This window comes from Eptesicus fuscus, chromosome 18 (assembly GCF_027574615.1).
Source record: "Eptesicus fuscus isolate TK198812 chromosome 18, DD_ASM_mEF_20220401, whole genome shotgun sequence".
Classification (NCBI taxonomy): Eukaryota; Metazoa; Chordata; class Mammalia; order Chiroptera; family Vespertilionidae; genus Eptesicus; species Eptesicus fuscus.
In genome coordinates, this window is record NC_072490.1 from 23,729,274 (window position 1) to 24,305,989 (window position 576,716).

At 44.6% G+C, this 576,716-nt stretch overlaps 6 protein-coding genes and 1 long non-coding RNA gene across 13 annotated transcripts; 4 read left to right on the forward strand and 3 right to left on the reverse strand.

Moving 5' to 3' along the window:
• The first annotated feature begins 130,867 nt into the window (after nt 1–130,867).
• On the forward strand, nt 130,868–149,368 carry DAZL (deleted in azoospermia like). The gene is made up of 11 exons (XM_008156733.2): nt 130,868–131,063; nt 139,730–139,876; nt 140,150–140,241; nt 140,792–140,843; nt 141,477–141,540; nt 141,633–141,772; nt 143,101–143,172; nt 143,871–143,921; nt 144,734–144,850; nt 145,973–146,071; nt 149,198–149,368. Exons 1-11 carry the CDS (start codon nt 131,061–131,063, stop codon nt 149,249–149,251), a joined length of 891 nt encoding a protein of 296 aa, XP_008154955.2. The 5' UTR covers nt 130,868–131,060; the 3' UTR covers nt 149,252–149,368.
• Nucleotides 149,369–194,563: 45,195 nt separating this feature from the next.
• On the forward strand, nt 194,564–368,649 carry RFTN1 (raftlin, lipid raft linker 1). The gene is made up of 10 exons (XM_008156721.3): nt 194,564–194,833; nt 208,951–209,103; nt 263,928–264,114; nt 284,982–285,090; nt 316,170–316,464; nt 324,720–324,923; nt 334,092–334,207; nt 355,999–356,102; nt 358,815–358,896; nt 368,214–368,649. Exons 2-10 carry the CDS (start codon nt 208,959–208,961, stop codon nt 368,604–368,606), a joined length of 1,635 nt encoding a protein of 544 aa, XP_008154943.2. The 5' UTR covers nt 194,564–194,833; nt 208,951–208,958; the 3' UTR covers nt 368,607–368,649.
• An 11,979-nt stretch (nt 368,650–380,628) lies between these two features.
• On the reverse strand, nt 380,629–422,618 carry OXNAD1 (oxidoreductase NAD binding domain containing 1). 4 transcript variants are annotated; one of them, XM_054729915.1, is made up of 9 exons: nt 422,264–422,618; nt 413,332–413,458; nt 412,976–413,039; nt 396,793–396,899; nt 389,846–389,987; nt 382,973–383,215; nt 381,852–381,960; nt 381,013–381,180; nt 380,629–380,928 (listed from the first exon to the last, which is right to left on the reverse strand). In XM_054729915.1, exons 2-8 carry the CDS (start codon nt 413,448–413,450, stop codon nt 381,026–381,028), a joined length of 939 nt encoding a protein of 312 aa, XP_054585890.1. In that variant the 5' UTR covers nt 413,451–413,458; nt 422,264–422,618; the 3' UTR covers nt 380,629–380,928; nt 381,013–381,025. The 4 variants fall into 4 exon arrangements, with proteins under 4 accessions (XP_054585890.1, XP_054585888.1, XP_054585891.1 ...); XM_054729913.1 differs by having other exon boundaries at nt 380,629–381,180; XM_054729916.1 differs by having other exon boundaries at nt 380,629–381,180; nt 413,332–413,474; nt 422,264–422,280.
• Nucleotides 422,619–422,841: 223 nt separating this feature from the next.
• Nucleotides 422,842–429,286, forward strand: DPH3 (diphthamide biosynthesis 3). Its single transcript, XM_008153384.3, has 3 exons — nt 422,842–423,068; nt 423,611–423,685; nt 426,765–429,286. Exons 1-3 carry the CDS (start codon nt 422,961–422,963, stop codon nt 426,828–426,830), a joined length of 249 nt encoding a protein of 82 aa, XP_008151606.1. The 5' UTR covers nt 422,842–422,960; the 3' UTR covers nt 426,831–429,286.
• A 523-nt stretch (nt 429,287–429,809) lies between these two features.
• On the forward strand, nt 429,810–433,692 carry LOC129152126 (uncharacterized). Its single transcript, XR_008558842.1, has 4 exons — nt 429,810–429,874; nt 432,664–432,764; nt 433,360–433,397; nt 433,541–433,692. It is a non-coding gene; the product is annotated as an uncharacterized LOC129152126 (long non-coding RNA).
• A 10,727-nt stretch (nt 433,693–444,419) lies between these two features.
• Nucleotides 444,420–481,390, reverse strand: GALNT15 (polypeptide N-acetylgalactosaminyltransferase 15). 3 transcript variants are annotated; one of them, XM_008153375.3, is made up of 10 exons: nt 480,233–481,390; nt 468,610–468,776; nt 466,564–466,768; nt 458,752–458,919; nt 455,589–455,706; nt 453,444–453,638; nt 450,865–450,996; nt 450,380–450,484; nt 448,174–448,317; nt 444,420–446,269 (listed from the first exon to the last, which is right to left on the reverse strand). In XM_008153375.3, the coding sequence occupies exons 1-10, from the start codon at nt 480,760–480,762 to the stop codon at nt 446,123–446,125; spliced, it is 1,911 nt and encodes a 636-aa protein (XP_008151597.2). In that variant the 5' UTR covers nt 480,763–481,390; the 3' UTR covers nt 444,420–446,122. The 3 variants fall into 3 exon arrangements, with proteins under 3 accessions (XP_008151597.2, XP_054585448.1, XP_054585447.1); XM_054729473.1 differs by lacking the exon at nt 480,233–481,390 and adding an exon at nt 474,664–474,708; XM_054729472.1 differs by lacking the exons at nt 466,564–466,768; nt 468,610–468,776.
• A 69,604-nt stretch (nt 481,391–550,994) lies between these two features.
• LOC103296731 (mitochondrial import inner membrane translocase subunit Tim8 A-like) lies at nt 550,995–552,053 on the reverse strand. 2 transcript variants are annotated; one of them, XM_054729828.1, is made up of 2 exons: nt 551,714–552,053; nt 550,995–551,588 (listed from the first exon to the last, which is right to left on the reverse strand). In XM_054729828.1, exon 2 carries the CDS (start codon nt 551,519–551,521, stop codon nt 551,234–551,236), a length of 288 nt encoding a protein of 95 aa, XP_054585803.1. In that variant the 5' UTR covers nt 551,522–551,588; nt 551,714–552,053; the 3' UTR covers nt 550,995–551,233. The 2 variants fall into 2 exon arrangements, with proteins under 2 accessions (XP_054585803.1, XP_054585804.1); XM_054729829.1 differs by having other exon boundaries at nt 550,995–551,623.
• Nucleotides 552,054–576,716: the final 24,663 nt, after the last annotated feature.

Sequence of the window (576,716 nt, forward strand, 5' to 3'; positions counted from 1 at the left end):
CTCCTGCGTTGAGCATCTGCCCCCTGGTGGTCAGTGAGCATCATAGTGACCAGTCGTTCTATAGTTTGGTCAATTTGCATATTAGGGTTTTATTATATAGGATGCTTTTAGGACATATCTTCCCAATGATAGTGAAAAAGAGAAAACTGTTTCTCTCAGTCTAGCCAAGGATATCTATTTCTGAGAAACATTTGTAAACAACTCTGGCCTGCTGTGATTGCTGCCTCCTCTGAAATTCAATGGAAATTTAATGTTGTTTTACTCATCTTGGTCCTTAATCTTGGCCTTTTGTGATTTTGTTGATTACTGTTTTGTGTTTTTCTTCCTTTTTTCTCTTTTTTATTTGAATGTATTAGGGTAACACTGGTTAGTAACATTATATAGGTTTCAGGTATATAATTTTATAATACATCATCTGTATAGTGTATTATGTGTTTATCACCCCAAGTAAAGTCTCCTTCCATCATCATTTATCCCCCCTTTACCCTCTTCTACTCCTCCCATTCCTCCTTCCCTCTGGTAATCAGCATACTATTATCTGTGTCCGTGAGTCTTTCTCTTTTTTCTTTGCATAGTCCCTTCACCCATCTCACTCAGCCCCCAACCCTCTCCCCTCTGACAGCTGTCAGTCTGTTCTCAGTATCCATGAATCTATCTCCATTTTGTTAGTGCATTTTGTTCATTAGATTCCATATATAAGAGAAATCATATGGTACTTGTCTTTCTCTGACTGGCTTATTTCACTTATTATAATAATCTCCAAGTCTATCCATGCTGTTGTAAAAGGTAATATTTCCTTCTTTTTTACAGATGAGTAATATTCTATTGTGTAAATGTACCACAATATAAAAAATGACCAGTCAGAAACAAAGAATACAATATATGACATCAAGAATACACTGGAAGGAATAAATAGTAGGTTGGATGAAGCAGAAGATAGAATCAGCAATTTGGAAGACAAGGTAAAAAACAAACAAAACACCACCCAATCAGTGCAGCAAAAAGAAAAAGGAATTTAAAAGAACGAGGATAGTTTAAGGGACCTTCCAGACAACATGAAGCATAACAACATCTGTATCATAGGGGTAATGGAAGGAAAAGAGAGTGCAGGAATTGAGAATCCCATTTGAAGAATTGATGACCAAAAACTTCCCTAATCTGGTGAAGGAAAAGACACACAAGTCCAGGAAGTGCAGAGATTCCCAAACAAGATGGACACAAAGAGGCCCACACCAAGACACATCATAATTAAAATTGAAAAGGTTAAAGACAGAGAGAATCTTAAAAGCCACAAGAGAAAGAGAATTAGTTAGCTACAAGGGAGCTTCCATAAGACTATTAACTGATTTCTCAACAGAAAAATTTCAGGCCAGAAAGGAATAACATGAAATATACAAAGTGATGAAAAGCAAGGACCTATAACCAAGACTACTTTAGCCAGCAAGACTATCATTTAATATTGAAGGAGATTTGTCTTTCTCTGACTGACTTATTTTGCTTAGCATAATACTCTCCATGCCCCTCCATGCTGTTATTTCCCCATCTATAAAATGCAGTATTTGGACCTAGATTTACCAAAGGGTAAGAGATCCTTCTTTTTTACTGCTGCATAGTATTCCATGGTATAAATTTACCACAGCTTTTTTATCCACTCATCTATTGATGGGCACATGGGCTTTTTCCAGATCTTAGCTACTGTAAATTATCCTGCTATGACACAGGGGCGCATATATTCTTTTTGATTGGTGTTACGGGTTTCTTAGGGTATATTCCTAGAAGTGGGATCACTGGGTCAAATGGAAATTCCATATTTAATTTTTTTTTTAGGAAACTCTATACTGTTTTCTATAGTGGCTGCATCAGTATGCATTCCCATGCACCAGCAGTGTACTAGGGTTCCCTCGTCAGCCCTTGTCATTTGTTGATGGCAACCATTCCGCCAGGTGTGAGGTGATACTACTGTTCTTCTTTTTAAAACCTCTCTCTCACCAGAACACAGGCCATCCTATTACAAGTCAAGTATTCCAAGTTAGGTGGTCCCTCCAGTTTCCAATCTAGCCCTTTTAAAGAAACATTATATTTCCTGAGAGGAATTTTAATGCTATGGGAATTTTATGACATGCTACTTATTTGAAAAGTGACAATTTGTGGATGAGGTGTATGTAAATTGTATTAACCAGGACTCCAGGCATCTCAGGTAAATCTAGGTCCAAACACTGCATTTTATAGATGGGGAAATAACAGCTAGAACACTCCACTCCCCTATCATTGATAATAATAAAGCGTCTTCAGTAAAAAATACTACTCCCAAATATTATCAATCTGGTAAACGGTATTTTACAAATAGGGAAAGGAAGAAATTAGGGTGGTAAAAAAGAAAAAAGAAAGGATGTTCCAGACAAAGATCTTGACCTGTTGATCAATCATTATTGTACCTTGACTCAAAACCCAAGTCATTCAGCAAATGGCCCTGCAACATCCACACACAAGAAAATGAAAAAAAAAAAAAATCAGTCACAATGGATCAAGGACATAAATACAAGAGCAAACCATTAGAATAAAACAAAACAAAAACATAGGAGTATATCTTTGTGACCTTGGATTTAGTAATATTTTCTTAGATCTGACACCAAAAGCACAAATGACACAAGAAAAGATAAATAGAACTTTATCAACATTTTTAACTTTTGTGCTTCAAACAACACCATCAAGAAAATGAAAACACAATCCAGGGAATAGGAGACCATGTTTGCAAATTATATATTCAATAAGGGACTTGAATCTAGAATACGTAAAATACTCTCACAACCCAACAATAAAAAGACAAATAACCCAATTTAAAAATGGGAAAAGGGTTTGAATAGACATTTCTCCAAAGAAGATGCTCAACATGATTATCCACTGGGGAAATGCAAATCAAAACCACAATAAGATACTGTATCACCCCCACCAAGATGACTAAAACAAAAAAAGATAGATAATAACAAAAATTGGTGAGGATGTGGAAAAATTGGAACCCTCATACATTGCTGGTGGGATTGCAACATGGCACAGCTGCTTTGGTAAATAGTTTGATAGTTTCTCAAAATGTTAATCATAGAGTTAACATATGACCCAGCAATTCCACTCCTATGTATATACCCATAGGACACTGAAAACATGTCTACTTAAAAATTTATACACAAATGTTTATGGCAGCATTATTTATAATAGCCAAAAAGTGGAAATCTCAAGTTTCCAACTGACAAATGGATAAGCAAAATGTAGTATGTCCATGCAATGGTATTGTTCAGCCATGAAAAGGAATGCAATACTGATACATGCTACAATATGGATGAACTTTGAAAACATTATGCCAAGTGAAAGAAGCAGTCACAAAGGGAAACATCTTGTATGATTCAATTTACATGAAATGTCCAGAATAGGAAAGTTGGTAGAGATAGAAAATAGATTAGTGGTTGTAGGGGCTGTGCAGAAAGGGAAGGGGGAGTGACTGATACTAAGTAGAAGGTTTGTTTGGTGTGATGAAAAGTTTCTGAAATTAGATAGTGGTGATGATTGTACAATTCTGTATATGTATTAAAAGCCGCTGTACATTTTAAAAGTGTGTAGTTCTAAAGTGTGAATTTTATATGTGAACTATAGCTCAATAAATCTATTATTTTAAAAATACCTAAGTCGGTGCATCTTGCTATTTTTGTTCTTGTGATGATGGTGGCTTTCCAATTATTAGACTTGTGTATGGAATGAGAATTCATACTCTTGGAAAACCACTGATGTTTCTCAAATTAAAATACAAAGAAAATAACATTTTCTTTCAAGAGATAAAGGATTAATTCTGGGTTTTTAAGGTAAAGAAATGAATTTTTCCTTTGACAATAAATAGTTTTATAATGTAGTGATACTATGTAACATAATTTGCAACATAAGGAATTTCAACCTTAATTTAATTTGCATATTGTCTTTCCTCTGCATCTTGTACTCCAAAATGACAGTCTAGTGTCAGGAAGAACTTACAGAATTACATCAGAAGATTCTATATGTTAGAGAGGAATCATATTTCTTTCACATTAGCTTAGGTTTAAAGCAATTGAACTGCCCTGCAGGATTCAATGCTCTACCAGATTTTTTTCACTGTGTCTCAACCTACTTTTCATTATTGCCCCTCCTAAGAAACCTTTTAGACACTTCTTTCCTAATTGCCCCTCTCCCTCATGAAATTTTAATACTACATGTATACTGTATATCTATGTATTTATTCCATGTACCATTTATCTATGCTGTATCCATAAAAAGATAAGATTTTTTCACCAATGAAACCAATTTTCACTCCCTTTAGAGTGATACAACCCCTGTTAAGAATGCCTGGTGTACCTTTAAAATTCATGAGTGTGTTTGCGTGTACATATTTTATTTTCCTTACTTTATATTGGTTTCAGAATGCTTTCAGTAACTCAAATTTAACATTTACAAATTTAGGTAAATAAAATTTAGGTAAATAAAATTTAATTTTTATAAATTTAGATAAAATATGCTCAATATGCTAAATTCAGATAAAATATGAGGCACTCTTCAAAGTTATTTTTTAAAAATATTCATTGACACTAGAATTTTCTTACGTTATTAACTAGGGGGAAATCAACATGTAAAAACTATATTAAGAATACTTTACAAGTTTTCCTTAAAAATACATACATATCTGAGGACAAATGACTGGAAAATATTCATTAAAATATTAGCAGTTATCTCTAGGTGCAAAGGTTGTAGGTGATTTTCAGTCTCAACTTTACACATGTCTGTAGTTTCCAAGTGTTCTATTATGAGTTTGCATTAGTATTACAATTGGAAAATAGTTACCAACACAATATTTGTTGAAATTAGCTCAAGTCAGGGAAAGTTATAATAACATATATTTTATAATACTAGATATAAAGTATTTATGTAGCCTTTTGGGAAAAGGTTTTGTTTTTCTTTACATGCCGTAGACAAAGCTACACTATTTCAGCCCTTTGTCTTGCCAGCATTTTCAATGCTTCTGCAGCAAAAGTATTAATCCTTAGCAAATGAGAAGTAGACTCTGACCCATGCTCCTAGCCACTATCCTTCTGAAGAACCAACTCTAATGTATTTCACAGCTACAGGGGAATCATCTAGCAAGCAAATGTTTGCTGATGAGCTTTTATAGAGAGTATATCCAGCAAACAACTAAAAGTCATTATGCACTTGATCTCAAAAGAGCCTATTTAAATAATGACTCCGATTTGAGCAGCTTTGGGGACTACTGAAGAAAAAATACCTTGAATATCATTTGATAACAGTTTGCACAGTGTTTTTATTAGATCCTTACAACAATCCTGCGTGTCACTTGATATTTTTCCTTTTATTTATGGGTAAACACGAGGCAAGTGAAAGAACTGGTACTCCAAAGTTTTTGACTCACGGTTTTGAGTTATTTTTCAGGGGGCCATCATTCAATGGTAAATGAATTGAGTATTTTAAGCATGAGTAAGTGAAGCAATGGAATACTACTCAGAAATAAAAAGAAGTAACATATCAATACCAAAACAATATGGATGACTCTCAAAACCATTATATGAATGACACAAAAGAGTATACACTGTATAATTCCATTTATATAAAGTTCTAAAACCTGCAAAACTTATCAATGGTGATAGAAATCAGAACAGTAGTAGCCTGGGGAGGGGATGAAGGGAAAATGTGGGAGGTGTGCTCGATGGCAAAAAGGCAGTATGGAACTATCCTGGGTTAAAAAAATATTCAGCATCATGATTGTGCAGTGATATGCAGGTGTATACATTTGTCAACATTCATCAAACAATATACTTTAAATCCATACATTTTATTGTAAGTTAATTAGGTCTCAAAATTTATTAATAACAAATTTTAAAAATACTTATGTGCTTTCCAAAAATAAAACCTGCATCACTCTATCACTCAGAAACAACAAGAATATTTGTTTTACAAAAGCAAGTTATTAAAGTCTGAGTCCTTCTGTCTGGGCACATATGAGGATGTAGAATTTCACCCAGTTAAGATGAAATCAAATCCCTTCTCTTAAGACTCTGGGATTTTATTAATTCATTCTTTTTTCCCTTTTTTATTAATTCAAAATCAATCTCTCTCTCTCTCTCTCTCTCTCTCTCTCTCTCTCTCTCTCTCTCTCACTCACTCTCACTCTCTCTCTCTCTCTCTCTCTCTCTCTCTCTCTCTCTACCTCTTCCCTTCTCTCTCTCTCTCTCTACCTCTTTCCTTCTCTCTCTCTCTCCCTCTTTCCCTCTCTCTCTCACTTTCTCTCTCTCCCCCTCTCTCCTGTTTGTGCCTCTCCCCTGTAACTGCCCAGTACAAGATCAATGTAAAGCACTATGATGGGTTAAAAAACTCAACTGCATAAGCACTATGGAGGGTCAGCTGTTCAAGTGAAAAAGTGCAGGTCATTGTTGCTTAAACTTTCAGAGCTCCTAGACCTAGGAGAAACCGCCAAAGACTAAAAAGGTGGCTTGGCTTCTATTTTAAGACATACTTACCTGGAAGTTCTGTTGTATGTGATTGTGAAAGAGCTGACATGATCCTGTGAAGCCAATAAGAGACACATGTGGAGAAGATGCTGCAAACAAAAGCCTATGGAAGGAAGAGGATAGGGGGATACAGTGGACAGACTGTGGAAGTAGAAGTCTGCCAGCAGGAAACCCAGTTAGCAGGCTGGATTGGTGCCCGGCCCTGGGACAGTAAGGATGTCAATTCCCCATAGCAACAGAAAGGAAGGGAAAAGATGAGAGGTGTTCCCAAAGAAGAACCTCAAGTTAGTGTCTTGGCATCCTCAGCCTGGGCCAAGTTTTATAAATCTGCAAAGTCATGAGAATCCTGTTGAAGTTATTCTGAAGGTTCCCCTGAACCTTCTCATGATAGCTCTTGCGTATTTAGAGCAGGCAGATGAAAATTAAATTACTCAAAAGGGGAAAAAGCATAGGAGCGTTTTTGATGATGCAGAGCTGAAGTCTAGTTCACATTCAGGCAGGACCAGCTTGCCAGCCTTGGCTGCTAGTCCACTTTCTTCATCCCTAAGATGGGACATTATGTGAGGCCCCAAATACTCTCCCCTGCAACTCTATGACTGAATACAGCTGTTCTGACAGAATGTTCTAAAACCAGACTCCATACATGAAGATGTGTGCATTGCCAACACGTTTGTTGAGCATCTACTCTGTGCAAGGTACGTTATTAGGTCTGTGTTCAGTCTAATGTGTGAGCAGGTGTCCAGCAGAGCCACAGTAGAAATGCAGTTGTCCCCTTTGACCCCTGCCAAATTTCCAGAGCACTGCCTGTTGCCTAGGTCAGTTCTCACATCTCCTCCTCAGATCCTAGGAGGGTTCTTTCTATCCCCAACTCTACTGTACACCCCAAAACCACCCTCTTTTACCTAGGGCAGCATTCTGACTCATCAGTGTGTGAGTGTGTGTGTGTGTGTGTGTGTGTTTTAGAAGCTAAAGAATAGTAAGCAACAAATTAAGACTATTAGACATGGCTTCCTAGAAAATTTGTGAGGGTGTTTATGGTACAGAAAGTGATTTCCTGAACTCTCTCTTTTTCTTGACCTTTTCTATCTCTTGCCTGAACAGGCTGTAAATAATGTGTTTTCTTAACAAACAAAAAAATGAAGGAAGAGAGAGAAGAGAAGGAATGGATGGATGGATGGGCTGGGGTGGGGAGAGAGAGAGAGAGAGAGAGAGAGAGAGAGAGAGAGAGAGAGAGAGATTTGAAACATGAAGAAACAGAATTTCCTTATTTCCCAAAGTGAGAAAAACCTTTTTTCCCCCCTTCTTTTTCTGAAAAATGCCTGACAGAAGAACTATGATTGCAAACATTACCCGGCACTAAACCAGATTAATTTTCCATTCAAGAAGAAAAGTAAGCAACTTGGACTAAAACAGCAAATTGCATAGCCCTATTCTTCAACGTGTTTGAAATGAAAGCCAATACTGCTCTTGAAGCTCTGGCTGGCTGATGAAGCTTTCTCTTCCTCTCTAATGCCCGCCCACAGGTTGCCTGGCAACCAAATTACATTGCTGAGAATACTCCCCAGCAATAACTGACCCTGAATTTTAATTTTCCTGCTGATGTTTAAGTGGGATGGATAAATAAATAAATAAATAAATAAATAAATAAATAAATGCAATCTCCCTGAAACAGTATTCATTCTGACTAATAATCAGCATGTGTAGCAGATTATAGGATGGCAAATAGAACCATGCAAAAAACTGATAAATTCTCTGTTTAAAAAAACAAAAACAAAAACAAAAAACAACAACAACAAAAAAACACACAACATGAAAAATATGGGTAAGCTTGGAAAAACTTTTAATTAAATGATTGTATGAATGTAAATTTGGGAGAGGAACTTAACCAAAAAAATTCTAACATCTATAATAATATAAAGAATAAAATGTTAACTTTTATAATCCCTTAATTGGAATAGCTTTTCAAAAATAAAAAATAACACAAAATGTGGTATGCATTAAAGGTTCTGGAACGGCCACACACAACCCTAGCATTACCCTCCCTTTTCACAATAATAATTTACATGCATAAAAAAGCGGGGGCAGGTTGAATTGGAGGTTTCACATTAATGTGTAGTTGCTGCTTTGTGTTTTGAATAAAAGAGTTTGAATTGAACATGTATAAATAACTCCTCACAGTCTTTATTGTCCTTTATTCACAACTTTTTAAAATCTGGCCTCATTGCTACTTTGGGGGCTAGGAATGATCATTTTCTTAAACGTTTTTAAATTAATTTCAGAGAGGAAGTGAGAGAGAGAGAGAGAGAGAGAGAGAGAGAGAGAGAGAGATCAATGATAAGAGAGAATCATTGATTGACTGCCTCTTGCACACCCCACACTGGAGATCAAGCTTGCAACCAGGGCATGTGCCCTGACCAGGAATCAAACTGTGACCTCCTGGTTCATAGGTGGACGCTCAACCACTGAGCCATGCTAGCTGGGTGCAATGATCATTTTTACCATTCTTTCTAGTTTTTCCTGAAAATGAAAGGGGAGTGCAATAAACCTCTTATCACTTTAACATGTGATAATATTTTGCTTTTTAAGTTATTTTTTATGCAATATCTGTAATTAACTCCCCCGCCCCCGATTTTAATGAGCTATAATTGGCATATACCACTGTATCAGTTTAAGGTGTATAGAGAGCATAATGGTTTGATTTAGATTGTGAAATGATTACCACAATCAGTTTAGCAGGAAACTTAACTTCTTCCTTGGAAACATTCTTTTAAGTACTCGCCAAAACAAACAAAGCAAGGACTTAGGGTTCAAATTCTGGCTCCCAGACTTATCAGCTGTGGGACCAAGTGGGACCTGTTCTTATTTCCTCATTGGTAAATAAAGACACCATTAATAACCATCTCTTTGGGCAATTGTGGGCTAAGTGGGATCTCCTAGCACAATGCTGTATTGTGGTAAATACTCAATTCCAGCCATTGTTGTTATTGGCCATTCAGTATAGCATTACCAGTGTAGTGAAGGTTGTGACGTGCTACTGATCCTCCTTTGGGAATGAAGGCGTTATTCTCCTGGTTTCTGGGAATGCTTTGCCAAGACACCCTCCAACTGTGAGCCCTCTTGGAGGACTGACTGCCTTGGCTAGGGAACACTGCCTGGCCTAAGACCATGCATCCTTCCAGGGGCAGCCTAAAACCAATCAGTGTTCCACCTGGGATATAAAGGTCCAGCCCCTTCACTCCAACCAATGACAGCTCAGGAGGGCCACCTACGTTCCAGAGTTCCCCACAGAGTTGGCTAAGGCTTTCACCAGGCCTATATCCAGCCCAACCTCTCCCTCTGTCTAGTCCTGCTTCCTTCTTTTCCTTTTTGCAGCTGTCGATCCCAAGGGCACACCCTTAATAAACATCCTGCATGTCAAGCTGCACCTCAGAGTCTGCTTCCTGGGGAGCCAACCTACAACAGTGAACCAACACAAATACATTTAAGAGGATTCTAAGTGATCATGGTATAACTGTATGTGAAAAGAGGGGGTTACCCAACTCAACATATGGGATGATCTCAACTATGGCAAATTATATTTATACTAGAGGCCCGGTGCATGAAATTCGTGCATGGAGAGGGGGCATGTCCCTCAGCCCAGCCTGCACCCTCTCCAATCTGGGACATCCCTCTCACAATCCAGGACTGCTGGCTCCCAACTGATCACCTGCCTGCCTTCCTGATTGCCCCTAACCGCTTCTGCCTGCCAGCCTGATCACCCCCTAACCACTCCACTGCCAGCCTGATTGATGCCTAACTGCTCCCCAGCCAGCCTGTTTGCAACCAACTTCCCTCCTCTGCCAGCCTGGTCACCCCTAAATGCCCTCCCCTGCAGGGTTGATCGCCTCCAACTGCCCTCCCTTGCAGGCCTGGTGCCTCCTAACTGCCCTCCCCTGCTGGCCATCTTGTGGTGGCCATCTTGTGTCCACATGGGGGCAGGATCTTTGACCACATGGGGGCAGCTATATTGTGTGTTGCAGTGATGGTCAATCTGCATACTACTCTTTTATTAGATAGGATAGAGGCCTGGTGCATGGGTGGGGGCTGACTGGTTTGCCCTGAAGGGTGGGGGTTCCCTTGGGGTGTGGGGCGGCCTAAGTGAGGGGCCTGTGGTGGTTTGCAGGCCGGCCATGCCTCCTGGCGACCCAAGAGGAGGCCCTGGTATCTGGAATTTATTTACCTTCTATAACTGAAACTTTGTAGCCTTGAGTGGAGGCTTAGGCCGGCAACAGGAGGCGCAGAAAGCTTGGCTTCTTTTGTTACCCGGGAAACCCAAGCCTCCCTCCTGCTCACTCTGCGGCCAGCAGCGATTTCTGTTGGAGTTAATTCACCTTCTATAATTGAAACTTTGTAGCCTTGAGTGGAGGCTTAGGCTGGCAACAGGATGGTTTCTTTTGTTACCGTGGAAACCCAAGCCTCCCTCCCACTCTCAGTGGCTGTAGCCATCTTGGTTGGGTTTATTTGCATATTTGCTCCTGATTGGCTGGTGGACGTGGCTTGGCTGGTGGGTGTGGCTTAGGCATAGCGAAGGTGCAGTCAATTTGCATATTACTCTATTATTAGGTAGGATGAGCATGTATAATTGGAAAACTGGAAAATTCACCAAGATTAACAATGTTTCTTTCTGGGTGGTAGGATTATTTTCTTTATACTCTTCTGTGCTTTCCAAGTTTCCTACAAGGAACAAATTACTTTTCTGTATGGGGTGATGGATCTCCAAGGTCTGAGCCCCATCTTCTACATTAGTTCCCCTAAATAGTTCAGCTTTCCAATAGTCATGAATGAGAAGTATTTAGAATACTCCTCACCACCATAACTAGTCGGCTCACCCTCATGTTTCCAATGATTGGGACCAGTAGTTTTCAAGTTTTAGCTAAGGAATTTTTTTCAAACACAAGTTTACTCAAGTACTCCATACAGAAAGCATCTAAAATTAGGACTTGTATGATAGAAGCCAAGACTGGGATTAGGTAGGGGGAGGAGGGAGAAGATGGAAGCCTCTGTCCCTGGGTCCAAGTCTTTAAGATGTCTCTTTGAAAGCCCTGAACCAGAAATGGGATTTCTAAACTCCCAGAGCCCATACCTTCAATCTTTTTTTTTTTTAGGTTCATCAAATAAAAGTTTTATCAATCATCTTAGTCATGAAATTCTAGAAACCATGTTGATGATTACATGTAAATGAATCATAAACAGAGGTTATTATTAACACGAAGCTTCAAAGGGAAAAATATTTGGCCATATGTTATTTCAAATGTTCTAAATATTGGTCAATTCTACAACCAATATGTTGAAAAGTAGATGTTTTTATAGCTTTATTGAGCTATAATTAACATATACAGTTCACACCTTTAAAGCATACACATCAATGATTTTTTGTATATTCACAAATATATGCAAAGACCACCACAGATTTACAATGTTTTCATCACTTCAAAAAGAAACCATCTATCATTTAACTATCACTTCTCTAGACCCCTAGGCCTCCCAAGCCCTAAGCAACTACCAATCTACTTTCTGTCTCTAGGATTTGCCTATTTTGGACATTTCATTTAAATGGAATTATGTAATATGTAGTATTTTGTGACTGGCTTCTTTCATTTAACATAGTATTTTCAGGGTTCATCAATGTTGTAGCATGTATCAATATTTCACTCATTTTTATGGCCAAATAACATCCCATTGTATGGATATGCCACACTGTTTACCCATTCCTCAGCTGGTGGAAATTTGGGTTCTTTCCACATTTTAGCTATTATAAGTAATGCTACTATAAACACTCTGTACAAGTCTTTGTTTCCCTTGAGAATATAGCTGAAGTCTATTGAGTCATATAAGGATTCAGATTTAACCGTTTGAAGAACTGCCAGAGTGTTTTCCAAAGTGGTCTCACCATTTTACATTCCCATCAGTAATGCAGGATAGTTCCAATTTTTCCATATCCTCAATTGTTAACACTTGTTATTACCTGATTTTTTTTTAATTTTAGCCATTCTAGAGGGGATGCAGTATCTCATTGTGGTTTTGATTTGCATTTTCCTGATGGCTAAAGATGACAAGCATCTTTTCTTGTGCTTACTGGCCATTTGTAGTATATATTCTTTGGACAACTGTGTATCCTTTGCCCATTTTTAAATAGGGTTATTTGTCTTACTATTATTGAGTTGTGCGAGTTTTTTGTATGTTGTGGATATGAGTCCCTTATCACATATATGATTTGCAGTTATTTTCGCCCATTCTGTGAGTTATCTTTTTCTTTCTTGATAGTGTCCTTGAAGCACAAAAGTTTTAAATTTTGATGAAGTCCAAATTATCTATTTTTTTTTGTCATTCATGCTTTTAGTATCATATCTAAGAAATCAATGCCAAATCTTGTATCATGAAGATTTATCTCTATGGTTTTTTCTCTAAGAGTTTTATAGTTTAAGCTCTTACATTTAGGTCTCTGATCCATTTTGAGTTCACTTTTTTTGTATGTTGTGAGGTATGAGCCCAACTTCATTTGTTTTACATGTGGCTATCAAATTGTCCCAATACCATCTGTTGACACAACTATTATTTCCCCATTGAATGGTCTTTGGACCCTTGCTGAAAATCAATTGACCATAGACACATGGGTTTATTTCTGGACTCTCAATTCTATTCATTTGATCTATATGTCTCTCCTTATGACATCACCACACTGGCTTGATTAATGTTACTTTGTAGTAAATTTTGAAATTGAGAAATGTGAATCCTTCCACTTGAATCTTTCTTTTTTTCAAGACTGTTTTGCATATTCTGAATTGCTTGACTTCTCGTACAAATTTTAAAATCAGCTTATCAATTCTATTCTTGATAGTATAATTAATTATATTCCAAATGTTTTTATTCATAAATTCTTATTTACATTTCCTCAAGAAAAAGTCTAGTAACTATCATTATTGGCCCAAAAGGGGTGAGTAAACATCACTGACATGCCCTTTAATACTACTTAACAATCAGGATAGCTTTGCTGATCTGAAACATAAGAGTTTACAGAAAGAAAAAAATAATAATTATAAAGGAATACTATGAACAGTACATTAGATGACATAGATGAAACTGACAAATACTATGCCAATACAGGATAACACAGATGAAATGGACAAATTCTTAGAAAGACACAAACTACCAAAACTGACTTAAAAATAAACAACCTGAATAGAACTATAGCAAGAGACTGAATTGGAAATCAAAAGCTTATCCACAGTGAAAGTCCAGGCTCAGATGGCTTCAATGCTGAATTCCACCAAACATCTAAAGAATTAATATCAATTTTTCACAAACTCTACCAAAAAATGGAAGAGGAGAGAACCCGTTCCAACTCCACGGGCAGTTGGCTGACAAGCTCCCCCCTCATCAGTATGAGGCCAGTGTTATCCTGATGTGAAAACGAGACAATCACTATAGACCAGTATCTTTTATGAATATGGATACAAAAGTCCTCAACAAAATACTAGCCATCTAGCAACATATATATTATAAAACAAACAAACAAAAAATGACACATAATGACAAAGTGGAATTTTTCCCATAAACGAAAGGTTGGATTAGTATCTAAAAATTAATTAATACACCATATAGACAGAATTAAAAAACTCACTATCATCTCAATAGACTCATTTGACAAAATCCAACATCCTTTCATGATAAAAACATCCAACAAACTAGGAATTGAAGGGAATCTTCTCAACCGGATAAAGGGCATCTATGAAAAGTCCACAGCTAAAATAATGTTTAATGGTGAAACACAGAAGGCTTTCCCTCCTAAGATCAGAAATAAGACAAGGATGCCTTTTATTCAAAATCATAAAATTATAATTGAGGAAACGGTGAAAGGATTAAACAAAAACAACAACTAACACCTCATAGACAACCAGTATGGTGATTACCAGAAGGAAAGGGGGCAGGGGAGATATAAGATAGTAAAGGGGGATAAATGGTGATGGAAGGAGACTTGACTTTGGGTGGTGAGTGCACAATACAGATGATGTATTATCGAATCATACACCTGAAACCTATATAATTTTATTAACCATACCTGCAATCTTAATGATGCAATTTGAAAGGCAAGACATAAACCCTGACTTCATTGTGCTTGGAGAAACACAAGTAAGAAACAAGAGACACTTAGACAGTGGTAAATCTTTTGTCATTGTAAATAAGTGCCGTAGGAGTCCAGAAAAAGGTGACATGCCTGTAAGCTAGAATAATAGTCAGAAAGGGCTTTATAGAGGAAATAGACTTTGGCTGTGTCTTGAAAAATGAGTAAAATTTAGCAAAGCAGAGGGCAAGAGTGAGGCCATACTGGATAAGGGCAGTGGTCAAAGCAGAGAAGGAAAGTGAGTATTGGATCTATCAGTCCAGTAAAGAGTGCACTTCTTCCTATTGGAGCTAAGGATACTTGGAAAATGAGAAAATATGGTTGAGTCAACACGGTGGATGAGATTTGGGGAGGGAAACCAGGCAGTGGAATTTAGACTTCCTGATCAGGTAAAAGGGGTTCTTGAGGGTTCTTGAGAAGCTGGAGGTGATCTATTAAGTAGCTTTGTCTGACCATGATACACAAGGTGAGGCACAAAAGGGAGAACTAGGATGAAGTCAGCCAGGGAAGAAGCTCTGGCCTTCACCTCAAGGTGCTATGCCCCAGTCTGAGTTGGGTTCTAGCAGTAGTTGACATGCTGAATTTAAGTGTGATGACACTTCTTTTCTCACACTTATGAAAATTAATCACATGACATACAAATATCTGTCATTCCTTTCTGGAAATTTTTCTTTAATATTGTTATCTGTCTTACTTTCCAATGCTCCACTGACAACTTTCAGATTGCCAAAGAGTAATAGAGGCAAAAACAAGTGAGGGTGAACCAGAGACCTAAGTGTGTGATTATCTCTGGGGCTGGGTTCTGCCTCCTTGGCTTCTGCCCCATTGAGTAAACAAGACATTTAACAATTCTGCCCAGAATGATCTGGAATAAACCTAGAATTTGCCTCATTTTACCGCACCTAGCAAATGAGTGAGTGGAAACATAGTGGGTGCCATAAAATTATGCAAGGGGTTTTCTAATCTCAGGAAGATTTGATCTGTTCATTAGATTAGAATCAAACGACATTTACTGACAATTTACTAATTGCTAGGTAGTTTGCATGCATTTCCTTTAATCCTTGGCACTCTATGAGGTAGGTGTTTGCACCACCATTTTGTAAACAACTGGCATTTTTGTTGCCATTCATTTCTATTCACCAAAATAAACCTTTCATCAGGATTTTTATTTTAAAACAAACAAGGAGGGTGGGGGTGGCAATGGTAAGATATGTACACATATAATACCTTAATAAAAAAAATTGAAAATAAAATAAAATAAAAATAAAACAAACAATCAATTTCTTCTTCTCTCTACCTCAGTAAATTTAAGGGGTACATTTAGACAACAGGCTTCACTCTACCAGTTCACTAAAAGGTCACTTTTTCCATAGATGTTATTAAACTTGGGGCTCTGTGGAAAAGCACAAAGTCTGAAGATGCAATCACTGACCCAAATTGCTTGCTTTGGAGTTTCTTCTACACTCAATGCATAGAAGAACATTAAATATCAGTTCAAGAAGGTGTGTGATAGGATCCAATGAAGTTACAGGAGCCATCTTCCAAATTCTAAATCAACAGGTATTCCCTAAATCCCAAACATCCAAAGCAGGTAAACCATCTTTGTCTACATTTCTGCCATCTCTCTTTCCTGCTCAATCAAAACCAATTAAGTTTTCCTTTTTATCACCTCTCTTTCCATTTCCCCTTTAATGACCTATTTCATGTCCTTCTCCTCTCTTGCCTGGATTTTCCCCACAACCTCTGGGCTGCTATCCCAGCAAAGATGGCTGCTTCCTCCAGACCAGCTATTTAACCCTGGCCAGACTGACCTACGCAAAATACTACCTGCATGATTGTGCTCTTCTGCTCACAACCCTTCTGTGGCTCCCATTGTCTTCAGAGTAAAATTTAATTATCTTAGGTTGGCATTTTCATCCTTCCAAAATCCAACCCCAGCACATTTTCAGTCTGACTGCCTACAAATATTTTTCTTTTCATCTCAAATACCTCTTGCCTGTTTTCCCAGTATGCTGTACCAATGTCTGTCTCCTTGACTCATTTCCACTTGTATCTCCTGTTGTGTCAACTGCCAGCATTGTGTTTTTTATCAAACCCACTCTGGTTTCACTGGGTTTTTCTCACACACCTCCTTGGACTGCTACTGGATGTTCTTCTGTGTACTCAGTATCTATCCAACTCAATGGCAAGCAATTTGGGATCAGTGACTGCATCTTCCAGACTTGGCTTTCTTCCTCAGAGCCCCTAGTTTACTGCTATAGAGAGAATAAGTACCTAGTTACTGAACAGCTGTTGAAAAAAAAGTAGAGTCAAACTTTATTGTCTAGTCCTAAACTTACCCTTTACATTTCCTAATTTTTGTATTAAATTCTGCAACATCCTCATTGCATGAGTTCTGGATTTTGTCATCTGTGGGTATCTCAATTACAACTGGCAACTCTTAAAGTAAAAAAAAAAAAATTTACACTTTAAGTCAGTGCTGTCCAATGAAATGCTCTATATCTATATCTGTGCTGTCCTATTTGTTAACCCCTAACCACATGTGCCTACTGACCACTTGAAATGGGTCTAGTGCAACTGAATTTTAATTTTATTTCATTTTCATTAATATAAATAAAACAGATACATGTAACTAGTGTAAACAGTACAGGCCTAAGAGAAAAGAAGATAGGTGGTATTAGCCCCAGAACTTTTCAATAACCCACTCTAAACTGTAAGTTTGAGCAATAATGGCATGAGCTTCCCGACCCCTTTCACCAGTACAGTACACAGTTTCAGCAAGATTTATACCTACTGGCTGTCTGCTGACCTAACAGTTCTGTTTTTATGGTCCACTGAAATTCCAGACACCCAGCTCAAGTGATCTCATAGGGAGACAGAATAAAATTCTCTCACATGATAACTCCTCATCAACTAAAAACCAGCTCATACCTAAAGGTCTCACTTAAAATATTCTGCCAAGACCCCCATTTATGTCATGATGCATGTTTTCCTATTTTAGTTTCAAGAAAAAAAATTTGTAAAAAGAAAACAAAAAACAATTACCTGTCATTATATATGTTAGTGAAGGGCAGGCATGGCAAAAATAAATAACATATACTCGTAAGCCCTACCTTAGACAAATCTGCCCATCCTCACTAAACTATATCGGTCAATATGTGGTCAAGTTGGCTAATAACAACTTCAGCTCTTAATAAAAATAACAGAAAATATTTATTGATTGTTTATAATTTCTGGAAGCATTTATATGTATTATGTAAGACTCACAACTCTTTGAAGCAGTCACTAGTGTAATCCCCATTTTACAGATGAGGAAGTTGAGGCACAGAGAGATCACAGGATATGCCCAGATTCATGCAGCGAGCCCATAGCAGAGCCAGGGCTTGCACCCAAGCATTCTAACTCCAGTGCCTGTGCTCTTAACCACTCTGCTATTCTCCTGCTGAGCCCAATTTGAGGTATTAATATTCATTCATTCATTCATTCACTCATTCATTCATTTCAAACTCAGTAAGTAATCAGACATTGTGCTATCTGTGGAGTGGAAAAGCCATGACCTCCCTCAGGAGCTATAGCCTAGGACTAAGAACTCTATCACAGTGACTTGTCATCTACCACCAGGTTTGCTCTGAGGACCTTATGACCTAAATGGGGGAAAAAATATTACTAAGTTAACAAGACCATTAAGCAGAGGGACACATATCAGGTGAGTATTAGGACTATGTTTCTGAGAATATCAGGTTTGGGGCTGAGTCTTAAAGAATGAATTAAGCCCCTAGTAGAATTAAAAAGCAGGCCCAACACCATTTCAAGGCTCCAACAAAACTTCAACTTCTCTCAAGATTCAACCCTCCCCACAGCTGACACACCCTCCCCACTGCTGACACCGCCCACCTGGGATGTTGCCTCTCATGGGAATATCCTTTCCCACTTCTCTACCTGGCTAGCTCATTCTTAGACATCACTTAGGATTTTGATACTCAAAATGTGGACCTTGGACCAGCAACATTGGCATCACCTGGGATCTTGTTAAAAATGCAGAATTGCAGGCTGCACTCCACACCCACTAAATAAAAACATGAATTTCAGCAAGGTCCTCAGGTGATTCTTATGCCCATGAAAGTCTGAGAAATGCCAAGTTAAAACACAGCTCAACAATGTCACGTCCTTAAGCCCCTGACTTGAATAAGATTCTTCTCCAGGGAGTGCCCACAATCCCCTGGATCTTGGTCTACCCCTGAGGTTTATTGAGTCCCAGCCTCCCCCCTGGATTCCTGGAGGGCAGCTATGGTGTCTTATTTCTCTTGGTTTCTCCAGTGTCTATAACAATACCGAGAAAACGAGAAAGGAGAAAGCATCTCAGTTGAACAAAAATAACTGAATGGCTCTGAAAAAATGTGAAGCCTCTCTCTGACAAGCTAGCATCTTGTTCCCTGGAGCCCATCTGGAACTGTGTCCTTAGCATTTCTCCCTCCCAGCTGTTCGGCCCTTGAATAGGAGATCCCCTTCTCTGAGCTCACCCAGCTTCAGCCTTCAGGCCTGAGGCAGGGCTCAGGGTTCTCTGAGCCCTCTGCTTGTAGCCACCTAGTCACAGGACCCACCAGGAAAGCCCCAGCAAACAAGGGTGGGCCCTCGGTTGCTAAGCACAGCCACCTCAATAAAAGCAGGTTGCTGCTTCCTGTGGGGCCCAACCCTCAGGGGGTTCCCCAGTGCTTAGGAAGCCAAGGCCTTTCCCCTGATGCTTGGGTTTCTGCAGAACCTCTCAGCGTCAACAAAGGCTGGGCCACCTCCAGGTTAACTCCGGATAGTCCTCAAAGATGCTGCAAAAGCTGAAAGGGGCTCTGAGCCGGCTTCTAGTTTCTTCTCAGAGAGAGACTGTCCCCTAATTAGCTTAATGAACGTGCTGACTTGGGGGAGTGTCTCTAGACTTAGAGAACAAGAAAAAAGGGCTTTACCCCTTAATAATGTCTTTCTTTTGTAAGTGGGTTTCTTTTTTTCTTTTTTTTAAACATTTTTGGTAGCTACTTGAAGTTGGGTAATGCCCAAGGCTTTGCCAACCTCATTGTGATATCTTTTTCACTTGTAACATATGTGACCACAGATGCTGCCGCAAGCATCACATGGCTCACTCCCCGGAGCTGGGAGGGAGACACACCTCTCCTTTCCCTCTGACCCCTGGGCTTCGCCTCTTCCTTTTCCTGCTTAAATTTCTGAGCTGTCAGAAGTAACGGGAGTGTAGAAAAGAAGAAATAATTGTCCACTGATTTTAAAAAGTAGTAAAAACAAATTGCTTTCTCATTGTTTAAACTGTTAGGAGCACTTTATTTTTTATGCAATACTTCTACATGCTTATTGTAGAAGAATTGCAAAATGCAGGGAATCATAAATTACCCATAATGCCGCAATACAGAGAAAATCATTCTTACTATTTGGGTAAATTTCTCACTATACATCCATAGCCCTGGTGTAATGTGTTTAGATGGAAAGAGACTAGGGATGTCATCCATCTCACAGTTCCCACTTTCACTTCAGGAATTTCACAACAACATAAACCTACATTTTATGCAGTGTAGAGTTTTGGTGCCATTATGGGTGGGCTTCTTGTGTTTAGATAGTTGAGCTAAAACTATATTCAATTTTATTATACTAATCATTATTTCATTTGCTTAAAAGGATACCAAGAGTATTCTCCCATGTTAATATTTTTTTCAATTTTCTAATTTGTCACATAGGTTTAAATGAGATGATACATTGTTAGAAATTAGGAGATTACTAATCTGTCATAATAAGGTTTAAGTGAGAAAATGCATATTCAAAGTTATTAGCCTAGCATACAGAAATCTTTTCATAAGTGGTAGGTGTGGCTACGAATTATTTCTAAAATCTCATTTTAATGACAGCATACTGTTTCATCCTAAATAGCATATTTAACTATCTTTTTATTATCCTGATCTGATTTCTAATTCTTCCCATTTAAAATTGTAGCACTGCAACAGATATCATTGAATATAATCTATAATAATAAAAGCATAATATGCTAATTAGACCAGACATCCTTCCAGACAACCTTTTGGACAAAGCTGGGGCTATGAGGGAGGCCCGGATCCTGGGTGCTTGCCAGCGGTCCTGGGTTGCCAGCAGCCAGGAGAAGGAAGGCCTACTCTTGCACAAATTTCATGCATTGGGCTTCTAGTTTAAATATATTAGTTCATTAAAATGAATAACTATATTGGATGATATAAACACCCTGAAGGCTTTTATTATATAGTAGAAACCTGGTGCACGAAATTCGTGCATGGGTAGGGTCCCATCTGTGGGGTGACCAGCAGGGTGATTGGGAGGCCCCCACTGGCACCTACCTTGGCTGGCCTGGTGCTGCCTGCTTGCTGGCCCCACCCCCCACCCCCCGCTGCCACCACCAGTCGCCTCCCTCTGCGGGGTGATCAGCAGGGCAATCGGGGTGGGGGGGCTCTGCTGGCACTCCCCTTGGCTGGCCTGGGGCCTGTGTGCTAGGGGCAGCTCCTGAATTGAGCATCTGCCCCCTGGTGGTCAGTGCACATCATAGCAACTGGTCGTTCCACCAATAGTTCTGCTGTTTGGCCAATTTGCATATTAGGCTTTTATTCTATAGGGCTAGAGCAGTGGTCGGCAAACCACAGCTCGCGAGCCCCATGCGGCTCTTTGGCCCCTTGAGCGTGGCTCTTCCACAAAATAGCACGTGTGGGCATGCACATACAGTGCAATTGAAACTTCGTGGCCCACGCACAGAAGTCGGTTTTCGGCCTGGGCGAGTCTATTTTGAAGAAGTGGCGTTAGAACATGCAAGGGGCGAAAGAGCCGCATGTGGATCACGAGCCTCGGTTTGCCCACCACTGGGCTAGAGGCCTGGTGCACCATCGGGCTGGGCCAGCCAGGGGGAAGGGGCCACGGGCAGTTGGCTGACAAGCTCCCCCCTCTGGTCAAACTCCCAGTAGAACTCCCGGTCTAGGGGACAATTTACAGATTAACCTTTTATTATATAGGATTGACAAATAACTTTCTAGTGATTGTACCAAATTTCCCACCAGACATGAGTGGGATTACCTGTCTTTCTATATCATCACTAGCAGTAAATTTTTTGTTTTAAAATTTGCCAATTTAATAGGTGAAAATTAGATGTCATTGTTCCTTCATTTTGCATTTTTTAAAATTACCAATGGAATTGAAATATTGTTCCATATGTAATAACCATTTGTATTGCCTCTTCTATGAGTTATCTCTTAAATATCCTTCTAGTAAAATATTAAATGATTTGGATTTTCCTTTTTGTATGAGGTGTTTCTCATATCAAAATTCATCAAAAACACAGTCATTTTTCACATAACTGGAAAGTTTAACAGTGACATAATTTGGGATTTTATTAGAGACTAGAGGCCCGGTGCATGAAATTCGTGCAAGGGGGGGTGTCCCTCAGCCCAGCCTGCACCCTCTCCAATCTCGAGGGATGTCCGACTGCCCATTTAGGCCTAATCCCACCGTCCTTGTCACCCTAACTATCCTCCCCTTCAGGCCTGATAGCCCACAACTGCCCTCCCCTGCCAGCCATCTTGTGGTGGCCATCTTGTGTCCACATGGGGGCAGCCATCTTTGACCACATGGGGGCGACCATCTTGTGTGTTGGAGTGATGGGTCAATTTGCATATTACCTCTTTATTATATAGGATGTATTTAAATTTAATCACATAACTAATAAATATCCGGCAAAGCCCACTGAATATACCCATACAGTAGAGTTTAACACAGATTCTACCCAAAATTAATTAGTGGGAGAGAAAGGGGTGGGCAACAGCCAGAGTCTAGGCAGTTAGATGCCATTGGCAGCCCATCTATATTCAGCCCCCACTGAGTGTCTGAGCCTATGCCAGACAAAGAGACACTCAGAACTCAGGTGACACACCTAGCTCCTCCAGCTGGCACCCTGAGATTTGGCTGATCCATAAGAGTGAGAGGTGACATGATGGAGCACATAGCATAGGCACAGGCTGCCACTCCACACCTCCATATATCACTGTCCCCATTTTATGAATAAGAAAGCCACAGCTTGAAGAAGGCCATGGAGTAAGTGGCAGAGCTAGAATTCAGTCTTGGGTCTAGTGAACCCCAATGTGGGTACTGTCCACCGCCAAACGACATAGCCTCCCTTAAACACGGGGTATCCAAACACAAGACTATCAAATGTTTATCTTCTGAGAGCCTCAAATAAAACCTTTTAGTTCCAAAAATACTTACTGATTTTTATCCTGCAAAGGAGCCCATTTCCCTGGAAACTTCCTGAGTCCATCAGCCACCTGGGTCCTTCACTTCCTATTGAGAAACTGACGTCAATCCCGGCTCCCAAGGAGGGGCTTATTTGCATTGGGACTCAGTTTCCTCTCCTAAGAAAGGAGAACCACTCCTTGGGTGGGGAAAATGACTACAGAATATCAGATACTGAGGACAGTTTCACAGATATTGAATAGCATCTGCCATTCATACAATGCCTGAACAATAATGGTCAAAATTATTGTGAAAGTCCTTTGCCAAAACACCACAGGATCTGCATAAGTCTCGCCAAGAGTTCATAATACCCATCCCAGCAGAGCTTTAGCCTCCAGAGCCACCAGCCTCAATACCTACAGTTCAGGAACATGAAATACAGTGTTACCGATAATCCACCAGTTAATGACAAGCTCCATTTCCCCCCAAAACATATATCTAACTTATTCATAGCCTGATTTCCTTTAGGGCTGACAATTTCTGAGGCATACTGATCCATGATGCCATGTTAATTCATATGATTGGTGTAATATATCTCTCCTTTTCGGCACTTGGAGAGTTATGAAAATAGTCGTCCCTCTGAGCTCCAGAAATCAGTTTTGTCATTTATGTTCTGTAAAAGTACTCAGTGCTACCTGTCATACATACGCTTCCATCTCTGAATCCTAAACAGGAGGGAAAGGCAAAAAGTGTGTTGTGGCAGGCCTCATGCGTTCAGAGAGTGCTATTTCTAATTTTCAACTTGCATCTACACGTAGGAACCAGTCGGACACCCCCAAGTGCCCAAAAACAGTTAACCAGGTTTGCTTCTGCAAAGCAAGCTGAAGTTAACTGCTTTTGCCTAAATTAAACAAACGCTGGCAGTGCTATCAGGACCTGGCATGGCCAGATGGCAGGCGCCACACCTTGCCAGTTACCAATCAGCATGCAACAGCTGGGCTTGACCAAACAAACAACTGCCCTTGACCCTGGTTTTTTACTATCTTTTGGCTATAAATAGAAACTGGGTATCAAGAAAAGAGAGCAAAGTACTTAACACCAGCAATTCAGGAAATCCATCTGAAAGCAACATAACCAGCTTAGTGTATTGAGCTAGTTTCTGGGAAAATATCATGTCAAATAATGGATCAAATTCCTGCAGCAAGAAGAGGTGGATTCTTTTATAACATGAAGACGAGGATATTCCCAAATACATGTGTAGTCATATTGAAAACATGATGTATCAGCGCTTGAAGTCCCCCTGGATTCAACAGTTATCAAATGATAGAGTTTGCTTAAGAAAGAGGAAAGCATATCTAAAATTCATTGTCATGCTTTTCCTCTACCAAATGATACACAGGCAAAAACAAAACAAAACAAAAAAAACACACAAAACAAAACAAAACAAAACAAAAAAACCCTGCAAGTTCACTATTCTGCTTCATGTCATGTATCTTAACCCATTTACCCAATTTCAGATTAGAGCTAAAGACTGAGAGATGAGTGTTTTATGGAATCAGATTTGGACTGAGTAATTCTCAAAAAAAAAAAAAAAAAGTATTGTGAAGAGAATCTCCATATGTTATGTGACTAAATATCCATTTTTTTCCATAGACAAAAGACAGAGATGGGGGAAAAAAAGCAGAAAATGACATTTTTAGAAACAAAAACTGAGATTACCTTAGATCTGCTGGATGAGATGGGAACCACACATTCTGAAGGAAATGAAAACACAGCTGAGCCAAAAGGAAAAAGCAGCAAAGTGGAATTAAAAAAAAAGAAAAAAGAAACTAGCTGAGTTTGAGCTCCAGAGAGATGTTCATTAAACTGTGTAATGGCTATGCCATTACATGGGGCTGTGCTTAAAGGCTGAGGCTCACAGGCGCCGCTCTGCGTCCCCTCTCACCCGGAGCAGCTGGGGATGTCTTTCACAGCTGACAACTGGGGCGGAGGAGTGTGTGGACACAACCAGCAACTGCGGGCTTGGCGGGACTCCATGAAGCGGAGGGCGGGCCGGCTGGGCAGAGGCTGGCATTAAAGAGTCTCTTTTCCCTCGTTCTGCCAAGGGCACAGGCCTGTGGAGACCAGAGCAGTGGGTCCAACCTTGGCGCTCAGAGGACCCTCTTTCAAAGTCAAAAACAGTGCTAAGGGGCCCGTGTGCACGTGGCTATACTCTGAGTGGTCAAAAGACTGAAAGCCATTAGGAATTCATAAGGCTTTTAAAAATAATGTGTTTTGTTCCTCATCATACAATCTATATAGATTTGGGGACGAGTCATATGAAATCTGTGAAAGAAATTATTTTTTTCAGTCTACAGATGGATTAGAAGTCCCCTGGCCTTTCTGAAGCTCAGACAGAACATTTGATCATGTGATCTGACTGACCACTGATTAAAAATGGCATTTTTGATGCCTCTCTGGGATTGTAGCATTGGAGGCCTGAAACCACTTTCTGCAGTGGCCCTTTCCCTAATTTTAGGTACACTGATCTCCTTTTTCGATATGTTGGTTGATTTTTGATCCATGGTTGGATTTAAAAAAGAATTCATTTATCAGTTTTCTTATTTGCTTTTCATTACTCAGTCAAACTCATCTCTATCCAAATTTGGAGGATCTCTTTCACTTTGCTCTCACATAGAACCTTCCAGAACATATGGGCCCCAGGTCTTAAGTTCCTGTTTGCTCATTAAGAATCTGAGAACCAGTGTTATCTCAGCAATGAAGGTATATTCTGTCACAATCTGTTGCTTGAAAAACAAATCGAGAAACTGTGATAAACAATAATTGGCAGAGTTTCGGTTTCAGAAGAATTCTCATAATTGTGCAAATGTCTCTCAGAAGGTAGACTTGTAAAGTGTCAGGAGGCTGCAGCAGCCCCCTCAAACCCCCCCCCACACACACACACACACACTGGGGTAGACCTCCTAATAAGGCTAGTTTTCCACAATTCAGATTATCTGAGGAAAGCCCTCCCAAACCCATGACCAAATTTTTTTTTTTTTTTTACTTTGGAGACCATTCTAATTCATAATGCAAATTGTTAGATTGTTAGGCTGATCAAAGAAAATCATAGAATGAAAAAAAAAAACAAAAAACAAAAAAACCTTGGGAAAGTCCACTCCTCAAATGTTATAAAACCAGGAAATGGGAACCTGAGTTTTTAAAACCCAGAACACATACTGACAATATCATTTCTCAGCTGTTCTCCGTGAAGGCCTTAACAGTAGATGAGCCAGGCACTATGTTTAATATCTAAAATGCAGAAACACTGGTTACCCAAAAGCAATTAACATGGGCCTTCTTGGGTATAATCCATACATTGTGCCACACATACTGTGCTTTGTTGATGGGGAGTAATGACTTTGCTGGTACTGCTATTCAAGGCCCCAGGCCTCTGGGTGGCTTATCAAACCATGACATGGCTCTGATTTTCACATTTTGAGCTCCATCCCCATTTTCTACACATCCCCAGAAACTTTGAAGCCACCTAAAATGGCAACTCTCAGCTCAAATTTTACTGTGGGCGGGATCACCAATGAGGCCCACCAAATTGCTTTGCTAATCCTGACTTCAATCTTATCTAACTCTGCAAGCTGCGAGCTGACAAAAATGAGTATGATTGAAACAGATTACTTCATAGGCATATAGGAGTGTGTATCAGTCAGAGTTAACCAGAGAATTAGAACCAGTAGGAGATAGATATTAAAAGGTGTATTGCAAGGAAGTGGCTTAGGCAATTGTGAGAGCTGGCTAGGCAAGTGTGAAATTTGCAGGGCAGGCTGTAGGAGGGGCTGGCATGAGCTGCATTTGCAATTCACAGGTGAAATTTCTTCTTCTACAGGGAAACCTCAGTTCTGCTTTTACACCCACCCAGGTTCTTAAAGATATCCTCTTTACTTAAAGCATCTGATTATGGACTTTAATCTACCAAATATCTTCATAGCAATACCTAGATTAATGTTTGATTGAACACTGGGACTATGGCTTGACTACGGTCAAGCTGACACAACACTGGCCGTCATCACAGAGGGGGTGCTATTCTGCATTCCCTACAAAATATTTCCATAATGAAGGACACTCACAGTGTCCCCAGTTGTGTCAGGCACAAAACTGACAACAAATATCTGTAGAATGAATTAATGACATCATGACAGAATATAGAGGTGTGGAGACCTAAGCCTATATTGGGGGCCGGGGGGGAATTAGTGGGGGTAGACAATAGGTCCAGGACCCAGGTGGAGCCCCAGAAGCATGTGTGATTATAGGGCTTAGGATTGAGGCACATCTCTCCAACAACTTTATATGAGCAGAAGATGTAAACATTGCACCAAGGACCTTATCGAAAGGGGAAAATTCATAAAGGGAGAATAAATATGCCTATGGAGAAGGCTAGGCACTCTTCTATGCAGGGAAAATCAGGGAAGAAGGAAGGCTATTAGGTTCTCCATGGCCTCCTTTGCCTAAGCTTTTCCTCTGCTGACCCATGTCCTCTCCCAGCCAGAAAAGTCAAAGCAATGGAACTAGTGGCTGTGAACCCTAATGTGAGGGGCAGGCTCTCCCACCCATTGGCTATCCGTAGGATTTGGGCAAAGGTATTTTCCTCCATGGTCCTTAGTTTCCTAGCTTGAGAAATGGTCTTAATAAAATCTAACTCTCTGAACCATGAGAGGACTATGACATGTGTTGAAGGTGGTGGTGGGTTTACCTTGAAGCTAATGAAGCATAAGCTTCAGGTATCTCACTTGCATGGGCCCCTCCAAGGCTCAGAGTATCCCCAAGGATGAGAGGAAATAGCAGCCCACTGCAGTGTGCCAGCGTATGGAGTGCTTCTGCAGCGTGTGGTTACCCTCTGTGTCCCAGTGATAGTCCTGGGGCAGCCAGCACCACCTCCATGTCCAACTGGCCCAGCAACCACTTGCCCCTTAGGAACTAATTGGGTGACTTTCTGTGTGGGGAGGGGAAGGCACACAAGTTTTCAAAAATGTTAGGTACTGTTATTATTAAACTAGTAGCCCCGCGCACGAATCCGTGCACCAGTAGATCTCTGCGGGGCCTGGCCGCTCTGCGCCCGCTGCCCAGAGGCTCTCCGCAGCCCAGAGGCCCATCCACAGCGGGGCACAGAACGCTTGCCTCATCGCAGCGATGAAGCAAGCATTCTGCCAGGCCGCTCATGCTGCCTGCTCTCAGCAGCCACCCCCCAGGACTGGGGGACTCCGGTGGGGCTGAGAGGACTGGGCGCCGCCATCTTGTGGCTATGGGCGCCGCCATCTTTGTGACAGAGTGATGGTTAATTTGCATATTACCCTTTTATTAGATAGGAAAGCCTTAACACAGTATTTGAGTCAGTACAAGGTAAATAGTAGATGCTAAGATTAATATTGAACTCTATAGATGCTCTCAGGAGCTGAATTCTGTCCTGCCTGGGTAGTCGTTTTCCTAGTAAAGGGAGCTATTTTTATTGCTCTTCAAAGTGAATTCTTTTAATTAGGATATAATAGGTAAAAGTAGTGGATTTGCTGGCTTAATGTTAAAAATAAAAATTGTCTTGATTACCCTGACCATCTTTCTTCCCATTTTATTTCTAGAACCCACAGACTAGTTTCTGGCTAGCAAGAAACTGAGAATGGAGCAGAGTGGGCAGAGTGAAGAGATGAAATGAACTAATCAAGCCAGGAACATTGAAAATGAAGCTCAGTCAGTGCTCATCTCTTCCAAACAGCTGCCAAACCCTTTTCCCAGCTGAATGAAGATTTCATATTTTGGCCTCCAGTTACTGGAAAAAATATGGGAGAAGGTCCAGCCCCATTTGTTAGAACTTGACTAGATTGGCTCCATTATTATCAGGAGGGTCTTTGGCCCAACTACTCTGAGCATCTTCCAGAAATGATGAAATGCGCCACTCTTCTTCCATCGTGATCCCAACTGCGATAGGAATATTGGAAAAAGCATAAACTGTCCCACTCTGTAAGGAGACATGGCAAGGAAAATTGAACTTGAGAGGCAATGGTCAATTCCCAACTGTCATTATCCAAAATAATCTAACACTGTGTTGTGTGTGGTGAAGCTCTGTACATACTTGTGGAATGGGGGAAAAACATAATAGGTTAGAGCAATAATACTTACTGATGCAGAAGATAAATCTTGTTGGCTTAACTCAGCACAGTTAAAGTCTTACATAGGCCAGATGGTCCTATTCCATCTGGAACCTGTGGTTCTTAAAGAGCATTTCAGCCCAAGAATAGAGTGATGGAAAATACATTCCAGCTATTAACTGCCTTGGTACATGTTATTTCTGCTCACTTTTCACTGGCCAACAATCGTCATATGGCCACAAGTAATTGCAAGGGAAGCTGGGAAATGTAGGGGAAGGCACAGATGTTAGGTGGTCACCTAATGTCTTTACTACCGATAAAAACCGCAAGATGATTGAAGACAACTTCTTATTCATTAATTCATTTTGAGGACCTACTTTGCATTGGACCCTCTTCTAGATACCAGGGATATAGCAGAGAACACAATGAAGATGGCTCTGACCTCCATGAAGTTCTCAGTCTAATGAGACAGACATCAAACACATGCTTACACAATTACTATCATGTGGATCTGGAAAGTGAAATTCAAAGCAAGCAGCTTTAGCACCCTGGGTGGTTGTCCACAATTTTTCCAGGCAATTTTGCCTAAATTGGTCTGTGCAGTTTTCACACTATGAGTCCAGTCCCTGTAACTGTGAGAGAGAAACTAAAGCACACTGTATAGTCCCTGTAACTGTGAGAGAGAAACTAAAGCATCCCACTTGGACCGCATCAATGGCATCTTCCCTGACCTCGCCACTTCCTTTGCACTATAACCCTTACAGTATGTTCATCACACAGCAGCTAGAATGATCTCTCTAAAATGGAATTCAGAGCATGTCATCTGTTCAAAACAACTCTTCATTTCACTCAGTAAAAAATCCCAAGTCCTCACCATGGTGGTCTCCAAGGCCTTACAGGATCTGGGCCCTGCCTGCTCCTTAGACCTTGTCCCTTTACTCCCCTACCTCTCATTCACTCTGCTTCCCTGACTTGGGCCTCCCTGCTGCTCTTCAGATGCATGGAGCAGACACCTGCCTTGGGGACTTTGAACTTGCTATTTCCGCTGCCTTGACTTTGTTTCTCCAGACACCCAAATGGTTCACACCTTCCCTTCCTGAAGGTCTCAGTTGAAGTGAATGTCACTCTATTAGAGAGGCCTTCAAGGGTGCATCCCTCCCCTATAAAATAGCCCTGTCTTCTCCGCCTTCTCACTTTTTTCTCCAAGCTGCCAGCACTTCCTGCAAAATTTGATGCTGGCATTTTCCGCTAACCCACCCTCCTTCTCTCCTTCCCTACCTCCCTCTCTCCCTTCCTTCCTCCATTTCCTACCTTCTCTCCTCCTCTCAGCCTTTCTTCCTTGCTTTTCTTTCTCTCTCTTTGTAACAGCTTCACCCATTTAAAATGCATAATTCCATGGGTTTTTAAAAATATATTCAGAGTTGTGCAACTATCACCACAACCAATTACAGGACATTTTCATGACCTCAAAAGGAAGCCCTGTTCCTTTTAGCTATTACTCTCAAATCCTCCCATCCACTCCACCTCTAAGCCCAGTCCTAAGCCACTACCAATCTACTTTATGTCTCTATATAATTCCTCATTCTGGACATTTTATATAAATGAAATCATATAATATGTGGTCTTCTGTTCCTGGCTTCATTTACTTAGCATAATGTTTTCAAGGCTCCTCCATGTTGTAGCATGCATCAATACTTCATTCTTTTTTTTAATACCTGAATAAATATTACACTCTATGGATAGTCTATATTTTATTTATCTAATTATCAATTGATGGACATTGGGTTGCTTCCATGATTTGACTATTATGAATAATACTGCTATGAACATATATATATAAGTTTTTGTGTGTACATGTTTTCATTTCTCTTGTATATACATCTTGGAGTGAAATTGAAAATCAAATGGCTAACCCTATGTTTAATCATTTGAGGACCTCCCAGACTGTTTTCCAAAAGTAGCTGCACCATTTATACTCCCACTCATAATATGCAAAGCTGCCAATTTTTTCACACCCTTATCTCACATTTTTATTATAACTATCCTGATGGGTGTGAAGGGGTAGATTTTTGTACTATTGATTTATATTTCCCTGATAGTTAATGATATTGTCCACTTATATAAATTTTTTGGAGAACTATATATTCATCCTTTGCCCATTTTTAATTGGGTTATTTGCCTTATTATTATTCAGCTGTAAAAGTTCTTTATATATTTTAGATATAAGTCCCTCATCAGATATATAATTTTAAAATATTTTCTTCCACTTTATGGATGTCTTTTCACTTTCTTAATGGTGTCCTTTGAAGCCCCCCAATTTTTTATTTTAATGAAGTAGAGTTTATTTTATTTTTATTTTGTGCTGTGTGTGTGTGTGTGTGTGTGTGTGTGTGTGTGTGTGTGTATACGCTTGATGTCATATCTAAGAACCCATTGCTAAATCCCAGGTCAAGAAGATTTAATGTTTTCTTTGAAGCATTTTATAGTTTTGGCTTTACATTTAAGTCTTTGATCTATTTTGAGTTAATTTTTCAATATGGTGGGAGGTAAATATTCAAATTCATTTTCTTGCATATATCTATCCAGTTGACTTGTAAGTTTATCCTTTGCTAGTACCACACTGTCTTGGATACTGTTTCTTTATAGTAAGTTTTGAAATTGGGAAGTGAGTCCTCCAACTTTCTTCTTTTTCAAGGTTATTTTGACAATTCAAGGCTCTTGCAATTGCATATGAATTTTAGGATTAGCTTGCAAATTTCTACAAAGAAGCCAATTGGGATTCTGGTAGGGATTGAACTGAGTCTGTAGATCAATTTGGGGAGTATTGCTATCTCAACAAAAGTAAACCTTTCAATCCATGAACATAGGGATGTCTTTCCATTTATTTAAATCTTCTTTAATTTCTTTTAACAATGTTTTGTAGTTTCCGGAGTATATGTTTTACAATTCTTTTTTGTTAAAATTTATTCCTAAGCATTTTATTCCATTTGATGTTATTATAAATGGAACTGTTTTCTTAATTTCTTTTTCAGACTGTTCATTGCACTTGTGTGGAAATACAACTTATTTTTTTGTATCTTGTATTCTGTAACCTTGCTAAACTCCTTTATTAGTTCTTATCATGCTTTAATAGATTCTTTAGGATTTTATATATACAAGACTATGCCATGTGCAAATAGAGATAGTTTTATTTATTTATTTTCAATATGATGCCTTTTATTTTACTTTCTTGCTCCTATTACTCTTGACTTTTCTTATTTCACTTTATTTTTTTATGGACCTTGCCATTACAATTGTATTGGATGCTTATCTGTTTATAAATGCCTTCACTAGTATTTAAGCTTCTGGGAGGCAGGTTCTTTCTCTATTCGGTTCACTGACTTCCCAGGTTTTCTGGAACAGAGCCTGGCACATAGTAGGTGCTCAATAAATATTTAGGTTCTCTGTTAGTTTTCAAGGTGAATATACCAAAGGGACATCTTCCTAATCTTAGCATGCTCTCAAGACCCAGCATTGCCTGCAGTTGAGGCCATACTTGAGTGGGAGCAGTTCAAAGCATCCAGGACCACTGTACCAGGACACACACACCTTTTCAGGAACCAGCAGAAGGCATTGCAAAAACAACAAACAATAAAATCACTTTCCAACTGTTAACTACTGACAGATAATCAACTTGCATCTCGGGCTCTAAGATGGGGGGTCTACAGGATCCCTTCCAGCTTCCATCTCCATAGTGACTGCGTCTTTTCCTACCACCTGACAACCTAGGGCAGAGGGACCTCTTGTGGTCTCAAAACAGTAGCCAGGAGCTAAGGGGTCTTTTGACTATTACACTGTGGTAAGTCCCCAGGATGAGGTCTCATTCAAGAGCTGCTACAGTCACTGCATTGGACAGATTCCACCTGAACCTGCAACCCCATCATTTCTCCTGCCAACAACATCTCCTGGCCATTGTTTTTGTTACTTTCACTTGAACCATCCTTTATCAGTATTGAAAAAAAATCATTAATCAGAGCAATGAGGAATGATAGGAGGAGGTTTCTGTAAGGCTAAATAGAGGAAGAGCTAATCTGGAACCAAGCGTGCATAATTTGGGCTCTATGACACAGGTTAAGATTTCTGAAATTCAGGCAGGCAGCAGCAGCTCCCCAGGGAGGTGGGATGTTGGTGAAACTGCCCCCCTCTTCTTCCACCCATCCAAGTCAGGGCAACTGTGGGAGAAGATGGTATAGGGATCCTTCCGACTCTACTTCATTTACTAAGAAAATGAGTCATTTCAGGTAACCCAATAAAGCAAAGTTAAGACTATGGGGAAACGTACAGGAGAGACTTTTAGATGTTAGAGTGGGCAAAAAACTGTTCTCTCCAAAGGCTGTCCTGGGTTCTGGCTTCATCTGACCCAGAGTACGTTCAGGAAAAGTAAATGCAATTTCCATACCAAATGTAAGGGAAAAGAAAGGGAAATCCAAAGTATTCCTAAGGAAATGGAAGAAAACAAGAATTGACTGGATATGTGTGAGGTTTTTCATAGTGTAGTTTTTCTATGTTGATGAGTTTTGTCTATTTTACTGATACTTTGACAATTGAGTTATAGTATAAAATGTTGGAATCTTAAAACATTGAAATTGAATATATCTTGAAGGCTATTATACTTAAAATGCCAGGTTCAAATTTTATGATTAAGAGAACTAAATTAATAAATAATACATGTAATGCTTAATATGTGACAGGTTCTGTTCATTCAGTTCTCCCAGCAGCCCTCAGAGGCAAGTACTGTCATGAATCCCATTTCCCAGATAAGGAAATTGAGGCAAGTGATGTTATGAGCACGTTGCCCAAGGCCTCGAAGTTAGTATGGCAGGGCTTCGATTTGAATTAAGATCATTTAATTGCAGAGCCTGGGTTACTGCAGCAATTTATTTTCTATGCCATTATAGTTTATGATAAGTACTCTGTCAACCTAAAAATTCTTAGCATTCAAACTGTATACATTTTCAGATAGAAAAGTGTCAACCAAAGTAATATCAGCTTATAGGCTGCTGAGAATTTACCCATAGGATATTCTTTTTTATTAATGTTTTTAAAATATTTTTGATTGGTTTTAAAGAGGAAGGGAGAGAGAGAGAAACATTAGTGTGAGAAAGAAACATCAGTCAGTTGCCTCCCCCAAAGGCCCTGACCAGGGATCGAACCTGCCACCTTTTTGGTGGAGGGGATGATGCTCCAACCAACTGAGCCACACCAACCGGAGTTACCAAGAAGATATTCTTATATGTATGCCAAAGACCAAGATATATGCACCAAATATGCTCATTATAGAATTTTTTTTCCTTTTGTTAATAGCCAAACTCTCAAGAGAACCTAAGCACCCATTTAAAAAATTGCTTAAGTAAATTGTGATCTATCCATAAAAATGTAATAATCTGTAGCCACTAAAAAGAACATGCAAGACTGGTCTATGATGATGCAGAAACTTTGGAAAATACGGAAAAACAAATTTGTCTAAATAATAAAGAATGTACATATAATTTTCTGAAAGGACGTAGAAAAATCTAACGGTTAATATTGAAGTTAAGGCAAGGGAAAAAAACATAGCAATGTAAATATACTTAACACTATTGAACTGTACACTTAAAAGTGATCAAGATGGTAAATGTTATGTTACATGTATTTTACTACCATAAAAAATAAGTAAGAGAGAAGAGACATATACTTCTCATTTCATATCTCTCCACTCTCTTTGATATTTGTACATACTACATTTATTTTCATAAATACTTCAATAAAAAATAAAGGAAGTGCATAAAAGAATGTTTGAGTGGTTAGTGGGGCTTAAAATCACTTACTAGAAGCCTCCAGCTGTATTTTCATTAGTGTCCCATGCGAAGAGCTCTAAGAGTCAACAATAGTTAAATTTATGTGCGATTTCAAGTGCCTATGCGGTCATCTGAAAGTTCCTAAATAAACTCCCTCTAAGCTTCACATCCCATTAAGAGAAGAGAGTTGTTGAATGTGGTCTGTGTAAAAACAACATTCGCCTCAGCACCCACCTGACATATTTCCCTAGAATTTATTTCAGATTATCTTGTTTTGAAGAACAGGTAGTTCCACTGTCACTTCAGACTGTCCTGAGAACACATTATCCTGGTGTCCTCCCTCTTCTTGACCTGCAATTTCTTCATAACCTTTTATGGCTTTTGTTTTGCCCCTGTTTATGACTTCAAACAGTGAACCAGAATATAAAAAAGTACAGGATCTAGGCCAAACATTGTAAATTGTTGAAACATAGGCAAGTATCTAACAGAGAACATTAACATTTATTAGTTTTACTTTGTCCCTATCTTGGTGTGAAAATATTGGCTGAGCTTGAGTCTCTAAGATTTCATCCCTGCCTCACAGGCTTCAGGATCTCATGAGTAAAGAAATCTCAACTTCTGGAAGAGACTATGGAGATCATCTGGTTTCCAGTTCCTGCAGGGGCCAGAAGGTAAATAAACAGAGACACTGGCCAGGTGGGGAATGAGGAAACTTAGGGAGCGAGTGCCCTGTCAAAAGAGTGCTGTCTCTAAACTCCAGCTCATGGTTATGCTATAGGACCCAGGGTGGCAAGAATGTCGCTTTTGATTCTTCCAGGAAAGCTGGAAATCTAGATTTGTATGCAAATGATTCCCATTTTTAAATATTGGCAATTAATTCGAAAGCACTGTGCGGGCCCAACAAAACATGTCTCTTGGCTGAACTGAAATGTTATCTCAAATGAAATCCAACTCTTCATTGTAGGGAAGAGGCTCAGAGGGAAGTGAAGTCACTGGCGTAGGATCCCGGAGGTGGTTTGGGGAAGGAACCGGCACCAGACCCAGTGTGCCTTCCAATCCCTCAGCCTTTCAGCCCATCTAATAAAGCTCAGACTAATTGTAGACAAGCACATGACAGGTCCTCCACGCTAACACTTGTCAGTAAGCCTTCAACTTGATGGGCTAGACCATAATCACAAAGAGAAGACCCATATGACAAGCTCCACCCACCGGCCACTTAATTCTGGCTGGAGTCTAGCTCTTGACCTTTTGGGGAAATATGGGGAAGAAAGGGCTGAAATTTTACCCCTAGACAAGTCCGTGGGAGGAATGGGAAAGTCTCACTTTCCTGTAGAAGTTTTTAAAAATCACTAATTATAAAGGTGGCACTGCTTGGGAAGATCTTTTACTCAGCTTCCCAGAAAGCAGATAGAGTCTCCATCCTTGTTCCATGGGAACTTTACAGTGTGGGGCTTTGCCAAGAACTTGTGTTTCCCATGTCATGAGAGAAAATGAACCTGTTGTCTTAAGAGCATGGTCTTTGGAGCCAGATGGCCTGGGTTCAAATCCACACCCTGGAAATTACCAGCTGTATGATCTTAGACAAAGCATGGGACTCTGCTATGCCTCTATCGCTTCATCTGTACTATGGGAACAATGTCTGCACCTCTATACCATGGTAGTAGCAAAGATTAGATGTGTTAATATGCATAAGGCATATAGCAAGCACCATGTATGTCAGCCACACCAGGGAAGCACCTGGAGAGCTTCCAAAAAATATTGATACTTAGGTCTCACCTCTCAAAGATTGTTTTAACTATTCTGAGATGCGTGTGGTCTGGCATAAGTGTTTATTAAATAAACTAGAGGCCCAGTGCATGATTGAATCATGCACGTGTAGGGTCCCCTACATGCTTTCGCTTTCGATCACGGGGGAGCTGGGTGCCTGTCCGCTGGTGCACCAGGCCTTTCAGAAGCCTCTGACCCGCCGGAGGCTTCTGAAAGGCCTGGTGCCTGAGCAGACAGGCACCCAGCTCCCCCGCTTTTGATGGTCCGCGGTGGGACGTGAGCTCGCTGCCCCAGAGGCCCCTTCTGTGCCGCAGCACAGCCATGGTGCAGACGCTGAGCTCGAGCCGCCGCTGGTGACACGAGCTCAGCGTCCTGCTAGCCCAATCGGCTACCCCGGCCACCCCGAGTCCCGCCCCCCCCCCCCCCCGCCGCGCCTCCTGGCCAATCGTGGGCATAGCAAAGGTGCGGTCAATTTGCATATATGTCTATTATTAGGTAGAATGATGGTCTCCTAAGTAATTGATTTGGGGGTAGGGGTAAAACTATATAAATTTATTGTCTCACAGTTCTGGAGGCTAGAAGTCCAAAATCAAGTGTCAGCAGAATCATGCTTCCTCTGAAACCCTGGGAAAGAACCCTGCCCTGGCTAACCTAGCTTATGATGGTGGCTGTCAAGCCTTATGGTTCCTTGCTTTGCAGCTGCATCTCTGAGTAATTGATTTTTAAAGAATCTAAAATGCTCTCTTCTTCATTTGAGCACATATTTTGCAGCCTCTCCATGAAGTTCTCCAGGTGATTGTATTTCAGTAGCTTTTAAGCATGGGGGGCCACAAGGTCTTGGGTAAGTTTGCAAAGAAGGTGAGACAGTTCTCAGAGCCTCCCTATGCCCTCTGCTCCCCTTCCATGCTTCTGCCCCAGCTCCAGGTATTCAGGCAGCCCTTGGAGGTTCTGACTCAGCTGGGCGGTGGAAGAACTGGCGAGAATTCTCTGAATAAGTATATGTGTTTAAAAGAGGGATCTGAAGTAAATCCAAATAATCTTTGATGAGTAGAGTAAGCCTGTGGAGGCATGGGGGTGTGGGGATGAGCACTGAAGGGTTGGGGGCATGTCTTCTCCACATCCTTGAACCTTGCCAATTCCAATGACCCAGGCCAATAGGGGAGCAGGGGCCTGAATATATCCCCCCCCGCCCCCAGCATCAAAAGATGGTACCTCTGGGTTTCGGGCACATCCCCAGTAGGGGGTGTGCAAGAGGCAGCTGATCGATGTTTCTCTCTCATCGATGTTTCTAGCTCTCTATCCCTCTCTCTTCCTCTCTGTAAAAAATCAGTAAAATATATTAAAAAAAAAAAGATGGTACCTCTGAGATACTGACTGATTGAGTCAGAAACATTGCTGATACAGGGAATTATTATCAATCCAGTGTGTTACATCCTAAAAATGCAACACAGTATGCTCTCAAATTAAAATGGAATGATTATGATTTCACTTTATCACAGGAGGCTTAACTGTGGGCTGGAGTTTGTAAGTTACTATCTCAACATCTTTAGTTTTGGTGGTGATCACAAACTCTAATGAAACTGGGTTGGGGGGATAGGAACAGAGAAGGGTAAGACTTGATGTGACAGAATGTCTGGCCTGAAATGGGAAATTTGGGGGGAAGGCTTTTAAACCAACTGAAACCTTGATGAGGGGGTGGCAGCATCTGTGGTTGGAAGCACAGAACAACCAAGTTCCTTTGTTAGTGCCTCTGGTAGTTTTTATAAGACTCCATGTTTCCCCTGAGCTTGGTATCTTATTAGTAAGCACTCTATTGAACACATTTGTCCTCATGGCAGGAATTTGAATACAAAGCCTTCCATGGTGATTCTGGAATTTGCCACTAGAAAAAGAGCAAGTTGGTTGACCAAAGGTGGATTCATTCTTTACACATCTCCAACTTGAAGCATCATTAACATCCCTGTAGTCCAGCCTATGGGGCTTGTCCTGAGAGGCCTAGACCATTCTCTTTCTGGGCTGTTAAGATTTCTGAAGTTGCAGGAAAATATGACAATTATATTAGCTAATTGCCTTCCCAGAGAGTACCTGGCTTGGTACAACAAAACCTTTATTATATGATGTGGTCGTGGAGGGACGCTTTCAAAAACCCACTTCTGCTTTATAAGCCCCTAACAAGTAGCACCGTTCTGCCACCTTCCTCTCAACTCTTTCATGAGCAAGAACATCTAAGCTGTTTCCTAGGAGGTCCCTCAGCTGCTCTCATCTCACCCTGACCTCTTCTACTCATAGTTCCTCTTTCTCTCAGGTTTCAGAGAACAAGGGTTCACCCCTCACAAGACAAACACCCCTGCTGTGCTTTAAATCACTCCTTGAAGCATTCCTCCTTGGAGTAGCAACATTTCTTAAAGTTCTATATACTCTGTTTCTCCCTCTCCTTCCCTGATGCCCACAAAAGCACAAGCATCTCAAAAACTCCAGGTACACAGCGCTGGCTCAGAGCCAGTTGTTTGGGTTTGAATCCTGGACCCGTGTCATCTTGGGCAAACAACTCAACCCAAGAGCCATCTATAAACTGTGGAAAACAAGACTAGCCATCCAATTGGATGGCTATGAAGACTAAAATCAATTAGACCAAGTGCTTAGGACAGGGCCAGGCACATGGTAAGTGATCTAAATGTGACTGTATTATTTTTTATCTCCTTTACTGGAGATACATTTTACTTGGCCCCACTGCTCTGGGAAGATACCTTCCCACTTCCTTCTTTGATCCCAGTGTCCAGGTAACTCTTCAAATCAAAATCCTCCAATGGCTCCCCATTGTCTACACAATAAGATAGCTTGGTATACAAGGCCTGCCCCTTCTTCTGTGTGAAATGCTTCTTCCCTCCTTCCCTGCCTGATCAACCCCTACCCATTCTTCAAGGCCCAGGTTCCATGATGCCTCCTACAGGAGACCTTCTAAGATCACTGCTAGGACCCTTGGTTTCTACCACTTTCCAGCGCTTCTCAAGTACATGGTAGATGTGCTTTCTCTCATCTACCATCCATTAAGTTTCTTCTCCCCCTATCATTACTTCCACAGCCAGATCACATTGAGTGTTCATAGGTGTTAACCCCTGAAGTGCATGCATTCTCTCAGCCAATCCCTACAAACAATAGTGGAAGTCATCCACATTTTATAGATGAAGCCTGGACAGCTTCGTAACTTACCCAAAGTCACTGAGCCAGCAAGTGACGGAGCCCAGACTTAAACCCAGACCACAGAGCTTGTTACTTTAACCCTCATACTCCATAGCTGCTTGACTGTCTTTGTATTTCTCCAACCTTAATATAAAAAAGTGTGGCTGCCTAGCACATCATCAGCTGCTTAGTAATAATAACAGCACTGATGATCATAACAGAACAACTAACTTGAGTGCTTCCTATGTGCCTGGCACCTTTCTAAACACCTTGCATTTATTCATCAATGCAATCCTCACAACAACCATTTGAAGTAGACATACTTATTTTATAGGTGAGGAAGCTGAGACACAAACCCAGGAAGTTTGGCCCCAAAGTCCATGCATTTAACTAATATGCTATCTCCTAGCACATCTATTTTGCACAAATGGATTTAAATGAGGAAAAAAATAAAGAAAAAGAAATATCATCAAAAAATAGAATTTCATAAACTTCCACTTTGTAGACATCCCCTAAACCAAATTACAGGAACTGAACTATCACATTCAGCCACACTTCCAAATCTGGAGACAGGCAGGTCAGAATTTAAGGACACGGTGCCAAGACCACAGAGAGCCTGGAAGAGAGCAAGAGGCCCAGGCATCACCTCCTGCCACAGCTCCCTGCTTCTTCCAGCCTCAAAGCCATGAACACTCATTTGGGTGGCCCTGGGCTCTTAGCTGATCTTATTTTATCTCCTCAGGGAAAAATCAAGAAGGGCCTGCTGGCTCCCACACCTGCTGGCCAGCTCAGGCTCTGTGCTGGGAACATGGTGCTGAGTGCCATGGTGAATTCTGCTAGCGTGAGCCAGTGTGTCCACATAGGCACGTTCCCATACAACCTCCACGCACCTGCCCAAGGTACATGGAGTCAAGGTCCCTTGACAAGGGTTAACTAAACACCTATCTCGGGCTTCATTCAGGAAGGGGGCAAAGGTGAAGATGGAGGGGGAGGGAGGTATAAACAGAGGTTCTTACTTTCCTATCCAAGTGCTTGTTCTGGACTCCTCAGCTGGGACAAATACTCTCAGTTCTAGTTAGCTCATTGGTATGCATGAAAACTGCTTGCTTTGCTCATGCTGAAACATCTTGTTCTTCCCTTATCACAGTACTTATTCCCCTTCACTGCAATTGCTCTTTTAACGGTCATTTACCAGCAAACAGTAAGTAAGCTCCATACAGGGAGGATTCTTGCCTGCTTGTTTATCTCTATATCCACAGGTTCACTATCCTACCCAGCAGGTATGCAAATACCTATTGAATAAATTCATGAGCCAGTAAATGAATACACAATCATGTCAACAGACCTGCTCACAAATATCCAGTGTTCCTCTCTGAAGTTCTTAGTTCCATAGTGGTTGGTGGGATCACCTGACTTGTTCTGGCCAATGAGTCGTGAATGGAAATGGCATGTCATTTCTGGTCTGGGGCTTCAATTGTTGGTATGAGACCCACAGAGTTCTCTTTCCCTTCACCCTGGTTATCGACAGTTTTCCAATGGTAGGTTTTCTCTCAACCTGGATCCTATGTTGGGCATGTAGTATGAGTGAGAAATAAACCTTTGCTGTTTGAAGCCATCAAGACTTGGGTTTGTTGTTGTTTTTTGTTACTATAGCAAAGCCTAGTCTATCCTGACTGATAGACATTAAGTCCATATAAGTTTGTCAGGGCCTACAGAACTAAAGAGACTCCCTAGGAAGCTACCTTCTAGAATAGCTCAATACAACTTTCTGCAATTATGGAAATGTTCTATATCTACTCTGTCCAATACAATAGCCACTAGGCATATGTGGTTATTAAGCACTTGAAATGTGGCTAGTGTGACTGATAATCGGAATTTTTAATTTTAATTTAAATATGGCTAGTGCTTATTGTATTAGATAGCATAGTTCTAGAATGTACCATAGTGGTAGATGCTGTAACACACTATGCCACAGCCCCTAATTCCATCTGATTTCAGGGCAACTGTGGTGGACATTCCATGCCGACAACCTGAGACCCACATCAAGGATACTTTATAATGCATCCCTCTGGTCGGCCTTTCTGGAGACTGTAAAAGGCATAGAGCCAAATGCAAAAGTACATAGATGTGATGGAGAGTTGGTGTCCCCAGAGGCAATCTTCAACAGTGGAGAAGTCAGTGATCAAATGCTCCCACCTCCCTGTTCTCTGGTGGGAAGATTCTGAGCACGCTTAACATGGGTTTGACACTGTTTCTTGGAGAGTCCCTAGCGAAAGACCTACAGAACATAACCCATTTATTCACATACCTTTTATTAGTCTTTTTCACTTTCCCTACTCCCTCGGTCTGCTCTCAGAATCACCTCCCAAATAAGCTACTTGCGCCCAAGTGCCCCTGGTGGCAAGATGCTTTAGAAGAAATCCAAACTAAGAGAAAATGGTTCTACTTTCCTAAGAACCCCATAATGAAGGCTGCTAATTCATTACTTTAAAAAATATATTTTAAACTTTGACTAACTATCCAATAATGATTTGTCTTTCCACATTATTTTTAGCCTGCCTCTGTGATAGGTGAAGGTGAGCTATCAAAGGAAGGACAAGAGCACTTACAGACTGCATGATCTACTTTTTGCTTTAAAATGCAAATGAGCCCTGGCCAGGTAGGTCAGTTGGGTAAAGCATCATCCAGATAAGCTAAGGATGTGGGTTAGGTCTCTGGTCAGGTCACAAACAAAAATCAACCAATGAATGCATAAATAAGTGGAACAACATCTCAGTGTTTCTCTCTCTCTCTCTAAAAATTAATAAATATTTAAAATATATATTAAAATGCAAATGAAAGACAGGTACTATACTTATTAAATGCCATCTGAAACACGAATCCCAGTTTTATCCGTTTTTTGGGGGGAAAAGAGACACTTTAATCCAAATATAACATTTAGAGACCGAGCTAAACATTTCAAGGCTCTAAATTCCATTCCACCCAGTCTGCATTTTGTAAAATTTCTTCTAATGATGATACATTCAGGCTGTGTCTCCCAGGCCCCTACAGGAGGCAATTGTCTCTTGAATCCCCTGAGCTAATTTGCCTTGTAAAAGTACAATCTCTCCCCAGTTGCTAGCCTTGACTCTGATGGAGAACAACTTGGTGAGAAGGAAGGCCTGCAGAAATGGCTGGCTTTATGGAAGAGCCCTGGTCAGGAAAAGCTTCTAAAAGTATAATTATTACCCACTTCATATGTGCTATTTAAGGACCCATGGCATTCTGGCTGCTGCTGGTATACACAAAGGCATATTCTTATGACAGGAAACTGTCAATTATTGAGAGCTAACAATGGCTGGACTCAGTACTAGGTTATATGTACAGGATTCCATTAATCCCGAGAGACAGGTATTATTGGAGCCATTTTGCAGCTAGGGAAATCTGAGGTCCAGAGACAATAAGGAATTGGGATTCAGACCCAACTCAACTTGATCCCAGATTTCATGTGTTCTGCTCTTTTATACAATGCTTAGGATATATGGCACTCCCATAGATCTTTGGGCAAGACAAGGAAAACAAAAGGATGGCAATAACTGGAGGGGCTTTTGTGGTAAGCAGAAAAGTTAAGGAAGAAGCAGAAGAAAGAGAATGAAAAATGAATTAGGAAACAGATATGGGTTCAAGTTCAGTATTTGCAGGACCTAAGGTAAATACCTTGTTCTCTCTGGATCTCAGTTTCTTCATCGTGGAATGGAATGGTTCAATGGAGTCATCTCTATGGTCTTAACCAGCTCAGTATTTTTGCTGGTCTGGTCATACAGCTCTAAAGGCTGCTAAGCTCAGCCTCCTTGGACAAATCACTCCAAGTTAGATTTTGTTTTGTTGTGGCTTCTCTTAAACTAATGAAGTTCAGGGTCGGTATTGGGTGATGCTATATTCACAACCTAAGTCAGATGAGAATTTTATTGCTTCATTGGGTAAATGGTCCAATTCAAATATTTGTCATTCACTTTTTCTTAACAAATTTTTAATTTCAGAATAGTTTAAGATTTAAGGGAAATTTGCAAGGACAGTTCAGAGCACGGCTGTACACCCTACACTAGAGTCCTTCACTATTAGAATCTTGTAATACTATGGTACATCTATCACAACTAATGAGCCAATAATGATTCAGTGTTATTAACCAAACACCATACTTTATTCATATTTCCTTCACATTTACCTATGCCCTTTTTCTGTCCCAGGATCTCATCCAGGAGACCACATTACATTTAGCATTCAGGATCTTTAGGCTACTCTAAACTATAACAGTTTTTCAGATTTTCTTGTTTTTGATGACCTTGACAGTTTTGAGGAGTACTGATCAGATATTTTGTAGAATGTCCCTCAATTTGGGTTTGTTTTGTGTTTTTTTCTCATGGATAGACCATACTTATTACTTCAGGGGAGGAAGTCCACAGAAATAAAGGGCCATTCTCATCGCATCATATCAAGGATGCTCACTATCAACATGACATCACTACTGATACAAACTTTGTCTCCTGGCTTAGGTAGTGTTTCCCAGAAACATCATTGCCCTTCTTTCCATACTGTGCTCTTCGGAAGTAAGCCTCTATGTACAACCCACATGTTAGAGAATATGCTCTATCTCCTTGATGGGGGAGCATGCATTTTTATAAAGTACAAATATGTAGGCAATTTCTGCTAGAGAACAGATTCCAACTCTAAACCTTATTGCCCCAAAACAACTAAGCCAAAATGTTGGTGAAATGTAATCACTGTATCCAGTCTTTGAAAGGGGCATTCTTTAACAATGAGGGCAAATTGCTCTAGACAAGTAGCACACATAAAGCATCCTACACAAAAGATGCTGCTGAGTAGAGGGCTTATTCTTATTTCTATTTACAGAAGACTTATTTACTGCTCACAACGTTTAGTCTCATTCTGACCTACAAATCCAATGCAGTTAAGTATTACCTACAGAGAGCTCTTAGAAATCAATAAGGAAAAAATTGCAATTTATCTTTTCAAATGAACAAAAGAGATAAACAATAAATTCACATAAAAAACACAAATGGACAATAAGTATATATATATAAGCCAAGGAGTCTAAAGTGGTTATCTATGAGATGGGCATGGTGATGGAGAAATTATGTTCTTACTTTCTACATTATGATTTCTGAATATTAAAGAACAAACTCTTTGCAACCATTTTTTTAAAAGCAGTAAAATAATTTTAATGCAAGAAAATTATATCCATTAAAATATATATAGGATGGCTTCTCATCCGATACTCGCTATGAAACCTGGAATTTGCTCTAGACTCTGTCTTTCGCTTAGCTGTTTCTTGCAGGGGAGAACCTGCAGGCTTTGAAAACAGATGGCTGGTATTGGGAAACATGATGTGACTATTTATTTGCATCTCTTAATTGGAAATTTAGCATGCAAGGTCACTCCACCTTCTATGTTTATAATAAGAAATTACAGATATTTTTCTTTACTAGGTTTTCAAGATTTGGTGATTAAGGCTATGATGAAAAACCACTGTTCACAAAGCAATTTTCACTCGACTTGCCATTAACTGGAAAAACATTAGTCATGTGCAGTTTCTGAGGAATATTATTTTTCTGCATACTCTTGCTTTGGTTATAATAAATAAATGTATACGTAGACATCCTTCTCAATGAAGATATTGTTAAACTGAGACCATTAAGATGATTCAAAAGAATTATAAAATCTGTCATCTCTATTTAACTTGTATCAAGAATGAGAACAATTAAAACTAACCAGGGGACATATGTAATATTTTCAACAATAAAGATTTAATTTAAAAAATTAAAAAATAGAAAAAGAATAACTGGATCCGAAGTTTAATTATAAATTTATATTCCTGCCAAGATGATCCTTAAATGAACACACTGATATTTTGGAGTGTTCAAATAGAGAAATGTAATGTGATATTAAAATTCAGCCATCGCTACTGAGTAATAAGCGTGTAATAAGGTGTGATCCTGCATGTGCTACTGAAATGTGGTAGGAGAAAGAAGGGTGTTCGAGTTGCTGGTCAGGCAAGGGGAACACTGGTTCTGCATTATCCCCAGAGAAAGAACCTAAGATAAACACAGATGGGGGCAGAAGAAATAAGTGCCCACTTATTTGAAGGTGTGATTGCCTGTGTAGAAAAGATGCTCATAGAAGCGCTATGCATTTGTTTCTCTGACAAAGGCTAGAGCCATGATCACAAGCCTTGACCTGCGAGGCATTGAATTAGCTTTGAGGTTATTGTTCTGGGCCTCTGAATACCTTCTGGTCTGCTTTTCACTGATTAGCTGAAGAAAATACGTTCAACACACATAATGAAACCTCTCCTATCATCAAGTTTTTATTTGACTGTCAGGGTTGAGCAGCCAAAATAACTTCAGAAGCTATTGAGAATGTGAGGCAAGTACATTTATTGGGGCTTAAGGGAGGCATGTGACTTAAGCCATCATGGATCTATCTAGACCTTCTGAAGCGGTCAGGATATCCTATTGGAAAATGGTTTGAGGTTTTTTGTTTTGTTTGCTTTTTGGATTTGGTGCTGACTTCATTTGGAACATTTAAACTTTTTGGATACTATTTTTGAACAAAAATTTTCTACAAATTTCACTCAGAAAGAGTTGAGATGAAAGAAAGGAGCCCTAAAATTATTTTCCCAATTCCAAACCTTCAGACAACATTGAAATATTTATATTGGAGATCCACAGGGCAACATTACCCAATTTGGTTATAATCTTTCCGCTACAGTGGACTGCCAGGCTGAAAAACAGCCAGAGTGGTGATGGGAAATTCTTTTTATTCTGGCAGAGACTAAATACAAATAAAATTCGGTAAAGTATCTAAATCAGACCCTCAGCATCTCGGAAGTTCTGATTCATCGTCAGAATCCAGCCTAAGACAAAAACATCTCTTTAATTGTTGGACAGTTTGTTTTAAAGAACAATTTCCTCAGATGTATACTCCATATAGCCAAATGTTCCAATGATTCATTTTCCAATTTCTTGTGCCAAATTCTGCCAGAAAATGGTTTTAATGCCTTACCAAACTGATATGGTGTCTGTCAATATACCTAATAATGTAGAAAATACTTTTGCTACTGGGGACCAAAAAAATCTCCCCCGGAAGATGGCTGCCAGCTGTCTCAGTTGTCTGATTTGCAGCAAACATGGAAAATTTGCAATCCCTTGGGTCAAGGACATTTTGATAAATAAGTATGTTCAATAGGCACCTGACATATTGAGCTCATATCAGGTCTTTTCCAAACCACAACCACCACTACCAACAAAACAAACTGTCCAAATCAGCATCTTCCATGTTTTGGTCAAACAAAGACATGAAAGTCACCAGAAGATACAATACTTCAATTGAAAAATGTTTCCCAAACTTTTTTGTATATCACCATGGAAAACGTTGCCATATTCTAGGACCACTGTACTACTAGGTAGAACCATATAAAGTTGCCAATAACTGGGCATGCACTACAAAATAAGAAATTTCATATGGTTTGGTCTACTATTATTTGCTTAATGTTTTTCTCCAGATTGACTACGTTTAAAATTTGATCTTGCATCCAGCAATTGTGCTCCTCAGGATTTATCCCATGGAGTTGAAAACTTATGTCTACACAAAAGCCTGCACACAGATGTTATAACAGCTCTATTCAGAATTGCCAAAACTTGGAAGCAATCAAGATGCCCTTCAGTAGGTGAAGGGATAAATAAACTGGGTGCATCCAGACAATGAGATATTAGTCACTGCTAAAAAGAAATGAGCTATTAAGCCATGAAAAGATATGGATCAAACTTAAATGGATATTACTAAGTGACAAAAGCCAGTCTGAAAAGGCTGCATACTGTTTAATTCCAACGATATGACATTTTGTAAAAGACAAAACTATCAAGACAGTAAGAAGATCAGTGATTGCCAGTGGTTGGGTGAGAAAGGGATGAACAAGCAGAAGACAGAGGAACGATAGAGCAGTGAAAATCCAATGATACTATCATGATGGATACATGTCATTATTCATTTGTCCAACCCATAGAATGTACAACAGTGATCCTAAGGTAAACTATGAACTTTGGGTGATTTTTTCATATCAATGTAGTTTTATCAAGTGTAACAAATGTACCCCTTTTCTGAGAGTTAATGATAATGAGGGAGGCTATGTATGCTTGGGGCAAGAGTTACTTGGAAAATCTCTCTACTTTCCTCTCAATTTTGCTATGAATATAAAATTGCTCTAAAAATAGGCTATTAGAAAAACTAAGAACAACAAAACCTTAAATTAGTGATAAGTATTCTGGTCCACAAGCATACTGTAGCAGAAAGTCTCCAAATATGACCGCCATTAATTTCTTCCCTCCCTGTACATTTATGGAGGGAAAGGATTGCTGGTTGCCAAACTGGGAGACTATTATTTCTTTTCTCGAATCTAGACTGGCCTTGTGACTTTCTTTGACCCATACAGTGTGGCATGGCAGGGTGAAGTGGTGACAGTTCTGAGGGTGGCCAGTAAGAGGCATAACAGCTTCTACCCTGCTCTCTGATGAAAAGCCAGCAATTATGTAAGATATATGACTACACTAAGACCACCACACTGTGAAGGAGCCTGGAAGTTAGTCACATGAGAGTCAGGAAGGGGGAAACTGAGGAGCTTGGCCGACAGTGAGAACTACACCACCAGATGAACCATCTCAGCCAGCTCTCAGCAATGAGTCATCCCTACAAGACCCTAGACATGGTGAAATACAGATAAGCAATCTTTCCTGTGACCTATCTGAATACATGGCCACAAAATCAATGAAAATAATAAAATGTTTGTTGCTTTAGTCATTACATTTGGAAATAAATAATTGAAACATGCTGTCTGAAGTGATTTGCCTGGTGGTTTTGACATGGATTCTGCTGCCAGACTGCTCCAGGTCTCAGCTAGACGACTCACCGGTGAGGTAAACTATGACTGTGGAAGATTGCTGCACCGATGGCCCCCAATGAACCACACTTCCCAATATTCACTGTCCTTGTGCAGTCCCTCCCACACTGACACTGGGCCTGGCTATAGGACTTGCTTTGGCCAATGGGACATTAGCAAGTATAATGTAAGCAGAGACTTGATAAGCACTTGCATAATGGGACCTGTCCTCCTGGAAAGCTTGCTCTCAGAGCCCTGAGCTACCAAGTGAAGAAGCCCAGCTACCTGGTGGAAGAGATTACCTAGAAGGTGAGAGAGATTACCAGCTAGTCACAGCTGTTCCAGCCATCCTAGCTCAGGGCCAGACATGTGAGTGAAGAAGAGCAAACTGACCTGCTGAGCCCGGCCCAGATCACAATCAAAAGATAGATAGATAGATAGATAGATAGATAGATAGATAAATAGATAAATAAATAAATAAATAAATAAATAAATAAATCATTGTTGTTTAAAGCCACTGGGTTTAGGGATGAATTGTTATGCAGCAATAAATAACTAAAATAGAAATTCTATCAATAAAATCATAAATGTGATTATTATTTTTCCTAGCACAATTTAAAATGTTTTAAAAGTCAATGTACCATGTTAAATTATCTTATGTATCACCAAACAATCCACCTACCAGATTTTGGGAAATGCAGTTTTAATCAGACAAAAACAATGACAATATGTATAATGGCAATTATTCATTGAATATCTGTACTTTTCTAGTTTCTGGGCTAAATGGTTTATATGCATTATCTCAACAACCCTATTAGGTAGGTGATATCATTTCTATTGTATAGACAAGGAAAATGAAACTCGAAAGGTTATTTGCCAAAGGTCACTTGAGGGTCACATTTTATGACCCTTACAACTTTTTTGTTGTTGAGTAGAAACTTTCCTTGATCTGGAAGCAAATGAATAAGATCTACTCTCTATATAAATACGTTTTCTACCTTTTGGTTACGAATTACTGATATCTTTGCTTATATCATATTCAGGGTCTACTTCAGGGATAGAGCTTCTCTTCTTGACCAGAAACTTAGAGTATAGACAGGCTTTTCACCCACCACCACCCTACCCATCTCCTACTCCTCTTGGGGATAGAGGGCCATCAGGACTAGTACATTGTTCTCACAAGAGCCATTCTGACTAATAACCAATAATATTTATTGGGCTATGTGCTGTTTTGTGCTGAATTCTGGGGTCCAGATGAATGGTTAAGAAGCGATTCAGTATAAGGGTAAAATATGACTTGAGCTCTCAAAGACAACTAGTTTACATACCCAAAATAGTCACTAGGCTAAGTAAAGCCATTTTATACAGACAAATATGTTACAGAAATTGGGAGGAAAAGGACAAACGAGGGAGACTGAATAGCAAAGGAAACTCTTGCATGCCTCAGAAGTTGAGCTAGGTTTTACAATATTGGCGCTGGGAGGAGAGGGCACAATAGGTAAAGAAAACACCCCAGGAAAAGATATGGTGGTGAGAATAATCATGGGACAGAGAGACAGGTTGGGAGTAGGAAGTAAGTTTGGATCCATAGACCAGAAGCACTGAACAGACAGAGACCAATTTGGATTCACCTCATGTTCCCAGCCCAGCACAAGGCCAGGCACATAGTAAGTACAGTACCTACGGAATAAGCATGAGTCACAGGGAGAGAGTGACCTGTGGAGTATTTGTGGATGGAGGGCCAGATTGGAGAGGAGAAGACTGGGAGGAGAGAAGTATACTTCCAAGCATTATTCAAGAAATTAAGTCAGAGGCCACACTCATGACCTTTCAGGAGGGATGCTGGGGGTGGGGCACAGAGCCCAGATGGATTCACATCCTGAGGAGAGAGCATCCTCTCTGCCAAGGGAACCCTACTGGCCCAGATTGAGGGCTTCCCTGCCCTGTCTGAAACAGAGGCTCACTACACCTACTGAGAGACATAGGAAACTCCATGGCATCACTCTTCATTGGCCTTGGACAGAGCTCCGTAACTGACTCTCTCTTCAGAGACTGACCTTGACTCCACAATGTACCATTTCTTCCCTCCAGAAATAACCACCTCACCCATGCCCTGTCTTCCTCCTGGGCCTGACCAGCAGCCACAGTTCCTATACCAGCCTGAAGAAGAAAGGAGGTCTCATACTCCCCCAAAGGGGAACTGAACACTCACTGTGCTTTGGAGGTCCCTAAGTCTCCATCAGCCGGTGGGGTCTATGTGTCTTCTTTAAAGTCTTTTGACCTGGCAAAGCCACATGCCATACCCAAGGCCCAACACAGTGAGACCCTTCTGGTGCAAAGTCAGCAAAACGCAAACAAGTGTCCTGACTTCCTGACCATCTAAGCGCTCCCAAGCTCGGACACAACGTTCTCACTCTCCCTTTGTTCTTCAGGGAACAGTGAGCTTTGGTTTGAGGTTACCTCAAAGGAAAGACAATCTGATGTGTGATAAGGAAGCCTCGTTGGCTGCTGGCAGAACAAGGAGGGCCTATCAGACTTGGTTCCAATTAAACAAAGCCAGGCTTTCTTAGGGGGTTAGGCTAAACCATAGCCCTAGTTTTGGGTTAAAAGAAACCAGCTGAAACTCCAGCCCAAGGCTGACACCTGGGAAACTTCTAGAATTATAAATAAGCAAAGGAAGTTGTGCTAGTGAATCTGCAGCACTAGAAAAGCAATTTCACAAGCCTATACATTTCAAACAGCACCTCTACCAAAAAAAAAAAAAAAAAAGGCTCAGTTTGAAATATTCATTTGCATCAGAATAGTCATGAATATTCAAAAGTCAGCCAGTGTTTCAAAACCATTGTCTATTCCTGGAGCTTTCATCTTCCCTTTGAAAAGCAGATCATGGGTTTTCAAGAAAGGTGGGCTGGGCTGGTCTGTGCACTGCCCTGCTTGGCAGGAAAGGGGATGATCATTTTTTTTGTTTCTTAATATTAAAAATAAAAAGAAGCCTCAGCTGGTTGGTGTTAAATCTTTGCTCTTTGTTCTGGTCAGGATATGAATCATGCCACCGACCTAGAATCTAGTTGAGGGGCTCATTTTTTAAACTACGAGGAGAGCTTTCGGTTCGGATCTTGGACATATTTTTTTCTATGTGCAGGTTTCCTAAGGAGAAAATCCCACCAGGGCCATGATCCAGGCCCCAGGAATGTATACAGCCCTAAGATTTGGGACATGCCTGTCATAGTGCTCAGACTTTGGCCAACCCACTTCTCTTCTGCACTTTAATATTTCCATTGGTCAAATACAGACTCCTATGTGTCCATTCTCCCTCTTCACTTTTCCCTGTGTTATACAAAGCTAACTAGGATGATACTGCTTAAGTGAAAGTGCTTTGAACTCCTTGGAGGAAAATCAAGAACAATGGCAGTTAGACAGACATGAGCAGAGCAAGGATGATAGGCCAGGTACAGAAACTCACCAGGGCAGAAAGCTCCGGATGTCCAGCAAGGAGCAAAACTGGGAAAACAAGAACCTCACCTCCAGGGTAACCTGTCCTCCCCTAGCATATCACTGGTCATGCATTTTGGCCCCCTGATCTTTCATATCGCTGGTCAGGCAGTTTAGAACCCTTGACCTTTTCCTCCCTAAAGATAACATCTAGGCCTCAGTTGTATTTCAGCTCCAAGCCCAGAAAAGCAGCAAACCCAGGCAAGTGACACTGTGTGGCTGCCTCAGGACCAGCTACATTGACTAATGACCTCCAGCCCTGGCACCCACCAATCAGTGGAGACCACAACCCTGAAAGAGCACACCTGGAAGGCTGATGAATATTCTAATAAGACCCTCCCCCCTGAGACCTCCCCTAAGACTTACACCTGCAAGAAAGAGATCAATATGCTCAGGACAAAGAACCCAGCCTGTGCTCTCCCCCTGAGGAGTATGCTAGCACCATTTCCTTCCCCCTTCTTCCCTCTAAGGGACCCCATGGTACTTGAAACCAGGGGAGCAATGGGCAGTGGGAGCTAGTCCTGGGCTAACCCCCTGCACCTGTTTCTTTGACTTCTCAGTAAGCCAAAGCAGCCCAACCTAGCTCTCCTGTTGCTTCTTCTATACCCTTCCTTATCCTACTGTCCTAAATATATTGCTGCCCTCAGGGACCTAATACCCTTTGGCTCAGTGCTGTGTAGCCCTTCCCTTTGTATATCCCCATCCACCATCCCATTTTCTTCAAATAAATTCAATTTTTCTTTATTCACCATCTGAGATTGCTATTTAGCCTGCCCGTGCATCACCGACTTTAACCTTTCAATGGCCAAGCCCATGGTTGCATATCAAAGCTTTCATTGCCAAAAAGCAATTCAATCTTATGATTCACAAGGGATTATCTTAAACAGTTTTAATGTTAAGAAAACAAGTGCCATTAAAAAGATAACAGAGACTCGCCAGTTTATCATTTGCTGAGATGCCTGGCAGCTACTTCTCTCTTATATACTAACATCTGACTTTCCCAACATGCCTTCCTTATACTCCGAACTGATAAATGGTTCAATAATAGGTTTAAAGTGGGTTCTGAGAGAAGGAGATGCAGGAAGATGGAATTGGCACACAGACTTAATTTTCTGGGGATTCATCCCTCTACCCCCACCACATTCCAGCTGAAGTTCATTCTATTGTCACCTAGGCACTGTCTAAATTGTTCGGGGTATGTGACAAAGTCTTGATGGTATCTTTTAAGGCTGTCAGAAGAGTCAATGCAATGCCAATTCAGAAGTGAAGTCATGGTTACAAAAGTGCCTTTAGTGAAAACTAAAAATGTGGGAAGTCATACCTGTTCTCCTGCAATTATTTCCGTATTCAATTTGCAAGATAAAGGATGAGTGCCTCTCCACCCACCTCATGCCTCTGGATCAGGCTGTGCTCTTTCTATTTATTCGTCAGCGCCCTCAGGGTTGGCATCAAATCACCAGGTAGAGTCCTTGAATGTTAGTGCTGGGGAGAAATGTGACAATTTTCTTGCCTACCTACAGAAGACAATCTGAATAACCAAATGATAGGATAGTTCAAAACAAATATTTTTATTAATCAGGCATTTTTAAAAATGCATTGCCATCAAGAGGCAAAAAGGATCTGAGTCAATGAAAAAAGTCTGGGGATGGGGTGAATCAGGACAGGAGGTTGACATACTGGTTTGATGGAGGATAACACCTCAGCTTCCATGCTCTTCAATGGGGCAACTTTAAGGTGGGTTCTGCACAGTCCCAAAAGCCCCTAGTGAAGCTAAACTCTTGCCTCTCACAACAGTAACTAGCTCATTAACACACCCTTTATTGTTATCCTCCCTTCCCGGACTCCCTTCCCAATCCCTCCTAATCCTTCCTGAGATGGCCTCCCAAAGCAACTACTCAGGTTACCAGAGAAAGCAGTGGGCCAGATTTCCCAGACATGAGTGGGAGTGAGTTTCTTGGGGTACTGCTGAAATAAGCATTTTCAGAACCCCCATGGGAGAATGAGAGGTGGTAAAAGACTATTTGTATGGAGTTACATTCTTGGGGTTCCAAAATCCCATGTCTCTTAAACCAGCCATGGAAAAGGTGCAGTTTGGGTTCCAGTAAAGCCAAAAGCAAGGCCAGTGTCCAGAGGAGGGGTCCTCAAACTTTTTAAACAGGGGGCCAGTTCACTGTCCCTCAGACCGTTGGAGGGCCAGACTATAGTTTAAAAAAAAAAACTATGAACAAATTCCTATGCACACTGCTAAGTCGGCTGCTAAGCAGGACAGGCAGCGGCGGCAAAAACACCCGGCGGGCCAGATAAATGTCCTCGGCGGGCCGCATATGGCCCGCAGGCCGTAGTTTGAGGACCCCTGGTCCAGAGTTTCTGTTCCATGTTGCAGCTGAGCCCAATTCAGCATCAGTTAATTAAAGGCCATTAGTCCATTGTGTGGAGTCCACATGGCAGTGTGGCACATGAGTGAATGCAGGGGAATGCACCCCCTGCAACAGGAGTCCCAAGAGAGCTCGAGGACCATGAGCCAAGAGAGCACATTCCTTTGTTCAGAAGTTTAAATATTCAGGTTTTGTGCCCTTGCAATGGCCACACCTATTTTGGCCAATTACCTGTTCCCAGGTGTGACTGACCGTCAAGCACCTTCCCACATCACTCACACCTTATTGGGCATGTGTCCAAACTGCCTTTGTCCGGTCCCTTCTCCCAACCCTCAGCAGCTGGGAACAGACTTGGAGAGTGTTAACTGCAGCTTCCTGGAAAAGCTGTATAAATGGCATGCTTATACGATCTAGTCTTCTCTTTACTCCTTTCCTGTTAAATAACAAGACCATTACAACGGCATCATTTGCACTCAATTTTTAAGGACTGTGTTTGACCACGTGGAAGTCCATACATTCAAAGGCACTCCCCTTAGAGGCCTGGTTCTCAACTGGGGCTAATTTTGCTCCCAGAGGGCATTTGGCAAAATGTGGATATATTTTGTTTTTCACAGCTGGGGGAGGGAATACTATTGGCAAGTAATGAGTAAAGGCCAGGAATGCTGCTAAATATCCTATGATGCATAAGAAAGGTCCCCATGAATCATCCTGGCCAAAACGTCAGTAGTGTCCATGGTGGAAGACCCTGCCTTAGAATACCTGTTCCACATGTCTCATACCATCAGCTCAATGCAAAATATGTAAGGGTTAAAACTGTACAAAGGTCCACTCCTGGAGGAACCATCCAGGCAATCTCAGCTCCCCTGCTGCTTGAAATAATAGAAGAGTTGTTTTCTGGGGTGATTTGTGGCTCCTGCAGCTACAAATGTGAAAGGGGGCAGGACTAGTGTTCAGTTAGGGTAGCATGGAGAATGATTGACAACTGCAGGGATACCATTGAGGTCCTACAGGCAAGGCACTCATTGTAATGATTCCTGGGTAAGTAACTTGTCTTTTAACCACTCAAGTGTAATTAACATATGCATGTTACATGCAGAAATCATTTGGGGTCTAATTGTGCTATTTTTGTTGTTGTTATTAATCCTCACCTGAGGATATTTATCCATTGACTTTTAGAGAGAGTGAAAGGGAGAGGGGGAAAGAGAGAGAAGTATCAATGTGAGAAAGAAACATTGATTGGTTGCCTCCCCCACAATGCCCTGACCGGGGCTGGGATCAAACCTATAACCCAGGTATGTGCCCTTGACCAGAAATCGATGTGCTATCTGCTGAGCCATGCCGGCCAGGGCTAATTGTGCTATTTTGAACTAAGTTTATATAACTTCCAAAAACAGTGTTAAATACCTAAATAGGTTCCAGACATTCTAGGTAAACATGATCTTCTACTGCAGCTCATTTTACAGATGAAGAAACGGAGGTTCTGATAGAGGAAACCGTTCCTCATCAGACAATTAGCTGGGTGCAGAATCAGGACTAAAACACAGATATCTGAACTCCCAGCCTATTAATTACTCCTTTGCCCAGGGGCATATATATGGGAGAGCCCAGTATTCTCTTGCTGGGTGGGTTATATAAGCCTAGAACATGGCTAACATTGAAGTTTTTCAAAATTCCCTAATTCTAAGAAACATCAATCTCATTGTGGTGAACTGTGCCCATCCTTCCTTGTACCTTCAAAGGATTATAACACAATAAAATAATAACACACACACACACACACCAAAAACAAACAAACAAACAAACAAACTCTATATTCCTTATCCTTAAAAACATATAGGCAATTCAGCTTTAAAAAACTTTTCAAATTCCAGGTGAAAATCAACATAGAAAGTGAAATCAGGTTTATGCTAAGAATACTGAAGAAGATGTCATAGGTAGCTAGAGAAAAACAGCAAATAACCAACAAGAATTCTTTAAAGAACCACACAATTTTACATCTGGGAGAAGATTCCAGATACTATCGCACAGATGGCCTTACTTGACAGATAAGGAAACTGGAGCACAGAGAAGGCAAGGAGCATATGCAAGTCTGCTAAGCAGAGGCTAGAAGAACATTCCCTGCCCATTACTAGAGAACACTCTTCTGAAGCCAATTTTCTAATATGGTTCTCATTAAAAAACTGATAGTCATCAAATATGAATATAGTTCTAAGCTAGAGTGTTTATGTGCAACCCAAGAGACAAAAAAATAAACGGAGGGAAATTTATTGCCTTACAAGATTTTCTGAATTATTTTCTTCTAGAGTCATCTATAATTTGAATCTTCTTTATGGTTTCATGAAGAAGTAAATTCCTACCAAGTTCTGGATTATAAATTAGAGAGAGTAGTTAACATTTGTTGGAAATGAAGTAAACATGTGGTCATACAGGAGACTGATGAGAACAACTTAATCTTTGCAACTCTATCACTTTAATTAGACAATCACCTCAAAGCAAATTTTTTCTTTAGATCATTGATATGTTTTTCTTTAATTTTGGAAAGATGATTAGCAAATTCATGTGTTGGGCTTTTGTTTAATTTTCTGTGCTAACTAGACTACACAGCACTTAAGGTTAGAAACAGATCACATTTGTCTTCCCGACACTTAGCACAATGCCTGGCATTTAGTAATTTCTCAACGTATTTGTGTGGAATAAATGAATGTCAGTGATTGCTTTTAGAAGGCATTCTGCCTCAGTAGGAATTATGAGTAAGTGCAAGTCTGCTTATTTTTCATAGTGCATTTGAATTCCCCTCTCCTTATATTTCTTATAACCCGAGTCAGTTTCAGAACATCCATCTTTTATATAATAATAATTCAAGGAAGGAACTATTGAAACAGAAGCCTGAATAGGAATGCAGATCATCATCTCAAAACTCATTCTTCCCTTCTTGAAGAAAGTAATCTTTAGATGGGAAATAAACACAGAAAGCAAGAGTTATAAAGCTTGTGTTATTTCCCTGTCTCTATCCTTTTTGAACTCAAGTTGGTTCATTTACAAGTGCCCATGGCAGTGCAGGAGTGTGGTCATGAGCAAGGACTTTGGAATCAGGCAGACACAAAGTCAAGGCTCAAACCTGACAGTTACCAATCATGTCACCTTGGGCAAGTTACATCACTTCTCTGTAACTTGGCTTCCCCAACTATATAGTAGTGCCTATCTCATGAAGCTGTTAGGAAGATTAAATGAATTATATAAGGTGTCTGGCATATATTAGATACCCCCTATATGTTAGAAAAATAAACTCTCCATATAGTTGTTACCTTGCTCCTCTATCATCAGAGTGCATTCAGTACCTTGATTATACCTTGCACTTGTCTATGGCAGCATAAAAACCTACTCCAAAACATAGTGGCTCAAAAGTACAAAACAATAAGAATGTACTTTTTTTTTTATGATTCTGGGGATTGAGTTGGTGGTTCTTCTGCTCATCTTACCTGGGCTCATTGATGTAAGTCAGCTGGGGACTAGACCCAATGGGAACAGCTAGGCTGCTGACCTCCCTCTCCATGTGGTCTTTTATCTGGGTTTCTTCATGACAGCGTGGCCACAGGACAGAGCTCCAAATGCACAAGGCAGGACCTGCAAGGCCTCCTGGGGTCTAGGCTCTGGAGTTGGCACATCACTTCTACTACATCCCACTACTAAGCAAGTCACGGGGCCAGCCCAGTTTTAAGAGGGTGTAGACTCCACCTGTGGATAGAGGAACAGTAAAGTCACATTACAAAGGCCCAGAATGGGATGGCTTTGTGCTCATATCACAATCTACCACAACATCCCTTCAACTTGACTCCTGTACCTCTTCTTAGTCTGTACTTCCCCAGTCCTCATGTCCACTTCACAAATCTTCCAGTCATTGCATGGAGTAAGGATAACTTTATCATGTAGCCAGTGTCTGCTGGAGAATCATGCTGTAAGTCCATGAACAAAGAGCTTATGCTCCAGAGTAAGGTAGGCACTCAAATCTAGGGACAAATTATAGAGCCATTATCCAAGGAAAAAAGCTAACAAGAACCCATCTACCATGATGGGAGCCATCTATTTTCCCTGGAATAATACAAATTTAGGACTTTGGAGGTTTTTACTTATGGAATCATGAACTTTTGCTAGTATGAAGAGTAACCAGGATAAAATGTAATTATTTTAAAAATCATCTATAAATTTAGGATTTTAATCTGGAAAAAAAAAAGTCTTTAGAAATAAAAAAGGAGTGATGAGGAGACAAGTAAGGCAGAAATTGCTTTCCCAGGCCTCCCTTTAAGCAAGGCCAGGGCCTGTGACTCGGGCTTCACCAATCAGAGGCTCCCATCACAGACTATAAGTTGAAAGCTGGTGATAAAAGGAAGGTAGAAGCCTTTTTGGTAGAGCCAGAGAGCTCCAGCTGTCAAAGCCTGCAGGGGTGGCCATTCCAGAAATCAGCAGTGTGGCCTGCAGTATCTGAGCCCAGGGGGGTTACACTGCTGAGGGGACCTTTAGAAACCGTTCATGCTGCACGCCCCCTGTGTTAGATTCTTTAGCCTTCCTAGGGGTTGTGTGAGCCACCTAATTCTTCTTGAATAAATCCAATTTCTAGTTAAAGAGGGCTCTGTAGTTTACAGTGAAAACCTCCCTGGTGCATTTGTATAACCAGGTAGTTTGGTCAGTAGAGTGGTATACTCAGGATAGTTACCAGAGTTCAGATGAAACCAGGTTATCTCCATCCTGGCATGTGGCAGCCACGGGAACATACTACCAGATCACCCCATGGAGAGAAGTTCAGAGATGAGAGGAATTAGCGAACAGCCTCCCCCTGCCACAAGCTTGGTATTCACCACAGTGTTCTCAGAGGCCATTCTCTCCTCAGGGTGCCTCCAGGCAGTGAGTGAGCATGGGGTGAGCACCAGAGTTGGGACACTGTGCTGGGATTCCCCATTGACCTGGGTGAGAGTCTCTCAGAGCTGCACTTTTTGTGTCTTGTTTAAGAAATCCTTTTCTGCCCTGGAGGTCAGAAAAATATTAACCTATATGTTCTACTAATGAGTTGGAAGTTTTGCTTTCATAATTAAAGGCTTTGTAATTCATCTGGAGTTGCTTTGGCATATGGTGTGAGGTAGGAGTCCAGTTTCATTTTTATCCATATGGATGAGCATATTTTTAGCTCCACTCATTATAGAGTCCTTCCTTCCCCCACTGCCAAGCTGCTCCTATCACACATCAAAGTTCCATGTGCACATGGGTCTGTTTGGAAGCTCTGTCTTATATTCCATCAGTCAATTTATTCACTGCAGTGCCAATACCACGCTGTCTTAATTACAAAAGCCTCAAAAGAAATTCCGTTATCTGTAAGGTAAGTCTCCCCTTCGTATCCTTCTTCTTCAGGAATGTCTTCACTACCCGTGGCCCATTACTCTGCCAGATGAATTTTAGAATCAGCCTGCTAATTCTATGAAAAACTCTGTTGAGGTTTTTGCATTGAGTGTAACTTGGGGAGATATGACTTTTTTTTTTTTTTTTTTTTTTGGTCTTGGGATTAAATGCCTGACTGCTTGCTATTTCGGCATCCAGATGTAGGGAAATCAATGACTCCTTTTCCAGACCCTCAATTAATTTCTGTTTTCAGCCTCCTTTCTCACTCCCAGCTCATCTGATTCTGAGTTTGAAAACTAAGATCTATTCCAAAGATCTATTCTCTTCTATGCTGTTCCTTAGAGGTAATTTTTAGTTTCTTATTTATATCTTTAGAATTTTTTACAGTGTATATGCATCATTGTTGTGATAAAACAAACCAAATAGCTATCTCATTCCCTTGGTGTCAAGTCCCAAGTCCAGCAGTCAACTTACTCAGTCACTTCAGCGCCAACAGGATCAGCATCCACATGGCGGGTCAATGGTGGACAGTGATAACAATCACAGCCATTGGCCTGATGCCCCTTATCAGCAGAATGAATCCCTCTCAACACAGCCGCACAGGCAGCCACTGCCAGCTTATCAAAGTTGTGAGAGCAAACCTGTTTGCCATCCCGGGATGTGATGAGGACTCACAACTCCTTCTAGATCTACAGTCTACGAATAACTCTGAAGGAGATGGTCCAGGGTGGTGAAAAGAGCACTGCACGTGGAGCCAGGGAAGTCAGTGTGCAGGTCCGGCCCTGCCACTGTCAATAGAGACGTTTTCCTTTTGAGACAGCCACTTTCCTCATCTTCCAATTTCCTCTTCTGTGAAATCAAGAGGTTGACCTCTGTGCTGGCAAAGGCCCCTGCCTGCACTAACACAATGTGATTCTAAGTTCTATTTCTCTCTAGACATGTGACACAGGAACGGAAAATGGCAACGATGACAGCAATGCCACATACTAAGGGCCTTCTCTGTACTAAGCATTGTGCAAGCATTTCACATGTATTATCGTCCATTGTATAGATGAAGAAACTGGGGATAAGAGAGGGGAAGGAACTTGTCTGAGGTCAGCCAGCAAGTCAATGGATACAGATTTGAACCCAAATCTGACTGGAGCAAATGCTGCTACGTCCTGCCCATATCCCCACAGCACTCATTGTTCTAATCATTCCACTACATGAATCAGTCACTCTTCACTTGAGGGCTTTCTCTTGCCCCGTGGGGCAGGTCAGAGGTTGCAGAAGTACATATAGGGCAATTAGTAGCCCTGGAAGCAGCTCTTATGTAATGACGCTGGGAGTTGGAGGATACATACCACAAGTCCCTCACCTCTTGGTTGGGATATTGGAGGCAAGTTCCTTCCCCACCCGTCTCCCCCTCCCCTCGCCCCCGCCCCACTTTCTTATCTCACTTTCTCTCTCCTCTATCTTTGCTTTCTGGGATCAACACCCGCTCCCCCAAGAAAACTTGCACTCAGAGTCTTGCCTCAGGGTTTGCTTCCTGGAACTTAAACCAAGACATCCTTGCATGATGCTCTACTGCCATAAAAACTGGACAGGATTTTTATAGAAAAATAGATTTCAAAATTGTTTTGCTGACCATACTGAGTTCCCTTTGAAATTTGAAGTATATATCTCAAGATCTGTAACTCTTGAGGGAGGTAAGTTAGGAGCACTTGGGGTTTGAAGAGCTGTGAAGGCCATGTGGTTTCATGAGGAGACCTCTGGGTTCTTGTTTTGTCTCCCGCCACTTCTGTGTCCTCAGACAAGGGTGGAGCCTCCAGAGGTCTGCTTCTTCATTTGTAAACAGGAAGTCCTATGATTCTGACTCTGAGATTTCAGATCTTGAATTCAAGGTAGCCTGGCACAGATTGGCCAGTCCATGGTTAATGCTGGAATGCATCACTTCACGCAGCTGACAACTATGCATAAAGGCAATAAAGGCCTGGGACACCAGCAGGCAGGAAACAGTGAAAGCACAATACCAAACGAGGAAACAAGATGGGCAGAGATAAAGGGCTGTGCAGTCAGCCCTGGGTGAAAAATGTTAATTCTGATGCAGCCTCTTGGAACAAGATGGAATATAAATTCCACAAACTACAATGTGCCCAGGGCTAAGTACACGGCCAGTATGATGATTTTTTCAAAGAAACATCATATTCAATCACAGCTCTGAGATGTTTCTTTTCATTGATAGGGCACTTTTACATATTTAATAACCTCTTTTTAGACTCAATCTCACTTTTTAGTGGCAGTGGCATTACTGAATGCCATGTCTTCCGGCCCTGCCTTGGTGGTGGTTGTTTGTAGGACCAGCTGAAATAGTTCTTGCTGTTTCATTTGAGGAATTTGTGAAGAGGGCAAGATTCCCAGTAGAACTTGAAAACAAAGCAAAGAAAGCATCCCATGTGACTTTTCTCCCCTGACGTTCTCCGTGACTCCTGGCCTGCCATCAAGCTTGGGCTGTGATGTTAATTTTTCCATCTGCTTTTGCTGCAGGTAATCTGGAGACACCGACGTCATCAGACCATCTGTTCAGTAAAACCACAGCAATGCTTTTCCCCGAGTTGTTTATGCCTTGACAGCTACTTTGGGTTATTTCCAATATATGCTGGGCAGAGAATAGATTGTGTTCCAAATAGTCCCTTGGCATTGCATCAAAGGGTAAGACTGAAGATTAATTCTGTTTGCAATTATTTAAAAAATGCAGGTGTAAATAGAGTTACTAAAACTCATGGCTAATCCCAAGACAAGGGAAAGCAGCGGGTTTGCATATGAGTGGTCATGCAACATGATTTATTTTTCTTCCTGGTGATTTTCTGACAGACTCAGTTTGTACAATCCGATCATTCCAGCTGTGCCCAGGGCCTTGCTGGTTATTGAAAAGCTGTTTTCAAAATGACATGCATTTCAATGCCGTGCATTTCTTTCCACTTTCCATAGTGATTTTGAATCTTCTGAATAATCTGATTCAAGTGACATTTATTGAGTACCTACTATATGTCAGCCAGTGAGCTGGATGTGAGTATGCGGAGAGCAGTAGCACAAAGGCTGTGGCCTTCAAGTGCTCACAGTCTGGAAGCAGAGATAGGTGCATAAACACAAAATTAGTTAATCTCCCTGAGACTCAGTTTTCTCATTATTAAATAGGAACAATTACAGTATCTGCCTCTTGAGTTGTTGTGAAGGTAGAATGTAAAGCAGAAACAAAGTGTGCTTAATATTTGCTGGCAAAACAAATAGATATGAAGCACGTAGGGTTATTATGAAGAAATTAAAGTATCACGTGAGCACTGGTAAGGGAGGAACTAACTAGGAGACGTCATGTGTAGCATGCACTGTACATCCCATCACTCCCATATCCCATTGGTCCACTCTGAGTCCATCTGAAGGTCCACCTGTGGACATTGTCTATGTATAGTGACAGCTTCCCTCCTCAAGCCCTGAGCCTCTCTGCTTCTATGCCTGAGGAAGAGTTTTCTATGGCAACAGTATGGGTCACTGTGTTTAGAGCAGCTTGGAAGTACTGGGGGTTTAACACCCCCACAAGCAACCCTCAACCAGTGAGGGCTAGAGTTGGCAGATAAATATCCAGTTTCCTATTCTACGGTGAGCTAATCCCAAGGCACATTCTATATGGTCCCTTAGAGGGCCCAGCAGCAGGAGCCCCAGCTGCCCACAGCAGTAACCACTGACTGATGCACGTGTCATTGGCCCTTCCCCATCTCCCTTTCTCCACTCCTTGACTTGTGCCAATAAACTATCTGTGCCCAAGTCCTTGTCACAGGTTTTGTTTTTGAGGACATGCAAACTTTAAGAAATTGGAGATGGGGAAGGAAGATGGGAGTAGGAAACTATGGAAAAGACGTGATGTTTGAGATAGGCATCGAAAGACAGAAGTCCAGCAGGTGGGGAGATGAAAAGGCCTTGATGGGGAACACCAAGAGGCAAAGGCGTGGAGTCCTGAGGGACCTCTGGAATGCGGAGATCTTATGAAACTCTGAAGATCCCAAAGTAACGGCCAATGCTCAATGATTCTGTTTCCAGATTATTCAAGTTCTGCTTTTCCACTCCTTTTAGTAGCTATTCATGGTTCTACTATCATTTCCAATGAGCAATAGGATTTGAAAATTATAAAAAGTACACCTATAGCTGAAACCGGTTTGGCTCAGTGGACAGAGCGTCGGCCTGCGGACTAAAAGGTCCCAGGTTCGATTCCGGTCAAGGGCATGTACCTTGGTTGCGGACACGTCCCCAGTGGGGGGTGTGCAGGAGGCAGCTGATCGATGATTCTCTCTCATCGATGTTTCTAGCTCTATCCCTCTACCTTCCTCTCTGTAAAAAATCAATAAAATATATTATTTTTTTAAAAGTACATCCATAGCAGCTGCCATCAATGCCCTGCTCACATACTCTTGGCCTTACCATTATAAGGGCTCACCTGCCTGACTTCTGACTGTGGAAGGGCTTAATTGGGTGGTTGGAGCCCCCACTGCCCAAAACCTAAGAGACCACAGAACTATTAACCTAGAACCCAAGATCCTGGAAATTATTGTTCATGCCCCTGCAGCAGTCCTCAGCCAACAACAAATAAAAGTGGAAGGATAAATACCCAGCTCCCTCTCCTTTCAGGTGGTACAACTCAGAGGTGCATGCTCTCCACTGGCTTTTATGGGGTCCCCAGGAGGAGTAAGCTCCGGTTGCCCAGAGTGATAACTGGCTTTATATTTACATTTCATCAGAACCTTCCCTTCCATGTCCCACTTTCCCACTCCCCTACCAATGTTGTCTGGGATCATCTCCCAAGTAAACTACTTGTACTCAATTCCTGGTGCCAGGGTCTCCTGGGGAACCCAACTTAGACAATATTCATCAGTCAGTCTTCCCATATTAGTGCCAGCTCTGACAATACTTTGTTTTGGGTGGGAGGATATTAGTTAGATTTTTTTTAAATCATTTCTATATTTTATTGATTATGTTTGAGTTTTCCCTTTTTCCCCAGTTCTACAAAAAGTCTAGAGAGTTACCTATGTACTAATAAGAACGTGCCAAATATGTGGAGTTGAGTGAGAAAGGCAGCATTATTGCAGGACTGATTGGGAAGAGAGCCCCCAAAGTGCATACTGGGAAAACAGATCTAGAATTAGAAATGGTTCACTGGGTAACCAAAAAATGGCAGGAAAAACGAAGGTGGCGGGCAGAGATAAATAAAGATGGGTTTTCATTGAGAAAAGAACATTGTCTCATTTTTTCCTTCTCTAGAAGTATGGCAGAAATATTAGTTACCTTTCCTTACTAACAAAACTTCATCTTTGTTAAAGTGGTAATGTGTTCAGCCAGAAGTGATGAATCTTTTTAAAACATCTGTACTAATAAAAGGGTAATATGCAAATTTGTCAGGACGCCCTCACAGTAACGACTGAACAGCAGGCTGTGTGGGGTGACAAGGCCAGCAGGGGGGTTAGTGAGGAACAACCAAACAACTGAACAGCAGGCTGTGTGGGGTGACCAGGCCGGCAGGGGGGTTAGTGAGGGATGACCAAACAACTGAACAGCAGGCTGCGTGGGGCGACCAGGCCGGCAAGAGGGTTAGTGAGGGGTGACCAAATGACTGAACAGCAGGTTACGTGGGGCAACCAGGCTGGCAGGGGGGGCCATGAGGGGCAACCAGGCCAGCAGGGGGGGCAGTTGGGATGACCAGGCCAGCAGGGGGGGCAGTTGGGGGCAACCAGGCTGGCAGCAGGGGGGCAGTGAGGGATGACCAGGCAGGCAGAAGGGGGCAGTGAGGGGTGACGAGGCTGGCAGAGGGGGGCAGTTGGGGGCAACCAGGCTGGTGGGTGGGGGCAGTTGGGGGTAACCAGGCTGGTAGGGGGGGAAGTTAGGGGCAACCAGGCTGGCAGAGGGGGGCAGTTGGGGGTGATCAGGCCAGCAGGCAGAGGTGATTAGGGATGATCAGGCTGGCAGGGGGGCAGTTGGGTGTGACCAGGCCAGTGGGGGGGGGGGGCAGTTGGGGGTAACCAGGCTGGTAGGGGGGGCAGTTAGGGGCAACCAGGCTGGCAGAGGGGGGCAGTTGGGGGTGATCCGGCCAGCAGGCAGAGGTGATTAGGGATGATCAGGCTGGCAGGGGGGCAGTTAGGGGCAATCAGGCAGGCAGGCAGGTGAGCAGTTAGGAGCCAGCAGTCCCAGATTGTGAGAGGGATGTCCCGGATTGGAGAGGGTGCAGGCTGGGCTGAGGGGACCCCCCATGCACGAATTTCGTGCACCAGGCCATATATATATATATATATATATATATAGATATAGAGAGAGAGAGAGAAAGAGAAATAGATTTTTTTAATTGTTTTCAGAGAGGAAGGAAGGAGAAAAAGAGAGAAACATCAATGATGACAGAGAATCATTAATTGTCTGCCTCCTGCAGGCCCCACACTGGGGATCGAGCCCAAAACCCAGGCATGTGCCCTGACCAGTAAATGAACTGTGACCTCCTGGTTCATAGGTAGACGCTCAACCACTGAGCCATGCCAGCTGGGCCAGAAGTGATGAATCTTGATTGATGTAAGTCAACCGTGACAATCCTGTTTCCTTACCACTCATACTTTGCAGCTAGAAGTTGTAATGTGACTAGTTCTAGCCAATGAGATGTGAAGGGAAAAGCGGGGTGGGAGAGGTAGGGGAGATAGGAAGTCTTTTGCTTTTCTGATAAACAGAGACAGAATAGGCTAACACTGTTCTACCTTCCTTTTCTGTGAGTTGCATATGCATATGTGATGCCTGGAACTGCAGCAGGCATCTTGCAATCAAGAAGAACCAAATCAACTTGCTAAGAATGAGGAGATAGAAACAAAAAATAGAAAGAGCCTGTCTGCATTAGCATTATCCTGCGCCACTGGTCTATGCAACATTTGTTACAGAGAAAAAGAAATCTCTATTTCTTTAAGCAACTTATAGTTGAGTGTTCTGCTACTTGTAGCCTAAAGCATTTCTAAATCCTAAAAATATTATCTGTCAAGTTCAGTCCCCAAGTCCATTAAAAACTACTAGTACATGAGATTTGGTGACAGTGACAACTAATCAGAACTATCATTAGATCAATAAAATCTTGGTTAATTCGAATTTAACTAAGTTTTGAGAAGACCACCTTCCCCCCAGATCAAAGTTCAGTTAAGCTACAGAAAGTACGCTAGTAGTTGACTCATTAATAAGAAAAAAAAAAACCTAATGGTTGAAGGACTGCTACTAGAAGTGGTCAGTAACCCAATTTGCAAATAGTCCATTTTCAGGGACTATTCAAAGATTACACTACATATACACATATATAAGCATGTACATTTTTCCTGGATAACAGAGTATTTTGCATCTTTTTATCATTAAGAATACATCTTGAACATTACCCCATATCAGTTCAGAGATTTTCCCCGTATTTTTTCTTCTATGGCTGCATGGTACGCCCTTGTGTGGCTATTTCATGGTCTATTCAATCACTCTCCTATAGATGGGTGTTATGAACTGAATTGTGTCTCCCCAAAATTCGTATGCTATGCCTTAACCCTCAGTAACTTAGGATGGATGTGACTGTGTTGGGAGACAGGGCTTTGAAAGAGATAATTAAATGAGGTCATAATCCAAAGGGACCGGTGTCCTTATAAGAAGAGGCAGAGATAAGAGAGATGTGAGCACTCAGAGAAAAGGTCATATGAGGACACAGCAATGATGTGAGGCTGGGAACTGGTCATTATTATGAAACCCCTCAAAATTTCAGAATCAAGAGGGTTTTGCCCTCCACTTTGGAAGCCTCACTCTCTCCCTAAGGAGCTCTTGTGACATCTGCAACTGACAGTGCTCCAGGTTTGGCCTAGGGATGAACCCAAGGCTGCCAGCTCTCCTGCAGTTCCATGGGTGGGTAAGAGGAGCATTTATGCATGTGATGGGGGAGAGAATGGGCACAGCTTTGCCACAGGCAGTCTTCCAACTAACAGTTCCTCCACAGTTTACTGTCCCACCTCCCACACTAAGGCTCTCTACCTGGTGACGCCAGGCTTCCAGCATTCCCGGGCTCCTAAGGGAGAGAAGCTCCAGGTTGAGCTGCAGTCTTCATTCTAGCAGTGGTGGGCTCCTCCATATGTTTACCTGTCAGTGTGTTCCCATTCTGCCGTCTGCCACCCAGACATTCATTAATAACTTGCATGGAATGATAAACCTGCTCCCACTCTCCACACTGTCGGGGGTTTATTTCCTCTGGAACTTCTGTGTCATGATTTCAATGGGATTTGGAGAGAAAATGGGGAGACAATTGCATGTGGTCCCCTTATCTTGACCTGGAAATCTGTATTATTATAACACTAGGGGCCCAGGGCACAAATTTGTGCACCTTGAAAGGAACTGTGGGCCACAAGGCTGCAGTGGGCACAGGGGCAGATCTCGGCCCATCCTCCGTGCCCCCACCTGGCCCCTCCTGCCGTGGCCCCCTCCCCCCGGTCCCCTCTCTGCCTGCAGCCCTGCTCTTACTGCAACCACTCCCACTCGCACTCACTGACGGCGCGGAGCGATTGGGGCCTGCACCATCCGGGGCCGGCACCGTCAGCGGGTGCAAGCAGCAGCTGCAAGCAGCAGCTGCGAGTGGCGGCTGCTGCCCTGAGGGGGAGGTGGAGAAGACCTCAGGGGCAATCAGGGCCAGCAGCCACTGCTCACACCCACTGACAGAGCAGAGCAATTGGGGATGGCACAGGGCGCCAGCAGGGGGTGCGAGTGCCGGGCAGGACCACAGCGCATGGGAGCAAAGAATTTTCAGTAACCACCACAGGCTCGCCCCGATGACAGTGACCAGCGCCCCTCCTTGGTCTGGCGCCCCCGCTCACCTGCTCCACCATCCCGCTGTGGCCGACGTCCGCTATGTTCCACGCGCGCGCCCCATGGTGGTCAGCGCACGTCATAGTGACCGGTTGTTTTGTTTTTCAGTTGTTCAGTTATTCCCCCATTTGGTCTATTTGCATATTAGGATCATAGATAGATAGATAGATAGATAGATAGATAGATAGATAGATAGATAGATAGATAGAGTGATGTCAAGGGCACTTGACTAGAGATTGGAAGCTAGAGTCCTTGTCCTAATTCCATCACCATCTATGTCACCATATTATTACTCCTTTTTCTCATTGGTCCCTTACAGCTCCAACAGTTGGAGACTCTTTAGAGAATATTTTAGCTGACACTCACCAGCTGACTCTGTGATCCTTATCCCTGACATTTCCTCCTGCTACACCAGTGCATCACAAATGGACATATGTGTCACCTTTCTTGTTCCCATTGTCCAAGACCCATCAACGAGTCAGAGATTTCAAACAGGAAAATAATCAGACACAAATTATTCAGTGAGAACTGAGGGCTAAGCTGTCTCAAAATAATGCAGAATCCTTTTGCCCTTTTCTGACTTTAAAATCCCCTGCCAACAACAGTATACTCTGCTCTTTCTTAAGGCCTATCCTTTCTAGGAATTAAAAGACACTTAAAGGGCTTAAGTGAAAAGATTAGGCAAGAGAAGGAGCCGAAGCAAAGCGAACTGGTTCTGCCAGGGTTGTGAGAATGTATCCATCCATCTAAAGAGATGCTATTGGGACCCAAGGACACTTAAAACACAGCCCTTGCCCTCCAGGAATCTAGTTTCTTCAATCAGATTTTCAATCATGGAGCCAAATTGGGAAGGAGCAGCCACGTGTTTGCTGCTCTAGATAAATGTGAGGCTGAGGGAGAATTCAATTGGTGGAGACTGTAGCCTACAGTGGTGCAGTGTGTTATTGCCAACAAAGTGCCAAAGATGAGAATGAAAGATGTAAATTTCATCAATAAGGATTCTTTGGAACATACAGCACATAGACGAGCCAGCTCATTGGGAAGAAAGTGAGCCAATATGGCACGCAAGGTGATGCAGGAAGAATGGATGTATAGGTAGTCAAAGCCAGCACTCAGCTCACCTTACTTTGCCCATCAAAAGAGGCTTGTGAGGTTAGGCAAGGCTGGCATAGACCTTATGCAGAATATTTATTTGGAGATGGTTACTGTTTATAACAATGAGTAAAAAGATTAGGTATAGTTTATTTAGATAGAGTTTGGCATTCCCCCTAGATCTTTAGCTGCATAACCAACTACCCCAAAATGTAACAGCTCAAGGAAGAGACCATTTCATTATCGTATCATATAATTTTGTGGGCCAGGAATTTGAATAAGACTCAGCTGGGTAATTCTCCTGTTCTTTCAGTGGTGGTATTCAGTTGGTACATGGGGTGGTCTGGAGGATCCAAGACAGCTGAGGCTGTTGACAGGAGTGTCCATATGTGAGCTCTCAAGGATGGTAGTCTCAGAGTAACTGGGCTTCTTACATGGTGACTCGGGGCTCCAAGATAATGCATAAGAGAATGGGAAGTGGAAGCTGCCAGGGTCTTAAGGCCTGAGCTTGGAAACTGGTACAATGGCACTTTCCCTGTATTCTATAAAGTCACTGAGTTGGGAATATAGACCTCACTGCTCGGTAGAAGGAGAGTGTCAAAGAATCAGTGTTGACATTAAAGAGGAGACTAGAGAACAGAAGGCTGCAGCATCCTACTTATAGAGTGACCAACCATCTGATTGTCCCAAAATGGAGGATTTCCTGGGACTTTTAGTACTAAAAGTGGAACCATCCCAGGAAAACACAATCGTTTTGGTCACCCTACCTCCTCAGCCTTATTCTTGACTCACCTTGACCTTGACACAGTAGGTTCTTTCCATTTTTGCATTCTAGTGTCTTCTTGTAGGAGATTTGTGTGCATGTGGGTTGTGGTTCAAGGGTATTAACTCAGGAAACAGGTCTTTCTGAAATTGAGATTAGAAAATAAAGGTATTTGCAAGTAAAGAGGGAAAATGCACAATGGTAGAAAATGGAGATTAAGAAAGAAATGGCCCATGTTATCTTTTCCACAAGTCAATGTCAGAGATCATTTTTATTATTCTAATTATATTTAGTCGTGGCTTACATTTTGTTTGCTCTTCCCCTAACCCTTCTTAGCCAGTGTCCAGGGCTGAATACAAAAGGAGCAGAAAACATAGGTTCAGTTCCTTCTTTGTCACACCTATCAGCAACATGACCTTGAGCACATTCCTAGACCTCTCTGAGTCCTGATTCCCTCATTTCAAAAGCATGAATAATGTTCCCTGATTTTCTGATGGTTTATGTATGCATCAAATGAAAACTTATATGTTTATTCAACATTTTAATCAATGACTTGGATGTGAGCCCTGATGGCATAACAGAATTTTAGGCCATATGCAGCTTTGGAAGGAGAGCTCATATACCAGATAATGCTCAATATCCAAAAATTATTTAATAGGCTGGAATTATAGGATAAATTTAATAAAATTAAGTTTAACAGAGAAATTAAAAACTTTGAACTTTGGCCTAAAAAGAAATCCAACTCAAGCTTAGAACAAGGAACAGGAATTAGTAGCAACGCATGTGACTTGACTTGGGAGTTTTAGTTGACTGTAGGCTGGGTATGAGTCAACAGTACTATGTGACTTCCTAAAATAAAAGCCAAAGAAGTCTTGGGCTTATTAATGTGAATCCAGAATGAGATGAAGAGGAATGCTCATCCTTTTCTAATCTAAATGGAGGAATCACATCTGGAGTATGTATTCATTTGAAAATCCCTGTGCTTTAAAGGGGTTAGGAAAACAACTAAAGCTCATTTAGAGAATATACAAGATGGAATATGAACCCCAAACTTTGAATGGTTAGTCTATAGGACCAAAAACTCCTGGAGTACTAAATAGATTCCTTAAATGCACTGGAAGTAATAGGCTGGTTCTGTGTTGCCTCAAGTACAGAGAATTAAGGCAAAAGTGTAAGAGTCCCAGGGACATAAATTTTATTTATGACAAAAAAATATTGACTCTACTACAGACCTATGTCCATGATGTTGTCCTTCCCTTGGGGCAGAGCATGGAAGGAGAGCCTTTGGGCACTAGAAGGATGTAGCAGGTTATAGTTTTCAAAAACAGCCATGCCATTAAACAGGATGTCCCCCAAAAATGTATATACACAATGTCTGTAGATTTTTAAAATTAAATGTTTTTTAATAAACACTGCCTTTATAATCATTCAAAGTGTGTATACATTTTGGGGGGACATCTGTATATCCTATCCCTCTTTTACAATGTGATGTTGCCACTCTTCCATCCAGGGGTTGGGGTGAGGGTCTATATTCTCCCCCTTGAATGTGAGCAGATCTTTGTAACTGTCTTGACCAGTAGAGAAAATGATCCTATGTGACCTCTGAGAATATGTCATAAAAAGTATCCATCTTATGCCTGGCTCTCTCTCTTTTTGTATTCTTGCCCTTGGAACCCAGTCACCATACTGTGATGAAGACAAGCCACATGTAGACATTCTAGCTACTGTTTAAGTCTCCCTAGCTTTAAGTCTTCTTAGTCAATAGCCAGCATAAACCACTACACATGTGAGTAGATGAAACTTAAGATGATCCCATCTCTCATCCTTCAAGACTTTTCAGATGATGCACCAGACATTATGGAGCAGAATTCAGCCAATTCTGTTATGCCCTGTTTGAATACCTGACCCAGAGAATCCATGAGCATGTAATAGTCTTTTTATGTACTATATTTTGAGACAATTTGTTATAGCAACCAGAGTAACTGTAACAAATGGGTCCTACCAAAGGATATTGTGGTCCCCCTATCCAGGTGATGGAAAAGAAAGACTAAATAATGGGTTGGAATGGAAGGATGGGGTCATGACGTGTCAAGAGATAGGCAAGGATGTTGGAATAATAACATAAAGAGCAAGGTATGAAACAGATGGGATCAGAGGATTCAAGAAATAAATATGAGAATAAAGGAATTCTGGGCATTCAGTGAGTAGACAATTACTTTACAAAGAACTTGGTTGGCCTTGCAGTAAAGAGTGGCTGGCTCCAGATCAGGGAGGTAGAGGAGGCTATTGTAGAAGGCAGTGGGTGGCCTTCAGCATGTGCTGCAGAAAGAATTTAAAATCATATGGGTGGCTGGACTACAAGATGACTTTTTTTTTTTCTGTTGTTTTTTTTTTAATATTTTTTTATTGAGGTATTATATGTGTACATATCTTACCATTAACCCCCCCACCCCACACCCACACATGCCCTCCCCCCCTACAAGATGACTTTTAATGCTCCTTTCAATCTATGAAGAAGTTCTTAGAAAAGTATAAAACACTATGCAGATAGCATGATTATTAATAATACATACTTTATTGGCCCAATAAAAGGAGGCTTAATAGAAATTGGTGGGTAGCTGACAGTCAAGGCAAGCAGTTAATTATTTTGGTAGGGTTAATGGAGGCACAACTGGATCCCCTTTGTGTTGGTGGCAAGATAAACTCCCACTACTCCGTCCATCCTGCTCTAACCTTTAATCATTCATTATACTCTGGGCCACAAGGATTAAGCTCCTAATAAAGATGAGAGGAAGTGAAGAAGAAGAAAGAAATCCATGTGGGAGCATTTAGCCATGGTGAAGAGGTAACCCCAACTCCTGGAGCCACATTTGTGAACATATTGTTAGAGAAGTAGCTCCTCATGCCCTATGTACCCAAATAATTCATAATATCTCTATTGAGCCAATTATTGCAATAGCTTTTTAATTATTTGTTCAGTTGGCCTGATTTTTAACTTCTGAAGGGCAGGAATAAAACCACTTCATGTCCCCAGTGATTAGCATAATACCTGAGAGAGAGAATAGGAACACAATCATTTTTTGATGAATGGGAAGAGAGAGAAAAATTCTGGCTGGCTGGCTGGCTGGCTGATTGGATGGATGGATGGATGGATGGATGGATGGATGGATGGATGGATGGATAATAATGCCTCTTGGATATTTGAAAGCTGACAATCCTACCACCCAAGTGTGGCCTGGCTATTCTGGTACTTAGAAACTTTGACCTAGAACCTTTTAAGATGGGTAGGCGAGGAGTAGAAAGAAATTGGACCTTTTATCAGTGGTCACTTCTGTATTATTTATCCTCACAAGAACTGTTCTATAAATTACTATGGAGTCCTAGGATGGGTCCTCCACTTAGTAATAATATTGTTCATTTATTCAACAAATAGTTATTGAGTAACCTAGCCCCTTTGCTAGGCACTGGAAATAAAGATCAATAAGTTGTGACCCTGACCTCTCATAATCAAATAATCAATAGCACATGATTTGATATGTGCAATGATGGTGGAAGAACAGAGAATCACAGGAACATGATAATAGCATAATTACCTTGGTCTAGGGAACAACAGAAAATGACATGGAACATAAAACCTTAAGTGGGAGTGGGAACCAGGCAAAATGAATGGAGATGAGTATTCCGGGCAGAAAGAAGAGCATATGTAAAAATCCAGAAACATGCTAGAGTAGTCTTAGAAACTGAGAGGCTAATAGCTTGAGTCATAAATAAGTGTGACTACTCTACAGAAGATCCCTTTTTATTAGACCTGAAAGAGGTCTATTAGCTGAAAGGCCTTTTTGCCCGTCCTGAAAGAACCAAATTGTAAACCCTTGGCCATCCATGACTGGACTGTGTCTTTCTCATCTTGGTGGCCACAGAGAAGGAACTCAGCACAAATTGCATATCTAAAACTTCCCTGGACACACGATCAAATTTCAGTTTCCTTCTGGAAGACCTTGTGCTCCAAGGGAACTTTCCTGTATTTTCTTAAGCCTTTGGCTATCTCCCAATGACTGTACGTCTCCATGGCTTTGTCTTCCTTGAGAGGAAGACCCTAAGACAGAGTTGGATCCTAGTGGCTTATTGCAGAGGTGAATCCAGGAAGCACTGTGGGAAAGGGAAAGTGAGACAGGCAAGGGAAGGAAGCCAAGAAGTAAAGGATGTGCTAATGAGTTTACTGCCATGGAAACCTGCAGTTCCATCCTATGTGAATCTCTGGGAACTAGTGTAGAAAACACTTGAGAGTTGGCTCACCCAAGACGTGGAGAAAGGCGGAGCTGGTATTTATACACCAATACTCAGCTCTCATGGATTCAAGGTACTCCTAAGAAATTTAACTCCAAGTATTTCTGGCTTACCCCACATGCACCCAAAGGAAGTACCTGCCTATGGCCAAAAATAGGACTTCCTGGGTACTGAGGACATGAACCATCCACCCATCAGCAAGAAGAGGGCTGAGGGGTTACAGGCAGGGCAATGAGCACATCTGCTACTGGTTCCCTCCCACTTAGGCCCTACACCTTGCTCTTGTGGCTCAGGGACAGAGGAGGTCAGGCCCCTGAGTTCCAAATCATCATCTGGTCTTGGACTGAAGGGGTGTCCTGATGGCAGGGAGGTTTGAGGTCAATCCTGTGTCATTCGCACTCTGTTTGGGATACTAAAGAACACAAGCTTTATACTTCCTAGCCATATTTATACTGTATTTACACCTCACTTAATTTTTCATCTTATGTATTTCTATACTTTTTGATTTTAATCAAAATGTTATTCATTAAAATCATTTCACTCTTGCAAGGTTCCTTGTCTCTGTCTCACTCTTCTACATGTCATGAAGTTGAAGAGACTCGGTAGGGTTCCATGGAGAAAGAGCAGGAACTAAAATAATTTGCACCAAGTCACCTAGTTAGATGCAAACAGAGCTATGACTAGAATTCAAGTCTCTAGGCTTCTAAACAGAAGTTGACAAACTTTATGCCTTGGGCCAAATCCAGCCCATTGCCTAGTTTTATAAATAAACTTTTACTAGGAGATATATATACACTGAGTGGCCAGATTATTATGATCTCTGAATGCATAATAATCTGGCCACTCAGTGTATATCCTATATAATAAAAGGCTAATATGCAAATTGTCCCCTCGACCAGGAGTTCTACCAGCAGGCAGGCTGGCCAACCACCCATGTCCCCTCCCCCTGGCCAGGCTGGCCAGACCCCACCAATACACGAATTCATGCACCAGGCCTCTAATATATATTATACACACACACACACACACACACACACACACACACACACACACACAGACACTGAGTGGCCAGATTATTATGCATTCAGAGATCATAATAATCTGGCCACTCAGGGTGTGTGTGTGTGTGTGTGTGTGTGTGTGTGTGTGTGTGTATTAGAGGCCCAGTGCACGAATTCGTGCATGGGTGGGGTCCCTTGGCCTGGCTGGCAATCAGAGCCTGCCGGCCGGGGGGAGAGACTGCGGGAGGTTGGCGGGCCACGGGAGGTTGGCTGTGGGAACGCACCTGACCACCAGGGGACAGCTCCTGCGTTAAGCGTCTGTCCCCTGGTGGTCAGTGCGCATCATAGCTACTGGCTAACTGTCGGGTCGTAACAGTCGCTTAGGCTTTTAGATAGATAGATAGATAGATAGATAGATAGATAGATAGATAGATAGATAGATAGATAGAGATAGAGATAGAGAGATAGAGAGATAGAGAGATATAGATATATAGATATAGATATAAATTTATTTCACACTATAGGCAGAGTTGAATAGCTTCCACTTAGATGGTATGTGGCCCACAAAGCCAATATGCCTGACAATCTGGCCCTTTCCAGAAAATGTTTTCCCTGTTCTAAGCCATTGCTTATTCCCTCGTCCCGCAATCCCTAATGCTAGCATTAACCACAGACATGTCATCTCACATATAGTCTCTCATTTAGACTTCACAGGAACCCAGAAAGTATGTTTTCCCATTTTATAGATGAGAAAATTAAGGCATGGAGAGATTAAGTGACTTGCCCAAGATCATGAAGTTGGTTAAGGGGCAGAGGCAAGACTCAACTCCACTTCTTCTGACTTTAACACTATGTGGTTTTTTTCCCCACTCAGCCTCTGCTCTCTTGGGCTCCATCTTGCCTCTCCTTTGTTTAACTCCTAAATACCCATAAATTCAGGCAAGAGCTTTCCTCAGTACATATGTGGCTTTATGTATGGCATGAGCATTCTTAGGTATAAATCTTCATGTTTTGTTGTTGTTGTTTTTGCCTACAGTACATAGCACCAGTACAAGATAAATTATAAGAGCCCAGGAACAGAGTCATACACTTTGATAATATAGGTGGTTGTTTTTTATAAACTGTAATTTATTGAGGTAGAAATGTAAGCCTTTCAAGTGCAGAGGACTAGGAAGATTTATCTGTAGCATACTCCACTAGAACCAGGTCTCACTGGTTAAAGAAATATTCCAGAAGGGTACAGCACACCCAGTTGTGGCCATTCGAAACAACAGCACTCTGTCTGAAATCATTCAATGGGGTCACATGGTGCAGAGAGTTGTCTGACAAATATATCAAGGGATAAAAAAAAAGAATCACAAAATGTGTACACTTGCTTCGTTGAATGTATGTATGTAGGTGACATATCAAGAATTATAATTACACTCAAAAATTTTGTTGTCCCATCATAATTCATCTGTAGCCAGTTCTAACCATTTAAGTAATAAATTTAAATTATGATGAACAGTATGATTCTAGATTTTTATAAACTTTGGGGTTAAAATGGACAAACTAAACTATCACACCACATATGACTCACTGCCTGAATTATACCCCGTACAATGAGACAAGCCAACTATTTCTTCTATCCTGCCTCTTCCTCTTTGGACTCATGTCCGTCTTTCATTTAACTCCTAATTACCCACCTGTTCAGCCTCATGGCTTTCTATATAGCTTGAGTGATCTTAAGTGTAAGTCTCCCATGTTTTCTTGTTGCTTCCAGCCCAAACAAGAGCTAGCTTTGGTACAAGATAAATGACAAGAATCCAGGACCACACTTGATGCTGCAGCAACATCAAATTCCTATCATCTTTTCTAAATGCTTTCTCTAAATCCCTGTTTATTTCGAATTGCAGACCAGTAACCAACAGTCCACAGGCCAGCACCAGTCCATACTTTGAAATGCACTCACAGACATCCCTCTCCTGTATTTCCCGATGTGTGCTCGTTTTCCTCGGTGCTGTGTCCCTCTCCCACCCTCTCAGTATTGTCCCTGATTGATTCCTTGTTTCTATGTGTGAGCTTCCATCACAGTATTGTTAAGGAGGCTTTCATTCCATGCTAAGCACTGCCTACCAAAAATACTGGCTCCCTACTTTGTCTACTCTCCCAGGAATGGGAGTACCATGCAAGATGCTCTCTCTTCTATTCTGAGAACTCCACCTACATTTGGGTGGCGTCTGCCACACAGCCAGGGCAAGGTGAGGAACTGTTTACACCAAATGACAGAAAGCATCCTTCCTCATTGGCATCCAAGCTGAAAACAGATTTCCCCACTGGGCAGAAATACTGTAGTCATGACACCACCTGTATCCTGTCATCACCTTGAAAACTTCTTCACCCCACCCCTCTCCTCTCCTCTGCCCCCACCTGAAGCCCCATTTGATTGAGTCATTCCTACTTGGTCATATCATACTGAACATTAAGTAACCAGAACAGTCATTGACTGACCTTGCCTAAAAGCCTAACTGTCCCCATCAATTACAAAACTCCCTTAAAGCTACTAACATTAGGTCCACAGGCATTTTCTTAACTAGAAGAGATAGGTTCATTTTTTTAAACTACACCAATCCCATCTGAAGTTTCAATTGCCAATATATCCTGTGAAGTAGCATTTTTAAATGGGTAAAATTTTAGCCTTTACTCCTGGTAAGTGTTTAGATTTTGATGACTGAATTTCTTTAGTGTTTAGACTTTGATGACTAAATTTCTTTAGAAGATAAATTATTTTGGGAACAGTTTAGGAATAGAACTGGCTTCTGTACAAATTAAAGTTTGTCACCATCATACATTTTACTTTCACACCCTTTCATCTACTAGTTTTAGCTCCACAACTTGTTAATTCTCCTATATTTCAAAGGTGAGAGGTGCCAATATTGAAGAGCAGTGAAGTGCTGGGGAAAGGGAAGGAGCCTCTGACCTTGGGGAAATACATAACAGGTAAATGTTATTTCAAATGTTGGAAAGAAATTTTCCATTTTTAGTTACAGGGAATTAAAGAAAAGATTTAAAATACTATACTTTTTAAAAGATGCAATACATACCTTATTTAATTAAAGTCTTGGGCAAATGCCCCCCAAAAATACTGTAGTGTGAGGAACCCGTGACAAATATGAAGATTCTGAATCCTCAATCCATCAAAGTCCCATATCCCAGGAAAACTGAGTCTAACAACTTTCAGAACAACTTAGATCCCTAAATCACGACAATCTATAAGCTTCTGGGGTATCCCCAAAATTCAGGATATCCTGACGGTCACTTTCCTGTTTTCCTGGCCTCCCTCCTTCTTGTTTATTCTAGCAGCTGATATTTAAAGATCAGGACAAGAAATAATACCATTTTCCTCCGCTGTTTTAAAAAAGAATTGAACTTCAGACGTGGCTGTCACTCACAGCCCCAATTTGTGACAGACACTTTTTAAAGTTATTTTTTCTTTCAAAGAAAGCATAACAATTCCTGCATTAAATAAATCCTCCATCAACTGGGAAACACAATCATAGAATATTTCGGCACGCTACTTTTAGGAGAGAGGGGCGAAAAGAGGGAAAACAAGCTAATGTTGAACACATTTGTTTAAAGCAACTTTCCAAGGTGTATCCCAGAGTCAAGCAAATTCTTGTTCTACATCTACGGTTTTGGGCAGTGCTAATCCATGGTCATAATGTTGACCCTGACCATCAAAGGAAGAGTATGGTTTGATTCACTGTCCTTACTAAGCCAATAAGTTAGACCAGAAATTTCCACTAGCAAGTTCATTCATTTATTTAGCAAAGACTTATTAAGTGCCTAATCTGTGCCATATGCTGTGTTAGGTGCTGAACATACAGACATGAACAAGACAAGGTCTCTGAACTCATGTGACTTATAGCTTAGTGGGAGAGAGATAAGATATAAAGCAAATAATTACATAAATACTTTATAACTGCAATTGTGGTAGGTGCTACAAAGAGGATGTTTAAGATGTTATGCTGAAGGATCATGGGGACAGAGAATCCTAATCTAGGATTCCTAAATCAGCAATAAGAACATGAGGTAGGATGGGCTCTGGTCCTATAGAGAAAATGAAAGTAGAAAAACAAGAGTTAAAGCAGTATAAATAAGTAACCAAGGATGAGGCCAAAGACGTAGCAGTAACTAGATCAGTCAGGACCTTGTTGATCATAACGATAAGTTTATCCAAAAAGCAATGAGAAACTGTGGCTGAGACACTTATTTTTCCCCCCAATATCTGTTCAACCCTTCTTTCTTTATCAATACAACTCCAGCAGCTAGCCAGGCACACAAATGCCCAAAACAAAAACTACATTTTTTAGGCTCCCATGTGATAGTTCTAGTCACTGAGGTGTAAGCAGAAGAGGTAGCAGCAACTTTCAGGAAGTATCTTTAAAGAAGAGGGTGTGTTCTTTCTTCTTCCCTCGGGTAGGAAAGCTGATATGATGGCAGGAGTTTGAGCAGTCATCTTGGACTATGAAGACAGAAGTCACATATTGAGGATAGTAATGCCACAAGGTGAAAGAAGCTTAAGTGCCTGTTAACATGAGAAGCCACACTAGTCCTGGATGGATATCTCTTGGGCTTCTACTACGTGAGAGAAAATTACACTGAATAAACATTTATTCAGGTCACTCTCATTTTAGACGTCCTGTCAGTCTCTGCTGAGCCTACTCTTAATTGATACAGAACTCTAGTCTTAAAAACAGAGTTTGAAGGAAGATCTTTCATGATGGGATTATGATCTCTTATTCCCACAAATCTCCATGACTTTTATGATATACCTGGATATCTAATATAAGAAACAAAACTGGAGCAAAACATTTGTTTCCTTATTCATTCATTTTTTTTACTCATTTACTTAATCATCTGACACCTGCTATGTACAAAGTACTTGTCTTAGGTGTTGTAGAGGACAAAAATCACAATCGGATGCCTAATCTAAAAGGACTTATAATATGGAAATACAGGAAGTAGTTACATAAGATGCAGATGACCAAAAAGACAGGAAAAGCAGACATTAGGGACATGGGCAATTCACAGAGACAATAAAACTATCATACATTGAGTCTAAGTGCACTTATAAAGCTACCATGTAGCCCAGCGATTTTCAACCTTTTTCCTCTCATGGCACACATAAATTAATTACTAAAATTCTGTGGTACACCAAAAAATGTTATTTATTTATTTATTTATTTATTTATTTATTTATTTTTGCTAATCTGACCAAAAAAAAAATAGGTATAATTTTGATTCATTCACACCAAAGGACTATTGTTGTGTTAGCTATTGTCGGTTTTTTGTTTGTTTGTTTTTTACAATCTAAGAGAAAAGAGGATGGTGCCCCTGACTAAATAGTCAGGTATTACATATTTTAAAAATTCTTGTGGCACACCAGTTGGAAATCGCTGATGTAGCCTAAGCTTGTAAAATGCCCTCATTCCAATTCAGAAACTATCTAAACCAATATTCTAAGACATAAAGTTTCAGGACAGCAGGAAACTTTAAAGGAAAGCCACTATTTGTCCAATTCAACAATTAATAGGATTATGCTGACCTGAGCAGATTGCTCAGGCAAAATAAATAGGCAAAGATCATCTCCTCCTTTAAATCCAGGGATTAACAAAGACAACTCAGCCAAATCCTGGACTTCAAATACCCGTGATGAAATATATTTTATCATTGTCATTGCAATAGCTAGTTCCAATCGTGGCTTTATCATAGTTACTGAGCTCTTACTTAAGAACTAAGGCTGCAGAGTTATACGAGAGAATCCTGATCCCATGTTTAGAAGTAGGTAGAGTTGAAGAGCCAAATGCCTCAGTCAACAGTCCTTTAAGACCATTTACCAGCACACACCAGCTAAGGAGGAAGCACATGGAAGAGAGTATGCTGTAGAATCTTGGGTGAGTAGGCATAGCAGGGAGAGAAGTATATTTGAGCACTTTTGTGCTAGTGATGGTCTAAGGCACATTATATAGGAGAACTTGTTTTATATTTATAGCAAATCTGTGAGATCAGAATATCTCCTTTTATGGGTAAAGAAACTGAGGCTGATAAGATTTACCCAAGTCCTGCAACCAGGACACAACTAGATTGCAGTTGAGATGTGCCCTGTCCATTAACTCAGGCTATACAAAGCTCTGTGGGAGACAGTGTCTGCAAATATAAATTGGAAGGGAGAGGTGTTAGCAGATGATCTCCAAGGGTACTTTCCTTGTAAAAGCCAAGCTATAGGTCTCCACCTAACAGCCAACAAGCCCATTTCTAGACTTTGGGTGCCTTCCAATCCCAGGAATAGTAAAGTCTTCCCTTTGCACTAAGTTGGTAAATTTAGCAAAATAAATCAACTGTCTCTATAGTTATTCTTCATGAGTCTTAAATATGCATAGCCTTTCATCCAGTATTTCCATTTCTAGACACTTACATCTCTTTCCTCTTGAATCTGGACTGGCCCTATGAATGGCTTTGACTAACAGAATGAAGCAGAAGTGACATATTGGGACATCTGAGCCTGGGTCCTAAGAGGCTTATGTGGTAGTTTCCATTTTCTCCCTTTTGGGAGCCAGCCACCCACCATACTATGGAATGATAAAGGGCCACGTGGATTGAGGCCATTGAGGAGGAGAGACTGTCTTTGGTGATGCAACCACAGCCAAGCTCTCAGCTGAATGCAACCACAAGTAACTTCAGCCATACCACGTGGGGCCAAGCTTCCCAGTAAACCCACAGAACAGTGGTAAATTAATTCTTGTTGTTTTAACCCACTAAGTTTGAGGTGGTTTGTAATGCAGCAACAGAACTAAAACTCTATCTTAAAGAAATAGATATCAACCAATATTTAAGTACATAATAGTAAAATATTAGAATTAATCTAAATGCCTGTGTTGGACTTCTGCTGTTTCTCTGGCTACTCAGCATCCATTCTTCCTTTATTTCATAACAGAATCCAGAATTTCCATTGTGAAAACCTTCCTCCTCATTTTCAGTCAATGTGGTTCCAATGAGGTTTCCCCCTACACCAGGAGTAGACTTATGACTCAGACCCGGCATCAGATCCCCTAGGATTGGCTCAGAGATGGACCATGATTCACACAATATGGTCATAATCAGAGTGAGTCCCAGACTTGTGCAGGAGCTACAGAAAGGAATTCTTTCTTTTGAGACTGTTAGTAGACAAGAAAGATTAAAGACAAGAGTTCCGAAAAGGCTGGGAATTCAATGAAAGTAAAGCTGAAAGATAGAGATACCCTGGTCTAGATGATATTTTTGAGTCCCAAGAACAAGATATGCCCTGGATTTTTTTAGTATAAGGGCCAATAAGACTCTTAGTATAAGAGTCCTTTTTTGGCTCAACCCAGTTGAGTTTTCTGTCTCTTGCAACCAAGATTTCTAAGTAATATAAGGCTTTTCTTAGGGAAAATGTATTTGCAAAGGACCAGACATCCACAGGAAAAAAAAATCCAGAAAAGAGAGGGCGTAAAGGGGAGAATCACATGGGTTTCATGAGAACTGGATTGTTACCAAACCGCAAACCTCTCCATTTCTCATAGCCTCTATTTTAATAGTGTCTACAACTTCTTCTGTTCCCTTCATGCAGAGTTAATCATAATAACCTCAATCCCCAGAGTTTACATTACCTTTAAACTCATTTCCACAAATCTAACTGGCACAGCCTCAGTATCCCAATGTCAAATTCCCAAAGGAAAGATCTAATGGGCTCAGCTTTGGCTGCATGCCTACCGGTAAGTCCAACCAGCCATGCCCAAAGGCAATGATCATGAGATCTCTAGGGGTTGCTTTTTCTGGGGTTGTGAGCTGGACAGCTTCTCTAAAGAAAGATGTGGGCAAAGAGTAAATTACATATATCATACACACACACACACACACACACACACACACACACACACACACACACATTAGAGACCCAGTGCACGAAATTCATGCACGGGGGGGGGGGGGGTCCCTCAGCCCAGCCTGCACCCTCTCCAATCTGGGACCCTTCGAGGGATGTCCAACTGCCCGTTTAGGCCCGATCCCACAGGGATCGGATCTAAACAGGCAGTCGGACATCCCTCTCACAATCCAGGACTGCTGGCTCCCAACCACTCACCTGCCTACCTTCCTGATTGCCCCTAACTGCTTCTGCCTGCCAGCCTGATCACCCCCTAACCACTCCCCTGCCAGCCTGATTGATGTCTAACTGCTCCCCTGCCAGCCTGTTTGCCCCCAACTTCCTTCCTCTGTCAGCCTGGTCACCCCTTAATTGCCCTCCCCTGCAGGCTTGATCACCCCCAACTGCCCTCCCTTGCAGGCCTGGTCCCTCCCAACTGCCCTCCTCTGCTGGCCTGATCACCCTCCCAACTGCCCTCCCCTGCTGGCCATCTTGTGACAGCCATCTTGTGTCCACATGGGGGCAGCCATCTTTGTGTTTTGGAGTGATGGTCAATTTGCATATTACTCTTATTAGATAGGATAGAGGCCTGGTGCATGAGTGGGGGCCAGCTGGTTTGCCCTGAAGGGTGTCCCAGATCAGGGTTCCCTTGGGGCGTGGGCGGCCTGGGTGAGGGGCCTGTGGTGGTTTGCAGGCTGGCCATGCCCACCGGCGACCCAAGTGGAGGCCCTGGTATCTGGAATTTATTTATCTTCTACAATTGAAACTTTGTAGCCTAGAGCAGAGCCAAGCCTTCTGTTCGCTCCGTGGCGGCAGCCATTTCTGTTGGGATTTATGTATCTTCTATAATTAAAACTTTGTAGCCTTAAGCAGAGGCCTGGGCTGGCCAGGGTGTGCAGAAAGCTTGACTTCCTCCATCACCGGGGAAACCAAAGCCTCCCTCCTGCTCTCTCTATGGCTGCAGCCATCTTGGTTGGGTTAAGTTGCATACTCGCTCCTGATTGGCTGGTGGGCGTGGCTGGTGGGTGTGGCTTGTGGTGTAGCAGAGTGATGGTTAATTTGCATATTACTCTTTTATTAGATAGGATATAGAACACCACAGGGTGAGAGAGGAACGAGTAACCAAATAACAATACACTATTGAATATTATTCAGCTACCAAAACCATGTTTTCAAGAAGTGCTTAATTTTCTTCAACAAATGGTGCTGGGACAACTGGATTTTCATATGCATAAGAATAAAGTTAGATCCTTACCTCCATACCATATACAAAAAGTAACTCAAAATTGATTTTAAAAGAAGAGCTCTGTAGTAGAGTTAAAACTATAAAACTCTTAGTACACATAGGTGTAAATCTCCATAATCGTGGACTTGGTAATGGTTTCTTAACTCTGACATGAAAAGCACAAGCAACAACAATAAAAAAAGAAAAATTGAACTTCATAAAAATTATAACCTTTTGTACATCAAAGGACACTATCAAGAGTGAAAAGATAAACCACAGAATGGGATAAAATATTTGTAAATTATATATCTGACTAGAGGCCCGGTTCACGAAATTCGTGCACGGGGGTCCCTCAGCCCAACCTGCACCCTCTACAATCCAGGAGCTCTCAGGGGATATCCTACTGATGGCTTAGGCCCACTCCCCATGGTTCTCTGCTCTCTGCAGGGCCTGGAGGTTTCCCTGCAGCCATGGAGATGAAGCCCCCATGCCCTGCTGTCGCTCTCTGCCTGCTGCCGCCATGTGCCATGTGAAGGAAGCCCCAATACCCTGCAGTGTGCTCTGTCTTCCGGGCCTGGGGGCTTCCCAGACATGGACACACTAAGGAAGCCCCCATGCCCTGTTGTCCAGGCTCTGTCTGCAGGGCCTGGGGGTGTTCCCACCACCACTGCCCACTAAGGAAGCCCCCAAGCCCTGCTGTCTGGGCTCTGACTGCCATGTCTGGGGACTTCCCTGCCACTGCCCCACTAAGGAAGCCGCCATGCCCGGCTTTGCAGGGCCTGGTGGCTTCCCGGCTGCCAAGATCAGGAAGCCGCCATGCCCTGCTCTGCTGGCACTGGAGTCTTCCCGATCGTCTTGGCAACCATCGGAAAGACGCCATGCCCTGCTCCTCCGCTGGCTCCATGTGCGCAGAGCCTGGCATCTTCCCGATCGCCATGGCGACAAGCCCTGCTTCTCCACCAGCTCCGTGTGTGCAGGGCCTGGTGTCTTCCTGATCACCGTGGCGACCATTGGGAAGACTCCATGCCCTGCTCCTCCGTCGGCTCCTTGTGTGCAGGGCCTGGCGTCTTCCCGATCACCACGGTGACCATCGGGAAGACGCCATGCCCTGCTCCTCCGCCAGCTCCATGTGTGCAGGGCCTGGCGGCTTCCCGCTGCCGCAGCACTAAGGAAGCAACCATGCCCTGCTCTCAGTGCTCTGTTTGCTGGTGGGACAGGCCAGACACTCCAGCAGCGGGGCTGAGGGGACTGGGTGCCACCATCTTGTGGGTATGGGGGCCGCCATTTTGTCACGGAGTGATGCCTAATTTGCATATTACTCTATTATTATATAGGATAGGATAAGGATTTACTATGTAGAATATATAACATACTTCTATAACTCAACAAAAAAGAAAACAACCCAATTTAAGAAAGGTCAAAGAAGTGAAATACACATTGCTTTAAAGAAGATATATAAATGACCAATAAATAGATGAAAAGATACTCAATGTCATTAGTTATTAGGGAAATGCAAATCAAAATCTCAATAAGATAGCACTTCATCTCCTTAAAACTCTTAGAATAAAACATAGGTGTAAGATTTTATGACCTTGCATTAGTTTATTGGACATGACACCAAAAATACAAGCAACAAAAGGAAAAACAAAATACATCATCAAGAAAGTGAAAAGAAAACCCAAAGAATAAGTGACAATATTGCACCGGTATACAGAATATATAAAGAACTCTTACAACTCAAAACTAGAGAGAAAGACAACCCAATTTTTAAAAGTGGCAAAGGATATGGATGGTTATTTCTCCAAAGAAGACATACAAATGGCAAAAGGTATGAAAAGATGTTCAACATCATTAATCATTACGGAAAAGAAAATCAAAACCACAAGGAGATACCACTACAGCACCAATAGAATGGCTAAAATAAAATAAAATAAGAAGACACATAATAACAAGTGTTGGCCAAGATATGGAGAAGTCATGACCTTACACATCGCTGGTGGGAATGTAAAATGATGGAGCCATTGTGGAAAACATTTTGGCAATTCCTCAAAAAGTTAAACATTGAGTTACCATATAACCCAGCAATTCCACTCCAAGGTATATATGCAAGAGAATTAAAAACATGTCTACACGAAAACTTGTACATAAATGTTCACAGCAGCATTAATCATAATTGCCAAAAATAGAATGAATCCAAATATACATCAACTGATGAATAGATAACAAATGTGCTACATCCATACAACTGCATATTAATCCTCATGTGGCCATACAGGGCCATGAAAAATTGTGGGGCTGCCTAAATCTTCTACTCCTATGCCTGGCTGTACTTTCCAGTGCAATAGCCAGTAACCAAATATGGTTATTTAAACCTAAAGTAATTAAAATTTTTTAAAATAAAAAATCTAGTTCCTCAGTCATACTAATCACTCATCTAGTGCTGAATAGCCACACATGGCTAGTGGCTACCATATTCAACAGCACAGATATAGAATATTCCATCACATTACAAACAAACAGGACTGTGTGCTGCTCATAGATCTTGTCATACCTTTGTAGGGTCACTTTAGACCCTACCTGCTTACACACATCATGCAGCACTTCTTCTCAGAGACCTGCCGCATCTCAGGATCTTGCCTCAGGCCAAGTTCCCATTAATGAGATCTCATAAACCCCAAATGAAGAGTCTGCTCGCTCCCTTTCCCCAGATCGTGGCTTAGGAGGAACCCAGGTCTCGGACCCATGGGGATGATTGTTCTTCTACCTTCTCCATCTCTCCTCACCCACTAGCCGCTAACCTGTGCAGTCCTATTCTGAAGGCCTTGCTGATCCTTATTGTGTATTCTTGCAAATCTATTGTCTTTGCCAGGCCCTTCCAGGCAATGCGAAACTTTTAAATCTCAAAAAATAGAAGACTCCTTTTCCTAAGAGGTCCACTCTCTCTCTCTGAGGCAGAAAGTATCCATTAATCGTTTCAAATGTTATCCCATCACATAATCACACGAAGACTATATATAATTACCAACTGAATCAGTGCCAAGCCAATGATTCGATGAGGAAAAAAATGATGAAGGAATCCGACCTAGTTTTGGTAAGGGGTTCAGAGAAGGCTGCTCTACCTTTGTGATACATTTGGAATCTACTCACTTTTCTGCACCCCCACCACCTCTGTGCCATTCACCATCATCTCTCACCTGGATGTGTCCTGTAGGCTCCCCACTGGCTCCCAGCTTCTACTGTTGTCTATTCTCCACACAAAAGTCAGGAGATCCTTCAAAGTCAAATCATGTTACTTGTCTGCTCAGACACCTGTAGTAGCTCCCCTTATCATTTAAAACATGTCTACACAAAAACTTGAACATAAATGTACATTAATCATAATTGCCAAAAGTAGAATGAATTCAAATAAGGGGAATTCAGAGTCCCTACCGTGGCCTACAGTCCGCCATGATCTGTAGGCATTTCCCATTACCTCAAAGACCTCATCTGCCTCACTGTCCTTACTGCTCACCGTGCTCCAGTCACATTAGCTTCCTTGCTGTTCCTTGAACAAGCCAAGAGCACTCCTACTTCCAGGGCTCTTGTGCCTGCTATTTATTCCCTCACTTCCTCCAATCTCTGTTCAAATGTCCCCTTAGCAGAGACACTCCCCATGTCCACCAGTCTCAAAGAACAATCCCATCCCCACCCTAGCTTCTCCTTACTTACTGTGCTTTATTTCTCTTCTTAGCTTATTTAGCCTTGTGACATATTGCACATTTTCACATTTGTTTATTTTGTGCCTTCCCCTACTAGAATATCAGCTCATGAGAGAAGGAACTTTTTCTCTTCATCCAGAAAAAGGAGGTGACGTCTGTGAATGAAGTGACCTTTGAGCTGAGAACTAAAGGGTGAGCAGGAAGAGAGAGTTGAAGTGGTGGCGGGGAGACAACTGTTTCAGGAAGAAGGCAACACTTGTGATAAATTAAGAGATCACTGTGGCTGGAGTACAGAATGATGAAGTTGTGCGCAGTGAAGGGGAGTAGGAGGCAGCAACTAGATCGTGAGGAATGGCCAGGATTAATGAGAGGCCAGCAAAAGATATTAAGGTGGGTGGGTGATATAATCAAATCTACTTGTTGAAGGCTCATTCTGGATTCGCTGGGGAAGGGTCAAGGGAGGGACAACAGAAGAACCAAGGAGGGATTCTGTAATATCTTGGGGAGAAAAGATGATGTCTGAGAACATGTGATTCTCATTACTAACATGTGGGTTAAGCACAACTTTCTAGGAAGACATCTATTTCATAAGAAACCTGCATTAAAAAACAGAAAATAAATGTCTACATAAGAATCGGATATGATAGTCATTTTTATGGCAGCGCATTTACGTTTTATGAATAAAAGCATGTCTAAGGGATTCAAATAATCTGCTAAGTAGGGCAAATAAAATGTTTCATGTGAGTATATACATATTCATAAAAATTGCTATACCTTTGGGCAACCTCTGCCTGGGGATGGATTTTCTTGATTTGGACCTTTGATCCTCCAGTTAAAATGTCCATTCATTCTGACTTCTGAAAGCTACTTGAAGATTATACATTCATTATCCACAAACAGAGACCTGACATTTCTATATAATTGTGCAGCACAGGACCAGATTATCTCTGAGACATCTGTCAATTAGATGACCATCAAACCACCTCCTTTGCCTTTTCAGTTGGGTAATTAACTTGAAAAGGGCATCTGTGTTTTAAGGGAATATATTGTATCTTTGGGTTATGGAGAGAAATTCTAAGACAATGTTTATGTTTAAAATTATTTTTCATGGCCAATAAATATATGAATATAAAAACATATAAAATTATTTTTCAAGAGTATAAATCATTGACTACTTCATACATAATATTTTTTATTTTAGAAAGAAGAGCTATAAATTACATTCAAAGAACACTCACCCCTCCTGTTTTAAGTTGGGCCCCTACATTCTTTAACCTGGCAGTAGTTTGCACACTTATTATTAGTTAATTACTTGTGTCTCTATCTTTCTCCACATTGGTCCCAGAGCCCCACCCAAGTCCTAGCATAGAGTAGGGCCACAATACAAACTTATGGATTGCCTGACTGGCCACCTCGTCAGTCCCTTCCTGTACCATTTCACTGGTAACATGCCAGTCATAGCTCACACTGACATTAACACACTTGCATACACACCCCTCACAGACATACTGCTTCTATTCTGCATACTTCTGGCAAATCCACCTCCACCTTGCTAAAATCCCATGTCCATTATTTTGTGATTCTGCTCAGAAATCTTTAATAGATCCTTATTGCTCACTGAAGGAACTTGAGTGCAGTGGTTAAGTGGGAGTTTTGGAATCAGAATGACTGAAGTCAATTCCTAGCTTCCAAGCTAATAGTCATATGACATTGGGCAAGTTGCTTGATAACCCTTTGTCTTATTTCTCTCACTGATAGAATAAGGGTAATATTACAATCTATGTTATAGAATTGCTGTGGATTTTTTTTTTAAAGATCTAATTGGCTTTGTTGAACGAGGCATGAATCGGGCAGCATACAGTAAATAGAGAGGCGCTCCGGAGTTGCTGTGAGATTTAATGAAATAAAACATAAAGCACTTATAAAAGTCTTTTGACTGAGGGTTCTCAGAACTTCTGGGAACCCTCTGAGGAATCATGTGAACACTTCTCAGAATTGTCCCACCAAGAAGTGGGGCAGCTGGGCTATTTATACACTACCTCCAGGTCCTTGTTGGTTGAGGCTGCCTCTAGGGAGACTCAATCACCAGCACTTCCAGTTTTCACTGCACCTAAATTGAGCATGCTCCCACAGTACCTAAGAGAACAGTCAGGCCAAGAGAGAGAGAGGTTCCCACACTAAGGTGGGAAGTTGTGTGATTCAAGGAACCAACCATCCACCAAGGTGCAGGTTAACTCACAGGTGGGCTGAGGGATGTGGGCGGGGCATCAGCAGGGTCTGCTACAATATCCTTCTTTTTTCTTTTTTTTAATCTGATTTGCAGGAGTTACCTGTGTTTTCTAAATATATCTTTGTCAGTTATCTACTTTGTCACCTCCAATCTATAGCCTGTCTGTTAACTTTGTTTATAGTATCAGAAATCTTAATTTTGGTGTCATTAATTCCATCAGTTATCTCCTTTATGGTTTTCACTTTTTGTCTTCTTAAGACATCCTTGCCCATCCCAATGTCACAAAAAATACTCTACTTTTTTTTTTTTCTAATAGCTGTATAGCTTTCTCTTTCACATTTGGCTCTTAACTCATCTAAAGTTTCTTTTTGTGTACAGAACAAGATAGAGATCTAATCCTAATTTTCCCTAGAGAGTGAACCATTTTTCTAGAGACTATTGATGAATAATCCATCTTCCTCCTACCGGGTCGTGATGCCACATACATACACCAAGCCCCCATGCAAATATGGTTTGGTTTCTAGATTCTATCCATTTGGCAGTCAATTAGCTTTTTAACCCATTTTTTTATCTGAGGAATTATATTCTTTATATCCAGAATCTTTGGTTGACTTTCCTTCAAAACTATCAATTCTTGCTTCATATTTGCAATGTCTTACTTAGGATTAAGATTCCTGTTCATGTCTGTCAATAGGTCTCTCCTCCTTCTACTGTAGATTGTTCTCTTTGTGGTTATTCTCTCACAGTATTGGTTTTCTTAAATTGCCCCATGATTTTTGTGTGTGGGCCTATCTTCAGTCCTTAGAGACCATTAACCACTTCTGTTTCTGAGGTCTAACTGGGAGAAGTAGCAAAAGCCATGGTCAGGTAGGAAGGGGAATGGGTGAGACACAGCTCACAGGTGAGTGCTCTTTCTCCTAATGGTCAAGCTTAATAACTCCCAGTTTTCTCCTGGGTGTCTCTTGGGGTACTGTGCCCACCCTCATCCCAAGTACCAGTATCACCCTGGGGCACCCACCCAATTGGGCCCATAGTGGTAGTCCCCATCCCAGCCAAACTCTCTCTAGGTGTTCATATGATAGCATTTGAACAGGTAAATATCAAGGTTGTAAAAATTCTTTGTTTCCTTTATTTAAACCAAGAAGTTTTTTAACAAATTACTTTGTTAAATTTCTAAGAGGAAATCATAAGATGTGAGAAAATTATTCTAGTGAGGGAGAATGAGATTATTATAATCAGAAAATGCACAGTGAGAAAAGACCCAAGAGGTATGGAGAGATTAAAACAAAAATATTAAGCAGTTTAATTAGGCACATGTATCATCATTAGCTACACCCAAGCCAGAGATATAAGAAAGAGACTAAGGAGAAGACATGGTGAAATGCAAAAAAAAAGGATGAAGAGTGTAAGTAGAGGAAAGGAAGATTCTGGAGTTTAGAAATTTAAGAAAGAATGAAATTCAGAAATGTGAAGCTCTGGAAAAAAAAAATTAGAAGCATTTATGACATCCCCCATTCATTTCTGAGGGCAGCTTTAAAACTGAAAGAATGGTTATCTTTTTAAGTGAATGAAATTCATAACATAAATTATTTGCTTATTGCTACCCAGCCTTTGCCCTTCAAAAAATAAAATAAAATAACCTTCTAAAAACTATGCAACAGAAACATTTACATATAAAACTGTTTAGATGAATGTCTGCAATTAAATCAGGGAGTGTGTTTTTGGCAGATAAAACCACCTGGTTTTCAAATTTAAGAATATTTCATTCTTAAGTATAGGAGAAGAGAAAAAGAAAATTTATATTAAGAAATAGAATTTCACTGTTAGCTAATTCATGCTAATCCCTCTTGGTGGATCCAAGTCTCAAAGTTGTGGGGGCTTATATGTGTTTGTGGAATGAATGAAGGCAAGAATGAATAAAGTGAAAAATAAGATGGAAAAAGGAAGGAAAGAGTATTGGTAGCACTATCAGAATTCAGGACTTCTGTGCCACGTGAATTCCTTCAGGAGTGTCTCTGCTGAATCGTGATGGTTAGAACCAAAGCACTTGTAGACTCTTTATCCTTATTTGATTCCTCTACTTTCTGGGGCTTATAAAAGGAGTTAGTCAATATTTGCAAATATAGCAAGATGATGATGATGATGATGATGATGATGATGACGACGACGACGACAAGATGACATCATATACCAACCCTTTCTCTATTCCTATGTCTATCAGAATTCCCTAAAAATATTATTTGAGCCCTAGGCTCAGTGGATGGAGTGTTGGCCCCCAGACTGAAGGGTCCAGGGTTCGATTCCAGTCAAGGGCACATACCCTAGTTGAGGGGTCAAACTCTGGCCCTGGTCAGGGCATGTGTGGGAGGCAACCAATTGATGTGTCTCTTTCACATCGATGTGTCTCTCTCTGTGTGTCTCCCCCTTCCTGCCACTCTCTAAAAATCAATGGAAAAATATCCTCAGGTGAGGATTAACAAAAAAAAACACAAAAAGTTATTTGATGTGTTCTCTCCTCCATTCACTATTGTGTCCACTCCACTTCCTCTCTCCCCTTTTCACATGAAGTCACTCTAACCGGGCATTTCCCCAACCATATCACCAGACTAGGGTATGCAGCAATCTCCACTTTGCTAAACCCAACCAGTGGCCACGTCTCAACCCTCATCTCTGATCTGTCAGCAGCAGTGACATCCAGCTGATCATCCAGAATCCTCCCTGGCTGCTCCTTCTGGGGCTCCATGAGTGCTCCAGGCTTCAAGCCTTACACTTCTTCTTGTATCAGTATTTGTTTCCATCTACAGGTTGACTCCCTAATTTCCACCTGACTGAAAGTCTTTAGAAAATGTTAAAAATGAAAACGATATGTGTGCTGTAATAGACAGAATAATGCATACACACACACACACACACACACACACACACACACACACTGCCTCCAATATAAGATGCCCATGTCCTATCTTTAGAAGCTATAATCCTACCTAATAATAGACAAATATGCAAATTGACCATACCTCCAACACACCCACAAGCCACGCCCACCATCCAATCAGAGCGAGTATGCAAATTAACCCAACCAAGATGGCTACAGCCACAGAGAGCAAGGTTTCCTAGGTAACAGAGGAAGCCAAGCTTTCCACCTGCCCTTGCCAGGCCTAAGCCTCCACTCAAGCTACAAAGTTTCAATTATAGAAGGTAAACAAATTCAAACAGAAATGGCGCAGAATGGAGCTTGAGAGAGCAGGCCAGGGTTGTCCCTGGCAACAGGGGAAGCAAAGCTTTCCGCACACCCTGGCTGGGCCCAGGCCTCCGCTTAAGGCTACAAAGTTTCAATTATAACCCCAACAGAAATGGCTGCTGGCTGCGGAGGGAGCCCCAGGTGTGGTTCCGCTCCAGGCTACAAAGTTTCAATTGTAGAAAGAAAATAAATTCCAGATACCAGGGCCTCCACTTGGGTTGCCAGGGGGCGTGGCTGGCCTGCAAACCACCACAGGCCCCTCGCTCAGGCCACCCCACACCCCAAGGGAACCCCACCCTGATCAGGGACACCCTTCAGGGCAAACCAGCTGGCCCCCACCCCTGTACCAGGCCTCTATCCTATCTAATAAAAGAGTAATATGCAGATTGATCATCACTGCAACACACAATATAGCTGCCCCCATGTGGTCAAAGATCCTGCCCCCATGTGGACACAAGATGGCCACCACAAGAAGGCTTGCAGGAGAGGGCAGTTGGGAGGCACCCTGCCTGCAAGGGAGGGCAGTTGGAGGTGATCAACCCTGCAGGAGAGGGCAGTTAGGGGTGACCAGGCGGGCAGAGGAGGGAAGTTGGGGGCAAACAGGATGGTAGCAGAGTGGTTAGGGGGTGATCAGGCTGGCAGGCAGAAGTGGTTAGGGGCAATCAGGAAGGCAGGCAGGCAGGCAAGCAGTTGGGAGCCAGCAGTCCTGGATTGTGAGAGGGCAGTCGGACATCCCTCGAGGGGTCCCAGATTGGATAGGGTACAGGCTGAGCTGAGGGACAACCCCCCTCCATGCACAAATTTCGTGCACCGGGCCCCTAGTCCTATATAATAAAAAGGTAATATGCAAATCAACCGAGCGCAGAACAACCGGTCACTATGATGTGCACTGACCACCAGGGGGCAAATGCTCAATGCAGGAGCTGCCCCCTGGTGATCAGTGCACTCCCACAGGGGGAACGCTGCTCAGCCAGAAGCTGGGCTGACAGTTGGTGAGCACAACGGTGGTCGCGGGGGCAACGGCAGCCCGCAGGGAACAGGCCTAATCCATCAGTGGGATATCCCCCAAGGGCTCCTGAACTGCAAAAGGGCACAGACCAGGCTGAGGGGCATACCCCTGCCTCCCCTGGAGTGCACTAATGTCATGCACTGGGCCTCTAGTAATATAACAATAGCTAACATTTCTTAGCACTTCTAATGTGCCAGACCCTCAGCCCAACACATACATGCTCCCTCATTCCCTACTACAGCCACCCTCGGGGCGGAGACTGCCAGTGCTCAGCTTCAGAGGAAGAAGGGAGGCTTGGAGATCAGGCAGCTGGTGGAGGTCACACAGCTGGGAAATAACAACCTGGGTTCGACTCCAGGCTTTGTCTGCCTCTAGAATCCAGGCTTCTACCCACACAGCACACTGGGGTAAAAGTAGCAGATGCACTTTAAAAATATGATTTAAAAATAAACTATTAGGGGCACAGAGAGAGCAAACGAGGTAAATCCATAAACTAACAGGACCTGGTTTTCCCAGCAGAAATCTCCCCTTGATTCCCCTGGAGAATGAAAGGCTCAAGCCACAGGGAAGCAAAAGCTGAAAGGGCCAGGCAGCCTGATTCGGAAACCTCACGGGGTGGAGATGCAGAGCTCTGAGCCTCCATGTTTTCCTTTCTTCAAATTCATGTCATCTTTCCTGAACCTATGTGGTCCTGTTGCTTTTCTCCCTGCTCCAAAAACCGTCCTCTGTCTTACTGGATGATTTTTTAAAAACTTTTTTTTAAATCTTCATTGTTGAAAGATGTCTCCTTTTCTTAGTGGATGATTTTTATTGACATCCTCTTCTCTTGGAGACTCCTGACTAATAGAATTGCCTATTAGGAATTTATAAACTTGCTCTCAAAGACACCACAGAAATAGTATACAATTTTTTACACATTGCTCTGTCCCATGCTAAGAAAAAAAATAAGCCCACAATGGGATATAGTGAGTTAAAGGAAAGGTCTTAAGTGATAGCAATTGATTTTCTGTGAAGTCTTTTCTTAGAATGCCTTTTACAGCAGCAGGAGGCCCCCAACACTTCCCAGGGGTTCTCAGAACCCCTCCTCCCTCTCATCTTGCAAGTGGTAGCTGCCAGAAGGTGTCAAGCCACACACAGGAGAGCTGTGGGGGCTCAGCCCCAACCTTTGTTTTCTGTTCAGGGAGGAAAGAGCTGCCTGAAACCAGCTTTTATGTCACACACCAGCAGCATTTAGTCAGACAATGTGGACATAATTACCACTTTTAGTCTGGTAGTGGGGAGAGGGAACTACCAATTCTAAAGACTTGTAATGTGGCTTCTGTATTAGGGCAGGTTTCAGAGCCTCCTGCTGCAGTGGGAAAGCCCCCTGGAGCACACAGCCCGAGTCACCAACGATTTCTGGACCCTCTTCTTCACAGTGGAACAAACAATGGGAAGAAACATTACAAACTACTTTCCTCCTAAGAGAAGCTATTTGTTTACAAAAATTTAAGCCTAAGAGATGTGTTTTGCACCAGCATTATCGACTAGAAATATAAGGCTGATCACATTTGTAATTTTAAAATTTCTAGCAATATTTAAAAAATAAAGAAGAAATCGGTAAATAATACATGATTTTAATAATGCATTGTCAATGTAAGACACGTCCAAACCAGTAAGAATGTTTATGAGTTGACATGAGCCAAAGGGCAATTGCCAGGAAGCAAAATCTGAACAGACTGAAAAAAAAAAATGCTCCAGAGAATAGCAGTTTTGCACTTTATTTTATACATTACAATCAAAGGAGGAGGAGTAAGGGGGTTAGATGAAATTTACTGGTGGTAGATTAGGGAGGTGGGAGAAAGCAAAGCAGCCAAATCTCTGGGCCTGGATAAAAAGTACAACAAATAGACCCAAACTTCCTTTACATACTTAGGTGGGTATAGGATAGTTAACAGTCAACAATTAGCATGATAGTAGTAGCAATCAGGGGATTTGTGTTCTTGCTCTGCTAGGGATCAACACTCCTCCTTTCCTACCTCAGGTACCAGATTGTCAGGGGGAGATGAGTAAGCATTCCTGTAACAAAAGTCAAAATGGTGCAGGGGGAGGTGCTTGACCTCAGAGGCCTGTCAGGCTAACATGGGAAAGGGATCAACTGCTAGGGGGTGGACCCATCAGAAGCCTGCAAAAGCTTGGGAAGTTGATTGGTTACTTTGAAAAAGTGGTTGCTCCTTCCCAAGCCTCAGATAATATAACCCCAGGGGAACACAGAAGAGCTCTCTCACCAGGGCACACACTCAGCCATGTGGGTCTAGCAGCCATGTGGGCTCACAGCAGACCAAGCAAGTTCTAAAGAACTAAGCTTTAATATGAAACAGAAGCTCTGGACACTGGCCTTTGCTTTGGCCTTGATGAAGACAAGACTGGACTTTTTCCATGGAGGGCCAGAGGGAGATGGGACACTGGGGACCCAGGAAGGGCAGCCTTCCATTTCTACCCGAATAAATCTTGCCACACCACAATCTCCCATGTGTGGGTCCGTGAAATGCTTTCCTCGTCATCCTGTGAAACAATTTCCACCAGCAACACAACTTCTCCACTTAAAAACATCTCACACTCAAAATGTCCAATACTGACCAATAAAGAAAAACTTGCTCCACCCACAGTCTTTTCCATCTCAGTTGATGGCAACTCTATCTTTGAAGTTAATCAGGCCACAAATTTTTGAGTCATCTTGATTCCCGTATTTCTGTCACACCGCACACCCAATCTGTCAACACATCACATTGGCTCTACCAAAATTTATCCAGAATCCATTACTTCTCACCAATTTTCTTACTGCCACTCTGGTCTAAGCCACCACCATCTCAACTCAGAATCCAGAAGACACTTTATAAAACCTAAATCAGATCAGTCTGACTTGCTTAAAAAACTGTCTGGTGAACAAATAAAAACCAAAGTACTTAACAATGCCCCTTGCATCTGTTCCTCCTCCCCTCTCAGACCTCATTCCAGTAACCACACAGGAATCTTATTTTCATTAATCTGCCCTTTTATTTTGATTTTTTTTTTCTTTGACTCAAACTGCCCTCACCTAGTGCCCTGACTCACCTCCCTCCCTCTCCCTTGCTTAATCATTAAGCCCTCAGGACAATGAGGTTCTGGTCAGCAGCCAGTAGTCTTAGAAACAAAGCTTTGGGTCTGTTGACCATAGAGAAAAAGTTTCAGTCAAACTAGAGATACCATCTAGGCCTCAGTTGTGTTTCACCTCCAGAATGACCCCATCGACTGTATCCTTGTGAAACCAGATGAATCAACGCCATGGTTGATATCAGCATCAGATGTAATGATGAACTACCCCCTACCCTAGCACTGACCAATCCGTAGAGATAACAACCCTGACCATGACCCTAACTCTCTTAGTAATCATGATTAATAATTTTCCCCCTATATAACCCTAGAAGCCATCAGGGAGCCAGGTCTTGGAGCATGAGCTACCTATGACTCCAGGCATGACACCATCCCTTTAATAAATCCTTACTTTCTTGGCTGAAAACTCCTGCTTGTGTCTTTTGGGCTTTGATGTGCACAGGCAAACAAACCCCCTCAGTTCAGTAACAACCCCTCAGTCTCTTTTGCTCCCTCTGCTCCAGTCACACTAGCCTTCTTGCTGCTCCTTGAATGTGCCAGGCATGCCCTTGCCTAAGGATCTGTGCCCTTGCAGGCACTCTTCCTCTAGGTAGCCACATGGCTCACTCCTTCATCTCCTTCAAGTCTTGCTCAAATCTTCCCTTTTAAGGGGCACCTTCTCTGAACAATCTATTTAATCCTACCTTCTCCCTCCAGTCTATGTCCCATCTCCACATTCCTGATCTACTTTTCCCCTCTGGGGGAACCCTCTTCCCCCAGATATTCATATGGCTTACTCACCTGGCACATGGTGCGTGAGAGGCACTCAGTAAATATTTGATGAATGTATAAATTTCTGTTATGCAAAATACAGTACATCATTAAAATTTTCAATAGCTTTAAAATATTTATTTTTCTCACACCCTCACCAGACAATTTATGGGCAATATTGCTCAGTGTTTAGTATTCTTATTACAGCAAAATGCTGGATTAGTCTTCACAAATTTATGAAATTAATAACATTTCTCTTCCTTCCCTTCCCACCTTGTCTTTCAACACTGTGCCCCCATCCCTTTTACTTTCTACCCTGTGTATACTGAATACCAATTTAAGCCCATGAGCATGAATAAACAGAATAGTGATGGAAATGTTCTGCATGTTCTCTGTCCAGAACGGTAGCCAGTAACATGTGGTTACTGAGCACTTGAAATGTGGCTAGCATAATTAAGGAACTGAATTTTTTATTTTATTTCATTTTGATGTATTTAAATTTAAATAGCCACACATGGCTAGTGGCTACCATATTGGAAAATACAGCTCCATCTTTAAGGAATATTTATAAGCTCATGGAGGAAAAGTATATCTTCTTACCAGAGTATTTTTACAAATATTTCATTCATCATGATATATATTAAGAAAACCAGTTAGTATTTCATCCTTATTTATAATTTGTGAAAGTATTGCAGAAAGAAGTGACTTATTAACAGTGAAATTTTAGAGCAAATTTAATCCACAAAGGCTAGGGCTCGGGGGAAAAGGAGATGGAATGAGGGACACAGATTCTATCTCTTTTCCATATTTCACTTCCAAGAATAGAGATTATAGCAATAACCTCCCTTCTGTAAGCAATATACCAGGCACTGTGCAAGCACTTGATTTTTTCTTAAATAACCTCATCAAGTTCTCATAATAATCCTGTAAGGCTGGTTAAACCAGTATCTTATCATACCCATTACACAGACAGAGAAACAGAACCTCAGAGAATACGACTTTTCCTCACAGCTGGCCTGGTGCACTAAGTCTGTCTGACTGATCCTGGAACCCCAGCAGTACCCTGCACGACCTCTCTCTTCTTCCAGCATGGAGACTTCAAATATCTTTAAAATAAATTGAGTAAATAAAGGTCATTCCTATCATCCTTGATACTTTTGTACAAAATACTAAGAGTTTTAATATCAGGAATAAAGCTGTTAGAAATTACTTATTAAATTCCTTTGCTTATTAAAAAACAACAGTGAGGGTGGGCAAATCAAATGAGACTAGACTTAGGTTCTACTCTTGCAATATGAACAGCCCTGCCCATGTGCTTTCCTCACATCATTATCTATATATTTAAAAGGCTAAAATGCTAAGTGTCCCTCCAACTGTCCAACTGGTCGCTATGATGTGCACTGACCACCAGGGGGCAGACGCTGAATGCACTGGCTATTTACAAATAAATGGCACCATGGACCTGGTGCCGACAAAGCAACACTCGGCTTCCCCAAGTGGGACACAGGCCCCGCCACCACCCCGGAGCAACAGCCCACCAAATTGCAGCCAATGCTACCAAGACCCCATGGCACAAAATGCGGCCCACAGCCCAGCCCAGCCCAGCAACGGTCGCTGTGGGTGCTGGGTAATGATGTCACCTAGCAACGCCCAGCTTCCTCTCCCTAGGGACTAGCCTTCTTGAAGTTTCTTCAGCCCAGGAACATGACTTGCTTTATAGCCAGGTGCAAACATTTTACACTTTAACCAAATATCTGTGAAACATTTTCCTGTGCCTCATCTCATTTGATCCCCACAGAAGTCCTATAGTAGGTAGATAGAAGACTCAGTACAATCCTATTTTCTTTTCATTAGCCGGAAAACAGAGATTTAGAAAGTTAAGAAATTTGACCTGACTGAAAAGAAGTAAGAAGTAGTGGAACTTGAAATGACTTCAGGTTTTCTCATTGCGCAGAATATAGTCAAACACTGCTGCAGTTAAATATTTTACCCTTTGTTCTCCCTATTTGATCTACAATAATAATCTGCTTCATCTTCACATTTACTGCTGTGTTGCTGACAATTACCTGAAAGAGAAGTTGGGGTGCTTCACTGGGCTGGAAAAAATTTAGCTAAATCAGAAAGCAAGTTTATTCTATATATATAAAAGGCTAAGTTGACTCGCGTAAGCGCGATACTTATAAAGTCTCGCTGGCACCAATCGCACGCGTGTGTTTCAATCTGTCATTGCCGATTGTGAATTTGGTTGACACTTCTATTATAGAGAAAGGGCGAATAGCAATATTAAAATATTTCTTCTAATTAATTTCCTTTCAATGTGCACGAATCTGTGCACCGGGCCACTAGAGCTTCTATAAGAGAATACAGATCTTATTAAGTCTTCATCTTTATTCATCTCTTCATAAAGATGTGAAAGTAATCATTCATCCATAGTTAACAACAGCAAAGGATGTCCCACCCTCAAGCATTTCCACCCCTGCTATGGGCTTTACTTCTCCACCCAGCAGAGGAGCCCCAACACTTTATCATTACACGTTAATGAAGAACAGAATCCTTCCTCATTTTATTTTGCATTTCATTTCCAGAGTAATTTGATGAGTGTGTGGAGAAGGGAGGGTGTGAGGACATGTAAGCAGTGCTCATTTGTTACGCTTTAATTTAGACCAGGTCTCCCCCTAATGCAATTCTGAGCAGCACAGTTTATACCAGTGAGCACTAAGCTCTAATAAAGATCAGCTGCAGGAAGAGGAGGGAAACGTTTCTGCTGGGTATGCCTGCTAGTGTAAAAAGCAAACAAAAGAACTTGAATACATTCACAATTTGCCACCTCATTTTGACCTAGATAGAGAAACCATGACAAAATGTTGGTTTTTAACTGTCTAGTTCTATGAGGTGTTTTCTTCCAACAACCTGGTGGACGACCTCACCTCAGACTCCCACCATGGCCATGTCCTTTTTTTGTTGTTGTTAATCCTCATCCGAGGATATTTTTTCTACTGATTTTTAGAAACAGTGAAAGGGGGGTAAGGAGGCAGGGGGAGAAGGAGAGAGGCAGGGAGAGAGAGAAACATCAATGTGAGAGAGACACATCAATTGGTTGCCTCCCACATGCACCCTGGGAATCGAACCTGCAACCCAGATACATGCCCTTGACCAGGAATCAAATCCACAACTCTTAAGTGCATGGCCTGATGCTCTAACCACTGAGCAACATTGGTCAAGGCCCATGGCCATATCCTTGACCTAAACTCAAGTTCACTATCTGAATTTCTAGATCCTTCCCTCCGGTATCCTATATCATTGTTCTATGCTGCTGTGTCAAACTACCATAAACAAAGTGGCTTAAACAGCACAAATTTATTATCATATAATTTTGTGTGTTAAAAATCTGACTTGGGTCTAACAAGGCTAAAATGAAGATATTAGCAGGACTGTGTTCCTTCCTGTGGGCTCTGGGTGGGATCCATTTCTTACGAACATAACTCTGGTTTTGGTTGTGATGATGACAGTGTCCCTAGCTCTAGGAGTTGTATTACAATGGTCTACGCCAGTTATGGTGATTCTAGAAACTCATGTTTTCAGTCACTTTGCACCGACAGGTGGCTATGATCTCCTACTAAACATGAGGAAGTCAGTTGGCGCACATCTGGGAAAGATCCTCCTCTCTGACAAAATGAGAGCTCTTGTCAACCTTTTCTTTCCTGCTTTGAATCTTCAAGTGTTTGAAGATATAATGTTTGGAGCTGTGGCAGCAATTTGTGATGATGACTTGATAAGCTTAAGGAAGCAGGCTTTCACCTTGAGGAGGGCAGAGCACAAAGACACAAAGAGCCTGAGTCTTTGATGATACTACTGAGCCTTTGGACCAAATCCTGGGATGACTTACTTTCCGACTTCCTGTTTCGTGAAACATTTAAATATCTTTTGGCTTAAGCCTCTGCTCATCAGGTGCTCTGTTCTTTTTAGCCAAAAGCATTCCTAATGGATTTAGGCCTAGGTGAATCTTCAGATGAATGGTGACATCAAGGGACACCGTGTGATGGAATGTATGCACATTCGCAGAGGTTCTCACACCTCAGGGTGCCTCAGAATCACCTGGCAAGCATGTCGCAGTGCAGGTTCTAGGGCTCCATCACCAGAGAGCCTGATGCAGGAGGTCCAGGGTGGATGGAGGAAACTGGCCGTGGCAGCCATAGAGAAGTCAGGTGCTCAATATCTCTCCAAAAAGAACTTGCTCAATATCCCGCTCAGCTGACATCTTCCAGTTGTTACACCTGCAGGATCTACCTTAGCTTTTGAGCCAGAGCCACACTCCTCTCCCAACCAGTGATGAAGTATGGCAGGGGTATTCAGGCATGGCTATTTCTGTCCAATGTGGGGCTCTAATGGGAGATCTTTGCTCTGAAACTCATCATTGGATTGGCTGAGACTTAGCCAGATCTGCCTCATGCTCTGAACACTCCCTACCGAATCCTGGTTCCTTCCCTCTTTCCTTTCTATCCCAGGTGTCAGATGAGCATTGTGGTGAAAGCCTTTCTGTACCCAACACTGCTTCTTCCCTTTTCTATATTCCACAGGCATTGTTACCCAACACACCCCTTGCTCTCCTAATTCCATCTTAGGCTTTGCTTCCCAGAGGACCCAATTAACACAATGACATTTTTTAAAAAGCACCGAGGGATGAGTCTGATGCAGTTGATCTGTGGTTAAACTTCGGGAAACTCTAGTATAGAATTTGGTTCTCTATTCCTTACCACAACTCCAGAGATGGAGAGAGATAATGTCTATCAGACTCTGCCTCTGTGTTCTAGCCTGTTTTCTCCTCTTTATTCGGATACTTTCTCTTTTTCCCACCAGGACATTTTGCATAAATATTTGACAAATGGGTCCAACCATAGTTCCTGTGAGGAAGCTCTGTGGTACAAACTATTTGCTGTTGAATTAGTTTACAGAACTGTACAAAGTGATACAAAAAGATTACGTGTACATGTCTACCTTTTTCGGGTATTATAGTAACTCTGTGGAGTATTTGACACCTTTGCTTTCACTTCTGTAGTCCAAAGGTCCATCAGAGGCTCTGATCCTTTTGGTTACAGTTTTCTTCTGGAAATCTTCTTTCAATCATTGAATGAGGGGAAATGGACACCCGTGGGAGCAAGCACGTGGCAGAGGTCCACCATGAAGAGGAGCCCTGAATATGTCAAATGCTACTTTACCATATTGCCTGGAACCAGCCCTCCCTGACGCTCACATTTCAGGTGTCCAACTTTCAAAACCAGGTTTTACTGAAGTCCATTTTGGACTAGTACTGGAAAACTACAACTCCCAGATATAGCCTAAACTAGATTCATCAAACACTCATTTGAATAGAACCAACCGAAAAACCAAAAACGACCAAAGAACAAGTGGCCACTGTTATTCTTGATATTATATCCATAATGTAGAGTGCCATTTTGTAAAGTGATTCAGCACTGAATTGGGGTGAATTAATGCTAATTCTTCCAATCCTCATGGTGTAGACATCCTATGAAGGCAGCAATGACATGAATATCACACATTCCTTTCTGTCATCACCAGACATAGGGTTGCTAAAACTAGGAGTCTTGCCCTGGCCAGTGTGGATCAGTGGTTATATTATAGTGTCAGGCCCTGCACCGAAGGGTCATGGGTTCGATTCCTGGTCAAGGGCACGTACCTGGGTTGCAGGTTCGACCCCCAGGGCGCATGCGGGAGACAACCAATTGATGTGTCTCTTTCACATTGATGTTTCTCTCTCTCTGTGTCCCACTCTCTCTCTCTCTCTCCCTCCCTCTGTCCACTCTATTTTCCTTGGGGGGGAGGGGGAATTCTCAGGTGAGGATTAAAAAACAAAATAACAAAAACACCAGGAGTCGTCCTCGATAGCTTCCTCTTATACATCTCTCACCTCGAAGTTAATGCCAAGTGGTATCCCACCTACTTTCTAATGATGTTTCTAACCCATGTACTAATAATACTTGGCACCACCTCCACTGCTATGATTCTTGCCGAGGCTTCTGTCATCTCTCTTCTGGACTCCTCTGACTGTCGCAATAGACTCCTCCCGTGCTTGCTTCTTTCTAACCCTTCTCACAAGGCTGCCAGAGGGATATTTTAAAATTATAAATCAGATTGTGCCACTTCTTGACTTCAAGCCTTTCAGTGACTCTGCCCTAACGAAAAAATAGCAAAGCTCTTTACTTGGCCTATAAGCCCTGGAGCAATCTGGTCCCTGCCCTCCTCTGCAGCCTCCTGTTCCTCCTCTCTCCTCTTTATCGACCTCACTCCAGCCACTCTGGCCTTCTTGCAGCTTTTTGAATGGGCCATGCATGCTTCTCATGGATCTGACGGTCCCTCTTCTAAGGCAGTTCTTGTCTCCGTTTGCAACTCTCTTTCATTTTCTTCTATCAGAGCTGTCACTCCCTCAGGAAAGCCATCACTCACCACCCCAGCCTTCTATATTTGGCCTCTCCTTAGGTGCCATACCGTTCCTTCTTAGAACTTGACCACATGATAGTTTGTGCAACGTGCGTTTTTCTGTAAGCTCCATGAGAGCAGAGATCTTGTCTGTCTGATTGAATGCCATGTACCCAACACCAGACACAGTATTCATCAAACTTATCTAAAAAATGAATAGAATTTATCTTATCGTAGCTCAATCTTACTCTCACCAATTTTTCAAGGTATTTCATCCCTCTAGCAGAAAACAAAGGCTTTTGATCCCAGCTGTTGATAATTTCTATTTACTATTGAAAACACTGGTTTCCTGAAACTAGGGAATAGGTGAACAGCAAGTTATTCTCATTGGTTCAAATAAACAATATACTCACACAATTTGAAAAAATATATAATAATATGTTAGAATGTTTTAAATAGCCCGTAACTACTCCCTCTAGGCTTAGATTCTCAACAAAGTAATAAAACCCCCAGTAGCCCTGAATCCCACTGAGACGCCTCAGCTTTCTCAGCTCAGCCAGCAACTTAAAAGCCCTGGCAGCACGAAGGTCAGAGTTTACATTTCCACGTGGCTGGCTGCATCTACTTTCTGGGCCAAGCCTGCTTCCTATGGATCTGAGGGTTCCTCTTCCAAGGCAGTGTTATCTCGCCAGGTTGAGGTTGGGGGTAGAGATAGGGGTAGAGCTGGTACAGGAGGTTATAAAGGGGTGAAGAAAAGGAGTAAAGTGGTCTGAGACTCAGGAAGATTCAATAAATTCTGAGGGGGATGTCAGTCAGGATCTGGTCAGAGAAGCTGAACCAGTAGGAGAGAGATACACAAAAAGGGATTTCTTTCGGGATTTGACCTTTCACATTTCTGAGATTTGGTTATGTAAGGCTCTGTGTCTGGTATGAGAGCCTGAAGTCTTCAGCCAGTAGTCAGGAAGGGGAGATGGCTATAAAGCAGCAGCACTCAATCAGGACTGATTTTGCCTCCACCAGCTCCACTGGAGACATTTTGAGTTGTCATAACTGCAGGGTGAGGTACTAGTATCCAAGGGTAGAGGCCAGGGATGCTGCTAAATATCCTATAATGCACAAGACTATTCCCCACAATAAAGGATTATCTGACCCAAAAGAAGTTATCTCTAATAATCGCTTATGGGCAAGGCCTGTAATTCAAATGTTCCTAAGTAGTTAAGTGCGAGGTAGGGGAGAAGTTTCTCTTGAGCCTGTGGCTGAAGTTGCCTTTAGCTCAAAACATCTGCATACCACAGAAGCATATCTTGGGGGTGACTCACTCTGTACCCCCACAACATTTAAAAGCAGCCACCTTAAATTGATAGTATGCCAGTAAACACAGGGAGCTGGAGTAAGGGTCCCTCCCTCTTGTCAGACCGTCTGTAGACCTTGAATTTGCTCTTTTACTAGAAGTTGAGTTGTTCACCAGACTTCTAAAAAAGATACTAGTTCTCCTATATGGAAATCTTCTTAAACCTTCCCTGGGATATTCCAGGAATGACCTACTAGAATGTTGTGTTACAGTAAAAAACAAATGGATCTTTTTTCTCTTTAGGAACAAAGTAAGATAGAAATAAAAATTTTAAGAGCCAATACTCTAAGTGTAATAAACTCTTCAAGATCATTTTTCCTCCTTTAAAACGTAACAACTGAGCACAAAATAATAAACCCTAAAATCTGAAACAGCAAGAATCTATAGGAGAAAAGAAAAGAGCAAGGGACAGCCTCTGCTTTTTCTCGAATTACCGCAGGTATTGTTGCATTCAACTGGAGGTAAAAAGCATTGGGAGGTCAAGTCTCCAGGAAAACAAAATCATTGCTTCCCTGCTTTTTATGAAGGAGAAAAATGAAATTCTTCTGAACTTCACTGGTCATCAAGAAAAACCACATTATATCTAAGAACTGTTTAAAATATCATATTAAATAGGCTAAATAGAAAACCAAAACCTCAATTTATATAACTTTACTTTCCCCATAATATGTATAATTTCTGAAGTTATTGTGCATCTTAAAACCTGATGGTCCTTTGACAACTCCTGAGTTAGCTAGTACTTATAAAGAAACTTCTGTGCTACCAGGGAAGAAATACTCTTAAATCCAATTTCTGTAAGAGCCAGGAAAGTGGAAAACACTAAGATCTCCATCTAAAGGGTGTCTGTCATAACAAGGACCCAATATAACAGATGAAAGTCCCGAATGAATTAGTTTCAAAATAATGTGAAATGTCTCTGCTTTTAGGACAAAAGTTCAAGATTTAGAGTCGAGAAACTCAGATTGAATTTCTGGTTTAGCCACTTATGAGCCACATAACCTTGAAACGGGGGAGGAGGAATGCTATGGATTAAATGGTACCCCTACCACCACCACCACATCCATATTCAGAAGCCCTACCCTGAAGTGTGATAGTATTTAGAGATGGGGTCTTTGTGGATAATTAGATTTAGATGAGGTCTTGAAGTTGGGGCCCTCAGAATGGGATTAGTGCCCTTCTAAGAAGAGACATCAGAGAGCTTACTCTAGCACACTGCCTCCCCTTTTCTTTCCCTCCCTACCCCTCTCCATCCTTCCTTCTTTTCCTATGTCTCTCTCTGCCATGTGAGAACAGCTATTGCAAGCCAGGAAGAGAGTCCTCACCAGAACCCAGCCATGCTGGCACTCTGATCTTGGACTTTCTGCCTCTAAAACTGTGAGAAAATTAATTTGTGTTGTTTAAGACTCAGTTTATGGAATTTTGTTATGACAGTCCAAGCTGACTAATACAGGGAGACATTAAACTTCTTCTCAGTGTCTCATTTGTAAAATTGACGTGATTATCCCTAAGCCATAGGGTTATGAAAGATTCAATGAAATAATATATTATGAGAACTTTTAATAAACTGCAAAGAATAATGCAAATGCCTGGTCTTGTTCCACCCAGCCATTATTCAATATTATAAACTAGAAGCCCGGTGCACGAAATTCGTGCACGGAGGGGGGTTGTCCCTCAGCCCAGCCTGTACCCTCTCCAATCTGGGACCCCTCGAGGGATGTCCGACTGCCTGTTAAATGGGCAGTCGGACATCCCTCTCACAATCCAGGACTGCTGGATCCCAACTGCTTGCCTGCCTGCCTTCCTGATTGCCCCTAACTGCTTCTGCCTGCCAGCCTGATCACCCCCTAACCACTCCACTGCCAGCCTGTTTGCCCCCAACTTCCCTCCTCTGCCGGCCTGGTCACCCCTAACTGCCCTCTCCTGCAGGGTTGATCACCTCCAACTGCCCTCCCTTGCAGGCCTGGTCCTTCTCAACTGCCCTCCCTTGCAGGCCGGGTGCCTCCCAACTGCCCTCTCCTTCTGGCCATCTTGTGTCCACATGGGGGCAGGATCTTTGACCACATGGGGGCAGCTATATTGTGTGTTGCAGTGATGATCAATCTGCATATTACTCTTTTATTAGATAGGATAGAGGCCTGGTACAGGGGTGGGGGCCAGCTGGTTTGCCCTGAAGGGTGTCCCTGATCAGGGTGGGGTTCCCTTGGGGCATGGGGCGGCCTGAGCGAGGGGCCTGTGGTGGTTTGCAGGCCGGCCACGCCCCCTGGCAAACCAAGTGGAGGCCCTGGTATCTGGAATTTATTTTCCTTCTACAATTGAAACTTTGTAGCCTGGAGCGGAGCCAAGCCAGGGGCTCCCTCTGAGGCCGGCAGCCATTTCTGTTGGGGTTATAATTGAAACTTTGTTTCCTTAAGCGGGTGGGCCCAGCCAGGGTGTGCGGAAAGCTTTGCTTCCCCTGTTGCCAGGGACAACCCTGGCCTGCTCTCTCAAGCTCCATTCTGCTGCCATTTTTGTTTGAATTTGTTTACCTTCTATAATTGAAACTTTGTAGCTTGAGTGGAGGCTTAGGCCTGCAACGGCTGGCAGAAAGCTTGTTTCCCTCTGTTGCCTGGGAAACCTTGCTCTCTGTGGCTGTAGCCATCTTGGTTGGGTTAATTTGCATGCTCGCTCTGATTGGATGGTGGGCGTGACTTGTGAGCATGGCTTGTGGGTGTGTCAGAGGTATGGTCAATTTGCATATTTGTCTATTATTAGGTAGGATAATTATGATGATAATTATAATAATAATAGTAGTAGCTGCCATTGAGTTCTTACCATGTGTCAGGCACTATGCTAAAGACTTTGCAAGAGTCGTATCTTTATAAGAGACCTATGAGATAGGTATTATTTTTACTCACATTTTACAGATGAAGAAACCGAGATCCAGAAAGCATAAGAAACTTGCTTAAGGCCAAATGACTATGAAACTGTAAGGGAAGAAAAATATTGTCTTCCTTCTACCCTTCCAGGTTCTCCACTAGGTCTCTGTAGTAAAAGACAGATGAACAAGAGAAAGGCATGCACATTTATTTAGTATAAGTTTTACATGACACAGGGAAATGAAGACTGGAAGAAGTGGTTAAATCTGAGGGTTTTAATGCTTCATTTGATGAAGAGTGGAAAGTTCAAGAAAACATGATAGGACCAATTGTAGTCAACGGGGGCAAGCAAGCCCTGTTCATTCAGTTTCCTCCCAGAGTCCCTCTGTCTTAGAGTTAAAGATGCTCCTGTCTTCCAGGTATAGGAAGGGTACCTCCCTACTTCAGGTAAAGGTCAAAGAGTTCTTACACTCATGGTTTCTCAAATTCCTTCTGCGTATAATATTCTACATACCAAGGTGCTAAATTTTGGGGTAGGGTATCCTGAATGCCATCAAAACCATGTGGTAAGTGCTATACTAAAGAGAGAAAAATAATTAGAGTGCTTTGAAAGCATAAGGGAGGTGGCAGTTATTTAGATCCTTAATAACCCTCAATGATTTTAGCCTGTCTTCTATTTAAGGAGGTCCTGACATATCCCCTACATAAGGTTGTCTGAGAATGATGGAGCAAGAATGAGAACTGGTCAACATGTATCACATGCTCAGCCAGCACCGGCCCACTCAATAGGTCTGTCTAGCATCTAGAGCCAGAAATAAACACCCAGCTGTAACTGAACAAAAGCACAGGTGGTTTTTGTGTGTTTTTTTTCAAGTGAACAGCCTCACTTCACCTCACCTGAACTCACATTACATATTTCATTTTGTCCTGCTTGCCAGAAATTGATCCAGGAATGTAGGAATTTACTGATAAGATTTCTCTGTTGGAAGGAAAACAGAACTGTACCCTCTTTTGTCCTCCTTTATCAAGGTAGGCCACTTCTCAAGGGGAAACTCAAACTGGGTATGAATTTGTGCCCAAAGAGGTAAGGACAATGTTGAAGGTTAGGGTTTCTGCATAAGGCTTCAAAAATCAGTATCCTAGCCCAGATTCTGGAGTCTAAATATTATTATTTAACTGGGAAGTTTTCGGTTCCTAATTTTCCACCTTCTTGACCTAAAGGGGCCCCCAACAGTTTACATGAGAGATTCTCATAAAAACACCCAATGTATGTTTTTATATGGATCTGAAGAGACTAGAAAATACCGTATATATTCAATGTATATATAATAAAAAACCATTATTAATATTTTCTAAATAAACCATTTTGCCCTGCATTAGTACTAGTAATGAATTATACTCACCTAATGACCTGGTTCTAAATCCTTTACTCTCAAGTTCACATGCCACAGTAAATAAACTCTGCTCATTAATCCTGCTGTCTTGTCTGAAAGAGGTTGAGAATAATTAGAGGAAGTAAAATTTGCCTTGTGAGTGAATTCAGAGCAGACAGGAAGACACTTCTGTGTCCATTGCTTGCTGCTCTAGAAATCGGAAGGAAAAAAGGTAACTAGCTGAAGCTTCCTTATCTAAACAACATGCCAGGTGGCAATTGGGGAATGTACAGACCCTGTGCCCAAGGCCCTTTCACACTGTTTCTCCATGCTAAAATCCATCCCAAGTGTAACCAAGGCCACCACAGTCTCTAGCCCCTGGGGGTGCAGGAGTGAGGTCTCACCCTCATGCTTTCTCATTCATCCTCAACCAGACTAGTTCACTGCCTGTGGAGTGAAAGCAGGAAGTTTTCATGCTCCTCCCCATTTACTGTTCAAATCATTGCTCTGGCCTCTGAAACACCCTGTGGCTCATTAATCCATTACGGACACTGGCCTTTTCCCCTTCCTTAAGGAGAAATGCATAGTGGGATTCCAGTGGTGATGCCAGAAGAGGGAATTCATCAGACTCTCCTTTTACGAGCACCACTGCCAACAAGGTCTTGATTTCAAATCCCTAAACAAAGGCAACTCTTTCCAAGTTCTCAGAAGCTGCCTGTGCCACTCGAGTTGGGTGTCTGGGAGACCCCCTTTTGCCAATGACTGCTCAGTAATGATGTGGAGTTTACATGGCCATTAGAGCAGGGCATAGTCATTCTATTCCTTGGAAAAAGTGACCCAAACAGGTTACTCTACAGGCTACTGTACAAAAGGCCAATTTTTCTCTAAAATGAAAAACAATACAAAACAGAACATCCAGTCCCTTGTCACAAAACAAAACATCTAGTCCCTTGTCATCCTAACTGGAATCTTAGAATTTGATATTTTAAAAGGCTCTTTCAATATTATCCCATCTAAGCATGCCTTCTTACAGGTGAGAGAACTGAGGCTCAGCAAGGCCATCTGTCTTACTTAAGGCCCTCCAGCTAATTCATATTCCCAGGAACTGGAACAGCAATCTCCAGGTCCTGGTCCAGGCCTTCTGGGGTTCTAGCCAATATACAGGCGAGAAGTACAGCTACAGGGTTAACACAGCCCATTTTCCCAGGGCAATTTTCATGCAATAATAACCTATTAAACATTTTTATACTCCAATATACATATGTTTTTTAGAAAGTAAAACAAGACTTTTCAAGGAAATTTCATGTTTGTGATAGTGTTTAGGGAGATGTTCCCAAGCCATAAACACTAGAGTTGCACTATCACTATGCTAGCCACTAACCATATGTGGCTATTGAGCACTTGAAATATGGCTGGTACAAACTGAAGTGTGCTATATAAGTGTAAAATACACATCTGATTTGAAGGACTTAATTTAAAAAAAAATTCCTCAATAATTTCTTATAATTACTTAATTTCACCTGCTTCTCTTTTACTTTTTTTAATGTTGCTACTAGTAAATTGGAATTATATGTGGGGCTTGCTTTAAACATCTATTGGACAGTGGCTGGACTAGTGGGTAGATATTAGGGCTGTTCAATAGTCAGGTGCTCTTCATTCCAGGCACAAGGTAGGATTGCAGGTTCCTACCCCCTTTCAAATGAGGTGTTGTTATATAGTTTGCTTTGGCCAATGAAATGTGAGTGGAAGAGATGCTTTCTTCTGGGCAGTGCATTTAATTGCCCATGCAAGACACTCCACTGCAGTGCCTTCCAAGGAAACGATGGAAGTGAATATGGAAACCGAACCACTGTCACGCTGTGAGTTGAGGCTCCTGTCGCTTCATCTTAGATATGAAATGCTAGCTCAGAATAAACTTCTTAAAATAAGCAAATAAAATTTTGGGATTGTTCATTCCTATAGCATAACCGAACATATCCTTAAGTATAGCTTTCTGGTGTAAAGGTGTGCAGAGAACTATGACATAACAGCAATTCCCAAACTTACTTAACTGCAGAACACTTTTGAAAGTGTAATGTTTTGACAGAATATTAATTATAGCTCATCCTATATAATAAAAGCCTAATATGCTAAGTATCTGGTGGAACGGTGACCAGTCGATTGTTCAACCAATCAAAGCATAATATGCTAATGATATGCTAAGGCCGCTCAACCACTTGCTATGACATGCACTGACCACCAAGGGGCAGACTGTCAACTGGTCAACCAGTCACTATGACGTGCACTGACCAGCAGATGCTCCGACCAGTAGGTTAGCTTGCTGGTGGGGTTCGGCAGATCGGGACTGAGCGGGATGGGCCAGACACGCCCTGGAGCCCTCCCATGGTCCCTCCCCTGCTGGCCAACCTCCTGCATCCCTCCCCATCCAGCCCCAATCAGCCCCAATTGGGACTGGGCAAGACAGGGCCGGGCATGCCCTGGAGCCCTCTCGAGATCACTCCCCAGCCCAATCGTACATCAGTGGGGTCCCTCGGCCTAGCCTGCACCCTCTCACAATTTGGGAACCCTCAGGGGATGTTGGAGAGCCAGTTTCAGCCCAATTCCTGCAGGCCACTCTCCTCAGGAGGGCGCCAGAGGCAGGGCTCATGGCTGGTGAGTGCTGCTACAGCAGCGAGAGCCTCTCCCATTCAGGACTGATTGGGCGAGAGCCCATGGCAGGTGCAGTGGGGCCGGGATGAGCGAGAGCAGCAGGTAGGAACTACAGGCAGCGTTGGACTGTGGGTTTCAGCCCAATCCCTACAGGCCACCCAGAGGGGCCCCACCTGTGCATGAATTCATGCACTGGGCCTCTAGTGAGATATAATATACATGCTTAGATTGTATCATTGGAGATAGCAAAAATAGATCACACAGATCAATTAAGCCAATAATCAAAATTTGATTTGCATGTCTTATTGTTAGAATAAAACCAAATATAAATCATTTTATATTAAGAATAAACCAATCAAGTTCATTTATTTTACTTTTTAAAATCAATTATGTTTCACACAAATTTTTCTGACAAATATTTTTGTGACTTCTTAAAAATCTTTATACCAGAAACAAGATTTCTGATCAAGGGCAGCATATAGTCTATTTCTAAATTTTGTCTTAACTGTATTATAATCTTTTAAAAATCACATTTTCCAGAGAAGGAAGAACAATAAGATCAGTGTACTTTGCAGTATATGGGGACTGATGAAGCAGGCTTCTCCAAAGTTAAATTGTTCCATGTTGAATAAGCTCATTTCCTTCTTTTTTTAGAAAGCAAAGTCTGTGCCCTGGCCAGTGTGGCTCAGTTGGTTGGACATACTCCCGTGCATGGAAAGATTGCATACTCGATCCCTGGTTGAGGGCATGCAGGAGGCAGCCGATGGATGTTTCACTCTCACATGGATGTTTCTCTCTCTCTTCTCTCGCTTCTTCTCTCTCTAAAAATTAGTTTAAAAATCTCAAAAAAAGTCTGTGACTTTTCATTTTCCCTTTGAAGCATTCACTTTTTGCTGGCTTTAGAGTGACACAGTATGTGAACTATTAAAACTGCTTTTTATTGAAAACTTTCTTCTTTCAATCTCAGAACCACAGAGAACAAGTTTGTGTAGTATAAATATTTTACATGCAATTAAAACTAAATATTATTACAAATTAATTTCTGATTGAGAAATATTGCTACGTTTTTAAAGTAGTTTTTAGTATATTCACAAGCCATGCAATTATCAATACTAATTTCAGAATATTTTTATCACCCCCCAAAAATCTCATTCCCATTAGCAGTCACTCCCCACTTTCCTCTTCCCCAGTTCCTGGCAACCACTAATCTACTTTCTGCCACTATGGGTTTACTTTTTCTGGGTATTTTTTATTAAATGGAATTTATATAATCTGTGGTCTTTTGTGTCTGGATCCTTTACTAAGTATGTTTTCAACGTTGCTGTAGCATGAATGAATATTTCATTACTTTACACGGCTGCATGATATTCCATTGTATGAAGGATATAACACATTTTGTTTATCCATTTATTAGTTGATGGGCATTTGGGTTGTTTCCACTTTGAGATATTCTGAAAAATAATGCTGTAAGTATTCATGTACAGGCTTTTATGTGAAAAATATGTCTTTAGTTGTCTTGGTCAAATTAAAAGTTTAAGACAAAAAAATAACTTTTAGGACATAACAGACTCAGGTAAATTCTGCCTTGTAGCAAAGTGCATATTAAATATCCTGAATCTGTACATCAGGCACTAGGTGGCTTCCTAGGGAACAGAGGCATGCTGGGACATTTTTAGCTGGCCTTTTTTGGTCCCAGTTAGGTCCAAGAAGGAGGTTTCTCCTTAAGCCCCCATCACCACCACCCTCTACAAGGTGTCCGCACCCCCCTCTGCATTCCAGGGGACTCCTGAGCATCCTGGATGTTATCCACTTATCAAAGGGGGTCCTTGAACAAAGTCTCAGAGCTCAGATGGCCATCACTCGTGCTGGATGATTGATGAACATTGTGCTGGCAACGTCTACCAGTGGTCCTCTCAGGACCACAACAAGAGGCCTGTAATTGATTGACCAGAGTGTCTTCTGGGACTGGGAACATACTGTGCTGATTATGGCAGGAGGTTATGGTCTCTAACTTGTATGCTGCATTCCTTTCAAATGGTTCCTCCCAATCCATCCCAATATATTTCTCCCAAACCCATGGGGATTTTTTGTTTTTGATTTTTAATCTATTCTGCCTTTACTACCCCTGCAATTGTCGCAATTGTCTACCTTTTACCAGTATAGTTTGAATTCAAGACTCAAATATACCACTTTTTTTTCCTTGTCTTTAGTGTCTCTGTCTACCCAGAGAAGAGGGTGGCTCATTCCTGGCTGCATGGGTTGGGGAAAGAAAGAGGGAAAAGGTCCAAGAAAAAGAATTTTATTTTAACATACCACTTTGGTGTAGAAGGAGGGAGGTAGAAGAGCACCAGTTGATCATTCTCAGTATTATACTGCAATAGCAGTGTTGTCAATAATGCCATACCATTTCTTAATGGTAAATTGTTCCATGAGACTAAGAATAACAATAGGTTTGATATTTTGTAGATACTGTGTAAGAAATTCACTAATATCAATTTTTCTCCCACTGAATTCTATCAATGCCTGACACAATCTTAGCCTTGTGTGGGGCCCGGTTTTGGAAATGAGGCACCCCAGAGCATAAAGCCACAAAGTATCTGTTTTGAGCTTAGTATCATTAAATGCCCTCAGTTAGTCTCAATTGAGGAATCCAGGATAGCTTGGCTACATTGCATACATAAATAACCCCAAACTTGAATTAGCCTATAGTAACAAAGTATTATTTCTTACATACCTATATGTGCATGTGAGTCAATGAGTTCTTCACTGAGATCATTTGGTTCCATGGCTGTACTCTAGGGTCCCATGAAGAGCAACCATTATCTGGAACATCACCAGCTAAAGGAAAGAGAAAGCACACACTGGTGAACCACACTGGCTCTCTGCCTTGCCCAGAAGTGACACACATTACTTCCTCCTACATTTCATGGGCCAAAGCAAATCACACAGCCATGCCCAAGTTCATAGGATGGAGATGTATACACCTCTCACATGGAGGGACACCACAGTGAGGGGCCCTGAATTTGAGTGAAGAATAAGTAAGTCAACTAGTCAACTACAGGACCTGTACCAGCTTTACAAATCGTTGGACCTTTGTGTAGGAACTAACTCACCAAGCCATACTTTCTCTTTCCCGTCAATGAGTTCTTCTTTGAGATCATTTGGTTCCATTCTCACTGGAACCACATCTCCTGGTAAAAAACTATCTCATTACACCCCATCATCTTTCTCTAACTTTGAATCTCGGAAAGTAGGGATTGGGGTCTCAGACTCGTCTGAGATGATCCTTGGCTCCGTGTGCAAACTGGCCTCCTTCCTCCTCTGCAATGGGTACAGATTCTGTTGACTGCCTGTTCTATTCCCTACTTAGAAGCAATGTCAATGGCAGGAGACCCATCCCAGCTATGGGCTAGTTAGCTCCCAGGCCAAGTCGTGGAGGACTCCAGACCCTCCCCCCAAAAGTAATTTAAATAACTAGGTATGTAAGGGAATATGGTGTTTTTCATGTAACATGATATTCTCAGTTAAACAGAGCTGGTACTAAAGCTCAGTGATGCTATCAGGCCCTTTCCCTTTTCCTACTCCTCTATCTTTAAGGTAATGATTTTCATGTCCATGTTTGTCAATTCGTGGTCCTCTGATGGTTGCTGCCCCTCCAAGCCTCACAGCCATGTCTAAGAAGGAAAAGAGCAAGAAACAATGGGCTTTCACTTCAGGAGGCTTTGCCTTTTTATTCATGAAGTGACATACGAGGGCTTCTACCTGTATCTTACTGACTTGAAGTGTGTCATTTGGCCCCCTAGCTGTCACAGCCTCTGTAGTTGAGACAGTTAACAAAGAAAGGGGTTTGGGGCCATTTAGGCCAGCCAGCCTACAGCACGTTTCAGGATCCTGCCTTTGTGTGGAAGAGCCAGCCTGGCCAGCCACCAATAGTGAGGGCCCAGCATGGATCAGAGGCCCTTCTTCCCCCTCCAACACGAGGCCTTATAAAATTTCCATCTATTGACCACTATTTTTGAGAGAAAATAGGAAGTAAACTTTAATCTGATCCTGGGACACTAAATGAATGAGTTCACCCCAAATGGGACTATTGACATCAGAAGAGACTGAAATATTATCAACAGGACAGAGTAGAGCTTGCCTCCCTCTCACTCACTCCCTACTCTGTTCTTCACATTTTGTGACCCTCATGGGGGCCTGTGAAAAGTTAAATGTAAAGAGCTACCTTTTCTTTGCACATCTAAATGTAGCATGGATGAATATTGGAGCCTGGTAGCCTTATAATATCAACAGCGATGAATTTATAAAGTTAAGAAATCTGTATCTGCTGCCCATCCTGAGATTGGATGGTGTGGTATTTATATAACATCATGTCTTGAAGCACTTTGCTAAAACAACAGTGTTTATTTACTTGGTACAAGAGTACAATTTTTTTGTGGCCCTAATGTGAATTCATAAGTGGCAATTGTTTCTTCTTGGAATCAAAACAAAAAAATGTACTCCCCTTATTGTTATTTTGGATACATCTGTGATCCAGTTGCAACATCTGGAACCTGTTGAATCTAGTTCTTTTTACAAACCAAAAGAATTCTAATATTAATTTTGTTTTCTAAAGGAATGGATATTTACTTAAACTTAGGCTATTTGATGTAAAATGTTCAGCGTGTTAGGGAAAAAACAGATTTGTCTAATTTGCGGCTTAAAACAAAAGCTTTTGTGATACTGGATTCTGGGGGAATTTTGTTTTTACTTGTCAGACTTTGCACAAATGCCCAATAAACATTTGAATGATCTGTTAACAAAGTAGCATTTCTTTTAAACAATGAGCAGAGATGTCAAGAAAACCCAAATGATTTTAAAACATGGCCAAGCAGTCTTTTGTTAATTTTTAAATCAAATAGGGATATTTTAAAGTTCTTTAAGGGAAAACTTACAATTTGGTATCATCTGCATTTAAAGTTGTGTTTAACTTTCTTCTGAATTAATGTTATTCTATGTTAAAAATAAATCCAAATCCAAATTTTATACTATGCAATTAAAGCCAAAGTTGATGTCTCTAATGTTAAAGTTTATTTGTAATCATATCCTTAGACAAAAGAAGGAAATTAAGAAACATGTAATAAATGGCCTAATATATATTTCTTCCTGATTACCTCTTTTCAAATTAACTTTTTTATTTTCAGAGTCTGAAAGTAATTCATGTCCTATGTGGAAATTTTGAAAGATTTAGATTACTATGATGAAATAAACCCACAGTACTATGTTTTAAAATTGGAATATATCTCTTTATTCTTTGTCAATTTTCTATATTTTTAAAGATTTAAAATTTATCAAATGAGCAATCTGGAATTGTATTTTGCTAATCTGATGGATTTTTATCTACTTCTGGAACAGTTAGAAATATTAACTAAAAAGTGTAGCAACCAACCAATCATTCATTCAACAAGTATTAAGGGAGCTCATGATACCGTGTGGTTAATACTAGTTTAGGAACTATGAGAAACAAAGTGCACAGTTGACTTCTGCCTTATAGAATGTATAGGCTATGTGTAAGATGAGACTAACATTCATGAAACCATTTAAAAACAAAATAGGATAGTAAATACTATAGTAGTTATTATTTTAGTGATTATTAATTGAGACCATTTAAGGGAGTCTCTGGCTTAATTAGAGCTCATTTGATTCAAGAAACAGAAACCCACTAAAAGGAGACTTTATTGGAAAGGTGCCAAGGTATATCAGTAGGCACTGGAATCAAGAACTACTGATTCTCAAGCTCTTACTTCAAAGTCTAATGGAATAAAACCTGATCAATTCAGCTTAGGTCAATGTTCATTCCCAGAAGAGGCCAGAAGAAAGAGGTCATGTAGCATCTTGAGTTGCCCAAAGAGCAGACATGGCTGACACCTTTGTTACAGCCATCCCCTCTTCTTCCTTGATAATAGAACCCACTTCTGTTTTCAGGCAAGAATGTGCCCAAGCCCAGAGGATGAATCAATTAATATAGATCCCTTTTGCCAGATAAACACTTACCCAGACTCTCTTTTTGCTGGAAGAGGATACATAACACAGTTCTGGCCAATAAGTATAAAAGGAAGTCTATTAGAAAAGATTTCCCTTACAAATAAAAGAGAGATATAAGGAGAGTCCCTTCCTTCTTTCCATATGCTTGACTCTGAGGCTAAGTCATGCTTTATGGTACTAACCAAAGAATCCCAGATATGCTAATTCAGGGCCCTAACATCTTTGAGCCTCAGCATCAATGCTGGAACTGCTTACATCTAGATTTCATATTAATCTAGTTGTGTGTGTGCTTTTTAAAATCTGTATTATTTGATCACTTTTAATCAGGCGTTCTGTTACCTCTATCCAAAACGGTAGTTATCTCTTATGGGGCTGTATAGGAGCAGGTTCTTTGGGAAGAGGTTAGGAGGACACGAAGAAAATTACTGGTATATCTGATGTAGTTTTTTTATGGTTCAGGCACAATATTAAGCACCATATACCTATCCTTCCACCTACTTTATCCTTCCACTGATCCTTTAAGGTACCCACTTTTTATGGAGGAGAAAGTGGAGCTCCAGAGAAGGTAAATGGCTGGCCCAATGTCATTAAATGCCAGAGGCAATATAAACCCAATGCAAATCCAAAGACTTGATATACTCCTTCCCAGTTTCACACGTGCTGTCATCCAAACTTGCACGTAACATACTTTAGGCACTGAAATGGCTATGAGAGAGGGAAGGAGAGGTGGAATAGACAGCAAATTTCACAGAGAAGGGAAAACTTGGCAAGACCTTCAAGAATAGGTAGAGTTAAGGGAGAAAAAGCTGAGCTGGAAAGGCATTCCAAATGAAAGGAATACAGAAGGCAGAATGAGAAAGAAATACTATTGGAGGACAGTCTGATTATTATTATTATTATTATGACTATGTAAAGTCATATTTGTTAAAGGGTTCTAAGAGCCAGGCTGACAGGATTAAATTTGATAGGATGAAACTGGAACTAGGAAACCCCGGACGGTTCATGAGCTGATCATAACAGCAATATACTGACAGGAGTGTTTGATGGAGATTTGGGTGGCATGGGTTTCAGTCATATAGCTTTTGGAATCATCAGGCACAGAATAAAGAGAACATGACCTGTTGTTATTGTGTTAACTAAGGGTATTTCCTATGGCAGGCGTCCTCAAACTACGGCCCGCGGGCCACATGCAGGTGTTTTTGCCGTTTTGTTTTTTTACTTCAAAATAAGGTATGTGCAGTGTGCATAGGAATTTGTTCATAGTTGTTTTTTTTTTAAACTATAGTCCGGCCCTCCAACGGTCTGAGGGACAGTGAACTGGCCCCCTGTTTAAAAAGTTTGAGGACCCCTGTCCTATGGTCTAAAAAAAGTGGTGTGAATAGAAAGGAAGAGCTATTAGAGAGCCAATTTAAAGAAAAACAAATGGAATTTGCTGACTAACCAGATATGGGAAATTACAAAAGAATGTTTTCCTCAACTTTTTTTTCTTTTCTTTTCTTTTAAAATATGTGTATTCTCTTCTTTTCTTTCTTCACTCTGTGATTTTCTTTCAAACTTGGGTTCTATTCTGTCTTTTCACTTCCTTTTCCTTGTCCAGGTTGGCTGAAACACTAGCTGCAGCTACACAAAACAAAGTGTTTGCCAAAAGGGAACTATAGACAGATTTTCCCCTAGGTCAATTCCACATAAGACAAAAGAAAAAAATGCTTAGAGGGGGAAAAGGAAATACCTGAGCTTCTCCTTTTCACAGTAATCAAAGATTAATTTATGTTTGTGTTAATCAAATTGTTTTCAGAGATTTTCCTGCTAAGCTCTAAATACTGGCCTTGTAAATGTTGTATTTATTCGCCTATCTCGCCCCTTTTCTCTACAACTATTCTCACTCTAAATTGTGGGGGCCAGCGACAAGATCAGAACTTCAAAAGTTTTGGACTTCAGCGCATTGTTGCCCTCAGCAGATTTCTCTGCAATTTTTTACTCTGCCTAAAAAAACACAGAAAAGTCTTTAGAAATCATGCCTCCTGATATTTTTCCATCTCTTTGACAATTCCTAAAAAAAAATGTTCTTTGAAAATGAAGGACTGACTGATTTAAATAAGAGCTCTTCTCTGATTTGTTAGGAAGATTTGATATTCAAAGGCATTGAAAGGTACAACATTTGGTGTTTACACCAGGGATTTCCTTTTCTCTCTTTTGTGGCTTACCTCTCTTCAGTTTAGGGAAAGAAATGCTAAGAAATGAATGTAACTCTGGTTCATAACACTGGACTGGGATTTAGAGGAGTTTCCAATATTGCTTTTCCCTCTGCCCATGGGTCTGAGGAGGGAAAAAAAGGAATAGGCCAGATTCCCACAAAACAATATAAAAAAGATAAGCAACCTCAAAGAAAAATGTCCAAAGGCTATAAACAGAGCATTCCCAGAAGAGGAATCTGAACAGCCAACAAACAATAGAAAGAGGCTCAACTCTATGAGCAATCAGGGAAATGAAAAGTAAAACAAAAATCAGATGCCATTTCTTACCCATCAAGTTTGCAAATTAAAGTATGATAATATCAATATTGGCAAATGAATAGACAAATGGGACTCTCACTCACAGCTATAAAGTAGTATGTATTGGCACAGCACTTTAAAGAGCAGTTTCATGCTATCTATTAAAATTTGAATTGTGCTTATCGCATGACCCAGCCATCATACTTCTTGATGTTCACTGCAGAAAATTACTCACGTGGTTCCCATTAGACGAGTTGATTGTATATTATTTGCAACAATAAAAAAGTAAAGAAAACCTAAATGTTCATTGACCAGGGAATGGCTAAATAACTATGGTATATCCATGTTATGTAAAATTATGCCACAGTTAAAAGGAATTAGGTAGATCAGTATACTGACATTAGAAGTCTCTGAGTCATATTATTAAAGGAAAAATATCAAGTTGCAAGATGCATACAGTATAATAACGTTTTTATTAAAACAAAATATTATATACTAGAGGCCCAGTGCATGAAATTCATGCACTGGGGGAGTGTGTGTGTGTGGGGGAGGTCCCTCAGCCCAGCCTGCACCCTCTCCAATCTGGGATCCCTCTCACAATCCGGGACTGCTGGCTCCCAACCGCTCGCCTGCCTGCCTGCCTGATTGCCCCTAACCACTTCTGCCTGCCAGCCTGATCACCCCCTAACCACTCCCCTGCCAGCCTGATCGACGCCTAACTGCTCTCCTGCTGGCCCAATTGCCCCCAACTGCCCTCCCCTGCAGGCCTGGTTGCCCCTAACTGCCCTCCCCTGCTGGCCTGGTTGCCCTTAACTGCCCTCCCCTGCCAGCCCGGTCATCCCTAAATGCCCTCCCCTGCCAGCCTGGTCACCCCTAACTGCCCTCCCCTGCAGGCCTGATCACCCACAACTTCCCTCCCCTGCCGGCCATCTTGTGGCAGCCATCTTGTGAAAACATGGGTGTGGCAATTTTGTGACCACATGGGGGTGGCCATCTTGTGCAAGGGTGTGATGGTCAATTTGCATATTACCTCTTTATTATATATGATTCTAAATGCATTTGTACTCTATAAGTACACATACTTATGCATCTTCTATAAGTACATTAAAAGGAGTACATATTTTCCATCAGTACAAGTACTTTCTGTAAGTATAAATACAAAATATTTTATACAGGGTGGGCAGGAAGTAGGTTAATAATAATAAGTAATATAATAATTAATTAATTAATTAATAATAATACAAGAAAAAACTGTTTTGTGTACTCACAACAGTGAACCTACTTTTGCCCAGCCCATATAAGTATACAAAAGGGAATGCCCAGAAAAAAGTCTGAAAGGATTTACACCAAACTAACAACAGTGGGGAGGGATCTGAGACACAGAGGAAAATCAGGGACTTAGACCTTACCTTTAATGCTTTTAATTTTTTTAAGGAAGGGAAACATATTAATGTATTCTCAAAAATGGATAAGGAAAAGAAAAAATTTAAACAAAGAAAGAATCGAACTATGGAAATGAAGTTGAGAATGACTAAGGATGAGGAAAGGAAGATGAATAAGTTCTACCAGCTTTTTCTCCCTGCTCCTCCACAAGTGTTAAACAGCTTCTGCTTCTCTGATTTGCAAAAGTCTGCTCAGTGAAGCCTCTTGACTCAGAAAAAGCCATTTCAAAAAGACTGAGAGGAATATATGTGTGTGAGTAGGGAGCCAGAAGTGTGGTCCAAGGCTGGAGATGATTAATATACTTATTAAAGCAAATATATCAGAAATGACTAAAAAACTTTCTAAAAAGAAATTAGAAAACACTCATAGCCTCCCTCTTTATTTGGCTACTCGCATGGAAACTAGGGATTTGATACAAAGCTTGTCCTATTATTGGTGGAAGTGGGGTTCTTGGGGTACTGTTGGAGTAAGAGTTTACGGAGGCCCCCATGGGAGGATGAGGTGTTATAGAAAGCTTTATTTCTGTGGAATTACAGCCCTGAATTTTTAAGGTCCCATTTCTCTTTGTCCTGCCAAGAGTGGCTTCAATAGGGCTAGAATCAAAGCCAGTGTCCAGAATTTCCATTCCATATTCGCACACTCCAGTCCAGCACCAGGCTAGCTTAGTTTGTCTTCCCAGTTATAATCCATCAATCCATTGCATGTGGGGTCTGTGGGGTCACAGGGGGAACACGGGCAAATACAAGAAAGCAGGAACAAGAAAGCCCCATGAGCTGAGAACAGGCTCTGTTGTTTGGGGGATTAGGTATCCTCACATTTTCGTGGGCTTGCATTGGCTCTACCTCTTCTAGCCAGATTTCTGTTCCTAGGTTTGATTGACAAGCACCTTCCCTAAGTCACCCTAACTTCACTGTGCATGTGTCCATCTTCTCTTTGTTGGACCCTTTCCCCGTGTTTTGCAGGGACTGGGTAGGTCTTCCCTGGGGAGTGCAAAGTTGCAGCCTCCTGGTAAAGCTGCCCAAATGATATGCCTATAATGTCTGGCCTTGCCTTTGCTCCTTTCCTATCTATAACAATAAAAGCATAATATGTTAATTAGACCAGATGTCCTTCTGGATGTCCTTCCATACGACCTTCTGGAGGAAGCCGGGACTGGGAGGGAAACCCGGGACCCGGGTGCCTGCCGGCAGCCGAGGGAAGCCGGGTCCCAGGTGCCAGAGGAAAGCCAGTGCTGGCAGCCTGGGGAAGGCCTACTCTTGCACAAATTTCATGCATTAGGCCTCTAGTTATTAATAACTAGCTAATTACAATAGTATCAGTCCCACTATATTAGCCCTTTCTTCCTCTACGTAGTTTGCTAATATAGCACAGTGGTTAAGAACTCAGACTCAGAAGCCTGACTGGGTTAAAACTGCCACTCTGCTACTTACCAATTGTGTAATCTTGGACAAGGTATTTGACCTCTCTGTCTCTGATCCCTTCTCTATAAAATGGGGATGATAATAATGGTACCTATTATTGTTACAAAGATTAAACTAATAGAAGTAGAATGACTAGAATAGTGCCTAGTAGATAGTAAACACCATTATCAATATCAGTGCTTATTATCATTATTGTTACTTTTAAGAAGTAAATCACTTTTCACAGTTATCTATTTAGGCAGGTCTTATTGAAGCCATTGTGAAGATTAATGGTCAGCTTGGTTCAGACCAACCCCCCAAATCAGTTAACTTGCTCAGGAAATCAAATGTTGAATGAGTAAACTATTGTGCAGGTCCTAGGGTTAAAGACACACAAGGAAGGCTTAAGTAGCATTGTTCAATGGACAGACAACTCTTCAAGTATGCACAAGTGCACTCAAGATGTGTGTTGCTATGCTGGGCATTGTGAATACAGGCCCAATAGAAGCTGAGGCACCATACCTTGAGATTTAAACAGAAGTGGCTTAAACTCTAGCCCACATACAGTGGGAATAGCATACGCCTCTTCCTATCTCTCTGGGAATTCTGAGAGTATGATTTATGCTTTTCCAGCTCACTTCATGCTCTGAGCTTCTGTTCCTGCTAAATTATTTCATCTGTGAATCATCTTGCTGCCCTGAATGCAGTCCTGTCTATAACACGTTGTTACAGAGGAAGGAAAACAGACCTTTTCCTTGACATCCCTCACAAAACACTATTGGCACAAAGCATGTTGTGGGGTCACAGAGCAAAAGCCATAAAAATTTTAGCTGTTAACCCTTGTCTTAAAAGTGCTTTGGTTGACCTCTCATCACCTATTTCATTCAAAGTTCTGTGTTGCAAGCAACAAGCACCTTAATTTTGGCTGATGTAAGCAGGAAAGGAATCTCAGAAAGGACTAAATAATCAGGCTGGGAGTCTGTATTTCCAGGAATGACACATGGAATCATGCTGCAAACCTGGTCCAGTGAAGAAACTTCAGCTGCCACCCCTGTGCACTGAATTGCATCACAGTTTGCACAACTGACAGAAGTGGATGTGGCTACTGTAATTGATGCCATGGCTGCTGCTGCTATTGCCACCCTTCTCCAGAATGTTTTCTCTGAAGTCACTGCTTTGTTGCATCATTAGTCCCATAATCAAAATTTAGGTGAGTATATCATTGGTGTTGTGTTAGGTCATATGCCCAACTCTAGCTGCAAGGGAGGCTGGGAAAGCAGGTTCTCTCTGTGAGGCAGGCATTCTCAAATCCAAAGATGCAAGTTGTTTATGTCAGTACTTCCTGAACTTTAATGTGCTTCTAAGCCAACGGGAGGTCTTGTTGAAATGCAGATTCTGATGCATTATGTCTAGAAGAGGGGTCTGAGATTCCATAGCACTCAGGTGATGCAAAGCTGCTGGTCTGGACCACACAGAGGAGCAAAGTTCTATAGCAAAGAGTTTTAAATTTGGTTGTGTATTGGAGTAATCTAAAAAGCATTAAACACACACACACACACACACACACACACACACACGCACACGCACACACACCAAAACACCAATGTCTGGGTTTCAGCTGATTTAATTAGTCTGGGAATACAAACTTTTAAAAGCCTCCAGATGATTCCAGATAGCATCTTTCAAAGCAGGCTGCAACTTCTTGTCACTTTGCAAAATTATTTATTTTCTCCAGATTCCCAGACTTCCACTTTTTGAGTCTTGCTTATTAGTTTCCCCCTTAAAATTCAATTACTCTCATTTATTATGCAGAAAACTTGACACTACACCTCCCTCATGCCTTGGACCTAACTTTGCATTTCCAAAGACCAGATAAAGAGTTCTACTAATCCAGAATTTTCCAAAAGTATGCTACCTGTTGCCCTGAGAGTGTGATCTAAAGAGAACCACAGGTAAGTATTATTTTAAATTTTAATAGTTATATATTTATTTTATTATGCATTGCTAAAAAATATAACCAACACAATAAATGTGATTTCATAAATATTAAGTAGAAAAACATTGAGTCAGTTTTTTAAAAATTAGGTAAATAATAATGTAGAGATTTTAAAGCAGATACAACAAAAATCATGAAAATGGTTTGCAATTAAATGAAGTTTGAGAGTGCTTTCCTGATTGTAAATTTTCTATCCAAAGTCCCAGGCTTTAGGAGTACAACAGAATTGGCAAAGGAGGTTAAAAAAAAAAAAAAAAGGCTATTTTTTTTCTACCTGTCCTATCAACCTCTAAAGCAGTGATTTTACCTTTTTCATATCAGGGCACACATGAACTAATTACTAAAATTTTGCAGTGCACCAAAAATATATATTTTGCCAATGTGACAAAAAAAAAATAGGTATAATTTTGGTTCATTCACACCAGACAGCTATTGTTGTATTGGCTGTAGTCACTTTTTAATTTTGACAATCTAAGGGAAAAGAGGTCAGTTCCCCTTACTAAATAGGTATTGCATGTTTTAAAAATTCTTGTGGCACATCAGCTAAAAATCGCTGTTCTAAAGGATGAGGAAGCATTATATGAGATTTATTTTTGAATTTATATGAGTGATGTTACCAACTCAACACACTGAAATGGTTACAGTCAATTAACACTTCTTTTTTCTCTATTAAATGAAGATTTCTCAAATTGCAAGAAAATACCACCAACCTTTGAAAAAGTCATGATCTAAACAAAAATGACTATAAGAATTGCTTATGGAATATGAAATATAAAAAGTAGGTTCAATTCCTTAACCAATTAATCTTTGACCAAAAAAAATGGGTCAAGTATTTTAAGTTATTGAAAGCTAACCAACAAATCCAGAGAGCCCAAAAACTCATAAGCAGGATAAATTTTTAAAACTCCACACCCAGTCACATTATTGTGAAATTTCAAAACACCAAAGAAACATAAATCATAACCAGCAATTAGATTGACAGCAGATTTCTTAGTATCAACAGAAACCAGAAGAAAATAGAATATGTTCACTATTCTGAGACCAAAAAAAAGATAACTGTGAATGTAGAATTATACTATATCCAGTAAAATTTATCTTCATGAAAAAGGGCAAAATGAAAGAATTTCAGTTGCAAAAAATCTGAGAGCTTACCACTCTCATTAAAGAAAGTTACATAGAATTTACTTTGGGCACAAATAAATAATCTGAAGAAAGAACTGAGATATGCAAAAAAAAAAAATGGCAAGGAATTTACTTCAGGCACAAATAAATAATCTGAAGAAAGAACTGAGATATGCAAAAAAATGGTAAGCAAACCATTTTTATACATGTGGGAGAGTAAAAAACATGTCTAATTTATAGGAGGAAAACATGATAGAACTAAAATAGTGAATAATAATCCTATATAATAAAAGCCTAATATGCAAATTGTTCCCTCAACCGGGAGTTCAACCAGGGAGTGGGGCCGGCAGCAGTGGCAACAGGTGGTGGCAACAGGTGGCCGGGGGAAGGAAGACGCCCCCAGCTGGCAGCAGCTAGGGACCCTACCTGTGCACTAATTTTGTGCACTGGGCCTCTAGTACCTTATAAATTGGGAGGGAGGGTGGTGTGCAGCTTTAAAAACATCCTAAGGCCTTTGAATTATCCAAGAGGAAAGATATTATTTTAGACTTTCAAATAGAATAATTACCTTAAAATAGTGTATTACTCCAAATAAGTTGAGATAAAAGACATATATATCACACACACACACCCCAAAAGAAGCTTCTTCTTTAACTTTTTGGCATTTTAATCTTTGTTGTCTGCCATTCTTATTTATGATAAATAGTATTTTATAATTTTTCATTGTGAGCTTCTCTTTAAAGGGTCCTTTTCTTATGAGAATCCCTTTCAGCCTTTTACAGAAATGTCTCTCCAGGTTGGTTTTATGTTTGTTTCTGCCAGGATCTTTTTTGGTAGGAAGTGGGAGTAGGGGAATCAATTTCTAGATTTTGAGAGTCCAACAAAACATAAGTGCTTTTGTGAAATTCAGGTCTGGGGTTTCAAAATTTCATCAGAATTAAATTTTTTTTTCTTTTTATGCAGAAATGAGACAAGCTTCCTCATCTGGTTGTCCATTGGGAGTGTTGTATTTTCCCTCCTCCGCCTTCAGGAAAAGATTATCTCCTTTGGGGACAATGGCTTATTGTAGAATATTCAGTTTCAGCTAAGATTTTGGGTTACTCCAAACCCTTACCATCTGCCCCTGTACTACCAGGCCTCAGGTTATAGAGACTAACAACAGCTTGCCACACCTAGGATGACCAACTATCCTGGTTTGCCTGGGACGTGGTTTTTCAGGGATATGGGGTTTTTCAGTGCTAAAATCAGGAAAGTCCAGGAAAGTTGGTCACCCTTCACTCCAGCCCTCATATCCAGGGCCAGAGGAGAACCCGTTTAAAAAGCCACTGCTGGGGTTTTCATTCAAACTTCTTGCATCTCAGGATTTCACTTCATTCTTTATGGGGTTAAGAGCATATTAAAATGAAGGTCAGTTGTTATTTTACCCGATAATGCTCGGTGTTGGTAGTGACACAGTTGTTCAGGCTACAGAAGTCCACCATTTTGCTATTTCACAAAGTAACATTTTCATGCCTTTCATTTGTACAAAAGTGCTTTGAAGGTAATAGTTATGGTCAGTTACCCGCTATGGGGATAGGGGATTAGAGCGGTTCCCAAAGTTGTGATTTGCTCCACCAACCACCCCACAGCTCGCCCTTGCTCTAGGCACTATTTCTCTGACCTTGAGAATGTTCTAGAATCCTCTAGGCAGGCCTACCTTCTTCTTGTAAGGTCTGGAAGATAAACTCTCCCCCTTAAAATTTAAACTCCCAACGGGGAGGGTGGGGGGGAGGATATTTGCCCGTTTTGTTAACTCCTGCATCTGTGATACCTGGTAATTGTAGGCACTTCAATAATGCTTCTTTAAAAAACGAACATCCCGAATGGCCTGACAAAGCTGGTTATTTCTTCTAATCTAATCCAATCCAATCCAATCTACAATTTGACAGAAAGGCGTCCATGTTTCATTTCTTCTTACATTTTGTTTCCTATTCTGCTTTGGCTTGTTTCTATTTTCTATTTCTGTAGGCATTTCAATTGATTTAGGGACCAGCCATAGGGATAAAATCGTGATGGGGCAGATCCTCTGCATTCAGGACGCCATTTTGAAATTAGAGCCCAGAACACATTAAAATGTCTTTTTTAAATTTGAAAATATATTTGAACGTGCATAATCAATTCAAACGTGCTCCGAAGGCGCCTTCGGGGGTGATGTGTGTAGTCTGTGGGTCAGTCCGTCCGTCTGTCCACCTTAGGGCGGCGCCTCTCGGCTGCACATGGCCCACGGCCCGCGAGCACCCCCTGTGAGGCCCCCCACGTCCCCCCCCCCCCCCGCGACGGGGGCACCGACGTCCCCCCCCAGGCCCCACCCCCCCCGCAGGGGGCGGGGAGCTGTCACCCATTGGCTGAGGCGGCTCTGACGAGTGAGCCCCAGGACTGAGCAGGCGCAGGAGCGCTTCCCAGAGCCGCCCTGGCCGCCTCAGTCCCCTGCGCCCCTCGGCCTCGCGCGGCGGCTCTCGGGACTCGGGAGCCTCGCTGCCACCTTCGACTTTCCTTTCTTCTCGGCCTTTTCTCCGCTGTCCAGTCGAGGCCGGGCAGCGGGCACCAGCGGACCTAACAGCAGACCCACGAGCGGTGCCAGAGGAGCAGCCTCTGCTCCTCGTCCTCGAGCCCTGTCAGCGGAACTGCTCGCTGCCGCCATCATGGTGAGTTGAGAAGGCCTGAGGGGTAGCTGAAACTCAGTTTTTTTTTTGGGGGGGAAAGGCGAGGCGCGGAAAGGGGGACTGGAAGTGGGGTCACCTGGACTTCTTGTCCGAGGCGCCTGCCCCGGTGCACCCGAGGCCGCGGCCTAGGAGTGGGCGGGAGAGGGGAGATGGAGGTGGGGGGAGGGGCGGGCTACATGGCACCTCGGAGCGGGGGAGGAGGAGCACGAAGCCCGCGGAGTGGTGGAAGGGTGCGGCCTCCGCGGCCACGTGCAAGGCCCGCGGCCTTCATGCCGTCACCTCCTCCCGCCCTGGCTCGAACTAGCCCGTGGGGAATCGGCCAGGTCAGGTCGTGGGGTGCGGGGTGCCTGACTCCCTCCCCCCCCCTTCCCACACTTACCCTGTGCAGAGGGGTCAGGGCCTCTGAGATGGCGTCGGACTGTCGCCACCGGACGCCCCCTGGCGCAGACTTTCTGCGGGACCCGCTCCCTGACTTCGAGAGCTGGAGTTCCCTCAGAGAGTGGCTCCTGCCTGGTCCGTGTGAGGCTTTGGGGGGGTGGGTTCCTGGGCGGGGAGAGGGGGGGCGGGGGGAATGGCCACCAATTGAGGCGCCCAGAAGGGAGCGGCCTGTGAGCTAGGCCAGGGGCTGGGCCTGACGTGCTGGCGGCGGCCCCTCCTGCGGAGGCAGCTCTCTCCGAGCTGCTGCGGCGGAGGCGCCCTCGAAGGGCGGGGCGATTTCCGCTCCCGGGTCGAGTGAGCTGCCTTGGCTTCCTTCCGAGGGAGCGGAAATTTGGGAAGTTTAAATTTTTTTACTCTTGGGGACAGTTTTCGTCTCTAGATAAACCAGGAGCTTTAAACCAAGCGCGCACACAGTCATATTTTGCGGGTTGGACGTGTACGTGAGTCTTGGTAAATAGATGGAGTTGATTTCCGCCCCACCACAAGATGGAACTCTGTGAACACTTTTGACCAAGCATTAAGCCACAAATGCATTAAACATCATGAGTATTCATTGGTAGTATAATAATTGTTATCCTCTCTATTTTAAGAGGTAGGGGAAGAAAATTTATATACAACTTTCATTAGTATAGATGTTGAAATAAAAGTTTATGATTATATGTAATTTGTAACTATTTGTCCGTAGTTATCCATGTTATTTTATAAGCACTATGCGTTACTATAAGTTATTTACAACCATTTATATCTATTTTTAGAGGAAAAGGAGGACAATGCTAGTAGATTGACTTTTTTTCTGATTATAAAAGTAACATCTCATTTGAAAGTAATCAATATAAGAAAATAGAGGTCCATCTTAGTCCCAACTCCTGTTAAAATTTTTATGTCTATGCCTTTCCAGTGCATGTATTACATATAAATAGGTAAATTTTATTTGACAAAAGTTGTACCATACTATATATAATCCTATTTTACAACTTCCATCTTTCACTTAATATAATGGATATTATTGCCAAAGATAAGTTTAAAATAATTTTGAACTTATAATGTTAGAGTATAAGACTGTATTATTACTTGTTTTAGCAAATTCCCTTATAATGAATAATTTTTTAAATATTAAAATAATACTATAAAAAACAATACTATAATGAGAATTTCTGTGTAAATGTTTTGACATGCTTATTCTGTTAATTCCTTGAAATATATTGCCAAGAGTGGAATCACAGGGTATGTTATGCCCATTTTATAACAATTTCAAGTTGCACATCTTTCCAAATTACTCTTGATAAAGCATGTACCAGTATATATTCCCATTGATGGTGCGGAGAATGACCTATTCTCCATTTAAGTTGCCAATCTAGTAGCTGGAAAATATCACCGTGTTGATGTGCTTGTTTATTATTAGTTAAATTGAAGTTTGTCATTAACTTTAAAATATAAGTTCTTAATTTAGGTTTCTACTTGGATACTTTTTTTTATCTTAATGATTTATAAGAACTCTATGTTAATATTAACCCTTTGTCATTATAGAGTAGAAAAATTTAGTGGCCATAAGGAAGTGCCCTATTTCTAATTTCAAAGGAATTGAGTATATAATGTTTCACTTTAAGGCTGATGATGACTTAGAATTAAATTAGATTGATAGCAAATAAGATTCTTCTATTTATATTGTACGTGGGTTTTTTAAAAATTTTAAAGGGAATGCTGTATTTTATCAAATATTTTTTCATTGGTGAATTGCAATAACAGCCTTGCTAAGAATGAACCATCCTTGCATTTCCAATATAAATTGTACTAATTATATATTTTTATACATTGTTTGAATTTCACATCTTTGTTGTAGGCAGGAGTGGACTATCTTAATTAGGTTTTGTGATTCGGATGGTGTTAGTTTTATAAAATGAATTGAGAAGTACTCTTTTTTTTCCTCTGAAAAGTTTTTTTTATGAAAACTGAATTTTCTTTCTCTTCTACTTCCTCTTCTATTTACCACTGTTTCTGTCTTGGTGCCCTTCCTATCCCCATCTATACACACAAATGATCTCTTTACAGTTTGAAAAAACAAACTCCCGCCCTAACTGGTTTGGCTCAGTGGATAGAGCATTGGCCTGCGGACTCAAGGGTTCCAGGTTAAATGCCAGTCAAGGGCATGTACTTGGTTGCAGGCACATCCCCAGTAGGGGGTGTGCAGGAGGCAGCTGATTGATGTTTCTCTCTCATTGATGTTTCTAGCTCTCTCTCCCTCTCCCTTCCTCTCTGTAAAAAAATCAATAAAGTATATTTTGAAACAGAAAAACAAACTCCCCGTGAAATAGACCTAGGAATCATTTCTTAAAATTTTTATGTTTCTCTAGAAAGTTAGCCATTTCATCAAGATTTCCAAATTTATTCCCATAGAGCATAATCTGTGGTCATAGCCTCCTTTTTATAACTAATGTGTCTTTTTGCTTTCTTGTACTTTTTCTTGCTTAGCTTTGTCAGGATTGTTTATTGTTTTGGATTTTTTTCCCCCCAATAGTTTACTCTTGGACTTATTTTAAAGGTTTTATTCTGATTGTCTATTTCCTTAGTTTTTGCTTTTCTCCCTTTTAGCTTCTTCTATGGATATAACTGATGCATACAAATTGTAGACTTTTTTGGGGTCAATGTATATAGAGCTCAGTTTGCCTGCATGTCGTAATTGAATGAAATAATATTGTCAAAGAGCTGACATCCCAGGAGTTTTAGTACCAATGTTTTGTTCAGCTTTTAGTTATTGTCATTTGGTTATCCAACTATAGCTATAACAGGAAATATATCCTATAAATAGAAGTGATGAGAATTTTATATATGATGGCCAAGTTCAACCCTATTTAATATCTCAGCATTGTTCATTTCAGTAATTAAGAAAAATAATTACCTCTTACATGTAATTTATTTTCTTCATACTATTGATGATTAAGATTGATACTTTAGCACCAATCTTTTTGCTTTATTGTGGAGTATTTTTGGCAATAGTTTAAAAGTAACTAAAAGTTTCCTGTTGGTTATGGATATTATATATATATAAATTACAGTCTCTCTATATAAAAGGCTAATATGCTAAGTGTGATAACGTTCGACCATTCGACCGGTAGCTATGACACGCACTGACCACCAGGGGGCAGATGCTCAATGCACAGGCATGGAAACATGGAACAGACTGATAAATCTCAGAGGGAAGAGGGAGGCAGGAGGGTGGGAAGAGATTAACCAAAGATCTTATATGCATACTAGAGGCCTGGTTGAACATTTGTGTACCGGTGTGCCCTCTCGCAATCTGGGACCCCTCGGGCAATGTCGGACTGATGGTTTCAGCCCAATCACTGCAGGCCAGGCCAAGGGACCCCACTGGAGCATTAATTCGTGCACTGGGCCTCTAGTTATATATAAATACACACAGTAGGAGTTTTTAAATCCTTGCTGTTCAGTCTTGTTAAAATGAAGTATTTTGCTTACTTTGTTAGCTTTGAGCGCCACCTGCTGGCTAAGGACTAGGACATGATGGTGCCTTAATTTAAGGCATTATGACAACTGGTAAAATAATTTGATGAATTTTATATTTAATATCCCAATTAAGCAGGCAGCCAATCTGTATACCCAACTCCAAGCCAAACTTCCTGTAATATCTAATGGATTTTTTTTATCTTTTTCCCAAATCACTGATCAGTTGTTTCAAATACCCATTTTACTTTTGTAAATAGAGTATGAAAATTAGAACTGTTTCTCTTTAATTCTGGCAACACTATCATGGTGTTTCTCAAACATGACCCTATTAAAATGTGGGGCTAGATAATTCTTTGTTGTGGTGGACTTCCCTTTGCATTATAGATGTTTATTGTGTCCCTGGCCTCAATCAACCAGATACCCAGCAGCACTCAGTCGTGGCAGCCAAAATGCCCCTATCCTGCAAAGTCTCCCCTGGTAGAGAATCAATACATTAATATACCCCTTATAATCTGGCACAGTTTTATGGCCTATTGTTATACCTGTGAATTAAAAAATCATCCTTCTGCCCTGCTGGCATGGCTCAGTAGTTGAGCATTGACCTATGAACCAGAAGGTCCAGTTCGAATCCCAGTTAGGGCACATGCCCAAATTGTGGGCTTGATCCTCAGTGTGGGGCATGCAGGAGGCAGATGATCAATGATTCTCTCTCATCATTGATGTTTTTCTCTCTCTCCCCCTTCCTCCCTGAAATCAATAATATATATGTGTGTGTATATCCTATCTAATAAAAGAGTAATATGCAAATTGACCATACCTCTGCTATACCTACAAGCCATGCCCACCAGCCAATCAGGAGCAAGTATGCAAATTAACCCAACCAAGATGGCTGTGGCCACGGAGAGAACAGGAGGCTTGGGTTTCCCCGGTAATGGAGGAAGCCAAGCTTTCCGCCTGCCCTGGCCAGCCTAGGCCTCCACTTAAGGCTACAAAGTTTCAATTACAGAAGATAAATAAATCCCAACAAAAATGGCAGCAGTCACGGAGCTGGAGAAAGCAGGAGGCTTGAGTTGCCCTTTGTGATAGTGGAAGCCAAGTTTCCGCAGCCCTGGCCTGTTTTGGCCTCCACTACAAAGTTTCCAATTATAGAAGATAAATAAATCCCAACAAAAATGGCTGCGGCCACGGAGCAAGCAGGAGGCTTGGCTCTGCTCAAGGCTACAAAATTTCAATTATAGAAGATAAATAAATCCCAGATACCAGGGCCTCCGCTTGGGTCACTGAGGGGCATGGCTGGCCTGCAAACCACCACAGGCCCCTCACCCAGGCTGCCCCACGCCCCAAGGGAACCCCCACTCTGATCCAGGACACTCTTCAGGGCAAACCAGCTGGCCCCCACTCTTGCACCAGGCCTCTATCCTATCTAATAATCCTATCTAATAAAAGAGTAATATGCAAATTGACCATCACTCTAACACACAAGATGGCTGCCCCCATGTGGACACAAGATGGCCACCACAAGATGGCCAGCAGGTGAGGGCAGTTGGGAGGGACCAGGCCTGCAAAGGAGGGCAGTTGGGGGGGATCAAGCCTGCAGGGGAGGGCAGTTAGGGATGACCAGGACAGCAGAGGAGGGAAGTTGGGGGCAACTGGGCCTGCAGGGAAGGGCAGTTGGGGGGGACCCAGGCCTGCAGGAGAGAGCAGTTAGAGGCAATCAGGCTGGCAGGGGAGCAGTTAGGCATCAATCAGGCTGTCAGGGGAGTGGTTAGGGGGTGATCAGGCTGGCAGGCAGAAGCAGTTAGGGGCAATCAGAAAGGCAGGCAGGCGAGCAGTTGGGAGCCAGCAGTCCTGGATTGTGAGAGGGATGTCTGACTGCCCGTTTAGGCAGTTGGACATCCCTCGAGGGGTCCCAGATTGGAGAGGGTGCAGGCTGGGTGAGAGACACACAACCCCCTGTGCACAAATTTCGTGCACTGGGCCTCTAGTATGTATATATATGTATATAACTTTTAAAAATCCTTCTGTAAGATTCACAGACAGGTAATATTGAAAATAGTTATTAAATTAAAGGGTATCTAAAGTTTATCCACAAATGAAGGGGAAATTGAGAAAAAGAAAATAAAGTTTATAGGAATTACAGAACCACTGTATTATTTGTGATTTGGAATTTTGAATTCTGATTGAAAGGGGTTGGTAAATTGTCTATCCCTGTGGTTGGAAAACTGTGGCTCACGCGAGCCACATGAGGCTCTTTGGCCCCTTGAGTGTGGCTCTTCCACAAAATACCAAGGCCTGGGTGAGTCGATTTTGAAGAAGTGGCATTAGAAGAAGTTTAAGTTTGAAAAATTTGGCTCTCAAAAGAAATTTCAATCGTTTTACTGTTGATATTTGGCTCTGTTGACTAATGGGTTTGCTGACCACTGGTCTATCCAATAGTGAGAGAAATATAGTCAGATACTCCATAGTTCAATATATGTGGCTTCTATAATAAAGTCCCATTTAGAAAAAAACTAAAATTATAGAAAAACTAAAGGCCCAGTGCATGAAAATTCATGCACTAGACGGGGGTCCCTCAGCCCGGCCTGCTCCCTCTCACGGTCTAGGAGCCCTCAGGGGTGGGAGGTGACCCGGCAATCAGGGGAAGGCGACACTCCATCACACCTCTGCTGCTGCCACTGCTGGCAACGCAAGCCTAGGTCGGCCCTGGTTACCTGAGCCTCGGGCTGGCCCTGGGCGACTGGGCAGCTGCCATCCAAGGCTTGCCTGCACCTTGGGCTGGCCCTGGGCTGCAGGGGGGCTGAGGGTACTGGGGGTCTCTGGAGGCAGGCATGCCCCAGCCTTGCAGCATGCCTGCTGCCCCAGCGGGGCTGAGAGGACTGGGTGCTGCCATCTTGTGGCTGTGGGTACCACCATCTTTGAGGGCGTGGCAGTAAATTAGCATATTCCCTCCTTATTGGCTGTGGGCACTGCCATCTTTTCAACAGTGTGAGGGTCAATTAGCATATTCCCTCTATTAGATAGGATTGCAATGTTTATGTTTCATAATGGGAAAAGTTTAGAAATAGATTACTCTCTCCCATCTAATTGTCATGAAATGTCACCATACCATAGTAAAAGGAAAGAATTAAGTATTCAAATAGAAGCCCAAAATAACAATCATAAGCACTAATTAATACAGAAAAGCCAAAATGCTCAAATTGTGTGATCTGACAATTTTTGTTTCATCTCTAATTAGTATAGCAATTTGTAGTCTTTTGTCCTTGTTTTCCTCCATAAACAGAAGTGTAATAGTTTTATCTCTCTTTTCCTGCCTTTTGTATTTAGCTCTTATAATCAATAAGCACTTTATAAAAGAATTTCTAATAGGCGGATGTACCATAAAATAATTTCTTGAAGTTCCAATTCAAATTAGTTGTTAATTAATTAAGTATATACAAAATAAGTAAGTCAGTAGTAAAACCAGGAAGGAAACTTTTTTAACTATTGAAAATTCAGTAACTTATATTGGCATACTCTTTTCAAAGTGAATTCACAGATGTTATTTCATCTCATTCTCCAAGCAATTTTCCTAGCAATAAACAGCTGCAAAGTAAGTGGCTTATAACCTAGTAAGGGACATGAAATCTACATCTCCTGACTAAATCAATTTTTGTTTCATTATACTATCCTACCTTTCCAGAATATATTACCAATAAATTCTGCTTCAGAGAAATTTACATTAACCTTAGTGTGGGAAGACTAAAGACAGAGTTCTGACCAGAATCCAGGAAAACAATGAGTTTCACATGTGGGTCTCATTTTCTGAAAATAAAGACGGTATATATCTAGCAGCCCACTGTGGAAATTAGAATTACCAGTAAGACTGATAATGTTATTTTAAAAGATGCTTTGAACATCTTAACATTAGAGATAAGGATGATAAACCCTTTTTTATCAGGAGCTATATGTGAGCACGTAATGTGTTTGTTGTCCTTTCCAAAGTAAGCAAGCATACTAACACAAGGAGTATCCTATATAATAAAAGGCTAATATGCAAATTGTCCCCTCGGGAGTTCGACTGACCAGGAGTTCGACTGCTCGCTATGACGTGCGCTGATCATCAGGGGGTGGTGCAGAACGAAAAAAGGACCGTCCAGCAGCCAGCAGCTGGAGGAAGGAAGGCCCCGATCAGCCCTGATCACCAGCCAGGCTTCAGAACCCCACCTGTGCACAAATTTCATGCACCAGGCCTCTAGATCTAATTATAAAATCTATATTAATTTTGGTGAATAGAAAAATAAGACAAGAAATTACATTAAACCTAAATTTTTGTTTTCTTATGCAGCTTTTAAATGTTCTCTTTTAAAAAGATTTACCATGCTTTTTAATAAGTTACTTATAAAATGAAAATTTGCTTATTGGCATAGACTAGGATAACTTTAATACATTTATTTTTTACAAACATGAATTTGCTAGTTGTTTTTTACCAGTTCACATAGTATTTTCACAAACTTAATATAAAATCAGTATTCTACCATAAGAAATGGCAATGAGCAACACTAAGTAAGCACTATATACCCTTTTGTTAACATTTCATGCTGATCTGCTGTGATTACTTTACACCTGAGCCTGGATTGAGCTATATTGCTAATTTACAATGAAAATAATTTGTATGAAAATGTTTTATACTTTAAAAAATTATAGTTCACATTGTATGGTTGCCTGAATATCTACTGATGATATCTCTGTATCTATTTACCAAATTACAGTCTGCTACAAATTCTGAGACTCCAAAGTCAACCATCTCCAGAGAGGCCAGCACCCAGTCCTCATCATCTACGACCAGCCAAGGCTATGTTTTACCTGAAGGCAAAATCATGCCAAACACCGTTTTTGTTGGTGGAATTGATGTTAGGGTATTGTATTCATATTTAATTTATTCAAAAATATGTCTTAGGAATATTGGGATTTTTGTGCTTATTGCAAACATAAGGATTTTGTACTTCATGCAGTATTGGAACTAGTTTTGTGTTTAACTTATGGGGACTGAAGTATCTTTGACAAAGAGCTACAGGTAGTTTGAGGATACTTGGGTGAAATAGTTCCACATCATCAAATCTTCTTTTATAGTATAATTGAAATTTTTGAATGCTGAATATTTACTCTTAAAGTCAAATTCTTTTCCATAGATGGATGAAGCCGAAATTAGAAGTTTCTTTGCTAGATATGGTTCAGTGAAAGAAGTGAAGATAATCACGGATCGAACTGGTGTATCCAAAGGGTAAGTAAAACATATGCTGAGTATGAAATATAAAATACCTATGAACTAGTTTGTAGATTACTAGAGACAGAACTCAAAACTGTTATTTTATACGTACTTGTATAAATGAAATTCGTTGCTTTCATTTCTTTCATGTAGAGATAAAAGTTTGCTGCCAGCTCTCTTTCATTTAATTATTTTCCTAGTATTTGCATTTAAATATTTCCCATCTTTAGTTATTTAACTTAAGTGGATTAATTACTTTTATCAAAGAATTGTTTTCTTTGCGCATTTCACCGTATTTTAAATTTTAACCTTTTTGCCATAGACAGTAAATTATATTTAGGTTTCTAGATGGGAATTTTCTGTTAATGAATAAGGTTCTCACACTACTTTAATTGTAAGGGGAAAAAAAGCTGTAATATTTATAGAATATCATGTACATCTTAAAAATATTTGTGTATTCTTCATACTTTATTATAACTTTTGTTAATTATTTCATAGAATACTAGAAGTTTTAAAACATTCAGTTATGGTGATGATTTTATACTTCATTTATCTGCCTTTCTAGCTATGGATTTGTTTCATTTTATAATGATGTGGATGTGCAGAAGATAGTAGAAGTAAGTAGTCTTCTTATGGGAAAATCTCTTAATTAGATTTTGGATGCAATGTTTCGTATTACTTGAGCCCCAGATACATATTCAGTCTTATATAAAATATAAAGATAGAGCCCAGCCAGCATGACTCAGTGGTTGAGCATTGACCTATGAACCAGGAGGTCACAGTGATTCCCGGTCAGGGCATATGCCTAGGTTGTGGGCTCGATCCTCAATGTGGGGTGGCCAGGAGGCAGCCGATCAATGATTCTCTCTCATCATTGATGTTTCTCTCTCTCTCTCTCCCTCCACCTTCCTCTCTGAAATCAATAAAAATATAAAATATAGAGATAGATATACTTCCTTTTTGAAATTCAAACTTGAGTAATCTTACATAACTTGTGAGAACCTATTTTTTTTTTTTATTGGGCATCTAGCTTCATGAACTAGAGACAGAATGTAAAGGTTTTGATCAAATTCCATGACACCTTTTGACACTTGAATAGTGATGGTAAGGTGCTGATAAATTTCTTTTATTTACTATGTTCTTACCACTAATCTTCTCTGATAGTAGAAATTTTTAGAACATTTAGGATGTTTATGAAGGTCTTGGAAGTAAAGACTTCAAACTGATTCTACTTTTGTTACTATTTTCAGTCACAGATAAATTTCCATGGTAAAAAGCTGAAACTGGGCCCTGCAATCAGGAAGCAAAATTTATGTGAGTAAAGAAATGAATTTTTGTTGTTGACACATATGTAGCTTTTCAGAGGACTAAAAATAGGCTTTGTTTTCTTTTTATTCTTTACAAAGGTGCTTATCATGTGCAGCCACGTCCTTTGGTTTTTAATCCTCCTCCTCCACCACAGTTTCAGAGTGTCTGGAGTAATCCAAATGCTGAAACTTATGTGCAGCCTTCAACCATGATGAATCCTATAACTCAGTATGTTCAGGTAAGAATTACCTACGTTCCTGTGTTTGTTTTTTTTTGTTTTGTTTTTTCATTTTATTAGTATTGGAGATCTTATGGATGGGCGTACCTTAAAAGTAAGCCAGTCTCACTTCTTTTCCCCTGTGGAATTATATAAGCAATTTCCATAATAAGTGATAACACTGTTTCTGTTTGAATACTTACGGCTATGGGAAATCTATTTTTGTAAGTCTGTCATTCTTAGTTATTCCTTATTCTAAGCTAAAATCTGCTTCTATATAGTTTGTAAACCTTTATCTTGAAACTGACCTCTGTAGCCACAAAGAACATGTCTTTTCCTTTTTTGCCTTATATAACAACTCATAAAATATATGAAGGCAGATTTTCTCATGAGTCTGCCTTGTTTATTCCTCTCTAAGGTTAGCCATTTGTCGAGTTATTCTTCATTTGCAATAATGTCCAGATGCCTCTCCATAAAGATTGCTGACTTCTGGATATATTCTGGTTCTAGAATGGATAGGTTTCTGATGACTTAACTGTACTCGTAAACTATAAATCTGGCATACAATTTGGTCCTGGTTGGTTACATCAATATTTGAAGTGGTATGTGGAATATTTTCTATCTCCTATTGATGACAGTGTTTCTTTTCTTTTCTTCAGTTTAAAAGAAATAATAATAATGAAATAGTACTGCAGTGTCTCTCCTTTGTTTACATTTTCTATCTACTTGAAGGTGTAGTGTATATTTTTTATTTTTCTTGTCCTAAACATGTCCTAAAGAAAAAAAAAACACTTGTTCCTAACATTTACTGTGTTATTAACTATTCTGGGTATATTCATATATGCTACTACCTAGAAGTTTTTAATCAGTAATATTTATTTAAAGATGGAGTATATTTTACTGCCTCTTTTCCCGTTTTGGGTTATATATTGCCCTTAAATTTTAGAAGTAAAATACAAAAAGAGCCATAAGTCTGTAGGAAGACTATACATTGACTATATATTACCCCATGATATTGTCAAAGAAATACAAAACTACCTAAAAGTATTTTTACAGAGAAATAGCAGATGTATTAATATAACTTTAACACGGAAATCTACCCTATTAAGTCTTGTTACCAGTGTAAGAACTACTGCGTGGCGATAAATATACAAATGATATAAACATAAGCTGGCAAAATCAGCTTATTTACCCCTTCCTCCTAGAGAATACTTTTTTCTTTATGAAGCCAATCCTCAAATAGGGTCCTGCACTGCATATAGAAAAATAATTAAGATTTCTTCATTTTCATATATTTGTTCTTTGGGGAAAATATTCCTTCTTTACATTCTTTCTGAAACTTTTTTCAGGCATATCCTCCTTATCCAAGTTCACCAGTTCAGGTCATCACCGGATATCAGCTGCCTGTTTATAATTATCAGGTAATTTAAGAGGGAACGCATGATTTACTTTGGAATATTACTGAGGCCTTTATTTATATAAATAGTTTTTCATTTAAATTAGTTGAGTATGCCTAAAATTAAAGAAAAACTTTGAATTAAATCTCCTGTATTATTAGAAGGGGATGATATTTTGACAGGAATGTACTTAGCAGTAAGTTTTTTCTTTTATTGTCTTAGAAAATTTGGTGTCCCCTTCATGTATTCCTCATCTTTACTATCAAATAGCTGAAACACCCAGGCTGACTTAAAAATTTTACTAGGGGAAGAGATTGAAATAAAATTATTACTCAATTCTTAGAACATTGACTTCCAGTTATATTTGGTAGTGTTTATTTTAGCTGGCTACTACAAGATAGCAGTAGTTCTCTGAATTTCTCTGCTCCTAGATATGACTATATCTATAATCGATGATCATATATCTATGGTAATAAATTCAAAGAATACTATCTTTGAGTTTTCCTGAGTGCCAACCTCAGAAAATTGAGGAAAAGGTAGAGTTTATATATGAAATTAATAAAATCCTCAAGTATTAGAAACATAAAGTACTACTTTCTTTCATTCTGTTTCTTTTATTATAACAAGTTCAAGAAACCAGCAAGACAAATACCCCAACATTGTCTATCTCATATCCTTGTGAAAAGTGTAGGAATATTTAATTTTTTTTTTTTTTTTTTAAGATGCCACCACAATGGTCTACTGGGGAACAAAGGAGTTATGTTATACCTCCGGTAAGGTGAATTAGCCAAATATACACTTCCTGTTCTCAAGTATTTTTTTTTTGTTTAACTATTAATATATTTTTTGAGCTTTTGCCATATCATGTATGCCTAGAAACATGTTTAATTGCCCTTTTACATTATGTGTTATGGTTTATTAATTTCTTGTCAACTCAAATGTATACTCCCTGGGAGAAACTGCTTTTTGTTTCTTGGCTTGTTTTTGCTTAAACAATGGCTGCTCTGCATACAACAGGTGTTTAATTAGTTACTGATAGAATATAGAACCCAAGAAACGTAGTATTAATACCTATGATAATGCTAATTCTGTGGATTTAGAATTAGTATTGAATCTCCTTCTCCTACCTATAAAAATGTCTGTTGAAGAGAAACAAAGTAATATTTTTCTGTAATATGCTCTATGTTATATAAGAAAGGGAATAAAAAAGGGCTACCTCTAAAACAGCTAAATCTTTATTACCTTCTGTCTTTCATCAAGACTGGATATTTGAAGGATATAATATGAGTTAAAATTTTCAGGTACTGGGAAATTTCCATTCCCTATAATTTGAAGTTTCTTTTTTTTTTAGAGCACTTCCAATTCTGATTGTGCTGAGGCTTAAAAGACATTTCAAAATAAAAGACTGCCTTATTATTGCATTTCAGCTTCAATTTAAAATAAAGTTTCTGTGGTAATGTAATTGAACTTCAGCATGACGCACATTTAAACTTTCAATACCATCTCACTATTTTGAAGAATAGGTTGTTTAGAAATGTGTCTAATATACATCTCCTTAATTACACTTTTATCATTTTAAATGTAGGTTTATACAGCTGTTAACTACCACTGTAATGAAGTTGATTCAGGAGCTGAAGTTTTGACAAGTGAATGCTCAGTTCATGAAGCTACTACTCCATCCTCTGGGAATGGCCCACAAAAGGCAAACATATAATTTTATTAATATTTTTATATTTATTTTTTCAAGTTTTAATAATGGCCCTTTGAGAAGTGAGTATCTTTGCCCCAATTTCAATATGGAAGCCATAAATTAAAAAGCTTGAGTAATTGATAACATGTCAGTTAAAGTTGATGAAATTCCAGGCACCCCCAAACTTTTAGTATATAAATATAATTTCTAATTTAATAGTTCTTTTCCTCTGTTCCATTTTCATTTTTATTCTTTTTAAAAACCATACTTTAATAAATATTGTATTAACATGACTTAACCGAATACAATGGCAGGTTTCCTCAAGCCTCCTATTCTGCAAAAGAGGAATTAGTACAAATTATACCTACCCGTTTGTTTGTTGTTTTTTGTGTTTTAGTTTTGTTTTGTTTTTTACCAATTTAAACATTTACCTAGCTAAATAGTTACATGCAGTTATTTATGGTATTCTTTCTATAACATTATACATGGTAGCTTTCAGAAGTGATGGAGTCACTAGTAATAATTGAAATATTGAAGTAGACAGTTTTTTTTTAATCATTACAGCAGATTCCTATAATAGTGTTCTCACTTTTGAATTGTCTTATGTTTAATTGAATGGGTGGGAATATGGGTAACAGTGGAGAATTTTCATTGTAGTATGTGAACTTTGTCCAAGTGTATTTCAGTGGAATAAAAGGTCAAGAACTACTGAACTATATAGGGTGAAGAAATTCCCTGATTTGATATATGATTTGAAATTTGGAAACTATTAAAATAGCTCAAAGTTAAAATTATAATATCAGGGTTTTATCCTGGCTATTTTTTTCTAGAAATGTTGGGAGTTCACTATTTCTTATCTAACAGGAAAAATTAAAGAGCCTTAAGCTAATACCTTAGGGTTTTACTAAATTGAGCTTTTAAAATCAGAACTCTATCATTAAGGTTCTAAATATTTCTTGAATTCAGTAGAAAAGTTACATTCTAAGTGACATTCTGTGTGGTTTAAGAATTACGAATTTCCTAAGAATTCTTTAGAAATAAGTGTATTTATTCATTAAACTTTATATAAAAAAGGCTTGTTAACAGTAAGTAAAAGGAATAGTCTTTAGATTACAGAAAACGTCTGTGTTTCAGAAATCTGTGGATCGAAGCATACAGACGGTGGTATCTTGTCTGTTTAATCCAGAGAACAGACTGAGAAACTCTGTTGTTACTCAAGATGACTACTTCAAGGTATGAAAGGAATAGTACACAGGATAAAAAAGCACGTTTGTCAACCACAAAACAACTTTTTTTCCTGTGGCATATACATTTTGAGATTACTAGAACATTTAATTGAACTCTTGCATTTGACTGTAACCTAGTAAACCACTGTGAGTGAGTTTTACCTGATAATGCATTTTATGTTGCTCAAACCTTGATGTAGTATAGTTTGTTCTTAGGGGACAAACCTTTAGCAGAAGCTTACAATTGAAAGAGTTTATGAAAAAAGATACTTGAAAGAATATTAACTTGATGAAATAGTAAAGTTTTTAGATACGGAAAACAACTTAAGAGTACGTGCATATTGGACTAAAGAGAACAAAGAAATTGATCACTCAGATGACATACTTGTACTATGTAGGGGGCGAAGAGGTAAAGTGAAGCCATAAAAAGCTGAGTAGAAAGAAATGGAAGTTGATTTAGAGTTGGTGGAGTGAAGAGAACGTAGGTGTTTGAATTTAAGGAAGGTCTGGTTTCTGATTCTGGTTCTATCTATCACCTTGGACAAGTCATAAAATTTTGTTAAGGTTCCAGTTTTTATAAGTTTAAAATGAGAAGACACAAGACTAAAGGTCTCTAAAATCTCTTTAGTTCTGACTCTGTGAATATGGAAAGGAACTAACTGGTCACTCCAGTGAGGGAATAATATTGTGTGTGCTTAGTAAAGGGGCGTTTTGTTTTTTTTTAATAACATGTTTATTGACTATAATAAAATTCACTCCTTTAAAGTGTACAGTTCAGTACTTTTTAGTATATTTGCAAGCCATGACTATAATCAATTTTAGAATATTTCAGTCACACCAAAAAATAAACCCCCTACCTATAAGCAGTCACTCTCCATTTCCCCCCAAATCTTCTAGTCTTAGCAACCACTAACCTACTTTTATTAAGGATTTGCCTATTCTAGATATTTCATATCTATAGATATATAGATATAGTGACCATTACTACCAGTCTACCGAACAACTGGTCAATATGATGCACACTGACCACCAGGGGGCAGACACTCAACACAGGAGCTCCCACAGCCAACCTCCCACAGTCCCTCCCCCCTGCAGGCCAGCCCCAATTGGCCCCGATCGCTGGCCAGGCTGAGAGACCACACCTATGCACGAATTTTTGCACGGGGCCTCTAGTATAGAATAATACAACATTTGGCTTTTTGCCACTGGCTTCTTTTATTTAGTATAATGTTTTCAAGTTTCATCAGTGTTACAGCATGGATCAGTATTTTATTTCTTTTTATTTATGGATATACCATTTTACCCATTCATTACTAGATAGACTTGCATTGTTTCCACTTTTTGGCAGTAATGCCCTCAGCATTTATGTACAAGTTATTGTGTGGACATATGCTTTTATTTCTCTTGAGTATATACCTAGGAATGCAATTGCTGAGTCAAATGGTAATATGTTTAACCTTTCAAGGAACTTCCAGAATTTTCTCAAAATGACTTCACCATTTTACATTCAAAAGGAAGTTTTTAACCATTGCTTTGTGTTTTAAAACAGGGAAAAAGAATAATTTTTTTCATCTATGAAATGACATAGAATGAAGCTTAAAGCCTTTTTTGAAGGGTATACTAAGGACTTTCTATAATACAGAAGAAAAGAGCCATAGCAGGATTAAGTTCTTACCATCTTCTCCACAGGGAGTAAATATTCATTTAAAGTTGACATTTGTTCTTTTGTTGTTTCATTCTACATAGTATAACTTAAAGGGAAAGAACTGGTATTGTATCACAGCTTTCCTTTCCCAAAGTTCTGAAGGTTAAATAAGTAGTACTTAAATGATTTTTTTTGCAAAGCAGAACATGGTCTTTAAACTTGAGTTTACAGCTGGTATTACACAAAAGCTCCCAGAGTTTTTGAACCTTCCAAAGTTTTTTGCTCCTCTGGGCTAGAAACACTAAGTAGAAATCAGAAATTGATAGCCTATAGTTATCTGGCCTTTATACCTATTTTGATTAGCTAAATGTTATTGTTCTAATTGAATTTGAATGCATTGAGGCAGTTATATACTATTTCCATGGTAAATTCCATTCTGTTGTCTAAATTTCAGCTTCTTCATAATTTTTCTTATCCTACCTGATCTTTGAAGATACTTCCGTTTGTAACCACTTTTCTGGGCTTTAACCTAAATAAGATTTTACCCTGCTAACAAATCAAATAATTTCCAGTTACCCTTCTTTATATAACAACTGAATTTATCCCTAGGAAAAGGGCAGGGTTGTTTTTTTTAAAAAAAAACAAACCCACCCTAATATGTAGAGAAGAAAATACTATTGTTATTATTGGTTTACTCATATTCCTTCTATCTGCACAACATAAAATGGAAGGAAAAAGTTGCATATATTTTTAATTTTTTACTTCATTTCCCAAAGAGTGATGTATCTTCATCACAGGTGAAAGATATTCTTTTAAATATGTCAAAACCTTTACTTTTAATCTAAAAGTATAGGATTTCAGATTGAAGTGCAGTGTTGTTCTCAAGCTATGATTTGTATCAATTGCACTTTTGTTAGTAAAAACTGTTTTTTGAAATTACATATATTTTCACCAATACCTTTGGGTCATCACTGCCAAATCATTAAGAATCTGCATAAAATGGCCGAAACCGGTTTGGCTCAGTGGATAGAGCATCAGCCTGCGGACTCCAGGGTCCCAGGTTCGATTCCGGTCAAGGGCATGTACCTTGGTTGCGGGCACATCCCCAGTAGGGGGTGTGCGGGAGGCAGCTGATCGATGTTTCTCTCTCATCGATGTTTCTGACTCTCTATCCCTCTCCCTTCCTCTCTGTAAAAAATCAATAAAATATATTTTAAAAAAAAAGAATCTGCATAAAATGGTAGTGATGCTAAGTTCTCTGTTTCTGAGTTTACCAAGTTTTACTTTTTAATTAAATTGTTGAATAAAACTAGTTCATTGATACATTTGTCATCAGAATTCAGGAATACTTTCCAAAAAGGATCACTTATCTATCATTTATAGTTTTTAAACCCAAAATAAATACTTTTAAGTATTTCACAACTCTCTTAGGTCGTAGTGCTAATAGGACATTTTCAATGAAATAATGACTGTTTCTGTCTTTTCTAGGATAAAAGAGTGCATCATTTTAGAAGAAGTCGGGCAGTGCTTAAATCTGTTTGATCCTCTCTTCTAACTTTCTAGTCTCATTGGAAGTTGCTGGTTTTGAATACTAAGAAGAGACTGAAAGTTTTTCACTATTATAGAAATTTAATTCTGAGTATTGATAAATCACATTAAGACTATACAAGCTGTATTAGATTGCCTAGTTTTATTTTACATTGAAACTGTTTTTCATTAGATGTTTAGAAATTTAGTTCTGTGTTAAATACATAGTTAAAAGTAAAAAATAATTGAGACTAAAAGGAACAACTTTTAAGATTTATCTGTAAGGGTTTTTTAAAAAAAATTGAGATTGACATTTTAACAGTTTAAAAGTAAATGCTGATTTTCAAAAAATTGTTTTAGCCAACCTATTTTGAAAGGTCAGAATTTTGATAGTTTGAATACAAGTGTTTCACTTCTCTAGCAAGTACCTGTGAGTAGTACAATATTTACAATTTTGTGCTTTACATTTATGATTTGTCTAGAAATTAACTGCAAAAGCATAGTTTTTAAAACTGCATTTTTAATCAGTGGAACTCATTATATAGTTAGCTTTATTGAAGTCTTCCTTATCTAAATCCAGTAAAACCAATTCTAAACAAACAGTCCAATCAGTGGGTCTTATTAGTTGGAAATATTTTATCTTTTATCTAGAATCCACACATAGATATTATATTTGATTGGGATGATAATTAGATAACTAAAATTCTGGACCTAATTTTTTTAAAGAATCCAAGACAAACTAAACTTTACTAGGTACATAGCTTCTTGATGAGTTACCATCCTCCTTTTTTTCTTTTAAGTTTTTTTCCCTTGAAATGCTAAACGTATCTTAAATTGTGCAAAATATTGGTAATAAAGAATGCTGAAGCTTTTTTATGTCACTTAAAGGTTAATCAGAGTATCTGAAAGGAATTGTTTTTATAAAAACATTAAAAGATTAGTTATTTGTTTAAAAGCAAACAGATTTTTTATTTTTGCTTGTGAGCTTATTATATTACCTTTTTTAAAGTAAAACGTGTCCAAGAAAGTCAAAGTAGTCTTGGTGTTTCTGATCACAAAAGTTGTTTAGTAAGCATATCCCAAGAATATACTCAGTTAACAATCCATTTCTAGATTTACTAGTCTCCTCATTAGATATTATATATTGTGACAAACAACTAGAGCACCAAAGCCCTATTGCTGTACCCACAGTCTTGCTTTTCCAGTTTGTAACATCATTTTTCCAGAAGGTTTGCTCCTAGAACAAGTAATGTAAAGATGAGAAGTAGAAGTATGGGCAGTTTGAAGGCTAAGCCTTGGAAATGTAGCAATGGGATAATGCCTTTTTAAGGGAAACACTTGTCTCAGCATCATCTGACCTGCCATGAACATGAGTTTAAAATGGCTCCCTGGCCTTTCTTTCATTGGCCCCTTCACTAAAACATATGAAGACTCCTTTTATCCCTAATCTAATACAACTACCATGGGCCATATCATCAGGGCCCATTGCTATCTTCTAATACCTAGTAATTTTTATTCTGAATCTGAAGGGGAAGAGCCTTTTAACTTACATATCCCACAAAAGGGCTTTCCTACTCATTATAATTTGAAAGTACCCTGAAATTTGTCCTTTTTAAAATTCTCAGTACTATCTTTTGTGTATGCTATGACATTCTTACATGTATAATTCTGTGATTAAATCTCCAGGTTACTGTAAATGATACCTAAATTCTAAAGAGCCACTTACATGATTTGAAGTAAGGAAATAAACTTTTCATTTGTGTGCTGTTTTATTGGACTGAAGTACTTATTTTAAAAATGGTAAGGTAGAAAAAAGAGACAAAGTCCTGAACCTTTCAAAATGAACAATTAATTTTAAACTTAAAAGTATGTTCCTATTACATATTGCTGGTATTGTTTTTGCATAACTGAATAAATAGAAATAAAGAAACTTTTTTCCCATAAACATTCTTTCTTATTTATTCATGTGACATTATTTAAGTAAGTGGTAGGGAGTTGGGTGGGTAGTATGAGACAAGGTTTAGATTCTTGAAATTATATATTGTTCAATTTGTTAATCTGGCAGAATCCTATCTAATAAAAGGGTAATATGCAAAATGACCATCACTCCAACACACAGATGGCTGTCCCCATGTGGACACAAGATGGCCGGCAGGGGAGGGCAGTTGGCGATCAGGCCAAGAGGGGAGGGCAGTTAGGGGCAACCAGGGCTGTAGGGGAGGGCAGTTAGGGGCAACCAGGCCTGCAGGGGAGGGAAGTTAGGGGCAATCGGGCCAGAAGGGGAGCAGTTAGGCATCGATCAGGCTGGCAGGGGAATGGTTAGGGGGTGATCAGGCTGGCAGGCTAGCGGTTGGGAGCCAGCATTCCTGGATTGTGAGACGGATGTCCGACTGCCCTGGAGGGGTCCCAGATTGGAGAGGGTGCAGGCTGGGCTGAGGGACACACACACACACACACACACACACACACACACCCTGTGCATAAATTTCATGCACCGGGCCTCTAGTTAGTTTATAAAAGCAAATTTTGCTACATTGTATTTTATTGCTTTCTGTTACGAATTTAAGAGATAGGTACTCATGAGAAAATAATCCCTCCTAATGCTGAGTTGGAAATGGTTAACAGTTTCAATACAATACATCAATAGTGCAGTACCAGTAGGAATGCTGAAGTGTCAATTATGACTCTGCAGTCTCATGGCCAGAGTCCCTCATTCTGGACTGAGCATTCATTCCGTCTACTGCACACTTTGGGCCTAATCTCTGTGGACCCTTTAATTTTGGAGTATTATAGTTATCAAAAATAGAGCTTAGATTTTTCATATTTCATTTACTTCGGATGAGAATGCACCCAAAATATCATTATTTACCACCTCTTCTAGTTCTAGTTCCAGTACTCCCCATTCTATAAATTGAGGCCATAGGAGAGGAAATTTCCCCCATTGGGTACTCCCATGCTATATTTGGTAACTGACTCATTACCACAAAAGTGATTTTGGTAATAAGGTTCTACAAGATAAAAAATAGAGTGACTTCTGCATCACTCTGAAGATAGTTTTGATGATTAAAGTAGAATAGTTGGCAGATTATAATCCTTAAATGTGCATGTATACACACATGCATACATACTAACCGTTATCCAAAACATTTGATTAGCTCTCACCTAGCTAAATAACAGTTTATTAAAACATTTTAAGGCTCTAAAAGTACATATATCCTAAAACAATTTGTTTAAACCTACTTGATATTTTAAACATATTTGCAGTTAAGGTTTAGCACAAAATTCTCAACAGAAAACCAAGTCTTTGGGATTAAAAAATAAATTCCATACAGCACTTTGTATTTTTGAAAACGTAAGTTATGGCAAAATCAAGTGACTCCAAAAAGGTTGGTCACCCACCCTTGTAAGAAGAGTATTCTGCATAATTTTTTCCTTGCCTAAGAACATGTTATCTTTGTAATTGTTCAAAATAATTAAATATTGATTAGCACCCTTAAACTGCAAGGAACTCACTGACTTTCAAAAATAAATACTCCAAAGCATTGTAAAGCCCTTTACTCACTTCTCTAAAATTCTCTTGGTTGTCTTCAAAGGTAAACTCAAGAAAATGGGCTGCCACATTGTTTAATTGCTTTGCCAGCTTTCATTGCCATCATTTGAGGATAATAAGGAGCAGTAGCAATAAAACAGCCTGCTACTCTGCTTTTGCAAATATGGCAATAAAGAGGGTGGGAAACCATAAGGGGGAGAAAAGCGACAGTGTTTTCCATTGACCAAGTCTTGCAAATAGGCCCAGCTGCTGAGTATGATCATTTGGAATTCCTGAAACACGTCTTCTAAATGAGGATTGCTCCTGTACATGTTTTGATAATTGTGTAATGTGGCCCTTCCCAACATTATGTGTAATATGTCTGTGTGTAACAATCTTTTTGAGTAATTCCTTACCACCCATCATCAGAGACTCTTGAGTTTTCCATCTGTAGACATACTTTTGGTACTAGAAAACAATAAACATAAGAAGTTCAAACTACAAACATGCGTTTTTGAATGCTCATGCAAAATATTCAATCTGCATAGTAAAGAAATGATAGGTAATTCTGCATTGCATTTGGAGTTAAAAACATCTGTCCAATATGGTTGTAGCTGTGGGCCAATCCCAAGCAAATGCAAAAAAATTATCTCGATACAGAAGTTGAAACTACCACTGTACAGTTAAGCTCTATGTTAGCTATATTTTATGGTTTTAACTGGTCTGAAACAAAGTTTTCCACCTGAGTCTCGTTTTTTCCCAAGGCACATGGAGGTTTTGTATCTTATGTGCACCTCCATTAAATCTGTGAGCCAGGAATATGCTTTTTCCCATGTATAATTCCCTGATACCAGTTACACTAAGTCTTCAACAATAGAGCAAATGCTTGCATGACTGGGAAATTGGGATTATAAAAGCACTTGATACATTTGCAGCAAAGGCACCATTTCTTGCAGTTCAGAAAGCTGAAGTTCTTATAATCCTTAAACAGTTATTTTTTTACAGAAAATAAATATAGTAAAAATACATTAAGACTATAATCACATCTATTGTGGTTCCCCAAAATAAAATGGATAGAGACATTATTCTGCCTCAATCTTGGGTGAAACTACTATAGAAGAAAGGTGGGGTTGACACTCAACTGATCTGTACAGACAAATCAGCTATTTACAGTGGGCTGGTCCTCTCTGCCCTTGGACACTATAAATTTTTAATATTTTCAACCCCTATCACCACCCCACAGAATAAATCGGACTGGCTTAGTGAGAATGGAGAGGGATAACTAAAAATATAGAGCATTTTCTCTTTGCTTTAACTTAAGGTGATTCCCTAACGTAGTGTTTGAGCTGCTTCATTCATAGCGTGAACAGTATTTGAACAATATACTTGCTAAATGAGACAAGTTTAATTCTGCGCTTTTTTTTTTTCTAAACATGGCTTGATTGCTGCTCATCCTTCTTGTTGGTTGTACCTGCCTTTAACAAAATAAAATCCCACTCACCACCCGAGGTTATATCCATGAGCAGATCAGCCCTGTATCTTTTGGGGGCAAGTTTCCTCAATCATAACCAATCTCAAAGGGAAGTCAAAGAATACGAGAACCATCATGCTTTTCAGAGATTCAGAATTCTGGGCTCCATTCTCAGATGCTCTTATTCTGTAGGCCTAGGTTTAGTCATCTGCATTTTTTAAATAAGTCCCGCAGGGGATTCTGATCTCTGCAACACTCACTTTGAGGAATACTACCCCAGATGGCCATCTCTTAGTATATCATCTCCGGCTACCCTTAGTTTCGGGATAGCTAGATTTGGAGAATAACCGTTAGGTCCATTTTCATTCCTTCATAAGAGATTGTGTTGACTTTATTCATCTTTCCCTGCCAAGCTTGTGCTTAGGGGTGCCAGTTGTCCCCAGGCCAGGTGACTCACGAACAAGTTTGAAAAGGGAATCCGATGAAGTCTGAAAGCCAAGACTTGTAGCCAACAACAAATGGTAAGAGAGAGTGACTGCAAGGGGGAAAAGGTAGATTCCAGGGCCAACTGCAGGTAAATTGAGCATGAGGCACTAGGCTCAGCTGGGAGGAGGCAGGATGCACATTGTGGAGGCAGAGATACCGTTAGTTGCCTCCTGGAGGGGAGAATTATGTCTTTGGCCCACTTGAAAATTTTTACATGGCCTGTCATTGCTCCTTTTCCTGCCTTGGAATTAACTAATATGTCTTATTCTTAACAAGAATATTGATAACAAATCAATATTGGAAATATGTTAACAAATCAAGTTTTAGAGACAGTCTTGGGCATATGGCATACTGAAATCCACAAAAGCCACCCAGGATTTTTTTTCCTCCTTACATTTCAGTGACCAGAACTTTATAAACATTCCTTGTATAGACTGACCATGGTTTAGTAAGTTGGTGGGATGTAGTATTTTATACACCTTCTTTGGCAGTATCAAGTAGGTCATTATTTGGGGAGTCTCAATATGTATTCTAGAATGGTTCTCTCTATGGGAGGGCCTCAATGAAGAGATCACCCAATAAGTGAAGGAGATAACTGTGTTGGCCAGCATTCAATAGCACTGTTTTGATCATCCTTCCCCCTTAAATTGCTCAAAGTGGCAGGCAGGATTTGTCTTCTAGCCTTTTCATCACAAGAATACTCCCCAATATTTGTCCAATCCTTTAGGGTTTTCAGAGCCAGTTCACATATATGATTACATTTGATTTTCACCAACTCCTTTGAAAGATTGGACACATCCAGGTTTCAGGTATGATTTCTCTAAATTTAAAACACCTTGGGATTGGGAGAAATAAGAACCTAGAACCACACATGACCCATAGCTGGGCCATTGCTTTTTCTACTATCTTATAGAGAGTGGTCTCTAGAAATACAAAAGTTAGAAGTATTCTTTATTGTGCTTGTAAAAGCTGTTAACTAGGACCAGAATGTAAAATGGACAACTTAGTATTTGGAGAAAAAGACATCACGTATAATTAGAATGGATTGAGCTAAAAACTTACAATGTGCCAGGCTTTGTGCTAAATTGCATGAGGTAGCTCACCTCATTTAATCCTCAAAACACCTGAATGAGGTTAGATATTGTTCTTGATTTTACTCATGGCAACTCAAATGCTTAGAATATGAAAAATCTTTCCTAACGGCACAGACTTGTTAGTTTCAAAGTTGGGAGTCTGGCTGAAGGAGTCTGGTGACCCTGAAGTCCTCTGTCACTTAAACCTCAATCCTACCTCCTTCCACTCTCTTTAGAATGTAGTTTACACAGAACAGATCTGGTGCTAAGTTTAGAACATGTGTCAAAAAAATGAATACATGTTCTTCCTTTGTAGGATATTTTAAAATAAATTTGAGGTGAAATTCACATAACCATTCAAAAGTGAATTAATTCTGCGGCATTTAGTACATTCACTGTATTTTGCAAACACCAGATAACCAGTTACAAGATATTTCCATCATTCCAAAGCCCCACGTGAGCTTTAAAACCCCATGTCATGCTACTTCTCTGTAAGGACACCCTCTCTGCCCGGCTCGGGGTCTGTCACCTTGTTGCAGGTCACCCCCATGCATGGACATCCTGGTCACCCTGCTCAGGCCCTGATACCACGCCAGGCAGCACTCCTATGTGGACACTCTCCCTGCCCTCCTGGTCCCTGATACCTGCTCTGGGCCACCTTGACTCCCCTTCTTTCCCTCTCAGCTGCTGGTGCAGACGCCTGTTTTGCTCTGTCCCAGCTCATTGTTTTAGCAGAATTGTTTGTTAAGGGAAGAGAAAGAGGAAACGATATTTGCAGTGTCAGCAAATTCCCCAGGTGACTTTTATGATTTTGTTACAATTGACCATTAATCTTACTTTGAAAAACACTGAATGAGAACAATGGGACCCAAATCCTTTGATGTTAAAAATACTGTAATTTGAGAATGTGACTTAGAATGTGCATTGACACATATGTGATAAATGGCTCATTATTTTCTTTAAATAAAAATTTACCAGAGTAAGAAAACTAGGCTATATGAGATTAAATAGAATGTCGTAGATGACAGGAAAGCAAAGGATTGCATAAAAGAGCTATAGTTTACTGTTTTTCTGAAAACTCCATAGCTAAGCTTCAGATGGATAATGATAAGGAATGCGTATCAAACTCAGAGTGTGAAGTATCTTTCGAACATCACAGACTGGTGCCTATTCTCATAAAACATTTCTGAATTGGATTGTACCAGGGCCACCTTCTGCCCAGCCTCAATGTGGTGATACTATCAAAAGAAAGTAATTCACCAACTGGAAAACACTATTAGTAGTTCAGTTCTCTAAGTCTTATGAAGAAGGGCTACTGAAGAAATTACATTGCATGACACAGTAAAAGCCCCCTATCAGTTAGCTATTGCTGCGTAACAATCATCCCCAAAACTCAGTGGGGTAAAACAGCAATCATGTATTATTGCTCACATGTCTGTGGGTCATCTGTTTTTTGGGTGACCTCGGAAAGACTCAGTTGGAGTGGCTCTGCTGCATGTGTCACTCATCTCCTTCTGGAACCTGTAGGCTAGACAGTGGCAAAGGTGGAAAGCCTTTAAATCCCAACTCTAAGAACTTGCTCACTTCATTCATCCCAGTCTCCTGGCCCACGCAAGTCACATGGCCAAATGCCAAATTCAGAGGTGTTGAAATATATTCTTCCCTTTTTGGGGAGTGTCCAAAAAGTCATGTGACAAAGGCACCCAATACAGGAAGGGCTGAAAGAAACAATATATCATCAGCCCTAAAAAAAAAAAACTCATCACCTATCTCCTTTTTCAAGGCTCCCTTCATTAGATCACCTGCTGGCCTCAAAATCTTTCTCTTTCCCGAATTTTCTATTCACACCAGCAACATTCTCTCCTTTGGCACCTTCTTGCCACTGTCCTGACTTGCTCTCTTAGATTTTCCATTTTCATTTACATCTCTACCCTTCCCCCTCATTCCTCCAGCAGCTCCCAGAGGACACAGACTGAACAGGCAAAACACAGAAGCAGGGTAGGGAGGCAGCTGTGAATGCGCACACATTGCCGATTTCTCCCTGCCACAGTCCGTTACTAGCTACTGGCATGTGTTTTGGGACTCAGGCATTCGCCTATCCAGATAAGAGTTGTGGAGGAAATACTGTAAATGTGTCCATGACTTTGTAATTGCACCATATTTCACCTTGATAGAGTTTAAATATCACTCCCAGACTAGGTTAGGTCCCCCTAAGGCTTTCGTATTGTATGTCATAAATAGCCAGTGTTATTTGTGAAATTCCTAGATTACTTCCTATTTTGTTTCTCCCACTGGACTGTTAGCTCCTCATGGTCAGGGAATCCGTCTTCATCCCCCGTCCCCCCTGCACCCACCTCCACCCCGCCCCAAGCCAATCCATTGACAAATGCTGTCAGCCCTGCTCCAATGCCCATCCCAATCCATCCACATCTTCAATCCATCCACATCTTGCCACTGTAACTGGCCTGATCTGAGGCCCTTCCGTCTCCAGCCTGGATGACTGTCACAGCCTTCCAGGCTGGCCCTCCTGCTGCCACTGTGTCCAGCTACAGTCTGTTCTCCACGTGGTGGAAGAGTGCTTTTGAAGAATAGATAAAAGAGCAAATTGTGTTTCTACTGTGCTCAGAACCCATCAGAAGTTCCTCGTTCTTGGAATCTAACCTCTGATTCCAGTGGCTGTGGGTAAATGTTTAACAATCAGCCCACCGGAAGGGCCTTGGTTTGTCGTGGTGTACTCTCATCATGGCCGATTTCAAGCTTCTTTCCTCCTTCCTTCTCTCTTTCTTCCCCTCCCTCATTTCCTCTCTCTCTCTCTCCCTCATTTCCTCTCTCTCTCGCCTTTCATTTTTTCCCTCCTCTCTTTTCTTATTCTCTGCCTCCTCTAGAATTTTCACTCCATAACAGGAAGATCCATGTTTGTCTTGATCACTGCTTACAAGTGTCAGGCACATAATAGATACTCAATAAATATTTGTTGGATGAATGATTTAATTGAATGGATGATCCACTCTTAATGCTGTCCTTCCAGGATTTAAGAATTGCCCAAAGCATTCAGCATAGTTTCAGTAAAATAACCAAGCACTTTCAAGTTCACAAATCATTGCTTCACACATCATCTCCTATGACCCAGGCACCATCCTAAGAAGAACCAGGGATCCTCTAAGTGTATTCCTAGTATCACATGAGCTCACTCATCTAGGGGAAAAGATGAACAACATAGACTGAAGAACAAGAACAGCATCCATCAGACTGTCAGACCTCAGAGGGAAGGTAGGGGAGGGTGGGGACAAGGGAGATAGATCAACCAAAGGACTTGTGTGCTTGCATATGAGCCTAACCAGTGATCATGGACAACAGGGGGATGGGGGCATGCGTGTGTGTGTGGGGAGGGGTTGGGATGGGAGTGGGGGGGGTGGTTGATGACAAATATGTGATACCTTAATCAATAAAGTAATTAAAAAAAAAAAGAAGAAGAACCAGGGAGGCTTTTGTCTCCCCACTTTACAAATAGCGAAACAAAAGCTGGGGGGCGAGGGAGGGTGCAAGTGCCCACCCAGGTGACAGTACAAGTGACAGTACCTGCAGGCTCAGACTCCCAGTCTGGCATTCCCCCCATGGTCACCAGTCACTCTTGGGGGATCTCAGCAGGGAAGCCTAGTGGTTTTAGGGATAGTTGTTCCAAGGAACAGGACAGAGGGAGGGAGAATGGAAAGGGGAGAGGCTTAAGGAGGGAGGCCTCTACCAGGCAGGCTGTGCCGCTCACCTCAGGGCCAGTAATACAACAGCAGTTTCAGAGCTCGCTCCCATTCCTGTCACTAGACTCACACTGCCCCCTCCCCAGACGCAGCACCCCACAGAGAGTAGGCTGACTCCTACCATCCTGTCTTCTTAAACTTCTACAGAAATGTACAGCAGAGATTTCAAGCTACACACCTACAAGCTGAATCCAGTCCCCGTGTATGACTTACTTAAATTGGGCAATTTGTAAAGCAGTAGATCCCAAAGGGGGTATGTGGTTGTTTGTTTGTTTGTTTGTTTGTTTTGGCAAACAGGAAACTGACTATTATGGGCCGGACTGAAGGTGACCACCCTCTGAATCTGTTTTCATGCTCCCGCTGTTGTTTTTCTTATTGTTGAGAGAGATACTTCCGAACCCACGCTTCTCCCAAAAGGAGGGAAGTGAAGTGTATAGGGCCTCATGATGTTATTACATCATGTCTGGTCATCACCTGAGTCTGAGAGCCTCGCTCAACATCAAACATACCCTCTCTTAGTCCTCCCAGCGATTCCACAAAAGAAGGCTTTGAGGACTTGCATTTACGTGAGGATCTTGGAGTTCATAGAGGTTGAGCGGCTTACCCAAGGTTTCATGACTAATTGGAAGCAGACATAAAACGTGAAGACAAGACCTCACCCCGCACAGAAATCCGCATAGACGGCTTCGCAGGCACACACTGCCTTTGTGTGCGTCCCTATGACTGTGCAACCAGAGGAAACAGCCCTTGTGTAATCTGCCACATGCCCATTAGGTGGCACCATAACCCAACAATGGTTCCAGGACAATGCCTTTGTGGAAATTGGTTTCTTCTATTATGACAGGATTTTAAGTCAGAATGGCTTTCTCTCTTTTTCTTTTTTTTTAAAAAAAAAAATGGCCTTTCAACACACAATTTAGCGTGGCTCTCGTGCCAGGCATAAATGAAATTTGCCTTAATCCATCACCTAGGGAGAAAGTGTTTATGTGTCACAATTGACATCTGTTAAATTTTAAATGAAGTAAGCAAGCAATAAGAAGGTCTGAAATATATTCTTTGTTCAAGAAGTCGTGCAGACACTGATCAGCTGCTCTGTGCAATTAGGAATAAAACAAGCACCTTTTCTTCCCCATCAAGCGCTGCTGAAAGCCCCAGTGAGGAAAAGGGCAGAGGATGGATGGACTTGCGCTCCATGAGGTTAACACTTCTGTTTCAAGTTCAGGCAAATTGGCTGGTCACAGCAGGGATGACTCTGCTGACAGCTCCATTGTATCTGCCTCTGCCCAGAAGCCTGAAAGGGATCCCAGGCCCCCCCCCACCACCCCCCCCCCCCGCAACCCACCCCTTACCTGCTACTATTCTTGCAAAATGTAAGAAAGTGTGAGCAGCTTCATCCAGAGCAGGCAGACATGTTTTAGCCATCAGCATATAATTATGGTGGATCCATTCTTAAATCAAAATATACGTGTTCTTTTGTATTTCACACTAGCAAGGAATTTGGAACCAACCCCTCCAAAGTTAGCGCTTGCTATCTATTATTCAAGCTTCATTATTAAAAAAAAAAAAATGAGAGCAGATGTAATTCCTATATGCAGTTTAAATATCAGTCAACAGTTTGCTCCTTTTAAAAATACACTATCATCAAATGAGAAACCTAAGCCTTGCCTATAGAATCAAATGTTATAATTGTGGCATGGGGTATTTGGGATAATGGAATTTTAAAAAATATATATTTTTATTGATTTTCAGAGGGGGATAGAAAGATAGAAACATCAACGATGAGAGAGAATCATTGATCGGCTGCCTCCTGCACGCCCCACACCTGGGATTGAGCCTGTGACCTGGACATGTGCCTGACAGGGAATGGAACCGTGACCTCCTGGTTCCTAAATCGACACTCAACCACGGAGCCACACCAGCCGGCGAGGATAATGGAATTTTTTTTTTTGTAAACATTGGGATAGGCAGAAAGTCCTTCTGTTTTGACCCTTTGTTCATTCTTCCCCTAATCCCTATAATTAGGTTCGGTTCTGCAGCAGTAATAAGGAGTGCTTCCCAAACAGCCACCTGCCAATGAGTTGAGCTGTCTGGATGAGTTCTGGCAAATGGGAAAGTGAGTGGAAGTAACGGGCCGCAGTCTAGAGGCACTTAAGAACCAGCGTGTATCCAATTCCTCTCCCCTACCTTGAAGTCCTGGAGGCCACGTGCCCCAAATGGTGTCCCTCCAAGATGGCAGAGAGAGAGTGAGAAGCAAAGGCCCCTTTGCCGACCTGCACTGGACAGGTAACAAGAGAAACACTCTTTTGTTGTGTGAAGCCATGGAGATCTGGGCTTGTGACAGCTGCGGAGCCTATCCCAGCCCAGAAGGCAAGACTGTGCCTGGCCTTCTTGAAGCCTGAGCACACGGTGCACAGCCTGTGCCTGGCCCCTGGTAAGGACTCAAGAAATGTTTGTTGAACACATGGACTCACTTTGACCATCTTTCCTCTGATTATGTGAAATTCCTCGGTATCCTTGAATAAACCCTCTGGTCAGCTAGTTTGAGTTAGGGCTTGCCATGTCCAACGAAGACAGCTGCTTACCACAAGGCAGCCAAGAAATGTTAACCTTTCTCTCTCTGTGACTCTCTCCTGTTCTGGAATCATCTTTTGTTTTTGTTTTTTTTCCTGATAGATTACTCTTTTCTTAATTTCCTCTTCTTTCGAACATTATGACGTACAAAATGTTCAAATGAGGTACATATAAGTAGTTAGTTTTTGTTTCTTTTATTCAGGAAAATGTTTTCAAGTTTAATAATGACTTTCTTATTTCAAAAGCATAATGAAATTTATTAAAGAAAAAATCAGAAAATACATATGGGCCAAAGGAAGAAGGGGGAAAAGTACCCATGATCTCCAGTGCCCAGAGAAAAATCATGGTTCATATTTTAATGTGTGGCTGTGACGATAGTATGATTTTTTAAAACTTATTAATTTTAGAGAGAAAGGAAAGGAGGGAGGGCTTGTAGGGGGGAGGGAGGGAGGGAGAGAGAGAGAGAGAGAGAGAGAGAGAGAGAGAGAGAGAGAGAGAGAGAGAGAGATATTTGTTGTTCCAGTTATTTATGCATTCATTGGTTTATTCTTGTATATGTCCTAACTGGGGATTGAACCTTGCATATGGGGATGACACTCTAACCAACTCAGCTACCCAGTCAGGGCAAGATAGTATGATTTTTACAAAATGGTATCATTGTGCACATCATTTTAAATGAGGTGATTTTTTTTTTTTCATTAAATACATGTAAAACTCCATGTCAGTAAACATATTTCTGTAACAGTATTTCAATGGCTGCATAATTTTTCATTCTCTGGTATCAGATATATATTTTTAATTCTATGTTAGTTAAACACCATAAACAGCTACCACTCCCAGGTCTTTGCCCATATTGTATCCTTTGTTGTTTTCTTAAAATAAATAAATCCCCAAAGATGGAATTTCTGGGTCACAGCACAGGTACATCTTAAAGACTGTTGATAAATAATTCCAAACTTCCTTCCAGAAAGCTTCTACTAAATTATGACATGAGTGCCCATTTTCCTGCATTCTTGCTGAGTATTATTACTTTTTAAATATTTCCAGTTTGCTAAAATTCATTGTTTGTTTTTAATTTAATAAATCTTTATTGTTCATATTATTACAATTGTTCCTCCTTTTTTCCCCATAGCTCCCCTCCACCCGGTTCCCATCCCACCTTCTGCCCTTATTCCCCGCCCCACCCCCTGCACTGTCCTCATCCATAGGTGTACGATTTTTTTCCAGTACCTTCCCGCACCCTCCACACCCATCTCCCCCCGAGAATTGTCAGTCCACTTCCTTTCTATGCCTCTGATTCTATTATATTCACCAGTTTATTCTGTTCGTCAATTTTTTTATTCACTTCATTTTTAGATTCACTTGTTGATAGATATGTATTTGTTGTTCATAATTTTTATCTTCACCTTTTTCTTCTTCCTCTTCTTAAAGAATACCTTTCAGCATTTCATATAATACTGGTTTGGTGGTGATTAATTCCTTTAGCTTTTTCTTATCTGTGAAACTCTTTATCTGCCTTTCAATTCTGAATGATAACTTTGCTGGGTAGAGTAGTCTTGGTTGTAGGTTCTTGCTATTCATCACTTTGAATATTTTTTGCCACGCCCTTCTGGCCTGCATAGTTTCTGTTGAGAAATCAGCTAACAGTCGTATGGGTGCTCCCTTGTAGGTAACTAACTGTTTTTCTCTTGCTGCTTGTAAGATTCTCTCTTTGTCTTTTGCTCTTGGCATTTTAATTATGATGTGTCTTGGTGTGGTCCTCTTTGAATTCCTTTTGTTTGGGGTTCTGTGCACTTCCTGGACTTGTAAGTCTATTTCTTTCACCAGTTGGGGGAAGTTTTCTTGTCATTATTTCTTCAAATAAGTTTTCAGTGTCTTGCTCTCTCTCTTCTTCTGGCACTCCCATAATTCTGATGTTGGTACGCTTGAAGTTGTCCCAGAGGCTCCGTACACTATCTTCATATTTTTGGATTCTTTTTTCTTTTTGTTTTTCCGGTTGAGTGTTTTTTGCTTCTTTGTATTTCAAATCTTTGACTTGATTCTTGCAATCCTGAGTCTGCTGGTAGATCTCTGTATAATATTTTTTATTTCAGTCAGTGTATGTTTAATTTCTAGTTGGTCCTTTTTCATATCCTCAAGGGTCTCATTAAATTTATCAGCCTTTTCCAGGAAATTCTTGAAAAACCTTATAACCGTGGTTTTGAACTCTATGTCCAGTTGTTTGCTTTCCTCCATTTCTTTCATTTGTGATCTGTTTCTTTGTCTCCGCATTTTGGCTGCTTCCCTGAGTTGATAGAGTGGTTTTGTGTGCTAGGTGTCCTATAGGGCCCAGTGGCTCAGCCTCCCCAGTTACCTGAGGTGGGACACTCTTGGTACACCCTTTTGTGGGCTGTGTGCACAGTCTTGTTGTAGTTAAGCCTTGATTGTTGTTGGTATCACTGGGAGGAATTGACCTCCAGGCCAATTGGCTGTGAGGATCAGCTGTGTCTACGCTGGGAGAACTTCTGTGCTGAAGACACCCTTATGAGACAAGACTTGTAAAAGCCTCTGTGTTCAGCTTGGATGGGGCGTTGTCTCAGGGCGGGGCAGACAGCATTGGTTTCCCACCAGCCCTGCCCTAATAGGCCCCTGTGTCTCAGTGTCCTGTGGTAATCACTGCGCACGTCTCAGTACCTCTGCCTCCTGTAGCTCCTATGAGTATCAGTGTGCTTTTCTCTTTCCTTCTAGTTGTAGAATTCCGCTCAGCCAGCCTTCCTGTGGTTCTGGATGATGTCCATTTTGTCTTTTAGTTGTAGTTTTGAAATTGTTGTGCGAGGCAGCAGTTTAGGTGTTTACCTATGCTGCCATCTTAGTTTCTCTCTAAAATTCATTGTTGTTATAATTTGTATGTTTTAATAACTAATAAAGTTTTAGTAAAGCTTTTTTCATGCTTGTTCTAATACTTTTCTATTCATATGTTAGTATATTTTTCTGAGGTATTATTGTTTTACTATTGATTTATAAGGGCTCTTTACATATTTTGGAAATTGTTTCCTTGTTATATACAGGGTATCCAAAAAAATGTATACACAGTTTAACAGCTGATGGCTCAATTTTGAAAATGAAATGAATTTTAATAAACACAGCCTTTATAATTATTCAAAGTATGTGTATATGTCTTTTGGGGACACCCTATAGATTTCAAATATTTTTCGCAATTTTTTACTTACCTTTTAATTTCTTATATGCAGACATTTATAATTTATAAAGTCAACTGTATCTAGCAATCTTTTTCTTTGTCGTTTCTACTGTTCTAGTCATGTTTAGCCAGGCCTTCCCCACTCTAATATGACATAAGTATTTATTTATATTTTTTCTAGTTATATTATGGTTTTACCTTTTCATTTAAATATTTAATTCACTTTGGAATTTATTTTAGTATATTGGTTTCTAGCCAATTGTTCCCAAGCTAATTAGTTGGTCTTTTTCCAACTATTGTAATTGCCAATCTAAGTATATGGGAAATGCTGATTTCTGGTCCAAAATATAGTCTATTTTTTCATCCCCACATTGTTAACAAACTTCCTGAATTATAGTATTTTGGAAATATGTTTTAGTATCTAGAAGGGCCTAGATAATTTTTTAAAAATTATCTTAGTTAACCCTCACAAATACATTCTTCCAGTAAAATTTAAAAATGAATTTGTCAAGTTAAAAAAATTAAAGTTCTATTAAATTTACAGGTTGATTTGGAAGGAACTGGTATCTTCACAGCCCTGAGCCTTCTCATTCAGATACACAATGTTCCTTTGTTATTCAAGTCTTCTTTCGGTCCTTAGGTCAAGTTTTGGATTTGTGCTGTATTTGGTCCTAAGTATTGTATGATTTTTTGTTGTTGCTCCAATGAGTGGCATATTATTCTCATTATATTTTCTAACTTTTTATTATCCCATTTTATGCATGCTCCACTGATTATCTGTCCATTCATTGTTGGTGTACAGTTGGACTGTTTCCACTTTTTGACTAATGTGAATAGAGCTGCTATGAACATACGTGTACATTTTCTTGTTTGAGTCCTTGTCCTCATTTCTTTTAGCTATATGTACCAAGGAGTAAAATTGCATGGTCATGTGATAATTCTCTGTTTAACTTTTTGAGGGACTTCAACTATTTTCTACAGCAGCTGAACTGCTTTGCATTTCTACAGGCAATGTATAAGTTCCCATTTCTTCATGACCTCACCAACAATTGTAATTATAACTTTTCACTTTTTGATTATTGTTATCTTAGTGGGTATCTCATTGTGGTTTTAACTTGCATTTCCTTAATGACTAATGATGCTGAGCTTCTTTTCATATGTTTATGGGCTATTGTATATCTTCTTTGGAGAACGCCTGTCCTTTGTCCACTTTTTAAGGAATTGTTTGTCTTTTTGTTGCTAACTTACTAACTTTCTGACAGGAAAATTGAAAGTTGCTGTTTTACATAGACTATTTTCAAAAGCAAAAACTATAAGACTCAACACAAAATGACCTAAATGATAAAAATTTTTAAGTGTTTGAGTGGTTAGTATAAAATTGTTCAAACATTTTCCACATATTAATTCGTTTAATTCTAAAAACACTGCTACAGGGTAGGTACTATCAGTATCTCCATTTCAAAAATTAGGAATGTGAGGCACAGAGAAGTCCAATTTCACACAACTGGTAAATTTATAAAGTTAAAATTTGAACTTGGGAAGTATGACTAGTCTCATCTCCGAGTGACTCAGTAAATAAGAAAGACTGATTTTCTCACATAGTGATAAGTTGACAGGGAGGCAATATCAACAATTGGTTTAGCAGCAAAACATAATTCAGGACTCAGGGCTTTTCCATCTTCCTAATATGAAAAAGGCCACCCTAAGCATGTTGCCTTTTCCTCAATCTAGCGCTGCCCCCTCCCCCCGTCACAAAATGACTGCAATGGCTCTCAGCATCACATTCTTTCCCAACAGCATCCAAGTGTCAGAAACAGAAGGCCTCTTTGGTTTCCTCTTTTTTTTTTTTTAATATTTTTATTGATTTTTTACAGAGAGGAAGGGAGAGGGATAGAGAGTTAGAAACATCGATCAGCTGCCTCCTGCACACCTCCTACTGGGGATGTGCCCGCAACCAAAGTACATGCCCTTGACCAGGATTGAACCTGGGACCTTTCAGTCCGCAGGCCGACACTCTATCCACTGAGCCAAACCGGTTTCAGAAGTTTCCTCTTTTTTAAAAGTGAGGAAAACTTTCCTAGAAGTCCTTTTGACACACTTTTCATTGGCCAGAATTGTGTCACATGCCCCATCTTAAACCAGTCACTGACAAGAGAAACAGAATTACCGTTTTGGATATAGACTAATCAAGATTTTCATCCTGACACTTCAGTGGGGTCCAGTCTCCCGAACTATCTCAATTCCTGAATGGAATTATTTTTCAGATGACATAAAAGAAGGAGGTAATGGCTATGGGGCTGCTGACCCATGGCTTTTGTCACAGTTGTCATTTATCTTTGTGAGGCTCCCGGTCAGTAACATCTTCTCTGTGGGCTGGTGATTCTTTACCCTTAAATTCCCCTAAGCCCTCTCTCTGATTCCTTTTAGGCCACTGATAGGATGCATACACGAGAATCTGAACTTCCGTTGTGCACCTATTTGCAAAACCCTATTTGCTGGAGAGAGAACCAAGATGGCGGCAAAGGTAAACAACTAAACTGCCGCCTCGCACAACAATTTCAAAATTACAACTAAAAGACAAAACGTCTACCACCCAGAACCAGGGGAAAGCTGGCTGAGTGGAAGTTTTACAACTAAGAAGGAAAGAGAAAGAAGCACAAACGCTGAAAAGCTGAGGTATGGAGGCACGCGAATCAGGCTGGTGGCGGGCGACTGGGCGCACGGCTTTTTTTCAACCCAAAGGGAAACAAGCTCCCGATCACTCTGAAATCCAGTTTCTGGGGACAGGCGGGGGACCCAGACACCTACGGGGAGAACCTGGACTATAGGCCATCAGGTCGGAAAGTGAGAGTGACTGTTTTGCAGAAGTGCACCCAGAAATCATTGTTTACTGCGCTGGAGCGCGGGACACAGGGACTTGGAAACGCGGAAAGGCAGAGACGGCTGACGGCAGCCATCGCCGTTTGCCATGCCCTAGCCTAGTGATGCCCTGAGACCCCGCCCTGCCCCACCCTGAGACCCCGCCCCGCACATTCTACAAACCCACCCAGGCTCCACACAGCGGCTTTTGCATATAAATGGTCTGTTCTGTGGAAGCTTAACCAAATAAACTGCAGCTCCAGTCAGACTGCTCCAAAACCGCCAAACCCCAAGCAAAAAGGAGAAAACTGTAGCTCTTGCTGTAGCTCCTGCTGGGTGGCCTCAGACAGTAGCTGACCTGCACCCCATTGGAGATCCAGACACTAGTGTATCTAGTGGTCGGTGTGAGACGACACCAGATTTCAACTACTCTCATAAGGGACACATTCAAGAGGCAGACTCAGTGAGCACCAAAGCCTTACTGGAACAAGTCCTGCCCCATAAATGTGTCTCCAGCACAGCAATTCTTCAGTTATAGACACAGCGGGTCCTCACAGCCAATTGGCCTGGCGGTCAATTCCTCCCAGTGACACCAACAACAATCAAGACTTAACTACAACAAGGCTGTACACAAAGGCCACAAAGGGGTGCACCAAGAGTGTCCACCTCAGGTAACTGGGAGGCTGACCCATTGAACCAATAGGACAACTAGTACACAAAGCTACCCTACCAACTCAGGGAAGCAGCGAAAATAAGGAGACAAGGAAACAGATCCCAAACGAAAGAAATGGAGGAGAACAAATGACTGGACATAGAGTTCAAAACCATGGTTATAAGGTTTTTCAACAATTTCCTGGAAAAGGCTGATAAATTTAATGAGACCCTCGAGGATATGAAAAAGGACCAACTAGAAATTAAACATACACTGACTGAAATAAAAAATATTATACAGAGACCCAACATCAGACTAGAGGAACGCAAGAATCAAGTCAAAGATTTGAAATACAAAGAGGCAAAGGACACTCCCCGAGAGAAGCAAGAAGAGAAGAGAATTCAGAAAGTTGAAGATAGTGTAAGAAGCCTCTGGGACAACTTCAAGCGTACCAACATCAGAATTATGGGGGTGCCAGAAGAAGAGAGAGAGCAAGATACTGAAAACCTATTTGAAGAAATAATGACAGAAAACTTCCCCCACCTGGTAAAAGAAATAGACTTACAAGTCCAGGAAGCGCACAGAACCCCAAACAAAAGGAATCCAAAGAGGACCACACCAAGACACATCATAATTAAAATGCCAAGGGCAAAAGACAAAGAGAGAATCTTATAAGCAGCAAGAGAAAAACAGTTAGATACCTACAAGGGAGCACCCATACGATTATCAGCTGATTTCTCAACAGAAACCATGCAGGCCAGACAGCAGTGGCAAGAAATATTCAAAGTGATGAATAGCAAGAACCTATAACCAAGATTACCCAGCAAAGTTATCATTCAGAATTGAAGGGCAGATAAAGAGCTTCTCAGATAAGAAAAAGCTAAAGGAGTTCATCACCACCGAACCATTATTATATGAAATGCTGTAAGGTATTCTTTAAAAAGAGGAAAAAAGAAGAAAAAAGTAAAGATAAAAATTATGAACAACAAATACATATCTATCAACAAGTGAATCTAAAAGTCAAGTGAATTAAAAATCTGAGGAACAGAATAAACTGGTGAATATAATAGAATCAGGGGCATAGAATGGGAGTGGATTGATAATTCTCAGGGGGAAAGGGGTATCTGTGTGGGGGGTACTGGAAGAGACTGGACAAAAATCATACACCTATGGATGAGGACAGCAGGGGGGAGGTAAGGGCAGAGGGGGGGCGGTGGGAACCGGGTGGAGGGGAGATATGGGGGAAAAAAGGAGAAACAATTGTAATAATCTGAACAATAAAGATTTATTAAATTTAAAAAAAACACACCCTATTATCCAACTTCTCTCCTTCTTACGTTTTCCTCTGCAGATCACAGGGACATGTGTTTCTTGAGGCTGACCTTTGCATGTTTATACTCATTGCAGATTTAAACTGTAAGCCCTAACACATAAAATCCTAGCTCCCCTCTGTAAAAATTCCCCAGAGTCCTACTTAATTTCAGATGCCTGCCAAATCTTAAGTCCAACCGCCAAAGCCGATTTACCTTTGCCGAAACTAAAGCTAAACAAAGTTCTTGGCTTTGGGGCACATACTGGTGTCCTCAGGAGCACCTCATAGCAGAGATTTAAGTTAGGAGTGTCCCTGATTTTTTTTTTTTTAAGTGTCATTGAACTATATCATGGCTAAAAAGAAACAAAGTTTTGCCTTCCACATTTATATGGGCCACAGGCAACCTCTCTACATGGTCAGAGTAAAGCGATCCGGGGACAAATCATTTTACTCCAGGTTCATACGACAGATACACTGCCTTTAACATCTATGAATTTAACGTTTCCTTTCATCTTCCTGAACACTGCCCCTTTACCCATTTTAATGTATTTCTGATAATGAAAATAAAGACAAACACACTTAGCATTCAAAAAAGGAAGACGATTGCCAGTCATTTCAGAATCTGAGACGAATAACCTGTCAACGGTGGTCAACCGAATCTGCATGATGATCCTTCTGCAACTACTGGGTGAGTGAAGCTCACCGTCCCATTTGCTCTGGAGCTTTAAGGGGGTGGCTGTGATTTAAGAAGGGCGCGCTCAAGTCAGAAAGCTCTGTGGGTGTGAATTTCTCCTCAGAGAAGGTCAGTCTCCTATCAAAGAAAGGAGTCAAGTTCTGCTCCACGTGGCTCAGTGGGTGGGTGTCGACCTCTGAACCAGAAGGTTCAATTCCCGGTCAGGGCACATGGGTTGTGGGCTCGATCCCCAGTAGGGGACATGCAGGAGGCAGCCCATCAATGATTCTCTCTCATCATTGGTATTTCTATCTCTCTCTCCTTCCTCTCCGAAATCAATAACAGTATTATTTAAAAAAAGAAAAGAGAGGATTCGAGCAGAAGGTAGATTTTGTCTAGGATTCCTGAATTAGTAGAGGTTGCACTTAAAGAATTTATTGAAGGTCCCTTCCAAAAGATGCTAAGGTGAGTCAGGAGAAACTATATTTATGTTCAGATGGTGCTTTACAAATCATAAAACAAATTATAAAATATTTAATCTCATTTAAGCTCCAAACAGCCCTGTGAGGTAGAGTCAGGGTAGTGCTGTCATTTTAAAGCTGAAGAAACGGGTTCAGACAGAGGTTAAGCGATCTTTCCAGAGTCACACATTTAGGAAGTGGGAGGTCTCAGGAACTCTGGGCCCGAGATAGCTCCACAGCCAGGACATGGAACAAGCGTGAGGCAGGGCCTGTCACTGTGGCCAAGGCAGCAGTGTGGCTAAGCTCACTCTGGACCCTCCTCTTGCTCTCCGCCCCCAGGCTGGTCCACGGCAAAGCCCTGTGTCTTCAGGGCCCCTTACGTACTCTTTCTTGATTACGGTGGATCAGAGCGGTCCTATCTCCTCAACAGTGAAGTTTGCTCGGTTGTAGGCTCGATCTCGGGCCCCCCGTCAGGGCGCGAGCAGGAGGCAACCCATGTGTCTCTCTCACATCAATGTTTGATGTTTCTCTGTCTCTCCCCTCCCTTCCACTCTTTCTAAAAAATTCAATGGGAAAAATACCTTTGGGTGAGGATTAACAACAACAGAAAAGGGAAGTTGGGAAGCCTAAGGATCCCACTTGCTTGGTGTTGCAGCCCATTCCTGGAGCATCCTTTCTAAAGGGCCCCAGGCGGAGGCACTCCAACGAAGGGGCTGTCAGCCGACTTTTGGGCCCTTGGCATCCGTGGGAGAAGGGGTTATTTCTGTTGGGGGGAGGGGGGGTCTTTCCAGCCATGCCACAGGCTACTCCACCTAGTCCTGATTGTGTGAGAGCACAAAGGACAATGCCCAGCTTGCTGGGGGAAAGAATGCTGGTGGAGGGGAAAGGATGTCCCGTGTCAACTTCCCCACGGCCCCCAGGCTCTGGCGGAGGAGGAGGGAGGACAAATCCCCTTGTGTGAGGGCCTGGGAACGGAGCTTTCTTCCCCGCAGTTCTTCCTATCAGATTCTGCCCTATTCTGGTAACTCAATGGGAAATGAATCCACCCAGGAGTCTGGGCTGACCCCACCCCCCAAAAAGGAAGGTAAACATAACAAAGAGAAAGTCATTGCCAATTTTAGAGACCATGCGCTCACAGGAATAAACAGGAATACAGGCGAGTGGGAAAATGGGCGTTTCACCGGGCGTTACATCAACAGGCAACAGTCAAGCCAGAAATGTGTTTTATAACCTTTTCACTTGGGTTGGCCAATGGGGTTAACAGAGGGGTAATAAAGGAGACACAGATTGCTTCAAATATACTACCTCTAGGTTTTTAAAAACCCATTCAGTCTTGCTACTCCGAATACACTAGGAGGTAGTTACGTTTTCAATGAATCTGAAGGATTTTTCTCTCTGACCAGAGAGGATGAGCTTTGGGCCTGTGGGAGAAACATTTTCTGACTCTGAGGGCCAGAGGAAATGGATGTTCAGGGAGAGGTTAAGTGACAACCTAACCTATCAGGACAACACAGCTTGGAAATGTGAAGCCAGGACTCTGGCCCAGTCTGCTGACTCCCTGTCCAGTGCTTTTCTGCACCTGGATAAGATCCAGGTACCCACTACACAGTAGGGTAATATGTTGATGCTTAATTTTGTAATTCTTTTTACCCCAAGGGCTTTCTCCCATTCAAACTACACTGGAGGCACCCGCCATCGCAGAGGAGGCGTGCTAAGGCATTAAAGTAGAAGCAAATGCTTTCTGTGCCCCATACCAAGGCTTTATAGATGCAGGAGCTTAAACATCTGAGGTCTAATGGAATGAAGGCCCAGAAACAATAGGTTTGGAAGAATAAATGAGTCTGCAAGAGCTGGTCTTCTCCAACGAGTGGAGCAGAGAAGAGGCTGGGGAACAGGCAAGTTTGGGTGTTAATATATCTCACTGAAAAGGGGATGTGGGAATCACTGACAGGGATGCAGCCTCAGAGAGACCTTGGAGATGGAGCAAAAACAGAGATCTTCATGGACCAGTGATGGAAAGCACAGGACAGTGCGGACATCTGAGGGGCACGCAGAGTGGGCAGTGATTAGGGACCACGTGGCCCCTGCACAGGAATGCCCAACCTTCGTGCTCCATCACCACCTAAGCCCCTTGGAGTGTAGATACAGCCCTAGGGGCGATGGAGCCGAATTACACTTTGAGCCATATACATGTGCCAGGTTTGTTGTTTACAAATTATCCAACAGCAGCGTTTCATAGTGTTCAGCGTGATATCACAGGAAACCCAGAACTGCCTGCAATGTAGTCTCTATCACCCAGCAGAATGGGGGTTTGAAATGGAAATCAAATTCGGTCACAGTCCAACAAAGACACTAGGACTTCCTGCCCCCCCCTGCTTGGAGGCTGCATGCTGTGTTCACTACACTTAATTGCCTCGACACCATGCAGCTCCTGAGATGCCCGGTGGTTGAGATCAGAGTGTGGGACTTCTCCGAGACAGTCAGCTCTAATTAGAATGGATTCTCCTCCACACCCTGCCATTTCAGACTTCTTTTTTTTTTTTTTCCAATACAGTTCCCAGTATTCCAATGGAGCATGCATGGAAGGAGGGAAAATCCATCCCTTACAATCTAATCCAGTTCAAAGTGTTTTCTATGTCACAGGATAGAGCAGCGATTTTCAACCTTTTTCATCTCATGGCACACATAAACGATTTACTAAAATTTTGCAGCACATCAAAATATATATTTTTTGCCAACCTGACAAAAAAAATTAGGTATAATTTTAATTCATTCACACCAGACAGCTATTGTGTTGGCTTTTGCCATTTTTGTTTTTATTTGACAATCTAAGGGAAAAGAGGTCAGTGCCCCTGACTAAATAGTTAAGTATTGCATGTTTTTGAAAAAATTCTTGCAGCACACTGTTTGAAAATCAGTAGATTAGAGGAATGCAGGAGCCTACAAATCATCACCTTTACTTTCTAGGTGGGTTGAGTTTTGTTTTAGGTAAGTAGGGGTGGAGAAGTTTGGTCCCCACTGACAGAAGTGGTAGCAGGGAAATTGCTGGTAAACTCATTAGCACTCGCTCCCCTTGGCATAACCCTTGGGGTGATACTTAATGACAGGAGTCTGGGAATTGCTGAGGAAGTGATTGTTAGAAAGGTCAGAAGGCACAGCACAGTGACTTGTATGTACAGCCAGAGGAACAAAGATAATACTATAGGACGGTGGGTCTCAAATTGTGTGGTTCTCAAATTGTGTGCCGAGGAACCCTGAGGTGTCTCAGCAAACATATAGGAACACTATGGGATAGTTTAGATTGTTGAGAGAAACTCATTAACCCTTGTAAAATACTGAACAAGACTACCAGCTCAAGATAATTCACAGTTTTAACATTAGAACGTGACATCATGTCTTTGTGAAGCTGGGTTTCAGATGGTTGCTATGATAAAAAAGCAAGTTCTAGAAGCACAGTTTGAGGAACCAAGATGGGGGCATCGGTAAATGCCTGCACTCCCCGCCTACAACAACCAAATCAAAATTACAACTAAAATACAGACAACCACCATTCAGAACCACCTGAAAGTTGGCTGAATGGAAGTCCTATAACTAGAGCCGTAAAGAAGAAAGCACGTTGATACTGGTACGAGAGGTAGGGGCACCAAACAGGCTGGTCCGACACCCATGGGTACCTTTTTTTTTTTTTTAATCAGGAGGGAGATCATCTCTGCACAGGCCGACCGGTAAGAGCAAGGGGCCCCAGCCCCACACCAGCCCCCCAGCCCAGGGTTCCAGAGCTGGGAAGAGAAGTCCCCACAATTACAGGCTGTAAAAACCGGCGGGGATTGTGGCTGAAGGACACAGAGGCCGCTGGAGACCCAGGTGTTCCTCCTAAAGGGCCCCGCACACAAACTTACACTGTTCGGCTTCTTCCGAGTTTCAGCGCTGGGGGATGCAGACACATACCGGGAGGAACTGGATTGCCTGGCATCGGGGCAGGAACTCCGAGGCCGCTTTCTCCCAGACTGCTCGCAGGGGTCGTTGTTCCTGTGCTGGGACCTCCCCCGTGTCAGAGCTGACGGGCAGCCATATCTGAGTCTTTATCATCCGTGGCCCATACTGTTTGCTCCGCCCTAGTGATTCCCGGAGATCCCACCCCATCCAATTTGCAGCCCTACCCAAGCGGATTGCAGCAGCTTGTCCTGGCTCAGGCTTCAAACTTTGGTAAAATCTCTCAAACGAGCTGCAGCTGATGACAGCGAGCCCCAAACCTAACAATAAAAGGCCCAAGACGAGGCACTAGCACCAGCCTGCCTTGCTTCACAGCTGGGCCTCACCTCCTGTGCAGCAGCTCTCCCACTCTAGTCCCAGCTGGGCCTCACAGCCAATGGGCCTGGATGGAGGTCAATTCCTCCCAGAGATGCCAACAGCAATCAAGGCTCAACTATAAGACTGTGCACACAGCCCACACAGGGGCGCACCTAGAGTGCCCAGCTCAGGTGACTGGGGAGGCTGAGCCACTGGTCCTTACAGAACAACCTACCGCACAAGGCCACTCTACCAATTCCAGGAGATATAGTAGCTCTACCTAATACATAGAAACAAACACAGGGAAGCAGTCAAAATCCAGAGGCAAAAACACAACATGTCACAAATGAACACCGTGGGGCACTGGTGGTCAGGGATCATGTGGGCTGAGGAGGTGGTGTGCACCAGCGGTGGGACCCCAGCCTGCCATCAAGTCTGAGCTCAGCTATTCTTCTAATTACTCCCCTTTTTGTCCAAGAAAGCCAAAATCATTTTTAAAATTTGTATTAAAATTGTTTATTTTATGAAGCTATAACCTAATTAATACGATGCCCTTTTCTGAACAGTGTTTTGTTGTGTTTTTCCATCCACTAACACTCTGTAAGCTAATTTTTTAGTGTTTCCAGTGCAAAGGGCTAAACAGGAAAGAAATCAGAGTGATTTTAGAAACAGCACGCATTCCTGTCTCGATCTAGAATTTCTGAGTTGGAGATTTAGGCTGTAGCTGGGAAAAGTCTATGTTCTCTTAAAATATAGCCATGTTTTTACAATTCATATAGCATGCCTTGGTCATATTCTTCATCTGTGTGTGGCTGCAGAAATTATTTCTAAAGTTTCTGTTCCCAAGGAACTCCTCTATGGAAATTGTTTCTTTTTCTTTTCTTTTTTTTTTTTTAAGCCACAATCATGCTTCTGAGAATGTTTATCTCACTTTACTAAAACATCATACAATCCGACCTCATGGGCATTTTTTATTCTGACACTTATAATGCTGAGTAAGAACACCATCCATCTTGGGAGAAAAAGCATAAAGAGAATGTTTCTTTCCTAAATATACTTACTGTTCAATTGAAAGTGTGTCTGTGGTACAGAAGGGGAAGAATGAATTTTTCTTGAAACCTTTGAGAGGCTAGTTATTCAATTCTGTCTATTTTAAATAAACTTTATCATCTAAAGTCATTAAGAATTTAGGTCTTTGGATGTTGACTTTCTTGGCCTGGGAGGTAACCCCAAAGGAAATGGATATACCATCGATGGGTACGTGTTGGTGATATTTCCTTGGGATAAGAAACTATAATTAGGAATGGGATTCTGTCTTTGTGTATGGAATTATTTAAGTTTACCTCCTTAATTTTTGATTCAGCTTTGTCAGTGCTGATCACCGAGTTCAGTCAGTTCCCTTACGTTATCTATTTCTCTCCAACTCTGCTGCCACCTTCTTGGTCCTGGTTGCCACCATCTATTGCCCATATTAACACAACCTTTTTCTCACTGCCTCCATTCTCCCATCCACTTTCAATAGCTAGAGAAATCTGCTAAAACCCCCATCTGGTGACTTGCTTCTCTGTCCAATATCATTCAATGACGTCTCATTGTTCTTAGGATGCAAACCAAAAAGTTTAACAGACTAAAGCCAGCATTATCACTTATGTTTAACATTGAAAAACATGCCTGAAAGATGAAAGAGTTGTATAGTTTATTATTTCAAACAAAGTCACCAGAGCTAGGTTCTGAAACTCATAACGGGCACTGTCCCCATCTTTCAATAGCTCTTTATCAGTAAGTAATCTGTCAAATTTCGTATTTTTGACAAAGGAAAAAAATCTGAAATGGTGAAGCAGTGTCTGTTTTGATGGAAAGAAGATGTTGAAACTAAGCAAAAATGTTTAAGTTGGCAAAAATTAGAGCCAAGAAAAAAAGGAAGAAAACAGCCAAATCCATCTGTCAAGCAGGGAGGGGGACATGCCCACATCCAGACTGGAACAGACCGTCCCAAAAGTTGAAAAATTTGTAGGCAAAATGTAACTTTGACCTGTAGTCACCTTTTTAAAAGGGAAAGAGATACATATGTGTATCAGTGGGAAATTTAAAAAAAACACACACAAATTATATGATTTTAGAATAAAATCATTCAGACTGCAATAGCTTTCTCAGTGGGCAATTGGCCATGCATCATAAAGAATGCCGGGAGCCAGAGGGATAGCTTTAATATCCGAAACGAATAACAGCTCTATTAGCCTCTGACTTCAGATAAATTGGCCTTTGGGCTGATTGCCTCCACAGCCCCAGCCTGCCAACATGAAAGGACTCATGCAAAACCCAGTTTGTTTTTTATTCCCCCAGTGACAAGATGTAGATCAAACCTGCAGACACCCACTGCTTGCTTCAGATTAAGGCTTAGGAGATCTGTACAATGGGGTGGTTGGACTTCAGAGTTCTTCCATCTGTGCTGGGGATGCATTCTTTACAGGGTAAATGCCAATAGCTTCATTCTCTGGAGGAAAGGGTTGGAGACTATCACCTATTAGGCACTTTGCATGTGCCACATTACACGTTAAATGTTCACAATGTAGTTATGGTTACTCCCATTTTACAAATGCAGAGATGGAGTCCTAGAAAGAGAATAGACATCTGCTCTTTCCTTCATGCTCAGCTTCCTCCCCCTTTTTCTCGTGCCTTTGATGGGCATGTCTTCCCTAATCTTAAAGGGTTGTGAGGAGGCTACCACGCATGGAATCTTGCTCTCTTCTAGCCAATCCTATGCTCTTCCCAAAGAATCTCAATCTTGGTAAAGAACCACATGGATGGAAAATGGTTGGAGCTCTCCCAAAGTGTCTGTTACCATGATCCCCCGTCTGTCCTTTTCTCAGAACTGGTTCTTCAGCTTTTCTTCTAGCTTTTCTTCTAAAATGTCCAATCCATTTCTGTTGCTTGTAATCACAGAGCCAAACAAGAAGAGTCAGTAGCAAGCACTCATTCCCATTGCTAGTTCCCTCACTCTTTCTGCTTCCTCTCCTCTGCCTGTGGTTATGATTGTTGGGCAGGGGGTGCTTGATACATGTGGGGTCCAACCCTCTTTTCCACACAAGGAGAGTGAAGGAGGTGGTGCACGCTGTGCTTCCTAGGCACAGCAGCCCTAGCCTACGGCTCTGGGTTTGTGTTTCTCAGTAAAGCTGCACTGCACACCAGCTGAGCTCCTACCTCAGTGTGATGTGAAGGTGAGCAAAGTACCCAAGTATCCATTCTCTGGATGGCTTCTGTGTCTGAAACTTCACCATGAGAATTACTAGCTGTGTGACTGTTTCTGAAAGTTCTTGTTGAGTAGCATGAAGCTAGGAGTTTAACTCTTACATGATAGTAGGGGTCTATGTACTATCTGTTGATTAATCTACACTAATAAAAGAGTAAGATGCAAATTGACCATACCATCACAACGCCCACCAGCCAATCAGGAGTGAGTATGCAAATTAACCCAACAAAGATGGCAGGTTAATTTGCATATGCAGGAGCACAGTGGTGGGGGCAGGGCAGGATGCTTGCATCATTGCCATGGTGACAATGCAGGCGTTCCGCACTGCCCCAGCCGCTCTGGGCCTCTGGGCAGCATGGGAAAGTGGAAAGGCAGCTCTGGGCCGGAGCGAAAAGGCGGCTTGGGCCGGAGCGAAGGAGGTGCCAGCAGCCAGGGGAAGGAAGGCCATTCTTGCACAAATCTTTGTGCATCAGGCCTCTAGTACTTATATAATTCTTTTTTAAAAAAATATATATTTTATTGATTTTTTTTTTTTACAGAGAGGAAGGGAGAGGGACAGAGAGCCAGAAACATCGACCAGCCGCCTCCTGCACACCCACCACCGGGGATGTGCCCGCAATCAATGTGCATGCCCTTGACGGGAATCGAACCCGGGACCCCTCAGTCCGCAGACTGACGCTCTATCCACTGAGCCAAACTGGTTTCAGCTATATAATTCTTTTTAATGTAATGTTATTCATCATAATATCACACACACATTTGAAAATGGATGGTATAACCCTGTGGGATACAGGTTAAAAGATTAGGTCCATGGACAATAAGATATGCAGATGGATTTGAGGATCTCTTTGCAAAAATTCTGTGTGCCCCTTACATCCCCCCCACACACAAAAAAAACAAAAAACAAAAAACAAAAAATGTATACTGCATTCATCTGTGCAGTATTTGTTAATTTGTCAGAGAGCACGGGCCACAGTGAGTAGCACCCAGACAGAAAAATTGTGCTAGAATCTCCTTGCTACAAAAACCCACAGAGGATGGCTCCCAGGAGGCCTGGATATGGGTCCTACAGCCCCTTTGAGAGGGTGATTGACTTAAGGAACAGCTGTAAATCCTGCTGCTTTATGGTTTGTTTGGATTTTTTTTTTTTTTGAGCCACCTCTTTGAGAATGAGTAGAAGAAATGTAGTAAGTATAAGTCCTGATTTTTGGAACACTCAGTGTATACAAAATAAACAATACTCATAAATCTTTTCTTTCTTCCTTTACAAGTTTCCTGACCAAAATATTCTAATTTGGTCATATATGCTGTTATATATGAACAAAAAAATGATCAAACACTTATCTTTTGGAGATCTTGTTCTTTTCTAGTATTTTATAATAGGAAAGTTCTTTTAAATGCCCATTAAAAATTTTATTTAAGCTCTTTGCTATCCCTGAAGATTTCTTAGTAAAGGGATGGCCTTTCTGTCTAATGTAATCCTTGGCTCTCTCCTTTCCCTTATTAGCATTAAGGTCCATCACTGAAGGCAAATGAAAATTATGTCAGTATCATAATAAAGTGTGATAACTGATAAAACACACCATACTCATCTTTTCTTGGCCTTGATTCAGTATTGGTGTTCATGGCACTATCCAAAAAGCAGAATAGGGTCCACCATGTACAGGACGTTAGAGCTTGGGTAAGTCAGTTTCTTGCCCTAAACCTTGGTTTGCTAATCTGGAAAATGGGGCTATGGGGATGAAATGGAATGATTGATGGAAGGAAAATTCTCAGCAAATGGCCTGGCACCTGGTAAGTTCACCACAAAAGGTAGCTTTTTGTTGATTTTTCCATCCAAAAAACTATCAGGCTTAGTTGGATATTTTTATTGAAGCTTCAAGTTCATGACATTTTTAGTTTTTGTTATAATAAAAAATAAGTAATTAACAAGATTATTCATAGTAGTTTTATTCATAAATAAATGAATAAATTTCTAGACTGGAAACAGCCCAATCCATCAACAAAGGAGCGGACAAACAAATTTGCCTATTCATACAAAGGCATACTGCTCAGCAAGCAAAAGGAATGAGCAACTAAACTGCGTAGCAACAGGGATGACTCTCAAAATCACTATGCTGAGTGAAAAGAAGCCAGACACAAAAGAGTCCATAATTTATGATTCCACATAGTTGTGGCAAAATTAATTTATGGTAGAAAAGAAAAACAGAATAGTGGTTGCCTCTGGAGAGTGAGGGAGCTCTCAGGAGTGATGATAATGCTCTGTATTTTGACAGAGGTTTGGGATACATTTGTCAGAATTCATCTAATGGCACACTTAAGATCTGTGCGTTTCATTAAATGCAAATGTTGCCTTAGAAGGAAAACAGACGGGTGCAAACAAATATTGGAGTCTAGTTATTAATATATATGCTGAAATGTTTGGAGTGAAGTATACTTATGTCTGCAACTTAGCAATGCATCAAAAAATAAGATGGATGGGTGGATGGATTTATGGCTAGATATGTGATAAAGCAAATACAGTAAGCTGTTAAATGTAGAATTTAGCTGGGGGTATATGGGCGATCACTGTACAAAACTTTCAACTTCACACTGGGTTGGAATTTCTCATAATGAAATGTTGGAAAATAAATCAGTACTTAAGTAGGACAAATAACTTCAGACCCTGTGCAATGCTTTCACTCATTCATTCACTCAAAGGAAGAATTTCTGCTGCATTCCTACTCTGTGCCAGACACACCAGCCTTCGCTCTCAGATCTGAGACTGCCCGAGCAAACACACTGTGCTGACCCACTGCCTTTCTCCTCCTCTCTGTCTCCATCGGCCCAGCCCATCTTTCAAGTCTCTCTTCTATTTCTACTGCCTGTGAACAGCCTCTGAGCCTGCTCCTGCCTCAGGAGCACTTTCATTCTTCTCAAGGTCTAGTCAGGGATCTTGACCAAGTTGAGAAGGACCAGGCCCTCGGGTGGAGTCCAGGACTCTGGAAAAATCTGGGCATGAGTCATGGCACATGCTGTTCCCTTTGCCCCCAACACTTTTCCCTTCCCTTTTCACCCACCCCTTACCCCCCACAAGTGGATTCCTCACTATACTATCCCTGTTGGGGTGACCTTCCTTCCCCTGGGTGTCTGAGCTCTCACTAAAACAATGATTAGCATATACCTTTTTCATACACTCAGAGACCTGTGCCATGGGACATGAATGTCAAGTGGCTTTTTCTTATGATGCCCCGAAGGCCTCCAGGAGCTAGGGGGCCAAGTGCATGCATTTGCAAGACAGCAGACAGTCACCTGAGTAACTCCTGGGCCATGAGGAGAGGGAAGTTAAGTGGCCCACATGGTGACTGAGTATATGACCTGGGCCTCATTCTTCGTGCTTGGCAACATGGAGTTAAATAACCAGAATGCTCTGCGACAAATGAAAAGTAAGTCCTATCAGCTCAACAGAACCTGCTCCTCTCCTATGATAAACAAGGAGACTAATCTGACTTAGAGAATATATGGGATTCAGGAAGTCTTGATCCTAGACTGTGTCCTGGCTGTGGGACCTTGGCAAGTCCCCGGGCCTTACGGGTAAAATCAGGTGTTAGTTAAGTGATAAAATCAACACAGAACAGATGTAAGGGGCCTCAGAAGGGTAATTCATGCCTTTGGTTGAACGGATAAAGAAAATGAAGCTCAGAGAGCCCAAGTAACTTTTACTAGTCCACACAGCACTTAAGTGTCACAGCATAGGTGGGAACTCACATGTCTGGCTCCTACTACATTCGCCCATTCTCATCTGACAAGGCTGTCATCCTGAGGTTCCTTGTATAGTGGTGCTTTCCAGCATATAAAGTGATTATAGTGGAGGGGCAAACAGCACACACAGCTCATCTTAGAGGTCCTTAAATGGCCTATAAAAAAAAAAAAAAGACAGGAAACAATTACAGAAATTGTAATTATTCATTTGCATACTCTGCTATTTCTAAGTGCTTTGAAAATCTTATTAGCACAATATAAGTACATGAAGCATTTCTCCCATTTCCCCTTGGCAAACTTTTCTCTTAACTCCAAATAAATGGCATTTGCATTATTGGGAGTTTGTTCAACCCCTTTTAATTTATCAAGACTCCAAGATACAGTGATTAGAAATCCAACTACACCAGTTTGAACAAAAAGGGGAATTTATGACTCATCTCAGTGGAAGTCTATTCCTCACTGGATTCACACAGACTGCAGGTTGTAGTTTGGTCTTTCTCTCTTGCTCTCACACAGTCTCCAAACTCTGCACCTCTCCAGGTTGTTATGGCCTCATTTGTCCTTCTAAAGATATGCTTTCTTCAGATGGTTCAGAAGATGTTTTCCAATAGCCCTACTGCCAAAAATAATACTTCTTTTTCTCTAAAATTTAAAATCCTAGGCCAGTGGTCGGCAAACCGTGGCTCACGAGCCACATGCAGCTCTTTGGCCCCTTGAGTGTGGCTCTTCCACAAAATACCACGGCCCGGGCGAGTCTATTTTGAAGAAGTGGTGTTAGAAGAAGTTTAAGTTTCAAAAATTTGGCTCTCAAAAGAAATTTCAATCGTACTGTTGATATTTGGCTCTGTTGACTAATGAGTTTGCCAACCACTGTCCTAGGCAATAACTCTGATTGGTGCTACTATTGTCACTTGGCCACTTGTAGACTAATCACTGGGACCAGATGATTAGGTTACTATGAATGACAGCATCTAAGTCACGGGCCTGGACAGGAACTCTATTTCCTGGGCTCAACATTCCCACTAGAACCTGATGATTAAGTTTGAGGAGAAGCATTCTGCAAACCAAGATACAAAGCCAAAGATGAATGGTTAGTTGACTGGGAAAATGGAATATGCTTAAGAGACTAGTAGTCTGCCGAGATTCCGGGAATGATGGGACAAATATTTATATGTGTTCACAGGTTCATATTTGCAAAAATAATGCAATACTATGTATCTGACTGATCTAATTCCTGTTCTCAACCTTGTGCCTATAGCTTCCTTTTAGCTAGAGGTGGCCAAGTTATGCTATTCTGACCAATAAGACATAAATTCATGTTACTCTGTGGTTCTTGGGAAAGCATAGACATTCCGGATATAGATATTGTTTCTTCCCCTTCCTTCTTCTGATGGAAGATGGGTGTGGTATCTGGAGTTATGGCAACTATCTTGCAATCATGATGGACAGCCTTAAAGAATCATGAGCTGCAAACCAGGGCCAGCAGCTATTGTCTTAAGACTTTTTGTTATGTAAGAAAAACCAGTCCCCCTATTTGTTTAAATCACTAAAGTCAGATTGTTTGATACTTGCAGCCAAAATATTCTTATACAATGGATAAATCAGAGTCACATGCAGCCATAAATAAAGTCTTAAAAGCTATGGGATCTGGTACAGGTCTAGGTCTCTATTTGTTTTACTCTTATTAGAGATTTCAGTTACCCATCCTTTCACACTTTGGGGAAGATGAAGAAGACACACTTCTTTTACCAGAGGAAGCTTACAATGAAATTGAACTTAAAATTTAGACCAATGTTTAACAAAGAATTCCTTCTCATGTTAATTCCCCAATGCTGTAATTAAGCACATTTTCTTTTTATTTCATTCTCAGTAGAGCTCAAGAATGGCTAGTTACCATTTTTTAAAATAGAGAAGATAACTTAATTAAAATACTCTTCCATCTCTGTGGTGTATGCGTGAGAGAGAGAGAGAGAGAGAGAGAGAGAGAGAGAGAGAGAGAGAGAGAGAAAGGTTTTTTCTGGTTAATTAACATGAATTTCTTCATAAATATTTTGTTCAAACCTGTAATCTTTATGTGAGATTTGATCAAACAAAATTCTTTCACAAGAATGCCTATTTCAAGCTCTGCTTTTGGGGAACCTGACCTATGGCAAATTGTAATTTCCAAAGATGGCAGCCACAGTCTCTCAATCTCACATGCTCTTCTCACAATCCGACCTCCCTCCCATTGAATCTGGGTGGATGTGTGAATGTTCTGAGTAAGAGTATGGTGAAAGTGACGCTATGTGACTCTGAGGCTACATCATAAAAGGCAGTGGAGTTTCTGCCTTGCTCATGGGCACTCGCTCTAGAAACCGTCAGCCTTTGCGTGAGTGTGTGAGTACTCCGATTAGCCCATGAAGAGAGACTACTTGGAGAGGCCCTGAAATGAGATGAGAAAGAGAGAGAGAGAGAGAGAGAGAGAGAGAGAAAGAGAGAGAGAGAGAGAGAGAGAGAGAGAGAGAGAGAGAGAGAGGATCAATCCTGCCTAGCTCCAGCTCCTCCAGCCTTCCCGTCCCAGCTTTAGCCACCATCTGACTATAGCCCCATGGTGACCCTGAGCCAGAGCCATGGGCCAAGTCCTTCCCAAGTTCCTGATGCACATAAACCCTAAGAGATTTTTTTAAAATGGTTGTTATGATTATTTTAAGCCAATACATGTTGAAGTGACCTGTTGCTCATTGATAAAATCTGGAACACGACCTTAGACATTAATCTTTAGCCTTTATCCAAGTGTGTATGATGGCCTGGTCTTTCCTCACCCTGTTTGGCAGCCCAAACAAGCAATATCGGTTGGTAGTCCTGCTGGCAAACACACTTGGAAAAGCTGTGGCTTTCCGGGTTTCCACCATCTGGAAATGGGGCAACACTGGCATTTGTGGGTTATCATCGTCATTCCACCAACACCCAGGAGGGTTTATGTATCAGGAATAGATGACACTCTACTTGCTGTGTGGTCAGGCAGATGAGCCAGGGGCTGTATTTTCCCTCCTGAACACATTTTAGTTGTAATATTAATCATGCTTTCTGGGAAATTCCCAGATGTCAGGCTTTGAAAAATCCTGAAGCAGCTGTTAATTGTGTCTTAGTTTTGTTTACGTAAAAATGCTAATGGAAGTTTTTTCTGAGTGTCATAATGAGAACAAAAATAGGAACCTGAAGGTGAGGTTAGCTGGTAGTTCTCAAAAAGTGGCAGGGATATGATTTGTCATTGTTCCCTGTGGGCCAGAGGGCTCTCTCTCCAAATAACCTGAGGATTGATGAAAAAGAAATGTATAGTCATAAAACGGGTGCCTACCCAGACAAAACACCACCTGATATCTTGCGCTTAGTTTTGTTTTGTAGTAGGGACAAGTAGAAAAGACAGGAAGAAGATGAGGGGACTGTGTGGGGAGGATTTTTGCTTCAGGTTATTAACTTTACACTTAAAACAATCTGTATGCCACTGAAATGTCAAGGTTTACCTTCACCACTCTTTGGCCTGTATATCTCTGCAGAACCAGGAACTCAGCGGTGTCAAGGCTCAGGGAGGTGGGGGAAATTAAGTTGGTGGCAGGTCCTCCTTGAACAAGCTCTTTCTGATTCTTTTCTTTACACCCCTTTGTTCCTCACTGTTCTGGTTAGCTATTGTGAATGGCATAGTAGCTTAAAACAACAGCCATTGTGTTTTCCCTCATGATTTTTGTGGGTCAGGATTTGGGGAAGGCTAGGCTGGGTGGTTCTGTCTTCATTCTTTCAGGCATTTCATGTCAGTGAGGGGCTGGCTGAGTACCTCTTTCTCTCCTCATGTGGTATCAGGTCCTCTCTGTGTGGGCTAGTTTGGGCTTCCTCAAAACATGGCGGCTTCAAAGCAGTCTGATTATTACTGAAATCTCTAATTTCATCAGTGAATTGCAGCTATCTAAGTGGAAGCTGCATTACCTTCTAGCTATGGAAGCCACATGGCTTTACTTATGCCACATTCTATTAATTATAAGTGTGTAATAAACTGCTCAGATTAAGGAGAGGGAAATTAGATGGGAGAATGGCAAGGTTCTACAAGAGCAGGTGGGACAGGAGATGGTGTTGCAGGCCATCTTTGGAAAACACACTTGAGCCACACTGCTCAAGCCTGGTTCCTCAGTGTTACTATAGATCCTGTGAACTACCCAAAAGCCTTTTAATAATATTCTTTACACCTTAAGGTAATCAGAGCTCATCCCTGCAGTGTGCAATAAGAACCCTGGCGGGCACACTCTTTTGATTTTTTAAAAATGAAGTTTAGTTGTAAGTGGGGGTTAGAGTAGAACACAACCACAAAAGAAGTGGCTTTGGAATCAGTTTCCCTCCTTAAGATAATGAGATTAGTATAATGACCTTGAGAGGGAAGGAGAGATGAAAGACTTTGCTTTGTTATCTCTTGACCACCAAGGTCTTCTCCTGCTTGACTTAACTAGCTGTCTTTTCAAGAATGGATAACACTTGTAAAATATTGATAATTCCTTAATAATAGCATTAGCAAAGATGCTTAATATAATGCCCAGAGAAAAAGGCAGATGTTTGAGTCTGGCCATTTGCCATCCCAGCTGTTGCTTAGCTGAGGATGGGTGCCAAAACCAGAATTTAGGCCTATTAAAAGGCCTCTCATACTTTCCCCAGACTGTCCGGGCTGTCAGTCTGTGTCTTGATACTGGGGCCTGGAAACTCTAGGGCTGAGAGGAATGGTCTCAGTGGGGATTGACAGAGAGCTCCATTCCAAAATCTCCATTTCAGCTGAGTAGAGAGATGACTGACAATGGGAAGGAGAAAAATGGGCCTGCAGCCACTGACATTTAAACTCTCTAAATGCATTTCAAAAAGGGATGGGGAGAACAAAATGAGCCAGGCAGAAAAAAGAGCAAGCTTTGCAAGAAAGATAATTAATCTAATATATACGTATTAGCTTCTGGTAGGAATGGTGCTACAGTCCGTATGTTGTGACACCTCCAAATTAATATGTTGAAATCCTAACCCCCGAGATGATGGTATCAGGATGGTAAGTCATGCAGGTAGAGCCCTCATAAATGCGTTTAGTGCCCTTTTTAAGTGTCCACTCCCAGTTTCTGCCTTCCACTCCAAGTTTCTTGTTTGCCACTGACTTCAGAGAGTTGGTTTTTTTAGATTTTGTCTAGAGTTTATCTGTAAGAGAGTTGATTCAATATAAACTACCAAGCTGGAGTGGAATTTCCCCCCTTCCTTTTGAATAAATGTAGGGGCAGGATACTGGGTCTCTCTTTCTCAGGGATTTACAGTGTTACAGTGTCCACTTACTCCTACTTCTCCTCACAGTATTCTCCCTTCCTGCAGTCTGGGGTAATGTTGTGCATCCTGAGAAGTTGGGGGGATTTTTTTCTGCCTCTTTATGTATTTATTTTTTAATTCCCCCTTTGTACATTTGAAACTCAAAAGTCTAAGCTTTTGAAATCTCTAAGGCATTTCTTTGTCTTCCTGCTGAAACAATCATTCCCTGAGCTATAGATGTCAGTTTAGCTTGAGCCCCTAAACAACAACAAAAAAGGGGAGAGGGAGAAATAACAGGAAATATTGGTATTGGAAAGAGCATCAATTAATATTTCAAAAGGAATTATACCTCCGTATTAGACAATATCTATGTTGAGTGATTATTTAATTGTGGTTTAGTATTAGAATCATTGAGTATATTTGATATTTAAATCAATAGTTGCAAGTATTTAAGCCTTCTTGTTTCATTCATTTATTCATTCAAGCATGCTTTACTCATTAAAAAAACATTTAGAGAGTGCCTATTATTTGTCAGGCTCTGTGCAAAATACTAATTATGGAATGAAAAGTTGTGTTCATTAAAGAAATTTCAGGTATTAGCAAACATTACAGTGGAAGGCATCAGCCATCCTAGAATTAAATTCTACCTACATTTTTGAGCAAATGTGAATACTGATTTTTTTATTTTTTAGTGGTTTGAGATGGTTAAGAAAGCACAAAATTTGTAGTAAAAACACTCAAGTTTAATTTCTACTTTACCATTTAGTGACTGTATCACCTTGAGCAAAACTCTTAATTTATCTAGGCCCTCGTTTCATTTTCAATCATTAGGTAACTATTGAATGTTGCTAGAATGAAAGCTTTCTGAGAATGGGAAAAATGCCCATTCCTTCCCTGCTATATCCCTATTCCTAGCATAGTGTTGGAACTTAGCAGGTTTTCAATAAATATTTTAACATTAAGTGAATAAATAATAGCTTTTATTGCATTTTTGATGGATTTTTCTAACTGGATATCTTGAGAATCACTAAGATTCCAGGTTAATGTGGGAAATGCTCCTCTAATTGGATGCCTCCTTTGTTCTTCCAGCTCCCAGATACTCTCAGGATGCTTTCCGGAAGTTCTGATGGATTCCACAGATACTATTGATCAGGATAGGCTAGCTTATGCTGCAGAAACAACTTATAGTCGCAGTGGCATAAAAACAAGTCATTTCTTATTTCTTGTTGCATAATCCTTACAGGTTAGATGGAGGGCTCAGCTTCTCACCATCGTTCATGGACCTAGACTGATGAGTAGCACCCTATGTAATGTTGCTGGTGACCTTGCTAGATGGAAGAGAGGGGTCTGGACAGTCTCATCCTAACAAGTAATTGTGGAATTGGCACCCATCACTTCTGCTCACAAGTCATTGGCCTGAACCAGTCGAATGGCCTCTTCTAACCACAAGGAGCTAAAGAGAATAATTCTACCGTTGGACTAGAAGGAGAGGATCAGAAATATTTAGGGAACAGCATTGATGACCCCTTACCCTGCCTTTTAAGGGAAATCCTGAGCTGGTCCTTTCACGCCCCTCTAAGCACAGGCCTGAGCCTAAATAGTTGGAAATACCTTTCACACTCTTGAATTTTTTCTCTGTCCCTCAGGGTACCAGGGTCCTACTCTCAGCATCCTTAACTATTCAATGAGGGTTAAACTCAAGGGGCAGGCGTTAGTTTTTCAGAATGGTCCGCAGGTTGTGCTCTGGCTGCTGTGGAGGGAAGTTCACTGCTAAATGTCAGTGGGAAGGAGGACAGCAGTTTCCCTCCCTCCACTGAAGACTTACAGTGCTCCTCCTGGCCAAGTTCCAAGAGTCGTTGTCCAGTTGTCCACAGGGTTATGGAGAGATGGTTTTCCCTTGAGTGAAAAGAGGTGGGTTTCTCAATTCTGACCGATCAGTCCTCAGAAGTGCTCCCTACTGACGTATTTCCTCTCTTTCTCCCCGCTCCCCTTGCTCCAGCCTGGCAACTTGGTTCTATTCTTGGAAGGTATGTGTGTGTGGGGCAGTGGGTGGGTAGGGGAAGGAAAGGTGATATGATAGGGGACAATGGTTCTACTTGATTTCGTATTTCTCCTTATCTTTTTCATTTTATATTTGGACCTTGACTTTTGAAAACCTCAAAGGCAAGAATTTGACTATTCTTTTCTAGTATTATCATCACTCTCCCATGTGGCAAGCTATGTCTTCTCTGGTTGTGTAAATTGATGGGACAAGAAATACAGTGGGGCCCTGGCAGGTTGGCTCATTTGGTTGGAGCGTCGTCCCGTACACCTAAAGGTCGCGGGTTCAATTCCCAGTCAGTGCACATACCTAGGTTTCAGGTTTGGTCTCTGGTCGGGGGTGTATGGGAGGCAACTGATCTATGTTTATCTCTCTCTCTCTCCATTCCTCTCTCTCTCTCTCAAATCAATAAAAATCCATCCTCTGGTGAGAAAGAAAGAAAGGAAGAAAGACAGTGGGGGGAAAGGGCAATAATGGTGGTGGAAGGGTAATCATATCCAATGAATGTATCAAAAATCTCCCACCACTTATTTAACGATTTATTTCTACAATCTCCCTCTTTGACATCTGAGGAATATATGGGGTTCCTACATATGTATACACATTTCCTATCTCTGGTAATAAACTTGGTTCAGAAATGCAAGTAAACAGATATGTTCCACGCATGGAATAACCAGTGGGTGTGGATGGCTTTTGGTAAAGCCAGAGGGTTCCTGGGGCTGGGTGAGGGGAACAAGGCTACCAACAGCCGCGCTTTACATTAGATCCTGAAATTGGGTCTCGTGGCTCTTTGCTCCAGAGAGCACATTCTATCTCAGCCACAGGAGGGCCCCACTCCCCTGAACTGCCCATCTGACAGACTGTGGATTCAGAGATAAAATGAGGAGCAGATTCAGGGGCAAAATAACAATATCTTTTTTTGTGGCTGGGGGGGAGAGGAGGGGAGGAATGAATGGAACACTTGGCAATCATCCAACATTTCCTCAAATTGGATGTCTGTGGATGGCATTTGCAGAGTATTAGTTTGACTACACTTTGGACAAAAATCCCTGGCCTTGGCTGATCAACGAATACACATAAAGTATCCTAACAACTCCCTGTTCCCACCCTAATTCACACTCCCAGTGAGGTATAGGGCATGTTGGGACACCTGCTCCATCGTGACGAGGGGCACCAATGGTCTGGCCAGGGGTGTCTGTGAGGGCCGTGCCTGTCACACTGAACAAAGGGCAGGGGGCTCCTCCCACACGCCTGGCTCTGGGGCACAGAACTCCGGCATCTGCTACCAGGCCTCCTTACAGGAATGGGTGTCGCCCTACTGGGGGCCAGCTTCCTGTAGCCATTTAGTATGGAGCAGCTGGCCAAACTGTGATCTCACTGAGGCTGGAAACCCACTTAGAGTATTAGCCGTGATGATAACGATGAATAATTCTTGCCCCACCAGGGTATATATGAGTTTACTTATCTCTCCCATCAGCCCCGAAATGTTGCTCTCCGTATACAAGATCTGGGTTTTGTGGTATTGTTAATAAGCAATTAGGACAATCACTCTTCAGGTTCTGAAGCTTGGCACGGGCCCTTTTGCTGCATAATACTGTCCACAGAATAACGGGGCTGAGTTATTTTAAGCTACAATGGAGGGGAGGGCTGGGTGTGGAGAAATTGCAGGGTGGGGGTTTGAGGTTGGAAGAAGGGTGTGTACAGAAGAGATGGTTAGCTGGGACTCTCCTTCCCTCCAGGCCTCCGTGTAGCTGGAATGCGGCAAAATTGTTCAGGCTGCTGGTAGCCATGGCCGTAATCATCTCCAGAGTGGGCGATGCTGCTGAGGCCGAGAGAGAGAGAATTGTTCCCGGGGGCTGGGGGTCTCCTGTAACAGAGCTTCTACAAGAATCGTACAGTGTGGCCACGGCTGCTTCTTACGCCTGCCCAGGCTGGCTTAACTCCTCTCCTTTCCACGGGGTGTGTGAGGAGAACCAGCTTCCCCATTAACTCGGCGCCTGCATTTTATCGACTGCGAACACTGGGGATCCCAGTTCTGGGGCCATCTGTGACCTGTCGTGCTGTAATAACTTGGTTTTCCCCGTGTTCAGCTCCCTCCCCGAGTACTTAGTGTTAAATCATAGGGGGAGGAAGTGTGAGCACAGGAAAAACAGCACTATTACATGACCCCCGATGAGACCGCTGTGATAGAATTAAAAGCTGCCACCCTAGGACATTCTAACAGATGACATTGTGAGGTTGCCAAGGTAACCCACCAGGATACGGTTCCAGCATCTTTGGGGCTGACACTGGGTAGGGGAGGTCAGTCCGAGGCGAGGCCCAGCTGCCCAGGGTCTATCTCCTGACTGGCCAGGATCTATCCCTTGACTGGCTAGTCCATGGCAGCCAAGTGGAAGATTGAGGTTGACTGTTATGCAACACAAATGAACCCAATGGTGCCTCCTCATTGGATATGCCAGGTGGAAGAGAATCAGGAAACTAGATTACTTCCAGATAATTGTTCGGTGTAGGTTACACAGAGACTTAAAAGATCTAGATACCACCTGGCTGGCATGGCTCAGTGGTTGAGCGTTGACCTATGAACCTGGAGGTCATAGTTTGATTCCTGGTCAGGGCACATGCTCAGGTTACGGGCTCAGTCGCCTGTAGGGGGCATGCAAGAGGCAGCCAATCAATGATTCTCTCTCATTAGTGATGTTTCTATCTCTTTCTCCCTGTCCCTTCCTCTCTAAAAGCAATAATTTTTTTAAATCTAGATATTAATGTCTCATCCATTCATTCCATATATGTTTAGTGAACACCTACTATGTACCAAGCACGAAGTGTCAGTAGGGGGAATGGTTGAGAGTTCTAGAAAGCCCCCAAAAATGCAGATCCAAGCAGGGCAAAAAGGCATTTGAGACATTTACACATTGTTAGTACTCAGGAAAATATTGTGTGGAGGAAAATGGGAACCATCAGAATAACTTATTAACCCCTAGGACCTGGTGTTAAAAAAACAATTACGTGCAAGAATTTTATAGAGTGGAAATGATTTGCTTCATGGAAATCAGCCTCTTCCTCTAACCACGACCAACTTATGCTGTATTTCTCCCTTTTCTCTTTCTCTTTTAAAAAAATACTTTTTTTTTTAACTGGTTAACACCTATAAATATTATTTTCTTTCTTCAATGCAGAGGCCATGGAAGGATCAGAAAGATTTCAGATGAGCCTTGCCTTACACCTGGAGGCTTCAGGAAGCTATCATCAAGACCCCTCCCTTAGGCCTCATAAGTGGGTCTTCCAAACTATCGGTGGTGCCACTGGGCACTTGTCCCCACAAACTGTGCTTAAACCTGGACTTGGGCCATCACCTGGTCTCATTTTCTCCAAGATGGCAAGCCCAGGGAGGGCAGAGAGTGGGGGAGACTGGAGGTGGTGGTGCCTGAGGCCAGCAAGTGGTGGGGAAGAAAGGGAAAGGGAAAAACAACAACAAAAACAAACAAACAAACAAACAAAAACACCCTGGTGCGGGGAGGGAGATGGAAAAGCGAGCTGGGATGGGTATGGAAAAAGAAAAACATGGAAGAAATTCTCTGAGAAGCTCTGGTAACCAGAATTCCTGAAAGCAACCTAGCACTTCCTTACCTCCTGGGGAGGTGTGATTAGTACCAGAAGGCCTCATTGTAACACTGTGTGGACTTCCATGCCTAAGACCCTCTCTTTTCGAAACCAGAAAATGCAGACAATTAATTAGATTATGTCCGCTGTCTGTTCCAGTCGCCTTATAAGAATCGTCACAATAATAACATCGATGATAATAGCTAAGTTGTAGAATGCTTCCTAAACACTTTACACACACAACCCAGGAGGAAGTGCTGTTTGACGGAGGAGGAAACAAGCCCAGAGCGGTTAAGTCACTTATCCAAGTCACACCGTACACAGGGAGGCCAGGAGGCCAAGCCTGTTTGGCTCTAAGGTTCCTGCTCTGAACCCCTACACTGGAGTTTTGCTTTGTTTCAATAGTTCCAAGAAGAACATTTCTTACAATGCGCTCACTGCCTCACATCTTCACTTTACTGAAGTAGCCCCTGGGCTGGCCCTTTATGTATAGAATTTCCTTCTTGGGCAGCCAAAAATTCAGGATGCCAGTAAAGGGTCCCCCAGATCTTCTCAAACCTTTTGGACACCCGAAATGGGTGGCATAGGGCTTGGCAAGAAAATAACTTAGGCAGCACTGGGGCCACCTGGGGATGGGGTCCACCTGTGGAATGGGGAGGGGAAACGGAGCTCTCTTAATGACCCTCCACCTCCAGCCATCAGTACCTTGGTAGCCTTCGCCCTCCAGCATCCTAGCTCCACATTTGAGGGATTCCCAGTTATCCCACGTGCGCTCTTGACACACACACACACACAGAACCTTGGTTAGGAGGAGAGAGGGTGGGTGCGTGAGCTTCTAACCTCGGCACCGAGGGTCGCTGGCGGGGTGGCGGCCTGTGCCGCACGCAGGTTGCCCGCCGCGTGGAGGAGGCGGCGGCGCGGGGCGCGGAGGGGCGCGGGGCGGGCCCGCCACTCCCGCGCGGCCGCGGTGAGGGGCAGCGCGGCTTCCCCGAAGATGCAGCGCAGCATATTTTGCACATGAGTTCAGAGGAAGAGGAAGTGTAGCCGGCGGACGCGCGGCGGCGGCGGCGGCGGCGGCGGCGGCGGGGGCGCGTCGGGACTGGAGCCGGAGCGCGCCGGGCGCAGGGCGCAGCGAGCGGGAGCGCGGCGGCCGCGGGCTCCGACGGACGCACTTATCGCCGGAGGGACAGACACACGGCACAGCGCATCGCCGCCGCCCCCCCCCCCCCCACCCACTGGTGCCCACGCCTTCTCCGCGCCGCCGCCGCCTCTGCATGGCACAAACTTTCCTCCCGGGACGCAACACACTGTCTCGGGGAGCCCGCACCCGCGCCTTCTCCTCAGCGAGTCCGGAACGGTAGGTGGGCGCGCAGCGGGATTTGGGGCGTAGGCGGGCACAAACCCCTCCATTTGGCCCCGCTGCGGGACTCCGGCGGACAGGGGAAGCCCCGCGTGGCGCCTCCCTGCAGGTTGCCAGAGCTGGGGCGTGCTTCCCAGGCGCCGGGGCTGCCAGAGGACCCTTCCTCTCACCCTCCTCCTTCCCCCTCCCCCCAACGCGCAACTCCCCCTCCCCCCCGCGCACCTCCGGCCAGAGTTTGGATGGGGTCGGGCCGCTACATGGGGCGCAGCAGTCTTGGGCCAACTTTATTGGGGAGAAAAATCATCCCCGCGGGCTGTGCGGAGAGGCACCCGAGCAATCTGTTGGGGGTCGTGGGTTTTGCGGGCTCGGGGACGCCTAGGGAGGAATCAGAGAGGAAGCTTCCAGGCTACAGGTGGATCTAGGACAAGGCTGCAGGGAGTCCTCTGCACAGATCAGGCTGGCGCTGGCCACGGAGTGTAGGTTCAGGAGGGAGAGACAGTTGGGGTGGGGTGGAGGCGGCTCCGGCTGCCCTTGGGCGTGCGCCCTAGGAGGTGGGTTTGCTCCCGGGGCAGGAATGATGGATGGGTGGGAGCAGACGCGTTCGGAGGAAGCACCGCAGCCACTCAGAGGCTCAGATACCAGGGACTGGGGGAGTCCCCAGCGCTAAAAAAACACGGGCATTTCCCCTTTGTAAGGGGGTTTCTTCCCTCCACCTAACCCACTTTCCTAGGTTCAAGGGACGCCAGTGTGTGTCTGGATCAGGGTGGGGTGGTGGCAGCGTATATGTTAGGAAGCCCAGTTGTCAGGCATGCACCCCCTCCTCCTGGGCCGAGGCGCTTGCCCTTCACCTAGGCTATCGCGCTGGGTTTGGCAGCAAGAACAGCGTGGAGGCCAAGTGCGAGAGACGCAGGCGCGCGCCCTGTTGCACACACTGGGCCGCCCTGCGTGGTTGTGGGTAGTTCCCAGGGACGCTGGGTGGTGTCAGCGAGTTTGTGAGGGGGCTTCAAAACAAACAAACAAAAAGTGTGTGTTTTTTTCCCTCTCCAAAAGTCTGGCACACGTCCCTACATTGGAGTGGTTGCCCTGGTTTCCAGCAACAGCCTCTTGTAATTGGTACAGCTGTTTTCAGATGCTGGGCTGGCAGTCAGGCCAGGCGTCTCCCAGCCCCTGCTATTGTGTGTCATCTCAGGATAAGCGGGGCCCGGCCAGGAAGGAAGGCCGGCGTAATGTGAGCGACCTCTGCGTCTGTGGGTAGCTCACGCTAGGCACCCCCACGTGTCCCTAGCCACCGGGACTCCTGAAATGTACCTCTGAACATCTGAATTCCCCACTTAAGTTCAAGTGACCCCAGATGTCACCAAACCCCGCAGAGGGATTAGGCAACAAGTTGTTTGGGGCTCTCGGTGCATGTGTGTGCTAACCTCAGTGAAATCACGTTAACCTCAGAGCAGCTCTGCATCCTCTTTTGCCTCCAGTGGGGTATCTGGCCTGAGAGCTGGGACGTCATCCTCTGGCTGCCTTTGTAGAACAGGTCACGGGGTTGGTTTTTCTTTGTTTGTCTTTGGCTGCAGGGACCTGGGGCGAATGGAAGTGGAGTGTTGGACAGTTGGCTCGTGGATTGGGTGCAGGAATGGAAGGAGAACCAGTTGGGAGTACAAGTCGGTGTGTCCTTTTTCTCCCTCTGGAGAAGGAATTTTTTTGGCTTACATTCAAGTCATTGCTTTGTCTGTAGGGAAACAGGCAGAAAATCTTTGGCATGAGTGATGCGAGTTCCTGTAAAGCTGCTCGTGTTCTTGCAATCTTCGCTTTTCAGCAGCGCCGAAATGGTGTGGGGCCGTGGCTGGGTGGGCAGGAGTGCCTTGCCAAATTTCTGACGTGGTGGGCTAAGGAGAGAGCACTAGGACTCTTTCCCCTGCCCATGTCCTTTTAGAAAATGTAGGAAAGTTGCCCTAACCGGTTTGGCTCAGTGGATAGCGCGTCGGCCTGCGGACTGAAGGGTCCCAGGTTCGATTCCGGTCAAGAGCATGTACCTTGGTTGCGGGCACATCCCCAATAGGGGGTGTGCAGGAGGCATCCGATCAATGATTCTCTCTCATCGATGTTTCTAGCTCTCTATCCCTCTCCCTTCCTCTCTGTAAAAATCAATAAAATATATTTAAAAAATAAAATAAATAAATTAAGCACTAAAGAAATTTAAAAAAAAAGAAAAGAAAAAGAAAATGTAGGAAAGTTGCAGCAGCAGTGACCATCCAAATGCTTACACCCAGGGCCTGTAATTTTGCTATCACATGGGTTTGATTGCCCATCTCTCCATCTCTTCATCCCTCTATCCATCATCAGTCCGACTTACTGTTTTATTCATTTTAAAGTAAATTACAGACTTTGATACAGGTCACTCCTGAACATTTCACACATTTTATTACTTAGAGTCCAATGTATAGTCATGATTTTCTTAAGGTATAATTTATATATGTATAGTGAAATGCAAAAACCTTGAGCGTAACATTTGTGTAATATTTTGACTGATTTTTACACCTGTATGTTGGGGAACGTCCAGCCAGCTGGCCGTATAAGGCCCTTGAAATCATTTGGTCTGGCCCTGCCAAGGCAAGCACAGGCGGGACTCGAAATTCAATAAATCTAGGAGATTTTTTTCAGAGCAACATACATTTATATTAAGTGAATTGTATTAAGCAAATTATGTTATAAGTACCCAAATGGCCCTTGGCAGAAAAAAGGTGCCCCCCCCCCCCCCCCGCCGCCCCGGCATTTGAAGGGGAATATTTCTGTCTCTATGGAGAAGGAGAATATTACCATCATCCAAGAAAGTTCCTTCATCCCACTTCCGGTCAGTCCCTGTCCCCACCCTTTCTTTCAGTGGCAAATACCACTCTGATTGTTTCTCGCTCTGGGTTCCTTGAACCTGATCTGGAACTTCATGTAAGTGGGATTCTACAGTGTTGTGTAAAGCTTCTTTCACTCAGCATGATTCTGAGATTCATTCATGTTGAGTGTTCAGTCATTTGGTCTCTATTTATTGCTGAGTTATAGTCCAGGTTATGTCTGTGCCACAATTTGTTTATATATTCCTGTGTTGATGGACACATGGCTTATTCCCAGTTTTGTTTTGTTTTGTTTGTTTGTTTTGGGGGGGGGGGCGTATTGTGAATAAAGGTGCTATGAATATTTGTGTACAGTCTTCCTAGGGACATATGTTCTCATTTCTTGTGGGTAAATGTCTAGGAGTGGAATTGCTTGGTCTTAGAACCTCCCAAGAAACTAACAGACCTTTTCCCAACATGCTTATACCATTGTACATTCCCACCATCAAGAATACAAGTGTGAGGTTTTAGAATACAAGTATGATTTAACTAGTGTTCTTTGGGGCCACAGGGGGCCCAGAAATTGGGCCCACCTGAGACGGCGTGGAACATGCTGTTTTCAAAAGTGGAGGAGCTGTGAGAAATCCCCAACTCTGCCAGTAAATGCGTTTACAGTTAAATGATGGCAGACAATCAGAGGAACATTTTGTTTTTGGAAATCTTCAGAGAAGGGAATTCCATAGGGGAATGTGTACTTGGTTGTGAAAGAAGATTGACTGAGTGCTTTCTATATAAAGAAAAATAACCCCTGAACCCCACAGAATTCCACCAAACTTCTGTTTAGAAACTCCCGAGGGATTCCTGGCAGATTGGTCTGGTTGGTGTGAACTTGGTGGAGAGTCCCGTTGGATTTCACCGGCTCCGGCAGCTTGTTGAAAGGGGTTGTGTTTGCTTTGTGAGGAAGATCGGATTTGGCTTTTTGAAGGCTCAGAACAGCTTTCCTGTTCATGTGATTTGGCCTGTCAGTGGAAACATGGCCTGTCAACACCCCCTTTCTTGTCCCTGCTGAAAAAATGGGCTGGCTCCCCTCAGGTCCCCTTACATCTCCATTCCTCTCTGTGGGCCAGCAGCGGAGCCTGGGCTCTGCTGGCCCAGGAAACAAGAATGGAGCCTCCCTGCCTGGGAGGGACCCCAGGATGAAGTTTTTCCATCTCCCCGAGGTGTCTCAGTGGGGGACCAAGCGTTGCAGATGGTGAAGAGTCTTGAGACAGCGCCCCCTGCGGACTGTTTTCCTCCATAGTCAGCACAGTGGTCGGCAAACTGTGGCTCGCGAGCCACATGCGGCTCTTTGGCCCCTTGAGTGTGGCTCTTCCACAAAACACCACTGCCTGGGCGAGTCTGTTTTGAAGAAGCGGCGTTAGAAGAAGTTGAAGTCTAAAAAATTTGGCTCTCAAGAGAAATTTCAATCGTTGTGCTGTTGATATTGGGCTCTGTTGACTCATGAGTTTGCCGACCACTGGCCTAGCACATGCCTGCCACGGAGTAGGGACACAATAAACGTTGGCTGAACGATGCTTGTGACTCCTGGTACCCGCTAGGTGAGTACCTCTCTGGAGAGACACAGTGAGTGGCGAGACGTCAGGGCCCCAGACATACTTTCCTCGATGCCGCTTTCCATGGCCTGGGAACCAGGTTCAAGGTGACGGGGCTCAGGAAAACTTGGCCGGCTGTAAACTTTCGTGGCAGCAGCACCACTCTTATTTTATTACAGATTTTACTGTTGTTATTCATGAAATAATAATTATAGTGACCACTTGCCAGCTGCTTACTCTTTGCCAGGCACTGTTAGGCACTTTACCTGCTGTATTCTCCCAATTTAATCCTACTTCGAGGCCAGCACTATTATTATCTGCTCTTTAGCCTCGAGGAAACTGAAGCTTAGCGAGGTTAAGGAAGTTGCCCTAAGTTCACATTTTGATGTTTCCCAGACTTTTAAGGGGAGGGACTGTGACGTTCTGGTTTCCCAAATGCATATTCCGTTCAAAAGCACCGATTGCCACATAGGCAAAGCCATAGTACGGTAGACATGTAAACTGGATAGGCAGAACACAGTCCCGGGCAATGACACACCCGAATCGCTGTCTTTAGTCCTTTTCCTTTTTGTTTTAAGCTCGCTGAGTTTGGGGCAGCTGGGGCCTGTATAGCGGTACTAATTTTGGTGACAATTTAAGATATTATTGGTTGATTAGGATTGTCATTTTATTGTAGGAAGTGAGACATTGCCAGCTGTTTGGTTTGAGTGTCTGTAGCTGAGCTGTCCAATACAGTAGCCACTAGCTACCTGTGGCTATTTACATGGAAATGAATTAAAATGAAAAAAAAAATAAAAAAATAAAAATCCAGTTCCGCAGTCTCACTCGCCACCTTCCAAGTGCTCAACATGTGGTTATTGGCTGCGGAATTGGACAGCACAGATAAAGATTGTGTGTGTGTGTGTGTGTGTGTGTGTGTGTTAATCCTCACCTGAGGGTATTTTTTCCATTGATTTTTAAGAGAGAATAGAGGGGAAGGGGAGAGACACACAGAGAGAAACATCACTGTGAGAGAGACGCACAGATTTGTTGCCTCCTGCACATGCTCTGACTAGCGCCGGGGAATTGAGCCTCCAACCAGGTACCTGCCCTTGACCGGAATCGAACCCACCACCCTTCAATCTGTGGGCCGACACTCTTAACGACTGAGCAAGCCAGCTAGGGTGCCACAGATTATTTTCATTGCCCCTGGAAGTTTGTTTGATAGTGCGACTCTATAGTAAGCATTTCTCTCGTCTCTTTCAGTCTAAGAATTGGCAACATGCGTGGCTAAGGCTTTAGGCTATTTTTTACTGACAAGAGATAAATTAGCCAGATTTTTCTTTTATGTTTACTTTTTAAAGGTTGTATGTGTGTGATCTCTCCTCTCATTCACATTCAGTTTTTGACATACATTATTTTTTTTTCCCCCTCCTGGGCCCCCAAAGGGGCTTTCCTCTATTATCATTGTATATTTCACCGAGATGCTTTCTCTGAAAAGATCAGTCCAGCAGGCAAACCATGGCCACTGCTTGAACCCTGTTAATTCCTTGCTCTCCAAATAAGAATTCAGTTCAGCTTTTAAATATGCATTTGTGTGGCTTACTCCCTACCTGGGCTGAATTCAGGAAGAAAAATCGCTCTCAGCGGGGCCAGAGCCAAAGAGCTAGAAAATCAGGTCGCATTCTACGCGTGATGGCTGCCTGCCAAGCCTGAGATGGAGGAGACACCATTTGGGGTACTTAAGGGCTTCATTTTGGGGTATTGCTGGTCTGGCCTATCCCTGTGGTGTCAGAAGTGCTGGACAGGGCGGGCAGCCTGGGGGGGTAGGGGGGACATGGTGCTGTGGCTTTCTCCCCTCTCTGCTGTACACTCTTCCAGAATCAGGTTCCAAGCGAAGGGGACACCAGCCCTCAGGTGTGGGGAACGGGACCAGCCAGAGGTGGAAAGTCAGCATCAGCATCAGCATCAGCTGTGTTTTGCTCAGCTTGCTTGGTACTGACCAACCTTCAAATGACTTTGTAAAATGGTATTACAATGGTGGTGTTTCTCCCACAGCCATGCCCTTCACACTTTTTCAAACCGGAAGCGAAACCTCACTGGCAGATTCCTTTGCCTTTTACAATGAAAATGTCCCGTTTTGTCGTCCCATAGGCAGACCCCTTCATTGTCAGCATTTATTCTTTGCAGAGGATTATCAGCTTCCACTGGTGTGTGTGTGTGTGTGTGTATTGTGTGTGTGTGTGTGTATTGTGTGTGTGTGTGCGTGTGTTGTGTTGACACTCCCTATTTTGAATTTCACTCTGAGGAAATACTTTTGGAGGAACCATTCAAGTTTTATGGGATAGCTCCCACATTCTTCAGATTTGGAGAATTTGTTGTAATCGGCATAATCCACAAAAGTTGGATGGCAAGAGATGAAGTTTTTCCACAACCTCTGGTTAATGGAACTTGACCGTATCGGGTATTAACCAGATTTCGGAAATAGCGAGTACAAGGAAGCAGCCTGTTCATTTAAACACTTCATTAACTTAGCAAAGTCTTTTGGGGATTCTTATGGTGTTTTGGGACATCTTATAAGCACCCTTTTCAGAGTGGTGTAATTGTGGGTATAGGCAGGTTAAAAGGAATCTTTGTAGTGGGTCACAAGTCATGCTAGTAAAAGTACTTACAGTAGTTAACATTGATAGTGCTTTTTTCTGTGTGCCTGAGCTCTTCTTAGCTCTGTTAAGTATTAACTTATTTAATCCTTACCCTGCAGGTAGATTCTGCAGTTATCCCCATCTTATAGTTGAGAAAACTGAGGTTAGGTTGCTACCTCGAGGTAGAGACACTGGGATTTGAACCCAGGTGATGTGGCTCCAGAGACTTTGCACCCAACCCCCGTGCTCTGCTGTTAAGAAGGTGAACTTGAGAGTGGCAGGCGGATTGCCCACTCTGGCTGCCAGTTAGACTCACTTAGGAGGCTTTAAAAAATACGAATGCCTGGCCCCCACCCCTAAATGCCTGGGCAGCAGGACTTGAAAACATCCAACACTGAGAGCCACCTCCATAGCTCAGGGTTTCTCAAACTTGACTTGATTCAGACTTAATCACCTGGTGAAAAGCAGATTCTGATTCACAGGCCTGGGCGGGGCCTGAGGTCCGCATTTCTTACCAGCTCCCAGGGGTGCCTGTGCTTCGGGGCTGAGGACCACACATGGAGTAGCAAGTTCTCACGAGAGAGGGCTGGTTCTAGCTGAGGGTGGTTGGGGTGCAGACTGGAAGGAGAACAGAAAGGTAGTCTGCATAAGATACCCACTTCGATGTGGGGGTGGGGTGGTAAGCAAGTGTTTTCCTTTGATAAATACCCTTTGTATTCCTTATCTTTTGCTGTATAACAAATTACTCCCAAACTTGGCAGCTGAAAACAACAATAAACACTTATTATCTCACAGGGTGGGGTTGGGAATCCAGAGCAGCTTAGCTGGGTGATTTCAGACTCAGGGTCTCTCCTGAGGTTGCAGGTTCAATCCCTGGTTTGGGAGTGTATGGGAGGCAACTGATAATGTTTCTCTCTCACATCTATGTTCCCCTCTCTCTCTCTCTCACCCCCCCACCCCCCTCTTCTCTTCCTCACTCTCTCAAATCAGTAACATATCCTAGGGTAGGGATTATTTTCTTTTTTTAAAGTGGCACCATACAATAATACTGTTTCCTATCGATGGTTCTTTTACTTGGCATTGAATCAGAAGCACTTTCAACGGGGAAATTTTAGTTATCCTTGGGTTTCTGTCTTAGATTATGTTTGTAGGATATCAAGATTTGACACCATCTGAATAATTGACTGAATTTTGAAGTTTTCATTTACATTTCTGGGTTGAGAGAGACATCCCTATTATGTAGAATATTTAAATTTGGATCATCAGTTCTTACTTTAGGTGACTGAATGATGTTATAAACACACTTCAGTCTTCAAACACGGGATTTGAGCGTAGAAATAAAAAATGAGTTCGCTAGCTTATCCAGCGTCATTGCACATAATTGCCCTGTCTCTGGTTGCTTGTCATGAGCTGTTGGCAATTGTTAAAATTAGCTTTACAGTTTGCCTCAGATTAGCGGCAAGTGTGGTAAATGAGGGCTCGCTCTTAATGAAACTAATTTGTATTTGAAAATATAACTACATTTATTGCCCCCATTATTTAAATGCGTGCATGCTCGTTGATAGAAAAAAAATGAGCCTTTCAACTCCAGTTTTTATAAACACTCACTGAAAAATCATCTTTTAAGGAGGCGATCCTTTTTGAAGTGGTTTTCCCAGTGTTTTATGGGCATCTTGGGAAGCATTTCAGAAACAAATTAGGAGTCCTTCTCAAATAAAAAAAGAAATTTAATTTCGACACTTAACATGACACAGGGCATCGTGCCCCATTGCGGATCAGCTTTCTTTGGAACCCAGTCTGTGGTGATGTGCTCCCTGCTTATATCGCAGCAATTTTCTCTGAATGCCCTGCACCCACCCAGACCTCTGGCTCAGAACAGCCAGCCTCCCTGCACCACGCGCTCTGTTCATTGTCGTTCTCCTCCTTTCACTTGCCGTCTCCTTGAGGGCAAGTCTTGGTCTTCCCGTTTTTATTTTTCTTCAATATTTTTTATTGATTTCAAATAAGAAGGAAGAGGGAGAGAGAGATGGAAACATCAATGATAAGAGAGAATCACTGACCAGCTGCCTCCTACATGTCCCACGCTGGGGATTGAGCCCATAACCTGGGCATGTGCCCTGACGGGGAATCAAACCGTGATCTCTTGGTTTATAGATCGACATAATCAACTACTGAGCCACGCCGGCCGGGCCCATTTTTTACATTTCTTAATCGAATACCTGACTCAAAGCGGGCGTTCACAAGTGCACATTGAATGAGTGATTGAATGCATGGATTTGGAACATAAGTTCCCTCGCTCCTGGAGCCCACAACTTCTGCATGAAGCTGGTCCACCGTATATCAAACACACACCCATTCTAGACTTGATTCAGGAAGAATTGATTTTCCAGAACGTCACTATTTGAGGGGGGTCTTTGCTTCCTGGTTGTTTGCAGTGTCTGGCAGAAATAGGCTGGAGTCATTAGGAACTGGATGCTGACTAGGCAGGAAAATAAAGTCATCCCTGGGAGGCTCTGAGACCCAACTGAAGGGATGTCTTCCGGGAAGGCAGGTATACAAAGAAGAAAAAGCCTCCTGAATGATTGTCAAGTCCTCTAAGCTGACCCCACGATCAACTTGCACATAAAATATGTAGCCTGGTTTACGTTAGGTATCAGTGTGATGTGACTGTAGGGGTTTGGAGGGGCAGAGCTGTAGGGGTTGGATGGACTGTCGCAAAGTACTCGGGAAATTTCATCACACACAGGTGGTTTCTAGCCTGTGTCCTTGACAGAAACAGACAGCTACAACCAAAGGAGAATTAGGCATGAACAGCACTGCTGCTCATGGTTTCACTCAGCGGATGCCCCAGAGTGGCATCAGGAGGTGGAGGGGCCAATCGGGCGGTCTCTAAGAGGGTCTCATCTTCCTCCGTGCCTCCGGGGGGGTCAGCATCGGGCCACCCTGAGTGTGTAAAGGGAACCATTCTTCATCAACAGGACCCTGCACTCACGGTGCAACCCGGCAAGCCCACTCCGAGGTATGACCCTAGAGAAGAGAAAACTAATGCCAAACTGGGAATAATCCAGATATCCTCCCAAGGTTGAATGGCTAAAACAGGGTCACTCGGTGGAGGCCAGCCTCAACTGGTGCTTGACTAAGGAGGCGACAGGCCGTGGTCATTTTGAGCAAGCTAGGGGTGTGACAGATTGCATGATGAATCATCCCAAACCTTAGAGGCCTAAAACAGCAACAATGGTGTATTTTGCTCAGGAATCTTCAATTTTTGGCAGGTCTTTTTTTTTTTTATTTTAATATATTTTTATTGATTTTTTTACAGAGAGGAAGGGAGAGGGATAGATAGCTAGAAACATCGATGAGAGAGAAACATCAGCTGCCTCCTGCACACCTCCTACTGGGGATGTGCCCACAACCAAGGTACTTGCCCTTGACCGGAATCGAACCTGGGACCTTTCAGTCCGCAGGCCGACGCTCTATCCACTGAGCCAAACCGGTTTCGGCAGTTTCTGGCAGGTCTTGATGGAAACAGCTTGCCTGTGCTCCACATGGCGTCGGTGGCTTAACTGAGGCAGAAGCTCGACTTCCAGGATGGCTCACTGGCAAGGTGGCTGGCACGTTGGTGCTGGCTCTGGCTTCCTCTCCACATGGGCCTCTCTTTGGGCTGCTTGGGCTTCCTCCTGGCATGGTGGCTGGCTTCCAAGAGTAGGCATCCCAAGAAGCAGGCAGCGGATGCTCCCAGTTTCTTAAGTCCCGGACACGGCTAGCTCTGCGTCACTCCGCCATGTTCTCTTGGTCAGGCAGTCCTGGAGCCCAGATTCAGAGGGGGTGATATAGACCACATCTGAGCGGCAGGAGTGTCAGAGGATTGGGGGAGCACATTTAAAAACCATCACATTTATCGTCTACCTTCTGCCCTGCTGGAGACTTGGAGCCCCGAGGAAGATGTGCCTGAATGGCTGCATGAGGGAATGTACAGCCACACCAGAAATCGCCTTGCCTGCACCGGGCAAGGCTGTTGACTTCACTCTTTCCTCCTCTCACAGTCTCCTACCCAACCTTTGCCCCAAGCACCTTGTGGGACTCTAATGTGAGCATGATTTGGGAGCTTCCTATAGCGAACAGTAAAGTTTACAAAACTCTACAGTAATGTAAGGCACTATTATAGATCTTATTCTTCCTCCTCCTGTAAGCTACATGTTTGTGACTTGTTTCAGCATAGTAGTGACTGAATATAGATATTTTGGGAATGACATAAAAGTCTTCTCTATTTTGACAGAGGTGGGGGGTTGGTTTGAAATGAAGGAATGAACTGAAGGGAATACATGTGTGCCAGGAGTAGGGCCCTGGACACAAAAGAGTAAGAGGTACAAATTCACACTAAGGTTTCAGTGGCCAGTAACGTCTTCTTTTATCTCCCTGTCCAGAGAGAGCTGTGCTTTAAGAGCCGTTGCTTACCCAGGGTTGCACACACTCCAAAGAAATGAATCTCTAAAGTTTGAGACCCCGATGATTCACTGATATTACAGTTTTGCTACTGCTTGGTACTGTTTCTCTTTCCTTTGTCTGATCACATAGGTCAGTGGTCGGCAAACTGCGGCTCGCGAGCCACATGCGGCTCTTTGGCCCCTTGAGTGTAGCTCTTCCACAAAATACCACAGCTTGGGCGAGTCTATTTTGAAGAAGTGGCGTTAGAAGAAGTTGAAGTTTAAAAAATTTGGCTCTCAAAAGAAATTTCAATCGTTGTACTATTGATATTTGGCTCTGTTGACTAATGAGTTTGCCGACCATGGACATAGATGATTTGCCTAGAGCTGCATCAGACCCTGCGAGGCAAGCACAGTGTCCTTTGGGGTGAACTTGGGCAGAGACTTCAAGTTCAGATTGAAACATTAACTCAGCGTTTTAAAATGGGAGAGTTTCTCTAAGGCTCCTCGGCATACTTCCACCACCACCACCATCTGCCCCAACCTTGCCTGAGTCTTTCTTACTCACCTTGGTAATTCTCTCCTCCTTTTTTTTTTCTGCTGTCAGGGAACCTGTCCTATATCAAAGAAATTAAATCATACTCAAGTGGTAGTGGCTTCCCAGGGCTTAGTTTGTTGCCCTTCCCATGGAGATATTTGTGGTTTCCAAGGAGATGCGGAGCTAGAGCGATTCTGATTTAAAAAAAAAAAAAAATGAATCTCTCATGCTAGACCTTACCTAACAGGATAGCAGGAATGAGAGAGTTTTTTGAGGAAGAGGTTTCTTCTTGGAGATCCTCAGACACTCAGTCCTTCTTAGGAAGTGAGTGGCTTGGCCAGCCTCCGGGGTATCTCCAATTCTATTCCTGGGGTGGCATTGCTCATCTCACCAGGGTTACCTGGGTCCCTAAGACTTAGGGGCCTCCCATGTCCACTTTTCTTCTGCTTCGTTGGAGCAGATGCCAGCTGGCTTGCCTTTCCGCAGTTCAATATGCAGCCTCTGTACAAATCAGCTATTAAATCTGCAGAACTAGAGTATTTTACAAGTAATCAGTCCATGCAGATTGCACATAAATCATGTCTGCTCTGGCCCTTTGGACGCTAATGTTCCCTTATTAAGGCATAAGTAAGCCTTCCTGTTCTCATCCATCCTTCCAGGCTTTTTTTTAATTACTGAAAAGTATAGCCTGCTTGTCGCTGCACCACCCTCTGCCACCACCACCACCCCCCCCCACCCCCCACCTTTCTTGAGGTTCGTTTTGTTTTTTCTGGAGCTTGCCAAATTGCCTTAGGAAGCTGGGTACCTCGTGAATGGATTGAGCAAAAGGAAATTCTTATCTCTGAAAGGAAGCGGTTACCACGTTTCTGTTTGTGATATTCTTGGCCAGTTAAAATTTCTGTGAAATATGTTCTGATGGCAGCACCAGGACCCCAGGGAGCCGGGGGAGTGTTGGTCATGCTCGGTGCACAAAAAGGAAAATATCTCCCGCTGAAGTCTTGGTGGGGGCGGCGGGGGGGGGGCGGGGGAGATAAAAAAGTCATTTCATGAATGTCATTCTGCCCAAATACGCAGAGAACCTGCGTTGCTTTTCACAGAAGACTGAAAGCCCGGCCACCCTAATATGCACATTATTTTAACATTTTCCCATTTTCTTTTCAAACTGTAGCTACACATCTTCACTCTAATATACGTGGGTTTCTGCTTCCAATTTCGCTGGCCCTGCTATTAGTGCTCGGCCAGTTTTTCTTTTGGTCTGAAATGACTTTCTAAGAACATGGAAGCATGGTATTATTCCTGTGGTTTGGTCTAAAAAAGAAAAATTCGGGGCCTTTACACGAGGCCCATAAAAATACTACCGTCTCCATTTAGAGATGTTTTATGAATATAAATTCCTGTCTAAATAATTCCTGCCGAGGGTAGGAAAGACTTTGGAAATTGTGACAACAACTTATTATTTTCTCCTAGCAAGCACAGCAAAGGTGACACATCTCTCTTGTGGATTTTTTTTGTTTTTTTGTTCTGATGGGCTGACACCATAATGCACCGTATTGCTTTTTAGATCCTGATTTAAAATCACGTACCCAGATCATAGTGGAACTGAGGCACTGTGAGGTATTATTTTCCTCAGAGAGGAGGAAAAAGATAGAGAGCAGGCATGCTTTGGTGTCATTTCATAAATCGCAGGATGGCTGGTGATGACATCTTAACAGAAAGAGGAGCCAGCCCCAGTACTGAGTGCAGGGCCTCCGGTGTTTGGGTCATATAATAAACTAGAGGCCTGGTGCATGAATTCGTGCACCAGTGGGGTCTGGCTGGCCCGCCCCAATCGGGGCCCTGCCCCCAATAGGGATGGAGGAGGCCGATTGGGGGTGGAGCCGGTGGGGGGGGAGGGGCCACAGGCGGTTGGCTGGCCAGCCCCGCCCCCTGGTTGAACTCCTGGTCGAGGGGACAATTTGCATATTAGGCTTTTATTATATAGGATTATATTCTATATGTCATAAAGGCCGAGGTGCTTTATGTAGTCTTCAGGGAGATTATGGGGTCTTTTGTACTATGATGTTTAAAAATAAAATCTCAAAAAAAAATCCCCCCCTTTACTTCCCTCTTGTTGGCAGCTGCTGAGATGGGTTGCAGATTAAACAAGTTAGAGAAACGCGATGACAAACGGCCTGGAAATATCTATTCAACTTTGAAGAGGCCACAGGTGGAAACCAAGATCGATGTGTCCTATGAATACCGCTTCCTGGAGTTCACGACCCTGAGTGCCGGTGAGTACAGCCACCCCATGTCCTGGGGACGGATGCGCTCCACCCTTGGCAGGGTCTGCAGCTAAGGCTGCCCCATCAGCGTGGGGGAGGGGGGCCGAGGGAGGGCACTGACAAGGACATACTAGGGGGGAGGGCTGTGGGAAACTCTAAAGGGTTGGCCTGCCCAAAGGGGACTGCTTACAGAAATCCATGATTTTTTGTGAAACCTTTTCACCTTGTAAAAGATAGTAACTAATTAAAATGATAATCAATTAAAATAAAACCATACGTGAGCCGACTGGTACACGTGAGTGGGCTGAACTTGGCCCTTGGGCCAAGCAGTGTGCAGACCCTGCTTGATGCCAAGCCATATAGAAAAGGAAGCCGAAACCTGTTTGGCTCAGTGGATAGAGCGTCGGCCTGCGGACTCAAGGGTCCCAGGTTCGATTCCGGTCAAGGGCATGTACCTTGGTTGTGGGCACATCCCCAGTAGGGGGTGTGCAGGAGGCAGCTGATCGATGTTTCTTTCTCATCGATGTTTCTAACTCTCTATCCCTCTCTCTTCCTCTCGGTAAAAAATCAATAAAATGTATTTTTTTTAAAAGAAAGAAAGAAAGAAAAGGAAAATGTGCCTCATCTCCTCATACTTATCTGCCCGTCCAACCCAATTCACCTGCCCACAGTTCCCCATCTTTCAAGAGTGCTTGTCTGCCTGGGCTTTGCCTCACCTGAGCTCGAGAGTGTCCAGGTCACTTACCACCAGCAGCCTTCCTGGGGCACCGGGTGGCTGGCAGGTGACGGTCAGTGGTTTCCTCCCGGAGCACTTGCTGAGCGCCGAGCACTGACCGAGCGGAGTGTCGGCTGGCGCCGCAGGGCAACGGTTTCCTGGAGCCTCTTACTTGGAGGCAGGACAGCTCATACACACGAGGTGAAAACTCAGCACGTTATAATGCAAGTTGGAAAACACGTCAAGTGTGTTTTCGGAAGAGGAAGGGAGCATTCCTCCTTGTGGGGTGGGATATAGGGAGGTAGGGCCATCGCTGGATGGTGTGAGCATAAACCAGGTGCTACAAAACTGAAGCATCTTCAGACACTTCCTCCCTGGGTTTCTGAGTATATTTTAAGCTTCTGGTGACAGAAAAGAGAATTAGTGGGACAAGGCCTCCTGTCGTGGGTGTGAGTCCTGGCCCTGCTCTGGAGTCGCTGGGCCAATCGCCAGGCCTGCAACATCCTCAGCTATCAAATGAGCGTGTGAATATCCACCTCAGGGCAGCTGTGACGGTTAGGAGAGGGAAGATGTGTGAAGCTCTTAGCACAATGTCTGGCACGTAGTAGGACTACTAGTATTAGTAGTAGAACTACAAGTATTACTACCACTCCTCTTCCTCCCCCTCCCCACCGTCTCCCCACCTTACCTTCCTTTCCTCTTATCCTCCCCTTTTTCCTTCACCCCCCTCCCCTTCTTCCCTTTTTCTCCCTCCTTCTCCCCCTCCCCACACTCCTGCTGCAACCATCTCCCAGCGGAAGCTCCATCTGGTTCCCAAGCCCCGAGAAAGAGGGACAACCGGGTGTCTCTATGTACCCCTCCAAGTCCCCCAAACTGAACCCAGCAACTTCCTCATCGGGCTGCTTTCCACTGGCCTCTTAAATAGCCAGACTTGACACCTTAGTCCCCTGCGACCATGCCTTCTCCTCACCCACAGTTTCCATTCCGTCACCCAAGCCTACTTAAAACTACTTCTAGAAATTCTAGAAATGCTTATAGTAGAGCTGATGTAGCCCAAGCAAGTCCAAACACAAAATTATTTGGAACACCTGGTCAACCATTATTTGTTCAATGACTATTTGAGTGCCCACAACATTCTAGGCATTGTAGAATGATTAAGGGGAAAAAACACACCCAGAAGCACGTACAGGGAGAAAGATTGGAAGGAAGTGAACGGAGATGTTAAAAATTGATGGTCAGGGTGTTGATATTATGGGGCGATTCTTTTTTTTCCCTTTTCCTGTATTTTTTTTTTTTTTGCATTGCAGTGTATTTCCTCTGTTATTAAGAAGAGTAATTTTTGCTGACCTCCTCTGTCTGCCCACTGCTTCCCCCCCACTCATCATCTGAATCACTTCCCTAATCTTTCCCTGCTTCCTTATGCTCGTCATAGCACCCACACTATATTTTCTTTGATTGAATTACCTCTTTTTCTGATTATAAAATGAACATATGCCCAGTATAAAATGTTAGGGAAAAAAAAACATTAGAAAAATCCCAACTGGTCTCTGTGCTTCTGCCCTCGTCCCCCTACACTTCACGTCACCCTTCTGCTCGGAGTCCTGCCGTGGCTCCCCTACCCCGAGGGACCCCGGCCTCCCTCTGTCCTCATTCTCCTGCCATTTGCCCTGCCTGTCCTGCCAGTGCAGCCATGCTGTTTCCCGAAGCCCCCGGGCCTCCTCCGGGCTTTTGGCACTGCCTGTTTCCTCTGCCTGGAAGCCCTCCCAGATATGCCCTTCACTCAGACTCTTCACCCCCTTCTCCGTGGACTTTTTCCCTGACCGCCTACTTAAAATTTCCACCTACCCTCCAGTCCCCCATCCCTTCCCCCTCTTGATTTTCTCCATAACGTTTCTTACCCTCTTATGTGCTGTACGTTTTGCTTATTGTTATTTGTTGTCATTAGGAGGTGGAAGCCCTTCTAATGAGTGCAGTGCAGGGACTGTGGCTGTTTTATCCTCGGCTGTATCTTAGGACTCAAAACAATGCCTGGCACAGAGTAGATATTAACACATATTTGTCGAATGAATGCTCAATGTATATTTTTGTGTTGTGCTTTTTTTGCAACTGAACATTGTATAGTGAGGCATGCCCCCTGTCGTTCCCTATCTTCCCCAAATATGATTTAATGGCTGTACATGATTTAATCACTCAGCATACCATAATTTATTGAGCAGTCCCCTTTTATTGGACACTGAAGTTATTTTGGGCCTTGGGCTAATATAAATAATGTTGTGATAAGCCGTGCTGGACATAAATCTTTGTGCACATTTCTGATTATTTCCTCAGGAATTACTGAGTTGAAAGATACGAAATGTCGAGACTCTTGACAAATTGCTAAATGGCCCTCCAGCTAGGACCTGTGTGTGTAAAACACAAATCTGATCCTGCCGAACCCCGTGGCTGGTTCCCCTGGATGAATGAAATGGAGCTTCCTGCTGGTGCTCAGGGCTCCTCTCAGCTTGGCCCGGTCCTTTGCGGACCCTCCCCCAACTCATCTCTGGGAGGACGTGTGCGGTGGCCCTTGGCCTTGCCTGCTTCCCTCCACCCCCTGCCCTTGCCCAGGACCCTCACTTCCCAGCTTCCGGACTAGCACAGGGCCGACCCCACCTCTCCTTGTCTACCGGAATCCCACCCATCTGGAATTGTTTCTTCTTGACATCCATCCAGTCGGAATTACGCTTTCTCCACACCAATAGTTGGTCAGTATCACTCTCTGACACTTTATTGCATCATCGATTACACTTACTTGTGTTTCCTTGAGAGCAAAGACCAAGCCTTGCTCATCTTTCCGGTCTTCCTTCTCGTTCGTGCTTCCTGAATAGCGTGCCCTGAATAGTCGCGTTCTAGCAAACCTTCCGGGTATAAAGGCTGCGCATGCTGGCTCCTTTCCCTGGCAGCCTCTCAAGTTCTTTCTCAGAAGTCCTAATGGGATTGTTCGTTCTTGCGCCAGAACGGAGCCAACATTTCTCGAGAGCCTACTATGTGCCAAGTCCTGTGAGGGGGCATTGAATGCCTCATCTGATTTTCTCCCTAACTTTTCAACTTTGCTGAGGTATTAATTGAAGCCCCCGACACTGCAGGGTCGCGTTAGGCCTGTGAAACCTTCGTCTCGTCAAGATGCAGAACCTTCCCATCGCCCCAAAGGTGTGCTCCTGCTCCTTTGTGATCCTTTGGGCAACCCTTTTGTCCCCAGACAACCAGTCCTCTGCTCTGTCACTGATTTTATTTATACAACTTTCTAGCCTATTCTGGTCTGGCTTTTTCCATTCCGCTGACTTACTTTGAGATTCACTTATGTTGTTTGGTGTGTCTGTAGTTCACTCCTATGGTACCGCTGAGTGGTATTCTCATGTGTGGATGTACCACCATTTGTTTTGCGCTTCGCCCGTTGATAGACATGTGGGTCATTTCCATTTTGGGGTGATTACAAATGAAATTGCTGTGAGCATTTGTCTTTGTGTGGCTTCTTAAGTCATTTTATCCTCACAGTATCCCAGTGAGGTATATGGCTCACATGGTTCACTCATGCCTTTTTTTTTTTTTTTCTGATGAGGAAACACTCAGAGAGATTAAGTAAATAACATTTCTAAAGGTGCAGTGCTAGGAAGTGACTAGGGCAGAATTGGAACCTAGATCTCGTGGGCATCAAAACTCTTGAGCCTTATACACGGCAGGGTGCTAGACAAATAGGCATTAACACCAGTTAGAACATTCTTGTTAGGAAACCTGTGTTATCATAAATCTTTGTGCGCTTTTCTGATTATTTCCTCAGGAGTTACTGAGTTGAAAGATACGAACGTTTCTTTAGAACATTCTTGTTAGGAAACTCGTGTTATCATGGAGAGGGATGTAAAAATGTTCCCCTTCCATATGGTTTTGGCCATAGAAGATTTTTTAAGTAGCACTGGATACGCTTATTTTTCATAGAGAAGATGCTCATCGGACTTAACACATTGCCACCTGCGACCTCACTTGTAGGGCCGGGAGAGGCGACAAGCAGCAGGGATCTCACAGCGAAGCACACAAGCTGCCAAAAATCTCAATTCTGGGTGATGCGATCAGGTCTTACATTTTCAATTAACTCCGGTCACCGAGGGATGAACTTGCCCTTTGATGGGTTTCATCCCAGATGGAGGCTCATGAAGCATTACAATTTGTGCACAACGGTGCCTCGTTATCCCTTTTACGTGTGCGTTTTGCCAGCTTCCCCGTGCCAGGCCACTCTCACACCACTTGAAAGCTACCTGTGTCAGCTCCATCAGAACCGGCTGTGTTTTATATGTGCTCAGTGCCTGCTATGGTTGGCACCGTGAGTGATCTGTATAATGAAGCTAGTGCCTAGAGCTTGATCTTTGCTTGAAAGTTCTAGTCCTACACCATCCAGTATAGCAGCCACCAGCCATAGGGCTTCATAAAAGTAATAATTAAAATGAAATAAATTTTCAAAAATTCAGTTCCTCTGACACACTAGCCCCACTTCAGGTGCTCAGCAGCCTCAGGTGGCTGAGGGCTGCCGTACTGGCCAGTGCGGATAGAGAACACTTCCATTGGCACGAAAAGTTCTGTTGGGCTGCTCCGATCTGTTTTCAAGGAAGGATAACTCAGTCCCAGGTCTGAATCTGCATCTCTAGTTCAGATTAATGTACATTTTTATTATGAGCATTTACCGTTGGGATCTTTAGGGACTATAGGATGACAGTTCGTTTGTCCCACAGATATTTATGGAATGCAGTCTGGGGCCAGGATGTTGTGTCCTAAGGACATACGGGTGAACCAGATAGGAGGTTTATCCCGATGGCCTTAGCTCAGCTGCCATAACAGAATACTCCATCCTGGGCGGCTTAAACCACAGACATATATTTTCTCATGGTTCTAGAGGCAGAAAGTCTGAGATCAGGGGGTCAACAAGGCTGATGTCTGGTGAGGACTCTCTTCCTTGCTTGCAGATAGCCGCCTTCTTGCTGTGTTGTCACATCGCTACGAGAGTTCTCTACTGTCTCTTCTTATAAAGACACTAGAGGCCTGGTGCACAAAATTCGTGCATGGGGGGGTGTCCCTCAGCCTGGCCTGCACCCTCTCCAATCCGGGACCCCTGGTCGCCCCCAACGGCCCTCCCCTGCTGGCCTGGTCACCCCAACTGTCCTCCCCTGCCAGCCTGATCACCCTTAGCCCCCTGCCAGCCTGATCTCACCCCTAACTGCTCTCCCCTGCTGGCCTGATCGCCCCTAACTGCCTCTGCCTTGGCCCCCACCACCATGGCTTTGTCTGAAAGGAAGTCAGACATCCGGAACATGTCCAGTTGACCCTGTCTAATTAGCATATTACCATTTTATTAGTATAAATTAATCCTATTGTATTAGAGTCCCTCCCCCTTACCACCTCCTTTAACTTAAATTACTTCCTTATATCAAATACAGTCACATTGAGGATTAGGGCTTTCACATTTGAATTTGAAGGGACACAAATGTGGTCTAGTCCATTTGTTTCAATTGGTTCAAAATCTCTTAAAGATGAAGAACCAGGCGATTGTAAATACTCAGTGCTAAAGTGATGGTGATAGAGGGCACATGGTAGCTCCCAGTCTTTCTAGAAGGGTGTGTGTGTGTGTGTCGAGGATTTGAGATATACAGGTGGATTTGGAGTTAGCCAGGCAGAAGGATGAAGGTGGAAGGAGATGATGTTTTCAGGTAAAAGAGATGACCTAGCGCAGGGCCCAGAACCCAGAGACTACACTGTGTATAGGGGAAACAGGCAGCAGTTCAATTTAGTTGGAGTGTGGCCTTGGGGAAAAGAAAGTGGGACCAGATGACTAAAGGTCTTAGGTCTTGGCCTGAGGAGTCTAGATTCCCTCAAGAGCACCGAGGGTTTTAAGGAGGGGAGAGGTGACATTATCAAATTCATATTCTGAAAAGTCTGCTCTGGGTTTAGATGAAGAAGGATGGAAAGAGTACAACTGGGGGAAAGGAACCATTTGGAAGCTATTGCAATCATCAGGCAAGAGGTGAAGGTAGTCTCCGCTGAGGGAGTTGCAGCTGGGACAAGAGAAGTGGGTGGGGTCAAGAGAGATCAGGAGGTGGTCCCAGAGTCTGATTGGCAGGTCAGGGAGAGTGGCTAGTAGAGAGGATGTGGGTTTGCTGGGCTCCTGGTTGGCTGGCGTGAGGGCCACACAGCTGGCTACTCTGATTCTGCTTTAAAGCATTTTCAAATAAAGCTGCCACTTAATCATCCAAGTAGCCCTGAGAACCGGAGGGAAGGTATTGCATTTCTCTCTCTCTCTCTCTCTCTCTCTCTCTCTCTCTCTCTCTCTCTCTGGATGAAGAAATCGCCTTGACAGATAGAAGTAGGAAGTGGGACCAGTGTTTGAAATCTCTTCACTCAGGATTTTTTGTGCTGCATGCGAAAGAGAGCTCAGTGCCAACCTGTCAGGCCTGTTGATTGGTGTATTTATTTAAATAACCGCGTTGAGCTATAACTTATATACAATGAAATACACCCATAGTAAGTGTATAGTTTTATGCGTTTTGATAAATGTAACTACCAACACACTCCAGATACAGAACGCTTCCAGCACCCCCAAATATTTCCTCCTGCCTCCTTCAGCCCTTACCCCAGACAACCGCTGATCTGCCTCCTGCCACTGTCGATTCCTTTGGCTTCTTTTGCAATAGCATAGGAATGGAAGCACGCAGGGTAGGTTCTTTTGTGTCGCCCTTCTTTAACTCAGCATAATGCCTTTGCGATTCATCCATGCTGTTGCATGTATTACGAACCCGTTCCGTTTCGTTTCTGAGAAATATTCCATTGTTTGGGCTATGCAAACAGTTTGTTTAATCATTCTCCTGTTGAACATTTGGGCTGTTTCCAGTTTGGGGCTTTTAATCAAACAAACTGCCACGAACATTTGTGAGCAAGTCTCGCGTGCGGACATAGGTTTTCCTTTCTATAGGGTAAATAGGCAAGAGTGGAATTGCCGGGTTGTTTGGTAAATGTATGTTTACTTTTGTCAGAAATGGCCCAGCTGTTTTCCAAAGTAGTTGCACCATTCTTCATTTCCAGCAGTGTGTGAGAGGTAGTAGCTTCATTTATTACATGTACTAATTAGAGCTATTTATTTAGTACCTGCTGTGGTGTTAGTCCATTTTAAACCACCTAACAGCAATCATAGGGGGTGGGGGGAATCACCTCCATGGTATATATAAATTGAGATCTTGAGTTTGGAGAGGTTATAAAAGTAACTTGTCCTGGGCCACCAAGCGTTGGATGTTGGTAGCACATCCCATCATCTTACTGAACAGTGAAGCCTTCCCTTTCGGCTCTTGGTCCCTGAATCCCCTGCACACTATGGGGAGCTTACACTAAGTGGAAGGGAAAGGTTGAAATGGAACTCATGCTTTATTGCACATCTCCTTCAAGCTGGTCTTCTGTTCTCTTACATTCTTGCTTGTAAAACACTCCCATGACACACATTACAATTTCTAGGATCAGTTCTCATGGCCACATTTTTTAAATTCCCATCTTTGTGGTTTTCCTGTCTGAGAGGTCTTTAAGCGCCGACCTTTGGGATTTTTTTCTTTGGCATTGTGCTGACCAGGCTCGTGCTTGGATTTTGGCTGCCAGCATTTTAACCTTAAGCTCTGTATGTTAGTTTGGGGTGGCCATGATAATAACAAAGGATGGCATTCATTATGCAAAACATACACACTGTGCAACGAATCATTTAAGGGTCCCATTTTTATTGAACTTCCAGTCTGGGTAACCGTAGCCCTAAACGCAACTGCCGAAGCAGTTGATAATCATTGTCTATGTAAATTGTCCTTTGAAACTCTCCTCACAATTGGGAAAAAGCCTAATCTAAAAAGAAGGAGCACGACTTACATTAAGGTCTAAAAATTAACAGACTGAAGTGTTTTGGGGCTAAGAGTGTGGGTGCCTAATGGCCAGTTAAATATCCTGGCACTGTCTGATTTCATGTGTTGTGAAGGGAGGTGATAAGCAAGTTTTAAGACAGCATCCAAAATAATGTTAACCTCCAGAGAAAGACTATAAGGTAAGCCTTTAGGACTAATAATTTCTATGATGGAGTGGTTCTCCAACTTTGAGGGAGATTCAGAATCAGCTGGAGGGCTCTTTAAAACCCAGAACCCCAGCCCCAGCCCCAGAGTTTCTGGTCCATTAGGTCTGGGGCAAGGCCTGAGAATATGCATTTGTGACAAGTTCCCAGATGTTGCTGATCTGGGGGGTGGGGGGGTCACACTTTGAGAACCTTCAAAGGCCAGGTAGAGCACAAATTTCTTTTATCTGAGTGGAGATAGGAGAAAAAAATGATACTGGTGTGATTTTTTTTTAAAGTATAAAATAAATTCAATAAATATGCTCACACCTAATTGTATATTATGACCAACTCACTTATTGCCTTGAAGTAGCTTTTAATGTATTTGGAAAGATAGGCCATTCTCCTAAAAAAATACCAGTTGACACAACTTTGCTTTGACCATTTCCATGCCCAAGCTGTACCCCAAGACCAGTTCCGTCAGGATTGGGAAAGAGACCCAGAATCAGTGTTTTTGAAACTACGGGTGATGCGAGTGTGCAGGGCTGAGAAGGGCCAGGTGGACTGGTTTCCCTTAGGTGGGTCATGTTCTGAGATAGTTTCCCTTCAGCCCTCAGGGCTGATGAATCCATTGCAGGTCGCCTTCAGATCCCCTTACTCAGCGTGCTGAGAGAATGTGTGACATGGTGTCAGCTTGAAGCCCCGGTACAAACAGTTCTCAAACCTTAGCAACATCCGAATTACTTGGTGGGTGCCTTAAGACACAGATTGCTGAGCCGCTACCCCTAGACTTTATCATTCTGTAGGTCTGGGCTGGGGCCTAGGCTTTGCATTTCTAAGAAATTCCCAGGTGATATTGCCACTTGCTATTACTGTTATGGGGACCACACTTGGTCTAGCCCAGTGGTTCTCAACCTTTCTAATGCCGCGACCCTTTAATACAGTTCCTCATGTTGTGGTGACCCCCAACCATAAAATTATTTTCGTTCCTACTTCATAACTGTAATTTTGCTACTGTTAATGAATCGTAATGTAAATATCTGTGTTTTCCGATGGTCTTAGGCTCTCAACCAGTTCGCAACCCACAGGTTGAGAACCGCTAGCAGGGTCGCCTAAGAGCAGTAAACTTCCCCCCCTCCCCCCCGGCAGCCAAAAACATCCTCCTTCCTGAGTCCTCCATATCTCAAGTGTAACTGAAACCCTGGGTGTCCCCAGTGGACACCCCATATCCCCAAGGCACCCTAAAACTTTTAAGGGTTATCCATCAGGAGAGCCAGCACCTCTCAAGCTGGCTCCCTCCTGTCTGTCCTCACCCTCCTCTCCCAACAGGCATCCCAGGAACCTACTCACTCTTCCTGAAATGGAACCACCCATTCCCTCCCCCTCTGCCTTTGCATGTGCTGCTCCCCATGTGGAGTGCCACCCTCCCTCCCACCCCCCAAGGCGTATCTGGGTCCTCTCTCTCCTTCAGGTCCAGGAAAAGCTTCTCCTCCTCCTGGCTCTTGGGGATGACCAGCCACTGTGGAGGGGACAGAGGAGGTCACAGAGGGAAGGAAGGATTTGGGGATGAGAGGCTGTGTGGTTGGAAATGAGTGTTGGCAAGGAGGTTAGTGGTCTCCACTGAAGGAAGAGGGATGAGAGGTGGGTTCAGGGAACAGTTTCTTGCTGGCCCAGCGGCTGGTAGCCAGTTGTCTGGGGTCTGCAGACAGCCCCTTCTGGCTAGGGACCTTGGTTAGTCAATCTGTGCCCTTCCCAGTTGGCCAGGGCAGGGCATAGCTCAGCTTGGGGGACAGTCAGAACTGGGCTTGGCCAGCACACACTGGGCATACATTTTTAGAGAGAGAGAAGGAGAGAGAGAGAGAAAGGAACATTAATCTGTTGTTCCAGTTATTTTGTGCATTCATTAATTGATTATTGAATGTGCCCTGACCGGGGATCCAACCCTGCGTATTGGGATGACGCTCTAACCAATTGAGCTACCTGGCCAGGGCCTAGACCTATATTTTCAGTTACATGGCTCATCACACTTACCTCTAACCACTCCCCCTTAGAAGCAGGTCTGCTGGCTGTGGTTGGCCCCAGTAGTCATGTGGTCCAGTCTCCTCCTCGGCTCCCTTTTTTGGAAGACTTTGCCTTAATTAGGTCTGCACCCCCTCTGTTCTCTGCACCCCCTTTTTATCCTTTTGCCTTGCCCCTGCCAGCCTGACCAGGCCCCATTGAAATGACGTAAGTTGGCAGCCTAGAACAGTGGTCAGCAAACCACGGCTTGCGAGCCACATGCGGCTCTTTGGCCCCTTGAGTGTGGCTCTTCCACAAAATATCACAGCCTGGGCGAGTCTATTTTGAAGAAGTGGCGTTAGAAGAAGTTTAAGTTTAAAAAATTTGGCTCTCAAAAGAAATTTCAATCGTTGTACTGTTGATATTTGCCTCTGTTGACTAATGAGTTTGCCGACCACTGGCCTAGAACAAGCGTTAATGGACTGAGCTGGAGCCGTGATGTATCCGGGAGTTGGCGAGGAGTGACACCTGGCTGCAGGTGCCTTCAGGTGTGGGTTCCCCTTTACCGGGAAGCCCCAGGTAGGAAGCTATGGAGAAGAACCCGGGGATGGGGTGGTTATTTGCATTACAGGAGGATTCCTGGTTTAAAGTGGGTTTCACCATGGGGTTCCTTTAGATGGAGCCTCGAGTGCTCTGAAGTGTTTGTTTTGCCATCCTTAATGAGGCGTCTGTCGCCTCTCTCTACATATGATACCTGCAGCTTTGAACATAACAAATTCATCTATAATATTTGCGGCTCTTCATCAGAATTAAACATAAAGTCACTGATGTTGAGGGCATTATTTTAATCAGGTAAAACAAACAAACCAACCTTAAAGCAAAATGTGAGGAGCGAGCCATGGAGGAGGGGAGGTGGGTGGATAAAAGGAAGACCCAAAGCAGCCCATGACGTTATAGCCAAAGGCAGGAGGTCCCCCCAGGTCTGAGTTAGGGGGGTGACTTTCAGCTCGTCCCCGAGGGAGGGTCCTCCAGCTGCAGCCCGCAATCTCAGTGGCAGAAAGGCTGATCTGCTCCTGGGCCTTCCCTTGACTTGCTGAGAATCCCTGTGATGAGCAGTGAACTTAGATGATGATGATAGTCTTAATACTGTAATAGTAGCCACAGTAATGACAGCTAATGAGCCACACACCATGCTGAGTGTAAGTTAGTCCTCACAGGATCCTGCTTTTACAGGTGAGGAAACCACGCTCAGAGAGGTTACCCAACATGCCCACTGTCACACAGCAAATACGTAATGGGGCTAGAATCAGAGACTTGCCTTCTTCAAATCATTTGCTCTTACGCAATGTTGGCTAAGGTACAGGCCCCTCAGGTGGTAAGCTCTGCGCTGTCATTCAGAGACCCCAACCGGGATGGCCTTCCCTTCCATAGAGCCCTGCTCTGGGGAGAACTTACCTGTCTGTTTGGTGAATCATGGATGGTGGGCATGAAAATAGCAACTGAGGGTTATGCTGTGGGGTTGCCATGCAGCTTCATATACTTAAGCTCAAGGGATCCTTACACCTCCAGTGGTGATGTTTCAGTCTTGTTGGCTAGACGAGGAGGCTCAATCCCAGGGCACACCTGGCGTGCAGGACCACAGCTTGAACTTGGGTCTTCCATCTCCCTGGGGCCTGTTGCCTGGCCCTGCCAGTGTGGTTCAGCAGCTGAGTGTCTACTTATGAACCAGGAAGTCACAGTTTGATTCCTGGTCAGGGCACATGCTCAGATTGCAGGCTCAATCACTAGTAGGGGGCGTGCAGGAGGCAGCCAATCAATGATTCACTCTCATTATTGATGTTTCTATCTCTCTCTCCCTTTCTTTTCCTCTCTGAAATCATTAAAAAAAACATATTTTTTAAAAAGATCATGCTGCCTATTACCCATTGAGAACCACTTATTTGCCAAGGTCATGAATGTTGGCTAAAGACCCAGTAGAGTACAGTGTTGGCTTCTATTTGTTGCTGGTTTTTTAAATAGCCCTATTTGAACTCTAGCTCAGTTTGGAAGACCCAGTCTTGAACTTGGGTACGTGTGGATGGCTGCCACTTAGTCCCAGCTTTGTCACTGTGCCAAGCTCAGGTTTTATTCTGGGCTGAATATAGACTCCTCCTCTGCTGAAAATAGTGGGGGCTGTAAGGTATGAAAACATTTTTCTTTCCTAGAAAATCACTCCTTGCTCCTCTAGGTAGCATCGACTTCTGTGAAACCATCTGTTCTTCCGATATAGTTTCTAGACTATTCGATTAAATAGTTTCTCCTGACTCCTTTCAGCTTCTGTTACCATTCACTGTTCATTAATAAATTGTATAGTAGAGTTTTCATGGAGAAAGTGTGTGTGTGTGTGTGTGTGTGTGTGTGTGTGTGTTGTGTGTGTGTGTGTGTTTAATTTCAGTTTGGGCAACAGCCGTTGTCGGGCACTGTGAATTTATTTAATTTCCTACCTGTGTTTCACTTTTGTTCTCAGTTTCTGTAACTGCTAAGAGTTGGTTGCATTTTTTTTGTTGTTTTTAAGACTTCATGAAAGGAAGTCTATGACATGAGTTATGAGTTGAGGTTCTGGTTGGGAGATGTGCTAAAAACAGACCGTTTTTTTTTTTTTTATTTGTTTGTTTTTCAATTTTCCATCTTTTTTTTTTTCAATTATAGTTCACATTCAATACTATTCTGTATTAGTTCAGGTGTACAACACAGTGGTTAGACAAACATATACTTTACAGAGTGGTCCTCCTGATATTTCAAGTACCCCCCTCCCCCATGGCCTGTACATAGCTATTACAATACTATATTTTCCCTCGTTGACCTCTCCCTGGTCACTCCCACCCCCCAGCACATGCCCTCACCCCCCCCCCTCGTGTCTGTGTCCATTGGTAATGCTTATATACATGCATACAAGTCCTTTGGTTGATCTCTTAAACCCTCCCCCCCCCCCCCCCATTCCCTCTGCCTTCCATCTGAGGTTTGACAGTCAGTTCGATGCTTCTCTGTCTCTGGATCTATTTTTTGTTCATCAGTTTATGTTGTTCACAGACCAGACCCTGTTTTTGAACAGAAGATGCAGAGTGGTAAGGAAATCGGTTCCCATAAAACATGTCTTACCGCAGATAAATACACTTTTACAGAGTTGGCGGGGATTTTTAAAGATAAATGAGATAATATGTGTGAAATGGCTTTAAGCTTCTCTGAGCAAAGCTCATGTATACATCTTGTGTGAAATTGTTCCTTTTGATAATGCAGCCAAGTGTGCTGTTGGTATTAATGTTGTTGTTAAATATTCACTAATGGAGGTAATAAGATTTGATTTAAGAGGAAGGAAGGCATTCTTTGCATTCCTTTCTTAATATAAAAACGCATCTTGCTCTTTTTGCAGCTACTTCAAATCCAAACTAAGAAACAACATTCAGTCTTGTATGACAGTGGACTCAGGGCTGTGTGTGTGTATGTCTGTAAGCAGTAAATTTCAGAGACTTAAGACTGCCTTCAGTAAAATGAAATTCCTTGGTGATGACTGTTACCTGTCAAAGCAAAACCGAGTTATTTTTTCTGTAGGGATTCATACCGGCAGTGCTGTGGTAGTGGTAATAACTTTTATCTAATTTGGTTAAAACGGAACAGAAAACAATTTAATGTTCTACGCACCCCACTAATTATTGTTATTAGTGACACTGATTCAAAGAATTTTTATGAAGAGGCTTTATCCAGGATTTCAGTCAGATTCCACCGATGCGTCAGCAGGCCTGTTGAATTTTACCTATGAACTTTTTCCAAAAGCAATTCTGGTGTGAAAAGGTATGTGATTCTGGCTTCAAGTTGCATGTCACTGTCATTAAGTCTAGCAGGTCATTTCCTCAGTTCTGTGTTTCAGACATGTCTTCAGCTATTCCTTGTTTACAGGCCAGATCTCCTGATAAATGAAAATTATGTAGCTGATGAGTAGCTGCTACACTTATCAGCAAGTGGGATTCCCCCCCCCCCCAATTCTGTTGCATAAACATGCTTTTCAGGTGAATACATATGACTGAATAGGAGGAGGATGCATTCGTTTGACAGCCTTATTGGGCCTTCTTTGGAGAGGAAAGGGAATATTTCAGTTGGGCATCCCAGGTGTAAATTCAGAGTTGCTTGGTAAGCATAAGCACAATATGGCACCATATGGGATGAATGTTGCTTTTGATGCAAGATTGGTAATACATTCCCAAGGGAGATGGCATACTTGGGTGGGTGGGTTTCTTTAATGGAAAACACCGTCTTGTCTGACAGGATATTCAGCAAAATTAATTCATTGGCTATTTATTGAATACCTGCTCCTTTTAAGGTCTAGGCTAGGCATGCAAAGGTGAACAAGAATGTGAGGTCTCTTAATGTAGGAACGAATATCTAAACGTGCTACCCAATTCTACGTTATGAATGTCCTAGCCCGTGTCTCTTTTCCTGTATCTGGAAGCCAATCCAGTGTGGGCACAGCCTTAATAGAGTCTGTGTTTTGTTTTTTTAATATATTTTTATTGATTTCAGAGAGAAAGGGAGAGGGAGAGAGAGATAGAAACATCAATGATGAGAGAGAATCATTGATCAGCTGCTCCTGCACACCCTACACTGGGGATCGAGCCCGCAACTCGGGCATATGTCCCAACTAGGAATCAAACCATGACCTCCTGGTTCAAGGTCGATGCTCAACCACTGAGCCTTGCTGGCTGGACAATAGAGTCCGTGTTTTATCTTGGAAAAGCATCTGCCTCGACTTACTACGATTTATCTTTGACCTACAGGCCCTGCAAGGCTGGAGGTTTGTGTGCTGTTTGGTGGACAGAGAAAGGCCCACGAAATCCTAGACTCAATCTGGCCTTTGGGTCCACCAAACTGCAGCTTGGAAATCCCCCGGGTAGTGCCTCTAGCTTCCTGAGGGCGAGGGACTCGCCTGGGCTGCTCCTGCCCACAGGCTGAGCTTGTGGGGACTTCATAGATGCCTCCAGGATGCCCTGGGCATGCGCTCCAGGCTTTCAGTCCCTGATGGCGTTCTTGGTGAGAAATGGTCTGTTTGGCGAGGGTGAGATGAAGCTTGTGAAAGGAAAGTAACTGCTGCTTCTTCCAACAGCCTGGGCTGAAATGATGCCAGAACCAGGACGGGAACAGGGAGAAGGGTGTTTAGGGTTTTCTGAGTTTCCTTGCTTGACCCCCCCCCCCCCAAACTGTGGCCAACTGCCCCTTTTCTCACTACTCTTTCTTGCCAATCTGGAAACTGTACATTAAAACCCAAACCTTTTCTTGTCTTTACTCAGTGGATGCTTATTGCGGACGTTATACAAATGAAGTAGACCAAAATAACTAAAATTTAAGAAAACTGATCTAGCTGGGCTGGTTTGGCTCAGGGGTTGAGTGTCGACCTATGAACCAGGAGGTCACAGTTCGATTCCCAGTCAGGGCACGTGCCTGGGTTGTGGGCTTCATCCCCGAGAGGGGGCATGCAGGAAGCAGCCAATCAATGATTCTCTCTCATCCTTGATATTTCTATCTCTCCTTCTCCCTTCCTCTCTAAAATCAGTAAAAATATATTTTTTTAAAAGAAAATGTATCTTTTCTCCTTAATACCCTTTACTTCCTTTGCTATAAAGTGAGATATCAGAGGTGGTTTAAGGGAGGCTCCAGTGCCCCAGAAAGATGAACCAACCAGGAGGAATGTTGGAGTTTTAGACAGAGCTCGGATTGGGGAGCTAAGTTAACAGAGGTAAAAACAACTTCCAATTCAACTTTTCTGCTTATTAGTTGTGTGTTACTGAGCAGCACGGTAGGCACCCTCCTAGATGGTGCCCACCTAGATGACCCCTGCCTCCTGGTCTCCACACCCCGGAGTGTGGGGCGACCTGGTGCCTTGCTTCTGGTGAATAGGATACAGCAAAAGTGATGGGATGTCACTTCCAAGATGAGGTAGCTAAAGACGGTGGCTTCCATCGTGGATTCTCTGTTGTTCACTCCCTCTGCGGGAAGCCAGCTGGCATGTGAGCTGCCCAGGGGAGAGACCCACGTGGCAAGGAACTTAGGGGGGCCCTTTGCTAACAGCCCATGGGGAACAGGGCCCCTTCCCAGCAGCCCTGGAGGACCCGAGTTCTGCCCACACCCATGTGCATGAGCTTGGAAGTAGGTCCTCCCCCAGTGGATCCCTTTGGCCCTAGCCGATGGCCAGATGCCACCTCATGAGAGGCCTTGAGCTAGAGACTCCCAGCTAAGTTGGACCTGGATTCCTGAGTTACAGAAACTGTGAGGTAATAAATGTTCATTGTTTTAAGCTATTGCATTTGAGGAATAATTTGTGAAATATCATGAGGCAACTAATTAAGGCAGTTTATGTTAAAAGTCTGGTTTCTCTTGAGCCAGACTTCAAATGTATTAGCTGTGTGGCCTTGGGAAAGTCATGTAACCTCTCTGTGCCTCAGTTTCCTCATTTGTAAATAGGAAATGTAGCTTTTGGCTTCCAGCCTCCCTCTTTCAGGAAGACTAGCTTGAAGGAGGTGGAAATGGGTTTTAATGGACGCAATTCACAGTTTCTGCCACAGTGAATATCAGTAGCTTTTGGGACTCTCTCAAGCCTCTTAAATTCCCAGACCACGTGGCTCCCATTTGGCCGAGGGCAGTTTTCCAGGGGAAGGGTCAGTCAGCACACAGTATCTGGGGGTAGGGGCCTGGGTCCCTTCAAGGCCACCGGTAAGAGTGAGCCCTGTGTGACCTGCTAGCATGAAAGCAAATGATCCCTGTTCATTTTTAGAACATTCTTGTCCTTTCTGTGATGGCTCGAGCCACGGCTGTAGCTTTTCTCCTTTTAGGCCATCGCCCTTGCTGAGCAGAGCGCCTTTCTTCCCGAGACTAAATTATATGTTTAAGAAAAAGCCTTCTGCTTCAACCACAGTTATTCATCACCCTGGATGTAAATTGCTAATCCTGGCTTCTAGCTGCGAGAGTCAAGATTGGTGACATTTAAGCATATTGATGGAATGCAAATGCCCTGTGGTTACCCTTCCACAAGGCCCGAGCAAAATAAATGACTGCAGAGAAGTTGGATGATGCGGGCACCCAAAGCCCTCCGTTAAACTTGACCATTGTTCCTCACTGAGTGCCCGCATCTGGTCACCCCATCAGGCATAAGGGCTTCAGCCCTTCCCACATGCCTCCGGTTCCTTATAGGTTGTTGACTTGTAGATACAACTGGATTTTTTTCTTCTTTCTTTTACTTTCTCTCCGTCCCTTCCTTTCTTCCTTAAACTAGGTTCCTCTGATTCAGTCCCCTACTTTAAAAATAAGCATCAAGGTATTGTCTAGGGAAAGATGTATATATATTATTAGCGCTCTTCAGTTTTTGAGTTTCTTGTGTCTTCCTGCAGTTTTTCACTTTTTCTGCTGTCTAGCAAGAAAATAAAATTGCATTCGATTGACATGCTCTCCTGCTGGGAACCCAAGATCCATTACACTCTTTCTGTGCGTTCCTAGTAGTGATGAAATGGTGGGAAATCTCTGGCAACCTTAAATGAGATAGGCACTGGCAATTTATCCAGTATCGGGAAGGAATATAATAATTTACTCATTTTTCCCCATTAAAGAAACACCATCTGTGTGGAGGCAGCTGATGCCCTGTGAACACGAGTGTACTTTAGCAGAGATGCCATTAATAATTTACCTTAATAGTGTAATAGTTGCCATTTTTGTGACCAAAAATTTGTTTCAACCCCTGCTTTATGGATGAAAAGTAGGATCAATTAATATTGAGTGATGACAGCTTCCCTGCGGAGAGAAAATAGGAAATCGTGGTGTCGTCATCCGCCCTGTGACTAAGAAATAGCTTTTCTTAATTGTATGGAACAGAGAAACCCAGGGGGATGTAATTCATTTCTCTCCAGCTTGCAATGTAAATTGAAAGTAAAGAAAAATAACCCCACGCCAGAGTGGGGACGTGAACTCAACCACTGAGCTATGTCTGAGTTGGAGGATTTGCTGGAAACGAGCGCGGACAGCTTTCCCCCAAGATGGGGGGATGCCTTTCACATTGGCATTGCTCCAGGCTCCTCTGATGTCACATGAGCAGTATGTTTCTCCCTCTGCTCCCAGATCTTCTCACGGTTCATTCCTCCCCCTCATCCTAGGCCGGTCTTCTCAGAGGCCTTCTCCTACCTTCCTGCCTAACACAGCCCCTCCCCTCGCCCCATCCACTTTCAACCTCTACTCCCTGCTTTCCTTTCTTCATAGAACTTGTCATCACTTGACATCATGCAACGTTATTTTTAAAATATATTTTTAATTGATTTCAGAGAGAGAAACATCAATGATGAATCATTGATCGGCCACCTCCTACAGCCTCCCTGTCCCCTCCCCCACCTCCCCTTCCCGCCCAGACCCCACTGGGGATTGAGACTGCAACCCGGGCATGTGCCTTGACTGGGAGTCAAATCGTGACCTAGTTCATAGGTCAACGCTCAACCACTGAGTCATGCCTGCCGGCCATGTAATGTTATTTTTGTTGTTGTTATTTATGGTTTTCCCCCACCCATATGTGAGCTGCGCTTTGCCTTGTTCATGGCAAAACCCTGGAGCCTTAGTGCTGAGGGCGCTTGTTGAATGACTGAATGATTCATATAAAAACTCCATCAAACAAGATAATTTACACACCAGCCTTCTTTAAAGGTATACTGACTTTAGGCAGATAACACGGTCTCAGTTGATCATTCTGAATGTGGTTTGGTGCCTTTTTCTTTACCTATTGGTGCCAGTAGCCAAAGTCCCAGTACACTATAACCGTTCCATTGACATCATTCCCAGACCTCTGCCATGTGCTCTCAGAGGAACCTGTGATCACAATTCCTTATCCGTTCTGTGTCTCCTCCCCTGCTGGATTTTAAGCACTGTGAAGAGAGAGACCACTTCCATCTCATTAACTGCCCTGTCCTCTGCATTCACCGCTGAGCTACATGAGGAGTACGGACAGATGCTGGAGGCTGGAACCAGCGACTGCCACCAGGACGAAGTGCTGCAAGCAGGAGACGGAGGCCCCAGCCCCTCCCCTGCCGTCTCATCTCCCCCTGGACCCCTCTCTGGCAGAGCTTGGTAGGAAGTCAGCTAGCATCGAGGAATGCAGAGTCCAGCTCACAGCGCAAGTCACGGTCTGGAAGAGTGGATGTGGACCTGAGGGACAGCACAGTCCACACTTTCAAGTTCTCAGCATCCGTACATCTTTGTGCACATTCTTAACATAGCAAAACGGCATTGTTTCTGCTTAACAAGATGCAGCTGTTCTCCTTACAGTGCTCTTGCTCTTTCATCAGAAGAGGAGACATGAAGTCATGGTGTCCTTCTGGCACGGTGTCCCTCTCTGGGTGACATGAGAAGGTCATCGTGTGTTGGGACAGAGCCTGTCTCTTTCAAACAGGAAATCATACTTGTAGTTCAGTCTGTAGAATATGGAATGTTCAGATGGGGCTGGTGGAACAAGAAGAGGAATCAGCATTGCTCAGAGATGGATACTGTGACTGTTGGGGCTTGGCTTTTGCCTCAGGCAATACCTCACCCTACTGGGGTTCATTGCCTGGTGGAATGATTTAGGAAACTAAATCATTAGTTGGTCTCTCTCTCTCTCTCTCTCTCTCTCTCTCTCTCTCTCTCTCTCTCTGTTTTTCATTAATAGTTACTCTTAGACATGGAAGAACCAATAGGCACTCCAGAAACTTCCCTGGGTTCCATTTTATCTAACTTGCCCTTGGAAACTGGGCTCACGCACCCCAACCAGTACCGTAACCACCTTCTTTGCCTTTTGCTTTGTGGCATTTATAATCCAAATGGCCAGGGCACATTCGCCACTTCCAGTTCAGGGAAGCCATTGCTGTGCCATCTGGCAGAAGCATTCCTGCCTTTGGAACCAAGCCTCCAAACCAGCAGACCAGAAGTCGTGGGGCCAGGAAGCCAAAATTCTACTCGATGTAAGAGGAGAGGCGCTATCTCTGCTTCCATCCTTGGTTGCTTGAGCTGTATATGCTGGCTGTGGAAGGGACAGAACGGAGAGTGGACTCCAGCTTACCAGGACGTTGTCTCCCAACTTGCTCCAGAGGGAATGTTGGACCAACAAATGGTGCTTTCTTTTTCTTTTTTTCTCAACAAGGTACAGAAAAAGCCACAGTGGTGGCTAAGGCTCCTTTTAGCACCACATTGCATGGTGGATCCGTGGTTTAAAAATTGCATTGGATGGAAGCCTATTTTTTGTCTTCACCTCTCCTTGACTGCTTTAAAGTGGCCATCTGACACCCATAGATGTCCAGTCCATTGTTCCCAGCGTCACTCATCACCACAGGGCTGGCCGGCTTCCTGGGGGTGTGCTGGCATCTTTCTCGGGGCCCCAGGATCAGCCGGTGTTTATCTTGAAGGGAGGGGGGGCCAATAGCAGCAGCAAGCACTAGAAATTAATCAGTGGCTGTTTATCAGTCCATCGTCCTGCACGTCAGGGAGTAGCACCGGTGGAGTGATTAAAAGCAAGGGCTTTGGTGGGGCACAGATCTGGGTATGAGGCCTGCAGACCTGGTGGGAGACCTGTCTCATTTGCTCTGTGACCTCAAGTGAGTTATTTACTTAGCCCCTCTGAATCTTCGTTTCTTCTCTGTAAAATGTCTAGATATTCCCTGGGGTGGTTAGAACTGAATAAGGTCATCAGATAAAGCATTGGGTAGGCTCATCTACCCAAGGCTCAGTAAGTGGAAGCTATTTTTATTTCACCAAATGCAAAGAAGAGTCAAATAAGAATGATGAACACAAGGGCCTGACAGGATTTACTACATAAGACAGGAATGATTTAAATGATTTCTACATCAAGTGCAAAATGAGGTTGTTTGTCCTAATCCTTGTCCAAGATCCCATCTACTTATAGGATGCTGGCAGACAGTGGTTCACTACATTGGGTGGGAAATGCAAGATAGAACAGTGTGCAACAGTGTGAAACGTGGCACAACCCAGGCCACAAGGACCACAGGCATCTTTTGGCCGAGGAGAGGTCAGTGTTTACAGAGTGAGGGCAGCCCAGAGGTAGGTGTAGGGCTTGACACCCCCGGAGGATATGGCAGGATAGAGAACAGTGGGGAGACTGAGGAAACGCTCTTTCTCTGAGGTAAGGGCCAGCTGGCTTAGGGGAAATCGAATGCTTAATATGAATTACAGTACTTTATTTGCAGCGTGCTTTTGTGGACCTTATCTTGTTTAATCGTTTGGCAATAAGGAACTCTTAGTCATACTCAGAGAACTCTGGGTTTGTCAATAGGTGTGATAAGATGATGGGCAATTTTGGAAATCTGGGGTCTCACAGAACCCTCAGTCACCTGGGGTCATCTTGCCCAGTCTGGGGAACTGATATGGTTTACTCTGGCCAACAGTGTTGAATTCACTATGCTGATGGGATAGACAGGGTAATTGTGTCTAAAATTGTGTGTGATTGTGTGTGTGTAGGTGTGGGTGTGGGTGTGTACTCATGTAGTCACACATTGGGAAATGGATGTTATCAATGAGGACATGCATGGCCAAGAGTGATTTCCCAGAAACGTTTAGAACGGAGAGTACCTCTGAGGTCACTCCACCTACGTGTGCAGATGAGGAAACCAAGGCCATTGGTGGAGAAAGAACTCCTACACGGTCATTCAAACAGGTGGCACCAGCCTCTGGAAGAATCCAGATTTCTTGGCAACTCCTGGTCCCACCACGGCCCTGCGTTGGCCACATTTCTCAGCTTTTGATCATTTCACATGGTGTCCATCACTTCAGCTTCAGACATCCCCTCCTGTGTAATGAGGAGACCGGTCTGTGGGCCTGTGAAGGTCATCATGTTTTGGGACAAAGCCTGTCCCTTTCGAAATAGGAAATCCTATTCCCCTGGAGTTGGAAACAACAGAATTGTCTCTGCCTCGCTGAGGTTCCATACCTAACTTAGTCACGTGTGGCTTGTCCTCCCAGAACACTCCAGCTGAGTTCTCACAATGCCCCCCGGGTCTGGTCCTCCCACCATACACTTGTCAGAGGTTCCTTCATTATGTGGTTTCTGGAGACAGGCATGAAGGGATAACCTGCATTTTTAGGTTGTAGGTGTAGCATACACGAAACTTACCTAAACCCTTTTTGCTTGCCTGGTCATACTTCAGCTTTGAACAACTCCGTGAGGTAGGTTGGACAGATATGGAACGTAGTTATAATAGTTGTTTTTAAAATCCTTGTCTGTTTAGTCTAACGTCTAAGTCAGTTGGGTTTATCGATTCTGAAGAACGAGTTACGTTTTTAATCACATTTTGGAATTAAAATGGACGTTGTGACTCTTCCATGTGGGGACTCTGGATTCTGTCATGTTCCTCTGATGAGTGTTGATGTTGGTTTGTTTCAGCAGGCAGTATACTCGATTGGACTTCATCTGTAAACTCTGTCTCTTGGGTAGTGACTCAAATCTTCAGTTTGTTCTTTTAGCCTTCACTGGCTGGTTGGAGGGCATCTTGCATGATTCAGTGGTCAACCAGGGACTCAGACAGAGTTTGTACACAGATTTTGAGGCTTCCTTCTCCAGCTCTCTCCTTTCTGGGATCCCCGCTTTGTATTCCATCAGCTGGTGTAGCCCTGGATTCTGCCTTCAGTTTTTCCAAGCCATTCGGACTATGGGTTTCCGAGTTTTAGCTGCCCCTTTGGTACTTGACCTTGGCTAACAGCCATAAATAACAAAAAGTTGGTGCAGTACATTTCTTTGAAGTGTCAAAGTCCCCTCCAGTATCTCCCTGTCTGGGCTCACTCTCCAGTTCCCCTAGTTAGTTTTTCTGTTTGTTTTTTTTTTGTGTGTGTGTGTGTGTGTTTTTGTCCAGAGCTTATAGTTATCATCTGCAAAAGAGACAATCTGATAGGAGCTTCTTCAACCATACAGAAATGGATCTGGAAGGACATATATTAACATCCCCATTTTAAAGGTGGACAAATGAAGGCACTGAGGGATCACAGCCCCCAGCTTGTTCAGAATGACTGAATACAAGTTTCTGGTCTGTAACCTGGTCCTCTTCTTTTCTATATTTCATATCTACTTACGTGGATGGACTTAGCAGTTGTCTAAGGCAGCAGTCACCAACTGGTGGTCTGCAGACCACCGTGCCATGAGGTCCAAAAGGTTGGCGACCACTGGTCTAAGGGAAATTTCTTTTCCTCTTAAATGCCACTGAAAACATATTGAGGCTCTCCTGCTGATTTTGATAAACTGGTCATTACCAGAGGGCAGGCACTGGTGTGCAGTGGAGAAAGGGCATTTTTAGTCTCTGATAGATCGATAGATCCAGGTTCAAATTTCACTCTGCTTCTTGCTAACCTAGTGATCTTGAGCAAGTTGCATAACCTTTCCGTGCCCACAGCAACATGGGGCCATTGTCAGGGTGAGCTGAGATAGTGTATCAGGAGTGCTGGGTACAGAATAAACCTTCAGGAAATGTCTCTGTGTCAACAGAAAGAGTCCTCGGGGGTTACTTTCTGTGATTCATTGTCCCATCTTCCCATGGGATCAGCCTTGGCTCTAGTGTCCAGTCAGTGTTCATGTGGGAGGAGGGAAAAAAGAAACAGCTTCATGTTCAAGGTGAGTGGGCATCTGCCAAGCCCAAGGCTATATCCTCCCTGGAAGTCTAGGAGGGGCCTCAGACTCGGTGTCTGCCCTGAGCTCTGGCCTTCTCCTCCTTTCCCTCTGTGGACCCTGTTCTCCCACACTCCCTGAACGACAGCTGGAGGCACGCTTCACATCTCTAGTTCCCTTGCCTCCTGCACCAGACTTTTGTTGAAGGATCTGCCTTTGCAATGCCTCTTAGCATTGGCTTGTCCCTTCCTCTGACCAGTGTCCCAGATTTGTCCTGCCTGGATAGGTGTGACAGCTTTGCAACGGGTTGATGATGGCAACTCTTGCTATTGTTAAATACTTAATAATAATGATGTGGAGTATTTAATAACAGCCATGGCAACAGCAGAATGACAGGAGCCAACTCATATAGCATTCACTGTATGCCAGGCACAGTTCAAAATCCTTGCCACATATTAACTCATGTAATCCAATAACATCCAGTGAGCTCTGTAATCTGATTGTACCCATTTTACAGATGAGAAGACTGCTAGGTGCCTAGCTCCAGAAGCTGTGTCCTTGACCACTTCGCTAAACAGCAAGATTGTTTTTTCCCTTCACACATAACCAGGCAGGTACCTGTGGGGGTAGAATAACGCTGTTATTCTTGTACTTATTTGGACCTGGAGCAGGCCAGGAACTCAAGGATTGTTAGTGGGCCTGTTGCCAAAGGAAACTCCACCTTCGTGGTTCGGGCAGGCTCAGTGGTAGGGGAACGGACCGGCCTTTTGCCAGTGCAGAGGTGGCTGCAGGCCCGCCTTCACGGGCCAGCCACAGGGAGGGGCAGCATCCGTACCCTTTTCTGGCCGTGTCTAATTATGTGGCATTTTCTGTCTCCGTTATAAAGATTTAATTACTCTATTGTACTGGAGCTTTGGGGCCTCTTATAGGTCATCTTTTACAATTGGCGAAAATTGACTCAGCTTGAATTGGCTTCAGCTAGTCACAGTTGCTTCATCATTTTTAATCTGAGATCTGATTTTAGCCTTATCTTTTTTTTTTTCTGAGCAGTTTTTTAAAAAAAAAAAAACACACAAAACAACTCCAAATACTGAGGTGTACATGAGGCAGTGCTTTAGCCTTCCTCTCTACCTCATCACTCCACTTGTGGCTGACTTACACATGAAGCATCTAATCTGACGATAGTAAAGACACCAAAAAATAAAAATAAAATAAAAATCAGAGAGGCTTTTCGTGGCTTGGAAGTGAAGATACCAGGGAGGGGGAGAGACATGGCCCCCACATTCTGCCAGTGCTGTTCGGATGTAGGCTGGATCGCCGGGTGGGGCATGTTCACCGGTGTGGCATGTAGACAGACAGCTTCGAAAGGAGCCCTGCTTATCTACCAGAGACCCGAGACGGAGCACAGTCCATCAGACATGAGTGACAGCGAGGATTCGGAAAATCCTGAAGATAAGTTTCCTAAAGAAAAAGATAAAAAGCGTGTCGCCTGAAAGGGAATGAGGTATGAGCCACATAAATTAAGCCGACAGGATTTCTAGAAAGCGAAAAGTGTGCTGAGGCATCGCCAGCTGTGAAATATAAATATATCTCACCCTGTTATCGTTCTGGGGTCTGAAGTCTTCATATTGATGCTTCGGGGTTTTGAGTAAGCACTTCCTGAATGCTCCAGCTTTTGAGTCTGGCGGGCTTGATTTATGGAGGAAAGATGACCATAATGAATGGGAAAGACTTGCTGAGGCATTCATCGGGTTAGTAAGAGGGAGCCTGCTTCTCCCAGCCTCTTGGTGTTGCTGACCGGCGGGCATGGTGGGGACTGAGGGGCCTTCCGCTGTGGGTTTACTTCCTGCTCTGGCTGCCAGTGCTGTTGGCTGTGAATAGCTCTCGTCCATTTCTTCCTTTCACCCTTCCTTCCTTCCTTCCTTCCTTCCTTCCTTCCTTCCTTCCTTCCTTCCTTCCTTCCTTCCTTCCTTCCTTCCTTCCTTCCTTCCTCCCTCCCTCCCTCCCTCCCTCCCTCCCTCCCTCCCTCCCTCCTTCCCTCCCTCGCTCCTTCCTTCCCTCCCTCCCTCCCTCCCTCCAATTGAACTTTGTTTCTGTTTGCTTTTTACCCCTCCCTCCCTCCTTCCCTGCCTCCCTCCCTCCCGCCCTCCCTTGCTCCGATTGAACTTTGTTTCTGTTTGCTTTTTACCCCTGAAACTTTCATGGTCATGAATGGCTGTTAGCTTTTTGATTCTCTGGCTTCCCTTCCGGGACACCATGTGGTTTGTCTCTTTTGGTGACTCATCTTTGTGCTTTTCTCTGCCCTACTCTAAGCTCAAGCATCCCGGGGTTCAGGCCTTGCCTGCTTTCGCTTACAGAAGCTCGTCTGGGGGTACCTGTGCCTGGAATGGTGAGGGACAGGACGTAGTCAGTGGGATCAAGTGGAGAAGGAACGATGGGCAGCGAGGTCAGAAGTAGCAGGGCTAGTCGTGCCTGTGAGGAGCGTGGCTTTTCCTCTGAGTGACATGTCACCTACCACAGCCATCTGAGCAGGGCGTTCTGAACGGCTGAGTTTGGGAGCCGGGTGGCCTCTGCATCAATGAGGCGTAACTGACCTTTTGTTCTCAATCCTCACAAGTTGTAAAACCATGATGCTGTCATTTCTTGTTGTCCCCCTTCCCGCCATTTCCAGTGTTGTTATATCCACTAGATTCTCCTTTCCAGCACCTTTCCATCAACCCTCGGTCGAGTTTCTCCCGGCTCCCTAGCCCAGGCCTTTGGCTCAGGAATGGACTGCAGTAGTGACTTCTTCTACCTGAAATTCTCACCGCTTCTTGTTTTGTGCATCTCACCTCGCAACTAAATTCTTCTTTAACACATTTTTCTCCACAAGCTCAGAGTTGGCCTTGAGGTCTGTCATCTTGGTTTCCCTCCTCACTGGCCATCCCTCCTTTAATCCCAGTGGTCTCCCTTTTATCCTCCCTCCCTTTCTCTGTAGCATAGTTACTGCATCTTGCCCTGTGTTAGGCACTCACTGGCTAGAAAGAACTAGATGCATATCGTTTCACTTATCTTCTGCTGTGTCACACACTACCCTGCAGTGGGTGGCTTCAAACAATGCCTTATTCTTCATGAGTCTGGAGTGGCTGGGCTCAGCAGGGCAGTTCTTCTGCTCCATGTGGTGTCAACTGAAGTCATTCATGCGGCTGGATCAGCTGGGAGCTAGGCTTAAAGACCATTGTAAGAGCAGAACAAATGATGTAGAAAGTGGCTGAAAATGAGTTTGAGGGGAGACTGGGATTGAAGAGCACTGTGTATGCTGTGTTCAGGGGCTTGGACTCCAAAACTGGATGTTGGGGATCCATGGAAGAATTGAGAGCATGAGTGACATGGAATGATGGGCATTTAAATGGCTCACTCATGGGAATGTGAGCTAAGTTCTGCCCTGGCCTTTCTGTCTCTGAAAAAAAATGGAAGCACTGGGAGAACCAACTTTGGAATGCTGTCAGGGCGCCTTGAGAGCCTTTCCTTCCTCCCTTGTTTGCCTTCCTCGCCTCGTGGAGAGTTCATGTTTCTTTCTTAGGGGCATGAGTCTCTTCCTTCTATAAATCAGTCTTTTTCTTCTCTCTTGCATCTTGCTCTGCCCTCTCCAGCCATAACCCATCTTCCCTGGGAAAATAGGGCTCCATAGTTGCCAAATGCAGACATGCCCACTCAGCCTTCTGCATAAAATGGAGGGAAGCGAAAAAGACTAGCTGCCCTTAATATTTGTGCCCCCCCCTCTTTTTCTCTCCCCGACACACATATACTGTGTGTGTGTGTGTGTGTGTATGTGAGTGAGAGAGAGAGAGAGAGAGAGAGAGAGAGAGATTGGTGATCTCATGATTCTGAAATTTTCAGCATCCATAATTGACATAGGGTGCTAAATTACACCACTCATCAGATTGTATAATTTTATTAAAAAGAAGCAAATTATCCTATACTTGTATTAAGCAGAGGAGGGGAAAAGGAAGACAGCCTTTCTTTTAAGTCATTGTTAAGTTTGGAACTGTATCAGATCTTTTTATTGTTTTGTTTAATCATAGATAGCATGCCTGTGAGTGTGTGTGTGTGTGTGTGTGTGTGTGTCCCTCTGAGCTGCCATCCTCTGTTGGGGACATTTTTTCCACAGCTCAGGGACTGCCTTGATGAAAGCTTTCAGCAATCAAATGGATAAAAATTGAACACATTCTTCAGGATTCTTTTCATTGTTCTGCCTTACATGTCCATATTCTCAACAACAACGAAAGAGCCCTATGGAATAGTAAGACTTTTGTACCTCAACGTGACATCCTTGAATACTTGCCTTTCATTATTTGTTTTGGCACATTTCCAAGGTGACTGCTGAAATTCCCAGAATATTCCAAAGATACTAATTGTGTCTGCTGGGACTTCTTCTTTTTCCATACTTGGGCTATCTGGTTCAAAACCATCCCTCTCTCCTTGTGTTAATCCTAAAAAGTGGTTATAATAAATCATTGTGAGGGGAGGCAATGTAGAAGCATGGAGAGGTGACTAGAATAAGAATCAGGGAATCTTAGATGCAATCTTCTCTTCAAAGTTAACTTGCAAGTCACTGAATATGTCTGAACCTCAGTTTCCTCCATGTAGAATAGGGGCTGGCAAACTTACTCTGTAAAGGGAAAGATAGTAAATATTTGGGGCTCTGTGGACAATGTAGACTCTCTCATAACTACTCAGCCCTGCCCGTTAGCAGGTGCAAAGCAGCTATAGACAATAGGTAAATGAATGGGTGGGCAGGTCATAGTTTGCCCACCTGGAGTCTAAGAGGTCAGAGTAATACATACTGCCCTATTTTTCCCTATAGGTTTATAAGGAGAGAATTAAATATTGTAGCAAAAGCACTTTGCAAATGATAAAGAAGGGAGTTCTTCTGGATAAGATTGAGTAGCTTGAAGTAAACGAATGATCTCAAGAACAACAAGAAAAGCCATAAGAAATATACACACACACAAGAATCGTTCTGTTTAAAAGATCTGAGAGATGTTGAAGCAATCAGGACTGCGGGCCTGAGATGTCAGGAAAGGGAGAATGAGGAGGAGGTGAGCTGATGATCTGTAGCTACTTTATCCCTGGGGGTATTTCTGGTTCAGAGTGCTGGCAAGGGGCAGGAAATCCAGGCTCTGCTTGATGGAGTGTTGATGCTCTGGGGAAGAGAATCCTGCAGAGTTTTTGGTGGTCTCATGAGGCTGGACTGGAGAGACAAAATTGGAGACTCAAGGAGCCCGAAATACACAGGCAGTTTTCTCCTCAGGACAGTTGCTAAATTCTGAAGCTCCCTGGCTGGGAGGCTCAAGGCAAATCAGAAAGCTTCTAAAGCAGGAGGAATGTTCCGCAGTCTTGGTGCAGAGGAGATCAAGATTAGAGTCCAGGACCTGCTCTAGGGAGTTCGGAGGGGTGGGGGCCTGGTGTCAGCACAGGGCCACATGTCCTAGTGTCTCTAGGGAGAGAATTTATTGCTTACCTCTTTCAGCTGCTGGCATTCCTTGGCTTATGGCCGCATCTCTCTGTGCTCTGTCTTCACACTGCCTTCTGCTCTGTGTGTCTGTCTCAAAACTCCCTCTGCCTCTCTCTTCTGAGGGTATATGTGATTGCATTTAGGGCCCACAGGACCATCTAGGGAAATTCCTTCTCTCAGGATCCTTAACTTAATCAGGTTAGTTGCCGCACTAGGTAACATTCAGAGGTTCTGGGGATGAGGGTGGGGACATATCTTTTCATACCATTGAGTCCATTAAAGGCAGTGGTGATGTAATAGTAAGAGTTAAGTGCTTAAACATTGGTAATATGTGCCAAGATCTGTGCTAAGTGTGCTAGCATGCATTATCTCATTTCGTCCTCTACAGATAGGTGGCCGTCATGACCACCATTGTACAGATGAAAACTCTCAGGCTCAGAGAGCTAAGGACTTGCCAAGGTCACCTGAAGCTACCAAGTGGGTAGAGCCAGGATTTGAACCCAATCATTTGGCCTTTAGAGTGCCTGCCATTAGCTGGTATGAGTCAATAAGCTGGAGTTTTGGTTAGACTGCTGCCAGCAGCTGGCTTTTAGACCTCGAGCCGCCAGTGGTCCTTTTTAGCTCTAGAATTCTACGGTCCCATGAGTTTTTGTTAGGGGGAAAAAAAAATCAACTCAGGATTATTAAGAGTATACCAAATTTTAATCTGCCAGATAATGGAGAGAATTTGCTCACACTGCTTCTAGATGAGTTCGCTGTTGTGCATTTTGATATTTGCTGATGTTGGATGTGTTCTGGGAGGAAAAATTACTTCTGGACTCAAAGGCCAAACCTATACCATCTGAGTGAATTGAGGTAATTACTCAGATTATTTAGACCCTGCTTGCCAGATAATTGAGCTAAATGGGGTTATTAATTTGAAGTAGCTAGGTAATTGGGTCTGCCTCCCTTTGATAATGTAAACATGGTCATATTGTGTAATTGTGTAATTGGCTGAAAGGGCACTATTCTTTCTCTTGAAGCATCTGCTATTGTCTGTGGCCTGGCCATTGGGTTATTGTGTGTTAGATTATTACAGACAAACCTCAGGTGCTCAGCTTGGGTTTCCTAGTGAAAGATCTGTGTGTGTGTGTGTATATATATATATATATATATATGTATATATGTGTATATGTATATATGTATATATGTATTTATGTATATATTTTTAAATAAAAATTGGAATATAGGGAACATTTTTAAATTTGGTTATTGCTGATAATTCATGTAAGAGTTTTTAAAGAAAAAATGTACCTCCAAGGTACATCACCTTACAGTCTATTTGAGGAGCTTGGCTCCCTTTAATAAGAGCTTTTTTTTTTTTTTCTTGAGCTCCACGCTGATGTCTATATTTGAATGGGCCAGGAAACTCCTATCAGAGCTTATTCCTCATCAAAGATGGTCAAAGAACAGTTTGGTTCAGTTCATTAGGGTCTACCTAAACCTCACGTAATGGGGTCCATGTTGTGGTTTTGCTCTTGGATCACAGACCTTTTTACTTCATCCTTCCTATTCCTAGTACTGGTCGAGTTGTCACTGTACCTGGGCTCCCTCGAGGGCCTCCAAGGGCCTTTCTATCTCACTTTCCAAAATGACTGGATTTTGGAAACTGAGACCTCTTTAATTTACAGTGGGACCAAGCCTGCTTTATCTGTCGTTTTGTTTATGAAGTCTGTTCATTCTAGAGAGGGGGCTGTCTTACAAAAAGTAGGAAATTCTGGGGCAAGTGGGTGGGAGGGAGTGGACCATGTCACAGGTGCGGTGGCCACGCCTCAGATGTTCTAAAACCATCTAGTTCTAAAATCTTCTTTCTAGTTTTAGACTGTGCATCCTGAACTTTGGCTCAGAAAACGAGGCTCAAGTGATGTCTGCTCACGTGTCTCTCACATTAGTTATTTGTGAAATAGGCCCCTGATATGATGTTTCTACCCTGGCCAAAAGGGGAGAAAATTTAGGTTAAAAAAATATATATACTCCCCACACAATCTCTGAGGGAGATAGAGATTTTGGTCTTGGCCAGTGGTGTTGGTTGTTGATATCACTGATCCAGTTATTCTTTTCCCTGCTTCGCTTTGCTTGCCCAGATGTCGTTCGAAGAGGAAGAGGGCTACTCAGGCAAAACCAGGGTCAGCAAATTCAGATGAAATGTCTACCTGAGCCTCCTGAAGTCTTCCCGCTGGGCTGTGTGCTCATTTATAAGCCTAATTGGCCTAGAGAGGAAGGAAGAAAGAGGAAGAATTTGTTTCTAAAATGAAAACCAAATATGGTTAATATAAAAGCTCCCCATGTGCAACTCATCCTGCTAGCCTCCAGTAAATGTACAAATATCAAAATAAAATATGATAGATAAAACTTACATTCAAAAAGGAGAAACTGAGACAACTCTCCTCTTTAGTAGGGCCAGAATAATCCACATAGTTTACTCCTTCTGCAACGTATATTTTATATACCACATTATCTGATTTTATATACTACTCATGTGTGATTTTTAGCTCACCTCTAAAACTCATAAAAATTCAGACTAAGGCTATGTCCACACACAGTGTTGAAATGAGCCAACCATTTGGAAAATTCATGCTCTCCAAAACACATTAGCTTTAGTTATCTGAGAAGGAAAAAAACAAACACATTTCATTTTCTTAGTTTTTTTTGTTTTAATCTGCAAATGTTAAATAGCTAAAACTTATAGAAACCAAAAAAATATATATATCATAAACCTCTTTCAAAACCTATTATATAGAAATCTTAGGGTTTACTTTTTTCTAGCTTTTAAACAAGTAATAACAGCCAACATTTCTATAATAATATAGTCACTTTTCTTCTTTTTTCTATATCATGATGATATTGACTAGGTCATTAAAGAAGTATGTGATAGCTAGCTACTCAGGCAAGTGAAGTCAGAGGATGGACTAGAATTTTTAAGAAAAATTTAAAGAAAATTTTGAATGTAGACTTGATTTCAGGTTTAATTTTCAGTCTTTTGACATCTAGGAAAATGAGAAATAGTCTTTCCCTAGGGCAAAAGAGTCTTCATGTAAGTCTTCAGATATCTGAAATACTTTGTGGGCCTTACTTAGTTCTTTCTTATCTGTTAAGAGTAATTGCATTAATAGATACCAAGTAGTACTGGCTTGTGACTTTAGAGAATTCATGAAGCCAAGTATTATATTTTCAATTTACTTTTCAGATTTTTGTGCTTCTGATTTGGTAGGAAAAAAAAGATGAACAAACTCACTGTATATGTGTGTCAAAGAAGAGTAACTATGGCCTGAGAAACTCTCCAAAGGGCACTGAAGTTTATGGAACGTAGCCCTGGCTTTGAGAATTATTTCAGCTTCTTTGTGCTTTTTGTTTGTTTTGTGCACGTCTGAGTTTTACTTCCTGGAATTTGACATCTAAATCAGAGGCTGTTACTAAGATATGTAAATAGAACGTATGAGTCGAAATACTTGTCATTAGGGATGTTGAAGGGACAATTTACGATTCACAAGAACGGAAAAGCTCAATAAAGAGCCGTACTGAAGGGCTAGTGACCTAGGAGAGCTGTAGACAGATGGGCTTCTTGTGGATGAGCAGAATTAACGACAAGTGAAAGGAAAAATTCACTTCACTGGTAAAAAAAAAAAAAAAAAATGTTTTCCCGGTGTCAGCAAAGACAAGACTTTCCCCTTCCCTCTGCCCACACCTGGGCTAAGCATAACTGAGCCTGCATGACACCAGGGTGCATGCTGTATCGATTTACATGGAACCTCGTTTCTCGAACATCTCCCACCTCGAACAATTTGCTTCTGAACCTGACAGCCCTTTCATGCTGTTACCTGTATGATCAGTCACGCATCTCTCAGGTGACAAACAAAGGAGAGAAGGTGCAAATATGAATCAGTTTACCACTGACAAAATCTGAGGATATTGTGCTGTGAATATTGTTGTGGTTTGTTTGTTTGTTTTTGCTTTTGTTTGCTTATTATCGTTAAATTTTCATTGTTTACTGTATATTTCCTTTCCTTTTTGTTAAATTTTCATTTACATTTCATGTCCTTTTTGTTTTTAAAAGTGTTTACTTATAGATTAAACACTACAATAGACGTGTACTGTATATAAGAAAGGTTAAAACAGGGAATCATTTGCGGTTTAGAACGGACTCATTCAATTTACATTATTTCTAATGGAAAAAAATGATTCCGTTTTCAAACAGCCTTCTGGGATGAATTAAGTTCGAGAAACGAGCTTCCACTGTAATTCCACGTCTGTCCCCACTAGGCGATGTAAGCCCTTATTGGCTGGACACTGTCTGGTTTCTTCTCCCTGGCACCTCGTACAAGCCAGGTACAGAGAAGGTGCTTAATAAATGTCTATTGAATTAAATATTAATGGTAAAAATTATTCTCTTGTACAAATTATTTGTGTATTCATCTTATTCCCCACTCCACTGTGAGATCAATAAACGAGTTTAAATTTTGTTTCAGGCAGAAGGATTGAAACAAAATATTAACTTTTTAAATTTAAAATTCACAGAACTAAATAAATGGTGGTTTGGGTGTTTTTTTTGTTTTGTTTTGTTTTGTTTTTGACAAGTTTGTAGTACTTGTACTGCTGAAGTTTGAGCTTAAAACTGCTTGGAGAGCTTGTAATACTTTTTATATTATAAAAGAAGGAATGATGATGACTGACATTTGTTGAGCGCTTATTCTGTCTTCGGCACTTAACCCTTTTGGTTTCACCATGATCTTATCAGGTACATACTGTTATTGTCCCTTTTTATACTTGGGGGAAACAAAGGCACTGAGAAATGAAGTAACTCGCCCAACATCACCTGGCAAGTGGCCAAGCCAGGATTTGAACCCAGGAAGTCCCACTCCTAACCACTAAGTCAGCTGCCTCGTGGGGTCCCCTGCCTGCATGCAGTGTTTGGTGAAGGGAATGAACTTACCCAGACAAGTGGGTCTCTTGGTGGAGACATGGGACAATCTGTGTGGGAGCAGTAAGTATCTGTACTAGTAGAGGCCATAAAACAAATGTGAACTGAGCCAGTTGTCCTGTCCGCTACCAGAAAGTTTCACATATACTTGGTGAAATTCTTATAAAACTGGCATCTGTCATTTTGTAAACTGTGTGTGTGTGTGTGTGTGTGTGTGTGTGTGTGTGTGTATGTGTATGAGTGAGAGAGAGAGAGAGAAAATATTTATTTTCCTTTACAGCATGGTACCAGGCATGACCTCCCTAAAGTGGCTAATTGCAAGATACTTTCTTCAGAGATTTCCCCAAAGATAGTTGTTTGTTTTCCAGGGAAAGCCAAAATTCCCTGGGAAGTTGGCAAAAGTCGCAAAGCAATGTTTAGCTAAGCTTTTCCAGGCTTCCTGAGAGATAAATCCTCCTTAGACTAAGCTAATAAGAGCATCAACACAAATCATCATTTGTATTTTCCTAACCTCTTCCATCTAGGATGCTCTGCAAAACATGGGCACTTATTAATTTCTTCCCATAATGGTGAGGGAAGTCAGTGTGATTTTCCTGTTTTATAGATACAGAAACCAAGTTAGGGAGTCCACAAAAAAATAGCGAGAAATCATTTTGTAAATGTTTTATTGACACATCATGTAGAGTGTTTTATTTTTACGATAGAAGTGGTCCTTGAAGCAGTTGACATGTGTAAGCTATCTATCTCTGTGCAGCCAGACCTGACTCTAAGCCAGCAGTTCTCAGCCTGCAGTCTGGGGACCCCGGGGAGTTCCTCAAGGCAAAACTATTTTCAAAATAATACTAAGATCTTTATTCGCCCTTTTCACTCCTATTCTCTCACAGGCAAACAGGGAGTTTTCCAGAGGCTACATGATGTATGATGGCATCATGACCAATTAGTATGTGCTTGGATTGCTTGGATATTCTTGTTTTAAAAGTATCATAGTTCAACATTTCCTAATATAACAAATACTGATAGATATAACCCACATAAGCAAAGCTCTTAGTGAGTCCTCAAGAATTTTTGTTTGTTAATCCTCATGGGAGGATATTTTTTTCTATTGTGTTTTGTTTGTTTGATTTTAGAGAGAGAGTGGAAAGGAGGAGAGAGAAAGAGAGAGAGAGAGAGAGATTGATTGATTGAATGGCTGCCTCCCACACACACCCCAATTGGGGCCAGGGATTGAACCTGCAACCCAGGCATGTGCCCTTGACTGGGAATCCAACCTGCGACCCTTCTGTACCTGGGCTGACGTTCTAACCACTTGGCAACACCAGCCTGGGCAAGTCTTCAAGAATGTTTAAGAGTGAAAGGCAGTTCTGAGACCTTTTTTCTGTTGGGTCACTAGAGAGTGTTTACCATTTTTATAATAAATTTCTTTTAAATATATCTGAGTTTGCAATCTCTTTGCGAGGTATAAGCATTTGGGTAAGAAGAACTTTGCCTTAGAAAGAGAAACCATTCCCTCTCCGTGCTCCCTGGCATCTTTTAGGATATTGGGTCTTCATTCTAACTTGCAGAGCATTATTTTGGGAAGAACAGCCCTAGTTACAGTAATGGTTAATGAGGCAGCCTGCTGAGTGCCAGAATCCATTTTTTTTCCGTGTGATCAAGCTGCATGCCTCCTTCCTGACATCTCATCCGACTCTGCTCGAGGTTTGAAGAATTAGCTGTTCATAGATGAAGTGCCCTTAATCAGTTCATCTTACATTACAATGTAAAGTTTCTCTCGTGTTGGGCAGAGAACTTGATTTTCATTTGCTATCTGTGATCACAGCACAGTAAGTGGAGTCCCAGGAAATTTCAAGGAGAGGAATGATAATGCAGAGAGGGGGTGGGGGCCATGGGGGGTGCTGAGCTAATTGATTAGTTCAGAATCTTGTCATTTCCATGAGGAATGGAGGAGCCCAATTTGTATTTCTCCTCCTTGGCATGGGATTCTCACAGATTGTCTGATGTTTCATTATCATCTTGACAGAACAGCTGATGTAGAATTCTGTCAAATAGGCTATCCATTGTGTTTTTGCCATGTGCATGTATTACTTCATGATTAGATTATTTTGACTCTGTTAGTTGATTATCTGAGCGCTGGAGGAGTGAGCACAGAGGAGGGTTCTCTCTCTGGCTCCTGAATTTTCAGGGCCTCCGGTCCTCTGAATACAGTAGACACCTCCTCCCCCAATGCTAATATATTGGGCTTCGGGGATCCATAAATGACTGGTGTTAATGTCCTCTCCTAATAAAACTTTAGGGCAGCTCACTCCCTTATTCAGAATTTCCCTAATCCTTACATATGGCCAGCCTCATCATTTTCTGGCTGTCAGCACCGGTTCTTCACCTGCTTCCAGGGTTAGTTTGCCTCCTCGTCATCCTGGGGTTTTATTTTCCTGTTTATGGCGTCCCTTTCTGGTGGATTCGAAAACTCCCGGCTGAGTGTGAGGATTTTCACATACACACGCAAAGCCTGGGCAAACAGATTGTGTCCGTTTGCCGAAGAAGCCTCTTTGGTGTCCCCCACCCACTAAAAAGAACACCGTTCCTCCTGGTGATAAAGAAAATCGGCACAGAGCAAGTTTTCTATTGTGTTTCTTTGCTTGTTGGTTTCTTTGACAAACATGCACCCCCTAAACACACCAGGACAGCTCTGTGTGGCTGTTCCTGCGCTGTGCGCTGATCCCCGCAGTGCCCAGCTCCGTGAGCGAGGAGGCCTTGATGGCCTGCAGGGCTCCGTCACAGACGCCCAAACCATGCCTGGCGCTGGAGTGGGAGGCTTTGCTGGCCGCCAGTCTTCATTTGTCAGCTGTCAGCCCATCTTTCCTTGCTTTTGGAAGACCCAGGGATCTTAATGCGAGGCAACGTGGTGTAGGGGAAGAGGCGATGATGCCCTCTTGCTCTTCCCAGTAACTGACTCTTGTATTTGCTTTAACCCTTTTAAAAATCATTTATTTATTTGCTAAGTATTTATTGAATGCTGGTTATTAGCTAGGCCAAGAGGAGGCTAGTTGTGAGGAAAACAGAATGAACAAGACCAAGTCCCCGCCTCCCCAGAAGAGAGAGACACTAGAAAACTGTGATGATAACAGGAGCGTGCTAGGTCGTGCTTTGAAGAGGGAGGTTGAGGAAGTCTCTTACAAAGAGTTACGAAGGATGAGTTAGGGATTCTCTAAGCAGACAAGGATCGAGGCGGGTAGGAGGAAAGAGAGGTTGGGATCTTGTGTAAATGTATCTGCCTCTATTGCTCCATTCCTGCCACCATGCAGACATTACTAATCAATTGGGAACGATTTCCTGGTGAGCTCACCCTTGGCCTAACAGTCTTTTTCAGAACTTGGTTCCCGCAGTCTGTCACACAATCGTTCTCATACCTGAATGAGCAAAAGAAGTGAATGGCTCTGGTTGTGGAAATGCCGACTGTTTTGCTAGATCTGGGGTACAGCCTGGGAGTCTGCATTTTTAAGTGAACACACTCTTATCCCCCAGGTGGTTCTGAGGCAGGTGTGCTCAGCAGCAGTGCTGAGAACTCGTTTCCTGGCAGTGGCTCTCCCATGATTTACACAGGAGTACCTTCCTGGAAGACTCGGTGTATATTAAACTGTGCAAAACTATGTTTTGTTTCAATGAAAAGCAAAGTGAAATTCTAGTCTTAGATGATTATAGACAAGCTTTTCATCTCCAAACAACATCCAGAGGGCTTTTCAACAGTGGCGTGGGAGTCAGGACAATTCTTTGTGGGGCTGCCCTATGCTTTGTAGGTGTCGCGTTTGCCTGGTCTTCACCCACAGTAGTGACCTCCCAATCATTGTGGTGACGAATAGTGCCACCTCCAAATTTCCAAAATGTTCTCTCGGTCGGGAGGCAGCACCATTCCCAGCGAGAGCCACTGGGCCAGATGATGGGACCAGCCTTATGTTTTAGCCAGATGGCCATGCTGTTGGTGTAGACAGTGCATAGAGAGCAGTGTGGACATGGGCATGGTCACAAGGAAGCAATGGGAGGCTGCCTAAGGCTGAGAGGGAGGAAGGAGACTTAGGGAGGAGAGTTCAAGAGAAAGACTTGACGGGACACAGTAGCCAATTGGGTGTAGAGAAAGCGAGTGGGAGAGGGAGGTGTCTGCCGTTTTCCAGGGTTCAGGCTTGTGCTATTTCCCGGATGTGATGCTGCTGTGACCGGGAGGAAAGAGGAGGCAGAGCACGTGTTGAAATGATGGCAGTGTCTTGTTCTGAACATCTTGAGTTCCAGTCGCCTGTGGGATTTGCAGATGGAGCTTTTTCTGAACCAGCTGCTGATGTGGGTCTGTTGCTCAGGAGACGGAGACTTAGGAGTGTGGGACACATGGAGCTGTTGGGAGGAAAATGGTGGTGGAGCCGCGGGGTGGATGAATTGTGGTTCAGGACAGTCATTCCTCCTCGGCCAGTTAGGAGGGGGAGTCACGGGACACGGGCAGCCAGGGCCCTGCTGACTTTGGAGACCACAACTCTGTATTGATTCTCTGCAGCGGCGCCCGAATCCTGTGAGTCCAGGAGCGGGGAAGCCTCAGTTTCTTCTTCTTGTAAAACGAGGGTCCCTTCCAACTCTGAAGTTCCAACAGCATGTTTTTGAATTACCAAGGAAAAGATAGTAGTAGGCATGAACACGAGAAGGAATCTATGTTCTCAATTTAGAGTAGAATGGGGGGCGGGTGTAAGAGGGACTATTCCAGAGGCCAAGCATAGACATAGATAGAAACCCAGTCCAAAGCATTTATCTTAGGGGTGAGTGGCGTCATCTTTAACTACAGAGGGAGTTTAATATGTAGAGATATTGGCCTCGTCCTTTCGAAATATGCCATGTAACCCAGAAGACTTACAGTTTTGATCTCAAGACAGTTTAGAAACTTTCAGGTAGTGGAAAGACAGACAAATTACAACATGTGTAACAAATCAAGGACTAATACCCATCTTACAGGATTGGCTTTACTTTTAAACATTTGTTTTATTTTCACGTGTCATATCCTGAAATTGAGCAAGTCTGGTTTCATGACGGTTATTTATAATCACTATGAAGCTATTCTTACTTTTGTGGTTCTCCCATTATAGACTTCCGTGCCAGTAAACATGTTGTGCATGTATTTCCCCCCCAATCATGATTACACTACCAAATTCATTGAAAAAATAAACATCCCACTTTTTTAAAAGGGGTTTGTTGTGACTGGCCTTCCAAGGAAAACACGGATCCAAGCAGTGTTGACTGTTGGTTGAACCTAAAAAAGTCATCAAGGAAGATGATTCTCAAGCTTGTCTCTCCAGCCTAGAGTTCTGAGCTGCAGACCTTTTGTCCAAAGAGGCTCATCTAACTTTTCCCCAGCGGTGTCCCAGAAACCCCTGGCAATCACCATCACCAAACCAAGCAGTAACTATCAGCACCATCATTTAGGGCCCTGCAAACTTGACACTTAGGGCCTGTTTTTGTTACCAGCTCGTTTTCCCTCATCTTCCAGCCATTTCTTTGGTTTCCTTTCCTTATGGGACCAAAAAAAAAAAAAAGAAGAAGAAGAAGAAAGAAAAAGACTTGAATAGAGACCCTCCTAAGAAGGTAACAGAAGACAAAATAACCTTCTCTGATGGATGTGGAACAGACACTAGGTTCGTTTTTTTTAGCATTTGTTAAACTTTTCGTTCTAATCCTGGGTTAAGAGGACCTGTCCTGACTCAGGAGCAGTTAGAGACAGGCCGGGATGCCGACCTGGTGGTGTTTGATAAAAACCATTTGCCCGTGGAGGACACCTGAGGCAGCACAGAGAGGGGAGACACGAACCTGAACCCGCTGCTGGTGGACTTCAGGTCCTCAGCATCATGGTGCAGTGGGAGCGCTCTGGGAGGCGTGTCCTGAGCCCTGGCGGAGTAGAGGCCTCAGGTCCCCAACCTTCCTGCCTTCCCTCTCTGAAGCTGCTCCCTGCGTTTCTGGGTGTGGCCAGATACTATCTGTTCAGCCGCCCTTTCTTTGCTGTAGCTGAGGACCAACTTTTAGGGCTTATGTTTTTCATTTAAAATGTTAGACCTGACATGCTCCCAAGTAGAGTTGCAGGCAGGGCAGGCCTGAGGTGAGAGGAGAATTTAGGATGGGAGTTCTTGTTGGTGGCAATTAGTAGAGAAATTTAGGGAGTGTCGGTGAGGAAAGAAAGTGAAATTATCCTTGGGTTTATGCCTCTTTCATAGAAACATGTTCTCTTGGTGCACTTAACTTTATAAATTTGGGGTGGATTCAAGACAAGCACGGAGCACAGTCAGGGTGCAGGTGACCTGTTCCTGTCACATCTCCTGCCTGAGGTTCTTCCTCGGTGCCACACTCTCGTCATCCGCCTTGTCCTGGTGTGCCGTGTGGTAAAGGCTCTGCAGGGATTCTCACGTGGTTCCACCTCTTTTCTCCGTTGTTTCCCGCACTCTCTTGCTCCTTTTGGAATGTGGTTTATGTAGCTCACTGGGGCCTTCTGATGTCCTTATCCTCTGGGTACCATATCCTAGAACTGGCTCTCTCAAGCAGGCGTCCTCAAACCACAGCCCGCGGGCCACATGCAGGTGTTTTTGCCTTTTTGTTTTTTTACTTCAAAATAAGATATATGCAGTGTGCATAGGAATTTGTTCATAGTTTTTTTTTTTTAAACTATAGTCCGGCCCTCCAACGGTCTGAGGGACAGTGAACTGGCCCCCTGTTTAAAAAGTTTGAGGACCCCTGCTCTAGAGTCTGCAGACATGCCCTCACCCCCTTCCTCCTCATACCCCATTGTCTACTAAGCATTGCAGAAGTCTGTTGTAGAGTCTGGTGCAAATTGTGGCGATAGTAGCCTTTCCACATGCCTTTTGCCTCCCTTATTTTTTCTGAGTCCTGATGTTCTAGACCCATTTTTGGTTCACATTCAGAAATGAATAGAAGTTACACCAGCATTGAAAAGAGGGTCACGGCAGGGGGGGGGGGTGGAAATGCTGGCCTGTGGCTTAGGCTGGGAAATGAAAGTCATACGTGAGAACTAAATATTGCCAGAGAGCTGGAGTGGGTTCAGACATAAGGATCAACTTACAGACATAAGGATCTGCCATGTTTGGTAACAAGTTAGGAGGTGATTAGGGTTATTAATGATAATAAATTGACAATAATGGTTTTAGCAGCGCCCATGTATAGAAGGGTATGGGTTCCAGGCCCGATTCTAGTGCTTTCTGTGCATTCTATCACTTAATCTTCATGACAGCCCAATGAGGTAGGCGGGCTTTTATCCGACACACACAAAATTGGGGCTCATAACTCACGTGATGTTGTACAGTTAGTAAAGGCTGGCACTGAGATTTGGGAGCTTGTTTGGAGGTTCTAGCAGGGGAGCACAGCTACTCGTGTACCCCTGACCGAAAACCGGTCCTCTCCTCTGGGGGGAAGGTCGTCCTCTTCGACCAAGTGCGCAGCTTCGGGAGGGACGCGCATGGATCGGTGAGGGGGGAGGGGGACACCTGCCTAGCCAGGTGGACACCCGCCCAGCCAGCCAGGTCAGCCGAGTGAACCCTGGCGATCAATGGGGTAACACCTACCGCAGCCAGATCGCCCTCACATCCTGGCACTGAGTTTTGAACCCAGGTAACCTTGCTTCAGAGCCTGAACCTTGGGCAGTACACCTCACCTCTCGCCTGAGCCAGATTTAATACATCACCAGCTTTCGACCTTATAATTCAATTCCAGATTTCTGTTCTCTTTTTGCCTAGTAGGGTCTGCATCATTTACATTCAGACAAACTACACTGCAGTTATGACAAAGCAATAACGATGCCCACTTCTCACTGATACGTGGAAATGTGGGCTATCACAAAGCTCCCATCCCCACCCCCAGAGGCAAGGCAGCCCAGGAAGGGAGACAGCTCTGTTAAGTCGAAACATGAAGACTACACGGATGCATTTATTAAGTGCAAGAGGGAGAATTTGCATTTCTGGAATGTAACATACATAAATCACCCGGAAAATCAGTACAAAGCACTTCCAGAGACCCAACAAAGCGGACTGAAGGGCCCACTGTCCGTTGATATTTCGGATCTGAGTAACCTCAGCCGGGGTGCCGGCTGGCTGCTTGCCTCTGGCAGCTGGTTCCAGTTCTGCCCAGAGCAGGGAGTCGCAGCCGAGATTCTCAACTTGAGATTCCCCGCGCGGGGTGGGAGGTGCGATTCGGGACGGTGTTTGGACTTGCCAACGGCGCAGGGACAGGAAAAGATTGTGAACCCACCTTCTCCAGAGAGGTAAACACGTTAGAACCTGGTGTGATGGTGTTACTAGAAATTCTCCGAGATCAGGCTTTCCGAGGTCTCAGGGACCCGCACCTCACACATGGAGGCGGTAAGAAGTGTTGCTCTTCCCTTCTGATTTGGAATAGTGACGAGTATAAAGAAAATACTTCATATCCTTGAAGGAAGGTTACTCACTTGATCCCACACTCTACATATTTTGGCAGCTTTTCCCCAGTCCTCGGCCTTACAGGTTTATTTTGGGAAAAGAGGTGACCTTCCGCATAGCTGTAACTAAAAGATGCTAAGTAATGAGTTAAATTGGCACCTCAATAAAGGTAGAGAAGGGATCATGTTCGTGTGGACTGAAATAAATTTAAAGTAAGTAAGTTTAAGCAAAGAAATAAATTTAGAACAAAAGATTCTAGAACAGGTCTGTCCAATAGGAATATAATGTGAGTCATAGATAACGATTTAAATTTTTCTAATTAGCCACATTGAAAAATTTAAATAGGTAAATTAATGTTTATTATATATTTTATTTAACCCGGAATATTCAAAGTATTATTTTAACATATAACCAATAAAAAATTTATTATTGAGATATTTTACATTCTTTTTCTCCATGCAAAGTCCTTGAAATCTTGTGTGATCTCAAGTCACACTAGCCACATTTCAAAAAGAGGAAAGAAACGAGGGAGGGAAGAAGGAAGGAGCTGTTAGAAAACACCTAAATGTGCCTTATAAACACCTAGATGCCTATCACATCCTCATGGGCAAACTTCCTGGTGGTTCATTTCAATAAATTTTCACTGGCCAAGTCCAAGAAGTCCTTCCTTCTCTCTGGTTAAAATCCACCTTTTCCTTCTTGGGCCAACTGTCTCTGGTAGATGACATTTTTTCTGAGTGTAAATACAAATTATTTTTTAACCATATTTCTTCTCTGTTATTCTAAAGAATATCCCTTGGCCATTTGCTCTCACTTCATTTTTCTACTTGATCCCATTCTCCAGCTTTTCTCCCCTTCCACTGGAATACCTGACTGAGAAGGCAGCTGGGAGGGACATACATGCATGCATAGACCTTAAAAACCATTAGGAATGCCCTTTTTTTTCTTACAGTGGGAACCAAAATGCCTCTCAAAGTCGGCCTCCCAAGGTATCATAGACACCCCCACCCCCACCCCCTGCTCAATCTCTTACTAGACGAGCAAAAAATAAACCACAGAGTGCTGATGACAATTTTGCATGCAAATTGGTTAGTGGAGCCGGAGCTGCTCAACTTGTATGTATGGTTTTCTATTTCCATGCACCCATTTGGGAGTTGGTGCAGGAACGCAGTAATTGTCCATGCAACGCTGGAAGTGCAGGTGCGGAAGCCTTTTCTTAGAGCATGAGAACTGTCTGGCCCTGTTCTCCTCCGAGTTCTGCTGAACCTTAATGTGATGTCATACACATAGGAAAATTATTTCTTTAAATGCGTGTCCAACATGTGGAACTTTTGGTAAGCCTTGTGCGTGGCTTATGTGCCTGTGCCACTGAAGGCCCGGAAGGTCTCTGCTGCAGCATGGAAAAGGAGAAGCCGCTGTTGGGAACGGGCTGGTGTGTCTCGGGTAGTGCCTTTGAACCAGCCAGTGGGTAGAAGTTGTGCTGAGTGAGCCCCAAGAGAGTGGAATGTATTCTGTCACATGCTCTTGAAACTCGCCTTGCACCTGGTGAATTGTACGCCTTCCAACAATCTCCACAGGCCATTATTTCATATTATTCTAAAATTTTATTTTTATTTTATTTTTATTTTTTTAATATATTTTATTGATTTTTTTACAGGGAGGAAGGGAGAGGGATAGAGAGCTAGAAACGTCGATGAGAGAGAAACATCGACCAGCTGCCTTCTGCACACCCCCTACTGGGGATGTGCCCGCAACCAAGGTATATGCCCTTGACCGGAATCAAACCTGGGACCTTCCAGTCCGCAGGCCAACGCTCTATCCACTGAGCCAAACCGGTTTCGGCTATTCTAAAATTTTAAAACCTTCTCCTAAATAAGGACCTTATTGGTATACCAATGTGAAACTCTTGCTACAGAGTTGAGACACGGATGATGATTGCTCAGGATAAAGAGAAATAGTAATATTCTCTTGTGTCCTATGTAAATGCCGAACGGAAGGGTGCTCATGCTCTTGGGCACCATACTTTCTGGGAAATGTGTGTGTTTTTTTCTTCGTTATGCGTTATGCTGTTTGGGGTTAAGATTGCCAATCACTTTTTTTAAAATTGATTTTTAGAGAGAAGGGGGGAGAAAAGAAGGGAGGGAAGAGGAAGGGAGAGAGAGAGAGAGAGAAATATTGATTTGTTGTTCTGCTTACTTACGATTTATTGGTTGATTCTTACATATGTGCCTTGACTAGGGTTCGAACCACTAACCTTGGTGCATTGGGACACCACTCTAGCCAACTGAGCTTACCCGGCCAGGGCCTCCCAGTCACTTCTTGTATACCACCACACCCTTTGTCCCGTCATTTGGCCAACTCTGCAAAGGGAAATTTTTACGTCGTCCTTCACTTTCGTTGTCTTATCAACCTTCGATTTTTCCCAGTGTCTAGATTTTCACATTTGTGAATTATGATGCCTCTTAGCAGCGAAAGGGAGGGGAGGTGCCCTTTCTTCTTGGGCAGTGGAGGCGAGAGGTTGCGTGGGACGGGCAGCTGGCACTGTTGGTTAAAAGGTTTCCTGGAGCTGGATGGTCGTGGGGGTTGCACCTCAGTGAAAATGTACTTGGTGCCATTGAATTGTACACTGAGAAATGGTTAAAATGGCCCCTTTTATGTCGTGTATGTTTTACTACCATTATAAAAGAAAGGTTTCCAAGTTCCCTCCAAGTTTTACCCTGGCTGATTTGTTTTCTCGGGCTCGTTACGGGTCTTTCCTCTTGCTCTCCTGGCTAATCTGCTTTGGGGCCCAGACTCTTTGGGGACCTTGAGGTTAACTGTCCCCCAGAGGAGGTGTGGGTAGCAGGCAGCACTGGTTTTCTTTGCTGTGCTGGTGCCATCGTGATCTGGGCCGTGGCCATATTGGTGGAGAACTTCTTCCTTTCACCATGATTGTTATGAGCCTTCTCCAGGCCCTCTGGGTTGGCCAGCTGATTGGTGAATCAACCCAGCATGGCCTCTGGCCTGGGGGATCTTATTTATTGGGAAATACAGAAAAAGAAAAAGTAAATCAGTAATTTGTATAATTAAAACTTGTGAAACAATTAAATTGTAGAATTAAAATTTGCTGTGAAACAAAAGATTGGTAACGGTGTAGAGCAGTGCTGTCCAATGGAACTATACCGTGAGCCACATACATAATTTCAAATTTTCTAGTAGCCACATTTTAAACAGGTGGAATTAATTCAAATAATATATTTTATTAATCCTAATATATCCAAAACACTGTCCTTTGAATGTGTTATCCATGTAAAAATAAACTACTTATTTAGATATTTTACATCCTTTTTTTCATGCTAAGACATTGACATCTGGCCTATATTTTACACTTATGGCACATCCAGTTCGAACTAGCCACATTTCAAGCGCTGAATATTTTTAGTGCTGATTACTTTTATACAGAGTCTTGAGACTTTATCATAGAAATCTATATAGGCGCCCATTTACATTATAAATAAGTTCATTTCCATGTTGTTTGTACATATTCATTAGTGCTGGTCTTTGATGCAGTCAGTTTATTGCACTACTCTCAAAATTAAAAATGAACTACCAGGAGTGTTAGCTATCCTGCCATTATGTTCAATTAGGAAAATGGCACAAAATATTGATAAACTAGCTTCCCTTCCGACTCATGCTAAGCTCTTCTTGGATTTGGTGCGGACGACTTTGGTTAGAAATTCTGAATACTTGGTGATTTTTTTGTGTGTCTTTTCCATAGAAAGTACTTTTAAGTGTGTGGAATATTTTATTAACACCCTGGTTGCAGTCTCTAGCTGGTTGCTTTAATATCTGAGTAACCCACTGTGAAATCTAAGTCGCATGATGCCTGATATTTCTTGAAAAGTTTTCTTGATGAATCTTAGCCTGTGTTTTCTCTGATAAAATGGACTAGTAAGATGAGCAATAATGCCATCATTTGGGTTTGATCAGTGGCGTGTAGTCAATAGGAATTATTCGGGCACTCTCCTTACAAACACCTAGAGAGTGAATTTTTGACAATGCAATATTGTATGTGTGTCATTGAGTGACTAATGTTCCTCCTCCTCCTCTTCTCCCTTCCCCCCCTCCCTCTTTCTCTCTCTCACACACACACATACACACACGTTTTCATGGCAGTCTAATAGTCTGATGCTTAACGTTTGTGGCCTGGTGGCTGCTTCTTAAAAATTCATATAATGAAACATCTATTGTACATAGTGTCATTTTCTCCCTGATTGGCTTATAAAATCCGAGGTTTATGTAAGTTTAAAGTACTTTTAGTCTTACTGAGATTTCCCCCTTGAATTTATCCATGATTTAGTTAAAGTGTTAAGAATTGCATTTTATGAAAGTGTATTGGTGGTTGTCAGGGCCTGGGGGAGACGGAGTGGGGAATAACTGCTTAGTGGGTATGGGGTTTCCTTTTGGGGTGATGAAAATGTTTTAGAACTAGTAGAAGTGATGGTTACACAACATTATGAATGTACTAACTGCCACAGAATCATTGAAATGATTAATTTTGTGTTAGGTGAATTTCACTCCAATTTAAAAAAATAAAAAAAGAAGAAATAGTATTTTAATGGAGTGGTCTCCTGGGCATGGGTATGTGTATCCTTTATAAGTTTCAGAAACGTGAATTTATTTAATAAAAAGATGACATAAATCTGAATTTGGAAGGCCCTGAAATGAACATTTTATTCCATAGATTCAGAAATGACACAGAAGACAAAAACTGCAGGCATTCTTTAAGAAAGTGAATTCCTATTTCTTACTGATACAATGAAAAACCTCACATTGAAAAATGATGGATTTTAGTGTTTTTGCTAAATTGGATCTACTGCAAAGCCCAGGCAGATTGATGTTACAGAAATAGCGGCCAAGAAAAAAAAAAAATATATATATATATATATATATATATATATATATATATTTTTTTGGTTGAACAATGTCATTATCAGCTTCACCTGTGAGGGAAATTACCCGAGGGAGATCCTGTCTCGCTCTCTAGATGCGCTCCTTGGTATTGACAGATCCATTAGCAGTTGTAATTAGAAAAGCAAAGTCGGACTTTGAATAATTAGGCTAAAGTCACAAGTGATTGCTGGGCACAGGAACAGAAGCTGTTGTTCAGCCCTCTGTTGCCTGCTGTAGTGAGTAGGTGACGTGTGCTGTTGCTGTGTGCAGTGTTTCTTCCTTAGGTTGGAAGCGGGTACTTCCCCACTAATAGAGTTTGAAGTAGCAAAGACATCTCGCTTTGGCTGTTCTGCAGATGTCTGAAGGGCTTCGTTTCCAGGGAATAAATGGGGCTGCGGAATGTTTTTGCTAAACAAACCATTGTCATAGCAAAAGCAAAATCCTCTCTATCCCAGGAGTGTTAAGAAATGTGTTTTGTTTTGTTTTTTTGCCTATTTTCATTCCTTTTTTCTTTTTTTACCCCTCCTGGAATAATGGTTTACTTATATAAGGTTTATTTTCTGGAAGAAAAATAGACTTATTTCAAAAAAAATCTTTGAACTGATGCCACCCAAAACACCTTTCAAGCACACCCTATATATTTTGATTTTTTAAAAAACCTGCTAATTGAGTGATGGAAAATAAAAGAGTCCCAAGGGGTTCAAAATATAATTATGTGGGTCTAAATTCTTTGTTCATCTCTACATCTGAATAGGAAAGGGTGGAATTAGGGAATAGAGGCCAGTGTCAAACACCTACAGATGTGTCCTTGAAGACTTTGATGTAGATTGTGATGATATGGGAATGCATGGATCGCCAGCTCTTGAATACGTGACTGATGCTCACACTGCATCTCGGCTGAGTTAAGATCCGGGAACAGAAGGGTGTGGTCCTTCCATCCCTCCACATTATCAAATGCCCCATCCAGACTCTAAAACCTACTGGGTCTTGGCTTTGGACCACATCGGGTTGAAAATAAAATGGAAATTACTTGCCAAATTTAAAAATTAGGAGAGTTTCTATGAGGATCCAGAGGTAAGAATGAGAAGTTCTGGCACCACTGAGCCCATGTGTCCATTGGCAATAACCGGGCTAGAAGGACAAGACGCCGCCGCCCCCCTGGGGAGGTGGGGCTTTGGTGTTCATTGTTCTTTATCCATCTGGTCCCTGGGAGCCCCAGTTCCTAGCTTTGAGATCTGCACAGACTGTCTCCCAGGTCATGAGATGAGATGAGGCCCTGCCCAGGCTGGTGGGAGAAGCCAGCTGGAGAACGGGGCTTTGCACAGCAACGACCAAGTCCCTGTATGGAATGAAGACAGGGCTCCCTGAGTGGTAATCCAGGGCCATCCATCCCGGACCCTGAGCTTGTAAACTGAGTGCTCCTGTGAATAAAGACTGTGGAACATGACAGATTGGAAAGTGGAGGGAACAATATGATCTTCAAGTCCATGTTGGACCCTAACAGTGACATCTCCTCAGACTGGGGAGTAACACTGCCAACATGATCTCATCAGTGTTCCCCTTCAGAACATGAAGAATTAAAATTAAAAATTTTAACTTACGATGAGGTAGCTTATGTGGTTCAGTCCTGGAGTGGGGTGCCAGTAAAAGCCCAGGGAGCCAACATACCTTCAGATAACTCACAGCACTTTCCTTGGAGCTCTCTGTCAGGAAGATGGGAGCCCAGAGACACTTCTCTCCCCACCCCACAGGCATCTCTTCCCTGGAGCTCCCCTGCACAGCTCCCCACACATCCGGGGACAGTCAGCGCAATTTAGTGCCTTGAATTTGTTTTAAGGTTAAAATGTAAAAGGTATTATTTTGCTTAGGAAGCATTTACGTATAAAATGGTTGATTGATTAGTTTTTTTCGTGCTCTGATTTGGAGTGTAGAGGGTCAAGGGGGTGGGTGTGAATGGGGGAAGGAATAATGGCCTGAGCAATATATTGTCATCTCCATCTACAGCTGACGAGCCCCCCTGGCTGGCTCTCTAGTCACCACTGCCAGCACCACTGCGTGTGATAGTTTTGAGTTTTATCGATTACACACTCATCATCCCATTTTGATTTTCATAACCACTCTGTGATGGAAGACAGGCTGATGTTATGATCTCCATTTTAGATGAGGAAACTGAGTGCTCCTCGTGCCCCAGGTTAATGCTAGTGAGGAACGTAGCTGATAACTAAAATCCCAAGTTTTCTCAACACATCAACTATGGTTAATTTTTCTTATTCTAGTGTGATGCATAAGAGGAAACAAATACATAAATTATAAAAATCTTAGTAAAGCTTCATTTTATGATAGCAGTAAGAATGTGGAGCATTTACAAAATACTGAGCTGGAGAGACTGGCTGAGTTTGAGGTCTCCCATTGATGATGTGCAGATGCTCTTTCTATACAGTTTTATCGAAGAAGAGGGGATCTTCGTGCTGCATGGCATTTTTAGGTTTTGGTGGCTGTAGTGAAATTTCCCTCCTGAAAAGTCTACACGCCTGCCAAAAGTTCATTTGGTTTTTCGAATGAAACACAGCATCTATGCCACACATAGTTATGCCCTTTCGGTTGAGTTGCTTTGTAATCTCTTGAGAGCCGAGGAAACTTGGCCCTGGTTCCCTTGGCACAGCCTACGTACAGACCCACTCCTGTCATTTGCAGGGCCTGGGACAAGGCTGCAGAGGAGACGTTGGGCCCAGGCCAGCACTAGGGTGAGGCGAGTGAGGCAATGTTTTTTAATAGACGAGATCAGTAACAGTGCCGTTCTGAGCGATATTGGAGCTTGAGACAAAAGGAGAAATCAATAATATTGATCCCCTCTTTATTCCAATTTTTGATATTTTGTTCATTACAGACTTTTTGCGTTCCTTTTCACTTTTTAACATGTTGCATTAAATATTTACTAGTATTTATCGTGGTCACTGAGTTGTTGGTGCCCCTCAATTATGCACCTATGGCAAGCGTCTCCTCACTTACCTCATCCTAGCCTCTGTCCCACCTTGGGCCTGGGGGTGCACAGGTAGGGAACAATGTCCACCCTCGCCGTAGACCAGGGAAGAAGCCTGCACAGGCTCCCAAATTGCACCAGGGTTCTCAGGGCATGGAATTCCAGGGTCGTGGCTATGTGAAGTGGGGACATGAGATATATAGGTGGACACATGCCTGTAGGTCCCCAGGTTCCTTGCTCATGGAGAGGAGAGTGGTTGGAGGAGGGCCAAAGTGGAACCCTCTGGAGAGTGATTCTCAGCATCAGAGTCTCTTGGAGGCTTGTGAAGACGTGGCTCGCTCAGATCCTGATGCAGTAGGTCTGGAGTGGAGCCCAAGAATCTCCAGTTCTAAGGCACAGGGGCCCCTTTTTCCTGAAGGGTTTCTGTGCGTGGGAATTGTGGAGCGGCTTGGCATTCTCTCCTAGACTTCCTTTTAGGTATTTATCTAGCAGCTTAGGCAGAATGTACCCTTCCAGGGGAAAAGTGCAGACTTGTCTGCTTCCCTGGCCAGTCTTATCTTTGTCACTGTTATTGATGGAGGTCTCTCCGGGATGCGTGAGGGTGAATCATTGCTATAGATTTTATTTTCCCGTAAATTTCTTGCATGATGTATGGAAATGAGAGCTAGACTATCTGATGTTAAATAGCATTCTTAAGTACCTCTAGATTATGTTTTTAAGTGTGTGTTTTAAAATTATATTGTTTTAAAAGTACATTTTAAAACTTTTAAATAATACTGTTTTTACCTATAGAGGAGAAAATTAAAATGTCTCATAAACCCTCCATCCAAATGATCCCTATTGATGATAATATAATTAAAAGTACAAAATGAAGTAAAAACCACCTTTCCATCCTCCCCTCTCTATTCCACTTCCTCTCTCTAATATTGATGTGTTTTTTGTTTTTGTTTTTCTTTCAGAAAAACATGTATTCATGTCCCTCCTTCTAATATTTTTATATAGGAATATCATATGATAATATTGTCAGATATTTTGCCTCCTAAGTTAGTAGTGTATCTTGGACTTGTTTCCATCAGCAAATAACAGATTTACCTTAAGTCTTTATGACTACCTTAAGTGGGTCATAGGGTTCATCATTGGGATGTCCCAGTATTTACCTAGCCCTCCAATAAAGAACTCTTTCGTTCCAGGCTTTTGCTATGTGAACAGCCCTGTAGTGAAGATCTTTGCCAATAAATGTGTCTTTGAAAACATGTTATGAGTCCAGCCATAGCTGTGATTCCTAGTAGCGGGGCTGTTGGACCAAGGGTGTGTGCACTTTTAGGTTTGAAGGCATTGCCCTCCAGGAGGGTTCACCCCTATCAACACTGATGGGCATACCTGTTTCCCCAATGTTCTTGCCCACATGGATATCATACAAGTAAAAAGAAAAACATTATATTATTCCAATAGCAATATGATATAAAATAAGTAGGAGTAAACGTGATAATGGTTCAATATCTAGGTGAAGAAAGCTTTAATGTCCACATAAGGGACACACAAAAAAGCCTTGAATAAACAAAAATTATGCCATGTTCTTGGATGGGTACTGGTCGCCTGATGAAAATATTCATTCTCCTTTAGCTAAGCTATAATTTGAATTTGATCCAATAAAAACATCAACAAGATTTTTTTGAGGGAGGATTTGATTAGCTGGTTTTAAAGACCAACTGAAAAAAAGAATACGTAAGAATAGACAGGAATATTCAGATAATGAACAGGAAGATAAGAAAATTCAGGAAATAGCCTGAGCAGATATTAAACTAATATGAAATGAAAATTATTAAAATGGATTAATGAATCACAGTCATACACTTAAATATATTCAGGAATGTAATATATGATAAAGGTGGCATCTCCAATCTATGAGGAAAAATGTGTAAACGTTGGGGGGAGAAATGTTTAATTCATATTGCATACATTCCAAATGGATCAAAAATGTACATGCAAAAATGTGAAATACGTACTATAAGATATCACAGGAAAATTATTTTATAATTCCAGATCTCTCTGCTATAACATAAAACTCAGAAGTGGTTGAAGACAAAATTGATAAATTCAACTTCATAAGAAAAATTCTTCATGGCAAAACCCCAGCTTATGCAAAGTTAAAAGACAACAAATTGGGGAAAAATATTTGTAACTGGTGTCACAACTGAGGACTGTATTTCCTAATATATAAAGAGTTTCTACAAACCAATAGAAAAAAAAAGGGGGAGGGGGCCTATAACCCAATAGAAGATTGGGTAAAGATATAAACAGTTAACAGAAAAGGCAAATACTAAAGATAGTATTTAATCATGAAATGTTTAATTAAAAAATACAAGTTACATAATAAGAGGAATACATATGAACACCTCACTATGAGATTAGCCAGTGATTGTATAGCACTGATGAGAGGTAAATCTGTACTACTCTGTGGAGGAAATCTGGCAATATCTGAAAGTATTACAATGCATTTATCTTCAGCTCAGCAATTCCACACCTAGGAATTTACTTTTCATATGTATTATATGAGCTATATTTTTCATTGCAGCATTACTTATAAAAACAACAGTTTGAATAATCTCTGGTCACTCACACTATGGTACCCTGTGCACCTTTAAAAAGAATGAGGAAGAGCTCTCTCTACTACTGTTGAATGGATTCTAAGAAAAGTGTACTGATAACTGATTTAAAAATGATTAAAAGCCAGGTGCATTAATGTTATGCTACCATTTATGTAAAAAGGGAGGGCGATATATAGACATATTTACTTGTGTGAATTCGGTGATGGTTAACATGTATATAAAAAAATGGATAATATTGCTTGCCTGTAGGGAAAAAGCCTGAGAGGCAGAGGACAGGGCTGGGATGTAGTTTTCACTGTATATATGCTTATACCTTTTGAATTTTGAATCTTGTCTGTCCTTAAAATTATTTAATCTAAATTTTAATAAGTGGAAAATATTTGTTTTGACATGCATAGTTCTAATGTTTAGTTAATTTGGGTGTCTGCAAATAGTGATTGGCTTTTTTTTTTTTAAGCAATTTCCTATTCATATACTTTGCCCATTTTTCTTCTTCTTTTTTTTTCTTTTTTTGAGGGGGGAGTGATTTCTTTGCACATCAAGGAAATCACCTCTTTGTCTTAAACATCACAGAAACTTTCTTCCCGTCTATCTTTTGAGTTTGTTTATGCTGCTGTTTACCACCTGGCAATTTTATATTTGCATGCAGGTGTCACCTCCACCTCCTCCATCTCCTTCTGCCCTTTTTTATTTTTTGAGGGTGTGGAAATGACGTTTTCAAGGTAATCTCTGACAAAAATGGACTCTAGATTTAAAACATCCAATTACCAATGTTTCTGGTTGAGCTGGAAAATAGCCAGCTGCGGATAAGTCCTCTTTGAAGACAGTAGTTAAGACAGGAAAAAACTCATTTTTTAACAAGAGGTGACCCTACAGGCCCCAGGAAAGGGCAAAGGGAGAGGGACTTGGATGGGGCGGGGCAGGCGGTTTTGGTGGGTCTCTGATGAGCCTCTCCTCTCTCCACTCCCAGCCGAGCTCCCGCGGTCCTCAGCAGTGAGGCTGGCCTCCCTGCGAGACCTGCCCGCCCAGCTCCTGGAGCTGTACCAGCAGGGCTTCTTGCTGGTGGCCCTGCACCCCTTCGTGCAGCCGACCCACAAGCAGGAGAAGACACCCCTGGAGCACATCTTCAGGGCCATCCTGATCAAGAAAACCGACAGGTAAGGCCTCCAAGGTTGGATGGGGAGCATCATGAGGTGGCTAATGTGTGTTGACAGGGCCTCTGCCCTCTGACTGGTAAGGCAAAACATGGACAACCAGAGAACATTTCCTAGTGTCCTGTGACTGTCCATGCCTGACTGCTTACATAGAGGGTTCCATTTTACACCTTTTCTCTCCTTTAATTTATTGGATTAAACTCGGCTAGAAAAAAGCGTCTCCTCCGAAGAGGAGTACTGCCAGAACAGTTAAAATACAGCCAGTTAAAGTATAGTACTATAATCTGAAAAGCATGGCTAGAAAAACACACTCACTTTTTTAGGCTACATACAAACTTAATGGTTTTCCCCAAACTCTAGACATAGTTGACCATGTTGAGCCCAACATAAATTCTGTGAATCCCTTAGGAGGAAAAACAAAACCCACCTGAATCTATTGCTGTAATTGATTTGGTCTCGATTTTGGCTTTCAAGGCTTGGAGGATGTTTCTCAGGATGGCTTGACCAGTTGAATGTTTCCTCTTGTTATATTTTTATTGGATCTAATTAGAAAAAGAGAGAGATGGAGGTTGGTTTCTCAACAGGAACAATATTAATTTTAAATATATATATATTTTTAAAACAATGAAGGTGGGATAGAAAACACAGTATGTTTTTGCTGCTTTTGTAAAAAAACCCCACACAATTGAAATAAAGTCTGGCAAGGGAAACGGATCTGACCTTGGCCATCTATCATAGGAAGAATGACAACATGGACCATAGTTTAAAAGGAGGGAGAGTGCAGAGTAACTATTTCTTTTTCTTTCTTTTTACAAGTTGGTTTGCCAAGTGGACAAACGTTGGGCTGGTGAGCTCAGGAGGGACAGACAGAGGCGGGAGGCTGTGTGGCTAAGACGGACTCCTCTTTGCTGCCGAGCAGAGTCCATTTCTTCACGGCTGATCAGGCTCTGGGGTTCTTAGTCTGAGCCAATGTGCATTAGAATTTGAAGTGAAAGATGACATATGCCTTTGCTAATGTCCAGAATTACCATGGTATTTGTAGAGTGAAACTTGTGTTTTTTTAACATCTGCCTTTTGGGCATATTTGTTTCTTTATGTTGATTGGCTGTGGATCAATATCTGGGTCAATCACAAGAGGAAATGGTTCTGGAAGCCATGGTGGTTTGAGGTTCCACAGGAGACATGCATGCTGACACTTATTGAGCATCCGCTGTGTGCCAGGCTTTATGAGTGTCATTTCATCCTCGTAATCAGCCTATGAAATTAGATACTATTTTTATTTCCATTTTAAAGGCGAGGAAGCTCAGACCCAGACGTTGAGGTATTTGTCAAGGTACCTAATGAGCTTACTTTCTAGAAGAGGAAAATGGGTCAAGCTATTAAGAAGAATGAAACACTGGCGTGCAGGGGGGTTTTCAAAAAAGAGAAGATGCATTCTCTGTGGGTTGGAGTTCACTCTAGTCCAGAGTGCCTGGACTACCCACCAGGATGATGTAATGAACATTGTAGATACAAGAAATTCCTTGTACAACTTTGTGCTGGGTCTTCTTTGAAACTGCTCCCTCGCGCGCCCCCCCCCCCCCCCGCCACCTTGTTTTTGGTTTTAAAGAAATTGCAAAAGCTTGGTAATTTACCAAGTACGGTAATGAAAATGGCAATTTACCATTCTTACGGCAAAATGACCAAGAGAATTTGCCCACTTCCATTCCCTGTCAGTATTGTGTGGGAAGAGTGGAAAAGCAAGCATTTCATTATACAGTATAATTTTAAAGTACAGGCACTTTCTCTCCTTGCAAATGCAATAACCATTTTTTTTTTTTTTTGCATCATGAGAAAAATACCCCACACTATTAAAATTAAATAATCAAAAAATCCCACAACAGAACCTTCTCTTTAGGGAGTTTAGTAGAAACAAAACAAAATAAATCTTATGTGATTAATTTTTAATCAGACAGTTAAGATGATATTTTTCACGAAGTCTGCCAAAGTTCTGACAGCTGTAGATGCTGTTAAATGAAATGATTTCACTCTCCAAGAGGAAGTAAATGCCTAGTTAATGTTTTGTAAGTCGCCCGCATTGAAAGAGGTGTAGATAAACTTTCTAGATTACTGTCAGTCCAGATCAAGTTCATGAGCGAGAATCACCATGGGATGACTACTTGAAACTTGGATATCAACTTTAATGTGTTTGAAAGGTGAACATAAAGTTTTTGGCAAATAACTAGGTTTCAGGGTCTACAGCAAGACCAGGAAAAAAGAACAAAACCATGCAAGCTTACATTCCTTCATTTACACTTACTGAGCCTGTATTCTTTGTAAGGGACATGCTAGGAGCTCTACGTCATGGGACGCCGGAGGGTACAGGTGCAAGGTTCACCTGAGTATGGAGCCTGCCTTCCAGGCATCTACGGTTTAACTGAGAAAATAAGGCATCCGACCATGGGAGTCTGGGAAAAGGAGAAGGCACCTCCTGCAGGAAAGGAAACTAAGGAAATGTCTCTGGAAGAAGTAGCTTTTAATTTGGACCTGGTTTCTTGCGGGCGAACATAGGAATGATGCACATGCGGTGGGAGGATTTTATTTGTCTTGTAATGAAATGTTTTCTAGTGGAGTTTGGGGTAATTTGAGAGCATCATTGACAGTCTAACTGGATTATTAATGAGTCATTCCCAAAGCTCGGTACAGTAACATTTCTCTGAGCCCTCTATCATTTTGACAAATTTCACTTAAATCTATGAAAAATTGCCTGATCCTTTCTTTTGAAAATTCTTATAAATGTCATTTCATTTTAGGATGGCAGGCCAAATCACACATCTAGTTATAAATTGTTCTTAATCCTAAGCGTGTTGAATTTAAAGTCAGTTACTTTGAAAACTGATTCAAGAATGAATAGCCAAATGAGAATAAGTAGAGAGTTTGTACTTCCTTCTCTCTACTCTTTCTTTGGGACACTGAGTGATTTTTAACAGACAATATTATTGCATTTGCTCTGAATTCTAAATACAGTTAAGTTGTCCTTCATTTTTTTTTTTTCTGGGCAGTTTTCCTTAGAATAAGTTGCCAAAGATCTCAAAACATGATGGCTAAGAGAAGTCGGTTATTAAAATGTCACTGCTGATGTTTCATGAGTGTGGGTTTAATTCTAGGTCGTTGATGGTTGTAGACATAAGTACAAAAATGCTTTGTGCCAATTAATTTTTCAGCTGTTGAATTGTCACTGTTCACACATCGAGCTAGTACAAGGTGTCAGTGATGTGTTTTTCATCACTAATGGGTTGAAGTCATTTGAGTCCAGGTCCCCTGGAATAATACCTTATATGGTACAGAGGACCAGGACAATTGTCAGCGCTGTCGACATTTTGGCCTGGGGTCAGGGGGTGGGACACACAGCGGAACTGCAGCTAATGGAGAGGGTGAAGCCCTGTTGGGAGGCGGGAAAACGCATACAATTGAAACTGCCCTTGAAAATCTCTTTAATTGCTCATGAAATGTAATACCGTAGCATCTCTCTACCTGACCGATGCATGTTTTCCTTCAGGACTAGACCAGATTGGTGTGTCCAACAATGAGCCCCGAGGGGAAGTAAGTTGGTTGGGGCTTGTAGGGAGTGCTCATTAGAATCACACCTAGGGTGCTGAGATGCTTGCACCTAGGGAGGTGTGTGTGGGAACTGAGACTGAGGAAACAGCATCTCCGCGCCTCCTGTCTCACATCCATTCTGGGGCACATCTGCTGGCTGAGTAGAATAACTGGCACCGTTTTAAGTGGTAAATGTTCCTCCCATTCAGTTAGATTTTTCTAAGATAAACATGTGTGATGTAGCTTCACTAGGCAGAGATGATTCTAAAGAGCTCCCAGCTCTCAAGAAACTTATCTACTAGGGGAATGTAAAGTCTATATGCAAATTATGTGGGTCTCCGTTTTCACCTCTCACCTGGAATTTGCTCTAGGAGGGAGGAGGCTCTTCATTTGCTCTGATCTGGAAGGATGGGTAGATTTGAACAGGGCACAAGTGGCGAGACCCTGTCCCTCGGGACGCTGGCCTAGGGGAGCCAGGAGCCTGGGAAAGTTGACCACGGATGATGGGGGGGCGACTGGAGCACGAGGTCCGGAGGGAAATGGGGAGAATCGTGGGACCTGGATCCAGGAGTCCTCTGACAGGCGAGCTGAGGAGTTTGAACTCTATCCTGAAGGCACTGGGGAACCAGTGCAATATTTTTGTTTTTTGTTTTGTTTTGTTTTGTTTTGTTTTGTTTTGTTTTGTTTTAGAGGAGCAACCATTAGAGGTGCTGAGTTTTCAAAAGCTTAAGAGGGGAAGAAATGCAAGTTGAGAAAACATGGCGATAGTTGTGGTGGGAGATGATCAGTAATTAGAGTCGGTTGTAGTAAAAAGCTAAGGAAGACAGATGTGAGATATGTCATAAGAGGAAATACTGGATTTAATGTTTAGCTGGAAAGGGACAGAATGGATGAAGACGACGAATCAAAATATGAGTCAGCTTTTGACTCCGAAAAACTGGGAGGATTAACTGGAAAGGGGCAGTGATGGGGAAGGGGATGTGTCTGATGGGTTTTCCCAAAAGCGGACCCGGATAGGATCCTTAAGGAAGTTCTCCCAAGAGGAATCAGTTAGGAGGGTCGACATAGGATAGGGAAAGGGAGGAAGCCATCAGGGTGCAACGCCTCAGCCTGAGACAGGGGGAAGTGGTGAGTCTACCTTGAGGCTGGGCAGCTGGACTCCACCCTCCTGCACCCGAGAGCCACTTGCCATGAGCTGCTCCAAACACGTCCAGGTCTAGGGCACATCCAAGTGAAGCAATTCCAATAGCCAAAGAAGACTCCCAAGTCACGCAGAAGCTGAGGGACACACAGAGCCGGGAGGGGTCCCCACTCGGAGGGGACCTGGGTGGAACACGGATAGCATCTACCACAGGAGAAGGGGAACAACATTAGCTTGGTTGTATCGATTGTGGCAGTTGCTGGTGGCAGGATGTCCACTGGAAGGTGTTCGTAGGGCGGTTAGGAGCCAGGAGAGAAGGCTGAGCTGTGTGAGGCCATGGCAAACCCAGGAGGACCGGCCCACTTCGGTGTTGCTTACTGAGCCCGGGTTTGCTATCCTAGATGCGTCTGGTGGTCTCAGAGATGCAGTGGCTTGCTGAGAGTGGTGCTAATCAAGTGACTTGCTCTATCCCAAATTGACCATCTGCTTAGAGTCTAAGAAGTCTTTCCTCTCGGACTGCGTTAGCAAGCTGAATGAGTCAGCTCCGGCCACCCAGTGTCAAGCAATGCAGAGAGAGAGAGTTCAGTTGGCTTTTGGCTTTTATTTCCAGGAAAGCAAATCCCAGAGAGTGCTCAGCTTTACCATTGGTTCCCCCTCTTGAGGTCGGGAATCTGAACGCTTGAACACGGCCTTCCTTCGAAGTCAGGGCCTGCACACTCAGGTGCCCCGAGGGCCCGGCTTCTCCAGGAGGTACTCTTGTGGATTGGCGAGCCGGTGCTAACTCTGCCCATTGTTGCCAAAACTTGAACTTTTTTCAAGAGCTAGAAATCTGGATTTTTTTAGGTGAAAATTGGTCTTTTTAAATCGTTGACTCGCTTTTTCAAAATAACATGGTGTCCCCCCAACCCCACCCCCACTGGCTGCCGTCTTGCAGCCTTGAAGATTTCGGATGCTCGCTTCCGTGGAGTTGCTCCCCACTCCGAATTGCCTAGTCCCCCTTCCACCCACGCACTCATGCGACTTCTCAGATGCTCTTGTTACTGGTTTTCATGTGTCTACCCTCCCCCCTCCCCCTTGCTAAATCTTCTCTCATCTTTGGATTCCCGTTGCTTACTTAGAGTGCCAGGTGCTGAGTAGGTGTTGCTCAATAGAATTTTCCTGACTTGAGTGGGATAATACCAGGCCCTGGAATTTTGCTCCATCATTCATTGAAGGACCATATATTCACGGCAAGATGGGTCTGTTTTGGGTTTACACATTTGCCAGTACCCGAAGTGCACCTTGATAATGCATCCACACAGCATGAACCCAACTAGTGGTGTACACACACACACACACACACACACACACACACACGATCCTTTCATTGTCCAAATAACAGTGATTTTCCACAAGGGATATTATTTTTCAGTGTGGGTTTTTTTTCCCTTTTAAAAAACATCCAAAGGATGGCCTTCAAAGGGGTACAAATCTTAGGACCTTAAGTGGAGTACAAATGCATTACATCGCCTACGTGATAGCCCATATGATAACACGAACATTTTCTTTGGCATTTGAAAAGGGCAACACTGGGAAAGTACAAAATTATATTGGAACTAAAATGAAAATTCTCATAAAAATTATCGTCGCGAGTGTCCTCTTTAAGTGGCCTTGTGGCTAATTTCTACCAATTACCTCGACTCTTGGGAGAATTCTAGGGCATCTAGAAAGAGGTTTCATAATTAAACGAAATACGCAGGGGGTGGTAGCGCCTACCGGGGTGTGCCCTAGAAAATGCTCATACGCCAGGCTGGGGTTCAGCCCTGGAGCGTGCTGATTGTCGGAATCACACATGGGGAGGAAAAGTGACGCTGGGCTTGGCAGTGATTGACATGTGTTACTGTGGTGGAGAAACCGCAGCAGCTGGTGTGTTCCCGGGGAGCAGAAATCGAGGAAGGTGGATTCAAAGTTCCTTTCTTAAATCAGAGCAGGGAATGCGAAGATTTTGTGTAGCCCGGAGATCGTCATTTTGGACTCCGGTACCCCACTCTTGGCTGGCGGCTGCCCCTCCTTGCCGGTGTGGTATCATCCTTCCGTCAGTTTTCTCAGGCTTCCCGAGGTGTTTGGAGAACTTGATTAGCTCTCTGGACAGCCATCCTGCCCCCCGCAGAGCTGTCCAGCGTCTCTGGACTACCTGAGTGCATTCCCCCTATTTTCCCATCTCATGTGGAGTGACACCCTTTTCTGTTGTGTTGAAGCTTCAGGATTCACTGTTAATTATTGTGTTTGCACTTTCCGATCAGATATGCCAGCGTAAAGCCACATTCTCTTGGGGAAAGAGAGTGGGGGTTTTTCCAATCCACACCCCTAAATGGCTTGCCTAGCTATTCTTTTTCTCTCTCCAAGGCACATCCACCTTTATCCCAGTGGCGAGGAGAGAGAGAGAGAAAGAGAGAGAGAGAGAGAGAGAGAGAGAGAGAGAGAGAGAGAGAGAGAGAGAGGTGTATTGTTTGCCTGAAAGCTCATTCTTCCCCCACCCCAACTTGTCCTTGATCGTCTGTGTCTCTCCCCATGTTTGATTATTTATTTACTTACTAGAGGCCCAGTGCACAAAATTCGTGCATTGGGGGGGGGGGGTTTCCCTCAGCCCGGCCTGCACCCTCTCCAGTCTGGGAGCCCTCAGGGGATGTCTAACTGCTGGTCGGACATCACTCTCGCAATCTGGGACTGCTAGCTTCTAACTGCTCACCTGCCTGCCTGACTGATCACCCCTAACCACTCTGCCTGCCTGATTGCCCCTAACCACTCTGCCTGCCTGCCTGATCGCCCCTAGCTGCCTCTGCATGCCTGTCTGATGGCCCATAACCCCTCTGCCTGCCTCATCGCCCCTAACTGCCTCTGCATGCCTGTCTGATGGCCCATAACCCCTCTGCCTGCCTGCCTGATCACCCCTAGCCACCTCTGCCTGCCAGCCTGATCACCCCTAACTGCCCTCCCCTGCTGGCCTGATCGCCCCTAACCTCCTCTGCCTCGGCCCCCGCCACCATGGCTTTATCTGGAAGGAGGACCAGCGACCAGAAGATGTCCGGTCAACCCCGTCTAATTAGCATATTGCCCTTTTATTAGTATAGATTTTGTTTCCTCAGAGAATTCACAAACTAGTGATTTCAAGTCTTTCCCCAGAAGTAGTTTGGAATGGCAGAGAGCAGTGAACAGGGACCCAAAACACAGAAACACAAGCACAAAGTTTCTTTGAAATTTCCTATTGATCTTAAAACTTACGCAAACACTACAATACTATGAAATGCCTGTATTTGTTTTAAAGTAAAATAAATAAAAGCTCCCTGCTTCCACACATACACACGATCTTGCAATAAAATTGGACTCTCTAGGAAGATTGATTTCTGTGGCATTGCAGGTGGACTATAGGGGCACTTACTGTTTTGAGGTCCATATGCATGCAGTGTAGGTAATGTAGTTGTAAATAATTTTACTAAAGTCTTAGACTTTTGTATTTACATGGCTATCCCATATTAAATTTAGGAACCTAGATTGTCTTACTTGAAGTATTCCTGGCAAACTCTTTTTTTTGTTTTTTCTCTTCTTTGTCAATCAGAGACACCTTAGGTTATGTGTGTTTTTCAAGCTGAGAAAGATGTAATGGGTTTCACCAGGGGATGGGTCCTAGAAAAGACTAGTTCTAATTGAATTTTACATTTCTAGCTATGGGTGCAGCAGCAGGTGAGAAATAACTTTGGACCCATCTCAGTACATTATGAGTGGTTTCAGTGTCTTGAGATTTTGATATAATGATTATCTCTATCATCTATCTAGCTGTTTTCTATCATTTTTAAATGGTTGAAAGATAGAACCATGTTACAAAGAGGTGATTGCTATAAATATGATTTAGGGGAGTACCTCATTTCATTTGCTTCCTGTTCATCCACACGAACTTAAAATGGCTACAAAGACTTTAAAAACCAAAAGAGTAACTCGTATGCATACAACACCTGCTTTCTGAGGGTCTGAGAGCACTTGGGTTTCCTTCCTTATGTGTTAAGGGTTACAGTGTATTCTCACTATGTCCTCGTGATGGTTGTTTTGGTTGTTAGTATTTGTTGAAAACATTATTGTGCAATCAGCAGAGGGTTAGACTTACTCTGTTTTGTAGCTGAAAGGTACCATTATCTTTCCTTATCCCCACATCCCCATTTTATATCCTAGGAAAATTAGGTTGAAGAAGTTGTTAATGACTTCCTCAGTGCTGAAGTCTGGGGTGTGAGTGCTTATGGGCTTAAGTTCCATCTTTGAGGCTCAGGAGCCTGGAGCTTATTGAGTGTTCTCAGAGAATTCCCAGAATCCAGTGGGCCTGGCGGCATCTCCAGTCCCCATGGCAGCCTATGGGACCACAGGCCTGGTTATTCCCCGTCTGGTTTCAGGACATAGGGCTGCCACTGCTAAGTATTTGGGGGTTTCCCCAGATGGCTCCATTCAACAGGCTGGCCGGGTCTTGTCAGTTTCTGCACTAAAACGGTCTTATGCAAATGCTAGTTCGAAGGTCATTAGTGCATCCTTTTCCCTGTGCCCTAAAGACGAAATCAAAACGTATTTACCAGGTGTCTTTGTCTGGTATCTTCTAAGGCCATAGCCTTTGTTAGAGACTGACGAGATGAGCACAGTCCCTGCTCTAGGGAGGTTTATAACCTACCTGGCTTGTTGAAATTTTCATTCTCAAACTTCTATAGTTTAAATCCCCTAAACTCTGTGAAGCCACCTGGATCTTACTCCGAACAAAAGCACACTTTTCTTGAAAAAAAATCATTAATATGTTTGCAGGCACTTCCTAATATGATTTATCATTTATGGTAATAGTCAAAATAGCTACCATGTATTTATTGCTGTGGCTAGGGAGAGTTCTTGTTCATTGCTTCATGATATACATTAGGGTGGGAGTTAGGGTAGGATTTCTCAATGTATAATTTTTAGCTGCTGACATTTTGGGCTGGATAGGTCTTCGTGTGGGGGACTGTCTGTGCGTTGTAGGACATTTAGCAGCATCCGGGCCTCAACCCACTAGATGCCTAGCAAACATCCCTCCCCGCCGCCTCTGCATTTTGACAATCAGAAATGTCTCCAGACATTACCAGCTGTCTCCTGACAGGCAAACTGCTCCCACTTGAGAACCACGGGATAGAGTTTGGACATGAGGTATTTTCTTCCAGATAACTATCATTGCCAACAGCGTTTATTACATTAACCTAACTGCCACTGGATGAAATGCCACCTTTATTATAGGCTGGATTTCTATATATACCTCATCTATTCCAGGGTCTTCCTTGATTTGTTCATTGATTTTTGTGCTAATATAATGCTATTTGGATTACAATGGATCTGCAGTGTATATTATCCAGTAGGGCACTATTCTTCTTTTTTTAGGATTTGGCTACTTTTGCACATTAATTTTTTTCCATATAAAGTCTTAAGTGGTTTTCCTCAGTTCCCAGTAAACCCGACTGAAATTATAATTATACCTACATACTAATTTAAGAAGAATTTCTAAGAGCATAGAAATTCAATATTTGTGTTTTCAAGAGTATAGAATTCATTGTTAGAAGGAAATTTTTATTTCAGAGCGTTGTGATCATTCTGAAAATGCTATGTACTGTCTACACCAGTTGTTACCAAAGCGGGGTAGACATACCTTTGTTGAAGGAGAACTGAAGTTTCTATATATATTTATGTATATTGAAAAACTAGAGAAATTATACATTAATATTGAACATTCGTTGTGAAGGCGGTACCCCTGGCTGGCTGCAGATATCAGAGGCTACCTGTGTATAGGAAGCAGCAGGGGACCTGGGGGAGGCTGGGTTCAGAGGAATACTTTCAATCCAGAACTCAGTGAAGTGTATTTGTGGATTAGTTTTAACTATATTAACCCCCATGCAATATACATATGGCTTACAATTTTTCTGTAAAGTGATTGCAGATTGAAGAAAATATCAGTAATATAAATGTAAAATCCTCCTTCTCCTCCTTCTTTCCTCTCTCTCTCTCTCTCTCTCTCTCTCTCTCACACACACACACACACACACACACACACACACACTCTCAAATAACCCACTGACCTATCTCCAGCTGTTCATAAGAGCTTCGTTAGTGAGATTTAAAAAATAATCAATGCTTACTTATTCAGATCAGACACAAGATGGCCAAAGAAATTAAACTCATCAAAAAGACGTTTTGCAATGTGGATTTACTTACACTATTGTTAACAGTGGATGTCATTTCAAGTGTATATTATGCCTTGACATACTAGTTATTAATAATATGAACTTATTGTGATTTTACTTTTTAAATATTGCTTATTTCATCTGTTTCTGATCTTTTCAAACTTCTACATGTATTGTTTTATAACATATGTAAAATGTTGGTAGAGCAGTTAGTATTCAGAAGTTTTTACTGACGGGGTGTGTGATCAAAGAATTTGGAGACCACTGACCCATGAAGCTTCTGTGTCACACTGATGCTTCCTGAAACAGGTAGAGTCTTGCAACTCCAAGTAGGGTTCATGCACCAGCAGGCATCACCGGGGAGCTCCTGAGAAATGCAGGTTCCCAGGCCTGCCCAGACCTGCTAAATCCGCATCTTCATTTTCACAAGATCCCAGGTGATGTCTGTGTTCATGTTAAAGTTTAAAAACAGAGTGCAGCTGTGTTTTTCTGTTATATAGCTGCTAGCCTCAGGTAGCTATTTAAATGTAAATTAATTAAAATTAAGCAAAATTAAAAATTCCGTTCCTGAGTTGTACTTAGCCACATTTTAGGTGCCCGGTAGTAACATGTGGGTGGTGGCTACAGTATTGGGCAGTGAAGATATAGAACATTTAAATCATCAGACTGAACTAGAGGGTGTAGGTAGGGAGAGCTAGTAAAGGAGGAAAGGATAATCAAACTTGAATTAGAGCATGCATGTGCATTAAATATTGATAGAGAAGAGACTTCCTGTCACTCAACCTGGACATGGCCCATGAGAGTCTTAGGAAGAGCGTTCGTGTGTTATTTTGTTTGCTGATTATTGACTTTCATGAATCAAAAAATATCAGGCAGCCCTGCTTTTATTCAGTGCTATGTTTGGGATAAGGTATTATTTATGCACAAATACTAAAATATTAGTCCTTTCCATATCTTTCAGAGTAAATGAGGAAGCCTTACAGGATTCCAGAGAGAGCAAGAGTTTGCCCCAAATCTCATTCCTTGTGGTTCTCTTTTCTGTAGTTCAGGTTGGTGGGGGTTGAAATTCTTTCACAGGTACATCCTACAAGGACTAGTGGGGTAAGGCTGGTTTGTTTTCCTCTTGCCTTTTAAGGTTAATGGTGAACTTTACTGTGCTGTGCTAGTCACTGATGCTTTTACCTACCCAGGGGGCCTGTGAGACAGGATGTGGCAACATTTTCTCTAGAATAAATAGCAGTCAGAACTGGATAGTTAGGTGCCCATGGTGACTTGCACCCCCTTGGCAGTGCTCAAGAGAGTGTTTGGTTCTGGAGGTCATTTACACACCTTCCCCCATCAATTCCAGAATGTTCTCGGTGATACCAAAACCTTACCAACAGAAGTGGTGAGTGTATGTTGGTGAATGAGGAAGGGAAGATTAGAAGAAAAGGCAATGGGTTAATTCTTCTCCTCCCTACTTTAGAACTCCCCTGGTGAACTCTATAGTTAGGTGCCTTATTTAAAGACTTAGTAGGATTTGTTTACTCGGCTGTATTTTCTTCATGCATTTCCTAAGCTTCAATATTAGGGGTAACTTTTGACTCCAGCAGCCTCATTTTTATTTTTTTATTTTTTGGTAGATTTGGTTCATTTTGAAAAGAGGAGGTCATAAAAATTACCTGAAATCTTTTCCTCATTGTTCTGAGAGCACCTTTCAGAGGAGCTGTTTATTCCCCTCCCTCCCTCCACATCACAGCCACCACCAAATTGCAGAGACAAGAAATACCTAAAATCTCTCTTATTCATCCACTCCCTCTACAACAGTCTTAGCTCAGCTCTCGTTTCTGCTCTCCTAAAATATTCTTCCCCTCTTCCTACATTGTACATAGTGCTGTTTTAACCTTCCTAAAATCCGTAATTTAGTATTTTTTATTTCAGACCATCCGTGACTTTCCTTGACCTCAAAATGAAGTGCAGTCCCCTCCTGTAGCAACACCCACACAACGTTTCTTTCCAACCTCGTTTCTTACTTTTCTGCTCTACATACTGCAGAGCCTCAATCTCAGATTCATCCTAACAGCAAATTCGTCCATACAGTCACTAGGCTGATGTTTACTGATGCAACTGAACTATAATAAACAACCCTTATGTGTGTTTTTCCAAACTGACCTACTTAATTTTTCCATCAAATAACTCCTGCTACCTCTAGATCCTTACTAATTTCTGTTCTTGGTGCCTTTTAGCCATTGTCCCATCACTAATTTCCACCCAGCTTCAGAGTCTCAGCTTATATGCTCCTTGTTTTTTTAAACAATGTCTGATCCCTGACAGTGGAAATAACTGAACTCTCCTTGCACTTTTGTCTATGTAGCCTTCCTCTTTCCTTAGAGTACAAGTTTCTTAAGGGCAGAATCTAACGCAATGCCTTCTGTACGGCATATATGGTCAGTGGTCAAGAAAGTGATGGAAAGATAAATACATGAATAGATGTTTTTATTGTTACTGGTTTTACATAAGCGAATGAAACTAGAATAAGGCTTCTTTTTCTTTCATTGACAAATCTTTTTTCAGATCTGTGGCTGATTTCCATTCCCCACCCCCATCTTACTCCTTAAGAAAAAATGAAAGCCATTCTGATCATCCTACTTGAGCCTGGTGTTGCCTTGGGGGAATATCTTAAAATTTCTTCCTGTTTCCCAGAGAGAGAGAATTTGTTTCTGTAATTTAGTAATATTTTTATTCTAGTTGGAGAAGTGCCTAGTAATCTAAATTTGTGTTTGTTACCCTTTTTTTTTCTTCTGATTATTCCTAAATGAAACAAAAGTAGTCTTACTGATGAACTGCACATTCTCTTCTCCTTTCTTTTCATAACTCAAGTTCAGACTCCGCTTCGTGTCCTGGGAAAAAGAAGATGTTTAAACTCATGGTCTTTGAAGCTATCTAAGGACTTGATGAGCTGCAGTGAGATCTCTTACATGTTTATTATTTAAAAGTAGTGTTATGAAGTTTTTATTCGCACGTTTATTATTTAAAAGTATAGTTTACAATAATTTTTCCACAGGCACTTGTTTTTTAGTTGCCTGATCTCAGATCTGCCACGAGACCAAAACGAGTATTCAACTTACGGCTCGGCATTTCGTCAGAATAATTTGAGGGTTAACCCTTTTGCCTGCGATAATTTTAAATATTAAAGCACTCATAAGCATTACAATCTTTGCCTAGAGACATGTTCTCGCCTTAATAAATGGCTGTGACCCACCCACTGGGACTGCAGACAGGGGGCTGTGTACCTGTACTGGCCATGGTCTGGTTGGATCGGGGGGCAGCAGGGAGAAGAACCTGCTGAGTCATTCCAAGGAATGAAATAGCTGGGTTGGGGTTAAGGGTTCGTAATTCTGATTATGATACAAATAGATCATCTGTCCCTTCTTATCTCTCCCCTGACATGCAGCCTCCTGTGACTCATATTTGTAGCTCTGTGCATGTAACTCAGAAGCCAGAGAGACTGGTGGCTCAGAGGTCAAATTCAATCTCAGACATCTTGGCCTACATAACATGGTTTGGAGCCAAAATGTGATAGTTGTGGCTGACATTAAAGCACAGTTTAATGACTTCTTTTTTTAAAAAAATTAGAAGATTTGGCAACCGTGCTCTGGACTTCCTAGTAACGACTGAGATAGAAACTGCCCCGTTTATGATGGCTGTCCCTCCAACACCGTAGTGACGTGGCACGTGCCCTTGAGCATCGCTGCTGCCCTGTGACTTACGGTGGAGCCCAGTGCGTCTGCAGCCACGTTGCTCTCAGACACGGGAATGTGGCAGGGCGCCTGGCATGGCTGTGCTGGAAGAGAAATAGGAGGGAGCATATTCCTTGATGCACACCAAGGCCATTTCTGTTATCTTTTATTGAGAACAAAGTGTCTAGATCATGTGTCCTCATAAAAAAAAAAAAATCCTTTCACTCATTGTTTATGGACCTTCACGTTCACCTTCCTCCATTGACCTTCTGACCCGCTGCCTGGGGAGGGACCGCACAACGCTTGGCAGACGGGAGAGTTGTCCTGCGCGAGGATCTCGGGGCACAGAGCTGAGTTTGCACCCAGTTTCGATGACCGTGGGTGTTTGTGGATGAGTCGTCAGGTCAGGGTGGCACAGAGGAGGCGGTCTTTACTAGGGTCTTAAACGACTCTGACTTCCGTGTCCAGGTGTGTTGACCTCTCAGGCGCGTTAGCGCGCGGGCTGTTGGCCCTCCTACCCTGCCCTGAGGAAAGGTGTGCGCACAGATGCGCGGTGTCTGGATCTGCTTCCATGTGTGTGTTTGACAAGCATGTGTTTAAATTTCCTACTTGCTCACATTCAGTGTTTGGCCCAAGTCCTATTTGTAAGGTGTCAAACCAGCGAGGACTGTTGGGGATGATGAAAATGTTCTGGACATGGAGAGGGGGTGATGCTTGCACAACAATGTGAATCTACCTAGTGACACTGAATTGCACACTTCGAAATGGTTAAGACAGTAAATGTTTTGTATCTTTTACCACAAAAAAAAAGTGAAAATAAGCGGGAAGTATTTTTGAGTTGTTTTTTTTTTTTTTGACCCAAAGAGACATGGATAGAGAAAGGTATCTTGTATTTCCTTTATCTCTGCTCCTTTTTCGTGGAGGTTTGTCTTCTTCATGTCTGCGTGCCTGTTTCTACAGGTCATTCTTTCTGTTTTCTCTTTTTCATGACTTGTTTGGTTACCTGCCAAGGAAAACCAGAGTGGCGGTGACAGTGGCCGTAACCACATACAGTTCTTCACTTTGACTGCACATTAGAATCACGGGGGAGTTTCCAAAGCCTCTTTGCCTCAGACGTACCTTGTACCACTTAAGTCAGAACTTGTGAGAACTCCCTACGATCCCGAGGTTGGCGCAGCCAGGCCTGAGAATGCCTGTCCTGTGGGAAGCCCTGTCTGATTCGTAGAGCCCAGAGTTTGCTTGTTGGATTGTTCCAGTGCCTAACGTTGGGGCACATCAAAGGAGATTATTTTTTTCTCCCCCAGCCCCAGTTACTCCAGTCCTTGACCTCATGTGATTTGAGGGGTCTCATTGGAGAATTATAGTCAGGCAGGGGGTGTAGATACAGTTTAAGACTAGAGACACTGACTCAGAGAAGAGATACTACAGAATCAAAGCAAACACACAAATCCCCACAGTGTACGATGGCTTTCCTTCTTTCAATTTTCAAAATAAACTCTATTTGGGGATAATTTTAGACTTAACAGAAAAGTTATAAAGAAATTATAGAGAATTTCCATATGCCCTTCATTAATATTTTACATTGCCATGATACATTTGTCAAAACTAAGAAATGGATAGGGGTACATTACTGTTAACTAAATTGTGGGTTTTATCTGCTTTTCATCAGTTTTTTCCTATTAATATTCTCTTTCCGTTCCTGGAGGCAAGGCAGGGCACTGTCCTGCAGTAATTGTCATGTTGGGATGGCTGTTTTCAATGTGATGGCCTCTGGTGTCTCAGCTGCTTCTCCCGTGTCTTAAGCAGTCAGGGCCACGGTGCCTGGTTAACACCACGTTGCTACGCTCTAAGCGTTTGAATTCATTTTGTTTTACCCATTCTTGGCTTTCCGGGCATCACACCTCTGCTCCACAATACCCTTGTATTCCCTCTTCCTTTCAGAAAATCCCTTTGGAATGGCTGGACGTAAACCCTTCTCAACTCTCCAAAGCTGTATGCCTGTGAGGGCCCTAAAGACGTGGGATGGTCAGAGCTCTTTTTAGTTCAGGTTAGCCCCAGCCGTTCCTGAGAAATGACCCAGCAGCATGAAGGTGACTTCTTTTCAAGGAGCCAGACTATTCTGAACCAGATCCACAGATTAATTTGATCATTGGCCCGCTGAACAGGTTAATCATACATTAAATGTGAACAGATTTCCTCGTACCTGTTTCCATAGGGTGCATTAAATCCAATTTCCTTCTTGGGATTTCTAAAAGATAAGTAAAGAGAAGATTCTAAATTTGTTAATTGAAGCAGTTGACAGGGTGGCTCATAGCCTCCTTCTGGAAATGCATTCTTGATGTGACTTCCGGGATAGTACGGGTCTCTGGGTTTCCTTCCATCCTCCCCAGATCCCCAGATGCTCTTCCTGTCTCCTTTGCTGCTTTCTCCTCTTTTGTCCCCAACCTCATCATAGTCCCAACGCTCGTCCCTAAGTGCTCTCTCTTTAAATTAATTGAGATCTCATCTGGTCTCACGCTTTAAATATCACCCGGAAGCTGATAACCCTTAATGTACATCTCTAGCCCCATCTCCTGAAGTACAGGCTCAACTATGTATTAAACTGTCTACCGACGGATCTACTTGGATGTCTGCTTGATATGTCAAATTCAGCACATCTGAAACGGAATTCTTGATCTTCCCCCAAGCCTGTGCCACCCACAGCCTTCCCGATCTTAGTGGTGGCAACTTCATCCATTCTCCCAGTTGCCAAGGAAGAAACCCTTAGAGTCATCTTCACCTGCTTTCTTCCTTCACACCCCACAACCTGTCGATAAGGAAGTCTTGAAGGGTCTACCTTGAAAAGATATCCAGAATCCACTTCTCACCTCTGCTACACTCCCATCAACTCACTTTGAGCTGCCTTCTTCCGGGGGATGTCCACTTCTCTGTGCCAGGGTGGTCCTTGCTCTCAGCGGCACAGAACACTCCTGGCTGGCCAGTGGCTGCTCTCAGGTGTCTGACTGGATCTTGTGGTCTGGGGCCTACACACCTGGCCACCAGTGGGAGGCCTGTTCTGAGCCCAAAGCTGCAATATTTTCCTCCCCGGCAACTGTTGTTAGTTTTCTGTGCTCCGTAATAAATTACCACAAACTTAGTGGCTCAAAACAACATACATATTTATTATCTCACACTTTCTGTTGTTTATCTGGGTTCTCATCGGGCTGCATTCTGGGTGTTGGCCGGGTCTGTGGTCTTATCAGAGGCTCGACCAGGAAAAGACCTGTTTCTAAGCTCCCTCAGGTTGTTGGTGGACATGATCTCCTTGCAGTTGTAGGACTGAGAATCCTGTTACTCGCTGACTGTTGACCAGGGGCTGTGCACAGGTCCTCGCTACACACCCTCTCACAGCATGGCAGCTTACTCCTTCAGAGCCAGCAAGGGGAGTCTCTAGCTCCAGTCTTACAGCGTAACGTAACCATGGGCGTGACATCCCATCCCCTTTGCTGTGTTCTGCTGATTGGAAGCAAGTCCCAGGTCCTGCCCTCACTCAATGGGAAGAATTATACAAAGCCTTGAACTCCAGGAGGTGGAGATCACTTGGGGGGTCACCTTAGGGACGTGGTCGGCAAACTGCGGCTCGCGAGCCACATGCGGCTCTTTGGCCCCTTGAGTGTGGCTCTTCCACAAAATACCAACCACGGCCTGGGCGAGTCTATTTTGAAGAAGTGGCGTTAGAAGAAGTTTAAGTTTAAAAAATGTGGCTCTCAAAAGAAATTTCAATCGTTGTACTGTTGATATTTGGCTCTGTTGACAATGAGTTTGCCGACCACTGCCTTAGGGTATGTTCACCACAGTAACCAATACTACCAACTCCCAGTGCTGAGGAGCCTAGAAACTCCCTCTGGCAGCCCCACAGGCAGTCCTTTGCATGTGTATTTGATACCGTTTTTCATAGGGTCCGTGGCAGGGGGAGGATTTCTGTGTGACTGTGCCCCCAACCGGCTCTGGCCCAGCACCCTCACGGAGTGCTGACTTCGAAGGCTCGGGCAACCAATACCCGTCCTCAGAGGATTTGGGAGTCTTTGCCACCTCTTCTCCCCTTCACTCTTCAGTGTTACTATCCTTTCATTTCACATTGTGGAGGTCATTCCCAAAGGCAAGAGGAGACTTATTAGTTGCTCACCTTTTCCTCCAAGATGCATTCGATTTGCTTTACCAAGAGACGACAGACCGAGATGTGGTTTTTCACGTTTCACCTAGAAAATTTGTAATAATGCTGATTTTTGTTGACCTTTGATACTTCTTTCAGTTCAGGAGCTGAGTTAATTATCGTGACAGGATGAACCAGAGCTGTGTTTCTTTGCATAGAACCTCTTGTTCCAGAAGCCAAGATGGTAGTTATTAGATCCTGCACTAAAGGTGATCTCTTACGAATCCGGGTGTGAATTGCTCAGAGCCAGACGCTTCTTGCCTCCATTCATTGTATGGGTGTTTAACCAAGTAAATACAGTGTTGACTTGATGATTACTATTTTTCAGCCTAATCATTTCGAATCTCAATGGGTATTTATAAATAACCTCATCCAGTCTGGCATTAGTCTCCATGTGACAGAGCAGCTGGGGTTTCACATCTGTGAACACTCCTCCCACGCCTGTCTTTGTTGTCTGGGACCCACACAAAACATGACGGTATGCCATGACCAAGTCTTCTCTTTCAAAAGTCTGGAATCTTCTGCCCGTAGTTCTTCTTCATATGTCTTTTGTTTGTGGAGGGAGGGAGAGAGGGGGAATAAAACAGTAGCAAGGGGATGAGAACATGAATCTAATCGCTGATGAAATTTTTAGGCAAGAAGGGTGGGGTGCAGAATTGGCTTATTCTTTTGGTTTAGTTCATCCCGGTTTGAGCAGTTTGGAATCAGTGTATTCTTTTATATTTCAGAAGTGTGTGCCTCAGTCCCTACTCATGAAAGGATAGGTTAGAAGGAAAAATAAAGCCAAAATATGCTGTTGAGGCTTGCTTACCCAATCACAGTTGCACACCTGGGGAAAACCAAATCCTCTTTAATATTTTCACTTTTGAGTTCCATGTAAGTCATGCCCACATGGTTAATAGTAGCATAAATTGCTTGTTCGATACATAAGAATCTTAGAAATTCATTTTAAAAATGATTATAGCAAATATTCATGCGGAAACTATTTTGGTGGAGTTCGGTGTGACAGTGCCCACTTTTTAAAGAATTTTCTGGCTACACCTGCACTCACAGGGGCTGGCGTGGGTCCCTCTTCGGTGGAGCGCCTAGTAAGGGGGCTTGTCATCCCCTCCGCCGGCGGAGAGTGGCTGTGCCTGTGGCGTGAGTCCTGGACAGAGCCCAGGCTTCGTCTATAAGTCCCGCTCCCCAGGAAGAAAGAGCACGTTCTGTCCCTTAGCTACAGTCCCACTTCCTGTTGCAGGAATCACCTTCAATTCTGGCAGCCATGTGGCTTCCAGGAGCTCCTCAGACCCAAGGTAGTGTCCTACAGAAGCCCTGAAAGGAATGGCTGCAGCGGCGGGATGTCCCAGTGACCACTTGCCTCTGGTTCTGCATGTGCATAGCATTGTGTCACGTGCATGTCCATCTGGTGGGAAAGGGGGAGGCAGCCCCACCACCTGTGTGGGGCAGGGGCAGGGGCGCCCTGCACACCTCTGCTCTGACCCGAAGGCTGCAGGTGTTTACCTCAGCCCTCCACTCTTTTCCCAGAATTTCTGCTCTAGTTGCCTTACGGTCTTTTCTTACTGCAACTTTAATTTTGATAGATTTTGCCAGATTGTCTTCTGTAGGGATTGAGCCATTTAAAGTCTTGTAAGTGATGAATATGTGAATGTATTCTCTTCAGAAAAAGTAAAAAAAAAAAAATTAGAGATACAGCTAATGCATTAAAGATACATTACTGGAGTGTGTGTGTGTGTGTGTGTGTGTGTGTGTGTGTGTGTGTGGTGTTGTTTAATGTATAAGCCATATTGTTCTAACCCCATCATTCTAGAAGGATGTCTTTTTACTTGATGATTTGTGTGGGAGCTTTTTTGCATGATGTAGATCTCTCTATATTGTTTGAGTTGTTTACCACAAATTATTTTTCAGCACTGCCTTTTTGGCATTTGCTTTCAGAAAATAATTTTGGGTTTTATTAAACACCTCCATTTTTTTAATACTGTGCAAAATTATAATCGTTGCATATCTGTTTTCCCCTCTCTCTTCAGATCTCAGAAATCTGATCTGCACAATGAAGGCTACGTCTTGGAATTAGATTGCTGTTCCTCCTTAATTCACCTGACAGACCAAAAAATCATCCCAGAGTTCTTTAAAAAGGTGAGCCCTGCATTGAGGATGCCATTGAACAGGTTCTTCCCTGAGGGAACAGGCAGGGGCTGGCTTGGGGCAGGTCAGCCATACTCCGCGGGCTGGGCCTCTGAGCAGCCCCACAGAGGGGCAGCCCCCTCCCCACATGGCTCAGGCTGAAGTTGACTCTGGTCTGGAACAATGCGGCTCCTCCCCTCCCCCCAGCCTGGCAGGACCCGGGACCCTGTCTTTTAAGGCTGGAGTGATGTTAACAGCTGACAGGCCTGGGGCCCCACTGCCAGGACTCCCCTCAAATCCTCAAGGTGATGGGACCCTCCCAGATCCCACATTCCCCTCGTCCTGTGGTTCTTCATTGCCACCAGCCCTTTCCCTTCCTGGAGGGGGAGCATGCCAGAGTCCCGTGGCCACTGGCATGCAGTCGTACCAGGGAAAGTTACCTAATTGCGGGGGATTCTGTCTCTGCCCAGAAATGTGTCTGGTTTTGAATGCCTCTTCATGCCATGTGAGGTTTGCCGCCTAATTGCAGGGTCCACTTGATTTTAATATGATGACGTTGACTGCAGAAGGCATGCCCTTGCCCAAATGGGGCTCAGTTCATTGCATAATGCTGATCTTGTTCTCCATTCCCCAGTCTTCCACAAGAATTGACAATTCCACACCCTGTAGAGGTGATATGATTTGTGTGAGATCCAATCAGTCAACTAGGGAATTCATCAATAACTATGTGTTGGCCATTTCTAACTTTGGGCTAGAAATAGTCCTCGGTGCTTGGATACAGAGACCCAAATAGGTGTGGCCCCTGCCCTGCTGTTCTCACAACAAGCCACATGGTGTGGTCTATAGAGGCATCAGGAGGTACCCGAGCTGTGACAGAAGGATGAGGAGGGGTTATCTGGTGATGGGGCTGGGCAGCCTGGGGAGCCCTCCAAACAGAGGAAGCAACATGTGTGAGAGCCTGAGGCAGGAGGGAGCCGAGGGGCTTCCAAAGATCAGAGGACCTTGGGGAAGAAAGGGAATGTGTGTCAGGGGTGGGAGAAGGGGCCAGGACTGGGCAGTAAAAGCAGTGGGAGGCTGTTGAGAGGAATGTTGCAGCGGAGTGAAATAATTAGATTGTCCCTTTAAACACCCAGTGATTCCTGTTGTTCCCTTCCTGCCTCCCCCCCTTCCACCTTTATTGAGTGTTCAGGCTTTACAAGGCCCCAGGAATAACCACTCACGTATGGCAGGAGCCTAGACTGTAGACTAGGAATCAGATGATCTCTCAGGTCAAAATTTCTGGTAATTTTACTCTGGTAAAATTCAGATTATTACTTAAGAAATGGAGGGAAAGCCATTTGTGTTCACCCACGCATCTGCCTGAGAACACAAGTGTTTGTGGAACTCATGTAGCTGTCTGTATAAACAGGGCCATCTTCTCTGGATGGCTGCAAGTAAAATGTTCTAAGAAACTTGGGCAGGGACATCCGAGAGGTGGAATTTACCCCATGGCCTGAGTACTGGGGGGAAAATAGTTTTAGACTTGGTTTTGTAATTAAGACTCAGATGCTTAGAATATTTGAGGGTAAGTGGGAAAAAGGAGGCATGAGGCTCTGGCCACACTGTCATATATGCTCTTCTAAAAACATGGGATTTAGTGCTTTTGTCTTAACCAAACCTGATCATTGCGTGGCTGACCCGTTGCATGTACCCATCTCAGGTCTTAAGGAGACAGTGGCCTGCTTAGCCGGCAGTCGGATGCTGTGTATCTATAGCGTCGGAAGTGTAGATGGACATCCATCCAGCAGAGGAGGAGATAACCTCAAAGTTATGGTTTGAAGGACAAGCCAGTGTTTATTTGAAACGTTTACTCTTATCCCACCACTCTTTTCCCCACACACACTGGTTGTGTGTGTGTGTGTGTGTGTGTGTGAGAGAGAGAGAGAGAGAGAGAGAGAGAGAGAGAGAGAGAGTGTGTGTGTGTGTGTGTGTACATCAGGATCTGATGGTTTGTTTCATAATTAGTTAAATCAGTCATTGACACTAGCTCATTCATTCTGTTTGTTTTCAGCATTTTAAAAATTATACACTTTAAACTTTTTATTGATTTGAGAGACAGAGAGAGAAACATTCATTTGTTGTTCCACTTGTTGATGCATTCATTGGTTGCTTCTTGTATCTTCTTGACCGGAGATGGAAGCTGAAACCTTGGCGTGTCAGAACGACGCTCTAACCAACTGAGCTGCCCGGCTAGGGCCAAAAAGTGTACACTTTACAGCCCACGGCGTCACCTTTCACCCGCCGTGCACCCGGGTTTTCAATAAAAATCATTGGGTCCAGACAGACTAGACACCTTGCACACTAGGGGAGCCCTGAGATTTCTTACCCAGGTTTATCTCCAGTTGTGTGTGCTGGAGGCTCTCGCCTCTGCTCCTCTCCAGAGAGAGGTGGTTCCTGGCCACGGTCAGCAGGGTGCAGGTACAGTTTCCCGCCGTGGAGAGCTCAGGTGTGCTGAGGCTGCGCCACCATTCACCCCTGCACTCCCGTGACCGAGGGCTGGACCTGGACGTATCCGGCATTTCCGGCTGTCAGTGCTGGCTGTGGCTTTAGTTTCTAGGCCGGTGGCCATGGCAACCAGGAGAAGAGGGACCAATGGATGGAACTGCGCCCCCCCCCCCTTTCCTCTGCTCCTCTTTTCTGTTGTTGGACAGGATTTCGGGAGAAAACACCACCTGTGTGTGTGTGTGTGCAGAGAACAGAGGGGAACCGAAAGCCCCTCTGCGGGGTCAACAGCTGTTCCAACTGATGGCAGAATTTCACACAAGTGTAAATTTTTCTGTCATCACACAGGTAGGAGACTACGGGAGCTTCCTGGGAAGAAATAATACTAAAACCCATTTGTGTGTTTTCAATAAATACACATGTAATGAATAGCTTGGTCCCCGTGTATGTATATAGGGTGGCACTTGTTAATTGCCATTCACTCAGGCCAAGATGAAGCTGTGTCACTGGCGGCTTACAGCTTGCAGTCATTACTTTTTATCTGGGTCATTATTTTGTGTGAAATAATGGCTCCTGTTCCTATGACAAGTACATCTGTCTTGCGATGAGTTGGTAATTAACTCATTTTGTCATTGTACCATCACGCAGGAGAAGCTTATGTTCCTCTCCGCATATTAGAATTAAGCTCAAAGTGATTCGAATCTTTTTTTTCTTCAGGACAATGCCCCCGCATTGTTTTTCCCACCAAATGTTTTTAAATTAGAACCTTTGGGTAGAGGACGTGGTTAGAAGGAGGGTCCGGCGATTTCATTCTTTTCCGTAATTAGGAAAAATAAAGTCGTTTTGTGTCTGTGTCGTGTAAAATGAGCTGAAGATGCCGTAATTTACAGCCCCTCCCCATCGTGATTTCTCACAGAGGGCGAAGGGAGATGTAGAAAGATGCTCTATTTCCTTTCAATGTGGTCTGAGGGTTTTCTCTGCGCGCTTTGGCCAGTCAAATTAAATCTGGGCTACTGCATTCTGATTTTCCCTCTTGTATCCTGCTGTGCTCCATCCAACCGGCCCCTTATGTAAATTATTTATTATGGACCACCGAGCATTTGAAATTCAGATTTATGAGCAGACTGGGAGAGACTGTTTTCCAAGCCCTCCATCCGAACGCTCGAGGGAGGAAGAGTTTGCGAGGCTGCGGGAGCGAGGTTCCGTCTCTGTTCCCTGGAGACAGAGGTTCAGCCTCCAGGTACTTTCGGAGCCTGTCTTGCATGGCTGGTGGGTTTGGGGGAGCCCCTTGGACTTTCCCAGGGGGTTGTAAAGGAGACAGAGTGGCAGGGAGCCAAGAGCCTACCGGTCCATCTTCAGGTTACTTTGCATTCTTCGGAGCATCTCGGGGAAGGGCTTACATGTTTGGAAAGCACTTTACAGTTTTTCAGTCACTGCACACATTTTTCTGGTTTGTGCTTCACAGTAATTCAGGGGGCTCCACTGGTAGTGGTATTTCCCTTTTAAACAGGTGGAATCCACTGGTAAGCTCAGAGGAGGTGAGGGCTTTGCCCCAGGGGCTGAGACCGCTGAGGGATGGAGCCTGGGCGGGGGAGTGGGGAGGACCTGCAGGCAGTAACTGGGCTTGGAGGGAGCAGGAAGGTTCTGTGGCTGGGCAGCCAGGGAAAGGTTTTATAGAGATGTGTTACAGGATGAGGACTCCGAAAAGGGAGGGACAGACCCTTGTGAAGATGGAGGGGTGAGGTGGACAGTGCTGTTCCTGGTATGGACAGGAGCATGAGCCGAAGGTTCAAGGCTGAGAAAGTCAGGTCCTATGGGGCTGGAGTGGGAGATGACAAAGGGAGGAGGAAGCTGGGCAGGGTTCCTTCGATTACATGAAACAAGAGTCCTACTCAAGCCGGCTTAGGTGAACTAGGCGGGAAATGACTTAGAGCCCTAGACTCCAGAGTCTTCAATTCCAGGAATACAGAACCTGCCCCGGACCCCCACCCACCCCATCCCCCCCAAAAAAGATTGGTCTCTCTGGCTATATTATATGCTGCTGGCCCATATTTATGTATGTATAGGTTTATTTGAATTTTAAATGGGATCTTACACCACAGAGGCATTCCCCCTAGGTGCCAGACAGACCCTGCCTTAAAGGGCTTTACATATACTATACTCTTAACCCTTTGTACTCGCTTGCTTTTTTTTCTCGATTCCTTTATTCTACTCGGGATTTAATTTTTTAAATACCCCAGATTTTACAAAGCGCGGCAGTAGAATAAAAAACTGGAGTTTCTCTTCATACAAACTTATTTATTTGGGTTTTTTTTTTTTTTTGTATTTCAAATTATTGATACATTCAAAGAGTAATTTTAATCTCGATGCTAACCGTATCGAGTCACACTCAGACATCCGAGTGCAAAAGGTTAACCCTCATCTCACTGCTCCAAAGACGTGTCCCCATTTTACAGGTGAACAGACTGAGGCACAGAGAAGTTATGCAGTTTACCCAAAATTACACCTGGGAAAGGCATGACTGGGATTTGAACCCAGCCTGCCTGACCCAGAGGCCACACTTGTGACCATTGGGCCATGCCACCTCTTCTGTGCAGCTCTCAGGGACTGAGAGCAGGGCTGTCCCAGCCAGAGGGCAGGGTTAGGCATGGGCGACAGAGGGGTGCAGCCGTATCTGGTGCGTGGGGACAGGTTTTGGAGCGCCTCCCCCAATGGAGGCTGGGGCTCTAGGCCTGTAGCTTACCAGGTGTACCGGTTAATAATGCGGATTTTGTAATCAAGGAAAACACAATAATTTCAAGAGAAACATCACAAGTGCTTTACTCAAAGTAATGTCCATCGCTAGCTACACATTTCCCCATCTTTCAGGTAATTTGTGGATGCCGTCCCAATAGAACTTTTCTTGTTTTGAGGCAAACCATTCAGAGACCCCGTTTTCCACTTCGTATGTTTTGAAGTGCTGCTCAGAAAGTGCGTGTGCCATGGATCAGAACAAGTGGTCATCTGAAGGAGCAAGGTCTGGTGAATACGGCGGGTGGGTTAATACTTCCCAGGCAAGATCTTTTAACATGTCTTTAACTGGTTTTGAAGTGTGTGATGGTGCGTCATCATGAAGCAAAATTACTTTGCCATGTCTTCTGGCCCATTCTGGTCGTTTCACAATGAAAGTGTGGTTCAAATTGATTATTTGTTGTCGGTAGCGATCAGTATTAATGGTTTCATCTGGTTTTAGAAGCTCATACTACACCACACCTTCCAGATCCCACCAAACACAGAGCATTGTCTTCTTTCCAAAGCAGTTTGGCCTTGCAGTCGATGTTGATGGTTGATCTGGATTAACCCATGATTTTGTGCCTTTGGGATTCTCAAAAGAAATCCACTTTTCATCGCCAGTCACAATTCGATGCAAAAAAGACTTTCCTTCATGCCGTTGAAGCAACATTTTACTGATGACTTTTTGGTTTTCCATTTGTCTTTTGTTCAGTTGATGTGGCACCCATTTTCCTTCCTTTAAAATTTTTCCCATTGCTTGTAAACCATCAGAAATTGTTTGCTGAGCAACATTTAATCTTTCTGCAAGTTGTTTTTGAGTTTGACATGCATCTTCATCCAATAATGCTTGTAATTATTGGTCTTCAAACTTTTTCGGTTGACCTGGACATTTTTTGTCTTTCACATAGAAATCATCACTTTTAAAGCCTTTAAACCAGCGTTCACACGTATCTTGAGATGGAGATGTTCACCATAAGCTTCCCAAAATATATGATAACTTTCAGCAGCACTTTTCTTCAAAATAATGAATTAAAACTTCCTGCAAATGCTCTTTTTTTGGCACAAAATTCGACATTTTTAAGCGTAAAAGTATCTATGATGTTAACATCTTCAGAAAATTTTACATAAGAAGTTTTGAAGCTTGCGGTTAATGCAACAAAATAGCATACATATCGAATCGCATGTATATCAACATATGTGTAACTCCATCTATTGAAAAACACCCACATTATTAACCTGTACAGCTGGTATGGGAGAGGGTCACACTCCCTGCCATTGTCCAGGCCAGACACGTAGGCCTTTGCCCTCAGGCCCTCAGCTCTGGGCTCTGTTCCTTAGAGTCACTCTTTTCTGATGGAGGGATTAGCACTAACCTCCATGATCTACTGGAACTAGGTTTATTTTATCACGGAGCCTTTAGAATGAAGACAATTGAGGAGAGGCAAGGCTGACCCCGTGCCTTGTCCTGTGAAGGTCCTGCTGTATGGCCAGAACTAGAGGGTCAGTGTGTGGCTTAAACTAGATGCATTACCCTGCAGAGAACCAAATGATGTTGCTTATACCTTGGCCTCTAAAGAAAGGAACCTGACCGATTTTAAAAAAATCTCATTGGCTCCTTTTAATGAAACAAAAGATCCCCACCCCCTAGGATTATGAAACTGCCTGTGGTAGATAAATGACTCATCATTAATTTCTGGCTGATTGTTGAGTATTCAGGGCCTCATTTCTACAAGTGCAGTGCAGAGAATCTAATTTAATTAGTGCAAATTCAGAGTGAAAGGAAAATTATGTATAAAAGGCTTCCCTTTCCCTGCTGCACCCTCCCTCTTTTCCCCAACCCAGGAGAATCGTGACAGTTTTAAAAGGCAACTCTGGTGGAGTGGGAGGAGGCAAAATGGTGTGTCGTTCTAGAATGATTGTGCCCTCTGTGTGGAAGGATGTGACTGGGGGCTGGGCAGAGAGGAGGCTGAGGGTGAGACATGAGGCACTGCTGGGGGATGCAGTATCCTGTTTGCTGTTGTGTCTCCAGAACTTAATAAATATTTGTGGATGAACAAATTAAAGAGAAACAGAGGAAGAATCATTAAGACTCTGTTGCTCAGCCAGCGTGGCTCAGTGGTTGAACATCAACCAGTGAACCAGAAGGTCACGGTTTGATTCCCGATCAGGGCACATGCCCGGTTGCAGGCTCAATCCCCCGTGTGGGGCATGCAGGAGGCAAACAATCCGTGATTCTCATCATTGATATTTCTCTCTCTCTTTCCTCTCTGAAACCAATAAAAACGTGTATATTTTTTAAGTGCTCGGTGTCATGAAAGGGGAGAGAGAAGCCCAAGGTGAAACTCAGGTGGCTGGTCTGTGAGGCGGGGCCATTTGGAGGATGGGGAACCCAGCGTGAGGAGCCATTGGGGGCAGAGCAATAATGAGATGGGGGAGGGACGTGTTGGGACTCAGGACAGTGGGGCACTCAAGGGAACATTCAGGAGGCAGCTGTGGTTGTTGGGCTAGAGCTCAGGAACAGGCTAGGCATGGAGCTGTAGTTGCCTGAGGTGCAGACTCAGAGGCCCACAGGGGACCAGGCAGGTGATGACAGCGAGGAAGTGGCACGTGCCCATCTCCAGGGGGGCAGCCCCTGCTCGCCATCAGCCCGTTGTTACCTGGTAGAAATACAGACAAGATCTTCTGTTGTTGTTGGGTTGACTAGTTGGCTTCCTTTGTTTTAGAGAAGTTGGTAGTGTTTTTACTTTGTTATTGTGAAGTCTCTTGCGTTTCCAATGTAAACAGAACCACTGAAAAAATAAAAACTGCGAGGTCTAGACTGGTGTTTCTCAAATCGTCTGTGGTGAAGGACCAGGTTTTGTTTGTTTCCCAACCCACTAAGGAGTGATATTTTTGGAAAATACAATAAAAACATGGCAGCAGGGTTGAGTAGCTAAGGGCCCAAATGCTTACTCGAACACTCTGTCCCTGCCTTGTCCTGGGCCAGGACTGAAACGTGTATTGACCAGCAGTGAGCCGAGGACCCCCCACGTTGAGGGGCCACTAGTTGAGCTGGCAAAGCCACGGGACGGGATGAACTGGGGATGTGAAAACTCTCTCATGCTTGCAGAGGGCAGAGTGGAGAACACGGAGATCCTGGAGAGGATCCAGAGAAGAACTAGAAAGAACTTTTACAAAGCGGGGAGAAAGGAGAGAGCATCCGTGTTACAGAGCCTCAGGGAAGAGACTAGAAAACAGCATAAAAGCAGGAACCCCCTGGGCAGGTGGCCCACGGGTTTGGCCACTAAGTCTTGCAAGAGTGATTTGCATGGGGTGGAACAGGCAGAGGGCCCCCTGCCATGGGTTGGAAAGTAAATAAATTTAGAAGGAGAGAGAGGGAATGGTGGCTAAGACAGAGTACAGGGAAAAGGGAGTTGTGTTTTTTTGTTTGTTTTTTTTTTTTTTAAGAGGAGATCTGAGCATCTTTAAAAGCTGAAAGGTGCCAGTAGAGAAGGGACAGTTAGTGGAAGCCCGAGGTGATACACGTGGAGGCAGGGGTGGGGGAGGGTGAGCCCACAGAACTGGCCTCAGCTGTGCACATGGAACTGGCCGCCCTTTCCCCTGAGGCTGGGGGAGGAGGGCGGAGGATGTTTACCAGCTTAAACCTTCACACTGGGAGGAAAAACTGGGAGCTGCTGTCTGGAGGCCTCTGTGTTCTTACAAAGTTTCTCTCCTGCCCCAGCCTCTCTTGATCCTCCGTCCTCCTACTATTTTCTTTGGCCTGCGACCATCCTGTTCTTTCCAGGGAGATTAGTTGAAGTGAATCTGAGCCTGAGACGGGGGAGGTGGTCCTACGCTTGTCTTGATCACTCCCCCAAGAGGAGGCAAGTTCTCATAAGTCATTTTCTCTCCCTGCATGAATCCAAGACCCAGTATCAGGGGGCCGGCGGTCATTAGTGTGTCTTTGAACAGATCTCTGAGGGCTCCTAGGCAGTAATGTTCATGGATCCCCTTAGTGAACCAGCACAGGTCCTGTCCCTGGTCACGTGAGGCTCACAGTCGAGCTGAGGACACAGACACAGAGTGGGTGTCACATGCTAGAGGTAAGTGCCCTGGAGTACCATGGGCGAGGGGTCCCGGCAGCGGGAAGAGGCACTGGCCCCGAAAGAAGTGGTATTTGCACTGGGAAAGTGGAGGGAGCGGGGGCTGGAATGGTGAGGAGAAAGGCCGTGGTTGGGAGGGAGCGTGTTTTCCTCGAGGAACAGGAAGAGGCCCATTGTGATTGGACCACAGAGGATGGAGGGTCAGGTGCTGTGCGAGGAGGCTGGAGAGCTCGCCGGGGCTCACAGGGCAACGCCAGCAGGCCAGGCTCAGGATTTGGGCGCTCATCTTAAATTCCATGGAAACCCATTGGAGAGCCTTGAGGAGAAGCTAGAGAATGGTCTCCTCCTTGCCGGGGTGGGTTCAGTTAGGACACTGGGAGTAGCTCTTTGTAGAGAGTTAGGTGGTGGCATTGTGGTGGGGATGAGGGGACGTGGGTAGATACAAGAACTGGAGCAGGCAGATCACCGGGGTTGTGTGTGGATTGGATAGTGCCGTGTGGGGAGGGAGGGAACCAGGCTTGTGCAGCTGATGAATGGGGGAGAGGGGGGGGCTCTGCTGAGATGGGGAGGGCTCAAGCCCATGTTTCTGTGGCCCAGGAACGTAGGGCAGAGACACCGTTGGCCAATGGTCATGGCACGGTGGTCATGGATGATGTGCTGAGGAAGGGAGAGAGGGTGAGCGGGGAAAAGGGCCTGGAACTGAGCTCTGGGGGACTCTAGCATTCACAACAGTGAATGTGAGGGCGGTGTTTCAGAGGCGGGGGTGTCAACCCTGTCGGTGGCTTGGCCACGAGCATGAGGTCACGGGTGACCTTTGTGGGAGCTATTTTGGTGGCCTTCCCCCTCCTAAATACATATTTTGTGAGACCTGACCCAAAAATGCCATTGGGTTGAAAACCACTGCCCTTTACCCCATGGAACTCTATGTGTAGTTCTTTGTCATTCGTAGGATGGTTCTCAGTTGTTCTTTTTATGTTTCACTTTCAAATTTAAAATTTGCTTTTTTTTTCCTCCATGGGCTTGCTTGAACTGTCTTCATTTTCCTCTTTCGTGTAATTTTTTATTAAGTGACTACATTTTGATATCTGACTAGGGATGAGAACTTGCCCGCGTAAAAGCATCGCAATTTTATGTCATTTCTAGCATTCGGAGCACATGTCACATGCAATAATAATCACGAAAGAACTAGCAGTGAAATCAGAAAGGGGCAAAAAAAAAAAAAAAGTGAACTTGGGATTCCTAAAAATGGCATTTGGATGTGCCCAGAACAGAGAGGGGCCTGTTGGTGGCTCTGTGGGCAGCTTGGGGTGGTCAGGCCTGCGTGTGTGTGTGTGTGTGTGTGTGTGTGTGTGTGTGTGTGTGTGTGTGTGTGTGTGGTCTCTGCAGAGAAATTGCCCCAAATATAAGAAATCAGAAACTACTCTGCATGCTGGTAGAGCAGGCAAAAGACTGGGAGGGAAAGAGAAATTAAACCAAGGGAGGTGGCGGGCCGGGGCCCGCGAACCCTTTGTTTTAGGGAGAAATGAGACCTGGCATCACTCTCTCGTCTGCAGTAAGAAACCTGCCTACCTTGCCACCTCCTGGGTGGCGACTGGCGCCTTGGGAAGGCCAAGGCTCATGTAACTTTGCCTGAGGCCAGGTGGTGGGGTTGGCTGTTGGCCTGCCTGGGAGTTCCTGCAGGTGAGGGACAAAGGTCTGCTTCCCCAGGACACAGCCGTGGCCATGGGCACCTGGGGTGTGCCTTGCTCCCACCGTTATTGAAATGGCCCCAGAAGGAGTCCGGCAATGGACAGGCCGGGATAACGACCAGGTTCCAGCTCCTGTTGCCTCTGAGCCATGCTGACGGCAGCCGGCCGTATCCCTTTTTGGCTGAGGGTGAAATCCAAAGGGGTGAAGAGCGAGAGTTTCTTCCTTCGAAGCCAGTGCCTCCTGATGTGTGCCCACCCCGCAGGACTCCTCGGAAAAGGAGGGCCTGCCGTCCAGTGTGTTTGGGAAGCATGCACATGGTAAGCCATCTTGGGGAGAGGGGTCACAGTGCCCCTTAGAAGAATCAAGGCTCTGAAAAGGTCTGCAGTAAGAAACCTGCTTACTTTGTTTAACTCAGCGCTTCTCCGGATGTCATTTAAGAGCTTTCCCCTTGCTTCTCCTCCTCCCAAATACCTATTTATATCACGGAGCCTATTACCTCCCAAATACCTATTTATATCACCGTAATGGCAGACTTTGGAAAGTGCGCCAAGTCAACGAGGAGTCCACGGACCTATTACCAGCCATGAACAATCCACGGGTCATGGGTGTGTGGTCAGAGCCAGTCTCCTCTCTTTTCAGAAGGGGTTCCTGATCCTGGCTATCTCCAACCGGACAGAATTGCCGTACGCGCACATAAATCGATTACTTTATTGTATTTTCTTGGGTCCATTAAAACAAATCTTTCCACCCAGACACATGGTGTAACTGTGTTTTCTAATCCTCACCCAAATCTCTCATGGAGGGGAGATTTGGAGCAGGGCAATTTAAAACCCCCTCCTCTCCTTTGTCACCCCAGAAAGACATGTGCTCGGTGCCTCTGTCATTCTTCTTTTTTAATCACAGACATAGCAATCCTCTAACACAGTCAGCAGAAACGAGGTCATTGGATTTGTTGACGGCTGTAAAATCGCAGATAACATTTGCTCTGCTGTCTGGGCCAGTCCCAGCTTAGCTGACCATGGTCTCTTAAAAGGACGGGCTTCTTGGACTAGCCGCCCCTCCCCCCCCCAACTTCTGCCACAGTTATTAATCAGATCCTCAAACATATTGCTTTCTCCAGCCTTGATTTCTCATTCTTTTATCTCTCCCCTATACTCTCTGTTCAGAAGTGACATTTTATTTCTTAACAGCACTGTCCATTAGAAATATAATTTGAGCCACCTATGTAATTTTAAAATTTCTAGTAGCCATGTTTAAAGAGTAAAAGCAGAAGTGAAATTAATTTTAGTAATGGATTTTAATGAACCCAATATATCCAAAATACTACTTTTTCAACATGTAATTAGATGTTTTACTTTTTTTTTTTAATAAACTAAATCTTTGAAATATGGTATATAATTTACACTTGTATCACATCTTAATTCAGATGCTAACTTCTCAATAGTTCAAGTGGCATATCCTCTAAAATAAAGTTGTATTTGACAGAAAAAATTTTAAAATCAATTTTAAATTTTAAAAAATGGAAGCAGTATAAATAATGTTATACTGCTTCCATTTTTTTTAATTTAAAATTGATTTTAAATTAATTAAAATATAATAAAAATTTAAAAAATCCAGCTCCTTAGTCACACGATCCACATTCTCAGTGCTTGGTACCCACATGGGGATAGAGGCTACTGTCTTGGGCAGCATAGTTCTGTAGGGTTCGTTTATTCAAACAGTTTTCGGTTTTTTTATGTTATCTAAGTTGATACAGAATATTTGTGATTATGAGTCTTATCAGCCACAAGAAACAAGGAGTAGTATATAGCTAATATTGGATATTCAAAGCAAATTTTCCCCACAAAGAGATCCAACTGAGAGTTGGGGGCCAAAACTTGGCTATATAACTTTTTAGGAATATATTTGAAATAACTAAATTTCTGTTTAAAATAGTAATTTTTAATTTAGTTGTACATGTATTTTTACATTACCTGGAACACACACACACACACACACACACACACACTCACTTGGAAATTGTGCTTTTGTTCCCCGTGTTTACATTTCCTGAAACCATTTCATTCCTACACTCCTCACGCGTCTTGGCCTTCAGTGTCTCTGTCACCACCAAGTGACTCTTGGGGGCCTGTAGCACAGGTTTCCAGCTCATCATATTTACTTTCCTCCAATTTGCTTGGAATTCAGTGCTTTTAAAATGAATGAATGATGCTATCACTAAAAACTCTATCCTAAGTCATAAATGCTCATTGATTGAGCAGTAGGACCGTTGCTGTCCAGCTCCAGTGTGAAATCACCATAACGTAAGCACTTTCGCTGCACCGTTCTTCAGGAAAAGAAAAATCTCATTTTATTGAAGGTAACATAAGTAACAAGAGAGGGCATGAATCATAAGTGTACAGCCCAGTGAGTTCGCACGAAATGAACGCACCTGGGTAACCAGCACCCAGGGCGGGAAATAGCACAGCTCAAAGCCTTCCCTGTGGCCTCTACCATCACTTTCCCTCTCTGCCCCCAAGTTAGCCTCTATCTAATTTCTAATGTCAAAGGTTAGCTTCACGTGGCTTTGAACTTTATATAAGTGGAATTTTTTATAAAAGGCATCTTTGCTCAACACTCTCTGAGATTCATTGGTGTCCCAGTAGCTTGTTTATTTTCATTTGTCTCTAGAATTCCAGCATTTCTTTTAAAAAGCTATCTTAATTTGAGAAGCACTGGAAATATTGGGGAGAACACTTTGTAAAGTATGTTATTGCCTAACACCCATGCTGTACACCTGAAACTAATACCAAGTAATGTTGAATGTAAACTGAAATTGAAAGATAAATTTTAAAAAGAGAAGATTGCTTACTGCAGCAACCAAAATTTTCTTTCATGCTATAGGAATTATTTTAAATTTTTGTTAAAGGTCTTCTTCTTCTTTTTAAAAATCAAGTCCGTCAGATGATGAAACATCCCAAACTAGCTTGGTTAACGTATTTTCCCTAGTATTTTTTTAAAAAACTTCCCTCAATAATATGTTTTTATTGATTTTTAGAGAGGGAGGGAGGGAGGGAGAGAGAGTGATTGGCTGCATCCCAGACGATTTCCTAGGTATGTGTCCTAACCGGGAATCGAACCAGCGACCTTTGTGGTGTATGGGACACGCTCCAACCATCTGAACCGCCCAGCCAGGGCTTCCCAGTAAGCATTTTGCCATTCAGTACAAAGTGAGAGTTCTTGTATTGTGAGGACCTCTGTAAAAGTCTATAAATGTATAAAGTCATCCCTATTGTCCAAGGACTGACATCTGGGTGGTAAAACCCAGGAGATATACAGGGTACATCCAGGAGATGCGGTGTGTGATTGCTTATGGATTGTGTATTTCCCCATCCAGCTTACTGGGAATCAGGTCAGCACGCGGTGGTTGCTGAATATGGTCTAACTCTTAGGGGAGATAACTTTTATGGATCTTCTTCCCCCAGATATCTGCTTGGCTAACTCCTTCACTTCCTTCCAATCTTTGTTCCGGTTCACCTTCCAGCACATCCAGCCACCCTGCCCACCCATTTTTTATTTTATTATTGTTATTATTTTATTCTTACCCTAGGATACATTTATTGATTTTAGAGAGAGGAAGGGGGAGAGAGAGAAAGAGAAACATCGATCAGTTGCCTCTCATAAGTGCCCCAACAGGGGACCAAACCCAAACCCACTGTGAGCCCTGACTGGAAATTGAACCGGCAACCTTTTGGTGTACTGGATGATTCTCCAATCAAATGAGCCAGACTGGCCAGCGCCTGCCCACCCATTTTTTTAAAAAGCACCTTATCTCCTGCCACTCCCCACCATAGTAATTCCCTTACTCTTCTCTATTTCTCTCTTATCTGTAGCTTTTGTCACTTCCTAAGATACTTTATTATTTTTACTTAATTATTATGTTTACTAGAGGCCTGGTGCATGAAAATCGTGCACTGGTGGGGGGGTTGTCTCTCAGCCCAGATTGCGAGAGGGCGCAGACCAGGCCGAGGGACCCCACCGGTACATGATTGGGACTGGGGAGGGATGTGGGAGGTTGGCCAGCCGGAGAGGGACCGCGGGAGGGCTCCAGGGCATGTCTGGCCTGTCTCCCTCAGTCCTGATCGGCCAGACCCCAGCAGCAAGCTAACCTACCAGTCAGAGCATCTGCCCCCTGGTGGTCAGTGCCCATCATAGCAAGCAGTTGAGTGGCCTTAGCATATCATTAGCATATTACGCTTTGATTGGTTGAATGGAAAACCGGACACTTAACATATTAGGCTTTTATTATATAGGATTATTTACTGTCTCTTTTTTTCCATGCAGAGAAGCGTATAGGTCATATAGTAGATGCTCAATGAATATTTGTGGCATGAGAGGGTGGCAGCCCATGAATTTCCAGGGCTCGAAAGATGTCACAGTTGTATGGGAACAGATGCTTTCAGAGCTGTTGCAATGATGACGAGTTGGACAGACACTCCTACCTTTTCTTTTTCCTGTAACTTGCAGAAGCTTTTTTCATTGTTCCAGGGTAGTTAAGACTTGTTGAGGAAGTGACTTGTGAGGATTGTATGTCATCCCCTTCTACTTCCCAGCAGACACATTTACAAATATGCAATTTGCTGTTATCACCAGGAAAGTTTCTAAAGTGGCATTTGTGCATAAAGAGTTTGTATGTATGTAAGTGTGTGTGTGTGTGTGTGTGTGTGTATTTTTTATGAGATGGAACATGTTCTGAGTGCTAATTATGAACTGTCAGTGGACACATGTGGAAGCTGACAGGTTTACAGCACAGGTTGAACTTTCCCATCTGCGTTGTTGCGAGGTGCTGAGTATCCCTGCTCAGTGAGACCTCCTGTCTGCCCGATCTGTCTGGCATCCAGCACAGATAATGAGCGTGGGAATCTGGATTAACCTGGCGGCGTGTTGGGGTGGGGTGTCTCATCTGAGAAATGGAATTTATCCTGGCAGGCAGTTAGGCTGCCTGCTATATCCCCCACCGCCCCTCCCTCCCCCAAACTGGAAGGTTTCACTTTTATTACTTGAGATGATGTGCACTCTTTTCTGCGGGTTTTAGAGCCAGATAAACCCATCTAACGTTTAACCCTTTTCTGCCGTGGGGAGAATTCCCACTCCCAGAGCTGGACCCCATTAGGATCAGTCAGCAGTGTTGAGGATAGCTTGGGGGAAGGAGAGGACTTTAGTACCCAATTACTGAAGCTGACTTACCTTCTCAAAGAGAAATCTGGAACTTTTAAAAGCCCAGTTCCAGAATTTCCTCCTGATTCCAGTAAAGGAAAACTGCTACTTAATTAATAACGTGGGTAGTCAGCTATGCAGGGCACACAGCCTTCTGGAATTGTTGGTTTTCTTCCCTGTAAAATGAAGCTTTTGCACATTGATAATCTCCAATATCCTGTGATTCTATGGTTGACCCCAGCTTTTCAATGATTTCTCCAGAGGCTTATTTTATTAATTCATATTTTAGGATTGTGGCATGCAGAATGTTAGTGCCATATGCCTTCATTTCATGAAATTTTCTGGGCACATCTTAGCATTCGCTGTGCTCTGTATTTGTTCAATCAGTGTTTGTTGATTGATAACCATTTTTGTCTTTCCCCTTAAAGTAGTAATTGTAATTGGGGTTCAAGATAAGGGCTTTTATTTTTTTACAAGCTTTTCCCCTCTTAGGGTTAAAAGTAACTGTTGGCCTTCTGACACTTCAATGGAAAAAATCTATTGTGAGGAAAATCTAAACTTAAATGATTAATTTGTTGGATCACTTCTGACTTCTTAAGTGTTTAAAATACTGAAAAATAAGATAGATTACCATTATGTGGGTGGTGCTGAAATCTATATAAGTAATCCAAGATATGTGTTTGGACAAATGGCCCAAGTTTTCCAATAGCTGATTATTCTAAATCTAGCCTAAGAAATAAGAGAAAATAGATTTAACCAAAGTTTCCCATATAACTAATTACTTCCCAATCTATCTTCATTCTGTTAGCCCCATAGCAGCAGGCCTTGGATTGAAAGGTATCTGGGGAGGATGGATAGTAGGACATTACTGGTTGCTGTGTTAGGGATATTATTGGTGGGGATGGTAGGGATGTTATATGGGTGAGGGAGTAGGAATTTTTTTTCAGATTTATTGAAATATAATTGACAATATTATGTAAGTTTATTATGTACAATATCATGTACAACATGATGATATGATAAACCTATGTAGTTAAATGATCACTACTGCATAGTTAACATATCCATAGTTACCATTTTCTGTGGGGGGGGGGGTGAGAATATTATGTACTCTCTTAGCAAATTTCAATTATATAATACATACAGTAGTGTTAACTATAGTCACTGTGGTGTACATTACATCACATCCCCCAGAACATATTCTTCTAATAACTGCAAGTTTGTACCAGCCCCTGGTAACCACCATCCTATTCTCTCCTTTTGTGAGTCTGACTTTTTCAGGTTCCACATAGAAGTTATATCATACAGTATTTGTCTTTCTCTGTTTGACTTATTTCACTCAGCATAATGCCCTCCAGGTCCATTGTTGCAAATGGCAGACTTCCCTTCTTTTTAATGGTTGAATAATATTTCATTTTCTACATATAACACATTTTCTTTAAGTAGGGATGTTATTGGTGGGGTGATAGGGTGTTATTGAGCAGAAGGCATTCCAAGAAGCTTTTATTTATTTATTCTTAAACCTTACTGGAGGATTTTTTTCCTCCATTGAATGGAGGGGGAAGAAGAGGCAGAGAGAGAGGGAAAAAAAACATCTATGTGAGTGAGAGACGTCGATTATTTGCCTCCTGCATGCACCCTGACCGAGGCCTGGAATTGAACCTGCAACCCAGGTATGTGCCCTTGACCTGGAATTGAACCCAAGACCCTTCAGTGTGTGGGCCAACACTCCCACGACTTAGCCACAATGGCCAGGGCCCAAGAAACTTTTATTGAACAGGCTCCTTCAGAGATAAAAAGGTTGGGATATGGAGGGTACAGGGAGTAGAAGAAAAACACTGAAAAGGTGGTAAAACTTTTCAAGAACATGTGTAAATCTATTCCTGCTAGAAATAAAGTTAGTTCTCCATGGAACTCTTCATGATTCAGTTGGTATAGGAGCTTCATTTCAGTGACTTCTCATTTTGAATGAGAGATGCAGTTGCTAACTTCTGAGACACTCCCAGAGGACCATGGAAGATGCTCTTTATGGCGCCTTAAGAATAACACAGATGGGTTTTTTCGTAAGCCTCAAGCACTGGGGCAGGGCTGGGGGGGGGGGGTGTCCTTGTGACTCTTTCTGATTCCAGTGGTGCCAGGGAATGTGGGCATCATTCTGTGTCGCTCTTGAATAGTAAAGCATCATCATTAATTCACGTGCTACACGTTTGTAACCAAGAATTATGCCCATGTTTGCCTCCAGGTTTGCTTAGCCGATTAATAATGTAAGGCACGTTGTGGGGGCGGGGCTTACCTCAGGGTACCTGCTTGCTGGATGCATCCTCACGAACCGGAGGCTAATTACACATTGCTCTTATTCTCTACTAACGCGTGTCCCGAAGGGCCCAGTCCTTGGACGTACGTGTGTTACCCTTGTTTACATTGCTGCATATTTGAGAGCACTGCTAACTGCATCCCTTATAAAGAGAGGGCTGTGGGCTTTACTTTAAGAAGTCACTGCCGTCTGGTATCTTCCCATCGGTATGAATTAGTAGGATTTCTGTATTCTAAGAGGATCACTATTGCTTTGTAAAAAACCACCCTATAACATAGTGGTTTACAACAACAGTCATTTATTTTGCTGACAGATTTGTAAGTTGGGCAGGGCTTGGCAGAGACTTGGCTGATCTCTACTCCACATGGTATCAACTGGGATGCTTGTCAGTGGGGGGGGGGGGGAGGGGGGAGGTGCACTTACAGGGCCACCTGAAGGCCTCTCCACAGCCTGGTTGGGCTCCCTCAAAACATGATGTCTGGGTTCCAAGAGCAAGCACCCCAAGAGAACAAGGAAGTTCATGGAATGTTTATGACCAGGCCTCAAAAGTCACATGGCTTCCTTTTGACTTTTTTCATTGGTGGAGGCCCATACTGGTTCAACTAGAGGGATGTAGACTTCGCCTCTGGGTGACATGGTGGCAAGGTTCTAGCAGACCATGCTGAGTGAAATACATGGCTGTGAACATCTTTGAAAAATACAATCTGTCGCAAACATGAATTCAGAACACGCTACGTTCCTTTACAGTTCGTTGTGCTAGGAGTGGACTTTGAAACATGCAGGATGAATACGGAGTACGTAAAAAATAAAAACAAAGGCAAGAAATGGGAAATAAGCTGAGTTTTGAATATAAGGGTTATCTGGCATTGAAAATGATCTTTGATTGTAATTCTCAACAGTTGTAAATGCAAAGACCCCCACCATCAAAAAGGAAAAAAAAAAAAACTGCCCTATTTGTTACTCAAAGAGATCACATATCTTCATGAGATCTGAAACTCGCTCAAATCATTTTCATCGTCCAGAAAAACCATCCCAGGGTCCTCCAGGGTATTTACAAAAGAACAATAAAACATTCATTTCTTTGCACATTGTAATGAAAACCATCCCCAAGTACTTAGTTGAACTGCTCTGTTTACCATGGGAGTTTCAAATGCCATTAGGACTGTGTTATATTTTTGTTGGTCTGGAGTTGTGGGAATAGAAAAAGGTTTGTTGTTGGTTTTTTTTAACCAAGGTTAAAACTTGGATAGCACTGGTCCAACCGCACCATCACAACGTTTTGTTAAAGTGCCTTTCATTATTGTTTTGGAAGCCTATGTAAATCAGGGGATGGTGGGAAAAAAGAAGTCACGAATACTAGATGTTACAGCAGTGTGGTGTGAAGGGAAACATCTGTTCCTGGTTAAAGTTCTTCAAACTTATGTTCTTTCCTCAGTTGTTTAGCTGTGGTGCTGAGATTTGATTCCATGAAGACTCTTAAGACTGGTTTTTCAGAACATTCCCCAGGCGCCTTCATAAACCCTTGAGGTTCTTTGCTCCAAGCTTGTAATTCCAGGGTCACTGGTATTATCAAAGTGTGAAATTGGGGTTGTCAACCTCAGCAGCTCCAGGATTTTGGATTCTAGCTGGATTTTATTTTTCCTTCTTTACTTTTCTTTATCTTTTTGGGGGGTGGGGTTGGGGTGTGGGGTGGAATGCACTGTCTTATCTTAGGTAGTAGTACCTTTATGAAAGAAGGCCCAGTTATGAATATTTTTACCTTAATATTCAGACTGATATTAACAAATTGTTTGTTGCTGCGGGTTTCCTTTTTCCTGAGGGAAGATTGACCTGGTTTGTTATGAGATGGACTGAAAATCCAGGGACTGCAACTAACTTTATTTTAACAGTGTTGCTTTCTTGAGATGTACCCCGGACCTGCAATCCCTTCATTTCTCTGGGCCTGTTTTCTTCTCTGTTAAAAATGATACAAGTGGCAAATGATGTGCAGATTTTCAAACTTTCAAATGGGTGTATTTGCAAAACATTACTGGCCCCAGATGGCTAGAGTTAATAGACTCGGAGAAGTTTCTACTTAGAAGTAACTTCAGATTCAGCAGATTTAACCTCCTACCCACTCATTCCTTTTTAAACATATACTAGAGGCCCGGTGCACGAAATTCGTGCACGGCGGGAGGGCAGGGGGGAGTGTGTCCCTCAGCCCAGCCTGCACCCTCTCCAATCTGGGATCCCGCTCACAATCCAAGACTGCTGGCTCCCAACCGCTCACCTGCCTGCCTGCCTGATTACCCCCTAACCACTCCCTGCCAGCCTGATTGACGCCTAACTGCTCCCCTGCCAGCCCGATTGCCCCTAACTGCCCTCTCCTGCCGGCCTGGTCACCCCTAACTGTCCTCCCTGCAGGCCTGGTCACCCCCAACTGCCTTCCCCTGCTGACCCAGTCACCCCTAACTGCCCTCCCTTGCCAGCCTGGTTGCCCCTAACTGCCCTCCCCTGCAGGCCTGGTTCCCCCAATTGCCCTCCCCTGCAAGCCTGTTCCCCCCAACTGCCCTCCCTGCAGGCCTGGTCCCCTCCAACTGCCCTCCTCTGCAGGCCTGGGTCCCCCCCAACTGCCCTCCTCTGCCAGCCCGGTCACCCCTAACTGCCCTCCCCTGCAGGCTTGATCGCCCCCAACTGCCCTCCCTTGCTGGCTATCTTGTGGCGGCCATCTTGTGTCCACATAGTGGCAGCCATCTTGTTGTTGGAGTGACGGTCAATTTGCATATTACTCTTTTATTAGATAGGATTGAGTACTTACTAGGTATCAGGAACTGTTTCAGATGCTGGGGACATAGCAGGGAAGAAATAGACAATGTCCCTAGCCTCACAGGGATCTCATCCAACTGGGAAAGACAGACAATAAGTTATTATTTTTAGAAAGTGTTGTAAGTGGTATGGTGAAAATCAAACAGAGAGATGCTGAAGCATGACCAGGTGACCATTTTTAGACTGGGATTTCAGAGGAGGCCATGCATGGGAGAGGGGACCCAGGTAACAAGGAGAAACCAGTCATGGGACATTGGGTGGAACAGCATCCCAAACAGAGGTTGCTGCAAGCGCATAGGTCCCTGAATGGGAGCCAAATTGTATGTTGAAGAAAACAAAGGCTGTGAAGGTGGAGAGGAGTGAAGAGATATGGGGTAGGACACCCCAAGGGGGAAGACAAGGTAGCTGCCTCGGGTGGATGGGAGGTCCGCAGAGTGTCCACGGATGGAAGACCTGAAGCCTTCTGGAGACCTTGAATGTGGATGGGATGGATTTGACACTTGTGGGAGGGACCAGGCAGAGAAAGCCCAGGATGTGATAGCAGGAAAGCGATGGAAGAAGCGGATCACATACTGGACAGGGAAGGACGAGAAAGGACAGTCATCTGCTTATTCTTTTTAAAGCAGCTTTCACTGCTGGTCACGTGTAACTGGGGGACCCTATGTCTCCGTTCGCGTGGACAGTTCTAGCTCAGGCCTGTGATCATAGCATAATTATTAACAGTTTCACCTTTTGCTTTCAAAAGTGCCCTTGTTTGGACAATCGATTACCTACCGATCGTTGAACACGCCAGAGTCCTGTGGCATATCGCCTTGTAGTCCACAGACTGCTTGCTGTCTCTACTTTGGTCTCCATCTACCTCTCACCTCCATGCCCATGACAAGGGAGGCACTTTCTGACCTCTCCCACGAGCTCTGCAGTGACCCCAGGCCTCCAACCACTCTCTCTGCCTCTACTCTGTTCACTTCTGTTGCCAACACCATCTCTCACCTCGATTCAGACCAAATCCTGCAGACAGATGAATTTCCCTTGAGATAGGCCACACTGTTGCTCAGAAACCATGGTGGCATCTCACTGCCTACAGAACAAAAAGGCCAGGCTCCAAAGATGCAACCGTCTTCAAGATCTAGCCCAGTATTTCACAGGACAGCGTAGAGTATAGTGAAGACAATGCTGGACCCAAGACTGCTAGGTTTGACTCCTAGCTGCCATTTACTGCTAGCTGTATGGACTTGGGCAAGCTTTGCAACCTCTCTGCCTCAGTTTTCTAATCTGTAACACAGGGATAAAAAGAATACCTAGCCCTGGCCAGGTGGCTCAGTTGGCTGGAGAGTCATCCCTGCACCAAAAGAGGTTGTAGGTTCAATCCCTAGTCGGGATACATATGGGAGGCAGCCAATCAATGTTTCTTTCTCACATTGATGATCTCTCTCTGTCTCCCCTCCCTCCCTCCCTCCCTCCCTCCCTCCCTCCCTCCCTCCCCCCTCCCTCCCTTCCTTCCTTCCTTCCTTCCCTCTCCTTCTTTTGCTCCCTCCTCCTTCCCTTCCTTCTTCTCTTTTTAAAAATTAAAAAAACATATCCTCATGTGAGGATTACAAAAAACAGAGTACCTACTTATATTGTTATTATAAGGATTAAATGAGTTAATCCATGTAAAGCCCTTAAAACAATGTTTGGCACATGGGGATCTCTCAGTAAATGTAAATTATTGCGATGGTGGGTTTTTGGTGCAGGCTCATTGAAATTTGCTCTTCTTTGCTTAACTTATGACACTTTCTTACCGCTTCACCTTTGCTAGCCTTATGGGAGTCCTTCCCTCACGCCATTTCTGTATACAGAGACTTCACCTGTGGGCGAGGTTATTTTACTCACCGTGGATCTAGGAAGCCACAAAGCAGCACACCGGGAGGTCCAGTGCACATTCTGTGACTGTCCCACGAGACTGATGAAAGTCTCTTTAAGTGCTTTGCTAGCATGATGCTTTGATATTTGATTTATCCTTTTTCTTTGTGCTTGTGCACTGGCCCTAGTGGGAGCTGGGGGTTCTTGCAGACTTGTGGGCAATGGTAGATTCTCCTGTACATTTTCCCCCCTTAGTGCTTCTACCTGGGAAATGGGCAGAGATCTTTGCTTTTGCTCCAGGGTCCTGATCTGAGCCCAGGCAACCGCACTTATGCTAAATTCTCCTGATGGGCTGCTAGTGAGAGAGTTTAGGGATTTGCAGGGTCAGGGAAAATCTCCCATTGTGCCCCTCCTGGTCTGGGTTTATATCTGTTGTGGCAAACTGCTCTGTGTAGTGAAATGGCAGGGGGTTGGACATCAATTCCAGAAATAGTCTTTAAAAACTGTCTTCAGTTATATTTCAATAATATTGGGGGGGATTTTTTTTTTTAGCAGACCTGCCATTTGGAGATATGCAAAGATACCCTGTGTGAAGTAGCAGACTGTTGTGTCTCTGCAGACAAAATAACCTAAGCACTGAGGCAGAAACCACTTTGACCAAAATATAGGGGTGAGCAAATGTAGGTTTACAGGTGTTCATATGGAAAACAATACAATAATTAATCATAATACAAGAATAAACTGTTTCATGTACTCACAACTGTAAGCCTACTTTTGCCTACCCCTGTATATAAACATGGGAAGGATTTATTTGCTTGGTTTTATTTGGCTTAAATATCAGTTGCCTTATATAATACTTGGTTTGTATTCTCGTCTTCATTTGAGTACATGTGAGTACTGAAAAAATTTCAGATTTTTTTCACATGACATACATAAATATCTACATGATAGATATTTAAATATTTGTTTTGTCCTAAAATTCCTCTTCTTCAGAGCTGCTTTGTTGCCACAGTGCATCTGTATGGTTTCCATGGGAGCCACCCTGCCCTTGGTCAGAACTGATTGGCCCAGAGGTGGGCACCTGACCTAAGTTGGGCCAATCAGAGGCCTCCCCTGGGATCTTTTTACTGTGCATAATCAGGAAGTTTAGGACATTCTATCTGCAGTAGCTATGCTATAAGCAAAAATATTCAGAAGTTGACAATGGCCACATTTTCTGCCATTTGGAGAAACTTGTTTTTAGATAAGAAGAAGGATGCTAACAAATAAAAAAATAGCAGGACATAACTTGGAGAAATTTCCTGACCATGCTGGAGATGCTGGTTCCAGGTCTTCCTCAGGTCCAGCTCTGGCCCTACCCTGCTGGCCAGTTGGGTGCTCTTTCAGGTACCATTAGGTTGCTCTTCACAGATAGACCTTTCCTTCCTTGTTCACTTTGTGTGCGTTTTTTTATTTAGACTGTTGACACAGGGGTTGGTTTTCAGGGGGGGCCCCAAAGGGCTAGCTGAAGATCTTTGGGCAGCCCTATTTATTTCTAACTACTATGCACTCCATTTTTACCGAATCGTGAAATTATAGGCACAATCTAAGTGAAAGAACTGAGTCAGTTAACATGGATTATGAGGGCAAATAAGACTTCTTTTGTCAGAAATGCCTGCCTTGAACAGAGCCACCAAAGGATGGGTTCACTCTCTACTCCCACCAAAACAATGGGCCCCTCCTCTTCCTTTTGTTTTTAAGGGAGTTTACAGGTTTCTCAATTCTTTCAGCATTTCCTGAACTCCAAATAAACCCTAATCGCAGAGAAGAATAAAGAAATACCTCTTCCCCAAAACCCGAGCCCTGCCAAGTAGCAGTCCCTCAAACTGAGCACGGACAGTTTGAGAAAGATGGACCGCATTAACTCTTCAGAGTTTCTCACTTACCCTTGAATGAGACCAACACATACAAAATCCAAGAGGGCAGGGATAGTGCCTGTTCGGCTCACTATTAGTTTCCCCTAGTAGGTATTGAGAAAATAGTTATGGAATGAATTAATGGATGTTATTATCCCCATTTTATAGATGAGGAAACTGAGGCTTACATAAGTCGATCATTGACTAAACAACATAGCTAGTGAGTGGCAGAGCTGGATCCAAAGCTTTAGGTCTCAGACTCCTTGTCCAGGGCTCACTCCATGACCTGTCAGTCACTAAAAGAGAAAACCACACCACCAAGTAGTCCACATGTTCTTTCCTTGGGGCTCCACAATGGAGCTAAACACCCAGCAGTGCTTGGTAAAGCTTTCAGTTCCTGAAGCTAAGTGTTAACACGTCAGAACTAAAGACAGCTTCAGTCTTGAGCTAAAAACCGGTGTTATTTTTGAACCTTCCTTTTTCAGAAAGCTGTACAAGAGTTTAGGTGATAAAAGATGGGAAGGGTTGTGTGCATATGATAATATATTCACCGCAAAGACTCACATGTAACTGTGCAACCCAGAACAGCATTTTTGTGCCTACTCTTGACACACAATACATGCCTCTGTTTGTGGGCTCTTTGTATATGTCATGGATCCGCAAACACCTTTAAATGTCAGCCGTCCCAGACGGTGACCCCAGAGTTATGAGGGAGGGTCAGAGTGGTCTTGGGTATACGTGGGATGTGTGTGAGTCTTGGTCTTTACCTTATATTTTATGTCTCTGAGATCATTGTTGAAAACTGTTTCTACTGCTCAGTATTTTATGTTTTATTATGCTTTATAACAAGACTATCCAATAGAAATTTCTGCGATGACTTAAATGTTCTATTTCTGTACTGTCCAGTACTGTAGTGTCACTAGTTACTAGCTACTGAGCACCTGAAATGTGGCGCGAGTGTGGCTGAGAAATTGATTTTTAAATTTTGTTTGAATTCAAACAGCCACACCTGGCTAATGACTACCACGAAGGGCAGCACCGCTCTGTAGTTGTAAAAAGTCGGTAAGTTTCTGATTCCCAGCATTAATTAGCTCATTAGTTATAGGGATTCCATTAAGTGTATCACAAAGTTAGAAACTGGCTACGCCTTGGAGATAGGAAATCTACCGATTAAAGATTTCACTCCCCCACCTCAAAAGGTGGTGAGGACATTTCCTTCACCTGGGCAACAGTGACAGTTGTCAGCTCTCTTGTTACACCTCCAGCCTCCCCCCTGGGACCTTGAGTCGATACCGGATTAAGTCTTAGTGGACTTGTTTCTGTTTGGAGCACATGCTCTCTCACTGACTTATGGGAGCTCATAGCCTTCTCTTCATTTCACACCAAAGCAGGGTTAGATTTAGAGACCTCCATCCGCCTGCCCTGGGCTATCGCACTCCCTTTACCTGCTCTCCTCGTGGGTAGTTGGAGTTCCCCAGAGAAACAGAACTAATAGGATTCCAATAGGCCTTCCATAGCTGCAGATTCCACATCTGCAGGATCAACCAACTATGGATGGAAAATATTCAGGGGGAAAATGTTACGTTGCTGCTGATGTGTGCTGTGTACTTGGGCCTACGATGGTTGCATCTGTACTGAACATGTGCAGACTTTTTGGAATCATTATTCCCTAAACAATACAGTATGACAACTATTTACATAGCACTTACATTGTGTTAGGTATTATAAGTAACCTAGAGATGATTTAAAGTACCTGAGAGGTTGTGCATAGGTTATATGCAATTGTTCTATCACTTTATATAAGGGACTTGAGTATCCGTGGATTTTATTATCCACAAGGGTCCTGAAATATTCCCCACAGATGTTGAAGGATGACTGCATCTGTCTGTCTATCTATCTATCTACCTATCTATCATCTATCTATCGAGAGAAAGATTGAGTTTGAAATTAATGTATTTTAAGGAATTGCCAGCTAGCAAGTCCAAAATCTGTAAGGCCATCTTGCAGGCTAGAGATTCAGGTAAGAGTGATGTTGCCATCTTGACTCTGAAGGCTGAAGACTCAGGTAGCTTTTCTGTGCTGTTGTCTACATGCAAAATTCCTTCTTCTTTGGAGAACCTCAGTCTTTGCTCATCATGCCTTCAATTGATTGGGCGAGGCCCACCCACATTATGGCGAGTGATCTGCTTTACTTAAAGTCACTGGAGAGTAGATGTTAATTAATCACAGCTGAAAAATACCTTCACAGCAACATCTTGACTAGTGTTGACCAAACAATTAGTCACCCTAATTTAGCCAAGTTGACACATGAAATTAACCATGACACCTTCTTCATTGGATTCAGACGAAATGGTATTACACTATCTCTGACCCTTGACCTACACTAATATGACCTGTGGGTATTCCCAATTCCCACTGACCTGTCAGCAGGAGCCTTTTCTGCTCCCTTTTTCTATGTTACATTAGCTTTCATTTTTACTAAACCCACCCCGTGTCTCATTTCTCCCTGACTGGTTTCACCCTGACTGATATATGTACTCTAAAACACAAGTAAGTGTACCAGACTGGTATATATAGTACACTTACTATTTGCAACATGGTATTCATTTTGAAAGTAAAGTAGCAAACAGTATGTTCTAGATTTTCCGGGACTATCCAAATAGTCTGTTGTTATTTTTAATGAAAATGATGCTTCAAATACATACCCAAAGGTGATTATTTTTTACAATGCATTGAGGCTTTGTAAATAGAAATAATTTTTTTAAAAAAATAAGTCTTTTTCCACATCATGAGATTTCTGATTTTAGGTTTAGAAAAATATAGTTACCATCAAATTTGTTCTTACTCATTATAGAGCAATTGAATGAAGTCTTGGATCCATCAGAAGTGGTATTATTTAATATTTGGTGCCTACACCAGCAATGATCACTCCCTTAAGTTTTGTGGGTGGGGTGCTTATGAAATGCAGCAGAAACGAGAAGAAGGTGGGTAAGAGCGTTATTTCAGTTTAAAATAGTATCTAGCTGGGCATCTTGGCACAGGTTGGATTATATAAAATAGAAAGAGTGGTATTGTTGAAGGAGCTTCAGGATGGATTTAGGATATTCAGAGTCGTACCTGAGCATTACCTGTGAATTAGCCCTGTGATGGTTGACCAATTTCCTCTCCTGTAAGGTATTATTTGAGGCCTAGGATAATGCATGTTAAAGTTCTGAGTAGAAGTTGGACAGTGTTAACAGTTGTTTTAAGAAGCCACAGTTGTTAGGGAAATTTTGTGGGGAATTTCGTAACCCAGGTGACATGGGTACTCATGATTTGATCTTCCATGCTGATTTGATTCTGTGCTCGTGAAGACCTGGTGTAGCTTGAAGTAACAGTGGTGTCCAGCACCAGCTGTTGAGCACCTAAATAAAGTGATCTCAGATATAAGGAGAATGGGGGAGGTAGTCCCGAAACATGGGGGCATAAATCTGGCAGGATGTGGTGAGTGTGTACATGGGATTCGAGAAAGGGAAGAGCTAAGGAAGATGCCAGTTTGAAGAGTTGAGGTCTTTGGTGGACGCTGTGAGCTGTGATCACCAGCCGTGTCTGTCTGAACCCCAGAGAAAAATTAGGGCTGTGGAGTTCAGATTTGGGAATCATTAACATATGCCTAGTGGTTAAACCCAGGAGGTCACCTACTGGAGTGTAGAGTGGTAAGAGCTGGTGGCTGAGGATGAATCCTGCTAAACACGACCTAATCCTCACCATTATCGTGCACATGAGCCTTGCTCAGTAACAGTTATGAATGAACAAATGAGTGAATGGGAAACAAACATGGCTCAGTTTGACAAACAGTCAAATGACTTTCAGAAGGTGCCTGTGCTAGAGTAGGGTAGAAAACCAGAAGTGTCACGGCCCCCAGGGTCTAGCCAAACAGTGGTCTTTATAAAATCTAAATGCCGTTTCCCTGGTTAAGAAGGACTACTCACCCTTTCTGGTAAACAGTTGGGCAGCCTGTGTCAAGCCTTTGTTAAGTTAAAATCCCTTAACCCAAGCATGTCAAACTTTCGGCCCACAGGCCGCATGCCTCGTTTATTTGGCCCGTGTTAGCTTTTGAGTTTGACATGCTTGCCTTAACCCATTAATTCCACTTCCAGGAATCCACCCAGAGAAAGTACATAGAGCTGCAGACAAAGATTTATGTAGAGAGAGAGAGAAAAAAAAAAGATTTATGTAGAAAGATGGTTCATATTCCTGAGACATGAACTTCCCTGGAAGGCTTGGGTTGGGATGTTTTTTTAAAGTTTTGATACTGTGTACAACTATAGTTCAGGATACAGAATGCTCGTTAGTGTTTAAGATAGAAGATGAGCAAAGAAATCTTGTTATTTGCTCTCATACCCTCCACTGTTCTCTGCTCTTGGAGTTCCCTTAGTGGGAACGTTGGGGATATTCTGGCCTGCAGGATGAAGTGAGAGCCTTTGTTGGCATCCATGATATGGCCCTTGTGATTTCCAGTTCAACCTCATTCCGGGGCATTCCTGGCGTCTCATGTCATGCTCCAGAAATATTTTGAGAAGTTTCTTGAATACATCGGGATGTTGTACACCACCAAGCCTTTGCCCATGGTAATCCTTCCTTCTCTCTATCTACATTGCCCTTCTCCCATTTAGTGAACTCCTAGTCATCCTTCAAACAAAACCAATTTATGTAAAGTGCCTAATGCAGTCAGTGCCTGGCACATAGTAGGTCGACAAGTAAGTGGTAATTACTACTATTGCTATTGTTGTGTCCAGCACAGGCTAGACTTTATAGAAAAGACTGGACTGCATGTTTGCATCTGCCCTAAGTTGTCTTCTAGAATGTGTGGTATTGCACTAAAACGACCTTCTGCTTAAAGTTAGGGTGGTTCATCCAACGACAGCTGCCAAGACTTGCTCCTCCCCAAGAGAGAGTAACTCCATGCTGGTATTTCTTACTAATTCTCAAATGGGGGTGATCACTGCAGAGGTCTCAGGATTTTCTGAGGTCATCTACTTAGGGATTGGTGACTAAGACTTACCACAATTTGGAGGTCTCTACCTCCTGATTTATTCGAGCATCCTTGCCCAGAAAGTCCCCTAAAGTTCACCTTCTAGTTTTGGCTGGCTCTTGCTTGATTTTATTAGGCTATTACTTTTATGGTTTGTTTTGTTTTTCACTTATGACTACTACGTTCAATTGTCTGGGAGAATTTTTTAGGGAGAGTTAAAATGCCACAATACTCTACGTGGCCATTAGGCCCCCACTTGTGGGCTCAGAAAGTGAGAAGGAACTTACCCATTACCTAGACTGGATGGTGTGGACCATGGCCTGCAGAATCATACATCTGCCCGAGCAGCACCTGTGGGCCTGGCGTGGTCTCCGGCTCCTCCAGCTTCACCGGGGACCAGCAGCACCCCCAAGCAGGTGTCCCCTCTTGTGGCAACGTGGGATTCTGCTCTCCCACAGTGGTGATTCTCCCCACCTCTGCCCTTCGCTGCCAAAACAATTGTTTAAAAGAGGAAGCTCTTTGGGTCATAAAATGTCATCAGGTAGTTAGTATGTACTTATGTAGGCATACTGGATTATACAGTAGCCTGGTTGGCAGGAAGTTGGTGATTCATCAGAAAAAAAAAAAAAAGTGAAAAAATAAACTCTTACCAAATGAACTTCCTCTTTCAAACTCTCTTTGTTTCAGCTCATCCTTTTAGACCCTTTCCTAGCCTCTTAGAAAAATAAAATAAAAATAAAAGTAATAGTACAGTGTTTCAAAGGCAGGTCATCCCAGCTCTTCGCAGCTCCATGCTGTGTTTTCCCGTGGTTAGAAAAATCAAGGCCCATGCTCTCCGCCCCCAGTCAGGCCAGGGCTGGGGTGCATGTACTGCCTAGACACGGTGCCTCCGCCAGCTCCCTAGGTTTCATGCTGAGGCGATTTGGATGTTTCCTGTGTAGAGCATCCCTTTGGTAAAGCATTCCATTCACGCGGTTCTCTTCATTTTGTTTGCCTCCCAGGTCCAGGAGGCAGCCAGTCGGGGCCTGAAATTCGTGAGTGTCATCCCTCAGTACCACTGCCCTGTGAACTCAGCAGGCAGCAGCCCCCCGGTGGGGGGTGGGGACAAGAACCCAGGTGCTCCAGCACCGGTGGATGGAAGCCCAGAGCCAAACCAGGGCCCAGGAGGGGAGACACCCATCACCGCCAAACAGCCCAGCTCGCCTTTGGAAGAGGGGGACGGTGCAGACTTTTCCAAGACGCTGGATGGACCGGATGGGGACCTGTCCGAAGTGCCTGGGGAACCGCCCTCGGGAAGTAAGTATGTCGGCACAGGGACTATTGGCCCGAGGGAAGAGAGGCTGACAGCGTCTCGGGAATGCCCATGGCATTTTACGAAAAAGAAATGGAATGAGAACGTAGAGAGCGCCACCCATCAAACAGGAGAAAAGTGTTTCACGTGCTTTTTCTGGGCCTCTGGACTTACTGAAGCTGTGACTTCCGGGGGGAGCAGAACCACACCAAATGGACTCGCAGTTGCTCCAAAATGGGCCCGTTTGAAGTGGATTCTCACACTTGAGTTATTTCACCCACGTGCTTTTTGCACTGCCCTTGAGTTACCCCCCTGGAACACAGGAAGTGCTATCGTGCCGGCCCCCATGCAAAGCAGAGGCTCCATTTGGGGCTCACTTATTTTAAATATCTGCCTAAAGAAAGAAATCAGGAAAGCCAGTTGAGGACACCTTGTGCGGGAAATTGGTGACTCAACTCACTAGGCTGGAAACAGCCAGATTTCAGGGAGTTGGGTGGACAGATTGGCACCAGGCAGAGAACACTTGGCCGATATGTGAATCCTCTTAATCACATAATAACGGCCATGAGAGCATGCACTTTGGGTTGGGGATTTCAAATAACAACACAACAATGTAGAAGCCGCCGACATGTTTTACTACTTCCTGTGTACCAGGCCCTGTGCCAATACACATTTTATATGACCGATCTCTTAATGCTCCCGATAGCTCCAGGATTTGGGTGAGCTCTAGTATGGCCCATTTTACAGCAGAGTAAACTGAGGCTGAGAGAGTCAATCTCTGTCCAGGCTGGGTATTGGCAGGTCCGGCATGTGAACCCAGGCAGGCCTAGCCACCATCCCAATTCACCTCTCTACTTGGTCTTTCCTGTGTAATATCCTAACAGACTCACAAGATTTATTGGGGCCCTCAGTTTATAGACAGTAATATTTCTCTTTGTTTCCCCACAATTCCCTTTCCTCTTCTTTCTCCAGGAAACCTAGCATCTAGCCATTTCCTGAGAGCCAGGTACTTATATGAGCTGGGCGGCCTCTTCCAGTCTTTGGAAGGTGAATCAGTAACAAGACTGACAGGAGGCGACCCCAAGCCTTAGGAGGCCTTTCTCTTTCGCCTTTCTGGATCATCTCCCTGGTTAATGTTATTATTTATTTACTAATTCTTGAAATTAGCCTTAAATAAATGATGAAGAGTGGTTCGTGCTTTGAGAATAGAAAAGAAGGTGAAGTGTGTGGGGGGTTTTTGTTATGCCAGTACTTCCTGAAAAGAACACTGTGGGATGGTTCATTCTGGGGACTTATTTGCCAAGTTGATTTAGAGGGAGAGAGATTGGCGCTGCCTCCGTTCTTGGATGTGTTAGGATTTCTGTTTATTCGAGGCCCAGATCCCCGTTAGGTACTGCCGTAGAGCTCTTTGTCCGTGGGATTTTTCACTGTTCGAGGTAGACTTCTGCTCCCTCCAGAGTAGCTGAGAGCACATTGAGACCCTGTGTATGCCTCCTAATGAATGTCCAAGTCTTATTCCAGAAACCTCCATCCGCTCATTGCTGATGGGCTGGGTGTGTGCACGCTGAGAAGGAAGACGAACCCCTTGGAGCCCTTCTCTACAATCCAGATTGCGGGGGGTGGGAGGCAGGGGGCAGGAGTTGTGGAGAGGCAGGTGGCACCGTGGTTAGGAACCTGGAGTCTGTTTCCATGCCAGACCGCTACCTGCTAGCTAGGCAGTCTTGGCCAACATACCCTTCTGTGCCTCTGTGTCTTACCCTGGAAAATAGGGATAGAACAATAGTTCGTTGATGGAAGGTTAAATGACATGCACATTTGAAACACTTGCCACTGCTTGACTCCTAAGTGTGAGCTGTGAGTATTGGGGTACAGGTTGCTCTGAATGGAACCCTGGCTTTGAGAAAGGAGGCAGTTCATACCGAGGTTCCCCTCAGGAGTTTCCAGATATTTCCTGTTCCAGAATCCACCTTTCCCCAAGAGTTTTTCCAGACGTCCTGCCTTCTGTGTCTGACCCCAGGGAGAGTTCACTGCGGCGGTTTGTCCCAGGATCCACCTTGCCCCAGGTGCCTCCTGCTGCCCTGCGACTGTTCACCTCCCTTAGCCAAAGACTCCCCCGTCACAGAACACCCAGAGACCCCTGAACACCAGCGTGCCCTGGCCTGTGTGTCATCTCCTCAGGTCCCCATTCTCCACTAGAAAACTAGTTCCTGCCGGGGAATACGGGTTCATGTGTGTCTGGATATGGTCAACAAAACAGTGGAAGGGAATGTTAGCTGTGGAGGGTGTTATCGCACCTCCCCCCATCTCACTACGTGGACACCTGTCTGTCTGTTGTCTAGACATGAGGCTGACTCTTACCTCTCTGCTCAGGAGGCCACAGGTCCCTGAAATGTAGACAGCTCACTGTCATCCTTTTCCTCTCTTTGTGGAATAAATGAGTCTTTGTGTCTTTTCAGCAGTGAATGAACACACAGGGGTTACTAGTGCCTGTGCATGGCCTTGTGGGGGATGGACAGACCACAGTCACAATGGTGATGACCCTCTAAGTGGTCTCAGTTCTTCCTGTGTGTCCTCTTGATGGCACCTCATGACAGCTATATGACAGAAGATGCTGTTATTGTGCCCATTTCACAGATGAGGAAAGTCGCCTCCCATGCCCGCATAGAGTTAAATTTTATCCCATAGCTTCAGCCGTCGGCCTGCTTGAAGGCCAGATGTCCAGGGACTCTGTCCGCATTGGTCATTCATGGCCCTCATCTCCCCGCAGCCTCTCTCCTAATCTTTGTCTTGGGAACTCTTTTCCTTGCACCACCCCCAAACGCCCCCCATAAGCTTCCCCTCTCTGCTGCTTGCTCAGCTTTCAGCTTGCCTTCCTCTCAGGGCCCCCTAAGGAGGGTGAAGTGTTTTTACTCCTCCTCCTGCCAGGTGGGCTTAAATAGGCAATCACAGCAAGACAATTAAAAGAAGACCCGAGGGAGTCTCCCTCCTTCCCCCTCTTTCTCCTCAGTTAATTTATTTCCTTTATAGGAGGCCTAGGGGAGCCAGTCTGGGCCGGGGCTGCTCAGATAGGGCTTGCCGGCGAATTCTCCCTCAGACACAGAGCTGGTTGCGCCCTCCTCACCCCCACAGGCTCCAGGGAACAGCGGCTCTGGCCCAGAGGTTATGCCATGTGCCCACTCGGCCCCCTCAGAGGCCCATCATGTGGTTTTCTTCCTGCTCATTGACTTTTATTTCCTGGTCCGGGGGAATTTCCTGTCGGTTTGATGGCCTCACTGTGCAGCGATCACCTGAGCTGGCGCGGGGACCGCCCCATGCCTGGCTGCTCCAGGACACTTCCCCTTTCCCTGGCACACGCCCCCGCCCCAGGCAGCTCTGCTCAGAAGAGCAGGGCCAGGCCCCCTGTGAGGCATCTCTGTCCTTAGGGAGCTTGTGTTCTTCCTTTGTAACAAGCAGGCTGGGTGGGAAGGCCCGTGCAGGGAGAGGTTAGGAAGGTGTCGCCGATGTCCACCTGCTACTTCTCTCCTGGCCTCCAGGGTCCCTGCCTTGTCCTTCCCTCAGTATCTCTGTTGCTGCAACTTCGGTCACAGAAGCAAGGAGGCCGGACAGGTTCGCGCAAATTGGAACTGTTCTCGCTGTCACTGAAATAATACAGTGTCTTCAAAGCATTGCCCTTCTCACCCTGTGCCCACTCCAATGCTCACAGTCCCAGGCAGAAACCTGGGCCAGGGGTCTCCGTGGCACTGCTCGGCTGAGGGGATTGTAGTCCGCAGGCCTCCTTGGCGGGCAGCTCACTGTGAGAGGAGAGAGTGATACGTGGCCCCTCCCTTCCCTGTGCCCCCAGGATAGTTCTCCCCCGTGGTCCTGCCCCCCCCCCCCCACCCCCCCCCCACATCTGCCACCTGCCACCATCTTTCTGGCCTTTCACTCAGCCCATTAGCAAACAGCTATTGAGCTCCCACCCGCCGTCCTCGGCTCCCGCCTTCTGTGCACTGATGACATTAGCCTCTTGTTAGATTTGGGAAACAGCCCAGGCTTGGGGTTTGAAAGGCTCTTGGCTTTGCCACTTACCAGCTTGTGATTTCTGGGGGATCCACTTAAGGTTTCTGGGCACAGAACCAATGGAGACTGGGAGAGTCACATGAGATGGTGAAGGCGAAAGGCCTTGTCGATACAGTGTGTGTGCGTGTGGCTGCAGTGGGTTATCCTTACCAGTGGGTTTCCGTGGCGTGCCGTGTATGCAGTGGTGCCCACACTTTGCCCTGGCACACAGAGGTGCCTGCGGTTAGTGCCCGAGCCTGATCAGAGCCTCAAGCAGCCTTTTCCCAGATTGAGGGATCTGGACAGGCCCAAGGCCCCCTGCCCTCTCTTCCCACCATGGCGCCCACAGCCCTGCCTTCCCAATGCAAACCTTTCGGCTTAGCTCCCCCTGCCCATGACCTCAGCAGACCTTAGCCCCCACTCAGTCCAGCTACCAGGCCAAGTCTGACTCCCACTTGTTTCTTCCCATCCAGCTAACTCACCAGCCTCCTCCTCCTCCCAGTCTAGCCCTTGGAGCCCCGTGCCTTAAGCCAGACTCTGAGCTCTCTCTTCCCTCCAGCCTGGAGGACTCCTGGAGCACCAGCTAGCCCCGCTGCTGCCTGCAAGTCACCGCCTCTCTGGGGCCTTGCCTGCAGACAGGCCACAGACTCCCACCGCATACCTAAGGTCCCACTGCGTGCTGCAGGCCTCAGTCCTGGGCATCTGCCTCCTTCCTCCCTGCTCCCCGGGGGCTCAGCAAGGCCAGAGTGGGCTGCTATCAGACAGGCAGCACCCAGCGAGCCCACACCCCCTCTCCCTCCCCCAGATTCCTGCATTATCTGGCTTAGGTCCATCAGCAGACACATGTGCATCACCTGTCCTATTACAGGGACACTCCTTGTCACAGAGGATCGGAACGGCACAAGGGGGAAAGAGAAAGACAAGATAGAAATACAACACAGTCTTTGTTTTTTTTTTTTTAATATGTTTTTGTTGATTTTTAGAGAGGAAGGGAAAGAGAGAGAGAGATAGGAGCATCGATGAGATGAGAAAGGAATATCATCGAGCGGCTGCCTTCCGCATGCCCCTAGTGGGGATTGAGCCCCACAACCCAGGCATGTGCCCTGACGGAGAATCAAAACAGTGACTTCTTGGTTCCAGGGTCGAAGCTCAACCACTGAGCCACGCCAGCCAGGCACAATAAGACAGTCTTGATGCTTCTTCAGTGTTCTGCCAGGCCCGGTCTCCAGCCATTCTCAGAACATTCTCAGAAACAATGCCTTTCCCACTCCCTCCTCTGGGACTTTCTGTCCAATGTCTGGAAAAGTCTTCCAGCTGGGGTCATGCGTGAGTCACAGAGCAGCTGAGAAACGTTAAACAAACTTGGGGCTTCTTTCTGGACTCCCTGGTGCCTGCTCATGTGAGGATGTGTTTCGGAGAATCAGAATATTAAAACATCAAAGGACGTCATTCAGGGACAGTTTCTCTTGGCTGGCTTCCACGTGAGTAGAGAGAGGATTGTGGCCAAGGAGACAGAGGGACGGAGTTTACCACAGGGTTATGCATCTGAAATCGGGTCTCTCCCAATATTTCATTTCTGCGAATGCTTTGGAGGCTCTTGATTCCAACAGCATTTCCTTTCCTTTCCTGACAAATGTATTTCTGTCTCTGGCCTCGGTCCTCCACCCTGGGGAGGGTCCAGATGGGAAGATGGGGGCCCTGTTACCACTGCACCATGTGTGATAGGCCCTACCTTCCCTTCACACCACCCCGCACTCTCACTTCTCACTTCGGCCTTCCCCTTTTTCTGTTCTGTTTCGCATTGGGGAAAGTTGTGTTTCTGTCTTGCCGTGTGTGGGGGGGATCCTGTGTGATCGGGTGTTGTCATATAGTGTTGGATTTTGGCCACTTCCAAATTCCCCACTCACTCCTCCCATGTAAAGGCTGGGATTTCTCTGTAATTCCTATGTATTCGTGCTTGACGATAGCCGTCTATCGTGGCTGTTGCGCTGGCCCACCTGGGAGTCCCCTGGGGACAGCTTTCTCAGCCTCTGCCTGCAGTTGTCCCCGAGAATGGCCTCAGATTCCAGGAATCTGGATGGGCCCAGGCTCAGCACGCCCAGGATGAATGCCTCAAGGGTGGCCCTCGGTCCCTGAGGATAACAGCCCTGGCTGGCTTGCCCCTTGGTGTGTTCTGTACTGCAACGGAGGGGAACTGAACCTGTATGATCCGAATGGTAACCCTTGAGTTAATGCACCCTTCATTGGCCCTCATCTCTTCCCCCATTTCCCACCTCTACCCCCTCACTCTGTTTCCTGGGATCACTTCCCAGATAACCAATTGCACCCAAAGGCTTAGCAGGCTCTGCTTCTGAAGAAATCCAGATGAAGTTAAGGACTCATTTGAGCATTGCTTAGCCTCTTGCCTTTGTAGCTTTGGCTCTTTACTTAAACCCCTGGCACCTAGGGCTGGGAAATGCCTGATTATCTCATTCACATCCTGTCCCTCCCCCGGCCCCAATGCATTGCTTGGGCCCCCTCCATGACAAATCTTGCTTTGCTTGACCCCATCCCTCGTGTGTGTGTGTTTGAAGGTCACGAAATAGTGTAGTGGTGGCCAGTTTTGTACGCCGAGACCTACTTAATCCTGTGAAAGCCTTCACTGGCTGGGACAGCTCCCTGAGTCAGGCGAGCGGGCTGAGAAAGGTAATTTGGGGTGCGGACCATGAAGAGGCCAGAGGTGCTTGTTTGAAATCCAGGTGGCCGCTTGTGAAGATGGGCACTTTCCTTTCCTAATTGGTCCCAGCCAGTGGATACCAGGAAATGACCCCCCCCCCCGCCCCCGCCTTACCCGTGGAGCTTAACTCTTGCTGATGACAAAGGCTCACGGCCCAGCATTGCTCCCCAGAGATCTCTGCTGATGCTGGCTCAGATGGGGCTGCGAAAAGACTTCCTTTGTCCAAAATACAATTCCTATGTGAGATAATTTTAGATGCTACACGGATGGACATATTTGGCGTTAATGTGCCTCATCGTTCCCTCCTGTTTATAGCAAGTGGTAGTTGTTTCCCTTATGATCTGGAAGCAGAGTTTCCTTTTACGATGCATTTATTCGAATAAAGGAAAGTGAGTCTGTTTATTTGGCTAGTGCAAAAACTATGAAATACGGACAGGTCAGCGACAGCGTCTCAGAGCGTGGGCGTAGGCCAGGTGTCTCCCGCGGGGAGCGTGAGGGTGACATTTGTCTTTTTTGCTAATGTTTGTGGCCTTTAAAATATTTCTTTGAAAGAAGGGCAGGGATTTTCTTACTGAAACAGATATTTTTGGAAACCAATGCATATGCCTGAGTAGCCTGTGGAAGCGGGTTTTTTTTTTTTTTTAAGCTGGGTGAACCCTGATTGCCTGACTAAAAGAGAAACACAAAAATAGACCTTCGGACTTAGATGGAAATTCCAGGTACTCACTGCGGAGGCCAGTACTGCTCACTCGTGGCCTGCAGCACGTACGGCAGGCGCGGGTCAGCTGCCGCGTGGTGGTGACTATTGATTTTTGAAAAGCCGGGCTAGAAAGGAGGGAACAGGAAGTTTAGCGCCCCCCCCCCCCTCCCGTTCCCCTACCAATGTCTGCCTGCCTGGCTGAGCAGACCTTCCACTCCAGGCAGGAACCCTCATTTACGGGAACGTATTTATTTTTACATATCAATGATGTATTTTTGATGTGCTTGATTAAGTATTATGGGCTCAGCCCCAGGAAACACCACTGCAGTTTATAAATAGCGAGTTGAGGGGTGGACAGGGTTCCTGGAATTGCGGCACTATTTTTGCTTTTATGTGCCTGTGTACATTGATGACTGTTTTTTGTGTGTGTTTTTTTTTCAGACCAGCTCTCGCCCAAGTATGTCTGCTTTTTCTTTCAAAACACCTTTGTGTGAATTTCTCCGACTCTCTACTCTGTCCTTCTCTCAAACACCTATCTGCACAAATGAGTAATTCCAGATAACATTATATGCCCGATTCAAAACTTAAGTCACCACTTGAAGTTCATGAGGCCATGTCACTTTCAGGGCACTCCTAACTCACTGCTTGGAATCGGGGTTTTATTGTCTGGCAACAGCGCTCCCTCACTGAGATTTTACCTCTGATGTCATGTCTCAGGCTGCTGAGAGATTCCACTAGACCCAATGAGGCAGCTCTGATCACTGTCTAAACTCTCGTCTCCCCGCCCCCTTTACAAATCCCCACAGAAATGGAGATCTTCGCCCTTTTCAACAAACCGAAGAGCCATCAGGAGTGCCGGCAATACTATACGGTCAGCATTCCTCTCCGGGTCTCCACGAACGGCCAGGCAGTGAGCGGTCTGGATGCCAACTGGCTGGAGCACATGAGCGACCACTTCCGGAAAGGAGGCGTGCTGGTGAATGCCATCTTCTACCTCGGCCTGGTCAATGGTATGGAACCCACAGCCCTCGGGTGGCCCTGGAGAACTCTGCTTCTCGTTCTTGTCCTCTTAGCCCCGTGGTCGGCAAACTGCGGCTCGCGAGCCACAGGCGGCTCTTTGGCCCCTTGAGTGTGGCTCTTCCACAAAATACCACGGCCTGGGCGAGTCTATTTTGAAGAAGTGGCGTTAGAAGAAGTTTAAAAAATTTGGCTCTCAAAAGAAATTTCAATCGTTGTAACTGTTGATATTTGGCTCTGTTGACTAATGAGTTTGCCGACCACTGTGTTAGCCCATCTTCAGAGCCTGTTTCGCTCAGAGAACCCCGCAGCTGATAAACGTGCTGCATTTGATTTCCCATGAACACGCCTCGAGGCGTTTTCCGTAAAGCCCGCCCCCTATGCTCTCTCTCTCAACCTCGCCAGGGGTCAGCCAGGTCTCTTCTGAAATGCCAGAGACAGAGGCGTGATTCTGTTTCACTGGCGGTGGTCTCCATCTGTGTTGCTTTTCAAGGCTTTGAAAAAGATTTTTTCCCCCGGTTTTGTTAATTGCCCCCTGGGATCATGCCTCTCCGAAAGTGTGAATTGTTTGTAGACACTCTTACAGTTTGGAGTAGCGGTAGCAGCACCTCGGAATTAGCAGCAGAGACGTGCGCTGAACAGCCTGGTTCCTGCAAGCTCCGTGGGGACACGTGCTGTTCCCGGGTCTCGTGGCACCCAGGACTCCCTCCCCAATGATGGGTTGTCTCTGGGGCCTGTTGCATGGGGTGGCAACGTTGCTGGTGTCAGCTTTTCGAAGGCAGAGAGCAAGTCTGCCCAGCCTGGGGAAATGTGTCAAGCAATTAGGAGGGTTTGGGGGTTAACACAAAGGCAAGTTGAGTCACTAGGGTGCATCCAAGCTGGGAGGCAACTGGGGAGTGGGGCCAACTAGCCCGCCGCTGTGGATCCTGAGGGCTGCCAGTCAGCAGGACTCCCAGGTAAGTGAAATGTTGCACTAAATTTGTTAATCCCAGCAAAACGTGTATGTGTGTGGGGGGTGGAATGGGGCGGGGGGTGGCGGGGCCACGAACAGCGCAGCATCTGGGTTGTTGAGTCGTTTTCTCTCTAAGAGTTAGCAAAGGCAGGAATGGAGTTGGATTTTACATTATTTGCCATGTCAGCAAACACACACAGAAGAGACATCAGTCTTCATTCTGGATGTACCTTCTACATGTCACCCAAAGCCTTAGAACACTACAGCACAGACAGGTCTCAACTTGGGACGCCCTCCCTTGTTACTAGAGAAATAGCAATAGCTAAGTTAATGTGATAGCATAGCAGCAGCCGGCATCGGATGGTAGAGTGGTCGGAGCCACCTGTGCGGTGGGTGAATGACAGAAGGAAGGTGACTGGCTCATCATGAACACATCCCGAGCGGCGCTGTCCCAATAGAACTTCGTGCCGTGACGGGGATATTCTATTTCTATTTCTGTGCTGTCCAGTATGGTAGCCACGCATGGCTAATGACCAGATGAAATGTGGCTAGGAGGGCTGAGAAATTGAATTTTAGAATTTCATTTTCATTCGTTTAAATTTCAGTGACTGCCCGGCCAGTGTGGTTAACCCAGGCACCAAGAGGTCGCCGGTTCAGTTCCCAATCAGGGCATATGCCCGGTTTGTGGCTTGATCCCCAGTGGGGGGCGATGAATGATGTTCCTCTCTCATCAATGTTTCTATCTCTCTAGCCCTTTCTCTTCCTCTCTCTCTACCAAAAAAAAAACACAAAAACAAAAAACAAAAACAAAAAACTAATAAATTTCAAGGACTGTATGTGGCTAGTGGCTAGTGTATTGGACAGTACAGTGCTAGAGTATCCATTGCGTGGATGTAACTAAGGAAGAGTCCGTTCGGTTCTCTGGCAGCAAGGTCGGTAACGTCCCTGAATACAAGGCGGCTTTCCATGGTGCTTGCAACGTCCCCTGAAGCTAGAGAATGTCACCATCTGTTCTGAGATGCACCATAAAACATCAGTGGCATCGGCTTGGGGGAAATGTTCACAGCCCTGATTCATCAGCACTGGGGGGGAACTCTTCACTTCCTGCTTCCTGCAGGGACACCCCATCTCCCATCTTGGATTGTGGTCACATCAGCCCCTTTTATCTCCTCTGGGTGCTCCCGGAGGCTCCCTGTGGCCACCCATAGTTTTGCGTTTCTCCTTGGGAAGAACTGATGGTTAGTTGTGCTCACATCTTAAAGCTGCAGGGAGGCACCGAAGGTGGCAGCTACACAGCCAGCCACTGGTAATCTCCCCCTTCGGAGCACTGGGGAGTCAAAAGAGACGTTTTTCTCTTTGGCCTTACTGCCCGCACACGTCAGGGGCAAGCTGAAGCCAAGAGGTCACCTTGAAAGTTCGCAGTGCCATCCATTGTCTCTCTAGCCACTGTGGCTTTGGCAGTAGAGACTGAGTCTCCTCCCCTCCTCCTCACCCTATTCTTCAACCTGGAGTCCAGCCACACAGACTTTTCTTCCGATTTGACTCGGGTGTTTGAAATGCTGTTCTGTCCCCCTGTTGGCTTTAGCTGCATTCAGTCCAGCCTTCCTGCCTTGAAGACACAAGGTGAAATTCCCCCTGGCAAGCGCAGCTGTGAGAGCCTGCACCGAGCCCGTGGCATCTCCACCGCGGGGCTGCCCACGGCGAGGGCTCCACCCGCGCTGCCACATACATCTCTGTCGCGGGGACGGCTGCAAACTTCTCAGAACAGAATTCATTTAAGCCCTCTCAACATTCAAACCCGATTCCACCCTGTGTGTTTCTGGCGGGAGGGAGAGTGTGACTTGGGAATAATGCTCAGTGGGTTAGGGCGTGTCTGGTCTGGAAAAGCCCGAGGTTTTCGTTGGCCAAGGATGAAATATGCATATGTTCTTTTCCCAGAATTGAAAAAAAAAAAAAAAAAAAGGCAAGGCATTCATAATTAGAAAAGGAACCTGTTTCTAAGAAGGCAATTAGCGTCCTTACAAATAGAGCTGGAAGCACATCTTGAAGCTGTTTGCCATCTGGAACAGCACCCGTCTTACTCCTGCATGCGTCTTTGTACTCCAGATTATTTTCCACAGAGTCAGAGAACTCACGAGAACTTTGTCCCGTAAACAAGGCGATGTTTCAGCCTGAATTACGCAGTTAAGATTCCAGCTTCTGTTTTCGAGGCTCTGCTCCCCAGGACATGGAAAGACTCGCCTGGTCCTCAGGTTTGGGCTTCTGTCCGTGGTGTCCAGGACTCCTGTCCTCAGAATGATCAGGTGTCTTGGGCTGGGGAGGCTGTGCCCTTAGACCCTGGCAAGCTAAGGCCCAGGTGAAAGCAAAGCGTGATGATGCTAACGGCCAGTACCTAGCTGGTACTGTGTGCTGTTGCTACTCTAAGCAGTTCAAACATAGCAACTCATTGATTCCCCGGGGAAGGAGGCCGTTGTTATCCCTGCATTACAGCTGTGGACACGGAGGCACGGAGTGATTAGGTCATTGCCCAGGCAAGGAGGTGGCAGGGAGAAAGAAGGGTGTGGGCAGGGGAAAGGGACATGAGGAGGAGAGAAGAGAGGTGACCCTTGGGGAGGATGGGGAGCTTCAGGGTCACCCCCTCAGGGAAGGAGCGAGACCTGGGTGGCCAGCCAGCAGTGTGGATGGATCCCAGGGCTGGTCAGACAGCAGAGCAGACAGGCACATAGAAACACTCCAGCCAGTGGGACAGAGGCCAGAATCGACGCTTCTAGAGGGCGGAAGAGGCGGGGAGGAGACCCTCTGCTGAGCTTGCTGTGATGAGGAGTCGGCAGGCACTAGGAGTCGGGTCAGGGTGAGACGGAGCTGGCTGCCCACCATCTGAAGACCCACCCAGGAACCTGATTTCTCACCCAGGGCGTCCAGGCCAGCAGAATCCCTGCTGCCATTGTGGCCACTGAGGCTGCTGCTGCCACCACCAGCTCCCCTTGCCCTGCCCGGGCCCTCCCTGTGTCCCCTAGCCCTGTCCTTGCTCTGCATTTCTGTCATTCTACCCTCACCCTGCCTTGTCCCCTCTTTGCTCTCCACTTGTCCCCATCTCACTCTGTCCTCATTTTTCTCTCCTTGCCCTGCCCTTGACCTGTGCTGGCCCTCCCCACCCCTGACCATGACCCTGCCCCTGCCCCTGCCCTCACCTCTCCCAGCCCCACACTCCTTCCCCCTCTGGGAGTATCGCCTTTCCCCAGCCCATACTCAGATGTCTTCCGTGGTCTCAGACATGGCCTTGGCAGTGAGTTGTCCAAACCAGAATGCAGGCCAACGACATGTCCAGCCCGTGGTGACCACGCCCTCACTGCTCTTCCACTTAGAAGAGTCGTTCTGCATGACCCTGACTGCTTGGCATAAACCTGGCCTCTTCTCCGGCACAGTGTCCTGCTCTGTGGGCTTGTCCGGCCAGTGCTTCTCGGGGACATTCATCTTACCTATCTCTCTTACCTTCTCCAGCCTCTCTTTCCCATTAAGTGGAATTCACTCCCAAAGTCTTGATAAATTAAGCACTTCTGACAGGAAACGATTGTCTTCCTGGGGCCTCTAAGTCCAAGTGTCCTTTGGTATTTATACCACCTTTTTTTGACGCCCAGCACAACCTACATGACTTTATATTTGCAAAGTATACATGTAAAAGGCATGCACATATTTCGAGTTAAATACATGTAGAGACATATATTTTATACAGACACTAGTGACCCGGTGCACGAAATTCGTGCACATTAAAAGGGGATTAATTAGAGGAAATAATTTAATATTGCTATTTGCCCTTTCTCTATAATAGAAGTGTCAGAGATGAAAGAAAATTAGTAAAATGTATATGAAAACCTTCCTCCTGTCAGAGTCTGGGGCACACCATGGGACTCAGAGTCAAGTCCCCGCCCACTCACATGCACCTCAAAATCGCGTGAGACCCAGACCCGGCCGCCCCCTCCCACCCCCCCACTGCGCCATTGGGCTAGATCCAGACCCAGCCAGTCCCACCCTTGTCAAGCACTGTTGTGCAGGGGCCATAGCCCTAGGGCCCCTGGCCCGGCGCCAGGACAGGGTTGTGGCCTGAGGTCCCCCAGCCCAGACCAGGGTGGGGGGCGTGACTTGAGGTCCTCCATCAAGCCCCACCAGGTGGGGGACACGGCCTGAGATCCCCTGTCAAGCCCTGCTGGGTGGGGGGCATGGCCTGAGGTCCCCCATCAAGCCCCGCCAGGCGGGGGGGGGGCACAGCCTCAGGTCCCCCGTCAAGCCCCTCTGGGCAGGGGCGTGCACCTTGAGGTCCCCCCTCAAGCCCCGCTGGGTGGGGGGCACGGCCTGAGGTCCCCTGGCCTGGTGCTGGGATGGGGGGAGCAGCCTGAGGTCCCCTAGCCCAGCACAAGGATAGGAAGCACACCTTGAGGTCCCCCCTCAAACCCCACTGGGTAGGGGGCACAGCCTGAAGTCCCCTGTCAAGCCCCACAGGGGCGGGGGAGGGCGTAACTTCAGGTCCCTGCTGATTGCTCGTTAAGGCTCCTTATGGGAACTTGGCCTCAACTGTGAGTGCAACCATCTTTGTTACGGAGTGATGGTCAATTAGTATATTCCCTCTTTATTAGATAGGATACTTTCAAACCCTCAGACAGGTCCTATGTGCCCTGTTCATCTTGGGAGGATCAAAGAGTTAGGGGTGGAGGGAATGGAAAGGGAGGGAGAGTGAGGTTGTTCCAGCTGCTTCTAGTAGCCGCTCCCTTGGAACGCGGCCGTCTCCAAGAACGTTTGGTCTGGTGGTTCCAGGCATGGCTTCTCTCTCTCTCTCGAGGAGCCAATTAATAATGTAGGTTTCACTTATCACATGAAGTGCATTTCCTCTTGGACCATAGCATATCCTTAAGTGGACATTGTATTGCAGGAGAGCACATGTATAGAAAACTGTGCAGATCCTAAGGTGATCAACCCGTGTAACTGGCTCAGTGCGAAGCCATGAACTGTGCCTGGCCGGGTGCCTCACACGCAAAGGCAGTGACTCAGAGCATGTCTTCCTCGGTCAGTTCAATGGCGCTGGACTTGCAGGCTAACCCTTACTGTAACTGAAGAGGAGCCTAGGTTATTCGCTGCTTCAGTGAAGGAAGGAAGGCCCAGAGCAGCAGCGAGGGCTGGAGAAACAGGGACAGGCAGCAAGCCGGCTTGCTTTTTTGTTGTCAGATCAGCTGCAGTGTGATTGGGAAGCAACGTGGCACCATCAGCCAGCATTGGTTGATCCATAATTACATGCAGGGGGGTTAGAGGTCGGTATGACAACATGTGCAATTACGGTCCTGCAGCAGGTGCGTGCCATTCCTGGAACCGAGGTGGTACCACGAGCACCATGCAGTGCCTGATGGGGAGAAGGGCTTTCAGAGAGCCAAGGAAATCTGTCCTGCCAGCTGCCCCAGTGTGGACAATTCAGTCCAATCGAGCTGCTTAAAAGGAGCACAATAACATTTTTTTTCCTAGACCACATACATTGACCACTTGTCATGGTGTGTGCGTTTCCTGCCAGATGTTGGGGAAGAATAGCACCTCGGGTGAGCCTGCAGGTTAGCTTGCTGGACGGAGTGTTAATGTGTCAGAGGCTACAGGGGAAGAGCCGCTGCCTCATAGAATTTACCTCCTGGGATAATAGAGCAAATCTCCTTTCCCCACTTCCTTCTTGTAAATCATAAGCTTGGAGTGTTAAGGTGGCCTTTTGCCAAAAGACCAGCATCAAATATTTATACAGGACCGGGGCGAATAGCTCTCCGTGCACAGTAGGGGAGCGGCTTTACTTTTATAAAAAATGCAGTGATAATGGAGTGTTTTCCAGAGATGGAGGGCAAGCTAACCTTTTGCATCGGGAGCCTTCACTCCAAGATAGAGCTATTTATACCCAGTGCGGAGGCTGAGCTAGGGGGCAATGAGGAGACGGGGGTGGGCACAGCCGTCAAAACGGGATTGTTTAAAAGCCCAGCTGTCTGCTCTCTGTGGTTCATTGACTTTTTTGCTGTTACAGATGACCAAATTGTGACAGCCACTCTGAGCTTGCTTCGGAGTTAAGTAGGTGAATCAGCACTCTGGATTCGAGATAGCGGAGCAGCGGGCTGAGAGGTGGGAAGGCAGAGGCTGGATGAGGAGGCTGGGAGATAAGGGCCTGGCTTGTTCCTACTTCATGCCCCCAAGTGCCGCTGTACCTCTCTCCACTGACCGCATGGCCCTTCTCCCAGCCCAGGCCTGCATACCTCTCCCCGCTGACCGCACGGCCCTCCTCCCAGGCCTGCGATCAGGAGGAAGGGGCAGCCAGACAGGGATGGGAAAGGAAGTCTGGACTGGCTACAGCATCTTCTTCCCCATCTGGACCTCCACTCGGCAGCACAGTGCCGTTGGCAGGCTAACCACCCGCTGTTTGGATCAAGTTGGACCAAGTTGGGCACTTGACTATGTAAAGTACATGGTAGGCACCTTGTAGGGCTTGGCAGTTTTCCTTTGAGGACATCTGTAGGTAGAGATTTTGGAAATTGGATAGAACATATTTTTGTAGAAGCCTCAAGGGGATTTGTGCTGTGTGAATAAATTCCCAGAGGAATCATTGAGCATCTTCTGGTCTCAAGCAGCTGGGGCTCCAGCTGGGCCCAACTTTCAAGATGAGCTAGACTATGGTCCATGCTTGTCCTGGACCCCAAAATTCTTGTAGTTCAGCTGAAGAGCAGCTCTGTTCTTCCCCGGTCACCTTTGCAAAATGTCTCTTAGGAAGGCATTGGACAAACCTAGGGGGAAGCCTTTTAGCAGAGCAGACGAGAGCTTAGAAGTTTTGCTAAGGCTGTTCGATAACAGATTCTCAGGATAGGAAACAAATAAAAACTGGAGCTTGGTATTGATTAACCCCGGGGATCTTACTTGAAATGAAGCCCATGATCAAGGTGCTGGCAAATTTGGTTGCTGGTGAGACCTCTCTTCCTGGCCTGTAGATAGCTAACTCCTTCTCTGTGTCCTCATATGGCCCTTCCTCTGTGCAAGGACCGGGGAAGGGATCTAGTGTCCCACCTCTTATAAGGACATCAGACCTGACAGATTAGGGCCCACCCTTCTGACCTCAGTGATTTCCCTAAAGGCCCTATCTCCAAATACAGCCACTTTGGAGGTTAGAGTTTCAACATAGGATTTGGGCTGGGGTGTGGGGGCCACAAGTCAGTCCATTAGCAGTCTGACTGAGCAGTGGTTTGTAGAGTAGAATCCAGGGACCAGGAGGGAGTCTCTGTCCTCCACCACATTTCACAGATGAGAGACCAAGTCCCTCAAAGGGATCACATCACTTATCTTGGTAAAGCATGGACCCAAGCCACCTGCTTCTATGTCCAGTCCTCTTTCCCACAGTCTCTGATCTCAATGAATCTAGGGCATTAGGAGCCATTCAAAAAAAAAAAAGGCAGAAAGCTCCTCCCTTACTGTCTTCTGCAGGGGTAGGGACCCTGCTGTGATTTTCTTTATACCCTCGTTGCCCAAAACAGTCGTGAATCATGCTATTTGTGGAGCGTACATTTGTTGAATTATACAGAACCCAGAACTTGGCCCATGGACTAAAGCAATGCCCAGGGGGATGTTTTCAGTGATAAATCATTTGGGAAAACTGCCCTCCCCCAAATTCTGCCTGTTGACAAGAGCTGCCTAAAGAGTTGTTTGTTGTACGGCAGCCCACATCCTGGGAACTTCCAAGAATCAGCACAACTAGCATGCCTCTGACAAGCTCAGATCTGGTGTGTCATATCTATCCCCGCTTTAAAAAAAAAAAAAAAAAAAAGTATCTCACCTAAATATAGTTTTCTTCTAAAAAACTGTCTCTAAATGGCTGTGTTTTGCCCTGAGTAAGTTCTCCCCAGTGCATCCTGACATTGGAGCGTGGAAAGGAAGGTAAACGCGTGAAATCAGATGGTGATTGCTAACAATGAAATTTGGGCTCATAAAATCAAGGACATTATTCAAAACTGCGAGGTAAATTAGTCTCATTCACTCTGATGGGGCTAGACTCGATGGCGGTGTGTGCCTCCTTTAATTAACGTGCTGAAAAGATGTTCTGATTGGGATTATTAATGAATGCAGTGAAAATCTTTGCTGCTTGTAAGGCTTCTGCCACATACGCTTTACAGAACCACCACCACCCTTTTTTTCTGTTTTTTTCCAACAGATTCCTTACACAGCTTGACAGATGGAGTATTCATCTTTGAAGCTGTTTCCACAGAAGATAGCAAAACCATGCCGGGCTATGATGCTATTGTTGTCGAACAATGGACGGTCCTGGAAGTAAGTGTGGGGTTGGCAGGGGCACTGCTTTTGTTCGGACGGTGATGGTTTTATTCGCTTGCTGGGTCTGCCCGTGGCTGCCGCTCAGCTGTGGCTTTCCTCTGAAAGGCCGTTTGACCTGGTGGACCCTACCAGGACCCCTTTTTGTCTTTTCCTGCTCCTCCTTTATCACGTTGGGGGATGGGCCCCGTGGTTCCCTTTCTGTAGGAAAAGCACACTACGTGTCTCGGACCCTTCGGTGGGAAACGACTCCTCTTTCATTGATTTGCACGTAAGTGAAAATTCTAAGGGACATACATGAGGCAAACACGCAGTTGGTGGCCTCCGTGCTGATAAAAGCAGCATCCTCGTGGGCGCCCCATCTGCCAGGCATCCTGGGAGGAAGGTGGCACCCAAATGCTCCTTTAATCTTCACAGTAAGCTTATCAGGTAGGTTCCGTCATTGCTCCTGTTTGGCAGATGAGGAAACTGAGGCACAGAGGTTGGGTCCCAGTCGTAACCTAACTCATCAAGTGCTAAAGGACGTCTTTAGGAAATGTTGACCCCTTAGGCAACCACATTGCAGTGGGCAGAGGCGTCCTGGAGCCACGCTTCTCTGGGACTTGGGAAGAGCTGGTTTGTTTCTGAGACTTCGTGGTGTAATCTTTGGAGGCACTTCTCCACCTATGGAGGCATGGACTTTTTAGGCTCCGCTCTTGTCCACCCCGCAAATGGGATGTATAAGGAGAAGAAGCTGTTTGAACACAGAGGGCCGGCTCCTGGATGCCCTCAGCAGGCCCTGGGAGAACACAGAGATGGTGTCGCTCTGAGGGGCCCCTGCAAACCCTGCTCCCTGTGCCTGAGACAGAGGTGGGTGCAGGTCTTTGTGAGGGGTGATGGCACATGCTCTCCACACCCTGGTGTCCTTGGGAAGTGACTCCCTCACTTGAGTGTTGGGGTGGGGCACCCCAAGGGCACTGTTACTCAGCCTTTAAGCCTGCAGCAGGGAAGTCGGGAGCAGTGATAGGAAATAACTGCTTGCAAGTGCGGCAGCAACAGAGTACCGAGAAAAACTGTACTAATTAGAAACAGGAATTCCAGAAACCCATGGCCTGTTGGGGTCGGGCACGGAGTCCTGAGAGCACATGTAGTGAGGAAAGTGAGGAATCAGATGATGACCTGGTTTGGGATCAGGCTCCCTGTCGCTTCCGCCTGACCTTGGTCCCAGTGGGCCCCAAGCTGAAAGTGGGGTGCAAAGGAAGCGAGGCCCAGTTTAAAATGCACAGTCCGGCCAGGGCAGGTGACATCCCCTCTCGGGACCTTAGCCTTCCTCCACCACAAGATGGGGCAGTGCAGTTCACCAGCCCACCACACGTGGTAGAGTGAAGGCTCCAGATGGTGGTAAAATATGAAATAACAGGGGTAGCCATTGAGGCTCTTGACCCCATTAAAACAGTTTCAACACTCAGTTCGCTCTGAACACTTGGTTGTAACAGCAGGCCATGCATGCCTGCACCCAAACCAGATACATGTGCAGAAGCGATTGGCAGCCATGGGGATGGGTGTCCAATCTCTTGTTGTCTGCCCATAAACATGGCTGTGAAGGGAGGGCATTGTGGTTTCCTCAAGAAAAAGGACTTGAGCCAGCCGGTGTGTCTCAGTGGTTGAGTGTCGACCTATGAATCAGGAGGTCACCGTTGGATTCCCCGGTCAGGGCACATGCCTGAGTTGAGGGCTCGATTCCCTGTGGGGCGTGCAGGAGGTAGCCAATCAATGATTCTTTCTCATCATTGATGTTTCTCTCCCTCTCCCTTCCTCTCTGAAGTCAATGTAAATATATATTTTTTAAAAAGAAAGATGACTTGATAGCAGTGATCTAAAACCATCTAAGAAAGTGGTTCTCAAAGGATGGCCCCAGGACCAGCAGCATCAGCACCACCCGGAAGTCATTACAAATGCACATTCTTGGCCCCACTTGGACCTGCTGAGTCAGAGACTCTGGGGTTGGGTCTCAGGGATCTGTGTTTTCACAGTCGTTCCCGGGCTGGGGGCGGGAGGGGGCGGGGGGGGGGAGGTGGCCTGGGAAAGGTTCTGATGCACAGTCAGCTTTAAGAACCAGTGTTTAAAAGACAGTAGGGGTGCGACACTCCCCAGGTGCCTATGGTGAAAGAAGCGATGGAAAGAGTTCCCCAATGATTTATCTTCTTTAACCTTTGAAACTATCTGTGTCCTTGATGGGTAACTGCGATGAATGCATACTGCATAAAATGTTTGTGGGAGGGAGATATAAATAAGGACATTTGTCTTTTTAATTTGAAGAGGTCAAACTGATGGGTTAAGAAGCTTAGATCAGAAAAGATTAACATTTATTCAGAAACTTTTCTTGGAATTGCAGATTGGTTTTCATTAGATTTGTCAACTTTATTTCTTTCTCAGATGTTTGAACTTTTCCCTCTTGACCTCTTACGTGTTTGTGCATTAATCTATTTCGTGGTATTAGTTTTGGGTCTTGTGGTTGTCCCCTGTCCCCACCCCCGCCAACACACACACACACACACACACACACACACACACACACACACACAGTCACTCATTCCAGGAATGCTTTGGCTTTTCCCCTAAGCCTCTTTGGAAATGAACCAGGATTTTTAAAGACCTGTGATAAGCCCAGTGGCGGGCATTGGCTTACAAAACCATTTCTGTGTTTTCCCGACTCCATATTCAGTGACAAAAATTCAGTCAGGTTGGTAGCTTGAAACTGGCCACGATGCAAGTCTTCCACCTTGGGAATTGGCCAAGGCTAGACATTAGGGTCTTCTTTTCCTCCCTGGGGAGCCCGTTGTAATCGTTTGCAGCACACCGCTGGGTGGGCCTTTCTTTTATCACATTTCAAACGATAAGGTACAGGTGTGGCTGGCATCCAGCTGGGCAGGAACAGATTTTCTGAATTTCATGACCAGTGGATTGATGGCTTTGATGTTGCTCATCCGTTTTCCCTGCTCAAGTCTCCAGACTTGCTCTTTCCTCTGGTGTCTGTGGAGCACCCCGAAGTTGCCCACGGTGGAAGGAGACAGCTGTCCTGTTTAGCAGCATCCGCCTCTCAAGGGGAAGAGGAGAGTAGATCTCTTTGGGGCGGACTATACCCCTGTTGGTTTCTCTTCTTCTTTGCGGCTGGTGTAGGCAGTCTTCAGGAATCAGCTGAGAGGTCACCTCCACCAGGAAGCCTTTCGGACTCCTTCGGGGTTAAAGACACTTCCTCTGTGTTCCCATAATGCTCTACACATAAACCTGTTGGGCTCCTGTTATTACTCATCTCTATTCATCTACTTTTCTCCCTCTACTCTGAGCTTCTTGGCCTGGGGATGTTCAGCTTTGTTCTCCAAGTCACCCAGAAATAACTTCCTGCATTGGGTTGCAGGCTTTTTGGTTCAGCCCAAGGGTAGACCAATGTTCTAGAAACTGAGCTTGTACCAGAATCACCTGGAGAGCTTTTTAAAACACAGATCGATACCCATGCTTTCCCCGCCCCCCAACCCTGAGTTTTCTATTCAGCCCACTTGGAGAATCCAGCCTTAGAGGAACCACGTGTACACAGCCGTGTTGCCAGCACATCCCCACAGCTCAACTCTCTGACGAGGCTCTGACCACAGACAGGGGCCCCTCCTCTGCATGCCCTCCAGGTGTGTGAGTTTGGTCCAGCTCCCTGGCCTGCCACCCTCCAGACCCAGCTACTTCCTCTCTTCCCCACCCCTTTGGCCTGTGGGGAAGGTCTTTTCTGTTCAAGCCCTGGGCAGGTTCCTCTTAGCTTGTGGTTCAACCTGCTTTTCTGGCAACCGCTGTCCTTCCAGGCCACCCTGTGGACCCTTCAGCTGTGAGCACAAAACATGTCTGACCAGCTTTCTCTCTTTTCTCCTGGTTGGCATTGGCTTGACCCTTTCCTGTGACTATTACTATTCTAAGCTCTGTGTGCATTCAGTTCAGCCACCTCTTCCTGGCTTCCCTCTGTACACACACACACACACACACACACACACACACACACACACACACACTTTCACAAGAAAACCTACCTCACTCTTCACAGCCCCGCAAACAGTGCTAAATGTTGGAAAGAGAACGTAGATTGTAGAGTCTGGCCTGCACACATCCTGGCTGTCTTACTCCCAGCTGCGTAACTACATGTATGAGAAGTAAACCACCCCCTCTTTGTTATTCCATTTTTCAGTTGTGTACATGAGGACACTGGCAACAACATCTCAAAGTTGATGAGAATTAAAATAAATACTACATTAGAAGGTTGCGAACATATAGTAAACACCACTTTTTTTTATCGGTCACCTGGTATCATCAATTAGAACGATCCTCTCCCTATTGCCTTGATCTTGTTCTAAAAGCACAGACGAGGTTGGGCTAGGGAAAGTGTGGAGTCACATGCAAATAATTGTGTCTTTTCTCAGTTGGAAAACTCTGGCCAAAATCAAAGGCAGTTGTGGGTAGGATAAAAGTCCATCCATAGGGCATTGGTAATGGGCATTTTGTTTACATTCTTTGATTTTACAACCTAGAGTGTGAGCAGAAATGTAATTCTTTGCAAGGAAAGTGAATACTACCTGGATGAATAAGCAAAGAGTAAGATTCTGAGAGACAGAGACAGGGACCCTCTTCTCTCTGAGTGTGCACATCCTTTGGCTGAGCCCCCAGAGAGTTTGTGGATACCATCGGGTCCTTTGAGCTATACAGCCTTCTTCATCTCCATTCCCTGGAGTTCCTCAGTGCTGCTTATAAAATGTGCTTCCAGCCCTAGCCCATTTGACTCAGTGATTGGAACATTGGCCCTTGGACTAAAGGGTCATGGGTTCAGTTCTGGTCAACAGCACGCATCTAGGTTGCAGGCTCTGGCCCCAGTCTGTTTTAGGCAATCGATGTGTCTCTGTCACATCGATCTCTCTCTCTCTCTCTCTCTCTCTCTCTCTCTCTCTCTCTCTCTCTCTCTCTCTCTCTCTCTCTCTCTCTCTCTCCCTCCTCTCTCTCTCTCTTCCCCCTCCCTCCCTCCCTCCTTCTTCCCTCCCTCTCCCTCTCCCTCTCCCTTCCACTTCTCTCTAAAAATGAATGGAAAATATCCTCGGGTGAGGATGTTTTTTTCAAAAGAAGTGCTTCCAGAACAGAGCATCAGACAGCAACTAAAGCACTTTTAGCTTTTAGCAGATGCGATTGGTATGGAGGCGGTGGATTAATGGAAGAGTCAATTAATTTTAAAAGAGCCAAAGAAAATTTTATTAATATCTTACATAGTTTCTCTTAATGTAAAATATGTAAATACACATCCAGTTGCCATTCTTTTTGAGTCTGGGGTCTGCTGATTGGAATTCTGCTTCCTCTTCCTTGTATAAACCACCCCCAAAGTGCACTGTCACCAAAATCCAGTGTCAGGAAAGGGATCTGGCTGCAGAATCCTTCTATTGTCATGAATTTTTTCCCCCAGTCTCTTCCATTTTCCCTCTCCCCCTACATCTCATTCAGCCACGGTTCTTATTTTTAAGCAAGGGTCCTTTGTCAAGTCTCTTCAACACATTCTACTTAATTTTCCTAGAAACAACTTCTTCTGCACTTACTATTAGTGTAAATAACTTAAATTAAGACACATAATTATCATAATGGATCTTCCTGACCTAAATGGATCTGAGAGCACATCAGACTCGCCGTGATGTGCTCGGTTGCTGAGGTCAGAGGAGTGCCAGCATCCTAGAGAGCAGCCTGCTCCCTGCGAGGACTTGGTCCCCCTAAAGCTGGGTGTGGGCTTTGCGGGTGCAGCTGGAGATGGAATTGGCTTTGGAGCATTCACTACAGATTTCGTTACGTGAGGTGCTATGTAGGCAGCTCTGTCCATCCTCTACCTGTATGTTCCATCTGTTGTTGAATTGACTCCCAGCTCACCTCATCCAATAGCTTCTGTCCATTTTTATAGCATGTTGAGACATTTTTATTATGATTATCAACATCACACATTTGGAGGGATTATCCCAGCTTTGGCTTCTCTGAAGGTTTTATGTCTAAGGTGGTGCTTGTCCTATCCAATTTCAAACAGACTAGATGGAGGACATGATCCTTCGGCATGCTGTGGGAATCTCTCCCCCAGTCCCTAATGCTACCCAAACCTCTCTGCAGAGGTTACAAATGGCCCTACTGTTCCATCTCACCTGTCACCCTTTCATCCCTCAAGGACGCATCAGAGGCTTGATAAGGTGCACTTCTGTCATTGAAGCTCACTCTGGAGCATGCCTCCACTCCACCTGTCCCATCACCTTTTCCAGCAACACATTAGATCTTACTGATTCTTCACGAACACCTACAGGCGGCTGGGAAGCCATCTTTTCTTTCCAAGGGCTTCCAACCATCTCTTTAACAATCGACGCTTGGATCTGCCAGGGATAACTTCCATCTCTATGGTATCTAGAATTCACCACCACCTGCTCTGACAAGGGAGCCAGTATTTGTTCTTGTTAAACCATCTGGTATTTTTTTCGTTGCCACAGTTTCTCCAAGATAATTATTTTGGTACTGAGATCAGAGCCTTTAGTGCCCAAGACAGCAGTCCTCTGCCTTCTTCCTGCGATAGAGATCATTCCCATGAGTGATCACTGCTGTGAAGGGACCAGGGCTGAAGACCCAGCCCCTCCCGGGATGTAACTCCACTCCTTTACCAGCCCAGAGCAAAGCACAGCGCAGGTGAGGTCCACCAGCTGGTCAGGGCATCCTTAGATCCTTCTATCAGCTCTCTCAGTGCTTTCACTTCGATCAATTCCTTGTGTCCCTCCCCAGCTTAGATAGTGACACACAAATGTGCTGAACGGTAAGGCTGGGCACCTTTTTTTTTTAAACGTCGTGCGTGTAGGTTGGATGAATGTAAAACTGGGGGCTTGCTTTGGAGAGCAGGTGGCCAACCTCTGTTAAAAATTGTAAATGCTCATCCTCCCCATGACTCCTCATGTCCACACCTCATGTCCATCTCTTCTAGAGAAACACTCTTTGTTCACAAGAAGGCATATACCAGGACATCATTTCAGTGTTATTAGTAATAGAAAGAATGGAAACAATGGGCATGTCCATCAGTAGGGGAATGGTTACACAAAGGGTGCTACATTCTTATTAGGGATGCAGCCATTCTGTATATTCTGACGAAGGAACTCCAGAAAATGTTAAGTGAAAAAACAAGTTGCATAATGATACTGTGATGGTTAATTTTATGTGTGAATCTGGCTAGGCTATGGTACCCACTTGTTAAGTCAGACATCATATGTATAGGCGTATAGGTATATATGTATCTATATCTCTATCTCTGTCCATCTTATTGGTTCTGTTTCTTAGGAGAACCCTGATGAATACAGATATAAACAGATGATGCTATTAATGGGGGGTGGCAGGGGGGACTTCACAAAAACTATATGACGTATTTTCTGTGGATATATGTAAATGCAGGAAAAAGGCCTGGAAGGGCATCCATCGACCTGATAACTAACAGTGGTTATGTGTGACTTGGTAGGAAGGGTGGGAGGTAGCTTTATCTGAATTATTTTTATTTTCATATAGAGAAATGGCCATTTTACTTAGGTGATTAACAATTAATTTTAAAAAGATAACTAGTTTTGTCTCACCATACTTTTCCTCTCTTGGGCTTTAGATGTACAGTGACCCTTGAACAGTATAGGGGTTAGGGGCACCAACCATCCACACAGTTGGAACTCTGATAGGACTTTTAGGTTGGCCCTCCGCATACGCAGGTTCCCAGCCATGGATCAAAAATACACTGGACCCTTGAACAGCACGGGTGTGAACTACATGGGTCCACTTGTGTATTTATTTTCCGCTGTAGAAAAGAAAGTAAAATAGGAATCGAATAATTCCACTCTCTGTTGTCTTCAGTATATTCTTTTTTGTAAAATTCTTGCTTTGAACATAATTTTAAAAGGGGTGTGTGTATGTGTAGTCGCATACACCTAAACTCATTCTAGGCTTGACCTTCTTCCTCCTTTTGGGGGTTTACTTCACTTATGTCAGCACCCCTGGAGGGCCAGGTACCTCCCTTCTGTCCTTGTAAATCCACACTCATCAGTCCCTAAGACTCACTGATTTCCTTAGATGCCTCCTACCTTTATTCTAGAGTGAAGGGATGATGTGTGTTTGGAGAGATGGCGTGGAATGGGGGAAAGCAGTAAAAAGCCTGGGAGAGAGGTCCCACGGTGAGAGAATGGGTGTGGTCATCATGGGTATTGGTTAGGATGCTTTCCACTGTCCATAGCAGAATATCCAACTAGAAGTGGCTTAAACAGTAAGCATTTTTCATCTCATCTCCCTGGAAGAAGGGGGAGTCAGCTTTTCTAACAGCTTAAGGACATCATCAGGGACCCGGGTGCTGTCACCTTCCTGCATTCTGGTCCTCAGCTTGTCTGCCAGGTCTTTCCTCATGATCCTAGGCCCAGGGTGCCTGCAAGAGTCTCATGCAAACATGATGACAGCTGCCGTGTACCCTTCTTTCATTAGCAAGTAGAGCATTTACCAAAACTTCCAAGCAGAGTTTTCCTTGAGTCCCATTGGCCAGGACCGGGTCCCAGATCCATGTCGCTCTGCAGGATCATGGTCCGCTGGGGCTGGAGAGGGTGAGAGGTGGGAAGGGGGACCTGGGCTGCCAAGTGGCTGGTGGCTTTGGCAGCCAACAGTGTTTGCCACTGAGTGGGACTAGGAAAGCAGGGGATGCTCCCAGAAGTATTTTAAACAATATCTCTTTAACTTGGTGACAGCTCGGAGAGTGGGATGACAAAAGGAAGGATTTGACTTTTAACCTCTATCTTTTTTCTTCCATACACTCAATATTCAGACAACCATATTTCACTTCCTGTACAAAATGTAGTTATACAAGTGAGCTAGGCCTTTTAAAAAAAATTATTCCACAAATAAATATTGAGTTCCTACTGTGTGTCAGCCACTGTGAGAACATGATGAATGGAGGAAATTCGGGCAGGAAGGATTGATTCTTTTAACTGGAGGGAAGGAGTGCAGTCATTAAAAATGAATGCTCACCCCCCTGGCCTTTCCACACCCATAAATAATTTCTCTTCGTTGTCAAGCTTCCTGAGGGGTGGCGAAAGGCCCTAAATCACCAGGAACCTTTTAAAACTCATGAGAGGGGAAAGTCAGGTGTGTGTTCTGGTGAAGACCATGGGGCATGGTAAATTTAGAATTTTGTTGCAGTGGACGGGAGGGTGAAAGAAACTGTGACATTTTCAGACTCTTATGACAAATGCATTTTTTTAAAAAAAACGGTATGCTTTAAAAACCTACAATGCTTTGTCACAGAATGACAAGAAGGGGACAATCTTCAATGTGATAAGAAGGGCTTAATCTTTGGGTTCTTCCCAATGTGCTTGAGATTAGAACAGTGGGAGGTGATTCTATAAGAGCTTTAAACACATGCACACAAATTTATTATCTTACAGTTTCCATAGGTCAGAAGTCCAGGTGGGCTCAACTGTGTAATCTACTTAGAGTCTCATAAGGCTCAACCAGGTGTTGACAAGGCTGCGTTCCTTATTAAAGGTTCTGAGGGAAGAATCTACTCCCAAGTTCATTCAGGTTGTTGGCCAAATTCAGTTCCTTATGGTTGTAGGACTGAAGTCTTTGTTTCCTTGCTGCCTGCTAGCCAAGGGCTGGTCTTTGTTCCTAGGAACTGCCTGCACTTCTTCTCATGCTTTCTATGTGGCCCCTATAAGAACTTTTAAATGCATAGACAGTCTTGGAGCCACAGATGAGGACAAGACAAATGGTTCTCCAAGAAGAACTTAGTATATTAAGTCAGTGAGCATATAGGGTTGGCAGGTGTCCTTGTAGTGATCATTCATTGTCATTCCTTGGAACTCGTTCATTTTTAAATTCACTTGGCCAAGAATTTTAGTAAAACTAAAGGAATGTTGCCTATGCATGGTTGAGGAGCTATACTCAGCAAGGACATGCTTTGATTGGAGGGAGGTCTTTGTTTATGGTCCCTATGATGCCATCCTGTGCCTTGTCCTGCTTCACATCTTCTTCAGTGGCTTATGCAAAGGTCTAGAAGGTGGTGGACCTGTGGAAGGCCTAAAGCCAGGAGGACATGGAGTATACTGGGTGGCCATCAGGATCTGAAGAACAAGGATTATCGTGAGCTCCACACAAACATTCTAGCTGGGCCTGGGGAGAAGAGGATCAGGCCATGTTTGAGAGTGGAGAACGGGGAAGATTCTGGACAACCCATGCACGCCAGTGTCAATAAGAGCTGCTGTTTTTTAATCTGTTTTTACATGGTGGGTTTCTAAACTTGATTACAGTTGATGTTTGTGGAAAGCATCCCACTACTTTTTTTTTTAAGGGGGAAAGAAACCTTGAAAATGTCTTACTTAACCCAGCTCCTTTTTTAATAGATTTACTTGACTTCTTAAACCTTTTCCAATATCACATCCTATTAGTTTATCAATGTTGAATCAAAACCAGCCAATAAAATGTAATAGGTATACTTTTAAGTATAAAAAAAAACAGCAATTGCATTTAAGTTAAAAATATCAATAATACAGAATGAAGAAATCCTGATTTGACAGCAATTCTAATGGAAAAGAATTTATTACGAGTCAACAGTGTTTGGTCCCCACCCAATTGGGCCATGTGTGGGAGGCAACCAATCAAATTTTCTCTCTCACATCAATGTTTCTCTCTCTCTCTCCTTTCTTATCTAAAAAAATCAAAGGCTCAAACATTTTTAAACTAGCTAATTTTTACCCATCAAAACAAATTTTACTTTGATATCACCTTGACAATTCTTAATGCTATTCAGGAGGGGTCATTAGGCAGGAAGGTGAGTAGTGGGGATCATCACAAAGGCATTACCCTATTTAAAACATATTTGGACGCAAAATTCTGAAGAGTCACCTTCCCACATGAGGACAAAGTCACTTTGAAAGAAACAGGTAGACTTTGTCTTTCAGTTTGCAACATAAAAAACCATTCCCATCTTTATAGCCTTAACCATTTGTTTATTTAGCTCATGATTCTTTGGGTTAGCTGAATAGTTCTACACTGAAGCAGCTTAGCTAATCTCTCATGGGCTCTCTCATGCATTAGCTGGATGATCAAGGGTGACTTCACTCACATGGCTGGCTGTTGGCTGGGACAACAGGGCCTTGCATATCTTAGCATGCAGTAGGCCAGCCGGGCTTCTTCACGGGGCGGCAGTCGCAGGGTTCCTAAGAGCCCCAATGTGCTAGTTTATTTCATACCTCGGTTTGCATCATATTTGTTAATAGCCCATTGACCAAAGAAACTCACAAAATCAAGTTCAGATTCAAGAGGTGGAGAAATAGACACTAGCTTTCGATGGGACGATCTGCAACACGCTGTAGAAGCACCGATACAGGGGGTGGATGGATTTGGTTATGGCCAGTTTAAAAGATGTACCAGGTAATCTTCACTAAAACGTAAAAACAGCCTTCATCGTTGATGACCAGGGTATGTCTCTGTGTGTTTAACTTTCACACATGAATATATTTTCAACTTCCACATACAGAATGCCTCCAAGAATGGTATCATGTTATCCTGGCAGATTAACTCACATCTTTAACGGTAAACTTACGTTTCATCAACATTGGATGTGATTTACAGCCATTTTTAATGAGACTTTGAGACTATAAGACAGTGGTGGTGGAACCTAACCCAAATCTCTAAGAACAGGTGCATTCATTCTTTCACTAGACAACTGTTGAGCACTCTTTTTGTGTCAGACACTTCCCTGGAAGCTGGGGATTCATTGGCAACAAGATTGATTCCTTGCCTTTGTGGAGATTGCATTCCAGTGAAGGAGAGAGCGATAAATAGGTGCACAAATCGGTCCCAAGTAGGGATTGATAGGATGAAGCGATGGGGCAGGAGCAGAGGGGAATTTTCTAGAGGACCCCAAATAGAGTTGGCCCGTCTCTCTGAGACCATTTTGCTTTTCTTGACTTTGGTTTTCTCTTCATCAGCTCATCTTGGGGTGGGTTACAGTGCAGATGCTGATGGAAACCCCAGAGTGCATCTGTTACAGGCTCTGGTGCGTTAATCCCTAGACTGTAGAACAGCAATTTTCAACGGGTGTGCCATGCAATACCTGAACTCTTTAGTCAGGAGCGCTGACTTCTTTTCCCTTAAATTGTCCAAAAAAAAAACACAAAAAACGACAACAGCCAGCATGACAATAGCTGTCTGGTGTGAATGAATCAAAATTACTATATACCTATTTTTTGGTCAGGCAAAAAAAAAAAAAAAAAAGGTATTTTTTGGTGTGCTGCTGAATTTTAGTAATTAGCTACCAATCGCTGGTTACAAATCGCTGCTGTCGGAAATCAGTGAGCCAGAGAGAATGGAAGGACTCGTGGTGATGGGGGCACTGCACACGGGGGCTTGACATGTCCGGAAGGTTATATATTCCTGGTGGCAGTTTCCAGCGCCCAGAAGCCCTTTGAGAAGTAGGCTTAGCAGGAGCAGGGTCCTCAGAGGACATGCTATGGGATTAGCGCAACATAATTTGGCTTGAGGGAGAGGGGTGCAGGAGGAGAGAAGGTCGAGCTAGAATCATGGTAACCATAGCAACAGATGCTGACAATTGGGTCACAACGAGGAGAATATTGACTGGAGACAATATTGTCCGCGTGCCAACGCGGGACTGTGGCACCTTGAATTTACCAGGCGGAGAAAGTCAGGGAGAGAAGATCTGTTGTGTTGAGCATCCCACAGGGTCACAGTTCTTCCCCACTCTCTTTTCCAAATGAGCCCAAGGCCGGTCCAGCCCAGCACACAGTGCTTTGAGGGGCTCTGTCTGTTGCTGGCTTGCAGGGTGACAATGGAATCACCCTTTAGCTTCCATGGTCTCCTCTGTTAAGATTTTGAACCAGCCTTTATTCAGAGCCACCTTCTGGATTAGCGTTTTTATGATTATTGGTGAGGTGTCGGGCATCTACTGTCGATGAAGGTGATAACTTGGATGTAGTTTTTAAGTTCTAGAGTTTTTGCCGACAAACTTCCAGTCCCCTACTCCAAAGTCAATTCCTTTTAGTTACCTACGGCGGGAATGCTCTTTTTAAATCCTCTCATTTCTAGGTAGTAGATAAGGAAGCGGGGTGCTGCGGGGCGGGGGAGAGGGATCAGAAAAGAAAGGTTAAAAATGTGCTTCTTCATCCACCACCAATTATCTACGGAAAAAGTAATAAAGTGGCAAATCCCATTTACTCCCAGGAAGTCTCATTTCCTCACTCATAAAAGCAAGTGGGAGGGACTTGGCAGGTCCCTGGATGGAGAGAACGTTTCGTGTTTAATTGTTTTCAAACAAAGCTGCTTCCAAGTCTGCAGGGAGGACACGCTCACCGGGATGCAGTCAGCGTGTGTAAAATGTCAGCTTCTCGGGGGGTGGAAGCCTGGCTGTCTCAGTGTGAGGCCCCTGCTGAGCAGCCCACGGACGCTGCAGCGTTGAGCTGCTTCACTGTTTGCTCTCAGAACTGCAGAAGCATCTAGTGGGCAGAGTGGGCCCCAGCCGGCACGCCCTGAACTTCCAAACTTGCTGCCTGGTTACCTCCAGCATAACCTGAGCCCCAGCGCCTCTCTGGTGGTTCTCCTTCGCCCAGGCAGGCACGTGTCAGCAGACAGGTCGAGAAGGTGACTGCAGAGACCCTGTATGTACGGGACCAGATCACCCCCTTTTCCAGGAACCCAGGAGAGTGTTATCTTGCACGTGCAGGTCTGCTTTTCCTGCCAGCCTGGCACGCATGGCCTCTTAGGAGAAGCCAGGGCAGCGTCCGGAGCTAAGACGTTCTCCCCCAGCGTGGGGTTTGATCTGTCCCTCCCAAGGTGTGCAGGCGGCAGTGCTGGGCCTCCCTGGAGGTCATCAGAAATTAGACTCGAGGGCTCCAGGTGTAAGGCAAGGTCACAGCGTGTCTGGCCTGGAGGAGATGAGGGCTAGTGTGCCAGCTCTGAGTGTGGAGAAAAATCGGCAACACTGAAGTCCATTCACAGTAGTGGCGATTTCGTTTTATTTCACTGAAATCAGACAAGGTGACTTTCACTACGCTTTTCCTCCTAGGGATTTGCCTGGGCATTCGGCTCCTCCTAGAATAATCATCGCATGTCAGTTCGTTTCTTCTGTGGAATAAAGCACCCTCAGAGCTTAGTGAATTAAAATAACCGTTAGTGCTTGACCGGCGTAGCTCAGTGGTTGAATGTCGACCTATGAACCAGGAGGTCACAGTTCAATTCCTGGTCAGGCACATGCCCAGGTCGTGCGCTCGATCCCAGGTGTGGGGCGTGCAGGAGGCAGCTGGTCAGTGATTCTCTCTCATCATTGATGTTTCTATCTCTCTCCCTTTCCCTTTCTCTCTGACATCAATAAAAAATATATTTACAATAAATCACCTTTAGTGTTGCTAGTGACGGGTCAGCTGGGTGATTCTGCTGGTCTGACGGAGGTCATTCATCTCAGCTGGGCTCACTTGGGCTTCTGCGGTCACAGCTGACTGGCAGCTGCCTGGTCCACGGTGGCATCTCTCATGTCTGCTAGTTGGGGCCACGTGCCTCTCACCATCCATCAGGCTAGTGGGCTTGACCTCTCATACCATGAGCAAGTAGAGGCTGCAAGGTGCCCGGAGACCTCGGTTCAGAACTCCCATGATGTCACGTCTATTATGTTCTGTCAGAGCAAGTCACAGAGCGGCCTAGACTCTACCTCTTTAGAGGTGACGAGGCCCGGATACGGGGAGATAACCCCTGTGGCCATTTTCGCAGGCAGTGTGTCTCAAATAAGAACATTATTTTTATTATTTCGTTGGGCTCTCTGCGGGCTGCAGAGTGTGTTGCCTTCCTGGCCTGGTAGGGAAAATCGGGCGGTCATGTGCATTAACCTGTGCGTTATCCGCAGGGGTGGGTGAAGATCCCTGCGCGCATTTTCATCTGCCCCCTTTTCCACATCTGAGAACAAAGCTTTTTTTTTTTTTTTTTAATGTATTCTCTTTGAACATTATGAAAGCCAAAGTTGTCTAAAATGAGACCCACGACTGCTTCCCTAGACTCTATTATGTTGGCCTAATTACATCAGCAAAATGTTTTTCTGGGCATTGTGTGTAAAACAAAGAAGCCAAGGGCTTCTCCAGCCGCCCAGGGTCCTTGCCCCTCCCTGGGGCTGGCAGAGCAGTGGTCCTGGGGGTGGAGGAGGAGGGGGGGGGCCTGGAGAGGCAGGGCTGCTGCAGCCTCGCAGGGGCAGCCTCAGAGGGGTTTGCCCTTTCCCCAGAGAGAAGGGAGGGCAGTCGTCCCTTCCTCTCTCTTTCCCTCCACCACACCTCATGGGGGCTCCCCTCTGGTGGGGGGACCGTGTGATTAACTCTTTCCCCAAGGCCTGGACCGGGATCTCTGAGGTGCACTCATCTTTGCTTCCCAGGCGCCCAGCACAGAGCTAGGTTGATTAAGTGTGGAGAGTCATCAATGAAGAGCGGCACCGAGGACTGTCCTGCCTTTTAGGGTACTGAAGGACCCGCTGAGTTTTCTGCAAGCCGGCCCCCATGTCACAGCCCCCATGTCACAGCCCCCGTGTCACAGCCTCCACTTCCCTTTGATAAATAGACGTGACGTGTTCCTCTCTCCAGCGTGGCGCTCTCCTCCCACCGCCTTCATATCTCTGTTTCCACCACCTGAGGGCATGGCTGTTAGCATCCCCATCCCCGTATGAGGCCAGAGTCCCAGCTGAGGCTGGGCACAGTCAGGACAAACCCCAGATTCCCTGAGACCCTGTCTACACACCCTGTCTGGTCTCTACCAGCCACTGCTCACCTCTTGCCATCTGCCACTTCACTCGGAAATGTCCTGGCTCTGGCCTCCTGGGACCTCACTGTCCACCCCAGAGGGGGTTTCCAGGCCTCCTGTGACTTGCCCTCTCGGGACATCTGATGGTGTGGGTCTTCTTAACCCTGTTTGTCACCATGGGCTGCTCAAGAACTGACTTCCCCCTATTCGGTCAGTGTTTTTTATTCAGTTCCTGCTCATTCCGTCCCAGGAGGTCCAGTCCTCCGCCACCTCATGCCTCCTCGAGTTCTTATCTACCCTGTGTTGGCCAACGCCTCCTGACTTCTGTTGAGCATTCCTAGGTATGTGCCTTACAGGACAAATATGTGTGTTAGATAAGCTTGTTCAGCCACGAGTTACGGTGCTGTTGGCCATGCGTTCGACGTTAATGAAGCAACCAAGTACATTAAACGATGTACCTTTAAACATAAATACACACAAAACAAGCTTCTGTATTGATCCGAGGATGAAGATGTGGTCAGAGGCTCGCAGGAACCTAACCCTGTATTTCCCCTAGGAGCAATGGTTCAGTATTCATTAATTCAGTGTTTGTGGCTACATTATAGAACATAGCTCCCATGAATAATGAAAATTGACTGTAGTCAGATAGATGATAGATAGATAGATAGATAGATTAGATGCCCACAAGAATGAAAAGATCAAAAGAAGAAAAAGTAGCAGATGAGAAATTTCAATGCGTTTTTAGAAGATGGAAAGTGTGTGGGAGAATGCTAATTGGTTTAGCAAAGAGGGAAGAAAGTTGCAAGCTGGATGTGGAAGGGAGCCGCTCTCTCTTGCAGAACCTGGGAAAAGCTCTGGTCTTCACAGCATAAATCAGCATGAGACGGTGGGGAGTGAACTGCTGAGCCAAAAACGGGGCCTTGGTGTAAGTCCTTACATAGGGAGGGTGGTAAGATCCCTGGCCCCCATCTCTGCCTCATGTGACCTGGTGACTATCGAGATAATGCAGAGATCAGTAGAAACCACTTTAAAAAGATGTGTAGAGAGAAAATAGATGCAGCCATGAAACAAAAACAAGATACTATAAAGATAAAAATAACATAAAATAAAAACAAAGTCAAAAGCCAAGAAAGAGCTTTTGTGTCTTTTTGGGCAGCAGGGAATTTAAAAACATAATAATAAAAAAAAAAAGCTGTAAAATGAAGGAAACCTTCCAGGAGGTAAAATCAAAAAGACAGAGTAAGAAAATACAGGAGGAAGTCCAGAAAGAAAGAAAACAGAAAATGAAAGAAAAATTATCAAAGGGGGCGGGAGCGGGTGGGGGAAGCACACATTTCAGAACCAAAGGACGAGAATCCTCAGATTGCAAAGCCATCAAGTGTATAGCCCTGTGAGTAAAACACACCCACACCCGGGCACATTGTGACATCCTGGAACTTCATGGGGGAAAATATCCTAAAAGCAACACAACAGGTCACACTCAAAGTATTAGTCATCAAAACAGATATCACCAGAGCAATTGTGCAAATCTAGAAGCCAGTGGAACAATACTTTAAAAATGTTAGTGGCAAAAAGGATTTCATCCCAGACTTCTATACCCAAACTGTTAATTAAGGGTGAGGACAAAGACCTTTATAGGAGTGCAGGGACTCAAATGACTTCCAGGGCATTATTCCCAGAGAGCTACTCCAGGATGTGCTTCAGCAAAATGAGGAGGAAGCCAAGGAAGAAAAACACCCGCTGAGGGAGAATGCAGGCGTGGAAAGCCTCCAGACCAGGTTGGAGCAGGGCTGCAGAGAGCTCCAGAAATGATGCCTCCAGTGGGGGGAAATGGAACTAATATATTTAGGCATGTGGGAGTTGTTGATGGGCATAAAAGAGAGGTGTTGGAGCACGTGGAATAAATTAGAGATCAGTTGCTGTACAACCAAGCCGATGAAACCAACACACACACACTGAGGTCATGATTAACTCTAGGAAAAAGAAAAGATTATCTAAAAAGGAAGGTATGGTCACAGTGCATTACTTAACCAGCTCAAATTCAGCAATATTTGCAAAGTCGTAATAACCTAAATACCTACTTTTGGTTCATTAAAAGTACATATAACCATTTTGTGGCACTAAGAAAAAGGAAGTAAGAAATGTGTATGGGAGCGATAAGCCTTTATTTTCCAGGGTCGGACATAAAAAGATATCTAAAATCGATAGGTAAAGAAATTATCATGCAAATGTAGTGTTGGGCATTAGTGTTTGGGTAGAAATTTACAGAAGGCCCATGCGTGTTTTTTCAGGGCCCTTCCTAAAGGTGCCCACGGTAAAAAAACAGGGGCCCCCGCCCGTGGCGGTCGGCACAGAGGCAGAGAGTCCCATCTTGGGTATAAAGACCAGCCCAGAGCAGGTCCCACACACTGTTCAGATATGGGAAACTGAATTCCTCTCTTCATTTACAGCTACATAAAAGGAGCAGAGTCTTTTAAGCTGCTTTTCTCCCAGATTGCTCCCATAAATGGGAGAAAAGGGAAGAGCCGCTGACATTCAGGATACAAACTTTCTCACTGGACCCATGTGTTCCCTCCTCGTTACTTGTCTGCATGGAGGAGCTTCAAAAACTAATCAAAAGACAAATGCATTTCTTCATAAACTGCACTCCGTTGCCATCATGTTTGGGAGGGTAAGGGGAGGCTGTCATTGGATGCCTGTTTCTTTTCGTTGATTTGCAAAACGCCAGAGAAATTATAGGGGGAAAAAGAGCCATAAATACAAATTAAGTCCTTTTTTCCACGGATCAGGGTCCATTTTTATTTATTTTTTTTAACTCCCTAGGTGTGATGAGAGCTCTCACATCCATACAGGAGAGTGGAGAGTTAATTAAAATTGTTGCTTCTACTCCCAGAAAGCAGCGCCTTTTCATTCCACGTACGGGCTGGCTTTGGGGTGTTGTCTGTGCATTTGTGTCCTCGCTGGAGCGTCGCAGAAAGGCAGATCAAAGAGACCCTTCCCTCCACACAGGTTTCCTATCATCTCCTCTGCTAATGGACTCGGGAGCGCCTTCCACGGACTGCCTGGGGCTCGTGTCCTATTTTAGAAACGCCGTCTCACGGTGTTGATACTATGCAAGCCAGCTTTGATAGATGCTGTGGCAAACCACACTGAACGTTAATTAATCCAGGCCAGCCCCGACGCTCGGAGGCGTGGGAGAGTCTGGCGGAGAGTAACACCTCGCCCCCTGCCGTGTGTATTTTGCTTTTCAGCCCACCATGTGACAGCCAGATATTAACACTTGAGATTGAACCCTCAGCTCTCACCAGCCACCTTGGGTTTTGTTGTGTTTTCCCATTTCCTTTGCGTCTTTGTGATTCTGTCCTCTCTGGCTGCTATCCCCTACCCGGAGGGGGGGAAACTGTTTGGGAGAAATCCTGCGGTCTTGCTCTTTAATGTGGTGACAAAATGCAATAAAACCGAGCGAAACACAAGCAGCCCCTGCGAGGCCTGTCTGAGCAGGCAGGTCAGGCGGCGGCAGAGGGTGGCCACTGTCTTGCCCTCCTGAGTGCCCGCGGAGAAAACCCGGCCTGGGCACATCACCAATAAAAGGACTCCATTCTGCCATGCAGGGCTTTGTGAGGCGCCAAAGCTTGTCCTGGTTGCCATGGCTACTGTCTGATTGTGGAGGGTTTGTCGCAGCGACTGATAAAGTGGGAAGGTTATTCTTGATAGGCCTGAGTAATCATAACCTCGCAGAGCTGGAGAGTGTGGCTGGAACTCTCTTTACATCGGGAGTGCAGGGCGGCGGGCAGGGGTTCTCAGGGTGAGGCGGCCCCAGTTGGTGCCCAGCATGAGGGATGTTGGCCAGTGCTGGTCTGGAAGGCAGGTCCCTTTGTGCCCAGGGGGTCAGGTAGAAGCCGGGGGGGGGCGGGGGGAGAAGGGTGCTGTGTCATTTGCTGCCATCTCTGTCCTGAGTGGGCTTCAAGGGACAGGGCCAGAATAGGGCCCCTCTACCCCTGACGCGTAAATAAATTGGTTACTCCTGTACCGAGTTCTCCTCCCCTCCCTCCTTCCCTTCCTACTCCCCCTCCTTTAACTTCCTTTTCTCCTCCTCCTCCCCCTTCCCCTCTCCTCCCTTCTTTTCTCCCTGCCCTTCTTCCTTCCTCCCCTCCATTCCCTTTTACCAACGCTGTTCCTTTAGAAGTCCCACTTCTCGTTCTCCTCACATGGAGAATGATGGGAAGGCAGGGTGTGAGTGGCAGCTGGCCGATGCTGGCCTCAGCACTGCAGACTGTCACAGCAGAGACCTAGTGGGTGACGTAGGCAGAGCTTCCCCAACGACGCGGCCTCAGAACTCCTGGGAGGACTTGAACACCCATTCCTGGGCCCCAGCCCAGAGTGTCTGGTCTGGTTGGTCTGGGTTGGGTCCCAAGACTCTGCATTTCTTTCTTTCTTTTTTTAATTGATTGGGGTGACATTGAGTAACATGATCGTAGAGGGTTCAGGTGTGGGTTTCTCTGTTACAAGATCTGTATGTTAGCTCCCAGGCATTGCTGATGCTGCTGGCCCAGGGAGCACAGTGAGAACCACTGACATAGGCCAGGACTTATGGGATCCAGTTGAAGAAACTGATAAATTCGTTGCCAGCTGACCAGGTGACTGTCGCCACGCTGGGGCGGGTGCTCCGTGATAGGAGCTTTAAAAGCGATTCGACGAGGCAGAGCTGGTTGTCCCCTCATCTGCCTTCCACTCCTCCAGCCCAGGGCAGCCAGACCAGCTGGTTCTATTCCCAAAAAGACCCCCAGCAGGACAGCCCCTGGCCAGGATGGCCCTCAGTTAAGCCCACCCTCCTCAGGGATCTAAGCCATGCATGGTCTTCCGTGTGGAGCTCCCCCCCTGGGTGCCCTGGGCCGAGCCCGGAGTCCCGGGAAGCCTGCCTTGAGCACGGCCCACGTCCTTCCTCTTCTGCGGGCCTTCGAAGCCTCCCGGCCCTGCCAGCGGGCCCTTTGTATTCTGGTTTCTCGGGTGTCGGTGCTGTTGCCTCTGCTGGACTGTGAACTCCAGCCCAGGACGGTGCCGCCATCCACGTTGCTCCCGCCACGGCTTCCTAACACTAGCAGAATGAATCCGCGTGGCCGCCTCGGCTGAAAGGAATCTGGATACATGTAGAGATGCTCAGAAGCCAACCTAGCAGAGACGGGGAGGCCCGTGTAGACACAGGCCAGGGTGGGACTGCACTTCCGTGTTAGCAAGGAGCCGGAATAGGAAACGAGGCCTGAGGCAGGGGACCCGTGCAGTCCTCACACTGGGGTTCTCTCCCTGTGGGAGCAGGACTGAGTTTTTAAACTCAAAGGCAAAAACAAACAAACAGACATCAATCAATCAGTCAATCAATCAATCAATACATAAATAAATAAAGTGCAAATAAAAATTCAAAGGCAAGTGTTGGGCAAGTCTCCCAACCCCCCATCCTGATTTGAGATAAAACACGGGCAAGCATTCATGGACCCCTTGACGGCAGGCTGCATGGCACAGGGGTGTGTGTGTGTGTGTGTGTGTGTGTGTGTGTTTGTGTGTGTGTGTGTGTGTGTGTGTTTGTGTGTGTGTGTGTGTGTGTGTGTGTTTGTGTGTGTGTGTGTGTGTGTGTGTGGCTTGATCGTTTGTCACTGTAACTTCACTCCCCATGACACGCTCTGAAATCATCCGGGTCAGCGTGTGTTGTCATATGCCCTGGATCCGTCTTTGAGGCGAGGTGATTGTGCTTCTTCCGTGAATTGAGAATGAAACAAAATGAATGGATGAGTCCTTGGGCGCTCATTCCTTGCCAACCGTGCGGACTGAAATGGGGCCGGGAGAGGCCCCATGTGGGCAGTTGGGCTGTGAACGCGAAGCATCCTCGGAGCCAGGGCCGCCTCCCGCTCTGTGGCGTTGGCGGCTGAACAGTCCCCTCTTCTGAGGCAGCAGCAACCCTCACGGTGGCCTTCCTCCCGCAGGGCGTCGAGGTGCAGACAGACTACGTGCCCCTGCTGAACTCGCTGGCAGCCTATGGCTGGCAGCTCACCTGTGTGCTGCCAACGCCCGTCGTCAAGACTAACAGGTAACAGAAGAGTCATGGCTGTTGCTGCTCACTCACTCTGTGCTAGGCACTGTGCCCAGCAAGCGCTTCGTGTACGTAACCTGGGAGGCGGGTGTGGCCGCATGAGCTCTCCTGCTGGCAAGTGGCAGAGCTAGGATTTTGGGTTCCTAACCCCCTGCCCCAGGGCTCTCTCGGCACCCCTCTTCCCACCTGGGGAGCCTTGGCCAGTCAAGCACTACTGCCCAGCACGTCAGAGGTGAGCCAGCTGGCCTGAGGAGACTCAGGGCTCTCGGCTGCCAAAGAAACTCAGCACCTACTATGCGCCCTGTGCCGGCCTAGAGAGGCATTTTGTATGTAAAGTCTTTCTTTCTCAAAAAACCCTACGAGGTGGGGTTTTTTTTAACTTAAAACTCATTTTCCAGCTGAGGACAGTGTGGCCATGGAGGGGGAAGGACAATCATGGTGCCGGTCAGCAGCCCCACGAAGAACATGCGAGGACCTGGAGCCGGGGGCCTTGCTTGTGGCACTCCCTCCGATTTCACCTTCACGGTGGTTTGTCCACCCCCAGCTCTGCCCCCCAGACCTTGAGCCATGGGCTTGTCCGAGTCATCCCAGCGCTAAAAGCCTTGCCATCTGCGTTTGCTGTCTACACTAGTCCTCCTAACTATCCTCTAAGCATAGATTTGATTCCCATTTTACAGATGAGGAAACTGAGGCTCAGAGAGGCTCAACCACGTACCTGAGGCCACACAACCACTAAGCGGCCCAGAACCTGGGGCTAGAACCTCAGTGGAAGAACCAAGGGCCCCCTCTCCTTCACCTCTTGGCCCACCGATAGGGATGCTCCTGCCCGTGGCCCTCAGTGCTCTGCCTGCCCCGATCCTGCTGCACACCCACCACTCCAGGGTGCTGAACAGCGTGGGGCAAGGCTGGTGGTCTGGGGGGATGGCAGCCCCGGGCTCAGACTGAGGGTGGCGAATGATGGCGACCATCAGTGCCTTTCCTGCGTCCTTCTGCAAGCTCGTCTGGGCCCTCAACGTGTCTCCCTCCTGACACTGGGACACAGCGGCCTGTGTACCTGCAGGGGCCAGTCTGTAGCCACCTCTGGCCCTTGGCCACTGGGAGCCACCGTATTGCTGCTCAGCCGAGACTCCTGTGGGCACAGGGCGATGCCGCGGAGTAGAAAGGATCCTGCCTGGGTTTGTGGCTTGCGGACTTCAACCCAAGTCCCGAGTCTGCCCCCCCCCCCCCCCCCGGGGCAAGCCAGGTAGCTTCCTGGAGTCTGTGTGCCAGTCCACGAAGTCTGGTCCAGAAGCCGGAGGCCAAGAGTCACCAGGAGCATGTCTTTTTTTTATATATATATATTTTATTGATTTTTTACAGAGAGGAAGAGAGAGGGATAGAGAGCCAGAAACATCGATGAGAGAGAAACATCGATCAGCTGCCTCCTGCACACCCCCCACTGGGGATGTGCCCGCAACCAAGGCACATGCCCTTGACTGGAATCGAACCCGGGACCCTTAAGTCCGCAGGCCGACGCTCTGTCCACTGAGCCAAACCAGTTTTGGCAGGAGCATGTCTTAATGTGAAGGCCCAGCTGGTTCTGGACTAAGCTCAATGGGTGCAGACAGGTCTCTGTCTGTCTGTCTCTCTGTCTCGGATAGTCACACCTGCCATATAATTCTCCCTAACCCTCCACTTCCCTGTGCCTTAAATGACCCCTTATAGTGGAGTGGGAGACTGTATTGAACCAGGCTGATCCGAGCTTAAGTCTTGGCTGCCTGCGCTGGAGCCTGCTCCTTACTGAGCTTTCATTTCCTGTCTATAAAGCCCCGGTCCTTGGAACACTGGGGAGGCCTAAATGAGACATTATGTGTGGGTCACCCCGCCCAACCCCCCCGGAATAAAACAGGAAATATGAGTTGTCTCTCCCTGACCCTGGGTCTCCAAGTAGGGACACAGTGTTTCAGCAGCGTGGACATTTGCAAAATAATAGATTTAAGAAAGTGATAGGAAGGGTGGGGGCGAGGGGGAGAAAACCATCCCCTTCGCAGTATTTCTATCATCTTTAATGGCAGCTCTCCGGGTCCTGCCTTCGTGGAGGAAAAACGCTCGCACTGGGCCATAAAAAGGAGCGGCAGTCCTGGGCATCCCTCGCTGGCTTTGTTAATGCCACTCCCCGCCTTGCCGGCCACCTTCCCGGGTGTGTGCCCGCAGGAGCGGCGTGGCCTGCCTCCCGGAGGGTGAATCGGGCCTGGGCCGGGACCTGTGCGCAGCCAGCCTTCCACCCGCTGTCCCTGTGACGGCCGACGGGCAGAGCCCTTCCCCCAGGTCCTCATCCACCTGCCCATCCTGGGCCAGCCTGGCCCCTTGTGGCCTCACTACCAAAGACAGATGTGGAAGAGGCATGCCACCCCTTTGAGACTCACGGGAGAAGCCACTTTGTCATCATTAGGCACGACGCCAGCTGTTCTTTCACATCCAGGGGAGGGCCTTTCTCGATGTGAAGCTGACTTTGCAGGGATGCCCGCAAAGGTTTTTGTTGGGCGCCTGAGATGGCCCCCCCGGAAGCAAGGGCGGGTGGCCTGGGGTGGGAGAGCAGGGGTTTCTTGTTCTGACCCCTCACTGTCATTTCCGCGGGTGGTCAGCCTTGAAGTCAGGGATGCCGTGTCTGCGAGGTTTGGGGCTCCCCCAGGTATAACCTTATTCATTCTCAGCTCCGGTGTGTTACAGGGAGGGGAACGTATCCACCAAGCAGATTGTCTTTCTTCAGAGACCGTGTCTACCTCAGAAGCTCAAGAAGAAGGAATCCAAGGTGAGTGGCGGCCGTGGTGGCCTTTCCCGGGTTTCTCTAGCGGGGCTTCATCCGCAAGGGAGTTTCCTACCGCATGTGGGTGGGCAGCCTGCTGCAACTTCCAACGGCTCTGACCCCAAGGACACCTGCGCCCCTTGGCGAACCCATCAGGCCTGAAGCTGCCAGAACGGGACAGGCAAGGGCACTGGAGGGCCTCATCGGCCAGCCTCCTGCTGGCTGGGCCAGAAGAGCGGCCGAGAGAGGCTCCTGCAGACACTCAAGCGTGCCAGACATTCCCCCTGGGCCAAGAATAGGGGCATGCAGTCAGCCGCGTTCTGACGAGATGCTGGGGGTGGGAGGGCGGGGGGGTGTCTCTGCATCTTCATCTCATCGCACGCTGGCTGAGCTCCGGCCTGCCCGGGGAGCCCTCGGGACATCAGAAGTTTAGCGATCTTGGCAGACAGACCCTGCTAGAGCCCCTTTGTGACAGCCCCACCCTGCAGGCCTCCGAGTGGCAGCAGCTGGTGCAGACAGAGGTCAGCCTTAGCCTGTGGCCGTGAGCCCTCCCGTCAGGCTGCCCTGCGATCGCCAGGGTCCTTTTCCCCTCCCTGGTCATTACGTGAACCGTCCAGGAAACACAGTCGCGCTGAGAGACTGGTCATTCTCACAATATCTTCTGTGTTTGATGTGGTCGATCCGGGTCCTTACCTGTGTCAGATGATTCTGAATCTCCACACCCCGTGCTTTTCCCGTGGGTGTGTCACCAGGTGCTCAGGGAGGGGCAGGTGAGTCTAGGCCAGTGGTCGGCAAACTCAATAGTCAACAGAGCCAAATATCAACCGTACAACGATCGAAATTTCTTTTGAGAGCCAAATTTTTTAAACTTCAACTTCTTCTAATGCCACTTCTTCAAAATAGACTCGCCCAGGCCATGGTATTTTGTGGAAGAGCCACACTCAAGGGGCCAATGAGCCGCCTGTGGCTCGCGAGCCGCAGTTTGCCAACCACGGGTCTAGGGAACCTGCCAAAACCCAAGTCAGTGTCACCTGGAGCCAGCCCGCTCCACCTTCGATGGCCAAGGCCGTGTTCCCAGGCAGGGCCTGCTGGGCCTGCTCCCGCCTCACGCTTGGCAGTCTTGCTTCCTCGTGTTCTTTGGACACGGAGCCCGGACAGGAGCACCAAGCAAGTGGACAGATTGGAGCAGCCCCTCACCAGCCAGCACAGCCAGGGGGAACCCGGTGGTGGGACGAACACCAAGGAGATGGCGCCTTGAAGCCTATTGAGGTGGAGGGCAGAGGGCTCTCCCTCCAGGCGCTGATGCACATGTGACTGGTGACAGCAGCAGAGAACCGGAAGGCAGCTGCCAAACCCACCGTGTGCCGCCAGGAGCCGGAGCCGCCATGGGGAGGGTCAGCCAGGACTGCTGTCAGCGGTGGCTTAGCCGTGGGCTCCGGCGGACTGTGCACATTCACAGTGACATTCAACAACCACCAGAGGACGCTGCCTCTGCCTTTAAGCGTGGGAGGGGGTGCTGCCTTGTCCTGGCTGCTCTCCTGGTTGTGGCGCTGACGACTCCCAAAGCAAAGACACGTGGTTTGACTTTGGTGCGGACCATGCATCTCAGAGGGGCAGCCAGTAGGGAGCTGAGCGGGCGGGAGGTTTCAGAGGTGGAGTGTTAAAGCTGGTGTGAGAGAGATGGGATGGGAGTCTTACTTTCTGGTGGGTAGAAACGTCCATACAAATCAACTACACGAATATGGGTTGGCTGCTTTCTCCTTTGTTACCTCCGACTCGTTCCAAGTTGGGATGGGCTGGTGCCGAGCTCTTGTCCTCGGTGTGACCTCGAGAGAGCGCCTGGCCAGCAGAGTCCCAGAGAGGGGGCTTCACAGCAGGCGTCTTGTCTCCGTCTCCCCGTCCCTGTCACCTGCTGCTCCGCTGACTCGGGGGGCGTCCCGCTCCCACAGGTCTGTGGGTTCCCGTGACTGGGGGGCAGCCCCATCTCGTCCTCACGGTGCTGAGCTCCCGCAGCACTGACACTGTCGGCTGCCCTCACCTCTTTAAGCTCCTTTTCCTCTTGGCTCCGTCCCACCATCTTCTCCTGGCTCCGTCCCACCCTCCTCTCCTGGCTCCATCCCACCCTCCTCTCCTCTCCTGGCTCCGTCCCACCCTCCTCTCCTGGCTCTATCCCACCCTCCTCTCCTGGCTTCCCGCTGGGGCTCAGACCCAGCCATTGCTCCTCCAACTCTCTTCCCCGTCCTTAGAGAGTCTCTTTCATCCCCAGAGGGAGATCATCTCTCGCCACCTCTGCCGTGACCCTTGTATCTGCATTGCAGGCCTTGCTTCTCCCCTGCCCAGCTCACCTGTCCTGTCACTGCTCAGGAACCTCAGAGAAACGCGTGACTTAGCCCCTCCTCCACGCCTGGCCCACGTCCCCTTCCCCAGAGGAATGGGCCACCACCGAGCCAGAGGCACCAGCCCACCTGGGGGTCATCTTTGACTTTCCCCATCCCCTTCCCCCTGGCAGTGAAGCCTTAGATATGTCTATTTTAGGTCCTAGAATCTCTGGATTCCTCCACCTTTCTTCACCCTCACTTTGCTTCAGCTACTCCAGTCTCCTGATGACAGGTCTCCCTTCAAATATGTTCTCTGTTCAGAGACAAAGTGATCTTTTGAAAAAGCCAGTTGGCCCAGCCAGTGTGGCTCAGTGGTTGAGCATCCACCTATGAACTAGGACCGTGGTCGGCAAACGGCGGCTCTTTGGCCCCTCGAGTGTGGCTCTTCCACAAAATACCACGGCCTGGGCGAGTCTATTTTGAAGAAGTGGCGTTAGAAGAAGTTTACGTTTAAAAAATTTGGCTCTCAAAAGAAATGTCAATCGTTGTCCTGTGGATATTTGGCTCTATTGACTAATGAGTTTGCCGACCACTGAACTAGGAGATCGCGGTTTAATTCCCGGTCAGGGCACATGCCCGGGTTGCGGGCTCTGTGTGCAGGAGGCAGCCAATCACTGAGTCTCCCTCATCATTGGTGTTTCCATCTCTCTCCCCATCTCCCTGCCTCCCTGAAATCAATGAAAATATTTTTTTTAAAAGAAAAAGCCAATTGAATCATGTCACCTCACCGCTTAGAACGGCTCTTTGTATGAAGATGGAGATCTGGAATGTGGTCCACGAGGCCCTGGGTGATCAGCCCCAGGCCCTGCTTGCCGGCCTTCACTTCGGCTGCTCCCTCTGCCTAGGGCACTCTCTTCCTCGGCATTTCCTCAGGACGGTGCGATACCCTGGGGAGAACCCCCTTCGTCTCCTCCCGGGCTCTCCTCTAACTGTTTGTGCTCATTCGTTTATCCTCTCCTGGGAGAGACTGTCCATGAGAGCACAGACCCGTGTTTCCGACCGTTGCCTGCCCAGTGCCTGGCTTTTAGTTGGTGCTCAACAAATATCTGTTGAATCAGTGAGTGAGGAATCAGAATTCTGGGCCCGGGTCATGCCTGTCCTGTCCAGCATTGAAATTTAAGAAGAGAAATCCCAAGATGGGCACACCGGGGGCGAGGCACATGTAGTCGTCTTTTAACCAGCAGAGTGGGCAGAATCCTCTCACCGAGGCTTTGCAGCACTTGAAAGAAACCTCTTTGTGTGAGTGCGATATGGAACTCCCTCGAAGGTGAGAGGTGGTTTCCGCGATGCCGGAGAATCTTCCTTCCCGCTCGCCTCCCTGACATGGGGGCAGGTCGCGGACAGCCTTAAAAACGTGTGAATTAAATCGGTCAGCCCCTCCGGACACGGAACTCTGGACACACGCTGCTGTAAGGTGGAGGGTCGTTCCCTGCCCCCGGTTATGTCTGACAGGGACAGCTAGGTGGAATCCTTCCTGGCTCAGGCCCCACTGCCACACCCACGTGGAGACACCCTGCGTGGGAAGACTGGCATGGGCATGGCGCGGCCTGGCAGCTAGCGGCTGTGCGTGGAGTTCGGCGACTCCCTGGTACCACTCACGATATGGAAAGGTCCTCCAGGCCTTTAAGTGGGGGTGTCACACACACACCCCCAGAGCCTCCACCCAGAAAGCGGTCCCCGGGGCTGCACATCCCTGCCTCTCCGCTTCTTGCTTTCAGAGATGGCATCTTTTTGAGCCTTGGCATCTGGAGCGATTTTTGTTGTTTGTTAGAGACAGCGAGGGGGAGGAGAAGCCTGGGTGGGGAGGGGAGCAGGTGTGACGGTGGGAGGGAGGGAGGCAGAGGGAGCCGGTCCGTGGATGGCATGGCTGGGTTAGGAGAGCCTGGGGCTGTCCTTGTTTCCCGGCTGTTTCTCCCACAGCGGATCTCGGCCCACGTGCCTTTCTTTGCTTGGCGGTTCTTAGATTGTGGCCCCTGGACCAGCAGTATCAGCCTCAGCGGGGAGCTGAGAAATGCAGAGTCTCCCCGCCCCCCCCCCCCGCCCCCAGGCCCTCGAAGTCACGGAGGGGGGGGGGTGATCTGGTTGAAGGAGCCCTCCAGCGGTTGTGATGCCCACTCCAGTCCGAGAGCCAGTGTCTTAATTGAAGAGTTTAGGCCCCTTTCCAGCCTCACCCGTGGCCCTCCATCCACATTTTATCATTATTGATTTTTTTGAAAATGGGCCTGTCAGGGAGTCTTCAGTGTCGATACTTGTTTTTAATAAACTGAACCAAAGACTCTTCAATGGCCATAAATCTAGACTTCCATTAGCTGACCACCCGGCCTAATGATCAAGTGCCTGGTCTAGCAGATGCATCTGAACATGGAGAAGTCTGAAAGCTGAGGCACTTACGCGTTGGGCTGAGCCATCAAGGGGGTGCTGCCTCCTCCCTTCTCTCTAGGTCAAGAGCCTAAAGCCTTTCACCCCCGGCATGGCTCAGTGGTTGAACTTCGACCCATGAATCAGGAGGTCATGGTTCGATTCCCAGTCAAAGCACATGCCTGGGTTTGGGGGCATGCAGGAGGCAGCTAATTGGTTATTCTCTCTCATCACTGATGTTTCTCTCTCTCTCCCTCTCCCTTCCTCTCTCTGAAATCAATATATATATATATATATATATATATATATATATATATATATTTTTTTTTTAAGAGTCTGAAAGGGTAGTGTGGAGCCAGAGGCAGCTGTGTTTGAATTCTAGCTCTGCTATTTCTAGCTGTGTGACTTTAGGCAAGGTACTTAACCTTTCTGAACCTCTACATGCTCATCTATAAACTGACTCTTAACAATGCCTACTGAGAATATTGCTTTGGGGATCCAGGGAAATGGGAAACTTGGTCACTGTCTGAGACACATAGTAGGCACCTTGGTATGTGTTTGTTCTTTCCTGGGCAGGTATCCTGCAGGCAGTCTGAAGCTCAGAACATTTAGCTTTTCGATTCTATAGACCCTCAGTTTTGCCCACTGCTATGTCCCTGCTTCATGAGAATGTCCCCGCAAAGGAGAGGAGGAGGGAGGACTTGAGTCAGAGCCTACTTGGTACCTGGCTTCAGCGCCAGGGACAGCACGGGGCCTCAGTGATGTCATCACAAACCCATCTGAGGACACAGAACACAGAGCAGTCCTAGAAGGCATTTGGCTTGGCAGAGATTTCTGAGATTACTCTGAAGGACAGAAAACATGGGCTGGAGTAGTTCCCTCCCAGCTCAGCTCTGACAGTCCTGAGTCCTCCTCTGCCCAGCAGGCCGGGCAGGTTCTGGGAGAAAGTGGCTCCTGTGCCTGCCATAGGCCTTTCCCACAGCCTGTGTCCTCCTGTTGTCTTCTGTCAGGAGATAACAGAATGTGGTCTTCTTCTGGAATCTGGATGTGGCCAGGCATCCAGAGGAACACAGACCTTCTGTTGCTTATTTAGCAAGAGCAGCCCCTGGGTTTGTGTCAGTAAGTGTCAAGGATGGACTCTGGCAAAGGTGGCAGCTCCTGGGTTGTAGAGCATCCGACGGCAGGGGGCGCTGTGCACACCCACTTGTGTGACCCGGCCCCTGGGTGTGCACTGCCGCCCTGGAGGCTGAGACGACTATTTCAGAGATGATGAACGTGAGACTTGGAGAGATTGATAACTTGCCCACGGACAGAAAGCCAACAAGTGCCAGGACGGGGATTTGCACCGGGCTCTCAGCTGCTGTGATGTTTTAACATTTAGGGCCTTCCACCACTTTTTTAGCAAAAGGAAAGCTTCCTCTGACGTTCCTGCTAGCCGACTGCCTCTCGGAGAAATGCATATCGGCAGGCTTCACTGGTGTTTTTTAAAAAACTTGCAAAAATGCAGAAGCTCTATTTGGGGACATGGATTTGTATCTAAGGCTCTTCCATTTGGGCTGGCATTATGAAGCAGTGGCAGTGGCTGTGTAGGTCAAGGCAGCAATTATGAACCGCGAGCGCTTGTGCCTGAGAGCCACAGAGGCTTGGCATCGGAGGCAGCAGCAGAGGCTCTGGGGCCCCGGGTCGGTGCCCCGCACTTATGGTTACAGAGCCGAGACGCCTGCTTCAGTCTAGGCTGACGTGTGCACCCTTGGGATGGGGGTCTGAGGCACCACTTCGCCTGCAAAGGGGTTCCATTGTCAGAAACTCATGGCTTAGGTGGAAGAAGCTTACAGTGTGAGAGAGAAAACCCGCACAAAGGAGTGTCTGAGCAAAACCCATCCAACATGGGAGGTGAATGCCTTTGGGAGTTTGGGGGGAGGGTGGGGAGGAGGAGGACAGGATAGATGTTAAGTCCTAACCTCAACAGGCACTTTGCTCCTTTTCTCTGCTTTGATGGGAAATCTTGTCCAAAGCTGTTTGATCCCAGGATCCCATGGCGTGTGCAACCTCAGGACCCTGTGGGTGTTGAGGCAAATGTTTTCTTTGGGGGAATTGATCTCCACCACTGAAAATTCTGCAACGGTGGCAGATTTTTAAAAATTTGCATAGCACATTTTTGGTGTTTCCTAGCAAAGCACTCAGTTATTTAGCATGTGCTAACGCCTTAGGACATCGCTTTCCACTGATGGTGCCATGGCATTCCTGGGCCCCCCTCTCCAGCCCAGCAAGAAGCCATCAGAACCGAAGGCTCCCTTTGTTCTTCTTGCAATCACAGACTGTCTGAGATTTAAGTCCGTATTTGGCAGAACCAGCGTGCTGTGACTGAAGTAGAAAGAAATGACCGTGATGGGAACTTAAACTGAACCCCTGTGTGCATGTGGGTCACGGAGCTGCACCTGCAGGGTGGCCAAGTCCCATGATTCTCTTCTTCCCGGTGAGACCACTCCCTGCCGCGGGGGCTCCTGACTCTTACCCACATCCACCTATCTCTCTCCTCGGGGGTTTCTCTCTCGTTCTTTGTGCCGGTCGCAACCGGGCCTGGCGCGTCCAGAAGATCCCTGGGCTGCCATCTTCCCGAGGGCGCCCCACATCTGGCATCTGACTCCGTGGGTCCCCACCCAGAGTGGACTGCCCCCCAGCTCTGAGGTGGAGGCATTCCGGGGGATACTGACCACCCCAGGAGGACAGAGGTCAGAGAAGGGGCTTTTGCTCAGGAAGACTGGGGGGACGCCTGATATTTGGGGAGTAGAAAAAGGCTGCAGTTCTGCTGAGTGGTTCATCCACAGAACACGTTCCTCATTGATAAACACGGGGACCCATTTCTCTGAATCTCCCAAGGTTGTTTTTTTTTTTTTTTTAACACCCCTCGATGTCTCCATGTCTGCTCAGGCTCATTTGCCCAGATTAGTTCCACGTGCACAGGCTGCTGCACCGTCTGCCTCCGGGCCCGTTCATGTCCTCAGCGGACTCAGCGGGACTTTGCGTGTTCCCCACTCTGCTTCCTCCTTCAATTGATTTCTCTTCCTGGAGAGCAGCCAGACGCAAGGTGCAGATGCACCGGTCCCTCCTCACTGAACCCCACGCTATGTTTTGGCTCTAAAATTACAGGACCTGAAACTCAGGGCAGCCGGCGTGGCTGGGCTCTGTCGTCCTTCCATTCATTTATCCCACAAACAGGGTGAGGGCCTACTCGGTGCCAGGCACTGGGCTCTGCCCCAGGGATGCGGGAGGAAATAGGACAGACAGCCTCCCTGACCTCTTGGAGCTTAAATCTAGCGTCAGTAATGGAAACAGCAAGTGTATCTGGTATATATGATGTGAGGCACAGTGCTAACCCCATGACCTGGATTATCACATCATTGGAACCACATATGCCCTGGAAGGCAGGGCCGGCCTTACCACCGCCCACCACCGGTTTTGGCAGATGAAGCGCTGTTGGGCACGGTCACGCTCATCGGTTTACATGTTATCTGTGATTGCTTCTCTGCAGCAATGGTAGAGTTCAATGGTTTCTTCATGGTTTCGGCAGCGACCATGTGGCCCGCAAAGCCAATATAAAATATGATCTGACTTCTACAGGAAAAGCTAACTGACTTTGCTTTCTGAGAAAATCAAGTAACCAACCTTGGTTTTGGGACACTGAGGCTGGGAAGTTGGGCCAGGGAGTGGTGGAGTTGGGACGCTTCACGCCTGCAGTCTGGCTCCCCAGCTTGGACAGGTCTGGTCCTTGCACAGCTCAGTTACTGACTGCGCGACCTGAGTCTTCTCTGAGTCTGTGTTGATGTCCCTGGTCCTTGGGGAAATGCTTGGTTGCAGGTCGGGCTCCCTGGGAAGCAGGGTCTGGATGGTGGTCGTTTTTGAGGGAAGTGCCCTCAGGAACACCCGTGGGGAACACAGGGCGCAGGAATGGGCCGGGAATTGAGCTGGGATGCTGTCTCAGCAGTGGCCGCGGCCACCCCTCCAGGTAGCTCTGGAGCTGATATGGCCTTTCAGAGTTTCCCTAGTAGTGCGAGGAGGGATAGGCCCTTGTACCCCGTCCAGACCAGACCTTGGGTGTAGGTTGCCCCAGGAAGGGAGTGTGACCTTCAGTGAGGTGGTGGGTGCTGTCAGCAGACAGCAGCCCCCCGTAGCTGGGGCAGCAAGCCCGCCAGTCCTGCAGGGAAGCCGGCGCCCCACATGCTGTGCCTCTGCTGAGGTGAGAGAATGCGGCCCAGAGCTGGGTAACCCACGGCCTGCTCAGAGCCCTGGCGCTTAGGAAGCGCGGGCCCTGTGTCCCTGCCTCATCCTGATGGTTCAAACGATAGGATTTCAGGACCTCCTTCCCCAGGCCTTTGAAGTACACCCCGTGGGCAGCATGGAGCGGGCTCTCGTGGTGGTGTGAGGTGTCCGGGCTGTGATTGACGTTGGCCCCACCCCAGGAATGCGGGGAATTGTGTGTCTTGCTGCAGAGAAGTGACGTGGGTGGTGTGAATGCCGACGCGTCCAGGTGAGGCTCTGGGTCCGTGGAGACTGCGTTTACTTACCTCCATCCTCTCCCATGTTCAGTTTCAGTGGCGATTCTCCCGAGAAGACGTGCACAGCCGGCAGATGAGGAAATCCAAGGGTAAACTCAGTGCCAGAGGCAAGCGACAAGCCGAAGAAAACGACAGGAATCTGGAAGACCAGTTTCCCAAGGCCGGGGACGTGGGAAACTGCGTGCCGAGCCAGCAGCCGGAGGACGGAGCCTCGGCGGAGGAGAAGGGCCCCGTCCAGGAGGTCACCGGAGAGCCGCTGTGTCCCGATGGCCGGCTCTGTGTGGAGGGCGGGGCCGTGCAGAACGGTCCTGCCGGCCACTGTGGGGCCTCGGCCGGGGGCTGTGAGGGGCCCTCGGGTCCTGGAGAGGATGCCGGGGAGGGAGGTCCTGAGGACGTGGCTGCAGAGACAGCAGATGACTACTGAGTCCCAGCTGTTGGCGCTGCAGCCAGACCAGTCGGCCGCCACCCCGAGGGCGCTTGGCCCTGGCGCCCTGTGTTCCCTTTGGCTTGTCCTCACTTGTGAGCTCGCCCAGGCCCTGCAGGGCTGGCTTTCCTGACTGTTGGCTCCTGCACAGCCATTGGAAATGTGTCATAATGCCCCCGTGTTAGAACGCAAGAGGTCAGGTTACTTCTCCTCAACCTCAGGGCGGAAGGCCCAGCCCTGGCTCCACGCTCCTCCGTGGGAGGGTCTGGACCATCCAGTGCCTGTGTCCGCCCCCCCCCCCCAGGGCCTCCAGGGAGCATTCGTCCAAGTCCCTGGGCCTCCCTAGCTACAAACCAGGGCTGTGTGGGGTTCACTCCCACAGGCTGTTGGGGCGGTGTCCACCCTCGGCTGGTCTCTGCAGCTCCCTGGCCACTGTAACACCCCCTGGGGCCCTGCCAGCTGCTCTTCACCTAACGCCCAGGACCCTGCTGCTGTGGCAAAGAAAAGGACCTTAGGGGAGGGCAGGTGCCCCGCCACCTGGCTTCTCTCTAGCGTCCCATAGACACTGGTAACCTGGAGGTGAAACGGTAATGCTGTGCGTGCACCTGCTTTCGCAGACTGTCCAAGGAGGTATCCTGTGTGAGTGTTCATGCCAAAAATTTTTTAAAGGTTTTGTATCCAGCACATCGTGTGAACTCGCGTCCCTTCCGTCGTTTCAGGGCAGCCTGGCGGGTTGGGTGCCCTTGTCGTGTGCTATTTTAATCCGCGCGTCCTTGGCCAAGTTGTTTCCCATGTATGCTATCACGTGTTTATATTGTCCAGAAGGTATCGTGAAGGCTTTACGTAGATGCAGCTGGTGTCTTGACCAAAACAACAGCCTGTCTCTTTTCTTGTTTAGTTACTTAAAGCAATAAATCATCTATGAGTTAGAGCACTGCGCGTACTGAGTATTAACTGTGTCACAACGAGAAAGCCCTGGCCTGATGTCCCAAGGACTCAGCCCCACATCCTTCATACACGTTTCCTAAGGGACTAACTCCCAGCAGCACCATGACCTTCGAGAAAAGGACGCTCCCGCGGGAAACGAAGGAGCCAGCTGGACACCCGGTGCCTCCTGGTCCTTTGTAGAAAGAATGCAGACAGTGGGATTCAGGTGCCGCCAGGTAAGTCAGGCAGAGCCACCCGCCGTGGCCCCGGGGTGATGGAGGAAATGCCTCTGGAAAACAAATAGCCCCACACCAGTTTCTGTCTAAAATGCATGTTCCCAAGCTTTTAAGGAAATCATTTAATGAGGCAGGTCTTTTCCCTCTTTGCAAGTTTGCTAGACTAAAACACACCTGTGATACGTTTGTATAAAGAACTTGTACAGCCACATCGTAGTCATTTTCCTCTTGATGTTGGCGCCGACTCCTTCCCCTGACCCCCCACCCCCGACCCCTAGCGCTCACCTGGAAAGGTTGAAGGCTCCGTCGAAAGAGAACGATTTAAAATGGCATTTTCCATAATTATACTCAGAAATATCTACGCGGCATATTGATTTCATAAAAATACTATCTCTTCACCCATTATCTTAGAGGATCACCGCTTTTTAAAAACATGCTAGTTGGCAGCAGCCTGGGACAAAAGCAAGTCATCTTTCACGGCTTTGAAAAGCACATGAACGATCCCAGGCTTCGTCCCCCCAGCGGACAGCCTTGCGCCACGCAGGGCTGGGTACATTTTTCAATAATTAAATGACATTCGTGTTGGCTGAAGGTGTCGTGAGGGGAAAAAATTAAATTTGAATTCCTCAGGAAGTTGGGCCCTAGAGCCAAACTAACAAATCATTCCTGAAGGTCTTGTTTTTCCCCTTCACTTCTCCACACCCCTGCTTATATCTGGCGAAATATCGATCTTGCAGGCGGTTCTCAAATTGGTTGCACCTTAGGATCACTGGGGGGACTTTAAAAACGCAATACCTGGCCCGGCCAGTGGGCCTCAGTGATTGAGCCTTGACCTATGAACCAGGAGGTCACAGTTCCATTCCCAGTCGGGGCTTCTAAATGGAGGCCCTTTTAAGGAATGGAAAATAACTTACCTGGCCCTAGCTGGTTTGTCTCAGTGGATGGAGTGTCACTGGTCTGCGGACTGAAGGGTCCCGGGTTCAATTCCAGTCAAGGACACAAGCCTGGGTTGTGGGCTTGATCCCCAGTAGCAGGCGTGCAGGAGGCAGCCAGTCAATGATTCTCTCTCACTATTGATGTTTCTATATCTCTCTCCCTCTCCCTTCCTCTCTGAAATCAATAAAAAAAATATATATATTTTTTAAAATCTGCTTAAAGAGATGCTTTTGTACTGCTCTCCAGTGCACACAGCTGCACGGTCAAAGCAGTGAGGACGGGACGGTCTTCGGGCACCTGTCTTAATGAAGCGGGAAGGCTGTTCTATACCGCGCTCATTCAGCAGAAAAGCCCAGCCAGGCTTTGGGATCAGGCAGAGCTGGTAGCACCCTCACCACACAACCTACAAATGTAACCTCAAGTTCATTTCTCCACACCTGCAAGCATCCATCTCCTCCTGTGGGAAATGGGATTAATGACGCCCACCTCGTCGGATTTTTGTGAGGAATAGTAAGGTGTGGTAAGGTGCTTGGTTCGCAGGCAGCAGTTCATCACAATGCCCATAGGTAATACCAGTCAATGTGGCAGAGATGGTCGGTGCCCAATCCCCATGGGTTCCTGTACTGCCCAGCCCCTCTTGCAGTTTGGAGCCGTGTGACTGGCTTGTGGCCTGTGGGACATGAGCAGGTGTGATGTCAGCCAGTTCTGAGCCTGGCCTTTAAAAATACCCCATGCAACCCCAGCCCTCTCTTCATCTCCAATGCCCTTGGCATGGTTTAAGGTGGACCATGGCATGAGGGATTAGGAAACCTTCGCTTGTGCTAAGCCACTGGGACTTGGAGGTTTATCTCTTACTGAAGCACAGCATAGCCCATCCTGACTAATAGACACATCGTAATGTTTATAAAATCTATTCGTGGTTTATATGTAACAATCCTTGCCTGAGCTTTTTTTAAATTGATTACCCTTCCCTGGAATTATGCGTAATGGGACCAACTTCAAAAAGGAAAAACAAAAACATTAAGAGGCATTCTATTTCATTTCTTATGAAGCACATTTTATCAGGACTCTAAACATGTTAATTATGGCCTTTCCTAAACCACAACACATCTTTTGAGAATAGCTCTCAGATGATGTCACGGTGCTTATTAGTAGGAATATGTTGACCCCAAATTCATCAGTCTTGGAACACATTTCGGTTGGGCTCAGGCCCAGCGCAGGGCGTGCTGGCCCTGGGGGGCCGCCGGGGGCAGCAGAGCCGGCTCTGTGCTACGGGGCTCCCAGCCTGGGCAGGCCCAGAGCAGCAGCTGGGGCTACAGAGGAAGTCCTGGAAGGGTTGGCGAGAGGGGGATGGGAAAGGGGGCCTGGGGTGGTGCAGACAGGCAGCCGGAGGCAGCTCAGCACGGACTCCCCACTTGTTTGCGCAGGTCCTGTTTCCAGCAGCCCTCCCTCCCTCAAGGGCTGGGAGCTGCCTGCATGAGCGCAGGGTGTGCCCCTGGCCCGCTCAGTGACCTGCCAAACGACCGAGGCCGCTTCCCGAGAGCCTGGGCTTCCTGGACCTGGCTCCCAGAGTCTGGAACAAGGAAGCAAGTGAACTTTAGCTCTAAGTACAAGACCTGACAAGCCTTTGGCTGGGGTTTCTGAGATGGCTGTCGCCAGAGAAGGAAGCAGAGCGATGTTCACCACAGGTTCCTGTTGATAATGATCATCTCTGTGGCCAGGCTCCGAAAGCTAACTGAACACGGCAGGTGCTTGCTCCCCCAGCCCCTGCAGGACGGGGTGAGGTGGGGTGGCATTTCCCTCCGGCAGGGGTGGCCAGGCCACGTGGGAAACCTGTGCGTTTATGTGGGCATGAGGGATTGCATCATTCACTGTATAGATATATAGTTTTTTGTTGTTTTTTTTAAACAACAAATGTTTATGTCTCACATTCTGGGGGCTGGGAAGTCCAAGATCAAGACACTGGCCGATTTGGCGTCTGGTGAGAACCTGCCTCCTGATCTCATGGATGGCCACTTCCTCGTTGTGGCCTCACAGGGCAGAAAGAGGCAGCGGATACATTCTTTTTAGTGCCTACACCACGGTGCTGGGTGCTGGGTGCTGGTTGCTGGGAAGACAGCAATGAAGAGACAGACCAGCCCTGGCTCCTTTAGACCTTACAAATGACAATGAGCGGTGGCCCCAGCAATTATCTATAATAATAAAAGCATAACATGCTAATTAGACCTGATGGCCGAACAGCGGAACGACCTTCTGTACGACCTTCTGGATGAAGCCAGTGCCACCGCTGCCAGGGCCGAGCCCCTTGCACAAATTTCATGCATCGGGCCTCTAGTCTTATATAATAAAAGGCTACTATGCAAATAGACTGAATGGCGGAACAACCATGTGCACTGAACACCAGGGGGCGCGTGCAGAACGTGGCGGGCATCAGCAGCAGGCGGCAGAGCGTGGAGCATGGCAGGCATCAGCCACAGTGGGATGGTGGAGCGGGCACGCCAGACCAAGGAGGGGTGCCGGTTGCTGTCATCGGGGCGAGCCTCTGGTAGTTACTAAAAATTATTTGCTCCCACACGTGGCGGTCCTGTCCGGCACTTGCACCTGCTGCCGGCACTAGAGTGACTGCTCGCACCCACTGCCAGTGCCCCGCGCCGACCCCAATAGCCTCTCAGGGCTTCTCCACCTTCCCCTGCTCCTGAGGGGAGATCGAGGCTGGCAGCCACCTTTTGCACCCGCTGCTAGCACTGGCCCCAATCGCTCCGTGCCGTCAGCGGGTATGAGTGGGACCAGAGCCATCAGCGCATGGGCGCCGAGGAGGGGCCGAGACCCACCCCTGTGCCCACTGCAGCCTCACAGCCCACAGTTCCTTTCAAGGTGCATGAATTCGTGCACAGGGCCCCTAGTACTGTAGTAAGAGCTGTGGAGAAGTGCAGGGTGCGAGAGGGCACAGAACAGGAAGGTGCAACCTGCTCATGGAAGGCTTTGTGGAGGGAGTCAGGTGAGGCTGAGCCCGGAGAGAGGAGCACAGGTGAGCAGTCCACAGGGAGGCAGTGTGCTTGCAGCCAGGCACGTAGACCGTAGAGCCAGCCTCCCTAGCTAGAACCCAGACTCCACCCCTTACCAGGTGGCTCTGGGCAAGCGACTTGTTCCCTCTGTGCCTCAGTTGCCTCATCTGTAAAATGGGGATAATAGTTGGGAGAATTAAATGAGTTAGTATATGCAAGGTGCTGAAAGAAAGGCTAGTACACAGGAAGAGCTATGTGAAGCGTTGGTGACAAGGAGAATTGAAAAGGGAAGGATCTGAAGAAAGCTTATCATGTTCAAGTAACAGGAAGATGTCCATCAAGGCAGCTTTGCAGAGTGTGTGGCGGGGCAGGAGTAAAACAGCAGAGAGGAGCAGAGATGAGACTGGGCCAGATGCGGCAGGGCCTGGGGACCATGGTGAGGGTGCCAGTCCTGCTAATAAAAGTAATGGGAGGCCATTGATTCGTTTTAAAGAGGGAAATAACATAAGATTTTTGTAAAAGATCTCCGTTGCTGAAGGAGAGGTTGGTGTGTAGGGGCTCAGAGAGGACACAGAGGTGCCGACCACTGGGTTAGAGCGAGAGGCGGACCGAGTCGTGCAGGAAGCACGTTGTGGAATAGGGATGACTTAGGTCTCTGGAGCTCCAGCACCATGCTCGTTCCATCACATCACACAGATCCTGTCTCATTGTTTCTTCTCACTAGGCTCCTGCAGCCTCTAAGAACAGGGAGCCCTCATTGGATTTTTAAAATCTCCTAGCTGGAAATGCTCTGGCGATAGGGTGTTCTGTTAACTGAGTCTCTCTGAAAAAAAAAACAGCAGAGGTGAGCCCGCCTCGTCAGCGGTGAGGAGGGTTTGGGAACAAGCCCACGGCTGAGTTATGGCAGGAAAGTCCTCCCCAGGGAGAGGAAGGAGACCGGTCCGGGAGGCCTGGCTCTGTCACTCCCAGCCATGTGAACCTGGGCAAGCCATCTACTCTGTCTCATCTCCCTTGCTGGTAAAATGGGACAGCAGCCGCCACCCTGCCTACTTCACATAATTGTTGGGGAGTCATTTAATGAGATAAAACACAGTACTTGTCAAGTGCCAAGTAACGCTGTAATGTTCAGTTGATAACAGTACTCCAGCCAAAATAATCTAGATCACCAATGAGTGCAGGTAACCCCAGAGTAACTGTTTCCTATCACTTTTCCTTTCCAACTTTCCCTGTGAAAGTGAAGTTGTATCACTATGCATAAGATCTGTTTGTGTTTAAATCATCTGGTGGTGAAAAACAGTGTGTATGTAGTGGGGGCGGGGGGAGATACAGAATATACCGAAAAGCTAGAGTAATTAAAACAATGTGATATCTGAACTGCAAATAAGGGGACCCATGGGACAGAGCAGAGAGTGTAGGGGGGAAAATCCACTCGTAGGTGAGAATTTAATATGTGATAAAGGAGGCATTTCAAATCATTGGGGAAAGTGTGGAATATTTGATAAATAGTGTCAGGCAATGGCAGAGCCATATGCAAAAGCCAGATCCCTATCCCCCATTAAAGCACAAAAATAAATCCCCAATGGATAAAAGACCTGTAAAAATATCAAAAGAAAATATATCCATAAAAGCCAGGGGAAAAGACTGGCATAATGGATTATGTATAAATTTAAACTCCAGTATAAGTTAGAACAAACAGAATTCAGTGACAAGTAACAGAATGGGAAAAAATATCCGCAATATGCATAACAAAGGATTAGCATTCATTCTGTTCTATAAAGAGTTACAAATCAGCCAGACATCAAAGTGGACATAAAAATGCACAAACACCATTCTCCAAAGAAGAAAGAGAAATGGCTAAAAGGCTTTAGGAAAAAACATGCTAGGTTGAAATCAGGAAACTAATTTTTTTTTAAATCATCTTTTCACCCAACATACTGGGAAAAAACGGTTTCAGGACTTAAATCTCTAATGTTGCCAAGAGGTGGGGAAATGAGTACTTTCATATCCTATTAGAATATATATTGATTAGGCATTTTATAGGGTAATGCGGCAACACTCGTCAATTTCCAGAAACGACACTTCTGGAAACTCTACGGGAATACAACACAAAAAGTATGTGAACCAGCGTGTTCGCTGCAATACTGTTTGTAATATCCCCAAACGAGGAACAATCTAAATGTCCATCACAGAAATATGGTTAAGTACATGAAGGTACATTCTTTGGAGAGTTAAAAGAGTAAAGCCCACAGGCACACATACCTGTCCAATGTGTACAAGATCAGTACAATGTAAAACGTCTAACCTTTTTCTGCCAAGGGCCATTTGGATATTTATAACATCATTCGCAGGCCATACAAAACTATCAACTTAAAAATTAGCCTGTTATATTTAGTCAAGCATTTAATTAACTCGCCCCTAATGCCTTGGCAGGGCCAGACCAAATGATTTCGCGGGCCTCATACAGCCCACAGGCCAGACGATTCCCACCCCTGGTGTAAAAGGATACCTAGCAAGCTCTTTATACCTAAGTTCATCCTAGGTGAGGGAGTGGGGCGGGGGAACGGAGGACTTCAGCATTTAGTGTACATGCTTTTAGATTATTTGATTTTTTTACAATCCTATTTATCAGGTCATTTAAAAAGAACAAAGGGACAGACAAAATTTGGGTGGGCTCAAGCACAGCAATATGGGACTTGGGGATGAGATGGAAGAGACCAAGTTGGGCTCATGGGCGCCGGCAGGGTTTATAATAATTCAGAACAGACTGATCAAGATGTCTCTCCACAACTAGGAAAGTCTGCGTTCCTGAGCACAACCCGCTTTGAAATGCATGCCTTGATTTGACGGTGGGTTAGGAGGTATCTTTATATGTCATCACCACGCTCGCTGAGTATGCGCATATTAGGAAAGAGTAATAATCTCACTATTTCTCTAAGATGAGAACAGTATACTCCTTTGAGTTTCATTTAAAATAAAATGAAATAACAGCTCTCGGGTTAAGTTATCAGCATATGATCATCTGCAATATCCAGGAATAAAGGAAATTGCTGTTTTCCATTCAAAAAGAGAAATAAATAAAAAAAAACCTCAGGCAGAGGCCCATGACATTGGGTACCATTTGACAATCACTACATGCACACACATATGTGTACTTACACACATGTATACACACCTGCAGCTCTGCATCCCATAATAACAATCTCCCGAGCACTGTCTCCAGAGCATAAGAACAGCCTTTCCCACCGCCCCTCCCACCTGCGGCTCGTAGGACGCCAGCCCTCAATGGCTCGCCCGGACATCCATCTTCCTCAGCTTCCCTTTCAACTAGTGATCGTTGCAAAACTACGTATTTTCCCAAGAGAGTTTTTTACTTTCAATTGTGTTGAAATGTTCTCAGTATTCAATATACTTCTTCAGAGAAGATAGCTTTTATCACTTTGCAGCTTCAGGAAAAAATAGTTCCCCAAAGTATTTAACTTGCTCCTCGAGATAACCTTTGTCTTATCCTTTCCTACCTTCAATTTCTACCACAGTGACTGCGCATCGAAGATGCTCGATAGATGGCCATTCATAGGTTTATCATCCTCCAGCCGAAGTCCTCTCCTCCCCAACTGGAGTCTCACTAAATGCCTCTTTCACAGTTTTTCATACAATCAGTTGATTACCACTCTCATCTTTAAAAACAAAAACAAAAACAAAAAAAAACTGGTTCAGTTCATAGTATTGCATCAATTTTAACTGTACTGTTCATTTCTTAGTATTCATAAATATACCAGGGTTACGTAAGATGTTGACATTTAAGAAAGCTGGGTGAAGGGTATATGGGTGGGAACCCTGTTCTCTCTTTGCAAGTCTTCTATAAATCTAAAATTATTTCAAAAATAGTTTTAAAAACAAAACAAATTTTTAAAAATGAATGAAAGAAATGAAGTTCTCTTAACACCACTTCTTTTTCTACCTACCATCCCATTTTTTCCTCCCCTTCATAGTAAAATTATTTGAAAGTATAACCTATATTTACTCATTACCATTTATTTCCTCCCAGTCCCTCTTAAACCCACCCCAATGTGTTCACTCTTGACATCCATCTTGTCAAGATCACCAGTGACCTTCCAGTTGCTAAACCAAACTCATCAGAACTCATCTCCCTGTCACATCTGCAGCGCGTCACAGCTGACCAGTCACTCTTCCTTGACACACTTCCTTCATGTGGCTGCCTCACCCACACGCAGCTTCCTTTCCCCCTTCCTGCTTATTAGAGCACTTTTTGCAACTCTAAGAGGCACAACCCCCATCAGCTCCCACAACTTAGTGTAGATCACTAACACAGCAGAGGAAGCCTGAAACAAGTTGAATTATCAAAAATGGACTTCAAGGGATGAAAACAAAACAAAACAAAAAAGCCATGAATTCATACCATAATGATACTTTAAAAAATCTAGTTATCTTTGGAGGTTGCTAGGGCACCAACTCATCGCAGGCTAATTGACTTAAAGAGAAAGAATCAAGCATTGATCTTGTCTTTCCTGTTCATACTCATTTCAGGGCAAAGTGAATGAGGGTAAGTTCTTTATAGAACAATCACGGGGAATAAATGCAAGAAAATGATAGAATAGGACAATTAATCCTTAATGAAATGGTAGGTATAGTCAATGATCAACAGCTACTAAAATAATTAGGTGAAAGGTTGGTAGAGAACTTTATACTGGATGGATCAGGCTGATGCAGTTCAGTGACTTGCTCAAGGTCATCTCCCTAGTCAGTGGCATAGCTGAGATTTGAACCCAGGCAGTCTGGCTCGAGGGCTCTCTCCAGTCTACATTCCCAGGCACCACATAATTCCCTGCTGGAGTTAGCTCGGTGTGAGTACCAAAGAGATCTTGACTAGCCTGGTAGGCAAGGGCAACAGGACATTCTTGGCCAGCAGACCAGAAATACTGTTCAGCTCTCAGCACCAGAAATGACAGAGCTGGAAGGAACCGCAGTCCGTGCGAAGGTCACGACCTGGCCCATCTCAGCGGTTTACAGATGGTGACGGTGAGTCACTGGCAGGGTGGTGGGCAGAGCGGGGATCTCCAGGACAGGTGGCCCTCGCTCTATGACAACAGCAGGCGCACAGGCTGTGGTGTTGCGTGGACGGAGGCAGTGGGTGGCACTCCTCCCACGCTACACGAAGATGCTCACCCTGCACCTCCGCTCCCAACACAGAAGGGCCTGGGGAGCCACTTCCTCCATACCTCGCGTCTCCTCCCTGCCAGATGCCGTTGCCAGTTGGCAGAAGAGCCCCTTGCTGCTCCCACGTCCCTGCATCTCATTGTGCTATGCTGCTGTGCTCTCGGGTCCTCAGCCCTAAAGCCCAGCCCTCGGCCTGGACACTTTGGGGTTAGCTGAGTCAGGAATCCTTACAGTGGTCAGAGCTTCTCACATTCCCTTCATCTCTGAAATGCCGACGATCTCTGTCTTGATGGATGTTAATATTCCTATCGGGTCAATGGCCCCTCTCCTCCCACCGAATTCATATCTGGCATTGAACCTAGAGGGCATTATGCTAAATGAAATAAGTCAGATAAAGACAAATACCATATGTTGCACTTATATGTGGAATCTAAAAAACAAAATAAATGAACAAACAAAACAGAAACAGACGCATAAATACAGAGAACAAACTGATGGTTGCCAGATGGGAGCGGGGCTGGGGGAAAAGGGTGAGGGGATTAAGAAGTGCAAATTGGCAGTTACAAAAGAGTCACGGGCTAGGAAGTGCAGCACAGGGAATACAGTCAATAATATTGTAATAACCATGCATGGTGCCAGGTGGGTACTAGACTGCCTGGAGGGATTACTTTGTATATTATATAAATGTCTCACCACTGTGCTGTATGCCTGAAACTAACATAAAATAATATTGAGTGTCAACTGTAATTGGGGGGGAAAAAGGAAATAGTTGACAAATGATCTCTGCTTAAAACTTGACAAAATTCAAAACAGGGTGGAGACTAGACTGGTGATGCCAGCCATAGTCAGCCCGTAAATCACGGCTGTTTCAGCCCTTGGTCCCTGGGAGGCTGCAGCCAGAGAGGAGAGGGCACCTGCTTTCCATCAGCTCAGGCACGGACTCTCTCGGCTGCAGCTCCTGGGTTTCCCTGCACTGAGCTGTCCTTCCCAGACTCCGTGTCCTCAGCGCTCTCCCAGCAGGCAGCCTTGGCCCGAGACTGCTTGTCTCAGAAAGGGTGGCCTGGCCCCGGCCCATGGATTTCTTCTGGATTTTAAAAAATCTAAACAAGGATAAGAACCACCGTCTGCTTTCTAGCAGTTTCACCAGGGCGGCCTTGGAACGAGGCTGCACCATTCCCTCTCCCTCTCCCTGTCCTGGGACTGCCTCCCCACCTGGCCTTAGTGAGGAGTCAGATGTGAGTTGCTTCTTTCAGTCACTCAACAAGTATGTGTTGAGGAGCTGCTGCTGCCAGAGACGGCCCTGGCAAAGGGATGAAATAAAAGGCAGAGAAGCGGGATTTGGAAACGGCTCTATACCCCCTAATCAATCCTAAGCACATGACTACAGCCAGCCAGCCCGGCCAATGAAGGCAGATTCCACATGGAACACAGTGGTCCCCAAGGCCTTTGTCCCCAGCAAGAAGCCGCCTCTACACGCAGCGCTAAGTCAGGCAGCCAGGACACTTAACACAGAAAGGGTTTCATTTGAGAAGAAACTAACAATCAGTCAGGATACAGACTTCGGATATTCATTCACATTAAGCAAATCTGCTGGCTATTCAATTCCTTAAAGCAGTTTCCCTAACAATATTCTGTTTCCAAACCCGCTTGGATGGTCTGAGGAAGCAGGGCTGCAGGCCATGGTAAGGTCACCTAAGACATTGAGTATAAAGGATTTTCAGAGAAACAGTATTAAGAATGTGTTTAAATTATAAGTTTATTGAATATAAGATATATAGGCTGCTGTCAAATAATTTAAAGATAGCCTGCATTTCACACACAAAACCTCATTTTCTTATGATTAAATGTAAGTATATGTCTTCTTTTTCCCTCAGGGGAAAGAAAATCAATTCAAGGTACATCATGAGATAATCAAACAGTTACTAATAAAAGAAAGTCAATACAGTAAAAAATAGTTCAATGAAGTCTTTGCCAAAAGTTGATCATTTAAGTCTTGTCAGCTGGTTTTTCTTTTCTTGTCCAGCAGGTCACTCTGCCCACAGCCTTAAGGAAAGAAGACGGAGTAGAGGTAACTTCATCTTACCTCGAATCATGTCCCGGGTAAATCCACAACCCTCTCCTTTCTACCTTTGCCTGCTTCCTACCACCACTTCTCAAAGCAGATGTGTTCTTTGGGAACATGGCTGTTTTCTAGTTGCTTGGAGAAAAAGTCTGTCATTGGAGGTGGGCCACAAATGTAGAACAAAGTCTCTCTTGAAATGTGCTCTCTTATCTCCTTCTCCGTTATTCTTCCTTCTACCAAGAAACAGAATAAACACCAAATTAAGCCAGACATGTTTGTATTGAAAGGAGAAGGACTAACCACAACGCAGCAACAGTGTTTATTTTCAGTAACTGGAGCTTAGTGAGTCCAGGCTTGAGTCATTCACACGATGGCTCCTGCTGGCACCTGGGCCAGGCCCCAGCAAAGTGCATCTCTGGTTTCCTAAACTTACGGCAAGTAAAGTGGGAAGCCAATCGCAATGCGCTCTCAGACACGGGCAGTGAACTTACTGCTCTTTGGGAGAGATTCAAAAGTGCCTTTAGCAGTAAAGAAACTGTTTTGTGAAAAATCCTTCCAGGCAGGGGAAACCACAAGTAATTTAAATTACCATTAATGGCAAATGGCATGGGTTCAGCCGAGGCTGGAATATAAATTCTTTGCATGCATGCTACAGTGATGATGCAAAGGTCCCCTAAAAAAATGTGGAGAATAAATTTTTAATACGGGCCGTAGGAACACAGTATATAATAAATAAATCCAACTTAATCTCTCCTTATTTTTCCATGATGAATCACCTCTCTATTCCCCAGGTAGTGACATTCCCAGCCAACAAGTCCAAACAATAAAGCATCTACACTCAACCAACTGGCATGTCCGCCACATAACTATGGGGAGACAGTCAAAACATCTTTAGGGGACTCACCCGTGATGTATGGCTTGAGTTCTGCACTGATTGGTGTAGTCTGCTTTGTAACATGCAAACTGCATGCAATCTTCTCAGGAAATTCATTTACTAAATCGAGGATATTTTTCTGGAATGTCAAACATATTTGGTCACACTACAATTTTAAAAAATCAAAACAGATGTGCACAACCACTGACGCCGAACCTCGCCTCCCATTCAGCACACGTCTGTGCTCTTGCTCTCTACTTACGGAGATATTGTTTGCAGCCGAGCAGGCCAGAGCTCTCAGAGTACTGAGGCTATTCGGCTTTAATTGAAATCTGAATATGCTAACAAGCATATTACAAACTCTCCGGGAGTTTATTCTTTTTCCTTTTTCTCAAGCCTGGGCAATTAAGCAGCAGTTTCACTGACCACAGTTCTGTCTTTTTAACTGTTACTGTTCTTTTGTTCATCCTTGCAGCTGCAAAGCAATCCGGTGAAAGCCTTCTCCATCAAATGTACTTAGTTTCCACAGATGCAGCTGATGGGGGTTTCATGTACCCAGCTGGGTCCCAAGCACACACTTCTCACCTCCTCTTGTAACACAGGAGCCCACTTGTGCTTCTCCTGACTCTTTACAGTCACAGGTCCATGGCGACTTTTCTGTCCACCCACCTCCAAATGCAAGCCCACCGGACCTGCCCGTATCCCATCACGCCCCTGGGAGCCTCCTCAACACCAGCTGTTGTAATTGTCCCGGTAAGATGTGTTGGCCAATTCTCATTTGAAGATCAGATTAAGATTTGTCAGACCAACCTAACCAGTTTGTGTCAGTGGATAGAGCGTAGGCCTGCAGACTGAAGGGTCCCGGGTTAGATTTCGGTCAAGGGCAAGTACCTCAGTTAGGACTCGTGCAGGAGGCAACCAATCAATGTGTTTCTCTCACATAGATATTTCTCTGTCTTTCCCTCTCTCTTCCACTCTCTCTAAAAATCAATGGAAAAATATCCTCGGGTGAGGATTAAAAAATAAATTTGTCAGGCCTTTTGTTTGAACTGCTGCAGAAAAAACATAACTGAGAGAGGCAAGTTCCGTGGACAATTATTACCATGACAGGTCTGCTCCCAGAAAGCTATGGAACATACATTCCCCCTTACCTTAAACAGGAGTTCGCTGGTGTTTTTTGCGCTGTAGAAAAGTCTTATTGTCCCTATCTCATATCCACTTCCTTGGTTTGCCCGTTCTCTGTGGAGATCGGCCGCGTGCCGCAGGATGGAAAGCAGAGGGTTAATTCCGACTCCTCCGGCAATCAATACGAGGTTCCTAGAGGCGTCCGCAGGCTGAGGGTCAAAGAAGAACTCTCCTCCCACTCTCACGGCCACTTCAGAGTCAAGTGCGCACTAGGCAGGAAAGGAAAGATCCTGAGTCCTTAGTAGCACAGGTCTAAAACCTAATGTTCTTCCTTAGGAAACTGTGTCTACCTCCGTGTGTCTGTCAGTATTTAGGACTATTTTTACAGCTTGCTCTCAAGTTTCCCAGGGCCCTGTGAATTGATTCCACTTGTCCATGACATAGGCAATTTGCTCCTCTGCCTTTGGGACCTATACTCACAGCTGCTCCACTATTGAAAAAGGAGACTCGCTTGAATAACTCTGCCATTTGTTAACTACGTAGGTGAGGGCCTGGGTTGTGAAAAGAGGCACAGGGGACACCTCTGAAGTATGAGTTTCCTTTTCTAAGTGGCACTCCTGTTCTGATCAAAGCCATGGAGCTGAGAGGCCAGATGGGCAAGTGTCACTGCCCTGGACTCACTGGCGCTGAGAAGTGTGGGCACTGGGGGCTTCCTTCTAGTCGCCAGAAGGGCACAGCCAGGCCTGCTCCACAGACTGAGGCCAGTGGCCACCACTGTAGTACTGTTCAGACTGTTCCTTTCTCCCCGGAGCAGTGAGACCAGGAAGCCTGAGGCTTCACACCATAGAGTGAGTACCACACACCCCCACATAAAGCACCTACTGCTCCATGAAGTCACACCAGACTCAGAGCTGAATACCCTGGTTCTCCAGAGGCGAGACTGCTCTGAGGGGGGTGTTTTGGAGACTTGTAGTGACATCTCCATTGTCACAATGATTTGGAGAACCCAACTGGCACTTAGGGCAGGGCAAGAGGTGCTAACGTCCTGTGCAGCTAGCGTGTTCTGGTGCTGGCACCTCCTAAGCCATGGTAGAATGCGCAGGAATTCTGTGAGTGAGTACCTACTGGTAGTGTGAGATCAGCCCTGGGGAGTGTTTACAGCACAGAAATCAGCAAAGGCTACAAATCAGCGCTTTCTTCCTCAGAGCACCGGTTTAGTAGCACACCATTACCTGCAATGCGCAGGACTGCCCAGCAGACTTCCGAATGGCCCGTGGGCCATACAGCATAGGTGAAAACGGGTCTCTAATGACCTGAGACTAGACTCTAACTCATTCTACAAAAAGAACTAGAAGATTTTTATTTTCCGCACGGATCTAACATAGTCTGAGTTTTTGAGCATCTAACCACCATGTAGACTGTACTTTGTTGTGTGCAGAACGTTACTAAGCATGTTCATTCACTGTTCTGGAAAACTGCATCGCAGTTGGTAACATGTGTGTGGTCCTGTCAACATACAACCTGCATACCTGCACTTGGAGACAGTGTATTCATGTGATTCTACATTGAGGGATAGCTGTCTGACGACTTCATTCTATTTCCTAGCTCTAAATATGTCCAAGCATTTACATACTGAAATACAGAGTCTTTGGTTATGAATCACTTTCCTTTATTTCTCCTTCGTATCACACTTGGAGAAGTATGTTAAAAAAATGATGTTGATTACATTAACTTTGGATTTCATTTCAGGGTAGTTCTAGAAAGGGGCCATTGGACCTGACAGGGTTGGGAACACCTAGTTTAGAGGAAGACGCAGTAACTTAGGAGTCAGAAGACTTAATCACAGCCCCTTTGCAATCCAGCCAGTCCCTTTACTTCTCTGAGCCTCTGTGGCCACATCTGGAAAATGGGTCCCAGCAGTGGGCCTGCTCACCCTCAGGGCTGTGGGGGGCATTACATGACACACTGGGGGAAACTCCCTGTTGGAATTAAGCTCCACAGAAGAGGATGCTGGGGGTCACTGCGGCTGAGAAAAAGCCCGGGGGTGCCAGCTTCCTTCTTTCCTGTCACTAAGAAACAGAACCTAAAACTAAGAAATTTGTATTGAGAGACTAGGTGTGTTCCATTACATGCTCCTGACATAAATCAACTAAATGAACTCCCTCCTCAGAAGTAATAATGTACCACATGCTTTCTGAAGACCAAACCTTGAGCACTCACACCTTGGCACCATGCATGACAGGCAATCCTTTCTGACATCCATTTAATTTGGGGCTCTACAAGTTAAAGAAATAACTAAGAAAAAAATGAAAAATTATTTGAATTTCACAAAGAAGGTCCCTTGGTAGAGAAGTATTAAATGAATGGAAATTCTGAGGGGAAAAAACACACACTTGAACTACTTTAAATACGTAGGAGAGTTTTACATGAGGACGATAAGTGGTTTCCATTTTTGACAAAAGGCATTAACAGCAAGGGGGCATTCTGTAAGTAGTAACTAAAATATAAGAGTCACTAGACTGGCTACCAAAGTGCTTTAAAATACTCCTTCCTTTCCAGTCTTGAAAACAGAATTTATGGTACAAGAGTGTCTGCCTAACAATGACAATGAACTTAATCTCTCTGCACCGTGCTTCCCCCTCTTGTTTGCCTGTACACTTATCTCTTTATCTCTAAGACTCTAAGAGTAAAAGAGACTAAGAAATAATTTCCTCCAGTGGTCATCTCCAGCATGCTTAGTAATGACAACAAACAAAGCCTTCAGGTTATTGTTTTTAGAAACCACAGTATTTTCAACCCTAAAGTTGCCAAGAAACCGTGCCCCAGGGAAAGATAATACTCAAGAAGACTTTGTCTCTTTAGTGACAAAATAATCTTCAGGAGATCTATCTTCTAATTTGCTAGCATCTGGAAAGAATCAAAGCCATCTTTGTCTTTTGTTGATCAATAAAAACTGCCAGGGTAGCATGAGCACAAGACTCGCAGTCTGTACAGCACAATTTGGAAGTGAGTAAAAGGATATTACCTTCAATTACATAGCAATGTATCTAATCTGGGTATAGATTTTCTACTTGTGAAGCAAACAACTCTTCCACAGCTCCGGGAGCAGACACACAATAGCTGTCTAGAACCCTTTACCCTGCCAGGAGTTTGAGCCAAAGCAGATAAAATAAAGGAAGACATTTATGGCCCTTTATTCCATGTCCCAACAGAGCAGCCTGCTGCCACCCAGACACTCACGTGCCTCCATTGTCCACTTGAATAGCTTAATAAGACAAATTCTCAGGAGGGATATAGGCACCTGAGACTGGTTCCAAGAAAAATCTGACTTCATAAAGGCCGTTTGCAGCTCCCACTGGGCAGAGTGGAACAAGCACTACAATTAGGATGTGCATTCAAGCAATGCCACTCGGAGATTTTCTATAGCCTCTAAGAATAAGTTTCTTCATTGAAATGCCAATGAGGCATGAAACCAAGCGGGGAGTTATGGACCAGCACCAGGTCAGGTCATGTGGGAGGCTGACAACTGGAGGGGCTCCTGGCACTAGGGGCCGGGATGGCTAGGCTCATTTTAACAGTGAGTGCGGGGTACGTGAACACCTTGTTGCCGCCCCCCCCCCACCCCCACATCTCCTGCAGCATATTATAGAAACTCAGGATGTAGCCTGGAGATAGTAATGGATAGAGAATCTATAAAGGAATGATGCAGTTGAGGTCACACCGAAGGGAGGACTCAGGACAGAGCAAATGTGGCAGGATCCGTTTACAATGGAAATGCTAAGGCGAGCAGCTAGGGGTTACTGTGAACAGACAAACGGACATGTAAACCATAGGAAGGCCACTTACTTTTATGCCCCCACAGATTTAAAAATCCTTTATTGTTTAAATTATTTTACAGTGAATTTTTTTTTGGTGCACAGTTCTATGAATTTTAATACATACACAGAACTGTGTAACTACCACCAGAATCAAGATCTAAAACAGCTCCCTCAAGCCCAAAACACTCCCTTGTGCTGTCCTTTTATGCTCACCCCCTTCCCCACCCCTCACCCTTGTCAACTACTGATCTGTTTTCTGTCGTCGTATTTGTGTTTTCCAGAATGTGACATAAATGGGATTATACAGTACATAACCTTTGAGACTGGCTTCTTTCACTCACCACAATGCCTCTGAGATTCGCCCAATTTGTTGTGTGCCATCAGTAAACAGTTCCTCTGCCTTTACTGCTGAATAACAATACAGCATCACAGTGTGCTTATCCACTCACCTACTGTGGGTCATTTGGGGTGTTTCTAGCTGTTGACAATTGTGAACAGAACTGCTATAAGCATTCATGTACAGGCTTTTATATGAACAGAGCCTTCATAGCTCTAGTATTGGTATTGCTGGGTCCTAGGTTAAATGAGTATTTAATTTCGTACAAAACTGCCAAAATGCTTTCCAGAATGGCTGTAGAACTTTGCATTCCTGTGAGCAATATAATAGTTACTGTTGCTCCACAACCTTGTCAGCACTTGGCATTATCAATATTTTCCATTTGAGTCATTCTAATAGATCTGAAGAGATAGCCCACTACTATGGTTTTACTCTGCATTTCCCTAATAATTAATGTTTAGACATGTTAAACATCTTTCCATTGCTTATTTGCCATCCTTATATCCTTTATTAAAACAAAGTGTCTCTTCAATCCTTTGACCATTTTGAAATTATGCTTGTTGTTTTGGCTGATTTTTGAGAGTTCTTTACAAATTCTGGATACAAGTCCTTTGCTGGATATCTAAATTGCAAACACTTTCTCCTAGTTTTCAGCTTATTTGTAAAAAATTGTAAATAGTGTCTTTTGCATTAAAAAGTTTTAAATTTTGATTACGTCTATCTATCAAACTTTTATGGATCTTGCTTTTGGTGTCATGTCTAAGAAATCTTTGCCCACCCTCAAATTCTGAATATTTCCTATACTTTCTTCTAAAACATATAGTTGCATGTTTTATACTTAGATCTAGAACCTATTTTGATTTAATCTTGAATAAAAAGTATGAGAGGTTCTTTTTTTGGGTATGAATAGGCAATTGTTCCAACACTATTTGTTGAAAAGGTTATTCTTTCTCCATTGAATTTCTTTAACACCTTTGTCAAAAATCAAGTGGCCAGCCCTAGCTGGTTTGGCTCAGTGGATAGAGCATGGGGCTGCGAACTGAAAGGTCCCAGGTTCAATTCCAGTCAAGGGCACATGCCTGGGTTGAGGGCTTGATCCCCAGTAGGGGGTGTGCAGGAGGCAGCCAATCAATGATTCTTTCTCATCATTGATGTTTCTTTCTCTCTCTCCCTCTCCCTTCCTCTCTGAAATCAATAAAAAAAATATTTAAAAAAATAAAAATTAAATTAAATTAAAAAATCAAGTGGCCAGCCCTGGCTGGCATTGCTCAGTGGTTAGAGTGTCAGCCCGTGCACCAACAATTGTGTGTTTCATTCCCAATCAAGGGCATGTACCTGGGTTGCAGGTTCGATTCTCAGTCCCGATGGGGGCACGTGTGGGAGGCAACCAATTGATGTGTCTTTTACATCGATGTTTCTGTTTCTCTTTCTCTCTCTCTCTCTCCTCTCTCTCTTCCACTCTCTCTAAAAATAAAAATCAATGAAAAAAAACTAAGTGGCCATATGAATATCAGTCTATTTCTGAACTCTATTCTGTTCCATTGAGCTGTGTGTCTATCCCTATACCAATAGCACACTGTTTTGATTACTGTAGCTTTATTTTAATCTTAAATTTGAGTAATATGATTCCTCCCATTTTAGTTATCTTTTTCAAAACTGTTTTATTCAAGTTCCTTTGCCCTTTGATATAAATTTAAAAAATATATACAATATTTGTACTGGTACATTCCTTTTTGGTAAAGGGGATTAAGAGAATGCCTGGGATGGGAAGGGTTGTTGGTAAATAAAGTAGGCACACTCGAGAAGTGAAGGTGATGGCAGTAAAAAAAGCACAAGGGTCAAAACCGGTTTGGCTCAGTGGATAGAGCGTCGGTCTGCGGACTGAAAGGTCCCAGGTTCGATTCCGGTCAAGGGCATGTACATTGGTTGCGGGCACATCCCCGGTGGGGGGTGTGCAGGAGGCAGCTGGTCTATGTTTCTCTCTCATCGATGTTTCTAGCTCTCTATCCCTCTCCCTTCCTCTCTGTAAAAAATCAATAAAATATATTAAAAAAAAAAAAAAAAAGCACAAGGGTCAAAACCTAAGAAGACTAATAACTGACCTGCTGACCTGCTTGAGCCCCTTCTTGTTATCAGACTTCTAGCAGGGAATGAACATGCCGCTTATGTAGGGCTGTGTTTGAGTCCCGTGAGGAAGCACGAGTTATTAGCAGCCAACGTGGATTCCCTCTCAGAACCCCGTGTGACGAGCCCTCTAGAGCCTGCCATGGAGAGGCACTGACCCCACAGATTTAGCAGCGCTCAGCTCTGGGCCTGAGCAGTATGTGATCAGGGACCATGTTCCCTCCAAATGATGACAGAATGGTAGTTTAATTCCCTTTATTTAGGATGATTAGAACAAAATAATGTGATGTGTAGATTTAATATTTACAAGACATACAAAGAGCTAATTTTCACAACCTTACATATAAAGCAAAATGCTTTACTCCTATGGTAGTATTCAACTAAATACTGTTTGGTGTCTCAAAAGATATATCCAGATCCCAAAGTATCGTCGAGTCATCTTTAATGCACCAAAAAGACTCTGCTTCCTTGGCCTTTTGGAGCCTGAATTCTGGATGCAAAGGAGCTCTTTGTGAGCATGTTCCCTCCTCACACAAACCTGGTTTTAGATTAAGTGAGCTGAACACAAACTGGGAGGCAGAGATGCCCTAATCTGCAGGTTTAAACAGAGATCTGCTCACCTGATTGTGAATCCAGACAGCAGGAGGGTGATTCGTGTATTTCACTGCCAATTCTATTACTCTCTCTTGTTCCAGCAGTCGGGGGCTGGAGCATATTGAGAACCCACCAACCACAGAGACTCCTGGGATAAAGAAATCAATCCTAAAAGGAAAGGAAAATAAGTTATTACTGTTGAAGCAATTTAAAAAGTGGGCAGCAAGGTAAACAAAACTGACAAACTTTTAGCTAGACTAAGAAAAAAACAAGAAACAAGAAAATATAAAATTACTAAATTCAAGAATGAAAGATGGGACATCACTGCCAACCTTACAAAAACAAAAGATTACAAAGGAATTCTATGAACAACTATTTAACCTAAAATTAGATAACTTAGATAAAACAGTCACATTCCCAGAAAGACACAAAACTACCAAATTAGACTAAAAAAATAAACAGAAAATCTGAACAGACCCATAACAAATGAATTGAATGACTAATTTTAAAACTTCCCACAAAGAAAAGGATAGGTTCTGGTGGTATCACTCATGAATTCTACCAAGAATTTAAAGAATAATTAATACAAATCTTTTGCAAACTCTTCCAAAAAAATAAGAAAAGACCACTTCCCAACTCATTCTATGAGGCCAATGTTACTATTACCATGATACCAAAACCAGAGAAAAGTATCACATGGAAGGAAACTATAGATCAATATTCCTTGTGAATACAGACACAAAAATTCCAGGAAACAAGGTTGGTTTACATCTGAAAATCAACCAATGAAATACACCACTTAATAAAGGAGTCTCAACAGATGCAGAAAAGGCATTTGAAAAAATTCAACATCCTTAGGTAATAAAAATATTCAACAAACTAGGAATAAATGGGAACTTACTCAGCCTCATAAAAGGCAGCTACAAAATATCCATAGCTAACACCATATTTAATGGTGAAAGGCTGAAAGTCTGCCCCCCCCCCCCCACCTCACCAAGAACGGAAATAAGACCTGGGTATCTGCTCCCATCACTTCTAGTTAACATTGTACTAGAGGTTCTAACCAAGGCAATTAAACAAGAAAATTAAATAAAAAGCATCCAGACAGGAGAGAAAGAGAAAGAAGTTGCAGATGACATGATGTTGTATATAGAAACTCCTAAGAATTTACTATGAAGATAATAAAACTAAGTAACAAGTCAAATAAGGTTGCAGGATACAAGATCAATAACAAAATCAATTGTATTTCTATAAACCAGCAATGAACAATCTAAATGTGAATTTAAGAAAAATAATTATATTTGTAATAGAATAAAAAAGAATAAATAATTAGGAATAAATTTAACAAAAGAAGCACAAGACTTGTATAATGAAAACCACCAAACCTTGTTGAAAAAAAATCAAAGATCTAAATAAATGGAAAAACATCTCATGTTCATGGATTGAGACTTTATATGTTAAGATAGCAATACTCCCCAAACTGATCTCCAGATTCAATGCATCACCTATCAAAACCCAGCTGGTTTCTTTGCAGAAATTGATAAGTTGACCATAAAATTAATATGGAAATTCAAGAAACCCAGAATCATCAAAACTTACTATTAAAGCTACAGTAATGAAGACACTGTAATACTGGCATAAGAACAGGCATATAGATCAATGAAAAAGGACTGAGAGTCCAGAAATAAATGCTTAAGTTTATGGTCAGTTAATTTTCAACAAGGGTACCAACACAATTCGAAGGCAAAAGAATAGCCTTTCAATAAATGGTGCTGGGACAAGTGAATATCCACATATAAAAAGAACAAAGTTTGATCCCTACTTCACACTATATACAAAAGTTAACTCAAAATGGCTCATAGACTTAAATGTAAGAGTTAAAATTATAAACTCTTAGAAGACTGACACAGGAGTAACTCTTCATGACAACAGTTACCTAGACACCAAAATACAAAGGTCAAAGAAAAAAAAAGAGGAATTAGACCACATCAAAATTAAAAACATTGTGCTATAAATGATCCCATCAAGAAAATTAAAAGACAACTGACAGAATAGGAAAAAATATTTTTAAGTCATACATCTGATAAGGGATTTATATACAGAATATGTAAATAATTCTTATAACTCAATAAAAAAAGACAACTCAAATAAAAAAATGGGCAAAGGATTTGTATGAACATTTCTCCAAAGAAGATATATAAAATGACTAATAAACATATGAACATTTTAAGTTATTACGGAAATGCAAATCAAAATTACAATGAACTATCTCTTCACACTCACTGGGATGGATGGCTAATCTAACAGACAAGAGCAAGTGTTAGTGAGGAAATTGGAAGCCTTATACATTAGTGAGGATCTAGAGCAGTGATGGCGAACCTATGACACGCGTGTCAGCACTGACACGCGTAGCCATTTCTGATGACACGCGGCCGCATGCCGAGGATGAAACATTTGCTGCTCCTGAGGATGAAACATTTGCGACTAGAGTCTTGGAGTTAGTTTTTTCCTCAAAGTGACACACTACCCGAGTTATGCTCAGTTTTTTGGCGAAGTCTGACACACCAAGCTCAAAAGGTTGCCCATCACTGATCTAGAGAAATTGGTAGGACTGCCAAACGGCACAGCCACTTTGGAAAACAGTTTGGCAATGCCTGAAAATGTTTGAGTTACCATCATACCAACAATTCCACTCCTAGGTATATATCCAAGAGAAATGAAAACATATGTCCACTCAAAACATGCACATGAATATTCATAGTAGCATTGTTGATAATAGCCTAAAAATGAAAACAATCTAAATGTTCATCAACTGATGAATATATAAACAAAATAGGTTATAACCATACAATGGAATGAAGTAATGATACCTGCTACAACATAGATGAACACTGGAAATTATATAGTAAGTGAAAGAAACCAATCATAGAAAAAAACACATATTGCATAATTCCACTGATATGAAATATCCAGAATAGGCAAATCCATATATACACAATGTAGACAGTAGTTGTCTAAGGAGGATGGGAGTCAATGATAACTGGCATAGGGCTTCTTTTTGGAATGATGAGAATGTTCTAAATTTGATTGTGCCAATGGTTTTACAATTCTGTGAATATACTAAAAACCATTTTAAGTGGCTAGATTTTATACTTTAAAGTGGGTGAGTTTTATGATTTGTGAAGTGTATCTCAAACAATTTTAAAGGTGAAAAGAAAAAAAAAAAGCAACGGAAACTCTTTCACTGGTATTTGACAAACTAAACAGGTTGATGTGGCCTTCTAAGCTGTGGAAATCTCATGTTTCTTTCTTTTCTGCTGACCACACTCCTATAGGCTATGACTCCTGAAAGTTTCGAGCCTTCAGTAATTCTATGCCACAGAAACCCTTTTTGGGCGGGGTCTACGAAATGCAACAAACCTAGTCACATATCAAGAAAAGAAAAATTTATTGGAATCTGGGTCCACAAAAGATTCTCATCTGCATGTCTAGGAAATGTAAACATCCAATCTTGATGTTTCTCAGCCATCACAGAGCAATAGAATCATTTTCCCCAGCTGTTTTCCTACCAGTAGACTTACACAAAAAGCACACAATGTTCTCTACTGATTTGATCTGTGACCTTAAAAGATGTTCTCTTTTGCTCTATGACCTTAAATATCCGGTCATTTTTTGTAGTCTTTAAAAACCAGTTCTGGACTGGAAGTACTCCAGAAAAGGTCCCTAGCCTACTTTTGCCTATATTTGACCATTTCCCTTGAATACCTTAATTTCCCTTTCATTTCAGGCAAGATGCAATTTTTAAAAACTATAGATAACACAGATGCTATATGCTTTCTCAGAGAAGGTATATAGCATCTCCACAGCTTCCATGTTTTAAAAAAAATAAATACATCAATGAGCTACTTTTGCGGCTTCATCGCCTGAATTATAGCGCCCTCTGCTGCTTGATGTTGCTAAAGACCATTCTCAGGTGAATGACGGGATATCCCTCTTCTCTAGAAACTCTGGAATGACATTGACACCTTTAGAAAAAAGGACTCCATTAAATGCTGCAGAAGAATTCAAATGACATAAAAACCTCATCTGAATGGATTTAAGAAAATACGCACAATTCATATTTAATAAAACATCTGTCCAAGAAAGTGTCTTAAACACATACACACAGTAATCCCTTTGCACGATTAGCACTCTTGGAGCTGAGATGAGGCACTTACTGCGCCTCCACCTACCACACCTCCAGATGCGTGAGGATACGAAGAACTGAGAGAAAGAGCCCGATTCCGTAACGAGCCACACATATCCACATCCAACTGTCCAGGGAGCCCTGTCCTGGCCAGCTGCAGTCCCAGTGCCCGGCACACACCAAGCATGCAAACCATGGCTACGTGACAGTGCTTTACTCTGTCCTCAGCAACAGTCCTCAGAGCCCCTCACCCTTCCTTGCGCAAACACTGCAGACGGAACCTGCCTACCACAGTATGGTTCACAGTGGATGTCCAGATGCAAGGATGTCTTGGTTCCTGCCCTCAATAAACCCCTAATGATAGGAAAGTTAACAAATAAATACAATTAAATGAGCTATGACAAAATCTGCTTGGCAGAGAGAGAAAATGCTCATCATCTGAGATCTGTCTGGAAGCACTGTACTTAGTATAGATTCCTTCTCAGCTCTAACATATGAGATCCTAATTTTAATCAGGAAAATGCTGATAAAGCCACTTTTATTTTTTAAAAATCTGTTTGGGGGGAGTGGTTAGGTTTGGGGGGAGTGGTGGATCCAAAAGGTGTAGCCCTGCTCATGTGAAAAGTGGTTTTGCAGCAGTTTCCTCTTTTGGCCTTTCTCTCTGGGTTGGATTACTTGACTTCTTAGAACCAGCCCCCTCTGAGGGCCCAGTAAGAACACAGTGCAGCATGGGAAGAGCCCTGGAGGCCAATCTTTGGTCTATGGCACAGGTATCTCAGTGCTCAAAGCTCCAGAGCACTGGAGCCTCTCAGAGTTTGATAGATATCAAAGGAGGTCAGGAATTCAGAAATCTCCCACCCCAAAGATAAGCCCAACAGCAACCCTCTCCTTTATCTCTAAACAGCATTCCACTCTGAAAACCCTAACTGCACAAACTGCAAGGCAGCCACATCCACACCCGCTCTCTCCCTAACCTTGCCCTCTTCTCCAAAGGACAAGGAGGTTCTCCATGGAGGTTACCACCGAGATGATGCTCTATGAGAGCCTAGAGCACAAGCCATCCCAGCGACAGCACTGAAGGAGTGGACACTGCCAACCTAAGCAAATGGCCATGCTGTCTCCATGAAGTCAAAGGGACTCACAGCCCCTACAGCCATGCCATCCGCTAGTGCTAAGGGAGCAATCTTTCAAAAGAGGAGGATCCAGGTGCCAGGAATGAGTGCTGAGTGACACTTGGCAAGGAAAGGATCATCGCTAACCAGCCAGAGATGACCACCTCCATACCTGCCCTCCGAAGCCAGAATCTATCAGCCAGTTACTAACACCAGTCCTAACATCAGTAACCTGACTAAATCCATTCACTGATATGGGATATATAACACCAACCCTCAATAATTTTATCTTGAGATCACAATGGAACCTATTTCTATATATATCACTGGAGAATGATGACATTTTCTCGTCAGGTAACCACAGTTTGCAAGTGCTAATACACTTGCAGGCACACCATGGTAGCAGCGTTATAAACCAACGCATGGGGTTTTTCTAATCAGGGGACTGGGGACAGTCTTGGCACAATTCAGAGCTGAAGGCCCAGAGACAATGCTGTGCACAGGACACAAACACTTCCCCAGAAGGGAAATGTGGAAAGACAGATCGTTACAATTAAAGTTTCCATTTTCCAATGTAATAACTGCTAAACTACTTTTGAAGGGTAAAAATGTTGCCCACCTCCCCCTAAAACAGCCCAAATGCATTTAATATGTATCACTGAACATGTGCAAAGATTGCAGTAAATTGCTTCACAAACGCAAATTATTGCAATCAGCATCTTGTTTTCTAGTTCTAAATTCAAAGGCAAACTATTAACACAAGACTGCTAACTCTTGCTATTATCACACTTGCTATTATCACACATCCTCCTTCTAACAAAACCACATTTCCAGATGGACTGCCAAAATTAGTCAAGTGACTCCTAAGAAATGCGACCACACTGACATGCCAGAAATTCATTTAGAAGTGAATGCTTTATTTAAATAAAGGAAACATACACCCAAACACACCTTTCCTAAGGAAACACAAGTTGCTTTATTTACAATTCAACGTGAGTTGCAGCTCGTAAGGCCATTCGCAGGGAGTGGGACGAGACGGGACAGCTGGGCTGTTACCCTGTCAGCATACTGACTAGTCCTCAGAGCCCATGAGTGTGGTGTGTGCTAGGCCTGCCTGGGGCTCCTGATAATAAATTCAGCACTGATAATAAACTCAACCCAGACGAGATAAGAGTGATGCAGGAACTTGGTTGAGAGGGTGGTCAGCTCTGTGACATACCGGTCATTCTTCTTTCCAGACTGCTGTTTCCTCTGAATTTGACGTAAGGAACACTAATTTTTGAAAACATCAATCCCCAGCAACACATAACTCAAGGTTGGATTACTTCAGTGCATTTTACTAGCAACCATCTTACAGACAGAATTATCACTGTTGCCAGGCTCGTGGACCAGAATTAGCTGCTTTGTTTCAATAAGAAAAACTCAAGACAGAAATTTTCATATATGACTGAGAGGGTCTGGGCTCAAAACCGAGGCAAGCTCTGAGGCTAGGAAAGAAACCTGGTTCTCCGTGTTAAGGAGGGCTCACCTTGAATGGAGGTGGTCTAGATTCCTACCCCTCAGGAGAAACAGCAGGGCATAGACGTCCTTTCCAGAAAGAAAAACAAGCCCTTCTCTCTGGTGGCATCTTCTTGAACACACACAACCCCTAGAAACAAACAGAAAAGCCACTCACCACTGGCCGGCTTTAAAGGAAAAGTCTTGATCAGCAACAAGCAGGCGGAGCCTCTTCACGGAGGGTGACTCATTGGCTGTTCCACACACCTTAGCTGCCGTCACGACCTTGAGTCAAAAGATGAACTGGCTAAGGTTAGTGCGTACACAATGTGAGGAACAAACTGTGGCTTTCTGGTAACTCGGGTTTTTTCAAAATCTACAAAGATGTGGTTTCTTAAAATTGCAAAACAAGGTAAAACATGCTTTGCTTTAAAATGCTGCCTACCACCAGGAGAACAAATTTTAATTATCTTCTTTTTGAGAGACTTGTTAAAATACTAATTGAGCCCTGCCAGTGTGCCTCAGCTATTGAGCACTGACCCAGGAATTAAGATGTCGCTGGTTCAATTCCCAGTCAGGGCACATGCCCCAGGTGGTGGGCTAGATCCCCAGTAGGGTGGAGTGTGTGCAGGAGGCAGCAATCGATGATGTTCCTCTCTCATTGATGTTTCTCTCTCTCTATCCCTCTCCCTTCATCTCCCTCTAAATAAACAATAAAAAACATTTTAAAAATACTAATTGAATTTTATTCTGCATACAAAAATCATCTCTTGAAGGGACTGTTTAATAAGCAAGTGTTTATTTGTTGTGAGTCTAGCACGTGCCATGCACCAGGCTGGGCACCTTGAGACTTGCTCAGGGAATGGAGCCCTGTAAGCCACCCACCTGGCGTAGGTCTGTAAGTACGACCTACGCAAAGTGAGACCCAAGTTAGCTATGAACCTGTGTTTGTTCTGAACCTGCAAGAAGTCCATGACATACAAATTCCAGAAATTAAAAGTAACTACAAAACAGATGAATATTCCTAGTGTTCTGACCCGAGTTACTTTCCAGCTCAAAAACCTTCAAGAGCTCTCTAACACTCAACTACAAATATAAAAGAATGCTAAAGGCCTTTGTAACTCATACCAGCTTAAGCTCCTCTTGGATCCCTGGGCTACTGGTTTACCAGCCAAACTGGACAGCATGCTGGTCCTCAAAGGCACCTGACACTTGTCTACCTCCCCAATGCTGCCTAGGTCATTCGGCATGTGGCACACGCTCTCAGTCCTGTCTATCAACCTCTTACCCCACCTTCCAGACCTCTTCCTCTTCCCTCCATCCTCTCAACTCTACCCATAAAATGATCTGCCTTTATTATCATACTTAGCCCATATTGATGTAATTATAAATACTCAGGAACAAGTCTTTCACACAGACCACATGCCTTCTGAGATCAGATACTGGGTAGAATTTCCATCTATACCAGCTTCCCAGGCCTAACACACAGTAAGATTCAATAAATATTTGGAGAATAAATGGAAACTCTAACTTAAAGTCACTTAAAATTGGCTACTAGAACGGAAGTTGGAAGTTTGGGAGCCTTTTGTTGCTTAAAAAAAAAAATGTTAGATGGGGGGGGAAACACTACAGAAAATCTAGATTCATGTTCAAAACCATAGAAGTCAGGGAAGGCAGGTCTCCTCAACAGAACAGGAATCTTCTGTTTGCCACACAGTCGATTTTAAATATCTTACTACAAAGACAGTAAGAATCATCAGAGGGTTCTCCTTTATTACATTATTAGTGACCCGGTGCACGGATTTGTGTACATAAGGAAATTAATTAGAAGGTGGCCAGCAGGGCGGGACTGGGTGAGAAGAGCCAGACATGCCCTGGAGCCAACCTCCCGCAGTCCCTTGGAGTGAGCGGGGTCCCTCCGACAGGTGGGGTCCCTTGGCCTGGCCTGCGGGGATTGGGCCGAAATTGGCTCTCCAACATCCCCCAAGGGGTCCCGGAGTGCAAGAGGGCACTCTGCAAAGTTGCTGTCGTACAGAGTGTGGATGCAGACGCAAGTGTGCAATAAACCAGATTCGGGGCCGACAGTGATCCAGCAACAGCATAACCCACAGCCAAAGGTGGAATCGCTCAGCCCTGCAAGGAATCAGGCTCCCTCCTCTCTGGTTTCGGGGTGTGTCACCCAAGAACCGCCACTGCCAAGTCACTGCAGTTCGGCAGCTCCTGCATTGAGCATCTGCCTCCTGGTGGTCAGTGCGCATCATAGCGACCAGTCAGACATTTAGCATATTAGCCTTTTATAAATATAGATTACTCTCATTTTTCTTAGGTTTGTAGAAAAGAAATGTTTATTTTGTAAACATTCATTATTTTCCTTCAATATGATAATTTAGAAACAAAGCCAAGAGCTAGATTATCCTAATAATAAAGAGGTAATATGCAAATTGACCATCACACCCTCATAAGATGGCTGCCTATGACCAGGCCGGCAGGGGGGTTAGTGAGGGACGACCAAACAACTGAATAAGCAGGCTGCATGGGGCAACCAGGCCGGCAGGGGGCTTAGTGAGGGACGACCAAACGACTGAACAGCAGGCTGTGTGGGGCCACCAAGCCAGTAAGGGGGGCAGTTGGGGGTGACAAGGCCAGCAGGGGGGGCAGTTGGGGACGACCAGGCCGGCATGGGGGTGCAGTTAGGGGCAACCATGTCGGCAGAGGGGGGCAGTTGGGGGCAACCAGGCCAGCAGGGGGGTGCAGTTAGGGGCAACCAGGTCGGCAGAGGGGGGCAGTAAGGGGTGACCAGGCCGGCGGGGGGGGGGGGGGGGCCACAGTTAGGAGCAACCAGCCCAGCAGGGAGGGGGCAGTTGGGGGTGATCTGGCTGGCAGCAGGGGGCAGTTAGGGGCGACCAGGCCAGCGGGGGGTGGGGGAGCAGTTAGGGGCGATCAGGCCGGCAGGGGGGGCAATTAGGGGCAACCAGGCAGGCAGGCAGGCAGGCAAGTGAGCGATTAGGAGGCAGCAGTCCAGGATTGTGAGAGGGATGTCCGACTGCAGGTTTAGGCCTGATCCTCGGGATCGGGCCTAAACCAGCAGTCGGACATCCCCCGAGGGGTTCTGGATTGGAGAGGTTGCAGGCTGAGCTGAGGGGACAACCTCCCCCCTCCCCCGTGCATGAATTTTGTGCACTGGGCCTCTAGTTTCATTTATAACGGCTTAACTGGCATCTGTCAGACTCATGAACAGAGCTAGATATGTGTAAGCTTTAAATACATCCCAAAGGGTCACCTGGTGGCAGAAAAGCCAACATTCATAATCACTGGCTGGAGGAGAAAGAGGAACACAGAATTTCAACTGAAACATGTGAGCATGCTTCACAATCACAATCACATGCTCGTCTATGTGAAATGAAATCACCAATCATTTGCCAATGTCCAAATACAAAATTCAGTGAAGAAGGGAAAGAAGCTAAATTTCTATTGAAAAAGTCCTATTTTCATTTGGATAGTCCCTATGACCAACAATGTTAATGTAGATGCTTTATGCCTATTGGTAGTAACTCACACACTAATATACCTGTTGCCATTAGTCCTCACAATGTGACACAACTGCTAGAAGTGGTCACACACAATATCTTGTACAATTCATGATTTTTAATACTGTTTTATTTCGTTAATACAAATACTGTACACTATATAAAGATTTCTAGCAAGTGGATTAAAAACATTAGCAAAAGCTTTTTGAAGGCCGCATCTTTATTTTATTCTGAAGCTAGTCTCACATGATTAAGATCTGTAATCATGGCCCTTGTTGTGTGCCATTTTTTCCTTTACTTTGATTGAATAAGTAAAACATGATGGAGAAACTTTATGTTTTAACATTTGTACTTGTTCTCATACTTAACGGATCAAAAGATTTCGCAACTGAAACCTCAACTAACCATGCCCTAAGTTAAAACACATGGCAGGAAATGAAGTTTTCCATAAAATAACATTTAGACTCTTCTACTGTTCAATAAAATAACAATGCATTTGCCAACTTTTACTAGCACGCATTTTTAAGGCTTTGACGAAGTCAGCATCTAAAAGGAAATTCCATCATACTGATTTTAAAAAGCTGGTTTTATATAGGATATCTTGATGTTACTGCTGCTACAACAGTCTCTGTACAGGAAATAGGTCTTTCTTTGGGAAACCTAAATGGCTTCCTCTGTTCATTCCCATTCATTTATTGGCTTAAAAATTTAGACAAAGCCAAGATTAGTGATGACCTGAAACGAAAGAGGGCACAGAGAATTTCAGAGTTGAAGAAAAACTTACTCATCATCAAAAAATACTATGTCATTTTACACATGAGGACACCAAAGCCCAGAGCCATCAGTCAACAGAGGCAGAAGACCACTCTGATGAGTAGGAACCTGATGAAAAGATACTGGTTTTACTTAAGAGATTTACTGACAAGGAAAGAGCACAAAATTCTGCCAACTGTCTGTCAATACTACATCCTGGCAAATGAATTCTCCTTGCTCCTACCAAACACGGACCTGTCCACCTGGGCTGATCTCTCTGCCTTCCCAAGCCTTCAGTGGAGCAAGTATCTTCTCTCATTCATCACCCCTTTCTCCCCCTCTCCATGAGAACACATGCAAGCACTCAGATCTTCCACCTGTAATAATAACATTAGGAGCAAGCACCTATAATCAGAGCTTACCATGTGCTACGCACTTTACATACATTAATTCATTCAACCGTCACAGAAACTATAGAAGGCAAGGGTTAGTACTATCCCCATTTTACATATGAAAAAACGTGAGGTCTCACAGCTAGTAAGTGGCAAAGCAGGTACTGGAATCCAGGCACTTGACCGCTGTGCTTCGGTGCTTCTCAAAATACAACAGACAAGGAGAAACCAAGATGGCGGCATAGGTGAAACACCTAACCTGCAGCCGGGCACAACAATTTCAAAGGCACAACTAGAGGTCAGAACGGACATCGTCCAGAACCACAGGAGAGCTGGCGGACTGAAATGCCCACAGCTGGGGGGAAGGAGAAGGCCACGGGGACAATCGGGGGAGCCGTAAAAGCCTGAGGTATGGAGAAACTGGCGGAGACACGAGCACGCGCGCCTGCGGGGAGGATGGAGCTGGAGAGGAAGGGGCGGCTGACGGCCTGGCCGGCGTTCACTGGCAGGAAGGAGATAAAGGCTCCGGAGTGCGCTAAGCGCCGGCTCCGACTGCACTGAGCGCCAGTTCCGGGCGAAACCCTGGGAAGCCAGGCGCAGGCTGGGGGAATGAATCTGGGCTGTGGAGCGCAGGCACAGAGGAGCGGGGGAAGGCAGAGCTCCAGAGGCGCGCACGGGAAGGGGCGCAAAGGACGGACTGTTGCCTGCGCCATTGAACTGCCCTAGCGGGAAGGAGACATAAGCTCAGGACCGTGCTGAACCCCAGTTCCGACTGCACTGAACCCCAGTTCCGGGCGAAACCCTGGGAAGCCAGGCGCACGCTGGGGGAATGAATTTGGGCTGTGGTGGCGGAGGCACAAGAAGCGGCGGCTCCAGACGCGCGCACTGGAAGGTGCGCAGAGGACGGACTTTTGCCTGCGCCACTGGGTGGCCCTGCTGGGAAGGAGACTGGGACGCCAGACTGTGCTGAGACCCAGTTCCAACTACACTGAAACCCAGTTCCAGGCGAGAATCTGGGAGTCCAGATTCATTAGGGGAGGGACTGGACTGTTTGGCAGTGGGCGAAACTCCAGGGCGCGTTTCTCTCAGAGGTGTTTGCAAGGAATACAGAGGGACACAGACGCAGGAGCCTCATAGGGCGGGGCTGACAGGAAGCCAAGGTTGTAGGCTCCACCCTGTAGCTCCGCCCCAGCCAAGCTGAGCAGAAGCTTTTTCCTGCTGAGTGCCTCAGGTAGTGGCTGACCCACACTACATTGGAGACCCAGAAACGAGGGCATCTAGTGGTTGGTGGGAGATGACACCAGATTTCAATCACTTGCATAAGGGAGGCATTCTAGAGGCAGACTCAGTGAGCGCCAAGGCATTGCTGCATCAAGACCCGGCCCACAAACATGTCTCCTGCACAGCAACTCTTCCTATATAGACAAAGAGGGTCCTCACGACCAATTGGCCTGGAGGACAATTCCTCCCAGTGACACCAACAACAATCAAGACTTAACTGTACAAAGGAGGACCAAGATGGAGACATAGGGCGGCAGCCTGATCGTTGCCTACCACAACAATATTGAGACTACGACGGGAGAGCAGAGCAGACACCAGCCAGAAAGACCGGGGGGCTGGCTGAGCAGATGCTCTACAACTAGAATAAAAGAGAGGGGTACGCAGGATGATGCTGATGCCGGTGACCCAAAGTCCACACTTTAAGAACTATGGCTCAGGCGACACAATGGCGGCCTGGAACGTGCTCGGCGCAGTTCCCCCGGCGGTCTCCGGCTGAGGGGACGGCTCCACTCGCTGCCGAGCACGGACAGACGAGCCCCTGGGAGACATGGGGTGGGAGACTCCGTGCTTGCTGACCTCCGAGTCCTTCAAGAATCTCAATGCCCCGAAGTGGCCAGGTGCGCACGCTCAGCGACTGGCCACCGTTGCAGACCCAAGGGCCGACGCAGCGACACTGGACCAGTCCACCGCCGGGCACCGGGCACACCGGAGCCTTGCCGAGCCCGCCGCCCAACGAGTTCTGCGGCAGCCGCCCTGGAGCTCTGAGAAAATGACCGAAGGAATTGCTGAGAGGGAATTGACCAACAGGAATTGGGATCAAGAAGACGAAACCCCGCTGAAACCCGAGTCCAGGCGAGCCTGCGAGCCTCTGGGCTCAGATGTGGTCACACGCCTCTGGGTCTAGGTGAGGCCTCACGCCCCTGGGTTTGGGTGAGGCCACGCGCCCCTGGGTCCAGGTGAAGCTGGATTCCGGGTTCGGGTGAGGCCATGTGCCCCTGGGTCCGGGCGAATCTGAACCCTGGGTCCGGGTGAGGCCGTGGGACCCTGGATCCGGGTAAGGCTGGGTCCCGAGTACGGGTGAGGCCGTGAGCCCCTGGATCCGGGTGAGACCACGCGACCAGGGGTCTGAGAGAGGTAACGCGCCCCTGGGTCCGGGTGGCTTCGTGCACCTAGGTCCAGGTGAGGCCACGTGCCCCTGGGTCTGAGAGAGGCCACGCACCCCTAGGTCCGGGCGAGACCATGTGTCCCTGGATCCGGGTGGGGCCTCGTGCACCTAGGCCCGGGTGGGGCCGCGTGCCCCTGGGTCTGGGGGAGGCCAGGCGTCCCTGGGTCCGGGTGAGACCGTGTGTCCCTGGATCCGGGTGAGGCCTCGTGCGCCTAGGCCCGGGTGAGGCCACGTGCCCCTGGGTCTGGGGGAGGCCAGGCGTCCCTGGGTCCGGGTGAGACCGTGTGTCCCTGGATCCGGGTGAGGCCTCGTGCGCCTAGGCCCGGGTGAGGCCACGTGCCCCTGGGTCTGGGGGAGGCCAGGCGTCCCTGGGTCCGGGTGAGACCATGTGTCCCTGGATCCGGGTGAGACCTCGTGCACCTAAGCATGGGTGAGGTCACGTGCCCCGGGGTCTGAGAGGCCAAGCGTCCCTGGGTCCGGGTGAGACCATGTGTCCCTGGATCTGGGTGAGGCCGCGTGCACCTAGACCCGGGTGAGCCCAAGTGGCCCTGGGTCTGGGAGAGGCCAAGCGTCCCTGGGTCCGGGTGCGACCATGTGTCCCTGGAGCTGGATGAGGCCTCGTGCACCTAAGCCCGGGTGAGCCCAAGTGGCCCTGGGTCTGGGAGAGGCCAAGCGTCCCTGTGTCCGGATGAGACCATGTGTCCCAAGATCCGGGTGAGGCCTCGTGCACCTAGGCCCTGGTGAGCCCAAGTGGCCCTGGGTCTGGGAGAGGCCAAGCGTCCCTGGATCCGGGTGAGACCATGTGTCCCTGGATCCGGGTGAGGCCTCGTGCACCTAGGCCCGGGTGAGCCCAAGTGGCCCTGGGTCTGGGAGAGGCCAAGCGTTCCTGGGTCCGGGTGAGACCATGTGTCCCAGGATCCGGGTGAGGCCTCGTGCACCTAGGCCCGGGTGAGCCCAAGTGGCCCTGGGTTTGGGAGAGGCCAAGCGTCCCTCGGTCCGGGTGAGACCATGTGTCCCTGGATCCGGGTGACGCCTCGTGCACCTAGGCCGGGGTGAGCCCAAGTGGCCCTGGGTCTGGGAGAGGCCAAGCATCCCTGGGTCCGGGTGAGACCATGTGTCCCTGGATCCGGGTGAGGCCTCGTGCACCTAGGCCCGGGTGAGGCCACGTGCCCCTGGGTCTGGGAGAGGCCAAGCGTTCCTGGGTCCGGGTGAGACCATGTGTCCCTGGATCCGGGTGAGGCCTCGTACACCTAGGCCCGGGTGAGCCCAAGTGGCCCTGGGTCTGGGAGAGGCCAAGCGTCCCTGGGTCCGGGTGCGACCATGTGTCCCTGGAGCCGGATGAGGCCTCGTGCACCTAGGCCCGGGTGAGGCCACGTGCCCCTGGGTCTGGGAGAGGCTAAGCGTCCCTGGGTCCGGGTGAGACCATGTGTCCCTGGATCCGGATGAGGCCTCGTGCACCTAGGCCCGGGTGAGGCCACGTGCCCCTGGGTCTGGGAGAGGCTAAGCGTCCCTGGGTCCGGGTGAGACCATGTGTCCCTGGATCCGGGTGAGGCCGCGTGCACCTAGACCCGGGTGAGCCCAAGTGGCCCTGGGTCTGGGAGAGGCCAAGCGTCCCTGGGTCCGGGTGCGACCATGTGTCCCTGGAGCCGGATGAGGCCTCGTGCACCTAGGCCCGGGTGTGCCCAAGTGGCCCTGGGTCTGGGAGAGGCCAAGCGTCCCTGGGTCCGGGTGAGGCCTCGTGCACCTAGGCCCGGGTGAGCCCAAGTGGCCCTGGGTCTGGAAGAGGCCAAGCGTCCCTGGGTCCGGGTGAGACCATGTGTCCCTGGATCCGGGTGAGGCCTCGTGCACCTAGGCCCGGGTGAGGCTACGTGCCCCTGGGACTGGGAGAGGCCAAGCGTCCCTGGGTCCGGGTGAGACCATGCGTCCCTGGATCCGGATGAGGCCTCGTGCACCTAGGCCCGGGTGAGCCCAAGTGGCCCTGGGTCTGGGAGAGGCCAAGCGTCCCTGGGTCCGGGTGAGACCATGTGTCCCAGGATCCGGGTGAGGCCTCGTGCACCTAGGCCCGGGTGAGCCCAAGTGGCCCTGGGTCTGGGAGAGGCCAAGCGTCCCTGGATCCGGGTGAGACCATGTGTCCCTGGATCCGGGTGAGGCCTCGTGCACCTAGGCCCGGGTGAGGCCACGTGCCCCTGGGTCTGGGAGAGGCCAAGCGTTACTGGGTCCGGGTGAGACCATGTGTCCCTGGATCCGGGTGAGGCCTCGTACACCTAGGCCCGGGTGAGCCCAAGTGGCCCTGGGTCTGGGAGAGGCCAAGCGTCCCTGGGTCCGGGTGCGACCATGTGTCCCTGGAGCCGGATGAGGCCTCGTGCACCTAGGCCCGGGTGAGGCCACGTGCCCCTGGGTCTGGGAGAGGCTAAGCGTCCCTGGGTCCGGGTGAGACCATGTGTCCCTGGATCCGGGTGAGGCCTCGTACACCTAGGCCCGGGTGAGCCCAAGTGGCCCTGGGTCTGGGAGAGGCCAAGCGTCCCTGGGTCCGGGTGCGACCATGTGTCCCTGGAGCCGGATGAGGCCTCGTGCACCTAGGCCCGGGTGAGGCCACGTGCCCCTGGGTCTGGGAGAGGCTAAGCGTCCCTGGGTCCGGGTGAGACCATGTGTCCCTGGATCCGGATGAGGCCTCGTGCACCTAGGCCCGGGTGAGGCCACGTGCCCCTGGGTCTGGGAGAGGCTAAGCGTCCCTGGGTCCGGGTGAGACCATGTGTCCCTGGATCCGGGTGAGGCCGCGTGCACCTAGACCCGGGTGAGCCCAAGTGGCCCTGGGTCTGGGAGAGGCCAAGCGTCCCTGGGTCCGGGTGCGACCATGTGTCCCTGGAGCCGGATGAGGCCTCGTGCACCTAGGCCCGGGTGAGCCCAAGTGGCCCTGGGTCTGGGAGAGGCCAAGCGTCCCTGGGTCCGGGTGAGGCCTCGTGCACCTAGGCCCGGGTGAGCCCAAGTGGCCCTGGGTCTGGAAGAGGCCAAGCGTCCCTGGGTCCGGGTGAGACCATGTGTCCCTGGATCCGGGTGAGGCCTCGTGCACCTAGGCCCGGGTGAGGCTACGTGCCCCTGGGACTGGGAGAGGCCAAGCGTCCCTGGGTCCGGGTGAGACCATGCGTCCCTGGATCCGGATGAGGCCTCGTGCACCTAGGCCCGGGTGAGCCCAAGTGGCCCTGGGTCTGGGAGAGGCCAAGCGTCCCTGGGTCCGGGTGAGACCATGTGTCCCAGGATCCGGGTGAGGCCTCGTGCACCTAGGCCCGGGTGAGCCCAAGTGGCCCTGGGTCTGGGAGAGGCCAAGCGTCCCTGGATCCGGGTGAGACCATGTGTCCCTGGATCCGGGTGAGGCCTCGTGCACCTAGGCCCGGGTGAGCCCAAGTGGCCCTGGGTCTGGGAGAGGCCAAGCGTCCCTGGGTCCGGGTGAGACCATGTGTCCCAGGATCCGGGTGAGGCCTCGTGCACCTAGGCCCGGGTGAGCCCAAGTGGCCCTGGGTTTGGGAGAGGCCAAGCGTCCCTCGGTCCGGGTGAGACCATGTGTCCCTGGATCCGGGTGAGGCCTCGTGCACCTAGGCCCGGGTGAGGCCACGTGCCCCTGGGTCTGGGAGAGGCCAAGCGTCCCTGGGTCCGGGTGAGACCATGTGTCCCTGGATCCGGATGAGGCCTCGTGCACCTAGGCCCGGGTGAGCCCAAGTGGCCCTGGGTCTGGGAGAGGCCAAGCGTCCCTGGGTCCGGGAGAGACCATGTGTCCCTGGAACCAGGTGAGGCCTTGTGCAACTAAGCCTGGGTGAGGCCACGTGCCCCTGGGTCTGGGAGAGGCCAAGCGTCCCTGGGTACGGGTGAAGCCAGATCCTGGGTCCGGGTGAGGCCGTGCGCCCCTGGATCCATCCGGGTGAGGCTGGGTCCCAGGCCCGGGTGAGACCACGCGCCCCTTGGGTATGGGTGAGGCCACGTGCCCCTTAGTCCGGGTGACGCCGTGCCCCTGGGTTCGGCCGAGACCAAACCAGAGGGAGTCGGACCTCCATTACCACCATTTGTCCACCATCCAGAGCTGAGGGGTCAGTGCTGACATGTACACATAAGGAACTACTGGACATTGAAATTGGGTCTCAAAAGAACTGTTGGTCCAGGGGGAAGCTCGCTACAGATTGATTCATTTGCCTGTCAGCATAACTATTATTGCTCGTCTCACATTCAGTTCTTATTAGTATATATCTAGTGACATATGATCTCACTCATCTAGGGGAAATGATGAACAACATAGACTGAGGAACAAGAACAGAACCAGAAGCAAGGAGGCATCGATCGGACTATCGGGCCTCAGAGGGAGGATAGGGGAGGGTAGGGGGAGGGTGGGGGGAGGGGGAGAGTTCAACCAAAAGACCCATATGCATGCATATAAGCCTATCCAACGGTTAAGTTCAACAGGGGATTGGGGCATGCGTGGGGAGAGGGGTGGGATGGGAATGGGGGGATGAGGACAAATATGTGACACCTTAATCAATAAAGAAATTAAAAAAAAAAAAAAAAAGATACTAAAAAAAAAAAAAAAAAAAAAAAAAAAAAAAATACAACAGACAAACAAGCCTCTCCCTTATTCCAGCTATCACCCCATTTCTTTGCTCACATTCACGTAAAAGTGTTTCTGGCTCCACTTTCTCATCTCCCATTCTCTCTCCAACACAAGACAGCCAGGCTTTCACTCTCAGCAATGGACTAACGCCAGTCATTCTGGTCACCCACTCCCCACTTCGCTAAACCCAATGATGACCACTCCGCAGAATCCAGCACAGACGCCCCCCGTCCTGGAAACACGCTTCTCCTGGCTTTACCAACACCCTGCAGACTTCCCTCTTGCCCCTCCTTCTCCTCTCCCCTCTTGGTCCTTCTGCTGCTGCTGACCTCTAAATGCTGGCACACCCCAGGGCTGAGGCCTGGGCCCTCTTCCCTTACTCTCTACGCAGCTTAAACTTTTTATTTCCAGCAGTGAACTCCAAACTCTTCCACCCAACTGCTGATTTGAATTTCCATTTCAAACAACACATCCAACACAGAATGATTTTATCTCCCAAAGCTTCTTCCTTTTTATTATTATGCAAAATTTCAAATATATACAAAACTAGTAAAAATAGTATAAGGAACTTTCATGAACCCATGTCCCAAAGTCAACATAGTATGAATTGATAAAAACTCACGGCTAATCTTGTTTCATCTGTAACTCCATCCACTTCCCATCCTCCCACCCCAGATTATCCCAAAGTTGAGCTCTTTACTAGCTCTCCTCCATGTCAGCAAATACACGGCACCATCATCATCTACCCAGAGTTCAAATCCCAAAGCCAGAAATCGCCTGGTTTCCTCTCCACTCACTAACTGCACCCTCACCTCAATTTGTGAATCCCATTAGCCTTGCCTCTGTCCCAGATCCACCCCTGCTCTCCGTCCCCATCACTACCAAGCTACTGTAAGCCACCATCACCTCTCCTGGGACTCTGTCAGTAGCCTCCAACCTGGTGTCAAAGCACAGCAAAAACCCAGTGTCTACCAAGCAAATAGGTGACCCATTAAAATGTAAATCACCTATCATTTTCCTGCTTAAAACCATCCCTCACTCTTAGAACAAAATCCCAACTCCTTATCCAAGCCCACAGCTGTTTATACAACCTGGGCCCTGCCTATCCCTCATCCTACCTTCCTCTGAACAGGCCAAGCGAGTCCCTGCCTCAAAGTCTGGCTCCTGCTAGTCCTTCTGCTAGTAATGCTGTGCACCTGTCTGGCTTCTTTCAGTATTCAAGTCTCGGCTCAAATGGTACCATTTAAAATAGCACCCTGACTCCAATCATTAGCCTGGTTCACTTCCTTCATAGTTGTGGGAACCCTGAACAGAGTACGCTGGATGTTCACGGCTAATTTGAGTGTGGGGGCCCTGTCCAGAGTATGCCGGATGCTCAAGGCCAATTTGCCATATGCAGGTGCAAAAGCAAGGACACAGCGATTATACTGTACGCAACGCGCAGGCGTGCCTTTCTGTAGCCCAAGTACTGATGTCACTATTTGGCAAGAAGCCTCTTTTGTCCAAGTTGGTATAAAGATGTGCTGTTGACCAGCCGGTGCATGACCAGCTGGCTCCTGTGTTTGCTACTGTATTAGCAAGGGCTGCTTTGTGGGCTACGCTGTAAGGTTACTTTGAAGGACTGCTTTATGTGATGGCTCCTTGTTAGCAATGGCTACTTGCTCTGCAATAAAGACTCTCTTATATGCCTATGACTTCTCCTATCTTCTCTGTCCAATACCCGGCATCCATGAAGGTCCAGTCTCTGGCAGAGGGGTTCGGACCCAACAGTTAGCGTAGTTGGGCCGGATAAAGGAGTAAGTACTCCCAACAACTGGCGCAGCGAGCAGGGTTCAGGAGGACGTGCACTCAGGAGCAAGTGCTCCTGACAACTGGCGTCATGAACAGGATCAAGGAGAAACTCACTCTGACAACTGGTGCAGCGAGCAGGGTGAGCAGGGTTCAAGAGTAAGTACTTCGACGACAGTGTATATGACACCTGACATTCTCTAGTTTATCTGCACCAGAATGAAGCTCCACATATAACAGGGGCTTTACCTGCCTCATGCACTGCTGAGTCCCCTGCACCTACAACCAGGCTGGGCAGACAGCAGGCACTTGACACATGTCTGCTGAATTTAAAATAAAAACTTCATCTGACTGGGTCTCCTGGTGGGGGATTGGGGGGGGCGGGGGGAAGAACCTTGCCTCTTAGGTCACTTAAATTATTGAAACGCACCAATACCATACATTTAGACATGAACAAGTTTAGTTCTGGGCATAGTTAAGAAGCAGTAGCATAGGCAATATTCTTTCATTACCAAACTCTCCCATCAAATTGATGAACAGAGTACATCTTGCTCAGTGGGCCAGCCCTCTGAAGAGCCAGGCACAGCGTGACCCCTCCAGTGAAAACTTAGTTTTGCCTGAACAATCCTTATTGCATTACAGTATTTCTACTCTTATCTCTTTGACATTTCGAAGGCTACCCAGACTGCTTATTCTTTGATCCTTGAGGAAAAATTGTGAGTTCAACACAGTCAAATGCCATTCAGTTCAAGAGCTCAGTTTCCTGCATCAGCATGACTCAGACTGGTTACTTTACAGCCTCAAGGAAGAAGCATCAACATCACAATACGCTCATTCGGTAAGTTCTCTATAGGGAACCCAATGTCTAGTAAGGAAAGGACATTTCTGGGTGGGCGAGTGGTCCATTCTTCACTCACCCAGGAGAAGCAGCAGGGTCCTTTGGCTTGTGCTGCAAGCTTCCCTCTGGCCCTAGGAGAAGCCATTCGTTATCTCCTAGGCTCTGCTTCCTCTTCTGTAAAATGCAGATGCCATCCTATCCTTAGCTCCCTCACAGACTTGAACTGAAGAGTAAGTGGCATATGGGGAGTTTTGTAAAGTATACTTGCAATTCAAATTAAAGACAAGCGTGGTAGACGAGACCATGTGGCGGGCCAGTTCTATAATGGCCCAACATTTCAACAAGTCCAAGGTCAGACTAGGATGAGCCCCAGATGACCTTATACTGCTGAGGCTATACATCTAGCATTATCCAGCTCCTCCCAGCTCCCAGCGCTCATTCTGTTTGGGAAAGAAGGGGAAATTAGAAATAGGAGGAGAAGAGTTGCAATTGGAAAATTCTCCCAGCAAGGTTTTGAAATTAGCCCTATACTTTCTGACTTTTCAGCATTAAAATTCTCAACTTTTCAATTGCAGGATTAAAGTTTACATTAATCTTTGTAAAATTGGCTCAAAACAACCCCTTCACCAAAAGTCTCAATAATTTTGTCCTGTAAAATTCTGAAACGGCTATCCTAATTCAGAGATTGGAAAACTATGACCCACAGACCGTATCTTGGTGTTCTCATAAAGCCACGCCGATTTGTTATGTGTTGTTTATGGCTGTCTTCACACTGTAGAGGCAGAGTTTTCTAGTTGGGGCTAAGACTGGCCCATTACAGAAGACTACCTGACCCTTTACAGAAAACCTGCCAGATTCTGCTCTAGTTCTACCTGCCTAAAAATATAACAGAAAAAGCATAGCCCAAGACTGTTAACCCACTTTTTCTTCTTCAAAACTGGCAAGGTTTTGCTTTTAAAAAAGAAATTCTAACAAATCTCACATGTACAGAATCAGCATTTTTTTGTGTGTTGGACAAACCTAGAAAAGGTATTTTCAGATTTATCATCAGTGGGAAAGTGTATTTTCCCACACATCCATATCTATTATGCTGAACTAATTTTACACAGGCTTCTCAGAAAAACATTGGCTTAAAGCTGAATTCACAAGCATACCGCTTTCAGTCCCGAAGCAATTTTCTGAAACGAGAACCAGCTTGAAAAGTGGGGTCTAAACAATATTCTATTACATCAAAGAGCACCCAACTATGTCTTCTAAAATTTCAACTACTGCAACAATACAATTTCTGACCATGCTTATGAAAGTGTATAAATCCCTCCTTATATTAAATATTTTTAACTTAGAACACTAAGCTAAATATATCCAAATAAAGAATCACTCAAAAAGCAAAACAAATATCCAATTTAAGTTTTTAAAAGAAAATGTGGTTACTCACTGAGGTAAAGGGTGAGGATCCTTATTTCCCAGCCCTTGACCCCTTCAGGTGGTGGGTTAGCTTTCTCTAGTTTGAATATGGTGGGGAAAGGTCAGCCCATGTAATAAGAGCTCGTCCACCTTCCTTTCTCAGATGTTAGTGTGTTCTCCCTTGATGAAATAAGTTGTTCTAAAGTAGGGATAAGAACAAGGACTTTGAGACATGGTGTCAAACAAATAAGAAAGAAAAAGGAAAGGTAAGCTATTCATAAGATGTGGGCTCTAAAAGAAGTTCTAGCCCTAAAATATAACCCTATGCATCATACTTGTGAGGACAGTTCCCTCAATTGCTGATAGAATACTTCCTTCATCAAAAAATTAATCTATTCATCCCAAGATTAAAGGGAAAAATTTGAGTATTTCACTGTCATTTTTTCAAATCAGTTGTCACATGGCCTGTTCAGGAAAGTTCTAAACAGAAAAATTACCAACTTTCCCTGACTATCCTTTGAAGGGATAGAGCTCATCTAGTACCTTCTCCATAAGCCAGTCTTAACTGTGTGCAAACCATCCTGCCTAGAAAAGCCTGCCACAGCCCAAAGATACAGACCTCCTGTCGAAGGGCATTTGCAGTTCTCTCCAAGTGATCAGTTTTCCTTTTGGATTTCATTATGCTGTAACAGAGAGTAAAATTGGATTAGTAAGTATTATCCTCATAAGAAAGAATTAAATTAGTTTCCCTGTAATATCATGACTATACAAAATACAATATAACATTCTGGGTCTTAGAAAATGGTCTATAAAAATCTGTACACCTAACTAAAGTTTAACGATTTACTGATGCCATGTACATTTAAGCAGCGTGTTATGTTATGGCTTCAGGAGTTTGATATGCCTCCCATGACCATCGCAGGTCAGGTCTCTTTGAAAATCAACCTCAAATGACAATGAAGGTCAATAACTCACCTGGTTAGAGTAAGGTGGCGCAAAGCGCCGCGTGTCGATTTCGACAAAGCAGCCTGGGAGCAGATGGCTCCAACAGAGCCTCGCAACAACCCAGGAACCAAGACAGCAGCACAGGCCATGGTGCTTCCTGGGCAAACAGAACACTGAAAATTAAAAATGGTAAGAAAAAGTGGGGAGATATCAAACTACTTTAGGGGCCAATGAGGAAGAGTTTACATCTAATGACAAAGCAATTAAGGGCCTAGTTCACACTGACAAAATTTCTGCCACTATTCAGAGTTGATTCACCTGATCTCCACAATAAATACGAATGCAATTATTAGTGCCACCAAATATTCATGTTCCCTATTAGTTTCCAAAATCTCTGACCAAGTTCACATGACTAATCTTACACTATTACAGGGGAGTAGATTTTCTAACTGCTTGATAATTGTAGTCCAACCAAAGAGCACCACTAAGCCTTTAATAGTTCTTGTTAGATAAAGTGCAGGGAGAAACAAACTGAGGTCCACAACAAAGAGAATAAACAAACTGCAACTACATGAAGTAACAGATGAATATTACAAACATCAAAGTGAATGAAAAGAATGAAAGCAGCCACTCAAAAGAGCACACAGTCGGACATCCCTCTCACAATCCAGGACTGCTTGCTCCCAACTGCTCACCTGCCTGCCTTCCTGATTGCCCCTAACCACTTCTGCCTGCCAGCCTGATCACCCCCTAACCACTCCCCTGACAGCCTGATTGATGCCTAACTGCCCTCCCCTGCAGGCCTGGTCCCCCCCAACTGCTCTCCCCTGCAGGCCTGGGTCCCCCCCAACTGCCCATCCCTGCAGGCCTGGTCACCCCCAACTGCCCATCCCTGCAGGCCTAGTCGCCCCCAACTTCCCTCCTCTGCCGGCCTGGTCACCCCTAACTGCCCTCTCCTGCAGGCTTGATCACCCCCAACTGCCCTCCCTTGCAGGCCTGGTCCCTCCCAACTGCCCTCCCCTGCTGGCCATCTTGTGTCCACATGGGGGCAGCCATCTTGTGTTGGAGTGACAGTCAATTTGCACATTACTCTTTTATTAGATAGGATTATACATTTGTCCAAATCCATAGAACATACAACACCAAGAGTGACCAATAATGTAAACAATGGACTCTGAGTGATAATGATGTGTCAATGTGGGTTCACCAACTGGAACTACCATATAATACCACTCTAGCAGGAGATGTTAATAATGGGGGATTGTTGATAATGGGGAAGGCCATGCTTGCATAGGGGAAAGGGGTATATGGGAAATCTCTGTACTTTCTCCCCAATTTTGCTTTGAACCTAAAACTACTGTAAAAATTATCTTAATAAAAAAATTTAATCAAGCTGTCCTTTTAGGATTTATGTACTTTTCTGTTTGTAAGTTATATTTGAATAAAAAGTTTAAAAAAACAAAAACCCAGCCGAAACCGGTTTGGCTCAGTGGATTGAGCATCGGCCAGTGGACTGAAAGGTCCCAGGTTCGATTCCGGTCAAGGGCATGTACCTTGGTTGCGGGCATGTCCCCAGTGGGGGGTGTGCAGGAGGCAGCTGATCGATGTTTCTCTCTCATCGATGTTTCTAACTCTCTATCCCTCTCCCTTCCTCTCTGTAAAAAATCAATAAAATAAAATAAAAAATACAAATAAAAAAAAAAAACAGAAAGATCCCCAACATTTCCATGTCTAAAAACTACTGGCCTATCAAGAAAAGCACTGATTGGGAGTCAGGTGATGTATTTTTTTTATGTATTCTGCTTTCCTTGGCTAATTTTTAAATATTTCTTTGACTAAGATGGCCACTTTTAACATATTATATTGCCTATTATAGTCAGCTTGAGAATAAATAAAGATGTATATGAACACTTTTTTTTCTAAGCTCTCTGGAAGGCACTACATAAACTAACTGTAATACATTTAGTGTTAGAAATATATTCAAACTAGATGTGCTTATGTTCCTACTCCATACTCACTAATTCAGCCCTTCATTTGACAAATACTTATTAAGAGCCCATTATGTGGCAGGTACTGGGAATACAGACATTAACAAAACCAAGGCCTTCTTAGGAAGCTAATATTTTAAAAGGTAGAGACAAAAAATAGACAAAAGTAAATAAATCAGGTGGTGATGTAAGTCATATGTAATTTATTCAGTTATAACCAAATCGTATAAGAGCCACTGCTTCATAACTAATCTTTAGATAAGGTAAAAGACCTATTTCTTGCCATAGTATGACATAGCATCACTGTGGATAAATAATGCTACTTGCTATTTTTCTCTTGCATAAATGAAAAAAGTATAATGCCTCTTTACCTCATGCAAAACTACTAAATGTAGTTTCTCTCCTTTAAATATGATAAACCAAAAATGGTGTTAATCACTGAAAGAAAGAAACTTACTTCAGAAGTCCATGAGCCTTTTAGGAGTCATTAAGTATATGGCTGGCCGGCTGACGGATATGCAATATTTTGGTCCTGGTATTATACTGAGACCTTCGGATATACACTGGTTGGAACCCAGACTAGTGTTTCCATACAATGAAATCCTCACAAAGCTCCTGCAATGACAGAGACAACATATAAGAACAATATTTTGGGGAACTGTTAAAAAGAACTACTATCTCCTAGCTGCAAATGAAAAGGTTCATTATAATCAGCAGGCATCGCCTCACAGTAAAACTACTCTCAATTTCCCCCTTTCCATCAAGTCTTCTCTCATCTTTCTATTTTTTTTTTCTGATTGTTTTTTTCCTCTTTTCTGATTCCACCCTATGAAAGCCTAGACCAATGGCTGAAATGATACAGTTAGTGTCATTTAAGGCCAAGTTCCCTAATAAAATTTAATTGCTATATATTTTAATATGAAAACATTGTTCTGCTTAGGACAATTATTGCTAAAATAGTCCTCACATAAGATACAGGTTTTAGTGATTATGCTGTTTGAATGGTCTGCTGTTCAAATGAACTGGAAAACAAAGACATGTTAATTTTTAAAAGCTGTTCTCTTTAAAATTCTAAAATCTTGTTTTGTAATAATAACCATGATCAAGAGTGCCACCTACTGGTAAATACAGGGTTTTTTTTATCAAATTGTGTTCAAAGGGAGTTCCAAAGCATTAAGGAATTTTTTTTAAAAAAAAACTACCTATTTTTTGAACTATGTCCAATAGTTTCATATATTCAATTTAATTAACCATATAATATTAATATAGATTAAGTAACTTTTAAAATCATACAAACAAGAGTATTCCATAAATGTTTGTATCCTCATAGGCCTTACCTCATAACACACAAAAAATCATAATTAACTCTATTTCTGAAACAGAGAAAATTATCATAATGCTAAATAAAACATATCCATATAAGCAATAAAAAATTACTGCAAGCAGCAAATTAAAGATTTAAAATGACCTGTACTGGTTTCTGTTCAATAAGTATACTCAATTTATTAAACAATTACTGGGGTGCCAGGTACTACATTAGGCCATCCTATCTAATAATAGACAAATATGCAAATTGACCATACCTCCGACACACCCACAAGCCACGCCCACCATCCAATCAGAGTGAGTATGCAAATTAACCCAAACCAAGATGGCTACAGCCACAGAGAGCAAGGTTTCCTAGGTAACAGAGAAAGCCAAGCTTTCCGCCTGCCCTTGCCAGGCCTAAGCCTCCACTCAAGCTACAAAGGTTCAATTATAGAAGGTAAACAAATTCAAACAAATGGCAGCAGAATGGAGCTTGAGAGAGCAGGCCAGGGTTGCCGCTGGCAACAGGGGAAGCAAAGCTTTCCGCACACCCTGGCCAGGCCCACCTGCTTAAGGCAACAAAGTTTCAATTATAACCCCAACACAAATGGCTGCCGGCCTCGGAGGGAGCCCCAGGCTTGGCTCCGCTCCAGGCTACAAAGTTTCAATTGTAGAAGGAAAATAAATTCCAGATACCAGGGCCTCCACTTCGGTTGCCAGGGGGCGTGGCCGGCCTGCAAACCACCACAGGCCCCTCGCTCAGGCCGCCCCACACCCCAAGGGAACCCCCACCCTGATCCGGGACACCCTTCAGGGCAAACCAGCTGGCCCCCACCCCTGTACCAGACCTCTATCCTATCTAATAAAAGAGTAATATACAGGTTGATTATCACTGCAACACACAATATAGCTGCCCCCATGTGGTCAAAGATCCTGCCCCCATGTGGACACAAGATGGCCACCACAAGATGGCCAGCAGGAGAGGGCAGTTGGGAGGCACCCGGCCTGCAAGGGAGGGTAGTTGAGAGGGACCAAGCCTGCAAGGGAGGGCAGTTGGAGGTGATCAACCCTGCAGGAGAGGGCAGTTAGGGGTGACCAGGCCGGCAGAGGAGGGAAGTTGGGGGCAAACAGGCTGGCAGCAGAGTGGTTAGGGGGTGATCAGGCTGGCAGACAGAAGTGGTTAGGGGCAATCAGGAAGGCAAGCAGGCAAGCAGTTGGGAGCCAGCAGTCCTGGATTGTGAGAGGGATGTCCGACTGCCCGTTTAGGCCCGATCCCACTGGGGTCCCATATTGGAAAGGGTACAGGCTGGGCTGAGGGACAACCCCCCTCCATGCACGAATTTCGTGCACCGGGCCTCTAGTAGAAACACAATAAAGAACCAAACACAAGGTCCTCACCATCTTGAAGCTTTTATTACAGTGTGACAGATAATAGTAAACAGATAATTGATGAGACAATTACTGATTACAATGAGTAAGATAAAAGAAATGAGTACCTCAGTTGGTTAGAGCAGTGGTCGGCAAACTGCGGCTCGTGAGCCACATGAGGCTCTTTGGCCCCTTGAGTGTGGCTCTTCCACAAAAATACCACGTGCACACGTACAGTGTGATTGAAACTTTGTGGCCCATGCGCAGAAGTCGGTTTTCGGCTCTCAAAAGAAATTTCAATTGTTGTACTGTTGATATTTGGCTCTGTTGACTAATGAGTTTGCCGACCACTAGGTTAGACTGTCATCCCGATATACCAAGATTGCATTAATAAGTAAACCAATGAATGCATTAAGTGGAACAACAAATCAATGTTGTTTTCTCTCTCTCCCTTTCTCTCTCTCTAATCAATAATAAAAAAAAAGAGTAGTGGGGTGGGTGGGGGAATATCACGAAAGGCCTCTCTCAAGAGACATAAGCTGAAACCTGAATGATGAGGAAGAGGCAGCCAAGCAGATGTTAAGAGCAGAGCATCTGGGCAGAGGCCCAATCACAGTCACACCGGTGTGTTAAGGAACCACAGCCAGCGTGACTGAGGAGCAGTGAGCTAGGTGAGCATGATGTGAGATGAAGTCAAGCAGACAGACGTGCCAGATCACATCAGGCTATAGTAAGGGTATGGACTTTATTCTAAGGGCAACGGGAAGCAACTGAGTAGTTTGAATAAACCAGGAGAGGGACATGATCAAATTTACATTAAAGGACTGCTCAGGCTGCTATGTGAAGAACTGATCATAGAGGGGCAAGAGTTGAAGCAGGAAGTCAAGTTAGAAGGCTCTATTCTAGGATTAAGTTACAAAGATGACAGAAGTAGATAAACATGGAATATATTTTAGAATTAAAGCCCTAAGACTTGTTGATAGTTTGGATGAAGTAAGAGAGCAGTGAGAGAAAGAGAAAAGCCAGGAACGCCTTAAAGGTCATTAATGCACTGAAATAAAGTAAATTCATAGAAATATCATGGTATCCGTTGATTTAGAATCCTAGGTGCCCCCTAAGAAGCAAAGGGGTTCTTGGCATTTGGCATTTGGTAAGTGAACCTAGTGGCATACAAGTTATTTCAAGAGTACTTGACTTGGAATCCATGGAATTGGGCTCAGATCTGACTCCTTCCTGCTTTTTGATCTTGGGCCAGTCACCTCTTACCATTTTTAAATGGGAATGCCAACACCACTTCATTGGATTGCTGAGAGAAATAAAGTTCTATAGGAAGTACCTGGCAAGCAAGAGTATTACAAAAAACCAAGCCAAATTCATTACCCCTCTCCCCTCCCTGCCAAACAATCTCACGAGGTAGTGGTTTGAGACTGCTAATAAACAATTCCCTTTAGCCTGATAATACAACAGGCACTCATAAAATACAGTTTCTATTACATAATTGTGACTTATTTCTAAGTTTGATCTTATGTTAAGAATTTTGATCACTGCTATTTTCCAGATCAGTAGTGTTAACATTTTATAACTTAAAAAAATTTTAACCATAAATGATCCTATAGCAACTAGTAAGTCTGCTTTTGTCATGCTTTCGGGGTCCAAAAATGTCTCATAACAGAATGTTTTCATTATCTTTTAAGAATAAAGTTTAATAGTCATTGTAATTTTTATTTTAAAATGCTGTAGGGTTTTAAAAAAAAAACTGCATCACGTGTTTGGCTAAGGTTTTATTTTCTTCAGCACATTATGAACTCAAAACTGGGAACCACCTCTGGCTAGACAAAGGGTATGGCCAATAAACAGCAGGATGAAAACAGTATGGAAGGCCAAGGAGAACCTGAAATCTAGGTCTCAAGGAACCAGCACTGCTCTAGTGAAAATCTCAGCAGTCTGAAGAGCTTCAGGGCCAGTTGTTTAATCTAGCTCTGCTTCAACACCATCATATCACAGATGACACTGAAGTTATGAAAAGCCTAGGTTCTGGGTCAGACAGATCTGAGTTCTCACCATAGCCACTGCCACTTACAGCTTTGCCTGGTTAGGCAAGTCTCCTTACCCCTTATAACTCGTTTCCCAATGTTGAAGATGGGACTAATATCTATACCTCATTGGACTGTTATATAACAGCACTAGAGAACCAGTGCGTGGATTCGTGCACCAGTGGAGTTCCTTGGCCTGGCCTGCAGAATTTGGCTGAAACTGGCTCTCTGACATCCCCCGAGGGGTCCTGTATTGTGAAAGGGTGCAGGCCAGGCTGAGGGACCCCACCAGTGCATGATCGGGGCCAGGGAGGGACACGGGAGGTTGGCCAGCCGGGGAGGGACCATTGAGAGGGCTCCAGGGCGCGTCGGCCCGTCTTGCTCAGTCCCAATCGGCCGGACCCCAGCAGCACAGCAGCAAGCTAACCTACTGGTCGCAGCATCTCCCCCCTGGTGGTCAGTGCATGTCATAGCGACTGGTTGACCGGTCTACTGTCTGCCCCCTAGTGGTCAGTGCACGTCATAGCAAGCGGTTGAGCAACCTTAGCGTATCATTAGCATATTACGCTTTGATTCATTGAACTGCCAACCGGACAACCGGACACTTAGCATATTGGGCTTTTATTACATAGGATAATACATGTAAACCATTTAGTACAGTGCCTGGCACATAGTGCCAATTATTATTAAGTATTTCATTAGTTTTGCTTCTTTCATTTTAGGTAATACATACTTGAAGAAAAGTTGGAAAATTACAAAGAAATTATTATTTTTCCCATTACCCAAAACCCCTGTAACTTTTAGGACTACTAGCCTCAGATCTGAAGATTCCCCAGATAACTGTGTTTGAGAGATATAAATTGCTTTCTAAAAGGCCTACTAATTTATACTTCCATGAAATAGATATGACTGCACCCATTTGTTTACATTCAAAAATGGCTCATCTTTAATTTTCAGGTGCTTATTCTCAGAAGCACTGAAGAACGAAGGATGGTTCCCAACCTCAAAATGTCCACTGAGACGACAGAATAAGAATAAGACACTGGAGATTCTCCCCTGGCCGCCTGTCCCCAAGGGGCTACCAGGGAAGTATCTGGTCTACAGAGATACAGGGAGCAGCCCTAGGCCACGCGCTTGGCTGGAATTTCTCCTTTGCCCAGACAGAGCAGAACCATCTCAGTTAACCCATGAAAGGTTTGAAGATGTTTCCTAACTTCTGGGTAGATCTTCAGTTACCCAAAGTGGACTATTTGTGAGGCATTTGAAATAATCTACTACAACTCCTTTAAGGTAACTTCTGGATTTTCTCCCTAAAGATTTCTCTGCCGTTAGACTTTCAAGCCTTAAAAGGGCTAACCCAGGTGAAACTTCACTTGTGTGCACAAAATTGGAAGCTTCATGGAAACATGTGTGTGTGTACACATAAATATGCAAAGGGATGTGTACATAGGTAGTATGTGAAAATTAAGTATGGTACATGTGACGTGTGATTGCTGAACCACGTAAAACTCGTAATTCCTACACAGAAGTAGAATGTTAGATCTGAAGGGGATCTTGTATATCATCTCTAATCGAACCCTCTTTTTTTGGTCAGAAGAAGAAATAAAGCTCAAAGAATGTAAGTATCCAGTTCCCAGTGCTACAACAGTCGAATTCTGGACCCAGATCAGCTTCTCCATAGCGCCTTTTTCACAGCGCTGCAGTCCTTCTCTACCAAGACTTGATTTAATACCTAGCAATGAAACACTACCCCATAAAATCAGTTGTACCAAAAGAGGCACTAGCATCGTTTCCAAGGCAAAGCACCTTTTATTTGCATTTCGCTTCAAATACAAAGAGGCCTCAGATAGTATTAACTCTGTCTGCTGATGCCATCCATTCCTTGGACAAAGAAGAAACTGTGGTTCACATTAAGTTATGTGTCCCCAGGCTTTGGGGACAGATAGGTGCTTCATTTCCTAAGTGTATGACTTTGGTCAAAATACCCAACTCTCTGTATCCCAGTATGAAGATTAATAATATGGAATAACATCTAACCTCCCCAGGTTGGTGGAAGCATTATACTTAGCGCAATACCGGGCACAAAGCGAACTCCCTGTAATAAAAGGTTATTACTGTTATTATAAATCATTTTAGTAAATAATGTCATATGCTTGGCAAACATAGAACTAGAACGCCATCTGCCTCCCAGGTCTTGGTCCTTTCAGCAACACAAACTTCGGGCATTTGACGATAACCTGGGGTGACGAAGAGACGGGGCTATACCTGAACAGCCAAGAGCAGCCACGAACTACAAGCTAGGCGTCACCTAGAGCGCAAGGTCACCCGGCGAATCGAAATTCCAAGGGAGCCTTTCGTCGGTCGCCGGGAAGGCAGAGATCGAGAAGGCGGAGTGTCTCCCGTCGCCGAAGACCAGGCGAGGCTGCGGTCCTTCCTCCAGCGGCGCCGAGGGCCCAGACTGTGCCACCCCGGCCTGCTGCGGCCTTCAGCGGGGGGGCTGGGTTAAGGCCTAAGGTCCAGGGACATGAGGCCGGCAACCACAACCCGGCAGCAAGATGCCTCCGCGCCGCCGACCCTGCCGGTACCTATCTTCCAGAAAAGAGCCCAACTCCGCCGGGGCCAGGACGCTTCCGGTGTCCCCGACGTGACGTAGCAGCAGCGCGCGCGATCCTCACATTCTATTGGTCACTTCCGCCCAATGGGCGGGGCGGTACGCGACACCTCTAAGCAGCAAGCAAGCTCTTCCACCGTCTCCTTGGGCAGTTCAGCCATCTCCATGGTGACCAGTACCGGGTCACCCAGTTGGCTTCCAAGCCCGCAGTTGCGTCATTGTTAGGCGCCGGAAGCGATCGTTCCTGCGCCGGGGCGTGGTGGCTCCACCCGGCTGGGGCCGGCGTCCTCGAAGTTAGGCCGACCCCGGGTCGGTTTCGGCCGGTGGGGGCCCCTCTCAGGCCCCAGGACAATGGCGGTGTTTCACGACGAGGTGGAAATCGAGGACTTCCAATATGACGAGGACCTGGAGACGTATTTCTACCCCTGCCCTTGTGGCGATAACTTTTGCATCACGAAGGTAACCTCAGGTCCCGCGGCCGCTCACTAGAGCAGGCGCGTGTCGCTCTACGGTCATTCTTCGGCCGCCCCGTAGCCCACGCGGCTCCAGTTATCCATGCTGTTTTTATCCTGTGGGTGAATCCCCCCCAAATTCGATAGTCTCAGTTGTCAGTGGGCATTTCGTTCAGGCCTTTAGTCAGGCCTAGTGGGGGAGGGGAGGGGCTGGATGGGGGGGAGCACCCGACTTTTCGCCATCCTCCCCCCCACTTAGCATCCTTCTTCGGGTTCACCTTCCTGGGATACTTCGTTGGAGGAAGGGACGCGTTTTGTCTTCCCAGAGATTTTGAGGCGACTGAACCTTAACTAACCTTCCGGAGTATTTCCCCTGGTGACGCTTCCAGGGAAAATTGGGGTTGGCATTTCTCTGGGAAGGCCGCTTTGACCCTCCATACCTTGTGGGGAGTCACAAAGGAGCTTGCCCCTGGGGGTGGGAGGGTTTGGGAAGAGGAGTTTGCAAAGGGAAGGCAATGCTGATCATACCGTGTTTTGATTTTGTTGTAGGAAGATTTGGAGAACGGGGAAGATGTGGCAACGTGTCCTAGCTGCTCTCTCATTATAAAAGTGATTTATGACAAAGTAAGGGGTCCAATTTTAAAAGGGGGCGGGGGATGGGTTGTGGTGCAAGAACCTTGAGCAGTCTGTCTATAATATGTAAGTGCAGGAGAATGTTTTCTAACTGTGTTAGGTAAATGCTGTTTTTTAAAACCAATTTTAAAAAGCATTAGTAAACAGCCGTATCGTAAATTAAAGTCTTAAGCTCAAATTAGCTGATTTTAGCTTTTGACAGGACAGTAAAGAAAACTGCTTTTATCTAATGAAAATTATTAGTTAAATAAAATAAATAATTATAAAAGCTATTTAGTTGACAGTCTTTATTCTTCCTTTATTTGATAATGTGGATGAAAGGGGCCACATGCTGACCTGACAAGCTCAGGGGAGGCCTGCATGGCAGTCTTGCAAACTCAGAGACCTAAAGTAACCACAAAGGATGGTGTGAAATTAAACTTTAACTAAACGCAGTTATGGTGGGTAGTTAAATCCTAGGCCAGTATCTTCACTGACAAGGTCAACCTTGACCTTAACTGAGCCTATCTGTCTTTTTGCATCTATAATAACATACCCTTTGAAATGTCTGGGTAACTTGTGACTTCCCTTTTTCTGGACCCCTTGGGGCACAACCTAAAGTGCTGGGCGCCAGGACAAATACCACAAATGCCTTCATTATCATGTTAATTGTTCCTTCACCCACCCAAGCATGTATCTATCATTTTACTTTTTATCCAGTCCCAGATGTTTCCCCACTTTGCTTTCTCCTGCCTCTCTAGTCTATCACCATTGGATTTCATGTAACCCACCTACGACCTTTTCTTTGATTGCAATGTATAAATACTGATGTAACATTGCAATGTATACAGATGTAACCCGCCCTTCTCCAGAGCATTATCTCAATTCATAGAGGTTCTGCTTCCCAGCATATGTCGACAGTTTGGCTCAGATAAACTCACAAAAATTATTTACAGGTTTCAATGGGGTTGTTTTTTTTAACAATAAGTAATTAAAATTGTTCAGAGCACCTAGATTTATTTTAAAGGGAACAGTTGTATAGTATTTCTTACCTGGCTTAGATAAAACTCTACATTATATTGTTTGAGATATAATCATAGTTTCAGTTTTACAATTTCATTTTAGTCTTTAGTTGTCCTGTTGTTTTTCCTCCAAGGACATTGAAAATAGAAACTTAAATAAATGTTATTATTGCCCATCCCAACTTTTGGTCAGTACTTTAAACAAAGTCTTAAGTAGAAGCTTAACATTCTTTTTTCTTTTTAAGATTTAATTGACATGGGACAGCTTGACATTTTTAAGGATGACCTCTAACGTGATTATAGGGAAGGTGGGAACTAGGCACTTCACCTCAAGAGAAAAGCAGGCTATAATTTAGACTATAATTAGAAGTTTACTGATTATTCTTGTATTAAAATGTGTTTTGGAACAAAAAGAGAACAGGATAAGTGAGATCAGGAGTGCTGGTATGAGATCGTGGCAGGCCTTATTGAGCAGAGATTGAACGAGGTAAGGGAGTGAGCTCTGTACACATTAGGGGTAAGAGCAGTTGGCAAAGGGAACTTTCAGCGTAGAAGCCCAAAGGCAGAAACATGCTTGGTTTTATCAAGGAACAGCAAGGAGGCCAGTGTGACCAGAGCAGAGTAAATGAGGGTGGGAATTGTCCAGGATGAATTAGAGTGGGGCTGATCACAGAGGTGTTTGTGGGCCACTCTAAGGACTTAGGCTTTTCCTATGAGTGATATAGGGAACCAATGGAGGATTTTAGAACAAAGGAGTGCCATGAACCAACTCAAGTTTCAAAAGGGGTTCCGGCTGCTAAGTTCAGAGTAGACTACATAGGAGCAAGGATAGAGACAGGAAAACCAGGTAGGAGGCTGTTAGACTAATCAAAGGAGGGGATGGTTAGCTGGGAAGAGGAGAGAGAGAAAGAGAAACATCAATGCGATAGGGACACATCAACTGGTTGCCTCCTGCACACGCCCCAACCTGGGAGCGGGGAGGGAACCCCCACCCTTCAGTGCTCAGGCTGATGCTCTAACCATTGAGCACACTGGCCAGGGCAAGGACAGATTCCTTACTGACTGGATATAGGATATGAGAGGAGTCAAGGATGATATCAACATTGTGGCCTTCATAACAGATTTAGGAGCAGGAGTTGGACATACTGTGTTTGAGAGGTCTGTTTTTCATCCAAGTAGAGCTGGCCAGAAGGCAATTGGATATGTAAGTATGGAGTTCAAAGAGTGATCAATTGGTGCTATAAATTTGAGAGTTATCAGCATATAGCCTTTTAGTTGAAAGAAGTAATAATTTTGAAGAAGACAGGCATTTGAATAGCCAAATACTGAAGTGGAGAACTTTTACTGTAAGTAGTAATCCCACCTAATAATAGACAAATATGCAAATTGACCAAACCTTTGCTATGCCCAAGCCACGCCCACCAACCAATCAGTGTGAGTATGCAAATTACCCAAGCCAAGATGGCGGTTAATTTGCATATCAAGACAGCGTAGAAAGAAGCCAAGAGCTTCAGAAGGGAGCAAAGCTACGGAGAAGCAAGCAAGCCGGGGGAGGAGAAGGGAGGAGCGGAGACGGGGCCGGGGGAGAAGGAAGGAGAGCAGGCGGGCTGGCGGAGAAGGCAGGGCAGGGGAGAAGGGAGAAAAGCAGGGGGGCTGGAGGAGAAGGCGGGGTGGGGGAGAAGGGAGGAGCCCAGGCAGAGCCGGAAAGAGTGCAGCAGGAAACCCAATTGCAGGATTCTTCCTGCAACGGGATCACTAGTTAATACAGAAACTTAAAAGGTGTGGCAATGTCTTTATAAATGTGATTTCTGAGAGGTGGGTGCTCTGTAGTGAAGATAAGCATGTTTGTTTATGAGATAAGGTATTTTATATTAAATATGAATCATGACTAAAAAGAGATTCATTTTTAAGCTTATAAATCTGGTGCTGACATTGACTCTTTGAACAAGGATGAAGTGATATAGCAATGGAAAAACTCAGAGCTGGATTGATTCTGTAACGATGAAAGTTTACTATTGATGCACTTGTGACACACTCAGTGGTTAAGGTAATTTTCTGTTCGTTCTTAGGAGCAGTTTATGTGTGGAGAAACAGTCCCAGCCCCTTCCACCAACAAAGAATTAGTTAAATGCTAAACAAAGACTTTCGGAATCCAAATCCTGAACATTCAGGAATGAGCCAAGCTGGAAAAATCAAGGCACAGTTCCTGGCTTCCTCGGGACAACCGCTTTATAGTTTGCTGCTGTGGATTCTTTCCATCGGCTCTGAGTTCATCTCCAATTAAAGAAGCAAGTCCATGACGTGACATACCTGGATTTCATGCCTAGAACTTTGAATTGGAAAAAGTGTTCTTTATTTTCCACATGAATTTAAAGGAAGATAATTTCCAGTCAGTGCTTTCATTCCCTCAGTGTTGTTATTTTTATCTTATACCTAATTTATTATCTGATAACATCGTCTACCTCAAAGTCATTTGGGTTCCTTCATTTAAAAAAGGATTTTATTTTTTAATTGGTTATTAGGATTATTAAAATTAGGCCTTTTTGAAATTGACATCAGGTTTGGTATTCTAACTTAAGAAAATGAGTTGCCTTGTCAGTACTGCTCTGACGTTCCCACTCCAAGCCAGTCTTCTGGGTCTGGCCATTAACAACGTTCTTGTTTTGTTAGGCACGTCTTTTCCATTGTACTTCGTGCTCTGAGTTCTAGTCACAGTATTTTAGAGATAATATAATAAGCTCACAGTTTTTTCCAGAGCTAAAAGTTAGAAAGAAAAGTCAAAAAGTGAAATAGGATATGGAGTTTCCTGTCAACATTCTGCATGTTCCTTGAAAATCAGGATAAGACAAAAAGGAAAACAGCCCAGGAAGTGAAATTGGCAACATGATGATGGGAGAAAAACAAGGCAGCTCAGTAAGTTAAATGCTTGAACGTTGTCGCCATATCAGAGAAAATAATATTTCTGTATCTGGGTTCTTGTTTGTTTGTTGCTTGTAGACATGGTTAATGCAAGTGCATTCTAGATAGGGGTTAATGTCAGGTCTTCATGGCTGGCGGCAGAACGTTTAGCATTCCCAAAAAATCAAGTCACTACTCCTAAAAATAAAGCTTTTACAAATCTTATATTTTCTGAGGAAGAACTTGAAAATGAGATGCCTATTCTCAATAAGTATGCCCCCGAGAGCACATCTAATAAGCCTCTACAAGTTGTCACCAAACCAAACATTCACTCTTACAGAGAAATGTTGCCCTGGAGAAAAAGAGATATGCAAAGATAGGCTATCAAGTCTTCCTTCTCTGCAGTGCTGAGAGTGGCAAGAAATTAGAATCACTTACATGCAAATTCAAAAATTCTCTTTATATACACAATTTTGCTGTATGTATGAAGTTAAAAAAAACGAACACTGATGTCTGGCAGTGTGTGGGGAATGGCTCCTACAAGTAAGGAGAAAAATTCCTGCCAGAATGTAAACATTGTATTACTGGGTGATAAACAAGCTACACATACTCATTAGGATTTAAAACAAGTGAGTGGCCTTTTTTTTTCTTTGCCAGCCAGCAGCATGGCCATGTGGAGTCATTAGCTGAGACAAAATAAATTACCAGAAATGTGTGCCGGAAGTACTTGGTACATTACATGAAGCGTTATGTGGCATATTCTTGATGTGATGAGAAATCTCATTGCTGTTTGGGGCACTGGCACCCCAGAAGTCATCCACACTTGCTTTGGAATCGGTGATGGCTCCGATGAACAGAGCAGGTGCTGACTTGATTAGAAATGAGCTGCAAACAAAAACAAACTGCCCATATGGAAATGTTGATGGCTTTGTAGATACCAATGATGTTAGCTCCCTCGGTTAATGATGAATTTGAATTTCAAACAAGAACAGGGACCCTTGATACAGGTCTATGAGCACAGAAGAGCAGGGGGAAAGTGGCCCGAGTCCAAGCTTTTCTAGAGAAAAGCATAAACGGCTATCGGTGATCAGTGCTAAGCTGCAATCATGGGAATGATTTTGTTTCCAAAGCAACTGAGTCACTAAATTTGTTAACTATAATAGAACACATCAGGATTTAATTTAAATTTCTGTAGAGCAGAGAGTAAAACCAGAATCTTTCAGACATGACTAGAGTTGTGTGTGATTTATGTGCCTTATTTAATTCAGCAGATCTTTCTGGAGCACCTCTGAGAAATTTGTAATTCAGCCTCTGTCTTACTAGCTTTGTAATCTTTGGCAAGGCCAGTGGATTCTTTATCTGCATACTTAGGAGGAGGCTGAATCAGGTGAGTTTTAAACGGTCACTTCAGGCTTCGTAACTTGCAGGAGCTGAAATGGTCATGGAAACCTTTATAAACTCAAAACTGTCTAAAACATGAATTTTAAGAAAGAGGCTTCATTCTTCAGTAACTTGATGTTACCACACTTTTGAGTTTGAAAATTGTAAAATCAACTGTGTAAATGATTATGCATATCCTTTACACATTTAAAATCATTTTCTTAGCCCTCAACATTTTTATAACTGTATATATTAATTTATTACCAGAATAATTGTATTGGTATGCTCAATAAAGTCAGATAATTCAAATCTATTTGTTTTCATGTGGATATTCTTCCACTAAATAACAGCATTTTGTATTTGATGTAATGTTATATGAGGTGGGAATTTTTAACCTGCTTTGGGGCATTGTAAGAAGGTTTCTGCTATGAACAGTGGAGTTTTTAAATAGGAAAGAAATTGCCACTGTTTCTACAGTCTGGCCACATGGGTTTGGGCTCTGGAATTTTACCGTTACTTGAAAAAAAAAAAATACATAGTTTTGAATCAAGGCAAAGGTGACATTTTTAGGTGAGTAATTCAATTTATTATTTGGGGGGGTTGGGGGAGCTTATTTACGCCTGATGATCAATTCTTGAAATGGTTTGAAAGCCTAGCCCTGGTCCATTTGAATCTCAGTTTCTCCACTGTGATCTTCGACAAGTTACTTAGTCTTTTTGTATTTCTATGTTCTGGTCTGTGAAATACAGATCATAGGTCCCTCTTTCCTAGGGTTGTTCTGTGGATTCATTCATTTAGCAAGTGTTTGCGGAGTGCCTGTTGTCTGCTAGGCACGAGATGAAGACAAGCCGGGTTTCTGTCATCATGGAGTTTACTGCAACTAGAAGAGAGGAAATACCAGGTAAGGTTACAGACTGGTTAGGGCCTGGAGGGAAACAAATCAGGTGATGTGATGGTCACTGCGGCAGGTGCCTTTGTAAAGGGTAGACAGAAGGTGTCTCCGGTTGGCGCTTTTTCTGAGACCTGAAGGATGAGAATGACAGCTTCGTGAAAATAATTAAAAGAGGTAATGACTAAAAAAACAGCATAATACCTGTCATATGTGCAGAAAAAGATCATTATAATTTCAAAAGGAACTCAACATTGCTTTGAGCATTGACAGCATTCTTAGAATAAGTATGAGAAGTGTGAAGTATTGAACAGCCGCCACACTTTTCCGAGTATCTTGGATGGGCTTAAAAAGCCCTCTAGATCAGCGGTCGCCAACCTTTTGGACCTCACGGACCACCGGTTGGCAACCGCTGCTCTAGATGATTCTGATGCAGCTGTAGTTTGAGAACCACTGGTCTAGAACTGGTTTTAGAATTTGGCAACACATTGGAATCACCTGGGGTGCTTAAAACGCTTGCTACCCCAGAGAGAGTCTGATTTAATTGGCCTGGGTGCTGCGTGGGCTTCAGGATTTTAAAAGAATCTCCCTGGTGATTCTAATGTGCAGTCAAAGCTGAGAACCACTAGGCTAGAAAAGCAGAAAATTCATAATCACAAAGTAAAAAGACTCCATTTTCTTAAAGTGGTGACACCTGCTTTGCATGGGAAACAGTGTGTGGGCTCAGTTGGCGGCACACTTTGTGTTCAGTCATGCAGTCGGCCTTTAAGTGACCCGAGGACTGGGCTAATGAACACAGTGGGAGAGCCCCAATATGGGCAGCCTCTGGGCTACGCCCCCTATTTAACAGGCAATCACATTCTTAACAACACATGCTGGCTGTTAATTACACACCTTACAAAAGTGACAGCTTCTGCAGGTGTGAGTAATTAGGGTTTCTTTAACTCCATTTGAGGATGCCTGCCATTCCCTACTTCCTATAAAACAAATTGCTCATGATTACGTCTTGGACTGGGAAACCATTTTCCAAATTCTTCCTTGTTAAGGGTTTAAAACAAAGGACGTACGAAAAAGAAATCGGAGTTAAAAATACTATCCCCGGCTCACAGAATGCATACAATGTGGGGTGGGGAGTAAGGAGGCAGCAGAATCTCCACCTTTCTTTACGGACTAGCAGAAGAGCCCTAGAACTCAGGGAAATAAAAAACACACAATTCCTAGTAGAATTCAGGATTAATATTGGTCTAATTCTAGGAAAGCATGTTAGCATTTTTTCTTTTTAAAAAGGTATTTTTGTTGATTTCAGAGAGGAAGGGAGAGGGAGAGAGCGAGAGATACAGCAATGATGAAAGAGAATCACTAATTGGCTGCCTCGGGCATACCCCACACAGGATGAAGCCCTGACCAGGAATTGAACTGTGACCTTCTGGTTTGTGGGTTGACGCTCAACCACTGAGCCACACCAGCTGGGTGCACGTTAGCATTTTTCAAAAGAAAATTGGTCGCCCCTAAACTTAGGGAAGAAAAGTCACTAACCATTCTTCCCCAAGCGCTGGTGCTGGGGGACAAGTTTGAGCTGGCAGGGAAAGCTGAGTTAGGCACATCCAGCTGTTGGAGGGGAAGCCAGGGAAGGGCTAGGAAGAAGTCTGGGGAGGTCATTGCTTCTATGTTGCTATTACCTCTGAGCTCACAGCCAAGCATTTGGCGATGAACAGCGGTTGCTATTGGTCAGTAGGGCTGGCAGACAGGAAGGAGAGCTGACTTGCAGCAGGAAAGAGGACAAGGTAACCACCGGCACCAGCTGTCTCACCACCTCTAACCTCAGCGATCTTCAGAGTCCCAGCTGCTGCTTCCCTTCTGCCTTCCAAACTTTGCACAAATCTCTCTTTTTGAGCCAACTGCAACCCAGAACCATGTAGGAAGAGAATGCTGGGAAACATTGTTCCAGCTTAGCCAAGTTGATGCAGCACAAAACTACCAGTTACTGATATTGTAAAACCTCCAAACCCACCTGAGGATTTTGGTTAGAAGCCCCAGCAAACTTTATCTGTGTACAACCTGGCAAACCTTGTTATAACACCTGCTTCCTGAGCAAGGACAAACGCTGGAAAACTGGCCTGGCCACCAGTGCAGAGAGCAGAGGCACAGGCGGGCCCATTGGGCTGTAGCCAAAGAAGGCAGCTACGTTGGTCCTAGATGGCAAATGAAGGGCATTGAATGGACCAAGAGGTTCAATATGAAGTGGCTCTCAATTAGGGGTGAATGTCTAGTAAGTGGCAGTGCTTCAGACCAGGAGGGTCAATACTAGGGACTGAGGTGGACAAGCAGTGCCTATCTGAGACCTGACAATGGCAGCAGGACCCAGTCACTAGGCAAAGATTTAGGGCCAGACTTCAGTCTTAGAGGGGAACTGAGTTCTTGGGTAGGGTCAAAGGGTGCACCTTTGGACAAAGATTAATGCCAAGGTTGAGGGCGGGAAAGGGGGGAAAACACACCCTTCATGGCCACCTTCTGTGATTCAGACTCTTTACATGAGGGCAGCACAGGCCACCTAGAGTCACCCCAAAGGGGACTGGGTCCAAGTCTACAATCCCCAGTGGAAGAACTTGAACTATTACTATAGCTAGCAGGTATCTATTAACTACTAATTGGTAATGATGATAAGAGTGAACGAGCGTGGGTGGGGAATTGGGCCATTTAATGAGATTGAATGAGATAAAGAATTAAAACAGAAGAATGTTTGCACATAATGAGGGCTCAATGAACAATAATTTAATCTTACATATTTCTTGCCCCATCAGAAATGCCTCGAGATTATGGTCTGGAGAACTTGCTTGAATTTAAAGGTTAAGACAACAATGGACTCAGCCATATGTGTCAGAATCTAGTCCAGAGAAGAACCGTAAGTGATAGACAATGAAGGATTTGTTTTAAAGAATTAAACTTTGCATCATTGTGGGAGCCAGTGGTGGCCTTAAGGCAAGGCTGTTATCCTTATATCTGATCTTGAGCCTAAAGTAGCTGTAGGGCAGCCGAACTGATAGTTGGGAAAGAAAGCTCGGTGTGTGAACGAGAGAAAATACAAACTGGAACCTACATCTGTCTCTCTCCACCTCCTTGATGTGTGTGACGTCCAGGGGAAGATGGTGCCCTTCCCTTGGAGTTGTATAAATAAGTATTTGGCCCAGAACAAGGCAAAGTAGCGGATCAACCACAACGTGCTTAAGCACCCAGTTTCTCGTGCCCTGCTCCAGCCTTCAGAGCGTGAAATATCTGCGGCTTTGCTTCTGTCTTCTGAATCGCACAAAATTTCTCTGGTGGTCAAAGCTACCCCAGAACCACTCAGGGGAAGGGATTCTGGAAAATTTTCTGTAGTCCGAGCCTAGCTAAATTGTCACCAAAGCAAGGGTGGGACACTCTATTTGTTCTAAAACACGGAAAGTGATAATAGCATGACATCATTTAGATCACACTAATGCTGATATTCTTATCCTCAGGTTAACTGAAACCCAGTCTCTGCCAATGTGTCCACCAGGTAATGTTGCATTACTAACTACCAGGAAACTTAAAACAGTAGTTATTTAAAAATGCTCTTGTGTGTCTGTGGGTTTGGCTGGGTGGCTCCAAATTGCAGTCTGGGCCTGGGTCTGGTCTCACATATCCTTCCCTCTTCCTCAGACCAGCGGACTAGCCAGAACAGAGGTGCAAGAACCAATTCCCACTGTACATGGCACATGTCAAGTCTGCTTGCATCATGTCTGTCATCGTTCCATTGGCCAAAACAAGTCATGTGGCCCAAAGTCAAGGGTGCATGGAAGTGGAGGGAGGAAAGCGTGAATGTTTCTGAAAAGTAACCTTACCACCCCAGTCATTAAATGGCATACTTGGAATCTCAACCTAACACTTGTGATTCCAAATCCCTTTTTTCTCCGTGTGGGGCAGTGTTTGAATAACAGAAAACCTTCCCAAATGATAAAAATGGAAGCAGTTGAAACATTAAAACAAGTCAGCCACCCTCATCTTGCTGGCCAAGCATCAGACAGTAACCCCATGGGATTAATTTTTGCTACATTTGCTTTTTGAGATGAAGAAGGCTTCGGCTATGTTTTTCATATTCAAATTCAGAACCACACAACCCTAGTAATAATAGGCTCATATTTCCAAAGTCTGTCAAAATACTCACTTGAAGATATTTATTAGCTCTAATTATAGAGAAAAATGGGGCCAGATGCTCACACGGTGTCATTAAAAGTGAGATGTGATACCCATAGGAACTTTGACTACCCACCTTACTGCATATCTGTTTCCACGTTGCTGGAACTTTGTGATGATTCATTTTGAGTGTTGTTATGGCAATTCTCTAATACATTTCAATGGTATCCAACAGTTTGTAGCTAGACTATTTCAAATCAGGTGAGCAGCTCTCACTCCAAGTCTGATGTGGTCTGCATGGCCATATTTGGAACTTTGAACTTTGGACCTTGAACAAGTCTGCCAAATATAGCTTATATGTTCCCAGCAAAATGTGGCCTACTCGGGATTTGCCCATCTGGCTTGGCTCAGCACTCTCTACACCATGTTGTGTTGGAGGCGGCTGCAGGGAGGACCAGGAAAGTTAGACGTGAAGGAGGACTTTCTGCTTGGAAAATTATAAAGATTATTAATAGTTACTCACCCCAAAGATGGATAAGCAGTGTCATTCAATCAGCAAATATGGTCCAAGAATATTTTGTTTATGAAAGCTGGGCCTGATCCCTGTGGAAGGGAGGATTTTAAAATATAGGATTATATTACAGAGAATCTATAAGAACAGGATGGATTTTTTAAAATCAATAAGTGACCCAAATGTATGTGTTGGCAGTTTAATGACTGGAAACTTTGTTCTCTTTGCCAAACATACCCCTTATTCATCATTAATTTTAAGGAATTACTACGTGGACATAATGAGGCAGAAGGAACACCTGACCTTGGCCAGATGGCTCTGGGATTTGTGCCTTGCACACGTGTTCCTGCACCATCTGTGGGCTCAGTGGGTCAGGGCCCTGGGCAAAGAGGCCAAGGATGGAACTGGTCACTCTCCAGGCTTTGATCTCTCATCTGTAAAGCAGGAGGGTTTGAAGAAATCATTTTGAAGGTCTCTCTCAGCTCCTTTCTGATGTGACTTTGAGCAGCAAATGACTATTCCTGTTCTCCGATGAAGTTGTCCTGCCTGGCCTGCCTGAAGGGGCAACCCAGAAATGACTGGGAGGCAGAGGAGGAGAAAGGACCCCTCTCTAGAATGATTGTGAACTGACAGTGCCTGGCCTGTAGGGGGAGCCAGAGCACCACTAGGCAGACTGTTGGCAGCCCCAGCGCAAGACAGCTTGCAGAAGGGCATATGCTGCCAAAACCTCTCGGGGCCTCTGTGTTCTCTTTCCCAAGGGGGCATCCTACTTAAAACGAATGTCCGGAGAGTTGACGTGCGCAGAAAAGGAAAGTGGGAGGTAGACACCTCCTCCTTAAAGAAAGTATTATTATTTTACCCTGCTGTCCCTTCTGAAAACCCACCATTATTCCCCCAAACCACCTCTTTTTTGACAGAACTTCAATGGCAATTTCCCCTCTCTGCTTCAGGTTCAATCCCCAGTGTGGGGTGTGCAGGAGGCAGCCAAGCAATGATTCTCTCTCTCCCTCTCTGAAATATATATATATATATATATATATATATATATATATATTTTTTATTTTTTTAAAGAAGAAAGAAAGAAAAGCTCTCCTGTGACGGGTGCAGCCAGCAGCAGGGTCTGCAATATGTGCAATGCCTGTCACTCTCCGCCCTGATAGCTCCGTGTGGTTTAAGGAAGGTTATCTGAGCTGTCACCACCATGCTCGGTCACCCTCAAACAAATGACAGGAAATGGATCGGGGAGCCCTGTCAGTTTCCTTGCTCCTGGCATCACTCCAAGGTCCAACCAAGAGAATTGCGACTTCACCTGAGTGACTAAGGAGGTAGAGAAAATCTACTTAAATGTCTCCAGACACTCTTAGAAGGAGCATCCGCAAGACGGAAGAGCCCTATCGGTCTGTGCCTATTCTGCCCCTTGCACTCCTGAGTTGAATGTTGCTTAGAGCTATGCAGCTGGGCTAACGAGGGCACCTGTCACTCTTATGAGGGCACAGAGCCTGCATCATAGGAAGCCTGAGAAAGAAAAAGGCACCATTAGGCTTGGCACCCACATCTAGGCTGCTGAGTCCCTCCCTACTTAACACACAATTTCACAGAACACCAACACCAGACAAGGTCACTCTTGCAAATGCAGCCTGCAGGGTGGGCTGGAGAGAGTTAATGTCCCCAAGGGTAACCCTCAACCAGTGAGGGAGGAGAGCTGGTGGGAAAGTGCCCCAGCCTGCTGCTCCCCAGGCAAACAGATCTGGAACATGTTCTGTAGGCACCTGAGTAGGGTCCCCACGCAGCCCCTGATGCCCTGGCCCTGTCCAAGCCCCAGGCTCAGACCCAGTACAGGGAAGGAGCTCTGCATTGCCACCTACCACCGGGGAGCTCAAAATGAAAATGTCTTTGAGTTTGGGGACTAGATTCCTTCCGGCTGCAGTAGAAAGACCACACACCTCATATTGAATCCATTCCTCCCAGATTTTAACCAATGTCCTCACCGTGCCCCCACCTCCTGGTTTGCTTCGAAACCCACAGGCTCCGGGTAGAATGCAGAGCCTTCTGTGTGGGAGATGGGGGCTTACTCCCTGCCCTCTGCACTGCTAGCTTCCATGGCTCTCGCTCCAGGAACTGCGCAAGATTTCCCCTTAGTCTCCTTATGGAATGAATGAATTGTACAGCGTCCATTTCTAGGCAGCTCACTTCGGCTTTCCCGATTTGGGTCTATAGTTGCATCATTTTTTAAATATATGCTTCTGCTTTTGCAAAAAAAAAAAGTTTCTTTTGATCTCAATGAACTAGACTTGTACATTCTTTTAACAAATGATTTTTAACTTATTGAGAATTCTCCTTCCCTAGTCTAAAAACTCTGGAAGACGGAAAAGTGACCAGGTCCTCCTAAATTTGACCTCAAATAAGAGCTGTGACATGTCTGAATTTAAAGTCTGTAACTTTTCTTGCTTTCATTCTACTTGACTTCAGGCCAAAAAATGTTGTCACTTTAGTTAAAGTTCAAGAAGCATGTTTTATGTGTCTAACAAGTGTCAATAGTGTGCTAGGAACTCTGGGTGGAAAGATGTGTAGAATTTGTTTAGTCTGGTGGAGGAGACGCGTGAGTGATCGTTTTAATCCAGAGTGGTCCATGCTCAGCAGACCTACATACACAGACCCCAGAAGAGAGACACTTAGGCCAGCCTGGGCGTTCGGGGAAGACTCTTCAGAGATGACACATGAACTAAGTCCTGTGTGATAGTGAAAGAAGGAAAGGCATTCTGGGCAGCAAGAACAGCATGGCAAAAGCAGAGACCGTAAAAAGAGTGTTGTGTTAGGGACTAGGTATTTAGAGATGTGCAATGAGTGGAAGCCTGTGAGTCCAGAGGGTGAAGGCCAGGCCAGGACGGACCTTGTAGGCAGGCTGTGTCCGGGAGCCGGGGCATCATTCTGAAGGTGATGGGGAGCGTGGAAGGGATTCTGGAAGGGGGGCACTCTAGCCAGATCCCTTGGGCTCTGATTGTAGATTGAAGGTGCTTGAATGAATGAACCTGAGGTTCAGGGAGGAGTCAAGGCTAGGAATTATCGGGAAATAGGTGGGTTATTGTTTCACAAATACGTATTTTAAGGGTCACTGAATGCTGGGCATGTTCCCATAGCAATTTTAGAAAAATAATTGTTGTTTACAAATTTAGGCCTATTTTGTGTCTCACTTGGAAAATGTATCAAAAGACATATTCGTTGGCTTTCCTGGAATTGTTTTTGAAATATCTTTGCCTTCCCAGAAACCGGAGTGCACATATCCAACTCTGTCTGAGTCTGTGCTGACATAATGCAGTGAAGATGATATTTTGCAATTTTTATGGTTCATGGGTGACTCATCAAGGTCATCCAAGCTAAGAGCTCAGAAAACACTTGGGACAAGGACCTAGAAATGTCCTTGGTATATCATAGATGTTCAATAAATGTTTATAGGTGTGTTGTTGTTTTTTTATTAATTTGGAAAGTGGCCCTCAGAGTCTAGAATTCACTCTAGAAAGAGCATTATCATCTGAGTTTATAATAGTAAGCATATCATTCAGGAACTTGACTTTGTACTTTGCAGGCCTCCTCAAGTTCAGCTTGAAATTTGGAATTTGTCACTCTTCCAACTCAGCTCTCCCGAGTATCAGCCAGATTCTGTCACCTTCTGTGGTTACTGACCGGACTAAGAGGGGGAGGATTAGAACCAAGAGGTTGGAGGATTTTGTTTTAAGCATCTTCCCTATGGGAAAGCCTTGAGAAAATCCGGAGGCCCCTTGACACTGTCATGCAATGGTTCTCCTGCTTATGGGAAGCAGATGGGGTTAACAGGCTGCAACTGTTGTTTTAAGCAAAATTCCCAAGCAACTTCCTCTATCAGATACTCCCATATGACATACAATAAAGGAAGAAAACTCATTCTAGATCCCATAGGAAGTTCCCTCCTCTCTCTTTTAGAAACCATACTTACTAGCTTTTTCACAGAAATAAAGGAAAACGAATGTTATTGGATGGTACTTTGAGGTCACATTTTTTCCCAGAAGCTACATAAAAAAAGAGGTCAAAACACCTTTGCTTCTTAGAATGTTTGACCGACGCTGGTGGTAGTGGATGAGATCCAGATGGCAGGTACTCTGTACCTTCCCTGTGTAAGTGGAGCTGGTTCTGGGGCAGTTGAAGATTCCTCCTTTGAGCAGAGGGTGGGAGCTGATTAGATAACATCTGGGAACTGTTAGCATGGGAATGTATAGGTCTCTGTCTCAGGGTCCTGCCATTGTCATCTCATAATATTTTTTAAAAATAGCAGCAGAGCCCAGTCTTGCCTGAGAGAGGAGTCATCCCCGTATACAGACGCTTACTGGCCAATCTCAGTCAACCTCCCGTGTTCCTGGCTCACAGAACCCCCTGTGTTCATCCCTCTCCCCATTTGCTAGGGTACCTTTCTAGACATGTTCCCAGCTTCCCTTTCTGCTAAAGATGACCATGTGACACAGTTCTGGCCGATGAGACAGTAGGGGAAGTTGCTGGGGGCTTCAGGAACAAAGCATGCTTTCTCAATAAAGACAGAGATGTCTGAGCAGAGCTTCCTTCTGTTGCCTCCCTTCCTATTTGGGATCCTAAGGCAATGATGTGACGCTTGGTGCTGTGATGGCCATCTTGCACCCAGGAAGAGATAGGTACCAGAATCAGAGCTTACAGGGATGGTGGCTGGAAGGTTACAAAGAGCCCGGTTATGCATGATGTCTGAGCTGTTGCACCAAATATGGAGCTACCTAGCTGTGAAGAGGGCATGTGAGAGAGCTAAAGATCAGTGTTTCCCCTGCCCCTGGGCGTCGGTTATTCTGTTACTTGCACCTAAACTCATCTGAACTGATGCATCTGATATTGGCATATCCTAAAACAATGAGGCCCTTATTTTCACTCATTCTTATTAGGAAGGTCACTGTCTCACTTTATTTCTTTCACTCAAACACCAGGAGGCAAGAACATGTGGAGATGAAAAGTAAAGGCCTTGGAACCAGATGGACCTGTGTCTGTGACCCAGTCACATCACTTTCTCATTGTATGGCCTTGGGAAAATTGCTTTATGTAGGTAAGCTTCACTTTCCTCAACTATAGAATGGGATAATGCAACAAGGATAATATTGGTACCTACTTAAGTGGCCTATTGTGAAGAAAAGAAGAAATAATGTGAGTGAAGGGCTCAACCCTTGTGCTTGTTAGTACTTTTCTTTCTGTCAATGGGTACATATGTTTGTTCATACCGGTCTTATTGTCTGTTGCCCAATTAGTGTCCAAAGTTTTTTTCAACTTGATTTTTCACTAGCTCTTGAAGTGTCATTCATCTGTATCTCAACTCCTGTTTTTTTCTCCTTCATGATAGAATCCATGGAATGAAGCACCCAGCCCTGTGGTAGGTGATAAGGGGAAACAAGGAAGTATGGGTCATGAATCTTTGCTTTAAAAAAAAAAAAAGCCTGTTTCTTAGTTTGGAATATAATTCCATCATAAGCCAGGGTCATCTTAAGGCAACATATGTCACGTTTCTATCTGGATCACACCTGTTAGGCTAGGGCCAGCTGGGTAAGGAGGCTATGCAAGGAAGTGGCAGATGGGCTGGAGGAGGGTGCTGGAGGCCTGGTCAACTGGGAGGGCCGTTGCCCAAACCAATCTGTGAGGGGATGCATTGTCAGGGACTCTACTACCAGTCAAACCAACTCACCACCTAGAGCTTTGTACAAGGATATTCTCAAAGAGTGGACTAGAAAGGAAAATAACATTCCCAGTGAACAGTAAGAGCAAGAGCTTCTCATTATTGAGCATCTGCCCAACATGGGGGAAAATAAGATCTCTCAAAATAAAAATTGATAGGCCTCAACTGTGGCTTCCACCTGGGTACTCAGAGCTAGGGAGCTGCTTGTCCCTGGTGGATAGTGAAGGCTCACTCTACAGTGACAAGTGGGGTCAGCAGTGTGGAGAGTAGAGTGACAGGATGCAAAGTGGACATGGGGTTGGACAGCTTTGGCGCCGTTGCTGAGTGTGGGAGGAGGAAGTGCCTCCGGCTATCGTTTTATCTGGAGCCAGCCTCAGACATGCCAATACTGACACTTGAAGGGCATGATTGGCCTGGCAGCCTCAAAGATAGGCTGTACCAGGCAGGAGGCACCTCTCGCTTTGGCCTCCAAACATGTTTTATGGGCTCATGTTGGCTTTGGCACACAAGAGTGAGGCCTGCTGGCCTGGTACAGCCCTGGCCTCAAGCTCTGCCGTTGGAAGTCTCTAACTTGGCTTGACTCGTACTGTGTGTACTTTGGAATCTGGCTAAATTGAAAGCCAGGGATTAGAGTTTATATAAATACACAGGAGTTGTTTCTCTTGCCCCACACAAGAGCCTATATTCGATAGTCCGCATATCCCAACTGTAAAAGAATTGTGTGGAGAGAGTGTGTGTATTGGCCTCTGTGTCTTCACCACAACAACATAAAAACTAGGATGTAAAATTTCACCTCTTAGTGCAATTTAACCCCATTGGCTTGGCTAAAATGCTGAGAGTTACTCTGCTAGTTAGCAGCCCGCCCTTCCATGTTGTTCTTATTGCAGCCTGGGGTCTCATTAAGAAAACTTTTTCTGCTCAACCTTTATTAACAGTGAAGGCTTGTGGATTCTGTGTCTTCAAAAGAAAAAGGCTGTGGGCTACAGTGTCAACATTTTACATTTTGATATTTTAAATGATTTATTTTTTGTTTACTCCTATTTCTTTCTTAAAAGGATTAGCGTTTGCTTACAGTGAGAACATTATTATATTATATACAGGGTGTGCCCAAAATATGTATGCACACTTTAACAGCTGATAGTTCAATTTTGAAAATGAAATGTACTTTAATAAACACTGTCTTTATAATTATTCAAAATGTTTATATACATTTTTTGGGACACCCTATATATTATATTATATTTATTATATATATTGGTTCCCTCTTTTGTTTTTCTTTGTTTTGTTATTTGTAGTAAAGAAATACTATTTTTCTATTTTTTCAAGCTTAAAGTTTCTTTGGTAATACTGTTCTGTTTGTTTTTAAATATTCTGTAATATTTATCTCTTTCTGCAGTTGGGCCAAATAGTCTGGTCCAGGAAGTAGCAAACTATGGCTATGGGACAAGTCTGGCCAGCCACCTGGTTTTGTAAATAAAGTTTTATTGCAGCACTTCTGTGCTCATTTGTTTATTATTGTCCATGGCTGTCTTTGTGTTTATAAGGGTAGAGTTGAGTTTTCTGTGACAGAAACTGTAAGGCCACAAAGCCAAAAATATTTCACTATGTAGTCCTTTATAGAAAATGTTTACTGACCTCTGCTTTAGTTCATAGTCAGTATAATTCTAAAATATCATCTTACCTAAGTGAATTTATCCTGATTGGCACTGTGTGATGGTGTGTAGCAAGATGCATTCTCAAGCCAGCTCCCACTATGCGTGATTAGAACTAAATCTCACAGTAAACTCTGGAAATGGTGTAGAACATGTACCTCAGAGTTATCCTACCAGAGAAATGAGAGAGCTGAGGTATTTTTACACCAAATCTTGTCAGTCATTGACTGAAGGCTGCTCCTGCAGGTGACTTTCAAGACACGTCTGGCCCGCCCACATCTTAAAGCAGCCTTCTTTGGGGAAAATCCTCAGGCAAAGAAATGTAGATACTGACAGCTGGAAAGGAAGTTCCAGAGGGGGTGGGCTGTCGAGAACACTGTGTCACAGACTCTGGCGTTGAAAGGGTGAATTTGAAATCCCTTTCAAAATTGTCCTTTAACTTTACTGTAGGATTTAACTTAAGGATTAATAGAATCATATTGTGGGCTTTGGCAGGATTTGTTTTCTAATCATCTAATCTCATGTTTGGCTCTTAGATGTGTCTATTTTCAGGTCCTAACCCATCTCCAGAAGGTTCCCTGCATCTGCCTCTATGTGTATCCTCAGTATAGGGCCATCTGCCTGCCAGGGCTCCAGCTGCCTCCTCAAGACCAGAGCCATATTCCCACACTACCTGCAGCACCTCTAGTAGCCCTCTCATCCCACATCCATATTAAATGGCATTCCTGCGCCTTCATACTATGGATTCTTCCAGGAGAGGAGCTGAGGCTAAGAAGAGCTGAGAATTCAAGCAATTAATTGACTTGCTCAGCGCTCCAAATAGCCTCTGTAGAAACTGGTTCTGTTAATTCCATCAATATTGGTCAATTGGACTTGATAATGGAAGGACATAGAGGGCCAGATAGAGGAAGAGGGAGAGTGCGATGAAAGATGCCACAAGAACATGGATGCTGAAGAAACAGCTTTAAAAAAAAATCATCTTTATTGATTTCAGAGAGGAAGGGAGAGGGAGAGATAGATAGAAACATCAATGATGATAGAGAATCCCACGCTGGGGATCGAGCCTGCAACCTGGGTATGTGCCCGGACAGGGAATCGAACCTTCTGGTTCATAGGTCAACGTTCAACCACTGAGCCACGCCAGCCAGGCTCAAACTTTCATTTTCAAAGGTGAGTCTGATCTGTTAGGTCTGAGCTTGCAAACTATCACGCTAGGGGAGAAGTGATCGTGATGACTATTTTTAAGCCAAATAAAGTCAGGCAAGCTGCTTATATGCTGCGATAGCATTGTGTATTGGTATTACATAGATCTTTTGGTGATGAGGAAATATAAGCACCCCAGACCAATAGAAAGAACTACCACACCAGCAAAGATCCTCACAGTGTTTTTTTTGTGTGTGTGTGTTTTTTTTAAGTGCTAGGGACACACTTCTATATCCGAAAAACCACATTTCATGGAAGGGGTTGAAACTGGCAAGGAGATTGGAAGACCTATTGTTTACACAGAAATAGCAGAGGCTTCTAGAATCCTGGAAATATCACCTCTTTGGCTATTGTGCTTAGCATCATCATTGAAATATGTCTGAATCAAGGCATTTTACTAATCAGGGCAGGGCTTGTAGGTGCTTTGGGGTTTTGTCAAAAGTGGTCGCAAGTTGCATTTCAAAAAGCTTTTAAAGAACAATCATGGATAGTGTACACAATGTGTAGCGTGGAGCCCATCAAGGCAGCCCCGTGTCAGTGGGTTGCCTTTGTCCAGATTTGGTGACTGCTCTTGGGTCAGTTGGTGGCCAACTGGCTTTTTTTCATGGCCTTTCAGTAGAAGATGGAATCCCATCGAAATGACCTCTGGTAATGTCCAGTTCTGGTGCAGAGATGTCCATCATCATGGACCTGGGGGACTTTGATGTCTAAAGGAGTTGGAATTCTGAGTTGGCTGGTGGGATCAATGGCATTGAGACTAAAGAGGAAATAGCTCAGGGCCCCTCCAGGTATGACATCTGCTTTCATTGTTGTGAAATAACATAAAGACTATTGGACTCTAGACTGCTGTCTGAATACTTCTCTCTGTCCTCCCAATGGGATACTTAATAATGGAAAACTTGGTGGTGATGGTGATGAATTCAATCTTAAAAAAACAACACACCCCAATCATAAAATTCAGGGGGACACATGAAGATCGAACTGGGGAATCAAATCTTCTAACTGCCAGGTTTCTCTACTTTTAAATTGATCATTGTGGACAAAATCAGAACTGAGCCCATAAAAGAAGAGAATTTGAACACTCGGTTACACTATGGGAAAAGCTTGAATTTCTTTTAGAACTGAATGGAGGCATCTGTTTTGTTTAAATTAAGGGTCTGTAAGTACCAGTCAGGGACCAAGTTGACAGCCATTCCTATAATAAAGTAATAAATCATGGGGATGGTTAAGGAAGCAAGAAACACCACATTCTTCCTTTGCTTAACCAATTAAGCAATAAGCCATCTGGGTCTTTCTGTTAATTACTGTCAAACACGACTTATTCAATTGAATTCAGCCTTTTATTTAATTATATTAATTCATTCCAGCAACTTCAAATACCCACAATACCAATAATAAAGTTCCTTTAAAAAAATAAAGGTCTTGTTTAATTTTTATTTTTCAATCATTAATACCCTTTACAAGCTAATAATACCCTTTATTAGCTTGGTCTCCACCTCAAAATATTAGAGGAATTTGTTTTAAATATAGACAAGCCTGAAAGAAGAAGACGATGGCTGGAATTTCTTCTCTTAATGTGAGGATGGACTTATGTAGATCAGTGCTATCCAAAAGAACTGTTTGCGATGATAAAATGTTCTATAATCTGTGCTCTCTAATACAGTTGCCCCTAGCCACATGTGACTATTGAGCACTTGGAATGTGACCAGTACAGCTGAAGAGCTGAGTTGACTTTTTTTTTTTCATTTTAATGTATTTACATATAGATAGCCACAGGTGGCTAGTAGCTACTAGCACAGGTCTAAAGTGTCTTCTGAGGAAGGAGAAACGCAGTGAGTGAATCATGGACTTAAGTAGGAGGAGGAATACATAATTATGATAGGCATTGTTTAGAAACCCTCACTTCCTATCTCGTTTTCCTTATTTGAAACACACTGCATTCTGAAACAGCCCAAAGGAGACCAGCATCTTTGAGGGGAGGTTTCTAAGCTGAGCATGTGAAGAGGGAACTCTATCTGGAGGAGAAATGGGCATGAATGGTGACTCCTGAATAGCAGAACCAACCCCACTCATCAACACATATGGTCACACTAGGCCGGGTCACAGCAAGGAGAGCCAATGGCTCTGCTCTAGTGGAGGTGTGTTCCTCCCACAGTTGTCAATGTTCAACTTGTGGGCACGCTTAGGGTTCCAGACAGTTCCTACAGGCCTATCACCCTCCCCTCCCCGCCCCTAAACATTAACACCCAACTCTGGTTCCTCTCATAAGAATTTTGGCTCAGACACCGGTATTTCCCCTCAGAGAGGTTGTGGTTAACCAAATTAGAAAAGGGCTAGGGCAGGGTGAATGGAGGTAGAAAGTTCTGAGAAAATTCTCATTAACATGAAAACGTCCTATCCCACATTTGCTGCTTTTCAGCTGCGAGGCTGAGCTGGAGAGTTGGTCCAAAGCTCTCTTCCATCTTCTCTCCAGTCCTGCTCTTCTCTCAGTAGCTTCCCTTCCTTATTCTGAGCTAGGGCTCAACCAGGAACATGAAATTTGTCCTAATAGGCTTAATCCAGAGTTTTTTGTATGCCAGGCCATATGCTCTCTTTACACTTTAATTTCCATAGTTGGTTACACAGACAATCCAAGGTAAGGCCATTTGAAATAAATTGGTCAATTGGATTTATGCATCCTGGAAGCGCTAGCAGAGAATGTCCAGGCCTCTCTTCTTAGTCAGAGATAAAAGCAATTATTACATGCCCAATCAAGAAAACGAAGAATCTTCTGTAGTATGTAATGATCATCTACCAGTTATGAAGACAATATATATATATTTTTTTTTCTTTTTTGAAAATAGCCAGCAGTCAATGGCATAGGTGCGAGAGGGGAAAGACTTTCTATACTCATTCATGGAGCCTTCTTCTCTGCTCTCACAAGGAGTACAAACACAGAGGATGTGCTTCATGGGATATACATACTTTCTTAGCTCTCTTGTCACTGAACTGTGAGGACCAATCTTTGCTTTTCCTTCAGACACTGGCATTCATCGTTCATCCACAGCGCTGACATTGTCAAATCGCCACAGCTGGCTGGCTTTTCCATCACACTGGCGCAAGTACAAATCTTTATTGTTTTCCTGCACCACAGCTTCCATGCATTTCCCAGAAAGAATGTGAACAATCATTCCATTCTGAAAAATGAGAAGGGGAAAAAAGAACCAGTCAGTCCCCCTCAGTCAGTCAGCATAGAAGGAAATTTCTAAGATTTGTACTAATCATCTATAATAATAAAAGTGTAATATGCTAATTAGACCGACTTCCATCCGGATGACCTTCCGGAGGAAGCCGGGGCTGCGAGGAAAGCCTGGGTCCCGGGTGCCAGAGGGAAGCCGGTGCTGGCAGCTGGGGGAAGGAAGGCCCACTCTTGCACAAATTTCGCGCATTGGGCCTCTAGTTAAGAGACTATTAGAGGTAATGCAAACTGGCCTGGTGAGGAACTATAGTATTTTGGTGAAAATGTAGTGCAATTCACGTAGTTCTGAAATGTAGATATTATTCAGAGCCTTGGGGCCTTTAATTCAGTTATCTTTACTGTGATTGGGTAAATATACCATATCTTAGAGCATTCTGGTTAGTGGAATGCTCAGTGTAAAAATTATGTTCAGTCTTTATGTTGTATTGGTGACATTCATTGTTATCCGTGACTTGTAAGTTTCTGCTTTCAAAATTATTTAATTTAATCTCTGTCCTTTTATTAATCCTGCAATTTAGTACTGCTGCCACCAGGTTGCAGTAGAGAGTAATGCTTTAAGGATATACTGAAGGCCTAAGTCAGCCATATTTGAAAGACTATCTCAAATCTACCAAATTTAATACTGAATCTAGCTATGCCCTTTACAAGAAAAAAATCAATGTCTTTATGAAAACTTAAGCATCCTTAACCAGCAATGCTAATAATGTCCATTTATTCATTTATTTATTATTTAGGTATTTTTGAGATAAAATTCACATACCATAATATTAATTCTTTTAAAGTATACAACTTGGTGATTCTTAGTAAATTCACAGAGTATATGCAACCATCACCACTACCTAATTCCAGAGCATTTTCATTTCACTGTGAAAAGAAAACTGCTATTCATTAGCATTCTTTTCCAATTCCTCCTTCCTTCCAGCCACTAGAAATCACTAATATGCTTTCTGTGTTTATGGATTTGCCTATTCTGGATATGCAATCACATAATATGTGGCCTTTAGTGACTGGCTTCTTTTACTTTGCATAATATTTTCAAGGTTCGTTCTCAACAGCTTATTGTGTGTTCAGCCTAAGTTTCCAACATATGATTTTCTTCTTTAAGAATACTGATGCACAGATTTCTGCTTATTCCCAAGAAGTTGAAGGAAATAAAGAGGATGTGTGTATTTATTTCCATGTTTATATATTTATACCCTAACGTGCTCCAAAAAGGATTTGAGGTGGAGAAAAAGCTGTGTATGAATACTTCATGTTGATACTGTCACCTTCCTATCCTAATTCTGTATGGGGGACCCATGCACTCTCCCTCAGTACTTACATTTTATTTATTTCCTCTTTTTTTTTTTGAAGCATAACTTCTGAAAAGGATCTAGAACTTCTCTTTAATCAAAGTCTTAATACAATGATGAAATGTCCACAGTGGAATTTGAAAAAGGAAGAAAGCGATACCTATATCGATGTCTATGTTGGCGGTGGAGGAGGGGAGAGCCTTTCCATTCTAAAAGCCCCCTAACAAGGTGGTTGACTGCTGCTATCATACACTCCTTGGTCCTACTTGTGATCGGAGCTAATAAACTTCAGAAAGGGGCTCTCTCCACTGTCTGCCACAACGAGGTTAGAGCTATACAGAAACATGGCAAATTAGTACATTTCAAGATTCTGATGGCCAAACATTTCTGCAAAGTTGGCTTTACCTCCCCAAGGCCTTCGTGCCAAGCATTCAATTTAAGTAGGCAATGGAGGCACCGGTCTGAATGGTAATACTTGACCCCTTGGAAGAGCTTGGGACATAACGCTGACCACCAGCACCGCCAAACTCTTTCCGAATGTATTACTCACCTCCTGGAAGTCCCAGTGCTGCTGGTGGATGGCAGAGCCTTCCGCGGTGCAGTTCTGAAGAATCACCTGCTCTCGCCTAACATCGAAGCACAGGTGCTGTGGGCTTCCAAAGTGGATCTGCTTCCTGCCGGTGTGCTCCAGGTGCTGGGAGAGAGGGACCAGGTGTTAGCACAGCTAGCACAGTGGTCGGCAAACTCATTAGTCCACAGAGCCAAATATCAACAGTACAACGATTGAAATTTCTTTTGAGAGCCAAATGTTTTAAACTTAAACTTCTTCTAACGCCACTTCTTCAAAATAGACTCGCCCAGGCCGTGGTATTTTGTAGAAGAGCCACACTCAAGGGGCCAAAGAGCCGCATGTGGCTCGCGAGCTGCATGTGGCTCGCGAGCCGCAGTTTGCCGACCACGGAGCTAGCAGGAGGTGTTCTCCAAAGCTGGAGATGTGGGAAGCAGAGCTCACAATCGAGCTGAGGCCTAGGGGAAATCTTCAGATATTGGGGAGGGAGGTGTGTGGAGTCATCAGTCTCATTATCTGAACCAATCTTTGGGTTAGAGGATGATCCCGTCTCCTTAAGGCAACCACAAGATGTAACCTAAAAAGGTTAAGAACCACAACCAGGGAGTAGGCAAGTCACTAGCCTGACCCATCCTTCCAGGGCATGGATTTTAACCAGGTGCCACCTGGATTTCTCAGTGTGGATTTCAAAAAGCCTGACCTGTGATGGGCTATAATATATACCCATGAGCAACACCCCTAGTTCAAGGCCGGGCCTCTCCCTCTATGTAGCATGCCTGCCAGTCATGCTCAGCATTTCTCTTTGGATGTCTGTTGGGCCATAACCTTTTGCTGTCTCAGGGCAGCTCTACTCCTCTTGGGTACTGAGGACTCCAGCCACACCGCAGCGTGGGGCCTCGGGGAAATCTATGGAGTTGGTCTTCAATGCTGTCCCTTGTCCCTCCCCACACACGTCATCCAGCCTCTATTCCAGGGAGAGGCTCCTGCCAGCCCTGGCACCCCAGAAGAGCTGATGTGCTGCCTCCCTCCTCTCCCCAGGGGCGTTTGTACTCTCTGCTTCCTTTTCACTGTGCAAGCCTCCTCCCTGTGGCAGGAATTTCACAAACCAAATTGCTCCGAGCATGGGAAATGTTCTGAATGAGGCCAATGCTCTGCAAGCGCATGACTCCATCTGTTCTGTGAGTAAGCCCTCCTCTGGCAAGTGGAGCAGCTGGTCACCGGAGGCCATGAGGCCTGTCTGCTCCAAATCCAGCCCTCCCTCCACTACACACACACACACACACACACACACACACACACACACACACACACCAGGCTCCTGTGGTGCCCTAAACGTATCAGTTCCCACAGATCCCCATGAAATACCAGGAAGATACAGCACATCTCCTCTGGGCAGGATTCACCATCAGAGAACTTGAGACCTAAGTCTATGAGTCATGAGTCATGAGTGGGCAGGGCTGGGCTGGGTCATCACAGTGGGGGACTGTGAGCCATCAAGGGATATAGACCACTGAAAGGAGATGCCCACTGCAACACTTGTCACTGTTGCTGAGCCTACCGCCCCACTCGGGTGACCCACTTTCCCCACTTCAGGTTCCAGTTGGCTAATGATCTCATCGTGCCCTGGTGGAAATTTGCCTGTGTATAGCTTTTCTTTGACCTCTGATTATAGTTTTTAATTTTAATAGAAAGCTTTTTCATAAATTCTGGATTTCAAGTGTCTTTGAAAATGTTGGATGACCTAATAATACTGGACCCAGTTTCAGACAAAACAGAACCTTTAATTGAGGTGGGACAGGTGCAGCTGTCCTTTCATATGGCCATGTGCTCCTCGTCACAACAGCCTCTACCCAGCTCAAGGTACTCATTTCTTTACCTGCCTGAACCCTGGATGGCCACCGTCTGAGCCTCAGTTTCCTCATCTGTCAGATAAAAGCATTGGTTCAACAGCCTCTCCATTTCCCTTGAGCTCAGATTCTCGCATTCTCTAATGATGGTCCATGTCTGTGCTTGCAGCTGGGGGTGGGGTGGCCAGGGCTGGGCTGGGTCATCACAGTGGGGGACTGTGAGCCATCAAGGGATATAGACCACTGAAAGGAGATGCCCCAAAGAGAAGTGAGGGGCGCCTGGGAAAGATCACTTGTATAGGTCTTCCCTGATCAATACCCTGAGAACTCTGACCACCCACCTGTTGCCGCCGGCTGTCACTGCAAGGAGCCAGCAGCATGGCACAGCCCAGGAGGTCCCCTTCTGCCTGGCAGTCTGCACAGAAGCCAAGCCCGGTGTTGTGGAGCTGAAAGTGAACATCCATACGGAAGTGAATCCTGCCCTCCATGCAAGACACCCTCAGTCAGATGCCGTTCCTCTCCTTCACTCTCTGGAGTGTAGCTCAAGGTGCCATGTTCAGGCCACAGGCTGAAGGCACTGATCCTATGGAACAGGCCTCCTGAAGGAGGCAGGTGGCACCTGTCCTGGTGAGGGGCTCTGGGATGGGATACGGGGCAATCCAGTCACCTCCCTCAGGGCAGGCATGGGAGCCTCTGAGGCCCCGCAGAGCTTGGGTTGGTTGGCCAGGGTCATGGAAGAACATCGGAACATCTACTTCCTGTCTTGGGAAGCATCCTACCACCCCCCACCCCTTTTCCTCCTCATCTTCCCTGGGTCACGCCTTGCCTTTCCAGAGAACCTGGGCCTGCGCTCAGATGGGTACAGCTCAGGGTAGACGTTGGCCAGAAACCAGTGGAACGTTCGACAACCCAGTCTCCTTTGCAGCTGCAGGCGTTCTGTGCAGTCTGGCTTGTCAGCCTGGGGGGAGGAGAAACACACGGCAGTGAGATGGAGAAAGCTTGTTGTACATCGGAACTTACATGGTGGAGGAGGGATAGATGTGGCTGAAGCTGAAGGATTGGGACAGAATGAGAAGACCAAGATCACAGTTCTCCGGGGCTGCAGACAGGGGAGAGGGTCATGTGTTGGGAGAAGAGGGTTTGGACCGGATAGAGTAGGGTGGCTCTTCCTTAGAGACATCTGTGGAACCAGCAACATGGTAGGTGATGTCACTCCCTTCCCACAAGCCCTCACAATCTACAAAGACAACGAGATCCATGCTTGATGACTTTTCTTAGGCAGCTGGCAAAATATGAGGAGGCTTTGAGCCTTAGGTTGGTGTGGAACAGCATCATGATGGGCCTCATGGAGGCAGAGCCTGACCCAAAGGAGACTGAGGTGAACTAAGCTGGAATTCGTGAAGTGAGGGTGGGGACTAAGGGAATTTACCTTTCTTCCCCTCTAGATGCCCAATTTCCTCCATTAACAAATCATTTATTTGGGCTACACTATCTTCCTTTTTTGATATTCTCCTTTACAATACATTTGTTCTAGGATGAATATCAAGGTAAGTCCTTAAGATTTTTAGTATAAATAAGTGTTTTGGGCTATATTGATAAGATACAAAGAATGCTACCCAGAATTTTAGTACTAAATCCTGGATATTTTTAGGGAAGAAGAAGTGCTAAGGAGAAATTTGAAAGACCAAAAACAAACCAAAAGAGAGAGAGAATTATTTCTTGGGGTGAGGAGAAGAAAAGAGAGGGAGCTGAAATAGGAAGCCTGTGTCAGAGTTCTAACTTGATGCCCTCTAGCCTGGAAATTAGACTCTGACCTAATTGGCTATGTGAAGGGAGTTTGGTTTGCTTTTACTCTTTCCCTCTCGTAGTCCTCAGATATAAATGTTGGGGAGAGTAGGATCTGAGTCTGCCGTACAGAAATGCTCTCTATATGCCTCTCAAAGTGTGACCCCTGAGCACCTGGTTCAGAAATGCCCAAGGAACTTGTTAAAAATGCACATTCCTGGGCCCTGCCCACTGCCTATGATTCAGTAGCTCAGGGCATTTAATCTGCATTCCACCATTTATCCACTTTGAGAACAACTTCTCTAAGTCAGGAATTGCTTGTTTATTCAGCATATTTAGCCACCATTAAACCAAAGAGAAGTGTCGCTTTTTTCTCTCAGGAATTACTGTAGGTTTTTTGATAGTTTCTTGGCATTCTTAGTGTCCATGTGAGTCCTCCCCAGCTCTTCTCCAGGGCTGGACTTTGCTAGTAAAGTAAACACATTCCTTCATAAGAGTTCCATCACCTTCATCTTTCTTGGTGGTGAAACATACTGGCAAATCTACCCAGCCTCAAATGTGGATGCCTGCTGACAGAAAACTTTCTCCTGAACACCATGTCTTACAGAGGAGAAAACAAGAGAATGCCAACTCCTTCAGCACTGAAACCCTGGCCTTGTCTTTGGGTGCGTGGGATTTCTGTACCTCAAAATTCAAGGGAGGGTTTTGTGGGGGAGGCAGGAAAGGGGATGGAAGGATAGAAATCATTAGAGCGAAATTAATTTTTAGCTATTTAGATTTAAAGTAAACTCATGCTATCAAACACCTTCAGGGAGGCAGGGATATTATTGAAACCTTGATATCAAAGTAGGAAATAGGACACTTCTAGAAGATGAATTAATAGAAATTAATTTTTTTTAATGTCAGAAAAAAAGTTCTTCTAACTTACCAGTAGGAGGTGCCATTCTTCTTATGAAAGTCATCAAATGAACATTGATCAGAGAATGTACCACTCTCAGCAGTGTGGGCTGATGAGGGACTTGGGGGAGCTGTTACAGGACCTTTATGGGTCCTGAAAAATCTTACCTTTGGAGCCCCCACTCCCAGCACAGGAAACATTAATATGAACCCCTGTCCCACATGAAATAGCATTTGTGTCACTCCATAAGAATTGAGCTGAGTAACATTTGACCAGTTGAAGAGATAAGGTTTGTGGACTTTAATTCAATGTTTAAAATTTTTTTCCTGTGGTTGTTTTGGATCTTCTGTGTCTATTTTTACAGCCTTGAGCACTTCGCCCAGCATGAAAAGGCCCTCTGAGAACTGTTCCATCCCTTACTCCATGCCCAACTTCTCCTGTGGGCCTATCCCATAGAAGGATCGTATCCCATAGATGTCATCCCACAGACACCAGGGGGTTCCAGGCCAAGACCAATGGTAAAGCCCCAAGGAAATGCTGAGAAGGACAGAGGACAGCCCCCCTTCCCCCCAGGGAGAAGAGCCGTTTGAGAGGGACAACTCAAGGGAAGCACAAGCCAGAAGCTTCTATTTTCCCTCTAGACAGGAGGAAGAGACACTCCCTGGCCCGACCTCCAGGTGGCCTTGTAGTAGGCACAGAAGCCCCTGCCGAGCTCTCCTTACCTTACTTAGGGAGAAGGCCTCTGGGTTGTGCCTGTAGAAGGTTTCTTTGAATGAGCCCAGCCAGGTCTCAGCAATGCGAACCTTGTTCAGCAGGGTGGCCTCCTGGTCAGGTGGGGAGTTGGCCTCCTGATTCTGGTAGAGGTGCCCCACCCGAGAGCAGGGAAGGATTTCAACCGAGCCACCGCAAAGCCAGGCCTGCCACGAAAGGACAAAAAACACACCTCTGCACTCCACTCTAAGAACGTGGGGCATAAGGGGCCCGCTAGGGGCCAGCAACATGCATAGGAAATCATGGGCACAAGATGGCAAAGGTCAGTATAGTCAGCAGGGTGCAGCAGAGTTTCCAGGTGGAGTCCCAGGCAGGGAAGTGACAAAATAGAAAGAATGGGCACAGTTGTCCTGGGATGGAACTGGTGGGGTGAGGGTGCCACACCCATGCAACTACTTGAATGCTCTCCCTTGAAACACACATAGACTTAGCACTCATGGGTTAGCACTCTATTCTCTCTTGTTTTACATATATACTAGTGGCTCAGTGCACAGATTCCTGCACATTGAAAGGAAGTTAATTAACCTGAGAACTGCCGCTGCCAAGTCACTGAAGCTTGGAAGTAAACCAGATTTGGGGTGATAGTACCCCAGCAACAACATAACCCACTGCAAAGGTGGGATTGCACAGTCCCCGAGGAATTGGGCTCTCTCCTCTCTGGTTCTGGGTTGTGTCACCCAAGAACCGCTGCTGCCAAGTCACAGCAGCTCGGCAGCTCCTGCGTTGAGCATCTGCCCCCTGGTGGTCAGTGCACATATAGGTTCCAGCCGGTTGGATGGTCTGGTGGTTGGACAGTCACTCAGCCTTTTATATATATATATATTAGTAGATATTTTTTTATTGACTTCAGAAAGAGAGAGAGAGAGATAGAAACATCAATGATGAGAGAATCATTGATCAGCTGCCTTCTGCATGCCCCCCAGCAGGGATGGAGCCTGCAACCTGGGCATATGCTCTTGACTGGAATTGAACCCAGGACCCTTTAGTCCCCCACGCTCTATCCATTGAGCCAAACCGGCTAGGGCAGCACCCTATTCTCCAAAGGGTGCTTCCTCAGGGAACAGGGGGTCCCTAGTGACTCATGAAGTCTCCTGCTGCAAAGGCAAGGGAAACTATTGTGTGGAGATCAAAGCAAGCTTTCCTTAAACAGTCTCTCCTACTTCAGGAAGTCCCCCCTCCCCGCCCCTCTGCTGACTCTCACATCTACTCCCAAATGCCTAGAATTCATTTGACAGGAAGCCTGCATTGGACACTATCTGGCTTGAGGCCCTCTGTTGAGACCTCTGGGAAGAGGCCCTGTTTAAAATAATATGCCCTAAAGGTGAAAATGAAAACATTCCTAGCAGAGGCAGCATATGAACTGAAACACACCAAGGCTGGGGTTCCCAGACTGTGTGCCCAGGTACCCCAGGATGCCCCGCAAACTCAAAGGGCCCCTTGGTATAGTTTAAATGTTTGAGAGAAACATCATGACACCTGTTGGATGTCCCACAAACTACAAGCTCGAGGTAATTCATGGTTTCAACAGTCTATCGCTGTACTTTTGATGGAGTGTATCTTTACTGGATTGGGTGTTCATAAGTTGCTTTGATGAAAAACCAATATTGTTCTAACATCCATGTGGAACAGGGAATGAGGGTGGTGGTGTCCAGTCTGATGCCACGGTTAGGGAAGTGTGCAGTGTCCAGGGGTTACTAAGTTGTTATAACAGATACTAAGTTGTTTGGACCAAACTACTCAATATACAGAATGCCTGGGATTTGCTTTGGTCTGTGGGTGCTGTGAAAATCACGGAGATGCTAAGGGTGCTGTGAACGAACAATGTAGGGGGATGTCTGCACTCAGGTGTAGATGACTGATAATATGCCCTATATCCGGTGGGCAGGTTTGATGGTCAAGTTCATGGGAGAGGCTGGGGGCAAAATCAAGGTAGGGCATGAGAGATGGGGAAGGGGAAGACACGGGAGGCGTGATGCACCACATTTAATGACTACAATTTCTCTTCAGCCTCATCCCCAATCAGTGGCATTTCTATTGGCTGCCTCCAACCTGTGACCACTCATGGTTCCTGGGTCCGCCCTTGGAGCAGGGCATACCTTGAGAGACAGTTCGATGTTTTCACCACCCCGCAGTGACATGAGAGGGTCATACGCTCCAGTGTTTTGGAAGTAATGTCTGTCCACGGCCACGACCCCGCCGGGCACCACAGGGCTCCTGGAGAGAGAAGACAGGAACAGACCACATCAGGGAGGCTTGCTGGGCTCCAGGGGCTGCGGGAGTTCATGCTTTTAATGGCAGGACTGGAGCAAAGCAACCATGTCAGAAATCCCAGTATTTTATGAAAAAAGAGCTGTGGCTGTGGTTGCCTGGGCCTTTTTAAAAATATATATACATTTTATTGATTTTTTACAGAGAGGAAGGGAGAGGGATAGAGAGTTAGAAACATCGATCAGCTGCCTCCTGCACACCTCCTACTGGGGATGTGCCCGCAACCAAGGTACATGCCCTTGGCCGGAATTGAACCTGGGACCTTTCAGTCCGCAAGCCGATGCTCTATCCACTGAGCCAAACTGGTTAGGACTGCCTGGGCCTTTTATACCCATCCTCCGGTACTGCTCCTATAGGGCCTCACCTGAGGATCCCTTACCATCTGGCTTGAGGCCCTCTGTTGAGACCTCTGGGAAGAGGCCCTGTTTAAAATAATATGCCCTAAGGCAGGTAGCACTAGGCCTGGACAAAGGGCAATGGCCAGCTCTGTCCTCCCCTTTCTCCCCTCGCCCCTGCCCTCACCCATTCTGTTTGCTTCATGACCCATGACCATGCACCCCAATTCTAAGATAAATCCACCAGGGACTGTGGAAGTAGAGAGGTCCCGCCCACCCTGCGGGAAATACACCTGACATTTCAATGTGTTGAATGTTTCAATACTAGCTTAAACACAGGAAATTAGAAGCCCAGAGTAAGGGAATTAAGAGAACAATAAAATCTCTCAGAAAAGTTTAAACAGGAAAAGGTGTAGCCAGAGGCTTTTGAATAAAGTGTGTCCCTTCATTCAGGAACCATTTGTTTTAATGGGACAAATATTAATGCAGCTACACTCTGGATATGTCTCAAGCTATAAATGACTCAAAGTTCAGATGTTTTTAATAACCAAGAAAATAGCATTACATTAACAATAGGTTATTAAAAATACTAAGTTATGCCAGAATACTGAAAACCAGGATTGTGTATTACTTGATACAGTTTCCAACTGTACCGCTTACTATTTGTAAGATCAGGGTTAATTCCTGGAGGAGGAGGGCCCAGCGCTTGTTGTTTAGGGATCTGAGAGAGAAGGGCACCTTGCCTGCTTTCCACGTGGCTGCCCTGGGAGCCCAGGTACCCCTCACCACCCTCTGCCCCAGGAGACAGGGTCCAAGCAGCAGCCTGGGGCACCAGGCAGTGGTGGGTGCAGCTCCCTGAAAGCACGGGCTGTGGCATGGTGGCCAGGAGAGGATGATGGATTTCGGCAGACACTGCGTGGAGGGTACAGGCTGCAGGGGGCCAGGCATGCCAACCCCACCCTGAGACCATAACCAGGGAAGGTGCATTGTGATGAACACCCATGCAGGACAGCTTGATGGGGCACTCCCTCTCGACCAGTGCTGACCCCACAGAAGCCTGGAGCTCAAATCAACTCTAGGGAGACAGGGAGAGGTGGTGGTTGCACAATATTGTGAATGCACTAAGTGCTACTGAATTGTTCACTCTTGAAACATTAATTTTATGCTATGTGAATTTCAGCTCAATGAATTCTTTTCTTAAAAGGTGGATAGGGCCCTAACCGGTTTGGCTCAGTGGATAGAGTGCCGGCCTGTGGACTGAAGGGTCCCAGGTTCGATTCCAGTCAAGGGCATATACCTTGGTTGTGGGCACATCCTCAGTGGGGTGTGTGCAAGAGGCAGCTGATCGATGTTTCTCTCTCGATGTTTCTAACTCTCTGTCCCTCTCCCTTCCTCTCTGTAAAAAATCAATAAAATATATGTATTTTTAAAAAAGGTGGATAGGGAGATACAGCTTGCTTCACCTGGCTCCCTTGAGAGACTTGCTCTCAGAACCCAGTGCAATGAGCTCATGGAGAAAATGGTGAAGAAGTCCCCCCTGAAGTCCCCGCTGATAGCCAGCATCAACCTTCAGACAGGTGAACAGCCTTCAGGGGACTCCAGCCCCCCGCTGTTGAGTCATTTCCAGCCAGTCTAGTCTAGTGAGGTATGGTCCTGCTGAGGCCCCAGACCCTGGAGCAGAGACAACCGGCCCTGATGCTCCCTTTCGGAATTCATGACCCACAGAGTCCAAGAGCTTAATAAAATGGTTGTTTTACAGAGCTCAGGTCGGGTTAGATTTGTTATGTACCAGAAGATCTCTAGAACATCTACTTGGCTGTCCAAGAACCAAATACTTGAGAAGCAACCCATAAAATCAGATATATTTTGATACTTATGGCTCCTTAGCATTCACCTGTCTGAATTCTTCTTTTTTTACTGAGAAAGGACCTGAAGCCAGGGAAATCCCAGTGTTACCTGGTGAGGCAGAGCTGGGTTAAGATCCCAGCTGAGGCTCTGCCACGGTCTCACACTGGGATTTATTGGAGGTGTCCGGAAGAGCTTCGCTGACTCCATCAACATGACAATAATGACACAGCTGAGTGCCTGGCACTCTCTGAATGCTTTTTATATATTAAATCGCTTAATCTTTTTTATATGCACTTTTTATTTTCTTTTTCAAGGTGAAAGGATTAAGAAGTATATTAACTCATTCAATCTTAACAACAACCCTATAAGGTTTATAATCATTACTAGAGGCTCAATGCACGAAATTCGTGCAAGGGGCTAAGCCCTCGCAGCCATGGAGGTTTGCCTTGGCCCTCGCAGCCCTGGCTTTGTCCGGAAGGTCATTCGGCTGTCTGGTCTAATTAGCATATTACGCTTTTATTATTATAGATTATTGATGGATTATTATTTTTTCTTTTTCTTTTTTTTTTTAATCACTGATGGATTATTGATGCAGGTTCCCTCTGGGAAGATGAGGATAGGTAGCTTACTTTTATCTTGAACTTGCTCAGTCAGTCTTTTATCCCCAGTTTACTAATGAGGAAACTGAGGCACAAATTAAGCAATTTGCTGAGAAACTGATGGGTCCTGGATTTGTTCCCAGACAGTCTGGCTGCCAAGTCCCTCCTGAGGAAGCAAAGGAGAAGTAGGCTCCGTGATGGGGCCTCACCTGATGGGGCTGATGGGGGACAGGCGGGCCTTCCTTTCCCTGTCCGACAAAGGCTCCCAGTGGAAATCCAGCTTCCAGTCCAGCACACCTCGCTGCAGGTCCTTGGAGGGGTAATACTGGAAAGTCTTCCAGTCAATCACATCTAGGACTGGAGACACCACCCGGCTCCTGGAAAGAAATGTAGAATCAAATATGAAAGGCAAACCATTCACTTGTAGGGGGATAGAAATAGCATCTATACGCACACTGCCCAACATGGCGGCCACCAGCCACATGTGGCTATTGGGAACCTAAAATATGGAATCGAGATGTGGCATCAGTGTAAAATACACATTGGATTTAGAAAACTTAGTATGAAAAGAAAGTTTAAAATCTCAGTAATTTTTATATTGAAATGATAATGTTTTGGATATTTTGGATTTATTAAAATATGTTAAAATGAATTTCATGATTTTTTAATTTTGTAATATGACTCCTAGAAACGTTTAAATTCTATGTGACTCATGCTACTGGTCAGCAGTGTTCTAGAAAACATGTTTTTCCACAGAAAATTGGAGGCCCATTTCATTAAAGAGCACGCCTGCCCCTTTCTTTCTTTAAAAACCTCTGTGGACAGCACGGAGAATCAGGAAAACGGGGTCCCTGACTCAGCTCGCCACTAATGAGCTAATGAGCTGTGTGGCCTTGGGAGAGCTGTTGAGCTTCTCTGGGTCTCAGTTTCCTCATTTGTGAAATGAGAGGTTGAACTGCTTCCCACAGAGGTTTTCTCAGCTATAGTGCTCCAGGACTACGACTCTTGACTTTTAGGTGGTCTTTGATCTCTAAGAATTCGGGGGAAACTATGAACCCCTCCTCAGAAAAATAACCAAGTGCACATCCACAAAATATTGCACACAAATTCGGAGGGTCTATGGGCCTCTGCTCTAGGTCCTAAGTTTAGATTTATTTGCTCATTTACTGATGCTGTTGGTGATTGTATTTTACCATCCCCGCCCCCCGATTTTTTTTTTTTATTTTTTTTTTGCACAGCCTGGATGTAACCTCAGAGAAGGTGATGTGGGAAATTGGTACAAGTCACGAACTTCACCTGTTAAAAAAAAACAGATGATCATTCAGATGTACCAGGATGATACAGGAGCTGCTATCCTAACCAAGATCACTTTTTTTTTTTTTTTTCTGGCTTCTTTCAACTTCTAAAATCTTCTAAAATCTATGCCATGGGATGGGTCAGGCCTCAACTCAGGCGTAGCTGGCAGGTGTCCCTCTAAGGAAAGTGAGGATCCTAGAAGGAGAGATGGCAGCCGCACGGTTTACACTCCCATCAATTTCCATCTCTGTCCTTTCCATTTCGGAGACAGCCAGGGCTGGCATAAGCCCTGGTGCTACGGAGAGGGCCAGGGTGGTTCTGAGATTCAATTATCTGCTTCAATCTGTGGCCTCAGTGACTGATGTCGTGAGGAGTCTGGGATTTCTATTTAGAGCAAGGATCTCGATATGCTTTTCCTGCCCTTTGCACGTTGTTCCCTCTGGAAGGTGAGGGGAACTTCATCCCGCTTGGTCTCCACGACTCCGGGGCACAATGCGCTGACCTAAGAAAACTGAGAAGCAAGATCAAGGATGAAAGCAGGGCCCCCAGCCCCAGCTCTCCAGTCTCCACTTACTGGGGAAGAACTGAGCAGATGGATGGATCAGGCCATTGGCAGCGCATTTTGTGGAATTTCAGAATCAAGAGCCAGGGAACCGTGTGGCTGATTTCTGAAGAATCCCATCAAATCTGTGCCATCTTAGTAATCATAACGGGACAAGAAAGGAAATTGCCCTTGAGCAGCCACACAATCAATTCATCCCAGACCTCTGAGCGGTGCCCTTTTGACAAAGTGTACATTACTTTTTATCAGAAAATGAGAACTCCAAAATTCAGCAGATGTCTGTTTTTGCTCTGTGTTGCTGGAAGCTTGGAGTCATATGTAAAGCTCACTACTACTAACTGCATTACTCCCGATTCCCAATGCTAGCTTTTCCTTTTAAATCTCCTTTCCTTCTATTTTTAACCAGACACATAGTGATTAATTGTGAGCCTCTTTGAGTACATTTTGGATAGAGATGAAGAGTAAAATGTCAGGGAAGGAAGTGAAAAACGTTTTCTGTTTTGGTTTTTATTCCCATGGATCACAGCGGCTGCTTACCCAGGGCTGAATTGGGGAGTAACGGCAGTCTAGTGACTCAGAAAGGGTGATTGGGAAAAAAAAACAAAAACCCAAACAGCCTTATATTTAGCGTTGGATTTCATACCTGCAAATGTGTCTGGTGTTCTTGGAATTCATTTAAAGCAAAATAGCAAAGTCACCCTGTTTGACTTGGAAGAAGCTAGAAGTGTCTGCTTACTCCATCATTCTCTCATTTGCAAATTGAGTTTTAACTCTCAGAAAGGTACAAGGTGGGTCCTCTCTTAAGCCTTTGTAAGCTCCAGGAGGTCAACTGTTTGAATTTCAAGACAAACAGAGGCAGCTGAGCTGTCAGCCAGGGCTGGTTAATTGAAATACTGATCCGGGCCTGGCTTCCTCTCCAGGTCCTGTCTTCTGTGATCTGACCGTGCTTGGGTCACCCCACCCCTCATTCACAGCCCCCTGTGCACTCGGTTGTCCCTGGGCCCCAGTGTTCGGGTTCAGTTTTCAACATATGAGTGGAGGTGAGGGACACCAACAGTCCTTATCAGGTCAACTAATGAACTACCATCCAGATATTCAAGAGCTAACTGCAACCAACCTTAGCAACCAACCCTATTATTTCATCCCTTTTCATTTTTCCTGGGCCTTGATGTTCTTCCAAGCCTACGATATGTAAAGTCATTTGGGAAGTTCACTCACATTTTTGGTGTTTGTCAAAAGCTTCTCATACTGAGAAGCAGAGGCTTTGAATTCTCTCTTCACAGAGCTCTTGCGGCTCAGGTGAGATCCCAGGACTGGTGCCAGCCCCCAGGACTCTGTCATGCTGGGGGTGGGAGGGTGTGGGGGGGTGGAGTAACATAGGGCTTGGAGCATAAGACCCACAGAAGGCTGCTCTTCTGCTGGGCTAGGAGGCATCTTGGACCCCCTCCTGCTCCTCAGCATACACTCACACTCATGCACTCACTCACACTTATGCACTCACACACACACTCACACACACTCACCTGGGATTTTTCAGGCTGCCTTCTGTCAGTTAACCCCTCAAAGGGCAGAGAGGAGGGAGGTGGTCTATTCCCTGCACCAGGTTGCTTCTCCCTACTGAGTAGGTTGAGCCCCGGCTGAATACTCAGTGACCTTAGGATTGGGTGTCTCTAAGATAGGGGACCAGCCCAATCTTCACGTGGGAAACAGCGTGGACAGACTCTTGAGCCAGGATCACCCCTAAGATGGTGTTGCCTTTCAGCACTTGGCGAGGGAGTGCCTCTTCCTCCTTGGAAATCTTCATTGTTCTCGAGCCCTGACTCTCATTCCTTGGTGTGGGTACCAGAGGGCAGTCAGCACGAAGCAGTTGGCAGCTAGAATGACAGCTACTCTAGGTTTTCATCCTTGTTACTTTATGGAGAAGCCAGCTCCCAAGCACCACGTCCTAACACTGCCTTAAAAGCCTTGCTCCTAGAGAAGCAAAGGTCTGGGGCTGGGTGCAGTTATGAAGGCTGTGCATGCCCACGCCTAGAGAACGCCTCAAATACCACAGGCACTGTGGGTTTGCATGTTTATTTCTGAATTTTCTGGCAGCTAGCCTTAAAGTGTCTTGTTCTAGCAAAAGGAGTATATTATGACACATTTTTGGAGGGATGGGAATAAAGGGTCATGAGGAAGGGACTCCTTTTACCAATTCATACCACATTGCCATATGGCTCTCAGCCTGTTCTGTGGGCAGGGGAACCAGGGCTAGTAGCCAGGCCCTGAATTCTCTGGCCAGGGTTTTGAGAGAGCAATGACTTTGAAATAGTTGATTTGCGGCTTATTACACTGTTTGCTCACCATTCCCGCCCCACCTTGTTAGTGAAAGCTCTTAAAAGACCTCTCCTTGCTTTGGGGGCCACAGGTCCTCGCCTGGTGACAGACACCTCTTGCCTTGAGCCTCAGAGGCAGCTGGGCCCTTTGCTCTCTCAAAGAGCAGCAGCTATTAGGAGCTGTGCCTGATGGCTTCTACCATGTGGCTTTGCTTGACAGGAGGTGAGGAAATGCCTGGCAAGGCCACTGGGGGAGTAAAGCAGACCCTGAAAGGGGACGCTGTCCCAGGCCACAGCACACAGGGCATCACTGTGTGCAGTAGAAAGAGATGAGAACTCAGACCCTGTTGGGCGGCTTTTCTTTCAAACCTCACCTGTGAGGGCCTGCAAGCCTAACGCTGGGGCCAGACAAGACCGAGTGCACAGGAAGCAGCGAATGAGGGGTGGGGCGACCCAAAGGTGTCAGATCGCAGAAGACTGGACATGAACAGGGAGCCAAGCCAGGATGGGTCAAGAACCAGATGCACACGGAGGTGTGGGGGGCGGGGTTGCGGGGGGGGGGGCGGAGAGCGAGGAGAGTAAGAGCCAGGAAATTAGAATTTTATGGACTCACCACCTCTTAACTATGGAAGCCTTCTCAGGAAGCCCCATTTTATTTATAGCTGAGGAAACAGGGGTATTGCCAAGTTCTTTTCCCTGAGCCTAGGGTGAGAAATCTCCAGATCTGTGAAAATGGTGCCGATGTGAGAAGCAGACATCACGAGGGACTGGTTTTAATCACTGTTTTAACGCATGTCTCACAACCAGGGGTGGGCATGACTAAATGTTTCTCCCTGATCCACTTCTCCAATCCTTTTTTAAAAATTCATATACAATAAAAAGAGCAGTAGACCCGGAGTGTGTCTCACAGCTCCAGAGTGTGTGCATGCCCTCACACACCTGCTCGCCTCCCTGAACTCCCATTGCCCTGTGAAATGGAGCCAACAATATCTGCCTGAGGCATCTGAAAAGAGTCCATTAGGGTTATACATAAGGCTTAATGATATTAATTACTGACTTCCTAAATGTCCAAATAAAGGAGCAGAGAGAACAGCTCGGCTGTCAAGTATCTATTCTCTATGACTCATTTGCCCTCCCTGAACTCAGTACTTCCTTTTTTTTTTAAATATATTTTTATTTATTTCAGAGAGGAAGGTAGAGGGAGAGAGAGATAGAAACATCAATGATGAGAGAGAATTATTGGTCGGCTGCCTCCTGCATGGGGATCGAGTTGCAACCCAGGCATGTGCCCTTGACCGGAATCGAACCAGGGACCTTCAGTCCGAAGGCCAACGCTCCATCCACTGAGCCAAACTGGCTAGGACTGAACTCAGTACTTTCAATAGTGAAATTATGAGATAGGACCAGATGATTTTAAAGTCCCCTCTGAGAGCTATCCATCTGTGATACCAAGACAGGACTTAGATGGGGGATGGGCAGGATCAACGTTAGGTTCCACCCTGATGATACACAGTCATTGTGATTTTGAGAACAGAATCCAAGATGATGGCCCCTTAGGGCTGTGTGCTGACTTGTCCTAGTCCTAGTGCCAAATTTATACATGTCTCCTGTTCTTATGTCAGCCAGGAGGGGGCAGTAATCTGTGTCACAGAACTGGGCACAATTGACCCTTCTTGATTTCATTCGAGCTCTGATTATTCTTTATTAAAAAGGAATCTGGACTATTAACTATTTACTTCATGTTGCTTGAAACCTTCTCCATCTGGTGAAATGCTAACACCTCTTCGCCCAGACATTTTAATTTTTCATACGTGTGGTCATCTCTAACTTCAAATGAGACAGTCAACATTTATCGTGGGAAGAAGAGTGCAAGAATAAGAGTCCTGGGCTTGGTTCTGGCATCAGCCCTGTCTGGCTGCACATCATAAAAAAACAACCATTTATTGAGCTCCTACTGTGTGACAGGTCTCCATGAGCCCGAGGCATGCCTGAGGTGGTCCAAGAGGAGCTAGTCACCACCAGGTGTTGGTTTCCTGAGTGGGACATTCAGAGTGAGGGAAATGGTTGACAAGACATGTTGAGGAACTGTTTTGAATGGATCAAGCAAGCAGGGAGAGAATGACAGCAAGACGGGGAAAGAGAACAGAGAAGTGGTCAAAGGAAAATGTTCAATGTTAGGCTAAGGGGTGTGTAATGCAGCCCTCTCCAACGTCATATTCCAAGGGCTGGCCTTAGTTAGAAAAGTAAAGACCCCTTTCTAGAAACCAGAAGACCAAAGAATGCTAGTTCTCAATGGAGCTTTAGCAATCACCGCATCTAATGTTTTGGTTTCAGGGGAGAGTGACCTAACAAAGTGTAGAGACTCTTTCCCAGGTTATGTTACAGTTGTGATTAGGAAGTTGACTTTTCATCAAAGGTACTGATAACCCTGGTGCGCTGTGACCCTTCCCAGGGGTGTATGCAACTTAATAGAAACTGTTCTCCAGGCCTCAGTTTCTGTGTCTATCAAACAAGGTAGATACAACTCTGCTTCCCTGTGCTTCTTAAAAGCCTCAAACATATTAAAAACAAAAAACAAAAAAACCCTAAGGAATATGCTGCTCTCTAATGGTCATCTTTTTCAATGATGGATAGATGGTCTGTGAGTGGCTGAGGCTGTAGACCAAACATGTCAAACTCGCAGCCTGTGGGCCACATGCGGCCCACAAGGAATATTTTTGCAGCTCAGCCAATATAACAGTATACAAAAAAACATTCTAATAAAAATTTCGTAACTTTATTTTTACAATATCCTGTTATACATAATCCTACATGATAAAAGGGTAATATGCAAATTGACCCTAACGCTGAATGACCAGGAACTACCGGTCGCTATGACACACACTGACCACCAGGGGGCAGACACTCAAAGCAGGAGCTGCCCCCTGGTGGTCAGTGGGCTCCCACAGGGAGAGCTCTGGTCACCAACAAGCCGGGCTGACGGCTGCGATCGCAGCAGTGGTGGCGGGAGCCTCTCCTGCCTCCTCAGCAGCACTAAGGATGTCCGACTGACGGCTTAGGCCCAATCCCCTGGGGAGCGGGCCTAAGTCGGCAGGTGGACATCCCCCGAGGGGTCCTGGACTGTGAGAGGATGCAGGCTGGGCTGAGGGACTCCCCCCAAGTGCACAAATTTTCGTGCACCAGGCCTCTAGTCTATAATAATAAAGGCGTAATATGCTAATTAGACTGGATAACCTTCTGGATGAAGCTGGGGCTGCAAGGACTGAGCCCCTTGCACGAATTTCATGCATTGGGCCTCTAGTTATTAATAATGAACTACAATGTTTGCTAATGACTGATTACTACAATCGTGTTGAATTCATTTCCCTTACACGCTTTACGTGCAGGCGCACCATTTCTCTCCACTAATACTAGCAGCAATAATTTTAGCAGCCAATTGCCACGTCATTAGTCTTGGACTGACTTGTTTGGTGTGTGCAACAGGAAATATTTCACTTTCGGAGAATAAGAAAAATAGGTTTGTTTGCATTACGCTTATTAATTTGTGCAGTTATTCAGTGTCTGATAAGTTACTGTACAAGAAAAATTATTAATTTTTATTAAAATGTTCTATTATTTTACTATGTTAACAATTACTCATTTATTTCAGCCCTTTGTATTCAGCATGTCTCTATCGAAATAAACCTATGTTCCTATGAAAATTGAAGCTTTTGGGTTTTTTTTTGCGGCCCACATAAACTTAAACCTTGTTTACTTGGCCCGTGTTAGCCTTTGAGTTTGACATGCTTGCTCTAGACCGTTTCTCCCCCCTCCCACCTCTGGCTCCCCAAACCCCAGTGGGTGATTACCTGTCACCAGCTATTCTGCTGAGGAGAGGCTCCAGCCAGCCCGGGTGGCACTCGCAGTGGGAGTCCATGAAGACCAGCACGTCCCCAGTGGCCCTGGTGGCGCCCAGCATCCGGGCCCCGATGGCGCCCAGCCTCTTGCTGCTCCTGAGCAGCCTCACCCGCTCCAGCCTGGCCACATACTCGCTGAGAGCGGCCTTGAGCTGTCCTGGAACCGACAGGGCAGTGGTCAGTGCAGCATTTCACCACTCGACTGGTGCATTTCTCAGTGGTAAATGTGCTGATTTATTCCTTTGTAATTCATTTTTGGGTAAGTTTGTTAGCTCCAAGTTCATTCCCTAGAGAAGGGTCTCTATTAATGAAGTTGTTAAAATTTCTGAACGTGGACGTCTGAGAACCAGCCCCTCGGTGATGCCCCTATACTGAGCAATGCTCGTCCTTTTCCCCAACATTCATTCTCGCCTCCACTTTATTAACAGAAACTTGCTCAGAGCAGCTAGAAGCACTTACCTACCAAGACTTCTTAGTAAGTAGCCTTTTGATCCAATTCTGGTAAAAATATACTAAATAAGAGGATTCTGCAAAAACTATTGTTTTACCAAATTTTTCTAAACTTAGCTGGTCTCTGCCTTTTCACTCTTTTCCTGCCCAAAATATGGATGTGATGCCCAGAGGTAGAGCAGCCTCATTGTGATTATGAGGCCAAAAGCCACGCTCCACGTGTGGAGATGGAAAGCAGAAGGAGCTGAGGACAATGGAGGTAGCTCACAACCCCATGGCCCAGCTCCTTTGCCTCTACACACGAAAGGAGAAGAAAAGTCTCCCCAGTTCATCAGCTGATGGGGGAGGGACCACAAGTGTGCTCTTGAGAGAACTCGGCCCCAGCTGAGGGTTTGGAGACTCTGGGCACCTTCACCAGCCAACCCAGCTTAGCCCAGGGCCTGCTCATTCATCTGCCTGCTATGCAGCTGACGTGATTCAGTAACCCCGGGCACTCCTGAGGCCTCCGGCTAGTCTGACTCCCTGCCATGGCCAGACTGGCTGAATTCCCAACCTGAGGAACTTCGGAAGAACTAACAGAGGCACCTGGCCTCTCTGTCCTGTCCTCTGTCATTCCCCTTAGAAAGTGCTTTGCAGACCTCACAAGGGCTTGGCTTCCCTTAGAGCAGTCTGATCTCCCCACAAGGCCAGGAAGGGCCTGTCGGCCATTCAGTTGAGCCAGAAATACACTCCTCAGGCCCCAGCCAAAGACCGGAGCAGTGGTGCTCTCAAAATATGGTCCAGAGACCAGCAGTATCGGCATCACCTGGGAGCTTGTTAGAACTACACAGTATTGAGCCCAATACCAGGCCCAGGAACTCTGGGGTGGGCCCGGAAGTCAGTTTTAACAAGCTTGCCAAGCGATCCTGATGCACATTCAATGAGAACCAGTGCCCTGGAAGTCAGGCAGGGGGCTCCCCTCTCTCCATCTTCCTTTAGGCACCCAGCCATGCCGTGGCTGGGTCCCCCTAGTGAGTTTCCTGTCAGTGGAAACATTCGAGCAGGTTGGGCTCTGGGCCTGACTCCGCTGCACTTGGCATAACTCAGCTCCGGTCAGTTCTCTTCTCTGGACCCCAGTTTCCTCACCTGGGAAGCGAGTGGGAAGATTGAATGCCTAATGCATGTCAAGTGCTTGGCTGGCCCTGTGGCTAGGAGGCAGGGAACGCCCACCAAGTGGCCACGCCTTGTGGTTCCTGAGTGTCTTGGGCAGAAGCTGCTGGGACTCTGAGGAGGTCGGGGCTCGGGGGAGAGATCCCAGGGGCCCAGGCTGGAGCGACCCTCCTGAGACTCTCACCTTGCTCGTCTTCTTCACCGTTTCTATCCTGTTCCCCCACTTCCGTACTGGTGGCCCCGGGGGCTCTGCAGTCATGAATTACCTGCACCTGAATTCTCATCTGGAGGTCCGCTTCGGGGAACTTTTCCTGAACAGGTTCCAGGGCCCCGTGTTTGCATGGAAACCCCCCAGGATTCCCTCCCGCCGGGTGGAGCCTGGAGGAAGCCCACAGCCACCTTGCTGGCTGAGGTCGTCCACGAGGATGACCTCCTTCAGGAAGGCCCTGGGCGCCGTGTCCAGGATGCTGTGCACCGTTCTCAGGAGGGTGGACCAGGCCTCGTCGTGGAAACAGAGGATGACGCTGGCCGTGGGCAGGCCGTCCTCAGGGTGCTGCTGCAGACACCTGCAGGGACGACAACCGGGGACCATGGGAAGAAAGGCCATAGAAAGTGTCCAACAGCCTCGAATTCACTTCCCAGGCCCTGGCTGTGGCTGCTCCAACCACATGCTTTGCCTCCCAACTCTACAGCTCTCCCTGAGTTTTCTTAAAACTCCCACACAAAGAGAGCCCAGTTCACCCCCACAGCAGTGCTGTGTACCACCTCCCAGCCTCCCGGTCCTCGGAGCCCAAGAGCTCCTTTCCAGTGTTTAATCCATGCCTTTCTCAGAAGAGTGGAGAGCTGTTGCCACCATTCTCAGCAGATGACTGTCCTAATCTGTAAAAATGGGAATGAATTGTCGTAGGCAGTTAGACAGACTTGAGCAGAGCAAGGACAATGGGCCAGGAACAGAAGGTCACCAGGATGGAAAGTCTCAGGTGCCTAGCAACAGACAATCAATTGTAGGGTGGACCTCGCCCCCAGGGTGACTTTTCCTCCCTAGAGATAACATCTAGGCCTCAGTTGTCTTTCAGTTCCAGGCCCAGAGAAGCAACAAAACCAGCCAAGGCTGACTTCAGGATCAGCTGCATTGAATAATGACCCCTGCCCTAGAGCTGGCCAATCAATCGGTGGAGACCACAACTCTGAAAGGATACACCTGGAAAATTGCTGAATAGTCTATTGAGATCTTTGCCGGGGACCTCCCCTAAAATCTCCACCCTTAAAACCCTTTGCCTCCCAGCATAACCATTGTTGCTTGTCTCATTTTCGGTTCTTATAAGTGTATTTCTTGTATCACATGATCTCACTCATCCAGGGGAAATAATGAACAACATAAACTGATGAACAAAAACAGACCCGGAGACAGGGAAGCATCGATAAGACTGTCAAACAACCACTCTACAGTATGGCATAAGAGGCCTCCTGAACTATTTAGGAAGTGTGTTAACAGCGCTCACATCAAAGCTTTTGTAAGGAAGTGCTTAGCACAGTGCCTGGCGCATCCTGGGGACTCCATCAACCGAAGAGATTCTTACTGAAACCCTCACGCTTTAAGACCACACTCCTCGCACATTCCTCAAAGTCAGGATAGAGAGCCTCCTGCTCCGCTAAATAGCCAGTGTCCCGGGGCCACCGACTTCCTCTCTCTGACCTCAGGGAATGGTGTCTGTAGAGAGGCCGTCTAGCCTCAAGACTCAGGGCATAGATGCTGGAACTCCGCCACTTCTCGCTGTGTAAGTGGCCTGGGGCAGGCACTTTGCTCCTTGGTGCCTTGGTTTCCTCAGGGTGATAATAGCAGCACCCACTTTGCTGGGCTGCTGTGACGGCAAAGTGGCCTCCGTAGAGCACCAAGAGCAGTGGCTGGCAGGTAAACGCTGGGTGGGTATTTGCCGCTGTTGCTGGAAGAGGTGCCATTGCTGTAAGATGGATCACTAAAGCTATTCCAGCTTTGTAATTCTGTTCTTACTCTTTGGGACGCTCTTGGGATAGGCGGGAGGAAGGAAAGAGAGAAAACCAGAGCAATAGAACTTTTAAAGAGAGTTTCGTAAGACTCCCTTTCTCTCCAGCTGTCTTGCTCCAGAATTTTCTATGTTTTTATGGGTAGAAAGAGCTGTGCTCTCTCTTCACAGTGAGAGAGGATGGCCAACAGATAAATGGGCAAGGAGTGCGACTGGGATAAACTTAATAGGTTGCTAAGGATTTGGAAAGGCCCCCTAGGTTTTTGAAAGTCAACACAAAGCTGACGAAGATGCCTCCCTGGGCTGTGGAGGTGGGTGACCTGCCTCAGCCCAGAGAGGACTTTCACCTGCTCCGTGGGGAAGCGCACAGCCTTCAGGACCACACAGACGGCTCTGGGGCGTCTCTTCGGGCAACTGCAAAACTGCCAGGTGGTGAGAGCTGAATAATCACAGGCATAATTTGGCATTTCAGGGGAGATAAGCGTGGGCTCTGGGTGAATCCTGGGGTTCGTGAGGAGGCCCAGCACCTCCACATGGCTCTGGAGTACAGTGCTAAATCCTATAGACACCAGCAAGGCCTTGTGTCTCAGGCCCATCAGATGCTTCTCAGAGGAGGCAGGGGTTGATTGTTTCTGGTGGGTAGAATGACCTGGAGGAGGTGGGCTGTGGATGGGGCAGGCTGTGTAGCCCCCAGACACAGTATGTACATGGGCTCCTGAGGTCCATGGTCATCTTCCCAGGGATGGGCTTTGACAGCCTGTGAGTAACTGGGCCTTGTGAGGGTGGGCAAATGGGATGAGCCCTCTCTATGCCAGGTAGTAGCACAGAGGGGGGAAGGGTGTGGCAGGGGATACCCTGAGAGCAACTGTGGGGTGTGGCTACAGTGTTTGGGCAGGTCCTAGCCTTGGACTGATGAGAGGGCACAGTCCTCTCCTGGCCACATGCAAGTCCCAGCTTGGAGGGCAGAGCCCTCCCAGCACAATTATAGCCAACAGCTGTAGTGGTAAGCTTGAACCTATGGTCCGAACACGTGGCCCCATGTGCCTGAGTGATGTGGGCTTGATAGAGTTCAGGTGCATGTAGTTGAGTAGGATTGAAACCCACGAGAATGTTGTAAACATCTTGACCACGCCCTTACTTTGCCTTGTGGAATGAGGCTATAAAATATAGACACGGCTTGTGGGGTGCGGCGCTGTGTCTCCATGAGGAAGCAGCATCCCACCGAGACCCAGCTTTCATTCTCTTGTCTGTCTTTTCTAAGCCTTTCACCCGCCCCCACTCAGGTTCACCCTTGGCTGTGCCGGTGAGGCACAAGCAACCAAGCTGCAGCTCCATCCACCTTGCTCAGAAACTGTGTCAGCTTAGAGCACCTTAGGAAGTGGCTGTGTGTCAAGTGGCTAGAGATCCAGCCTTGGCGTTACACTTGAATTTCGAGTCTGTCCTTAATGGACTTGGACAAGTGACATAAGCTCTCCGATAGCCACCCTTCCTTTCAATGGTTTCCAGGTCCACAGAGCCACATGCATCTATAGCAATCCATGTTTATTTTTCACAGTCCTCTTGATTCTGGTACGTCCTTTGTAAGCATGCATTTACTCTACCTCAGTTTTCTCAGTTGTGAAACAGGGTTGTTGGAAGGATGGAGTGAGTTAACAGATATAAAGTACTTAGCCCAGTGCCTTGTTCAGAGTAAGAGTTCAGTACGTGCTAGTTATTATTATTATTTACTGCAAGCCTCGTATGTGCCTGGAAGTTTACCTCTCCAGGCCTCAATTTCTTCATCTACAAAATGAGGATAACAAGTCGAGTTCTTTTAGAAGCTATGTAAAGGTAATATAAGCAAAGAGATGTGCTGTGTGCTTTGTCCACAAATGGAAACAGTTACTGTGACTAGGTGTATGCCCTGTGCTGGCTGGCTTCTTGCAGTAGAGGATTGGCCTGATGTTCTTGGGAAAAAATTTGTAGAATTTTCCCGTATGCTGTCCCATCTAATCCTCCTCCCCATCATTGGGGCTGTTGCATTGCCCAACCCCAATGGGTGCCATGCTCCTAGAACACCATGTGCTGGTGCCCTGTGGTACCACCACAGCATGGTGGTACTGTCCTCACTCAAGGTCACAGGCAGAGAAAGCAATGGCAGTGACTGGAGCTCAGACGGACCCCCTGCTAGACCCACTTCCTTAGAACACAGGCCTGGCAGTGAGATGCTCTCAGTGACCCAGGAGGTCCCAGGGAGCAAAGGCCTCCCATCTGCTTGCTCACTTAGGTGGCTTTGGAGGCTTCCATTTTGTCTTGTAAAATGCAGAATGAATTCCCTCAGGAGGGTAATGCCTGTGATGGCCAGCACCCAGCCACTGTTTGGCTGAAGTGAGTGTATAATGTTTGGGAGACACTGGGGAAACAATAAGAAAAGGTCCAGATTGTGGGTCCCAGCTCCTCTGTGTTGGGAACCCTGCCCATATCCCCTAGGGCCATATTGTTATAGTGCAGGACAGGCTGGCTTCCAATCACCCGAGGGCTTTCTCCCATCCCACTGCTGGAGGTGCTCTCCCCAATCACCTGCAGGAGAGAATTAACCTCCCAACCGCCCCACAGCCAGTGACTGAAAAAGAGTAGGCGTATTAATACCCAGCAACCTTGACTTCAAGGGTGGGGGTGAGCAATATACTGTCTCCCGGACTCCCCCACAGGGCTGCACTCTAGCTGCCCAGAAGTAACTACGCTGGAAACATGCCTCCCGTTGGCTGCTTTATGCTCCGGGTCCCCTCCCACTGCTCCCTGGCATCACCTGTACAGCAAATGCTTGTCTCAGGCTCTGCTTTGGGGGAGGCCAAACTGAGGTAGTCTCTGATGTCATGGCGTTCATATCCCATTAAACAGACAACCAAGTAATTATTCACCAACTGAGACACTCAGGGAGTGGGGCCTGAGAGGAAAGCTGAAACTGGGGTGGGTAGGACACAGTGGAGAGAGGGTATGAGGGTGGGGAACAGTGTTCCTGGCAGATGTCACAGCCTCTGCTAAGACCTGGAGATGGGAAGAGGTGTGGGCATGGCATGTCCCAAGAAAGGAAGGAAAGGTACTGTATTCTAAAGTATACTTCCCCTTATTTACTAAACATTATATTGATAGCAGTTTTCTATTTTATGATGTATCTTCAAATCCTTTGAAGGAATAAGGTGGGTAAACAAACAAGATGTGCGTGGCTGGTGTTGCTCAGTGGTTAAGCATTGGCCTATGAACCAGGAGGTCACAGTTCATTTCCCTGTCAGGGCACATGCCTGGGTTGCAGGCTTGATCCTCAGTGTGGGACATGCAAGGAGGCAGCTGATCAATGATTCTCTCTCATCATTGATGTTTCTCTCTCTCTCTCCCTCTCCCTTCCTCTCTGAAATCAATAAAAATACATTTAAAACCAAACCAAAACAAACAAGACAGCAACAGGTAAGTGGTCCATACCAGGGGCCTTGGGCAGGTCTCCAGGCCTCAGGTTCTCTCTGCCAGGTGGGGGTGCACTGTTCCCCCTGCTCTACCTGGGCTGCAGCTCTGCGGAGGCAATCAATGAGGCAGTGCGCACATGTGACCATGGAGAGGAGCCATGGAGAAATATGTACTTTCATTGTTAAACAATGGGGCTACCTACTTTCTTTGTCCTTCAACCAGATAGCTGGTGCATATTCTACTACCTCAGTTTGTACACACACACCCACGTGTCCAAAGGCCGAGTCTGACCTCACTTGTCCATCTTCTGAGTGGCAGCAGGGGAGAGGAAAGATCTAGGGCTTTGGAATGGAATCAGCCTGGCTTTGAATCCTGGCTCTGCTGTTTACACCCCCTAATTAGCCAGCACAAGGATGCTGATACATACCCTTGTGCAGCCCGGGGTGCTGCTGGATTAAAGGGGATCATCCTGGCCCAAGAGAGCTGCTCAGGAAATGTTAGCTTTGTATCCTCACTCTCCCAGATCACGGGCTGTGTTTACGCACAGATGCTTGCCCGCTCTTCATGCGGCTCCAGGGTCTCCTGTGAGCTCAGAAAATGCCTTTGGATGGTGATTGGAAGAGGGTGAGTCACAGCGTTGTACCAGATGGCCTGGCTGTGGCACAAACACCGCCTCCCTCCTGCTCCCCCACCCCCACCCCCACCTTCCCATTGTCAGGTTTTCTAAAGCTATTTTGGGGTTACTGACCTCCAGCTCCTACCAGATCAACAGAGCACCTCACTCAGGGGACTTCCATATCTCAGTTCTGAGCCCACCATGTAATGGCCTGGCTGCTTGTCTATATCCCCACCGTGTCCCCCAAGCTCCTTGGGGTTGGGCTGGGTCTTGCTCACCTTCTCACCTTTAATAACTGCTAAATAAATATTTGTTCAGTGCATGAAAGAAGACACCGTTCTTGCTCTCAGGGAGTATATAGGCTGGTTGCAGATACCAGCAGGAGAGTAATACCTTACAGCCAATTTCCTACATTCTGCGGAAACGTTCGGCCCCTCTTGGCTGTAGTTGATGTGGCTCATCTTGGGAACACCAACTTCCGAGCCAGGCCTGGGGGAGAAGGGCTGGGCCACAGCCTGGAGATGATCCCTTGGAGCAAAGGTAGGGATTTCTTTTTCTGCCAAGGGCCACTGGAGATGGATAACAACATTCTCAGGCCGTACAAAATTATCAACTTAAAAATTAGCCTGGTATTTGGTCAAACATTTAATTAACTCACCCCTAAAACCAAATGATTTCATGAGCCTATACGGCCCACGGGCCTGGCATTCCTACCCCTGCCCTAGAGGGATGGACAAAGGAGCTTATGGATGAGAGAGAAGTGTGGCAAGGGCTGGAGCCTGCAGTTGAGGCTGATGCGGCCAGCCTGGCGCTCCCCACAGTGGAGACAAGTCATGTAAGGGTCACGAAGTCCCCTCCTCTGAAGTCTCCCAGTCCCCTTCTGGAGGGACTCTGGCCATCCTTGGCCTTGCTCTGATCTGGGCCCCCTGGATATATGTAAGCAGTTTCTACGACGTTCCAGATAATTCCAGTGTGCCCCCAAATTTGTGATTATTTAGCAGCCCCCAGGGGCAGAACGTAACTGTTTGGTCAGAGAAAGGACAATGATGTCAAGTCCACAGCTGCCTGCTCCAACCTTTCTCTGTCTTTCCAGCCCACTCCTGGGTCCTATGCCCAAGAATACGATAAGGGCAACTTCTGTTTGGGCTTGAATCCTGGGTGAAAACTCATCAACATTTTGTTTGATTTGAGCTATAACCTCATGCAAGGGTGTCACCTCCCTTTTACAGTTGAGGCTCAGAGAGGTTGAGTGATTATATAAAGTCACACAGTAAGAGGTGATGCCAGGATTCAACCCCAGGCCCACTGTTCCATGTGACTTTGATTTAGTCACAACTGTATATAAACCAGGGTAATATGGGCCCAACCATAAACACAAGTTACGAGTTGAAGGAGGCAGGTAGCACACAGCCAGCTATAGCTGAGCTGACATTTATGTTCAAGTACAAAACCCCCAGTAAGGAGGGCGACTATCTTCCTCTCTACTTTCCAATCCCAGCACGAATTCCTCCATGGAACTTTCCAGAACTCTACTACCTCTCCACTCACTTTCACTCACTTCATACACCAGTGGTTCCCCAAACTGTCTTGCATTGCTTCTAAAAATTCAGATCTCTGGGCTCCAACTCGGAACTATGCTGAGTCTGTAGTGGCCGGGTCTGAAAACCTACGTTTTAAGCAAGCAACCCGTGGGAATCTAACACGCATGTAGTTTCGGGAACTGGTGATGTAGACCCTTGCTAATCAAAAGTATGGTCTGTGCACCAGCCGTGCTGGTACCAACTGGGAGGAGGATGGAAATGTAGCACCTTAAGCCACACCCCTGGCCTGTCAAATTAGACCCTGTGCTCGAACGAGATGCCCGAGTGATTTGCATGCACGGCACAGTTTGAGAAGAAGCACATCTCTTATCCAACCTGTTCAGCATCAAGAGTGTCCTAGGTCAGCAGCAGCAGCCTCACCAGGAACTCACAGAAGTCAAATTCCTAGACCCCACCCTAGACCTACTGAGTCAGAAACTGTAGGGGGGATGCGGGGAGGCCAGGAATCTATTTCAGCCACGCCCCTAGGTGTTCTGATGCAGCTCCAGTGTGAGAGCCACTGCCCGGAGGAGAGACCACAAAGCACTTTCTCCATAGGGACCCTCCTTGATCCAGGACATCCATTGTCCTGCGCTGGATGCCAGGACCATCAAAGGAGAGCTAAGCCTGGAAGAGTGTTGAGAACTGTCAACACCAGGAGGCTGATGGGCAAGACTTTTTTCTTCCCGCCCCACCTTTGACAGCAGCATTGAAGGGCGGAGTCCACCTTAGTCCTCAGCCTGCTCCATCCTGGGCCCTTCTTTTCATTTCACCTACATAGTCATGCCTGCCCTGCCCCCAGGACCCTCTCCTCCCCACGGCACAACCATTCCACTGTGTTTCGTTGGGCCCTGTGATGAAACGCCCAGGTGGCTCCCCACTCCTCAGTGATAAACATACTCTGCTGTGTCTCCCTGTGGGACCCGTCAGTGTGAGTGCTCCCCATTTTATAGATGGAAAAACTTGAGGTGCTTCCGGCCCATGTGACTTGCCCAACATGGAGATGAAGAACATGACTTTGGTGCCAGACACACCTGGTCACATAACCTGGCCCCGGTCCCGCCACCTTTCTGTGCCTCAGATTTCTCACCCATAAAACAGAGTTGATATTACCTACCTTATACGCTTGTCATGAACATTAAACAAATGAACACCATTGGGTAGAATCCCTAGCACATAGTATGTGTTCAATACATGTTCACTATGGTTTTACCTCTCCTTCCAGAGGCTGCCTTTGACCTTTTACACTGAGTTTTTCTGTGTTGTTCCTGCATTATTGGCAAGTCTCCTTGTGCCCCCTTTCCATTGACCTCCAGCAGTGACCCTAGAGGTACTTAGAAAAGGCCTGTGGCCTGGACGGGTGAAATGAGCAAAGGCCAGGGCCTGTTTGGGGGTCGTGGTGCAGGAACTGGGGCCAGTGGGGCTGGGCTGGGTTAGGAGTCAGGATGGGCTTGCAGGAAGCTCTGGGGTTGGTGGTGGTGCGTGGCTCACTACAGCAGGGGCAGAGCTGCGGGGTGTCCAGTGTTCTGGTTCTGGAGAGGAAGCAGCAGTGCAGGGCCTGCGGATAGTAGGTGCTTAATATACGTCTGTTCTTTCATGGGTCTATTTTGGAACATTTAAAGAGGTGGAAGGAGGGGAGTCCTGTCACCCTGGAGGGAGGGTGTGTGTGTGTGGCGGGGGAGACGAGGAGGAGTTATTGTCTCGCTTTACAGAGAATCGCTTATGTATTCTAGAGGGCTGCTGGGAAGGGGAGGCTCCAGTGCCTGAAGTGCAGCCAAGGCTTGGGCAGCATAGGCTACATGGACCAGCTGCGGCCAGCAGAGGGCGTCTCACACCTCCAGAGAGAGCTGGTTGCGGGAGAGGGGGCGCGATCCTGAGAGAACCCTGGAAAGCTGGGGGTGAGGCGACCAACTGTCCCGGTTTGCCTGGGACCTGTAGGGGCTTTCAGTGCTAAAATCAGGAAAGTCCCAGGCAAACTGAGAAGAACTGGTTACCCTGACTTGAAGAAGCAACTACTAAAATGGTGCGCACACACACATGCACACATACATATGTACACATCACACACAACACAAAATGTACCCATGCTTGTACCACACACATGCACAGCACACACCCACACACTTCCTACCACCAGCATGACACATGCAGCACTTTTATACACATACACACGCAATAAATTTGCCCACACTTGCACCATACACACAACACATCTGTGTACTTCACATCACATGCATAATACACACAGCACATTTGCACATGTACACATATACCACTCACACAGTACATTTGTAACACACACATGCAGCAGATGCAATGCACACACTTGTACAATACACACACAAGCACATCATATGCTTGCTACAGGCTCACAACATAATACACATGTACACACATACCACAAAAACATGCAAAACAAACCTTGCATTGCAAAACACACATGCACATGTATGCATGGCACATGTGCATGGCACAACACATGCACAACACACGATACATGATGTATTGTGCATATTGCAACACATATGAACACTAACACATCCATAACACATACTCACGTGATAACATATGGCACAACTCATACCTGTGCACATCACAACACATACAGGCATCACATATTGTGCTACTCACATGTACTACGCACAACCCATTCAATATACACACAACATAATACACACACAACACATGCACACATACACAAAGCACACACAACACATGCACAGACACACACATAATGCACTCACAGATATGCATGTGCACAGCACATTTGCACAATGCAACACACATAGTCTCACACACACACACACACACATACACACACCCCTTTGGTAACCAGAGACCTTTTGTTTGGGGCAATATTTCTTTTTGACAAAATGAGGATACTCATTCTTGCTCTAGGCCAGTAAAAAATGTATGAACAGAATTTTAAAACTATATTCACTCACTCAGCGATCATTTCTTTACTGTGTGCTGGGACCGTGGGCTCACTGCCTGGCAGGGGAAGCAGGCACTGAACAACCAACCCATCAAGGCCCACTCAGCTTCAGATGTCATGAGTATGATGAGTTAACACTCCAGAGAGCACAGAACTGCAAGGGGCTGGGCCTGGCTGGGCCTGGGAGTTTCCTGAAAAGAGCTTTTAAAGCCAAGACCTGAAGTCAGAACAGCAGGGTTGGGACAAGGGGGAGGTGAGTGAGGCCCCCAGGCACACAGGGTAAGGAGGGGTCACTGCCATGTGCTGTCTTGCATTTGCACAACCCTGAGAGTGAGTGGCCGAGTAGCCAGGCAGGGAGGACCCCATGAGGGATCCGAGGAGTTCGTGGTCCTGCTCCCAACAGCTGCTCTACGTGGATCCTCTCACCAGGAGGGGTGGAGGGGGGGCTTGCTTCCCAGGAAACTCTCTGGGCTCTGGGAAGAGCTGTGGCTTATAGGGACCTAGATCACCCACACTGACCAGCTGCATTGCTCCCCTCTCTGCAGCCAGCCTGGTGGTGGTGGGAAGCGAGGGAGGAAGGCAGGCGTGTACAGGATGAGCCCATCATCTCGCTGGGCACAGCCTGCATGTCATCTCACTTCGCAGCCTCCTCCTCGGGCGGGGTCCCCCTGCCAGGTCAGATGGCGTCAGTGCTCCTGGGCACTGGAATCGTCCCTTTAGTCTAGTGGACCAAGGAGGGCGGCATAGAGTGGCGGTTCAGGCAGACTGGCCTGCTTTGGCACCCGCTGGCTGTGTGACTATGGGGAAGTCACTTGGCCTCTCTGTGCCTTATTTTCCTACCTATAAAGTAGGGACGATGGTAATACTAGCACCCATCCAACAGAGTTTAAGGGCCTTGTAAGTTAATACGTGAAAAGTTCTTAGATTAAAGCCAGGCACGTGGCAAGACCCACCCATGTGTTAGCTGCAATTGCTGTTTTGACCCAAAATAAAATCGAACGATGACAACAATCATAATATCAAAACGGACAGGAGTCACAGTGTTGGAACTGGAAGGTGCCCTGCAGAACCTCTGCCCCGGGTCCCCTCTGCGTTCTATAGATAAAGCTGCTTGACCTGCTAATCCAGAGACAGAAGGACTAGAACCCAGGGCGGGGAAGAGAAGGGACAAGTAAGGGCTGCTCCCTTTCTGCTCTCCAGGAAGGTGGTTCTCACCTGGAGGGCTGGTTAGATAAGATCCCGGCACCCCACCCAGGGTTTCTGACTCAGGGGGTCTGGGCGGGGTCTGAGACTGCTTTTCTAAACAGGTTCCCGGTGACGCTGCCGCTGCTGGTCCAGCGGCCACACCTGGAGAGGCGCTGCCCTAGGGACAGTGAGGCAGAGTGTACCCCGCCTTTGCTGATGGCACCCCAGCACCTGGGAAAGGGGAAGCAGGGGCCTTACTTACAGCGGATGCCGTACCTCGGGCAGCGCCCTCTGCAGGGGGATGCGGGCGCTGAGCGTCTCCTCCAGGCTGAGCTTGGTCCCCTCATCTTCTTCAGATGCCTCCTCGTCCTCCTCCTCCGCCCCCCAGTCCTTCTCTGCGGCCTCCTGGTCCAGCCTCCTGCTCGGCTGCTTGATGAACCGGTAGCTGCCCCCTCTCCTGCCCTGGCTCTGGTTCCTTCGGACCCTGGGTGAGGCCACGGCCACGAGGAGCTGATCCTCCCGCAGCGAGATCAAGGGCGGCAGGCCCTCCAAGGGCCCGTACTCTTGGTCCTCATCCTCGGACTCCAGCACCCATTCCTGGGACTCCCCAAAGTCCAGGCGGTACCCAGCTTCAGGGCTGTGCTGGGCGGCCTGGGCTGTGTCGGCCTGGTGCAGGGCCTGCGGGGGCGGGGGCAGCACAGCCACCATCAGCAGCACGCCTCCCAGCATCAGGAAGAGCAGCAGGAACTGCAGTCTGCATGGTCCGTGCCTGCATCGCTTCCTTAGGAGCATGTTGCTGGAACTTGCCAGATGCAACAGGTCATGTTCAAGTTTGCTGTCTCCTCCTGCTCCAGGATCCGTGGAGCTTGCAGCAGCACTGGGTTCCTGGTTCCACCTGGAAGTTTTCGGACAATCACTTCACCTGCTCCTTTGATGCCGTCTGCCATTTACCAACAGCGTGTGTAAGGCCAGCTCCCACTTACAGTCTGAAAGCCACAGGACCCAAGGCCCACCCCAGGTCCTCTCTGCGTGGATTTCTTTAATTGCCTTCGAGAAGCCCATTCACGGGGACTTCAAATTCAATTGTTTGGCCCCTTTGACCCCCTTTTTCTCCTTGGGAAAAAGCAATGATTCCATTCTGCTCAGGTGTCTAATCCCGTGTGTTTCGTTTCCCCCCTTGCACGAGTGGTCAGGTTGCTATGCGATGTCTGGTGGAGCTGGTGGGTCCTCAGTCCAGCAGTGCTGACAGCCGTCGTGCTGGATGCTTCAAGTCAGGTCAGATCAACAGATGAGAAGCCGGCAGGCAGTGCCTGATTTCCTTTCACACATAGCTCCGTGCGCGCAGCCAGCCAGCCGAGAGCCCTCTGCCAGACACAGCCCGAGCCAGGCGTGCGCCTCGCTCCTGGTCCTAATGCCCTCACTGTTCCCAGGCTCTGCACACCCCAGGGAACACAGCTCCAGAGGAAAATTCAAGTCGTCACTGCTAGGACCAGACCCAAACAGAAACATGCCAGGGGCTCTGATTTGAATCTTGTTCCTGGGAAGACTTCTTGCCCCACCCACAGAGGCAGGAAAGAGTCTTCCCTCCTGGTTTCCGAAAGGCTGTACATGCAAAGAGCTAGCTGACTATTTGCACCCTCAGCTTCCCACAGGTGATCTGTGAAGCTAGACCGGACTCTTCCTCCCTTCCCAGACACCTCCTTTCTGAAAACGAGGAAAGCGGGGGGGAGAGGATGCTCCCTTGCCCACAAGAGCATCTGAATGCCTACTATGTGCTGGCCACTCACGGGGAGTGCTACTGGAAGCAGAGTGGCATGCTCCTTCATTTGTAAAACTTCATTCAACCAACAAATATTAATGTGCCCAGACTGTTCTGGGGACTGGGAGTACAGCAATGAATAGAACAGACTAAAATGTGTGCCTTGTGGAGCTTACATTCTAGTGGGAGAGACTGATAGATAATTCATTAAAATCTACAGTGGGTTAAATGGTGATAAGCGCTAAGGAAAAAAATATATATATATAGCAGGGAAAGGGCTTAGGAATCATGGGCCAGGGGTTGGAATTTGACATTAAATGACAAGGAGGGTTTCACAAAAGAGTTAGCATTTGGGTAAGGAGGAGGGCTAGGCAGCTACCTGGGGATGAGCATTTGGGCCGAGAGAATAACACATGTGAAGGTACTGGGGTGACAGTGTGCCTGGCCTGTGTGAGGACAGCAGAGAGCCAGTGTGGCTGGAACAGAGTGGGCAAGGTGGACGTGCTGGGAATGGAGTGAGGGGGATAAGAGAGGTAAGAGGTTAGGGGTGGGATCATTGTAGGGATCTTGGCTTTACCTCTGAGGGAGATAGGAGCCCTTGGAGGATTGTGAGCAGAGGACAGAACAATCCACTTGGATTTTAACTGGATCGCTCTGGCCGCCGTGTTGGGATTAGACAGTAGGGGAGCAAAGGGCAGAACGGGGGGACCAACTAAGGCATTTTGCAGTGAGCATCATAAGGGCGTGGACCAAAGAGGCATCAGTGCAGGTGATGAGACGTGGTCAGCTTCGGGACATACTTTAAGTTAGAACAAGCAGGGTTGGCTGTGTGAGAGAAAGGTAAGAATCCAGGATGACTCCACGTTTTTGGTCCAAGTAGTTGGAGGAATAGAGTTGCCATCAGCTGAGATGGAGAGGCCAGGAGTAGCTAGGAAGTGAACAGCAGGGGCTCAGTTTGGGACATGGGAATTTGGGGACGTCTTTTAGACAGCCAAGGGGAGATGAAGGGTAGGCAGCAGGATAGATGGTAGCTGGAGATCAGGGGAGAGGTCAGGCCTTCAGACAGAGTCGGACACCAGCAGCACATGGGAGGTGTTTGAAGCCATGAGCCCCCAGATCAGAGAGGGAGTGATGTAGAGAGGAGAGGGAATCCAGCATGCTCAGAGTTCAAATTCTGACTGGAGCGGGTTGATTAAGGGGGACTAACCCTCATGGTGAGGTGGGTTTCTCCAATGGCTGTGAAGCCCAAGGCTGTCCTGTAGCCAGGAACTGAACAGGAAAACTCCATTGGGGAATTCCTGAAGCGAATTGCTCATTGTTTCTGTTTTGATTTTGATCTTAGAATGTGAGCTTAAACAGGTCATGAGAAAAAATGTTTTTTCTTTTGACTCAGTTACTTCTTTTAATGTGTGTGTGTGTGTGTGTTCCCTGAAGCCGTTCAGAAAGCTAGAGGTGACATAGTGGGTTATGTGTGGTTGTTCTCCTACACTGAGTGGCCAGATAATTATGATCTCTGAACACATAATAATCTGGCCACTCAGTATATATCCTATATAATAAAAGGCTAATATGCAAATTGTCCCCTCGACCAGGAGTCCAACCAGCAGGCAGGCCGGCCAACCCCGTGTCCCCTCCCCCTGGCCAGGTTGGCTGGACCCCACCCAAGCACAAATTCATGCACTGGGCCTCTAATATATATATATACTGAGTGGCCAGATTATTATGCATTCAGAGATCATAATAATCTGGCCACTCAATGTATATCCGAACAGTGCCCTGATGGACAGCACTTGGGAACTGCTGGATTGGCCCATTTTTTCCAAGTCCCACCTCACGGTTTATTTGGGGGTAGGATGGAGTGACTTCCAGGTTCTAAGGGTGGACACCCTGGGAGATGTAGTTTAGAATTTCTGGGATATATATATATATATATATATATATATATATATATATATATTATAATTGATTTCAGAGAGGAAGGGAGAGTGAGAGAGAGATAGAAACATCAATGATGAGAGAGAATCATTGAACGACTGCCTCCTGCACGCCCCCTACTGGGGATCGAGCCCCCAACCTGGGCATGTGCCCTTGTCCAGAATCAAACCCGGGACCTTTCAGTCTGCAGGCTGATGCTTTATCCACTGAGCCAAACCAGCTAGGGCTCTGGGATGTTTTTAGTTTAATGAGGATGATGGGGCAGAGAGTTTCCATTCCAGGAGGCTTTCAGAGAACTGAGTGTGCGCAGTCCCCACCATGGGACAGAGGGCCCTCTCCACCCTCTCCAGCAGCACTGCCCTCACACTCACCAGGGCCTGTACCTGGCCAACCCTCTACCTGATCGCTCTTTCCCCAGAAACCCAGCCATATGGCTTATTTCTTCACTTTCCTGTTTACTAGAATGTCACCTACTCAGTGAGGCCTCCCCTAATCGCCTCTTCATATCAAAGCTCCTCCATCTACGTGCGGCTTTCTCTGTCCTCCTCTCCTGCTTTCTTTGAGAATCTTCATGGCTCTTCTCAACACTTGAGAAGTAAGATACTCAGTTATTTATTGCCTGTTCCCATATAATCCCCATAAAAGGTAAGCTCTACAAGGGAAGGGCTTCCATCTGCTTACTGCTGTTTCCCCAGAGACTGGACCTGTGCCTGACATACTCTAGGCCAGTGGTCGGCAAACCGCGACTCACGAGCCACATGCGGCTCTTTGGCCCCTTGAGTGTGGCTCTTCCACAAAATACCACAGCCTGGGCGAGTCTATTTTGAAGAAGTGGCATTAGAAGAAGTTTAAGTTTAAGAAATTTGGCTCTCAAAAGAAATTTTAATCATTGTACTGTTGATATTTGGCTCTGTTGACTAATAAGTTTGCCGACCACTGCTGTAGGCATTCAATATCTGTCAAATGAACACAGGGACAAGTGGGTGGCTCTTCTGATTCAAATCAAGCGAGGTCTGTGTGTATTCTGAGACTCTAGAGTTTGCATCAGCCCTAAAAGACCTCCACCCAGCACATAATCATGGGATGGCAGTTTAAAGCTGCCCTAAAGGAAAGGAAATTCCCAGGTGGTCCCATATACCTGTCAGGTTCCAGGGGCAGGCCAAAAAGACCTGCAATTAGAAGCCACACTCTAATAAAGCCTCTCACTTACTTGTAGCTTACTCTTTTTCTCTCTGAATTCCATTTTCTATTCCCAGTTTCTGTTGCTATGTCTTCAAGTTAACAAATCTCTTCTTCTGTAGTATCTAATCTGCTATTCTTTCCATCCCATGCATTTTTCATTTTTCATCTCATACACTCTAATTTTATCTCTGGAAGTTCTTTTTGGGTCTTTTTTATATCTCCCATGACTCTACTTAAAATGTTCAATCTTTCCCCTGCTTTCTCAAGCATAAGGCTTGTAATTATAACAATGGTTTCAATGTCCTTGTCTGCTAATACTATCATCAGTGTCATTTCTTGATCTGTTTCTATTAATTTTTTCCTCATTATGGGTCACTTTTTACTGTTTCTTCGCAAGCCTCCTAATTTTTAATTTGGTGCCAAATGTGAATTTTCTCTTGTTGGATATTGGATATTGGATATTTTTTTATTTCTATAAATATTGTTTAGCTTTTATCCTGGAAGATAATTCACTTACTTGGACACAGCTTTATTTATATTTTTGTTATTTTTTCAATCTTCACCTGAGGCTATTTTTCCATTGATATTTAGAGAGAGTGGAAGGGAGAGGGGGACTGAGAGAGAGAAACATTGATGTGGGAGAGACACATTGACTGGTTGCCTCCCTCATGCACACCAACCAGGGCCAGGAGTCTGCAACAGAGGTATGTGCCCTTGACCAGAATTGAACCCTGGACCCTTCAGTCCACAGGCCCATTATCTATCTTTTGAGTGGTTTTTAGTTGAGGGCCAATTTTTCCCTCCTACTGAGGTAAGAAGTTCCTGAGGACTCTGCCTGATTTCCCATGAGGTTTTCTACTCTGGCTGGTGGAACACTATTCCTATCCCTGTGTGAACTCTGATTCTTCCCTTCGCTCCTTTAGGTAGTTATTTCCCTGGCCTTGGGCTGTTTACTCACATGCATGCTCTGATCATAACTCATATGAAGGCTAGCAGAGATCCTTGCAAATCTCTGGAGCTCTTTCTATGCACAGGTCTCAGCTCTCCAGTACTCTGCCTTGCAAATTCCAACCATGTGGCCGCCCCAGTCTCCCAGCTCTGTCTCCTCAACTCAGGGCTACCCCACACTCCACCTGCGTTTCTCCTTCCTGCACTGCAGCCTGGAAACATCTCTAGACCATGCACTAGGGAAATCAGAGGACTCACCTTGTTAGTTTCCCCTGTCCTGGGGATCACTATCCCGTGCTACCTGATGGCCAATTCCTGAAAACCATTTTTTATATTTCTTCTTGGGTTTTTAGTTGTTGCTCAATTACTTGAGGAGGAAAGCACTTCTATAATGTTTTCTTCATTTGGGGTTCCCTAGAAGCAGACGTTGGGATATCGTTGATCCTCCTGAATTCTGTATTTGTGAATTTGCCTACTTGCTACAATTTATTTGTTACTCAAAATCAGTATTTGTGTCACTTGCACAGTCACTTTTAGACAGGCACAGAGTGACAAAGAGTTTGAGTTACCAGTTGTGCACATTCCCAGCTGAGGTCCAACAAGGCAACATTCTGCTTCCTTAAGTTCTTATGTTGTAAACAAAAGGGTTTTTTCACCTTCTATTTAGTGCACGCTTCTTGCATTTTTGTGCTTTGTGTTGGTAATTTTACTGTTTAAAATGGCCATCAAGTGCATTGCTGAAGTGCTGTCTAGTGTTCCCAAGAGCAAGAGGTCTGTGATGTGCCTTATGGAGAAAATACGGTTGACCTTGAACAGCACAGGTTTGAACCACGTGGGTCCACTTATGTGTAGATTTAAATAATAATAACCTGTACTTAACATGTAAGTGGACCTGCACAGTTCAAACTCGTGTTGTTCAAAGGCCAACTGTATTTTGTACCTGCAATTGGAAATCCGAGTATGAGGAGGGCCGAGAATTTTCCACTGGGCAGGTGGTGGGCACCCCATCCCCACATTGTTCAAGGACCAACTGCACATGTGTTAGATGAGCTTCATTCAGGCATGACTCATAGTGCTGTTAGCTGTGAGTTCGATGTTAATGAATCGACAATACATATTAAATAAGGTGTCTTTGAGCATAAACACATAAAACAAGGTTATGTATTGATTGGCTGATGAAATGTTGTGACCAGAAGACAGGAACCTAACCTTCTATTTCCCCTGGGAACACTAGACAGCACTAGTATTCCCCAATTCAGTGTTCACACCAATCGTATAGAATTGTTTTTGTTCAATAAACTGTACAAATAATTTAGGTGGTGAAAAAAAGGGGAAAGGGGAAGAGATAGGGAGGGCAAGGCAGCCTTTAAAGGCCATGTCACCTTCCACTGTGGGTAACTAGAGCTTGTTATCACTGGGGACCTCTGGGATCAGGATATAGCGTATGCCTCAGAGTGACCCCAACCAAGGGGAGCAGGACAGCTGGGATATTTATGCACCAATTCCCATCAGTTGAAGGGGCACTCATGGCTAGCTGAGAAGCAGAGGGTCTGGCTGCCCAAGAAAGTCTTCAGGCAAAGAGGTATAGACACCGGCTATTGAAGTCCAGCCTGGCTTTCTACTACAGTGGGAAAGTATATAGCATCTGCTACAGCTGGGACGACCAGGGATGCCTCCAGAAGCCAGGCAGGTGACATAAGCAAGAGCAGCAGGCTGGGTGGGGCTGCCTGAGCTGCAGGGTTTCCTTCCCTATCTAACAAGACCAGCTGCTACTCAGCTACGGCCAGCTTTTGCCATGCAGGAGAATAGGTCTGTACTTTCCAAATCTGATTTTTCAAGAAAGATGGGAGCCCTAACTGGTTTGGCTCAGTGGATAGAGCGTCGGCCTGTGGACTGAAGGGTCCCAGGTTCAATTCCAGTTAAGGGCATGTACCGTGGTTGCGGGCACATCCCCAGTAGAGGGTGTGCAGGAGGCAGCTGATCCATGTTCCAAACTCTATACCTCTCCCTTCCTCTCTGTAAAAAATCAATAAAAAAATATGTATATTTTTTAAAAAATAAAACCCTTGAAAGTGTTTAAAAAGAAAAGAAAGATGGGAAATTCAGGGAATTTTTAAAATGTGAAATCCCCAATTTGTGAAAGTTGGCAATAAATTCAAAAAAATTTTTTTAAAAACTGTTAAGGCCAAACAAAACATGCTAGGAGGCCAACTTCAGCCCACGGCTGCCAATTTGCAACCTCTCTGATAGAAAGCATGCAAAACCCCACATGCTCGGTATGAGCCCAGAGAAAATGTATCTTTATCCTGTGTGTCCTCTAAGGCATTCTGGGGGAGCCAAGCGTTGCCTAGAAGTCTGTCCTGACATCCACATGGTGAGACACCTCTGTGTCCGTCTAGTGAGTGCCCTTTACTCTCCTGCCTTGAGATTTATTAGGTGGACAAAGACCACTAATCACCGTGGCTGGTGAAGTTCTCCAGTGATTTATTGTCACTGTTTTGGCACTTTTCCTCTCATGAGAAAATAGCCAACCCTACTGAGCTGTTTGTCTGATATCTGTTCGTCTGCACAGCCCATCAGCCCACTCCATAGCTGAGAACATGGCTGCCTGCCCAGCCTTCCACCTGCACACAACACAGACTGTCAGAAGGAGCTTGCAAGTCGAGTGGCAGTATGTGTGGAAATGGAGCCTAGAGAATTGGCTACCATCTGGCATTTTCTGCAACGCAGAGGGTGGGAGAGAGGCCAAGGGCTGTGCTCCCAGGGATGGCAGAGTACCTAAATCATTCACGGGTCAGGGGTCAACTAGAGAAGCAGAATCACTAGAAGATACATAATATAGTCCTCCCCTTATCCACGGAATATACGTTCCAAGTCCCCCAGTGGATACTTGAAGACATAGAGGAGAGAGCTAGAACTGCTAAGGGCAAGTTACAACATGACAGATTTGGCTCAATCAGGGGGTGAACTTTATAACAATTAGAGTGAGGGTTCTACGGCTGAAGGGACTTTCTTGTGGGGAATTGAGTCCAGTTTTTGACTTTTTAGTTTTAAGCAAAGATTTAATAATATCCATCCATCTCTTCTTCCTCCCTTCCTTTCTTCCTTTTGTCCATGTACTGTCCATCCTATTATTTGTTTATAAATGCAGTTATTCAACCGACATTTATTGACTACCTAGTTTATGCCATGGGCTGTGTTGGGTCCTGGAATTTATGTGCTAGGCACTGCATTAGGTGCTGAAATTTAAAGCCTAATAGGAAAGGAGGTTATTGACCATTTACTGTGTGCCAGGCACTGTATTAAGTGCTAGAAATTAGAACCTAGGATAGATGACAATCCGGGACCATGGCTGAGATTCCTCCGTTCTAAGCCATTATTACTCTTAAGTGGATCTCCCAATCTGTGAGTCCTAGCCTGGCCTATCCAGCCATGATATGGGTTCCTTGACTCACAGGAACCCATATGGCTTCTGCAGCCACTAAGACTATGTTTTCTTGGCTGGATCCAGGCGGGATGGGATGTTCTGGGCTCTGACCTCACTGTTTATCATTTTTAAAAGCTTCTGCCTCCCTTCTATAGGCTGGATCAGAGCCGGAGATAGGAGGGTAGATGTGTGAAATAAACTCCAGGCAGCGTTACTGTGGAGAGCGGCTACAGCTTTTGAACCGGTTCAAGCCTGGGACTAATGAGAGGACACGATCCTCCTCAAAGCCACGTGCAAGTCCCAGCACAATTAAAGCCAAAGGCTATAGTTGTAAGCTTGACCTTATGGTTGGAACCTGTAGCCCCACGTGGCTGAGTGATATGGGCTGCAGGAGGTGCAGCAAGGAAACAAAGCTTGATCAGGTGCCTGTAATTGAGTAGATTCGAAACCCAAGAGAAGGTTGTATCCACGCCCTTACTTTGCCTCGTGGAGTATGGCTATAAAATAAAGACTTGACTTGCAGGCTGTGGCACTGTCTCTCCATCAGAGAGGGCAGCATGCCACCTAGCACCCAGCTTTATTCTCTTGTCTGTCTTTTCTAAATCCTTCACCGCCCCCTCGCAGGTTCACCCATGCTGTGTGGGCTCGGCACACGTTACTATAATCTTGAACACCCACACAGTGGGTCATAGGCCTACAGCTCATGACTTCTTGGCAGTTTGGCTGATCCTGGGCTCTTCCGCTTTTATCTGCCATTTGAGATGGGAAGGCATTGGAAACAGCTCATCTGTGAACGTTTGCAGTGTGAAAGCCAAGTGGGTAGGAAGAGATGAAATGATCAACAGTCCAATCTTAGCCCTCAGGGAGGGACTGGAAACATACATTTAGCCTGACACTTAAAGAGCTGATGTGATCCTGATGCTCTCGTGCCAGCACCCAGTTCTCCCTAAGCTGTGAAGCACTTGGAAGGGGAAGGGAGGACATTCGAGTGTAGGAAGGCCATGAGGACAACATTGTAAATAAATAAAATAAAAATTAGCACAACTGAGTGTGGTTGCACTCCAACCCAGCAGCGAAGTCACTCAGAGAGTACAGAGTTGAGCTTGTAAACCAGCCAAGACAGTTGTGTCCTGATCGAGGAGGATAAGTGGGCTTGTTGAACACAACTGTCTGCTTAGCTGGTACTGTGTGGGGAGGCCAGGAGACAGTTTCAGAGAGAAGGCTGAGGGCACTCTCTGGGGAGAGGGTATTTGGGCATTCCTACTTTTTCTGCATGCATCAGGGGGAAAGTGTGCATCCTGAGGAGGTTGCTTTGCATCAAAGATTGGCAGCTTTGCATCATGAGACTCAGCACGATCTGCTCTACGGAGTCCAGTGTTTTTGTGCTCTGCCTAATTCCTAATATTAGCAACTACCATTTGCATTTTATTTGTTTATCTATGAAGCCTTTCTTCTGAAAGGATTTGTGATGGCTCCTGTGTACACTCAATAGGACAGAATGAATAGCTAAGGACACTGGGTCAAAGGGGAAGTAAGCGTAGGGAGTGAGGTGAAACCAGAAGTAAAGGTAGCACATGCAATGTATATCATAAATATGCAATTGCTAAACCCGAGCCACTCTGAGCTTCCCAGCAGCCAAGGTAAAGATTCACAATATCCATAGAATAAGAACATTCCAATTGGACAATCAATAGGTCCTTCTGGCCATTATCCATGACACCTGGAGTTCACGGGTATAGTTTTTAAATGACAAGAACTTGGAGATAAAGTGTCTACATTGATCAGTAAGGGCAGTGCCAAATGCTTTCACAATCAAGAAAATGTAATATAGGGCTGATACTCTTTTTGGTTAAAAAACGAACACCTCAAACCAGTACTTATGCCTGCGTGGAGGCCCACTCCATACCTGCAGGGAGGTGGGCTCAAGGAGATCCTGAACAGAATCAAGGTCTTCCTCAAAAAACTGTCTTGGACAAAGTGGCAATCAAGGACCTCGTGTTCTAGGTCCCAGAGCTGTGGGTCTAAACCCTGGCTGTGCATCAGAATGACCTTGGAGCTTTGAACAACACTAAAGCCCAGCCCCCTCCCCTGGGAATTTGAACGTGTAGCCAAAGATGGGACCACTGCCCAGAGCATGCATGAGGTTATAGAAAAACCAAAAGCAGCTGTTACCAATCACTGACCACAGCCACAGTTAGTAGATGCCCTTACTCTATCTGACTGTGAGTGATGGAAGATCCTGATTTTGACTGACCTTGGCCCATGGTCCTTGGCTGATCCCTTCAGATACCCTGGTGGAAGACTCCAAGGCAAACAATTACCCATCTCCTCCCGGGCCAAGCTGCTAGTCCATATGGTGTTTCTGTGAGAATGAAAAAACAATGCCCCTAAGCAAGTCTCACATTAGTGTAAAAAAAAAAAAAAAAGTGCAGCAGGACTGGCTTCAGGCATGGCTGGATCTAGGGGCTCTCTCTATCTCTTTGATTTCCACTGTAAGTCCTCAGAGTTACATCTTACCATGCCAAAGGAAAGGCATGAAGACTAACACTCCTTCCCCCATCATAGATAGCAGGAATCCTATTGGCATAGTCTGCCTCCTCGGGGGGGTCTCTTATTATCTGGCATTGACATCTGATGTTGACACCAGATAGTGGTGTGCTGATAGGTCTTTAACAGCTGGCTCTCATCAGGCAAATGGGAGGATACCTTGACTTGTAGTATTTGCCAATTTCTGGAAGGTAATCCTATTTCAAGCTATTAATACTGTATTTCTCAACACAATATTGGGAAGAGTGCACCATCATATAGTATAGTATAGTATAGTATAGTATAGTATAGTATAGTATAGTATAGTATAGTATATACCAGTGGTCGGCAAATTCATTAGTCAACAGAGCCAAATATCAACAGTACAACGATTGAAATTTCTTTGGAGAGCCAAATTTTTTAAACTTAAACTTCTTCTAACGCCACTTCTTCAAATAGACTTGCCCAGGCCGTGGTATTTTGTGGAAGAGCCACACTCAAGGGGCCAAAGAACCGCATGTGGCTCGTGAGCCGCAGTTTGCCGACCATAGGTATATTCCATATATGTAAATATCCTCAGGTACATAAATAATAGCAAAGTGTAGTAAAATAATTGGTAAGTGATGAATTGTGTGTATTTATTACCTTTTCTTTTAATATAATTCCTTCAGGTATACATTTATATAATTAATATTAATAATGAGTATGTTTAAGACCCAGTTAGCAAGACTCCTGAAATTTAACAATTGGCTCTCATGAGCTAGTAGCAGCCATCTCCAGCCCATTGCTGATTCTGGAACTGGGCTCAATGATTAAAAGTGCTGGGATCAATTAGCAATGTCTGCTAAGGACACAGAAGGGAAGACAGGTGGCACACATGCCACATATTTACATTTTCTAGAATGTTGGTGATTTTATGAAAACAACTTTAATTTTTAATGCAAAGAGCCTGGCATCACCGAAGGAAATGACTCACTTCTCCCTGGCAGGGAGCACGCAGATTTTGCTCCCAGTGTACAACACTTCTGTGGTGGCATCTGACTGCACCTCGTTGGCATTGCCAAAGTCCTGGAAAGAAAGGGGTGGGCACCACCTGGGGGAGAACTTCTCATTTGTTCCCAAGGTGCTAACAACTCCATCACTGTGCACTGCAGAAAAGCCAGCTGCTGAAATGTGGGCGTCAGTAGTCTCTCAGCTTCCTTTGCTTGAGTAGAGGGAGTCCTGAAGGCCAGAACTGCAGTTTAATATCTCGTCCAGACTTTCTGCACCGGCTTTCTTGTTTCCCTTTTGCTTCTCCTGGTGCGTACCCTGTCAGCAGCTGAGGGGTTCTGTGGGCTGGCTGGTTCTCGGAGGAGCCAGGCACAGCTGCCTCAGTGGAAGCAGGAAGGAGGTAATGTGTCTTTCCAAGTGTCAAAAAGCCTCTTAATGAGCTGTTAGCATTTGGAACAATTTGGCTTAGTGGCTGTGACTTGAGGACTTCCAGATATTGCTTTTGGAGCTGGAAAAGGCTCCCTGAGAGCTAGGGACCCGGGTTCCTTTCCCCCTCTCTTTGCTATACCTGTGGTGAGTGCAAGAATCTGTCCACAGCGGATCAGACGGAGGGTGTGAGTCAGTGAACAGACATTCTTACTAACAGACGTGTTCTCCACTTGTGTTATTCATTCTTTTCGTCTTTATTGGCTTATAATTTACATCTAACTAAATGCATCTTCAGCATCAGCTCAATACATTTTTACATATACACATCAATATTCACGTGACCACCGCTCTATCGAGGTGTTGAACATTTCCTTCACCCTAGAAAGTTCCCCGTGTCTTTTTCCAGTCGATGCCACCTTCCCCAGAGGTACCCACTGTTCTGAGCTTGTTTTAGCTTGGGCTGCCCTAGTGAAATACCATACACTAGGTGGGTCAAACAACTGAAGTTTATTTTCTTCTGGTTCTGGACATTAGAAGTCCAAGATCAAAGTTCTAGCCAATTCAGTTCCTGATGAGAGGCCTCTTTCTGGTTCGTAGATGGCTGCCTTCTCACTGTGTTCTTATGACGTGTGTGTGTGTGTGTGTGTGTGTGTGTGTGTGAGTGAGAGAGAGAGAGAGAGAGAGAGAGAGAGAGAGAGAGAGGGAGAGAGAGAGAGAGAACAGCCCTCTGATGATGTCTTTTCTCTTAAGGACACTATCTTATAGGATCAGAGCCCCTCCTTATGTGCTCATTTAACCTTAATTCCTTTTTTAGAGGTTCCATCTCCAAATACAGCCATACTGGGGATTAGGTCTCCAACATAGGAATTTTGAAGGGACATCATCTATCACATAGATTACCATTCTTGGTTCTAGAATGTCATGTGACTGGAATCATACCGTATACGGTCTTTTGTGTCCGGCTTCTTTTGCTCAGTGTAACGTTTTTGAGATTCATCCACGTTGTCACATGTGCCAGTGGTCCATTCCTCTTTATTGCTGAGTAGTATTCCTTTATACAAACCAACCATAATTTCTTTATCTGTTCTCCTGTTGAACATTTGGGTTGTTTCCAGTTTGCCAAGGGATACTTATTCTGTGTAGGGCATTCTGTTACCTGCTGGGCTATAAAGAAATGTAAAATATGGTCCTGCCCATCAGGAGCTTATGCCTGGAGCCTGTGCTTGACAAACAGCTAAGAATGCACCAACATCCCACACAAAATATGATTCTGACTCACTGAATGGAGACGGAGTCAGGGACTCAGAAGGAGGGAGCTTTTGGAGGAACGTCAATAAAGTCTGTTTGTAAGCACAGGCACTTAGAAGATGAGGCAGCTTGAAAACATCAGCTGCCAGAGAACCAAAAGCAGCTACAAGTGAGGTCAGAGCTGGCAGGTCCTTGGGTCTGTTTTACTGCCTGGGTTCCGGGTCGAAGAGCTTCATGAAATGGGAGCCGGCTGACAACACTGCCCTTGGAACAAAGCTGGCTCCTGCCTTGTTTTTGTGGTTTCCTCCAAGAGGGCGGGGAGGGAAAGGCCTGTCCTCAGAAGGACAGCTAGGCGCCACGTCCATGGTCAGGAAGGGCTCTCTGTGGCCCGGTGTGGATGCTCCAGGTGGTGGCAAAACAGCATGAGCAAAGCCCAGCCGGCATGGCTCAGTGGTTGAGCATTGATCTATGGGCCAGGAGGTCAGGGTTCGATTCCTGGTCAGGGAACATGCACCCCCAGGAGGTGGTGTGCAGGAGGCAACCAATCAATGATACTCTCTCATCATTGATGCTTCAATCTCTCTCCCTCTCCCTTCCTCTCTGAAATCAATAAAAATATATTATAAAAAAAACACACAGTATGAGCAAAGGGATCTGAGTCCTGGGTCCTAGCTTCAGACCTAAAGGGTGCATATTCAGCTTCTCTAGTTCAAGGGTGTATGTGGGTGAGTCGGGTAGAGTTTTTGGCACCAGGGACAGTACCATAGGGCAGGGATGGGTGGCTGAAACTTGACAGCAACCCCCACCCCCACCCCAAGGGGACCTGAGAGCCTGCCAGGGGTCTGTGGGCAGAGCTGTTGGTGAGTCTGAGAGGTGAGGTCTTAAGTGTCCTCTTAAACCTTTGGAAACTCACCTCCCCAAGTCCTACTCCACCAAGCTCCATCTAATGTCTCAGGTTTTGCCTTTCCTTGCTCTGGTCATATAGCATGACAGAACTGAAAGTGACCTTGGAGCTCCTAAAATTCGGAGGTGAAAGGCTGAAAGAATGGGTAAATTTGGGGGGATTTCAGGAGAGTTATTCAATGAAATATCCTACTTTTAGTTTTATGACCATGTTATTGGTTAAGTACAGGGTGTCCCAAAAAATGTATACACACTTTGAAAGATGGTAAAGTCAATATTTATTATCATACAGTTCATTTTCAAATTTAAGTGAGTTATCAGCTGTTAAAATGTGTATACACAATTATTTGGGACACCATATATCCACATAATACCAATAATATCACATAATGTTAATGTTCTGCTTGCTTAGTTTTTAAACTTCCTTTTTTACATTTTTTAATTGAAAGGACAAAACCCATATTAAATAAAATTTTGGGGGGAAATAAACAAGAAAGCTTCCTAATCGTCTTACTTTCCAATTACATACTTTTTCACATGTTCGCTTGAGTATTTTTCATGTTGCTGTAATAGTCTTGACAATGGTTACATGTAATAGCTGCATAATATTTAATGTGGATGTACCATAATTTTCTATTGCTGGACAGTGTAGTGTCCAGATTTTGCTATTACCTGTAACTCTGCAATTGAGTAATTTCTTTTAAAATAATTTTTACCCAGAGGTGGCACGTAGCACAGCCCTGTGGAAAGCCCGGGGTGTCATCAGTGTTTGAGAGTAGAGAGATGAAGAGGACTTGTGACTTAGAACTGCATTTCTGTGGGTCCAACGGGAACTAAAAATGGAGATGCAATGGGGGGAACTGCCCCAAGTATAATTTTTCAAATATTCAAAAGCATAATTTTCATACAAACCCATAATGAGTACATGTCAAAGTTTTATTTTAATTAATTAATGAGATAATCAGGTGTATAAAAGAAACTGGTGTATAAAAAGTTAGAAGAAAAAATGTGGAGTCAGATTGCTAAATTAGATACAAAACTGGTTATTTTTCTTCAAGGCAGTAAGGCTATAACCCTTAGTGTTATCTTCTCTATCAAACAGAGCTCATTTTTACCTCCACAGGAAAAAAATTCGTTGCTTCCCTGTTGGACAACAACCATGTGTAGCTTAATGGTTTTCAGCAAATTAATAGCTAAGCTTAGAGAGCTGTAAAACATTGAGTCAAGAATAAGTAAAAGTTATATGCTACTAGAAAATTAAATGACCCTGGGGCGGGCTTGACAATAAAGGTCGTGCATCTTTTTGCTTTACTTCTGACTGCCGGAAGCTAATTCCAGCATGTCATAAATGCAAGAAGTTTCATCAAAAGGTTCATGGAACTTGGGGATTCAGCAAGGCTGAATACATATTACCTGCTGCTGGAATGGCTAAGAGCATTTCCCCACACCTAAAGATTTGCATAAATTATTGCCTGTTGCCAGACAGCTGAGGGCATTTTAATCTACATGTTATTGCCTCCTGCTGGCCAAACACCTGAATAGTTCCCCCAAAACTAACAATGCCTACTGTATACTAAACCTTACCTTTGATATGTATATCTACTTTGCTTTAGGGCAATTTGTGTTAATAAAGAACAAGGGGTCTGGAGATTCAGAGAACTTGGTTACTGAAGCTAAGCCCTCCTCTGGCTCCCCCATGGATTACAAATTTATATTATATTTCTAGTCTCTTTATTAATTTATGCCACAGCACTTTCTCCAGATTTCTGAACCCTTCTAGATGCTGGATATCACCCTGGCATCTGACTTTGGATATTTTTAAAAATATATATATTTTTTTATTGATTTTTTTACAGAGAGGAAACAAGAGGGATAGAGAGTTAGAAACATCGATGAGAGAGAAACATTAATCAGCTGCCTCCTGCACACCCCCTACTGGGGCTGTGCCCGAAACCAAGGTACATACCCTTGGCCGGAATCGAACCTGGGACCTTTCAGTCCACAGGCTGATGCTCTATCCACTGAGCCAAACCAGTTAGGGCTGGACTTTTTTTTTTTCTTGAAGAGAGAAGCGACCTGTAGAGGAGACTCCATGGTAACACGGACCTCCCCCTCCACTTCTTTCACGTGTGGGCAATACAGGGAGATTGTCCTCTTGGTTTGAAGTACCGTGGGGTACAGTGAGGACCAAAAAGGAAGCTTGGATCATGAATGCCCCACCTCCGGGGATGGGCGGAGAGGGAGGGCCCAGAGCCTGTGAGAGGAGCAGGAGTGGAACGGTGAGATTTGGCTTGAGGCGCAGACCACTCACCTCCCAAGGACTCTCAGTGGAAGGCTGCCTGGGAGGGACCTTACAAGCTCAGGTGGAACCTGTTCAATTGACAAAGTTAAGTGATCCCTTCCTCAAGGAGTGGAGATCAGCCTCCACTCTCTGAACAGTTCTGTTCACCTTCACCTCCACCACATCCTTATCCCAAACATCCCGTGGTACCCTCCAACCTAGCCTTCCCTCTAGCTCTGCTTTTTCCCCTCCAGGCCCTGGCCTGGGATCAGCTTTGCCTCTTCCCCCTGTTCCAGAGTAGAACCTGGCTTTTTGCAGGAGAGCAGTGGAAGCATTGTCTGATTAAGAAAGAGAACACCAGCCAGCCGGTGTGGCTCAAATGATTGAGCATTGACCTATGAACCAGGAGGTCACAGGTTCAATTCCCAGTCAGGGCACATGCCTGGGTTGTAGGCTGGGTCCCCAGTAGGGGGCGTGCAGGAGACAGCCAATCAATGATTCTCTCTCATCATTAATGTTTCTGCCTCTCTCCCTCTCCCTTCCTCTCTGAAATGATTAAAAAATATTTTTGAAAAAAGAAAGAGAGCTCCAGTTAGGATTATGAACTCATCTGGTATTCCTGGGACTTCCTAGATTGAAAAGACCAATCTCAGGGACCCCCTTCAGTCCTGGCCAAACTGGGACGATTGATCACCCTAAGTTCAGTCCCATCTGTATTCTGAGCAGTGACCTGGAGCTGCTGTTCCCACCATAGTGGAATTTTCAGCTCTTTTCCCTTAGTTCTTCTCATCGTAACTCTCTGCTGTCTCCTCTTAAATACCCTCTTAATTTAGGAATCTCAGGGCACTCCAGGACTCATCCACGTTTCCTGTGTATTTCAGTCTGGAACCCAAGTGGATACAAGTTTTGCATTTTTGTTTTCCAGCAAGGAGATATTTGTGGAAGCTTCCAAGAAGACAAATGGAGCAGAATGGGATGTTTGCTTTCACGGATCAGGGATGAATCACATTGCTTTTTTCTCAGTAGTGACTCAGAGTTGTAGAATCTTAGGAAAGACGATGTTTTCTGGTGGAGCTCTGTGGAAGGAATGAAGGCTCCTGAACAGACACTTAGGAGAGAGATGGACTGTGGTGGGACCCTTGAAGGATAATAGACTTGCCAAGCTTTTTTACACCTGTTTCCAAATGCTCTCCCTAGGCATTCATGCTGTCCCAGGGGCTTCAGAAAAACAGATTATTAGCTGGCAGAAAGGAAAGGAGGAAAAGGGGGACTGTGTCCATGTGGAATGGTTCATGGGTGAACTCTCTTTAGGGTAGGAGGCAAATAAGGGGGTATCAGGCACAGGTCTGAAAATAAAATGTTATTGACTCAAGTCTGAAACTGTCACTTTCCACTGAGATGGAATTTATTACTCAGAAAAGAGAAGCAGCAAATATTATGCAGTCTGCCTTTGGGAAAAGAGAAAAACACCCACTTCTTATAAAAACACTTTTTTGGGGATGAAGGATTTGATTTCAACTGATGAGTCATCGTTGTGTTTTTGTACCACTTAGCCAAAAAGTGAGGTTTTTAAAAAAGCATTTCTTGAAGCAAATTCTTCCATCGCTTGGGTTTCTCTCATCTGAGAGGGAAGGTATCCTATGCACTTAAGGCCACAATGCCAGAAGCTGTCCCAGTTTGTATGAAAAATATTATGGGACAAGGTTTGTAACTATCAAGGTCTAGATTCTTTATGAAAAAGCAACCTCAAGACAATATATATGATCTACAAGTAAGAAATTATCAAGAAATAGAAAATAAAGTTTAAAACACAAACTTTTGATGAATAAAGAGTATGTTTTTAAATGACACAATGAATGTCAGAAAGGCAAAGGGATTTTAAGAGCGCTTGGTGAACCTTGTAATAGGGGCAACCGTATGTCTTCACTCTCAAAAGTGTCTTGCTTTAGACAGTGAGTTACATGGTCACTCTAGGTGTGGTGGTTTAAAAACATGTCTGTTTTATCCCGGCCAGCATGGCTCAGTGGTTGAGCATCGACCAATGAGCCAGGAGGTCATGGTTCAATTTCTGATCAGGGCACATGCCTGGGTTTTAGGCTAGATCTCCAGTAGGTAGCATGCTGGAGGCAACCAGTCAATGATTCTTTTTCAGCATTGATGTTTTTCTCTCTCTCTCCCTCTCCCTTCCTCTCTGAAATCAATAAAAATATATTTTAAAAAATAAACAAACATGTCTATTTTAAAGCACCTTTAAAACAAGATTCTTTGCCACCAAGAAGTTCGTGTCCTTTCTCCTTGAAAAACGGGTGTCTTCTTGTGACTGCCTAATGAACAGTGTGTGACAGCACAGACTCTGCCTGACTCTAGGTTAGAAAAGTCCATGCAACTTATCCTGGTTTGTCTTGGGAGACCTGCTCTGGGGACCACCAGCCACCCTGTAAAGTCTGGGTACCTAAGAGCTGCTCCACTGGAGGGACCACGTGGAGAGACCAGAGAGCAAGAGTGAGAGAGCAATTGATGCGTGAGGAGCCCAAGCTGTGCTGGCCCCAATGTCTTCCAAGTCCAGGCACCGAACACATGAGTGATGGAGGCTTCAGATGCCTCCAGCCCCAGCTGTCATCTGACTCCAGCCACAGGGGAGACCCCTAGCAAGTGTCCCAGCTGAGCCCAGGCCACCCTCAGAACCATGAGAGAAAATAATGAGAAATGATGTTGCTCTTTTATGTCAATGAGTTTGAGATGGTTTGTTATGCCTCAACAGAAAACTCAGACACTAAGTATAGGTTAAGTACTTTAAGGCCTCTACGGAGGACTTTTATGTCATTGTGAGGTTTTTGTTTTTTGTGGGGTTTTTTTTTTTTTTTTTTGCTTCGCTCATTGTCCTGCAAGATACTCTGGCCTCCTTTCAGTTCTCCCTATAGCCAGGCTCCTTCTGAGCCAGGACCCATTGTCTAGAATGTTCTTTGCTCTATCTTTCCTTCCCCATCCCCCACAACTTAGTTTAAACCCCTTCTAATATGGTCTTAGCTCACTCATAGCCACTTGTGGGAGATTGCATTTTCCAAAAATCACCACAGCCATAGTTCTGATTCTATATGTTGTTTCAAAACCTTGTCATTTCCTTATCGAGAAGTGTGGTCTATATCCCCTCCCTTTGAAATTGTGCTGGACTCCATGATTGCTTTGATGATATGGTTCTACCCCACTCTCTCTCAGAGCACACACCCTGGGAACCCAGCCACCATACTGTAGGGAAGCCCAGGCCACATGTAGGGAAGCCCAAGCCAGGTGTATGTGTTCGATCTGTTAGCTCCAGATGAGGGCCCAGCAGACAGCCATCATTAACTGCCAGACAGGTGAGTTTTCCTTCAAATGAGTCCTGAGCTGATGACAACAGCGTAGGAGTGAGTGCTCATCAATATTTGCAGTCTATTGTCATTGTTTTAAGACAACGGTTTGGGGTGGTTTGTTATGTAGCAATAGATAATAGAAACACCACTGTATTTTTATTTCTTAAAATAGTTCCAATTGTGGTTATATAAACAATTTTAAATGATTTGCTGAATGTTTGTTTCTCTTCCTAAATTGTAAAATTCATGAGATCCAGGACCCTGAGTACCTTGTCTATCATTGTATTTCCAGCACCTGACTGTGGCTGTTTTACAACAAGCATACTGAAATATATGCATAGAATGACTGACTGACTGAATGAATGAATGAATGAATATACAGCCTGAAAAATACATGAAAATGCCATCAAAGTGAAAATGAAAATCAGAACAGTTCCTGAGGATACAAAAAAAAATTTGGTTATTAGAAAAGTGAGGAAGGATATGTTTCTTAAGCAAGACATCTGTGGAGCTTGGATGCTATTTTGTAATTTTGCATTTATCAACTATCCAATCATATTTGGGTGCACACTAACACACACGATCCCAGCAAGGGCCTTTTATAATCTTTTGTCACCTTTAAGAGCTAGGTTCAGAGTAGATTCTTGGTTCATGAGCTTCATTAATGCCTTTGTAAATAATTTAACTATATCTCATACCAAAATAACTATTATCTCTGGTATGTGGAGAGGTGTGTGTCAAATTAAACTCCATAGAGGAAAAGTTGTTTGAAAATGGGCACATGCAAACCAGCAGTGTGAGATAAGGCGTTGACAAGTGTTATTGCAAAACACTTAGCTATTATTTTTGAGAACATGTGAACATGTGAGACTAAGGTCCCAGAAGGGAGAAAAAAGCTACCACAGCGCCCATATTTTCAAAAGGAATAACTTCTTAAGAAAGGAGAAAAACAGAACAAAACACCCATTTATCAAATTTCAAATTCCATGGGGAACTTGAGCTCCTGGGCACCCAGCTTGGCTAGAAGAAGATGGAATCAGGGCCAGGGCCAGCTAACGACGGCCTCCAGCGAGACTGACAATCTGGGTAAACAATTGCAGAGTGATGAATGATCATAGTTGGGCTTCTCGGGTGTTTGACTGCAGGTGAACAAATCAAATGCCTCTTCACAGAACTGTATGGATGTGAAGGAATTCATCCTCCCCCCTATATATCTCCTATTGTACTAGAGGCTGGTGGGGCTCTCGCTAGATCCCTGTTAGCTGGTTACATACTTCCAGTTCTGGGCGAGGAAGATTACAGAAGTATGTAAGAGGTTAGGCACCCCCCATCTGGGGAGCAGCCTGTAGCCAATGACTGACTGATAAGGAGTACAAAAGTGGCCCTCCTTGACTCAAAGACGGACAACCCTGGTGCAGTTCACACTCCCTCTAGATATTCCCTTGGAATCAGACTAAGATTGGCTTTAGCTGAAACCACATCTTTGCCTCGCTGCTCACCCTGCTCTATGCTTCCCTCATTTCTTAACAGGTTTCTTCTGATTTCCCTCAATAAATCACTTGTCTAAGATTTCCCCTCTTTGGGCTCTGCTTTAGGGGAACCCAACCCAAGCAATGTTGTCTCTTCTGGAGACTTTCCCTGACTATTTCCCACACAAACTGAATTAAGGATCCTCTTTTCATGCACACACCTCTGTCACTAAGCTTCTCACTAAGTATTGGACTCATGGACTTACTTGTCAGTCTCCCCATTAGACTACTTGAGAGCAGAAACCCTGACCTATTGATCTCTTTCCTCCCTCCCATCCCCCGCCTAGCTCCTAGGACACTTGGTCTGGCTTATAGCTCATACTCAGTAACAGTTTGATGAATTGAATTCTTGGGGACCTTTTGAAAGAGAATATGCTGGTCAAATCTACAGAGGTAAATAGACAAATATTATTTTGGCCTTCCATGTTGAAAGGGGGTTGAGAAAAAAAATCACAATGAGATTTATAGAAATAGGATATGGGCCCCAGAATGTTGGCTAGCACCATTGAAAATGGAATGTAGTCTGGAATGTGGGTCAATGAATGATTATTAAGTTAGTTACTGATAAGGTATAATGGAATATTATTTTTTAAAGCACACAGGACCTTCCTTCAAACAACTTAAATATCCAGTTTAGGAAAGATTGATTATAAATATATGAAGAGCCATTCCAAGTAGAACATGGACCAACTTCCAGCCACAGTAAAGAACAGGAAGAATAGGTTTAAACTATTGTGAGAAATCTGGGGAAATATCTGAATGAACTTCATCAGGACTGACAAAAGCTCTGTCTATGACCAAACTGAGCCCTCCTCTCAACTAGGCCTCAACCTTGGCCTCTGAGTCTTAGTACAAATGATTTTTCCCACCCTCCACATTAAGAGACTTGGACAACATAAGCATAGCTTCTAACAGCTCAAGGGCACATCTTTAAAATGATGGCCTCAGTTCCCTTAAGTACTTGCCTGACAAAGCTCAATACAGCCAAAAGAATTTACTGTTTGTTTCAAAACCTGAATATAGGCTCCTGATCTCCATTTTCTTAGAATTTATTAAAAAACAAACAAAACAAAAAAGCCACCTTGAAATTGTAAATCTTTTTAAAATTGATTTTTAGAGAGAGAGAGAGACAGAGAGACAGAGAGAGACAGAGACAGAGAGATAAAAACATCAATGAGAGAGAAACATGCATCAGCTGCCTCCTGCATGCCCCCTACTGGGGGATCAAGCCTGCAAGCTGGGCATGTGCCCTTGACCAGGAATGGAACCATGACCTCCTGGTTCATAGGCCAATGCGCAACCACTGAGCCACACTGACCTGGCTGAAATTGTAAATCTTTTATTTGTCCTTTTATTATATATCTTGTACAAGCCAGGAATGTTTTTCAAAGGCCTGGAAGCCATCACTTTGAAATGCAATCCTCAAGGAAGGAAGGGCTCTGACTCCCAGTATCTGTGGGAGGGTAGGAGCCTAACTTCAAACACAGGTGGCCTAGTCACAGCAATGCCCCCGCCTCACTCCAAAGTCTTTCAGAAGTTTTTCTTTAGCACACCCAGCCTTTAAACAGCCTCCTGCCTTTTGAGTCAGTGCAGTTCAGCTGAGGGCTCTCCCCTACTGCAGTAGTACTGAATAAAAATCTCTTTTACTACCTTTAAGTAGTATCTGGCTTTGTTTCTTTTTGACAGCACCCAAGGGAAGCTGTGACTTCAACATTAGTAGGAAGCTTTGAAGAGAAGAGCAATGAAGTTCCACTTCAGAGGGTCCTGGTTTTGTCCTGCGATGAAGTAGGAGGTGGATAAAGTCCCTTCAAGCCCCTCTCCTGACCAATTTGTTAGATCAGTGGTAAAATATTTTTTAGGAGCTCCATGAGTATAAGGAAAGGATCGGGCAATGAATTAGGGCCCCAAAGTAAATAGAGAAATTGTCTCTATAGTAAATGAAAATGAGACTGACCCTGACTCTGCTTCTCCCTTGTTGGGTGACTTTAGACAGATTGCATAACTTCTCTGAGCTTGTTTTCCCATTCTGTAAAAAAAAAAAAAAAAAAAAAAAAAGGCTGCACTAGATAATGTTCAAGCTCTCTTCTAGCTCTGATATGTTCTGACTTCCAGAGCCCCTGCATTATCTGGAAAGTCTCTCTCTGCTCATCCCTCTTGATGGTTATGTTGAAATGCCTGTCATCTGTTAAGGTGGGAGTGGAGGTCTCTCCTATGTGCCAAGAAAGAGCTCTCACACCTCTTCCTGGGCCATATGTGGCCAGGATCACCTGGGATACCGAAAGCACACATGCTTGCCAGAGAGTCTAACTTTGTGACTCAGAATTTGCCATCTGCTAAACAGCTTTTAATTGAAGCTCCAAGAGGCAGAAGCTGGCTGGAAAAATCTTGTAAGTTGATCCAATAGGATTATCTTCTCTAAAAGAGGTTTTTCTATGTTTAATTAGTTGGAAGCCATTTTGTCACAGATGGGATTAGTTATGTTCTGCCCTGTCTCTTCCCCTCTGTAGGGGAAGTCCCACAGATTCTTTTCTTTTTTTTTCTTCTTAAATCTTTTTTCTTCAGTATTAAATATTACTGAAGTTTCAGGTGTACAGCATAGTGATTCAACATTATATACCTTCCAAAGGGACCACTACAATAAGTCTAGTAACCAACTGTTACCATACATAACTATTATGATATTATTGACTCTATTCCCTATGCTGTACATTACATCCCCAAGACTTATTATTTATTTATTTATTGTTGACAGTATTACAGATGTACCCCACTTTTCCTCCCTTTGCCTCCCCCAAGATTCTTTAGTTAGCACAGGCATTTATTTATTTATTTATTTATTTATTTATTTATTTATTGGGGGGGGGGGGGCGGGGTTGGCTACACTGCCCATCCTTTGAAGCAGTCAGTGTTGCAGGAGCCTTTTCTCCACCACTCAGGAGACAGGTGAGTTAGTTATTTCAACCTGGATGGAGAAGTCAGATGTAATCAGTTCTCCCGGAGGGGTAATGTGAGTCAGTTACCATATACTCAGGAACCAGAAACTCACGGTCACATTGATCCGCACAGAGTCATCAGGAAAGCAAGAGCCTGAATGGCAACACTGACCAAATGAAAACCCTATCATTTCAGGGACAGAGTGTTAATCTTTTATACTAAGGGTTAGAAAGGACTTTCAGAGGCCAGGACCCGCTCCATCTGCTGCTGGCAAGAGGGTGAGTGAAAGAACCCAGAGTCAGGGGGCTTCCTCCAATCTGGGATTTGGGCCGCTGCAATTCCTCATCTGTCCTCAGGGGGCGCGGTGTGAGATTCTGGTTTAGCAAAAATGGGTAGTCAGGGAGAGGAGACGCAGTATTGGACCCAAGGTCAGATATGGCTGCAAACACGAAGAAGCAGCTGTTCAAAGTGCTTCTAGGTTTGGAAATGGTAACCCACCGGTATGTAATGTTATCTTCATTTTAACCCTTTTATTATGGAAAATTTCAAAACATACAAAAGTGGAGAGAACATTTAAAGAATCTCCATGCACCAATTGCCCAGTTTCAACAATTATCAACTCAAGGCTAATCTTGTTTCATCTATACCCCCCACCAATTCCCTCCACTCTCCATATTATGCCTTCACATTTTATAGTTGAGGAAACCAAAGCTCAAGCATTAATGAGGAAGAATGAATTGGGTCATTTATTCTCAATGAATGGGTGGAGGCAGTATCTCACATTCTTTGGTGTGGCATGTGTGTGTTTTGGAAAAAGAAAGGTTAATAATATACTGTTGTTATATAATTTTTATTTGTAACATAAAAAAATACCTATTGTTCTCACAATATAAATTACAGAAAGAAAAGCTGGACAAAAGATTTCTCCAGGTAGAGGGTAGGGATGATATCAAACACTCTTAGTCTGTGAGATGCTTATGTCTATCAGAAAGAGGTCATGGGTTGGAATAGATCATAAAATACAGGATTAGACTCCACCCAAGGTCCCTTTCCTCTTTGACCTCCCAAGCTCACATAGCAGGGTAGTGGAGTTGCTGGGACCAGAGTCTCATACCCCAGGGTCTATGAGAAGGTGGCATGGTTGCTGAGTTGGGAGCCACAGAAAGTGCCAAGAATGGGGGGGAAACCCTTTGGAATGACAGCACTGTCCACACAAGTTCTCCTGCTCTCCCAACCCAGGCTCAGCAAGCCACTTTCCAGATGCTCTGTCATGTCTCCAGTGAGTGAGAGGCACTGCCATCTAAGAAAAACATTCTAGAGCACCAGTGGGTTCTGGGCTGCTGAGCTGTAGAACCCTTGAACCATGGCCTTCATGGTATCCTGGTCGTTTAGCTGAGTTCATCCCAGAGGTTTCGAATGAGTGGTCAGTAGGCTGAACACTACCCCAGATACGTTTTTTTTTAGTTTACATAGTATTTGATTTTTTTTTTTTTTTAGTAAGTCATCAACATTTTAAAATTTGAAGACTGAAAATTTTAGATTTCTTGCTGTCTCTTCAAAAAAAAAGAGAAGGATTTGGCAACAGAAGGCAACACGAACAACACATTCTTATCACAGTCAGCTGGAAGCTGGAGCTTTAAACTGAGCATATATTCTCTCATTTGCTTTAGTCTCCACCGCTCCCTACTGCCTTACACCCAGCCTGCTTCACTTGTTCATTTTTGCCTCCTGGGTCCTGGAGCAATCTGAATTGGTAACCTAACGCTCTGACAAAAGGGCTTCAAATAATGATTCTCAAATATTAGCATCAGAATCCTCCATGGTGCTTGCCTGAGGCGCTGGCCCAGAGATCCCATTCCTGTGCATAAATGAGGCTCCGGATGTGCATTTTGAGCCAGCAGCCCAGAGGGTTCTTTTATGACCATAGTTTTAAAAAGGCTTCCCTAGAATGGAGGTTCTCAGTAGTGGCTGCACATTGAAATCACCAGGGGGAGATCTTACAATATATTCATCTTTCTTCACCCCAAACTAATGAACTCATAAGACACTAGAGCAGTGGCCCAGCCTCGTTAATACTTCTGCATTTATTTGTTTTTAATTCCAAAAATACAGAAAATTTTAAATAAGAGTACATGGGACTTCTTTAACCTCCTATCACAATTTACCATCTATTTACATCTTGCCATAGCCACTCCATTTCTATTTCACACACACACACTGCCCTTTAGCCAAACCAATCCAAAGTCATCTGCAGACATTTCACCCCTAAGTATTTTAGTATGCCTCCTTAAGAAAAAGGACATTTTCCTACATGACCACATCGCGTTACCAAACCTAAGAAAAATCACTGTTTCCTCCTGATTAGATTCAGTTCAAATTAGATTCTGGCAAGAATCTCACAGAAGTGACTTTGCACAATGTTCTGTACCTCCCATCACATCACATCGCATCAGGAGGCAAAAACTGCAGGAGTTCTCAAACGTGAGTGTGAAGGGCTGCTGGGCCCAACCAACCCTGTGGTGTTTGGTCTGGGGTGAGGCCTGAGCATTTTATTTGCATTTCTCACAAACTTCCAGGCGATGCCGATACTGCCAGTCTAGGTACCAAACTCAGAGAACGCCTGACCTGAGGGCAGGCCATCCCACCATCGGCAGCAGGTATTGGCACTTTTTAAAGTTCCACCATATGAGTATAAGATGCAGCTAGCATTGGGAACACCCTCCCTGCTCAGATGTAATCCCCGGACCAGTAGCATCAATATCACCCAGGATCTTGTGAGAAATGTGAAATCTCAGACCCCACCCCAGACCTTGAAGCCAGAATTTGCATTTTAACAAAATTCCCCGATGCACATTAAAGTTTGAGCCGCACTACTCTAGAGCAGCTGGGAGCTTCTTCCGTGCCTTACCTGGTCCCTGCAAACATGGTACCAGGTTACATGAAGGAGGCAGCATTGAGGATGACACTGTTGACATCTCCAGGGTCAGATAAAAGAATCAGGTGGCTTGTTTTTTCTCTGAAACAGGCCCAGGAGTTGCTCTCATTCAGGCCATGTGTACTGCAACCCCACTTCCACGCCCTGGGCACCAAGGAGAAGGCAATATATTTGCTCATAAAGCGTTTTACAAGCCTGGGCAATGGGGTGTGGATTGTAAAGGATTCTAACTAGTTCAGTGCTGCAGTGGAAATAGCTTCAGCGTGTGGGAGGACAAGAACCAAGGAGGTAATGTGACAACTGGGGATTGGAAACAGCCATCAGAAGAATTGATCATCACTTTCCCCTCCTGGCAAAGAGCAGGTCTATCAGAAATATAAGCAGAATGTTGGGCCAGGGAGTCTCTGAAGCAAATGTGGGGCTGGGTAAATTGTTGTCCTGTGTGAAACTGAGTTCAGGGATAATCAGGAGAAGAGGACAGAGGGAGAATCAGAAAGGGAGTAGGAAAGGAGCTGTCTTCCCCATCTCAGAGCATTGGGCGAGGTGGAACCATGATTCATTAGTTTGATCATCCTCAGTTCAGGAGAAAGAGTCTGCCTTTGAAGGGGTGATCAGGGATGGTTTCCAGGGGAGGGAAATTTTACAACCTGAGTTAGAACTTTCCATATAGATGAGGGCTCGTGGGAAAGTAGAGAACACCATACAGGAAGCACAGAGATGTGAGCACATTGAAGTTGAGCTTGGCCATGTGACTTGCTATTTGCCAATGAAATGTGAGTGGAAATAAAAATTTACTCATTCCAAGTCTATGCCTTAAAAGGCATCATGTTTCTGCCTGCTCCTCTGGAAGATTCTGCCATCTACCATGAGAGATAATGCCCCAGGTCACCACTGTCCCTTCATCTCAGTCATCTCAGTTCCAGAATGAGACATGAAGGGTAAATGTGAACTTGATCCTCAGTTTGAAGCTACCTTAGTCAACTCACAGGCATTAAAACCAGTTTGTTATGCAGCATATTATAATGCTTGCTGACTAATGCATCACCCATGAAGAGAGAATCAACATCTTGCTGAAGTGGGATCACTATTATCACCTTAGCTGTCATAAACCTCTAATTAAGGAAAATACTTTTTATTCAGAGACACTTCCAAAAACCCATTCTCATTATCAACTTTTTTGAGCAACAATGAATTTGTTCATAACAGTTGGGAAAACAATGCTAAAACATGAATGCTCTGGAAAAAAATCAAGCGAGAACTGGTCTACCATCACCGGTCCAAATGAAGGCGAAGGATGCAAAGTGTTATTATTGTCTCAGTGAAAGACACTTGCACACAAAGAAGTTGAACCCCCTGCTTCCCTTCCATTTGGCTACCTTGATGACAGAAGGGATGCAAGTTTTGGGGGTAGAAGAGAACTCTCTTGGTTCTTTGCTTCAGGATGTGCTTACTAAAAAAAAAAAAAAAAGATCTGAGAAGATAGGTATCTTGAAGTATATGAAGGGTTGCCATGGAAAAAACAGATTAGACTAGTTTTCTTTCTTTTTTTAGACTAGTTTTCTAAGTGGGGTGGAAGACACAGGAGTCAGATCAACATAGGAAGAATTTTATAACCAGAGACAGCATGTGCTGCCAAAGGAGAGAAGGAGTTTCCTGTGTTGACTGGATGACCTAGTTCTGTGTTGACTGGATGACCTTTTCAGCAAGGATATTTCTTCCATTCAATAATGTTCTGTAGACCCTACCATGTGCCAGGTGCTATGCTAGGTGCAGCGTGGTGAACAAAGCAGGTTTAGTGTCTTCTCTCCTGGAGCTTGTAGTCTAATCGTGGAATTAGGTATTATACAAGCAAACTCATAAACAAACATGTAATGGCAAATGCAGGAAGTGCTTTTGGAGAGTATAACAAGGGCCTACTTTACACTGGATGGCCAGGGAGTGTGTGTAACAAACATTTGCTACTAATTAGATTGATTCTCTCAGGTACTTGGAAATCCTTTCCTCTCGGGTATGTAGACCTGAACGTGCCCGGAGAAGGACTGGTACCTGTGGACATATTAGCATTCAGAGGAAGAAAAGGCTTCCTGACATGGGCTTCCTGACAGGAGCTGTGACTTGTTGAGGGACAGTCAGCCCACAGAGACTCTGCATGAGGAGAACTAGAAGAATCCACCATGACGTCCCCCCTGCCCCCCAACCACACACTCCCACCTTCTCCTGGTGATCCTCATTGGGGTAGTTTGTTATGTAGCATATTAGACTGATCAGTTAGATCCAAATCCAACTGGAAGTCAGAAGCATGGGCGAAGATCCCATTGGCTTTTCAGACCAACAAGGCGCTGTGGGGACTGTGGATATTCATCCCCAGGCTCCCTGAACCATAATGAGAACCCATAATGAGCAGAGACAGCTAAAACCCAGACTCGTGCCCAGTGGATTGAGGTGGGCTCCTAGTCCTCAGTCACTATGACTTGGCATTCACTCAGGGAAACAATGAAGTAAAGGCAAATAAAGTTCCCATGTGGCTGATGGCAGAAAACATTTCACATGCTCACCATGAGCCTGTAACCACAGTCCTTCCCCTTCCCCTTTAAAAGGTGGTGGGACTGCACATCCTTAATGTTCACTCACCCCGGCGTGGCTGCATACAGGTGGCTTGCTCTGGACCTTGCACTGTTTAGACAAGGCCCAATACACCTGAGCCTGAGGAGGAACAGTAAAGACAAGGCAAGATTAGCACCAAAGAAATCCCACACGTGCTCAGAGCACCGTGTCCTCTTTCCATTGCAAAATCAGGGGCTGGTGAATGTGGGCATCACTTCTCAATGCCTGGGCCTTGCTGTCATCCCAAACCTCCCGCCCACCACGGTCCAGCATGTCTCCATTTGCCGCCCACCAAGTCTGGAGTTTCAATATGGCCCCCATACTGTTCCCTAACATTGGAAGAACACATTCTCTCCAGGACAGTTTCCAACCCATTCCGGCACATACTAGCAGATCTGCCCCAGCAAACTTCACATCTGTGGCTTCATAACTCCAAGGTACAAGATTTCTGCAGAAGAAAATCAATATTTAGTTGCCAGGGTGGAGATGTATTGTATTTGCCATTACAGTTTAATGGTTAAAATATGTGAATGGCCTGAAAGCATAATTGTCATTGATTGGTGGGCAGATGAGTTCCTGGAAACAAGGAGTGGGTGCATGAGAGGTTAAGGTATAGTTGGTCCTACCCCCCCATTCCTTTTCACACACACACACACCCCTTTGAGAAAGAACTCCTTTTATACCAGTCATCAACACAGGGGACCCCTCTGAGGGGTTTTGTTTGGGGAGGTTGAGGGGGTGGGTTTCTTTGTTAACCGAAATTAAATAAGCTTAATGCATCATTCACAATTCACTTGTTCTTCTTAGAATTCCAGAAGCTCTACAAAGGGGAGGAGCTTGTGCTCACTCTATCAGCCTATGTTTCTATGCATTCTAATTCCCTTGCCTAAATGGGTACCCCATTTACCTTTTCATTCTGAAGGCCAAGTAATATGGGCCACAGATATTCCCCTGCTCTGCCTCACAAAGCCAGGGAGGATGGTGCTGGCTGGGCCCATTAAGGTCAAACGTGGCCTCATATGTCCACACACATATCTATCTATCTCTTTAAGGTTGTCAGCAGCTTGCCTAGATGTACATTTTGATGATGTTCTGAAAAATCATTAATTAAAAAAAATGACAATTGAAAAGTTTGGAGTCCTGAGGACATAGCATGTTGTGGGGAGAAAGGGCAGGATGGAAAGATGGGGTTGAAGATTTAAGTTCTCATGAGCAATATACAGTTGAGCCTCATTATTTGTGGATTCTGTTTGCAAATAGCATCTACTTGCTAAAACTTATTTGTAATCTTGCATGGTTTTCATAGTCATTTGCTGATATGTACAGAAAAGTGAAAACTTTGCGTTGCCCAAGCTCACATTGCTGGCTGAGTTTGATGGAACTGGTAGGGGGCCGCACAGTGTAATGCAAGAAGCTTAGACTCTGGGGCCCAGTGAACAGGGTTCAAATTGCAACTCTGGCAGCCATTGGTGGGGCGTCCTCCGGCAAGTCACTAAACACTTTTGAATCTTCTTTTCTTTTCTTTTTTGTAAAATAAAGAAAATAAAATCTACCTGGATTACTTGTTTTGGGGATTTAGAATAATAATCTATGTGAGGTATGTTTGTGTGTGTGTGTGTGTGTGTGTGTGTGTGTGTGTGTGTGTGTGTTTCAGGAGCAATGTTTCAGCGTTCACTAATTAAGTGTGCCTGATAACTTTACAGAACACAACTGCCATGAATAACAAGAATCAACTTCATGATGGTCCAAACCAATGGTAGGCATGCTGCTCTGTCCAGCCACTCCAAAAAATGACACTATTTTTCAATTGAGCAAAGTGTCCAATTGAACATTATTTTTCAATTGAAGCAGAGCAGTCATCGGAGCAGTTGAGCTATCCAGCCTGGAATCAGACCAATAAGAGAAGTCATGCAGAGCCTGCCTCAAGCAAATCCAAGGGGAGTCCATTCAAGTCAACAAATATCATTTTATTATATATGCTTAGCCCCTGCTGGATACAAAGACTACCTCTGTGGTCCTCAACACCTGCCAGAGGCACAATGGTGTTTTTATCCATGTAAAAAATATACACTTCTTACCCTAGTCGCTTTGGCTCCATAGCTAGAGCATCAGCTTGCAGACTGAAGGGTCCCAGGTTCGATTCCAGTCAAGGGCATGTACAGCGGTTGCAGGCTCTTCCTGGCCTGGGCCCTGGTCAGGACGCATGCAGGAGGCAACTAATCGATGTGTTTATCCCACATCAACATTTCTCTCTGTCATTCCCTCTCTCTTCCACTCTCTCTAAAAATCAATGGAAAAATATCCTCCAGTGAGGATTTAAAAAAAATTTTTTAAATATATATATATACTTCTTATGTTTCTATGAGTGTATATATATACTTCTTATGTTTATATATATATGTGTGTATGTGTGTGTTTATATATATATGTGTATGTATGTGTGTATATATATATATATATATATATATATATATATATATATATATATATATATATATATATACTTCTTATGTTTCACTGTTCCAGTGAAAACTGTCGGAATGTGCAGTTGGTGATTTGTGTGATATGCTGTACCTCAGGGTGCAGCTGATTAGGAGAGAAGAGTTGGTTCCCAACAAGCAAACCAAACAATAAGCACCCTGTGTGTTGACAAGTATGCCTCCTGATTTTCTGAAAGAGCACTAAAAGGAGATGATGCTAAAAACAAGTAAATAACGCAATAACTTGATACAATCTGATCCCTTAGAGTGTCACCAAAGCTTCTTATATTTGAAAGTATGGAATTGCTGAGTCATGGGATATATAAGCATGTTTACCTTTAGTAGATGCTGCCTAAGAGCTTTCCAAGGTTTAGGTATGCATTTCCATCCCCCTCAGCATTGTAAGATAATTCTAGTTGCCCACCTCTTCACCAACACTTGGTATTGCCAGTCTTTGTAATGGGATTTTGAATCTTGAGTGGAGCATCTCAAGGGCAGAGAAAGTAGTCAGTGTTTGTTCATTCCAGTGGGCTCACCCTGCCAAGGTGGTTAAGTAGTTCCTGATATTTGGTCCCAGAAGCACCATTTCTGTGCTCAGTTCTTCTGCCTTCCCAAGAATTCTCTGAGCTCCCTGATAGTCTTCCTATAAATTCCATTTTGGCTTAAGCTCATTTGAATCAGTTTCTGCTACCTGTAACCAAAGAACCCAACTGACGCATTAGTCAAAGTTACTGGGGACTCTAGACTGGGCCCCTGGCCTCCCCTGATCTGGGCAGCAAGATACAACATCATGGCCACACACTCTAGCCACACGAAAATACTTTCTGCCTCCAAGCTCAGCAGGATGGCCCCGCTCCCCTGTCTTTTTAAGGTAGCTTTGCTCTGCCCGGAATTCACTCCTCACTCCCTATTTACTTAAAAACATACTTTAGGACTAAGCTTAGTCATCACAACCATATCTGGGAAACCCATTCTGACTACCCCATGCAGTTGCTCCTATTCCACTGAGAATTCTGGTTACAACCTGTCAAGGACTCTTCCCCATACGAATTCATGTTAAAGTCCTATCCCCCAGTATCTCAGAATGTGACTGTATTGGAGATGGGACTTTTCAGAGGTAATTAAGGTTAAATGAGATCCTATGAGTGGGCCCTAACCCAATCTGACTGGTGTCCTTATAAGAAGAGAACACACACACACACACACACACACACACACACACACGAATAGAATACAACACAAAAATAGACACTGGGGATATACATGCACAGACCAAAGAAACAAAACCAAAAACACGTGAAGAAGACACAACGAGAAGGCATTCATCTGCAAGCCAAGGGGAGAGGCCTCAGGAGAAATTAACCCTGCTGACATCTTGATCTTGGACTTCCAACCTCCAGAACTGTGAGAAAATAAATTTCTGTTCTTTAGACCATCCAATCTGTGGTATTTTGTTACAGCAGCCCTAGCTGACTAATACACACCTCTGCCAGGCTACTTCTCCGTGTTACCTGCAATCAATTGTCTACCTTGGAGATCCCTGTCTCCAAGAAGACTCTAATCTGTATTCTTTGAGCCTGTCACAGTCCCTGGCACATTGCAGGTGTTCAGTAAATGATGGGTGGACAGAGGAGGCAAAGGACAAAGGGGAAAAGGAGTGAACAGCTTCCCTTCTGTACCCTCTTCCAGGCCTCCTCCTTGAAGATCCGGTGTAGTCCACAGAAGCAATGGATTCAAAATCAGCAGAGAATGGCCCCACAAAGACACCTTAGAGCTTCATTAGGCTCTTCAGCTTGGAGCCACCTTTCAGGCATGTGGGCCCAGAGCGTGGGCAAGCTCCATCAGTGACTTCAGCCCCTGAGTGAGGTTTATAGAAAACACATCCTTCACTAAGCTCAGCTGTCTGCAGCTTCAGGGCCTATTCCTAGAAAGATTTGGGCTGGTGTTTCTCAAACTTTGGCATGCATCAAAATCACCTGGCAGGCCTACTGAAGCACAGGTGCCTGGGCCACCCCCATCATTTCTCATTCAATAGATCTGGGGTCAGAATTTACACTTCTAACAAGTTGCCAAGTGATTCTGATGCTGCCTGTCCAAACACTAATCCAGGCAAAGAGAAATAGTCATTCCAGGGAAAGATGACGGAAACGATTCAAAGAATGTTGAAGGAAACCCAGGCAGAAAGAGGTAAAAGGTGACAGGAATGTATGACTTCATCAGCTATAGAAGCCATGGGGCGAGTGATGCTGATGGACGCAAATGAAGTTCTAAGACCATTTTAACAAAACGCAGGTTCAGGTGGACAAAACACGGCCATGAAAACATGGAAGGTCTCAGTTCATTTTCAGATCTGCAAATATTTCTGGGGAGTCTACAATTTATATGTTAAATGCTGAGCTCGGGGCAGCAAGCTGTGATGGGAAGAAATAGGATCCGAGCCCTGGTTTGGTTGTTACCAACTGGGTGCCTCTGTCACTTAACCTCTCCCTCCCGGCCTTGGTTACTTTCTTTTCAACAACCTCTGAGGGTCACTTCAAGGATTGAGTGAGATTTGGACCTGGAAGCACGTTGTAAATTGTGAAATTCCATAGAAGCACAAACTATTTAGATACTGCAGGGGACGGAGATAAAAGCAGGGCTCCCTCTGTGCCCACAGGCAGTCGCAATCAGGAGCAGGAAGTTCTGCATATAAATAGCACCTATTAATCCTAATAGGGCTTTGCTTCTCTGAATCTTTTTTGTTGCCATCTAGCCTGACAGCACCTTCCAGAACACCCGATAATTCCCCATCTCTTGCCCTCTGAGCCAACTCTTTATACAGCAGCCAGAGAAATTGTTTTAAAATCTAATTAGATCATGTTACTCACAGACTTAAAATGTTCCAATCGTTTTTTTCTACTGTCTTGAAATCAAATTTAAGATCTCTCTATAATCTACCAGACGGTGCATGACCGGGCCCACCGGGCCCACGCCCTTCTCTCCAGCCTCAGCTCACACTACTCCTCCCAAAGACACCAGCACCCATCCCTTCCTGGAATGCAACCATCTCCCTACACAGGGCCTTTGTTCTCTGCCCTCTGCCAGAAAGGCTCTTTCTCTACACTCCTCCTCTCTCTATGCCTGCTCAGTTAGTGGCCCCATAATCTTAATTAGATCATCCCATTATTCTCTGTCATAGCACCCTGTTCATTTTTCTTCACAACTATTTGTAATGCATATTTTATTGTGTGTTTAGTGTGTTCTTCCTGACTAAATTGATAGGTTCTGAAAGCTGAGATTAGGTCTGTCTCATTCATTTCTTATACATTTAGGGTGTTTTGGGTGAAAGCAACAGAAATTGGTCTGGTTAATCTTAAGAAAAAGGAAGTTTGTGGGAAGGACAACTGGAGTTAATAGGCAGGCGAGAACAGGGCTTGGAAACAAGCAGGAACAAGGCAACTCTAAACAGTAGAAAGCTAAAAGGGCAGGAAATGTTCTGGTAAACACAGCCTGATTGGGGTGTGTAATCCCCAAATGCCAACTTGTTTTTAGTCTCTTTATTAATCTGCTTTGATTTAAAATCCAGAGTGAGAACATTAATTGGCCTGCCTTGAGTCATCAGCCTTGTTTTGGGGGAGGAGAGAAGCCTCATCAAACTAAAGAAAGAAGTAATCTTCCATTCTCAAAAAAAAAAAAAAGAGTTGCTTGGTTTGCTCTTGCAAAGGGGAGAATGCATACTGATGCCTCGCCTCAAACAAGGTATCCACAAGGCCACTGTATTGACTCCTGCTGGATATCCAGACAGGGGAGACACACAATAAAACATTTGTTAAATGAATGAATGAAAACTTGCTTCTGGACAAAGTTCAGAGCTTGCTCAGTTACATTGTTCAAAGAGAAGAGATGGTCGATGCTGGTTTTGGTGCTTTGGAATATAAATGTCTTGGTGCATTTAACAATATTTGGAACCATATATCATGAATTAGTGTCATGGAATCAATTGGGGATACAAGGAAGTCACATGCTTTGAGACAGGGACAAACCAAGAATACTCCTGAGATATCATACCCAGTACTTTTTTGTTTTGTTGTTAATCCTCACTCGAGGACATTTTTCCATTGATTTTTAGAGAGAATGGCAGGGAGAGGGAGAGACAGAGAGAGAGAAACATGGAGGTGAGAGAGGCACATTGATTGGTTGCCTCCTGCAGGCCCTCTGGGGATTGAGCCTGCAACTGAGTTATGTGCCCTTGACCAGAATCGAACCCAGGACCCTTCAGTCCACAGGCTAACGCTCTATCCACAGAGCCATACTGGCCAGGGTCCCAGTACTTTTTTTAATGATCTCAGAAGATGGTGGTTTTTACCTTTCTGGGTATCTTTCTCTGGCATTAACCAGGAAAATTTTGTCCTCAGTCTTTAAGAACATACAACCCATCACACATTAGTCCGTGTCACAGGAGATTGGGCAAAAGAACAGGAAGCATTAGAAGAGAGCTTTCTTTCTTGGTGTCTTCAAAAGACAAAGAAACTCCATGGCCTTGCCTTAAAGTTAAGGTGTTTATTGAGAAGGAAATAAGACATTTAAGAGAGGAGTGTGGAGCACTGTGTGAGAGCCCTGGTCTTATCTAACTAGTTAGTGGAACATTCTTATTCCTCATGGCTTAAGGATTTCCTTTTCTTTTCAGGATTTTTATGGGTAAATATTATTACTTTTCAGGAGAACAGGAGAGAACAAAGACGTCTTCAGATTTCATTTCCATGGCCCTTTGGCTACATTCCCAGTGCCAGAAAATTTTCTCGAAGGGTCCTGGGCTAGATGCCTGTATTTCCAGATTGGTTTTGTAGCCAAGGAAATTTTAGAGAAGGGACATGTTTTAGTTATCTTCTGCAGCCTTATAATCACCCCAAAACAGTCACTTAACACAACAGCAATTTAATATTTATTATGATTCTGAGGAATGACTGGTATGAGTTGAGCGGTTCTTCTGTTTCACATGCTATAGCTGAGGCCCTTCATGGGCTGTATTCAGCTGGGAGCTTGTCTGGTTCTGGGACATCCAAGATAACCTCTAATTCTCCAAGACCTCTCGCCATTCAGTAGTTTTTGCCCAAGCGGTTGCTTCCAAGAAAAAGCATTTCAAAAGGACAAGCCCCAGTGCGAATTCCTTTATCAAACCTGTTTTGTCATCACTTGGCTAATGTCTCAATGGCCAAAACAAGTCCCACAGTCAAGTCCAGAGTCAGTGTGGGAGGGGAGTTTACAAGGGTGTAAACACTAGGCGGTGTGGTTCATTGGAGGCCACCAATGTAACAATCTCCCCCCAAGAGATCAGCGCAGCAGTGCAGGCTGAGTCTCCCAAGTTGTCAGTGCTTAGGTAAGAATGGATGGCACAATACCTTGCCTATGACTTAGCAGTTCCAAAAATTCAGTGAGATTAGGGACACATCTAGCCCTGTTTTTTTTCTTTGAAATTGCCTCTCCTTCACAGACCCTGCCAAATAAATGAGCTTTTAGGCTGTCATTTTCCCCCCAAGAACCTGTCTCCTTGGCCAAAGATGATTAGACCAGAGTGGACACCTGACCTAGAGAAAATCATGCCATTCACAGAGTTAGCCCAATCAGATTCTCTCCTGTAACTTTGAAGTTAAGATTCTGAAAGGTTAAGATCTAAATTGGTGAAGAAACTATAGATCTCCTGCATGCTCTAAAATGAGTTATATTCTCTAAAATGTGTCCCAAACTCCTGAGAAAGATGAGACTGCTAGACCATAGTTGAGAATTTGTAAGGAGCAGTGGCAAGGAATGAAGTACTAGAGGCTGCAGAAAATAAAATAAATACTATAAAGTATTCACTCATAGATATCACATGTCTCTGCTCATTCTCTTTTACTCCAATCATCTGCCAGAGGAGACTATGCCCTCAGTAGCCACTGGTCCAATGTGGATAGAGACGTGTGGAGTAGAGCCTGGAGTGGCACCCAGCCTAGATCAGCCAAATCACAGTGGATCAGCAGAACCATGGTCATAAGAGTAAATATTTTCATTTTAAGACTGACATTTTGAGGTTGTTTGCTATGTGACATTTTTATACCAATAGCTGACTAATACAAAGCTCAATGTTAAAGGTCCTGGTTGGCTAATTCTCTCCTCCACTGATCGTTCAGGTCCTCCTTCATCTGATGGATCCACCAAGCCCTAAGGTATGGTCCTCATCTGCGTTCTTGGAGCCTCATCACAGGCTTATTCAGGTTCCAGCTTTGGGAAGAAAAAAAAATGCATGGAGAAGCACATAGGCAATATGTAAAGGCCAAAACTTGGAAACTGAGTGCCTCATTTCCACTTACATTCAACTGGCAAGAATATAATCAGATGACCACACCTGCAAAAGAGGCTGGGGAATGTACTCTCTAGCCATGTATTCAACTACCAGGGAAGAAGAGGAAACCAGCTTTTTGGTGAGCTATTAGAAATGTCCACTTATAGTTGGAAAAAATGGTTTAAAAATCTATGAAGACTGACATGAATAGCAAGATACTATGAGTTATCATAGTGACATAGTTTCTGAAAACACTCTAGAAAGTGAAACAAATTTTATGCCAACTTGCATCAATAACAATGAGAAAATGTGATAGTCCTATGTTGTTCAACACTCCTCCACAGTATAGTGGCCAATCCATGATCATCTCTCAGGAGGGACAGAGACAAACACAAGTACACACTCAGAGGGAGAGAACAGAGTGATGAAGGCCTCAAAAGCAGGTCATGAGCAGAATGGCTGAAGACCTTAGGCAATTTTGTATTAAAGAGACTGTTTGGAAAACAAAATGGCTGCCTTCAAATGTTTTAAAGTATGTTATGATCAAAAGAAATAAGGTTTATTCTGTAAAGTCTCCAGGAATCGGTATGGATAATAAGAGGAAACTGCAAAGAAATATATTTATGTTCACTGTAAGTGGATTCCAGCAGAGATTTACACCTCAGATTCATTGTGGACTAGAAGAGACAGGGAAAATGCTAGCATTTGTTGAGAACTTGTGATGTGCCAGATACTACTCAGGCACTTTCACATACTTTGTTCCTTCCAACTCTTCAAGTCTATTCAACTCTGTAAAGCTATATCCTTCTGAAGTTTTCTGAAAAGGCCACTTTCCTTCACTTATATTAATTTGTACTAGTTCTTGTCTGAGAGTTTTGTCTTTTCATGACTTTGTCTCCAAATTTTGGAGGCAACTTATTGCATCTTTACATACTTTCTTCAAACCCTATGTTTTGGGGGACTCGTTGACAATCCTACAGAGAACATTTATGAGTTAAATTTGTGGGTAGAAACTCCTAGGGAGAAAATCCTGGGGAAATACCAAGTTGTGGGTTCTGTAGTGGATGGAGAAGTTGGCCAGGTCAGGGAAAAAAAGGAATTCCCATCACTGTAATTTTCCAATTCCCAGCAGAAAACCTGGGATCTTTGAGAGAGGGGTTATACTCCTGACCAGCATAGCTTTGTGGTGACTCTCATGTCTAGTCATTTACCACATGGGGGAGTCTGGAGAATATGGCCAACAAGGGTGAGTGGGCTGGGCTGGAAGCATTGTCCAAGGCACAGATGCCCAATGTCTTCTACTTACATCTCCTGGGAATTGAGTTTAGAACAAATACTCATTCATCATACGTGAAGCTCCCACTCCAGGATTATGCCAGCCTCATTACACACCTAATACACTAGCCAAACCCTTGACATGAACTCAACACATTAACTGGCAACATTTTGTTAGTGAAGGAAATAAAGGAGAGGGTTTCTTCTCTCAACAAGAAAAAAGTATCCTTAGGGAATCTCAGGTTGCCTCCTACAGATAATTTGTTATGTCTAGTCTCTTGTTGGGGAACAGATGAAGGAAGACAATAAGAAGGGAAAAAAAAGAGAGATCTCCATTAAATTGCCCCCAGTTTGGGCTATGTCATTAATTTGGAGGCTGATTTGACCATAGGTAACAGAAAACCCAACTCAAAAAATACTTTATGATCTCATACAACAAGAAGTCCAGAATCAGAACAGCCACAGGTCAGTTACTAGGATGGTCCAACGATGTCTTCAAGATCACTGCCTCTTATCTTGTACTCTGCCATTCTCAATGTATTGGCAGCATTGTCACCACACTAGCTCTCTGCATAGTCACAACTGTGGCCACGTATTACTGCCATCACCTCAGAAAGTCAACGTCATACATGTTAAGTGTAAGATACCTATTAGACATCCAAGTGTAGATGTTGAGGAGGCATGTGTGTTTATGTCTCTGGAGTTTGGGAGAGAGATCTGGTCTGGGTATATAACTGGGTATATATCACTGGCATCTAGGTGGTTTTTAAAGCCATGAGACTCAATGAGATCACCAACAGAGTGACTGTAGATAGAGGAAAGGATCAAAGATGGATCCCTAAGGCACTCCAATGTTAAAAGGTTAGAAAGAAACTTGAGTTTTGAAGGAGCAAAGAAACATGAAAAAGAGCAAATGGAGGGATGGCAAGAAAATCAGAAGAGTGCAGTGGTTTGGAATCCAACTATAGGAAGGGTACTGAGGAGGAGGAGGGAATTTTCAACTGCACCAAATGATGCTGATGGGTCAAGAAAGAGGACTGAGAATCAAGTACTGAATTTAGCAACTTGGTGGTGATTGTTGTCTTTGATGAGCACAGGTTTAGTTTAGTGGTTGGGGCAAAATCCTGGTTGGAGTGGTTTAAGAGAGAATGGATAGAGAGGAATTAAATACTATGATTTTAGAAACTCTATCAAATTCTGATGCAAAGAGAAGCAAATATAATTAAAAGAAAAAATTGTAAAGGGGAGAATATTTGTATGAATGGGAATGATCCATAGATAGTGAAAATTTAATGATATAGAGGAGAAGAGACCAATGGTTGGGGTGAAGGCCTTCAGCAGAGGAAAATGATTAGGAATTCTTATACAAACAGATATTTCTTTATAGAGGAACACAGATAACCTATTTATATTATTGGGTGTGATGGCAGGTGATGGCAGGTGGGTAATTAGATGTAGTGGCGGAAGTTCATAGAAACTCTTCTCTGTGTCAAGTTGGGAAAAAGTCATCAGCTAAGGTGAAGAAGAGGGGGGTGGAATTGGAAATTGGAGGAGAAAGTAAAGGATGTGAAGTATGTAGAAAAGTAAATGGACTAGAAAATATAGTGTGGTTGGCAGCAACAATAAAGGCACATTTGAAGTTCATGGCTATAAAGTGGGGAAAATAAAAATATTACATCAGGCTGTTGTGAATATTAAATGAGTCAACTTATGTAAGTAACCAGAACAACACTTAAGTTGTAAAACTATGGAAGTCTTAACCATTATTATTAGCAGTAGAGGGAGACAGATTTGTGAATTCAGCAGAACATGAGCAGTGAGTAAGATTCCAGTTGAGTTATATTGCTTTTCATCAGATGGAAGTCTAATAGTAAATATATAATTAATAGTGAGCGCAATGAATAGCGGCAAGAGTAGGATGAGATGACTTTGACCATTCACCATCTACTTAATGGCTGCCCTTAATTAATCTAGATGTTAGAGGTCAGGATACACGTTAGTCTTGTGGGATAGTGAGTGGAAAAGGGGGTGGGTGGGTGGGGCTTCTGAGATGCTGGCAATAATTCTGTTTTTTGATCTGCTGCTGGTTACATAAGTGGGTTTAGTTTGTAAAAAGTCATCAAGTTATACACTTAAGAATGTACATTTTTCTGGTGATAAAAACTTTAATAAAAAGTTTTAAGCACATAAAAATTTAATGTAAAATTGTTTTAATAAGTATAGAAACAGAGAGATGAATGTCCCCTGTTAGTAGCCTTCCTTAGAGGATGACAAACTTTATCCTTATTTAAATTTTTTTTTAACTTGAGCTATCTTGAATGGGTTTCTTCAGCCTGGGGGATCAATCACTAATTCCCAAGCCTCCTCTAGTGGAAGGTAGCCTCCACAATGACAAACCTGGCCCATCTCCAAAAGTAGGTGGATCTGTTCTCTGCAGAAAATTAAGTAACCTTCAAATTGTCTATCTCCAGTGTTCCATCGAGATCAAACCTCAATATTTATCTAATTCTACTAAGAGACTTGAGTTCTTTGAGGAGAAATTGCCCTGAAAGTATAAATCACTAGTGACTTTCTCATCTGACAAGTAACTCCAAAACAGAGGTAGGGTCAAATTTTGCAGACATTGTTGTCTCAATTTGCCCACCAAGTCCTCTGCCTCTATAGAGAGGAAGCTTCATCTCTCATCTGCCTGCCTGGGATGTGAGATGGGGATGCTGGTGGCCAGATCATCAGTAGTCTCAGGACTCACAATCTGAGATGTCTCATAGTCAGCCCAGACTATTTGGGCTGTGGTTAATGCTGCACTTCAGAAGTTTGGTGATTTATCCTCCCCCTCACCCAGCTCAGTTCCTTGAAGGGTTTCATGAGAAAATAAAAACTAACTCAGAGTTCAATTTCTCCCACAAAACTTCAAGAGGACAGACATCCAGCCCAGGAAGCAGAGGTGACTGAGCAATGAGGCACTAATAGCCGAAGAGATATCAGACCCTTGGCACCGAGCCCTAACCTTCTCCAGAAAACTCAGCTGCCCAAATCTGATTCGAACCTAGATAACGAAAGTAGCATCTTCTCTAGTCAGGCACGGATTTATCCAACCTCATTCAATACAGAAAAAAAAAAAAATCATTGTAAAGCCATAACTCTGGAAACTCGACTTCTGATACCTGTTCTTTATGACTGCTGTATGACTATTTACCCTCTGACTTCTGATACCTGTTCTTTATGAATGCTGTATGACTATTTACCCTCTGACCTTTCTCTTGGATGGAATAGATGACTTCACTTGCCTCCAACCACAATGACTAAGACTCAAAGACTGTGTTTGCTTAGAAATGAAATTGGGCTTCAGTACCATCATTCTGCCTCCATGTGGACCACATGCCTCCAGATCTCTGTGTGCTGTCTAGAAGACACCAAGAGGCCCAGAGCCTGGGTGCTCTGGAAAGTCCACTTAATGTCATGGCAGAGTGAGAACTTGATCCACTTACTCAGCAAATGTTTATTGAGCACTTAGTCTGGACCATGAACCACTCTACGTACTAAGAATATGTCATAAACAGATAAAGTCCCTTCTCTCATAGAGTTCACATTCTAGGGTGGGGGTGGGGGGGGGAGTTGGTGGACAAACAAACAGATACATTTTACCAGATAATTTCAGATAGTGGTAAGAGCCGTGAATAAAAATGAAGCAGTGTGATAAGAGAAAGAGTGGCTAGGTGGGAGTGAGCTTCTGTGGCGGGGTGGTAGGAGGAACATCACATTTAAGCTCAAACTTGAATGATGAGAAGGTGCATCTAGGCGAAGATTTGGGGGAGGGTGGTTGCCGGGGGGGGGGGAGGGCGGAGGAAGAGCAAGTGCAAGGCTTGAAGGCAGGGACAGGCTTGGTATGTTCAGGAACCCACAGAAGGCCAGTGGGCTGTGTATCATTTCAGGCTCTGACTTTTTCATTTAGCACCATGTCAGGCGCTTTATATGCCGCTACACGGTTGTCAAATTTCTGCCTACCTAGCATATTTTATTGATTTTATCGAGATAAGAGAAATGGGGAGGTAGAAAATAGAGAGACAGACAGATACACTCTCATTGGTTTTGTTTCTCTGACTAATACAGCAAGGAAAGGGTTGGTGTCTGGCACAACAGGGAGCCTTTGGGACCTTCCTCTGCCAACATGGCAGAGTCGTTGGGATTAGTTAGTGCCAGTGATCCCTCAGTTAATTAAACACTTTGGCTCCCCCCGCCCCCCCCTCCGATGTGGGCCTCCCGCTGCGCCTGGCCCAGCATCCAGGGAGGGCTGGAGCAGAGCGGGGGCGTCACCGTTCTGACCTTCTCCCACACTGTGCCAGGTCCATCCATCCAGCTCCAAGATGAGGCTGCTTTCTCTGCCAGCCCCACATCAGGGCCTGCTTGACAGGCCTGAGCCAAAATGTTTCAATAAGTCTTTGCCATCTGTGGGTGAAATCCACTGAGGGGGAAATGAGGCCCGGGAGAGAAGGCGGGGTGCAGTGGTTACTATGAGAGGCATATTCCATAGGTGTCTGGCTTGCTGGAGAGTTGAGTTCAAGATCCAGATCCCAGGACCTATAAAACCCTGTGCCAGGAGCCCACACGAAAGGAAAGCTAAACTTCATCTCTATTCTTCCCGGACTCATCACACACAGGCTTCCGTGGGAAGAAACTGTACCATCTTTTCCACTCTGCATATAGGTTCCACTATAATCAGATGTAGGAGAAAAAGGTATTTAGACAAATAAGGAAGTCATTTTGTCACAGAAACTCCTGCGGGAGGGGAAAGGACTCAGACAAATCCCAGGAAAGCAGACGAACTCCCAGTTCGGAGGGAGATGAGGCTCCGATGTTCCTTCCCTTGCGGCCCATCTCAAAACATAGCACGATCGGAGTTTTTTCAGGACCCCTCCCACACCCATCACTCAAGTGTGGGCCCATGGTCAGCAGGGGTCAGGAATCAGGACTCGGCCAACAGGAAGCCTCCAACCCGGCTACTCATAACAGACTGCGGTCTGTGCTTCGCAGTGAAATAATCTCGACCTTGGGACTTTAAAAAATCACCAGTTCCTGCCTGTTAATATGAGTTTAGCTGCAGTCTTGAGGCCTCTGCTTCCCGTCGTTCTGGGTATGAGATGTGTGAAAAGAGTGAATGTGTGTGCCTGTGCTGGATAAACTCGAGAGGAACGGTGGGAAATACAGAAAATGGGATTCAAGCGGCATTTGAGACAGACGGAGGGAAGGCAGACTAGGGAATTTTCTTTCTTAGTTTCACTGAGGCAATGGATCAGAGCTGAGCTTCGGCTCTGGGAGATGACTGCGTAAGGGGGCCCCACGAGGGGGCACTGGATGTTCCTCAGGGAGCTATAGCAACCCACTGGGGGCGAGGCGCCGAGTCCCAGAGCCTCCCGGGTTGGCCGCTCTCTGTCCTCTTTCACCTCAAGGTTAGACAAAATGACCAGTGGCTAGTACCTGACATTCCTTGACAAGCTAGTGGAGCCTGCCCTTGCTTTTCAGCTTTTGAATGTTTCACCTTTACCTTTCTGACCTGATTCTGCACTCACCGGGGACCCAAGCAATCCTGTTGGTGGCAAGATGTTGAGCAAATTCCAGATCCAGGGCTGTTGGCTGGCAGGTGAAGGCCATAGGATTCCAGGAGCGCCACAGAGGAGAGCAGACTCCTGGGGGCCCCAAAGACCAAGATCACCAGACTGGGAACAATGGTAGCAGAGGCTCCTTCTGTCTCGCCTGATAATGGCCTAGGACCGTGGTCGGCAAACTGCAGCTCGCGAGCCACATGCGGCTCTTGGGCCCCTTGAGTGTGGCTCTTCCACAAAATACCACGGCCTGGGCGAGTCTATTTTGAAGAAGTGGCGTTAGAAGAAGTTTAAGTTTAAAAAATTTGGCTCTCCAAAGAAATTTCAATCATTGTACTGTTGACATTTGGCTCTGTTGACTAATGAGTTTGCCGACCACGGGCCTAGGATATGTGCTGCCGTGGTGATAGGAAGAGTGGGAAATGAAAAGGGAGAAGGGTTTCATTAGCTTAAACCTTTCAGCTGGGTTTGTGATGCCTCCTTGATACAGTAAAATGTCAGAAAGTCATTCACGGTTTCCAAGGTTCTCGGTAAACCAAGCCTGATCTCTGACCCACTCAAAGGATTTTTCCAATACCCATAACATTAATATGGAGGAATTACCTCCCCCTCTGAGCAGAGGGTGAACTGTGGCAGATTGTATCTTTCAAAAACAGCTGCAACTTCCCTCATGGTACGTGTTCTTCCATATTTTTTATTGAATTTATTGGGGTAACATTGGATAGTGAAATTATATAGGTATCAGATGTACAATTTTATAATAGCACATCATTTGTTATTGTACCGCGTGTTCACCACCCCAAGTCAAGTCTCCTTCCATCACCATTTATCCCTCCTCTACCCTATACCCTCTTCTGCCTTCCCCATCCCCTTCTGTCTGTTAATCACAACACTGTTGTCTACGTCTATGAGGTGTTGTGTTGTTTTTTTTGCTTAATCCTTTCTTTTTCACTCAGCCCTCCAACTCCCCTCCCTTCTGACAGCTGTCAGTCTGTCATATCTATGAGTCTGTTTCTATTTTGTTCATTAGACTTCTCATATAAGTGAAATCATATGGCACTTGTCTTTCTCTGACTGGCTTGTTTCACTTAGCATAATAATCTCCAGGTCCATCCATGCTATCAAAAAGGTAAGATTTCCTTCCTTTTTATGGCTGAGTAGTAATCCATTGTGTAAATGTACCCCAGTTTTTTTATCCATGGATGGGAACTTGGGCTGCTTCCAAATCTTGCCTATTTTTGCCAAACAACAGTGCCATGCACTCCTAGAGAAGTGAGATGGTTATTTTAACCCTCTAGATTTCTCGGCCTCTACCTTTCCCCAGCCCCACTCGGCCATGGGAAGTAGGGCCAAGGCTCACCCCTGTGGAGTCACCCAACCGGAAGGACCGGGATGTCACAGCTTCCCAACTGTCTCCAGGTGAGCTCCGGCAGTCTTCCTGCCTGCTGCCCAGGCTTGGTGTGAGTCCTCGGAATCAAAGAGCCTCTCAGCCACCTCTGGGCTTCCTCCCCAAAGGTGATGGGCTTCAGCCTTAGATCTTGGTCTCCCTTCCAGCTCCTCCTGACCCCACCCCAGTTGTCTGGGGCCATCTGCCTAGCCTTCCCAGTTCCTCTTCTCTCCTTCTCACTCCCTCTGGCTAGAATGCAGATGTAGTGGTGTGCTGCTCCCTATGGCTAACATGAAACAAAGATAAGCAAGAAAAGTGGAAAGCCCTGAATGTGCCCTGATTATGAGGGCACAATTAAAAGATGCCTTTTTTTTAAATGGGAGGACTCATAGGGTTTCCCCCACCCGACAGCTTTTAATAGAAATTACTTCCAACCCACAGCAAGACATGCCTTTATTCAAGATGGATCGGTTTTCAGAAAGGCCCTTGGCAAGGTCTGTGCAGCTAAAGAGTTGAACTGTCTTGGGGAGCCAAATGGACAGCCAGAGCATCTGGAGATGTGCCCTTAGTGATGGACACGCTGTGACAAGGCACTGACATGCCACATCCACCCCCAAGAATTATGGAGAATTCCAAACGAATTGCCTACAAGTTCATCTGAAGGGTGGTGGTCAGGGCACAGTTGGCAAAAACAGCCACTTGATTTTATGACTTAGCTGTTTCAGCTGGTTTTTAAGTTGTGTGTGTTTTTTTCCAGCAATCAACAATTAACCCCTTCTTAGAATGTTCTGGAAAATGAATATCTTATGGGGTCCACTGAGCATTCAGCTCAGATCCAGCCTGTTGTCTACATGCTTCATAGCAACAAATAAGAATCTCCAACAGGTAATGGCATTTGTGTAAACAGCTTATGTAAAATTCATTGATTCATCCAACACCCTTTTATGGAGTTTTTCCTAGGTACAAGGTTTGGTGACTTTCTTTAAAGAACTAATTGTACTTGGCTTTATCATTATTAAGAGTGAAGAGGTAGGAAGACAATGAGCTGAAGACCTCAGACCTTGCCCTGTAACCGCAGAGATTTACCATTCTTCTCTATTCTGCTCTGGGCATGCACTGGCCCATCCTAATCTTCTATGCCACCCTTCCACTGGGCGCCTTGGAGTTCACCTTCTGCCATCACCAAAAGCTTGTAGAGCCTTGCTATCTTCCCTGAGCCTTCCCTTTAACTTCTTGCCCTAACTCTGGAACCCGGGTCTGCCCTGAAGACACCACCTCTCCTTCAGCCCCACCAAGTGAAGGCTGTTTTGTTCTTTCACAATTATCCTCCTTGCTTCCCATCACCACTTCCAAGCCAATTTTTATCTTCTACCTTCAAAAACCCCAGCTCTTTTGACGTCCATGCTTCCAAACTCAACCCCCCTCTGATCTATCATCTAACAATTCCTCTTAATCATGGAAGTTTCTAGCACCTGAATCCCTATCTTTCTCTCCATCCTGGAGACTTTCTAGTGGACTTCTATCACTAGCTCTTTGAGTGTCTACAGGAAAGAGAAAACAGAGAGGAGTGCCATAATGTAACCCTTCTGGGCATTTTCAACACGTATACAGATGACTCATCCAACTCTTGGCATCGCTACTCTTTGACTTCTTCACCTCCATTTATATTTTCCCTCAATGCTACTCTCTCCCAGAGTCATTCTCCTGACCTTGTCACCACCAATAAAAGTACCACCTCAGAAACCTTCCTGGTCATTTACCTATTCACAGACACGCCATTCTAAGCCACCACTCCTGCTTCTGCATGGAGATTTTCAGTCCAGAAGCCACTGTTTCCTTATCCAGTAACCCTCTCAAGTTACTACCTTCCTCTTTCCCCAAATTACATTCTGTAATCCATCATTAGAGTCACTGCCTGACAACCTCCCCCGCTTCCTTTCCCCTCTCCCCTCCCATGTGATCACCTGATTAAACCCCAACTCAGGTAAAATCCACTCATCCACCTATTCCATGCCTTTACCTAAATAGCAGATTCCTGCTGGTGCAAAATGCACAACTTTGCCAACAGGTATCACACTAAATTCCTGAAAACCACAAGACTTAGTGGGCCTTACCTAGACAGCCCACCACACTCCCAAGGTATGCTCCACCACTCTTGAATACAACCATCAGGGACTTTCTTTTGCTAGTATGTCCTCAAACTACCACAGCCCTCCTCTTGCTTCATTCCCAGATGAATATCTGGTCTGATATTTTACTGAGAAAATAGGAGCAATCAGAAACTCTACCATCTTCCTACCACCAATTCTCCCAATTTACCCGTATGTTGCCAAACCCTTGCTTTCCCTCCCACTAAAGTAGATGAAGTACCTCTACTCCCAACTAGAGCCAACATTTCCCTCTTGCCTTCTCAAGGTTGTCACCACTGCACTTATTCCTTCTCTCTAACTCTGAAGACAACCCCAAAGGCATATGATTACACCCAAGTATCTCCTAGAACAGTGGTCAGCAAACTGCGGCTCTGTTGACTAATGAGTTTTCCGACCACTGTCCTAGAAGAACCTCCATGATCTCACTGCACCTCTCTTGGCAAGGCCAGGACTAGGGAGCAAGAGAGGCACCGAGGGCACCTGTGAGTATGCCCTTAAATGTCAAGGCCTCAGGGCCTCTCCTGCCTCCTGCCAGTCCTGGTGCTGTCTCTGTGTTCTTCCAAGACATTCTCTGGTCTCTTTTCATATCTTTTCCCCAGATGAGGACAAACTTCTATGTCTTCTACACCCATTACAATTATCATTAAATAATTATGTAATCATTTGCTGGATGTCCATCTCCCCTACTATAATATAAGCTCCTCAACGGCAGGGAATAGATATACCACATTCACTACTGTAAATACCTCTCTGTTTCTCAGTTTCCCTATCTGCAGAATGGAGATAATTATGCACCCAATAAATGTTTCATTTTATGATAATAGTATCCCTAGCACCTAGCAATTTCCCAGCACATAGGAAGTACATAAAAAATTGTTGAATAAATAAATGAAAGAATAATTCCAGAGCTAATGTATGGGTGGAGATTCAACAGAGTTGAGTGCTTTTCTGAATGTAGTAAAATATGAAAAAGTGAGCCCAGCCAACTCAGTGGTTGAGTGTTGACCTATGAACCAGGAGGTCACAGTTTGATTCCGGTCAGTCCACATGCCTGGGTTGCAGGCTCAATCCCCAGTGTGGGGTGTGCAGGAGGCAGCCAATCAATGATTCTCTCTCATCACTGATGTTTCTCTCTCTCTCTCTCTCTCTCTCTCTCTCTCTCTCTCTCTCTTCTCCCTCTCTCTCTCTCTCGCTCCTCTTCCTCCTCCTCCTCCTTCCTCTCTCCTCTCCCTTCCTCTCCAAAATTAATAAAAATATATTTTAAAACATAAAATAAAAAAAGAAAAGGTGATAGTAAAATGACCTAAGGATACAAGTCTTCCCCCTTTTGGTGAAATGTACTCCATCCCTTCCTCTCCCTTATTTGTAGGTACCTTCATCCTGGTGCTCCTGGTATCTATCAAGTCAGGTCAAACTGGCCCTTTCCTTCCCAGCCCAAGGGGGCCATGCTGTGAAATCTTTGGCAAAACAAGTCATTAGTGCAGCTTTCTACTGGCACAGTGGGCAAGGCTTACCAAAGCTCTTTAGGGAAAATGAAAGGCCTGGAGACTGTTCTGCATGTTGCTACAACAGAGTGGTTACTAAAGAAACAGCCCCACCCCTCTCTGCCCTTGAGGACCTTCAGGCTCCTCCCAGGCCCACACCACTTTTTTCAAAAACAGATCCTGCCTCAGGTTTATTATTACAAATAGTACAGGACACCAGCTCCATGGAGACAGCAGCCCAGGGGTCATACCAGTCCTTCCATCCTCACATTGGCAGACAGAGACCTCTAGTGTGGAGCTTTCGTGGGGGCTGGGGCACTTTAGGGAGCCTGAACCTGAGCCTAAGCCTGAGCCTGAGCCTGAGCTGGAGCTGCAGCTGCAGCCAAAGCTGGGGCTTGGTTTAAGCCTTGGCCTTGGGCTTTGGCCAGCAGAGCCCGAGATCCTAGGTGATGCAGGCACTAGCACGTTTCTCTAGCTTGGGTGAGCGATGTAGGCAAGTGGACTGAGTCTGTGGCTGCCACACTTTGGGATGCTGGTCTTGACCTCCTTGGGCTTTACAAGGGCCTTAACAGCCTCAGCACGTGTGCTCATGGCCTTGGCGTTGTTGGCTTTGCATCTTCAAGCCCTTCTTGTTGTGCTTCTTGGCAAAGCACATGTTTCTCGGGAACTTGGGGTCTACACCCGTAAGGGGTTTATGTCTTTGTGATCAGGGTTTCTTAAGGTCATTTCTGTACCATTTTCAGGAATGGTTGTGCGTGATGTGGGTCTTGGACTTGGCAACTCTTCAGGTTTCTTGGGGTTGAGCTGTCTAATATTTGGTTTTACCCCAAAGGTGCTATGGCCTTCCTTGTTCCCCTCTCTTGGAGTATGACCCAAACTCAAATGGCGGCTGAGATAGGAGTGGGAAAAACAGCCCCACGTTTCCCAGCTTTCTAAAACTGACCCATTGTCTGTCTCACTCTACCCATCAGCCTTTGCTTCAAGGTGACCTTGTTGCAGACCATGGGTCTTGGCAGATGTCTCCTTTCCTCAGCTCCCCGAGGAAGACCTGTGTCTTTGTTCTGAAAGGAAGTGCTTTGAGCCAAACATGTTCCAAATAGAAAGCTCTTTAAATATTTGTTTTAAAATAGGAATTAATAGAAAAACATAGACTCCTTCCAAATAGCCTTTCCTTTTTATTATTATTCTGAAGGGTCCCTCCTGATCAAAAGGATTAGCTTTTCATTGGGAGCAATTCCTAAATGACTTGATTTCCAGTTACAGAAGTATCTCTTTTTTTTTTTCTTTTTCTTGTCAGAAATTCAATGTTGGCTTTAACTAGACATTGAAAACTCATAGTAATAATGGTGCTCCTTGTCATTCTGTCTTTTACAAGGGGCCCCAGCTGGTATGCTGGGCTTTGGGGAAGAAAAAGTATCCATTACTGCTCCAAGCACCCTGGCTGGGTTGCAAACATCCTTGTTGAGTGTTTCATTCTGTGATGGAGTGAACTGCAGCAATGACTGAGGCACAGTAGCATGTGAGGTGCCTTGCCCACTTCTTAGCTGTGTGATCTCAGACATGTTACTGCTCCTCTCTGAGCCACAGTGTCCTCATCTTTACAATGAGGATAATACTGCCTTCCTTACACCATTACTGTTAAGAATCCCACTGAGATAATTTATGTGAAGTGCCTCGTATGGTGAATGGGAGTTACAACCAAAGATTCAGGAAAGGTGGCCTGCATACAGGTTCAATCTGGGGGTGTGGAGGGAGGTTGGGGGAGGAAACTGCTTGCCACTCAGGGCACCAGACTTCTTACTGACTAATTGTCCATTAGGTCCATCCTGCTCAGATCTCCTATCTTTAATATCTTAAGAGGTTCACTTACTAGGGACTTTATTAGGCCATGTACAGGTCTCATGAGGGATGTCTGAACCCGTAAGGTGGAATGGAAACTATATATAATGTAATGCGGTTACTAAAAATTGAGTTAACTAAAAATTGTGGTTAACTAAAAATGGGTAGTGCGGTGGCCCACCTGGGATGTTTCCCCTTCTTCTTCAATAAAGGAAGCTGTCAAATCACAGTTGGGCAAGTCTTCAGGGCCACTCCTTGCTATGAGGATGCACTCCAGGGATGCCCTTGCCCTGGGGAAAACACCTTTCATTTGACTAGGGAAATCGCTGCTTTTGTGGCATGCAAAGGTCTAAGGAAGATTTGCACCATTTATACAAGAATCCCAGTGGGTCCCCTGGGAGAACAAGAACTGATTGTATCTCACCACCAGCAATCATGGCCAACATCAGCACCAGTCATCACCACCACCAATACTCCCTTTTCTACCACCACCCCACCACCTCTGCCTCTACCACCATCACCACCTTCACTTCCATCACACAGCCTACCACCACTACCACCAAGATACCACATCCTAACCCAGCCATCATAACCACCGCCAGCACTACCACACCACTAACCATCACCACCCCCACCATCACCACCTCCATTACCCAGTTCATCACCATCATCATCACCACCTCATAAAATTCAGATATTTAAGTTTGAAAAAGGGGATCTTGGCCTAAGTCCATTGTCCCAAAACCCTAAAATAAAGGAGAGAGAAAGAGAGAGAGACAGAGACGGAGAGCTATAGACTGACTCTGACCCTAAAAGTGGAGAGAGGAAGGAAAATGGTAGTTTTGTCCTTTTGAGACCCTGGGTCTTAGCATCTATTTACACCCTGCTAATGAGCAGAGTATGTGTGTGGGAGAAAAACAACAACTGGCCTTTGGGAGCTCAGACCCTTTAAGGCTTGGGAGCCCTTCTGACCAAGAAAATGGAGTGTGGTTCCTTCTTAAGGAACAGCTGGGTCCATCAGTCTTAAGCCAACCAGCTCATTAGGCAAACAGACTCCAAAAACAGTTCCAACTCCACCCGCTTGCGACAGTCTGTCACCAAAGGCAATGGTAGGATGAGATAATCCAGTAGGCAAATGGCCCCAGTGAGGGCGAGCCGCCTTGCAGGTGGTTAGACACGAAGTCTTGGCTTTTTAATATTTCTGGTAAATGGAAGAGGCCCAAGGGCTTTCTTTTAAGGGCCTAAGGAGACATGTTAATCCTATCTCAAATAATAAAAAGAGAGACATGCCCTGGTCAGTTGTTCAGTGGTTAGAGCATTGATTCCTGGTCAAGGGCACATACCTGGTTTCAGATTGGTCCCTGTTGGGGTACGTGCAGAAGGCAACCAATGTCTCTCTTTCTCTCCCCCTGCCCCCGCAACTCCTCTCTCCCTCCCTTCCATTCTTTCTAAAAATCAATGGAAAAAGTATCCTTGGGTGAGGATTAGCAAAAAAAAAAAAAAAGACAGATAGAAAGAATCAGGGACAGAAAAATGCAAATCAGAAGCAATTTCTATACCATGTGATTCTGGTATGAATTTCCAACCTCTACTAAGTGAGAAGCAAAGGACTCCCCTTTAGACAGTGGGCAAGGATGTTTGTGTCCTGGTCCAATCTTTGTTCTTCTTTCACCAGCTGGTTCTATAATCCTCACAGATCCCCCTTTGGGTGACATCCACATCCCCAGTTTTTAGGATCCAGGAAGGGCATTTTCTGGAATAAAAGTCCCCTGTATATTTGGCTTTCTCACTGAGATTACACAGGATTGCCACTCTCTCCAACATCAGTTGCTTATGGTTCTGACCTAAAGATATAGAGCTTTATGAGTTGTACTCATAGCTTTAATTCCACCTTTACTATTGGATCATTAAGCGAGTTGGCCCTCCTTTCCCACATGAGCTGGGAAATGCCTGCTCCTTGGTTTACTGGGGATGGCCTTGGGCTGCCAGAGCTGCTCGGCAGTCTGCCTCTCTGCCAAGGGTAGTCTCTGTCTGCCTCACAGGAGTATAAGGAGATTTTGAAGCCTTCCCTGTTTATTGGGTGGCAAGAGATATACTGGTAAACAGCCTGCAAAGGCCTCTCCTGAGTCATCATCAGCTCTGGCAGAAGTTTAGTTGATGCACTGATAGCCGCCCCTCCTCCCCACCCCCCAGCTATAGCTGTCTGAGGATTTTATTTTTATGTTTTGTTATTTAACTCTTTCCTGTCCACTTCTATGCAAACTCCCTAGGGCCTACACACTGCCCAGCTCAGTTGGGACCCAAGAACTCAACCTGGAACCCTGAATTTAATTCAAAACACCACCAGGGCAGCTGCCACTGTGAGCACAATTATTGACAACAAAGGTCCCATATAGACCTGTAACCCCAAGGCCTCCAACTGCCGGCATCTAAACGTGTTAGGCCAAAGCTTAAAAAGTTTTTAGTTTATGAAATACTCAGCTCCTAATATCAAAACCACCACTTCAGAGACCCTGTTTAAAACATAAGAATTCTATCTATACACGGAAAGAGAGTCGAATTATGAACATTGTAGTTTTGGACTGATTATCAGTTTATTTTGTTTGTTTTTTAATATTATCAGCCTTGGCAAGAATCTCTGTTGTGTTCCTGCAATTTTATGTGCAATATGCATATGTGTGCCACAATTTCAAAATTTTTATTTTGCAACCAAAAGCCCTGAGGATCTTTTGAAGAAAAACACAAATAAGCACAAGAGAAATAATACAGCAATAAGATCCCTGAAGAGCCCACACAGTGAAACTAAAGGAAATGACTTCTAATGTTCCCATTCTAATTCCAGCTAAGTTCTCTTCAGAGAACTGAGATCAAGCCTGTGTATGTATGTGTGTGTGAGTATCTCAATGTGTGTGTGTGGGGGGGTGTAAATGTGTATGTAAGTGTAAGTCATGGGAGTGTAAATATAAGTGAAAGTGTGGATGTGAATATACGAGTGTGTGTGAGCAAAAATGTAATCGTGTGGTGCGTTTGTATAATAGTGTGGTTTATGTAATGTGAATGTGTGTGTGCACACTTGTATGTGTGCGAGCATAAGTGTGTACACATAGAAGTTGCCTGAGTGTGAATGTGAGTGCATGGGTGTAAGTTGGGTATGTGGATCTGAGTGTGTGTGAGTTCTATGGGTGTGAATGTGTGAGTGTAAGTTGAGTGTAAATATGAGTGTGTGTGTAAATTGTGTGTGAATGTAAGTTGTGTGCACTAATGTGAGTGCGTGTGAGTGTAAGTTGTATGAGAACGTGCATTTATCATGAAAGAGGATCCACAGATGTAACTTGACGGGATCTTGACTTTGAAAGTCAATCATTTCTGAGCTCAAACACCAGCTTGTCCAGTCTGGTGAGTCTGGCTTGGGAATGGGTAATGGCTACAAAGACCATATGTCCTAATTGGCCCAAGACAGAACTCATTTATGCCTGTGATTTTGGCATGATTATCAAAATTTTGCAACCATACTGATATTGTGGTTGAGGTATAACTTACATCAGTACACCTTGAGAGTACAGCACAATGAATTTTTACATATGCACACACCCGTGCAACTATTTTCCAGATGAAGATATAGAACATTTCTAGTACACCCTGCCCCTCTTCACTCTCAAAAAATCTTGGTTTGGAAGATAAACTCTTCAATCACCCCAGGAAAGTCTTGCCAGGGTTTCTCCTCAGTCCACCTGAAGGAGAGTGGGTTTCATTGCCCATCAACATCATACCATCTTCTGGTCTTTGCATAATATTTTATACATTCTGGAAAGCCAAAGTAAATGTGTTGCAGCTGTTTGGAAATGAGGGAGGGTTAAATTACATCAGCTTGATTTGATGGGCTGTGAGGATGTGTGGATTCTGGAAGGTGGAAATTATTAGAACAAACACCTTCATGGAAATTACCATTAATCCAAGCATCTGAACTTCCCTTTACCTCGTCTCCACCACTCAAACCTTCCCCTGCCAACCTTTCCTTTCATTAAAGAAATGAGTCACCCCTGCTGGGAATCATATAGGAACTGTGGGAAAGAGTATGGGATCTGGAGTCGGCCAGGCTTGGCCTTGCAACTCAAATGCACCATTAGCTAGCTCTGTGTTAAGTTCTCTAGGCCTCAGTTTCCTAGTCAGTAAAAGCAACATGATTTGCTTTGCAGAGTTGGGCTCAAAATTAGACTTAATGGATGTAAGGTACCTGGCACATGGGCATCAAATATATGATAACTAATATTAAGTGAGAATTAAGGACCAGAATAAAAGCAAGATATGACAGCTTAGCTTTCCCAAAGACCACAGAAATATTTCCAGTCCCATTCATTCTTCCAGAACCTTGCCACTACCCATCTAGCCCCCAACCACCACCTTGAACTTGGAAGGACTTGTGACTGCCTCTGTGAATAAAATATGGTAGAGAAGCAATGCTACATGACTTCCAAGGACTTGAAATATAACAACACAGATTTTGCTTAGCTCTCTGTCTCTCAAGATGCACCCCAACCTCACCCCTAGGAACCCAGCCACTGTGCTGGGAGGAAGCCCAAACTCACCTACATAGAGAGACTATATGAAGAGACACATGTGAAGAGGAACTGAAACCCCCAGGCGATAGCCATTATCAACCACCAGACTTATGAGTGAACAAGTGTTAGATGATCCTAACCCTTAGTCACTGAGTCTTCTAACTGAGGCCCCAGAAACTGTGAAACAAATATAAGTCATCCCTGCTGTGCCCTGTTCGAATTCCTGGCCCATGAATCTGTGAGTGTAATAAATGGTTATTTAAGCTTCTAAGTTTGGGGATAATTTGTTATACAGCCATGGTAACTGGACCTCAGTGTAATCAGGGTTTTATGGATGAAGCAGGCAGCTCTTAAATACATCTGCATCAGACAGAGTGAATGTGAGCACAGCTCTCTGCTTTGGTCCCTCTAAACCTCAAAGGTAGACAGTTTGTTATATCCATTTGTCCTGTTGCTTGTGATTGAAACCTGCTGTCCATGTACATACTCACAAAATGAATTGATTCTTCTACTCAAACCCAAAGTGGTCTCCTATATCCAAACTCCTAGAGCCCTGTCTGTTCTTTAACACTAACCATCTACTAGTCTGTGGGAAATAGAACTGTAAAATAATGCAACTGTATTATAACCAAGATGCCTGAAGTTATATGTGCAAATTGGCTGCTATCCTCTTCAAATAGCAGTTGTGAAAGCTCTAATCTTATTTATTTTCTGTGTCACAAAGATGGAAACTTTACCGGGTGCCATGAATGCATGTGGGGAAGGAGAGAGTTTTGGCAGACTAGCAAGGCCTCCAGTGATAGCCAAGGGCCATCAGGGAAATCAAGCCAGAAAGTGGGGCAGCAGAAAGAACAGCTTTCCAGACTGGCCCAAACCAACAAAAATGGGTTTAATGGGCAGACTGTGTGCAAAGAACCCAACCATGGCCTGGAGCCTGTCACACAGTCATGATAAGAAAGTTCATGTAGCATAATGCAAGAGATTGAATAAACCTGGATTCAAATCTGGTTTCTCTACATACTGACAATGTGACCCTGGGTAAGTTCCTTCACGCCTCAATTTTGTTCCTTGTAAATATAGTACCTAACTGTGGCAGAGAAGTTAGTTGTCTACCAAAGATATGTATTCCTCTTGCATAGTACAATTGTGGCTGGGAAGCAGCTGCCCAGGATCTGTTGGACCATGTGACTAGGTGGGCCAACGGAATGTGAGCAGAGGTCATATGTGTCACTACCAGGCTGAAGTGGCTAAGTCTCCAGTGTTCTTTGGCCACATAATCATCCCCCTTTTATGGTGACCTTGAGGCCACAAATTTAAGATGATGACTTCATAGGACAGAGTAAATCTAGATCCCTGTGTCATCTGCTTGGAAGAGTCACTCAGGAATTGGAGGTGGAGGTGGAGAGTGTGCAGATGGAACAGGGACCCGAGCTTTCTGAGCCCATAAAAATGTCAAAAAATAAAAAGATAAGTACCAGTAAGCGATTGTCTTACTCTGCAAAATTCAAACTGAGAGGAGAAACCAAGATGGCGGCATAGGTGAAACACCTAACCTGCAACCGGGCACAACAATTTCAAAGGCACAACTAGAGGACAGAACGGACATCGTCCAGAACCACAGGAGAGCTGGCGGACTGAAATGCCCACAGCTGGGGGGAAGGAGAAGGCCACGGGGACAATCGGGGGAGCCGTAAAAGCCTGAGGTATGGAGAAACTGGCGGAGACACGAGCACGCGCGCCTGCGGGGAGGATGGAGCCGGAGAGGAAGGGGCGGCTGACGGCCTGGCCGGCGTTCACTGGCAGGAAGGAGATAAAGGCTCCGGAGTGTGCTAAGCGCCGGCTCCGACTGCACTGAGCGCCAGTTCCGGGCGAAACCCTGGGAAGCCAGGCGCAGGCTGGGGGAATGAATCTGGGCTGTGGGGCGCAGGCACAGAGGAGCGGAGGAAGGCAGAGTTCCAGAGGCGCGCACGGGAAGGGGCGCAAAGGACGGACTGTTGCCTGCGCCACTGAACTGCCCTAGCGGGAAGGAGACATAAGCTCAGGACCGTGCTGAACCCCAGTTCCGACTGCACTGAACCCCAGTTCCGGGCGAAACCCTGGGAAGCCAGGCGCACGCTGGGGGAATGAATTTGGGCTGTGGTGGCGGAGGCACAGAGAAGCGGCGGCTCCAGACGCGCGCACTGGAAGGTGCGCAGAGGACGGACTTTTGCCTGCGCCACTGGGTGGCCCTGCTGGGAAGGAGACAGGGACGCCAGACTGCGCTGAGACCCAGTTCCAACTGCACTGAAACCCAGTTCCAGGCGAGAATCTGGGAGTCCAGATTCATTAGGGGAGGGACTGGACTGTTTGGCAGTGGGCGAAACTCCAGGGCGCGTTTCTCTCAGAGGTGTTTGCAAGGAATACAGAGGGACACAGACACAGGAGCCTCATAGGGCGGGGCTGACAGGAAGCCAAGGTTGTAGGCTCCACCCTGTAGCTCCGCCCCAGCCAAGCTGAGCAGAAGCTTTTCCCTGCTGAGTGCCTCAGGTAGTGGCTGACTCACACTGCATTGGAGACCCAGAAACGAGGGCATCTAGTGGTTGGTGGGAGATGACACCAGATTTCAATCACTTGCATAAGGGAGGCATTCTAGAGGCAGACTCAGTGAGCGCCAAGGCATTGCTGCATCAAGACCCGGCCCACAAACATGTCTCCTGCACAGCAACTCTTCCTATATGGACAAAGAGGGTCCTCACGGCCAATTGGCCTGGAGGACAATTCCTCCCAGTGACACCAACAACAATCAAGACTTAACTGTACAAAGGAGGACCAAGATGGAGACATAGGGCGGCAGCCTGATCGTTGCCTACCACAACAATATTGAGACTACGACGGGAGAGCAGAGCAGACACCAGCCAGAAAGACCGGGGGGCTGGCTGAGCAGATGCTCTACAACTAGAATAAAAGAGAGGGGTACGCAGGATGATGCTGATGCCGGTGACCCAAAGTCCACACTTTAAGAACTATGGCTCAGGCGACACAATGGTGGCCAGGAACGTGCTCGGCGCAGTTCCCCCGGCGGTCTCCGGCTGAGGGGACGGCTCCACTCGCTGCCAAGCACGGACAGACGAGCCCCTGGGAGACATGGGGTGGGAGACTCCGTGCTTGCTGACCTCCGAGTCCTTCAAGAATCTCAATGCCCCGAAGTGGCCAGGTGCGCACGCTCAGCGACTGGCCACCGTTGCAGACCCAAGGGCCGACGCAGCGACACCGGACCAGCCCACCGCCGGGCACCGGGCACACCGGAGCCTTGCCGAGCCCGCCACCCAACGAGTTCTGCGGCAGCCGCCCTGGAGCTCTGAGAAAATGACTGAAGGAATTGCTGCGAGGGAATTGACCAACAGGAATTGGGATCAAGAAGACGAAACCCCGCTGAGACCCGAGTCCAGGCGAGCCTGCGAGCCTCTGGGCTCAGATGTGGTCACACGCCTCTGGGTCTAGGTGAGGCCTCACGCCCCTGGGTTTGGGTGAGGCCACGCGCCCCTGGGTCCAGGTGAAGCTGGATTCCGGGTTCGGGTGAGGCCATGTGCCCCTGGGTCCGGGCGAATCTGAACCCTGGGTCCGGGTGAGGCCGTGGGCCCCTGGATCCGGGTAAGGCTGGGTCCCGAGTACGGGTGAGGCCGTGAGCCCCTGGATCCGGGTGAGACCACGCGACCAGGGGTCTGAGAGAGGTAACGCGCCCCTGGGTCCGGGTGGCTTCGTGCACCTAGGTCCAGGTGAGGCCACGTGCCCCTGGGTCTGAGAGAGGCCACGCACCCCTAGGTCCGGGCGAGACCATGTGTCCCTGGATCCGGGTGGGGCCTCGTGCACCTAGGCCCGGGTGAGGCTGCGTGCCCCTGGGTCTGGGGGAGGCCAGGCGTCCCTGGGTCCGGGTGAGACCGTGTGTCCCTGGATCCGGGTGAGGCCTCGTGCGCCTAGGCCCGGGTGAGGCCACGTGCCCCTGGGTATGGGGGAGGCCAGGCGTCCCTGGGTCCGGGTGAGACCGTGTGTCCCTGGATCCGGGTGAGGCCTCGTGCGCCTAGGCCCGGGTGAGGCCACGTGCCCCTGGGTCTGGGGGAGGCCAGGCGTCCCTGGGTCTGGGTGAGACCGTGTGTCCCTGGATCCGGGTGAGACCTCGTGCACCTAGGCATGGGTGAGGTCACGTGCCCCGGGGTCTGAGAGGCCAAGCGTCCCTGGGTCCGGGTGAGACCATGTGTCCCTGGATCCGGGTGAGGCCGCGTGCACCTAGGCCCGGGTGAGCCCAAGTGGCCCTGCGTCTGGGAGAGGCCAAGCGTCCCTGGATCCGGGTGAGACCGTGTGTCCCTGGATCCGGGTGAGGCCTCGTGCACCTAGGCCCGGGTGAGCCCAAGTGGCCCTGGGTCTGGGAGAGGCCAAGCGTCCCTGGATCCGGGTGAGACCATGTGTCCCTGGATCCAGGTGAGGCCTCGTGCACCTAGGCCCGGGTGAGCCCAAGTGGCCCTGGGTCTGGGAGAGGCCAAGCATCCCTGGGTCCGGGTGAGACCATGTGTCCCTGGATCCGGGTGAGGCCGCGTGCACCTAGGCCCGGGTGAGCCCAAGTGGCCCTGGGTCTGGGAGAGGCCAAGCGTCCCTGGGTCCGGGTGCGACCATGTGTCCCTGGGTCCGGATGAGGCCTCGTGCACCTAGGCCCGGGTGAGCCCAAGTGGCCCTGGGTCTGGGAGAGGCCAAGCGTCCCTGGGTCCGGGTGCGACCATGTGTCCCTGGATCCGGGTGAGGCCTCGTGCACCTAGGCCCGGGTGAGCCCAAGTGGCCCTGGGTCTGGGAGAGGCCAAGCATCCCTGGGTCCGGGTGAGACCATGTGTCCCTGGATCCGGGTGAGGCCGCGTGCACCTAGGCCCGGGTGAGCCCAAGTGGCCCTGGGTCTGGGAGAGGCCAAGCGTCCCTGGGTCCGGGTGCGACCATGTGTCCCTGGATCCGGATGAGCCCTCGTGCACCTAGGCCCGGGTGAGCCCAAGTGGCCCTGGGTCTGGGAGAGGCCAAGCGTCCCTGGGTCCGGGTGAGACCATGTGTCCCTGGATCCGGGTGAGGCCGCGTACACCTGGGCCCGGGTGAGCCCAAGTGGCCCTGGGTCTGGGAGAGGCCAAGCGTCCCTGGGTCCGGGTGCGACCATGTGTCCCTGGATCCGGATGAGGCCTCGTGCACCTAGGCCCGGGTGAGGCCACGTGCCCCTGGGTCTGGGAGAGGCCAAGCGTCCCTGGGTACGGGCGAAGCCAGATCCTGGGTCCGGGTGAGGCCGTGCGCCCCTGGATCCATCCGGGTGAGGCTGGGTCCCAGGCCCGGGTGAGACCACGCGCCCCTTGGGTAGGGGTGAGGCCACGTGCCCCTTAGTCTGGGTGACGCCGTGCCCCTGGGTTCGGCCGAGACCAAACCAGAGGGAGTCGGACCTCCATTACCACCATTTGTCCACCATCCAGAGCTGAGGGGTCAGTGCTGACATGTACACATAAGGAACTACTGGACATTGAAATTGGGTCTCAAAAGAACTGTTGGTCCAGGGAGAAGCTCGCTACAGATTGATTCATTTGCCTGTCAGCATAACTATTATTGCTCGTCTCACATTCAGTTCTTATTAGTATATATCTAGTGACATATGATCTCGCTCATCTAGGGGAAATGATGAACAACATAGACTGAGGAACAAGAACAGAACCAGAAGCAAGGAGGCATCGATCGGACTATCGGGCCTCAGAGGGAGGATAGGGGAGGGTAGGGGGAGGGTGGGGGGAGGGGGAAAGCTCAACCAAAGGACCTGTATGCATGCATATAAGCCTATCCAACGGTTAAGTTCAACAGGGGATTGGGGCATGCGTGGGGAGAGGGGTGGGATGGGAATGGGGGGATGAGGACAAATATGTGACACCTTAATCAATAAAGAAATTAAAAAAAAAAAAAAAAAAGAGTCACTCAGCTAGGAACATGCAGGTTGGACTTTATGTAAGTGAGAAATAAACTTTTACTAGGTTAAGATAGTGAAAATTGGGGCTGTTTGTTACTGTAGCTAGCCCACTCTGACTCATACACTGTCCTAGAGAATCATGAGATACATAATTGTAGATAATTATAAAGAGTTGTTTACCATCTGTCTTCTCCATTTGACCAATGCTCCTTGAGGGCAAGGACCAGGCCCTATTGACCCACAGTGCCTTACACTGTGTAGGGTACATACCAAGCAGTGAGTAAATTTGAATTAATTATCTATAGCTTGATTAAGAGAAAAGAATTATTCAGAGATAGAGAAGCATCAAATAGACTGTCAAACTTCAGAGGGAAGGCAGGGAATGGGTGTGTGTGTGTGTAAGAGATCAACCAAAGGACTTGTATGCATGCATATAAGCATAACCAATGGACACAGACACTAGGGGGGTGAGGACATGTGCTGGGGGGTGGAGATAGACGGGGAGAGATCCATGGGGGAAAAAGGAGATATATGTAATACTTTAAACAACAAGGAATTTTTTTTTTAAAGAGAAAAGAATTAGAATCTGGACTCTTTAGCAACAGAAGAAAGAAATGGTTAATATTTTTTTAAAAAGAGCATTATGTCAATACTTCATTACCAAATATAGTTATATAAACACTTTTCAAAAGTACCAAAAACAAGAAACAAACAAGCAAGCAAGCAAACAGAAAACCCACCTAGAAGTAGTCGTTATTTGACAATTTGGAATTTTTATGCCAAAAGGGACCAAAGAAATGAGTTTTCCCATTAGAAAGCTTTGGAAGCCAAAGTTTACTATTAGATTTTCTTTGAAGTTCACAAAGTTCGTACAAGTTAATTAAATGGTTGGCTTAATCACTGGTTCATGTTTCTAGCAGATGAGGTAGAAAAATCTCAGAGAGAAAATAACTGTGTAGATGCAAACTTGGTAGCAAGAATTGTACCTGAGCCCTAGCTGGTTTGGCTCAATGGAAAGAGCGTCAGCCTGCGGACTGAACGGTCCCAGGTTCGATTCTGGACTAGGGCACATGCCTGGGTTGCGGGTTCAATCCCCAGTACAGGGTGTGCAGGAGGCAGCTGATCCATAATTCTCTCTCATCATTGATGTTTCTCTCTCCCTCTCCCATCCTCTCTGAAATCAATAAAAATATATAAAAGTAAATAAATGAACATAAGCTGAACAAAATTTAAAAAAAAAGAACTGTACCTGAAAAGAATACTTATCAGTAGCATCTGATTTTATCTTTGAATATCAATGTGAACAACCATAACTTGCATCTATAGGACACTTTTCTTTTTATTGCTCCCAGTGTGTTCTCACAACAATTCTAAGAGTTAGGGCATATTTTACTGTCATCATTTCACAGACGGAAAACCCATAAAATAAAGAGAGTTGCAATTTGGCCAACATTTCGTGGCTGATGCAAGAATCAGAAGCCAGGTCCCCTTACTCTCAGCACAGGACTTTTTCTCCACCAGACCTCCCAGGTTGATTTGTGTACAACATGGATGATAGCCCAGTAGGCACCAAATCAAACAAATCATTTTTGAGCCCTGTCTGGGTATACAGTCCCATGTTTGGGCGTCTTCTGGAATGAAAAGTAAACTAAGACATAGTCCTACAATTCAACAATAGCTCAGCTAGGGAGAAAGTAATCTGAATAGGTGCGTGGTCGGCAAACTGCGGCTCGCGAGCCACAAGCGGTTCTTTGGCCCCTTGAGTGTGGCTTTTCCACAAAATATCATGGCCTGGGTGAGTCTATTTTGAAGAAGTGGCGTTAGAAGAAGTTTAAGTTTAAAAAATTTGGCTCTTAAAAGAAATTTCAATCGTTGTACTGTTGATATTTGGCTCTGTTGACTAATGAGTTTGCCAACCACTGGAATAGGTGAACAGTTTAAAAATAAATCAAATGTTAAAGTAAGAATTTCTCTTAATAACAGAAGAGACAGGGTAAGACAGGTTGGGGCAAAATGACAAATCAGCAGCATGTCCAAGAAGTGTGGTGACTGTTCAGAAGAGGGAAAGAGTACATGTGGCTAGAATACCAGAAAAGACTGGATGGGTGAATTGGGACTTCAGAAAGGGGTAAAATCTGTAATTAAAACTGTCTTATCTGCTCAGCACCTCTCCCTTGTTCTTCTGGAAACATACCCCTCTTTCTTTGGGGAATTATTCCTTTTCCTAGTCCAATCATTTGAGTTTGATTCTAGATGAGGCTGCCAATGATAGCATCCTGTATTTTGCCCATTGGAGTGGGTATAGGACCCAATTCTAGTCTATTAGAATCCTTTTAAACAAACTGGAACTGAGCAGAAAACAGTTCTGCTTGCATGAGATGTGAGGAGGAGCTGGTGGCCATGGGTCCTATTAGATGGAAGAGATTGGACTGAGAAAGACAGCTGAGATTAGAGATGAGGCAAGAGAGTACTGATGGCATTGGGATCATGGCTCCAATAGTCTCCGAAGCTCCACAGAACCCTGTCTGTCCTGCAGGTTATTGTTACATTGTGTCCATCATTTTCTCCTTTTCCCAGAGATGGTCAAGTGGGGCTCATGTCACTTGCAATCATGGTCTTGGCTATGGGAATAGGTGGAGGGGAGTGGGGGAGCTGCCCTCTCTTAGGCAGAAGCTACTAAATGAGCCCACATGGGAAGTGGGAAGGCATAAGCCTTCCATGGGGACAGTAAAGAAACCAGTGTTTCTAGAGCTGAGGATCAGCATAAAAGAAGAGTGGGATACCAACTCTGAGCACGATGAATTTGAAACTGCCGCAGGACATATCCATGGAGACAGTGAGCAGGCAGCCAGGATGTGGAAGTGGATCTCCAGAGAGGACTTATGGCTGATGCAACTGCAGTAAAAAAAACACTACACTCAGAGTCAAAAAGAGCCAATGAGAAGAGTTTTCTATGGATGATTCAGTTCATGAATTAAAGAGAATATTATGAATTTGGGAGCCATCTACATGGAGATAACAGTTGAAGTCATGGATGTAGAAAATTCTCAAGGGAAAGAAGCGAAGGGTCTTGGACAATAACAGCATTAAGAATTTAGAGAACTCAGGGTCACAAAAGCCAGGTAAGCAAGTTGATTAAAGAGGGGGAGGTTGAGCCCTAACTGGTTTGGCTCAGTGGATAGAGCATGGGCCTGTGGACTGAAGGGTCCCGGGTTTGATTCTGGTCAAGGGCACATGCCTAGGTTTCGAGCTCAATCCCCAGTGAGGGGCATGCAGGAGGCAGCCAATCAATGATTCTCTCTCATCATTGATGTTTCTCTCTCTCTCTCTCTCTCTCTCTCTCTCTCTCTCTCTCTCTCTCTCCTCTCCCTTCCTCTCTGAAATCAATAAAAATAATAATAAATAAAGAGGGAGAGGTTGAGCAGTAATGAAGAGAAACAAAGAAGCCAGTAAAAAGGTTCATGAGAAAGTCTATGGAATTGAATTTGAGGAATAGGAAGTCATTGGTGAATGAACTTGGATGTGGCAGAATGCCAGCCAAACGATAGAAGTTCCAGGTAAGGTGATGTATGCTATTGGTGGCCACTCATGTGCCTTGAACTTTCCAATGGACTCCTGCTGACTTTTCAGTGTGGAATCTGCATCTCTTTTTCTGTGGGATTCCCCCCGCTCCCGTGGGTTTTCTCCCTCAGAACCACAGAAGGCCACTCTGCCCATGAGGCAAGCCAGAAGTAGCAGGGAATTAATAGCCCCGGGAGCAGTCCTTTGATTTATGAGTTGGTGTATGAATTCCCCAGCTCTCTTGCTGTGTCCCTGAGGTGGGGTAATTCTAAAGCATGTATTTTGCACCATTTCTGAGTTCCTCTCCCTGCCCCCCCCCACCCCACCCCACCTAGATTAAGCCCTCGCTGCCCATTGTGGTAGCTGGCTTAACAGTACACTAATGAAGCTGAGTTCCTTTTCTTGGCTTACTTCTCTACTCTCCTAGCAGTTCCCAAACAAACTACAGATTACATGAACCCTTGTCTCCTTGTGTGCTTCTGAGGGAAACCAAACTGACAGGTGATGTGTAATTTATGGGCCAAACTAGGACACTTGTGAGAGTGAAAAGGGGAGGGGACACTGTTAATAGTTATGCGAGGACAAATGGCACAAAGCAGGGCTTTGCATATGGAGGTACGGCCTCCATAGTTACATGAATCTCCTTTGAGAAGATGGACTGGGACCAGAGAAGAGAGATGCAGGATTTCAATACCAATTCCCTTTAATCCCAGAGAGTGCAGATGTGCAGAGAGCAAAGATGCCTTTTATTTAGAAGGTGCCTTATGCCCCATTACCTGGAGGGCTCTGGCAAGGACTATATCAGCTCAAAAGTGGGAAAATATCTCAGGAGAAGACTAGACCATACAAAATAGCTCAACCTCTCCCTCTTTATTTATTATTATTTTTAGTATTTTTATTGATTTCAGAGAGGAAGGGAGAGGGAGAGAGAGAGAGAGAGAGAAACATCAATGATGAGAGAGAATCATTGATTGGCTGCCTCCTGCATGCCCCTCACTGGGGATTGAACTCGAAACCTAGGCCCTTGACCAGAATCAAACCCGGGACCCTTCAGCCCCCAGGAAAGCAAGGCTTGTGCATGCATATGATTCCAGGCTCCGTGGCTGCAAGCAGTTTTGTCAACTGCAGTCAATATTACGCTCATCTTAGCAGCATGATGGGGCACCCCCTTCTTGCTTCCTCTTGCCTTTCACTAGTGATGTCAGTGTGGGCCTCTCTGTAGCTGCACAAGCAGACAAACCTCCTGTGACAACACCTTCGCCTCCTCTCTGCTGGTCCCCGCAGCCTTAAGGACATCGTCTGGCAACCTGGGTCCTTGAATAACCAAGGCCTTTCCACTTCAGATGCTTCCACATCTATTATTTCATCGCCTCTCCTCTAAAAAGAGATTTCTCTTGGCAAGAAAATCTTTCAGGAAAGCTACTCCACGTCCTCACATGGTTGAAGAGGAGCAGCTGCTCTGGATGTGATGGTGCTGAGAAAGGACAGACACTAATGCTTTTTCCTTCCTTGTGTGCATATGAATCCCCTTTCTGGATTCAGGATGGGAGTTTCTGTGTGAGGTCCTTGGTGTGGCTAAAATGCCTCTGATGGGGGAGGGACCTGGGCTCTTCAGGCCTGGTGGTGAGCGGGCCTCTGGTGCTGGCTGTCAGGACGCCCCATTCCTGGGACGTGTGCCTCATCCTTCTGACTGCCTGCTCTTGACAATCTGGCTCATAGCAGCCTCACTTGAATTTGGAATTGATACATAAATACATCAATGTGTGCTGTGCTAAGCTCCTTCTTTGTATTAACTCATTTCATCTTCACAAATTCTATGTAGGAAATCCCGTTATTAAGTGAGAACTGAGATTCAGATGCTAAGTAGTTTGCCCGCGTTCTCTCAGATGGTATAGTTTGCAGGCAAAGCCTGTGGGACACACCCTTGGACTCAGAGGTAAAGCCAAGCTAGCTGGCTGTATTAGACGAGAAACTGTTCTGATGGGCCTCAGTACCACAGAGTTCTCATGGGCCTCAGTACCACAGAGTTCTCATTAGCTTAATGGATGAAAATTTGGTTTCGTAGCTACACTCTTCTGCTAGACCTCGAGGGCTGGGGGTATGCTCTCCCACAGATGCCCAGGGGAGAGTTTATCAGGACAGCAGGTTGTACTGGTTAGTCTCACAAACCAGCTCCTCTTCAGCTCTCAGCTTTGCTGTGGATTTCATCTCCTGTTCAAAGCCACCCCTGATTTTCCCCTTGCATCACAGGCAAATTCATTATCTCCTCAGGAAAGACCTTCCACCCTCCCACTGTCCCAAGATCTTACATTCCTATGTCTTTGTCTGCCTGGCTTTTGCACAGAACTTTTCTTGTCCTCCATCATGGCAAGTGGACATGGGTATCTCTCAGCAATGGATGAGCAGGGGCCTCTCACATTCAGGAGAGCCACATCTGTATTCAGAGAGCTACTCGCCAAGCCAAGCTACTTGATGTTCCCCAAACACACTCATAAAATTCCATGCCTCGATGTCTTTGCTCATGGTGTTCTCTTCACCATGAATGACCCTTCTCTGAATACCTAAGCTCCATCCATTTGTTAAGGTACAATACCATGTAGTCACTGGCTGGTGCCTTCACTGAGCCCCGACTAGAAGTGCGCTGAACCTCTGCAGGTACAGTACCCCGCTTAGGTCATGCATGTGTTGCAATCTTTTGAGATACGTATATCTCAAATATGTATATTTATGTTCACATTTCCTTTTCTAGTTTTTCATTAAAAGCTGAGTCACAGTAATTCAACTGTGCATCTTCAAGTTTGCTTAGCAGGGAGCCTGCAGGGCATTTTTTTTTTAACCTTGAAGTTTTTATTTCAATGATCAAAAGAATGCAGTAAATGGAATCTATACTGATTGATTAACATTAGGCATGCCCCTCTACCTGAAACTATTGTTAGTTTTTGACAGGCCTAAATCTTTACAACTTATTTAGGCCCATCTTTGAATTTCTTTGACCCTGATATACAGGGTAAGTTAACTTCTTCCTCGTGGCACTTTAGTAACGAGAATTATGGTCACTGGCTAGATTCCTTTATAACTAAAGGCCTCTAGATACTCAGGTTGCCTGTACTACCTCGAGACCATACTTTATATAGATACTTAAGTAAATCACAGTATAAGGAAGGGAGATAATTTAGAAAGCTGAACTGTATTGTGTGAATATTCCATAGATTTTTTTCCCCAGGACTGATGGTCAAAACACTAGTTAAGTACCAAGTAAGTCTTCCCCCATTGCCACCCTTTCTCAGAGACACCAGGATGTGTATCAGTGTCCCTAGGCATCTGAAATGAATCCACAGAAATGACAGATTTTACCCAGGTGGTCCAACTATCAAATTACAAGAAGCAGTTCCACTGTCCAAATTATAGGAAGCAGTTAATGGGACGTTCAGAAAAACATATTCCCATCTACAGTAATATGTATCTAGGAAAGTTTTCCATTTATGTGTCAATTGTTTTCACAAGATTAACATAAAAAACACACACAACCAAATACACATATGACCCCCAAGCCCCAAACACACAAAAATATTGATCTTTGTTCATTCTCAGATGACCAGATGCTCCAAGAGTGCCAAGGGTGGGAGACAATCTCCCCATAGCCTTTTCTTCAACCATCCTTGAACTACCTCCCTTTTCCAAAAAGGTAATGCTGAAATCAGTCCGAAAGGCTTTCTGAGAAGACTGACTTGGATTTCTGTTCCAGTCGATTCAAGATGAATTGGCTTGTGTCAATGAAGCGCTCAACGCAGTTCACAAAACAGGCCTCAGCCCGACTGTCCAACTTCGGCCCAGGCTTGTTCATGCACTTCTCCCAACAAAGTTCTGTCATCTGGTGCACCAGGTGCTGGAAGCGCTGCTTCTGAGACTCTGCCTCCATGAAATGCTGCAGCTGCGGGTCCACCGAGCCCAAATCCACAGAGGAGGAACTCAAAGAGGAATCCATCCCAGCGGAGCCACGTGCGCGACGAGATGAACTCCGCACCAACTCCTGGACCTTCACGTGTCTCTGCCTGTAGGGTATTTTTGAATGAAAGAGAAGGGCATACTTACACAGAGAGGGGGGGAAAGCGATATCTGGTTAGGAAACCTTGGGGAATTGCAAATCACATGTTCGTGAACTAGATGATGTACTTACTCGTTAGAAGCCCATGTATCTTCTCAGTTGATTTGGGGACAGTGGCTAATAACAACAACAATAGTAGTGGTAGTACAGTAATAGCTACCAAGCCCTTTACAGAATGCCTTAAGGCATGTTGATTATAAGCAACAGAAACTAACTCTGGCTAATTAAAATAGAATAGGAAGATATTGGGAATTGTAATAGGTGCTGTTGGTGTTCTGTTCAGGTCCTTGTTATCTTTGGCACACCCATTCACCAGTCATGTGCATGTTGGTTACAAGCAGTGCATAGCTGTCCCTTCTCCAGAAAATTGCCCTGTGCCAACAGGAGCCTCCTGAGTATGTGTGTGTGTGTGTGTGTGTGAGGGGGGGAGGAGGGGGAGGGGCGGAACCCCGCCACCTCCCAGCAACCTGTAGCCAATGACTGATTGATATGGGGGTCATAATGGGGCAACCATCTTGCCTCAAGGCAGGACTTGCTCTGGAGGGCAGTTCACACCATACCCACAGCCACTAGGCTGAGGCTAGATTCCAGCTGAGATGACACCTTAGCTCTTTCCCCTGCCCTAGCCTGCTTCCCTCTCTTCCTTGTAGATTCTCCTAAGAGCATCAATAATTTCTGTGCCAAGAACCCCACTCTATATTTGTTCTAAGACTCCAACCTAAAGCAAAAGGACACTAGGAAAGCCCTCAGGACCAAGAGAGGACAGGATGCACGGCGGCCATGGGGCGTCTCAGGGATGATCTTTTCAGTCTGCCTCCTTCAAAATGAATCAGCTCAGCTATTTTCACATTTGTTTGTTTGTTTGTTTGTTACCTGTCTTGTTGAAGATTCAAATTTTTAAAAAATATTTAACTGTCCTACCAAACTATCCAGTTTCTCTGAGGCAACAAATACCATTTCATTCAATCCTTAGGACTGGCTATGAGGTAAATGCTGTATCTGTTATACAAATGAAAAATTAAGGCAAAATTCAGAAAAGGCCAAGGAGCTAGCCTGGTCCCCTAATTTCTTGTTTCAAAGACCCTACTTTATAGAGTTGATGCCTCAACATCCATTCTACCCCCAGGTGGTCAGTAACCCCATCATGGCCATCCCGAGGCAGTTACTGTTTTAGGAACAGGCATGTGTTCATGTCCTGGCCAATGAGACATGGGGGGTGGGGGGGTGGGGGGCATTTTCCTGGGCCTTCTGAGAAATATCTCTTCGCTCCTCAAAAAGAGACCCAAGAAGAGACAACCCCCAGCTCTTCCTCTGGACATTGGTAAGTCTGTGTCCAACAAACAAAACTTCCTCAGGCATCTCACTCACCCCTGTGGTTCATGCCAGCACAGCAGGTGGCAGAATCAAAAGAATTACAGAGAAAAGGGGCCAGCCTGGAGTCTGCCAAACCTCTGGGGTCTTTGTTATAGGATAAAATGAAGTCCCTCATTGATTAAGATACAGCTCAAGCAGAGGATTCCTGTGACTTTTAGCCCAAAGCATTCTAACCGAAGCACTCACTGCCCTGGGTTGGAAAAGATGCCAATGGAATGAGGACATTTGCAAGGATTAGTCCCAGGAAAACTCGTAATGAGAATTGCCACTCACTAGCTGTGTAACCTTGGGCAAGTTATCTAACGTCTCTGAATCACAGTTTCCTCATACATAAAATAGAGATAATTCTTGCATCCACACCATTAAACGGAATCAAGCATTTAAAATAAACACCCACCAGCTGGCACATAGTAAGTGCCCACTGATGGTTGGCTGTTAGATATACCCTTAGAAGAACAGTTGAAGTAGAATTAGAAAGTGAATAGCTATTGCTTTTAAGCAGCTGGTAAATATTTAACAAGTTTTTCTGCACTCCCTCCCCCACGTTTTTCTCATATTTATCCACATCTGCACCTAAGTCAGCCATCACATCATCTGTCAGATGGCATAATTCTGTCAGTGCATCCACTTACAAGTTTGCCCATATTTAAATTGTGAAATTCTAAAAGGCAAAGATTCCTCCTGTTCCCTTTGCTTGAATAGCCCCCAGCAGATTCCAGGAATATGTGGACACTTAATATATTCTTAGCTCAGTGGTTTATAACTATGGGTCAAAATCAAATTCAACTACAGTGGTTCTTAAACATTTTTTGGGTCATGAACCCTTTTTGAGAATCAAATGAATGTTGTGGATCAGCTCCCAGACAAAAGCCCAGCCAAGCAAAATGACCATACACTGGATCCCTGCCCCTCCCCGAGGCATAACACTCCTGCATTAAAATATTTAAAATAAACCAAACATTGCCCTAGCTTGTTTGGCTCAGTGGAAAGAGCGTCGGCCTGCAGACTGAAGGGTCCAGGGTTCAATTCTGGTCAAGGGCACAAGCAGGGATTGTGGGCTCGATCCCCAGTAGTGGGTGTGCAGGAGGCAGCCGATTGACGATTCTCTCTCATCATTGATATTTCTGTCTCTCTCCCTCCCTTCCTCTCTGAAATCAATAAAAGTGTATTTTAAATAAATAAATAAATAAATAAACAAACAAACAAACCAAACAGACAGTTAATAAACATTGCCCTGTGCCAGGGGCATTACAACTACATTTAATTTAATCTTTAAAAAAATGCCAAAGTGAAGGGACTACTCTTACCTTTTGTATAAGTTCAGAAAGGTTAGGTATCATGTGTGGGGTCATGCAGCTGAGTAGTTGCATTATCCTGGCTCATAAGCCCTCCCTGTTGCCCTCGCTGGTTTGGCTCAGTGGATAGAGTGTCAGCCTGCAGACCGAAGAGGCCTGGATTCGATTTCGGTCAAGGGAATGTACCTCGGATGCATGGGGCCTGGTAGGGGTGCATGCAGGAGGCAACCAATCCATGTATTTCTCTCACATTGATATTTCTCTCTGTCTTTCCCTCTCTCCTCCACTCTCTCTCAAAATCAATGGGAAAATATCCTTGCCTCCCTGTTCCCTCATGGGTCTGCAGACAGACTTGATCTATTGTTTGTTCTCAAATGAGATACCCTTGGAGAAAAAATAAATAAATAAAGTCCTGCCCAGAAGAGGGGCCCAGTAAAAAGGGCAGAGCATGGGCCTGCTCTAACCCAGGGAACACTAACAACTTCTCTCCAGACCACTCAGCTGACACCCCTCTTTGTTTTCCTGTTGAAAGGGGGAAAATATTTTTCCGGGCAGTTGAAAGCAGAGTTTTTCCATTAATCTTCCCTTTGAATGTTGTTTCACCAAGATCCAAAGTGACACAAAACAAACCCCAGAATTTCACACCAAGGAGGGTGGAAAACGGCACCCTGCCAGGGATGGGCACAGTTGTCTCCAGGCAAAGAAGCAAGGGACCATTTCATCATGAGGAGTGTCACTACCCACCCCCACAGCGGGACCCAAGGCCACATGAAAGCAGCTTCCGATGTTGGAACGAAGTCCTGAAGGAGTGCTTTAGTACTTTCTGGACATCTGAGTAGAAGTGACATGCCTAGGAAACGCAAAGACTGTCACAGGTGGCCAGCCAACCACGTGAGCTCTGGTCTTCTGTCCCAAAGCCTCCATCGGGGGCTAGACCTCAATTTTTATTCTGGGGCTCATCCGTTTTCTTCCAGCCATGATGGATGATCTGTAAAATAGATTCCTTCCATAGGCCTAGAATGATGTCCTGACCAGACATGGGCACTCAGGTATGAAATGGATCCCCTCCACATGGATAGAGCAACGTAAACAAGGAGAGGAGACTCAAGCTTGACCTGCTGGCCCAGAATCCAGTCAGGATTGACTAGAATGTGACTTGAACTATTCCCACTGTTTGGCAGAAAAGTAGCCTCTTTGATCAATGGGATGGTTGTTTTGTCGCTGAATAGCTAAGCTATTGATTGTGCCAACTGGCCTTTTCTTTCACACCAGGGTGGGGCTTGGGGTTGGGAGGGTCAGTCCGTCATCTGGATGTGAGCATCTTGGCTCTGCACACTGTTCCTGCTGCTTTGAGGCTGCTGGGCCAGCAGAAGGAAGAGCGGGGAGAGGGAGATGCTCCCACCCTGTGCATTTTCCCCTCCACGGGCATGTGGAGCTATGGGACTGGTTCCTCTCCAGGCTCTACAACTCATGGCTGGGGCCGGGGTGGGGGTGGGGGAGACAGACAGCACCCCAGCCTCTCTCTAGTCCTTTTCTCATCTGAGTCTATTGACTCAGAGATAGGCCCCCAAGAAGTCACAACCTATCAGACTTGGAATGCCAGTGTGAGCTCATCTGTGTAACCCTGTTGTCTTTGAACCCACAAGAGCCTACAGGCTGCCTAGCATGTTTGAGACCCCAGCTAACGTTTGCCTTTTCAGGAAACCCCAGCAGAAGGAGGTTGAATAACACCTTCAAGGTCACCCAGCTGAACAGGAGGGAGCAGGCTTTGAACTCACCTCAGCTGAATGCTTCACCTCCCACCGGTTGGATGAGCAAATGGCCCTTCTGAGATGCAGTTTCTCATCTATAACATGGGTTGTTCTGGTGTTTGCTTGAGTCACTGTTGGAAAAGGGCCTCTCTATGTTTGGTGCTTAGGGCCTTTTCCTCCGGTTACATAAACATGTGAGAAGTGATGGAAGATGCTTGAGGAGGAAGAAAATTTTCAGGATATTCAAGTATCACTGGGATGTAAAGTACAGCCTAGGGAATATAGTAAATAATATTGTAATAAGTATGTATGGTGCCAGGTGGGTACTGGACTTACCGGCGGACCACTTCATACATTATATAAATGTTTAAGCAGTATGCTATATACTGGAAACTAATACAATATTGAATGTCACTGTCATTGAAAAAAAATTTTTTTAATTAAAAAGAAATTTATTTTCTCTGCCATATATACCTGTCCTTCTTGAACACAGTTTTTAGTCCCTTTCACTCTTACCACCCTTTCCTGCCCAGATGCCCAATATCTTCCTATATCCCACTCTCCTGTCAAAGAGGGAAACACTAAGATGCCAGTCCTACTACAGTGTTGGAGAATCAAGCTGTTTATGAGGTTTGGGGCATTTACATTTTTAAAGACCATAAGAAAAGGAATACTTGTTCAAAAGGATATAATTACTTATGGTGGGATGGGAGGCTCTGAGGCACTTGGAGTTCTGCCATTGAGATGACCTATTCATAAAGGCAGTCCTCAAGATGTCCTTAACCAGAGGCATCGCTGACCAAGAACCAGCAATGGCCCATTTGTGAGCAGTGCAGGGCCAGATAGAAATAAGGCCCAAAGAAGGTTGACTCTGTATTGCAAAGTCACCCCACTCCCTATCAATAAAGATTCCAGTGAAAGAGAGTGAAGTGGGACCCATCCTGGGCTATGAAGCTGAGGACCTGAGTTCAAGTTCTCCCTGGTGAGTCCAGGCCTGGCCACGAGCCCGAGTCAAACTCTCCACACAATGTAGCACTAACGTCTCATATCCAACCCCACCTTACCCAAATCTGCCTCTCCTCTTTAATTGTTCCTCCCAACCCCACCCTCACCCCAAGGCAGACTGATCTGAAAGCCTCAGAGTCACCACTGGCTCCTCCTAACCCTTGGCCTCCCCAATTTATATTCATAAGGTCCCTCTCAGACACCAGTGAGTCACACATTCATTCAGCAAACATTCAATGAGATTTGACCACAGTAGTGAGACCGGTGTGACCCTGCCTCATGACACGTGCATGCCCTGGCCCTGTTTTGAGTCCCCTTGATTGAGGTCTCCTCACCTGAACTCTTTCTATCTTCCTTCTCATCTGTCCCATAGCTGCCAGAAGAATCTTTCTAAAACACCACTTTGATCATATTACTTCCCATCATTCTCTGCTACCTCCCACTGGTTGGATGAGCAAACGGCCCCTCTGAGATGCAGTTTTCTCAGCTGTAAAATGGGTTTTTCTGATGTTTGCATGAGTTAATGTTGTTAAAGGGCTACTATACAGGCTAATAGCTACCAGGTACCATGACTCCCTGGATTTCAGGCACTGAGCCATGTAATTCACACACATCATCCTGTTTTATCTTCTCATCAACCCTATAAGGAAGATTCTCTTATTATATCCATTTTGTAGCTGAGAAAACCAGGGCCCAGAAAACTGGAGTAATCTGTCCTTGGTCTCTTGAAGAGGAAGAACAGAGGTGAGACATCCATATTGTTGCATGTAGCTATATAGTTCACTCATTTTCATTGTTGTACAGTATTTTAGGTTGAATAGTAAAAAATTCAACCCAAAACTTCATGTCCACCCAGATCCTCAGAATGTAGCCCATTTTAGAAATAGGGTCTTTGCAGATGTAATCATTTATGATGAGGTTATACTGGAGTAGGGTGGACTCTAAACCCAGTGACTAGTGTCCTTTTAAAAAAGCCATAAAAAGACACAGAGAAGAGAACACCATGTGAAGACAGAGGCAGAGATTGGAGTGATGCAGCTATGAGCCAAGGAATGCCAAAGGCTGCAGGCAACCACCAGAAGCTGTGGGAGAGACATAGAACCAATTTTCACTTAGAGCCCCCAGAAGGCCCCAACCCTGCTGACATCTTGCTTTTGGTCTCCTGGCCTCCTGAATTGTGAGAGAATAGATTTCTGTGATTTGAAGCCGATCTGTTTGTGGTAATTTGCTATGGAAGCCCCAGGAAACTAATGCAGTATTCCACTGCATAGGTTAGCCACAATTTGCTTATAAATATAGCACCTTTTTTTTTTTTAATCCATTCTATAGTTGAGGTAGTTTAGTTAGTTCCAGGTTGGGAGCAGTTATGGATAATGCCTCTGTGAACGTTGTTGTTCATGTTTCCTGGGGCAAAAGGATGACATTGCTCCAGGCTGCTTCCTGAGTGGTCACTCTTCTATGGCCATGGCCATGAAACACACTTAGATGAAGGAAAAAAGGACAACAGGGCATCAGCAGAGCCCTACTGATGATGCTCCCTCTGACCTGCCCCAGCTCCAGCCCGAGCTTCAGAATCAGAGGCCTCCCCCTCTCCTGCCTGAACGCTCCTCCAGGCCTCCATCCCTGGCCTTGCTGTGGCCCTGTCCCCAGCCATCACGTCCTATTTACAAGCCTCCCCCACTGACTCTGGCCTTGTGTCTGCCTCCAGGCAGAGTCTCTGAACTCCCTTTCAGCCCCTTTTTCTTGCACTGGTTGACCGGGTTTGGGACTGGCCCCTCCTCTCTGTTGGTCCCTGGACTCTGCCGATTCATCTCAGACCAATGGGCCTTTCTTGCAAGGAGCGGCTTCCTAAAGTATTTTCTCTCCTACCAGGAAATGCGTTGATTTTAGAAAATGGCCTCTCCTAGGGGCAGTGAAAGGTTAAGGCAGAGATCACAAGGCATCAGGGGGCAGAAGAGGTGAATGGCACGTGTGGTGAAAGCAGAGATGCCTGAGCACATGGCTGCAACAGCACCTCCCCTGGCAAAGTCACAGGGTAAGAAGAATGTTTGTGTCAACCACTGAAAGGCTGCCTGCACTCAGTGCCCATTCCTCAAGATGAGTCACTTCCTAAACTTCCAGGGCTGTGACTACAATTGTTTATCTGACACCAATATTGAGCTTGTTTTCATTGCTGCAATGCTATCCCAAAGCATGCTGGGTTGCCTTTTTTTCTAAGTAACAACATCCTCTTATTATGAATTCTGTGTTTCATTTGGACCTATCTTCATAGCATTTGTATTACTCTGTACAACTCGTTCTGGGAAATTGTGCAAATAAGCAATATTGAGGTGAATAAAATTATTTCTTATTCTCTTATTTTTAGAAAAATTCCACTGCTTTGATAACAAATCTGTGGTTAACTCCACCCATCGGTGCTCTGAAGCCAGGAGCTGAATATTTTTTCTATGAGAATTTCAGCAGCCAGTACTCACTCACTATTGCTCAAAACCCTCCTACAGGAAAGTTCTGGGGAGTGGTGGGTGAATGCGGGGGAAAAGGTGGGGGGAAGGGAGGGTGGAAGGGAGGTAGGGAGTGTTGAGAGCCAAAATACTTAGAATTGTGGTAAATAAAAATTTTTTTTAAAGAACCATGAGTTTTCAATGATGTCAATGTCTTATCTCTCAACTCATAAGTTAATGGAGGGATAATGATAACCTTGAATACCAGTCAAGGTTTAATCAGGGACACAGAACCATGATGAGTAACAGAGAAACACAGACTTGTTATAGGGATGAGACCTTGAGTAATGGTGGAAGCTGGGGAAGAAGTCTGTTGGTGGCGGTCAATCCTGAAGTCACCGTAGGTTAGCAGGCCTGGCAGTTTGGAAGGCAAACCGGACATCAGTTGGGGGAAGGCAAGAACAAGGATAACTATAACCTACAAACAGTAATCCATTAGAACAAACTGAAATCCATGAGGACCAATTGTCCGTCTCCCACTATCTAAACTTCAGCCACACGGAACCTGAGACCCTTCCTCGTGGAACTGCACACACACCTGGCCAGGACTTGGAGAAACCGCAGGAGGAGGTCCAGAGGGAGTGGAGGAGACACGGGCCCAGCTGCTGCCCCATACCAACAGGTGGCCCTGCAGAGCAGTGATGAGCTGTAACACACCCTGTGTCCTACACTGACCTTCAGAGCGTGAGAGCTGCTGCTTCACGTCTGCCTCCAAATCCCGTGCAAATCCCAGACCTTATAGGCAAAGGAATTGTGGGGAATGTAGTTCTGGTAGCTAAGTTAACACAACACAAAATCATAACAGTGGTAAAGTCAGAAATGCCAGGCAGATGTTAAGTACAGTGCTTAATTATGGAGGCAGCACTAAGCTAATATGTCTAACATGTATATACTCTTTACTATGTGCCAGACACTCTTCTAAGCACTTTACACACACACACACACACACACACACACACATACACACACACACACACATATTCACTCATTTAATCTTTTCAACAACCCTATGAAGTAATTGTTTTCATTATCCCTATTTCACAGATGAGGAAACTGAGGCATGAAGAAGAACCAACAGGCAAATCCTAGCACAATAGCAATATGCTGGGTAATCTTTCATTCATCCTTATTTTTTTATGGCCTGTCATTCTTTAATCCTGACTCCTGTTTTCCTTTACTTTTTTTTCCCTCTCTTTTTTTTTCTCCCTTTACTTTTCGGTTGGTAATATCCTTGTCTCTCTTTCTGTGAAACTTGAGGGGCTCTGACTGAGTATTCTTATGAGTGCATTATTCTGGTACGGTTGTAGTTCTCCTCTTCCATGCAACCCATCTGAAAAAGAATCCTGTGCATTTTCTCACCTTCTCTTCATTCCAGGGTAAAACACTTGCTTGGGAAGAACTCACCAGAGTACTAACTAGGTTTATTTCTCAAGGTCTTATTAGGAGGAGATTAAAAGGACAGAATTTAGAGCAAGGTGGAATTCCATCTGCACTGGGCACTAGCTGAGTGACCTTGGGCAAGTTACAGAAAAGTTGTGTCTACTGGTCTAGGCTGGTATCAGCAAGGTGACTTTGCTTCAAGCTGAAAGTCCAATTGGGCCTGGTTCATCATTGATTTTGGACTCCTGTATTCTCCATCTGTATTCATTGTCGCTAAGAGGCAGCAACTACCCAGAGCAAGCTCTTCTCACGGTAATGCAAGAGGTGAAAGAGAGACAAGCAGAATCAGGCACTGCCCCTAAGACCTAGGCTCAAATCTGTCATACCATCACTTCTGCACACATTCCATTGGCCAAAGCACAAGTCAAGGTCAGGGAAATACAAATAAACATGGCAAATATAGATGGCAGAGGGTGTAGACAGAGGGAGAGGAAAGAATTGGAGCCAATAACTCATAATATTTAACAACATTATTATTATTATGTGGAGAGTGGCTACAGCATTTGGACAGGTTCAAGCCTTGGACTAATGAGAGGGCACGGTCCTCTTGTGGCAAAGCCATGTGCAAGTCTCACAATTATAGCCAAAGGCTATAGTAGTTGTAAGCTTGACCTTATGGTTCGAACCTCTGGTCCCAGGTGGCTAAGTGAGGTAGGCTGTGGGTGGTGCAGCAAGTGCTGCCAAAACAAAGCTTGATAGAGTTCAGGTGCATGTAATTGAGTAGATTCGAAACCTTCGAGAACATTGTAAACATCTTGACCATGCCTTTACTTTGCCTTGTGGAATCTGGCTATAAAATAAAGACTCGGCTTGCAGGCTGTGGCACTGTCTCTCCATCCGAGATCAGGGTCCCACCTAGCACCAGCTTTATTCTCTTGTCTGTCTTCTTTAATCCTTCACCACCGCCCCTCAGGTTCACCCTGGCCATGCTGAGCACAGCACATTATTAGATCTCAGAAGCTGAACTTTCAAAAGAAAAGCAGAAGCGAGTACATATTTCAAATGTAAACAGTTGACAAAGTGGACATCGTTCAGGAGAGAATTTTAGGCATGTTTCTCTGCTCTCCTTCCAATGCCTTTAGGTCAAGTTGGGCCCCAAGATATCCATCCTAAATTTCTATGATCCACAGACATAGGTCCACTGATTGATGTCATCTACATATTAGTTTGCTTCCATTCCTCTCAAACACGATTAGGTGAACTTGAAACCGTGACTTAGAAGACAGAGGGCCCATTCTTCCATTTCCTTTTTAAACATTTCATCCAAGGCCATTTTATACACACACACATATAGAATTTAGACCATGATTCTCAAGGATTTCAGGGACAGACTGTGCCTCTAGGGAGAAAAGTCTGATCCATCCTGTGTCTCAGGTATGTCAGAAGCATGCAGCTTAAATGTCCATGCTTCTAGGTGTCTGCCTCCTGTATCTTCTTATTTATTTGTTTAAAAAATGTTATGTTCCCGTGGCAGGAGTGTCATCACATTTACTCTCTTGGGTGAGCTTTATGCCTTTTTTTTTCTTCTGGGAAAAATTAAAAACATTTCTTGGAGCAGAATTAACATGGTCAGCTGAGTTCCCTGTAATGGGGGCAGCCCTACCCCAAAAGATGCTTCCTTTTTTTTTTTTTTTTTTTCTTTTTTTTTTGCATAAGTCTTAACAACAACAATAGGATCAAATCAAAACCAAATCTTATTACCAATTATCCACCAGAATACAAACTCCTTGAGGAAACATGTTGTCTTCATGTTTAAAGATGCACAAGGCCTGGCACATTTGGAATTCAAACTATCTTTGTTAATTAAATGAGTAAATTCCAAACCTCTGTAGCACAGAGTCTGTTGTGGCAACGCTTCTGAAAACAAGAACACTGCCATGATGCGTTGCTGTGGATGGGGGAGTTATTTTATAGGGAAGGATTAATTCTGGACAAAATTATGACATGAACATAAAATTCTCTTGGAGTCTGGACTCTATAGGACCTCACTCTCAAAGTCCTGCTACCCTTTATTTCTCTGGCTCCTTTCCATCACACAAAAATGTAGATGGGGTTGAGGGCTACTTGTTTAGTTTTTATTCACAATAACTTATCCCGCATCTATTATCAGTCAGGCACTATGTAAGTTTTAGGAATTAAAAAGTCAAATACAACATGGTAACTGACCTTAGGAACTCAGAGTTTAGTGGGGGATATATACACGTAAATTGAGATTATTACACCGCACGACAAATTCCCAAATGCTATGGGAATCCAAAGGAGGTACCCTTCCTTCTTCCTGGAAGAGGTGACATCTGAGCTGATTCTTTCTTTTCTAAATGTTTTTATTGATTTTTAGAGAGAGAGGAAGGGAGAGGGATAGAGAGATAGAAACATCGATGAGAGAGAAACATCATCAATCAGCTGCCTCTTGCATGCCCCCTAATGGGGACCAAGCCCACAACCCAAAAATGTGCCCTGACCAGGAATCAACCTGTAACCTCTTGGTTCCTGGATCAACGCTCAACCATTGAGCCACACCGGCTGGACCTGAGCTGATTCTCAATGGCAAATAAGGGTTGGGGGTAGGGTGCGGCTCCAGCAGAAAGAACGGTATGTGCAAGGACTCCTGCTGGAGAGCAATGAATGTTCTTGGAACATCATGGAGGTCGGCATGACTGGAGAGGAGGATGTGAGTTTGGGTGTGGCCAGAGCTGTGGCTAGAGAAGGAAGTGCCTTGAGAAGTGTTGATTTATCCTGAGGGCAATGGGAAGTCACCAAAATTTTAACAAGAAAATGACCTGATCAGATTGTGATTTTAAAAGATACAGACATAATTAGAGTGACCAGTTATAAAACCCATTGCAATTATCAGGCAAGAGATAAGCAGCCCCTTCTAGGGGACCCTACCCAGTGACAGGTCAGTGGTGACACAGGGTTTCACCCTCTGATGACCTGCACAAGCTCGGGTCTATGTGCCCTCAACACATTACAAGCTCTGCCTACTTTATTTGCACGTAACGTAAATTTCCTTCTTTGGTGATCATTTCATCTTGCCAAATTGTATGCCCAGCCTACAATGTTTGATAGCTTTTCAGCACATAGGTTTCAGACATTTTTTTAATGGAAAACTATAGGAATTTATCATGTTTGAAACCCAGGAGTTCATGAATGACTTAGTTCAAACTTCTCACAAAATATTGACTTTGGGTAAAGACCAAATATTCAAATTTCAGGCTGGAGCTCAATGATGACTTGAACATCTTTGCCCTTCTCTTTAAAAAAAAAAAAAAAAAAAGGAATAGCATGAGAAAAGGAAAGAGAAGCAGAAAATGGAAGAGAAAGGGGAAAAGAACTAGAAGTTTCTCATCTCATCATCTGAAGAATTGGCATCAAAATAATGAAATAATATCCATTAGTGAATTCCCTGATTCTATAGAAAATGACAGTATCAAATTCCGAACCCTCAGATAAAAAATGTTGGACTCTGAATTCCCCATCACACTTACTCCTTTCCTGCTGTTTTCCTCCCTTCCTGGCTGTCCCTGCAGTCTCTCCCTGAATTGCCACCACCAGGGTCCCAAGCAAGATTGTCCTGGGCTGCGTGTCCCTAGAATATAAAGAAGTTTTCTTCTCATGATTCTCCAAAGAGAAGCAATTGTCAAGTAAAAAGAACAATTTTACTTTTTTGCTTTCCATTTTCTGGAGCCTGGCTCCCTGTATCTGATTCTGAAGTGCTACAAGGCCAGTGTAACACAATGGGGTATGACCTATTTGCTGTCCCTTCACAACTCCCTTATACTGGGGATCTGGATGCTATGGAAATTTAGGAGCTGCTTTGGTTAACTATTACTGCACAAAACCATCATAAAACTTAGGGACTTAGAACAAAACAGTTTGTTATTTGTCACAATTCTGTGGATTGATCAGGTGTTCCCATGTTTCACTCGGTGGGGTATTGGGATGCTTGAAAGGTCCTCAGTGGCTTCACTTGCATAACTGGCCGTTGGTGCCTGCTGTCAATGAGGCGCTCAGCCTGGGCTGCTGGCTGGAGACCTCAGTCCTCCAACCCCCATTCCTTGGACCTTTTATATGGCTCATTGGGCTTCCTCAGAGTATGGCAGCTGCGTTCCAAGAAGGGATGTTCCAGTAGATGAAGATGGAAGCTGCTGTTCTCTTACTTACAGTGCTTCTGCTGTTCTATTGATTAAAGCCAGTCACACAGCTAGCCCAGATTTGAAGGGGGGAAATAATGTCTACCTCTTGATGGAGAAATGGCAAGGAGACATTGCATAAGAACATGGGGGCCTGGGAAATATAATTGTGATGATCTTCGGCAGAAAGAAGGGGAAAGCCAGCCAGAAGTGACTATGTGGACAGCTGACTTTGAAGTGCTTAGATCTGAATGGTAAAGGGTCAGAATCAGTGGTCCCTAGGGAAGGGTAGTTAAGGGTGCCAACCTCACAAGCTCCCTTATACAATTAGTGGAGGCAGGAGGTTACTTACTGGGAAGGCTCTCAGAGGTGGGTCTTGAACCTCCATTTTTGTGGTGGACATACTTTTCCTTACAAAGTTATCAGTCGGGGATTCCCTGCCAGATATTAATTTCCTTCCTTCGGATCCGAGCTCCAGTATCCGGGCCTGTTGCAAAGCGTTTTCAATATGTGTTTAATATTATGCAGGCAATCGAAGAATGTGGGGATTTGTAACAAATCTAAAACAGCTTAAAATCAAGCGTTGGTATAAATAAAGAGCTTTGTAGTTGTCATATTTTCGGTTTGTTTTCTTTTATAGACAGTCATTCCAGACCATTCCAGAGTAAAGAGAAGTCATCCTATTTTTAGAGACCTCCAAAGTAGACTCCACGGTCTTCCTTCACAGCCTGTCCTGGTGCCTCTGAGCTCTCAATGTTGGCGGGCTCTCCTGGGGATCTAACTAAATGCTGCCTGCAGAAGCTCAGGCCACCCAGCCACGGGAGCCCGAGGAACCACCCACCAACTTTCACAGACTCTTCCTCGGGCCTTCAGGATGGCCAGTAAGCCTTTGCAGCCCGATAACCCTAATTCCCACAGCCTCCACTGGGGCTTAGAAAATCTGTTGTTCTAGAAGCTCAGGGTTGAATTTACCCCTCATGGAAGAGGTCTCTTCATTCATGAGCCAAGCTTGGTTTCGAGGGTGAGTGGGTGAGTGGGCGACCAGACCCCGCGCCCACACAGGCCTGCCTGTTCGCCCAGCCGACTGCTCTCCCAGCACCTGCGGTCCAAGTCAAAGGCCTAACCCCCCACCCCACCACCAAGAGTGTCCTCGGGCCTTCAAGGAATAGAGGCCTGAAGTGCCACGGAAGCATGGCCTCCCCTAAGAGGAAAAGGAAGCTCAAAAGCTGGGTCAGAGGGTGAGGTAGCTTGGGGACATAGGATGCATCTGGTGTTAACATTTCTGAGGAAGGAAGGGAGGAAAGGAAATGAGTTCCTGAAGGCCTTCGGAAGGCAGCTTGGCCTCTGAGATTTCTCCCACATGCCTCTGGTTGCCCAGATGGAGGCTAAAAATGGTTTTGAGAATCTCTTCCAGCTTATATCCTAATGCCAATAAGGGTCACACAAGAAAAAAGGGAGGTGATAAACAGAAGTGTTGCCATGCCACCCAACTCTATGTGATAATATCCACACAGGACGGCAGGAACCTGAAGATTTCTGTGGGTGAGGCCTGCCTGTATTGGGAGAGGATTCAGTATATGTGCACAGTTTAAGAGCTGGCTTGGACTCCCCAAGGCCTGGGTGCAGGATGTCCTTCAGCATGAAAGTGATACCGACACAGTTGTGGATGGAAAGAGCATTGGCCTGGTAAAGGCCTGGCTTCTACCCCAGTGTCTGGGGAGCCACTTGGGGGTTGGTGGGAGAGTCCTCAGGATTTTCAAGGCTAGATCAGTCGTTTCCACAGAGGCTTCCTATTTTGTCCAAAAATTTCATAGACCTCCACAATTTTCATGTTGTTAGGTTCCAAAGATAAAATTTAAGACAAAACTATTGCCCGTTTTTAATTTCCCCTTTTAAACTCCTTAAATTACCCACAAACACAGAGATGCACTTACTTTGAGAGACATTTGTAATCTCGGAGACCCACTGAAGGGAGGTAGTTACATCTACCAACCAAATCCAAGCTCAGCCTGGGCATCCCCCATTGATAGGAACAGCAGCCAAGTTGCCCATGTTATTAAATGCTTGTGGGTTAACTTTTGTTTTGCTCCTTGTGAGTTGGCTTGCTAAGCCCATATGCACATAAAGTGTGTTTTTTAATATTTGTTGATTTTAAAAACTATATTATGATGATGCCCTGGCCAGGTGGCTCAGTTGGTTGGAGCATTGTCCTGTACATCAAAAGGTTGCAGGTTTGATTCCAGGTCAGTTCACATACCTAGGTTTCAGGTTCAATCCGTGGTCAGGGCACTAATGGGAGGCAACCGATTGATGTTTCTCTCTATCTCACTCTCTCTCTCTCAAAATCAATAAAAAAAATATTCTCACGTGAGGATTTTAAAAAATATTTTAAAAAACTACATTATGTATGCTAAGTGAAATAAGCCAGTCAATGAAAGAAAAATACCACATGATCTCACTCATTTAGGGATAATAAAGAACATTATAAAGTGGTGAACAAAAAGATAGATACAGAGACAGTAAAGCATCAAACAGACTTTCAAATTACAGGGGGAAAGTTTGGGAAAGGTGGGGGAGTTATGAAATCAAACGAAGGACTTGTATGCATGCATATAAGCATAAACAATGGACGCAAAACGTTGGGGGGGAGGGCGTGTGTGGGTGTGGGGTGGGGGGGTAATAGTAAGATATGTACACATATAATACCACAATAAAAATATTAAAAAAAAACTACATTATGATGAATGTGACTAGAAACTCAGGAAAGTTTTTATGTGAATTTGTGTTTTATTTATTGCAACAGCATCCTTGCAATAAATAAATAAAGAAATTTATAAGAATGTGCATGTGTGGAGAGGTCTGTGAATTATCCAGGTATAGAGGATGCTAGATGCAGATGGACTAGCTGGCCCTTGGCAATATGGCTGAGATGGTCAAGTGTGAGCCAAGTGAATGAGATGGTTTAAACAATCCACAGCCTGAACTCTCGACACACCGATACTCTCTAGTGAAGTCCATGCTGATTGACCCAGAAAGATACCTTGGCTTTCAACCACATTTCAAAAACTAATTTTGGACAACGCTGGTTGGATTTATTTTTACTTAGTCCCTTGATTCTAATTACACTTCATATGTTGCCTTGTCAGTTTTAGGGTGTCTGTGTGCATTATTACCTGTGGACCTCAGAACATTTGTCAGATTCAGCAACTAAGGCCCCAGAATCCAAGGGTCTTATCTGAGATGTAAAATGCTAAATAAATCTTAGAGCTGGAACCAGAAGCCAAGTTTTTATTTATTTAAACACTGTGTAGGTTCCAAATATTAAAATATAGTACAAACTTTATCACTGTGCTTACCTGGAAGGGTGTGTTAATTCATGTCAAAACAGAGGAATAGCCTGTGTGACCACTGAACTTCCCTTTCAGCCCAGGAATAATTCTTTAATTTCTCAGCCTGAAATCTTTTAGATGGGTGCTGTTCACTGGACCCTTTTCGTCTGCCCCCCTCTGGTGGCCGTTACGCAAATAACAGGTCATAGAGCAACTCGTAGGGCAGTAGTTGCTTTCTCTTTTCATCAATCATTCATTCAGGGGAACAGCACCTACCACGTGGCTGGGTCTGCACTAGGAGCTGGGCATCCAAATATAAACAAGATAGAGCACTGCCCTCATAGGTGTAGACAAACAAGTGAATACATGATTACAAAATAGTGTCATGGAGAAGTTTGCAGAAAATGTTGGGCAGGTGCAAAGGATACCTGGGCTGGCCTTGTGGGGGAAAGGGTAGCTAATTAGGAAAAGGAAGGCAGCACCTGAACTGAGTTCCAAAGGCCAAATGGGAATAGGAGGTGGAAGGAGGTATTAGAAATCCAAGGAGCTGCCAGGACCTAGTTCAAGCTGGCGGGATTCCGAGCACAGGTTGCAATGGAGGAGAGCCAGAGGTGGGTCAGAGAGATTGGTGAAGGCCAGATTATGAAAAGCATTTTATGTCACAACAGCATTTAAGCTTATATGCCCTAGGGTTGTGGTCTCTAAATTTTTTGGGTCATGTTTGCCATCAATAAAAATATTTTAGTATGCATCCCCAACATATGAGTATTTGTTCATTCATACATTTCATACCCAAGCAGAGTACTGAACAGATTAAGAGCATGGGGTCTGGAGCCAGACTGACTAGGTCTTGGCTTTGCTACTTATTAGCAATGTGACCTTAAGCAAATAATCTCTCTGTGCCTCAGCGTCCTCATCTGTAAACTGAAGATAATAGCAGACCCATCTTGTAGGGCTGTGGGGAGGATTAAATGAATTCAAGAGGAAAATTTAGCACAATGCCTGGCACCTAGGGGATGGGCAAAAGTAGGCTTACAGTTGTAATACAAATAACACAATAATTAATACATAATAGTATAAGGTTTAACATTCTTGCCACTGTAAACCTACTTTTGCCCACCCCTGTAGTTCATGTTATATTAGCTTGTATTACTATATGTTTACGATTTGGTGCTTTTATAAAAGTGGAGTTAGGATTTACACCAAGTAGGGGCTCCATCTACTTCCAGAAAGTCTGTTTTAATGTAAACTACTTCAAAATGTCAAGAATTATTCTAGTCTCCAAAATCTCCAATCTGAAAACATACTGAAACATACCACTCGAAACCCGGCACCCACCTGCCTACCTAAAGACCAAAGTAGCTTTGTCGTCTCCTTCTCCTACTTATGTCAAAACTCATGGATACAGCCCTGGCTGGTTTGGCTCAGGGGATAGAGTGTCGGCCTGTGGACTGAGGGGTCCCGGGTTCAATTCCGGTCGGGGGCATGTACCTTGGCTGCGGGCACATACCCAATAGGGAGTGTGCAGGAGGCAGCTGATTGATGTTTCTCTCTCATCGATGTTTCTACTCTCTATCCCTCTCCCTTCCTCTATGTAAAAAAATCAATAAAATATATTTTTAAAAAAACAAAAAACAAAAACTCATGGATGCAGGTGATTCCTCCATTTAACTCAAAGCAATGAGGTGGGATAAGGGGCAGGACCTGAGAGTCTGCATGTCTAACAAGCTCCCAGGTGACACTGATGCTGCTGGAATTTTAAAGGGGAAATATAAATATCAAATAAATTACCATTTAAAAATATTTCATTATAATTATTAGGATACAGTGTATTTTGCTTTCACTAAAAAAGAATGTGTTTCAGCAAAGGTAAATAAGATAGATTTCTTGGACCATCTTGGTTTACCACTTTGTAATATAGCCATTGGAAGATCTAGTTCTAAATTCAAATTATTCCAGTACTTGCTCTTGAAATAACTGAAAAAATGAGCTTCAGCAATATGCATATGTGTATTTCAAACAGAAGAAGTGCTTTATGGACTATCTCTAGTAAGTAGAGATATTCATTTGCACCAATGATGCAAAGGTATTTGTTGAAATTCAGCAGTTTCCATTTGTCCATGAAGTCAATTGGTTATTCTTGCAAAAATGGTTGGAAGCCTTTACCTTTTCATGCTGTTAACAAATTAGTTTACTTAAAGAGTTGTGTATAAGGTTAGAATATACTGTTTCCAAGTTTTTAAAGTAAGCATATATGTGAGTTTTGATATGTGGCCCACCTACATTTTAGCCTCAAAATCACATAACTTCAGAGAAATTTCCACTATCCATTTTCAGTATAAACCCATTCTCTCCAAAGCATGAGTTTATTTTAAAAAGCTATTATTCTCTCACACTTTGTTATAACATAACTTTTGCCTCCAAAACAACTGTATTTATTTTTTGCAATGAAAAGTTCAAAAGATTTAGAACATTATCTATTTATAAAATAAAATTTTATTCCATGTTTACGTTTGATATCTCTTTTAAGTATTTTGCCACAAGAAAATTAATTTTTTATCCTTACCTTAGGATATATTTTTATTGATTTTAGAGAGAGAGGAATGGGGGAGAAAGAGGAAGAAACATTGGTTGCCTCCTGTACACACCCTGACTAGAGATCAACCCAAAACCTAGGTATGTGCCCTGACTTGGAATCCAACCTGCAACCTTTTGGTATGGAACAAGGCTGTAACCAACCAACTGAGCCACCCAGCCAGGGCTGAAATTAAATATTTTTCAGGAAAAAAATCTTAAATCAAGTTCTGACAAAAATATTAGTAATCTGTTTGGAATTTACATTATATTTATAGATTGGTTTGGGAATAATCAGAATCTTCTCAATATTGACATCTATAAATGAGCTTGTCTCTCCACTTATTCAAGTCTTCTCTTTGTCAATAAACAAAGTTAGGAGTTTTCCTCCTGCTGGTCCTTTTTTAGTGTGCTACTGGTACTACATGATTCTGGTTGCCAAGGTTAATAGAATGAATTTTTTCCCTGATATTTCCAAATTGGTTATTGATATTACATATAAAAATCACTGATATTATACATAAAAGCCACTGCTTTTTATGTATTTACTAGAGGCCCGATGCACGAAATTCATGCAAGGGCCTTGGCCCCAGCCCCTGCCTACTGTGGCTTTGTCGGGAAGGAAGGATGTCCGGTCTAATTAGCATATTATGCTTTTATTATTATAGACTATTATAGATTATTATAGATTATAGATTACACTAGAGGCCCGGTGCACAAAATTCATGCAGGGGGGGGGGGGCGGTGTCCCTTAGCCCAGCCTGCACCCTCTCCAATCCGGGACCCCTACACCTTTTTCTTATCTAGCTAACCTCTTCACATTTTAAAAAATTAGCTGAAATACCACCTGCTCTAGGAAATCTTCTTTGAACAAATCTCTTTACAATCTATATTAAGTATTTTCATAATATACCATTCTTTTTCTTTAGCAGCAAGTTAGAGTGGATGCAATCTGCTTCTCATTCTTGCCTCTGAATTCTTTCTTGTTGCTCTTGTAATAGCGAAGGTTATCCAATTTACATTTGCCCTTCAAGGGCTTATATTTGGTTTAGTTTCTATTGGTTCCCTCCTTTTTTTTTTAAGCAATAAATTTGGGTTGTGATAGTAAACCTCACTTGTAATCAAGCCTGTAGGCCTCCCTGTCTGAATATTTCTATAATGCCTATCACTTCAGCATACCAGAGATTGTGTTCATTTACAGAAAATAACAATAAATGTCACCTGATCATTTGATCTTTTAGTAATATTTTATAGCAAGATGTATTATTCTAGTAATTTATTACAAAACTAAAGCGTATAGAAGTAAATCACATTGAACAATAAAGAATATCTCAAATATCAAAGCATAGTACACTTAGGGCCTCCCTTGTTCTATGCCTCAAATATCATAGCATAGTACATAGTTCACATGGAACTCAGCTTCCTTTAAAATAGGAAGAGATGCCATACTCATGAAGCAGCTACTTCCACACATTTTTTTTTAATTTAATTCATAGCACATACTCTTTGTACTAATTGTTGGAAAATCACCCTAGCATTTGCCTCTGTTCCTCTCTGTATTGTTGCCTTACATTCTGATGTCATTACGGCGCTTTTATCATCCACTTGCTCTAATAAGATTGTGAATTACTTAAGGGCAGAGATCATGTCTTGAGCTTGTGTTTCTCTGTCATGGTGCCTAGATAAATACTCAAATGCCAACCAGTCCAAATGACTGTGCTGAGAGAGGCCCACCGTTGCTGGAGACCTCTGATTTTTATATAAGGGGCCTCACTTGTTCTGTGCCTTTACAGAGGGGTGAGTGGGAGCTGAGGGAATTTGGGGAAACCCAGACAGAATTCTCCTCCTGCAAGATTTTGCTAAGCTGGTGCCTCGGACCACCGGGCCTTTGTCCCATTAAAACCCTGACACACAGCAATAACAAAGGCACTGGTCTCCTAGGGCTAATGCATGGGGCTCAAACCCCAGCCTGCAGGAACTCACCCTCCATGGTCTGGGTGGACCTGGGCTGGTGCTCCTAACTCTGGGGAGAGGGAGACTTCCTGTGACCTGGGAAACTACCATCAACCGAAAAATCAGAGAAGCACCGAGAATGTTTCAAAAACACGGAAGATAACTCTGGCGATTCCTTCAAGCTCTGGGGTACAAACCAACCAAAACAAAACCCTGGACTTGTACACGCACTCGTGGAAAAACGTTGCTCAAGGGAAAAGCGATTCAGACCCAGGCGGCTGCGGGCTAGAGGCCCCGGAGGCCGCGCCACGTGCGAAGGCGGAGGGGCTGTGCGCCAGGCCGACGCTGAGCAGCCGAAGCTGGGCTGCCCGCGTGGGGGCCGCACACAAAGGCCACGGGGGCCGGCACTGCCCTCGGCCGCGACCCGGGCCTCGTGTAGAGCCCTTTCCTTCTACATAGCAAACATGGCGTGGTGCTCCGGGGCTGCAATGCACAGGCTGGGGCCAAGCCGAGGTAAGTGCAATTGCCCGCCCTCTCCTCCCACCGACCACCTCAGGCTCCGCGGCCTCCAGGCCGCCACCAGCTGGCCCGCCTGCTCCCTTCTCCTCGCAGGCCGGGCGGCCCCTCACTTACCGGCTAGGGCTCCGGCAGGTCCCGGAACAGGTCCATAGCAGAGGCTGGTCGGCAGGGCGGCTTCTTCGCCCCAGGACCCCCAGGGCGGCTTGGCCTCTTCGCCGGGGACCTGGGCTCTGTCAGGAAGGACGTCCGGGGTCGTCTGGAAGACATCCGCCCTAATTAGCATACTGCCCTTTTATTAGTGTAGATAGATAAGCAGAGTTCTAATTCAAAAATGTCTTCGGCTTTTAAACAGTATGTAGTAGGGCTCCAGAATCAACGAGCAAAATCTCAAGCAGGCTCCAGAATCACATGTTGCAGGTTGGAATCCTGGCTCCATCACTCACTGCTTACCACGTACTGAACTTTTCTAGAACCGCATTGACTCCTCTGTAAGATAGATGCAATAACAAATGTGCCTCGGAGGGTTCTTTGGAGAATCAGATAAGATCATGTACATGAAGCACTCAGCAGAGGGCCTTGCAAGCGGGAAGCACTTGGCATATGCAAATTATTTTTCATTCTTGAGTTTCTTGGACTTGCCACATGGATTATCACACCTATAAATAGAAGTACTTTTATATTCCTTCTTAACAACATTGAACTCCTTTTTTCTCTCTGTGTGGGGGATTTTTTGTTTTTGTTTTTTCTTGGTTGTTGTTTTTTTAACTAAAATGACAGGGTTTTTAATTTTTCCTATTAAATTTGTTAAAATTTTGAAAATGTGAAATACTTATGTTATTGGCCTTCCAAGTCTTATTCTTGACTTTGCTAAGTAATGCTTTAACCTTCACTATTAAGTATGATGATGACCATTAGCTTAAGAAAGAAGTTCATGATCCTATTTGTTTAAAAGTTTTCTTCTCCTTGTCATTTACTAAGTTATTTTTATAAGAAATAAGTAGATCTCCTCCTGCTCTAACTCCCCTGTTCAGGCCCCGTGTGGTTCCAGCCTCCATCAGGAAGCCTCTGCCACTGGGTTCTAGTAACTCTACTGTTCTCAGGTCCCCTTTAAAGAGGGACTTGCTATGTGGAATCTAATGAGCAAAATAAACTGACAAACAAAATAGATCCAGAGACATAGAAGCATGGAACAGACTGTCTAATCTCAGAGGGAAGACTGAGGTGTGTGGGCAGAGATCAACCAAAGAACTTGTATGCATATACTAGAGGCCTGGTGCATGAAAATTCATGCACTCGGAGCGGGGGTGGTCCCCTCAGCCCAGCCTGCACCCTCTTACAGTCCAGGAGCCCTTGGGGAATGTCCGACTGACAGCTTAGGCCCGCTCCCTGCAGGAAGAGGGCCTAAGCCGCAGTCTGGCCTCCCTCTGCAGGAGGCAACCGGCAGGCTGATCGGGGGATGGCTCCAGCTGGCGAGCAGCCGGCTCTGCCCCCCCCCCCCCCCCATCACCCCTCCACCGCCTCCAGTCGTCGCCACCCCCTGATTGCAGTCCCCTCCCTCTGCCCACTGGTACCCACCTTGGCTGGCCTGACACTGCCCACTTGCCAGCCCCGCCCCCCACTGACCAGTCGTTCCACCATTTGGTCAATTTGCATATTAGGCTTTTATTATATAGGATGTGTAACCCATGGACACAGGCAATAGGGTGGTGAAGGTCTGGGGGGTGGGGGCCGAGAGGGAGTCAAAGAGGAGATATATGTAATATTTTCAACAATAAAGTGTTAAAAAAGAAAAAAGAAAAAAAAAGAAAAGAAATAAGTAGAATGTAGCTTTTCTGTTTTGATTACTAATGTGATTATTATAAAATATTTTTTATTATTTTAGTTATTTAACTAATATTCAATCATATCTTCATTGTAAAAATGTTAAACAACACAGAACTATACAGAAAAGAAAATAGTTCCATTCCTTTGGATCCTATTACTCTCACCATTGACCGTATTTTCATCTCTTGAGTTATCTACTATAGAAAAATCATCTATATATTAATTTACATATATAGTAGTAGATGCAGAAATATGTAGTTTTATTTTTAATATTAATAGAATAATTTAGCCTAAAAGTTGTTGTTTTTTTATTTTAGCCTAAAAGTTTGTTTTGTTTACTTAATGTGTAAAAAATTTTTCCGTTTCTAAACACATAGAGTAACATTCTTTATTAACAGCTGCCTCACATTCTATAGTACAGAAATAATACTGTGATTTAGTCATTCCCTAACTGATGAATATTTAGGTTCTCTCTCTCTCTCTTTTTAAATTAACAACAACAAAATCCCACTACAATAAACATTCTTGTGCTTATATGAGAATATTTATTTAGAATACAGATAACTAACTATAAAGGCTATTGCTAAGTTACAGATAGATGCCTTTGTAAATTTAATTGATACTACCAAGTTACCCTTCCATAAAGCTGTATCAGTTTATCACACACACACAAACAATGTCTGAAATTTTTTTATTATTAAACTCTGCCTGCATTCTTAAAAAAAACTTTCGCCGTGTTACATTATTCTTTTGATGTAATACTGAATTTGATTTGTTAGGTGTGTTTTTTTCACATTCTTAGGACTATATTAATACCTAGTTTGTTGTAGATTTCTCCTACAGTTTTTGATATCAAAATTATGCTTGTATAGTAACATTAAGTGAAATATGCTCCATCTTTTTCTATGCTCTGAAATAGTCAAAAATCACATGGCAATTATGTGCTCCATGAAGTTCTAATCGAATTAGCTTGTAAAATCCAGGTACATTTTGGGAGTACTTTGACAAGTTTTAACATTTCTTCTGTGGTCATGGGTATATTTATATTTTCTTCACCCTCAATAAATTTTGATCATTTATGTTTTATTTAAAAATCATTTATTTTACCCAGATTTTACAACTTTGAGCATAGAATTCAACATAATAATCTACAAAATAAAACCTGTAAACCTCTTCTTTATCTATGGTTATACAATATTCCTTTCCTGGCTTAATATTTTTTCCCCCTCTTTTTTCTTCATTAGCTTTGCAAAAGGTTTCTCTCTTTCCTCGTGTTTTAAATAAATATCTCTGGTTTCTTAGTAAACTTACTAACTTTCTCTTTTCTAACCCATTAATATGTTCTAATCTTTATTAATCCCTTCTTCCTACTTGTCT

Coding starts and splice junctions, on each gene's coding strand:
- GALNT15 (XM_008153375.3), bottom strand. CDS start 480,762: ATGCTCCTAAGGAAGCGATGCAGGCACGGACCATGCAGACTGCAGTTC. Junction 450,485..450,864: donor GGCCCAGGTTCTCTGGAAAG/GCAAGGCGTGAC, acceptor GTTCACTTTCAG/CTCCACAACACCGGGCTTGG. Junction 446,270..448,173: donor AGCACTGGGACTTCCAGGAG/GTGAGTAATACA, acceptor CTCATTTTTCAG/AATGGAATGATTGTTCACAT.
- DAZL (XM_008156733.2), top strand. Junction 141,773..143,100: donor CTATAACTCAGTATGTTCAG/GTAAGAATTACC, acceptor AACTTTTTTCAG/GCATATCCTCCTTATCCAAG. Junction 146,072..149,197: donor CTCAAGATGACTACTTCAAG/GTATGAAAGGAA, acceptor TGTCTTTTCTAG/GATAAAAGAGTGCATCATTT.
- RFTN1 (XM_008156721.3), top strand. CDS start 208,959: ATGGGTTGCAGATTAAACAAGTTAGAGAAACGCGATGACAAACGGCCT. Junction 209,104..263,927: donor GTTCACGACCCTGAGTGCCG/GTGAGTACAGCC, acceptor CTCCACTCCCAG/CCGAGCTCCCGCGGTCCTCA. Junction 316,465..324,719: donor TGGGGAACCGCCCTCGGGAA/GTAAGTATGTCG, acceptor AAATCCCCACAG/AAATGGAGATCTTCGCCCTT.
- DPH3 (XM_008153384.3), top strand. CDS start 422,961: ATGGCGGTGTTTCACGACGAGGTGGAAATCGAGGACTTCCAATATGAC. Junction 423,069..423,610: donor ATAACTTTTGCATCACGAAG/GTAACCTCAGGT, acceptor ATTTTGTTGTAG/GAAGATTTGGAGAACGGGGA. Junction 423,686..426,764: donor TAAAAGTGATTTATGACAAA/GTAAGGGGTCCA, acceptor GTTCGTTCTTAG/GAGCAGTTTATGTGTGGAGA.
- OXNAD1 (XM_054729915.1), bottom strand. CDS start 413,450: ATGGCCTGTGCTGCTGTCTTGGTTCCTGGGTTGTTGCGAGGCTCTGTT. Junction 383,216..389,845: donor CTGTCTGGATTCACAATCAG/GTGAGCAGATCT, acceptor TTTCCTGCCTAG/TGCGCACTTGACTCTGAAGT. Junction 381,181..381,851: donor ACTCAAGCCATACATCACGG/GTGAGTCCCCTA, acceptor GTTTCTTGGTAG/AAGGAAGAATAACGGAGAAG.
- LOC103296731 (XM_054729828.1), bottom strand. CDS start 551,521: ATGGATTCCTCTTTGAGTTCCTCCTCTGTGGATTTGGGCTCGGTGGAC.